A 511,220-nucleotide genomic window follows, 5' to 3' on the forward strand; every position below is an offset into this window, starting at 1 on the left:
ACTTTGTAATTCAGTTGAAGCACAAAACACACAAGAACAGACTCCACCTACTGACATGGACACTATAAAGCAGGTGTATGCGCAGATAGGAGGCTAAACTACATTCAAGATGAGAGGCCTCACACTGCTCTGTTTGTTGGGGTTATTTCTCACAGCAACTCACTCAGCTCTGGTGAGTCAAAACTGGTGATTATCCCCAGATTTTCTGTACCAAAAGATATTAAAAATGCAGCGGCATCAACAAGACCTGGTGTTGTAGGATTGGACATAATACTGGAAAGGAAACAACTTTGATTGTACAATATTAACTGTCAATGTCCTGTAGTTTTCATTTTGTTGCAATAGCTTAAATGTTACTTACAATGCCTCAAATGTATGGGAGCAAAGACCGTGGCAAATATTTGAAGATAATGACCAAATGAATACCTATTTGTTTAATTCAATTACTGCTGCATAGTCAATATTTACATTTAAATATCATTGAATTTAATGTTCAAATTGATATACTACTAAACTTAAACTCTGGAATATTTTACTTGACAGATTGTTTTCACTGTAAAGTATTCTAATACTAATACATTTCATTATTTAGGTATGTGGTTACATATCAAATTCAATATGTCATTTCTTTGCTTCCATATATATTTCAATATTCATATTGATACTATACTCTGATGTAAAACAAGTATAGAAATACATTTTATTTCCTATAGTTTTTTCAAGAATCAAACTAATCAGTAGAGGCCTACAGCATGTGTCACACTGCTGCTAATTGTATTGATTATTTAGTTGCTTTCTTTTGAAATCCAATGTCAACCCTTTGTAAACAATCTGGCAAATGAGAACTAAGTAAACACTATCGTGTACACGGACTAAATCATTTTACATTTTCATTTTCAGTGGACACCAGGGAGTATATTTCCGATGAGCAGTAATGACACGTTTAACATCACAACCAACACAACAACCAACACATCAACGGTGGGTAGTCTTTGTGGGAGGAAGTGATGTCACTGTTCTCCAAGAGGTTTTTGGAAGTCAAAATATGGAAAGTGTCAAATGTTCTTGGTAATGTGGTCGTTTGCTTCTGACAGTTTGATTTGTTTCGGGGAAACTTGATCTCCAATTCAAACAAAAGGTTAGCTGCAGAGTAAGACACAGATTTAAAGTACAACTAATGTCGTAGATGCACAGTTTGTTAATAAATGTCACTTTATCCAACTGTGTCCTTTTACTACAAATAACTTCTTCTTTTTTTTTTCAAACCTGTTAAGTTTTTCACTCTCTTTGCAATTATTTTAATATTTCTTGATTTTGACTTGAAATTCTGAATTACACCAAGGCTTGAAATACATTATATTTTTTACGATACAACATGTATTGTTCTATTTCTATGTAAAATATGTATCTATTGTTTATTTGTTACAAATGTAGACTAACATTTTACAGCTGTTAAAGGTTTTAATGTCTTAATCTGTCATTTATTCCTGAGATGTCAGATTTAAATTATTTCAAACTTGGTAATTTTGCAATAAAACCTTTTTTTCTGGTTCCATCTTTGTGTGACCTAGAGAGGTGACACATCACATTATATTAGCTTTATTTCACAATCTTAGAGTTTGATCCCACCTTTAGGACGTTCTGCAGATCATGGGGGAACAAGCAAACAACCACTGTTGAGTCATTGGATTTGGGTAAATATTTACGGTACTTTCTTATTGAAGTGCAATGCCTTTCCATTTCAGGAAACCGAGGAACGCAAGCCAGATAATGCAAGTGTACAGGTATGTGAACTTTAGATCATTTTGATAAATTAATATATCATACTTACATCACTGTAAAGTGTTGCTGATTATTTTGGAAGGCTACCCAGGTGCCAGTTGACAGTACTGGGTTCCCACTACTTCCTGATGGAGAGGACACCCAGGTAAGAAACTGTTCAGAACTCAAGGAAAACAAAATACATAAATATCACCCGTACATATTTCTTATTGGATGTTGCATGTCGAATAGCATCTAATCTGCATGCAATGCAATTTCTAATCTCATGATGAATTTAGATATGATATACGGTTCAGTATACACGTCTCAAAAGAGGGTGTGGTAACTAGCTAAAGATAATTACATATGCTGTTGAGCTGAAATGTCTTTTCTTGTCTTTTCCAGGGAAAAGCAAAAAGGTGAAAGATGACACGCACAACAGGACTGAACTCAACAGATGCAAACAGATGTTGAGTTCTGAAGGAGAGAAAAAACGCCATCAAGATGAGAAACCACCAGACGTATCATCGTTCTGCTACTGCTTCTTTTAATTAAACATTTCATCAAAACTACATGAAAATGTCCTTTCATTTCCTAATTCAGTTGTCTTTAGGTCAGTCAACCTTTGGGGTCTAAAGAGATTAGTTCAATTTCAATAATGTATTTCCCATTTGACAAAATTGTCTAACTACTCTGACAAAATGCATCTGCATTACATCTTCATCAGATAAATAGACTTGGGGCAGAGTGCAGAAAGAGGCTGTGGCCAAAATGTCTTGTTCTGGACACTGTGGACTAATACCCACCTTCAGTTTAAAGATTAGGACATGACATTATTCTCAACGATCCCTTTAGTTTATTAGGTTCTTCTTGTTTCATTACAATAGAGCTGAAACGAGTATAGTTGATTAATCTGTCAACAGAAAAAGAATCTCTACCTACACTGATAATCACTTTTTAAACTTTAGCTTCTCAAATGTGAAGATTTACTTTGTGACATGTGATAGTAAACTGAATGTCTTTGGGTATTAGCTTGATGTTTGGAGAAAACAAGGAGTTTGGAGACATCATCTTGGGCTCTGGGAAATATTATTGGGTATCTTTCACTGTATTATAATATTACACAGAGTAAATATTAATCGGTTGTTTTTGTGTGAGTAAGCAATCTCACATTTGCTAACAAATATGCCCAGTTGGACTTTGATATTAACCTGAATCAGTACATATTGTGCAATAGACTCCACCTCCTGACGTGGGCACTATAAAGCAGGTGTTTGAGCAGAAAGGAGGCACATTTATGATCAAGATGCTATACTATGTTTGTTTTTCACTTTTTTCAACAGGCTATACTATGACTGTTTTCAACAGGCTATACTATGACTTTTTATAGACATACTATGCCAATGTTTCCCAACTGGTGTCCGTGGATAAGTGTAGAGCAGGGCTGCCTTTCAATCAGAGGGTAGTCGGTTCAATCTCCAGCTCCTGCTCTGCTAGTCTCATGTCAATGTGTCCTTCAGCAAGACACTTATTCCCAAAATACTATGACTTCTTTTAGACATATTATGCTATGACTGTTTTTTCCACTTTTCGACATAATATACTATGACCGTTTTTCAATTTTTTCGACATGCTATACTATGACTGTTTTTTGACTTTTTTTGACAGGCTATACTATGATTGTTTTTCCCTTTTTTCGACATGCTATACTATGATTGTTTTTCCCTTTTTTCGACAGGCTATACTATGATTGTTTTTCCCTTTTTTCGACAGGCTATACTATGATTGTTTTTCCCTTTTTTCGACAGGCTATACTATAAATGTTTTCTACATGCTATACTATGACTGTTTTTTGACTTTTCGACATGCTATACTATGACCGTTTTTCACTTTTTTTTTCATTTTTCGACATTTTTCGTAATTTTTCGTCCCACAGTAACCTTTGCACGGGCCTCTTTGCTCCACCGTTTTACAGTTGAAAGAGGCATGATCCCACAAGCATTGTTCAGAAGGTTGACATATTTGTTGTCATACCATTTCAATTTAGCATCCATCTTTTGTTTGTAAACCAGAAAGAAAAAAAATTACAATTACAAACCGTGCTAGTATAATGCTAGTAATATGTTATTATCCAAACATATGTCAATTGGTTACCATCCAATTAGTAGTTTTATTACTCCTCCGTACTTATTCTAGATAGTTACCATTTTTACTTTTTCCGAAAACATATTTATAAAACCATTTAGGAAAACAATATAATGTTAACATTTTGCATCAAATATTTATTGGAATAACATTAAATATATATTAACAGCAGTGAATATTCATATGTAGTGTTTTTGATTGAATAAAATACCAACGTCAATAAATACTAATAAATATACGTTTGAAATCAAAAGTCAATGAATAGATAAATAACATCTCAAAAAAAGGTGGACTTTGTAATTCAATTGAAGCACAAAACACACAAGAACAGACTCCACCTACTGACATGGACACTATAAAGCAGGTGTATGCGCAGATTGGAGGCTAAACTACATTCAAGATGAGAGGCCTCACACTGCTCTGTTTGTTGGGGTTATTTCTCACAGCAACTCACTCAGCTCTGGTGAGTCAAAACTGGTGATTATCCCCAGATTTTCTGTACCAAAAGATATTAAAAATGCAGCGGCATCAACAAGACCTGGTGTTGTAGGATTGGACATAATACTGGAAAGGAAACAACTTTGATTGTACAATATTAACTGTCAATGTCCTGTAGTTTTCATTTTGTTGCAATAGCTTAAATGTTACTTACAATGCCTCAAATGTATGGGAGCAAAGACCGTGGCAAATATTTGAAGATAATGACCAAATGAATACCTATTTGTTTAATTCAATTACTGCTGCATAGTCAATATTTACATTTAAATATCATTGAATTTAATGTTCAAATTGATATACTACTAAACTTAAACTCTGGAATATTTTACTTGACAGATTGTTTTCACTGTAAAGTATTCTAATACTAATACATTTCATTATTTAGGTATGTGGTTACATATCAAATTCAAAATGTAATTTATTTGCTTCCATATATATTTCAATATTCATATTGATACTATACTCTGATGTAAAACAAGTATAGAAATACATTTTATTTCCTATAGTTTTTTCAAGAATCAAACTAATCAGTAGAGGCCTACAGCATGTGTCACACTGCTGCTAATTGTATTGATTATTTAGTTGCTTTCTTTTGAAATCCAATGTCAACCCTTTGTAAACAATCTGGCAAATGAGAACTAAGTAAACACTATCGTGTACACGGACTAAATCATTTTACATTTTCATTTTCAGTGGACACCAGGGAGTATATTTCCGATGAGCAGTAATGACACGTTTAACATCACAACCAACACAACAACCAACACATCAACGGTGGGTAGTCTTTGTGGGAGGAAGTGATGTCACTGTTCTCCAAGAGGTTTTTGGAAGTCAAAATATGGAAAGTGTCAAATGTTCTTGGTAATGTGGTCGTTTGCTTCTGACAGTTTGATTTGTTTCGGGGAAACTTGATCTCCAATTCAAACAAAAGGTTAGCTGCAGAGTAAGACACAGATTTAAAGTACAACTAATGTCGTAGATGCACAGTTTGTTAATAAATGTCACTTTATCCAACTGTGTCCTTTTACTACAAATAACTTCTTCTTTTTTTTTTCAAACCTGTTAAGTTTTTCACTCTCTTTGCAATTATTTTAATATTTCTTGATTTTGACTTGAAATTCTGAATTACACCAAGGCTTGAAATACATTATATTTTTTACGATACAACATGTATTGTTCTATTTCTATGTAAAATATGTATCTATTGTTTATTTGTTACAAATGTAGACTAACATTTTACAGCTGTTAAAGGTTTTAATGTCTTAATCTGTCATTTATTCCTGAGATGTCAGATTTAAATTATTTCAAACTTGGTAATTTTGCAATAAAACCTTTTTTTCTGGTTCCATCTTTGTGTGACCTAGAGAGGTGACACATCACATTATATTAGCTTTATTTCACAATCTTAGAGTTTGATCCCACCTTTAGGACGTTCTGCAGATCATGGGGGAACAAGCAAACAACCACTGTTGAGTCATTGGATTTGGGTAAATATTTACGGTACTTTCTTATTGAAGTGCAATGCCTTTCCATTTCAGGAAACCGAGGAACGCAAGCCAGATAATGCAAGTGTACAGGTATGTGAACTTTAGATCATTTTGATAAATTAATATATCATACTTACATCACTGTAAAGTGTTGCTGATTATTTTGGAAGGCTACCCAGGTGCCAGTTGACAGTACTGGGTTCCCACTACTTCCTGATGGAGAGGACACCCAGGTAAGAAACTGTTCAGAACTCAAGGAAAACAAAATACATAAATATCACCCGTACATATTTCTTATTGGATGTTGCATGTCGAATAGCATCTAATCTGCATGCAATGCAATTTCTAATCTCATGATGAATTTAGATATGATATACGGTTCAGTATACACGTCTCAAAAGAGGGTGTGGTAACTAGCTAAAGATAATTACATATGCTGTTGAGCTGAAATGTCTTTTCTTGTCTTTTCCAGGGAAAAGCAAAAAGGTGAAAGATGACACGCACAACAGGACTGAACTCAACAGATGCAAACAGATGTTGAGTTCTGAAGGAGAGAAAAAACGCCATCAAGATGAGAAACCACCAGGCGTATCATCGTTCTGCTACTGCTTCTTTTAATTAAACATTTCATCAAAACTACATGAAAATGTCCTTTCATTTCCTAATTCAGTTGTCTTTAGGTCAGTCAACCTTTGGGGTCTAAAGAGATTAGTTCAATTTAAATAATGTATTTCCCATTTGACAAAATTGTCTAACTACTCTGACAAAATGCATCTGCATTACATCTTCATCAGATAAATAGACTTGGGGCAGAGTGCAGAAAGAGGCTGTGGCCAAAATGTCTTGTTCTGGACACTGTGGACTAATACCCACCTTCAGTTTAAAGATTAGGACATGACATTATTCTCAACGATCCCTTTAGTTTATTAGGTTCTTCTTGTTTCATTACAATAGAGCTGAAACGAGTATAGTTGATTAATCTGTCAACAGAAAAAGAATCTCTACCTACACTGATAATCACTTTTTAAACTTTAGCTTCTCAAATGTGAAGATTTACTTTGTGACATGTGATAGTAAACTGAATGTCTTTGGGTATTAGCTTGATGTTTGGAGAAAACAAGGAGTTTGGAGACATCATCTTGGGCTCTGGGAAATATTATTGGGTATCTTTCACTGTATTATAATATTACACAGAGTAAATATTAATCGGTTGTTTTTGTGTGAGTAAGCAATCTCACATTTGCTAACAAATATGCCCAGTTGGACTTTGATATTAACCTGAATCAGTACATATTGTGCAATAGACTCCACCTCCTGACGTGGGCACTATAAAGCAGGTGTTTGAGCAGAAAGGAGGCACATTTATGATCAAGATGAGAGGAGTTACACTGCTGTGTTTGTTGGGATTTATTCTAACAGCCTCGGTAAGACGGTGTGTTACGATGGTGGCTTTTCACAGATTTACTGAAAAGGGAACGTCTGCGTTCATTATGGAGCCTTCATCGTACTGCTGCTGTCTCTATGACTCTGGCTTATTGATTATTTTACTGCTTTGTTGGAAAACTTGTGTCAAGGACCTTGCAGAACCAGAAAAAAAAACAAAAAGGCAAAAGGATATTATGCAAACACTCAGTGTTGTGTCTTTGGTTTAAGGTTAATGCATATATTTCAATTTCAGTGGCCTAAAGCAGGCACCATGCCGCTTGCAAATAAAGAAACAAATGCATCAAAGGTAGGTGAACAACGTGCTGCCCGCTCCAAGAGATCACTGAGGGAGCAGTAATCAGTGGAATAGCATCAAAATAGCATAACTCTTCTGATACAGTGTTCGGTGATGGTGCGAATTATAGGCAGTTGGCATCACTGCAGCAAAACATAAACATTTGGACATTTAAAGTATTACCACCATTGTTTTTATGATTTTATGAATTGGTTTTTTTTTACCATTAAAAGGCAAAACCAACAAATGTAAGGTGGTGTATTTCACTTTAAAGCTGTTGGCTTGATCAGTCTACATCAACACTTTTTTTTAAAGATATTTACTTGATGGATTTAGACTCTAAAACAATACTCAAGATTGCAACCTTCTTGAAAGTATAAAGTGTAGATTACCAGACTCTCTCCCCTTCCCACATTCTTCTTGTAAAACACTTTAGAACTTCTATAGTTAAGTGCTACATTAACAAAGTTTGCTAATGCAACATTGAAAACATGTTATGTAGACTTTGTTCGCTTTGAAGGATTACAGCATGAGCAAGTCTCAAGTGTCTCCTAATAATGCTGATTTTAATACCACACAGAAATTAACTCTGGATAACGGGAATATAAAGTTATGATGTTCGTTGGTTTTTTTCCTGCTGAAGTTAGCACAGTGAACACTACAGACCGAATCATCCTGTGTAAAAAGCTGAGTTATTGGTAAGCCTCACAGACTGGTTAGCCCTCCATTACAGATCTATTGTTTAACCAGAACGGACTCCGGGCGGATTAACGTCGCTGCAGCACCACCTTGTGGCCGGCGAGAGTAACAGCACATTACAATTCAACCGATCAGAAAACAAACCATCTCACTAAAATAGAATGAAATATTCATAAAAAAAGAGTCTCTAAATGCTTCATTGTTTATCTACAACAACAACAAAAAAAGTGTTGTGTGCAAACTCAGAGACACCTTGTTACCATACAGAATGCTCATATATTTTGGAAGAGTTACTGTACAGTACTCCTGTAAGCTCCTGAAATGTTTTCGTTTTTCTTCAGAGCGATGACGTTCCTGACGGTATTTGGTTTCTTAATAGCAACGATAGTTTCCCACCTGAACCAACTGATGGAGAAGTGATCCAGGTAAGAAACTATTCAGCACTCACCACGATTAGCATTTGTGATTTTCAGCTGTATAACTTTAAATGTGAGTCATCTGCTCAGAAGAGGGGGTTTTTTTCAGGTCATTTCAGCTCACTTCATCAGCTCCAGTCTATGTTGCCGTCTGTGTATGAATATACTCGTTTTTCAGCAAATATGATCTCTATGCAAAGGTTAAAGATGCCCTGTGGAGTTTTCTTGTAAACATAAAATGTTATGTTTACATTCAGTGGTACTCTCCAAAACACACTGTGTCTATCCTCTTTGTCTAACAAACATGTGGAATGCATATCCTTCCTCCTAAAATATTTCACAGGCCAATTTTCTATGTATCTTAAATCCTACATTATTGCTAGGTTGGACTCTTCTGCTTCACAGCTTTTGTTGGCACATTGCTGGCGCATGCACATCACCTGTTCATCACGGCTCATTGGCAAGACTGTAGGACTGTGCATTGCATGAACCACATGTGCATGCATTTGCACCAAGCATGCAAGAGACAAACTAGAGGTTGAATACGTCCCAGTGTACCTTAAAGGGACAGTTCACCCCAAAATAAAAAAAAATACACATTTTCCCTCTTACCTGCATTGCTTTTGTATCAATCTAGATTGTTTTGGTGTGAGTTGCCTAGTTTTGGAGATGTTTGCCTTTTCTCGAATATACTCAAGATAATCCACAGACCTTGTTGAGAGCAGTTTCATGTAGGAACTATGCTCTGTGGATTTTCTTGAGTGGAAAGAGAGAGCCAAGTGCCATGCAGTCCCATTAGAATGGAGAGAAGGTTTTTTTTAATGTTGCCTGCCAGTTTCCAAAAACTATTTGCTCTGGCACCGAGTCTGAGGTAGGAAAGGTTTTGACTGATAGTGGGGGGTCCTTACAGGACCTTCTCTCAAAACCGTAGGCTGGTAATCCAAAAATACCACGGTCAATAAATAACAATACATATATATGTATGAAATCAAAAGTCAATGAATAGATAAAAAGGAGGACTTTGTAATTCAGTTGAAGCACAAAACACACAAGAACAGACTCCACCTACTGACATGGACACTATAAAGCAGGTGTATGCGCAGATAGGAGGCTAAACTACATTCAAGATGAGAGGCCTCACACTGCTCTGTTTGTTGGGGTTATTTCTCACAGCAACTCACTCAGCTCTGGTGAGTCAAAACTGGTGATTATCCTCAGATTTTCTGTCCCAAAAGATATTAAAAATGCAGCGGCATCAACAAGACCTGGTGTTGTAGGATTGGACATAATACTGGAAAGGAAACAACTTTGATTGCACAATATTAACTGTTAATGTTCTGTAGTTTTCATTTTGTTGCAATAGCTTAAATGTTACTTACAATGCCTCAAATGTATGGGAGCAAAGACCGTGGCAAATATTTGAAGATAATGACCAAATGAATACCTATTTGTTTAATTCAATTACTGCTGCATAGTCAATATTTACATTTAAATATCATTGAATTTAATGTTCAAATTGATATACTACTAAACTTAAACTCTGGAATATTTTACTTGACAGATTGTTTTCACTGTAAAGTATTCTAATACTAATACATTTCATTATTTAGGTATGTGGTTACATATCAAATTCAAAATATGTCATTTCTTTGCTTCCATATATATTTCAATATTCATATTGATACTATACTCTGATGTAAAACAAGTATAGAAATACATTTTATTTCCTATAGTTTTTTCAAGAATCAAACTAATCAGTAGAGGCCTACAGCATGTGTCACACTGCTGCTAATTGTATTGATTATTTAGTTGCTTTCTTTTGAAATCCAATGTCAACCCTTTGTAAACAATCTGGCAAATGAGAACTAAGTAAACACTATCGTGTACACGGACTAAATCATTTTACATTTTCATTTTCAGTCGCCACCAGGGAGTCAAATACCGATGAGCAGTAATGACACGTTTTACATCACAACCAACACAACAACCAACACATCAACCAACACATCAACGGTGGGTAGTCTTTGTGGGAGGAAGTGATGTCACTGTTCTCCAAGAGGTTTTTGGAAGTCAAAATATGGAAAGTGTCAAATGTTCTCGGTAATGTGGTCGTTTGCTTCTGACAGTTTCATTTTTTTCGGGGGAAACTTGATCTCCAATTCAAACAAAAGGTTAGCTACAGAGTAGGACACAGATTTAAAGTACAACTAATGTCGTAGAGACATTAGTTGTACTTTAAATCTATTTTCGGCTCTCTCTCTTGACATGAGGAGTGCTTTTTATCTTGTGATATCTACAGGATCCACCAGTTTCAAAGAAGAGTGTTGAGTTTGGCACTTAGTCTGTTGTAGAGATGTTTGGACTGAAGATGGGTGTATGAAGATGCACAGTTTGTTAATAAATGTCACTTTATCCAACTGTGTCCTTTTACTGCAAACCTGTTCAGTTCTTCACTCTCTTTGCAATTATTTTAATATTTCTGGAATTTGTCTGACTTCAGATTAAAATTCTGAATCACACCAAGGCTTGAAATATTCGTTTTGTTTTATGATACATGTATTGTTCTATTTCTATGTAAAAGACGTATTTATTGTTTGTTACAAATGTAGACTCAAATTCTACAGCTGTTAAAGGTTTTCAGGGGTTAATCTGTAATTCCTTCCTGAGATGTCAGATTTTAATTATTTCAAACTTAATAATTAGTGTTACGATGGTGGCTTTTCCCAGATTTACTGAAAAAGGAACGTCCGCATTTATTATGGAGCATTCATCAGACTGCTGCCGTCTCTATGAAACTGGATTATTGATTATTTTACTGCTTAGTTGGAAAAAAAAAAAGGCAAAAGGCAAAAGGATATTATGCAAACACTCAGTGTTGTGTCTTTGGTTTAAGGTTATTGTATATATTTTAATTCAAGACCTATAGATTTCAATTTCAGTGGTCTAAAGTTGAATTTTCAAGCTGTTTGTGTCCCAACAGATAAGCATATTGTCTGCCTGAAATGATGAAATGGCTGCTGGGAACAAAACCATCGTTTTCATGTGAACCAAAACTGAAGACAGACGGCAGAGGGGCTGAACAGACGGCAACATGTTTCAAATCAGAGATGGAAACGACAATTGAAGTATTTTGCTGGTGTGTCTCCTTCAAATAAACATTTCAACTCTGTTGTGTGAGAAAAAGTTTTTTTTATTTGTTAATATGCTTGGTATAAGGTCATTTGAAACGTCTACTTTTTCCAAAAAGAGCTGAAACTTTTGATAATTTTTCCACAATTTGTGAAAACGAGACACCAATTAAGTAAGAGGTTATGGGAGGGATAGCAGGTTAACACAGGTCTTAAGATTACAAATGGACAACAACACCTTTTCTGGGGGGGGGGGGGGACACTGTATACAGTGAATCCCCATTTTCAACATTTAAAGATTCAGACAACACTTCAAATCACAAGGATCACTTTATTTTTTGTGTTCGGCTCTTCTCTGTTCATCACAAATATTATCTACGTCCACCAAAGTGTTCCAGCAGGGATCCTCTCTCCCCGGCACCTTTTATGGAAAGGACAGAAACATAGAACATAAATCCAGTTCTTTACCTTCCTAAACATAACTATGCTTGTAGTAAAAACCCTTCTGATTGGTAACTGGGCGTACCACTGTGTTGTAAGTGGACAGTACTCGGTTGGTTTGGTGACGGTATGTTTCTACCGACGAGTAGTTGCTGTAACTCTAGAAATGAAGTTACGCACAAGCTACCTGTTCTACACGATGAGAGCTGACACAGCATGTTTACTTATGAGGAAAGCCTTGATTAAAAAAAAAAAAAAAGAAGTCTTAAAACTGAGATTGAAATGTAGCGCTTAACAAATAATAAAAGTTGTGAAAATATGAAAAATGATGCTTTCAAAGTGGTTTCCCGTCATTTTTTCTTGATACTTGTAACATATGTGACCATCTGGTGTCAAACCACAGTAAAATATTTGTTACCAAGAAAAAAAAAAAAAAAAAAATGCTTTTCGGGTTAGAAACCAGCTTTAATTTCTATTTATCTGTCTAAATAGACCAAAATGAAGTAGGGGCAGCAAAATCAAACGGTGGATATAAAAGACAGTTAGTCGTTGCAATCACCAGGCAAACTACAACAGCACTACATTCTTGAACAGAAGGATTATTTTCGTGTGTGTGTGTTTTTTGTCACAAAGTGTTGAGATCCAGAGGCAGGCAGCAGCCCGTGAGACAACAAGCAAAGTTCTCTTCAGATGACAAAGCAGTTTCTATCAGTAAGGCCACTTTATATAGAAATTCTAAATGGAGGACCACAACCTATCGCTTCTTGTCCGTGTAGATCTTTGCAGAGCGTCGTCATCATGAAGGGAAATAAACAAAGCTTCAGGTTTCTAAAGTAAAGAGCCTGACGGCCGGCTTGTATATGGGAAGGGGGAAGAGGGGGGGGCTGGTGTTTGCCCCGTTCGCCACCACAGCAACAAAAAAAAAAAAAAAAAAAAAAAAAAAAAAAAAAAAAAAAGCTCAGTCCACATTGTCACCACCTGCTCTGCTGCTGTGGTGGTATCTCCCGAAGCTCCCCACCGCAACTCAAAAACACACCCCAAAATACCATGTGCGATTGGGTCGTAACGATCTTGCAAAAAAATAGATATTTTCACAGAAGTTTGTAAAATCATCTCGCCTAAAGTTATCCTCTGTGGCTTTATCGAAGCAAGTTGAAGTCCAGAGAAAAAAGTTGCGCCACACAACTGCTGCTCTGAGTACAATCCACAAAGTCTGTTGTTGCTGCTGCAGTTTTGTACGTTTGGGTGTATTTTTGCCAATTCCTTTTCAATTATTCCCTCTTTCATCAGCCCCTTCAGACGCAGTCCTTCAGTTTTGCCAACCGGTGTCTGTAAAGTGTGTTACTTTTGATTTAAAGGGAGTGTCACTGTGTGTGTGGTGTATGTATATGAGGCTGTGTGTGTGTGTGTGTGTGTGTGTGTGTGTGTGTGTGTGTGTGTGTGTGTGTGTGTGTGTGCGCGCGCGAGTAACCAGTGTGGTGATGGTGGCACGGTGAGCACCGTCAGGACTGCAGTCAACACAGCTGGAGTTCAGCTTCCTTCGAGGGGCTGGGCGGGACCTTGCTGAAGGGGCCAGGGGACGGAGGGGAGCGGCTCTACTTATCCCCCAGGATGGCGTACTGGTTGTCGAGCTGCAATTGCTGCAGTGAGGCGCCGCCGCCGCCGCCCGTCTCCTCTCTACCGCGGTTCCTGTGTTTCACCACCTCAAAGGTCTTCTCCATTTCTCTGTCCCTGAAAACACAGACATGCATCACTTCAGACAAACTGCAACAAGGACACACGCCGCCATTGTTGAACCAGCTATTGTCACGGACCTCTACTTACTTGCGTGTCTCCACATGCTTGGCGGTGGCCATTAGAGAGGGGAACTGTGTGTCACTGAAGATCTCGGGAGGCCCCTGGGTGGCGGCTCGTCTGGTGGTGGTCAGCCGAGCCCCCGGAGGGCGATATACACCAGAGGGCTTCGACTCAGGCTCCTCTACTTCCTCTGCAATTATATATACAAAAAAAACCACCAGTTTGAAAGAAGAAACCAGATTTTCAGGTGCAGAATTATTTGTTCCGTTAAAGTCGGTTTACTCACCGACAGGTGCAGCAGCAGCAGCAGCAGCAGCAGCAGCAGCAGCAGGAGTCGGAGCAGCACCAGACTTGTTCCAGGGACCCGACACCTTGTCTCCGCTGACCAGAATGATCTCTCCATCCTCACCAACCTCCTCCTTCTCGTACTCCTCCTCCTCTTTCTCGTCACTGCAAAACACCCAAAACCCCACAGTGAGCCATCTAGAACAACTTGATCCATGAATCCATTTAAGCGCACATATTTAGGATTTTGCACAAAAATACTATTATGTAAAGTAAGGGCTAACTAAGGATGGTGAAAGAGCTTTTACACATGTTCACGCTTAAAAAGCAATAAAGAATTTTCTGCTGGCAGTTTATCTTCAGTCCAGTGGTAGTTTAAAGTATTGTGAGTGTATAAAACCACAATAATAAATCCAAACAGTAAGGCAGCGTGATCATAGCCATTTCATCAAAACTAAAAAAGTGTTTGAGTCAAGCAAACTGTATCACTGTACCATGTGAGTCTATGCAGCAGGAACTACCACAGAGGCGGTTTTGAGGTATTTCTCACCTTATCTGCAGAGCTTGCAGCCGGAGCCCGCTATAGTCAACTTCTTTCTGCTCGAACTCTTTCCATTCCTCATCCTTCTGGGCAGAAGGGAGCATTAAATTTCAACACACAACAGCACGTCTACATTGGCAGTATTGCACAATACTTAAATAAAAAAAAAAAAAAAGGGAGTCTCCTCTTTTGATAAAGGCATCTCCAGTTTAAGTCAGATATACACAAGGAATGGTAAAAAAATGAAACAGGCCAAAAAGACTGTGAAACCCCCCCCCCCCCCCTGTGACAAATGGCGGCTCCTCGGCCTAACGTGAACGTTTAGCCGGACAGCCACGATTCAAGAGGGATGACAGCTTCGTCATGCACACACAAGGCCTTTAACAGCACGAGCTCACAACCGGGCCTCAAAAACGTCTACATGCGACCGATATCTTGACACAAAACGGAAGACAAGCGTGTAAAAGTACAGTGATACAGTGTTAAAACGTCGTATCTCCTCACATTGTGTGTGTGCGCCTGTAGGAACCATATGCTAGCTAGCGACCGGCGTTTTCCTCCTTTTACATGTCAAAAGATATATACATTTGGTCCTCGATCTTCCTAAAATTAGTTGCTGGAAAATGTAAGAGAAACGTGCGAGTTAGCAGGCTAAATGCAAGCAGGAAGCAGATTATGACGAGGGATGCAACATTTGACACGACACCGGTATCTGGAAAAAGACGCAGAAAAAAAGAAAGTTACCCGGAGAGTAACGATAGCAGTTACCTTTTCAATCTGCGCGTCCTGATTGTCGTTTTTAGCGGATTTCTCCTTCTCCCTCTTCGTCTTTTTTATCACAGCCGACGTGGGCCCGGCGGTGGTCTCTTTGCCCTTTCCTTTCTCTTTCTTCTTCTTTTTATCCCGCTTGGCGAAGAAATCGTCCAGGCTCTTCTCTGGTGGTAGATCCGCCATTTTCAAAAAAAGAGCAACGTTAAAACTCGTGAGCTAATAACCGAGCAATGACAAAGGTGGAAAAACAAACTTGCTCTCCGAGGAGTCAGGACAGCTGTTGGAATGGTCAGAGGAGATGGGATTACTCCTTACTCCTTACTCTTTAACTTCTGTTACCGGCTAATAAAAAATGTCCACCTAATCGAAGGCAATCCTGACAACCATGCCATGCACGGGCTATTTGACAAATCTGTACCGTGACCCGGAAGAACATCGACCCTGAACCGGAAGTAGTACGAAGCATAAAATAACATTTTCTCATAAATCAGTTATATTTCAAATACTTCTAAAATTACATGCAATACATATTTAATTACCTTTTAATATTCATGCTTTTATAACCTTTCATTTAGTTAAAACGTAGTAACGTAGTCTTCTTATTGCTATTTATTTGTAGTTACTAGTAGTTGCAGAAAATCAATCTAATGCATGTAAATTATAGTATATGATAGTTAAAAATGTATTAAATTCATAGAAAAAAAAGAATCAAGTAAAAGTAACAGTACAACAATGTAGAAAAGTATTTTCAAAATGTACAAAACTTTACTCATAGAGCACTTTTCAAAGCAAAACTAAAACATGCCATTTCATAAAGTAAACAAGGCAAACATTAAAGAAGTTTCAAAATGTCCCCATTCAGGTTATTGTTTTATTGTTCATTTTGTTGAAGAAGTATTATAATGTAAGGAGGAGTACAGGTGGTGCCTTGATGTACAGCAATGGATCATATTTTCTTATTTCTGTAAAAACAAAAGCTACCTGTGTTGAGTTGCATAATATAAAAATAACTTGGGGTAAATGGACTGTACTTAGGCACAGTATCTTATTTTAGAAGAAACTCTACTTCCTACAATCTGATAACTTTATCACCCCCTAACTTTGACTTAAAATAAGGCTTTTGGTTTACCGTCTCATCATTTTTACTTTAAGTCATATTTAATATCATAAAACATAATTTTGACTTGCAAAATATTTTGTTATTCATATTTCACCATTATTTTTATTTTCTTACAATTGTTCCTTATTCTCCAGTGATTGTGAATTAGTATTAACACGCATCTATTTGCACACAACATGAACTCCACCACAAGCCTCAACAGTCTTCTTACTATCTATTAAAAACTTGAACCATGAGTATATTTTATTTGTCATTCCTAACATGTTATCTTTTTTTCTTGCCAGAATTGGCCTTCCATATAGAAGTGTCTATGTTGTATTTGATTGTGGTATCTGTATATGTTTTAATTTGAACTTACTATTTATTTTTTTGATAGTTAAACTGCCACATGAATCTCAGAAAAATTCCCTCAGGATTTAGTTTTGAAATATGCCGGCCATCTCTTTCTCTTTTCAATTTGAATTTCAAGACCAAATTCCCAGCCTGACCATTTAGTGACAGGATGCATTTATGCCGTTGTTTACAAAGGAGGCTGAATAAGGAACTCTAAATAGATGAAGCTGAAATATGAATCAGCACTTACACATCTTATATGGACTGATGATAACATCCAACAACGTTTCTTAAGAAACTTTAAACTCCCGCATGTATTTGGATAAAACTTGCCAAACAGCATGAGGCCTGTCATGTAAACAAAAGACACAAAAGTTGAACAGTCATGTTCTGCCAGATTGGAACAAGCCTTAAAATCTGTTAATAACACACATCAAATTAAGCCTCTCCTCAACAGTGAAGCAGGCTTGTAAACAGATTACTGAACTGACGTCATATTCCCAGAGCGGGAGGTCACTTGACCACATGCAGCACTGGTGCACAAAGAGAAAATTCCAGCTCACGACAATGGATGTGCTGTGGTCGGCAAGACTGTTTACACTGCTTTGTTGTATAGTTGTTGTATAGTTGTATAGTAAATCAGAAGGTATGTTATCTGTCTAACACGTGCAGTACAGTAAGTCAAACACTTGACACAAATCAATCAGTGTTTTTTTCTTCGTTTTATTGCTCAGCAGTAAAAAGTACAGTGTATACTACAGTACAAAAAATACATAATGTTGAACACTGCTCCATCGTGCCACTGAACGTTTTTGTAAAATATCCACTTTTGAGCGTGCAAAACAAGAAGCCCAGCTGTGAGCATCCAATGCAAGAAATATCAATATGTTTAGGTGTGTTATTCAACATCGCCTTTTGAATCTGTGATTTCAGAACAACATCTCACAATGCAGAAAATCTTTAGCGACGGTAGAGGCAGGCAGCATTGATTATTGAATACAACTGCAGCAATGCAAAGTAAAAACAGATGATAGAAGGACCACAGGTTCAATAATTAAAACAAAAATATTCACTCTTTTTTAATTACACTGCCTCTGTATGTGCTCACAGTAAATATTCAGCATACATTATTTATCTCAGTGTTTCAATTGGTCAAGATTTTTGACAGCCTCTTACACATAATATGTGGTCCAGCAACTAATTCACAATCATTCAACAAACACAGTTTGCATTGATGGACAAACACATTGTTTATGGAGGGAGACATTTACAGTAGCAAGGTTGGTCTAACCGTTTCCTACGGCGCTGAGAAACTCTTTCTTAAACTGGGCTAAAACCAGTAGCCACTCCACGATACAGACAAGAGACAAACAGACGGACACACAGACAGAGAAACAGATACAAACTGAGCTGAAAGTGATACAAAGTCTTGTTTGACTTAAAGTAACAGTGATAATTAGTTAAGGGGGGGGGGGGGCACATTTGAACTCATCCGTCCACACTCACAGTGTGCTTACATGCACAAACAGGGCCTTCAAGCACGCACATACAGATATATATATATATATATATATATATATATATATATATATATATATATATATATATATATATATATATATAACTTGTACTTAACGTAAGGAATTAAGACATCTATGTGGTCCCTCTGAAGAGAAGCTGGTGACACATGTGGGGGAAAGCCAGTTTTTGTCATTTGACTGACGTCTCTCAAAGCTGCTCAATGCAGACGCCAAAACACCCAAATAATTTGCTCAAATCAACCATCGGAATCTGGGCCCATATTTATCAACCTGCTTGAAATTGGATTTTGGACTTATCCTTCACTTATCCTTGCAAACGTAAGAACAAAAGCTATTTCTCATAACAATGCTCTTACATTTAAGAGGACTCCAGAGGTATCAAGAGCGCAAACAACAATAACATTGCACAGCATTGATTTTGCGCTGCGATCACTTTCCATGCATTAAAAAGCTTTTTTTTTTATATATCTACAAATGCGTACTATAAATAAAATGTGTTACTTTTATTATTTCTTACATACTATAAATATATTTTGTTGTTAATTTCAATAAAAGTGTACAGTCAAAGAATGAAAAATGGGGCAGATGTACAGTATTTCAGCTTTCATGTGATTAATCATGTGATCACTTGAGAGCTGATCTTAAAGGTTACTCCTACACTTTGATGTAAGTTGCTTGATAAATGAGTCTTCTTCTTAGCTTCTAGAATTACTTTTTTACTCCCAAGTTTGCTCTGTAAATCATTCTTAAATGTGTTTCTCAGTTTGATAGATATGGGCCCTGATCTCACGTACAGTATCACTGTTCCCCCCCAAAACATAGGTGCTATATTCAAGTTCAACAGGCTATAAGTATTTTGGGATTGATCTTAAAGGAAAAATAAAATGACAAAAGAACAGCTTTAATGTTTTCGTAGCACGTTTCTCTCTCTAAAACAAATTTCATGTGGCAACATCCACAGTGCACTCACCATCAAGCCACTGTAATGAAACAAAACCACATATAATCTGTATTTTAAAAAGACAATAAAAACCTTTTATCACAATTAAGCCTTTTGTAGAAAATGTACATCAGAAAAATATGCGGGTGCATCCTTAAAGAGTGTCTGCTCACATCACTCCTCTCTCAGGTTGCCTCTTTGTGTTTGTCATGTACAGTATAAAGTCAAAGTCTCTGAATATTTAGCACATTTATAAAATAGACAACAACAGCAGGGGGAGTAGAAGAGCAGAATCCGACAGTGTCTCTCTTTTCCTGTCTCTAGATGGCAGAAGCTTTGTCTCTGTTGATGAAGAGCGTCTCCTGGCAGAAAGGGTTAACCAGGACCACGCTGCTGCCGCTGTAGTCTCCGTTCGGGGGTAGACAGGTGTCGTGATCCTGCAAATGCACACGCAGAAGAAGAAGAAGAAGAAGAAAAAAATCAGCGCAGGTTGCCGACTGTTAAACAATAGCTGTAACTCATGATTCACGCTTCAGGGCTCACCATTAGGGCAAACACGCTGCAGTCTACTGTAAGTCACTCTACAGGCAATGAGCACACCATCTAGTGTGGAAGCGAACAGAATAAAATATGGGTTCGGTGCAGCCCGGGGCTTTTAAGGAGACGGTGAACAAAGATACCTGACAAAGCTAGATGTAAGAGGGAGGGATGACTCAGAGGAAACAAGACAACAGAGGGACTTAATGTGAAACGGAGGGATGGAGAAATGGTTGTTGATGATGAGTCAGCAGTAATCAGGCAGTGCTGGAGGAGGGAGGTGTGAAAAGCTAAATTATTTGTATTACAGCAGGAATGAGGCCATTTTATCACCAATCAAATCAAACTAACCAAATCAAACTTGTCATTTTAGGTTTTATGATCATGTCTCCTGGAGCACTCGTCATTTACCTAAAGCACCAGGAGAAGCTAAGAGGCTGCTGCTCTACAAAGACAGGTAAAACGGGGGGGGGGGGGGGAGGGGGGAGGAAACAACACCTGGGTGTCACCAGGGGCATCCCACACATGATCCAACCGCAGCCTCCCTCTCCTGATGCGCCCGCAGGCGGCAAAGGAATGCAAATTGAGCGACGGATGAGGGGTAAAAGAAAGGAGACACAGTGAAATGGTCACTGGAGAGACGGTGGTAAAAAAATACATGCAAACACAGCAAAAACCATGGTCAGTCAAAATGATACGGGGAAGAAGAGGAGGTCGACAGCACATTTAATACCAACTTAAAAAAAAATGATACATATATAGTGATAGATGATATATAGTATAATTTCCACCAGATGGCGCTGTAATGCACTATAAACTAAAATCTTATCTTGTTATTTTTCTCAGTATATCAGAGACCAAATATAATTGGAAAATGGCAGAAATAAATGGGATGAACAAAAAAAGACATATTCATATTCACGTCCTCAACTACAAAGACAGCCAATTAGCAGCATCTCAAAAGATTTCTATGTGAGTTTTCAAACCAACATGACACTTCTTTAGGATGCCATACTCTCTGTGGGCTAACCACAGGTTGAATGATTAAATATGTTCTCAAAATAACAATTTACAGCCTGCCAAACATAGAAATACACAAATAGTCTTAATTGGAATGCGTTAAATGTAATAAGTCATTTTCTGTCGCTCCTCCTGCCCTCAGCAGAATATTCTTGACAAACTGACGAATAATCTATTATCCTCATCTAAAATCATCATCAGAGCTGCAGATTTTTGGAGAAAAAAAAATTGCCAAAATTACCACTGCAGGATACCACCTTTCGTTCATCACATTAAGCTAATTTTAGGAGCGTGTCACAAGCTGTTCAGTTGGTATAAGGTTTAAAAACTGCACTTGTAAAATAAATTGAATAGCCATGTTTTTTCTTCAGCAACAGTATGCATTCTTAATAACAGTATACTGATAGGGTAATACTGTTTACTAGATGTAAAAAACAAACTACTAATAAGTAATCTTAATAGATTCCCTGCAGAGAATTCCTCTTTTTGCTTGTTCTAAATGGCATCTCTGTAAACCGCAGTGATACAGTGTCATGCTTCAGCAGGCCTCGAGGCTTGCTGACAGGGGGAAGTGAACATGGATCCTCTTGTTGTTTCCGTACTCATTAAAACCCATTCTGCTGACTGACAGCGAAACATCAAGTAAATGTGCCTCCGCCTCTGTGTGCAGCGCTGTACACTAATAGAGTATCAGTGCGCCAGTAGTATTGTACCTCACTCTCCAGAGTGTGTATCTCTCTGGGCAGCTCCACAGCGTGCCGGCTGAAGTAGTCCATGGTGATGGCGTTGTTCCAGTAGCTGAGGTTGTTCTCCTGACTTGATGACTTCTTCTTCCTCCTCATGCAGCACACAGTCAAGAGCACAGCTAGAGCGGGGCAGAAGACGGGAAGGGAAAATGAGAGACTGAAAGCTGCTTCAAATAGCCTCCGAATGAGCGCCCACACTCGCTGCATAGGTAAAGGCAGTCATGTTTCAAGACAACACGCCGCTGTTGTAAGAAATGGTTTTTGAAAGGAAAAATACCGCCTTAATTTGCTTGAAATGGCTACTGGTGGGTGTGCCATGTAGTAATTTTGAGGCTATCTAAAACAACACATGCTGCCAGTCTCTCAGTAAGACATTTTCAGGACTCATACAGGAAAATCATTTATCATCAAAGGGGAAGAAATCCTTATTTCTCCATCTCAAACAGACCACAATGCACCTGTTTTTCCTAAGGTGCAACGCTATACCGCTCGATTTAAAAACACTCCCCGGTCTTGCTGTTATTATGCTTTTGCACTCTCTCTAGTTTAATGCAACAGGATCGAGTCCTGAAGGTTGTCTGGGGGCTTTCAAAAGGCATTCCAAAAAAGCGAGTGAGATCACTTACTGAAGCGACTTTAAACCCTGAAAGGTGAAGAAAACAAGTGGCTGTGAAATGAATAAATCACAATATTTTACTACAGATTAACTCTTCGGTGACCTCGGGTGTCCACAGACCTTGCTGTGAGCCGTTTCATGTAAAGAAAATAGAAAGAAAATAGTTCCTACATGAAACCATGAGTAACCGGGTCATGATTTATGGAAAGAGACATTGCTTTCGAGTTTTTTCAAATGTATTTCTTTTGGCGCTTTGAGCACCACAAGCCGAGTGCTACGTAGTCCCATAATATTGGAAAGAAGGCAAGCATCTCTACGGCGGATATCTCGAGGCGGTTCACACCAAATCTAGATTTATAAATAGCAGGTAAGAGGAAGAATGTGTATTTTTGATTTGTGAACTGTCAAACATGAGAGTGGTATCGATTTTCTGATCTAACTCTCCACAATAAAGCAAACGTGCCAACTTCTTAAAATGTAGAACTATTCCTTAAAATAGATTTTTTTTTTTTATGATACAAGCATTAATAGGTTTTCAAGGTTGTTAAAGTCAGCCAAGTAATCTGGAACTTTCTACTTTCAATAAATTTCCCCGCTGCTCTAACATTACTTACAGCATGAGGACACAGGCACACTGATGGCCAGCACGATCCACACGATGTCCATCCTGCTCAGGCAGATGGTCATGCGGGACAGCGGGGAGTCAACGGTGGGGCCTGAGCTGTTGCCGGGCGTCCAGGGGTCCTCGGTGGTGGCAGGCACCTGCCTGTTCAGGAAGTTCCCGCTGGCGGTGGAGGGGGGCTCCGAGCTGTTCCCCTGAGCGTACGCCTCCTCGACTGAGCTGCTGTTAGGAAGCAGCCCTCCATATGCAGTCACGTTCCCCAACCAGTGTCCGAGAGGGGCATTGTCCGTGCCGTTACCTTGACCGACGAGACCACGACCCTCCTCAGTGGTGGTCTCGTTGGGTGCAGAGTGGTTGTTTGGGATGATTGTTGGATTCGGTGTCTTGAGTTCGGGCTCAGTGGACAGCGCTGGAGCGGACGCGTCGGACGTCAGCTTCTCGGGTGGGCTCTCGACTGGAGTCACAGAGTCCTTCGGCTCTATCGCCAGTTCATCAGTGGGGGGCTCGTTCACCGAATGCAACTCCCTCAGGGTGATGGCGTGGTGTGCGGCCAGCTCTGAGGCGCCCCGAGCATGCTGCCTGAGCTTCAGGCCTGCTGCAGGGTCAGCATCCACCGATGGAGAGGAAAGGGAGGCGCGCTCGAGATCTGGAACACGCTGCCGGCTGGGGTCGGTGGGTTCCTCCACACTAAACTTCTGAGGCTCGACGTGCTGAGAAGCAAGCGTATCTCCTCTGTCTGATTCAGAGCTGGACATTAGAGCCGGAGCTTCTCTGGCAGTAGATCCCACATCTATATTTGGGACCGCTGTGCTGGGAGATTTAAGGACGCTGCTGCTGGCCTGGTTAGTGCTGACAGTAACTGGGTTATGGCCTTGAGTTACCCTGACCAATTTGTGCATGTGGCCTTGGCTTACAACATCAGAGCTCGGGTCCAGGGGCCGATTCACATGACTTCCAGCGCTCACAGTGCTTGCGTCATGGATGGGAGGGTCGTCATGAGTCGGGATGGAAGTCTGTGCTGGGCGAGGCAGAGCCAAAGGGTGGAGGGCGACAGAAGGGAGGATGATGTTTGAGGGTTGAGTGCCTCCTTTGGATAGCCATTCGCCGCTGCTGGAGCCTTCCTGATGCAAGTCCAGAGGGGGAGGTTCGGGGCCAGAAAGGGGGCTGCTGTGGGCGGCTGCCATGGAGCCGGGGTCCTGGGATGTCTGGCTGAGGTACAGCTCCTGTGCTGATGACACCAGTCCTACTGGCAGTGCTAGGAATGCTAGAACACCTGTAGAGAAAGAGAGAGAAAGCTGGCGATTAGCACAGGATGATGGTGCAGAATATCCTCTTAGCTTCATGAATTATTGGGTTTTTTTCCCCTGTGGGTGTGTTTTTCAGCACGTCTGTCTGTCTTCACATCATTTCCCTCAAGGATCTTGCCACGCAAAGCAAGGTGAGAGAGCAGAAACTGAAACTCAGGTGTTCAATAGAGACGCGTAGTCTTGTCTCGCATTCATTATTCTCCTCTGCCTTTTATCTACTGAACCGCCGGTGTTTGTCACTCACCTAGTTCTTTATCAGCTGCATTATTCACTACGCGAGTTGCACTGTGTGTACCAATGCATGTCTAAGACATAGGGATCTTCAAGCTTAGTTACTCTGCAGAAATTCTTAAAGAGCTCACTTTTTTTTTTTTTTTACCAAGGTCATAATATAACAAGCAATTATTTGATTTCAATCTCCAGATAACACTGAAAAAAAGTTAATTTAGTACATTTCTAATGGATTTTTTAATAGTTTTGATCATTTTCAGTACTGTGAAATTAGATGTCTTGATAGATTGTCTGAGTTATTACGTGTTCTGAAACAAATAATCAAGTAAAAAATGCATTTGGAAATCATCACTTGCTTTATCAGACAAAATGTGTTGGTATTTTCTTTACAGTGAACAGATTCATGACAGTCATAGTGTCAAAATAGCCCACTTGACATGCTAAAACCATCTCAGAGAACTTGACAGATTCCCTTTTTCAAGCTTAATCCCATGCGGAGGCTGTGTCGAGACAAGCCATTAGCAGGTGCCTGTGGGGAATATTGGTCCTATTATGTCATCCAGACAGCAAGAAAGTCATAAAGGGAAGAACGTGCAACGGCTTATTAATTTCCCCTTTGCTCCCTCCCCTCCATCCCTTATTGACACTGTTAAACACAGCTAATGTGACACATTAGTGAAACGCTCCCAGCGGGCGGTTTCTATGCATTCTGCTGAGAACAGAACATGCAGTCACACAAAGCTAACATTGTCTGAATTCCTGTCTGAATGAGGTTATGTCGCATGTTTTCGCCACACGATGCTGAACAGTACAAAGATGGTGTGAGACTAAAAGTTTCTACATTATTTTGTATTTTGTTTGAACCATTTTTGCTTTATTGTTCGACAGGATAACGCTGGCAATATTATGTTCCTTTTTGATTTTCAACAAATCCCAAGAAAAGACCAAAACCAACAATCTGTTCGGTTGTCTAAACACTTTTCATCTTCCAAACCGTTCTGTGTCACTCTTGCATTCATTCCTACTAAGGATGTAAACTTAATGCGACGTAAACTTAGATTTCAGATTTGGTTCTGAGTGTTTATGGATGCAGGACAGCAGCCACGGCAACAGTGTGGCTTATTGATGTGTTTTTAATCTTTTTTGGACAACAATGGAGCTCTATGGCACACAAAAATGGTTACAAATGATTGTTTGTGGGATCAATATATATATATATATTTATATATATCTTTTTTTTATTATTATTTTTTTTTTTTTTTTTTTTTTTTCTTTTCATGGAATTTGTTGACTTAAAGAGAAATGTAGAATATTGCCAGTCTTATCCTTTAAAAACACTCACTGACATGTGTAGGATTTATCTAGCAGTGAGGTTGTATTGCAACCTAATGAAAATCTCACCCGTCTCTTTCCAAGCATGTCAGAGAGATAAGGTGGCCTGGATCTGTACAGATCCAAAGTCATTCACTAAAGACTGGCATGTTGGATTAAAGCCATTGAAGAGAATGCATAAGTAAGTAAGTATAAGTATCTTTTAGCTCTTACTGATGCACACACCATGGGCTTCAATATGCATCATGCTTGTGACAAGAAAAGAAGTGTGCAAAAACAGGTGCTGACATGAATTAGATGACGAAAAACCTTCAATTTAAGGGGGCTTTAGAGAGAGAATTAAGGATAGTGATTAAGACTGCATTGTTTTGGTATTCATGAAACTCCCAAACAGTAAAGAAGTCATAGAAAAACCCACAGATTCTAAAGCTATCTTTGTAACCCAGATGTCGTAGCCAACGTTTATAATGGTGCTCAGTCACTATGGAAACCGAGTTTCCATTACCAAGAGGGGCAGAGGAGAAGGAGTCAGGAGAATAGGTGAGAAAATCTCTTGAACATGTAGAAAGAAAGGGACAGAATATGTCACAAAATGAAAAAACAACAGCCCAGGCGAACGTCAATGTCAGTAATCTGTAATGTATTTGACAGAGAAAGCTTCTCCATCCTCTTTCCTCTTTGTTCACCAGGGGGGGATTTCAAATACACCACAGCAGCAGAACCCCACAGCACTGAGTATTTAAACTGAGCCTCTGAATCATTAATCATATTCCTCCATACTCAATCACACAGACTACCAGGACAGAGGGTCCAGGCCCCGTCTTCCATTAACCAAGCCTGTCACGTCTCTAATCCACGGAGCCCACTCCAGACTCATATCTGAGGAGATAACACACATGGCCATCCTTGATTTATGACCGCTTGTCTCTCCTAAGATGATCCTTTAGGCGGGGAAATGGAACACAGACAAACCCAAGCTATCAAAGCTTAAATATCTGGCCAATTGTTGATCGCCTGAAATGTGAATAGTGGTCACTTTAGGACACATTTAGAGGATAAGGCCCTTTGAGGTGCTCAAAAGAAGAAAAACTGTTCACAGATTATTATATACGGAGGACAGTGCATGAACAAAAACACAAAGGAAGAGAGACAAAAAGACAAAAGACAAATGTAAATAATATATAAAGGCATTATTACGTCCAAATCATAGGATTAATGTATTAAATACTTACAGCTGCAAGCATTGTAGAGTTATGAATATGTTTTTCAATGCAAACAAATGTAGATAAAGACGATTAAAGAGGCCAATCAAGAGTGAGCGAGGGTGTTGATAATGCCGTGGCCCGGGTTGAGTTCATACCTTCAATCAGGACCCAAACCTGGCTGTCACAACCTGGCAACCCGACACTGTGCTCGTACTGAATAAAACATAACACCCAGGCTCCCTTTACAAACAAAGTTATATCCCAAATGGGCAAACTTAATGCTCAGGCACACACACACACACACACACACAAACAGGAACACATTCCTCCGCTTTGTCGGATCAGAAACTCAGATGTGTGGCTTCACCCTGGAGATTAATATTCATGTTGGGACATTGCAGTTTAGTCAAATCATGTTTTATTAAAGATCGTATCTAAAATGTTAAAGAGGAGAATCTGCTTTTAAAGTAAGCTTGCACTCAGACATCTGACTGTCCATATATTCATTAGTGCATTCATTAGTGACAGATTCTGTATCAGACGCTGTTAATCTCATTATTGAGGGTCATAATAACAAAGGCGATACACAGGCGACATATGAGTGAGTTGGTAGAAGATTAATTACTTTGAGTTTATGAGGGGATTTACATGAGAAGTTCTTAAAGTGCCTAAAACTGCATGAAAGTAATAGATCGAATATGTAAAATGTCCCATGAAAGACACCTCCCAGTTAGCTCAGAGTGAAAAATAGCATTTGTACAACATCTGTTGCTCTCACTGTTACTGCATGGAATGTGTGAACATTTGTCAGACTCTGCGATCAATGCTGTGGTGATCAGTGTGACTCGGTGACAGCTGATACATGTGGCACACTGATGGCTTGGGATGACAAAAAAAATCACATTGTTAACGCGTGTAATTTTTCAGAGAGAGACAAAAATCGAAAACTGTGTCAACATCAAAAACTGAAGTTTACAAAAACAGCTGACATATGAGTGGCATATGAATTCACCTCTTAACAGTAATTTGACTGGTTTCCTTTAAGTTGCTTTATTTGTGTAAGAGGCTTTTCTGTGTTCAGCCTTGAAAGCTTTGCAATCTGTTACTCAGCTAGCTAAAGTGACAACGTGATGCTAAAAACAGTGCAAGTAACGACACAAACATAGAAAAAATTTTTTTAAAATATTTAGCAGATTGATAACAAAAACAATAAACAGGACTTGGAGTTGCATTAGGAGTAACATATGTAGTAACGGCCTAGAGGACACAGTTACATTTGAAATGGAAATATCCATCCAAGCTATCATTACATTGTGGCAATGTGTTTCAACCTTCATTGTTTGGAAACAAGAAATCCATCTATTTATGACCTGAACAATAAATGTTATATTGCTAAATTTCTGCATGTGCAGGGATTACATAAGCATCCGTGTGCTCTTACACATTGCACTGTGTTGCACACTGAGGCAAATGGGTGTAATTTGTCACAATGGGTTGTGTGTCTGGCTGATGGAGTGAGAGCATAAGCAGGGCGTACGCAGACAGAGAGCCGTCCTCCACAAAGACATGCATGGAGGGGGGGGGGGGGGGGGGGGAGCAGGCACCGCGGGTGTATTAACTAGAGAAATGATTGAAAAGGCCCGAGAAGTGAATTGAGCTTTATGAACGTCCATTATTGAGTTGAAGCAACGGGGCGAACATAGGAAAATTGGATGGAAAAGGGGACGAATAGCGAGGACAGGGTGGGAAAATGTGCGGCGAGGAAGCCAGAGGTGTAGCGGGGAGTAAGAGAGGGAGGTGTGTGGGTGTTCCATCGGTGATAAGACACGGACAAAAGGAAAAAAGGTCGGATAAGACACAGCACATCAAGTCCAAAAAAAGGGCACTCAAAGGAAAATAAGGTGCGAGAGATTGGAGCATTTCGGAGGCATATTATTTTTAAACATTTGTCTCGCTCAGCTATACTCGTCTACTCAGCATGATTTTTTTTCCACCATTGTTGGCTGTTGGTTGTTTTTGGCCTGACATGATATAAGCACAAGAAAACACCCAAAAAAGGAGTCAGTCCATTGTCAGTGATGACGCAAAAAGAGGAGGCGGACAACAAGAAACCGCTGAATCTTTGCTCAAGAGAAGACAAACAACAACAACAACAACAACAACAACAGTGGAGTGTTACATTTCAATGCTGACATTAAATTAAAGGCCTTTGTCCTTGTCCGGACCGGAAGGAGACTCACAGCTCACACTGTTATCACTCACACCAACCTGTTGCCCTCACTATCTGTACCACCCAGCTGACCGATCACCTCAGAATAGCACATGCTAATATCATGGAGACAAACAACACCCAGGAGATATTACTGTGAGATTATGCCCCCATTTATGTGACTAACGCCGCCTGTTTTCCATGCTCGGGGTGTATGGAGGGAGGGGCAATTTATGCAGGAAAACCTGCTGAATTAGGGCTCTCTTGAATGCATAGGAAGCCGGTGACATTCGTTGAAGTCCTCAATTGATGCCATCAGGGGCATCAATAAATCATGTTGCAAAGCAGGATCCTGCGCACTGATCCAATGCAGGCTTTGTCCCACCAATCATTCACTGTTAGACTCAATGTCAGGGGACAGGGGCCAGAGCGACTGTCACTGCATCTAAAGTTACACTGGTGAAGTACAAAAACAACAACACAACATTTACTCCCGCTGATTAAGTTCTGCATGAAACTTATGCTGTGGAAGAACCATTTTGTTGAGGTGCACTAATCAATCATACTGGAGCACTTATTGTGTGGTATGCAGGCTATCGGCGCTTACGCACTAGCCTGGTTGCATCATCAATCCTGAGGGGGGGGGGGGGCTACTCGCTGTGGAAGGTGGGATATTTATCTTTCTTTCCCGGGGTCACCTCATGCTACATGCAATGGAGAAAGATGTGGTTCGACGGTGACAATCTGCCGATGAGGCAAGTGTTGGAGCCCGGCCGGTTGTGTCACATCATCAGCGGGCAGCTGGCAGTGGCACTATTCGAATTGGAGGCTCTACGGGAAGCCAGAAATAGGAGCTGCAAAACCATCCATCAATAGCACTCGTGACGGTTCGCCAGGCTGTACTTCTGAACTTCTGCTGCTCCGTCATCTCCCTGCTAAGGCGGCATGATCGGGAATAAAGGAGAACCGTATGTATGAGGGTCAAAATGACTGCAGTCAATGAAAATCGGGCCAAGGTCACATGTATGAATAAATGAAACCTGATAAAACCTGCATTAAGATTAAACGTACGTCAACTCAGGAGTTTCCCAAGTATGTGGAGGTTTTTTAATTACTTAAGAAAAAGGTTAAGCAATAGCTCAATGTATTTTAGCACCTTCATCTTCAAAGATCTATATTAATTAATCTGAGTCATTTATAGTTTCTGCAAATTGTATTTCTCAGCATTAAGGTCTAAACGTTTCCTCTAAGACCTCTATCCACAACCAGGATTAAAACCATGGTGGATAAATACTGAATCTAACTCCACCCAGGTTGCTTCAAATAAATACATGAATGCCTGAGAAGTAAATGTACAAGAACTAAAGGGACTCACTGCATGTCCACCTCATTACTCAATAGGACAGCATGTATTACTGTTGGTTGGAAAGCCCCAGGGCATTGAACCACAACCAATAATTAAAGATGTCCTCTTCTCCGCCCAGCCGGCCCTCCGTGGATCGCATTTAGCCTCGTTTATGCTAATCACAACCAGCGGACGGACCCCCATGGGATCCCCTCTAAATCCCTTGGGGCAAATGGAGAGGCTTTATCTAGAGTGCTCATCAGAATACCAATGAGCCTTTATCACATCATACCGGCGCACACACACCACGCCGCTGCTCCCTAATACAATGAGTTTCATATCTCACTGTCCTGGATAAAGGCTGGCAAACCCAAATCAGAGCAATCATAAGCTTCAAATGGGGGGTTTTGTCGAAGGTAGTCCAAACCTTTCATTTTAAGCTTTGACGTGCCGTGAGAGCGAGCCGCAGGAACAGATCAGATCCATCAGCTTCAGGCCGACCTGTCTGACTAACTGCTGGTAAAATTGGATTATCACGCCTGGACAGAGCGCTATCGGCCCTGACTCACTCCAATATACCAGCAGTACTATTAGCATTAATACTACCTGTACCATTATCACTGCAACTATACCGTTACTGCAACTAACAGTACTACAGTACTATTACTATCGCTTCCTGTACCATAATGACACAACTAATAGCAATATTTCTGCTGCTACCGTTTCAGAATAATGCATATTATATTATTGGATTACATATTGTGATGCATTAAGCATCGCTTTAATGCTGCAGCTGGCAAAGGTGAGGCTGATTTGGACTACTTTATATATTGTTGGCTAGCGCACAGTAATCTATAATAATAAATCACAAAGTAAGAGAGAGAGTTATGAAATAACTGTAGTAGATTAACCATAAACTCATGTTCACAATGTTTACTGAGGTAATAAATCAAGTGAGAATTAGGGTCATTTTCTCATAGACTTACAATCAACCTGAGGAGTCGCACCCTGCCGACAAGTTTAAGGCATGGGCTTCACTTTCCAGACCCAGAGGTTGCCGCCTGACTGGAGCAAAAGTAGAAAGTAGCATAACATGGAAATACTTGAGTAAAGTACCTCAAAGTTGTGTAGGATTGTGTGGCTTCTAGTGGTGATGTTGCAGATTACATCTAAATGAATGCCTTCAATACTACAGTGGCCTTCAGTAAACGTAAAAATGAGAAGTGCTCTCTCTCTCTAGAACCAGTGTTTTGTTTGTCTATTCTGGGCTTCTGTAGAAACATCTCGGCGTACTCCGTGTAGAGGACCTGCTGCCTAAGTCGATATGAACAGCTCATTCTAAGCTAACGAAAACGCAAAGATTCATAGTTTCAGATGATTATACACCAATGAAAACATAGTTTTGAATATCATGTTCCATTGCTGCCAATACATCTTGCTAAATTCTACACACTGGTCCTTTAAGTACTTTACTTAGTAAATGTACATTCCACTGCAAGGGCTTGAGCCTCAGTAAATGTATGCGTAGGTGCTGTTCTTACTATTACAACTGCTAATCATCATCCTCCTCTTCCTCCTGTCACTGTTACTAAAACAATAAAGGTCGTTTCATTCTCACTCCACAAGGACACGGTTTGAAAACAAGACGTATCAATGATGAAATGTGTTGTTATCAACAGTTAAGGTTGTAAAGAAAAGAACAAATGAAATAGGTGAAACTGTAAAGCTATAAAAAACTGGACCCATTTCACCATAAAAGGAAACAAAAGCTTTTCCTTTCTGTTTGACGATTGTTGTATGAGTACACTCATCTTTCATGAATGCAGCTTTTTCAATTTAGAATACCAAGTTTCTTCTTTTCATGACTCAACGACATTCCATTGTGCATTCCTGTATTGTATGACGACAACAATAAACCCTTGAACTTCATGAGTTCATCCTCATGTAGAGGCGTATACATGTCCTGGGTGTAGATATATATATGTATATATATATATATATATATATACATATATATATATATATATATATGTATATATATATATATATAGAGTCATCTTTGAGGTACCACAAACACACACATTCCTTTGGTTTGCTTCTGGGTGTGTTCATCTGCCATTCTGGGTATCTGTCCCGTGGGGGGAAACAGACAGATAGGACACATCCTGTGGACCGCTGGAACCGTCCCGGTGGGTGGAGGAGGACTGGATGGGCGGAGTGGGTGAAGAGGCGGAGCGGGGAGGGCGCTACAGATGTGAGCCCTGAGATAAGAGGGAAAGGCTTTCGAAACAGGATAATGTCTTCCTGTTTGAATGCTCCGCAAATTGTTTGTCGGGTTACGGCGGCTTTGAACCGAGACACGTTTATCTGAGAATCAGACGGAGGGAGAATGCGGAAACAAGAACAACAAAGAGTCCTTGTGCTGTTTATCGGTATAATGATTTGGCTACAGCGACTGCCCGCGGCAACAGGAAGGAGAGACGTTAAACAGGAAGTTGTCTGGAATCTGGGGAGAACACTGAATTGCAGGCTTGCAGTTTGTATAACTCCATTAAAGTCACAGACACTGCCAATGTTTTCCCCTTTACAGAAGATTTCAACAGTGTTACTGTTGTTGGCGGCTTTAAAAGGACCACAAACTGTTGCAACAACACACTTCAATCATACAAGCCAAGACAAAGTCAGACTGGAGGATTACTCAAGCCTTCTGTACTCATTCACACTTCAAGGAGCCGACTTCAAAACACAATTCGCAAACAATTGCCTTACTTTGAGGACAGAGCTGCCAGACAAGACTTAAATTCTTTAGAAACAAGTAACTTCTCCGCATTGTTTTAGGAGTATAATGCCATCACGTCATGTTCGCTAAAGAACATCGGGAGCACTGACAATGCAGAAGACTTACGAACAAAAAAACAACACAGAGGAAATCTCTTCCTGCCCTGTCACCTGTCACGAAGCGGCATCATCCGTCTCGGTTCTCTTCTATCTGCAGCATCTCTTCTCTTGCATGCAGCCTGAGGACGTTAAGGCACATCCGTCTCCTGCAGATGGCTGGTACAGACAGAGACGTGAGAAATGTCTCTGTATGGCGCAGAGGCAGAGATCTCAGGTAGGGTCTTTCAGCTCTGCACACTGTAAACGAGGCAACCCCGATGGAAGTGCAATGTGCCCGAGGAAAGTCAGGCCTCCGCCGGAACTGACCGCAAAGTCAAAGAGAGCACTATGCTCTCAGAGAAAGAAGGGCCGGCTCTGAAATATGGTCTTAATATAAACTGCAAAGCTAGCCCGCAGCTTCGACTCAGACTTCCCTTCCTTAGATGAAACCGCTGCGACGTGACCTCGCTCCACCTCTGTTTACAGCTTAGAGCACTTCGCTCACAGCAGTCCAGTCCGAGTTTATCACTTCTGAGGGATTAAGGCAGATTTGTCAGACAGCCTTTGGCTCCGCTGGCCTGAGGTGGAGCTCGGGGGCGCATACCAGATATCATCACCAGCCTGTTTAGCTAACCGTCCGGCAGCCTGGTGGGTCCCAGTCTGACCCTCCGTGCTCCATATTCATGTGACATTCTGCGCTGGTGGCCTGCCAGAGCCGTGTACAGAGACGTGATCGTGTCCTCTGAATTTAAAGCAGCTCAGACTAGAGCTAGAACAAGAAGTAAGAGGATACAACACTGTATATACAGTATCTACAAGTTCCCTGAAGGCATTTATCAGGTCTCCAGCAGTAAAGGAGTATTTTTCCTTGCAACAAATGCACTGATACTTGTGGTGAGAAAAGGCATCATCCTGGATGTGCTCGTCCGCCCCCCTCGAGTTTACTCACTCAGCAGCTGGCAGCGCAGGACCTGCAGGCTTGTCTTCATGGTATCATGTGATCCGGTTCCTCCTCCACAGTGCTCATGGTTCTCTAGAGAGAGAGAGAGAGAGAGAGAGAGAGAGCAGAAAAAGACAGAGAGGTGAGAAGTAACTCAGCGCTCAGGTATTAAAATCACATTCAAGTCATGGTCAAATATCCGTGTGATATACTGTGATCGTGTCTGGGCAGGTTTAAGTAAAGTAGACACGAAAAAGTAAGAAGGGATTGCAGATAAGATTGTGTGTCTTAACCTGGACGGTTTAATCCTTGTAATGACTGCCAGAAAACACCCCTCACAGTGGATAACATGAATTACACCTAACTGAAATGTCACAATAAAAGACCAGGTGCAGCGGTGGTCAGCCTCCGCTGCTAGGGCTTCAAATCAGCGTTGGCATCCTGCGGGCTGTGCTGGTGAGTAAAACCGATTATGGAGCATTAAACATTGACCAGTAAGCCTTGTTCTGAGACAGCCACCGCGTGTGTCAGCCAGGCAAGAACCCAAGGGTGCTCTTTGAGAGAATGACTCACTGATGGCCTTCTGTTAAATGAAAGAACACACACACACACACACACACACACACACACACACACACACACACACACACACATCTCTTTTCACCCCCAGAGGAGTGTGTGCATGTGTGTGTTTTCACCTCCCTTTGTGGAAGTGAGCAACACATGTGCCCACACCTCTCACCTGCACTAGTCCACATAAACAGACTTCTTAAGAAGTGTATTCAAAACATACACACACACACACACACACACACACACACACACACACACACACCTAAGCACCCTTCACCCTACCTGCATGAATAATCTGTTGTGAGTGTGTGATGTGAAATTGGATTTGCGCCCCCCCCCCCCCCCCCCCCCCCCCAGGACGAGAGGTCTGTTTTCAGGCAACCTGTGTTTCTGTGGGAGACATGTGAGATGAGAGGGGACGACCAACAAAAGCAGAGGGTGGTAGGGTGCTGATCCTTTCATAAGGCCTTATTTCTCATAAATGGAGCCCCGCTGTGGAGACTGAGGAGGCAACACACTAAATCTGAGTCATCCCGTTTATATTGCTGCCATTGCGGCAACCTTTCAATGCTCGCACACCATGTGCGGCCACACGCTGTTTTGAGATATTTAGAAAAATGTGTTGAATGAGGATGAAAATGTTGAGCAACACAATTGATATTAAATCTGTCTGTCTGTCTGTCTGTCTGTCTGTCTGTCTATCTATCTATCTATCCATCCATCTAACTATCCATTTACGGCCTATCAAATATTTTCATAGATTTCTTTAGTGTTTGCCTCGAGGGAAAATCAAAAGCATGAAATAATGGGCACAGCATTGTAACAAATGACAATTTAGAAAAACAATTCTCTATCCCTCCTCCTGGCTTCGTTCTACTATCACAACGGAGAAATAAAGAATAAAATGAATGAATACAACAATGTAAAATAAGAACATAAATTGGCTATCAAGGCACACGTTTAGATGACGAACACACACAAAGTGTTTAGAAAATGAAAACAGAGACGCTCGCTGCTTCGCCGCTCTTAACTCACAGCTTTGAGTGTAACGGCGGGGCTTCGGACGCAATACGGTGCGGGTAATTGCAAAAGATTCGAGGCTGCAAGAATACAGCAGTAAGAGCAGAAAATGAGTTTTTCCCAGCTTCACATCTGAAGAAATGACACAAGCTGCAACCGTCCCGAAACCCATCACTGCGTTCCACTCATAGCACCACCATAATGTCGCTGCTCCATACCGTTGGAGCTTCACTCCTTCCCTGTGCTTTAATTTATTTATTTTTTTAGCATCATCTTAGCGACCTAATGAGCTCAATGGCACGGTGCGATGAGAGCAGCTGAGCCTCTCCACGGTGATTACACCTCATCAGCGCTGCCAGGCCAGCTCAGCCCCATAGACACGCTCTTTAATTTGCAGGGTACAAGGGGTGAGGCCGGGCGAAGGTGGGTGGTTGGAAGGTTGGGGGGGGAGTAGAGATAGTGGCACGGAGTGTTTGATTTATACTTGTTACTACAGAGCAGAGCAAGGTTGTTGTTGTTGAGAAAGGAGGAGAAGCTGCATGGACAAAAGACAGGCCTCCTGCTGCTGCTGCTGCGAGCACATGCAGGTAGAAGATAATATGAGATGACAGTCAGGGTCGCGGCACTAAAACCTCAGACAGGATGAGAGATTCCCTGGCCGCTGCTGCCGGCAGTTTTGTTGCTGCAACGCTCAACACTCTCCCACCAACACAGCAACCTGGATTCGCTTCCAGTGCCTTGGAGGACTTGGACCCGGGAAGCCGGTGAGGGATCGCGTTGTTGCTGCTGCACAAAGGGTTCCTACTGGGCGGACGGAGGACCTGCGTGGAGGCGGAGTCCGCTCACACAGACGTTGCTGCTACATTACAAAACGCAGCCCCCTCATTCATACCGACACACAAAGGGCTCAGACAAAAATATGCAGAGTCATTCGGAAAAAATGAAGCCTGGCTAAACTTCATACTTTTATTTTTACGCTCTGATAATTCTCAACCTCAGGGGTGTATTACTCAAACCACCAGGATCATATATTTGCACTGGTACGTTTACAGCCCTGTGTTTTTTGACTGCAGTACTATAAAATTAATAAAACCTTTTTTATTGCAGACAACATCAACAACAACTGGCTTCAACGATAATAGATCAGACGTAAAAATGCATCATACGGACACAGATTTACATGTTGAGCTTAGCGCTGTGCACATAGCGGTATAGCTTTCTACTGTAGAGGGAGGGGAAAAAAAGTTGCATGGCAACTGACATGCACACAGAAAGGCAGCCATCACCATGGCAACCCTAATAGTACATTATATTGAAATTCATTCACAAGGACATTTCGGGGACCAGACTGAATCGGGGGGGGGGGGGGGAGGAAAAAAAAAAAGAGGTGGATTTAGAATTACAGAAATTCCCGCTCAACAGTGAGAAATCCAGTAACAAGCTTTTCTCTGGGACTCGGTGCAGGCTTTGTGTTTGCAGTCCTGCTGACAGGACCTGGTCCTGGTCTCAATAGTGAGTCTGGAGGGGGGGGGGGCGCAGACAGGCCAAAGCCAAGGTCACCCCGGACGTCACAATGAAATAAGCCTGTCACTCCAACTCTCCGTGGCCACAGGGATAACAATGCTTTTAATTTTGGACTTCCCTCTATTCTGCAGTTGTGTTTAGGAGTCGTGGCAGCAGGCTGGCTGCTTGCCCACAGCGGCTGCAGCCTGAGAGCTTTTCCATAACGAGAAGAGGAGGAGGAGGGAAGGGAAGTGTGGGAGGCGACGACGACGGTGCGAACTACAGTGTTGTGCTCTCACAGTCAACTGATAACTGGACCTCCAATCACGACTGGTCTGACTGATGCTTTTCGTCCTGCTGTTCTGATGCCACGCTCTCACGCTTTGCTTTATCTCTTTGTCATGAAGCTTCTCTCTGTACAGAATAAAGAGAGGTGAAGCGTGAAACCTGTGGCTTAGACAGAATTGAAGAGATGCACGCAGCAAATTATGATGATGATGTATGAAAATCATCTTTCAGCGTCAACAGCAGACTTGCAGTATGATCACATAAAATTCGGATTACTTCAATGCTGAATTAACTGCATTAATTCCCAGATTTGATGTGATCTCAGCTCCATTTCAAGTTGTGTGAGGCAAACTTCCCTCAGCCCTGCCCTTCCACAGCGACCCAGGGGACACGCTCACACAGAGGGCGCCCATTCACTTTGATGGAAATCAACGAACATTCTCCGATCGCTCTGTTTCTCGCTCTCTCCACGTGTTTCTTCCCATAAAGTGTCCGTAATTTGTTACAATCTGGGAGTGTTGACGCCATCTTGGTGACCTTGCGAAACAATGCACTGCTTGGCACCAATAGTGTGGGACTGTGGCTTATTGTGCAACAGGGATCCTGATTACTGATTACAGCTGTGAACAATTCTGTTATGAGACCATTTTCCGTCAGTGTGTGGGTTGAAAAGCAGTGCCGGTGAGTCAAGAGAGACTCTGGGGCTTTGATAACTTAATTGTCCAGCAGGATACACACAACAACTGAATGATTACGAGTATTGATTCCCTCCAACAACAGGCCTAAATTAAATGCAAGCAGCAAGAACCACAAAGCAGGGATAGGTTTCAAGGGAGCTCTCTAATCCTTCCATCCCTGAAGGCGGCCATATTGCTGAGTCACAGTGGTGAGCCGTATGCGTGAGCGCTGTCAGTCGTGGCCCCTGGATGGTAAACCTGGCTGGATGAGTTGCAGCTGCTGCGTCATGAAGGCTGGCGGAGGATGTGCAGGTTATCAATCAGCGGCATTACTCCCCTCCAAGTTCTGTAGCGCGTGTACAGCCACACGCCAGTCATTAAATGAACATTAGGCTCCCAGCATGCCGTTCACTCTGAAGTAGCACCGGAGGAGACGCTTTATTTGGTTGCACAAAAGCAGGAAACATGTGAAAAACACTGTTACTCTGTGCATGCAAGTCAGCATATTAGCTTCAATATTGTTTATCTAAAAAAAATACTGGAGGTAAAAAAGTGTGCAGAATTTATTTTATTTTTTACAACTAATGGAATAATTACAGGTGGAACAAGTGGACCAAAGTTAGGTAGGGCCACTGCAGAGTACCTATAAGGTCCTCAGGGGAAAAAGTGCCTATTTAAGTGCTTTACTTCTCTATTATCGTATAGCATCCCTTCAATTCTGTGCCATATATTACTGACTATTCTACTGTATTTTCCGCCGTGAATCTGGGTCATCTTTTGTAAATACCAAGCTGACCATAGACGCCGACAGGTATGAAAGGAGCAAGATAGCACCATGATAGTGAGCTACACCGCTTCATCAAGTCACTCATGTAAGATCATTCACGATCATCCAGATGATGGAAATTCACAATGATCAACTTATTGTTTGATATTTAAAACTATGTTTTGAGCCCCGCTGCCATCATCTCCAAAGATTTCAGCTATTCAAATATGTCTGGTTTTTGCGCCAGTTGACGGCTGTTTACCTGGTCGGAAAAACAAGCGAGCCAATCGGAGCTTTGTAGGTGGCTTAATAACAGCCATCCTCTTGTGCAAGCGCCAGAAAAACAACCAGCGTGGTTGAGATGGATGCACAGGTTGTCGACCTACAGAAATATCAACTTTTAAATCTGCAAATTTCTTCAACCTCTGTGAAAAATGTTGAGGTAACTGTTTCTGTGACTGGTTACGTCAAAACAACAACCTCTCCTCAGCAGAAAACCTAAACATGATGTCAGAGTACATAGGGAAGTGAAACAAAATGGAAATTTGGAAATGTTAGAGTTCAAGTAACCGTCTTCAACGAGAAAAACGCCTCCAGCTTTATGTTGTTATGTCTCAGGATGCCAGCATCATGCTTATACAGACAGATCTAATGTGCTCAGTGAGCAAGCTGTCAGCTCACATCTGTGTCTTCTCTATAGTCCACAAGTTAACATATTTCATATGTCAGTGCTGAGAAGGCAGGACAGTGTAGCAGTAAAGATGATGCGCTTGTCAATAGTCATTAATGTAGAAGCCACGGAGAACAGCGCAGGACTGGAACATTCTCTTCTGAGTGTGTTAGTCACCAGGTTATCACAGATATTAGCGGGATTGTTTTTTTGTTTCTTCAGCCCTCTGTCCTCATCATTATGCAACAGGGCTGTACGACATGACCACGTTACCGTTGATTGATGACGATATATATCTAATAATATTAATAATGCTCAATTTGCAGAGTTTTGTGCGACCACATTTGTATTGGTTCACCTTTTTTAACCACTTTTACATTCATTACGGAGGCGACATTATGAAAATCACGTAACTGAAATATTGTGCTGACATTTTATATTACATCTTCAACTGTTCATTAAAGTGATCACATATGCATTAGACTATAAATGCACATACATTTACATAGTGACACAGGATTAAATACAGAAGTGGTTTACAATTTTAAGAGTATTCTCCTTAGTACAGCATCCTAAAGAAACCAGAAGATTAAGTATGGTTTATAATTTACAATGATTTATAATCAGAAGGGGCCGGAAGGGTTGATTTCATATTTATCCTACAGTATGAACGACCATGTCACTTTTGAGATGTATTTGTTTGCAAACAAAGCAGCAGAAACACAACAACAAAAGAAAAGAAGCAAGTTGTGCAGGTGAAATTAAAAAATAATAATAAAAACTCTCTGGGCCCGTAGCCCTTTGCTCCATGACGTCATCTTTCTCTACCCTTTCCAATCTATCGGTCCTGTCTACTATGATAGAGGCAGAACGGCCTTAAATATAATCTAAAACAAAAAGTAATATAATAAACAAAAGCAATCTAAAGAGACAGGCAAACATAAAATCGACTTTTGAGTTGATTTTGAGCATGTGCACCAGACACTTCTGTTTAAGCCCTATGCTTACTTGAATGGAGATAAGATAAGTCCATTGTGCAGCTTTTAGACTTTCTAAATGTTATCGGACCGATTCAATCAAATTCTGACGGGGGGTTGTGACACTCAAAACACAGTAGCGACGGATTAAGCTACAGCGTATGGCTGGGTTTTTTTTGTAGGTAGAGGAAAACAGATTCAAAAATAACAACAAAAAAAACCACTTAAATGTATCGTTATCATGGAAGATTTTATCATAACAATTTTAGAAATCATTTATATAAAAAACGTACGAAACATACCAAAAGCAGAGACTCTCAGCTTCACTCTCACATCACATCAACAAACACCTGCTGTGGCTCTCGCAGGATGAATGAATCTCTAACTTGTTCAGAGGAGAACTCAGGAAGAGCGGAGCTCCTGTGCTCGGGGGCAAACGAGGAGGAGAAGAACAGCATCACCGGCCTCTTCATTACTCAGCGCGCACACACACGGCCACGACCAATTACTGAAGCAATTCATCAGAGGAATCATGGCCAAAGCCCTATCTGTGGGCGTGAGAGCACGTGTGAGACACAGACGGAGAGATAAATGGTAGCTCGGCTAGATCTCCTGCCCATCTGTACAGCTGCAGCAGAGTCCATTTTCATGAAGAGAGCTTTACAGCATGAGCTTCTGGTGCACGTCACAGCTGTTTTACATCTGTTGGAGCTCTCAAGTCCTCTAGGTCCAGTCCAAGTCAAGTCATTGTAAAGTGTATGTCAAGATCTTACCGATTTATGGAAACTTAGGCTTTTGCTTTCAAATTTCAAGCCAAGCAAGTTATGTCTCATAGTTCTCAAGTCCAGAGTTCAAGTCTTATTTTTTGTGACTTAAATTCAACTCAAGTCAGAATCTCTGGGCAAGTCCTCAATGAGTCAAGTCTCACGTAAATCAAGTACAGATCAAGTATTGAGTCATCACTTTTGTGACTTCAGTCCGACCAAAATCTATCAAAGACTTAAGTTTTCATTGAGTCAATTCCCACAGAAGTCAAGCCCAAGTCAGTAACTTAAGTCCAGCCCGCGTCCAAATGTAAAGTTTTATGTAAAGTCTTCATGCAAGTCAAAGCTTAAATCCTCATTTTGTTGACTTAAGTCTGAGTCTCAAGTCAAGTGTTTGGAGTCAAGGCTGAAGTAGTTAAGTTTTTATTAATGTCTACCAGGAGTCAATTTCAACCCAAGACAAGTCCAGGTCTTAAGGCTAAGGCCTCACAGCATTCAAGTCTAATTAATGTCTGAGGTCTTTAGGGAGTCGAGTCTCACTAGAGTCAAATCTCAAGTCAAGTCCTCAGGGAGTTGATTCTCAAGTAAACCAAGTCATTTTTGTGACTTAAGGCTCAATCTGAGTCAAGGTCTCGAGTCTTTAGAGAGTCAAATCTCTCGGCAATCAAGTGCAGTCTCAACATGTCGACGGCGGGCCGGCGGCTCATAGCTAACAGCGCTAATTGTGCAAACTATGGCAAAAAGAGCTAACAGTGTTTACCTGAGGGGGAACCGGAGGATGGGTGCTACTCTCACAGGAGTCAAGTCCAAGCCAAGTCTTTGTTTTGTTGACCCAAGTCTCAAGACTGAAGTCAAGTCGTTTGGGGTAAGTCAAGCTCCACATCTGTCAAGTTCAAGACCTCAAATCAGACTCAAGTCTCAGATCAAGTCTAATCTTTAGGGAGTCAAGTCGATCAGCGCTGGTATGTTTTTTACACTGTAAGAGAAGGTGCCAGACTCACTGTATCACACGAGGCATTCATTAAAACCAAGAGAAGGCCAGACTGTCTGACAGATTCAGCAGGGGATGGAATCAGTGGAACAAAGAGTGAGACAGGTAACAGAGCCCTGGGGAGGAACCTGTGGCAGACTTTGTTATATCCCTGGAAAGACGACACCACCGACTGAATATCAAGCACTCGGGATGATTGAAGCAGCGCTGTCGGAGAATGCATTTGATTAGCATTGAAGTCAGACCTGACAGGCCAACAGCACACAGTAAAAACTTCATCGGAGATGTCCCCTGTGTTCCAATAATCACCAGCAGTGGAATCCATTATAGAAGACGCAAAAAAGTGTCAACTAACAAAAAGCCTAGAAAGAGAAAAGGGGTGTTGATTACGTGAAGACTACAAAATCAACTACAACAGAAATAGAAGAAACAGATTGGGAGAAAGTCTACACAGACAAAAAAAAAAAAAAGGTAAATCATCACGAAGCACCTCAATGTATCACACGTAGACAAGCTCTTATATGATGAACACTGAATCTGATGTGACAGATTTCTCCTAGAAGTGGACACTATTCATCTTTTCTTGCACAGACACTCACACACCTGGAGACTTGTATTACCTGCAAATGCTCTGCACAAGCGTATTCCTTCTCTAATGAGAGAGCGTTTGAGCCGGGCAGTAAAGGAGCAGACATTGGGATGCAGCTCACCCTCGCCACTGTCTGAGTCGTAAATATCCTCCCTTCTGTCTCCCTCTCTCCCTCTTTCTTCTTTCCGTCCTCGTGTGACCCCCCCCCCCCCCCCGACTGAGCGAGTGACTGACTGCTGCTGCGAGCAGCCTGGGGATGAAGAGTAACGTGAGACTACAGTGTGTCACGTCGCCGCTACGCTTGTCACAACCAGTAACACAATCAAAAAAGGAGCATCACTGCAAAATAGGTGAAAGCGGCTTTGGATGGCAGCTCAATTCACCACACTTAGTGGATGCATAATGACACCCGCCGCCAGAGACGTTTGTTTTTTTTGGTGCATCGCTGTAAACACAATCCAGACACTCATGGAAATGCATTAACGCATCCCAGCTCTGCAAGGGTCATGTTAGAGCAAATCTACAACATGTCCCTATTAGGAATAATAACAGTGTAGTGGTTTTTTTTTTAAATCCTCCTTCCAGATAAATATTTGATCAAGCTGATACGCATGCAAAATTACATAAATACAGATCTAGATAAAATGGTATTGTCGAGCAGCATTTGTTTCTGACTGTGCCATTTTCAAAATAGGATATTTGAATCTGCACTAATGAAGTGAAAATGATGTAATGTGTGTGGACAAAGCATTGCTTTTTGTTCACCGAAAAAGAGAACAGTACGGGGAGAAAGGGCATGTCAGAAGGCAGCATGAATAATGTACAAAATTATCTTTTACAAGACTTCTGCAGCTTTGAGAAGAAGTGGATAATTAGACTGCATATGGAGCTCAAAAATCTGTTTGCTAAAATGAACACAACCCTTTCTTTGCCCTTTTTCTCTCTCATATCTAAAACACCCGGGGAAAAAACATTCGATCAAAGCCTCATCTTCGGCTTCTGTCTCACAGCCAGATTTCTCGGCCGTTACATCTCACGGTTTGCGGCTGCAAACTGTCAGGCCGACAAACAGATTGATATGTAAAGTCTGCCTCTCTAGCTTGGCCGCATTGATTATCGGACCAGCGCCGCTCAATGAGGCCACGGTAACGGATAACAAGCACATAATCCTCCCCGTAATGGCTGTCAAAGATCTAAATTTACACCAGGAGAATAGGTTGAGAGATTTAATGAAGTATTTGACCTCATCCATCAAAGATTGTATCACTGCTGGATGGATACGCCTCTTTAGACGCCCCTTCTTTCTCGAACTTCAAAAGCATTATTTTTCCTTTTAGAAAGACTATTTTCAGAATTGATTTAAACTCAACTAATGTGGCTTTGACTACAGCTCTTGATTTAACTTCCCAGAGGCTGAGACAAGCGGTTCCCTGAGAAGTCTGTTCAGTGATAACTTTCATTGCTGTGTGTTCTCCAGGCAATGGATCCTTGGCAGGCTGAGGATGATAGACTAACTTTGCATATGTGCACGGCTGTCTTAACTCCCAGAAGTCGGGGGAGGCTGTTACCGCTCTGTAAAGTGATCGCAGCGGTTCTAACACTGGGCTTGATGTTGTAGAAAAGCCCTGAGCTGCAGGGCCTCTCTCCTCCTTCATCTCCCATCTCTCTTTGCTCCCCACTTCTTTAATGTCATGTCAAGCTTTCATCCAAATAAGTATCCTCCTCTTCCCCTTCTCTCATCTTTACTTCACGCTTGGCCTTCATGCTCTGAGTCCCTTGAACCAAAGTGGGCGTTTTAAAGCTGCCAGTCTGGAAGCTGGCAATTATGGGACATATATATATATAAATATATATAGGAACCAACAAGTAAACAAGAAATCTCAACCTTTATTATAGCTATGTGTATCTCTGTGCACATTTTAAAAGACAGCAGAGAGATGACACTTGAATGCGTACAAGTTAAATGCGTTAAAGCTGCACGGATTAATATGTTATATGTTTATGTTAACAATGAATCAAATTGCTATAGATAATGTCAAAGGGGCTGCTCGTGGTGAAAAACCCACAGAGCATTATCAACCCAACTCTGCAGTGTTTTAGCGTCTTTGTTCGTTGTTCCATGAACAGGTTCACCATGAAAACTTGATATGGTAATAATAAATCAGTCTTGTGTTTTTATCTTTTTCTGCTGCCTCAGAGTGGCTGGAGAAAACGCACACACACACACAACAGAACAATACAATTCAAAATACAATAGAATTTAAAAAATATACTTTAATTTGTAATTTCTCCTGTATGAATACTTAGAACTCAGGATATAGTGTGCAGTTTTGACAAAATTGAAGTCTTGATTTTGCAAACTTAATACAAAACAGTCATCATGCAAATGTCAGCTCACAAAAGAAAAAGGCAAGCTGCTATTGTGACTGAAAAGTGACATTTCTATAATTAAGAAATTGTTGAGACTGTATGTAAGCTGCACTAGGGCACTGGAAAGACTTCTGATTATAAAGATTAGCAGAACTACAGAGGGTTGACGACAAAGTCAGAGGAACATTCAGCACTGCAGAAAAATGAGTCACTATAAGAAACCGTTCACATTCCACTTTTTATCCCTGAAAAGCCCTGGGAAGCCACTCTGACATCAAATGGATAGAAATCTTATCTGAGGACACACCTGCCAGGCATGCTGCACCTACCAGCTACATTCAGAAAGAGACAGGTCAAAACAGTGACAGTGATCACTGGAAGAATGTGACTGCTGCAGAGGAGATAAAAAGGTATAATGTAGTGTAGAACGTTCGAGATATTTGATCAAATATTTCAGAAGTCAAACATTTTCTTAATTCACCTATATATCTGTATCTGACGTCCAAAACGTCTGCGCGGAGGTCAGCACTACGTCAGATTTCCCTGTAAAGCCGGTGACGTGGGTGTCCTCCATCTGACAGCCCGTCTGCAGCAGGTTGAACACCTGTCACACCTCACTTTCTGCCAGTGAAGGTGACGGCCGACCTGCTGGTGGAGGCCGAAGCACAATGACTCAGCTGGAGAAGCTTTTTAATGTATTTTTGTTTTTTCTCAAAGGTTGAATGACGCATTTGTAAGACTTAACATCCGAATGGGGGCATTCATATGAATTTATTCAAACTGCAAGAGACGGAAATTTGTGTGCAAGTATAGGACCATTTAAAAAAAATATCACAGATTGGAACTGTAAGAGAGAAGAGCCACGTTCCTAAATACAACGCTGCACATTTGCCTCATTTTAACCAAATTATTTTCAAATTATGGTCTGACTTGTAAAATAATTTCAGCACAGAATGAAACTTGAAAGCAAATGCAAAAAAAAAAAAAAAAGGAGCAAGGAAGATGAACACCATCATTCAAGAATAATCTGTAAGACAACGCTGCTAGTATACATTTCAAATGTATGCATCAGATGTATGTTTACGCTCATTTATACTCGTCAAGATTTGGAGAACAGTAAGCAACATCCATGGGACATCCCATCCAATCATCTCACTGCTCGACCTGTTCTCTGCTCTGATTGGTGAGGCGGCAGGTATTTTTAGCTCCGGATCGTCAATAACAGCAGACACTTCTCCAGAGGTTTTAAATTGAGACGAACAGACAAGCCAACACTACAGCAAAACAGCATGACACAGCACTGCGACGCCGAGGGTCCTGTGAGCCACCGTCTATCCTGCAGCCTCCCAGCGTGCGTCACAGTTAACACAAGGCCTCCCTGAACTTTAACCTCTGGCACAATCTTTAATTAACGCCACAGAGAGCGAGAACGCGAGCAAATGGCTCTGATACGCGGAGTCAGAACTTCGGGTCCAGTGAGAGTGGAGGCACTATTAGTGCACTGCAGCACAACTGCTGCAACATTAAACTGCGAAGGACCATTTGTCAAAGTGCTCCTCCCCAGAAGTCCCCAATGTGAGGCCGTTTCTGAGGGGAGGAGAGTTAGCGGTCTCGTCCGCTGGCCTCAGAAGAAAACGATGACTCATACATCGATAAAGTTTAAACTGAACTGCCCTCTCATCCAGAGGATGGATACTCGCATATGTAAGAAGGGTGAAGTCGAGCTGCATGTCTAAATGATTCATGTCAAACAAACTATCATGCATGAACATAAAAGCAATTTTATTTGCCTCGAGGGTGAGAGATTAAGAGATGTAGTGGCGTAAGATGACAAACCAAGATCTTGAAACCCAGCCCAACTCTTCTAGGTTTTTACTCCACGCTAAATAAGACGCCGCGGGTCGCCACCAACAAAGAGGGCACAATATCACAAACAAGCCTAATCCTTTCAAATCAGCATAACAGATTTAACAGGGCGGGACTCTGTGCTTATTTCAACATGCTGGGCGTTGAAAAACAAACCCTGGGCTGTTGTGTCAGAGCAGTTTGAAGTCTGACGGTACTCAAGTTATCATTACTATTAAAAGATGCTGTGAAATTGAATAGACTGATGCAATAGAAGAGTGCCCCCCCCCCCCCCCCCCCCCCCACGGATCGGGAGTCAATGAGTCCCCGTTTCTCTGGGTCATGAGATCATTTACAACATTGGACATTCAGTTATAAAATACTGGATACATGACCAAATATTCTTAACTATTTAAAATCTTAACTGCTGATGAGTACAAAAAAGAAAGCATTGAGAGTATTTTGTCAAACATACTGACCCAAAGGCCAAGAATGAACTCGCTAAAATACAACACTGTGTAGTTTTACTTCTTCGGGTCTCTAAAGACAAATGAAACAATGTGACAATACAACATCACTCTTTGGTTGAACAACAACTCTTTAAAGAGCAACAATCCAAAAATGTTGGGAAAGGTAATATGCTGAGTGTCTTACACATTTGAGGCTCAATCGCAACAAAGGAAACCCCAAAAAGGAAATCACTAACCCAGAAGATTCTTTTGTTCCAGAACAATATACGTATTTCAAGATGTCAGGGAGCAAAAAATGTGACAGTAGGCAGTGGAATTCACTCTTTCCTGTAAACATACAATCTGATGATCTTACTGTTATAAGAGTACGAACCACACAGGAGCTACGTATGTCCGGAGCAGGACAGGGAAAAAGGCCCTTTGGTGCCATTCAGGAATGTCCATGAGGTAGACGCAGCAATCCAGTGCTGTACAGAAGAATTTGCAAAGCTAAAGGGGGGAAATACATATTGTTTCCACTGTCCCTCCACACTTCCTGTCTCACTTCACAGGCTGCAAACATACGTTCTGCAGAAACAGTTAAACACACACCTCAGAAAGTCCAGGAAGTTCCTCACTCTACACACACATTCCTAATTTTACCCCTTGACGCAGCCTCTTGTCTGGTGACAATGGCAGGAACGAAAAGCCCTGGAGAAGGATGTTTTTTTGGAGGGGAGGGCGGTTATTGTACCTCGTTTCCTTGAGCGGCGCAGCAGAGACCGCTGGAGAGTCAGCTGGGACGAGTGAACGAGAGGAGCGACACCCGTAGAGAACGTCCAAGGTCCAGAGATTTCCCGCCGGGCGATGACCACGTGTTTGGAGACGGAGGGAGAGACGTTGTATTGTTCTCCTCTCTCCTCCTCCTCCTCCTCCTCCTTCTCCCTCTCTCTGCTCCACCCCCCACTATTAGTGAGACGGATTAACTCCAAGAGCCGCTAGTCCGGAGAGTGTGTCTGGCTCGCTGTGTGCGGACACACGCACATCGCATCCATTACGCCTTCTCCATGTGATTCAGGCTGACGGATGAAACAGATGAACCCAGCAAAAACATGACAAGGACAATTGGCCTGAAAGTGGAGAATTTACTCATGGATGAGTGGTCCAGTTGCTCAATTCTCCAAACAGACTAAAGGCCTAATAAGCCAATTACACCAGGACTAAATTGCATGTGATGCAACACACACAAACACACAACAATGCATGCAATGCCGGCAGACTCCGGAGGTGACTCAGTTTCAGAGTGATGGAGAACTGGGGGTCTTCCATCTGGACAGGGGTGACCTTTCTTCTTAAGCCACCACAGGAGAGAGCAACGATTTGAGAAGTGGTATTTGAGTAGGAGCTGGAAGTGGAAAACTCGATGGAAAGGGAGCGGTGGCAGCCGCAGCTGTAATGACTGGCTCTGGGACAGATGTTTACCTGGAGATCACAGCAGATATGACGGCGTGGGGACCTGACAGCGTTGACATTTATAAAGTGAGACCCTACTGAGGCCAGTCCAGCGGGAGTCCAGTAACAGTGGAGGAGGTAACAGAGGAGAATCACTTGGATTAATATCACGGTGCAAACAGCAACCCTGTGGTGCAAATATTGTTCTCAGAAAAGCAGCAAATTGCGACGAATTTGAACAATTTCGCAAATCAATTGAGTGGAATGAGAAAGAAGCAAGCGATTTGTGATGAAGTTTCTCTGGAGGAACCAAAGAAATACCACACATATTACACGGTACTCAGCGTTGAATATGTGTCTGACCAAAATACCAAAAAAAGCAAAAAATAAATGATTCATTTAAATTATTTTTGTAGAGTTTTTAAAGTGTTTTAAATTTCTAATATATTAGTATTAATATATTTTGTTTGGTATTATGTAAAATAGGCATATCATTTAGTTATTGCTACTGAGAATTTAACAAAGATAAAAAAAGAAGAAAAAAACATGATGTAGATAGGTTTGCAGTTTTCAAGGTGTACATTTCAAATTTATTACCCAAATGAAAATAAAGTTGTGAACACCGACTGAATATCTATTATCAGATCACTGATGGCAGACACCTGCCTATCAGATCCTATCACATTCACACTGATGGCAGACACCTGCTATCAGATTCTATCACATTCACACTGATGGCAGACACCTGCCTATCACATTCTATCACATTCATACACCGTAGGCAGCACAGCTACGGGAGCAATTTTGGGATTAAGTGTCTTGCTCAAGGACACAACATGGGACTAGCGGAGCCGAGTTATCCACAGTCGCCCACACAGAAGGAATGGGCGATGGAGATGGAGATGGAGGAAGGGTGGAGAGGTGAAGGAGGGAGGAAGAGCTTAAGAAGCATCCTCTTCGTTGGTCACGCCCAAATCTCCTAAACATCCGTCTGAAGAAGGACGGCGTCCTCTTCTTCTGCTCCTCCAGTAATTTTATCTTTAACTTTGCTAACTCCAGGGCGTGCTCTGTCTCAACCAGGACCTTTGTGGAGTTCTCCTCCAGGTCTCTGATCTGGTTTGTCAGACTGATGATCTTGGCCTCATCACAAGTAAGACCCGTTTTCACCGGGACAGACGACGGGACTGTGGGGGGAGGTCCTGGACGGTCCTGAGTATCGGCAGCCGCGTTCTTCTGTGGCTGTAGTTAGGTACAACGGTGCTTTGAGCTTTAATGCTAACAGGATGCTAACGTATAATGTTTACCATGCTTACCATCTCAGTTATAACTTAGCATGTTATAAGTACAAGCCACGATAAAAAATCAAATTGTTGCCTATTCATTTTCTTACACTCAATAAATCAATTGTTTGAAAATCTGAAATCAAAGCGCTGAGCTGCACGTTTACTTTTTCCCTTGGAGCTGAGAAAGCCCTCCACAAACGTCTTGGAAACAGTCCCAGTTCCAAAGACAATGACTATGACTGTTGTCAATGACTGAAACCTTCAGTGAGAAAGCAGCCATCAATATCTTGTCGCATACAAAAATAATCCTCATCTGTGAAACTGGGACATGCAGTTGATAATTGCTCTCCTGCTCACAGCGTCGCGCTGAACCGCTGTGAGCAAAACAAACAAATTACACTGAATCTGCTTTGAAGCCCTGTGATGTAGCTACATTTAGAAACAACTCTTAACAGCAGCATACGACGGAAGTATAAGAGCATTCATGTGTTTATGTGGAGTAACGGCACGATGGCGGTTAATTGCATTGAGCTTCGGCGTCGTATTGAGCAAGTGGGTCACTAGATAGTGACTTCAAAACCTGCGTGTGGTAAATAACTGTTGCTAGGTAGCCTTAAAGTTTGACGAGTGATGTTCACAAAAGGAGCTTTAGTGTGGACTTTCAAACGTGCAACATCCATCAAATATCTCTCACAGATGCCTATCGGAGAAATAATGAAGCAATCAGTGCAACCACTCAGCACGCTAATTACCAGCGCTAGTCCGGACGCCCACCGGCAGCTTCTCAGAGTGTGTGTGTGTGTGTGTGTGTGTGTGTGTGTGTGTGTGTGTGTGTGTGTGTGTGTGTGTGTGTGTGTGTGTGTGTGTGTGTGTGTGTGTGTGTGCTTTTTTAAAATGCTTTCCAATAGAAAAATGTCTCACCAACAGACGTTTAATTACTACAGGATGGAGAGCTTTGGTTTGTGTGTGCCATCACTCATGGCTGAATTAATGAATAGATAAACAAGCCGGACTCAGCACGGTTTGGATGAGATTGGTGACACCACAAACACACACTCAGTCACACACACACACACACACACACACACACACACACACACACACACACACACACACACACACAGTCAGCAGTGTTTAATATTATGGATGAAGTGGTGGTTCAATGCTGTGGTGGGGCAGAGATGGAGCCGAGAGCTTGCGGGTGATTTGTTTGGTAAGCTTCACAAAGTCTATTATTAGGTGATAAACCACATATGATGATACACGCCCTTTTGTTCTGACATCACACGGGTAAAATAATGAACAACATGAAAATTATACCTATATTTCACTAGGAAAGTTCATGGAGTTTTTTTGTCTCAGACAGATTAACAGATGGGTGACAAATTAAAAGAAAAACTAGTAGATGTCTTCAAATAGATTGTTATGTGTACCATAAGAGTGTAAAACCTAAATATATTAATTCAACGATTAATACAACAGAGAAAAAGCAGCAAACTGTCATGTTTGAGAAGCTGGAACCAGTAAATATTGGTCATTTTTCCTTTTTTTTTTATTAATAATTTCAGCTCTAGATTTAATGTTTATTGATTTTCTTTGCATTTAGCTTTAGGCTGGTTTAAACCACCACAGAGCAGAGCTGGAAAGAGACAAAACGGTGCCAGACAAAATGAACGTCAATGGTCTTCCAGTGGCCTGTTTATGGCAATCGTAGTTAAACGTCAAATGTTTGGCCCCGCGGGGGGGACGGAGCCGGCCTGAAGAGAATTTTTGCAGGTGTTGCTGCCTCCATCACTGTGCTGCATCTCTCTTCTGTGTGATGTTGGGCATGGGACAATACATCGGGGATGAGCAGCAGGATCTCATCTCATCTCATCTTCGAGCGCTTATCCGGGATCGGGTCGCGGGGGCAACAGCTCCAGCAGGGGACCCCAAACTTCCCTTTCCCGGTGCCACATCAGCCAGCTCTGACTGGGGGATCCCGAGGCGCTCCCAGGACCAGTTTGGAGATATAGTCCCTCCACCTGGTCCTGGGCCTCCCTCGGGGTCTCCTACCAGCTGGTCGTGCCTGGAACACCTCCCTAGAGGCATTACCCCCTCAGTTGAAGTCAACAGAGTCCCATCCTTACTGTATACAGCTTGGATGTTTCCCCGTTTTCCCCTCCTGAGGTTCCAGATGGTTTTCCAGAAACACCTTGGTGCCGACCGAAAGTCCTTCTCCATGGCCACTCCGAACTCCTCCCACACCCGCTGCTTCGCCTCCTTCACGGCAGCGGCTGTAGCCCTTCGGGTCTGTCGGTACCTTGCAACTGCCTCAGGAGTCCTCCGGGATAACATATCCCAGAAGGAGCAGCAAGATTTGTAATATATTAGTATTAATATATTTTGTTTGGTATTACGTAAAATAGGCATATCATTTAGTTATTGCTACTGAGAATTTAACAAACATAAAAAAAGAAGAAAAAAACATGACGTAGATAGGTTTGCAGTTTTCGAGGTGTATATTTCAAATGTATTACCCACATGAAAATAAAGTTGGGAACACCGACTGAATATCTATTATCAGAATCATTATAACTGTATTTTAACTGCTACTGTGTAAAGGCAATACTGCTGAAGCATCTTATTTGTTTAAAGTGTTTGCAAACCAAATGTTATTGCACTTTTGTTCATAAAGAAGTACTTTTAAAATAAAAGTGCGCAATACACTTTTGAATTCATTATTGAATTTTGTGATTAATCACATTAATCTCCGAGCAGATCTATCACATTCACACTGATGGCAGACACTTGCTATCAGATTCTATCACATTCACACTGATGGCAGACACCTGCTATCAGATTCTATCACATTCACACTGATGGCAGACACCTGCTATCAGATTCTATCACATTCACACTGATGGCAGACACCTGCTATCACATTCTATCACATTCACACTGATGGCAGACACCTGCTATCAGATTCTATCACATTCACACTGATGGCAGACACCTGCTATCAGATTCTATCACATTCACACTGATGGCAGACACCTGCTATCAGATTCTATCACATTCACACTGATGGCAGACACCTGCTATCAAATTCTATCACATTCACACTGATGGCAGACACCTGCCTATCAGATTCTATCACATTCACACTGATGGCAGACACCTGCTATCAAATTCTATCACATTCACACTGATGGCAGACACCTGCCTATCAGATTCTATCACATTCACACTGATGGCAGACACCTGCTATCAGATTTTATCACATTCACACTGATGGCAGACACCTGCCTATCACATTCTATCACATTCACACTGATGGCAGACACCTGCCTATCACATTCTATCACATTCACACTGATGGCAGACACCTGCCTATCACATTCTATCACATTCATACACCGTAGGCAGCACAGCTACGGGAGCAATTTTGGGATTAAGTGTCTTGCTCAAGGACACAACATGGGACTAGTGGAGCCGAGTTATCCACAGTCGCCCACACAGAAGGAATGGGCGATGGAGATGGAGGTGATGAAGGAGGGAGGAAGAGCTTAAGAAGCATCCTCTTTGTTGCTGTCACGCCTAAATCTCCTAAACAACCAACTGAAGCATGACGGCTTCTTCTTCTTCTGCCCCTCCAGTAATTTTATCTTTAACTTCGCTAACTCCAGGGCGTGCTCTGTCTCAACCAGGGCCTTCCTCTCGTCTTGTCGTTTTTGGACTTCTCTCTCCAGCATCTGTTTTGTCTCAACCAGGACCTTTGTGAAGTTCTCCTCCAGGTCTCTGATCTGGTTTGTCAGACTGATGATCTTGGCCTCATCACAAGTAAGATCCGTTTTCACCGGGACAGACGACGGGACTGTGGGGGGAGGTCCTGGATGGTCCTGAGTATCGGCAGCCGCGTTTTTCGGCGGAACTGTGGCGGGAATAAGATCCGTTTTCACCGGAACAGACGACGGGACTGTGGGGGGAGGTCCTGGACGGTCCTGAGTATCGGCAGCCGCGTTTTTCGGCGGAACTGTGGCGGGAATAAGATCCGTTTTCACCGGAACAGACGACGGGACTGTGGGGGGAGGTCCTGGACGGTCCTGAGTATCGGCAGCCGCGTTTTTCGGCGGAACTGTGGCGGGAATAAGATCCGTTTTCACCGGAACAGACGACGGGACTGTGGGGGGAGGTCCTGGACGGTCCTGAGTATCGGCAGCCGCGTTTTTCGGCGGAACTGTGGCGGGAATAAGATCCGTTTTCACCGGGACAGACGACGGGACTGTGGGGGGAGGTCCTGGACGGTCCTGAGTATCGGCAGCCGCGTTTTTCGGCGGGACTGTGGCGGGAATAAAATCCGTTTTCACCGGGACAGACGACGGGACTGTGGGGGGAGGTCCTGGACGGTCTTGAGAATCAGCAGCCGCGTTTTTCGGCGGGACTGTGGCGGGAATAAGATCCGTTTTCACCGGGACAGACGACGGGACTGTGGGGGGAGGTCCTGGACGGTCCTGAGTATCGGCAGCCGCGTTTTTTGGCGGGACTGTGGCGGGAATAAGATCCGTTTTCACCGGGACAGACGACGGGACTGTGGGGGGAGGTCCTGGACGGTCCTGAGTATCTGCAGCCGCGTTTTTTGGCGGGACTGTGGGGGGAATAAGATCCGTTTTCACCGGGACAGGCTGTTTCTTGCTTCTATATAGTAATCTGTCTGTAACAGATCGTGGTGCGAAGTAGACTTCAGTGTCTGCCACAGACTTTACTCTCTGTCGAAGACTTTGGCCGTCTTCAACTTGTTGTGGAACGGTTGTCATTTTGGTGTTCCACTTTAAAACACTGTGGTTTTTCGGCAGAACTGTGGGGGGAGGTCCTGGACGGTCCTGAGTATCGGCAGCCTCGTTCTTCGGCGGGACTGTGGGGGGAATAAGATCCGTTTTCACCGGGACAGACTGTTTCTTGCTACTATACAGTAAACTGTCTGTAATAGACTTTACTCTCTGTCGAAGACTTTGGCCGTCTTCAACTTGTTGTGGAACGGTTGTCATTCTGGTGGTCCTCTTTAAAACACTGTGGTTTTTCGGCAGGACTCTGGGGAGAGATCCTAAACAGTCCCAAGGATCGGGAGCCCTGTTTCTCTGTTTCTTGCTTCTATACAGTAATCTGTCTGTAACAGATCGTGGTGCGAAGTAGACTTCGGTGTCAGCCACAGACTTTACTCTCTGTCGAAGACTTTGGTCGTCTTTAACTTGTTGTGGAACGATTGTCATTTTGGTGTTCATTTTGGTTGTCATCTTTAAAATACTGTGAATTTGAGATATTGTGAAGTTCCTACCAAATTAAAGCACACATCAAAGCATCAAAACATCAAAGCCACTTTTCACATACATTCCATCACCATGGATACAAGGACTGCAAACTTGCTAGTGACATAGCAGCGTTACCACGGAGACGGAAAGCTACACACTAACTGCCAGTTAACACTAACTGTGTTAATTGGTGTTAATTTTCCAGTGAAAAATATTTTGAGTTGATCAGTGTTGATTTGGGTGTTCCTTTAGCACTTGCAGTGCTGAAATAGCTCTGGGGACGCGGCGAGTTAACGTAAAGCTCTCCTGACTGAGTTACGTACACATCCGGTTTTAACGCGCTCTTCTTGAACTCACGGTGACGCGGAGAAAACTCGGGTGTCCGGAATATACTATTTCAGAAGGTAAGAAGAAATATATTTACTTAACCAGGCTGTTTGTCTTCATATTAAATGATGTGTTAACGTCAAGTGTGGTGCGACGTGATTTAGTTATAAGTTAGTGGAAGAGTGAAGAATGGAGCGAATGCCCAGGGGGAAGCAGAGCAGCGGGCCAAACCTCACGGACATTATTTAAGAGTTGCTGTGGTGACTGAAACGTGGTGTTGCATGTTGTATCTTATTTACTACACATCACAGCCAACCATTTTGCAAACAATGCAACTATATGTGTTAAAATGTTGGATGTGTTTTGCTACGTGCTGTAACTCTTTCTCTGCCAACAGCAGTCGTGCAATGTTTTATTTTTTGTAACTTTGTACTAGCCAGGCTAGCTGTTTCCTCCTGCTTCCAGTCTTTATGCTAAGCTAAGCTAACATCGTCCCTGTGCTAGCTCAGTGATCAACAAACGGACATGAGATTGGTATTGATCATCTAACCCCCAGCAAATGAGTGTAATCCCGAAATGCCAAACTATTTCTTCAAGGATTATGTGGTAACATTTGCAAACACACTGCTGCTATTGGTCCTTTAAGCCGACTGTGTGCGATGTGGAATAAATCCAACAGCGTCAGATACATAAACCATCATTATTACAGTGTTGAGAGGGAGAGAAAAACCACTGCAGTTACTACAGCATGTTCGACATGTCGTACACCACAGCGAGCTGCAGTCTCTTTACAGCAGTGATGGGGGAGTGATGGGGGGGGCCTTGTGCCGCCTGTCGTTCACAGCAGTGCCATTCTCAATACATATGGGGTAATCTGGCTGTGAACATGGCCCTGGTGGTTCAGTGGATCAGGGGCAGAACCAAAGCACAACTGTGAAAGTTAGTGAAGGACATTTAAAAAGAGGAGATATTTCCAGGTTCCCTTAAAGCCAGACGTCTGCCCGGTGGCTGTCCACTCAGACTTTGTTGTTGCCATGTTGCTCCTTTCTGCTGCCAACGCGCCGTACTCACTCCAGCATCAAAGTCCTCCCTACACGGGTATAGTGGCACTGTCTCCATGGTGATGTAGCTGCCACAAACCACAATCCCTGCCACCACTACCAGCACCACAAACACTTACTAGGCACAATCCCACTGTGACGCAATTTCTTTTTTTTTTTCTTCCCAAATTTAAAACGCCGCTCTGTGTGTGGAAATTAATTTGCGGCGCCGACGCCTCTCTCCGTCTTATTCAGTATTAATGCCGTCTCAGATTACTAGACAGCTTTCCAGCCCCCCTGGGGCCACGAATCTCTTAGACCGCAAGAGCGAGACGGAGAAGGAGGAGGAGAACGGGAGCATAGCCACATAAACTGCTCCCTAATTGGGGGTGACAAGCGTTGGTAGTTTCGTATTTGAGGAGTTCTCCCAGAGGTGGTTATTGCAATGATTACAATGAAATGTCAGCTCCCATGACACCAGATACCAGATAGGAAGACATCAGATACATACTGTGTCACCATTCTGGCTTACGCGCTAGCAGCATGTATACTAAGAGTTTCTAGGTAAACAACCTTTTAAAAGAGCAGCTGGGCACTCTGTATCGCAGCCTGACTAATCTTTCTTCTTCCATCTCCTCTTCCATTTCATTTTACCTCATGTGACCTGGACCAGGACTTGCCTTTTGCATTGCCAAGCACTGCACATGAGTCACATCGCTGCTCTTCAGCCCATCAATCAGGCTCTCCAGCAGCCATGAAATGAGACATATGCGGCATTGGGCCGGGCACGCAGAGAAAACAATGGTTTGATATTCTCAAAAGCTCCAGATTTCCTTTCCTGTCATTCAGACTGCCTCGACTTGGACCCGAACAGCGGGAAAAGGAAGCCACACTACTACGTTTCCATTTTAAAACGCATATCTTTTGCTACGTTTACAGAGAGTGTCCACACCAGGCCGGAGTTATAGAGCACCGAAAACAGACCAATTCAAAAATGCTCCCGAGGACGGATACGTTTGAAAACTCCGGGGTTACAACAACGGAGCAGAGAGGAAACGAGTGAGAGACGTGTGTTGAGCACATTTATTGACCCATAATCTAGTAAACTTTGATTTGTAAATGTTAATTTTATAGTAAATTTGATGTGTCTGTGTGAGAGAGAGAGAGAGATCAAGACCTGCAGTGTTGTAACTAAGTTTGAAAAATAAAACTTCTAAAACTTTCCACAAAATGTGTCTGTTTGAGTTCCTAGAGGAAGATTTTAGAGGAAGAGCTTAAGTATCAAACACGACCTTTCATTATTAAAGACTACTCTAATACTTTGTTGCATATTCTGTAAATAAGCAACCAATCGACTTCCTGTTTACACCGGCACCTACGCAGGTGCCGGTGTAAACAGGAAGTCGATTGGTCCAACTTCCCAATGTACCTGAATAGTCACGTGATATTCGTTTTCAGGCGTGCCAGTATGGACGGAAAACGTAAAAAAAGAAAACGTATTAGTGTGGATGTAGCCTGAATCACATGCTGGGCTTTGGCAAGGTGATTACAAATGCAGAAGGTTTGTGTTTTTTTGTATTTGGGAAAAGCAAATGCTTTGATTTAGGTTGCAGGGTAAAGTAGCAATGACCAAGCATTTAAGACAAGATAGGGGAGTTGTTGTCGTCCCCCCCCCCTCGCCTCAATCCTCCACTACAATTAGCTGCTGACAGTGATATAGAGCGCAATAATAAGCTCTAGCATGGGGATGGGTCTCCTCAGTCCCCAGCATATGGTGCCACTTTAATCTGCAGCCTCTATCAGATGAGTCTGGACAGAAGACGAGGTTTGATTTCAACTGACTGCATGCTCAGAGGCCTGGAGTCTGGATAAATACAAAGAACTCTGAATACAATTTGCTGTAACCGAAAAGTAGGACTGACAAGTATTCACAAATTATAAATGAAATGATTTTTAGTGTTGCGAGAAGTTCAGCGCTGAAAGAATAAATATCCAGATTGGAGAAGTTGCCAAGGAAACCAGAGACTAGAGGTTTTCTCTCGCTCTCTTTTTTCTTCTGTCTTATTTTTTTTTTTACACTTCTCTCGGTGAGAGGATGGTGATTTGCTTCCTTGCTAGCCGGGGTCACAACCCACCTTCCATTAGAGTCTCAGTAATCCTCATAGGTGAGCCCAACCTCAGACCCCGTAATCATCGGGCTGACACCTGCTAGTATTGTCCCCCTCCATCACATGACCCCCCCGGGCTGGGGTCTGCAGGGGTAACGTGTCACCCCTCCCACAAGGCCTTCTCATAATCCTATTAGAGCCGGTCATCTGAGTTGCATTAAAAAAAAAAATGTGATGATTGATCCTAAAACACAAACCCTCTGTGTCCCGAGGGCGCCTACAGAGGAGTTCCTGTGTTTCACTTTTCACATGTGGGTATTAAACATGCCTCACACCACAAAATATGACGCACATTTTATCATTTTTAGAAGATTGTTTTTTTTCTATTTTTGTGTGGCAAGCTTGATTAAAGGGGCTCTCGGATGTTAACAACACAAACACTCGAGACGAGAGAAAGGAAAGAGTTGTTTGATTAGTGACTGGTAAGCTTAAAAGGTCCTGCCTGAAGGGATAAAGTCTAAATCCAGCCTCATGACTGCCTTATACAAGAAGGCACTGGAGATTTCTTTAGCATTTGCACTTCAGAGCATTTAATATAAAAAAAAAAATCCCTTTTAAATATATCAAAATATTTAGGTTGATTTATTGGCTGATTATAAAATAGTACTGACTTCAACAGACTACATATCTTTTTGCCTTTTGCCTTTTTTTGCCTTTCCTCATTTGTGTGAGAATGATGCTGCAGCACTGAGGGGTCATCCTGTTTGACACAAGCAGGTTAAATATTTCAGATTATAATGTTTCTGAACAAACCTTTATTATAAAGGTCTTTAGTCTACAGCCATGCTAGCGGCTCTGTGAGGCTAAATGCTAACGTCAGCATGCTAACACGCTCACGGTGACAATGCTAACATGCTGATGTTCAACATCTTAGTTTAGTTTGTTAGCATGCTATGATTTACTACTGGTGGACCAATGGGAATTTGCAGGTATTTGGTTATAAACCAAAGTATTGGACAAATTAAATATTTGACCGCTGTCGGTGGCTTAAAACCACAAATGTGAAGCTCATGGGGGCACAATAGGGAAAGTCAGAGGAATACCAAAGTCTCTACGATACATCATGTGGAAATCATAAATGTTTGCATCTACATTCCTGCCAATGAATCTAGAGGCTGTTGAGATATTTCCCTTGATTAACGAAAACTTTGACCTGCTGGTGGCTCCAGATGAAAAGTCACAGCCAAAGTCATTCGGGTTCATCCTCTGGGCACCATGAAAGTATATACTGAAAATGAAACGTATGCTAAAAGCTCCATTATTTTTGCTTAAGCTTGAACTCAAAATCCTTTTTTTCCCCCACTCAAAGTTATAAACAAGCCTGTGTGTGTGTGTGTGTGTGTGTGTGTGTGTGTGCGTGTGCGTGTGCGTGTGTGTGTGAACTTTAACTCTCTGAGGGTCTACTGCACATGTTCCTCAGCCTGCTTTATTAGCTCTATCAAATACTGCCCCAAATCTCTAAAGCAACACTCAAAAATCGCCTTACATAACACATTATCAGGGGCTACTTCCTGAGGAGGGACCTGCTTGGGCCCTTTCGCCCCTTGGGTCCCTCTCGGCACAGAGGGTGACCATCAGTGGGTGGAGGTGCAGATTGGAGTGGCATGGCTGCAGCTGAGGAATGTGAGGAATTCCCCTTGTAAACACCTCGTGCTCCGACGGTCGCCACGCTCTTATCTCCCCGTGCCCGTCGCCCCCTTTCATCATCATAATGGTTCGTTATCCATTACCATCTATCTGCTCCACCTATGCTTGGTCGGGGCAGGTGGGGTTGATAGCCCCAGTGGTCCAACAGAGCCTGCTCTGATACCACTGTATATATATACAGTATGAAGGCTTTCAAAAGTTAACACTTTTTATCTTTTTGAAGTATGACTAGCCGTCTGGTCCGATGGGAACGCTCCTTAGCTGATAGCATCATAAGTGGCTGAGGGGGAAATGTATTTTTCTTTTTGGTTTTTCGCTTGCTTTTCAAAGTGGCGCCTCCCCCCCCGTGGTTCCTGTATACGTGCCCCCCCCCTCCTCTCAGCTTAAAGTCATTTTGAAAGCAGCTGAGGGCCTTCGTTAATGCTGCGTGGCATTTATGAAACACAGGAAAAGGAATGGCGCAGGCACAGGCTGGCTTTTTTCCTCCCATTGCTTCAGTGAAATCCTGTTTTGTCAGGCCGGACGAAAGCTGCAAAGTCCCTCGCATATACTGTGCAGCATGAGGGGCCCATGGGGGCCTGCATTCCACCTCATGGTGTACCACTCTCTACCAGTCATCAGTGATGCTTACTTAAAAGCATGAAACCCATGAAACACTGCCACAGTCACATTCCCCAACAGTTTCCCATCAGCTCGGACTTTCTGCTGCAAGAGTCAGAAACCAGATTTTCCCTTTTCCTGGAACTTCCCTCATACGTTTGTTTAGGAGAGCTCTGTTGCTCTGGAAGCGAAAGCTGATAATTTCCGGGCGTTTTCAGTGTCGATGTAGGCTTTTCCTGACATTGCAGATAAGAGTGCAGCTGTGGCGATTGTTCAGCCATTGCCTTCAAAAAGATTCTTCCTCATGTTGACAGTATCACACCAAATAGGGAGGTGTTGAAATGACTGACGCACACTTTGGCCTCCATCATACAGGACAACATCAGAAAGAATTGGCAGGATTTGTTGGCGATAACCTACTGCCCAAATCATCTAAATGCAAATTTCTTCTTTTTGAATTGCTTAGTATATAAAATATAAGGAAATATTGAAAAATATCCACCACATACAGTATGTATTCCCAGAGCCCACATTGGCATCTTCAAACTACTTGTTTCCTTCATCAACATACACAAACCTGCAAATATTTAATTTAAAATGACATAAAGCAGCAAATCCTCACAATTGAGAAACTGAAACCAGAGAACCGTTGGAGTTTATTAATGCTAGCTCAACAAATAATGAATGGATTTTCATGAAATTGTACAGATGTTCACGGTCCCAAGAGGATGAACATATAAATTGTGCATACTCCTGACTTGAGGTTCACATTTGCAGTTTTATGTACATGTTGCTACATACTGAATAGATTTCCATTTATTCTAGTGAAGACATTTTGTGTTCCCCAGAGGATGAATTCTCACAACTTTGGTGATAATGACATTCTAACTAATGTGTGTAGCATATATCGTAGTCTATGCTTGGCACACTGAAGAAGTTTCAGTTGGTTGCAATTTCCAAACTCACCACTAGATGTCCATAAATCCAGCATACTGGACCGTTAACTTCGGACAATATCGAACCAATTCAATCAGTGAAAGGTTGCTAAAAAACAAAAGGATTTGGGACTAACAAACATTTTTTTCATTGAGCATTTTCTGATCAACTGCAATCTATAACACAAATCACCTTTATGTATCTAGTTACATTCAATACATGTGATATCTCTCCAGATGCACAAGGCATAAATGTCCTCATTATTGTTAAGTACTTTGCAGATATGTTCCCTAATACCCATTCATGGTATCACAGCATGTCAGCTGCGCCCCGAGGAAGCTGTCAGCTACAGATGTCAATACCCCCGCTGACCCCTCTCCCTCCCCCTACCACTGCACACACATGGCACTGGAGGATTGTCCCCCCCAGAACAAAGGAATGGGGGGTTTCTGTGGAGAACAGGCAACCAAACATTCCTGGCACAATGGAGAGAGTGGCCGGCAGGTTCAATTAGTATACACTTTACTTTACGGCCCATACGATCCCACTGTGCTTGAAAACAAAGCTGGAGCTCCACACTCAAACGGGGCATTTGGTGATGCCGGTTTGTTCCCGGTGGTCTTGCGTTTTAAGAGAGTTCCTCCTATTATCTGCTTTGTTGCTGCCATGTTGCCTGAGAAATAAAACCACTTGAAGGGCACTTAGGGCAGAGATCCTCAGGTTGCAAGATTGATTGGTCTAAAAAAAAAAAACAACCTTTAAACTCCTTGTTATTGGAAGTAAACAAGCCAACCACTGTTGTTAATAAACTGGGATTACAGCCAGTCACTGCAAGGCATCTTTACCATCAATCTTTCCAAGAATGTAGTGCCACCCAAATTCTAATGAAACACTTTGGAGCACATTTCCTTAATTGACCATGATGCTCTTTTTATTTTTAATTGCCAAGAGAGAGTAAAACATGTTGAATCCCACCAAACAAACATTGTGTTTGCTCCTTTCTTTCCAGTGACATTTTCCAGGAATCTTCCAGAGAACCGAGAACTTCCACATCATGCAATGCATTAAACGACGCTCTGCACTAACAGGACACCATATACCGTTACAGTCATAGTTGGATGCAGCGCTGACAGCGATTAGAGGCTCGGGTCTGTGACTGTCACTGGGAACCTTCCACCAGGATTGCAACAAATCGGATCATCAACGTGATCAATACGCAAAACGGCAGGCTGTTGTAAGAGCAGCCAATACGACACAGTACAGGTAGGTTACACAGCAGAGGGCGAGCTGTCTGATCCGAAGTACACACGCATAAACTGATGTACTCACCTATTATACACAAGGTGCGCCGTTACGTCGGGTACTTGGCGTATCCGAGAGAAATGAAACCCCAAAAGCCGCCGTGTCTCTCTTCACAGCATCCAGGCGCACATGTTGCCAGTCCCCACCGGGAAACGTCACGACCAGGAGCTGCAACAAGAAGCCAAGTGAAGCACCCTCTGCGGGAGCGGACCGTGTGGCTGCGGGTCGCCGCACAGCGTGTCCAGCCGCTGGATGAGAGATTTGCGTCGGTGCGCCACCCTACCGCCGGACCCTCTGCGCCCACCTTCTCCTCACTCAGCCTTGACGGGGTGGAATATAGCGGGCACGCAGTAGGCAAACTGTCCGCCTCGAGTGCACCGTGATCCGCGCGGCCGCCGCTGCTGCTGCTGATGATGATGATGATGATGAAAACTGTGATCCGCGATCGCTTCGTGAATGCGTGGTGCGCAATTAAAGAGGCGCGCAGGACGCCGGTGCCACCCACTAAAGGAGGTTTTCGTGGTGAGTGTACGGACGGGGAATTTTAATGAGGGCCGCTGCAGAGTTCCCCCTCCCCTGATCGGAGGAGTCGTGCTCTCCGCGGGCTCAAATCCAAACTGTCCCGACAAAAAGAAGACCTTAAAGTTACCTGACGGGAGAGGAGGGAGCGGAGCGCCGACATGAAACTCAACTGTTGGCCACGGGCCAGTCAAACAAAGTGGGAGATTAGCCCGTGGGACACCTGTTGACTGCAAACAAGTTCAGATGCACTGACTCAGATCAACCAAAGCCGACTGTGCAATGAAACCTGTGCTCGGCTATTGTGCCATTTAATCTCCGCAAAGCCTCACTGCTCGTCTCTCGTGGTGCACTGCTGCAGAAACATTAAAGCTGCAGGATCTTTGACGGACAAGCTTCCAGAGCAGCTGATATTGATGTGAAATGCTTAATTGATTAATTGGCAATCCTTTACGTCATTAACTTAAAAAAAACTATATTCCTACAGCTTGCTTTTTATTCATGTATTTGTTTTATTTTAGACGAAATGAGAACACAATTTGCTCCAGAATCTATAACAAAATAAAGTCCTGAAATAAACATGGATGAATATAGAGGACAGTGGACCATTGCAGGGCATATTCATTCATGCTCCACATAACCTCTGAGTCATATATTGGGGAGGGTAGGAGAAACAAATAGGATGGCTACAATGTATTCCTTATATTAGCGCTAATTAAAGAAAATACATTTTGCAGATAATATACGCCCTGCAGGCTCCAGTGGGCTTCTTCTTTTACCCGGATAGTTTTAATCTCTTTTAATCTGACGACTCATTTTTAAAAACCTTTTAGTTTGAGTTATACTAAAATAGAGTCACATTAGACCATTTCATAAGAGTCTTTGGTCAGTTAAGTGTAGAGTGCTACAGGTCAGTTCTCAACCTGTGGGTCGGGACCCACTGAGGGGGTCACGTGATTTATCTGAGGGGTCACAAGAAGATTAACAGAGTAGGAAAGAGATTTTGATTCTTGTGAAATGTTGAACACTTTCAGGATTTAAATGTAAATATCTGAAAACCGCTGGTGGAACAGCTCACAACTTATTACCATATGAGATGTGTGGTGGGAACCACTGTTCTATAGGGATAACAGAGAGTAGTGTTGGTGGTAAGGAGTGGATTTTTGTTCAAACCTCTACAAGTGAAGCTACTCCTTCCTTCGTCGGAGGCCCCGAGAGGCTTTCATAGACCTGGCAGCCTGAGTCACACTCCTCTGTCAGAGCAGCTCTTTCTCCTCTAATCCCACACCTCTTAAACAGCAGCTCAAGCGCTGAATCTGCGTGGAGGCCGTCAGCTGGTCGATCTATTAGGAGGTTAAACCACTTACCCGTCCATATGGGAGGCAACAGGGGCGTCTAACCTCGGCCGGCACCCTGGTATGAAACGGCACATTGCTCGACCAAAGGCCTGAATCAACAACGGGTAAACAAAGTCTGGTGTTTTTCTGCATGAGGAGATCAACAGCAGATACAAGTGGGCCACGATCACATGGGTGAGGAAGAGTACGGCCGGCTGGTTTGACAGAGTACAGACACAAAGTGTGCTGACTAACCGTGTGAACAAAGCATATATAGATGCAGAGGCAGGTTTAGCTTTGACGAAACAATCAAAAAGTGATTCATTGCATTCACCTTTTAATACAGGGAAACAGCCACACAGATATGACCTAAATATCAGTCAACAGGAAAATAAATAAAGTTATATATGCTAATAATCCTTTCCAAAGGTATAAAACGGCTCATTAGAAACTTGCTTTCTCACTGTGTTGCTGAGGAATCACTTGTAACACAGTCCTGAGTCAGACAGTGACGATGTACTGCCCTTCACAGGCCACACAATATTATTGCACCCAATTACAGAACGTGACTCGGCACTTTTTTTTTTTTTTTCCAGACCTTCATTAAGTCATCCATCATGGCTACACTCTCACAGTTCACTGCACAAACTGCAATGCACTGGATTTAGGACGGCAAAAAAAAAAAAAAAAAGCCAAAACAAATGCTAGTCATTTTATTTTTAGCAGAAGAGATAAAAGGAAAACGAGTCTTATTTACAATCATTTCAAAGACAATATTTCGGGGCTACATTTCAGTTCAGACGCGTCTTCTTCAGCCTGGAGTTGTCTGCGGCTGCTTTGCGCTTACGTGACGGAGTGCCTGGAGCTTCTTCAGAGGCAGCTTCAGTCAGGTGGTACAGCTCGATAGGCGGGGTGGGCTCCTGGTTCAGTGCAATAAAGCTCAGCTTTAACACTTAATCCACGGAGTCTAAGTTAACACTAATGAAGTGATCTTTTTTTTCTTGCTATATAAAGACATTTAAAGATCATAAGACATGTTAAACAGTCTATTATAGTCAGCATATATGAATAAAACATTTTTACAAGGCGTATACACTGTCAGGATGCATCTTGTTACGTTTACATCAACATTACAACGAATTATCTAAGGCTTTGTTATTCGCAATACGCCGATAATTCATTTGAAACGCTTCTCTAACCTGCATGAGGTAGTCTGCGATGTACTCGGGCTTCAAGCATTGGACTCCGTGGGAGGTGGCCTCCGACACGTCCACTCTGAAGTCTCCGGGCTTCAGCCGGCTGAAGTCTGCAAACAGGTGAGAGGCCTCCTTGTACAAGGACGGGGAGGGACTCGGCAGCACCTGCACACACACACGCACACACACACACACACACACACACACACACACACACACACACACACACACACACACACACACACACACAGAGAGAGAGAGAGAGAGAGAGAGACCGACAGACAGAGACAGACAGAGAGAGAGACCGACAGACAGAGATAGACAGAGAGAGAGAGAGAGACAGAGATAGAAATACAGAGACAGAGAGAGACAGACAAACAGAGACAGAGAGACAGACAGACAGACAGACAGACAGAGACAGACAGAGACAGAGAGAGCGAGAGCGAGAGAGCGAGAGAGAGATTAAAAAGGTAATTCCCCACTTTGTTGTGATATGTCATAACGTCTGATTAAATCATTTGCCTTTTCGCTAAGCTTTCTTTTCTCAGCGCTTTGCTCTTTCAGTGATTGCACTCTGTGGTTGAAACTGTGAAGTAATACCAGCTCTTTCAGAGTTTTACAGCGGAGATGATTCACCTCGTCTGAAACAAAGACCAGCAAATGTCAAATGTAATGATTGGGCCTGTTGTTTTCAGAGTCATCTCCCAACTGAACGGATCACGAGGCGAGATGTGAATATGTATAATTAGATCATTTGACAGCGCTATAAGCAGATTATAACACATTATAAGTATGTTTATAATTAAATTAAATATATTAAATAAAGTACTACCAACTCTTCCTCTCTGATAAACAGTTAGCCGTTTGCCTGATTTGAAAACAGCAATAGTGACGAGTAGACGATGTAGGACTTCAACAAATAAACAAGCAGCAACCTTCGCTCTGCCAGACTGCAGTAACCGCCTGAAGCCTGACTCTCTGTTCTGGTCGATGTTCAGCATGACCGTCCATCCACTGAAGGCTCCCTGAAAAACATATATATATATATATATACGTTTAATAATGCATAGAGTACTTTAACACCCTAGTAGCAGACAATACAATAAGGACAGTGATGAGGACAGTGATGAGGACTGTCGGTACCTCTTGCTCCGAGCGTCCCTGCAGGGTTTTCCTCCAGCGCATGGCAGCTAACGCCAGCCTCCTCTGCTGGGAGGTGATGGAGGGCAACGCGTCCAGGATGGAGCTACTGCCCCACTCGTACTCGTCCTCCTGGAACACACACACACACACACACACACACACACACACACACACACACAGGTAAGGATGAATAAAGCCACTCTAAATAGGAGTGTTAATAGACCATAAATCCTCAGATCCTGACCCGGATGAAGCGATCCACAGAGCGGCAGGTCTCCAGGTACGAGCGGTGCAGGATCCATTTGCCCGCCGCCATGGCTGCCAGGTACTTCTCGTTACGCAGAGGAGTCCCTACGATGATGTGGGAGCAGCTGGGGTCGAACGACTGCTTGTCCAGGACTACGCCGCCTAAAATACCAAACAGAAAAAGACAGGAAGGACAGAAAGAACTACAGATGAGACATTCTGCACCTAATCTGGAGTTATAGCTACAGACCTGATATGAAAGATTGAACAGTGTTTTAAAAATGTATGAACAGCTGTCAAAGTTCCTTCAATGAGACCGACCTGCTGACTCACTATAAGCTGTTGTAATTGTTATTTATCCAGTTGTAGGCTCATTACTTCCTAAACACATGCCCTTATATTTAAAACATGCGCAGGCACGCTACTCGTCCATGCAACCCTGAATTGTTGTGTCACTTTGTGGGTGAAGTATTCCTTTAATGTCTCTCTTTGTATAAGTTTCAATAAAGATTATAAACAGCAGTGGTTTATTGGAGTATTCTAAGCTCACGACAGGAAACGTCTGCAGGAGAAAATATTCCCAGACCCGAGAGGCAGTTCCTCCTTTTCAGTCAGCAGGGATCAGCTCCTCTGACTCCAGGCCTGTGGTGTGTTTCTGCAGCGTGATGAAACACTGGTGGAGCCCTAACTAGGTGGAAGACTCACCAAGCTCCTCTATGAGGTGACTGTAGTCGATGCGTTCTTGTGGGCTGAGGGAGGACAGCTGAAATCTGGGCGGCTGCTTCTCTTCCTCACGCTCCTCCTGAGAGACGGAAAGAACCTTTTTTTAGCGCCAGCAGCTTGTTTTAAAGACGCCGTATTACAGTCACGTTAACGCATCAACTTCTCGTTGTCAATGTAAACTCAATGTAGACTCTTCACCTGTGGCTCCGGCGCAACCGGGGGGTTGGCCAGAGGGAAGGCGATGCTGGGCGCTTTGGGGGTGAGGATGTCTTTCTCTGGCTCCTCTGTTGGAGCCGCGGTGACTCTCTGGCCCATGTGCTGCTCGATGACGTCACAAGCAGCTGTGAGAGGACACAGTGAAGACAGTGAAAGTGCATTAGTTAAAACTGAACGTACAGTATGTTCTCTACAGGATTGGTTTGCACCAGCTATTTGTAAACCTGACACATAGGTATGAATCTCTCCGATCTCTTACCCATCTCCACCAGCTCAGAGTCCGTCAACGAGTCCCTGAAGTGAGGGCGATTCTCTGCGGTGGGCAGAGGTGGAGGTGCGAGGGGCTCAGAGTATTGCGACGGACTTCCGGGCCACTGTAAATTATCAGCCAGCTTGGCTCGCTCCTCCCTGGCTGTAGGGTCGTCCCAAACTATCTGCTCACTCTGAGACGGCTCTGTGTTGATGTCCAGAGCTGCTTCTCTGGGAACCCTGAAGTCAGGACGGAATGAGGTGAATGGATTTGGGTGAGGAAGTGTGTGAACTTGGTATCCAGGAGCTACTAAAGCAGGAAGGAATCATTTGACCCGTTTCATTTAAAATACAATGAAATTCATTCGGTTTTATAGCACAACAATAGTCCTAAAAATGATCCCAATTTTGCTTTGAGAGGCTTTTTAGTTTTAAAAAAACGATCTTCCTTACCTCAGAGCTTCCAGAGTACGTCTGCTCCCGCAGCCTCCGAACCGGCTCCCATCAGGTGTGTGGGGGGCCGAGTTGCCCCCCCCCGATCCCATCCTGCTGAGTCTGACCGAGGTGCGCCTCCCTGTCGTCAGCTTGGTGGCTGACATGATCTCCTGGAGCTGTCTTTGCAGGTTCTCTCTCATTTCTAGAGTCTCTGAGACATCTGGACACAAGAGATAATCAACCACACGAATCAGCACGCTCTTCAAAACAGGCAGAAGCTTTGTGGGAGTAAACAACAGTTGGGAAAATAGGAACACCCACCGTCTTCTTTATCTACGCTTCCATCGCTGACGCGGCGTAATGTTGAGACTTCTTCTGTGGCAATGTGTCCACACTGAAGGACAGATAATTAAACGAACAAACAGAAAGACAATTCCATGAGACACTCCAGCATTAATGACATACTTCTCTATTAGATGTTACTAAGAAGTTATTGATTCCTGCAGAACAGTGTCCAGTGTCAGGGTGAATCTTAGAGGTGCATTTGCGTCATTACGGAGACCCACCTTCTCGTCCTTCGCCTCGGTGACGTCTTTGAGTTGGGTTCGTGTAAAAGGTGGAGACCTCTGAGAGCTGTTGGGCACCTGGCTGAGGGTCAGGCTCATCTTGGGGTTGTAGGTGAAAGGGTACAGAGACTCGGGGACGTGCTTCTGTTCCTCAGCACACTGATCAAGACGACGCAGCACATATCCAAAAAACAGAGGCTTATTAGACACAATAATTCATTTCATGAAACAAAGATGAGGGGAAACACAGCTGAAACTCCCATTTGTCTGCAAAATAAGCATCTCAACGCGGTTTATATTTAATATTCTGCTTTGTTGATGTTTTCTCTCTCCTGTGACAGATTCAGTTTCATGCATACTGAGACAGGCTTTGGACCCCCTCTGGTGTGGAGTTATAGGAATGCAATCAAAAAAGTGTAAAGAGAAATATCTAAACATAAAATAATAATAATAATAATCATTTATTTGTATATGTTAATTCATTTGGGTATAAATATATTTTATTAATTATATAATTTATAATATAAATATTTATTTTTGCATATAAATGAATGTGAAATACATAATTATTCTTTTATATTTTGTTGTCTTTCTATTTCCAAATTATTGTATTTACTTGATTCTTCTGTTATTTATTTCTCTTTATACTTCCACATTTATTTTCTTATTCTTTTACAGATTTATCTTTATTTATGGCATTCCCATGACTCAATACTCTTCACCTTTATTGGGGTAAGTGGTTATAAAAAAATGCATAAATACATATCGACATGATTAAAAACTCAATCAAGTTGAGTTTTGTAGTTGGTCTCAATGCAATTTACTATTTTTTGCAATCATACGATATCATTTACAGTACGGTGGATCAGACCTGGACTAATTGTTTGTTCAGTTAAGAGTAAAAAACAAGTTGAGTCGTAAAGTAAAGAGCTTGGGTTATAAAAACAGTACTAAACGTACAGCCTGCAGCCAGTACTGGGAGACCACATGCAGCCCTCTCTCCTTCACGCCTCTGTACTCCCGGGTGTTGTCGCCCACACGGCCCTGGTAGAGGTAGTGTGTCACGGTGTCGTCACAAGCCCACCTACAGACACGTTGACAAAGGAATGTTTGTACAGCTTGCGTCCACATTTACTGAAATACAAAATACAAAATGTTAACTAATCCTTGACATGAAGTTTGCAAAAATGTGTCGAGTACCTGAAGTCGGCTCCGAGCGAGGCAGCGATGGCGTTGAGTTCACTCTGCATTTTGCTCAGCTTCTTTCCCACACAGACCACAACACCAGTCAGAGGGCCGGCTTCTTTTTCTGGGACCTTACAAGCAAATGTAATAATACTTGTGTTTATATATCAAGCGATATAGACAGTACATCGTCTACTCCGTCACATGTCCACTTTCCCCTCGTACTATACATGAGGTATCCTGTAGTAAGTGAGAGAAGATTTCATCAGCGTCACTATTTAATTAATTAAGAGAGTTTTGAGCTATCAAGTTTACAAACAGGCATACTGTATTTTCATGTATTTGGGTTTACCTCCTCCTCAGTCGTCTTGGTAAATTGGGGGCTGGCAGTGATAGCCTGCATATCTGAGGCTCTACTCCGGGTGCTATTGGCGAGAGACACCTTCAGGTTCCTGTTGATGACATCAGTCAGTGGGGTCTCCACCGTCTCTCCTGCTTTGGATTTTCCCGCTGGAGTCTCCAATGCTCCTCGAGCATCCTTAACAAAAAAGGAACAGTCCATAAAATAAAGCCTTTGTCATGAAGCTAAACTTGTATTTGTATCACTAGATTCTGCTGCTTCTCAGTGGGTCCCAACCTTAGCGTTGAAAGACGGCCTGAATAGCTGGTCTCTGCTGAGGAAACGAGAGGGAGTGTCCAGCTGCAGGGAGGCCTCCTTCTGAGGGGGGTTCCTTCGGCCGCCCTCCTGGTTTTGTTTGGGGGTGCCGATGTCCTCTTTGGGCTTCATCTCATCCAACACAGAGCGTAACACTTTGCTCCGGAGGCGAGCCAAATCCAGCGGAGTAACGGCCTTGCCGCTCTGGAGACCCAGCAAAGGGATCTCTGGAGACGAACGCGCCGGCGGAGGCATGGCCGTCCTCTGGGAGCCACCGACAAAACTCTCATCATCCCTCTCTGTAGAAGAAGAGAAGAAAACCATTGCTATAGCACAGGAAACAATGAAGTCACAACGGAATCACATAAACAACAACGATTACAGACACATTTTATATTATTTCAAAACGCGTAACAAAATATGGCACAAACAATTGGTAAGTTACTATAATTATTATCCGTTATGTTTCTACAGCCAGCCAATGAAAACAAAACATGCATTTATATCCACACGAAGGCTTTAATGAAGAAGCTTTTCTAACCTGATGAGGTTGGCAGGTCAACTAGAAAGCGGCCCTCCTCTGCCCTCTGGCCGGTCCGAGCAGACCCCAGAATCCAGTGCATGGTGACGGCTGGAAGCCCCCATTTCTTTGCTGCTTGGTACTTTGTGCCTTCGGGGCTCTGCAGCACCAGGTGAGTGCTGGCCAGCATGCCTTTCTTCTGGTTGGCCAGGCGCACAAAGTAATCCTGGACACTGCAGGAGAGAGAGAAGACGAGATTCAAAGACAGGTCGTTCACGCTGCTATTAGAGTACAAGTACAGTATGCGTACAACTGCTAATATTGTTGCTATTACTAGTGTAGGGAACGTTATGATTCATGTTATCGTTACATGAGGTCGGACTGCAATGTAACCGTACTTGGCTCCGAGGTGCTTGGCCAGCTCCACCAAAGACTCCCTCTCTGCTCCCGTGAACTGGCTGACAGAGAGGACACAGTCTTTGAGAGGAAAACGTCCGTCCATCAGAGGAACGGGAGTGAACAAAGGGTTGGAGGACAGCTGCAGAACACACTCCTTCTCCACACACATGGCCTGAAAATTTAAACAAAAACAAAAGCACACCTGTCAGGTATCGCGCTTACAAAGCAATAACAAAACACACAGAACCGATGGAAAACAAATATGTATTTCAAATCACCCTCCTCCCGACACAGATACAGTTAAAGCAGTCTGACTATGATCTCACCAGCCAGGTATCAGTGACCACCTCGTCCACTGTGGCCTCCACTGAACAGCCCAACAGTGGGACCACTGCATAGTCTGCCACAACACGTGTACGGCCCATCAGCACCCTGCCTGCATTTTCTGTCACCAGTAGCGAGAGCTGGGTCTCTGCCTCGGCGCCAAAGCCCACAAGAAGGAAGCATTTCCCGAAAAACAGGCCTGCCTCGCTGGCTTCCTGCAGGGTCAAGTCTGCCTCGGGTCCTCTGGTGAGGTTTGGCGCCCAAGACTGAGCAGGTGTACTGATGGACTTCCTGCTGTTGCCCTCTGCTGGTGGATGCATGTCCACTGGAGGATAAAAGAAAAAAATTACATTAGCTGTAATATAACTTATCTTGTAAAAATCTCTTAATGGTGTCCAATAAAACGGAGCTAATTCTTTAACAGATACCCACCGACTGTAGGGTCATCATCCATGTACTGAGAGAGCAGATCTTCCTCTGCTCTCGTCTGCCTGGGAGTGCTGGGACTGGCTGCAGGGGGACCGGCTGAATGCCGGGAGGAGGGAGTGCGGCGGGACGACGCAGAGACAGCAGCCGGTCCTGGAGGCAGACAGTCAGGGTGGAGGTAACGCGCTTCTGGGAGCAGACCGCCTTTGTGGAAACTGTCCAGCAGCCACTGCACTGTTACTACATGGGGTCTGAGAAGCAACATGCAGACATGACATCACAATCAACGATTTAACAGAAATCATGTCAACATCCTCTTAAAGCACGATCCTGTATATTTTACTTTGTGACTACATGTTACAAAACAATGTAAGATGTAGGATAAGGTAAGGATATATCCTACGCTTAGATTCAGAGAGGACTCAAGTCAATATAGCTTATAGTTTTACATTTTCTTATTATATTTTAAGGTATTTGATAGTATAAATCAAAGATTTTTTCGACTTGTATATATTTTTTTCTTTTTCTTTTTTACTTGTTTCACTACGAACTGACATTTAAAAAGGTTAAAATTCTGAAAATTAATGAATATTTGGAAGTGATGTTGGTTAAAGAAATGTAACTCAGTGAAAGAGTAAAATAATATCAATATGTATATAGATATTTTTGTCCTTGATGAACATCAGAGCAACGTATTGTTTTAAAGTGAGGCACAGGTGTTAGAAACTTGCTTTCGGCGAGGATGCAATAAACGTTATGTAAAGTAATAATCTTTGCAGCTCAGACCTATGTGTTGCTTTGAACAGAAAACTCTTGAGGTCCTGGTCCAGCTCTCCCATGACCACATGTGTGAGTTCCTCACTGGGCTGGTTGAAGCGCAGACCTCCTGCAGCGTTCACAAGACGCCGCAGCTTCTCCAGCTTCTTCCCTGGCAGGCCACACAGGTACAGCTGCACAACGTTCAACAAAGCGTGAACGAAAAGCCTCATCGATGTCTTTCTCATTATCAAAAGATGATCACGACAAAATAGTGGAAATGGAAATCTCCACTCCTTAAGAAAAGGAACATTGTTTTGTTTACCTTACAGCCATCAAAGATATCATCGGCTGGGCAGACGGTGAGATCCAGAGTCTCAACGGGGTCGGGAGCTTCCAGGCGGCTGATGGTGGCGTTGGTGAGGGCCGTGTCATTTATTGTCATGCTAGCATTCACAGAGATGTGGCTCAAGCCCAACAGAGATGGACCCTCTAGAGTTAAAAAACAACAAAAAAAAGATTCTTCAATATATGTTACAGACTGACAAAAATACTGCACACAACAAACTATCTGTGGTCTGTGGCTCACCCTCCTTCCTGCTGGTGCCAGTGGGGGTGGAAGTGTGCGGTCGAGTGGTCTTTGATGCGTTACGCTCCACGGTGTACCTGCTCTCGTCTTGACAGAAGCCCTTTTCTATGCTGTCAAACAGCCAGTGCAGAGACACGCAGTACACATTCCACTTCCTTGCACACTCGTACTTCTGACCTGCAAACAAATACAAACACTTACAAACGACACCGGCAGCAATAGCGGAACCCATTGGCGCTGAAACTGCTGGTGACGCACCTGTTGGCTCACTGACGATGAGGTGCGTGCACTCATTCATTTTGAGCTGACCGGTGTAGTTGGCTCCATGCTGATCACAGAGCCGCTGCACCTCTTTGCGCTCCGTGCTGGAGAGGCCAGTCACACAAACAGTGCAGCCACGCAACACAGGGCACAGGTAGTCCTCAACGGGGAGATCTGTATACCTGAAAAAACTGAAGGAGGCAGAACGAGGTGTTGATTATCATCCAAAGGGTTTTTTATCATAATCACAGGTGTTACCATAAAATGGTTACAATGTCATATAACTCTTTGATGCACAGATTTTTGGTAATATTGACTGGTAAAGCTTCAAATCCTGAAGGTTTTTAATAAACCATGCACGAAAGAGGCCAAGAAAACATCACAAAAAAAAATCCATATGTCTCTTTCTACATAGAAATGTCCGTTTTAAAGACAGTGCATACCTGTTCTGAGATTTCTCCCAGCAGGCTTTGACCCACGAGGGCAGCAGGACGGGTTTACCCAGGCTGGCCGCTACCAGGTACTTCTTGCTGCCCACCTCTCCGGCTATCAGGTGAGTGACCGATACATTTAGATCAAGATAGACCCGTCCACCCATGAGCTGAACCAGCTCCATCACGTCTGCCTGTAGAGAGAGAGAGAGAGACACACAAACACATCAGAGAACACTTAAGAAGGCGCTGTGCTGTGCTAACCCCTAGGGAGAAGATGAATTGTGCATTATGTTACACTGTAATGACCAGCTTTCATATGATTTGGTCCTTTTCAGACTTTCTCACCTGAAAAGCACCATACGTAGTGAACTTACCCGCGTTGCTTTATCCAAGCTGGTGCAGGAGATAGTGATGTCAGCCATGGCCATGTTATAGATGGGCTTCTCTGCTTTGGGGACGCAATGCTGCTGCTGCAGGCAGTACAACACCACCAGTGGACTCACCACACGGCAGCCGAGCTACACGTCGAATAACAAAGAGTGAGAAAGAGAATAATTACTCTCTGCGACAGGGGCTTCACCAGTTAACCGTGAAATCCAAGGTTTCGATGTATCAAATATTGAGTTAGACCTTTTTGCAGTGCAGAAAGGCCGGTGTGGTGAAGCTGCTGAAGACAAACAGAGACCTGTCCTTCTGGTCCATCCGTAAAACCGCATCTTCATTGATGGTTTTCAAGTGCTTGTCAGACTGCAGCTCCAAAATGGCCTGTGTGCACATGAGAAAAAGGGTCACCATCCAGTACAAACGAACAGACATTAGTACGATGGCAAAAGTTATTCATCAATATAAGATTTGATAATGGACTTTACCTCGTAAGCCTTGGCAGCATACTCAGTTTTTTGGGCTGTATTTTCCACAAACTTCACAATGAAGCCTTCTCTGTCTCCTTTGGACATGGCTAACTGAATAAGGACCAGAGAAAAGGACATTAACGTTTGTTATGATGGCGTTAGCTAGGCTGAGCACTGCAGTAACGTTAGCCTAACCGAGAATAACGTTATGACACAACATATATTTAATACTAAACTGGCTACGTCGCGTTATATGTAAACAATCTTAGCCAACTAGCTAACATTGCTAACTTTAAATAGTCTCGATAATGTTAACTACCTTAAACCGATCAACTTACCTGTTCTTTGACGCCAAGCGTGACGTTATAATGTTAAAAATACATCAAATAACTTTACATATTATCATAAACAAGCGGTCTCCACAGTGTTGGGTAAATGTCGGCACATTTTTGTAATAATATAACGATAATAGCTTCGCAAAATTGAAACACCAGCTTTGTTGTTATTATTCGCGCCAACGACGCAACTTCCGGTGTTGCCTGCTAATTCCACCGTGTGGAGTCGGACTCTAGTGTTGAAAAGATCCGCAGCGTCTACATTTAATGGTCAACGTATGAGCGTTATCGTAAAAATGCAGTAGAACTTAAGCGATACAATTATGAATTGGTTTGAAAATATGAGCAAAATTAAAAAAGCCTGAAAAAATTAAAAACAGTAAAAGTCTGATTGATTGATTCATACTTAGCCCTATACTTATAATGCAACAATTCCTACATTTCTGATCCTACATCAGTGTAACCTTCTCATACAGTCTATGAGTGTAACCAGAGTGTATATAAGAAGGTGTGACGTTGTAAGACATTAACCTAAATAAGAGCCATGTCTAGACTAGTTTATAGTTTAAAACGTTTTCTAATCAACAGTTTTTAGCCTAAATGTGAATAAATTATGCCAGGTTTATGAGGGAATACCAAAATCCTAATCTATAAAACCTACATAATAATATCCTTTATGTCTCTATTAAATGAATATGTATTATCAGCCAATCTTCCGTAAAACAATATTAATATAAGCTTTAATTTCTAAACATTGTTGCAATTGTTTATCCTTAAAATAACGCTTGTAACAAAATACGCAAGCTCCTACAGGAAACCTATCATTTGTGTTCAAGTTTATGAGTAAAGCAACATTTTGATAGCATGCAGAATAAATAGCATGCAAGCATGAAATGTTAAATCATCTCATTAAATTCAGAGAACAGTTTATGGCGTTGCAGATCGTAGCAACGTTCAAATGAGATCTGTGACTTCGACAAATGTAAATACAAAAGAACAACACTGTGGGTTCCCTTTTATTCTTAAAATTTTATGTACAAGTGCGACTGATTTTTTTTTTTTTAATGTACATTCATTATAGAAAGTGTATATACGTAATATTACATTGAACATTTCACAAATTGCACTAGTCTTTCACATAGAGTCACGATCAGTCAACATCATTCGTCATGTCTTAGCAGAAGCTCATTTCCATTGGTTATTATTCACTTATAAATATTCTAGTGCTTTTTGCATTCTGGGGGAAGGAGAATCACTTTAAAAAAAATGTGAGGCAGAAAAGGGGAGCCTTCAAAGAGAGAGCAGAATGAACTGTGAATTAAGATCAGAGGGATAAGAGGCCGGACATTTGGAGATCAGATCTGTGTCCACTTTGAGAGGGTGACCAGACCAGACAAGAGGTCAGCATCACTCTGAGGGTTCAAAAGACATTTTCTTGAGGAGCAACAAGGCAGCGAGATCTTACACATTTGTTTTCCGATTTCCTACTTTAACATTTTTCTTCCTTTTCCATATCCATTATATAGACTAGTAAATGACATGTTTATGTAAGAGGTGGATAGGTCCTGTGCACAAATGTGTCACAAACATGGCCAAGCATATCCCCTGTTCAGGATTTGGATAAAGTGTAGCCAATCGGGATATGACAAAGAGGAATAAGATGATAAGAGAAGAGACAGTTAACTTATAAGACGCCTCAGTACTCCAATGTCTTTCTCATGAAAAAACAAAATCTAGAGTAAAAAATATATCCATACAAAAAGTAAACTCTTCTGTGTGTCATTGGAAGAAACAAGAAAAGTAGCACAGAAACAAAACAAATGTGGTCATCCGTTAAAACAATTTCAAAAGTGTTTGTGAAGACTTGAGTGCCATTTGTAAGGGGAGAGGAGAGTGATGCTGGAGGAGGTGTTGCAGAGATTTTGGTGACGGTCAATGACGGCCCGCTCTCCTCCGTCTTTCTCTCTCTATCTCTCTCTCTCTCTCCATCCCCTCGTCTGGGAGCTGGACAGTCCCTCTCTGAGCTGCAGCCGTTGAAGCAGCAGGGCAGTCTGGGTGCCTGAGCGTGACTGTGAGTGTGTCCATCAGCCTTGGTCTCCAATGTCGTTGTCCACAGGGGGTGGGACGTTGGGCATTACCGGGGTGCCAGTTCCTGCTGTAAGGTAACCCGCTACTCCTGGACCTACAGGTGACAGGAACAGAGACACAAGTCAGACCAGGTGCTAACGGCGGGATTAGCCGTGGTGCTAGTGGTGAGCTACAATGATGAACTAAACTCAAAGACTACTTTACGTATGGAGGCGTGATCACTACACTGACTAAGCTTTTCAGGGTATTTGTGATAGTTCCTGAAACTGGATTGCGATTAGTAATAGTTGGTGGATGCAGATGCAGATGAAGTTATTGTTAGCGATTTTTAAGATGGAGAGGTGGGAATGGAAAATTAAAGTGTGGGTCAAAGATGGAGGTAAAGGGGCAAGGAATGGCAGTAGGAGCGAGGTCAACGTCTACCTGCATCAGAGCAAGAGAGAGGAGGGCTGGGAGGGCCCAGCTTAGGAGTCTAGAGCCCACCTCGCAGTGGGCTACTGGCGGCCATGAGAGAAGGAGTGGATACCCCTGAGGAGGAAACGTGGAGGACAAAGAGGAAGGGAAGGGCAGAGCCAGGAAGTTATAGGACGTGGAGACAGAAAGGGTCTCTGGGTTCAAGCACAAGTGAGGAGTCAGCAACAAAAGGTGGTTTCAGGATAAAGCAAAGCATTAAGATTCAAGAACAGCTCAGAGAAAGGCACACAGGACTTACCTTTGAAACACAGACAGGAAAATAATGTCAACAGCTTTGCTCGTTAGGAAAATGTCCGTTTTTTGTGATGCTGAGTGTTCAATAGCAGGTTAAGTTTATAGAAATACTTTACCTGTCAGGTAACCTGCGGTCTGAGACTCTGAGATGAAAAGATCATGTTTCTGGTCTTTGAAGGCACTCCACACTGAAGACTTGGCAAGAATCTCATTCACCTGCAAAGAGTTTCAAATAGGACAAATAACCAGTGTGATGTAACTTTGAACAATCAACAGTACTGATCATTTAGTGGTTTGAACTGATAATGCCGCTGGTCATGTATTCCCATCATACCTGCTCTCCGTACTGCAGACTGCGGGTCATGGACTTGAGAGCCTTTACTATCTGGGCCTTAGTGGCTGAAGGGTTGTCTAATGTCTCCAGGCCGATTCCTTCCAGCAGCTTCAGGAGATATGGGACCAGCTCCACTCTGAGAGCCTGTTCAGTTCATTAATAAAAAAAAAAATGTTATTATTTATTTTACGTGGTCATCAAACATGATGCACACAACCAAATCAAAATGAATGGTGACAGTTTACCTGGGCCACTAGTTCTGTCTGCTCTTTCTGGAACATGCGGTTGAGAGCTTCACAAGCTAACCCGGCCATGTCGGCCCGAGCTTTCATCCCAGTCATGAGGGGGCCGATAGTCTCCAGAGCGGACATGGAGCGCACACACAGCTAGACAAAAGAACAACACAAACAGTGCGTCATGGTGTGGAAAGGAGACAGCTGCACTATCTATAAATTGTTTGTTGGCAAATCTTAAGAAAGCAAAGTGAGACTGTGAATGTTCGTAACACATCAACTCTGGTCTCTTCCGAGTGTGAATCCTTAAAGGGGTTTAGCATTGTGCACACAAACCGAGACACAGTATTGCTGTTAAAAGTTTGGAGTCGTCGAGGTTTAGAAAGTCGTGAAAGCTTAAAAAAAAAAGTCAGCTATATCTGCACGTTTGGCTCCTCACCTCATTGTCTGACAGCACGTGGATGAGGCGGATGGAGCTCTTGGGCACGGCGTTGTTCTTGTGGTTGAGTGCTGCCAGGACACGAGGCAGGTGACCCAGAGGAGGAACCTGGTCGGCCAGCTGGCTCTGCGAGCTGAACAGACAGACTGCTGCCGTGGTCACGGTCTCCAGGGCCTCACCCTGCAGGAGACCACAGGAAGACGTGAAAACGTCAGTGTAAGAACTAGAGCTGATCTCGACCAAAGAAGTTCTGAGTCAACTAACACGACTTTGTCAAAATAAAACTGAGTTTCTCCACAAAGAATCACACAAAAGCGGCACTTTAAATCTTGTGCGTAACAGAGATGTGCTCTGAGGTTTGTTGGACAGAAGTCATCCCTGAAACAAAAGCATTCAAAATGTGCGTTTGTGTTTCTCAGCAAGGAAGCTCACATTGGGGTTGTTTTTCTCCAGCAGCTCAGTCAGGGTCTCCAGAAGAGACACCAGGAACTCTCGTGGCTTGCGGAGCACCCAGCCTGGCTGAGCAATGAAGATGCGCAAGAAGACACCACCAACTTCTAGCTCGCCCTGTCCGGCTCCATAAGCCACGGTGAAGTCCTCTGGCAACTGAGCACACAAACAAAGAATCTACTGTCACATTAAATCATACACAACAACATATTTCATTGGGCATCCCTGTGGTGCATAATTACAACAAATCATCCTTGAATTCTATAATTACTGTTTTATTGTAAGTAATATACGATTACACTTACTCTCCAGTTCACATCAGGATTATCCTTCTGCTGTTTAAAGTGCCTGGAAAAAAAAACAAAGAACACTCCAATATTTCAAACTACTCAGCTAGGTGTTGGTTAGATAAGGTATTGAATTGGGCTCATGTCATACTCAAGCATCATCTCCCGGACAGTGGTGGACACCGTCTCCCTCGAGCTGTCATTCCAGATGAGCTCCGGGTTTTCGTGCGTTCCCTCAAATATGTGCACGGCTGCCTCGGCGTTGTCTCTCATGGCGTCCATGAACACGCCGGGAAGGAAACGGATCAGCGTTAGACGCACCTGGCAGAGATGAGGATATACGATGACGCAAGGAGGACATTTATCTTTTACATTTTTCTATTCATATTATTCATTCTTATTCATGTCAAGACGGACCTTTGGCCCGACCAGCTTGTCTGAGGTCATCTTGGAGAAGAGCTCTGCAGTCTGTGTGCGGACTTGGGGATGTGTGCAGTTACAGAAGAGGTCCAGCAAGTAGATCAGAGCACCTGGGGAACAAATGGATCAACATGAGCATCTGTGCGCTCAGAATTCCCACAAATATGGAAAAGAAATGAAGGAATTACACTGACCTTTAGCCATAGCCTCTTTGACTATCTTTGTGTTGGAAGTCAGTGCATACAAGGTTTCCAGCACCATTTGTCTGCCTGAATGATGCACAAAAAAAAAAACACGTTAGTCCACAGAAAGTGGAGAGCAAAGAGCAAAATTTGTAAGCCTATAATTTGTTTTAAAGAGTCTTTTTACTGGAGGGGAGCGAGTGAAGCAGCAACAGAAGGTTGGACAACACCAGCGACTCGGCAATGTTGCTAACGCATTCTTGATTTGAGGTCACTGTATTCACAACCTGCAGAGGAAACACATTATGGGTAAAATGCACAGACATTGGGAACCACGGTCATAATTAGATATCAGGACCAAGAACCTCTACCTCCAAAACCAGCTGCTGTACTCTGCCAGCTCCGTGAACCCGCAACAAAGAGAAGAGCAGTTTGAAATGGCCGATGCACTCCGACTCCGAACCTGAAATCACACAAAGACGACAGCTTAGAAAAGTTAAGACATCTAAATGAAACTACTACAGAGTAGAAGTGGAGGAAGTGTCACATCCTACCGGGGTTGTTCTTGATGACATTGCGGAGAGCCTCTAAAGCCATCTCAGCGAAGCGGAGCCTCTCAGCGTGCTGCTGGGACTCCACTTTGTTACTCTGACTCATGGCCAGCAGAGTGTGGAGGTACTGGGCCTGGGAGCCCACATAGTCCAGAAGGCTTGCTGCAAAGGCTTTGGGGTACTAAAAACAGAGATGGAAACACATTACAAAAAGGTTTGAAGTCTATTTTATGTAGCAAATAAACCAAATAGACAATTAAATGAGACAAAAACGACACTATGTTGTTCTTTAACTCACCTCAAGAGGATATGTCGGTTGCTCATTGTAGACCCGCACAAAGATCTCCCCAACTATCAGCTCTTTACTGTGATCACTGAACACAAACTCTGCACCAAAGCTTTTATCATTTTCTCCCTGTAAAGAGACCATACAAAGGATGCACGAATAACGTGTTTTGTTCTTCCGACATAGCTAATATCACCAATATCTCTATACTAATCAATGCTATTAAACATGTTATTCATACCCTCTTGATGTTTCCCTCCTGTTGACCCTCCAGGAACTCCAGCAGCTCGGCTCTTGTTCCATTGTTCCAGATCAAGTACGGGTTCTCGGAGTTGCTATTCAGCAGCTTCAAGACCTAAATGCACACCAAAGCACTCAGCTTAGGGTTTATGTACGTAAAAAGCTCGACACAACCCTCCCCATCCACCTGCACCACATACCACAGCAGGAGATCCCGTTCCCAGCTTCCTTGAGATGTATGGCGTCAGCATGGCTGCTAAGCTCTTGCGGATGGTGGGGTTCTCCGGAGGCGTGCCCTCGATGCCGTTGGTCTCTGAAACAGGGTTGTTCCCGTCGGGGGTGTTCGGTGTCTGGGCGTAGCCTCCCAGACGGCTGAGAGCTAGCAGGCTGAGCTTGGCCAGGCTGTTTGCAACCTCCTGTTGGTTTGTGTCCTGGCTAGCCTGCACGCCGCTCTCCTCCAGAGTGTAGTCGTAGTTGAAGAGGTGGACCAGCAGGTGCCAGAGCACACCGGCGTGGTACAGATGGGTCTGCAGGAAGAAATCCACCGCGAAGGAGCTCACGCACTGTACTGCCAGGTTGGCAGTTTTTGGGAGACCCTGAGAGGAGGCGAGGGAGAGAACATCCAAGTATGAAGCGGACGTCACTGGTGCTCCATGTCGCATTTAAATATTTCTAAATAACAGCAGATAATGGGAGCACAAACAAGCAAGATGACTGCCAAGAGTAATGGTGATGGCCTCAATGGAGTTCAATCTGTAATATATCAATCATTACATTCAACTGAAATATATAAATTAAAGGAAATATTTTAAATCTTTTCAATGCAGTCTCTTAAAAAGGGATGCATGAGCTGTGCTAGAGATGCACTTCCAGCATCTTTATTCTCATTAGTGAATCTTAAATGTATAAAACAGAGATAATTCCGGCAACAGCAGCCTCTAAAATGCCAGAATACTGGCATATTTGTTTTATATGGTTTGAAATCTCACAAACAATCAAACAGTGACATATTGATGCAGAAAAATTGTGCACATGGAAGATTTTTCTTTGTAATTATGGGCAGAAAACAAGAGTGGGTTCTCACCTTTCCATAGAACAAGATGTGACAGAGGTCCCTGATGATGGTGGGCAGTTCGATTATCTTTTCCCTGCATTCCTCAAACTGGGCTGCGACACTGTAGCACTTACAGACGTGCCCGCACACCTGCGGCACATTCAAGTATTGAAAAAAAAAAAAAAGTTGTTATTGAAATCCTGACAAGCAGTACTGCAGTCATCTCTAGAGAGAAAGGAGAGTTCAGGTGAATAAAGACTCATTTTACCTGTACAGCCATGTCATCAGGCTTGCTGGATGCAGTTAAAACGGCAACACACCGAGAGAGAGCCTCCAGCAGCACCTGATTAAATACAGGAAACAGTCATTTATTCAGTCAACCCGCAGTGCACCAGTCCACATGTAGACGGACAGCTGTTTCATTTGCACTGCTTATTACTTGAGGAGTTGTGACCGCGCGCATACCTCGATGCCGTTGTCGCGGCGCAGCTCCTCTGCATTAAGAGCGGAGCAGTTGACGGTGTGGAAGGCCAGTTCGGCGGCGGCGGGGAGCAGAGGGGAGGTTTTGGAGAAGAGCAGCTCATCCTCGGTCTCCATTGTGATTGTTTTGATGAGCATGGGGTAACCGGCGTATTTGTACGGTTCCAGTTCTGTTATAGACAAATAGGAGGAGGAGGAGCAGTATTAACCAATGGTATCATGTCGTTCATTCTGTACACATGACATCAATTCTGCACTTCTGCCCAGAGGGATCGCTCCTTCGTTGCTCTCTTTAATATATATTAAATATATAAGCCTGTCTGCATACCTTCTTTGTGCCGGTTGAACAGGATGCTCTGAGCTTTGAGGATGAGGATGATGTTCTCTGGGTCGGGGCCGTCCAGGATTCGGGCAGACTTTGTGCAAAGGAACTCGTAGGCTTTGTTGACTTTCTCAAACATGTCCTGAAAGACACAAATCGATGGATGTTTAAATATGATATGCAAGCCCTTACATAACATATCATGTCAGTCATGATTGTAACACATACCCTGCCCTCTGGGTTCTTGTCTGGATGGTACTTCTGCGCCAGTCTGAAGTAAGCTTTCCTGATTTTGCTCTCCTCGTGCCTGAAGACATAAATGCCATCATTTCTTCAGTGCTGCTAAGTACAACCTCCACATTACTTGCTTTCAAGGATATTCAGGATAGAAAACGAGTAACAACAAGGCCACTCACTGCCCCTGTCCTTTGGGGAGGTTGAGGACTTCGTATGCATCGTCTACAGACATAGAGGGAGGCTTTTTCTCCACCTCCCTCTTCCAGGCTTCGAGGGTGTCTTTTAGCAGCTTCACCTGCAGGAATAATTGAGGTGGATCTCAAATTTAGAAGACGCCACAAGCAGGAACGTTTTTAAGGAAGTACAATATATATAAGGAAAAACAAAAGGAGACATACGGCGTCTCGAATGGGCCAGTTGGGGAAGCGGATGGTGTCACACAGATGTCTGAGGTAGTAGATGTTGCAGAAGAGCTCATTGTCCAGCTGAGGGAAGCTGACCACGGGGATGGGGCAGTACTGGTAGAGGGCCCGCGTGTTGCTCTGCAGCCTGGGGCTGAAGTCAGCAATGTGGGCGGCGATCTTCTCGATCATCATCCGCCTGAAACAGAGAGTTTAAACACAATCTATTTACATTTCTACAAACCACACGCTGCACTTCTACAGACGTCAACATTGCCTTTTAAAAGCACACTAATTAGGCATGACAGAGAGTGACACCGACCTCATCTCGCTGCTCCAAATGGCTTCAGGCGTGTCAAATTCTCCAAGGAATATTTCTGAGAAGCGCTCAGCCTCGTAGTTCTCCAGATAACACACCATGGCCTCAGGCAGCACCGGTCCCAGAACACTACGCTGCACTATGTCCTGACCCTTGGACTGGGGAGGAGGCACAACAGACGAGTGTTATTTTTTTAAACAGGAGGCTGGATTCATAGGATACAATCTGTTAAAAATGAAAAACTTTACCTCCTCTGATTTGAAGGCTTGTTTCAGATGCGTGTACTTCAGGAACCTTAAGAAACCACAGGAATGTCTTTGAGGTCAATATCAACCAATGTGTAATGTTCTATTGTTGAAGAAGTCGGCACAATAATTGGAACGCAGGAGCTTTCTTTAGCAGATGACAGACGTGTTTTGCACAAGGCACGGTCGACCTCAGCCAGCTCTCTTCTGGGTGGAGATACAGGTTCCTCAGGGTAAAAAACAGGTTTAAATGTGTCTTTGTTCTAAGCACAATTCACTCTTGAACCTTGTGCTCTGTATCACGCTACACCCTAAGCCCAACCACTTTTTAGTGGTCCAATCAAATGTATCAGATTTGATTTGAATCCCTCTTGTAATTGTACACGGCTTAAATATTCTGTTTCACTGAGGAATACTTGGTGCAGAAGCTAAAGACCCTCCATCGTCCGTTTCACTGGGACTTTAAAAACGTCTGATAACTTTATCATCTTTGCTCTAAATGCGTGTGTGTGTGTGTTTTCACCTTGCTACAGGAAGCACGTTGGAGCCCGTGTACATCATGATGAAGAAGAAGATACCAGTTAAATAGAGGCGCTGCAGGTTAGGGTTGTCCTGCATCACCAGGTACAGAACGTTAGCCACCTTTTCCACCAGGATGGGGTCAAATGTCAACAGCAGCTGGAGGAGAAAAAGAACGGGAGACGATCAACATGTCGTTTCAGTTAGTTCAGCAATTCACCAAAGTGGATATGACGCCATTGTGTAGACAAAAAAAAATAATAAATCAGATTCAGATGATGTAATTACCTGGACAATGTGAGGGAGGCAAGCGTTGTCACTGATCATCCTCTTGATTTTAGGTAAAGGACGGATAATGGCATTATCTGCGTCCCTGAGTAAAAAGTAGATAAAGCAAAGATCATCACACACACTTCGTTGCTTTATGGAATGATACCACGATACCGTATGGAGGTATTTTCTGCTCCACACACCTGCTGGGGTAGTAGGAGCACATGGTGATGAGCATGTTAAGGATTAGTGTAGCCAGGTCGGACTCGTTCATCACTGCCTGTCCAGTGGCCAGGAGGCACCATTTCAGCTGGGGGATGGCCTGCAGGGGGCGCCAGCCATCCATCCCCTGAGCCCAGCAGCGCGTCTTCGCTGTCAGGACACCTGTGCTCCAAAACTCCTGCATCTGGAGAAGGAAAAGTAAAAAAGGGGAAACAAATGATAAGTAGTGGTGGAAGCTGCTGCTGAAAAAAGTTTTAAAAAAAAAAGCAACAAACTACAGCAGACCGACAAAAATCACAAAACAACAACTGGGAGAATTTTACTCTATTATACAGATATAATAGAGACAAGATAGGAATGATAAATTAGTTTGAGGTATTACATCTATTTAAAGTAAATTTCACAAGCAATGGTAGAAACAAGACGTTATAAGTTAAACAGCAATAGAAGGTGATTCATATTCTTGATTTATTACATTTTGATCAGCTGTTGTTAGCAGATATTACTTTCAATTCTTTTTTCAAATTTATTTCAAAGTGAAAATTTATTTTTTTATTTGAGATTTCAGAAAATAGACACCAATAGACATTCAACAGTAAAAAACTACAATTATATCTACATATAAATGTATAGTATAAAACAAAATATAGTGGTGTAAAATTAAATTAAATTAAATACAATATATATATTTATATATAGGAAATAGCTATAGAGTTCCCTCTATAGCTATTTCCACTCACACCGATCACGTATCCGATGCCCTGTTCTCATTCTCAGCCAGTGCTCGACATTCTAAGAAGATCACAAACCTCCTCAAAACTGAAAGGTCCTCTTCTTTCCTTGTCTGCGTTGCCAAAGTACCACTCTTTCTCGCTCTCCCTCTTCATGTCTGGGGATGCTTCCAGCACGTTGCTCTGTGGAAATAAAGAAGACCCTCTGTTTGACACTCGGACAGAATATTTAAAGGGTCAACGTCGTATTAAATCTCACTTATGGCTTTTAGAAGACTGCAGCATCTAGTGTGATTAGATCAAATCGATAGACACATTATTTTCACATAATATAACATGAATGGCCAGATTTGTACCTGTAGGGGCACAGTAGCTCTGTTGGTGTGCAGATGAGCCATGGTGAGCAGATCCACCAATATTCGCACTCCATTCGAGTCCATCACCTCCTTCACATTTTTCTAAAGAACGGAAAATGAATCATCACTCGACACAGAAATATGGGTTAAATTAACAGGCGACTCTAAGAGGCACTGCTGCTTTCAACGGCTTACCCTGTTGAGAATGAGTTTGTTGAGGAAGATGATGAGTCTGTCTCTTTCCAGTTTGTCTGTACACTGCAACATGAGAGTATTTGGGATTTTAGGATTAATTAAAAAGACATAAAACACTTTGAGTGTATTAAATATACAAGAGATCTTGCACTCACTCGGTCCAGCATGCCCACAATGTATTTTGTGTCTGTGAAGGGGCCAATCTCCTCGTAGCACTTCCCGTAGACTATAGCGAGCGCCTGCAGGCACAGGCACTTCATCGAGACTTTGGGTGTAAGCAGAAAGCGATGGTAGAGTTCATTGAAGAACTCATATCTGAGAGAGAGAGAGAGAGAGAGAGAGAGAGAGAGAGAGAGAGAGAGAGAGAGAGAGAGAGAGAGAGAGAGAGAGAGAGAGAGAGAGAGGGCATGAATCGTCTTGTTGGATTCAGTACAGATTGATAATATTAGTGCAGCAGGTTGGGTTGTTGTGTATCGTAGTCTTACGATCTCTTGATGGCATTCGATTCGTCATTTTCATCCTCCTCAAGCAGCAGACGCAGGTAATAATCCCCAATCTTTATCTCATCTGAAAGGCACTCATATTTCACCTGTGAATAAAAAGACAGACGTTGCTCACAGTGTATGTATTCGCTTTAGAATTAACTGAACTATCACGATATACTGGTGTGGGCTAAATCTCCAGTGTATCGCAGGTATTGATGGCTCTAATCAAATGAGAGCCATGAGATCCAGACAGCAGTGAGCGTTAAATAGTCCGGCTGAGCACAAACCTCAAACTCCTGGTGGTTCCAGGAGATGACGGTGGCACTGCCGAGCTCGCGGTCCACGCCGAAGGCGCGCATCTCCCCCTCCAGAGCGTCGCGCAGCTCCTCCCTCGTCCTCAGGTTCCAGATGAGGTTGGACCGTGCATGGTCGAGCTGGAATCTTGAGAAAAACAAAAGCAGGTTAGGGTTGTTTAAAAAAAGATATATAGTTGAACAGCAGCTCATAACCAGCACAGTGTTTTCATGGTAGTTGACACAGAGGCAAATCCCTAAAAACCTGGACTCTGCACTCACTCCCAAAATGATTGAAATCAGGATGATGAGCAATGCAATGGAGTCAACAAAGCTAGAGTGTGGCTTGACGTCTCTGTGGGTCCATGTTGTACCTGTAGTAGAAAAGCTCCCAGTTGACTTCAATCTTTATTCTCTGGCGTCTCTTCCTTAGGATGACCGGCTTTTGGTTTGGGTTCTGAAATCAAAAAGGAAAGATTCAAAAACTTTGAGGAGTCGCTTCTAGTTAAATTATTCATATTAATATTATTAAAATGGCAACAACATGAGCATTACTTTAAGGACAAGGACACCAGAAATGAAATAAATGGCACCAGTACGGAGAGAAAGGTAACACAAATGTTTTTGAGGATGGAGAAAGGCAGATATTAAAGACAAAAAAACATGACAAAAAACGGTCATCAGTATCATCAAACCAACATAGAAAACAAAGTTATGAAACACAAAAACCAAAATGGGATCCCAAAATTGGATGTGTTCTGTAATTCTTGCTGGGCGAGACAGAGAGGATCATGGTTCTCATTAATCTGTGGCCTCTCAGGATGTTGCTACTGGAGCACATCACTGATGATTTGCAAGGTAAACAGATTCTCTTTTTGGTGCCATAAAGCAATTAGGTAAAAATTCCTGCAGAAAGGAAAATGGTGTGAGCGATGTAAAAATGATAGAAAACAGTTCCAGAGGCTGAACAGGAAGCTTGGAAAAGATCCTTAATTACACTCATGTCTCAAACTACAAGTGGTCATTATGTACCGATTACAAAACACTACAGGTGCTGAACGTGTCCTCTATTGACAGCAGGACAAGAAGAGACATGTTCAAATCTTGACTTCTTCTCCTGCATCTATCTGAAGACACATGAGTCCATCCCTCGTAGACGATAATAGTTCATCACCTGGCTGAATTTAAAAAACACACCCAATGTGTCACATGATGATTTTTCCACATGATTGAAAGAAAAGGTTTCGTCGAGAGAAAGAAGATGGAAGAGCATGGATCCCATTGGTCAGTCCTACTTACCAGGTTATTTCTGTCCTGCTGCATTGTTTGACAGCAGAGAAACCACACAAGACAAGGGGAGGGTGGGGCAGATACAACACAGAGAGATTATTGTTCCTCGGATCAAACAGATGATTTGAAACAAAAAGAGTCAAATGTCACCAGAGTACATCATACTAAGAGATTGACACAAAAAATATAAATCACTAAATCCTTCAGAATTTATTAGCTGACCATCCACTAGATTAATATATATTTTTTAAGGTTACTTGCCGCTAACAACAAATATACATGGAGCATGTGCTGTCGAAATAAAAGATGATTCGGGAATGTTCAGTCAAAGCAAGCCAATCAAAATATGTCGGTCGGCCATTTTGAGACATTCAAAACTAAAATATAGAAAAGGAAGCCGGGTTATTTTGGGTAAAGTAAGTGAAGAGGCTTTAGCTTGATTTTAAAGTGTATTTGATTTCAGTTCTGTAGAAACATCAAAGAGCAGGCAGCAAGGTTCTATGAATCAGTTCAGATGACCCACCCACACACTCTCTAGAAGACTGACTCACACCGGTTCAGTCTGAAAGCACCTCATGTCGACTATGTGCAATTATCCTAACAGAGATATTCTATAAATGAAAGTGACCTTTGAATTAAAACAACACGGTCACATTCAGACATGCCTGTAATGGAAAACATGAAAATGTGCAAAAGCAGTTTGAACAGCAGATATGCAAGGAACAGGAAAAAAAAAAAAAGCATACGATTGTATCTTGACATGTACCGTTTCCCCAAAATCAGGCAGCGTCAGAGCTGACGCCGCTCTGCATGCAAAATAAACAGCAGCAGCTGAAAAGAGTGTTATTGAGTCTGCAGCCTGCAGTAATGTTCAGCGTCAGCAGGAGGATGCAACAGTTGAGAGACACCTGAGCAGACAGCAGCAGCAGCAGCTTGTCCGATTGATAACAGGGAAATCAGCCCCTCAGCCTCTTTACAGAGATAAATATATCCTCACCTCCTTCTGGGCTATGCCCATTTTATCCCTCCAGTGCATCAACACTATATCGGCCTTCTCCTTGGCGAACTTCTCCACCTCTTTGGCTGCTTTGCCGGCCATCCGTTGCCACTCGGGCACCTTGTTTCGATTTAGCTGGTCCTGCGGGAAACAAATATTAAATTATAGACGGTAAATACTTTCTCATCGAGCCGTTTGTTCACTCTGCAAAAATGTACAGCCGTGATGCGATGTTTCTGCAGATACCTGGGCAAGTTTCAAGTTGTCTCGGATGTGCATTCGATCCACGTCTTTCTCCGGGACTGGATCGGGGCTGTCCAGGTAAGCCAGCAGGCCTGTTGGCTGACAGCGGACAAGACAAAGCGAAATGGGTTAAGACTTAAACAGGGTGCCTCCGCTGCCAGGGAAAAGCATTGGCCTACATCCCGGAGTGCTTTGCCGGCATCATATTACACTGATGGCTTCTGTCACGAGCATCAAACCTTTTAAAGTCTGGAATGGGCTGATCTGCAGACCTACCAGTATCCTTTTCAGGAGGTTCATGGCAACAGGGTTTTCTGCCGTCCAGAGTCCCACCAGGTGACGACTCAGCTGCCTGAGAAATTGTACAAGTTGTTGGTTTGAGAACACATCTTCTTGTTTATCCACTGCAGAAACTTAAGCCGTCTACCATGACACACAATGAGTGTTCTTCTTACTTAAAATAGAGAGAATTAACTAGCTGCTGGTACCAACAAATCCAAATCATTGTGTGTGTGTGAGTGTGTGGATTTTATTGAGGTTGGACCTGTTGGTAAGCATCCGCTGGTCAGCGCTGATGGTGAACAAAGAGGTGTGCAGATGCCGGGGAAGAGCCCCTTCACTCAAGGCCAGGTCCTGCATCTTGGTGGCTATTTCCTTGTCTCCCTCCTACATTTAAACAAACACAGGTTGGTAAAGATCATAAAGCATAAAGACGCTCTAATCATCATGAAATCATCGACACCGTAATCCACCTAACCCACAGAAAGGCTTACCTCAATAATGGCCTTCATCACCAAGCCTGCCCCCTTCACTATTGCCATCGAGGGATGCTGACGATAAAGACAACATAATTCAACACCCAAGCATCTACTGAACATATATCATGTCACCATTATAATTAGAGGGGGAAAAGGTTGAGTCACATGACTAGACTACCTGGAAGAGTTTGAACAAGGTGCGTCCATCAGAGGCAACCATCTCCAGCAGCATGTCAAACTGCTGCCCCTCGGTGGTTTCACTGTAGGGGGCGCAGAGGGCAAAGGTTAAGAAGTCCAGTAAGGAGCTGATGACCAGCGCTCCCGTTCCATGGTCCTGAAAACAAAAAGAGAATAAGAGCTTAGATTTAGGATGCACACGCAAAATTCCAAACATGAGGTTTATGAAACTAGACAACTTTTGTACTTGAGAAACTGACAATAACGTGAAAAGTACCACATTAGTGATGAATTTTTCAAGGAGGTTTTCCAGAAACTTCTTGGAGGACAGCAGAGAGGCCTTGTTCAGCTGCTCCTGCCTCAGGTCATAGTCATCGTGCATCGGCTGCAAAGAAACGCACAAAGAACAACGTCTCACACTTGTCAGATAAAAGACAAACCCTGATAGATGGCTGACGTCCAGATGTTTCGGGGATACTTACACACATAAGCGCACAGAGCATGTCGACAGCAGCGTGCGTCACACTGTTGTTGTTCCTTTTTAAAGCTTTTACCGTCTTTACTCCCAACTTTTCCCTGAACCTAGAACACACAAACAAACATTTCACAGATTTACCAGCGCCGGTAAGACGGCCGTGCCTCGAAGACGTTAATCACAAACAACAGAAACGCAACATAATACAAACAATACAAAGAATGTGTTATTGAAAAGAGGTCTGGGGTTGGATACACAAAGAATTCATTGCTTCAGAAGTGGCTTGTTGTTTCTTTTGCTCATAAAAAGGTGTCACATCTTCTACTGAACCGAACTACTAAGTGTAACAATATGAAAGAGGTTTCCCTTAAAGCAGAACTGAACCATTTATTTCTTTGTAGTGATCTGTGTCTTGTTGGTTGTTTTGAGGGAAACACCAAGCTACTCTGGCAATGAATCTTCCAGGAAAACCAATTCTCATTTGCTTCGCAGGAACAAATAATAAACAGTAAATACAGTTCCTCTCATACATCTCAGTGACCCGAAAAGACTATGGGGTTCTTCAATGTTGTGATGTGCAGAAATATAAGAGGATAGAATGGGCAAAACAGATAGCGGGAGAGGAAAAAAAAACAAAACAAGAGTGTGAGATGTCGAGAGAGGAAGGTCAAGACAAATCCAGGCAGACAGCTCTACTGAACACAGTGAAGGGACATAACCTCCCTTCTGAAGTGCCTGTCTAAAAGCCTGAGATGAAAGCAGAACAAAGATAAAAGAGGAGAAAGCTGATCGATAGACAGCAAAGAGAGAGACTTTGGAAAAGAGCGAGAAGGATAAGAAACAGACAGGCAAAAGGGCAGACTGAGATGTATGGATTCATATTTACGTTGCATCTGTGACTCCAGACCCTTGACCAGACCTTGGAATGACAGAGCATGCCTGTTACCAGCAGCTCAACACAAAGTACACTTCAAAGAAATAAAAGCAGGAGGATACAGTGGGGACTACTGCTGAATTCTTACTTGGGCAGCTGGGTGAAAGCCTGGAAGCCCGCCTTGGAGGCCACCAAGCGTCGAATGGCCTGGAAATGGCTCTCCAGCTCAGTGTTGAGAGCCGGCAGCTCGGCCTCCTGGGACAAAAGAGCCAGGATGGCGTTGTTGATGAGCTTCTCTTTGTTCTCAGAGAAAAGACCCTGAAAAAAAAAAAAGGAGAGATAACGACAGGGAAATTAGTGTGAATTGTGCTCTGGTCGACAGACATAAATCGCATGGCTTGAACACACTCACATCTTGGGTTACTGCGTGCAGCACTCCACTGTAGGAGATGTTGGCGTTGAATCTGAACACTGCATCTGCAAAGTTTCCGTCTGAGCAAAGGAACGAGGGATGGAACCATTAAACAAGAGAACATGCAGGCATCAAGAACAATAAAAAAAGACGTTCTTCTCCAATCTCATGAGAGGCAGTGCTTGAACTCACTAGGAGGCGCCGCCAGGAATTTGAGATGCAAACTCTCCACCTCCTCGTCCACGGGCATGCTCAGTAGACCCCACCTTTGCCCTCGCTGCGTGGGGGCCATTTTGACGCACACGTCCCTGTTGCCTGATGCGCGGACTCCATCGAGTAGGCTGGCTAACAAGGAGTCCCTACAGACGCACAGACGCAGCTTGAATGCATTACGAACGACCAGTGAGCACACAACAACAACAGGAGAGTGTAAAGGCGGTGCAGCAGACTCACGCACACGAGCAAGTTACTCATCTTGTAAATTAGATTATTACAGGAAAAAAAAAAAGGCTAATGAGAACATTGAATGAAACCCACAGGGCCTGTAGTGTCACTAAACACATAAAGACGGGTGTATGCGTACCTTTCTGTGGAGGAATACTTTCTGATCTGACCTCGGATGAATTCAACTGTAAACACCTGAGGGTTGTCTACGTCACAGATGAGAGCAAATACCTGAAGGGAGGTGATACAAGAGGGTAAGAGTGAGAAGAAAAAAAAAAGAGCGGAGGGAGGGAAAAGTTTACTCAAAACACACAGACTCAAGTGCTTTCATCTGTTACCTTGCAGTGAGGCAATTCATACATAATGAAACATAGACAGACAGTTCTATTAAGATCCTTCTTCAGAGGAGTACAAGTAGAGCCCGCACTAGTGCTTGTGAGTGTAAACATTTCAGCTTGGAGCTTTTGATGACTTGGTGCTCACCTCTCCGAAGGGTTTGATGGTGACTATGTTGTATGAAGCCGGGTCTCTCTCCACGAGACAAGTCTCCGTCAGGGCCAGAATACGCTTAACGGGCTCCTAAGGACAGAGACGGGCAATTCATAACACTAACAAAACTAAACTGACTATTGTATCTTTTTGCGTTATTAATTCGCTCTTAAAAGCTCAAAACTTTCCAATAAAATCCATCTTAAAAAGTACGATCGTATATCAAACAGGCAAATGAAACTGCTGCACATTTTTCAAGTAGACCCAAGACGTAAACGATCTGTTAAGGGAGTCCTGGTGGGTCCCCGGGCCTCATGTTGAGAACCCCTGCCGTACAGCACTGCGGGGAACAAGGAGAGGCGGTGCTGACCGGGTGTCGAGGGGTGATCTTCTGCACCACGAACTCGGCCAGTGAGGTGATGCTCTCGTCCGAGCTGTACTTCCCCAACCTGTCCGTCACGAAATCCTCAAAGGTCAGCGCCTCCTTCCTCAGCCGTAGTGTGATACCGATGAAGTTCCCAGCATGCTCTATGGCGCTGCGGATGATGTCATCCCGGTTCTCCGAGGCAAACAGATGCTGAGAGTAAAAAAAAAAAAGGCGACGGGGGGGAGAGGGGAGGTGAAAGGAAATGTTAGGATCACACGTTCAGGGTTCATAAACATACTTTGAGGACAAATTTGCATGAACAATTAACTCCATGAAAGCATACCAGCCTGCTGAAGCCCCCGTAAAGGATGCAGAACCCTCCCTGGTAATCAGAGACCTCGACGAATCCCTCCACGTTTCGGTAGTCGTAGGAACACACCACCCGGTTGGTGTGCGGGTCGATCTGGTCGATGCCGCCCGGCGTCACCTCCAAACTCACGGGCTTCCGCACGTCACTCCAGTGGTGCTTGTAGCAGTTGTAACGCTGTGAGCACACGTGTTGAAAGACGGTCATTTTAGTGTCACCGCAGTGGCAAAACATATAGTTTAATGAATAATGTTTCTTTATAGATCTCAGTACTTACCCTGCCAGTTATTTTCCCCTCCGAAAACTCTGTTCTGAATCTCTGTAAACAAAAAGGTATTACATTTAAGAGTTAATGTACACAGAAATCTCTTAAATCATCCCTTTTGTAACGCTGATGAAGTGTTCTCTTCATTGCAGAATTACAAATACATTTAATGAGTTCCATGGGGAGATGCTCCTCCTCCTCCTCCTCATTATCCTCACATTATTTCTTCACATCAACAAAACTATCTGCTGATTCATGTTTGTGATAAACACCTCCAGTGAGTCAAAGGTCCTGTGATTCGCAAGCACTGCATCTCCAAACAGTGCGTCGTACATTAAGTGACTTTTTTTTTTTTTTAAAAAAGACAACACAGCAAAATGTGCAGCTATGATGCAGGCAGACCATCGTGAATGTGAAGTGAATGAGAGTTCGTCTCCTCACCAGCGCCTCTGTGAGCAGCTCCGTCCGGTGCTCCGTCGAGAACTTGAGCGTTTCGGACTTCTTGCCGCTGCCTTTGCGGAATGTGAGGTTGAACTCCGTTCCCTGACCTTTTCCTACCGGGCCGATACCACAGATGTCCCCGTAAGGCCACTGGTACCGTGGACGGCAACAACAGAGAGACAAACACACCATTAAGAGTCACACACCAGCAGTTTGAACATGAAATAACATGTTCTGGTACTTTAAGTCCTTCATAAGCAGTATACAAACATCTCATCATGGTTTATTACACATTATTATGTATTTACTGCATACCTCCTGTGGAGGCTGGTAAATGAACATATAATGAATGGTAATATAGAAAAACACAGTTGTAATAATATAAAATATGTCTTTATAAGATCATTTATAATTGCTGACAAATTCTGAACACTTAAAATGTATTTGTACAACTACATTACTGTGTGTAATAAACTCATATGTATATACTGCTTATAAAGAAAAGCTAAAATAGAAAGCTAAACCGTGATAAACAGTGTCACCAATGTTATTTTTACACCGCTTGATATAATTATTTCTTCAAAACGACAACAATGCTAAATCCCCTTTAGACATCTTCCTGCCTGAGGCGGCTCATCGAGGAGGTTTCATGCCTGATGGGTATTGATTAGGACACGTTTCATGCTCTAATCAGTGAAGAGACAGGCAGTACTGTGTGTGGGATTTTTTTTTCCAAGGAGGCAAAAAATACGACATTTCAGCTTTTAGCAAAAGAGCAATGCGCTTCAAATGGATTTTCAACAGTCACATGTAACTAAGAGGAGCACATCCCCAGAAGGGCCAGCGAGGCGCCGATAGCCGCCGTGGCGAGGAGGTTCCTGAAGGACTCTGGAGTTCCTGTGTGACGGGCTGCATACACACTCACCTGGTTTGTTACTTCTAGCGTGGCGGGGTTGTAAGTGGTGATGCCGTGCGTCCCCACTGAGAAGACTCGCTTGTACCTGGAACGCAGAGATGGGATGAGTCACAAACACGGGCCCACGCCTCACCCACAGCGGCACGGGCAAAAAAACACTCGCTGTGAACGCGTGGAAGTGGCTGAATGCGTGTGGCGGTCTTTCAGAAACGGGGGGGGGGTTAGCTGAAGCAACGCTAACAGAGCCAGTTAGCTCGGAGCACTTGTGTTGTAAAATACAACATCTCGTCATGTGAATAGAGCTCCATTACATGGGCAGGACGGTGTGAGAGGAGCTCCATTTACTCCTGTAGGACATGGTGACATCACTGGGGCTCAGTTAGCTTATGATATTATTCATATTACAGGTTTATTATGCCAGTTTACAGGTAATGGTTGACATGAAGCACAGACAGCATGTCAAAATGATGAGGAGATGACTAGCTGCCACTTTCAAAGCTGCGATAGCCTCACAGTTAGCTGAACTGAACCTCATTAACATGCAGCCTTAATTCTCACCATTCAGTACAGAACATGTAATACCAGGCTGAGGCAAAGCAGCTGTGAAATCTGAATATTTACCCACGATACCCTTCCCTTACTACGAGGGAATTTGCTAATCTTTGCGTGTATTTACCACACTCTGTCTCTCAAGTGACTTTAAAAAAAAAAAAAAAAAAAAGTTGCTACTTCTCGTACGTTAACCGTTTGTTAATGAGTCACTCTTTGACTCTGAAAACAACTCACACTGATTCATTGGAAGAGCTGAGAGAGTGGGGCTTTCTCACACTGCAGGAAGGAAGTGTGAAATTCAATTTTGTCAATCTTTCTGCATTTTGAGTGCGAGTGCGAGTGTGTGTGTGTGTGTGTGTGTGTGTGTGTGTGTGTGTGTGTGTGTGTGTGTGTGTGTGTGTGTGTGTGTGTGATCATTGCCAACACATTTTTTCCCAATTCATAACATTCAGGCTGCGGTTTGATTTGAAAATGGATCATTTGTGAGTTTTGGTTACGTAAAAAATAAAAAAGGTTTGGTGAGGTTTTTAGATTTGGGGAGTGTTAAATGTAAACGTGTATTTGTATCTGGTATAAATGCACGTTCATACATGTACAACATGTTCTTGCAGCACCTTTCAAAGCACTATCAGCCTGCACAGTGAACATGCTGACTAGGCTCCTTTCTTTCTTGCACATCCTCTCTGGGCCTGGACAACATTAAGAGGCCTGCAGCTACCAGCTAGTCCAATCAAAAAAACAGTTAAGTAACTGTAGTAAAAAAGGAAGTCAAAAGGAGAGGTTACTTCTGCAGAACGCATTCAAACTTGAGTACATGACTAACATAAACAGGCAGGTCAGGCAGCGGCTGACAACTATACACATGTCACGTCCTTTCTGCTCCCATGTTCAGATATATTCAGTTAGTCCTAACCGTCTATGCTACACACCGAGTTTAGCTTTTCTGTCATCTTGCGCCCCAAAATCTGAGACCCTGATCTCTCTCTCTCTCTCTCTCTCTCTCTCTCTCTCTCTCTCTCTCTCTCTCTCTCTCTCTCTCTCTCTCTCTCTCTCTCTCTCTCTCTCTCTCTGCTGGTTTAACGAGGTGTCAGCACAAACGGAGTTAATTATTCATTCTCTGTGGACATTCTCCAAAGACTTAGAAGCCAAATTCACCTGCTAAAATAAAAAATAAAGCCAGCATGTTGGACGGTGGGATGAGTTGAGATTAAAGTGAATTAGTACATTTATTATAACATGTGGAGACCGCGGGGATTTAAATAACCTCACCAGAGTTTCTTTATGCTTTAGCTACAACAAATCACAGACACACTGCTCACCATTTCACAACACATGCGGGTGTGGTTCAGATTTCCATTCATACAAAGATATGAAAATCAACCAAGCAGAGATTTGAAATTACCTTGTGTTTGGCTGCACCATGCCTGCTTGTAACTGTTTAGTTTGTTTGACATAAATAAAGCAGGACTGGAATGAATGGAAACCAACGTCTTGAGAGTATGAAAACATTCACAAACATCGAAATATCTGTGACAGTATACCTTGAAAAATGGTCAGTAGTGATGTAATGAAGATGTGATTTGTACTAAAGGATTCAGAACTGTGGTGTAGTCCTTTAGCTGTTCCACACGAGCAGAAACGAGAACTACAAAGATATAGTTTGTGATACTCTTCATTCAGCCGTACTGTACAGATCGTCTTACAAAGCTTTTCCTTCCACTTTAAGGGATTTCATAATGTATCACATTGAGCAACTTCCTGTCTCTGAATAACAACTGCCTCTCCAACTTTAAACAAAACTTCTCACAGAGAAGACTGAGCTGAAGATTTGTTTGACCACATAAAAAGCTCGGACAACACGACACCATCCCCCAACAAACACTAGATCTCAGGGAATTAAAGAGTTTAGGAAGGAGAGCTGAACGTGAGCAACAGACCCTCAACAATGTCGGAAACAACGGAAAATACTTCAATATATATAAATACAAGGAAAGGGGATAGTTGCACTGGTATGTAAACGGCTAGTGAAAAATGGAGCATCTGTAGCTTCCTTATTGTTGGACGATTGAAGGCATTCAAAGAAGATTCAAAAAGAGATTTCTGATTTGCATATTCATGCTCTGACAAAGAGTAGAGAAGCGCTGCCGTGCCTGAAAACCCTGAAATGACAGAAGACTCCGAGACGATCAATTTGTGTCAGAAATCGTGAATTAGACAAATCTAAACCTCTGCAAGCCGGAGTCACGGGACGTGAATTAACCATGAGCGTGAGCACACAGAGAGAGAGAGAGAGAGAGAGAGAGAGAGAGAGAGAGAGAGAGAGAGAGAAGCTGCACTCAAGCAAAACTGCAACAGTTAACAGCTGTTGTATTAGACATGTAATAAAGGACACCAGACTACAAAGCATTCTCCTTCAACTCCCTGCAGAACAGATGAATACTCTCCCCGTCTGCTGACCAATCTGCCACATACAAGCTGCAATCAATTGAAATTTGTATTGAAATAAAGGTCCGTTAACACAATGGTGATTGAGCCTTCGGCCTGCTGATGAAAGTGTTGCAATGCTCATACATCTGCAGTGTTACAGACTGGCTGTCTGTGGCAACATTTACGGGAAAAAAAACCTGTATTTATATTATAAAAAAAAAAAAAAAAAAAAAGCATTTAACTGAGGAAACACGAGTTCACTTCTATCACGAAGTAGTCACAGGAAATGCGATGAGTTTGTAGGTGAAGCTCGACACTAAATGTCAATCGTTCATCAAAGAAAAGTGGGAGCAGCCACACGGTGAGCGGTTAGATGAAGAGCGAAACAACAGGCTGCACACCTCCAGCATGTCAGTGAGGTAACCAACTACGCTGTACTTTCACTTCAGCTGTTTGCAGACTCAGTGCCGTGTGCAGCGGAGTCGGGTCACGGTTGTGCACAGAATGATGAAAATTATATTATTGGTTGGAGGTGGGCGGTGCTAGCTTATGTAAGCGCACTTCATATTGTGTCTTATAGGGGGAAAAAAATGATGAAGAAATGGATGTTTTGTAAAAGATTTGCATATATTGTTCAATAGGTGCACAGTGCGACTGGGGATGTGATCTAAAAAGGGTTAAAAAAAAGGCATTTTTCATTTTATCTGCCACGCCCACAATATCTGAGGATGGTGTGAAGCAGAATGAAAGAGGATATCCTGACTTGACACTTTCCCTTTCTGTTCGCCTATTCAAGCTCTGTGTGCGCTCTGCAGACGGGCAGATAACGCCGATCTACTGAATTGCGTTGGACACATTCACATGAGCCTGCAGTCAAAAAGTTCACCTCTGGTTGTCAGCAATCGTACACTGATGTTAAGCTTCCCCGACAAATCCCACAACGACATTAAGCACCAAATAAATCTATTATTATGTCTCTCTCTCTCTCTCTCTCTTGTCCTGTGCTCTCTCGTCTTTCTGTCTCTTTGTTATTTCTCTCTCTTCTTGAGAGTCTCCTAAATGACGTTTAAATGTTAATATCAATAAATGATGTCCCATGGCTGACGGAGATGCCCGTTCACCAGAGCTGGACCCAGGTCAGCGGACACCGTGTCGACAAACGTTGTGAACGGTCTCCCCGCTGTCCACCACACATACATCAGCGCTCGTCTCCGGCGGACGCTTCAGGAAGCATTAGCGGGATGACGCTCTGATGATGGCTAACGCTCTGCAGCCCCTGCTTAAGTTACCGGAGTCAACAGGCAGGCCTTAATGGCCCAAAGACGTTTAGAAAGCAGGTATCGGTAATGTGATCCCACTGGCTCACCGCTCACACTGGTCCATCCTTTGGCTTTAAGGGCCACCAAGCATCTACAGCAAGTCTCATCTAGTTTCAGGCCTGTACTGGCTTCAGTGTGTAATGTAGCTTTAATCTATAAAACGTAAACAGATAGCCTACGCACCAGATGATCGAGGACATTGGGTCATCCGGACAGATGTTGACAGCATAGATACAGTTTGTTGGTCTTACTCCCCTTGTAATGTAGTCTAGCAATTCATCCATCACTGCCTCTAAACGTGTTCACATGAGGGCAATATGACAACAGCTTCACCCGACGCATACTGTACACACATGAGTAAACAGAGACGTTTTTAAATTCTGAAAATAAAATGTCTATTGAGAGAATGAAACATAAAAAATCAAATCAAGATTATAATATATTAATGTGCAACTCCTGGTAATCTTTAAAAGGAAGTTAGTACACATGAAAGAAGGCATATTGAGTGTATCTTGTGTACCAAGATATCAGTGCACAGTACTCTACTGTACAGGGAAATGATGTCCTTACTCATGATGTAATACAATGTTCATAAACAGCATATAAATGTACCATTGGGTAACTTGTGTGTTTTTCATTTTTGTATCCGTACAATAGATTCATTTCAGCATGTCTTGCTCTGGACTAGCTGACAGTGGTCTGCAGACCTGGCCGTCATAAGGAAGTCAACACAATGGAAGTACTGAGTCAGGATTTCAGGATTGTCTGTCTTCGCCAAGGTGATGATGGGATCAGGTCAATGTTGTTGTAAACCAATACAAAGAAGCTGTGGGGTACACAATGCAGCCAGGCCTGACACCCGATCAGTGGTGGGGTTGAATAAAAGAAGAAAAGTTGTGGGCCTTACTTTCCCCTCCAGGAGTGTTTGGTGGTGTAGAAACAGGCCATGTCTTTGTTTTCTTTGATGACATTCATCTTTTCACAGGACCTACGGAGCAGAAAAGGGGTCAGAAGATAAATAGGTGGAAGATCTTCATTTGAACATTAGAGGAAATGTTTAATTACACAACAGAAGGGAAGGACGATAACCAGCGTGTCTCGGTTAACGTCAGCCCTATAAGAAGCCACCAAACAACCTAGCGCCTTCACAGGTCATTACTACATCAAGTTTAGGTATCGCACATTCCAATATACCGCAGCACACGCTTCACACAGCCGCTCAACATTCTGCAGCTCGAAGAGAGAGACTCCCACCAGACTCTCTGTGCTTCAGACGATTATCCAACGACAGAGGAGCCCCGTCTCTCCACGACTAACCGACTCCTCATCGCCGTCGTTAGTTCAGCTCTGAGCCGTAGCATCAAGGCAGCTGGGCGGCACATGACTTTTACAAACCGCTCTCCGACATCCACGCTCTCCTCTTGGTGTGTGCATTTTCACGGGCTCACTCTGAAAAGAGGCATACCTCAGCCAAACAGAGAGGAGGTAAAGGTCTTTTCATTCCAGTCTTATATCATAGCCACATACAAAAAAAACACACACACACACACACACACACACACACACACACACACACACACACACACACACACACACACACACACAACAGTGCACCAGCTGAGCATGTGTCAATAAAGTCTGGTGCAAAGCCAGTGTGGCCTATCGATTGCTTTAGATAAACAGGGGTAAGGCCGTGTCTCGGCGTTTTGGCCCAGAGCATTATTTGAATGAAAATCCTTGTAATGTAACTTTAACAGATGCTCTCAAGCCTGGACTTTAGATTAAGTAGGATCCTTGTTTTTGTCACTAAATACAACCAGGACAAACCACAAGGCATCAGTGGGATGGTTGACATTGATATGTTGTGACAGATTGTTTCAAACAAATTAAAGATGAAGGCATTAAAAGAAAAAAAACAGTCAAAAGACCAGAATAGAGCAAACTGGGAGCATAACTGCCTCTCCTATCCTCACTGCAGTAATCTGCTGGCGGCTGCACTGTGACAAGGGGAACCTGTGTCAGCACTCTGGCAGGATCCTGGAAAAAAAACATTAGACTCCTGTTTTTCTTCCTCTCCTTTTTTTTTTAGTGTGCGACTGAAGCAGGGGGACAGCAGAATAGCCCCAAATGATGGAAACCACCGTTAACCGAGGGGACGGCTGGACACACACACACACACACACACACACACACACACACACACACACACACACACACACACACACACACACACACACACACACACACACACACACACACACACAAGCTACAGTCAGGTGCCACAGCACCGGACGAGGATCCTTAAAAAAATGAGCCAGTGTCGGCGTCTCAATAATTGACGCCTGTGCTGGAGAAACAAAAAAAAAGGTGCAAGGAACAGTCAAGAGCCAAGTTTAGCTTCAACAGTTTGTGTTTTTTTCAAACACTCATTCATGCCGCTGCATAATGAATCTAATCCAAAGCACAATAGGAGATGTTAGCAGCAAGCAGTGCACAGCGTGACCCTTACTGCAGCAGAGGGCTGTGCAGTTTTTTTCTTTATTTATTACATTACTGGGTTGAGAGACCATGGCTGATTCCAGGACTGGGTCATGTGACCACCCCCCTCCCACCTCTTCCTACTTGTATGCAGATGAATAGCACATTATTCATGGGATGTCTTTGACAAGAGTTAAGCAAAAAAAAAAAAGTCAGTGAAGTCAGTGAAGACAAATGTAAATGGTACCAGGCCCAGAGCAAACGCACATAGCATTTACATAATAACTTGCTCCAGACAGGTCTCACAACTTTTCAGAAACTTTAACAAACAGCTTCTTTTATTTATTTTTTTGATAGGATTGTGTCAAACCTCTAAATGGGACCAATCTGACCTCGTGAAAACAAACTGTCAACTGCATATTACTGGTTAGGTACTGACTAACTAGATTACAGCCACAGGTTTAGATCCTGGAAGTGTCACGACGGTGAACACTTGTTACCGTGTGAAGAGCTCTTATGCTTTTTAGCCTATTTATGTCCATCCTGTTTTTCCACAGCTGCTGGGAAAAAAAAAAAAAAAAAGAAAAGCTGGATCACCTGATTCCTTTTGAAAAAGAACAATATAAAGAATATGAAAACTGCTTCAGCATCGGCGTGGGTACAAGGGTCAAAGGATCATCTGCCATAACGTCATTATATGGCCCTAACCATTTTATACAAAAGCACATGATCATCATCAGGGGCAGCTCTGGATGAATCACATATTAATCAAATATCCTACAGTTTTGACACAGCCAGGAACATGGATGTTTTCTGCAGTGTGGTTTTCCTCTTGAAAGCTTTGTCTGCACTTAAGACGTGTTGTAATGCCCCCTCTGTATTTGCCAATTACATGAAGCAATCTCTCTGGCCACCGTAAGGTCGGACACTGATTCTACTTCATTTTACATGGCTCTGTCATGAATCACCTGCTTGCAAAATATAATAAACCTGCAGCTTTTTGACAAGCGATATATGTTAAATATGGACGTTGCACGAAATGGATGAAACTTAAATCCTTTAGAGGATGTACGGTGGGGTCCCGATCTGTCAAGTAAATCCACGACGAGCAGTATTAACGTTACCTGGATCTCAAGCGCTTAGCCAAATTCTGCTTCATTGCAGCGGGCCTACGCGGTTCAACCGAGGCTAAAAACAAGCACGACAGCACCGTTTTTTTAGCGATGTCGACACTGCCGCTGCTCCTCCTAACTAGAACACCAGATAGCACAGACACGTATGTCAGCAGCGTTTGTTTGCCAAATGCAAAAAAAAGGGGCTGTGGCAGGCTAACGTTGTGGGTTAGCCGTAAGCTAGCGGCTAGCTAGTAAAATCACTCAGGTTCCTGTGGAGGGAGCTAGCTAGCTGGTAGCATTAGCGGCGGGGTTCAATCAAGCAAACATGGAGAAGATGGCTTGGAGGCAGTGGCAGGTGGTAACGGGTGCATTTACCTGTAAACTCGCTAACGGGTGTTAGTCGTAGCCGTCCCGCAGCCCCCCCACCCTCCTCTGAGTGCGTTTGGGTGCTTCTCAGTTTCTCCCACTCTGATGCTGAAGGTGCTCAGTTACGCCGTATTCCCCCCAACAGGGCTCAGGACGCTGCCATATTCCTCATACCAAAGAAGTGTGCTACTGCGCACGCGTGAGGCCCTGCCTGTCATGCGGCTGTCAGCTGATTGGGTTTTGTCGGAACGCGGAATTGTCGAGATGCGAACCCAAGATCAAGATTTGCATCATGTTTCATCGGTGTTTGTATTGATACAGACTGATGCTGTAATTGATCACATTATTAGAATGAACTTTCTTAGTCATCTCTGTGAATTGATCTGATGACGTGGAAACTGAATTGCACTAGTTCTACCTCTGCATTGTGTGCTTCTTGATATCTTATAGTAGGTTGTAAAAACACTTAATTCAACCTCAATTATTATCATTATTATAAGCATGACTATTACTATGGCTAATATTATTATTCATTTGTTCTTTTTATTTTATTATTTTACTTTTGCAGGTTTCCAGGTATCAGTAGCTTGCTCGGTAAAAAGATGCACTTGAGGAAAGAAAGATGATTGTGCCCTCTAGGGGCACTGTCCCTACAATGCAGCAATATCTGCGCTATAGTAGCAGTTTACACCAGTTGGGCCTACATGAAGATTGAGACCAGGACAAACATTAACTGGCCACACATACACTTATATACAGGCACATACACACTTTTGTTCTATCGCAGTGGAAAAAAAGGGATTCAAATGATCAAAGATCTTCAATTCTTTGCAAAAAGTAAATATATATAAATTATCGTGTTTTCCTGATATATACTTTCTACTGTACAACAACAACTTAGTTAAAATACATCTGTCAACTTCTCATGTTTGTGCAAGCCCACAATGTTTTATTGTAATGCTTTTCTTTTAGCTTTTTTGGTTTATTATACATTACGTTTTTATGCTCTGATTCAATTGTTTGCTTTGCATACTTTTACTCCCTTGCAATGATCGAATAACTTTGACAGTTTGCTATAGTTGTTCACAGACCAGCTGTAGACATGACATCAACACTTCCACATGTTGAATCTGCCACAAGAGCTATGCAAATAATAAAAGTAACCACCATAGTCTAACTGACCACTGTAGAACATCAGCACGTGAGTGCATTATTATAACAAAAACTAAGAAGGGTGATCTATTACTTGAGCCAGAATCTGGTTATAGGTGTGTAGTACCTGTCTAAAATTGAAAGTCACTCACCGCGATTGAAGGTAAAGGGGAAACATCTTGGTCTCTGTGGCTGACTGATGTTGCACTGTGAATTTGAGCGGGGCAGCACCGAGTGGTCACATTTTGAGGCATCTGATTAGGTGACTAACCATGTGCTGCCTGTTAGTCTGATTTAATTACAGCTAGAGACATGAGGGGGGGGGGGGGAAACGTTTCCTTCTTTTTTCTTAGGAACCTCCTTAACAAAATGGATGGTGAAGTCTTTTTGGCTTCAGTGACATGTTACAAGTAGACAATGCAACAGAATCTCTGTGAAGTTTTTATTCGGTTCTCGTGCAGTCATATTAGTTTAACCGATGAAGAAGCACCCACGATGAGTCCAATCAGTTAATCAATTGAATCATGTATTATAGCTGGGTAATTGTATTGTAAATATGCAAATAACAAAACTGCAACATACTTAAAATAGTTTACCAAACTACTGGTAGAGGCTTAATCAACCAATAGTAATTTAGAGCAATATGGATGCTACATGATCAAACAAACTAAATCTTTTCTGTGGAAGTATAGGGCTGGTTGCTAAAGTATACACATTAATGAGCTCTACATGTAAGGGCCACAGTTAAAAAGGCACATGAAGAGATTATCTCAATGACTGCTGATGAGGAGCAGAAGTCTACGCCTAAAGCTTCTCAGGACCTCTCCCACTTCTAGCTCAATACTGCCATCTACTGCTCAATACTATACAAGCACATTTGCAGTTTGGTTGCACGTGAATACTCGTGCAATTAAATAGATAGATGGATAGCCGGATAGATGGATAGATGGATAGATGGACAGACAGACAGACAGACAGACAGACAGACAGACAGACAGACAGACAGACAGACAGATCGATCGATCGATCGATCGATCGATCGATAGATAGATACTAAAATGTGTTCTTCTACAATCAAACAATCAAAGGAACAGAGTAAAAATGAAAAATATTGAGTATAAAAATGCACAGTATGTACAATGTAATAGAATAATACTAAATTAACTAACTAAACCCCATGCAGGATGCCCAGGCAGCTTTGTGCAGCTCCTTCAGCCACCTGCTGATTCACCATGGTGTGTGAAGGAGAGGTACCGCAGGTCCTTCCTTCCTGCTGCTGTCAGGCTGCACAACCAGCTGTGCACTGTCCATTTTGCTGCTGTGGTCCTGTGAATTTCCCCACTGTGAGACTAATAAAGGATTATCTTATCTTATCTTAAACACAGTAGTGCAAAGATTTTTTTTAACCAACAATAACAAATCATCTTAACCTTCTTGTACTGATAACCTGTAACATAAATAATTAAAAAAAAAAACCTTAGCAATGAATGACAGAGATGAAATAGTAAGACTTGGTGGCCATCATACTTTCACAAACAAATAAAATCCATATTTAATGACCACTTAAATAACAAAACAAATAGAATATTACTTGTGTGAACCGAGTTGCATTTTATACCATTTATTAAAGCCTATGATAACAAGTAAATGTCTGTATACATTTATATGCAACTTGGTTATAATGACAGTGTTGTTTCAACAACATATCTTCTATTTTAGCAGCCATTCGACAACATAACGTGTTGTTTCATAACGTACGTAGCGCCGCTGAACGCACCCCCAGTAACCAAGGCAATGACGCTATTCTCCGTTACCAAGGCATTCTCAAGGCAAACACTAACTGATAGCTATGTTAGCCAATCTGATAATCTTATAGCTATGATTTAACCTCCGTTTAGCCTCTTCACCGAGCTGAACTATACTATACAAATAGTTTACTAAAACCCTCGACTGCAGCACATTACCATTAGCTTCTTATCTGGTCGCTGCGTGGCCTAAATTAGAGGCTGAAACACCCTTTTTTTGGCCCCCGTTGGGATCATCTCAGGCTACAAGCTAGCTTAGTGACGTTAACGTTAGCTGCACAGCCACCATGGTAAGTAGCTGCGATCATCTGCTGTTTTTTTTTGGTAGCTTTTAGAAGTTAGCATGCTAATCATCTCACTCAGTTTCATATAAAGACAAGAAAGCAGATAGCAGTCATCCCCAAATATAGCACCTTGTATGTGCACGCTCATGTGAATAGGCCGTCACACATTAGCAGGGGGAAATCCTCTTCAAGTTAGCTCATAAGCTAGTCGTGGTTTCCATTACAGCCTCTCTCTCTCTCTCTCTCTCTCTCTCTCTCTCTCTCTCTCTCTCTCTCTCTCTCTCTCGCTCTCTCTGTCCATCTTTAACGTTACTCTTTTCTCTCTTCTTGTCTCCATGTAGGCTGAATTTGGGTTTAATGAACACCATCAGAATGAAGTCATCAATTACATGCGATTTGCACGTTCAAAGATGGTCCTGAGACTTAAGACCATTGACTCATGCTTTGAAGAACTCAAAGATAGCAGGTGACTGGTCATACTTCTGTTTTTGTTGTCATTCTTTTTTATGTAAATGAAACTTTTACTCACTTACCTTAAGACTCATATTCAAAAGAAGGGGGGATATATCATACAACGATGGAGTGCTTTTGGAGCTGTAATGTTCATGTGTGTTTCTCTCTGTAGGCTGGTGGAGGAAACCTTCACAGTGGACGAGGTGAAGGAGATGCTGGACGGGCTGCAGGCGGTGGTGCATGGGGAGGTGGAGATGGAGCTCATCAACACAGCTCACACCAACGTGCTGCTGCTCAGGCAGCACTTCTCACAGGCTGAGAAGTTCTACCTTCGACTGCAGAGCGACATCTCGGAGCTGGAGAACAGGTGAGCAGCGAGGAAAGGAAGCAGATTCAGGCTCTCCTGTTGATTGTTTGGTTAACACACCTAAAAACACAAAGCAAACATTTGACGAAAGGCATCCTGGTCAGGTTTGCTGCCGCATGAGTACATCACGTTCTTATTCAGATATTATACAGCGCCTCTTTATATTACATTTTTATTTAGTAAAAATGGAAAATATATATATATATATCGTTGCACCTGTGTGCACAAGATCTGAATTTTGTAAAAAATGTTTTTTTTTTAAATTTTGTAAAAATTCAAAAAAAAACATGAAATAAGCTGATGTGATGTGAGTTTCAGGTCAAACAGAGTGCCACACCAAAGTAAGAAGTGCGCTAGGCCTCTAAACCTTCATGTTCATGAGAATAACTCCTCCACTTTGTGCCACTTCCTCCTCAGGGCTGTTTAGGTTTAGATCTCTTGCATTTCACAGTATGTATGCCAGGCAAAAAGGTCATGGCCAAGCCACATACATAATGACAATTTAACCCTTTTTCCATTTCAATGGTTTCCTATTTGCAGTGACGTTCATTTAGCTTGAAAACCACAACTGCTGCCACATTGTTGTTTACATTTTAATGTCAGTTCACCCAAATTACAAAAATATCATACTTTGAGACTTCTACCAATACAATAGAGGTGAGCAGAGCGGTGAATGTTGATGAACCTCAAACCAAAAAAATAATAATTTAAAGAACAGAATAAGAATGTAACACCCCACAATGTATCATCTTGAGAAACAAGGATGTTATTTATAGAATTATGCTGACATTTTTCTAATGAAATATTTGTTTTAGCCTCACAAAAATGTGTCTTCTATAGTTTGGGTGAACTAACTCTTTAATCCTTAAACTCAATTAAATTTGTAATTTCAATATTACATATTTTTACACATTTAAAAAATGTAATTTTATTAAAGTACATTTTTTATTATAAAATAAATAATAATAATAATAATGACTATCAGCTGGTGAAATGGTGAAGTCCTACAAAGGTTTGGGGCCACATATGATGAAACAGAATCATCTAAAAGGACTTTCTTGCTGTTGTTACCAAGCAAGGGTGCCGAGAGTGCCTCTTCATATTACAAGCCACCGCATGTACATGTGAAACCAGCAATGAAGATAAATCACATTTGAACTGTTGTCAGAGGGTACATTGCACTGTTGACATTTTGGCAAAGCATGTATTAAGGCTTTTTTTGGCTCAAATACAGTCAGGTTTTAGAGCATAGAGGTTGTTATGTAGATGAAAAATACAACACAGTGTAAACGTTTCGATGACTATGTTCCAAAATGAAATAATGTCAGTGGTTTTGATATACAAAGTCAAAACTAAAGCCCAAAGCACACGTCACCTTGTTCTTCTTTTTGCGAGTGAGATTGAGGAAGCAAGGCCTCAGTATCGTCAGTATCGGAGCAAAAGGTCATAAAAATGTTCTTAACGTGTTATGAACTAATGCCACTGGCCGGTATGATCATTGTAAAGCTCTCTGTTTGAACGTACTTCTATGATATTCAAGTGAACTTCACGCCACTTCTGACCTCTGTAACCTTTCACCTTGTTAAAACACTCAACATGTTTTGGAAAAGTTCTTTTGTTTTGTAATATGCACGTAGTGGGTGTATAAAGAAGCCCTAAAGTGTGTGTTTTTTCCCCCTCTCACGGGGCTCTGCCCTACGTGGCTAACACGGCGTACAAAGCAAGGAATACGCCCCATGTCACAGTCTACGTGTGTTCAGCTGCTTTTTAAAAACCACATATAAGCTTTCCAGAGAGCAGTTCTGTTCACCACAAGCATAGAGCTTATATCATAAGTGCTAAACTGCCATCGAGAACAAGAGGTGTTTATTTTCCTTGCCAAAGATACATAACTGCCAAAAATTTTTATTTTTGTAGCGTACAAAAAAAACATTGTGGTGGGAAGCTGACAGTTGTGTGAGGAGATAAACACATTGTTCTTATTATCAGATCAGCTCCAATCTGTTCAGTGCTGCTCATAAACATATTGACAATATTACCGTTACATACTTTTGTATTTTATAGACAAATAGTTCAAGCTTTTCGTATCCCCTTCCCTGTAATTCGATTAATTATTCTGCTGTCCAATTCTTTGCTCTTTTACCTTTTTATAGGGAGCTGTTAGAACAAGTGGCTGAATTTGAGAAGACTGACTTTAAAACCACTAATAAGGTGAGCATGGTGTCGAGCTTTACGCAACACAGTCGATAGTCATTAATCATGTGTTCAAAGGATATTTACACCCACATGGAATTCAGTATCTTAGAGAGCAGTGCTGCCGTGCAATTGAAATTGTCTGACATGTCAGGCCCCCTGCCTGTTCACGAGTAGCCGTGCGGTTAAGAAGTCACACATCACTGAGGTCGACGTGTGGTTTCACGCCGTTAAAGAAAAACAAGTGTAATACAATATGCTGCTCTTTCATCGGTTTGACTATTCACACCTTACCTCTCAAAAAGGTACACACTACTCATCTGCACATTTATAAAAAAAAAAAAGCAAGACGGATATAAAAGTTTTATTTTTTACCATTACATCTTACATGCAGTAATATGACGGAATAAACAATATATTTTAACACAACTTTATTCCCAGATAAACCAGGAAACAAGCAAACCCAAGCTAGCACCGCTGAATGAAGGCGGGGTGTCTGAACTTCTTAACAAGGTAAAGAAATACATTGCATGAATTACATATTGTTCTAAAAGTGATTTTATTTATATTTTATATATATATATATATATATATATACACACACTCCTTCACACCCATGTTAAACATGTTTTCCAGGAGATAGTGAGACTACAGGAGGAAAATGACAAACTGAAAGCCAGGGTGCGGACTTTAGAATCACAGGTATAACAATAAGCCGTACATTTCTAAACACAGCAACGTTTCTTCTGATTCGTGCACCGGTTGTAAACTCTCTGCTCTGATTCATTTTCTGAGGCCATGAGTGCTCTGGACGAGAGAACCAAAGCAGAGAGAGCCCTGAAAGACATTCAGAAGGGGAAAGGTGACCAGCAGGTACTGTTTGGAGTTTGGCTTGGCAAAGTAGCGTCATCTTCATTTTGACTTTTTGAGTTTGCTCCCCATTCCACTACTTCTTTTTTTTAGTTTTCTTAAACCTTCATTTTGTTGCATCTGAACATTTGCTGTCATTTGGTTTCATCCGCTAACTTGGACCTCGAATGGTACGTACCCAGCTGACCAAAGTGTTGCTTTTGTCTCTCCCTGTGAATAGGAATAGGGTGTAGATTCTGTAACGATTGCCGTTCACTCCATTTAAACTTCTTCACCGTTTCTTTTCCCCCCCTTCAAGCTGGCTGCTCAATCCCAGGAGATCAGCAGTCTCGAGGACACGGTGGCGGCTCTGAGGGATGACTATGAAAGGTCTCTTAGCGCCAACTCGGCCTCCCAGAAGGGTCTGCAGGAGAACCTGATCTCTGCCAAACATGAGCTTCTGCGAGTGCAGGAGCAGCTGTCCTTGGCCGAGAAGGTGCGTCACTGTGGGTGTAACCAGCATCGGAAGTTAACACACGTTATACTGTTAATCAAACATGTTTATAGAAACAGCTGGTATTGGTGCGTTCAGCTTCTGTTGCAGTTATTTTCACGTGTTCGTGTGTGTGTGTGTGTGTGTGTGTGTTCATGTGTGTGTGTGTGTGGTGTGCAGGAGTTGGACAAGAAGTTCCAGCAAACTGCGGCCTACCGCAACATGAAGGAGATCCTGACCAAGAAAAATGAGCAGATCAAAGACATTAGAAAACGATTGCAGAGGTGAGCTTTAAGTGTAAATCAATGCTGGTCCCTCCAGAAGAGGAATGTTTTGTAAAACTAGCAGACACACCGGTATGGCCCTTCAACTTCAGCCACATTTGTTCCGTCCTGTGCTTGAAAATGTGGCTTTCATACAGAGATATTTGTCTAATTTCAGTTTTTTTTTAACGCCGTTGTTGCTCGTCTGTTTCAGATACGAGTCCAATGAATGAGTTCTACCCACGACAACAGGTGGCCGGAAGGGTCAGACAGGAACGAGAAACGGACAAGACGAGAGAGACAGAAAAAAGCACTTCTCCGAGGAATTGTTTATTCATGCTTTATCTGGCATCTTCAGTAATCATTGGCTTTAGTAAAGAGTGCGAGCAGAGCGGGGGAGGTCGTCGGTACGCACCGCTGAGCACACTGATGAGGTAGTGACAAACGATAGCCTTCTCCAGATGTGCTTTTTTTTTTTTTTTTTTCTACGGCCCAGTTGTGGAGCTGACTGACTGTAGCTAGCAGACTTCCCTCAGTGCTCTATGCAATTACTATCACGTCCCTGTTTAAAGAGGCCTTGTGCATTTGCTGAACCGGACAGATACGCACTGTCTGCCTGAAGCATTGCAGTCGCATCTATCAGATGGTTATTGGTGATATTTAGCTTTCTAGCACCGGGTAGTTGATCGTTGATATTTTGCTGATCAGTCTTAATTTTAGCAGTCGGTTTTGTAATCTAGACATTGTTGAGTTAGACCCAAGCAAACCCCCAAGCCGGTGTGTTTATTAATAGTGAAGAGCTTCAATGTTTACCGACTTTCTGAGGTCAACCCTGCTTTAATTTGTTCCCGAAAAATTGTATTGCATTTCACACAAAAATGTATTTTCGATGATGCGAACATTCTGTGAAAGTCTGATCATCGAAAATATACCAAAATTTCTCGCGTTTAGTTTTTTCTGCTCTTGCTTTGTTGAATGACGTTGATGGCGGTCTGGAATGATTTCCCTACACATAGGGCATAGAATATTTTTGTCTGGAATCTTTAACTGTGTACTTTTCGTATTGCTGTGGGTGATGGAGTGTAAGAGAAAAAAAATAAATATATATATATATATATACATGATGTTCATGAAGTAATGCTCTTGTAGAGTATGATACATCTACCTTGTATTACACTAGATGTGCATCTGTTTGTATCGTGCAACGTATGAGGTAATAAAATCTGTTGACAAAATAAACGTGTGCTCATTCTTAGTGAGTCAAGTGTTTTTTCTTCACAGTTTAAGATGTATTTAATCGTATAAACACCAAGTAGATTCACTGAAGACTGAAGCTTTCTGACCTATGATTTTATTCTAATATGTTCTGACTATGAAAACATCAGATCATAAATATGCCATGTGAAGGACTGAAAACATGCCCAGGTTGTCGCTCTTCTTTGACCCGCTGCATGCTGGGATTGCCTTCAGGGTATTGTGACACTGGCAATAAACAATAAAAAAAAAACATAAAAAGTTTGAAGAACAAATAGGACATTGATTATGATCGATTCTAGACTGAACAGACAACAAGGGGGCGCCAGACTGCAACAATGCTTAAATGCCTCTCTGCATAAAGCGTGACAAGCTGTATACATGGGGCTGTATGATCTTAGTGGCTACATGTGGCCTGAATTCATGCAATTGCGGTACTTCAGGGGATGTGGATTCAGAAGAAGATTATGATGAGCTATTTTAAATTTTCAGTCTTGCTTCATGTTTTAACCACTGAATGGTTTTACAAGCCAGGACACGTGTGAATACTCCATTCTCTAAGGAAGAAGGAGAGCGAGAGAGAGAGACATTTGTCCTCTTTAGGGCTGAGGATGGCTTTAGTCACTGAGCCCCCAGGATGCCCCCTGATACCGCGATCAGCATGATACAGGTGGATGCAGACAGTGTGGAGTGGAGTATGAACGGTGTCTTCAGCAACAAAGAGAAAGACATTTGTAAAAGACGAAAGGCATTTTTAATGGATTTTTTTCTCCTTTTTAATTCGATTATATTAGTGTGTAGAGACAGAGAGATCAGACAGATATCAACATTCGAAATTAGCCTACCAGTTCATCAACTGCACTTGTTCTTAACTCTACACTTTAGTTCCTTCATCTGCTTCCTTAGCTGTTTGAAGTGCCAAGAGAAAGAGCTCACTGTGTTTGCATTGTTGGTGTTAACCAGAGTGGATAGAGATAGTGGTCACCACCCCCCTCTCCCTGTTGTTTTCTGTGAAACTCTTCAAGCCACAGTCTGTCCTGAGTTAAACCGGTGTTGGTGTTGCATCATGTGCAGGAGTTGTATTCATGGTGTGAAAAGGGGAGGAGGGGAAAGAAAACACGTGGTGGGTTTATAACGCTAATGACAATATTCTTTGAAACCTGTGTGCTCTGCTGTCAAAACATAAAAGATGAAGAATTTCTTCTCAACCTATTTATTGCATTTGTGTGCTTGTAACATCGCAGCGCATGCATCTGTTTTCTATAAGTAGCATCAAAGGAGAGACCGTCATGGGACAGCTGCTCATATTTTCAGATATGGATGCAAATGCTGAACAGTTGTCTATCAGTGCATGACATAAATCACAGTGAGCAGGTACACAGGAAGTGGTGACTTGTGTCTCTTGGTACCGAACTCAATCTGTCGCCCTGCTGACAGCTGTGACGGTGACAGTACTTTCCCACAATATGAGCCAACTGTTAATATGTGAGAGCGGTGTACCCATTCACTGCAGCTTCCTGCTCAACGAAAAGATATCAAAGGGGTTTTCTCAGTTTCACTAGCAAAACAAAAGCTTCTGTTTAGTTTTTCTCCAGAATCACAGAGTAAACTTTTTGCTTGAGGAGAAATAGTTTCTGAATTCAGGGTGATGTCCAGAGTGATGTATGGTGTTCAAAAAAAACCCAATGGTGCTGAGTTAGCTGTAATCTTTCGGTCCTTCATTAGAAATCCATATTGTGTGGCTAAAAAGCTTCTTCTTCTTGGGTTTGAATAGTTCCCTAAATATCAGTATCACAGAGCTTTATAAAGAAAGCAGAGACAGACTGTACAGTATATGATGTGTTCACTTACTTAAAGTCAGACTATGTGCCTTTTGAACCACTGCTCTAATGTTTCATTGAATAAATACAAACCATAATTGTTTTGCCAAATCTAAAGAGGATCAATTCCTAATCCCTAACAGAAACAGGATTCCAAACTCAAGCATTTGGTGATCACTTGCGGCTCCTACCGGTTGGTTAAGTGAGGAGTCAGCAGTCAATGTCGGTATAAAACGGTCAATAAAATACGTTTTTCAAACATTCTGAATCACCACAACAACAACAAGAGGTCCTGGAGCACACAGTCAAATATGTGCACAAAAAATATCAGCTATTATATAATATTAGCTGAGGACAGACAGACAGATCCATGCGCACACACACACACACACACACACACACACACACACACACACACACACACACACACACACACACACACACACACACATGATCCCCTCATGGTTTACGCCTGGTGGAGATAATGAAAATGTACTGTTATGGTGTCTAAAGTTTGCAAACTTAAAATACATTATATATATATATATATATATATATATATATATATATATACACACACGTGATGCCTCTTCTCTACCTGTGCAGTTGTTACACTATGTCTAACCATTTACCACTGTTGTGTAATTGTAAATAGGGCCCACTGTGCCTGCTGCTCATGCAAAGTTATAGTCTCCGGTGACCCCAGTACCAGTATTTGTACCATTTATACCGCTGTATTTTCAAAAGGAGAAGTTCTGCAACAATTATTCCAAGGTCAAGGATAAAAGCACACACAGATATAATATTTCTGGTTTATTTTCCCCACAGATATTCAGTGATTGCCTCCATCTCTGTGACTCACCCACTGGCTCCTCAGCTGTACCTCCTGACCACAAGGCCTTGGCTATATCCATGTGTGTTGTGACAGAGTCAGGAGGCATGTTATTAAGGCTATAAAAGGTTATGTGAGTTCTCAGCTATCAGGAGCTCACTATCTTTTGATAATCTGAGTGTGCAACTTGCAAAAAAAAAAGTGGCACAGATAAGATTAACAGATATCAGACATTTCAGTCACCTCTGAGAATTGTTGCTCAATGTTTTGTCTTGTTGATAGATACCGTTCCATGAAATAGCATATCTACAGCACATCGTATACATTGAGTTCAGCAAATGACTCAACACTCAAACTGGCTTCTGTGTCATTTCATTTCTATGGTGCAGAACTAAGTATGATTAGCATGTGATACCCGATGAAAAGCTGCTGAATGAGTTGTGCGGGCAGCTGTTTGTGGGCACATGAAGATACAACTGGAGAGGTTTTCAACATCGTTTATGGCCCGGTATCTCAAATAAGCACTGCACTAGGTGATCAGTTTGTGAGTGTCGGTCGTACTGATTTCAGGTTTGAGTCAGCACATACTCCCCTCAGAGACATCAGGTCATGCAGAACGCGTCACGTTTCTATGAAACCTAAAACGGGGAACTTCTGAATATTTGTGAAACTTATTGACGTGCTTTTTTTAAAAGAGATGACGCTATAGCTGAAAATGCAACATACAGACTGCTGTTGACAAAAGAATTCTCGCCATATATAAAAAGCCAATGCAAAGTTATGATAAAAGCATGCAAAGTCAATGAAAGAAGATAAGGGAAGGCTATTTTTTTCCCCCGTGTCTGCTACAAAAATAACAACATGCATTATTGCAAAGACAGACTTAAGACATATCTCTGTCAGAATAAAGCAGTTAAAATCAGTAGTTCCCAACAATAACTGTCTCTTTGCAAAGATTAAAATGCCTCATTGTGCTTCTATAATCTTCAACTGGGGACCTGATGCTGCATCGTCCTCCATTTGTTTCTATAAAGGGAATCAAGTTGCGACTGTATGTCACACGCTGAGTTTTATGTGCTCACAGATTAGAACAATGCGGTCAATTAGCTTGCACTTCTGCAGTTAGCGATGTTGTGCGAGTGAAACCTCTCAGTCTACAACTTTCTTCAAACAGCTTGTTCCCAGAAGGAAAACACTCATCTGATCATGACACAGCCGTTTCCCTCTGCCTCACTGTGAGCGAAACCGAGAAACGCAACCAGCGTTTGGTAGAAATGTGAAGAGCTGATGGCCCACGCGCTCCGCATCTCCTCTTCACAATATGCTCAAAGTTATAATCAGGCCAGGAAGTGAAACAGAGAAGATAGCAACACACTTCTGTCCTTCACAAGGGCCAACACAGGCCCCCAAGAGAAACAGACACTCACAGGAAACCGCCAGAAAAAGTGATTTAAGCTCTTCTCTTGACTAATAAAGACTTTAAAACCATGTCATCGCTGCCTTTGTACACTCAGCTTTGTTTGGGCTCCAGGTTTATGCAGTTGGTATGACGGGGACTTTCTACGTTGCCATGTTTTGAAGTGTGGTCAGCGATGTGACTACTTGTCATGATATTCATTTCCCTTTGCTCTTGTCAACGTCAATAAACTTTGCATTTCCCTATATTCAAGTTCTTGTTTTTTTCCAAAACATGTCACATGAATGCAATTTCAACTTGGCAGCAATAGACACGGGAAATTAGGCAATTGTATGTGTTGGTTTTGCAGTGCCTATGCTACTGTATGAACCAGACTTATAGTTTAATTTAACTTGGATGGAACAAACTCAAATCCAGGTTAAAGGCATAGTTTGACATTTTGGGAAATGCTTCCAGATTCATATTTACTGTGCAGACAGAGGATCGATCTTTTCATCCAACTCTCAGCAAGACAGAAAATAATTTCCCCAAAAGGTTGATTTGTTCCTATGAACTTCAACAAGTTGGGCACTTGATCTTATGATAAAAGGGGATGTTGTTTCATCACCGCTGACTTGAAATAGAAAATTGAAACCTCTCAAAAAGACTTCCCTCACACTGTTGACACGTCTATTCAGTAAGACATTTCAAAGGAAAGCTAATTGTTGCTTGGACAGTCATTTTAGGCCACACTGAGCTGGAAGTGCTATGTAACAACGGGGCTTACAGCGTCTCAACATTGACTACCTCCTCCAGATGTGATCTTTAATCACAGCTCATGGTTTTCAGTTTCATGCATCACTCATCCGTGGTGTTAAGTGCTCCACCTGTGTACACACAGTGTGTCAAACACAGGCTTTGACTTGATAAAACTTAAATGGGTTGTGGAAGGAATGCGGGTGTATTGTTTTGGTTCTAGTTTGATGGACATGGCTCACTGGGTTGAGTCTAAAAGTCACACAGCTTCCCCATGAAAATCTGGCACAATGAGAGCATGCATGTTCAAAGATCATATGTGGAAACAAGTTGCCTTTTAATTCAATGCATATTTTAGATATAGCTGTGTTTTGGGTAAGAAATCTAGAGCAGCAAGGGTCGTGTGTGTGGTTTTTTTGTCTGCAGAAGGAGATGGAGTGATATGATTCGGCACGTGATCCATGTGGTTAAAGGGAAACCATATAAGCAAGTGAAGATGTGTCTGTGTGTTAAAGTTACCAGTTGTACTACCCAGACGAAAAAAACAGAACTGTGACTGAGGCTGATCCCTTCGTCTCATCACTCAGTGGGTAAGTGATTTGTTGCACTACTACACAACTGTATAGGATGAAGAGGACATTTTCCATTTATCCATTAATATTATATTTCCTTATTTTTTTTTTTACATTTTTACAAATGTGTTAAACTAATATCCTGCTGTTCCTGCTGTTCGTTGTAGATAACATGGAAGAGACATTTACCACTTATATGACCACAGGAATGGATTATGCTGGAACTGATGATTATGGCGTAACTGTAAGTATTAATTTGAGATAACTATCTGTAGCCAAGTGAAAAACAATGAACCAGTGGTATGGTACATTTTGGTGTCTGATTTGGTTTGACTGCTCACAAATAGGGAAACAAACTTGCATGTGTGTCTCGATGTGCGTTTATACTTTAGTATTTACAGTATGCTTTTAAAGAACACTATATGGTAGAAGTCAATACTCAGGTTTCTTTGTGAACAAAGCCATGTCAGTGCTGTTCATGAAATATGATATATTAGATACTTTTTATGTTATGTTCATGTTTTTGATCGCATGCTCCAGGGACACACAGGGGGAAAAAAAGAATACAAGGTGTTATGAATGATTGTAATAATTACAAAATATCTGCCATGTGAAAAGTCTTGGTAAGATTTGGTGAAATAAGATGGAATATTTAGGCCTTTCAAATTAAAATCAGATCTTGAAATTGGCTGGGGAAACTCATATTGAGCTATATTTCACTAGTATTAGGAAGAGCCGTATAATAAGCCTGCAATGCCAAAAAGTTATGTTTTTTTTTTAAAAGATGTACTGTCTAAAAACAAGTCCCATCTCACTGCAGTGTTACTTGTTGGGTGATTATGTCTCCTGCTTTAAGATATTTTGACTAGTAATTAGGCAAACATACTTGGTAAGATTGCGTTTTTGCAGTGCAGCAGATGCATCTACAGCACACATCTGTAGGATGCTCAAATGCCACATTCATAGCCGCATCAGCGTCAAATGTTCCATTGTTTGAGAAAACCTAAGCCTCAGCTTTACTTGCTGTTTATCTCTGCCCTAAATCTAAACTCGATGCTTCTGGGGTACCGAGTTCTGCCGCGCGCCCCTTTCTGGAGCCCCTCAAGATCGGTTACCCTCACCCTCCCTCTCCAGGCTTGGATAGCAGCAGGAAGTTGTGCAGTAGTGTGGTTTCTCCTGCACAGACGCAACACCTGCACCTGAGAGCAATTTTTTTTTGCACGCTCTGGTTGGCACGTACGTCATCGACCGCTTTTGATGTCATATCACTGTATCCTCACTAAAAGCATGTTCTGTTGTGAAACCCTGACAGCAGCTTGTGAGTTGGGTAACAAGGACAGGAAATGAAAAGTGAGAATCAAGCAGCTTATTTCTAAGCTGCAAAGTAATTAGTAACCAAAGGTATCAAATACATTTACTGGAGTAAAAAGTACAACATTTGCCGCGGAGATGTAGCGGAGTAGAAGTATAAAGTAGCTGAAAATGGAAACACTCATGTAAAGTGCAAAGTACAGTACTTGAGTAAATGTAATTAGTTACTTGCGACCACTATCTGCCGCAAAAAAAACCCTCTTTAATATCGAATCAGCTGATAAGTTTTTGTTTTTTCGATTGCAGGACCCGTCTGATTACTCGGATGACTATGGTTCAGAGCCGACTGAAAACTCAGGCATTTGTGACAGAAGCTGGGTCAGGATTTTCCGTGGGCATTACGAACCACCTCTCTTCTGGATCATCTTCCTCCTTGGTGCCGTGGGTAACCTGCTGGTTGTTTGGATCTACACCACTGTGCGCAACCGCCTGAAAACCATGACCGACGTGTACCTGCTGAACCTGGCTGTGGCTGACCTCCTCTTCTTGTGCACGCTGCCCTTCTGGGCCGTCGATGCCACCAAGGGCTGGGGCTTTGGCGTCAGTCTCTGCAAAATTATGTCAGCGGTCTATAAAATCAACTTCTTCAGCAGCATGCTCCTGCTCACCTGCATCAGCGTGGACCGCTACATTGCTATTGTACAAGTCATCAAGGCCCAGAACCTGAAGAAAAAGAGGCTGTTCTACAGCAAACTTGCCTGCCTGGGTGTCTGGTTTGTCTCCACTCTCCTGGCCCTCCCAGAGTTCATCTTCGCCCAGGTGAAGACGGACCGAGGCGGGCAATCCCTCTGTACTCTGGTTTACTGGAACAACGCGTACAACCGCACGAAGATCCTGGTTCTGTCATTGCAGATCTGCATGGGCTTCTTCCTTCCTCTACTAGTTATGTTGTTTTGTTACTCAGTCATCATTCGCACACTTCTGCAGGCCAAGAGCTTTGAGAAGCACAAGGCCCTACGCGTCGTCTTCGCTGTGGTGTTTGTGTTTGTTCTCTCTCAGCTGCCTCACAACAGTCTGCTGATAATGGAGGCCATGCAGGCAGCTAATACTACCATCACCAATTGTGACATTATAACCCGGTCCGACGTAGCTGGACAGATCGCCAAGAGCCTGGCGTATACTCACGCCTGCCTGAACCCATTCCTGTACGTCTTCATAGGAGTGCGGTTCAGACAAGACCTCCTGAGGATTGTGAAGATGTGTGCTAGCTGTCTGGGCAAAGGAGGGCTCAGTAAAATACAGGCAGTTCCCAAACGTCCCTCCGTCATGTCAGACACTGATACTACCCCTGCCCTTTCCATATAAAAAATGTATATGGAATTTTCCTAAAATTTTCCTAAAATGTGAGACCTGAGCCTAGTTCAACATGATCATATCTATTTTTGTTCACAAGCATTAGTTACTAACAGAGCAACGATAAAATGCACAGCTTTGAAAGAAAAAAATACTCTTTGGAGATTACATTCATATTCTGACGGTCACAATCACAATTGTTCTGGAGTCACTGTATAAACTGTATATTCGTGTAAATACATTTTTTTTTAAGTGTTTGTATTCTTACATTCTTTCCATCATGTATTTGTCGTGTGCTGCTGAAACTGAATAATAAAAAAAAAAAAAATCAATTGTAACTTAGATTTTCAAGTAAAAAACATTAATTAAAAATGACAGAATCACGCAGCAGATTTCTTCATTGCTTCTCGGTACAAAAACAGGGGGGAACTTTTAACACTTATAAGCACAGACTACAAAACGAAAGCGGTGGTAAGTGATGACATAGACAGTTCATACCTATGGGAAAGTATTTGAGTACTTTCAGTGGTGTAACGTATCTGGTGTGGTGGGAAACACTTGAATGTGGCCTGTTCAATCCACAACGTTTTCGATCTGACTAGACGTCCTGCTGTCGACAGTCTGTGCCATCGTCTGTGCAGACACTCTTAACTGTTGAACCTTGTCTGGCTATGACTTGGCGGTTTCACAGTGGATGCCGACGGATGCCCATTCAAGAGGTTTCCCACAATCTCCTCGCAACGGTTGTAGCACAGAGACAGACGTGTCACTGCCTGAAAAAAAACGTTCCCTGTTCAGCCACAACTTTCCAAGCACCGGATTTCAGTTTTACCAACATCAAAAAGAGGCTAACTGAATCCTTGGAGGCATTGATTTTTTTAGTAAAAAAAAAAGACACAAAATCTACATGAAATTTAACGCACAAGTTAGCAGAAGTTATTACTTGTCTGACCTGTGCCAGCGAACATCAAAGCCTAATGCGAGGACCCAAGATATCAGGGGAATAAGCAATCATACCATTGAACATAGCACTAGCTGAACCTGCCTTGGTATAAACCATAACAGCATCAGGGAGCTTCAACATGGCAATGAATCCGCTAAAAAAAAAAAGAAGAAAAAAAAGGAAAAGCTCATAATTCAATTAAAGGGCCAGTGAGTCGCATTTATTCGGTCTTTTTGCAGCTTTTCAGCATCTATTTGCAGAAATGGAATATAATATTACCTTAAAATGAGCCGTTTGTATTTAGGGATGGAGCTGGTCCTCTTAACAGAGTCTGCTATGTTGCACAAACCAAACACTGGCTCACATAGCCTTAGTTCCTCTGCTTGCTTGGCACATGGGAGAAATATCAGTTGGTTGCAATCTGCAACCTCACCTCTAGATGCTGCCAAATCCGACACAATGGCCCTTTAAGAGAACATTTTTAAGTTTCTAAATTCCAATTAAAATCTGGCTTAACATTTTTGACAGTGTTCCCAGCCAATCTTTACACGCAGAATTACATTTACACATTCACAGAAAAACAAATGCATGTAGAGCAGAATTAGGCACCGATTCAAAAGAAAGAACCTCCAAACCACAGAGAGAGAGAGAGAGAGAGACACAGACAGACAGACAGACAGACAGACAGACAGACAGACAGACAGACAGACAGACAGACAGACAGACAGACAGACAGACAGACAGACCTATGGCAGTTGGTACTGAGGTTACTTGCCCTTTCTGGGGAAACTGAACAGTCTCACAACAACTCTGCTCTCCAAACACCAGTCAAAGTTAACCACATAACACAATATAGATAAACCTATTTGTACCATTGGAAAGAAGAAACTAAAAGCCTAAAAAGATTATGCATCGGCAGAATATCTCTCTACTGTCAGAAACAGATCAGACAGTTCATGCTTGGGCAACGCTGTTCTTGAAACTTTCAAACTTTCATTTTTATTCGTGTCCATGTCTCTCTGATGGGTGAGCTGTGGGCGATGAGCCGTGTCACATGATCACAGTTTCATGACACTTCCAAACAGAAACCGCCGGCATCAATCTGATAAAAATCTGACATACAAAGCTTCCAAATCAACCCAACATATTTATAAAATCAAAAAAAAGGTTTAATGGCAAGAAGTTTAACTCAACACATTTAAAGACAAACTAACATTAAGTCAGAATGTGAGGAGGTTACAGTGTTGACGGTATGTGAAAGACGTCTATGTATTGTGTTGCAGAGATATCTACTGAAATGAGCTAACAGCTAGACCCGTCCTGTCTTGTTATACCACTTGTAAGTATACATAAAGACTTTACGCATTCAACCCACCCAAAGCATTTAGGAGCAGAGGGCTGCTCTGAAGCCCCCACGGACCTCGAGAGGCAATAGCGAATATCAAATGATACTAATGTATATTGACACATATAAAGATGAGAGGAAAAGACAAAAGAGAGGAACATCAGGAAGTACATGACAGTTCCAGTCTCACACATTGTGTTAAAAAAACAAAACCCGGTGTTATTGTGGTCACTGAGGTTAGCACCAGACTACTGCAGCCTACCTGCTGAATTCAGGTGAGACCACAGACACACTTTCTTTCATTTTCCTGCCTTGTATTGTTCGTCTCACGACAGGAAACCCTCAGTCAAGTCAATAACAACGTGCTGCTGTTTAAGTGCTGAGGCCTCGCAGTGAATGTCCGCGGGGACCCGGGCACACGTCCTCAATTTGTGTCAATGCAGATGGCCACGTTACCGTTTAGCACACCTTTAGCATATTCTGAATAAATGTGTGTATTCCAGTGTAATCTTCAAACCCGACTTTGATTCTTGTGTGTGAACTTAATATGAAACGTATCCGTTTGAATCCACCGTACGGCTCACGTCCCTCAGTTCATCTCGAGTCCAACCAGGGAGAAGTGGGTCTCATGCCTTATGAAAAAGGAGAAACGGCAGTGTTGTGCGTCACACCCTATTGCAAAATGCAATTTATCTTCTTGTTTCAAAACTAATGTTGACAGTAATCAGATTAGATGTGGCCTGTTTAAGATGAGACATGATAGAATGTGGTAAACCCTAAATGCTATTGCCTCACATTTGTATCTATTGCATTAGATTGCCTTCCATATCTGTTGTGTCTGATGTATCTCATTGTCTATTACTGCAGAGAAAAGATGCATTGAATCCTTGATGTTCATCCATCAGGAAATAGTGATCTCGAAATTGTTGTTTAGGCTTGAGCTCTTTTTTTTCTTTCCCTCAGTATTCAGTCTAGGTTGTATTTACCACAGTATGGACTTAAAGAAACAGAATGACTCAACGATCAATCAGCCACTTTTTAGGTTTCTGGTGACTTTTGCGTTTTAAATCACACCCACTCGCAAAACTCAATTGTCAGTGCTACAACTGACTCATGTTAGTAACTGAGGCATGTCATGTGTGTTCAGACTACCACAGTTGGTTATTGTTAGAAGAATATACGAAAAATCTGAAACCACTAGTGGGAGAAGCACTGAGGTTTGTTTTCTCCATAAACTGAAAGGATATTCCACTACAAGCATTCAAAATGTTACTTATGGAAAGTACAGAAGAATTATCAGCAAAAGTAAAACCAAATTGTCCTGCATTACAATGTCCACTGTCCCCTATAAACAGCACTATAGACAACGTCTTCAGATTGTTACTGATTCAGCAGTATTAGAGCAGCATTGTACTAGTGTTGCTGGTTGAGGCGGCTCTAATTTGAACTTCTTTAGAGGCAGGTTCAGATACGGGGCTTGGACTTGAATTTTTGCTTCTTTGTGAAATATTCATTATTGTGACCTGCTTGGCTTTAGAAAGTTATATGAAACCATCAACAGTTCGGAGGGGACATCACTCTCTGGTGTACTAACAACTCAGACATCTGAAACATGACAAGTAGACACTACTGGTTTAAACATTTCACAATGTGTTGAATTGTTTACGGCTATTCTTTGTATTCTAAATAATAAAAATCCCTTTGAAATTCATCTTGATTTACTAATATTCCATGTTTCTCATTATCCCACAGCTGAAGCACCATAGTAATCACCACAGGGGAAAACAGTCAAAACCCAGCAGGTCTGGACTTCGTTAGAATACGAAAGACTCACAAGTAGAGCAGCACAGTGGGGTAGGAGTAGAAAAGGAACCTCAAAATGATACTGAAGTACCATACTTGAGTGAACACACGTATAGTAGTTACATTCCACCAGTCTGAATCCCACCAGTTGTGTTAATTTTCCTCCTAAACACAAATATATGTGGATAAATACATTCAAATATGAATTTCAGTGTTTACAAATCAGCTGAACTACTCAATTTGATACCCCCCAGAGGTAAAAGTACCTTCACTGCCTCATACTGTGCTGTTATTCGGTCCACCTCCTGCCGTCCGTATACAACGCATCAATCAGACTGCGTTAGAACACAGTGTGAGCTTTCCTTTCATTAAATCCACCACACGGTGGCGTCGCTTGCACAGCATAGTGAGCCCGATGTGGTTTAGGATTCAGTGAGCCACCAGCAAGCACACACGTTGGAAATGGAACTAACCCCATCTAGTGGCGGTCTTGATTGGAGGCCAAGTCTGGGGGGGAAAAAAGCATTGAACATCAGAGCTTCAAGTTCAAGAAGTTTGTCTCGTTCTCGCAACACAATCTCATTCCCGAAGAGCGGCTAATAGACAAGCAGATTGATCGTAGACTGTATTACTAATATTCCATGTTCCTCGTTATCCCACAACTGAAGCACCATAGTGATCGCCACAGGGGAAAACAGTAAAAAGTCAAAACCCAGCAGGTCTGGACTTCGTTGTGAAGAATACGAAAGACTCACAAGTAGAGCAGCACCTGTGGTTTGGGAGCATCCCATCCATCTTTTTCTGCACAGGGGGAATTGTGAGTGTGAGTGTGAGGGGAGGAAAAAGAGGGAGGACGTGGTGGAGTCTATGAGTAATAGGAGGGACAAAGTAAGCATATGTGACCCATTGACATTGAGCAGGGCCGGTTTCAACTGGCCAATGGTCTGATTCTGTGGACCACAGAAGGTCTCAGGGACGATGGGGGACTATAGCAAGTCACAAATAAGCCCATCAGGAAAGTTAGGAGTGTGGCTCATTAGCAATGGAGAAGCGTTTTTGCAGAGAAAACAATGAAATGATGCCTAAGAAAGGAAACGGATAAGGAACGCTTTCCTTTATCCCAGCACACAGGATCTTCATACCACTGCTCGGCGTAAAAAGAAATGTAATAGAACTTGGACCTCCACAATTCCAGCCCAAACAGGGAGCCCCTTATCAGCCGCCATCTCTCCCACAGCTAATATTTCACTTCAGCTCCCGGGCCCGCAGAATGAGAGACGTTTCCATTTCATGTCAGTCATTTCCAGGCCTGTGTGTTACCTGTGTGGTGATAAGTGTTTGACTGACTGGGAGTGTCGTTAGTCACTGTCCGGCTCCGAGTGACAGCCACAGATTGACGCCGATGATGAGAGGAGGAGGAGGAGGAGGAGAGGCGCGGTGTGTTCAGGGACAGTGGAAAACCACGGCTGGTGTAGGGAGAGGAATCACATTTACACATGTATATAAATATATAACAAGCCGTGTACACACACACACACACACACACACACACACACACACACACACACACACACACACACACACACACACACACACACACACTTCAAGGTGAATTTAAAGAGAAGGCATTCTGTCTTTGTAATGACAATCAAAAGACATGAGGGATAACATTCCTTCCTCATTTGCAAAAATATTTACTACTTACTTATTACATAAGTTATATTGCTACTATCATTGACATCTGTGTCTTTAATCTTAAAAAGGTGAAGAATTCCCATTATCTTACATTTGCAATAAGTCACTGCGTAATAGTATGATTTAACACTTGTTGGAACAATTTCCTTGAAGGTTTCTAGTAAAAAAACACTGTCACTTGTTATTAAATATAGGGACAAGAAAGACATATTTATTATGGTAAATTGGTTGAGTTTTCGTAGATGTTTTTTTTCATGAACCAATGCTCAATTTAACTCCCAGTAAATAGGAATTAATTATTGAAACCTTATTGTTCCCTTAAATTTGATTCTCTTTTTGGTCGTAGAAAGATGTTACGTTTTCTAATGTTCAGCTGACGCACTGACGTCAAGGCTCTTTACGTTTCACTGACATGTAATTTTCCCCAATAATTTGTATTAAATTATGATGAATCGTCCTTTAAATTTACAGTTAAATATCAGTTTAGTTCTAGGAAATGCTTTAAAATTGAATAATATTTGACCCACAAATGTGTTCTTGGCAGTTACCTCCAAAACTGGGCCAAAACACTGGGGGACTGTTTTCCCCTTGTTTACATCACCACTTTTACATAATTTTTCACAAATCATCAGCAGATAACGCTGTTAATACAAGGCTTAATCCCAATAACCACGACCTCATAACATGTGTAGAGAAGCATGCAAACCACAGCTCCTGTGCCTCCGAGATATTTGAAAGCTCGTGCTGCTAAATAACACTGTTGAACAATACAGTCCAATTCATATGAATAAATCTGTTAGCTTTTACCGTGTAGCTGGTCCTGAGAGAAGATGGCGTCCACCATGGTAAAGGTGTAACTGATGCAATCAGCAGTGTTTAGTGCCAACACCTGGGCAGTGGACTTTACCAAACGTCTGCCACAGCAAGGGGGGTTTGGGGAGAGATCCCCTTTCCTTTATCTATATTGCGGTTCATTTTGCGAGTTCAGTTTCAGTTAATTTCTTTGTTTCTTCATTGTAGTTATGGGTTCTGTCCAGCCTTTATTAAAACGAGGTTATTAAAATGGTTTGGCCAGCTATTATATATGTTTCCCTCAAGCGTTTCTCTCTGTTTTCTGAGGATAGTTCAGTTCGCTTTCAGTTGTGTTTTCTTGACATCTTTTACGGTCCAATTTACTTTAAGCAATACCTCTCCCACAAAAATAACCATTTGCATATCAATAAACAAATACATGATTGATTGAATGTTTGAATCCCCCTCTCACCCCCCCTGTTACCTTGAATTATTGAAGAAAAATGAGTTTTTCTCGCATAGCTCCACGGTGAATGGAGAATCAAAAAAAACATAGAAAAGTCTTGATCAATCGAATTAACTTTAAACAGTTCAGACCTCTCCGTATTCACAGTGTGCGCGTGTGTTTTAAATAGTAATAGCGATTATATTGAAACAGCAGTAATGATGATGATGAAGCAGATAAAAGCGAGGAATAAAGTTTGCAACACAATTTCAGTCTCTCAAAGACAAGTTACAACACCCTCAGTTTGCTCTCACCATTAGTCTCACATATGGGCCAACCCGGGAAAGAAAAATAGGAAATAATACAACACTACAAGGCCATGAAGTTCAATCTCTGGACATCTCTGGAACATGTTTTCACCCTCACAGTCTCTACCCTTCCTTTTTTTTTTACCTCCCTCTTCCAAAAGCGAGGCAGCGAGCCGCGAGATGGATGGGCTGAGCGTTGCAAGGTTTCCAAAAGCGAACGGAGTCTGACTGCTGCTCTACCTGAGGAGCGAAAACAAAAGAGCCATCTCTACCTGTAGGACTGTGGGAGTCGAGGCTTTGATCTGGACCAGAAAGAGAGAGTAGTTTGATGAAATATTGATGTTCTTTTTTTTTTAACTGTGTCCTGTGGGAGCTCAGTCTGCTCTTAGGATGTGTGTGCTGATGCACAATACTGCTCCATGCCTCGCTAGATGAGAATGGACTTGTCTATGCGGCTCAAGGAGTCTTATCGGTCCTAATGGGCCTAATGATGACCCCCCACTCGGGGCCTGTATCGGTCAGGGACTTTTTTTTCCCTTTTTGCTTGATCAAAAGAAGAGGTACTTTTAATCAGTCAACATCAATTGCAAAATACACACACAAGTGATGCGAGTCTGACAGCATCTTTACAGGATCTTCACAGCAAAGCCTGCACATGACTTAAATCTTTATTTGCCGTTGGATGGGTAATTAGTTGCCCTTGAAACAAAGGTGCAACGGCTTTCAGTGTACATGTTGTATACTTTAACATGTGCATTTATGAATGGAGAATGCCTCCCTTAAAACTCATCAGTGTTAATTTAGCCTGTGGAATATAACAACACAAAACGTTCCAACTTATCAGAAATAATTTGATGCTGTAGGTTTTTAAACGGGCTGACAACTTGAAATAAAAAATGTATCGCCTTGAAATAACTCTAACAAATATATAAACACTGGAAAATTTGATGCACATGTTTGAATTGACTCTTTTTGGCCCAGTATATGAAAACATGAAGGCCTTGTTGAGCCCAAATCAGACCATGTAATGTGATTTCAACTGGCTGCTCGGAAACTTTGATTTGAGTTTATATGAGTGACCCACATTCATCAAGCAACAATGATCTCCGTGCCAGAAAAAAAAAAAAAAAAAATCTGAATATTGATAATTGCCCAGAGTGCTTTTGTCTGAAAGTTAAGAGGCCAACACACTGCAATCAAACTGGAAAAGAGGTCGAAAGACGAGGGGGGGGGGGGATTTATCGCCGTCCCATGCTCACGTTCATACACAGAGATAGACGGCGGGCATAATGACTTCTGCGGGGGGAAAAAAAAGCAGAGCGATTATTTAAACTTAAAGGAAGAGGAGAAAGAGGCAGAGAAACGGGTCGAGGGGAGGGAGGGGTCTGAGGAGGAGCCAGGGGCAGGAGATAGTCTGGGAAAGGTCTCGCGTTAAAGTGGAATTAACATGCCTTTCCATTGGAGTCCATTAGATAATCATATTCATACCACACAAGGCTCCAAACCCTCTCTGTTTCATTATTCCCTTTTAATCCAGCCTGATAACGGGGTGCAGGCGTCGTGGTTTTATTATGTCGTCATTTGGAATCCACATGAAATCCCCACGGGATGTTATCACGGGGAAATTGCTTAAATAGCCCAAGTGGATACAGTTTGGCATTTATTATTTCTGACGGATTCAAAATAACTGCAAATATCCTTTTCTGATTATTGGGGGCTGAGAGTCTTATCAGTCATTCACACTAATGGGCCCACTCAAGCCACCCGATACCTCCGGCGGGGGGAGGGAGGGAGGGAGGGAGGATGGGAGGAGAAGAGGGGAGTGCTGTGTTTAGTGTCCTGAATGTACAAGTGTGTACAGGTACAGTACATGTGAGAAGAAGGAAAGGGAGGAGGAAAAAGCAGCGTGAACGAGGCAGAGGGAGCCCTTTTGAGCTCTATGTGCACAGCTTAAGGATGGATAAGAGTGGACTACAGAGGTCACGGAAGGTCTCCTTTGTGGTGTGTTTGTTTGGTCCCAAATCTCTGGTCCTTGGCAAACAGGCCCAGTGTGAAGGTGCACTTGTAGTACTGAGATTAAGAGCCAAACACTTTGAGAACATCCTACCGGGCCTTCATTAGCTGGAGACAAACACAGAGTGAAAGAGGGACAACAAGCGGTAGAGTTTCCTGGCCTTATATTTGAACTTGTATGGTCGCCTGTTGTTGCTGTCAGTTTAAGATTCACTGGAGGGGTGCTCTTTTGTGGGTTGAGAAATTCTCCCACGAAATCGTTTAAAAACTCACTGAATTATCTGAAAATGCACATGAAAAGATGACAAGTGGGAGATAAATGGTTTTCAAAGGACAGCGACTAGGACACCAGATCAAGATCAGAAAGTGTTAGTGAATTTGTCCTTATTTTCTTTCCACCATCTTGAATTTGGACGTGGAAATGTTATGCATAAAGTACGTTTTTCCTGCTATATCTAAGATGCATTTTCAATGCAATTGTTATTTGCTACGTTGTAATGAAGTGAAAGACCTTAACACCAACTGAAGACACTTCTGAAGACAGCCTCTGTCGTTGCTCCGTTCCTGCAGCCAGTGCAGTTCCAGCAGTCGCATCTGTGCGGATACATTACGCCTATTCTGCCGTATCCGTTTCACAGTGACATCTGTCCAGCGGCGAAGAATTAAAGTCAAAAATCCAAATGCCTACACAACATTCTGCCAAGTATTGATTTACTGTTACTCGTGTAACGTACGTGGACACACTGAGCACCACATATTATTTCTGTGAGATCATGGAAACACGCTCTGTCAGTTGGTCATTCTCAAAAAAAAAAAGAAAAAAAAAAAAAAAAGAGCACAAGACGCAGATGTTAATCTTCAGTGCACAGCATTTCTTTTTGATTGTGCTGTGAGGGAGGAGTGACATTGTGTGAGTGTGTGTGTGTGTGTGTGTGTGTGTGAATGAATGAGTGTGTGTGTGTGCATGCTTGTGATTGGTTATTGTGTGTGTGTGTGTTTTTTGTGAGCATGCTATGAGTGTCTACCTTAGTGAGAACACCTCCCTGTCTGTAGATCTCAGGGTCTGGAACAAACAGTAGTTCCTTCTTAATTGGGGTGAGATCTGGGGCTTAAAGGGGGCCAAGAAGGGACCCGAACCCCCTTTTTTTTTTCTCCTCCAGAATCGCTTTGGCTACAGAGGTGCTTTTGATGTGTGCTTTGGCTCTGCGAGCCTTACTTTGGAATATGTTCTTGGGAGACCATTGGTTACTTGCCTCCAGGCAGAATCTCAATCCCCAGGATCCTGGCCCTCTTTGATGAAATACTTTCGGGAGCCGCTAACCCTACTGATGCCCATGTGCACCCCCTCCTCCCTCCTTTACCCTTATGTTCTCCCCCACCTTACCCCCACCTCCACGTTCCTCGGATTCTCTTTGAGAGATTCATAACAAGGACTTTATCTCTGTGTAGTCCAGGCCAGATGAGCACCGCCTGACAAACTGACAGGAGAATTAGTCGTGTCTTACAGAGCACCTTTGACTGTCTCCTCTCTTCCTGTCGTCATGGACACATGCATTTTCATTGTATTGATACTGATTCATATCACAGCCCATACTCCGTCATTGTGCATATGTTTATTTTTAACTTCTAACCTTATATATTACGTCTCAGTAATAAACCGTTGTGCTTTTATTTTGATATTTTATGGATCATGAGGAAAAAATGTATCTGTATCTATATAGAAACTGTTTGAGTTAAAGCACTGTAATATTTAAAATGGCTCCTCAAAGACTCATCATAGTCGCCCAATTTTTACATTGAAAATCCATCTTCATACTCGGACAAAATCCGATTAAAACATTTTGGGGGTTTATTGATGACAAAGACGTTGACAGCTGTGACAGAAGATCTTAGGCTCTGATTGATTAAGGCACTAATTAGTCAATGCAGACTTTATTTGCATAATAAGCATTAGAAACGTGATTACAAAACATTATTTTTAAAACAGAAAGAAATCCTTTTTACAGACTTCTTTATTTGCCGCAGCAACTAATTGGAAGTGTATTACAATCAGGATGAATCCACTAACTGTGACTCGATGCACTTGACCTCTCGGCCACACACACACATTCAAATCTTGGTTAAACGATTAACCGGTGATTTTCCCCTCCAAACTCCCACCTCTTCATTGATTGAAACAGCACCCTAAAGACCTTTCTTACCACATAATTTCCCTGTATATTGATTATGTATATTGATTATAACCTAACCCTACAGGAAGGCTTCCCTCTGCTTTACCGCAGCATTAGGTATCACTCTGACGGCTGAGCCCAGGAGACTATTTTAGCTCTCATAAATCGACAGTTTCAAATATGTGAGCTCCATAATGTAAATTGTTTGTTTTTTAAAGGTGGATATTTGAGAAAAGTGCCCGTGCAAATTTCATTTAACTACTAATATAAGAAGTTACATTACACCTATACACTATAATTACAAAACAAATCCACATAGCTTCATGTTACTATGATTCTCACAAGCAAATGTATCAAAACAGTTGTCACATGACGCAGGACTTTAAGCAATAGAATAAAAAAATAGACAACTATCTGATGTTTTTATGATTTAATGCGGACATTACGCTGAATGTATTGTCACATATTAGTCTAACTATATGGATTTATGTAAAGGTAAACATAGCAACGCATTTATTGCTGTCCAAAAGTGGCAGTATATATTAATATAAAACAGAGACCCAGAGTCTTTGATGTGATCCATTGACTACACAGGTTAATACAAACACTCATAACTACGTTATGTGGTTAGACAAGGAGAAGATAAACAGGGAAGGGAAGCCAAAGATTTTCAACATCTAACTTTCTTGTCAGTGTAAACACATTTTTTTTCCCTCAACTTGGATCAGTGAGACACTTCCAAATGTGCTACAAAGGCCCACAAGGAAGAGAGAGGTGGGTAAACTGAGTAATGTGGGCTTATGTGCCATAAATTGTAGTGTTAGTACTAACTAGGATTAAAGTAAAACAAAAAAATAATGTTGGTTTAAAGAAAGAAAGAAAGAAAGACAGGGGTACCGAGAATAAAAAAGGAGGGAGGCAGTGAGGAAAGGAGGGAGCAATCCGAAGGGAGGAGTCAAGCGAGGGAAGGAGCAGCTGGAGTCCCACACTTCGCCCTCTCTCTTCTCCTCGAAAAAGCGCACTAAATGTAATAACAACTCTCCATGCGCTTCTCTGACGCCTATGTTGGTTTTACGCACATCTTTGGTCTGCTATCGGCAGATTGTATCGGCAGGCTGATGGTGTTAGTCCGGCGGTGGTTGTACACAGAAAACTGTGAGAAGGAGGAGAAAGACGGTCAAGAGGAAAAACTCTGGCAGCGCCGCTTTGGAGTTGGAGTTGCAGCGTAAAAAAAAAAAAAAAAAAAAAAAAAAAAAAAAAAAGTCCCAGGCAACTCCTGAGGCACATCTGCAACTTAGGCAGAGAAGAAGCCGAAGAAACAAGATAACGCACTTTTTTTTCCTCCTTGTGAAGATAAGAAAAAGTCAAGAATTAGAGGGGAAATCACCCAGAAAGAAGTAAGTAATCTATTTTACACACAGGCGGAACATTGTTGCGCTTATGCGTCTACTTTTAAAGTTTATAGGAGCCGTTTGTGAAGCAGCGGAGGTTTCACGTTTCAAAACGATGGAATTTCATACGAGTTCAGATGTAGACATGAAAGTGGATTAACGGAGGAAACACTGGTGCGAAACACGATGAAAGCTTCGGTCTGGGATCCCAAAAAAAAAAAAAAAAACCAGCCCGAAAATGCAGCACAGCAGACTTGTGTTACACTTGGCCTGGGTGTGTGATTTATGCTCTGTGAAATAAGTGTTGGTTGTTAGAAAGCCCGGATGGCACACTTTACAACTATCCGACAGACAGATGTGCGTTTTTAAACTATTTTGAAGTTGCATAAAGTTAGGCGGCAATGGAAAACTCGCCTTTTGGATCTTTGGTGTGTTATAAGACTGAATGAACACGTGCATATCTGTAGGGAGGTTTGAACTGAAACTTTATAAACTTCTGCAGACATGTAACTTTTTTGGACTTTTGCCTAAAGAAACGCGCGTGGGGTGGGGGCTGAGGGGGGGGGGGGGCTATGCATATGTATGTGCATGTGTGATCATATTTCAGGGTCTGTTATTGATTTAGTTTATTCGGTTAAGAGTCTGAAGACGCATTGAAACGTTCACATGGACATATAAAAACACATTTCTTCATCACTAGTTTTTTTTTTGTATTTTTAAAACTTAAAAGTCAAGTTGAGGCCTTTTATTTTGATACAAACAGGAAATATTTGCATTGCAAAAAAACAAGTTTATTCTAACAACTCATTTAGTTTCACATTTTGCATTGAGCTGACATTTTTGAGTGAAATTTGCAAAGTGCCACTGAGGTGAAATGTGCTCTTTCATTTTATTTAAGTGTCAGTATCTGTAAACATAATCCAAACACTGAGAAATAATTCTAAATCATTATGTGCTTCACCTTAAAAAAAAAAAGAAAAAAAAGAAGACAAATGTGGAAGGAAACAGAGTAGCGTGTTTGAAGGCATGTGCTCAGAGAAATTTAAGCCCATTGCAGGGGGGTCTGTGGCCCTGCAGGTGTCCATGTGGGGAGTTTTATGGGGCCCCAAGCAAAATTAGAAATGGTGTGAAGTCTCTATGATTTAGTTTATTGGAATTCACTGGATTTATCACAATTAAGAATGGACAAGAGGGACTCATACAATCACAGGTTTGTCCCATTCAGAGACAGCCCTTCATTTAAAAACAAAATCAACACTAAAATAACAAATTCTCACACGGACTTGTTCAGGGTGAAAAAAAGGAAGTCTATCAAACAGAAGTCTGTATTCATTTTTGGGGGTCTGGGACATGAAAACGTTTGCGAGCCCCCGAGCCTCCACATGTGCGGATATTTGTTTGAAACTTTCCCTCCTGTCCTCGCCAGCTGTTCCACATTTTATCTGCTTGTCTGCTCTCGGGTTTCATACAGAGGGTCCGAGGTGCTCAGCCATGCGGTGCAGCTCAAATCCTCCTCTTTTTTTTTTTTGACACTTGGCAAATTATTAACGGCGGTCTAGCAGTGAGGGAACACACCTAATAAGATGTTTAACAGCACAAGTTCACACAGATAAAAATCTCCTTTTAGCTATTTTTATGAGGCTCTTCCATCATTCATCTTGGCTGTGGATTTGGCTCTGAGCAGAGGTCTTGGTTACATTTGTCTAATAAAATAAAAAAGGAACTGTCACATGAGCTGTCACTTGATATGTCCCTTATTTTATTTATGATAATAAAATAACATTTCACATGGCCTGCAAGTAGGAAGTGAATCACTGTCATGTCAGTGATTCAGCTCAGTTAGCAATGAAAAGAATGAACAGACGCTTCAGGCCTCAGATTTTAAGCTTCATATTTTATATTTTAAAATGACATCATCAGAATAATTTGTAACTGTCATTTTTTTATTGTGATAAAACAAGCAGGGATGTACATTTCTCCCCTATATGTTTGGCTTTTTGTGGCTTATTAATAATTTTGATATAAAACTGATCATTAAAAATACCATATGATTGCCTCTATATCATTTTTATTTGAGGCCAAAAATTAGGATGGCATCTGATTTTATTTATATAAAAATACAAGATATGATTTTTCCACGAGCCTTGAATTAAATTAAATTCAATCAAAACTCAGTGACCGACTGATGAAAGAGAAATCTGTGACGTTTTAGGATTTAATATGCAGTAGATCAACTTTAAACACAACTATGTTTAATTTCTCTCTTTACTTAACATGTGGATGTCATTTTTTTAAAGAATGTGATATATATATTAAAACATAAAACAGCTTCATATTATGGAAAAAAAAGAACAATGCTATTCATATTTATGAATATTATAGAAGAATAGAAAATGTTTTTGTACTATTACATTTTACCTCAAGGAAACTACCAAGGGGAGGGGGGGAGAGGAGGGGGGGTACTGATTTCAAACAGGTGCACCTTTACCAAAAAAAAAAAAAGAAAAGAAAAGAAAGGACTTTGTCTCATTATGATGCAGCAGCGGTGATGAATGCAGCAGTGTTTAAGATGCTAATCTGCTGGAATGAGATGCACAACTCCGAGCCACTCGCCTACTGTAGCCAGCAGAGATGCATCACAGCCGCTCTCTGCCTCCTTCAGCTCCTCGACCGCTTCCCCTCCGCGTGAGTCGCTCCGTCAGATAGCGCCGCAGCGCGTTGTTTTATCTCAACTTAAAGCGCTCCTTAAAGTAAAGTCATGCATAGCGACGCAGGCCCAGCTCACCCGTGACCCGGCGACCTGGCGGAATAAGGCCTGTCGTGTTAATGCAGGGAGATGACATGCTATTAGCTTTTTGAGGTATGGCCCTCTCCTCTTTTTAAGGGCCTTGTATTCACAGCGGCAGGTTCTGTCCTCGGCCCTTTTTTTTTTACGCCCCGCAGGAAGAATACCTGTTATCAGGTTTGTATGCAAGAGGTCCTAATGAGGTGTGTTGTTGTGCTAATGCTGCGACCTGAAGCCCTCAAAGAGGTGGCAGATGTTTTGTTAAAACGAGGGGTAATGTGAGGAAGTTGTTTTTTCCCTCAAGATAATGAGGACTGTAGTTTATTTTTAGTGTTAGCTCACTTGCCCTGCAGGTTTTTCCTTGCAGGTGTTTTGCGTTACAGGAACCGCAAAGAGGTGTAAATAAGTTTTAAAACACACAGAAATAAGTGGAAGTTTGGAGTAATTCCCTGTATAATATGATTAGCTGTTGCTTCCCTTGCATGTAACTCGCGTAGTTGAGTAGATGGACCCCAAAAGAAATCTCTCACTTTGATGATTTAGTACTTTGATATGTTGACATCAAATGAAACAGACACAGTGGGGAAAGAAAGAGGACAAGTCAGACAGAGGTAGTGATTGAGGAAAAGAAAAAAAAAAAGGCTGTGCATGAGAGCGTGTGGAAATGTGCGTGTGTGTGTGTGTGTGCGTGTGTGTGTTCGCTGGTGGGGTTTGCGAGGAGTGCTATGAAAAGTTGGGCTGAGATGGCAAACCTGAAAAGCGTCAAAACGTCTGGATGCATTTGCGTGCGAGCAGAGACAAGAAGGGGTCTTCGGGCTCACAAGGGCTTCTCCTTGGCCTCCTAATCCCCAGGCCCAGCCATCCCTTCAGGGCATGCCTCAGATCTGGCTCTCTGGCTCTCCGCGCGGACGACCCAGCTCCGCCAGCAGATTTAATATGCTATGTGTTCCTGCTCCCCCGGCTCCCTCTCCACCTCAACCATCATTGTCCCAGAGCGGGACCCCCGCTCCCCGCTTCAAGGAGCCTGCTAAAGGCACCTTTCAAGCCGGGTGATGTCTTCGGATAAGGCGTACGGAGGATGTGGGGGGGAAAAGTGGCGATGGAGAGGGTGTGAGACTGGAGATATCGCACAGTAATTTTAGATATGTATATTGCACACATCCAGGAATCTTAATGCACTTGGGGCTTTTGCAAACAGCATACTGACACATTCATGCCCCTCTCAAAAGTGCATGCATGTACATGTAATCTGCTGCTCATTCACACTTCTCTTCCTCTTCCTCTGTGTCTTCTTCCCTCGCTCATACACATGCGTGTTTAGAATTTATTTAGTCTTTTTTTTTTTTCCTTTTTCCCTCTCTTGTGGAAGCAACTTTTTTTTTTCTTCTTTTTTTTTTTTCATTTGTCTGAAGAAATACGAAATGGAAGGAAAAAAAAGTGGGAGCTCAAGTTGCCTTACCAGAAGCCTGAGAGAAGGCTGGATTGTTTTCCATGACTCTGGCCTGTTGGAAACTCCAACTGAACCTGACAATTAGTCTGGTCAACTGCTCTCCCAGAGTGAGGCACCGAAAACGGCCATTAAAAAAAAAAAAAAAGAGGGAAAACAGTAAAGTAAATTTGCATCAAGTGAGTTGAATTTACGATCGATTAGGTCGTGTTTGACATAAGCCCCGTTGCAGGTCGTGGTGAATTTCACTGCAAATACGCCGGTTTGTGTGCGAGAACGCAGAGTGTGCCAGCAAGCGGCCGTGTTTTTTTTTCTCACACACTTGAGGAGAAACGGGACAAGTCACGCCTGCATGTGGCCGCCGCTCATCCCCTCCTCTGTTTGCTGTAGCTGCCGTAAAAACGTCTTTAAGTCTGCGGCGTGAAGTATAGCAGCAAGAGGTGAAGTGCTTTGGGTTTTTTTTTTGGGTGGGTGGTGGGGGGGGGGCCCATTTGCTCGTGGGCTGCGCGTAAAGTTGAGCTCCTAAAGACAGCGCGTCCCGGGCCCGGGGGCTGTTATTGCACATGTGGCATTGTGTCAGCTTTGACAGGAGCCGGTTGTGGCATCCGTGAGGGGGTCTGTGCTTTTCTCGGCCGGGACGCTGATTGGGGGACAGATGAACCGTCCGCTTGCTGTGAACAATGATCTGTCACTTACCCCTGCCTCTTGATGTGTGAAGCCACGAGTCAGTGTCGACACCGTAGGTACGCCAGTACGTACGCGCTCTGTGCAAACGATCTGAACGGGGAAAAAAAACGCTTTTCTGTGCATTTTTTTTTTCAAAAAACAAAACTCCTGCCCTCACACCAGTAATTAAGTTATGCATTGTCATGCAATAATGCTCACAATGTGCACCCCGTGTGTTTGCAATCCCATGCTGCTTAGTTGTCTTTCAGTGGGAGTTATCCCTGCAGTATTGCTGCATCCTGGAGTGGAGGTCAATGAGGGGGTCTATTGTTTGAGTGTCAAATGTAAATCCCAAGGTTAATACCTGAAAGAAGCACATGCCCGGACATTCTCCCTCCTCTCCAAACATGTTTAGATGAGTACCTCTTCCCCCACTCTGCTCCTTCATTTCCGTCTGCTGCGGACTTGGGGCAAGTTGGAAAGGGAGTGTGGGGCGGTGGGTGGGTGGGGGGGGGAGGCATACCGTATAAACCCCTCTAGTGTGTTCTTCTCAGCAATGAATGCTAACAGACCCTGGCTCTAATAATGCCTCATCTTGGAAAAACAAAAGGGGAACTCTACTATCTGAGCAAATTTCTGCCCCAACCTGAAAGAGCCCTCCTTTGACAGCGGAGCATTTGAAGACTAATCGTTTTTTCTCATGCAAAGCACGCTGTTTTAAGAGCCCGGGCTTCGGAAAAGAGAGGGGGCTGTGTTTTAACAATACTCCGCAGGGAGTGAGGAACAGGGTTCGGGGAGGGGAGGTTGGGTTGAAGGGGCGGGGGTATTCCTCTCTCCTTTGCTCCTCAGACAAAGCCCGGTTCCTTTCAGGGGTTGCATGGGGGGTAGGGTGCATGAGGAAGAGGAGGGAGCATCCAAGAGTTTGAGTTCCTTGAAAGAGAGGGACTCCAGCCGCTTTTAATGACAGTTTGTCATCGTGGCTCCTCCACCTTGCAGGGAAAATGTAGGGCCGACCTTGCAGTGACAGGCCTGGAAAGAAGTGGGCCCCGAGAAAATTTATAGAGAAACAGAAATATTAACGTGTACATGGGGCCCTAAAACGGCTTTGGCTATTCCTGCCAGACTTGTGTTTTTATTAAGAGGGGTCGACATGCTTTGGAAATATATCTTATTCATGAAGAAAGCCAGGTTAGACTTCCCAAAGAATTCATTATATTCCCCCAGATGCGGCTTTGCGGGTTGCAGCCGTCCCTCGGAGGACGTGGAGCGTGGAGCGCGACATTGTAAAGCCTCCCTCAGTGGGCACGGGAGTGCGAAGGGTTCCATTTGTCAAAGGTGCTGGAGTCTTTTTCCCTCCTCAACACTTTCCCGGCTCAGTCTCAAACTCATTGTCTGAGCCAAGGCAGGACATTAGTCACCGCAACGCCACGGGAGCCCGCGGGGCTAAGGACCGGCGCTCTGGAGCCCGGGCTGGGACAGAGGGGAGGAGAGAGGGGAGAGGGAAGAACGGAGGGAGGGAGGGAGCGAAAGGATAAGGTGAGAGAAGGGCAGGAAAGGAGGAGGAAATGTGGGGTAGCCGGAAAGTGAGGAGGAGAGCGCAGAGTATGTGTGTGGGAGAGGGAGAAAGACCATGGGGGGGTTAGAGGGAGTGGAGTCTGTAGCTCTACCTCAGGGCTCAGTACGTAAGCCCCTGTCTACCCCCCAAAGCTGCTTTCACAAAGAGATTTACAAGACAGGTCTCCGGTGTGCTTTGCTGCCCTGCATTATGAGTGAGTGAGTGTGTCAATGTGTGTGTGTGTGTGTTGCTGAAATGGACCTTTTTTTTATTTTCAGGACTTGTTTTTGCATCATCTATGCAAGAAAGATACTCACCTAAATTTACCAATCCGGGCAGGTCAGACTCACAGCAGCCCCAGTGGAGGAGTGTGAATAACCTATTCCCCCTGGTGGCAGGGTGTGTGTGTGTGTGTGTGTGTGTGTGTGTGTGTGTGTGTGTGTGTGTGTGTGTGTGTGTGTGCGCATTCATGTGTGAATGTATTTCACAGATTCACACATACAAGGGATCCTGTTAGCTTTTGGAATTATTTATAAAGCCTGGCTTTTGTGTGGCGCTCTAAGTCGCTGTCTCCTCCCATTACTGCCTATGACTCTACCTGGGCTTCCCTCAGCCAGCCTCCCAACACAAGGAACCGAGTTTGGTGTTATATCTAAACCCTTTGCAGCTACTAGTTTCCTGAGAGACTCACTTCCTCTTCTCTCTCTCTCTCTCTCTCTCTCTCTCTATATATATATATATCTATATATATATATAGATATATATATATACTGGCTAAAGGTCTGCTCCTCTGGAAAAATAGTGTTCTCATTTAGAAAGTCATAATCTGTGGAGACAATCTATACACTTCAGAGAGACACACAAAGTTATTCCGACCCATCCCATATGGCCCTGATTACCCTATAATCCAGGAAAGTTTTTTTTCCCCCCCCTTTTTCTTGCACGGACCGAGCCGGGTGAAGGTTTTAGTGTGTTTGAGATGGTTTATGCTAATGTTGCTTTTATTGAAACAAGCTGGGATGTGATTATAGTCCTGCTCGGTACGTACGAGCGGCGAACTGCTCTAGTTTCCCCCATCTCCCTCTGGCGTAGAGATCAATGCAAACCAGCTAACGCGGGGTAATAAGCCATTAGTACACACATTGTTGGAGAGATTTACATACATCGACCGGCGAACTGATAAACTGGGTTCCGTGTCCTAGAGGTAAGAGTTATTGTGTGTGTGAGTGATTAGCTGTGTGTGAACCGTCGCCGGGTGATCTCTTCCCTCCGACTGCCAGTCCTGTGTGATAGGTGCCAGATTGCGTAGCTGGGAGCCAGGTTGTCTCTGCTTGTCAGGGGAGCAGGGGTGGAGGAGGGGAGATGTGAGGGTGATTACACTGTACACCGTTCCTCTGATCTGATTCATCACTAACCGTCTCTCCTGCAAAGGGTGAACTTATTATCCCTGTCTCAACTTCCACCGTGGAGCCAGCTGCTCTCCGTGCTTCCCAATTAACCCCAGGCTCCTCGTCAAACGCTCCAATTAAGGCCTCCTCCTCCTCCTCCTCCTCCACAAAATGTATTTGTCGGGGCCCGACTCCGGTCGGGATGCTGGAGCGTGCGGAGAGGAGTGAGTGAGTGAGCCGGCAAGCGTCGAGCATGTTTGTTTGGTAGCCGTCCTAAGCGATGGTGTTATGGCTCCCAGATTTATTCGAGGCGGGGTTGCAAACAGCTGAAACGAGTAAATACGGCCAGATGTTTGGCTTCCTCGCGATCGAGTCGGCGGGCCTGAGGGGGGGGGGGGGGCTGCCTGTCTAATGACGGTCTTGTTTTCAGGGGGCCATTTTGTGACTGTGCTCTTTGGAGTTTATGGGAAGTTTTTTGTCAAACACTCGGCAGCGCTGTGAGCTTTATGGCATCTCATTCCAGCGCTGTGTGGCGTGCTATCGTCTCGGTATTTCAGTTGCGTGAGTGGGAGAGTGAGTGAGTTTCTTCCCAACTCAGCCTTTCAAAATCCCCCCAAAAAACTGCGTGTTTCTGATGAGCAACAGAATGTGTGTGTGTGTGTGTGTGTGTGTGTGTGTGTTTCGGAGTGTTGCTGTAGGTGTGGTACAGGTTTTGCAGCACTGGCAAATCCTCTGAGACTTCCTGTGCGTGCGTGTGTGTGTGTGTGTGTGTGTGTGTGTGTGTGTGTGTGTGTGTGTGTGTGTGTGTGTGTGTGTGTGTGTGTGTGTGTGTGTGTGTGTGGAGCCGACGAGCTGGCGCAGAGGGATGGGGGGGCTCTGTGGCTGATATGAAAGTGAAGGGAGAGAGTTGTCTCCCGACGCTGCCGTTGGGAGAGCCGTCAGGGAGCTAGAAGTCTCCGGGACTCCCTCTGAGCTTCAGCTGTCTTTGATCTCACACCTCCGCTGCCGTATCCTCCCATACTGCTATAGAACACACTCTCTCGCCTGCCGCCAATCCTGCAGCACGGACCCACGGGTCACGTGGATGGGACTCATAAACTTGTATGCTCCACTTACAGACCTGCACACAGGGCCAGTGAACCCATTCAGTGCCGTGGTTTCACATGAAAGCACTACTTGAACAACGAAGATTGATGTGAACTTCAGCAACCGCAGGAAGAAGAATATATTGAGCTGCAACAGCTGACTGTGTACATCATCAGTTAATCTGTTTCCATTAATCAGTGCATCATTTAGTGTGCCCACTTGAAGTTTCCAAAACCCAAAGATGTCCAGTTTACAATTACATAAAACAGAGAAAAATAGGCAATTTTCCCTTTTGGAGCTGGAACAGCAAATGTTTTGCATTTTTCTTGATAAACGACTAATTGATTCAACTTATCAACCAAGCGTTTCAGCACTAGATAATAATAAAAAAAGCTCTGAATAATGGGTAATCGACCATGCTGATGAAAACGGACATATTTAATCACTGTTTTTTTTACAAGTGTGATTCGTTTCTCTGTTATTTTAAGACCAGCACGGCCACCTCATTAAAGGCATGCACTCTGTGTGGAGCGTACTCCCTCCGCTTGTACTCCTGTCCATCACTGACATGTTGAAATAAGGTTGGAGTGCTGACAGAGTGACCTTATAGATCAGGAGGACGTGAAGATACAATAGAATCATTTAATTTTCTTTGCATTTGTGGAATGTGTGACCCAGTGTTACCCTTCTGGATCTGTTCCCATCCACACAGGAAGTCTAGCATTAAAGCAATGCCATTTCTCCCTCCCTCCCCCCCTTCTCTCCCTGCATTCCTCTGACTGACTGCGGCACATTTCGGGACAGCTTCATTCAGCATTCCTTTACATGCCAATTTTGATTGCCCTCCCCTCTTAGTTTCTTTCCCCCTCCCCAAGTCTCCCTCCGTTTAGGTCCGGCTTTATCATGCGCGAGCCAAAACACCAAGACAACTCCATCTCATCCAATTTTCACCCCTTTAATTCGGTTTAAATGGCACGGCCGCAAGGGCCAGAACGGGAATTAATAAGAGCCAATAAAGCTCGCCGCTGGGGCATCGAGGCCAGTCTTTAAGTAAACATTATGACTTCTTGAGGGGGGATTCAGGGGCAGCACTTGATGAATTGCGGCGGAGCTTGGGAAGGGCTAATTTCTCACTTAGCCGTCCTGATGGGGCTAGCTAATAGGCCTTGCGTTGCCCGCCTGTTTGTCTGCCGGCTTTATTATTGTGCATTATCGCGCTGCCCCCTGGCTGTTGTTAGCGTTCGGCCCCCGAAGAACGCCAGGGCCCGTCATTAATCACATAGCAGCACTGACTCACTCCGCTCCAACACTTATTCCGGTGACACAAAGGAATGAGGGAAAGGGAGACAGAAAGGAGGAGGGAAAGGGTGAGAGTAGGAGAGGGAGTATGCATGAAGTAAGTGTGAAGGGAAAGGGAACTTTTAAGTATTAGCAGGAAGGAAAGTTTCACTTTGACTCCGTAACCTGTAGCTGTGCAACCTCCGGATTGCTCTGAGGAGTTCATTCGCCTCTTTGGTTTTGCGCTGTTAAGTGTGAAAACCTGATGTCAAAGCCATACCTGCTGCCACTACACTCACACAGGACCATCCATCCGCCTGATCCTTCTCAGAGTGCACGTGTGAGGAGGAGGAGGAGGAGGAGGAGGAGGAGGAGGCAGAGAGAGTTGTGTGCGAGGTTTTCATCAGTAGAGGAATTTCTCTCCCTCCACTCATCCCCTCCCTGGGGTCCCCTCTCTTATTTATGTTCTGCACACAGTGATCGCACTTGCCTACTGAGAGGCGTTATAGAGCACCTGGTGCATCCGGCTCCTTCCTATACACAGCGCCGTGCAGCACGGCTCACACACTCTCAAACACAGTCCCTCGTCCTCCCAGTGCCACGTTCACACACACACACACACGCATGCATTACATAGGAACTGTGCTCTCAAACAACGCAGCACGCCGCGTAACATGTACTCTTTCGCTGTGAAAGCACAGTGAAGGATGTTGTCGCCGCGCTCCGGTTGTGGCATCGTGCAGAGCGCTTTCTAAAGCCTTGTTGGAAGACTGTTTTCACTGGAGATGAGAGGCCCACTGACAGGATACAGACCTCACTTCTCTTTTGCTTTACAGTGGGTGCCATGTGCAGGGGCCACTCAAGTGGAAACCTTTTGTATAGAGTCTGTGGCATGCGCTGCCGCAACAACTGATTTTATAATGAACTGAATTTGGATGCAAAGTTAGAAAGTTGGGGAAAGTATTTGCAATCATGCTTATCTTAATCTCTGCAAGTTCAACGCAACAAAAACTTTCTGCTTATAGAAAACAGTTGTTTTTTTTTAAATTTTCCTCCGATGGACCTTCACGCTATTTTGCTGAAGCAATAGGTTGCATTGTTTAGCTTGGTCCGCCAGCAAATGGCTGAACAAGCATCTTTTTCCTTCTTCTCAAGAATCAGGGAAAGTGTCCGGTCAAACAAAGGCTCTCCGTTTTAGCATGGGGAGAAAAAGAATACAAGTGGAGAGCAGGGGAAACTAACTGGGCCACCAGTGCAACAAAGCTGCCTGCATTACCCATTGTCTTCACTCCTCACAGCCCCACTTGCCCTGACACAAGTGGCTCGCGAACAAATGGAAAGTAAAAAATAAATAAACAATCTAATAAGCAGGGGCCTGTGGGGGGAAACGCTGAAGATTTCCATTGTGGTGCGTGCTTTATTTGCCCCTTATCTGCTGGGTAGCGAGCGCAAAAGAAGCATCGTGTAAGCATTACGATTACATCGTTTGGGTTTGTTACCCAGGAATGTAAGATGCACTCAGCTCATTCTGCAGCGCAACACACAGGGTCCCTCACCAGCCCTCCAAAGCATCTCAAGTGGAGGGGTCTGAGGGACCGAGACGCACGCGAGGATAATCTCATTAGCTCCGCTGAAAGCTACTGATAGGCTGTGTTGTTGCGTGTTTGTCCTTGACAAAAAAAAAATAAAAAGTACAAACACTCCTCATTTGCACAGGCTTTTCCTATTCAAATAACTGTGCAGTGCACTTGTGATAGCAGCCCAGATTGTTTGCTGATGGAATGCTATTAAGATTCTGGACCTCAGGTGTGGAGATAAATTAAAGACAGGAAAGGTCCTTTGTGAAATCTTGAAGCAGAACAAGCATGAAAGACGCATACGTCGTTGCTCCGTGCAGTATCCACAAGATGATTTACCGATTCAAAACACGGACCAATAAATCATCTCAATAAATGCATCAACTTTTAAGTTTTACAAGGTAGCAGTAAAAAGTGGGACTCACACATCATTGTGGGATGATACAGAAACATGTCGATGACTGACAACCTGAATAGCTCGGGCATGTCACACTACACAAAAGGGCGAGAGGGCCTAGCACTAAACCAGTTTGCATGTGCATATGTGTGTGTGTGTGTGTGTGTGTGTGTGTGTGTGTGTGTGGCGGGGTGTGACTAATTCCTGCTAAATGGCCCTTACTTGAGGGGCTGGTCCCCATCAGCTGTAGGCCAGACTTAGTGCCATCTGGGCACAATGTTAAGTTTCACTGGTGAATGGAAGCCACAACCACCAAATCCCTAGTCCCCCCCCCCCACCCCCAACACCCCTCTTCCCCTTTGCCTTCCAGGGCCAAGGGCGAGCCATAAGTGCAGTGTTGAACACAGCATGGCAACCTAAGTATGTGGTTTCCTCTGAGAGCCATTGAGTTTGAGAACACCTCCTCAGTGAACCCGCGCCAGGTCCTCTAACCACCAGCGAGCCCTTCCACTGTCTCCTTAAGGGGGCCTCATCCCCACCGCTGACCTTATCCAACGCAAACACATGCAGCCTGAGCCAGCGCATTCGGTTTTATTGCTAGATTCAGCTAATCTCGCTGAAGGGCTTCCACTCCTCCTCCCCCCTCTTTGCCCCCTCAGTGTTTCAGTTATTCCAGCTGTGCAGGAGCCCTTAATGTTGTTGGCATAGCTGCGAAAATGTGCGAAAACACACGTCGTACACACAGGAAAACATGTGCAGGCATGCAGGGGCACAGTGAGGTGCACACACATGCATGACACACACACACACACACACACACACACACACACACACACACACACACACACACACACACACACACACACACACACACACACACACACACACACACACACACACACACACACACAGTCTCATGCTCCTCCCTTCCTCCATTCATTTTCTCCCCCTCTTATCCCACTTTTGCTCACAATCTCCCTCAATCGTCTCCATCTCCCATCTCTCCCCCTCCCCTCTAACTCGCTGCGCTGCGGTGCGTTTGTGCCGCGTTGATAAGCCTAAGATAGCAGATCTCGGTGGTCGCTGATGTAATGATGATGAATGCTGTGGCGCTGCCAGTCTCCCCCCTCAGGGGGCCCTCGACACTGAACAGTCGCCCCTAATGAAATGAACACAAATACAGTACCCCGTCTGTGAGGGGGGGTTGCCAAATCTAAGAAGACACTTCAAGAGTTTATATCAAAATGTCCCTCAGTTTCTAAGTGTGTGTGTGTGTGTGTGTGTGTGTGTGTGTCTGTGTGTGTGCCTTGCATTTGCATTTGCAAATGGAGTTGAAGGTACACCTTAAGCAGTTTCATAGAGTTAAGCTTGTGAAGATGGAGCCTTTAAATAACACAAGGAGGTGATTTTTGATAGCGTTAGCAGCCGTTTAAGCTTGCATGAAGAAAAAAAAAAATGAAGAAAAACTGATTTCTTTTTTCTATCAAAGGCAAAAGTTTATTTTAGTGTTTCACTTTGATGTGTACAATTTGCAGATGACTTTCAACTCAGTGCCTTTGTCACCAAGGCGTATAATTTATGTTAAATTGATTTGCTTAATGTGCTTATAAAATAAGAATGTTTTTTTTTTTTCTTTTTTCGGAGGGAACAGTCTGAATTGTGGTATTTTAAACCTGTTTAATCGCCTCCCTTTCTGTGTGCAAGGATTACAGTTGAGCACAAATAAAGATACACCCTCTTTCTCTCTTCTCTAATTGGGTGTAGGACAGACATTTCATGGGAAAGACATTAATATGAAATTAACATTTATTTTGAGTAACAACAGCAACCAATGCCTAGTTGTAATTCCTTCTTTTGTGCCAGGCCTCTGTGACACACCGCTCATGCAGGGTCTGTGAGGTAGTCCCCATACAAATGCTTATTTCTCTGCCGTCTCATGTAAATGTCTTTTAAAAAAATCTGATTTCCGCGTCTGGCTCGTGAGCACATTCGTGTTTCTTCAGGGAAGGTTCAAAGTGCTGAATGAAAAAAAAGACATCCAGAGTAGGATCTCTGTCCTTAGATTTTTCATCTCGAGGATCAAACTTTTTCACATCAAGAAGCATTCTTTCCACAGTGTCTCGATGTAAACACAGATGGAAAGAATTGTCTTTGTGCCGGTGAGTGTCTTGAGTTTTTTTGGGGGTTTTTTTGCGGCGAAAATGAGCAACACGAAAGCAGAGACAGGAACATCTGCAGGATTGGGTGTGGGCGTCCAGGTCAGAGGGATTATGGGTGAAAAGGTCCTGCTTTTAATTGCTGCTTTGGAACTGTGGCCTGCCTGGTGGAACACAAAAGACCGGTCAGACACGCTTCAGTGGCTTGGACTTGTGAATATTTGCCCGACCGGAGGAATGCCCCGCTCTCTCCTCACCTCCCCTACAAACCCAAATCCTGCCCCCCCCCATATTCACTGCACTTTCAGCTCTATTATTTTAGCGCCGGTCTGACTCACCTGGGGGCGACAGGAAGACACACACACACACACACACACATGTATGCTCACTACCCACGCAATGCATGTTGGGAGCCATTCAGCCAACAGCCTGAAAGTATAGGTTCCCTCCCGGGTTCTTTCCCCTGGTTCACTGCTGTTGCTCAAGTTCAGTCGTTAGAATGACGTAATGTCAAAAGTGATCTCGCTCTTGTTTCAGTTGCCGCTGATGAAAGTAAACGAGTTGCATTCATGATCAGTCGCCATCGTAGGAACTTACAACGCAGCGCGCGTGCAGACGTACACCAGCTCCGCACAGTATTCTGACCATTAACTCGCTCGCACTGCGAAGAAATGAAAGAGTCTATCAAACACATGCAGCGGTGAATTGAGATGATATCTATGCACGTAGGACAAAAAGCGTCTTTGGTTGGGGATGATGGCTACACGTGTATTCATGTGGGAGTGATTAGAGGACGAGCTCTCGTTTAATTCTCTTTTGATTGGTAAGGGAGTAATTGCATTGTTTTCTTTTCCCGTTCTCTTCTTTTTTTTTCTTCTTTTCTTTTTTTTTTTGTCAGCCAGCAATTGCTTACAGATGTTGTTGTCGGGTCAGAATGGATGACAGACTCTGGTTTTTCAGGGGGTTGGGAAAAAAAACAAACAAAGCACACAGTGTTTGTCTGAAGTTTACCCCTCACCACTTCCCCCTCGCCTTCCCTCCTCGGGGAGTTGGTGAAAATCAGCAGCACTCCTCTGTTTGCATTATAGCTGACTTTACTGCTGGCCTTTGTATCCATGCATGTTTATAGGGCGGAGGACAATTCAATAGTACAGTTGGGTAATTAGCCGGTCTTTATTGGAAAGAAAATGTTAGTCAGACTAAATATTTCCACTAATTATCCATGAATTATGGAGTCTAAGTAAAGGCTTTGTATTGGACCAAATGAAGCCGTCCTGTACTTTGTGTAAATGAGGGGTTGTGGTGTATCACCGTGTTGTCTCCATAATCAGAGACCTCCATGACCTAGATAGAGTTGAGTTTGTAGACAGCCTCTGAGGTGCTGAACTGAGCAGCATGTCTGCTAGACTGTTGGCTGAACCCCTTCTAAACCCACAGACAGTATTAACTTGAACCACCTTTATTCTTTGAAAGAAAAATTGCCCGGCACCATGATATTCCCAAAAGGGCCTTCAAACAACCCTTGTTTTTTCAGGACTGTGAATGTTTCTCTCTCTGTGGTATCCCCTTAGGGTTTCTCCTTTCTCTCTGGAAACACTGCTAGAGCAGGATTATCAGTATATCCACAAGCTGCCTTTACTTCTATTCTGAGATATAAAACCTAGTCAGGATGTCCTGCCTCACTGGATGTTTATAGAGGTTTTCTTTTTTGACATGAAGTCAGAAGTTTAGTGTGGTATAGTTGAAAATAAGGTAAGCTAAATTTGTGGGTTTTTTGGGGGGATATTTAACCACAGTTAGTGGGGAGGCAGATCAGAGCCCAGCAGGCTTGAGTTAAAATAAATCAGGGTGAGCTGGTGGATTGACCCGTGGTCTGCTCTGGGCATCATGAAAAGGGAGGATTGGATCTGAAGTTTTCTCTCACTGGGTTCTCAGTGTTGAAGTCTTTTCTTGAGGTGCTCTATTGTTAAAATGTTTAACTTCAATCAAGGAAGAAAATACTTAAAGTGTGTAACTTAATGCGCAAATCAAACGATGATTTAAGCTTGAAAAACAAAAGTACGTGCTTCATGTCTTTTTTCACTTACCCATCCCCTCTGCCTTCTTCTTCTTCTCCAAAAGTTATCCCGTCTCCATGAGGTGTTGAGGAATGAGCGATCGCCATGGAAACCCACTCCCAGGCCAGTTCAGCAGCTGAGAAGAAGAAGAGGGTGGAGACCATTGTGGCGACCAAGGGCTCATCAGCGCGCAATGACATCAGCGAGAAGGCGGTGGCCTCCAGCACCACCTCAAACGGTACGCGTCACCTCTAACTGCACACTCAGCCGCTGTGGTTAATGTAAATATCATTTTGGTCTGTTGGAATACACCCAGTTTGGAAGAGACCGGTCCAATAGTCAGCTCACCAGTTGAGTAATACACTTTCAACATTTATGTATCCACATGTCTTAAAATACAATCCAGCGACAACTTCCTATCTGTAAAACGACCTGCTGTGTTTTTGCGTAGCTGCACGCCCACCTCATGATCACAGAAGTGTGGAGAAACTCAACTTTCTCTGTTTAACCTTTGGTCGCTCACATCTGTTAATTCGAAATTCGCCTCTAACTTGTGGATAAACATGCATGCTGAATCACAGGTTTCATCCATTTGTGTCCTAAATTTTGTCACAAAGGCTTACGGCTTCTCCTTCTCAGGCGTTTTTCTCGATGCTTTCCAGATCTCTGTGAGCTCGAGACGGAGGTGTGGCTACCATACGTGGCAACATATTTGAGCATCGGGGCCACTGACCCACTGGGGACGGAGGAATGTTATTTTTGCCCATGTTCTCATTACTTTGAGATGAAACTAACTCCCATAAGCATGATATCTAGACACACACACACATATCCTCGCTCACGTTACTTATGTTTACTTTCCCCCTTATTCTTGCGGGGAGTCACATACAGCCCTCACTGGTAGCCAAACCGTTGGCATGTTTTCATAGCAATGTCTTTAACACATGCTATTAAAAGCTGTGTGGAGCTTACAGTTCATCAAGCCTGTCGTCATTGAGCCTTTCATTCTTAATTCAGACGCTGGAATGAGGAATATTAAATGGCGATTTCTTATTTTTTTCTTTTTTGGCTGGAAAGCCCTTGGAGCATCGAGCTAAAGTCAAAACAAAACCAGAGTTGAGATCACCGCCGTCTAAGCTGCAGCTGTGCTCATTAGCAGTGAGAGGATTTGGAGGGTTTTTTGGGGGTATAGTATAGAGCTGGTGGCCTGTTAGGGAGTTTTCTGTCACCCCCTCCTCGACTCTACTGATGTCAAATGTGATCACGCCGAGTGCAAAGAGGAGACAAACAATCCAGGAAAGGGTAAATACTGTGACTTGCTCCCCATATGGGAGTTATCACAGGAAGTGGGTAAGGTAATGCATCCTTAAGCATCTTACTCATTTCCAGATGGCCTGCACTGTTTTATTAATTAAAGGGGCAGCAATGAAAAAAACAAAAAAAAAAAAGAAAGTTTGTTGTGGAAAAAGCATGGATGTAATTTGGCTCCGTGATTGTGGATCTTTCTCCGTAATGTGCTGCTAATTACGGCTCTGAACAGCATAAGGTTTGTCTCCGACACTGACTCAGCCACGCCACAAGAGACACTATAGCTTTAAGAAATGTCGCACTCCCCTAAAATACAGTAGTCTCATAATTCACTCGACGAAGGGAGGGATGATACTGATCTGCAGAGAAAGGTCCTTTTTAGATCCCAATCTCCCTCTTGGAATCAGAAGATAGCTTACACATTCTTTGTGTTGTTATAATTACAGCACATTCCCAAGTCGGCCCCCAGAACTCATAACCTCTTATCAGGTGTAACCCTACACTCGCCTCAACTTTAACCCCCGTAGCCCCGGCCCCACCGCCTCCATTCAAACAAAAGGTAATTGTGAGCAGCTGTGGAACCCCAGTGACTGGTTCCTCTTAGGAAGGCCCGGCGAAATATTTCCCCCCGTCAGGCAGAGCAGCGGCCCCTGATCCGGGCGCTGCGGAAACCCTGTGGTGTCGCCCGGCAACGGCGTGCTACGATAAGTTGTGAAAAGTGGAGAGTATGCAGGGGAAGGGGGTGTAGGTGGAGTGGATGTGACAGATGTTTAGCTTTTCCAAAGCTAGAAGTTTTTTCTTGTGATTGGGATCAGCTTGCAAATTGATCAGATCTTGTAGCCGGTCTGTTCTGATTAGCAAACTGCTCTTCTGTCTGGAAACAGATTTAGCTCTAAAATCTTCACCTTACAGGGAAAATGCTCCTCCTCCACTCTGCCTTCCCCTCTTGTCCCTAAGTTTTGTCCAAGTTGAGCAGGCCCAGAGTAATTATTGAGCCCTGGTTCGAGCGTTCCCACATGGTTGGCTAAATGGTGGCTTCATCCTGTGTGCCATTCATCTCTGTGCCCCCTCCTCCTGCACTGACAGCTCAAAAGAGCCGACTGTGCCACAACAATGCTGTGATTGGTGCTCTTTAGGAGGGGTTCGGGGGGGTGTGCTCTCCCCGCTCTTCCCTCCCACCCTCATCATTCGGCAGGCAGGTGGACCACAAAGTCCCCTGATTCTTTTGTTGGGTCCTGAGCTTAAAAAAGAAAAAAAAAAAAAAAAAAAAAAGATGTCCGTGCTCCGTGGCTGAATAAATCCTGTCGTCATGGGATAATTTGCTAATAAAAAAAGAGGGAGCGGGGGGCTGAAGGATTGGTTATTTGCAAAGGAGAAAAAGAAGGGGAAAAGTTCCTGGTTGGTCGGACTTTTCTGATACAGCATGAGTGCTGCTGATTTGGGGAAAAGAGAGGGAGTGAGTGTAAGTAATAGGATGAGAATTGAAAAATGGGGAGCAGAACAACTGGACACAGTTCAGAAAATTGTCATTATTTAAACATAACACAGCCTCTGTGAAGCAGGTTATGAAGTGGGAGAATTGGGACCTTTTTAATGGTCATGCTTAAAAGGGCCAGAGCAAGGGCCCTCAGAGGCAAACAAGTTAAGCCTTAAAGGGCAACGCATGTTAGGCCTTCGTGTAGGTTACCAGAGAAATCCCTAAGCAAATGGAGAGCGTGGCTAAAGTGTTTAAAGAAGAAAAGGAACACTCGACTGCTTTGATGGGAAGAGGAGGAGGAATGATGCAGAGAGAGGGGAGAGATAGAGGAAGAGTGAGGGGCCACCTTCTTTTTTAAGGCAGCCATTTAAATGATCAACAGTAAATAGAGGGGAATGTCATCTGACAGAAATAAAGTTCCCGTTAACAGCGGGGATGGAAAGTAATTTACAGATACGCTGTCCCCGCCATCTTTGTGCCTCCCAGATAAGGTTTCATTTCAGAAACGGATAGGAGACATTTTCACTTACGGGCCCCCATTCTGGGACACCTGTGATAACAGCTTGTGGACCCCTAATTGAAAATGGGTTTCAAAATGGATTTTCACTTTTCTTCCCCCCTCCTTCCTCCTCCCCCCCCCCCTCCTTCTCCATTCCCTCCCTCCCTCATGAGTAACCCCCCCTCCACCCCCGTCAACACCCAGCTCCATCCCTTTTTTTTTTCCTTGCCGTTTCCCTCGTCGTTGGCAGAGGGAGGCAATATTGGAAGGACAGGGAGGGAGGAAGAGAGGAAGGGAGGGAGGGAGGGAGGGAGGGAGGGAGGCTTGGGGGAAATGGAGCACTGGGAGCGGATCATCCCTCAGCCCGTGTCACAGCTATGACAGCTGCGTGATCCGTCTTATTAATGAAATCATTGATCACTTGATGGGACTCATAATCAACTGTTTCTCCACTGTGTCCTGCCCCATCTCCTCCTCCTCCTCCTCCTCCCTCCTCCCTCCTCATGCTGCCACCTCTGCTTTTATACGTTTTATCCCTGTTGTGTCCCCCCTAAAAGATGATCTGATCCTTTTTTTTTTTGTGTAACTGAAGACAGAAATGATTAATAAATACATAAAATTAACAAGAACACCCAGACGCTGCCTGACAATAAATGCTGACAAGGGATTCAGCATGAGGATTTAAAAATGACAAGAATTGCAATAAATATATCCGCTTACTTCCTTAAACTGGCCTTTTCTTTTCGACAAAACAAATATTTAGGAAATGCACTGAGTAGTTTGTGCATCGCCGCTGCTAAAAGGTGATCTCTGTCATCTGTATTTGTGCTGTATGTATTTCATGGGGACCAGAGGAGGAAGCAGGGGCCCCTCTGTGTTACCCTACTCTGGGCTCTGCCTGTGGGGGCTAATGAGAGAGGACTGATGGAGGGATAAGGGACCTCATGGGAGCTTTGGCTGGCCCACGGGTCAAACAGCACAATGGAGGAGGCGTTATAGAGCCTGACACACAACCCCACACAGGAAAACTGGCTTTTAGTGTCAAAAGACCGCTGTATGGTACATAAATAATACATTAAATACATAAAAACGTATAATCCAAACAGAAATAAATAGAAGAAAACACTCATTTATCCACAATATGGCTGTTTTCATGATAGCACACCATGTGGTTTTAGAGATATATGAGTATCACATATAAAGTCTACCTGTAGATTTGGGTTTGTAAAGTCACTCTGGCCCCATGTGCACACACTGTGGATGTGCTTTGCCTTCACTGGCGAGCCACAGCCCATTTCATGGACTTCTGCACTGAAGGCAATTTCCTGCAGCAGCAGGGGGACAGGCTTTGGCAGAGCCACCTCACAGGGGCCTGAGGCGCAGGATTAGCTTAGCCTCGCCGCTACTCAGGGCGGAGGGGAACCTCAGCGGCCCAGCCCAGCCTGGCCTCTCTTGTCTGGCACACTTCCGCGGGCCCACATCCGCCTGCCGGAGCTCTGCTGCTCCTTCTCTGTTGGAAGACGCACATAAGCCGCCGCCTCAAGACTTTTGCACGCTGTGGAGATGCAGCCAGAATGTAGCTGTAGTGGAATTGCATCTTTGTTTTTGGGGTTTTTTTTGGTCAGTGATCATCCTACTTGTTTGCCCTGGTGGATGTAGCAAGACATGTGGCTTTGAACCTAAAATTGGCCAAGCAAGCCTGAAATGTCAGTCCTTTGTTGGAGAACTGGACAGATGCACAACTATGTTAAATACAGCAGGTCAAACATACAGTTCGGTTGATAAATGTATTGCTCGCCTTGTTTTTTTTTTCACAATTTGGGCAGCCTGGGAGTTTATTAGAACCTGTATGATTGCGTTCCTTGCTTGGACTTCCTTGAAGCGATGATGTCGCATATTCAGATCCTGGCAGTTAACTTGATAAATGGGATTAATAACAAAAGAGATCATGTCCGAAATTACAAATATAAGACCCAAGTTGTAATTTCCCTTTAATTTCACTCAGAATTCATTCAAACTTTCTCAATCTGACATGTTGTGATAGTTCATGCTGACCGTCACAAAGGCTCCTCGGGAGAACCTGAGATCATTTTCACTGACACGCTGAGAGCCAGAATGGCCTCGGAGTCAGAGGTCACCCGGGTCAGAGAGTCTCTGAGCTACCCAGCCTCACAAAGACAGATCCGCCCGCCCCGTGTGAGAGGATCGAGGGTCCACAGACCAACGTGGCCCTGCTGCATCCCAGCAGCACCGCGGCCCCGCCAGATCTCACTCCTCTCAGGGAGGGAGGCGACCGAGGGCCCCATAAACCCGTAAACCCATAAAGTGGGGAAACAGTAGTTGATTATTCTACCACTCCGTCCATTTGTCGGGAGGCATCAGTGGCCCCCCTCCCGCCAGGAGGAACAAAGCAGGGGTGTCCTGACCCTGCCAGGAGGATTTATTGTGGTGTGTTCTTTTCCGCGTCCTTTCTGTTTTGTTCGCTCGCTCACGCCTTCTTACCACAGTTGGATTCTTGTTGAATGGGATGAAGTAGCAACTAGTGGCCGTGCCACCAGGGTTGGAGTTCATAGGAAGGACTACTACTAGTTATCTTTTGCATTCTGTTCTCATAAAGATACTGTGATACTGTGATAGTGTACAAGGTTTTTTTTCAAGATTTCTGATTTGTTTTATATGTTATTTAAAATGATAGATCAACATGCAATATTTAACTGAGGTAAATTAACAGCATGCATTATAGTTTTAAAGTAGCAGCATGTGAACTTAGTCTGCTGTTCAAAGATCAAATGAAAATGTCCATCAAAGTCTTCGGTTGATGTCCAGTTAAACAAAGCGTCCCGTATGTTTCAGGTCACTTTCTGCTCTCTGCTCAAAACTCGCTGGATTAAATCAAGACATGCTTTCGGGTGTGAGGGAGCAAAAAGGCCCCATACCCCGTAATCTCTCTCCCCTGACCTCCACACCCTCTGGGCCTTGACTCTCACCCTTCTCCCTGCTCCCCCTCCCCCTTTCCCCGCCCCAGCTCTCTCCCTCGCAGTGCGAAAGAGGAGCTAGGATCAAAGGCCACAAACCATGGCAGTGATTTCTGGTGATTGATTAGAAGCAGAGGTTGAGAAGCAGCAGCTCTCACTCCTCCATTCTTCCCACCCTCCGGTGCTGCGTACGCGTTCTCCCAGGGCTCTCGTAAATAGCTCATGCTTTAAGTGTGAAAAGAGTTGCGGCGATTGGCAGACAGAGCCCAGAAACACATCCGTAGCCGGGGCGGCCGGGCCAGTTTTTCTGCCTCTGTCAGTTGATAAGAACCATTTGTTGTCTCGCTCGGATCTGGGGAGGGACAGTGTAATCCCCTCGCCCTGGTCTGTTCGCAGAGCTGGAGGAAAAGAGCAGAGGAGAGGAGGAGGAATTGATTTTCGGAGAGAGGGCATGCGGAGAATTGAACTCAGATGTGTAGCAGAGACAGGGTCTGAAAGAAACATTCTACTTGCGGGGAAACAAATGTCTGTAGCTTACAGCAGAGGGGCCGTGCAATTTGAACTTGAGCAAGTCCTTCTAATGTTAATCAATTGCATAGCTGTCTTTCACCCCTCTCCCTCCTCCTCCTCCTCCTCCTCCTCCTCCCCCTGTCCTGAGCCCAACTCCGCCTGCAGGCCTCTTGACAAGCAACTGGTCCTGTGAAGGCATTTTAATGGGCCATGTCCGTTCAGAGGCATTGAGATTAATACTTGAACCTAATCTCCCACATGCACGCTTTCGCACAGAGACACAAATACACATGCACCTCTCTCTGTCGTTCCTACCCTGCCTGATCTCACCTGGAGCTGCGAGTCTAATGATGTTTCGGAGTGTGGGCCTCGCAGCGACAGCTCCAGTCCCGGGGAGATGTGTCTCATGTCAGACTCCGCGCCAGACAGACTCCAATAAGGAACGGGGGGGGGGGCGGTGGGGTGGGGTGGGTGTTCTTCAACGCAGCTGGAGCCAAGCCAAAAGTAAAAGTGCAATTCTCTGAAGGTTTTGTTTTTCCTCTGTGGTATTTACAAAGTGATTGAGCACATTTTTGAGTGTCATGGAGTATCTCATTACGCTCTTAAAAGCTTTTTATCCATCGACAAGCTTTAAGATATGTACACATGCGGCGCATACTGCAGATAGTCGGCCATTCATGCACGCAAACACATAATCTCTCATTTTCTCCCACTTTCCTCGACGGCACCAAACTGTTCAAACACACACACACACACACACACACACTCGGTACAGCTGGAGGATGGGCCGTCGTTATTAACTGTTTGGCGACCTCATGACTTCATCTTCGGCGCTGTCAGAGGCGGCCCACATTATGTCTCCGCTCGGCTCAATGAGCTCTTTGTTCTGGCTTGGCTCTGGAGCAGCTCAGCATGGGGCTGCGTGAGTCCAACAGTCCCAGTGCGGCTCTGGAGGGGAAGGGGTGGGGAGGGACGGATGGAGAGAGGGAGGGAGTGTGCGGGGAAAGAGATGAGGGGAGATTGAGGAGATTTGGGAAAGACACGGTAACTGGGAGAATGTGGGAGGATATCAGGAAACCAGGAGTGAGTAAGGAGAGTTTAGGGGGGATAAGATGCAGAAGGTGAAACGTAGAGAGAGGTAAGAGAGGGAGGATGGAGAGGGAAGGGAATGCTACATGCCACAGGTGAATCCGAAAGTAGGCTTGAACAGCCTTTTACTATGATGATTTTTAAACTGTTCTCCTTCCATCCCACTGATTCATTCCCACACCAGATTGCGGAGGCAACGTGTCATCTGAGCTGCACCGGCCATTCTCGTGTGGAATGTGGGATTAATGGCAAAGTAATGCAGAGATTAGAGAAGGAGGCGAGAGGTGAGCGGGAGAGGAGGATTGGACCGGCGGGAGTGACAGGAGAGGTCATACATGAGGAGAGCTCATTACAGGGAGGGGACAGTAACAGACGGGGGAGGAGACGTAGGGAGGAAGGGAAGAAGAAAGTGTGAAAGGAGATGTATGAGCTGCTAAAGGAGCAATTTTCACTTTATAGACTAAATAAAACTCCTAATTTTATGGTGCCATTATCTGGCTGTGGCCATTTACATTTTCATTGATGAAGACACATTTTCCCCCCATTTTAAAAATTTGCATTTTCCCCTCTCAACAAATTTGAGATTATCTCTGATATATGGTCGCTTGATCCATTAGAAATAGTACAACTTTGTCTCTTAGAAGCCAGATTGGTATGAAGAATGTACCTAGAAGTGAACTGATTCAGGCCGTTGGCTGTATTAACATTAACACCACTAACCTCCCCGTTAGTGATGCAGGAAACACAACTTTAAGCTTAGCGATTGGATGTTTCACGCTCCAATGCTGCTACGAACTGCCGTTGACTTTTTAATCACAGAATCCGATTTTTTTTCAAGGTAGGTAGTCAACTTATACGCATTTGATTAAACAGAAATAATTTCACGACGAACCAAACCTTATAAAACTTGGACTTCTCAAGATGGACTACAATGTCCACTCAGTGATCCAACCTGCGGCTCCAGCCACGAGTCCATCATACCGTCTAAACCTGTAGCTTTCATCCTGTATTGTGCTCTGCAGAGCCACTTATCAAATCATATAGAAAGTCTGGTGCCTTTTCCACCCCCCCCCGCTCACCTCCGTCCCCTTCCCTGCAGACAGTGGCTAAGTCTGTTTGGCCAACATAGCAGATCCTCTAATCTGCAGAGCTTTCCCTGCCTGCTGCAGACGCTGTAATGAAGGGGTCCGGGTCTCACCTGTACTTTGAGGGGGAGAGTGGTGAATTACACCCTGTTTATTAAGCGGGCACTCCCATTCGTATCACACGCCGGGGGGCGGGTGAGGGTCAGGTCTGGGGTTTCGCAGCCAACCGTCAGCCGTAATGATGATAGGACGTTGGAAGGCACATGCTGATTGAAAGGTTCATAAAGAGTTCTTTGTGAGGTGCTTTGGCACCTTTTAGGTCTCGATGAAAAAAGAAATTGTGGAAAACGAACTAATGTTATTTTAGATAATTAATGTGTCAAGCTGTAAAGGCAAAAACATTTTTTTAATAATGTTTTTTTTTTTTTTTTTTTTGAACACGAGGTGACTTAACGTTTGTGCAGAACAGCCCCTCATTGTGGGAGCAGAGTGAAGGTCTCAGTTGAGTTGTGTTATTTTTATGGCATTTGGCTTGTAGTTTGGAATTCTGATTGTCATGCTCTTTGGTAAAAAGACCTTATGTCCAAATGTGACGGGTTAGAAACTGTAAGCATTACCAGCTGCAGCATCAAAGGCCCGTGCATGCTGTTCATTTAACCCAGATCCGTCACACTCATGTGTAGCCCCTGATTCAACCTGTAATGTAGACATTCAGCAGAAGGCATTAGACTGAGACTAATATAGAGTTATGGATGCAAATTTACTCCCAGCACCTCTCTACCTGTAATATGTAATATAGTTGAATGTATTTGGCTAGGGTGGTGTCATTGCCGTAAATGAATAGGTTTACAAATAATATATTAATAATTTAACCTGCAATTCTGGTTAAGTTTACTAGTTTTCTCTCGGTTTTGTTCCACTCCATGACGACGTTTGTGACGCCCGTAGGTACAGATTTTCAAAAATGGTGTCCAGAGTGGATGGGTATGAAAATGGCATGCATTTCAATATAAATAGAGAAAATCATTAGGTGAGCCTAGTCAGGGAGTCGTAAAGTTAAGAAGCCAATTCAACAAATCAAAAACGTTCTTTTTGAGTTTTAGCCATTTTTCTACAGTTCAGCCATTTCCTTGTGGACTGAGGCTTTTACGAAAATGACCTGGAATTGTTATGCTGGCGTTCACACTTAAACAGCATTTTCAAAGTTAGCCTGCTTAGTGTTGTTCAAACACTGCTCTTTTCCTGAGCTGCATAGCAGGTGTGAGAATAGATCAGCAGCAGCAGAGCAGGCAGTGAATTAGACAGACAGATCTGAACATCCACAGTCCTAATCACCACAGAAGAGAGAGAGAGCGAGAGAGAGAGAGAGCGAGAGAGAGAGAGAGAGAGAGAGAGAGAGAGAGAGAGAGAGAGAGAGAGAGAGAGAGAGAGAGTCCACTCTGGACTTAGACGTTCACCAGTCATTGATAAAGTGCTTAGCAGCAGGAAAATTAATGAATCCGGCCCGACTGGGAGAGGGGGTTTTGGGGTTGAAGGGGAGGGAGAGGAAGAGGAGGAGGACTGGTGTGCGGGGGGGTAATCCTGTTCCAGCTAAATGGCTGATCCCTCTCATTCCTTAGATATCAAATGTCAAGAGTTAAATTAGCCTGCTAGCCTCAGATAGGAGTTAACATGCTTTTAAATGGGGCGGGGCGCTGTGATTCCTGCCCCTTCTGGGATGGCGGGCAGGTGCCTTTGAAGTGTCTAATTATCCAGCTCCCAGTAAGTGCAGGCTAACTATCTTAATAAGGGCCTCTATGCCTCGACGCAGCGCACCGTTCAGCACTTAACACATGGAGTAGAATGTGTGAATGTGCATTTTTTGAAACAAGCACAAAACACATTGTTTACATGAAAGTATTTAGGGAACAAATGCAAGTTTGAACTGTTAAAAGTTTCTATACCGTAAGGTGGGAAACATCAACAGTGGCATTTTGGATCGTTTTTTGATGTGCTTGAAATTGCTGTATTATTTTATCCAAACTGTTGGCTCCGTGTTTCTTTGCTTTGGCTGGATATCCATTTCTCTTGGCGAGCCGTTCCTAATCTGAGTGCCACAGACTTGGTCCGGATCACTCTGGTGTCAGAAGTGGGATTCCAGTGCTGAGGCCCAGTGGAAAGCTGGCCCACTCTGGTCTGGTGGGCATTGTGCCCAGATTCACCGTAAAAGACCCACTATCCCAATCGGACATATAGTTCTGCCCTAGTCTGCCCGAGCACACAATCATTTTACATTGTTACAGAGGACAGTATACATAACTAACAGGTTATGGCTGATCATAGCTGCCTTGTGACTATCTGAAGTAATGCTCATACAGTCTATAAGCCAATCAGAGCACTAAATGGCATTTTTATGCTTTGAAGCCTTGATCAAATGCGTCTCTTGGTGTTTGATTCCTCAAAGAATGCCGGCCAAGGTGCCCTTTGAGTGAAAAACCTTAAAAGCCATAACTATCCATGGTCAAAAATGCATCAGTGTGCTTTCAGCTCTCTCTCTCTCCCTGCAATCCTCATTGCTCCCTCACAATGTGGCCCTGATGAAATGGTAGTGGGGTTTCGGGCTGCTCTATGGTGGGCCTGCGCCCCTAATGGGTGAATAAGGGGTAGCTGGGGGCAGGCGGAGGCTTGGCACGATACAACCCTGCTGTGAGGCTGATTTGAGGTGAGCGCATGGAAGAAGGAAGGCGCCAAGCAGGCTTTGATTTGCCCCTCCCCAGCCCCGGGGCCTGGAGGCTGGGATGGCGAGATGCTGAGCTCTGGGTGCGTCCCAGCAGACCCCTGGCGGCAGAGGGAGCAGGCTGGGACTGCGGGGCTGTGGAGCAGGGGGTTGGGGCGTGGGCTGCCGAGAGCCAAATTGAGATGTGGGAGTCGTCGAAATTTGCCTAGACGAATATTGAAGAGGGCATATGCGGGAGCTGTGTGGGAAATCAGCCGCTGACTATAGACTGCTAACCAGGAGAGGGAACATCCTGACCTGCCCATGCCTCTCTCTGCAATTCGTCCAAACATCAGTCACTTGCTGATGGTTAAATAATGTACCACCACGGATTCACTCTGCAGAGACCGAATCAAACATGAGCGCAAAGTTAAAGGGAGTGAACCCTGTGTATGCTGAAGTTCTCCAGAGCTCCGTCAAATAGCTTGACTGGGGATTGCTAACTACCCAGCCCACAGCTATCAGGCTAATGACCTGATTCTGCCTTCTGACATTTAGAAGATTCGTTCGTCAAGGAGTTTCTCGAATGTCACCCTTTTTAGGCTGATTTGGGAAGCTCCATGAGGACTTGATAACCTTCACATAATGCACAGCTGAACTCTGTTGTTGGGAAGGTACCCAGCTCCAAGTGGCTCTGAGCACCGTCGGCCAAGAAGTTGATCAGAAAAAAAATACCTCACACAATTGCAGTAATCCCCCGTGCTCTTGTTGTGTTGGGTTTGGTGGAGTTTGAGCGCTCTCCCTCTCCCTCGTCTTTCAGCCTGCGCTAATCGTGAATGATTCCCTCTGTCTATAGCGCCAATGCCAGGGCCGGTGAATCAGGTACATAAGCCTAAGCCGCTTGGAGAGGTGCTCTTATTAAACTCTAGCCAGCTGCTGGAATTTTTCTTCCCCCCTCTCATTGTTAATTGGGGAGTCTTGAGTCTTTCCCGGGAGTTGATTTGCAAGAGAAAGAAAAAAAAGGAGCAAGAGATTATTGCACAGGAGGAGAGGAGCTTTGAAGAAGTGTTTTGTGATTTCACTGTATATCCTCCACTCCTCTCCTCCTTGTTCGCTCTCCATGTGCTCCCCAGCCAAAACCTGTTTGTGCCACTGACAACGGTGCTTTGAGGAGTTCGAAGGTGGAACACAGCGTATGTCTGGCTTTGGCTCAGAGGTACAACAACACCTCCTCTGATGTTTAGGCTTTTAGGAAAGGCGGCAAGGAGGGGAAAGAATTGCAACGTGCAATGCCCCTTTGTGCACCCCTGAATCACACATCCCGCAAGTTTAGAGAGTCTGACTGACTGAGTGCAGGCCGGAGGGCAAATCAGATGCTTGAGAGACAAGGACAGTCAGGCATGTGGAGGAACAGCAATCTTTGTTTTTAACCTCTGCCTCTTGAAAATACCTTCAGAAACAACAAGCCAAGGGTTTTGTTTCACTTTTCATTTCTTTGAATTGCCTTGGCACCCTTAACTTTCGCCCCCCCCCCTTGTCCCAGAGCCCAACTCTCAGAGGACTTGGCCCCACTCCATATCTCATTATCTCTTTTTAAATTTCATTTCGCCATTGCATCCACGCTCTCTTTTTACGCCGCCATATTAAAGGCCAACGCGTAGGGTTTTCTCTGAAGGTATTCGCACCAGAGTCTTACAATAGAGACCCCAGACAAGGGGAAAAAAGGGAGAAACCTGGGCTTTAGGATTTAATGAGTGGCTTGCTGGGGGTGAAAGAAGGATAGAAAGCAAGTGGGGTAGAGCAAGAGAGAGTGCATTTGTAGAGGGTTGAGAGAGAGAGAGAGAGAGGAGAAAGAGTAGTACGGGAGGAAGAATGCAGGAATGGAGCACCAGGTACCATAATAGTGGCAGAGAAAGCTCCTGAAATACTAGAGCTGGGGCGTGTGCTCTGATCAGGACGGCAGTGAGCACAATTACCTTCTTTTCAAATCCTTCAGTGACACTGCGGGAGGAAGGAGGACTTTGAAACTTGAAAGGCAGGAGCCTGCTTTCAACCTCAAACGCGAGCAGGAAAGGGCTCTGAAATTTGTTCAGTGCTCCCCATCCACCATTAGCTTGTTTCTTCCTCTCGCCTCCAGGCATTTAAGCGCTTTTTGAAAAGATGTTAAGAAATTCAATCACCATAGAGAGAGAGCGGGATGGTTCTTTTTTCTGTTTTTTTTTTTTTTTTTTTTTTTTGAGAGGCATGCTTTCCTCTGGTCCACAGAGGACCGGCCTGCTGCTTTTGTATTGGGCTGAATAGACCTGCAAACTGGTGGAGGAGTGGATGCGGCAACCATGGGAAAAGAGAAGAAAATAAAAGAGGAATGAAAAATGAGGGAGGGAAAAAGGGAAAGGGTCTGTTGGGCTGATGGTGTTGCATGGTTGAACTTTTCAAAGTTGCATGTGTTTACCTGCGTCTGCCCTGTCTTCATTAGCCCTTCTTTTTTTTTTTTGACATGCCTGACATGTTGTAAGGATACAAAAAGTTTCCACCGGCAGGTACAGAAGAGAAGCAGCACTAGAGATTTCTGGTTCTCTTTTACCAGTCCGAGGAGTCGATTGACCCTTGTGCTGCTGAGTGTTTGTTTAACCATTTAAGGTGTTATATACTGAAGTAATGAAGCCCCTGAAGGTGGTATATTGTAGAATGATGAACCCCCTCTGTGGCGACTGGAGGGGGATGGTGGGACTGTGACACTGCTGTGATTGAACTATTAGTCGCTTGACCTCCCTTGGAGGAGCGACACGTATCTAAATAGCACTGGGGGTCACTGGAGAAGGAGTGGAAAGAAAGGACGGACAACAGTGAAGAGAAACAAATAAAATAGTGGAAAAAATAGGAACACATAGTGTGTCTCTCAAAGTAAGCAGTTGAGTCTCCTTAGCAGTTTTTTTTCCCGTAAATTCTTAAAGATGTTTTAGTGCCCAGTGGCCTCCTAAAGTGATGAATCTATTTATAAAACATCAAATATCTGTATGAAGGTAAGAAAAAGAGCTCATAAATATAGACACCGTTTTTTTTTACTTTCCCACATAATGCTGGATCTCCTGGATGTGAAGGAGTACGCGGTGGAAGCCTGTGCTACACACAGCTACATGCTCCACCCTTAGCGGTGCTCGCTCCCAGCATAGTTTACAGTCTCGACTTCTTTCAATCCATGTCAGGAGATGAACCCAATTTCAAAATCCCTTTATGTTAATATTGCGCTTTTGCAAGAGCAGACCTATTAATCCAGCTTTAACCGTATAAGTGCCATTATTCCCTTAATAAGATCACTGGCTGCGCAGTATAGGATTAAATACTTATATCATAACTGACACTGTCATTTCCCGCGGATGAGAGTGGCTTGCCTCTCTGGCTGTCAGTTCCGCGTTAAGAATCCTTGAATCTGCTGCCAGTGCTGCGCATGAGGCACGGCTGGCCTGAACGCCGGTAATGGATGTGGGAGAGTGAGGGGAATAAAAGCGGGACCCGTGGGTTGCTCTCTCTTCTTCGCCTCTCTCAATCTCATTCTCTCTCCCTGCGCCTCTCTCTTAACCTCCCCCTTTCTGATCGCTTCTCTTCTTCTGTGAAGTGGTACAGCGTCATGGCGGCCCTCTTCAGCGCTTAAGGTAGTGCTCTTTAATCTGGCCCCCTCCTCTGTTCTTAATTGGCAGTTGGATGCTGTTGGGCTGCAGTGCGTAGGGGAGCCTTGCACCGCTCGCCTGCTAATACGGCAGAACCTCTGGCGCCGGCACAGCGGCATTTTGCCAGGTTCTCAGTGATATTCAGGCGGGAGTCAGGGCCTGAATAGAGACTAGATCAGACTGTCTAGATCGGTTGATTTGACGACGAGTAAAGCGCCTCACTCTGCAAATGATCGAACTGAAGAGCACAAACACATTCAAAGGCATTTTTAGCCTTCATCAGTGTTGCGTGCTATGCCGGTCTCTGAGTTAGTCTATATAGTATCCTACTACAGAAAAGACTAATACCAGGTCAGGAGGCTAGCTGACCTTTATGCATGTCAGTTCAGAGTTCAGGCCAAGGGTCAAGGGTCATGTCTTTCTGGTGGAGATCAGCCCTTGAACTCAACTCCACATTTATCCTCTTTACCCAGCATGCCAGGAAGCTTTCTCCAGAGACCCCACTCCACCTAATTTTGCCGTCAGAGTAAGACAGATTTAGTTTAAGAACAGAGAGAGAGAGAGAGAGAGAGAGAGAGAGAGAGAGAGAGAGAGAGAGAGAGAGAGGGGAGAAGGAGAAAACAAGAGAACGAAGGAGGGTGGGGTTCATACAACCCATGACGCTGGTTAATGGGCAGCTTGGAATGCAGGCTGAAAGCCTGCGTTGCCTCCTCCATGGGAATCCATTTTTTTTTTTAAAGAAAAGAACAGACTATTATACACAAAATGATTTTTGGAAAAAGGAAGAGGTTGATTTTTTTCATACATAATCTGCCTCTAAACTCCCACATCTGGCGCCGTGGAAGGAAAACCCATAATACCCAGTAGGCTTTAAGCATACAAAACTGATCTCCAGCTCCTCCATTCACCTGCCTTCTACGTGAGCTGACCTCCTCACCATATGTACGGGTGTTCAGAACATGCTTGTGTTTGGCTGTGCGTGTGTGTGAAACAGGAAGTGAGTGAGATTCTCACATCTGCTTCTCCCAAAACTCCTTGAATTAACATCAGATTCCCTTCTTCTTTTCTCTCTCTCTCTCTCTCTCTCTCTCTCTCTCTCTCTCTCTCTCTCTCTCTCTCTCTCTCTCTCTCTCTCTCTCTCTCTCTCTCTCTCTCTCTCGCTCTCTCTCTCGCTCTCTCTCATCCCTTGCAGAGGACGAGAGTTCAGGCACGCCTTACCACCGCGAGAGGCGCAATGCCATCAGCTCCCAGGCGCCCCGCGGCCCCGACAGGAACGTGAGCGAGGAGCCCTCCACCTCCACAGAAGACCGGCCCTCCCTGCTCAAGAAGGAGCTGCACGGGTCCCTGCCCCACCTGGCTGAACATGCACTGCCGTACCGAGGCACTCTGTTCGCTATGGACCCCCGCAACGCCTACCTAGACCCACACTATCGTAAGTCCACTAGCCACAAAATAGTAGGTATTTTTTATCTTTAAAAGGGGAAAACTTGTAGATTTTGTTAAGAAAAGAAACTACACAGCTCAAGGACATGCTAGCAACCCGACTGCTGAGGCCAAGTTTGTCTCTTTACTGTAGGCGAGAGGCAGGACTGCCAGATGCTAGATTAAGTCTGACAGATTAGCCTCTCTCTCTACACACACACACACACACACACACACACACACACACACACACACACACACGCACCTTTGTGAACACATGCACGCACACTTGTCTTGTTTTGTGCCTGGGAAGTTAGTATGGGGAACGGCCAGCGTAGCTTCTTAATTCCCTCATTAGGGGCCTGTCTGAACACAGTGCTCTGCTTTCCCTCATCAACACACACTTCAAAGCCCCAAAGCAGCGCCGCGTCAAACCTCACCACCCCCTACTCTCTCTCTCTCTGGGACTCAGAGACTGTGTGAGAGAAAGGCGGTGAGAGAGAGAGCGAGAGAGAGAGAGAGAGAGAGACTAATGGAGATGAAGCCTGGGAGATTGAGGTGAAGGGAGAGATGTGGCTTGAGTAAGATACCGAAGATAATTTGAAAAAAAAAAAAGGTGAGATAGACAATAGGAGTTAGATGAAAGCGAAGCTGCATGTGTGTGTGTGTGTATGTGGAAAGAGAGAACAGGAGATAGATGATTGGAGAGTAAGAGGCTGATTAGGAGGTTAATTCAGCGGCCACTGTAGCCAGGACTTAGCCTGCAGACAAGGATTTGATGTGATAGCTTGTTTAGTTTGGTTAAATTGGCTCTGAATTGGGGCAGACAGAGTGGGACAGAGCGACTTTAATCCAGTGGCAGTAATGAAAAGTCCAGTAGACCCCAACAGTATACTGTAGCTCTATTTATTCAGCCAGTTCATTAGCTACTGATCCCTCGTGCTTGGGTGCCTGGGAGTCACCAAGGTGCCTCTTTAAGGGAAAGGTTACTCAAAACCAGTGCTGTGGACAGAGCCCTCGAGGGCAGAACATTACTGCCCATTACATCCTGACCTAACTCAGCAACACTGCCACTTCTCATTTCGTGTGTGTGTGTGTGTGTGTGTGTAAAGGAGCTCTGGAGGTTCCAGACCACTGAAGCCTCGGGGTAGGAGTGGGGGAGCGAGGGGGGTCACTCTGAGGCTTGGGGTCATGCGGAAAAGTCACAGTCTGAAATGGAGAGTTCAAAAGCAGCAGGAAAAGTCAAAAGGGCCGTGGAGCTTCAAGAGGCTTTCTTTGTGCATTGGGGCTCAAGAGGCTGGACGACTTGCAATCATACGCGGCAGAGTGGAGTAGAGCACAGCGATGCTCGCTGAGAAGCTGCAGGCATGATGAACATAGATTTGATCCTCCTTCTGCACTGATTCTTCCACATTTGAATATAAGAGTGTGAAGTGTTAGTGCTGGGATAAAAAGTCGATCAACTTATCTGTAATTGTTTTATTTAATTTAGCAAAAAATGACAAACATTTGCAAGTTGCAGCTTCTTAATATAGAAGAATTTGCTGCTTTTCACTTTTTGATATCATTGTGAATTGAATATTTTAAGTTTTTCAGTTATTGGTCACACAAAACAAGCTGATTTTTTACAAATATTTCATAGACAATGTTATTACAAAATTTTTGTCAGAATAATCAATAAAAAAGAGAATTGTTAGTGGCAGCCCTAAAAAAACCCTGACAAAAAAAAAAGTTAAGACTTGATTTGCTTTTAGGAGAAAAAACACCAACATAGACACTGAAAAACACAAAGTCCGAAAGGCTTCTAGTGTTTTTCATTGATGTCAATTCTCTGATCCTGACTCTGCTCAGGAAGACTTATGATCTGAGATGAGAGCATGGCTGTGTAAAACACCTCCTCCTGACCCCAGGTGTTAAGGACATGGGGTGTCCCTAAAGGCGGCGGTCCCGTTCTGTCTGATTGAACCCAGCACCAGAGCTCAATCCCCATGAGCTCCAGCGGTCTGAGGGTCAGCAGAACCAAAGGGTTCCCCTAAAAACCTCCACTCCCTCCCATAGCGGCTTTGAACCAGAAGCCTGTAGTGTCTGTCGCCACTCCTGCGCCACAAGGTGTAAAAAGCCACTGGCTCCTGTTCTGGTGTCTGGTTCCATACGCATGTGAGCACACACACACACACACACACACACACACACACACACACACACACACACACACACACACACACACACACACACACACACACACACACACACACACACACACACACACACACACCTTACTCCACCAGCGGTAGTCCCTCTCCATGAGGGCTTTGTCACCTCCTAAATTCATCCCAGGTGTCTGCGTGTGTGTGTGTGTGTGTGTGTGTGTGTGTGTGTGTGTGTGTGTGTGTGTGTGTGTGTGTGTGTGTGTGTGTGTTTGTGATGGAGAGGGGGCCCTAAGCCTTTGTGCTGTGCTTGCATAGTGTGCCACGCCACGCAGCAGACAGCCAGGTAAATCCGATTACTCTTAGCGCTGGTGTGTGTCAGTGCTTAATGTGCCTAAATGCGACGGCACCTGCAGCTTCCCCACACCTGGTCGCTGTGTCGTTAGCGTGGTGGCGAAGCTCTGGGAGGCGTAGGAGTCGGAAACAACGAGAAGAGAGCAAAAAAAGGGGGTTTATCTTCCGGGGGCCTCTGCTCTGCTAAATCTCTGCTATTCACCCAGACTTGTGATCTCCCACTCCTCTCACGTCCGCGGCCTTAAGACTGTGTTTACTCTGGTTTTTACACCCACTTCAGTGCAGAAAGGAAGAGGCGCTAAGGAAACATCGCCCCTATTGTTAGCATTAGCTAATTGTGGCGATGCCTGAGTCTTAGCCGCTTTTCTTGGGCAAACACCGGATAAGAGTCCACACATCCTTCTTACCACAACACTAATACACGGGGCTTTGCTGTGGGATAAGAAGAAAGGATTGAGATGCGGATTAATGAGGGAGCAGTCTTTTTTTTCTTTCTTTTTTTTTTAAGATCTTAATTGTGTAGAAGTGTGAATGGGATGCGCGGCGCCGACATCCGTTTACATTGTGCGCTGATTAGCCGGTCAGTGGTCCTGCAGCAACAGTGAGCCCACTTGCTGGCAAAGCATCTCTGCTTCCTCCGAAGGGGATCTTCTTCTTTAAAGTGCTTCTTTCTTAAACACTTGCCCTTCTTTGTCAGACGACACACATCCGTGGAGGGACTTAAAGCGCATTCCCTTTTTCCAATGGCTTTCTTGCAAATGTTAAAACTGCTCTGAGAATGTTTATTGAAACGAAGGCAACGGGAGGAAAGTACATTTGCCAAGCTTCAGAGACAATGCTTAAGTATATTGGCGCAGAAGTGACATAAGTTTTGTGACTGCACTGTATCTGTGATACAGTTAATGATTGTAGACACGACCCATTAAGTGTCTCTCCAGACTTTGATGGCCGCCTATCAGCCCGATAGTCTTTGGGTTAGCTCCTTAAAAAAAAAAAATCTAACCCAGATCTGTGCTGCCAGGGCTTAATCCCCACACCAAAGCCTTTGCTGTCCTTCACTGATCTCGGAAACCATGCCTGCTAAGCTAGAGGCAGTGGAGGTATGGATCTCTTGGCTGAAGGATTCCTTCACATGCATCACTGTAACCCTGCTCTCTGAGCCTGGCAAAAGGTGACCGCTACCTGGATCATACTGGCCCTGTGTCCTGGGAAAGCTAGCGGGAACACTGAGCCATAGCGCCAAACCAGTCCCGGGCTTTTATGATGTGGATGGGGGGGGGGGGTTGGTGGGTGTCCAGTCACAGGGGTTAAACTCTAAACTGCTGTGCAGGGCTGATCTCAGGCCTACTGGGCCGTAGCACGCGAGCCGCTGCCCCGGCGTCAGTCTGTCTGCCTCAATATCAAAATGCAGCTGACCACTGAACTGAGTGAGCTAGCTGTCACCAAACTGAACGTGATCCGCACAACAATGGCCTCTCTACTCTCCACACTTAATTACAGTGCTCGGTCTTTCAGTTCATATGGACTGGACCGCTCCATATGTCTGGAAAGAGCAGGAAAGTGAGTAAAAAAAAAAGAAAAAAAAAAAAAAAAAAGAGCAATTATAAAATGTGTGTGTAGGAGAAAAAGTTACAACAGAACACTGAATTGCAGTGAAAGAGCAAACTTTATGGCCTCTTGTTGGTTTAAACATGACAAGTGCTGGCTGGGATACAGGTTCAAACACCCTCCCCCCCCCCCCCCCCCCCCCCCCCCCCCCCCCCCCAAAAGAACTGGGGAGTACAGAGGAGAGCCTGGGGTGAGAAGACACGTGCCTGTTTCAAGGGTAAGTGTTTGTCTTTGTGATTGTTTCAATATTGGCTTTTAGAGCGTGGTGGCACGATGTAGTCCCCCAGCGGTGTGCCGGCACAGAGAAGCCCGGGGCACACTGCAGGCAACGGAGAGGGATCCCTTCTACCCACCTCCTTTCATCAAGAAAGAACAACATGGGCCTGCGCTCTGCTGTGGCCCCTTGGTCCAGCGCACCAGGGATAATCAGATGATCCCCTTTTATACAGCTTATTAGAGGCATCTCATGCTGTAAGATAGGCCATATTCTCACATGCATGTGGGCCTTTGTAGCGCATGATGATTTAAGGGGGTTAAGCAGAGTTTGAAGTGCGGCGAAAAAGAAAAAAAACAAAAAACATCTTAGGGTCATGTGGTGCTCTCGCCACAAAGCTGATGCGTGTGAACGCAATATCTCCGAATAATGGCGGTTCTTATTAACAATGACAAGATTAAATGTGAAGGGGCTAAGAAGAATTAAGACGAATTTCCAGAGAACTTAAGATGTTCAAAGTGGAATACTCAGCATTTCTTGGTATCGTCGTCTCAACATCTGTCAGTGTGTTTTACTTCCTTTCAAATGAGATTGGTTAATCAGAGGAGTCACAGAGGCGAGCAGGAACAATAGCACTTTCCTGATGTTGTGAAGGCTTAAAATGAAGATTTGCTGCATCTTGTCCACCCAAAAGGAGAATCCACTGCAGCAAACGCCACGGGCAACAATAACATTAAGCACGATACTTAAAAAAAACAACAAGACGAAAAGCTCATGGGGGCTTTCTCTCCTCAAGTTACCCGGTATAGTCTCCAGCAGGATAATCACCTCTGTGTGCTACGGGAGAGTTATTTCATGCCTTTCTTCATGTTTGCTTCCCGTGTATCCAAATCTCATCGCTCCTTTTTTTTGTATTTGCATTCCTCTCACATAGTGGCAAAGATAAGCGCCCTCATCCCTTCAGCCAACAACCCGTATCTTGCTCTCGTCTCTGGAGGGTCGCGGGTATATATTGTTCTACACGGAGAGGAGGCTGATGAACACAAGTGTAATTAAAATGTTTCTAGCAGCCTGGTGAAAATGTAAGATATCGCTGGAGAAAAAGAGTAAGGAGTCAATGCTGAGTCTGAGGGTGGAAGTGAGACAGAGGGGTAGGAAAAAGAGAGAAGAGCCAGAGAGAGTGGAGAAGTAGGAGGAGGAGGAGGAGGAGGGGGGTGTAACAAAGCAGAAAATGAAGAGAGACATAAAAGAATGGTAGCTCAAGGAGGTCAGGCCCATCACAGGCTTTAGTGTTGCCTTTAAAGATGCCTGGGACAGGTGGCAGCTCCAGACAATCTCGCACCACAGAGCAGCATCCTCTCTGGAGGAGATAAGGGATTCCTCCATCCAGGCACCCTCATCTCCCTCCTTCTCCTCCTCCTCCTCCTCCTCCCACCTCTCCTTCACTCACTCTCTCCACCTCCCTCATGCCCAGCCGCCTCCCCTTCCTCCCATCTCTGGGTCCTTCCAGACACTGCCGCTTTGAAGTGGCTCAGTGTGAGCGGGCAGCTGTAGGCCACGGGGCTGCAGCGGCGCTGCTGGGCCACTGGGCCGGCGGACCGTTGGGAGCCGACTCGAGCGCGGCTCAATCAGTGGGGCTCTCCGGTGCCCGGCACTTTCAGGTCTCATTAAAGCGCTCCGGCAGGGTTAATCCTCTTTAAGGTTTACATGGGCCCCAGTTTGTCTCTCTGCCCAGGCTGAGGGAACCCCTGGGCGCCACCTGCGTGACAAAGACTCAAATCACTGTGACACAAGTTCCCTCCGTCTGTTGCCGCTCTCCTCCACTACCCTTGTATGTTCTCCTCTCCCTTCCCTCTTCCTCTCGCTCGCCTTCCCCTGTGCATTCTGCCTCTTCTTTACTCCCCTTTCCCTTGATAGTACCTAGGCCTGGTTGTAAGTCTTTTAGGATTATTTGGGTGGAATGTGTTGACAGGGGTGCAGTAAATGGATTACAACTTTGTCCTTGTTTTGGGGATGCTGTGAGGAGGCAAAGGGGAGCGAGATCAGGAGGATGCGCTTTGAATAATGAGAGCGGCAAAGAAAAAGAGATAGAGACAGCGAGCAGGATTAACAGAAAGAATTAGGAAGACGATGCAAGAGTGAGCGAGAGAAAGAGACAGAGAGAGAGAGAGAGAGAGAGAGAGGGTGAAAGAGAGGCGAAGGTGACTGCAATGCAAAGAGCACCGAGATTGGAAAAAGGGAGAGAATCAGAGAGTTCCAGCTGTTGTTGCACTCACAAGACCTAATTGGTCCAGAAGCATCGACCTCTGTCTGGCCCTGCAGAGTCCAGCAGCCATTTGTCTGATTGCTGTGACACCGGGCTTTGTCTTTGCTCCGTGACACACAGTTTCCTCCATTAGCCCAAATAATGGCCACGTACCTCTAGAGGCCTGCACAGACTTTGTCTAATGCCTGTATGGGTTTGGTGGAAAACAGAGGATTAGACTTACAGTACAGGGGGAAATACCATTTGAATGTGAAAACATATTAAAAAGGAAAGCACTGGAGGTTTTGAACGCATGACCATTTTCCGAATGTGAAATCCTGGATGCCCTTGAATGCACCACTTTTTTTTTTTAAAAACAGCCCCTTCTTTTAACCACATTACCATGTGATAATACGCACTGCTGACACAAAAATAAAGGTGACAAAACACTCACTGTGATGGATTACCAATCTTAACCAAGCTGATATTCATAGCACACAATATGAATAGAGAACTACGTGAGGCTACACGGGGATTTTGGTAAACAAAATTACATTAAAATGACCGGCTTTGGTCAGCGGCCTCTCGGCGTGATTCCAAATTGAGAAGCTGTCCGGTTTCCCCAAGCAGCCCAGAGTGCTATTAAAATGCAGGTGTATTAGCCTCACAGTCACTATCACACAGCCACATGCAGTTTTAGTATCACCTATAGGGGCCCAGAGAGGAGCGGTGACACGGGGCTATGGAGGGTCAGTAGCCCGATACAGCTGTGGCAATCATGAACACTGTCACTGATACGACCGTGGCTCATAAATAGGTGTCGTGGTAAATCCGAATAATTTATCATACATTTATGATACAGGCATTTAAAGTCTTTAAAAAAACAGATTGTGGAAAAATTGCATTTTTTTTTTCTGGTGACCCCAATCCCTAAATATAGATCTCAAAAAAGGATCAAACCCTTAAGCGGCCTTGTGTTTGAGTAGAATAAATCACACAGCGGGGAGTTGAAGCAAAATAAATGTAGCAGAGTCCTGGTGAGTTAACCTGAGGTTTAAATCAACTCCCTTCTCTGAGCGGTATCATTGTTTGGAGAGGAGGAGATAGACAGATGTGAGAGATAAAGAGAGGGAAGGGGGAAAGAGGTGTAGCGCAGTGTTTCAGCTGCTAAACTGCTGTGTAAATCTCTCCCGAGCTGGGTGGGGGAGAGGAGGCTGGAGGGTGGGGTAGGGTAGGGTAGAGAGGGGTGCTGGAGCGAGGTTGGGGGGGTGGGGGGGTGGAGGAGGGCCAACGCACAGCGCTTTGTTCTGCTCCCCAGCTTATCCCAATCTGGAGGAATTCACCAAATGTAGGAGATAGATTGGCGCTCCGCAGAGGCCTCGTGAAATAACCTTCACTCCCTGATCCACACTGGGATACATGGGGGAGGGAGGGAGGCGGGGACGGGGAAGAAAAAAGAAAAAAAAAACGGGGGTATAGCAGGGGTTGGATGGTGCTGGGGGGCCCCTGGAAGAGCAGTGTGCGTGCTTAGCTCCACTCTGCAGCGAGGCGAGGGTCCTCGTGCTGGCGTGCAATTTGTTAAGATTGACTCGGCTTGCTAAATGTCTTGCAGATGCCGGAGCTCCTTTTAGATATGTGTGTGTGAGACTTATGGAGAAGGGAAGGGAGCAAATGCTTGGAGCGCAGCCTACTTCTTGATCGCCTTCATCCTGGTCGCTGAAATCAAGGTTTCTTACTGTATGTTATTTCAGATAAATGGCCGAATGGATGCTGTTATTCTAGGGGATGCACATCTGTAAAAAACAGAACTTTTAGATAAAGCGTGGCAGGGGATCGTTGCGGGTCACGTGGCTGCTATGAGCAGTGGTGGATGATTGAACTTCACTTTGTAAATATTGGCACGAAGATGGAGATAACCTGCTCGAACATTAAGTCCCAGCGCAAGTATGCGTAGACGTGTAGAACCATGAAGAGAACGGATGGGCATTCGCCGACTTGTTCAGTCTAGACAAACAAATGACTTCTGACAGCGAGTAGCGGCGGAATGTGTACGTGAACAGGGAGCCTGTTTATCGTGCATAGCTGACGTTTCTCCCTCTTTTTTTTTTTTCCACTACTCGCTTCCTCTTCTTCTGCTCTGCTTTTCTTTTTTTTTCCCCCCCTCTATGTTAATTACTTTTACCCACAGAGAGATGGTTCGTATTTAAGGGTGTGAGAGCGATTGAGCAAGAGAGACAGAGAAAGCGAAAACAGAGGAGAACACAGCGGAAGAGAGAGAGAGAGAGAGAGAGAGAGAGAGAAAAAAAACCTATTGATTTACAGAGGAAGGGCAGAGTGTGTTCTGCCAGCCTTGTTTATATGATGAATGGCAGAGAGATTGGCAAGGCAACACTTAACATTCTTCTGTTATTTAACCTCTCTGCTTGCTTTCTTCTCCCTCCTTCGTGCCGTTGCTCTCCGCCGAATAAAAGCTTTCTCTGTTCTAGCGCCCAAGCATCGCATACAGTAGAGAGGGCTCTGCACGGTAAGAACATTAGGCTAATTTATACGGCGGTAATTAGGCCATTAGACCTGAAACAATCTGGGACCCCGTAATTAAAGCAAAGCGCTCCAAAAGTCAACACCAACTCCCATTGAGCTTAGCTAAACAGTCTCCGAAAGTGTTATTTACATGTCCAAACAGCTTGAGGTCTCAGTGTAAGCAAACACGATGAGAGACGGGGTGTGAAGGGATTGATCAGAGGGAGAGTTGGGCTTCACAAGAGAGCCGGCGTCCAAACTCCTTCCACTGATAGTCCGCACAGGGCTTCTCCGTCTCCTCATATAGTTTGTAGTTTTAGCAAAGTACAAGCACATGATAAATACTCATAGTGTGTTAAGTCACATCTGTGTTTGCTGAAAGATGCCCTGGAGCTGAAGAGAGTCATTCTAAATAAAGTGTGATTCATTTGCTCTTATTTCATGACGATGAATTGATTGATTCCTTTTCCTGTGATTTTTCTAAAAGGGCCAGTGTGCTGCATTTTAGGGTGCTCTAATAGCAGAAATGGAATATAATATTCAGAACTATGTTTTCATTAGCGTGTTATCACCTAAAGCTAAGAATAGAGCTTTTGAGTCCTTTATATCTACATAAGGAGCGGTTTCCACCGTGTTGCGTCGCCATGTTTCTACTGTGAGAACGGGCAAACCAAACACTGAGAGATCTTACGTTACATTAAATCAAAGTATTTGCTTTTACGTGAACTACTAAATAGTTTGAATAGCTATCTCATTCTCATTTGCAAAGTGTGCTGGTGCAGATTTAAAGCGGCCTTTAGATGTAATAGTTGGAGACCGCTTCTACAAATACCTCGAGGTGACATTTCCAGTAAGGAGCATGAAAAAAAAAAAAAACACCCACCAGTAACAAAATACGCCCAGATTTGCTTTGTCCCGTTGTTTGTAAAAAGTCACGTACATGTTCTTGTTTTCACTCCCAGAAAGGAGCAACACGCAAACAGACCTAGTCTGGAGCATCTTTCGCACGCTCTGCGAAGTGTTGCAGCGTTATGGTGTAACTGCGGGCCCCGGTGCAGACGAGCGTGCCTGAGCAGTGAGATCATGAGCGGGGAGAGAGGTGGCATAATGAAACCTGGCAGTCACAGCCCCGGCACAGGCTTCATATGTTCCACATTAGCGATTCACAAAACCTCTGGAGCAGGGCCCCAGCAGCCCTTTTCTCACTCCGCCTTAGTCGCTTATGACAATCTGTCACTGGCTCTTTGTGCTCTCGCAGCGGCGCGTCGATGAGAAGTGCAGTGTTTGCGGAGGAGCGCTCGGTCCTCGGCTGCGGGTGACACTCTGTTAGAGCGGAGTCAGTGAACCCTCGCCAGAGGAGAGGAGGAGCCCAGGTTTTAGCAGTCAAGACAATAAACTCACAATGCTGAGTTGACAACAAAAGAGGAAGATGAGAAATTGTTTGTGTGTTATCAAAACCCAAATCAGAATTGTGAGTGGCAGCTCAGATTCTCCTAAAGTATCACATCACATGCGTTCCAAAGCACAGTGAAGATCCTTTGTGGTAAAACTGCGGTTATGAAAGGAGATTAGCCAATAAGGATATTGCAAATGATGTGCTTTAGGCTTTATCCTCCCCTTGTCCTCCCCCCTCTTTTGAAATTATTCAAGTGTCCAATAAAGGACAAGGCAATTACCATCCTTTCTTTAATGAAGGGGAAGCTGGCTTTTGGTCTTGAGCACGGTGTGTTTGTGTTGAATTAGAATTAATGAGCCTGGTCAAAGTTTGCCTCTAATTGCCCTTTCATTAAGACCCATTTGTAATCATCTCTTAATGACTTCCATCTCTTTGCTCAAAGAATAAAAAAAAAGGAAAAAAAAATGTACACCAAAAATGAAAACTGCTGCTCTGGAGTCATTAAAATGTCTGAGGAGAGTTCTGAAGAGCTGCTGGATTGGTAGAGAGCCGTACAAAATGTTTTATATTTCCATAAAGTTTTCAAACTATGACATGCAGCGTTCGTGACTTTCGGCGTTTGATCGGCTGAGATGACTTCTTCAACCCCTCTCACTGTGCCAGTGGTGGTTTACCAAATGCGCCCCGGTACAAAACCGTCGTGATTACACTTTTCCCCAGGAATGCTGGAGCTGCTGTGGTGTGTGTGGCCGCAGTGGGAAGGTAGAAACTGTGGCGCGTGCGTCGGCTTCCTAAGCGCCCTCCAGCTGTATTGTGTATTGGAGAAACGAGAAAACCGTGAATATCCAGAAGAGCAGGGGCAATTTAGTCCTGGAGTAAACAGTAAGAAGTCCCTACAGGAAATACTGGAGATGGATTGCAGGATGGAGTCCCCCCCCCCCCCCCCCCCCCCTCTCTCCTCTGCCCTCTGTTCTTTGCGACTGTATACATTCCCTCTAGTGACATAGAGCTGTTTGCCTCGCTAATGGAGAGCCGTGCCGGCGTAAAAGAGGTGGCAGGCTCTATTTAGATAGGACCGTGGTAAAGTAAACTTCAGAGTTTGATTTAAATAAACCTCGGCGGAACGGTTTGCCATGCGGCCACGGTGAGAGGAGGGAGGAGGGAGGAGGGAAGGAAAGAATGATGAAGGAGCAAGAAAAAAGAAGAAAAAAAAAAAGAAAAAAAAAAAGAGTCCAGTCCAGGCGCAGGGCTGTGCTGAGTGAGGAGCTCCAGAGACATAAACAGACGGGGGATCTGGGTAATTCAATGAGGAGAGGCGGATGTGGGATTGTAGGTGTGTGTTGCGGGGGTGAAGGGGTGGCGTCTTTAAAATGATTTCACAGTTTGTAATCTCTACACAGTCATCCCTCATTACCTAACAGGACAGAGGTTACTTTAAAGTTCAGTAAGACTAGAGAACATGAGGCTTTTACTCCAGGCGAGCCAGAACACAGTGCATGGACCTCGCCGAACCTGAAGGTTCGTTTCCGACTCTGACAGCCAAGGGCCGACAGCCTCGGAGCGGAGAGTAAACAAAGCAGATTCTACCACCAGCCCATCGCTCTATCCCAGAAACCCTCATCCCCCCCTCAGCAGCACAGCCGAGGTGAGCCAAGCCAAAACTGAGTCATCAGGAGGAAACTATCAAACAGACAAGAGGCTGAGTGGTCAGATATTTGCCAGAGCTGCTTGGAGGAGGGTTTTTGTATCTTTGCTATTAAGAAAACAAGACGAAAACCCATTCAAAAAGTTTGCCTCAGTTTTACTTGTACTCATTTCAAGCAAACACTATTGTGTAATGTGTAAATAATATATGGATAAAGGGAATTTGGAGAGTTGTTTGTGCATTATTTCACATCTGAAAAGCCAACCAATCCTCTCCTCAACAAGTTATTCCCTATTCATTGTCACCCCTGCAAGAGCTCCAAAGATCCACATTCAGTAGGGGAACTATGGTTAACTGTTGCAGGGATGTCTGCCGCTTTGCTACAGGTGGGTGGGTGTTGCTGACTTTACGCACGCTGTAGGGAGCCAGTGTTGTAGACTTAAAGGGACACTCCACCAACATGTCAAAGTCTATTTTCTTATCATGGGGAGCCCTACATAGCGTGGGAAAACAGATGTATAGTGTTGTCTTTGGCTCTAGAGCGAGCTTTCGAAAGTCTTAGACTGTTACTCAGGTTACATCGCCCGCGTGTTTCGGTTTTAACTTGGAGATCCACATGAGGGACCAAAAGTCGGGATGTCTTGGCTATCTGCTGCTTCTTCCATAAAGTCCCCCAACTTTACGGAAGAGCAATAGTCAATTCAGAGCATTCATATAGCAGCAAACAACTGTTTGTTGAGTAAAGATATAGTGGAGTAATGTCTATCTGAGCAGAGAATGAAGCCGCTTTGTGTGTGTTGTCATCCGAGCTTCCCCAGTTCTTTGTTGACACAGCCGGGCCGGCCGTGCGTGCTCTTAGCGCATGTTCGTTCATGCAGAAGTGTAGCGCCTACCCTCCGGTTCCCCTTCAGGTAAACACTGTTAGCTCCGTCAGCACCGTTTTGCCGGTGGCTCAGGTGTCGTCATGTTGAGAGCCGTTGAGAGGCAATCGGATGCTCCGACTCTCGCATTGTGCACCTTTAAGACTTGCTTTCCAATAGTGCAGGATCACAAACAACCCCAAACTGATGCCCTCTTGATTGTAGCTGTGTCGGCTCAAGCCGGCAGCAGCCACCACCACCACCAATGAATGACTTAGCGATGAGGTAAGCACACCTGAGAGGTTCTGGGGGGATCAACACCTGCTGCGTTGCCCGGCGATGCAGCTGCGTTCGGCGTGGAGCAACACTCGGAGAGCTGTCGGGCACCCCGCCGTTTGGCCATCCGCCCACCTTGGCACACGCTGACAAATGTTTACAAGCAAAAAAAAAAAAAAAAAAAACCCACATAGCTCGCAGCCTCAGAGACTTGCTTGCGTGAAGGTATGCAGATGTTGACACATGCTTTGCCTCGGGGTAGTGATACGCAGCTTGGCAATGGTGTCAGTCACAGGCAATAAAGTGTTCTGGCATTGAGTTCACATAGTATGTGAATGAAAAGGCAAATTGTTGCTTTGTGGACCCTTGTGTTGCGTGTTAGTCATGTGGACCCTTGTGTTGCGTGCCGTTTCTGTCTTTCCGTACAAGTTTTAACCCATTTCAGTTTCACAACTCGACCCTCAGGTAGGCAGCGTTTTAGCAAAATCCATGGCTTGCTTGTTGCAACTTGTCCAACAATGGATGCACGGTTGCGACACAAAATTCCAACTTTTACTTTTCAAAGATTGTCGTGTGGAGTGCAGTTAAGGTTAGAAGATGAGCGTGTGAAGATGGGAATTCAGTCTGGTGGCAATTTTGGGGGTAAAAATAGAGAACGGCTTGGAAGCTCATATTATGCAAATGTTTCAATGTTTTATCTGGAGGGAGAACAAAAAAGAAGCCTCTCGATTCTCTCTGGCAGTTGTGACTAAACACTGAAACGGAAAAAGGATGTTTTTGTTCTCGTTTTTTGTACGTTTCATCGGTTGTACTTAGACGTTATCCTTTGTGCAAAACCATATTATGCTTGGTACGGTGAGGAACATGCCATTTGGCTGCTTTTCTTACGGTTATTTATCGCTGTTTATTGTGAGTTCCTAGCAGCCTTGAGACATTTGCAAAATACTTCCTCAGCGAACATTTTGGAGCAGTGCAGCTTTTGATGAGGTCTCATTTGGGCGGGTCTGCCGAAAGATAGCCATCATCCACTGCCTTTCATTACAGCTGCTATTTAGATTAGCTGAGGAGGGAATACAGTCACATGACGATGTCATGTTTTAGAGGAACCAGGGCTCTTGCAAAGTGTAAAGAAAATGTCTTATATTTATTTTTCTCTTTCTCTTCTTGTCATTCTATACAGCAGCGCCGCAGTTCTTCCCCACCTTCCATCCTCCTGTGCCAATCGACGACAGACATACCCAGGGACGTTACATCTACGAGCCTTCCCCTGTGCCCCCTCTTCATGTGTAAGTCTCTCAAACTGCTCACACACACACACACCAAAATACCGCCGATCATACCTGAGAACACGTTTGATTCAGCTGCATCACACGCGTCACTGGCGAGCTCCCCGCTCCCCTAATGGCGATACAAATCAAGCTCCGAAACTTCCTTCCGCCTGTGGGCGTGGAGCATCCTCCGCGTGGCTGCTGGGCGCCTCTCTTTGCCTTTCAGGATCAAAGGCCACGGCCGCTGTACGCGTGCAACATGATCCGCATGTCAGAGACACGCAAATGAACATGTGTCAGAGACGCGGAAATGAGAGCAGGGCAAAGGGGGCGGGGGGGGGCCTGGGAGCGTGCGATCCTCATAAGAGCAGTGATCAAGCCCTGTCAGGAGAAGGAAGCCGCCGCTGACATCTACCCGTCTCTGACAGACACAGATGGGCTCCTGACACACAAGCCGTTCACCGCTAACCAGCCCGCCTCATCCAATCACGCGCACGTGCGGCCTATCAAATATGGAGTAGAGTAAAACATGGAGTCATGCCTCGTAAGAGAGAGCGGTAAGTATTTATAAGCAGGGCAAGTTCTTATTACAGTTGTCTCGTATGTCCCTTGTGACGGTGCTGTTCAGGTCAGCAGAGGACTTCAAAGCATTCCACCGGCTCGCTCACTTACATACGCTCATGCACAAATTACTCGCCTTTTCTGTCTTTTACTCCTCTCCGCCATTTGTATTCCTCGCGTCTGACCGGTGAGCGGTACCACTCGGAGATGCCTCATCGTCCTTGCGCCGCTTGTTTCCTACCCGCAGACACGGAGGAAGCGATCACGGCGCGACGAGGACAAATTGGATGGGGCAGCTACTTGGGCCGCATTATGTTTGATATTCTTCATCATTATCAACTCCCCCCTTCTCCTCCTCAGGAGTCATATCTCTCCCTTGCTGATGTGCCACTAAGCGTAATGAATTTTTTATGTCCCCCCCCCCCCCCCCCCCCTTTCCCTTTCCCTCTCTGCCTCCCCACCTCCGGCCCACCCTACCTCTCAACCCCTCGTCTCCTGCTCAGGGGCTGCAGCAAGAGGGGGAAAAAAAGAGGGGGAGAGAGAGGCGAGGAAATAAAAAAATAGGGAGGTGATTGATGCCCCGTGTCACTGCAAACAAAATGGCAAATATAATTTAGCATTTAGCTTATGCAGAGATAATGGGGCGAACACGCGCCGGCAACATAGGCTTGAACAAACAGCCTGGCTTGTTATCCGTCAGGAGTGCTTTGGTACGATGTGGAGCACAGGTTAGGGAGGGGGAGGGAAGAAACGAGGAGAGGGTGGAGGGACAACACGGAGCCGGGGAATTGAATTAAGGGGGAGAAGTTTGGCGGCGCCGGTGTCTTCAGTCACTCTGTCCGGACAGGCGTTATCTGTGCGCTTGGTTTGCTGTCATTGGGAACACGGCCGTCCTCTGCCATGCTACTCATGGCCTATTTATCCAAGCCATTAAGCATAGAGCTGTTTAATATGACTCGCCGTGCTGAGGGAAACTATTTGTCATTATTATAAGACGGCTGTTTAGTGGCCCGCCTTATTTAAATCTGTGAACTCGCTGTCGCGCACGTTATCTGCCAACTTACGTGGGTTTCATGCCGAAATCATCTCAGCTACTTTGGCGTCTTTGCGCAGGGAAGCAACAATATTGCCTGCTTGATTAAAAAAAAGCCGCACCGAATTCCTCAGCGAGAAGAAGCACTCATCAGTTGCGCCATTACAGCTGGGTCCAACCACCTGACGGCAAATTACGGTTAATTGCACTTCCAGGTTCAGCTTTGTGCAAGTTTCAGCCGAACTTTAGGGCCGTAGCACTGCAGCCAAAAAGTAAACTGAGGATTTAAAAGTGATGCATTGGGCTCAGTAATGTTGCTTGTAACCAGGCCGAGCAAATAGAGGCAGTCAACGCATAGCTGTCGCCTCAGGGAAATGGAGGACAGGAGGCGGCTTATGGAGAAATATTGAATTGTTTTAAGACAAGTCCTCCTCAGTGAGCAGAATTAATCGTTATTAGCCCTCTCAAAGATATGCCTAAGTACACAGGGACTATTATTGCAGTACTTCCCCATGCAGCCTCTCATTACGGCCTGTAATTACAGTTGGGTTGGCCCTGCGGCAGTTCCATCAATCCAGCCAGCTTCCCCCCGCCACGCACGCAAGCCAGTCACCACTGGGCGTCCGTGTCCGGAGAAAAAAAAAAAAACGCCGCTGAACGCCCAGCAGCTTGTTTCCTCTCCGCCACAATGACACATCCACCATCCGTACGCGAGGCAAATGAACAGAATCATATCCTATTACTGTGAAGGGCCTAATTGAAACATGTTTATTTATGGGCCCCGTTTTCAGGCGAGGAGCGAGCGTTAGCAGAGCAGCTAACGGGCTCCAGCGATATGAGGCGGTAGAATTAAATTAAAAGCTCATAAAATGAAATATGCTCCATATTAGCTGCTTGACACTTAATTTGCCTTCAAATGAGCAGAGGAAATCACAAATTAACTGTCCTTTGTTTTGTTTTTTTCCCTCTTTACCTCACCTCCCCTATTAGGCAAGGGAGAGCGCAATTACAGACAGAGGCTAATCGTTTAGTTTATGAATTCTTGTGGGGAAGGTACCAATGTGCCATTCAATATTAAAGCCTCAGGGTCAGGAGGGGGGTGGGGGTCTCTTCCTGTGGATGCTTTGCTTTACTGAGGAGCTCGTATATTCACATGGAGGAGAGTTTCAACAACCACAGTTTAAAATGAAACCAATGCCAACTAACAGCAAGCTGCTTCTGCGTTTCCACAACCTCCCAACTTAGGCAAAACCTTAATGTCCTGTTCTGATCCAGGACCAGCAAAAGTCTCTCCTGCGCGTTTTCCTCTGGTCTGGAAACAGCTGACCTCCAGTCTCCACCAAAAAGGAGAAAGAGCCCTTCGTGCTCCAGAGAAGATGCTTCCTGCTTAAATAAACACATTGATCGGTGAAGAGCAGGCTCTCCATGGGAGCTCTGGTCCCCTCTGCCACCTCCATTGTGCGGGACTGGCTTAATGGGAGGTTTTTTGGGGAGGGGGGGGGCCGGGGGCCAAGAGAAGAGACCGCTCCTTTCATTGCAGCTTTATTGCCTGACCACGGTACACAAAACAAAACAGGCCTCTCATGCGGCTCAGCGCCGGCTCTCGGTCACCCAGAGACCGCTCAGAACAAACAGAGGTATTCGACACAAGTCAATTATCAGCATCGGGGTTTACTCTGGAGTCCCGGGCCCTCGCGCTGTGAATGGGGCCACTAAAACAACAAAACATTCTTATGGGATAAGCAATTGACTCCCAACCTTTTGCGCAGTTATCGTATGTGGATTTAGGAAAGAATTAGTCAATAAGAGAGTCCATATAGGAGTTTGTAAAGTTGTACAGCAAATAGAAAGCCTTGAGCTTTGAATTTAAATTTGTATTTTATTGTGGATTTGTAGTGAAGTACTTATCTATACAATACAACAAGATTGAAAGGTTTTGAAAACAAACGTATTTGTGGAAGCATCTGAACTTATGAACACATTTTTCACTTTGAACCATAAGATTGACATTTATCTAGAGGTAAAGTAAAACATGCATTTATAATCCAGTCTTCACTTTTTACATACAAAAACACTAGATAGCTTGTATACTGGATATGTATTTGTTCTGTTCTGAAATTGTATACAGAACTGCTTTAAGGATTTAATGTGTTTTAAAAAAAAACAATAATCTGAAGCTCAAAGATGCCCCCCCCCCCCAAAAAAAAAAAAGTTTAGATATTTCAGAAATAGAACTTCTCAGTGTGACTCATGAATAAAGTCATGGACTGTATGTTCTGTCAGTGTGGAGGGAGAGTGCAGGTGGGGGCTGTGTGTGTGTGTGTGTGTGTGTGTGTGTGTGTGTGTGTGTGTGTGTGTGTGTGTGTGTGTGTGTGTGTGTGTGTGTGTGTGGTTATTTCATTCAGGAGTGTGTTTATTCAGCTGCGGGCCGCGGCCTGACTGGAAGGTATTCTGGAGGCAGCGGGGGAGAGAGCTGCTGCGCGTCTCTGTCATCGCAGCGCAAACCTTCAGCTCAGAAACCAACAACCAGGAGGGAGTTAATTGACTTAACGGCTGTGTGAGCCGTTGCATCATTTAATGTAAAGATCGTACCAGAAAGCAAGCGAATCACCTCGTCAACCTACCAATCGTATTCTCTGTAGGCACCCGACGTTCTCACCAATTTCACACAGTTTCACGTACACCAGCTCTTCCCCATCGCTGTCCTCTGCCTTTGGCGGAGAGAGGGCGCTTTTTTTTCCTTTTTCTTTTTTCTTTCTTTTTTTTTTATAAGACGTGTGCCGTGTTGTTTTGTTATTTACATAAACTGTTGTCGGAGCGCCCAATCTGGGCACCGAGGAGCGGCGTGTTGCTTAGCATAAAGACCGCGGTCTTATCTCAACACCTCCTTCCAGATGGGACGAGGCCGAGCATTGCACTACACACACACACACACACACACACACACACACACACACACACACACACACACACACACACACACACACACACACACACACACACACACACACATAATGCAAAACAATGGAAAGACAAAAGGGTCTACTGTAGCTTTTCTAGAAGCTAGAGGAGACATGCTCTGTAAGTGTGCAGCTTCATCACTGAGTGGGATGTGACTTTGCATTGTTAAGGCCTCATTTAAGGTTCCAGGTCAACTTCAACACAATTAGTACACATTTTTAGTGAAACGCTGGAATTTGTAACTATAATATTTTATTGTTTTTATCGTAAAAAAAAAAAAAGAAGAATATAAACCACAGTCTGCTGGACGATTTTCTGTTAATATTCCCATTTGAATATCGTCTAGACTAAAACAGAATGTGAAACAGGAGCAATAAATTACATTAAGAATTGATGATTATTTCATAATCGCATCTGATAATTTGTGTCCAGATATGGCCGCTGTCACCGGAGAGCAGGGGAGAGAGACGAAGGCCACTTTTTCATCCTCCCCTGGAACTGTCCAAAACCCGTTCAGTGTGACTTCATAGGTCACCTCTCTCTGGTGCAGTCACTGGTTTCACTCCCTCCCTCCCCCCCATATCCTCCCCCCTCTTTAATACTTTCTCTATGGAGTAAGTCGGGGGGGACAGGCGGTCACGCAGTAGCTGGCTTCATGATTAATGGTGTTTATTCTTGACAGAAGGCTCCTTTATTTATCTGCATTGCAGTTTCACTGATACTATCAGTCACCTGAATGAAAAATATTCAGTCATACCAATTTTGCAGTATAATTGAGTAGAGTCACTTCCTTTCAGTTTTCCTCCCCCCCTCGCTCTCCTCTCCCTCTCTATCTGGCAGCCTTATCATCGCCACAGTAATTTTCGCGCTGCGTTGTTTGATATGGAGAGGCTGGCTTTAGCCGTATTTGACATAAAGCCTCTTCAATTTTCACTGGAGGAAAGAAGAAGAAAAAAAAAAAAAAGGGGGGGGGGGGGGAAGAAAGAAAGTTGTGCACCACTCTGTGGAAATGTGCGAAGAGGGGGGAAAGTATCGCTCCCCTTTTTTTTTTTCTTCTTCTGAGGCAATTTCAGGATTTAGAGAGAAAGGAGATAAATGCCTAAGCAGAAATGTGGGCAGATTGAAGTTACAGTATATCTATTTTTTTTGTAATACACCAGTTTCAGAAGCCTAAATGGGCAGTGTAGTCTTTTTTTCCCCCTTTCAGCCTCTGCACAGGACCATGATATTTTGAAGGCACCTGTGTATTTTGAGAATGATGGATCCAGCAGGTTGAGAGAAAAAAAAAAAAGAAAAGAAGAGTTTGGCACTGCAGACATTTGACAAGACCTGTAAAGGTTTTAGGGTTGAGTCATTACCCGTGGAGATCTGTTAAGACATGTTCCAAAAACTCTACTTACCAGGCTAGGGTTACCTACACTGAGGCTGCTGCTGCCGCCGTCAGGGTTGGTTTTTTTTTGCTCCTTGCTAAATGGTTTAATATATCTTAACGGCAAATAGTAATCTCAACTAAAGATGCAAATTCATAGTGTTTCTAATCAAATGATTCCTTACATAACACCTTTTTTTTTTCCATGCAAATCCCGTCTTATTATTCACTCAACATATATCTCCTGTTCATTGTTATTTCCTCAGTGTTAGTCCTTTGGTTAAATTTAATTTTAGGCTCCATTATGAATGTCTTTGAAAAAAAAAAAAAGGTACATTTGGATAAAAGAGGGGATACATTAATCTCTAATATGAGGCCTGTGAATTTGCACATGTAACACATTAGTGGATTTGATTTTCTCTACTCAAGTCATTTGCCCCCTCTTCATGTTTGAGATCTCAATTTGTAGCTCTCCCATGGAGCACAATGGAAAACCAGGTCTGAGGGGAAGAGATAACAGGCAGGTGCCAACAGCTCTGCGCTAATGTGTGTGTGTGTGTGTGTGTGTGTGTGTGTGTGTGTGTGTGTGTGTGTGTGTGTGTGTGTGTGTGTGTGTGTGTGTGTGTGTGTGTGTGTGTGTGTGTGTGTGTGTGTGTGTGTGTGTGCCTGCATGGAGGCACTCACACACACACACACACACACACACACACTCGTTTGAAATATTTTCTCGTCAGTGTTTGAGCGCCAGTTTATTTATTTCACTGTCGTTTTTTTGTTTGCAATTCTCCACCGTTTATTTTTCTTGTAAATATGAAATGCATTTTCCTTTTCTTTTCTTTTTTTAAATAGTAAACTTCCTACAGTTCAGATCTCAGATATTTAATAATGTATGGTTTGCTAAATAACTGTTTAAATAATTATAATATGCATTATACATAGGGCTGAACCTAATTATTATTTTATTATCACTTAATCTGACTGTTATTTTCATGATTAATCATTCCGTCTATAAAGTGTCTGTAGTGTAAAATGAAAAATCACATTTTCCCAGAGCCCACGGTGACGTATTCATAATGCTTTTTTTTAAAAAAAATGCAAAAATAGTCCATTTCCAAGGATAAGAAAAGTAATAAATTCCAGCAGGTGGAACCAGACAAAGTTCTGTAGTTTAGCTTGAAAAATGTCTGCAACGATTAATGCAAATAGTTGCCGATTCATTTTATGTCTATTTAATCAGCGGACTAATCTTTTCAGTTCTGATTCCAAATATCATGGGCAGCAACGCTCAACAACGTTTAATCTGCATGATGCATTAGACTCGTAAATGACACACACAGTCTTCGGTGGGATCGTGCTCGATGGGTGTGGCTGGCTGTCACTTTTATGAGCCGTGCCTGTTCTTAATTGGCTTTGTAAAAGACCCTCCTCTCATTGGAGGGGAGCTATTAGAGATATTACCCACGCAGCGCTGGCGGCAGGTCGCCTCACATCGTCTCCACAACCTCAGGCAGCTGCTGACCTCGCCGTCCGACGCTCCTCACAAACCAGCCTCACTAAAGTCGGAGGAAATGCTGATTTCAGAGACGAAATACTTTGCTCCTTACCTAATGGCACAATTATCAATTTTAGCTCTCGACTCAGAGTCAGTTCTCTGCTTTTTTTTTTTTTTTATTTCTTTTACTTTGCCCTACAGACTTCATGCTGTAGCAGTGTATAAATGTGGAATTTCCATTACTCTGATCTGCGGGGTGTGGGCTCCAGACCCTGCGATCCCACTCTGGGGGCCAGTTACAGCGAGTAACGAGACCGGGGGAACAGGGTCATAAATCCTCTCCAGCTCTCCTCATTTTCCATCCTCCCTTCGTCCCTCCCTTTCCTTTCCTCCCTCTCTCCATCTTTCCTAGTCAAGCCTTCAATATGCGATTTAAAAAAACCTAAATGCAACATTGTAAAATATGAACACATGCCCCCTAGTCCAGCTGAAGTCCAGCTAAAGACACTTCTAATGTAAGAGGAAATGAGTTCATTGCCTCCCTTGCAGCTTCTGCACCTCCTCTCCTCCCTTTTTCCATTTGTTTATCTTCTAAGTCACACTCCTTTTACACTCCCCCCACCAATGCAAATGAATTCATATCACATAAAGCGATTCCATTCTCTCAGCCCTTTCGTTATTTCCCTTATCAGATGCGGCGTCCATTTCAACTGATTTCATCCAAATATGCCGTTTGCCAAAAATGTAAACCTACTTCTATCCCCCATGATGCTTCACTTTCTCTTTTTGACAAGCGGTCAACTCGTATATACATATATGTGCAGTCATGCACGCAGCTGCAGGGTGACCGCACTTGTAAGAATGCAGCGAGCTTTTTTTTTTTTTGTACGTCAGTCATCTGTGTGTGTGTGTGAGTGATTTTGCTACATTTGCTTATTTAAAATGGATTGAATAAAGCTGAGAAAAAAACGAAATGTTTCCCAGAGCAGGCGTATTAGGAATTCCCTCCCATTCATATCAGTTTTGTGTCACTTATGTAGCAGGTTTGTGAAACATCCTCCTCTGGGTAAATCCAAAATGTACACAGGTCTGTGTTTAAGCCTCCCAAAGCTTCATCAAGCCCGAGCTTGGCACCGCCGCGCACTCAGCCCCCTTCATGATTAAATATCAAGGAACTCCACATGACATTTTATTAGTCCAACAAGATGGATGAAATGGCCAGAATAAAGTAGGCTGTGTCTTTTCACTTTCCCACCAGCACTTGCCTTTCTTCTGTCCGGATTTTTCTCTCCTTCCCCTCCTCTACAAGAAGTATGTATTAGGAAAACGTGATGGATTTCATTCTGAGAAAAGGAGATTTTCAGCGCAGAGAAAGAAACATATATTCTTGTTTCTCGTACCTGATGCTCCTGCTCTCCTCCCTCTGTGTAGCCCCCCCCCCCCCCCTTTTTTTTTTTCTTCTTCTGTTGTTCCACCTCAGATCTCTGTCTGAAGGATTAACCATCTCCAGCAGTGTGTCTCTGCTGTCTTGTAGCGTTGTGTATTGTTTGTGATTTGCTCCGGCCCATCCGTGCGGCTGCTCATTTCAGCAGCCCAGCGTGACGTGGTGAATTGAGGGAAGGGGGGGGGGGGGGGGGGGGGGCAGCCCTGGGCCACACTCAGTCTTCCTCACCTGAGATGGGCTGCACGCACGCGGACGGGCGCGCGCTCGTTACCTACCGTTGTCGGGGTAGCGGAGGCGGTGGGGTGTGGAACCCTGAACCCTGTTTAGCTGCAGGCGTCAGCTGAGTTTCTGTGTAAAGGCATCGGGGCCATCGAGACGTTGGTTGAGAGGAAAAGGGAAGATAGATGTGCTTCCTCTCTGTTTTCTCAAGTTTAACACTTCAACACCCAGGAGTCCCCTCTCCTGTCTTCTCCGTAGCCCGGGGCATGCCAGAGGAACTCCAAACACTGACTGAGAACAGCGCTAATTCCACTTACTTTGAAAAAAAAAGAGAAAAAAACCAGCAATCAAGATAAAAAAAAAAAAAAGAGGAGATGAATGTGGAAAGGCCGATGCAAAAACAATCGCTCTGTTTGTAAAATAACAAAGGCAAAATCATGCATGGGAGGGAAACAAAAAGGAACAAAAAAAAGTGCTTTTTTTCCGAGCCCTCTTGAAATTACAGGAGAAAAAAAAGGCAGCCTCATTTTGTGTAATTTCACTTTCATGTTTCCAGTCCCTCGCTATACACTCTGTTGATTCGTTTTGGTCGCCATTCTTATCTCGATGGCTGAAATTACATTTAATTGCAGAGTGGGGGAAAAAAAAAATGGTTGGGAAGAAGAAGGAAAAAGAAAAAAAAAAACTCCTGCTGCGTGGCAAAGCCAAACATAAACTTTTCATAACGCTGATTGCGTTCGGTTGTAATTTGGAACCAGAGCGAGCGGTGAGAAGATGTGTTGTTTCTGATAAAAAAAAAAACCCACAATCCCACGACTTCGCTGAAGTGGAAGGAGTGCTGAGGAGCCTTCATCTCAAACAAAAAGCGTTTTTTTTTTTAAATGTGTGACACACCTTCAGCGGGTTCACCACTCAGGCAGCAGTCATAACCAGATCCTCTTGACACCTGGACCCGTTTGTTATGACTCCAGCTTGTCACACTCGCCGGCTCCTGTTGATGAACACATGTTATCACTCCAGCGGCGTGGAAGTGATACGTGCCCACGGGGATGTTCTGTGTGCTTATATGTAGACAATGTGAGTGTGACCGAAACACACTGGGGGTGGGGGGGGGGGGAGAGGGGGGAGGGGAGGAGACGGAGAAACCGAGGGGGAGTCGCGGGTATTCAACTGGACAGTGTGTGAACTGACTCTGCAGTGTACGGGAATGTCTGGCACGCCTCCAGAAGTATCCCACAGAGAGAAGGGGATCCTGCTTGATGTGACCGTGAATAGAAAGCCATCCCCACCTCCCTGAACCCACCCAGGTCCTTTGATGTCAGGGGGGTCACACAGAGCCCTCGCGGCTCCGGGGGGGGGGGACATAGCTACCCTGAACGCCTGGCAACCTCCCTGTGCCATGCCAGGCTCACCGTCTGCTCTGCCCAGCCAGGAGGGAAGAGGGAAAGCAGAGACTGTTAACGGACGAGTTCCGGAAATACACCCATTGGGTTCTTTTTGAAGTTCATTTCAGATATGCAGCTCGACAGATTAGATCTCTGCGACGTCTGATCTGTTAAGGTGCTTACTTGTGAAAGCTTCAAATATAGTAAGTGCATCCTCTGTGTTTTTGTAAATCTAAAAAAAAAAAAATGGTTTTAAGTTTGATGCCTGCAGTGAAATGCCAAAAATGATAATGGCATTTAAGCAAAAGCTCCATTTAGAGTCGTGAGTTAAGAGGTTACGACCACAGACTGTATATTTGAAGTGATGTCAGCCATTGGTTTATGGACTGCGGTTTTGAAGCATTGAGTTCTGCATTTTGACCTGTCAATCACAAGGTAGCCCCGCCCTAAAGTATCCGCTCCTTTATGGTCTATTTTTACTCTAAAATGGATCATAATTTACTGAATGAACATCATGCTGTAGTGAAGAAGACTTGACGCTAGAGACTGAGACCATAAACTCATGATCACAATGTTTACTGAGGTAATAAATCAAGTGAGAACCAGAGGAGTCGCCCCCTGATGGCCAGTAGAGAGAATGCAAGTTTAGCACTTTGTACCACCAGATAATCAGTCAATAACACTGATTCACCAGATGTGCCGATGGCTTCATTTCAAGTCCACTGAAGAAAAGAGAAAATGAGGACTATAAATGCGACTGGGCGTGTTTCACAGCCCTGCATGATGATACTTTTTTCACGGTCGAGAGGGAGTTTTTTAATTTCCAGGGTAGAGGCACTTCAGCCCAAACTCTGGGGTTTAGCTACTCTTTAAAGTGTTCATGATAACACTTACAGCTCCACGACCACTGAGCAAACTCCATCTGCTGATGAAGACCATGGCATACGCTTGAAAGTTTGAGTAAGCTGAAAAAATATGCCAGTGGCAACTCCTGTGTTTTTTTACAGCTAACATAGAAAAACTAAATTTACAATCAAGAGTTGAAGGTTAAAGAAAGTTGGCTTCTCAACATCGCTGGCAGTCGTGTTTCTGAAAGATTTATGACACAGCAATCATCTTTTATTTGCCATCTGCATCACACCATGTTTCCACATTGGAGTATTTTCAAAAGGAAGGGGGGTGGAAATTGTTGGCTCAGGTTGGAAAAATATGTTTTTTTAATACCTATCCACCTTTTGTTTCTTCATTTTTGCCAAAGCTAAAATTAATTTTAACTGCCGCTATTATTGTCATCACTAATGTGGAAAATGAAGTCATTGGAATGGGCTTCAGTGGCAGAACTTAATGAAGATGTTCCCATTGAATCGTTAGAAACACAGAATATATATCTGCCTTCGTCTGTTTGTGTCTGTCTCTCAGTCCGTCTGTCTTCTCTCTCTCCCCTTGTCTCAGCTCCCTTTCCTCTCTCCTTGGGTCTCAGCTGGCTCTGTTCCTGTGGCCCTTTGATCTCGGTGAAAGGGTTTGGAGCTTTAAAGTGCTTCTGTTTCCGCTGTCAGGAGCCCCTCTCTTCCTCCTCTCTGGTTTAGGCTTTCATAGCGGTGGCAGCCTTGTGCTGTGGCTGGGTGGGGGCATGGGGTTCTATGAGGTGGAGCTGAGGTTGGAGGGGGGGGCTGTGTGATGCTGTCAGCCTCGGTCAGGAGAGGACCTGACACCCGACTCATCCCAGTTCCCTCCAAAACCCTTAGTTCCCACTCACTCAGCCCCTCGCGGCGGTGATGTGTCAAGACAGATGGGTCTACATAGGTTGTACTTTTGCCCGACCTCTTCTTCATGTATATTTCACACACATGAGGACATATGTTGTACATCCTTCCTGTACAAAACCACCTTGAAATATTATGCAACCCGGCTGCAACGGCGGGGTTTTGTCAACAAAGGACTTCTTTTTACCAAAGGTACGCTATGTTTTGAATTTGTGACTACTAGTCACTTTCAGTGAGCAGCACAGGCGTGAGGGAGCCAAATGCAGACGACAGTGGAAAGACAGGACTATAAATACCCGAGAAACTAATCAGAAAACAAGACACAGGTGGGAAGACGTGAGGGCAGGCTGAAAGCTGATTGGTGGTTGAAACGGTGGGAACGGAGCAAGGCTGACGAGACTAACACGACGCAGGTGATGCACAGAGAAAAGGAGGGAAAACCACAAAGACGTGGAGTCAAACGAACAGGACTTTTGATCATATTGTTACCACCACTAAACGTATAGAATGGAAGCTCCCATTTATAGCGAGTGACTTGTTTTTGTGTCGGAGAAAACCGACCAAGTTGCGGGGACCTTTTCGTGCTGTTTACCACATGACAGGCTCTTTTCACAGCAGCAATTTGAACACGTCGTTTGCAGGGTAAACACAGGTGTAATTAATTACTTTAATTAATTATGGCCCTGTTGCATTTAGGTGGGCCAGGGCCCTGGTTTTCGTGCGTGCTGGCTCATTGGAATGGCTGTCACACACTCAATTAGAGTGGGATCATAATTAATTGAATGAATTACACCTGTGTTCACCCTGCTATGACACGTTGAAATGGCTGCTGTGAAAAGGGCCTAAAATCACAGCGAAAGATATCTTTACCTTAATCTTAATATAACAGCTAAGATTGCTACACATTGTTTTAACGTTTAAAAATCTGTTTCTCAAGCTGGACTGCCTGGATTGTGTTTAATCGTCTCGCTGGTATCGATGTGGATTTGTCCTGCAAGTCACGCAGCTCCCTCTTCGTTGGGCTAAATTAGCTGAAGATGAATGAATTAACTTTTCACAATGTGGAAAAGTGTGAAACATCCCCTTCATCTAATCAACTTGTAATTCACCGCCATTAAAAACCAGAGTTTAAAGCATTTAATAGCATCTATGGCAACAATATACATCCATACTATTTTATATACATGTGTTTACCTGGTTGTTTTAAACGCATGACAGCAAGTCAAAGTAGTGACTATTATTACTATTAGTAGGTGCAGTGAAAGCCTAACTTTCCATTTCTAACGCTTCCTTTTGCAAAGTCAAAGATAGAGGTTGGAAGTATTTCCATCGTCTTTCGCTCTCGGTTGTCTTGGTGATTATTAATAGCTGTTTCTCAAGGTGGACTTGGTCAGTATCGTGACTTCTCAAGCTGTTTTTCCTTTTCTTCAAATCTCCGCCTTGGACCACTCCAGCAGCTGTTCATGAGAAACTGACGGTCTATGAACATACACAGTTGCTGGATTATTGGATTTAGACTCACCAATTTCCTGTATACCCTTCTGTGAAGCGCACATTTCGATTCCACTTCATGCGCAACCATTTCATGCCCGAGCTAAAAGTATTTCGCAGAAAAGCACGGCCCCCTGTTTCAGCAGACCGCTTGAGTCAACACCACGAGGTCTGACTGCTGCGCCACAATGATACCTCCTGTCCGAAGTGAAGTCATCAACCTTCGCCGCAACTGTGTGTTTCTACTGCAGCTTTCGCCCCAAAAGGAATTATTAGTGTTGATATAACCTTGTTCCAAACAAAGATTCAAGGCCTGTTTACACGAACGCACACCCGCCCATGAAACCTCAAAATCTTTTGGGGGCATATTTACACTTGGCAAGTGTGTATTCATCCGGCGCAATAAGACGACCGACCGCCCCGTGTAAACATGCGATATCCTGAAGAGGCGCTGGCTGGTTTAAGCGGGGCCACGTGAAAGGAAATGGCTTCCATATGTCAGGAGCTCAGTTTTTCCTTGTGCCCTGTTTGTCTTCTTTGAGGGTTAATAGGAATTATGAACCTACGAAGGGAAGTAGAGGAGTGAAGAAGTTTTTTTTTCCTCTCTCTCTCTCTCTCTCTGGTAAGGCAGAGACAAGCCTGCGGTACGGCTTTGATGTAAATCTTAAATCAGGTGTAACTAAGACGCCACTTCTCTGGCGCGCACACCTACTCGGCGCACACACAGGGCGAGCATTCCTGCACACACGCCACCAGATTACTTCCTTTCGTCATGTTGATTAATGCACGCTGGCAGATGCTAAGACGATCACGGCCCTGCAGAGAGCAGCTGAGCGCCGAGGATCGGACACTCTCTCGCTTTTTTGCTCTCACGAGCACCGAGACGCACGCCGCACTCCCCCAAAAACCATCCATCTCTCTGCTGTCCGACTCAAATCCCCTCACACCTGGCTCTGCACCCCCGGAGACCTCTTTTTTTTCTTTTTTTTTTACCTCCCTTTCTCTTAAGTCCTCTCTTGTCCGCCTTTCCCTCCCAATTCATAGTCCATATCTTCACACGCTCCCTCCTTCTCCTCCCCCTCGACTACTGTTCCTGCTCTAACCGTCTTCCTCCCTCTCTGCAGCCCTCCCTCGTGTCCTCTCTCCACGCCTTTCTCTCCCCCTTTTACCGTTCAACAGGCTGAAAACTTTCCGTTCCACCAGTGCCACCGTCTTCCTACCAATCAACACGTGTGCTCTCTTTTTCTTTTGTTCCCCCCCCCCCCCGGCCTTCCACTAGAGCTCTGCTCTTACTCGCTAAGTTAATTGGAAAAACAAGCCAAGCAGAGGCATTTAGCCAGGGTCAGTGTAGGGAGATGCAGCCGGCGCATGACAGGGTTAATCAGTGTCATGGCAGCCAGAGTGGGTGTCTGGCTCTCCTCAAAAAGGCATGTGGAAGGCCAGACGGCGGGGGGAAGAAAAGCGACATGAAATCTTTCTACCGTCCCTTCTGGGGTCTTGTTTCTACATCGAAAACGTCTAGAAGCCGTTTCAGGGACACAGACGTATTTGTCCCATATACTTTTCCACTGACTTGTGTATAAAAATGTCAGGTGCAGGATGTGATTAAAACTTCTGCAGTCATCATTGATAAAGCATGTTTTTTTTGTGTGTGTTTTCCCGTCAGCTGCATGTGCACTTGCGCGTGTGTGTGTGTGACGCATGGTCAGCCATGTGGCATCAAAGTGAGCATCGCTCCGCAGCTGTCTTGTTGATCTGCGTAAGTGAAGCATGCCACGCTGGCTTGCAGCCACATGACTTGCTTATCGTAAACACACCTGTTGCCCTCAGCGTGACTTGCTAGGTGTGGAGGAAGTAAAACGATCTCTCGGGAATCTTCTGACGGGTAGACGTGCAGAAACACAACAAATGGAAGTGAAACAAAAAAAAAGAAAAAAAGAAGAAGTTCCGTGAGCATTGTGTTGCAGTGTCCTAGACGATCCCTTAACCTGTCACCTTTGCGCACTTCCACAATGAGACGTCTCCTCCTCAGAGTGTCTTTTGCACAGAACGCCTGCTTCAGCATCACTGAGACATGTTGTCACACACATATGAAAGTCTTTTAAAAACTCATCCCATAGCCCCTTTGGGCTCATTACAGAAGACAAAGTTTGTTTGTGTGAATGCCTGTGTACACACACCTATGTCTGTCTGTCCTTGTGTGTGTGTGTGTGTGTGTGTGTGTGTGTGTGTGGTGGTTCCGCTCCTCCGTGCTCATTATTTGCCCTGGCCTGAGCTCTTTCATTAGGATGGCTGTGAAGTGGAGGGACGGAGGGGTCGGTAGGGGATCAGGGGACGGGGCGGAGGTCGTAATTGGGCCGTTCCGCTCCCCTGGCCTTGCTCAAGGTCACTGTGAGACAAACTCCGGGCCAGGTCTCACACTCTTTCTTCCCCCTTTTTTCTCTCGTCTTTTCCCACCCTCTCCCCTCCCTCCCTCCCTCCCTCCTCACCTCTCCTTCTTAAACCCCAACTTTGTCTTGCTTCGCTCATCCTCTCCTTCTCCCGGGGTCTTTTGTCACAGTAGACTGGTCCACTGGGGAGCCACAGAGAAGTGGAGGGGCTAATTCGGTCTAATCTCTTAGCCTGTTAATGTCTGGCTGATATGTGGATTTCTCCACATCCTCAGGGGAAGGCCTTTGTGGTGAAGGCCATCATTATAAAGTTCCCTTGCCCTCCCAGCCAATTATAAGAAGGGAGAGAAATTAGTTAATCTCAAACTTGGCTCCGAAGAAGTTTTCTTGATTCGTCTCAACTTTATTTCACATCTCATAGAAACAGTAAAGGTTTTTGATTTTTTTTTTTTTTTTAAAAGAACAGCCTGATAGTGCTTATGTTTTCTATTTAAAGAAAAAAGATTGTGCATCTTGTGGGAGACCTGCTGATGGATTTTGTACAACATCGCCTCCGCCATGTGAAATTCCGTACACGGTTTCTGCTCAAAGCCAAGTTAGAAGCCATCTGAGTAAAGTGGTGTAGCGTTGCTTGTCTGGCACTGGCCAGCGGTGAGCTCGGTCTAACGTCTCCCTCTGATTAAGACGCAGCGGTGAAAGCTGCCTTTGATCTGAGGAAATGTCTGCGTAGGGAGCAGTTGGAATGCAGCGCTCTCCTCTCTTGCCTTGCAGATGGAGGCAGAGAGATAGTGTCACAGTCCATTTGTCTGGCCTTGCCTCTGCCAGTCCACCCACGGTCGTGGAATCTGGATGGGGGGGGGAAATTAAACTGTGGAAGCAGCTGGATTATCGATGTTTTGTTTACACAATGTTGGTGACGTAATAGCTTCATCAAATCTAAAGTTCCTATTCTTTCACACGTGGTGTCGTAATTCGCCTCAATGAAACTTAAACTGTGAACTGCATGTTTTTAAATATCCAAAAATAAGTCCTATAAGCATCAGAGTTGACGCAACCACGCACATGTTCCTCAGTAAATGTTTAAAATATGTATTCATGCTCATTCTGTATTTTCGTCTTTGTGTTGTCTCTGCAGGCCTCCCGGGCTGGCGGGCAGTCCGGCTTTCTCCGACATCTCTCTCATCCGGATCTCGCCCCAGAGGAACCCCTCTGTGGGGGCGGAGTCGCCCTTTCACCCTCCGCACCCTTACATCAACCCGTACATGGACTACATCCGCTCGCTCCACAGCAGCCCCTCCATCTCTGTTCTGTCGGCCACCCGGGGCCTCAGCCCTGCAGATGGTGAATAAAGTGAAACATACACCGACGCACAAAGCGTGACCCACACACACACACACACACACACACACACACACATATACAAAGTACAGATGCACACTCAGCACACACATGGCCGCGGAGCAGAAATGGGCGACAAAGCCTCAGCAGACCCTTAAAAACGATTGTTGGAATTGGTTAGTGAGGTTCGATTGCTATTAGCGGGAATCTCGATTCTCTGGATCAGTTTAATTCCTGTTTGAGATCAGAAGAGGTCAGGTGAGAGGCAACTAGATCCATCTCTATTAAGACCCAGGGGTTGCTGAGATGGTATCTGAGCGAGGGAGGAGGTGGATGGGAGTATTATGAGTGCGGCGTGAACTGTGTGTGTGTGTGTGTGTGTGTGTGTGGGGGGGGGGGGGGGGGGGGGGGGGGGGGTGCAGGTTGGAGGGAGGCTAATCCTTTTGATCTGTGAGTCATGTCAGAGACCTCTGGAGGATGCATCAGTGAGCGGCAGGGTCACGTACAGTTACAGCGCTCAGGTTGAGGGAGGGGGGGGGCGTTGTGTTGTGTGTGTGTGTGTGTGTGTGTGTGTGTGTTGTGTGTGTGTCCTACACACAACACAAGCGTTTGTTTCATGAGATCTCACGATGGCTTTGGACCAGGAAATCTATTTAAATGGACACCCAGGAAGAGTGAAATTGAAAAAATTAAATATTCAATATAATAATTTAAAAACACTATTAAAAAGGAGAACTCACACTCTAATACATATATATTTTTGTAGCAACTTAGTGTTGTGTGGTGAAATGATTGGAGGCATTTAAGTGATGTGGTTCTAGTAATTAGTAGTGCTGAAATCAAAGGAACTGATTAGGTCATATATTAAGAAAAGATTTGAGGATTTGCTGTTCTTTTAAAGGTTTTTATTATATATATATATATATATATATATGTGTATGTATATATATATATATATATATATATATATATATATATATATATACATATATATATATATGTGTATGTATATGTATGTATGTATATATATATATATATATATTGTTTTCATTTGTTTCATTTTTTTTCTTAGACATTTTATAGATTAGATAATTAAGTTGTTAATTGCTAAAATAAATTACAGATTAATCAAGAATGAAAATAATTGTTGTTTGCAATATTATTATATTATTTTGGTGTTTTTTTTTAAAGATTATCCAAAACAAAGCTGTACCACCCAGAGGTTAATCCCAGTACAGCAAACTGCAGCAGATGACCAAACCATAACAAGTAAATTCATTAGAAAACGTATTTAGCATTAACAGGTCATCAAATGGCCTGATGACCTCTTACGGCCCTCAACCGTTTGGCGCTTCAGCAGCAGAGAGTCCCTTTGGCTCCTCACCTTGTGTTGAAGTGCATTTCTGCTACGGCAGATAGCCGGGGCATTTCCTCCACACCGGCACACACTCGACTTCATCTCCTCCAGGTCTGTTGAAAGCTGTGTCTAAGTGAACGCCAAGAGTCTCACTCAACCTCCTGCTCTCCTGCACTCCCAACAGGAAGTGTATATACTCAAGCTCTCTGCACGCCAATCTTCCATCACCGCGACTTAAAGCGCACCAGTCTCAGCTTGCTTTTAAATCAAAATAGTCTCTCCGACCTACCACATGATCCCCTTTCAGCTCCTAACGCTGTGAATTGTGAATGAGGCACCTAATTACTCCTTTAATCAACGCAGTGATTAATTAACCCATCAGCTTTTGTGTTGTTAGTATATCACCACGCTTACAGGGAGCCTCCTTCTTCAATATGCAATTTTTTTTTTTTTCCTACCCAAAATGTACATTTGAATAATGATGAATTAATTAACAGAGTCTAATGGAGATTTAAAGTGGGTGGGATTTAGTGCCACCCTCTTGCTGCCACACATTTGCTTTCACATCTTTTTTCTTTTTTTTTCTTTTTTTCCGTGTGTGCTCCTCCTCTCACACACTACTTCTGTCTTCTCTATGTGAGATGGGGTTCAGAGGTAAGCTTGCCCTGATCCTATTGTAATGCTGAAGGAGCACCCGGTGGCTCACCAAGTCCTGAGGCACATCTCTGCCCGAGTGCCACACTGACAGCCTGCCCCCCCCCCCCCCCCCCCCCCCCCCCCCCCCCAACTCCCCCTTTCTGCCCCCAGGATCGATCTCGGATGCCAACATTTCTGATTTAGAAATTCTGCAAAGCCCTTTTCTCTGCGTGTTGGATACTGAATGGGCCATATTATGGTTGAATGCAAAAGGAAAGCTAAGGCGGAACAGCAGAGACAATTAAGAAACTCCCCCCTTCCACTGAAGACATAATACCCAGATCGAATTAATTTAGATTTTTTTTTTTTTTCTTACATTCATTCCACCAATCAGGGATGCATTTTGCAGGCATACAGGCCAGTCTTAAGAGGAAATCTCCTCATACAGTGTTTCTTTATTTATTTCCTCTTCATTTCTTCAGTTGAGGGGGAAAAAAAGAGCTGCAGCGCTCTGTAGGTCTGAACCGATTCTATATTTGCATCCAAAACCACAGTGTTAGTCTTCTCCCTCTCTCTTTCTTAGAATATTTGCATAAGGAAGCCCACCACCAGATGTTTATTTTTAGGATCTGGTTCAAGGACTTACAGCACTCTTTTAACTAAGGGAATGACTTGGAAGAGAGAGGAAACAGGGAGAAAGTGAAGTGGAGGCAGAATGGTTTGCTGTATCTTTATTCACGCCGATACGTTCGGGCAGATTTAGGCCTTTTGTCTTCCCGTTGAGTTTAAGGGAGCACAGTCGAGGAGCAGGTTGCGTATCTGCAGACTGCAGCCCTGATGTGTACAACACACAGGCGGCATCTCTGGCAAACGATGTGTCAGCCCACATACTCTTACCACACACACACACACACACACACACACACACACACACACACACACACAGACACAGACACACACACACACACACACACACACACACACACACACACACACAGACACACACACACGCAGTCTCTTCAAAGTGATCAAGAAACAGTAAGAAGAGAAAAGGCTGTTACAGAATTGTATTGTAAGACGATCCGTTCTGCTGTGCTCGGCATGAGTGCATCAATCAAACACTAATACACACTCGCTGTAATCTCTGAGCAAGCATCCGGTAATCCCCAGTGAGGCTCTCCACTTCAGGTGATGCTCCCTGTGCAGCTGTTTTGCTTAACTTGATGGTGCCGCTAATGTGCTCATTACTGCTCTGCCGAGCTGATTATCATCTAATGTAAATGAACGCTGGTTGTTGTTTTTTTTGTAACGCGGTGCAGGTGCTAACCTAGTCGCGTTCCTCCTCACTGCCTCATCCTTCTCATTGTTCTTTCTCTACTCTCTCTTCTTCTCCCCTTCTCCCCACGTCTTCGTCTCCTCGTCTGTCACCTTCACTGTTTGTGGTCTCCTTGTTTTCCTCTTTGCTGACCCCGATCGTTGTCCCGCTCCAGCCCCTCACACAGGTCTGACCACGGCCGAGTACTACCACCAGATGGCTCTGCTGGCGGGCCACCGTAGCCCTTACGCGACCGACCTGCTCCCGTCGGTGGCGTCCACAGCCGGCGCCAGCAGCGCCACCGCCCTGCACATGGAGTACCTGCAGGCGATGGAAAGTAAGTCTGTGCTGATCACACACTAGACACACGACTTATGACACACACACACACACACACACACACACACACACCAGCCCATTTCTAAGTGTCTCAGGAGTGCTGATCCAGGACCAATAGTTACCCTCCATATGCAGTATTATGAGATGAGATGAGGTCCAACTGATCCAGGGCATATTTAAAAATACATGTTTTATAGTTTATTTATCATAAATAAAAATACAAAAAATTGAAAAATCAAGTTCACCAAATTTGGAGGATCGGCAACGATCAGCATGTGGTGAATCTTTGTATTTATTCCATGCAGCGTTGTTACGCAGATCAACCAATTACTTGCAGTCTAGCTTTAAACCAGACTAAATTCAACAGCATTTCAATATGCCGCATATTTTAACTACACACTGAAATGTAATTAAAATGATTTTGAAACAACAATTTTAAGTAACATATTAAAACATGATTTTTCAACCAGATGTAGCCCAGCAGGTGAAAAGACACCCACCACATCATTGCCTACAGGGATTAGACCTTTAAGTGCTATGAGTGCATACCTGCACATTACAGCACGGGTGGCCCCAGTGGGAATTGAACCTCTAAAACGCACCTTCACAATGCACCTCTCTTGTACTATATATAGACCAAGCTACAGCGAGGAGGGCCCTGAAACTTTACTTTGACATGATTTAAATGAGCTTTTGTCTTAGTGTGTTGGGCTCAGGACTGTGTGCAGAGGACTTATGCTAATGAGTTATTTTAAAGTGTAAATAGGAAATTAAACGCACACTGAATCCTTGAAAGGTCAGACAGCCTCACCCCGCTCCCTTTGATGAGAATGTATTTAGTCAGGCGGGCGCCGCTTTCATGGAAATCCGGGGTGAAGTTCCCCCATTCCTCAGAACAAACTAATTAAAACTAGCTAAACTTGTGCGGGTATCAGAAAATTAATTGCTATTAAGTGGGAATTGGAATGTCCCGCCATTCATCACTGGAGAAATCCTTTCTTCTGTGTCACTTTTTAAGATTAATAGACTGAAACAAAACAATTAGGGCCAAATTTAAGTGGAGATGCGATGCTCCACACTTATAAAAAAAAAAAAGAAAAAGAAGGCTTGTGATCATTGCTGGTAATAACTCATCATGTTTCAACAATGTGTGTTCCAACACTGGAAAAATTAACACTTTAAAGCTTTGTTGGATTTCAGAAAAAGAAAGAAAAAAAAAAAAACGTACAAAGAAGAGAGTCAATCAAGAGGCTTTCGCTGATAATCTGGGCTACTATGTTACTGCGGCTATTTTAGTCTATTTCACATCAGTGTAATTACCTTCAGAGAGAGTTGTGCTTATGAAACAATGGGCCTGTCCTGCCTATTTGTGCTTTAATGGGCCATTGTCTATGTGCCTAATTAGTGCCATAGCTCTCATAGATCCCTATGCTAAAGTCTGTATTAGTTCATTTTAATTTCTCTGCTATTTTGTCTACTGATATGGTGTTTTTGCGCATTAATAATTTCACTTTCAGTAACGTTTTAAACACTGGAACTCTTGTTTGATACAAACACAGCATTTCTTTGTCGTTATTGACTCGACTTCTTTTGCGGTAATACAAGTAGATTGCCAATAATTGCATCTGTTCGGCTAAATTTACTAAAACGCTTCCACAAACTAAACGTGACATATAATCTTTAGAGAGGAGAGGGATAGGATTACTGTCATATTTCCTCCAAAAGCAAGTTTTCTGTCGCGCAAAAATAAATCTGTACGGCCTTATATTCCCACTTCAGCCCTCCCCTGTGATGGCGTCACTCTCAGGTGGCCCCAAATTGTGTCGGCGAGGGTTCAACCCCAGTTTTGCAACCAGTTTTTTTTTTTATTTCCAACGCCGTCCATCCGGCGCGTCTGAACCCTCCCTGGCTACGAGAATTAATGACGCGGCGCGTAACCAGCCATCCCGTCCATAAATCAAGAGGAAATTAGAGGGACAGTCCTGCTACGAGCCGGGACGCTCCTCTCTCCGTCTCCCCCGGTTGGCCGATTTATCATTTGGGCTGTGCATTAATAAACACCACTCCCATGAGGCTTTGCAGTGGTGGGACGCTGGCCCTGCAGTAGTACTCACCCCCCCCCCCCCCCCCCCCCCCCCCCCCTCACTTGTGGTGAATTAGGAGAATTCGGCTTGTTTAAGAAGTGTCAGGTGTATCAAATGTTGTCCAAACCAGGAGAAAAAGGAGGATTTTTTTCTGTTTTTTGCAGGATTATACATTTGGTTCAAGCTGAATGAAATAGTGAAAAACCAGACACGCCGAGGAGCGTCACATGACAAACTACATTGTATTTAGCAATTCAGGGATTTGTATGTGAATATACGTATGCCCCCCTCTCCAACACCCCCTTCACTAAGGCATACAAAAAGACAGATTTTCCATACAATGACAATGTAAAGGGGGCGTTGCTTTCCATACAGCTTCCCGTGGTAGTGAAAACTCAGGCCTATGTATGCCAGAACACCACCGCAGCCGTCCCCACACACACACACACACACACACACACATCCACACACTCTGATTACCATGTGAATGGAGCGTTCTGTAATCGTTGGATGTGTCAAACGAGAGATGGAGCATTTACGTTTGGGAGATGGATGGATTGTGGGGGACGTAAATATGGAGGTGGGGGTGGGGGGGGGGTTATCGGGGCTTCGTAAGCTGGTTTTGTTTGCCTTTATGAAATAACTCAAAATGTTTTATTTGCGAGTCTTGAGTCACAAAGTCATTGTGTCAGTTCATGCACAAAGAGCGACATCCCCTCAGAGCCCCCCCCTCCACCCCTTCCGTCTCCCTCTGTTTTTCCCTGTCTTGTTTGTGACATCTCCATGTGAAAAGACAACAAAAGTCATGTTTTAATCTCTACCCGTGGCTCATTGTATGTGCAGAGAGAATGGTTGCGTCGTTTCCGCCTTTTACCTTTTCAAACCCCCTTTTTAGTATTTCCAGTCAACACTGATTGCATTTGAATAACGAGTCAAATTGGACTTGATTAAATATTACCATACACAGTCAGAGCATTTCTCCAACATAAAAGGCATGTTTTCTCATGGATGAAATGCAAGCAGTGCATCAAGTGACAGCTGAACACTCATTCAGATCAGCCCTTTGTCTGATGATTGACAAAAATGTCATCTGTTAGGGTTAGATTAGGTTAGGATGAAGTCAAACAGAAATCACGTCAACGCTCCGTTTTGATCTGTAACCCATTTGTATGAATTCAGCTGACGCTCTTCTCCGAAAGTCATACTAACGAGGGAGCAGATGAAGTCGAATTTACAGTTTTTAAAAGATCGTTTTACCCTCTCACTTTCACAATCATTCCTCTCCAGTGCCTTACTCTCCTCCTCTCTCCTCATCACGCAGACTCTCGTTTCTCGAGCCCGAGGCTGCCATCAAGGCCCAGCAGGAAGCGCCCGCTGCCCATCTCGCCCCTCTCCGAGCACAGCTTTGACCTGCAGACCATGATCCGAAACTCGCCCAACTCCCTGGTCACCATGCTCAACAACTCTCGCTCCAGCTCCTCCACCAGCGGATCCTACGGCCACCTCTCCGCCGGAGCCATCAGGTAGAGGACTGTGATTATGCAAATTGTCCTGGATGAATATTTCTGAAAGGTTATTATTAGTATTAGTAGTATGTATTTATCTGGGATTGGACTTGGGATGTAAATGTAAAACAGAAAGCCTGTGTTACAACTGGAAGTGTGGGGTTGGAAAGAAGTGAGTTTTAGGAGGTAGGGATGTGCATTGAAATTCTCTTTCAAGTTGCATTTTGGGAAATCTAGGATTCAGTTTCTCTGGAGCTTTTATGCACAAAGAAAATCTGGATTTTTCAGCCATTGCTGCTTTTATTTTGATTATTTCTTTTTTAAAATCTATTGTGCGTCTCCTGGATTATCCCTATTAAGTTATACAAACTAACTTATGCTGTCAGGATGTCTTTCCATAGCTTTTGATTGACTGTGTTTCTCTCAAGGTGGTCATTCAGGGACTAAAATGTGCCAACGATAGAGCAAACAGCAGCCTCTCCGCGGGCGAAATGATGCTGTAAATGATTTTTCTAATGTCATTGATCCGTATTTAGGCACCATGATAATACTGTGGTTACAATAGACTAGAGAAAGGAAGCGACTAAGAGTGTGCGTCCATGTCAAACCCCCGTGTGGGTGACGATCTCCCAGCCAGCCAGTCAGCACTGCCTCCCCGGCGGCTCGTGTCAGTCATCCGGTACACCTCATGGAAACATCACATGCATCACGCCGCGGTACCAGAAAGCAAAAGAAAAGGAAGAAGAGAAAGGGGGGGAAAGGAAAGATCCATGGCCCCACCCACAGCCATTGATCAGCGATCTGTAAGCAGAGCCTGATCAATCACGCTCGCAGGCTCGGCCACTGTCCCGGTGACAGGACCCAAATAGCCAGAGCCAACAGACTGATGAGTGATATGACAAGCGTATGGGCCCCCAAATGTGTCTCGGCCCATTGATTTCCACTCGGCTCGTAATAAGATCAGCAGACATATGGGCCGGGGCGCGAGCGAGGCGTCAGGGCGCAGGATGAATGGAGGCCGCTGCTGTCGAGCCACACGGAGCCGTGTTTATCTGGGCGGTTCACCTGTGGTTACGCAGACCCCGAAGGAGCTGTGGTGGCTTCTGGGATTTTTTTTAAGATAAACAAAGTTTGCTCAGGTTGAGGGGGACAGGGAACAGATTTAGCTTTATTTACATGGCTATACGACACACTCCAGATTTGTTTATCGTCTGTATCGTTTGCCCAGTGGAAGAATGACATACTGCCTTACACAGAACACATGATAATTCACTGTGTGTTAACAAGCTGAACATTCATTGGCAGGGATTTGCCGGCAGGCCCGTGGTTCCAGCATTACCACACCGTCTCCTGTCAGATTGTCCTCAGGGAGGAGAAGCTATCCAGAACAATCCATTTATTCACTGTCTTCTCTTCCCCCTTTTTCTTGCCTTTGCAACTGATGTTTTAGTGAAGTTTAATCTTTTGATTATTTTTGCCTTCCCGCTCTCTCCAGCCCAGCGTTAAGCTTCGCCTACCCTCCGACCCCGGTGGCTCTGCACGTGCACCAGCAGCTGATTGGCCGTCAGCCGGGCCTCGTGGGCTCTGCCTTCGGCCACAGCCCGCCACTCATCCACCCGTCGCCGGCCTACGCCACCCAGAGGCCCATGCCTGGCATCCCCCCCTCTGGGCTCAGCGCCAGCGAGCGCTCAGCCCTCTCCAACGACTCCTCACAGGTGAGAGCGGCGGCGGCGGCGGGCGCCTGTGCGATTCATCATCACAGGTAATAGATAGCGGCGTCGCATGCCTGCCACGTCTCGGAGAATCGCAGCGAGCTAACGTGGTACAGGCAGCCCCCCCCCCTTCTCCACCCCCACCTCCACCAGCTCATCTCCAGGGAGTTTCCTCCTACTTGTGTTGTCTCTTGATTTTAGACTGCCGAGCTCGGCACTGAGCGTGCCTGCAGCAAACAACAAGGGGCTTGTTAGCATAGAATCCCACTGCTGACTCCATTAATCACTAGAGAGAGAACAAGGATATAGAGAGGGAATATTGACATGGATGGATGGATCCGAAGGGGCTTTTTCTCTCCATCCCCAACCCTTACTCTATGTGCGGGCCCGCATTTGAAGTAAATATTCAATGTTTATTACTCGTCCTCCCCGCTGTTTCCCCATCCCTCGAATTTGGTGTCATCGCGAATGAGGCCTCATTCAAATTGGGAACACCAAAATTGCCTTTTCCTTCTCCTGAATATGAACAGAACATTGCTTTGGGGCCAAGGCCGAATCTCATATGTTTCTGCGAAGATAGTTACACGTCTCACTCTGAGAGTCTCGTGAAAAGCAGCAACATTAAGGGAGTTCACATTTACGAAAAACGTGTTCATTCTTTTATTCTTGTGAGCTTTGTATGCCACAAGAATTCCCCCAAGGGTGCATTTAAGCCAGGGCCAAAGCCGGGTCATCCGGTGGTTCAGTAAATGGTTCATTGAATTGGTCCATGAGTTTGTTTTAATTGCTGTGATTAAAGGAGCTAATGTGATTCAGTGAATTGCATAGTTTTTCATTTGCACAGTTAAAGCTCTAGCCTGGGACTGATAGGGAAATCATTATGGTTTAACCACAGTTGTTTTTTCTGCTTGATTAAGCAAATGATGGATTGGCTTCTAAGCATCACATGTATTTTTAATGATTTTATAGAGGATAACGTAAGAAAAATAAGTAGTATGACATTTAATCGTCTATATAGGAGAGCTCGAAATGATGAAATATTTCCCGTTTCCACAGATCAAACCAACAAGTGAATCTGCAGTGAGCAGCACGGGAGACCCGATGCACCACAAACGCTCCAAAATGAAACCCGAGGAGGAGTTGCCGAGTCCAGGCGCAGTGAGCGTCCAGGTGAGGATCATCTACATACATCAGAATTATCAAAATATATATTTCAGCTATCACACTATCCCAGAATTTTTATTTTTCAATTTTTCCACTAGAATAGGAAGCCCCACAACATGACTGGTCACATGCCAAAGTGGCCATAACAATAGACAAGCTTACCAGCCACAGAGTGTATTTATTTACCTGCATCTGGCTGTTTCTTGGTGTTTCCCACCCTGCTCTTATCAGTCGCTGTTTCCGAAAGCAAAACAATTCATTGATCTTTGGGAGACTAGGAGGAAATTGTTTTTGCTTTTGTTTAATCAAAATTTTAAGTGGCTGGAAAAGAGAAATGTGATAACAGCAAGTGTTTGTATCTGCAGGAAAAACCTTATTAGAGTCGATATTCAGGCGGCAGCAGATTCAGCCTGAGGTGTGTGGTGGGAGCCCAGACTCTCCTGTTTTTTGCCCCCACCACCTCGCCGCTCCACTCGGCCCGCTAACGGTGACAGTGAAATATGTCTGGGCTAATAGAGCAACCTACAGCAGGAAGAGGGGGTTAGGTTCCTCAAACACTCGCCCCGGTCCGGTCGTATAACAAACCCCCAAATACAGAGCGGGGCTTTCAACGCTACATTTCCGCTCCGCACACTTTTTCCTCCCAGGAAGCCAAACAAGGCCAGATTCACAGCGGCGCTGAGACCTGTGACCAAATCTTCTTCGGCTGTGCCTTAGATGTAAACCAGCAGGGCTGTAAAAAATTACTTAAAAGACAGATTTGGATAGATTGATGTTGGGGAGAGGGAGGCACTTCCTGTCGCTTTTTTTTTTCTTTTTGTATATATATATATATATATATATATATATATATATACATTTCTTTTTATTATTTAACTTTTTCCTTTTGTATTTAGTATTATTATAATTTCTTTATTTAAAAAAAATATTGTTTCATTACTTTTTTTTTTACGTTGGCATTAAGTACATTTACTTCCACTATTTCACATCATGTGCTCGGTTGTTGAACGACAACTTTTTCCACCGTTGTTCCTCAGGACCATCCGGATGGGATGACCCTGGTGAAGGAGGAAGGGGACAAGGATGAGAGCAAACAGGAGCCTGAGGTGGTTTATGAGACAAACTGCCACTGGGAGAACTGTTGCCGCGAGTTTGACACGCAGGAGCAGCTAGTACAAGTGAGTATCGGTCCAGTACGGAACGCTTTGATTGTCTACATAAAGCTGTTAAAAGCTTTTCTGTACAACTCCAAATATACAATTTCAATATCCAGAAATACTGTGACAAACACTTAGGGTTAGGAAAAAACCCTCTTTGAGTGCGAGTGCTTGCTGCTGTTCAGCAGATGTTTTGCAGTTCACTTGACCCAACTGACCCCAGTTGTTCTCCAGGACCAGAGTTTCTTGTAGGGAAACAAGGAGACACAACAGGGTGTGTCTAATTTTAAGATGGGTGAAGACTTACATTGAAAAAAAAAGCTTTCCCGGTGCCGCTCCAAAAACACACACACACACACACACCAAAACTACAAGGCCTCTTAGTTTGTATGCTGCGAGAGTGCTCAGTGTTTCTCTCCTCAAGCTCAGCAGATCCTCGCAACATCAACCGCAGCTGTGCTGTTCTGCACAATGCCTCCTATCAGGCCACAACCCCTGTCTGTGTGTCTGTACGGCAGCAGAGCTACAGTGGAGTCAGAGCTGCAGGCGCTGACTGATACTGCTGCCGGATTCCTGATTGGATCCAGGGACGGTGGTAATGGGCTCAGAAGCTGGAGAGCACATCTCGCAGCTGAACGCCGCTAACTGATTTGGCGGGTTAAGCCTCCCAGAGTCGGGATGTGAGCTTTGTGTACAACACTGGACCGGCCTTCCTCCTGTCTGTTATCAGAACTCTCACACAGCCCGGGAGATGGATGGCTCACTCGCTGTTAAAGCTAAATATTAATGACATTATGGTCGCGCCCCACCTCTACTTACACTGACGCTATTAGCTCTGCTGCTCTCTCGCGGCCTGTGAACCGCTCACATGTCGGCCGACTGAGAGAGCACACTGAAGTCGGAGAAGTGGTGGAAATACACCAATATGATGCAGTGAACAAGGGACGCTGGAGTGTATACACACACACACACACACACACACACACACACATGAAACACACATCAGCACACATCTGATAGAAAGATCCTCAGCTCTCCACAGCTGTCTATTTGCCGTCTTGACATTGCAATCCTCAGCCGCGGTGGTAACCCCTATCTATAATTGATATCCTCAGCGCGGAATGGGCTGCCTCCCGTGTTTGAAGGGCTCGACTCAAAGGTTGAGAATCTTGACAACTTCTTGCCCCTGTTTCAGGGGGCGGGATGAGTTCAGGTGGTGGGAGAGGAAGGGGAGGATGGCTTCTTAATAGAGGAAAAGCTTGCTCGCATCCTCCCCCTACTGTAGTCACACCAGGTGGCCGTCTGAGCAAAACAATGTCCTCTCATCCCTCCTCATATATACTATCCAGCCTAACCTTGCCGAGCCGCACTCACTATCAGATTCGCGTGGAGACAGACACCAACAAAACCCTTATTAGTTTTACATTTTTTTTTTCCCCCCATCTCGAGAATTGTTTTTTTTTTTTCTTTTCCTGCCATTTGACTTTCTGATATTGCATTTTATTTCTCATTTTCCACGCACATGCAGATATGCAGAGAGATGCCAATAAAAGTCTTCGCCTACAGAATCCGTGCCCTCTAATTCAGCAGAGCGGACGAGCAAATGCTCTTATCTCTCCGCACCCCCACCCCCCCTCAGTAATAGGATAAGTACAGTATTTGGACCACAGTGGCTCTCCTCACACACTGGGAGGGGTTTGGTTGGGGGGGGGGGGGGGATTTCCATATAACCAAACAATGGAGCGTCCCTTCCCCCTTGTACTTGTCTTCTGAAATGGCTTTGGGGAAAAAAACATGATGAGCAAAAAAAGAAAAAAGAAAAAAAGTCTCCTTTGGTTGTTACCAATTGAAGCACCAGCTTTTTGCACAAAGTTTCTGCATGAATTCATATTCAATGATTAGAATGTGGGACTGCTGTGTTGACAGTCTGCGTCATGCAAAAACATGTTTTGGAAGTATCAAAAGTAACAGCTGCACTGATTCAAATATCCCTTTTCCTTTGTGGTTGGCCTAATTTTAGAATTAAGCCTTCACGCCACCCTCATCGCTTTCCACCTTGTTCAGAAGATCTCCTGCCGCGCTCTTCGTGCATATTTTTACACTCTCAAGCATGCTCTCACCATGACACGCCACGGCGTTCCTTTATCGTCTGCGTTTAAGCGCTCTCGGTGCAGCCGATAAGATAAACATCAGATCTGTGCAATTTAGCTCACTTATCTGGCCTACCCAGTCAGCAAAAGCCAGGCGGGTGTCAATTCTAGTTTGCTGTATTTATTTCATTTATTACGTTTCAACTCTTTACACCTCTCCGTCTCCCTCGCCGCTCCGCTCCACGTTCTTTTGCTTCCCCTTTTTCGGGCATAAACCTCTCCCTCTCTCATTTTCTCTTTCATTTTCTCTGCCTCCCCTCTTTTCCCCTTGAAGGGAGTACTTTTAAAGATAAGGCCTGGTGGCTTCTTTAATGTCTCTCTTGAAGTGGGCTTTGTTCACTCGTTTTTTTTTTTGTTTTTTTTTTTGTCGCTGGAGATGCCAACCCCACACTCCCATAACTGCCTAATATGGCCATGCTCAACAAGCTCTTATTTTCTCATTGATGTATTACTGATACTGCGCAGTGGAGAAATATAAACGGGAGCTCTGCATTTGCAGTGCCCCTGTACAGGTATGATGTCAAAATTCATGGAAGCCATATTGTTCTCTTGCAGTTTTTGTTTCAGTCGTTTTTTTTCACATGGATTTGCTAAATAAAATATAATTTGTAATTCTTCTTCAACTGCTGAACCATTAGTGGCTTGGGAAGGTGAGAGTTCAGGTTCTGTCTTGTCATTGAAGGCCTGTTTCAGTCCATTAGGGGGACGTCTGATGGGGTTGGTGGTCTGTGTGTGTGTATGTGTGTGTGTGTGTGTGTGTGTGTGTGTGTGTGTGTGTGTGTGTGTGTGTGTGTGTGTTCTCACAGCTCATCAGGTCGTTCCCACCCTCCACAGTCATACCCTATGGTTCCAGGTCATCTACATAGGTGGCGCTGTGATGTCCTTGTTCTTCGATGGGGAGCTGGCTCTCCCTGTGTGCAGCCTAGTGGAGGCGGCCGCTGTGCGCCTCCCCGGTGTTAAAGGGAGATAAACGCGGGCGCAGTCTGAAGGCAGCCCCCCCCCCCCCCCCCCTCTCTGGCTGCTGGCGCAGGCTTTTAATTGGTAAAATGCAGATTTTTCTTGATCAGGAGAAGGATTAGGCCCCTTATCTGTCAAGAGTATCTTACTCTAAGATGAAAAGACTGTGCTGAATTACACATGCCAATTCTAGCTCCCTGCCCCCTGCTCGCTCACTCACTTACTCTCATCCTCCCTCCTACCTTCGCTCACTCAATTTTTTCCCCCCTTTTTTTACTTCCTCCCTCCTCCTTCCCTCCCTTCTTTGCCTTTTTCATGCTCTTTTTTTTCTCCCTCTCTTTACACAAAGCACTTCAGCAACTGACATCACAAAAGAGCATATGATTTATTAGGCAGTGTTTGATAAAGCTAAACGGTGTTGCGGGTCCCACAGCTTAGTGAAATTGCCTTGTAAACAGGTCCTCTTTTCATGCACGCTTGCATTCTAATGCATGAGGGCTGTGTCCCAGAGAGAGTTTGATAAGGAGACATGGAGACGGATACTGAAGTGGGCAAATGTAGGGAAATAGGGGAGAAAAAAAAAAGATAGGATTCTGTCTATTACAGTAATGTGTGTCGAGATGGGTTTGAGCATAGAGGGACAAAAATGATTTTAAATCGGAAGATTTTATTTTTTAGAAAACATAAAAACAAGTGTTTGCGTGATTTAGTGCTATTTATATTGATTTAATGTTTTTGCCTTGGTCCCATGCAGCAGGGGTCTGGACCAAGAAAACAGTGCCTGCACCTGCGTGTATATATGTGTGTGTGTGTGTGTGTGTGTGTGTGTGTGTGCACCTCTCATACGTCACAGGCGGCTTCAGTGTCCCCTGTGTCCGTGTCCCCGGCGCTCCCTGTCGTGCGACTCCCTCCTAAATCCATCTTGGTGGCGTTTTTACAGTTGTTGGCCGATAAGCTGGCAGGGGGAAGATGAATAACCTGCCGCGCCGCTGCTATCAGCACCTGTTTGTCGATTTAGCCGGCCAACGGGGCCTGTCTGCTCAGCATGGAGATTATTGATTCAATAAGAATTGCCATTAGATCATGCCATTAGGTTCCTCGGCGGCCGCTCTCCCCCGTGCTGTCTGTCCCCCTCTCTGTCAGCTCAGAGGCTCATGCATCACGCCCGTCAACGACCTCCTCCATTTGTACAAACGGGGTGCGAGTGCGTATCCATCTGTGTGTGCAAGTGCGTGCATGCGCTCGTGTTGTGCCAGCCACCCGCGTGAGCCGACACCACGACGCTCTCCCATCGCTCTCAGCCGGGGGGATATTGAACGCTGCTCACGGCAGACCGATTGCTTGCCACAGGGATTCCCTCACATAGAGGAAGAAAAAGAGAAGACGAGTCAGGTTTTCTGAGGCTCGGGCCGAGGCGGGGAGGAGATCAATCTTGGGGAAACTTCACTAACGTCTGTGGTCATCCAGTCCCCAATCATTTTCCCTGGAATTAGTCTTGTTTTGTCACTTTAGAATTAAGAAAATGTCAAGTAAGAATAATGGAGGTCCTTTGCGGATATATTAATGTCAATTTTACTCTTTGCTTTTGCTGTCGCACACTGCCGTTACTGCGCTGACTCATTTGTCGATACTCCCCCTTTAGTACCGCTGGGAAATGAGTGCAGTGGCAGACTTAGGGTCAAAATGTCTTGACGGAAGAATAAAAAAAAAAAATGGGGCGCTTTCTTGTAGATGTCATGGTTATGGTTATATGTGGGGTCGTGATCTGGCCAGAGGGCAGGGTGCAGGGAAGGCACAAAGATGCCATTGTCAGAGCCGTGTCATGCCTGGAGGGGGGAACTGTCCCCGAATGCTTTATTTGCTTTGGTGCTGCATGTTTTATAGCTCAACAATCTTGCGAGCAAGTGCTCAAAGAAAGCATGTTTTCCCCAGACATTTAAGAGCATTCAAAGTCAAGTCTCTATTTATCTCCCTTCCTTCTCTCCCGTTTCCATCCGTCCCTCTTCATTCACCCCCGAGGTAAAAAAGACTCTTCTCCGCTGCTCAGGAATGTAATAATACCGGTTTCTACTGGTCAGGATATTGTGTCTGTCTCCCTGGGTTTAAATTGCTCCCTGAAAGGCACTTCAGAGGCCACGACAGTATTGTCTATGAAAGAGAGCCAGATGTTGACTTTGTCCCCAGAGGGTCTGCATGACTTTCTTTTTTTTTTTCACCTTCACCTCCCATCATTCCTCTGTAACATCTACCACTACCCCCGTTTTACAAGATAGTTTAGTGAGGTAAGAAGAAGAAGAGAGGAAGGGATGGAGCAAGAGAAAGGTGGTGCTCACAGAAAAAAAAAAAGAAAAGCTTGGCTCGAGTTGTAAAGCCCTCGCATTTCAGATGCCACGACTGAACTTTAGATTTCTCGCCCTGTCTCCTCACCTCCCTTCCTCCCTCCCTCCCGCCTCCCCTCCTTCTTAAGCCTCAGATTGGAAGTTGCCGCGGCAGCACAACTGTCAGCGCTTGTCATGGAGGGGCGAGGGCCCAATGTGATACGAAGTGACAGGGTTTTATTTAAAAAATCCTGTTCTGATCGGACACCGAGGCTCGCGAGTCAACAGAGTGAGGCAGAGAAAGAAGGAAAGAGTTAAGAGAGAAATTAAATTGAGAAAATATACGTGAAAATAAATGGAAAACAGGAAAGGGAATGTTATATTTCCCTCTCATGCTGCAGAGCAAAAGAATCCCTCAAGCTGAACAACAAATCAAGTCAAGGCAAAATAGCATTTCACTTTTGTTAAAGTGCCTTTATCTTCTCTTCTAGCACATCAACAATGACCACATCCACGGGGAGAAGAAGGAGTTTGTGTGTCGGTGGGAGGAATGTTCTCGAGAGCAGAAGCCCTTCAAGGCGCAATACATGCTGGTGGTCCACATGCGCAGACATACTGGGGAAAAACCCCACAAGTGCACAGTAAGGAAACTGCCATTTGCTCAGACGACTTCATTTATTTGCAGATGAAAAGCTGTTTTACATGTAAGCTGCTAACAGGAGATTCGGACCGCATGAGTGAAGTCCTCTTCTCTCTCGTCCTGCAGTTTGAGGGCTGTGCCAAGGCCTACTCCCGTCTGGAAAACCTTAAGACTCACTTACGCTCGCACACCGGAGAGAAACCGTATGTGTGTGAGCACGAAGGCTGCAACAAGGCCTTTTCCAACGCCTCAGACCGGGCGAAACATCAGAACCGCACACACTCAAATGAGGTACTGAAAAAAAAAACGTGATTTCAGACGATGATGCTGCCACGACTTTGCTGCTTGAACGCGGTGTTTACAAGCCACGCGTTTTCCTCACCGCTTTATCTGTGTCTCCTTTCATTCTCAGAAACCGTACGTGTGCAAAATCCCAGGCTGCACCAAACGCTACACGGACCCCAGCTCCTTACGCAAGCACGTGAAGACGGTGCACGGGCCGGAGGCGCACGTCACCAAGAAACAGCGTGGAGATTACCCGCGTCCTCCGCCCCAGCGGGAGCACGGGGGCAACAGCCAGGGCCGGTCTCCAGGGCAGCAGCCCCTGGGTGGGTACACGGACCAAAGGGAGTACAACCATGCTACCTCAAAACAGGACGAATGTCTGCAGGTCAAGTCCATCAAGACAGAGAAGCCTATGGTGAGACTTTATTTAAGGCCGACAATTATTATTATTTAATATACTTTTACTACTAATTCCTTTACTTTAATATAGCTAGTGTAAATGCTTGGTTTTCACGTTCCTGTGGGATTTAACATTGAATTGGGGGCATGCACATTTAACACTGACTTCTTCTAATGAGCAAACCTTCTCTTTCTATCCAATGCTTCGGCATTTCTCTCCTTCCCTTTCTAAGGACAGTGGGTAATCAGGTGAGATAGGAATCCCTTCACATTGCATTTTGTAAAATATTCTTTCTGAGTCTCACTGTTTCCCGTCTCGCTCATACTTTTAATCGGCTTTTTTTTCATCCCATCGCAACTGCTTGACTTTCACCCCAAAAAAACACGGCACATTTGCTCTCATTGTAAGTTTCCTTCATCCCACACAGTCATACAAAAAGATTATTCTACTCATTTCACATCACTTTGAAGAGTGGCAATGGGTATTTACCAAAGGGAATGCATTTTTTTTCGTTCTGAGCAATGGCCATGCCTTTGGGCAGAACTGTGAGGGCACTGAAAGTATGCCTGATACTGCCCAGGGCTCCGCTGTGCAGCCGACTCCATTCAACAGTAAACAGGGTGAACACTCGATGCCAAAAAAAAGTAATTCCATTATTCCTCAGTGTAACATAGTTCCTAAAATTCAGTAAACAACTTAATTATGCTCTGGCTGGTCACACAAGAGGCCTTTTATCCTATTTGCCTATCCTCTGAAAACAACCCAAACATGATTTCTCTTCTCTCTCTTTTGAGCGTGTTTGTCCGGCCTGGCTCTCAGGGGGGAGGCATTACTCACGCCCCAATAATGTGCAAAACTTCCAAACATAAATGATGCAGTTGGTCCTGTGGTTTGTGCAACCGGCTCAAACTGCCACGATTACGCAAGATGAACACATGAATTGTCTTTCATAATGGTCTGTCACTTGTTATGATCATTGTCTAGTGTCATAGGGAACGCATCCTTCAAAAGATTACATTGTATCATTTGTTCGTGACACGTGTATACGTTCCCTTGTGTTTCCTGAAATAAACGTGATAGTCATCGTGCGTGTGTTCTTCTTCCCTGGCCTGTGTCTGTCAGACGTCTCAGCCAAGCCCTGGCGGTCAGTCTACATGCAGCAGTGACCAGTCCCCCGTCAGCACCTATCCCTGCAGTGGAGTCCAGCTTGCTGTGAGCGCCGGACGCTCGCCAGGGGAGGGGCTGGAGGAGGACGAGGAGAAAGAGGAAATCGAAGAGGAGGTGGAGGAGGAGTGTGTGGGTGAGCGGGCCCCCATCATGGACTCCACAGTCTCCACGGCGACCGCGGCCATGCTGACCCTGCAGGCGAGGCGGAGTGTTGGCCGCCCCCTGCGCTGGATGGAGCACATCAAGATGGAGAGGCTGAAGCAGGTGAATGGAGCGCTGCCCAGGCTGGGGCCCCTGTCCCCTACACCGCCCCCGAAAGGTTCCACACTACCCAACATCCTGGGGAAGGGTAAGGGTTATCTAACTTTCATCTTCTTTTACCAAAGTCTACAACCCTCACAAATCCACAAAAGCATGTAGTATCCTTATTTTCCACATGTGGTAGAGCTTGTGTGGCCATTCATTTTTTACAGTAAAATAGCACCTGTAGACAGAACATAAACGTCTCCACAAATGTGTCTTCAAATCAGGCTTTGAGAAATAAATTATCCTGAATTCCATCTTGCGCGTTTTGGCTGAAGCATTCAGGCAAAACAGATGCTTAAAATGTACTGTTCCGCTGGAAAATGGTATCAGAACCATATCAAGCCGTATATCATATCAGAGAAAATAGCATGTAACCATGTTTCATGGCCAAATGCTGCCTGTTGTCTCTGGTAACATCTGTTTGAGGGATCTCTCCCCACTTACACATATTTGGCTCATTCTCTTTCATCCTCCTGTAACATGCCTTGTTTACTGTCCAAACGTTATTCATCCCTTTTTTTTTTTTCCCTGTCTGTGTTTCTCCCCAGGATCCTGTCTGGGCAGGCAGTGGGGGGTGTCTGCTCCTCAGCCACCTGCTCATGCTGAGCTGGGCAGCATAGAGCTAACAGTGCTCAATTTGCTCCGGGACCGGCGCGACAGCAGCGGTAGCGCCACCAGTTCAGCCTACCTGAGCAGCAGTCGGCGCTCCTCCGGCATCTCCCCCTGCTTCTCCAGTCGGCGCTCCAGCCAGGCTTCCCAGAGCGAGGGCACGATGGCAGCCGCCCACCACCGCCGCAACCACAACCTCAGCTCCACCGACTCTTACGACCCCATCTCCACTGATGCCTCGCGCCGGTCCAGCGAGGCAAGCCATTATGGAAGTGGGACAGGAGGAGGGGGTGGAGGAATACTCTCAGGTGGGGGCTGTGGAGGTGTAGGAGGAGTAGGTGTGGGAGGAGGAGGAGGAGGAGGGGGGTCACGGGGGATGCTCACTTTAACCCCAGCGCAGCACTACCACCTGAAAGCCAAGTATGCAGCAGCAACTGGCGGCCCACCTCCCACGCCTCTTCCCAACATGGAGCGCATGAGCTTGAAGACTCGCATGGCCATGATGGACGAGGGTGGCAGCAACCACTCTTTGCCGCCTCTAGTCCGGCCACATTGCTGCGGTGACGGCACCAACGGGTACACCAACGGGTACACGGGACATGCAGGTTACAGGAGGAGGGTCCTGTATCCCGGCGAGGGACCACTGAATGGGAACCGGAGGGCCAGTGACCCAGTGCGGACGCAGGCTCGTGATATTAGCAGTCTGCCCCCAGTACAACGCTTCAACAGCCTTAACAACCTCCACCCCCTTCCACCTCTGTCTCATCATTCGACACCTGAAACTCGCAGCTTTAGCCTACAGAACTACACGCGCTCAGAGGGCAACCTGCAGAGAGGCCTGCAGCACTCGCCGTACACTCCGAGCATCGCAGAACACGCGGCCTTAGAAGCCCTGGCCATGGAGGACGAGGCCGGCCTGTTGCTCGGGGACGAGGATATGCTCCCAGACGACCTGGTGCAGTATCTCCACTCCCAGGAGCAGGTGGACGGTGGCTCCTACATGCACATTGAGGACCAAATAGCTTCTAGCCAAAGGGACACCTCCCATCCACCCATGGAGGAGATAGAACAGATCCAGACTTCAGGGTTGAATATGGGCTTCGCCGGGTCCCACAGTCTCCAGCCGACAGCAGAGAGGACGAGCCCCAGTAAGCTTCCCATCCAGTGGAATGAAGTGAGCTCCGGGAGTGCCGACAGGTCCCCTCAGAGGGAACCAAACCACCAGACGCAGTGTGGGAGGTGGCCGGGCGCTGAACACGGACCCGTATCTGCACCTTTTGGCAGGTTTGGAAACATGGTGGTTCAGCAGCAAGTGCCCCTTGATTTCCAGAACAGTTGTGCCCAGGCTAATCAGTCTCAAAGTGCTTGTTGCGTTAACCCCGCGGTGAAGCTAGAGACACCGCCCAACTCCTGCATGGAGATGAGAGGTAACAACTCTACAAACACCTTCGGAAGGCCAAACTTCGCACAGATTATCAATGGGCCTCTTCAGCAGGGCTTCAAACAGCAGGCCTCCAACGGACCTCCGAAACAGAGCCACTTCCAGCAGAACCACAACAGTAACACCTCTTGCCAGATCGGGAACAACCTAATCCTTAGCAGGGCCTCTATGGACGTCCTCCCCAGCCTCTCCCAGGGAACTGCTCTTCATCACAATCGGCAGGTCCATGTCCCTCGCCCACCCGACGGTTACAGGAACTTGGTCAGGACCCAGCAGTACCTCAATCCAGAGAACTCTGGTGAGATCCAGGCTAGTCTCAACCAGCAGCAACAACTGCAGAGAAGTAGCGGGGACCACTGCTCCCTTGCACATCAGGTATCTGGGCTGAAACTGGAGGCCCCAGACCATGGGTACTTGGAGCAGGGCTTTGGTGACTGCCTCTCTTACGAACCATTGGATTGCAAGTCGTCCTCGTTCCCTGTCCTGGAGGACGAGTGCTTGCTCAACTCCATGGCCGAGTCTGTGGGCCAAGTTGTCGGCAGTGGCGGCGGGAACTCGGCCGCCCTTCTGTCCCCCGGTACAGACCAGGTGACCAGCACAATGGAGGGCAATGTGCCTGGTATATTAGATGAGGGGGTGAGTCTGGACTTTGGCGCCATGCTGGAGGATGGCTATGACCAGGGTAGCCTGGTCTCAGGTGTGTTGAGTCCCTCCATCTTCCAGGGTCTGTCCAGGACCTCATCGCGCCTGACCACCCCTCGGGCATCCGCGGCCTTCCACAGCGTGGCCCCCGGCTTAAACAACATGGCGATCGGGGACATGAGCTCTCTCCTCACCACACTGGCTGAGGAGAGCAAGTTCCTTGCTATCATTCAGTAGCTGCTCTCTCTCTCTCTCTCTGCTTTCTCCTCCCTTAGGAAAAAATGGAAAAAAAGGAAGAGAAAAACTCTGGTGTATGTGAAGATTTAAGACCAAAGTGGCAATTATGAGAACTTTATTATGTACTTAAAAGTGTTGTGGAATAGGCAGTTGCCAAACCCATTTATTTTGTAAAAATGTCATCCCACACAGAAATGGGATGTGTCAAAATTATGTAAAGATAAATAGTTGTGTTCCTTTTCTGGAATGTAGGCTATTTTTGGAAGCTCTTCTGTTTGTATTTCTGTGTGACGGTGAGCAAAAGTTCGCTTCTTTAAAACAGTATTCTGTGTATTGTCACTGTTTTTGCTGTACACACTGTCGGTAAAAATGCATGTATTCAAGGTTGAACATGAACACTGTCTATAGGAGTACATAGACCAGCCCGTGTGCCAAGCATCCACCCCTCTGATCCCACAGGTACATACCCACACTCGTAACAGCAGGTGGCTCATTGATTTAACAGGCCCTGATGATAACTTTATATATCATAGGTTTTTAATAAGTGGTGTATTTACATTTGTTGTCATTTTGTTTGTACGTTACTTTCGTGAATCTGTAAATGTTTCAGTGCTTCTACCGAGTTTTACCAAGTGGTGTTTTTGTCAAGAGTAACTGCGGTATGGTACCGAACACATCCAAGTCTTCAAGGCACCGTCGACAGTCGCCTCCTTGATACCTTGATTTAGTTAGTCTGGAAAGGTACTCACAAGTGTATATAACAGTGTTTTTTGTTTTTTTTTATATTCTGTTTGTGATAATCTGATTATTGACGTTGGATTGCACGGTTGTTTGGAGCCGATGTGAAAATGGACATTTCCTCCTCGGTCCCATTTGGTGCTTGATGTATGCTTACATAAGTAGATATGAGGACTTCACGTTTTGAATCTGTCTTAATGACCCGACGGCGGTCCGCAGCACATGAATCTCCCTCTCATTATGATAAATGCCGTAAAGTGACGTGTTTTGTTTTATAGGAAATCATCTGTATTGTTTTCTCCAAAGCTCTTAAAGTCAGAATGTGTACTGCCGTCGAGTATTGCAGTGACTTTGTCAAACAGTGTTAGTATTGCCTTGCAGTCTGATGTGACTGAACACAGAATATTGAGTAGTTTACCTTTTATTCAGCGTCAAAGCAATGAGGTACAAATTGTTTTATTGTTCTTTGGTACTTTGGTTTGTAGCTGTGCATTATTCTTTTTTTTTGTTTTTTTGTTTGTTTGTTTTCTTCAAAGAAGTAGAAATCATTTCCTTTGAAAGAAGGGAATCACATTGAGGTGTGTGCCTTATACGTATCTGCCTGTCGGTAAAGAGAAAGATCACTGCCAATCTTCCATTGTGAATTATGAAAAAAAGAACATGTAAAGTGTCTTGTGAGACCTGAAAAAAAAGATAAAAGATGACAGAACATTTATATAAGAAAAGTCTGACTATCAGAAAAGTTAAGATTTGCGAAATGCATTCTACTTTTCTTTGATTTTGTTTTTAAGTTTTCACATTTATTGTGCTCTTTTATATATAATGTGTAAATACAGTACTCTTTCTGTAGGTTTAGCAGAGGAAATGGGGAGTATCCTGGGGCCAATAAAAGAATTGACTTTGAAAGCAGGGATTCCCAGGCCCTGGGCAGAGGCCAGTCACATCTGGCTCAGAGCGGAGCTTCAAGTGCCCAGCACGGCCCCTCCGCCAGAAGAGCCACTTTGCTCTTTTATAACTGACTACAAATGTTTGTATGGTTTTAATAAAAATGAGAAAAGAAATTAAAAAGAAATTTTATTTTAAGCCTCTTTTCTTCTTGATACTGTGTGCTGGTATTAATAACAGATGAGTCATAATAGTTTGAGTTACGGTTTTTGTATCTATGTAGACGACCCCAAATATGAAGATACTTATATTATTATAACACTGATAACCTTATCAACCCACATTCAAATAAACCCTGTTCTGCAATGTAATTATTAGTATCAAATGGTTTAACATTTTAGATTTTCATAATAATAAAAAGTTCAGTCACCACCAGTGAATTATCAGTGACTAGAATATCTAGAACTTCTGATGCCCTCTTCTGACCGTCGCAAGAAACTACAACTGCATTGTGAGAGGGGAGCTATGCAACGAACGTCCTCATGAATTTAATAGCATGATTACGCAGTCGATCGGTGACACATCCGCATTAAAAGCCCTCGTCTCTGCATGTCGAGATTAAAGCCAGTCGGCGTTACTTCCCCCCCCCCCCCGCTGGCTGGACCTCTGTAGCCCACACGTATTTATCGGCCGGCAGCCCATCAGAAGTCCTTTTAGTGCGCTCGGTGCAGGCAGAGAGCTCTTGCATCATTCCCCCAAAACTTTTCCTAAGTGAGTCTCCCATTATGCTTTTCAGCAGCTCAACACAAGTGCCATCATGCGACACCGCTAAGACTTGCGGAGATGGAGCATTAGAGCCGTAATTTATACCAACTGGTCACAAGACGGACCGTTTTTTTTTTTTTACATCTAATGCTCTGAGGGAGCAGCAATGACTCCTCTCGCTCTTTCGCCATCTTCAGAATGCACTTAGCTTGGTACAAGGATGAAAAAAAAAAAAAGACAATTTCTTTGGAACATCCAGTCCCACGACGGCGTCGCTTCTTAAGAAACACAAGAGTTCTTGATGAACAGGAAATTATGTCATTCAGCACGTGATGGGGATCAAATGAAGAAAGGGGTGTTGGTATACAATAGGAAACATTTTATTACTAAAAGTGTTCTTATACTGAAGGTTCTCTTTCAGCAGCGTTTCCACAACTATTCTTTATTGAAATCACAAATTCTTTTTACCACTTAGATGGGAAAAAAAAATAATTAACCACACATGAAATGACAGTAACTATGGACTATATACAACAATGGGAGAGGAGGGTTACAGGTGTGGCTTTCAATAGGCCCACATGGGTGTTGTGAAACACGAGGCTCGTACGGGAGGCACTTGAATGTGAGAGCCTTAAGAGCCAGGACCGAGCCAGAGTGCTGGAGGGGGAGGAAGGTAAAAAACATGGAAATGTCCAGCAACAGAAAACAATGACTACCTGCTTTAAAAAAAAAAAAAAAATCTGGTTTCAAGGAGTACATAATATGCATCTATTCCTTCAATTCAGACCTCAAGGCCTGAAGACGTGGTTAGAAGTGTGAGGGGTGGGGTGGGGGGGGGGGGGGGGGGGGGGACACTGAGGGACATACAGAGCATTTACACAGTTCTGCACCACAGAAATCTAGAGCACAAAGGGTGCACATTCAAAAGCATGCATCGCCCCACAATGACAATTGTGTTTTAAAAAGAAAGAACCGATGTGTTTTAGTCTTCTGCCACTACGACCGGACTCAACCGTCTGCTGCTTGAGATGGTTCATGTGATTGACATACAGTATTTACAGGAATTATATTTTTCTTTTAAACATCTGTCACTCCAATGGCAGTTAAATAAAAAAAAAAAAGAAAAGTCCATAACTGCATTTGCCGGGTATGAAGGTGGGGGGGTTACAATGATAAATCGCAAAATCAATGTCTTAAAGAATGGCTACCATTTCAATGAGCTATTTACAATAAAACGCAATTATGAATCCATAGACAAAATAAAGATGAGGAAGAAAAGAGATCCTGTCTGTGGGTCGGCTGCTTCGCTGCAGAGTCAGGTCCGCTCAGAGCTGGTTTAGTGGTTGGTTCTGTCTGCTCTGAGAGTGTGTGGCGTTCAGGGGGTCAGATCTTTTCCTGGATAAAGGGGTGCTGCAGAGCCTGGTTGATGCTGATGCGTTTGGCTGGGTCCAGCATCAGGGTGCCGTCCAGCAGGTCCTTCAGCTGCATCACCTTCTTCCTCTGGTCCTCGGGCAGCCGCTGGCCTCCGATCATGTCTATCAGCAGGTCTTTGGTGGGGTTGATGGTGCTCATCAGCGTCACCTTCTCCTGTTGAATCGACAGTGACAACGATACCGGTCGTAAGACCTGAACAGCCAGGAAACATAACATTTCATATTCATTTAAGAAAGTGGGAACGCCTTACCCTTTCTGTCACTTTGTCTACTTCAATGTACAGGAAGTTCAAATTCTGATCGAAGTGCTGGTCTTTGAAGAGGCCTTTACGGATCATCTGAGGAAAGAAATCCACCATATTGCATCAGCCATAACTTCTTTAGCACCGCATGGAACAGCAACACAACTCAGCTAGGAGAGGGAAACAATATCTGCAGTACAGAAATCATGTGATGCAACTTTACTTTGTTGGGCATCTTGCCCTTGAGGTCCATCGCTAGCTTGATCATCTGATTGTTAGAGGAGCCGGGAAACAGGATTTTGCCGGTGTAAAGCTCGTATAAAGTGCTGCCAACCGACCACATGTCGATCCCATAGTCGTACGGCTTCCCTATGACTGAGACGGAAAGAAAGCGGTGAGCGAGGTCCAGTTTCAATCGCTACTGACGAATGGCGATTCATACGAAACGATGCCACTCACTGATCTCTGGAGCTCTGTAGAACCTGCTGACCAGGTACGGTGTGATGTCGTTGTCAGCGACGTGAGACGCAGAACCGAAGTCACAAAGCTTCAGAATAGTCTTTGACTCGTTCACCTTTTAAAAAAAAAAAAAGGGACAAAAACATCAGCACACACAAGATCATCATTCTATAAGCTTGATCTTTAGATCTTTGGTATTTATACAGTACCAGGATGTTGTCGGGCTTGATGTCAGCGTGGAGTATGTTGCACCGTTTCAGCAGCTTCAGGGCCAAGAACAGCTGCTGACTGTAGGAGCGCACGGCCTTGATGTGGAGCCCGACGTCTTTACCGTACTTCTTCAAGACCTCCCGCAGATTCATGCTACGGGAGGAGAACACAGCGGGTAATTAGGACGCGAGGCCGTCGCATAAATGCTGCGGCGGGACTCGAATGACGGGAGGAACGGGAGGAGGGTTTCCTTTTTCAGTACCTGAGAGGCTCGAATACCAGACAGAGATGCTGCTTGTGGTAGAAGTGCCTGAAGAGGCGAAGGCAGTGGAACTTGTCATCGGGATCAGCGTCATTCAGCTTCTTGAGGAATTCTAACTCTTTCAATCCGGTCTTCTGCCTGTTGACCCCCCCAAAAAATCACATGTAGTTCATCAATACAGGTTCAATCAGGAGCGGTATCTATACTTGTTTGGATATACATTTTTGAAATTCATGAATAAAATAGGTATGACTCACATGAGCTCGTTGTTGCGGATGATCTTGACTGCCACCTCCTGGCCGGCCCTGGCAGTGTCCCTGGCTCTGATCACGTTGCTGAAGACACCGTGTCCCGTGTAGCCGTAGACATCGTAGCGCTTGTCTAGCGTCTCCCCGATGTTCACCCCTAAAACAACAAGAGACGCCGTTACAGTCCACGTCACAGACAACAGCTGTCGGAGGAAAGGAAAAGGATTTGGGAGGCAGCGCTTACGGTAGTAACCCTCAGCATCGGTCCAGTTGTCCCTCAGGTTGGGGTTCTCCTTGAAGTCCTTCCCTACGCCTGCTGCTCTCATCCTGGCATTCTGCAGAAACGACACGAATATATGAGGCCAGCGGCTCACAACAGCTGCTGAGACTCTTAAAAAGGGTTTTCTCTCTCATCTTATATTCTCTTGAAACATTAGATCGAGTGAAAATTACATAGATACTAAAAAGCAGAGAAGAAGAGTAATGCTGTGCTGCAAAATTTGACATTTCATTTTCCCTGAACAGAAAACACTCACATCAAAGTCAGCAGCAAACATGTCGTCTGACTCGGTAAACATGTCGGGGGCTGAAGGCTTCTTTGGGTTGGCGCCTGAAAGCAAACAAACAGTAAGAAAACAAGACAAGTTATAGCTTCTAATCATCCACCATGTTGTAAAACAGAAGAACTGGAACGTGTTTGATTCACATACTCTGCAGAGATCAAAACATGCTGCAGGTGGCAGAGACACTCAGGCTTTGGATTACAAGCCAGCAACTGAATGAACACATGATAGAAAGAAACAACATTAAAACCAACTCTGCATTTCTCACACAAGTCAAGCCACCGAAAGCCACTTTAGTTCCGTATAGACCGCCGCTCTTCGGTCGGTCTGCGTCGTCAACAACTGCAGGGAAGTGCAAAGTAATGCTTTTATACTTCAATGTCACCTTCCTCCATATCTGCTGTTAACTGACCGCGATAGTACTGGGGATGTATCGGAGATATTCCACAAGCCTCCACTAATAATTACAGAGGAAACACCCGTAGTTATTAGCTATGGCGTGCGCACGCCTGACCGCTCGCTGTTCATTCAGTTGGCCTCGTGTGCCGACAGATTTGGATCGTTCTGACTGGAAGCATTACCGTCTTTCTCCTGGGCGATGAGGTTGTGCTTGGCTTTGATGCTGGCCTCAAAGGTGTTGAGGTTCTCGCGTTCGTACTCCTTGACGTCTGCGGCGACTCGCTCCAGGATGTCGTCGGGCGAGGGCGAGCGGCTGCGCGTGCTGCTCTGAGGGCTGCTGGGCTCCGACCCCATGTTGGTGTCGTCGCTCACGGGCTTGTATTTCTGTGGCAGGAAGTGAGTGACCGTGAGAATACAGACTCAAAAAGCATGCTACGCCACATACACAGTGGCTAATCAAAGCCAGGCGTGGATCGGCACGGACGTAAACAGACCTGGACGATGGCCAAACGTTGCTGCCGGCGCTGTTCGATGAGAGCTTCTTCATCTACCTCCTCTCCGTCAAAGTCCTCCAACCTGCAAAACACAAACGAGGTTTAAAAAAAAAGAATGAAACAGCCTCTACATGTGTGGTAGATGTTTACCTCTGAAGTATGACCTGCAGGGAAACATAAAGGCTAACATCTTCTACTCACACTTCTTCCCCCGAGGATTCCTTGTCGACTTTCATCCCCTCTGACAGGCTGCCCTTAAACTTGTCCTCGTCTCTGCTGCGTCTTCTTCTCCTCCCCCGGTCGCGGGACATCGAGCGCCGGTACTGTCGGAGTCTTCCGTAGCGGTCTCTCTCCCCAGACCTAAAAGGCATGGATGTCAAGGAGGGGGTGAGTTTATTACCTCGTTAATCATTCAAGAGGAAAAAGTCTTGACACAATACCGCATGCTCTTAACAAATTCCAGGTTCCAGTTGCAGAGAGAAAAAAAGCTAACATGGGATTTAAGTCGAGACAAATGCACAAACCTACAAAAACACAACAAATGCCGTCACCTGTGTCCCAATGGAGACCGGCTCCGTCTGCGGGGGGAGGACCGGGAGCGTCGTCGTGGTGACAGTGGGGACCTCCGTCTTAAAGGCGAGCGACTCATCCTGCGGCGAGCGGCCATTCTGGGACTGTTCTCGCGTGACCAGTCTCTGCCTGGCCCTCCATCTGGCCGGAGGCGCTTCCTGTAGAGACATCAGGATTGGACACACAAGCTGAAGTGGACATTCTAAAATCATCTAAAAGCATTCATGAATGAACCATCACATATCTGATCGCTGTACATCTTTTGGAATCATTCAGGCTAGCAACTTATATTACTGTGAGAAGGTCTAAAAGTCAAAAACAGCTGTGATCACCAACCTCATCGGCGAGTCCTGCCTGTCAGGATCCCTCCTCCTGGGGTCGGGGGAGCGGCTGCGGGGTCTCCTGGGGGGAGACCTTGTTTTGGACGGAGAGTAGCTCTGTTTCGATGTCCTGTCCGGGGCAGTAGCCGGGGGGTGGTGGGCGTCTCTGTGGCGGGGGGAAGCGCCTCGTCTGTGAGGGGAGCGGTTCTCCTTCCCCGACGACGCGTCCTTGGACGGGGACTTGGCGGGCCGCTTGTCGGCATCCGAGCGACCCGGTCGTTCTCGTCCGGGTGATCTGGACCGTCGGGCCGCTCTCTCCTGGTTTGGTCTGTCGTCCCGCTGCGGAGAGGAACGTTTATCAGCGCGGCCGCCTTTCTGCTCTCCTCTCCAGGTGGTGGGGGAGTTGGACTTCCCGGCTCTCTCCTTGGACCTATCCGTGCTGTCCGAATGCTTTCTGTCTTTCGACCGGCTTCTGCCGCGGCCTCTGTCTTTAACGGCTGTGTCCTTGGTGGTTTTGGTCACCTTGTCCGGCTTAGGCTCCTTGGCCTGTCCCAGCCTCTCCGCCGACTTACTCCGACTGCGACGCTTGGAGCTGGACTTACTGCCCTCTGTCGAGTCCCGTCTAGATTTCCCTCCTTTTCCCGCTCTGGGCGATATGGGTTTACCTGAGCTGACCCTTTGACGCTGTTCTCCATTTCTGATCCGACCTTCTGCATCCTCTTCAGATCCAGAGTTATAACCCTGGAGGATGAGGCCCATTCCCGACTGGACCTTGCCCTCCATCAACTGGCTGTCCAGCTCAGCTTTGATCATGGCCCTCCGTTTCTCCAGATCCTCCAGCAGGGCCCGGTCGTCCAGACTTGGATTTCCAGAGGAGGGAGAGGACTCCACTTTTTTGTGGCCAGAGGAGGCAAAGAGGGCGGCGCCAGAGGGAGAGGCCACCTCTTTGCGTTTGTGTTTCCTGTGTTTGTGGCGATGCTTGCGTTTGCGGTCCTTGTCCTCATCAGAGGCATGCTTGTGTTTTTTGTGCTTACTGCGATGCTTGTGTTTTTTCCTCTTGTGTTTACCGCTGCTGCTGTGGTGTTTGGGCCCATCTTCTGTCTTCTCACCGTTAGCCTCCACCTGCTGCAACGAGACAACATTTCAGCTCAACAACTCACTCGGGTGTAAGATTATTTCAATGTATAGATGTCTTTTCTCTTCTCATGGTATATAATACAACAAGATGAAACATGTGATCATAACAGCATGAATATGGGTATCAGTGGATGTATGTCGTCTGTTTGTATGATAGTTCTTAATGATCTGTCCTTATGCGTTTCTGATGACGTTTTAGTCATTTAGAAATAAATAAAACAGCCAAACTGATCCAAAAATCTGTCTCCATAGTCAATAGAAATTGCAAGAATTGTATATTTTTGTTAAATTGAGCAGAATACCATCACAGTGCAGACATGAGGCACTGCGGTTTGAGACAAACTAAATTTAGACTGTTTGAGTGAATTCAAACTAAGGCAGAAAGTTTATATCAGAATCATGGCATCATACCACTGAAGATATTTAGGTCTTGCTGGTGTCCACCCCTACCTCTTCCTCTTCCTCCTCCCCCTCCTCTTCCTCCGACACGTCTCCGCTGTCTTCATTTCCACTTCTTTCGTGGCTCTCCAGATCCTGCTTCCTGTTTTAGAAAGAGTTACAATCTTAAATATTGAGCACACACTAGTACACAGTCAAGGACCAGTCAGGATGTGTTGATCGATGGGAGTAACTGGCAACACTGTTGTAGGAAACCCTGGCTGGTCTGATGCAAATCGTATGAAGCCGGTCAGGTATCAGCCATGACATAACCGGCCCACAATAATGCAGTTTCTTTATAACCAATCACTTATTAGACAAAAATAATCAGTGCATTAACTGATAATGACAATAATCACTGGTTATTGCTTTAATACACTTTGGGGCTTAGATCCTATTTGGAAGCTTTCTGCTGTTGTTGCTCCTCCATCACTTGTAAGCATTGGCAACTAATGTGTGTATACTTTTGTCATAAAAAAAAAAAAAAAAAAAAAAACTTTTGGTACTGTGGTGACTTTTTACCTAACAATACTCAGAAAGGCCACTTTAAATAAAATACAAATATATTAAATATGGCTTCATATTGGCTAAATTACATTTGCATGATAGTCTGAAAACATCATCGAAAACTGCTCTTCCAGCATTCATTGGTACACCGTGGTTACGTAATGTGCTGAATTTAGCTATAAACTGGAGCTAAAGCTGAATAGCAAAGCTAACAATAATGACTCCAACTTTCAGTGACATACATCTGCTGATTAATGTGGAAACAACACTTATTAGTCACCATGCACACTTCACTCGCTCGCTTTTCCCCTGAGCACGACCGCCAAGACGATTTACCTCCATTAGCTCGACTACGCTAACGCTAACTGTTCTTAGCAAACTTGGGAGCTAGCGAGCTTCATCATCGGGTAGCGTTAGCTTTAGTTATGTTAGCTTGCAGCTATGCTAACTTGCTCTACAGAATCGGTGGGTGCGACGAAATTACGAGTGTTAGACTATGTTATCTGACAGCTCCATGTTATGGAAGTTAATATACAACAAGTCCGATGATGTACAGGTATACTATTTAGCTCAACGTGATGCTAGTTGAGCTAAAGAGCATTAGCAAGTTGGCGAAGAACATTAGCCAGCCGTTGCTAAGTAATTTAGCTAACATTAGCTCCGGTAACAACGTGAGGCTACTGCTGTTACTCTGCAGCTGTAAGTTACAGAACACTTCCCTTTTGATTTCGGACGGGGAAAGCCTTTAAACATGATTAACAAGGAAATATTATTTTAAATTAAATGACTTACACGTGTTCGTTTCCATTATTCATTCTTGTGGACGCGGTGTCCATCTCAACGTCGGCCATTTTCCTCAGCTGAGGGGGGCCTTCTTCTTCTTCTTCTTCTTCATATATTTTGAACACAAAATTGCAATGGCATCAAAACACTGATGTTCCCTCTGTTGGGCTGGCGTCGAACTGCAATCCGGATTTTGGTGCCCTGAGTTCAGTCTTCTGTCCACCAGGGTGTGTGCTTGTGTAACTTTACAGGACATGAACACGCGACAGGAGGCTTTAATAAAGAGGCTGACAGCCAGTGGTGGAAGAAGTATTCAGTGGAAATACCACAATGGGAAATTACTAAATCTGTGGAATAATTGAACTGGAGTAAAACAAAAAGTACAATATTCCCCACCAGAATGTAGCAGAGAAGTATGAAGTAGCATAAAATAGAAATACACAAGAAAATACCCCAAAAGATTGTAGTTAAGTACAATACTCATGTAAATGTGCTTATAATATTCCACCACTGCAGACAGCTGACATGAATTGACATATATTTGTGTTATTGTATCCGTGTTTCAAAAATGCACTATGCAGCTCGCCAACAGGATACGCTTGAGCCAAAATAAGGGATATTAATAAATATATCTATTTTTCTGTTTATTGTTTTTCCTATTGATTCCAGTATCTTGCCTCTATTCAGTTTTGGGATTTCTAAACCTCCAAAAAAAATGAGTTTGACATGTTGGACTGGAAAAAAAACAATGCAGTCACACTGAATGAGATTTTAAACTCAGTCTATCTAAAATTACACATAACCTGAACAGTCTTCACATAGTGTATCTGGTAGCATACAGACTTTTACAGTGTTGAATACTGAACTATCGCACCAGGAGCCTCTGAGAGACATAGGAAAACAGCAAAGGGCGGATTCTGGGAATTTGCTTAGTTTTCGTGTACCACAGGATGGCCCTGGAAGTCAATTAGTGGTTTTTAAGAGCCCCTTGTGCATCCTGGGCTGCATGAGGGGGTTGTGCTCCTCACTGTGTCCCATTGGTATGATAAAAACAAATGTTACATGAGTGCTTGATTTAAATGTTCTCTTTCATTTGATCTTCTACCGGAGAATATATTTTAAGGTATTCTAAGAGATTATAATACTGGAGGTCATTTTTTCCTCTGTTTAGCAGTTTTCACTGTATTTGTTGAAGCAGTACAAGTTTAATGTATAAAAGCACAAATGTGTGTCAAGGAGATGTTTTAGAAACTGTACTTTATTGTCTTATTTATAAGGAATTTATTTAGCGATATATTTTAGTTTACCAATACTGTCTATATACTGTATGTCATTAGCTTATTTCCATTGTGAGGTATGAGTTCATCTGCCCTTTCAGCAGGTAAGGACACTGACGTTAAACTTTGTCTGATCGATTCAGCAAAAGAGCATTTCAATGTGTTGATACTGCAAGATTGCATCCCATTTATCCTCCATGATTAATTAAGCAGCGTTGTCTCAAAGGACAAAAAAAAAAACACCTTTCATGAATTTTACTTGTAGAGCAGTTTCATTTTTGGCTGGAACAAACCAATTCTGACTTATATTAATAGGCTCATTTGTAAAACTGATGCTTATTGCTTATTTAAGGATTGTATTGTCCACGAGACAAATAGTTTACTGAAATCTCATATTGTAAAGATGAAGTTCAGTGTTCCCTACTGCAAAAAACCAGCAGTATAAGAGTAAAAACCTAATATTTTGCTTGTTTTTTTGTTGTTGTTTGTATGCAAGATACATTTTAATCTGCTCTGCACTCACAACGAGATATGCAAGTTCCATTTCTGGCATATTAGTGTGATTGCAGCCTCGGCCTTACGATACTCACCGGAGCTGCAGAGACGTACACATGCAAAGTCCATCATCAATGATGTTAATCATTCTCAGAAGGGAAACCGCGCAATGTGATAGTTACCTGGAAAGTGTAACAAACGTCAAACACCACATGTGACTTGTTGTTTTTGTCTCGTTTAAAGACACAATGAGACAGATCTGAGACATTGTGCTGCAACGGGGGAAGAAAAAAATGTAAGAAGTGAGCAGTCGAAATCACGTGGCATTCAAGGTTGCAAGTGCATTCAGGGGATGGTTATTATCCTCACTTGACAGTGTTATACGAAGCAGTAAATCGTGTTATTGTGAGGCACCTGTGGTTGCTTATTCACAGTGAAAGTAATGGAGGCGTGTAGCTAGAACAGCATTAATGTTGACATCCAGGCAGATGGGACAAGTGCTTCTGGCAGATGATAGTCCTGCAGGTGTTTCTGTTATCATTAAGTGTTTTTAATGACACCTTGCTTTGTGTAGGCTGGACTAAAAATATATATATAAAAATATATATATTTCCTTTGATTAAGTTTCCCACAATAAAGCAATTTATATGGAACATCTAACAGGGTGTTACTCACAGCCTGGGCGCTACAGTGTATCTCAGATTTATATGGTGAAGTTGCAAGCCTGGAGGTCTCACCGCAGATTAAAGTGTCGGTCGTGGAGACATTAGGTATTCCATTAGTTGAGACCTCTGTCCCAGCATGTCCAGTAAATCACGGACCTATACAGTAGTTAATGGTGTGTGCTGCTGAAGACACTGTCTGACCGTGTGTCGTACAGTTTATGATTTATTATTGTTGCGTGACCAGTTTGTTAAGATGAAGCTTGGGCACTTTGGTTTGTGCAATATATGCTTTTTCCTTCTTCTTTTTTTTTTAATCCGTCTTGCTGAATGTTTTCACTGTGTTAACTGGACAACAGATACATCAAATAGCATAGACATGGTTGTTGACAGTGGTGTAATGTTCTGCCTCTGTGTCCAGAGAGCTCAGGTTTTTAGACTATCTGGCATTATAATATTTTAATGGTGTTTATTAGTTTATCCATCTTTGTTTCTATGTTATCAGTTATCGTTGGTTTTGTTTGAGGTTTTCTGTTGTTGGGTGTTTTTTTTCCTTTTCTTTAGTTGTTCATTCCCCTGTCTCTGTATGTCTCCTGCCTCTCTGATTATTCACACCTGCCTCTGATGTTGCCATTAGTCTACCTTGTTTATATGCTCCCTTTTCTGCTGCTAGATTGTCTTTGTTCAACCTCTGTGCTCATTGCTTTCCAATAATTCACAAGTGTAAGCGGTTGGTTTTTGGACTTTGCCTTGTTTTCAGTTTTTTTGGGGCTTTTGCCTGTCTGGATTTGTTTGCTCTACTTTACCCGTGTATGACCACCTGCTTCAGTGAAGACCGAAATGAGTCTCTGTTTGACCCAGAACTGTTCCAAGTGTCACAAACCTCAAAAGAATAGTTGAACCGTTTGGGAAATATCCTTATTACATAATGTATAGTCCCAAAATATATGTATAAGAAATCAAATGATTTTGCAAAACTGCTGCGAGACTGTGTTGGAAATAATCTGGCACATAATCAGTTTTCACTTAGTTTTTTTTTATGTTTATTAAAACAAACAAACTGTAAGTAGTGGGCTTTGAAGGGGTTTGGTACTGAGGGGAATTTTGTTACCTTTTTAAACATGAAGCTGTTTCCTCGTGTCGGTGCACTTTATGCTGAGATTACTGTCTTTTTTTCCCCCCCAAATGTCAATGTTCTTCAAACTTTAGTGGGTCCATTGGGGAAACTTTCTTCACAAACTCATTGTGCGTGTGTGTGTGTGTGTGTGTGTGTGTGGTCAAGCATTCAAACATAGAAAATGTTCTTTTAAATTGAAAATGGAGATCCCATGTGTCCTGTAAACGGATATTTAGGGAACTTGAATAACTTGATGCACATAGACTATTTCCACATGTAGTAATGGTGCAGTTCATTTACATTGAGCAGCATCATCTAGCATTACCAAAGTGCTGGAACAAGAAAGAAAACAAACGCACATAAAGATTTGATTCATGACTTTAGTTGCTGGATCTTGGATCTCCATAGAGAGGAAATAAAGCAGGCAGACGTTCGGTCTGCCTTGACTTTTAGGGCCTCTGCTCTCCAAGCTTCGCTGGAGACACAATAAGGATGGAGCCATAAAACACTAGGTCCAGCAGATGCTCAGTGAAGACAACCTCAGTCCATTATACAGCCTGTTAAAAACACTCAGGCGGTTCGCTAACCCACTTTCACCCCAGCTCCTGCACTCTTCATTGGGTTTTGTCTGCTGTTGTGGACGAGGACAGAGTTATGGCTCAGAAGGACTTCCTCAGAGCAAAGCTCTGCCACAACTCACAATACTTCTCAATGAAAAGGGAACGCCTGTTTCCATCAACGCAGATGTTCTTTGTTCACTGACAGATGTGTCCATCTTGTGTTTCTCTCCCTTTTCTCTTCCTTTCTGAACAGTCTTGCTTTACGAGCCTCTGATGTTTGATTTTCTGAAAGAACGGGGGGGCCGGCATTGGATTTACAAGGGCAGAGGAGCAGGCTTGGGAGCACGGCCGAAGCATACGGCCTTGTCAGACGTTGAAATTTATGTTCGCCTCGAGTGAAGGGACGAGGAAGCGGGGTTACAGGAGCAACTTGGGCGGAACGACTTTGAAACATGGCGGTCATTTCTCTGTTGTTCACAGGTGATTTTTCATGTAGAAATCTACAGAAGTTCCTTTAATTTGGGGCATCATTTGGCGCTTAATTGGACACATCTGGACTGCATGTCTAGGGTGTGGCAGTTTGGCATTGAGGGAGTGGCATATTAGTAAACAGGAGCTGTAGAAGCTCTAATTTCCCTCCCCTCAACTGCATAATTAAACATGGGTGTAAAATTTTACTAGCGCAATAATCAAGGCTCAAAATACCCGCCTTTGTATGTTGTAGGTCCACCACCCAAGTTACAAGCTAAACATCCACTTTAACTATACACCCCACTGAATGCGCCAATAAAAGGGTTTTTTGTTAGCTTTTCCTTCAAGGTTTCTTCTTGTTACTTTCTTTTTTAGCAATGAATTAACACGTTTCTAAGCTGTTGCATCTTCTGTCAGAAGAGCCAGGCTAGCTTTTCCCCCCCTGTTTCCATTCTTTATGCTAAGCTAAGCTAACTGTCTCTTGGCTCCTGGTTCGTATTTGATGGACAGATGTGAAAGTGGTGTCAGACTTCTCGTCTAACTCTCAGCAAGAAAGCAAATGTGCATACTTTCCAAAATGTGAAACTTTTTTTAAAGGTCTTTAACGTTCAAAGTTGAAAACTAAACGCTAACCCTTATGCCATCACTCCCGCACATATTAACTTGTTCATATTCAGTTCTTAATCCTGAATTAATCCTTTAAGCGAGAATCATTATTTCAAACCTAAACCCAGTTGCTAATCCTAAATTAGTCCATTAAAAGTGCCGACTGGCTCCTCAGTTTGGAGCGTTATTTCATATCCCTCTATCAAACTGTCCTCTATCTGGCGACACATCAGCCTCTCGTCAAACAAACCGACCCTCAACGATTCCTCCCTCTTGCTCTTCTCCCCCACAGGGTTTTGGCCTCGGCTCTGTTGCAACGAGAGACAAATGTGTTTAAAATTCTGCACGAAAAGGCCTTTAAGGTCGAGTGGGCAAAAGTCTATTTTTCCATTTAAAGCTTACTCTTTCTGAGGAATTATACCCGAATGAAGTATTGAGACAGAATGTGCTGACTCTGTAAATGTGGGCAAACCACAGATTGAAGCCCGTTTCAAAACAGACAGATCACATTATTACACAGAAAAAGAAGGGGTTTTCTGATACTACTGAGGTGGTTTTTCTGTGTAATACAATCATTCTGTGATCATTCGAGCTTTAAGTGCAGCAAAAGCATCTCCATACTTGGAAAAAAGTCAAACTATAGTGTCAGTAAGAAAGAGATTATTTCACAGAAGGACATGCTTCCATGTTTTCTAACACTTTAAAGTTTGGGATGGGCTGTTTGTCTGTTTAGTATCTTAACAGCTATTGCAAGGATTGCTATCAATACAGACATTCGTGGTCCCCAGAGGATGAATCATAATGACTTTGTTGATCCCTTGACTTTTCATCGAGCACCGCCACGAGGCTGACATTTATTTTTCAGTGAAATGTCTCAATAACTATCTGATGGATTGGCATGACATTTGGTACAGACATTCATGGTGCACAGAGGATGAATCTGAGTAGGTTTGGTGTTCCTCTGACTTTTAATCTAGCTTCATCGTCACGTCAAAATTTTGATTTGTCCAGCATTTTGGTTACAACCAAATAATAACCTAATAATTGTAAAGAAACTAATACTAATTTGTATTTCGTGCAAAACATAAATGTCAGCACACCAAACTAAGATACTAAACATTATACTTGCTAAACATCAGCATGTTAACATTGCATTGTAAGTACATTAGCATGCTGATGTTGTTAGAGCGGTTAGCTTGGCTTCATTTACTTTAATTAGACTTTTGCAACTTTAACATAAAACCTTTCAGATGCAAAGCTACTGTGAAAAAAACACATCTCTTTTGTTCAATAAAACCCTCAATGGGTAGCGCTGCAAAACTGCCTGTTTTCAGAATAAATGTTAGATAAACGGGAGAGCTGAATGGCAAAGAAGTTCATTTTGGACCTAATTTAAAGTTGGCAGACAATGGCCAATAGATTTATCACTTTGGAGCATCAACTAGGCTTAGCGGCTGTATAGATTTCTCCTAACATTTTGACTCTCTCTCTGGAAGTCAGTCTCGATGTTAATCAGAAAACCGTGGTTCTTCAACGCGGTCCACCTCGACCTCACTCTCTATCTCTTAATGTCTCTGCTTCTGTTCCAGTAGAGGCCAGCCAATAGCAGAGGGGCAGTTAAGTTTGGGGTTTGGTTGCCGTTCAGTATGATTCACTTCTGTCTCTGTAGGTTTGTCCAAAGCTGCATCTCACACATCATCTCACTGTACGACAATTCAACAGCGGCTATTTTATGATCACAGTGCATCACAGTCATTTTCTTCCCACTCTATAATTTCTGCTGTAATGATACAGGTTGCTGTGCACACAGCGGACAGGAGCTCTGTGTAATGTTCTGTTCTGCAAACAAACACTGAGACGGCTGATCACGTTTTGCTCCACAGCATTCTTTATGTTTCCCTTCAATAGTATATTCGATATTCAATACTCTCACAAAACTATTAGTCAAGCATGTTACTCCAGACATTGTTCTCATAAAGCAAGAATCAGTTCATTTAATCTGTCTCACCTCCATTTTAAAGTCTCCGGTATGAGAAAAGATGCATTTAAAGATGCTGCTTCTAAGGAAATCATGATCACTGACTACAAATCTGTTTCTTAATAAGGCCCAGTTCCACTATAGCCTACATAGAAACACTGTCAGAAGGTGGTTTACATTTCTAGACAATAACACAGAATACCACAGGGAAATAACATGATGGAGCATGACGACGTGGAACTTCCTTAGGAGTAATCCCTCACTCTTAGTTCCTATATCTATTCATCTATATTTCCCTATTGTTGTAGCAACATCTTCTGAATGCAGACACTCCACCTCTCTACGACGCAACCAGGAATATGAAACTGTACGTGAAAGTATGACTCTTTGGACAGATATAAGTCTGGCAAATTCACACTTTATATTTCCCCGACTGGCTGCATCATCGCCTTGTTTGGAGTCGTAACATTTGCAATAGCGAGACTGAAACACTCACAAAGGTGCAATTGCGAGCTCAGAACGGGCACGAATGCAGAGCTTTGCAGCAGCCACCTGCTCAGTCTCGTAAAATGTAATGTGCACATTACAGCAGGATTGCTTTCTCTAATCTCAACAGCACAATACTCGGTTTTCTGCACGGATCTGTGTGCATTTGTGTGTCTGTCCAGTGTTGTACAGCTTGCTTTTACTTGCAGTGAGCATGCTACTTCCTGTACTGCTAGGAATTGCTTTTACCAGAACCATTTGCAGTAGTTAATTACAGCTGAATCACCATTATTTGACTCAGCCATGACCTTCTGTGAAGCTCTTTTGCCGGTGAAACATTAGTGTGCTGCTCAGTCATGCAATGCAGAAAAGATCTGCTCCTTTTTTTAGTCCCACTGACAGAAGACAAATAATATGCTGAAGTGCACTTTTTTAGTTTTGCTGTGGCTAAATATTGGCTAAAGTACTGGTATTTAGTGGAGACGTGAGTTATGTGAGGTCAGAAATGGAGAAGCTCGCACAGGCAAATGTTAACGCTCCTTAGCTGGCACAAGAGCTGCTGGATTTCTCTGCGGTTATTATTTCCAAACAACTCATTTTCAGATATAAGTATACAGATTTAAGGAGCGACGTGGCAAATGGCATCACATCCAGAGGTATTCAGAGCTGTTTGAATAAAGAAATAAGCTATTTCTCCTACAAAATAAGGAGATGGACATTTTGGTTCTTTGCAGCCCTTTGCATTCTTTGCATAATAATACCCTGTTGTCAATGAGGGAGGAAGGAAGGAGGGAGTGAAGGAGAGGGGAGGAAACTGTGCTGAAAGAAAAGCTTATCCAGACAGTGTGAAGTGACATGCTCTGGATTTTAGGAAACTAACTGGAGGAGGAGGGAGCAGCACTTTATACTTTGAGAGCTCTTTGGACTTGTTATTTTGAATCTCATCGATGACTTGCCAGAGATGACAGAAAGGTAAACAGTTGTCGGATCGATGGGCAAATCAATTGTTGCAGGGGCGGTATCCATGACTCTAAAGTCTGTGTCCCCCCCCCCCCCCCCCTCAGATCATGCCACGTTTGAGATCACGCCGTGTGATGGGCTGAGCAAATCCTCGTCCTGCTCGTGCGTACTCACAGCTGCTTCCAGACCGAAAAGTTACTGAAGTTATCTTTCCCTCCACATTTTTTCTTTTTTTATTATTATTATTATTATTTTCAAATCCTCCGACTCGCTCAGCCCCCTCGCCCTGCTGTCCGCCGGCCCGCCCCAGCATGCTGGACTGACGTCTGAGGAATGGCATCGGCCGTGTTTGAAGGCACGTCGCTGGTCAACATGTTTGTCCGGGACTGCTGGGTCAACGGGATCCGGAGACTCATCATCAGCCAGCGGGGAGAGGAAGAGGAGTTCTTCGAGATCCGGACGGAGTGGTCCGACAGGAACATTTTATACTTGCATCGGAGTTACGCCGATCTGGGGCGGCTGTTTAAGAGACTGGTGGAGTCCTTCCCTGAGGACAGAAGAGAGCTGTCCAAGTCTCCGCTGATAGAAGGTGGGTCTGATGGGGATGTGACAGTTATATGGCAGGAAGGTGATGGTGGAGCATTTAATACAGTGACAGTGTCACAAATATTGTTACTAGTAATATACATTTTTTAGGGTTAAATTCGGATCATGGGCGTAGCTGCAGATTTTGGGGCCATATGGGCAGGAGGAGGCTGGGGGCCCCTCGACTATATTTAATTGGGCTGCAACAAAACATTGAGAAGGAGGAACTAAATGCCTAATATTTGCTTGATAAAGGACTTAAGGCAAGACAAAAAAAAAAAAGAAGTGTTTTATGCACTGATCAATTGTGATTTGGGGCTATTTTCCTTCCGTAATATTTCTTCTTTCAGACTCGTGGGAAGAAAACATCCAAACACATTTAAGTGTTTATTTGATACTTTTTGTCTTTTTGCATCTGCAGATTCCTCATATGTTAAACAAAAGTATTTTTTTCTGTTTTGAAAAGTGCTCTATAAATACATGTATTATTATATTATATTTTGCAGTAAATATTTAAACAACACATTTCAGAAAACGTCCAATACAGAAATAATATATATCGTCTTAATGTAAGTTATGAACTGTGGAAGTTTCATGATGATATCTATTATTCACACTTCTGTTGATCATCACTGTAATCCTTCTCCTCTCATCTGTAACACAAATGCATCTTAATACAGTGGCCAGGCTGTATCATTACGGATCATTTTTAGGACTCGTTGTAAAGTTTAGGTTTTTACCCCATCAGACCAAGATAATGTCCCAGGTGGTGGATTACTACTGGGGAGGAAAACCTTTCATCTGCTTGCACAGGAAGCCCCTACAAAATAATGTTTATATTTTGCCTCACGTACTGTAGCATAAACCTACAAAGCACTTTTTCTAAATGTGCGATTGAGAACCGTATGGTCCACCACTTCAATAAAGGGCTTGGTAAAAACAAAAAAAAAGCTCTTAATTAAACGTTTAGGGCAGTAAAATAAAAGCAGGAAAACACAGTCAACATAATCAAAAGCATTTTAGGGCTGATCTGAACTAAACCACTTCATAACCTACATTTGCATGCTTTTGTTTGGACAGGTTAATACTTTACGGTTTCTTTCTTGTGTCACATTAGCAGACCTATCACATAGCCTGTAGACCTCAAGACCAACATGCTGACTAATGCTGGGCAGTAGTTAGGAGCTAAAAGGCTGTCAGATCTGTAAAGTCTGCTCTCCTCATTGTGGCCTAAAAGTTGGATTCCCCTCCAACCACCAACTCTGAGTTCCATGTGGAATTTGCTCTCTGCATCTGACGCACCGTAACTCTTTGGGGGGGGGGGGGGGGGGGGGGGGGTTACTGGGCGGTCTGAGCAGCTATTATCTGGTGCTCAGGAACTGACCCCAGTTCTGCTTTAATCAAAGGCGATGACAGATGTGTCCCTAACATCTAGTGGTGTGGGAGTGAGCCTAAAAAAAAAAAACCACAGGGGGAACTCCAAACCCTGCAGAGAAAAGACCAGAGCTGAGATACATACACCCAGCTGTGAGATGACAGTTCTTGATGCTGTCCTCCGAAAAAAAATTGACATTTTGGAAATGTTTTTCACAGGACAGCAATGATTGGAGAGATACATTCTGTGTCCATCAACAATAACTTGATTTACAGGTTGAATGGCAAAGCTGCAGGGCTTTATAGAGGGCAGTCTTTTGCCATATGTATCCCAAAGCCATGGCCCTCAGGGTTTGGACCTTTGACACTGCCAACAAGTTTGGCAAAGCTCCCGACTTGTTCCTGTTCCTTGCCACTTCCCCTTTGTCTCTACTCACTGAGCCTATACGAATGTTTTGGAAACATCCCCTCAGTGGCGACTGGAAAGCTTCGCTTCCTGGCCGTGCACTGAAATAGCCGACGAGCTTGTTGACAGCTCGCCGCTCCGCTGCTGCCGGCGCAGTCTGCAGTGCATTTTGGGAAGAGACATTTTGGATCTCATGACTCACTTTTCACTTCTTTTTTTTTTTTACTGTCTGTGTCACCCTTCATCTGATGAATGGATCAGTGATATCGGCGCTGAAGGAGACCTCAGTGTTACTTTAGTGACTCGAGCTGCTTTGACAATTTATGGGTTAATAACATTCTCCTAATGGCCTTTCTTTCATTCCTACCTCTGTTCAATATTTCATTTGCATCCCCTCTAATCGCCACTTAGATTGAACGTCTCTTTGAAAAAGTGTGGCTCTGGCCTTTCTCAGTCCGCTTCGCTCCAGTTTCTGGCTCCGCTGGTGTTTTTCTGTTTCTGTGCTGCGTCTAAGCAACAAGGAAGGCGTGCAGAGCTTTCAGACTGATGTCATGATGAGAGAGAGAGAGAGAGGGAGAGAAAGAGAGAGAGAGGGAGGAGTGGACTTCCCATATTTAGTCCCTCTGGTCGGCGAAGGCCCCTTTACACTTACCTTACATGTGACCCCCGGGTGAACACTGACAGGAAGCGATTGCTCACATTCCATGCGAGACGGATTCCACCGAGGAATTCGGACACAAGCTGTGTCCAAATTCACTCCCTCTTCCACTCATTCACTACTACCTGCTTAAGAAATACTTAGCAGTGTATTCTTGGACACTGATGAATCATCATCTCAGTTGGTTATTATAGTGCTAATTCACACATTAACAAAGGAGGCTCATTGGACATTACATTACTCCTTCCCTCATGACAGATTTATGGAATAGATTACATTTATAGAACTTACAACCTGAGGGGGTTGTCACACTGTTGTATTATGGCAACTGAAAAGTCTCTGATTGGCTGACAGGTGTGTGTGTGTGTGTGTGTGTGTGTGTGTGTGTGTGTGTGTGTGTGTGTGCATGTGTGAAGTAGTGACAGTATTAAAGGAATAGTTTGACATCTTGGGAAATAAACTCATACGCTCACTTGTTTAAGGTTAGACGATAAAATCGATATCACTCACATGTATGTCTGTTAGATAGGAGCAACAACCAGCTGCTGGTTAGCTTAGCTTAGCTTAGCATAAAGACTGGAAACAAGGGGAAACAGTTAGCCTGCCTCCGTTCAAAAGTGACAAAATATAACACTGCAGGAAGTTACTGTCCCTCCCCTTCCTTTTTTTTTTACTTTTAACTACTTTTATACACCAGGTTAAAGAAATGCGTGTAGCCTGACATTCTCATGGACATGGAAGTTCACTGAGTTTGGATGTCCTGTGCTTGTTGACTGAGGCGTCCAGAAATAACACGATGACAAAACTGAGCAGAGTTAGTGGTTAGGTGATGAACATGTGCTTATCAGATCCATGCAGGAGATAGCTGTGAAACAGCTGATGCTCACCACATGCGATGACTCTTCAGATAGTGGGTTTGAGGATGACTTGGACACAGTCCAGTTCCTGTTGTGCATCTACTTCTACCGTGTTATTTCAGCTAACACGTTGTCAACACGGCTAACTAACAGATGGGTAACTTAGGTGTGCAATTACAAAAAAATACCAGGCATGAGCATACAACAAAACTCCATATGGCATCCATGGAGTTACTGTTACCGAACATGACAAACACTGCCTCTTAAGCTCATTGGAGGTCATTTAGAGAGAAGGGCATAAAGGAACAACCGCATTTTGAAGAAGACCACACTAGAAGCCCAGGCAGGAAATAGACCCTTTCAGAGGAAATTGGAGGAAATACACTAGGGACCCTGGTAGGAGAAAACACTAAGTCTTTGAAGACATTATCCAGTGGACAACCCTGTAATTGTCACAAACAGCAAATCTGAGGTCAAATATATACACAGCATATTATATTTCATAGTGTTTGGAGATGAAACTCGCTGTGTTGTGTGGTACTTTGCGTGATTTACAGTGGGAGGAGAGGTGCAGCGGGAGTGGTGTCACTTAAGTGGCACACAGCAATTTTGGTGTCAAGATTGATTGCATTATGTGCCGCCCTCCTGCTTTCACCAAGTCAGCACTGCTCACCCAAGTTTTCTGCCTTTTCATACACTTCATTTGATGGATGCGACCCAGATAGACCTCTCCAGAAGCCCCCTTTATTCAGTGTTTTATTTTCATCTTCAGCCAGTAGACACGTCTAACCGCACAGAATGTGATTATGTTTATTGTAGTGATGCCAGGAATGCAGAGTAAATATCTGTCGGCTTGCTCGCTGTATGTTTTTCAGCGCATTAATGTCGCTCTCATGCTTCTGACGGCAGCAGGTACAGTTGTGGTCAAAAGTTTACATACACTTGTAAAGAACATAATGTCATGGCTCTCTTGAGTTTCCAGTTATTTCTACGACTCTGATTTTTCTCTGATAGAGTGATTGGAACAGATACTTCTTTGTCACAAAAAACATTCATGAAGTTTGGTTCTTTCATGACTTTATTATGGGTTAACAGAAAAAGTGATCAAATCTGCTGGGTCAAAGATATACATACAGCAGTGGTAATATTTGGTTACATGTCCCTTGGCCATTTTCACTTCAATTAGGCGCTTTTGGTAGCCATCCACAAGCTTCTGGCAAGCTTCTCGTTGAATCTTTGACCACTCCTCTTGACAGAATTGGTGCAGTTCAGTTAAATTTGATGGCTTTCTGACATGGACTTGTTTCTTCAGCATTGTCCACATGTTCTCAATGGGATTTTAAGTCAGGACTTTGGGAAGGCCATTCTAAAACCCTAATTCTAGCCTGATTTAGCCATTCCATTACCACTTTTGATGTGTGTTTGGGGTCTTTGTCCTGTTGGAACACCCAACTGCGCCCAAGACCCAACCTTCGGGCTGATGATTTTAGGTTATCTTGAAGAATTTGAAGGTAATCCTCCTTCTTCATTATCCCATTTACTCTCTGTAAAGCACCAGTTCCATTGGCAGCAAAACAGCCCCACAGCATAATACCACCACCACCGTGCTTGACGGTAGGCATGGTGTTCTTGGGGTTAAAGACCTCACCTTTTCTCCTCCAAACATATTGCTGGGCATTGTGGCCAAACAGCTTGATTTTTGTTTTGTCTGACCACAGAACTTTCCTCCAGAAGGTCTTATCTTTGTCCATGTGATCAGCAGCAAACTTCAGTCGAGCCTTAAGGTGCCGCTTTTGGAGCAAGGGCTTCCTTCTTGCACGGCAGCCTCTCAGTCCATGGAGATGCAAAACACGCTTGACTGTGGACACTGACACCTGTGTTCCAGCAGCTTCTAATTCTTGGCAGATCTGCTTTTTGGTGGTTCTCGGTTGACTCTTCACCCTCCTGACCAATTTTCTCTCAGCAGCAGGTGATAGCTTGCGTTTTCTTCCTGATCGTGGCAGTGACAAAACAGTGCCATGCAATTTATACTTACAAACAATTGTTTGCACTGTTGCTCTTGGGACCTGCAGCTGCTTTGAAATGGCTCCAAGTGACTTTCCTGACTTGTTCAAGTCAATGATTCGCTTTTTCAGATCCATGCTGAGCTCCTTTGACTTTCCCATTGTAGCGTTTGTGGGCGTTTGTATCCAATGAGCCCTATTTAAATGGCCTCAGAGAAGTCACCAGTTGTAGTCACTCATAATCACTCACAAGAAGTTAAGAGGCCATGCTATGAAGCTCATTTCATTGACACAACTTTCTAAGTCACCAAAATTGCTAATTCATGTTGCTGTATGTATATTTTTGACCCAGCAGATTTTGTCACTTTTTCTGTTAACCCATAATAAAGTCATGAAAGAACCAAACTTCATGAATGTTTTTTGTGACAAAGAAGTATCTGTTCCAATCACTCTATCAGAGAAAAATCAGAGTTGTAGAAATAACTGGAAACTCAAGAGAGCCATGACATTATGTTCTTTACAAGTGTATGTAAACTTTTGACCACAACTGTATATGTGTTGAATCTGATGTCTCTTTTTAGGGGAGGCGTGCATCTTCAAGTTACAGCAGCACACATCAGATCCACTGTGGTTATCGCGATTTAAATATTGCGCAACCATCACCGAGCTGTTGCAAAAATAACCACACATACTTCTCTTTTGCGCATCAAGTAGGCCTGTTATAGCTCAGTATTCAGTCTGCTAGTTTATGCTTTTGTTTTGTTTTAATGCATTACAGCGTTTTTTTTATTAATTCAAAGATGGTTGTCATGCATCCTCACACACAAAACATGGCGACCTCTGAACTCTCAGTCTGTCCAGAAATATGAATGGAAAAAGAGACATCCTCAGTCTTATGCAGCATGTTTGAACCCTCCACTCCATGACCAAACTGTATATGTCATGGAGGAGAAACACAGCATTTTAAGGGGGTCCCTCACACACCCTCTGATAATAACACAATACATTCTTCCTAACCCCACCCTGTTTCCATGTGCACCCTGGGTGCGCTGTGTGCCTGCACCTAATAATAAATAATGAGCGGTGGATTGATAACGTTCCTACATGGCACGACATATAAACGTAACTAATGTGTTGACACGGATAACAGCTAACACGACTGGGTGTAGTTTCTGTGGTGAAGTTCATCATCCTGGCTTTGTTTCCGCTTAAGACCATGAGAATCAACCATTTCTCAAAATGGCATGCATCGTATCAACATAAACTACACTGATGTTATGGTTTCCATAATTCTTTGTTGAGAATTGTTTAGTTTTAACTTATGCTAGGTTTCTCCTACCATTGTAAAGGGGGAACCACACTGTGACACACAGTAGGCCTGCTTTAAATATGCTTACAATATTAAATATATATATCTTTTTTTATTTCATTGTCACCTTTTATTTATATACATGACTTTGTTATTTGATTGGACTCATGTGTTTGGTATAAAGTGCATATGTTTGAATGGTGGTTTTGTTGAAAATCCCTGTTTACTGTAATCTCTCATAATTAGCCTCTAACGTATGGGGTCAGATCAGTCTCAATAATTGCAAATGCGCACAGACTCACAAATGCAAATGTCAGCCTCATTTTCAACCAATCACAAGAGCGCAGCTCCCCCCTCCCCTCCCCACGAGGCTGCCAGCTGTTTTCACACCAAACGCAGCGCGAATTATTCGCGCGACGAGATTACATACAAAGTCTATGCACAGACGCGATGAGACTGCAGTGACGCGAATTTGGCGCGGCGCGTTCGGCCGTTCGGCCGTTCGGCGCGTTTGGGCGTTCGGCCGTTCGGCCGTTCGGCGCGATGTTCCTCCTGTCATCACTGACGTCCTGTTGTTCTTGTTGTTGAATCAGGAAGTACATACTGTAGCCGTCTGTGTTCACATACTGTATCCGTCTGTGTTCACCCAGAGCTCTATGCAGGGACGTGTGGTCAGGGTGTGATGATGAAAAGTAAAAAACAAATAATGCTAAAATAAAATAAATATTAATATTTCTCTACTGATCTGTGCTATAAATGTAATTTCTGTATGATTCCAATCATTTCAAGCATTTTTATAATCAAAATCTCTGAATTAGCGCATGTCCTGTTCAAACAGGAGACACGTGAGGTGAGGCAGTGACCAGCTGTTCCTCACCTCAGACTGTGAATCCTCACTAAATGGGTTGAGCGCGTGCCTTTTGCTGTCTCATTCCTGCACACACTGTAATATTTGTAGACACTTTTATTATATGTCCTTTCTTTACATATAATAGGTAATGTATTTCACGTCTGTGTAGAACATATTTAGTGTTCATGATCTGACATTAAGCAGATCGACCCAGACAGGAAGTCAGACACCGATAAGGGATAGAACATCCGGTAAGTTTTCAAAATAAAAGCGTTAGCTCCCATCATTTCCAAAGGCTTCTCAAACAAAGATGTATGTATCCAATACAGAAATGATGGGAGCCATTTGTGGACTGTCCATGACGAACACAAGATTCAATCCAAGAGTATGAATCTAAAATGCAGAAAAGACTTTATGCAAATTGTTCTGTGCCAACGCACTTGTGTGTTATCCAGACTTTATGCAAGTTGTCTTTCTGTCTGTCTGTCATTGGTTAAACTTTTTCAAGAGTATGAATCTAAAATTCAGAAAAGAGAGAAGCGTTATCTCAATCGAACCTCAACGATACTACCGGTAACATCGGCGTGTATATATATATATATATATATATATATATATATATATATATATATATATATATATAGCGACGTCTTCGGGCAGTAGAAGCCACACTGTCAAAATTTCTTGCGAAATTTTCTAGTTCAGTAATGTAATCTATATTTATATGCAAAAAGAGATTGTGTGAGCAAACTTGACTGAGGAAAGTGTCTTCCATATATTTATATTTGGTAATAAACTCTCAAGCATCAGTATGAAGCGCTTGACAAAACAACACAATATATCAGTATAAGCCTTTTAAACTTGTAATATCTGTCACATTTACAGGGAAAACTGTAAACAGGGACTTTGATCAAACATGGTCCAGAGGCGGTACGAGGTTCAGACTGGGTGGGAGTCTCAGTCGCTTCCTGGTGATGATTAAACTGCCCAATCACTCCTCGCGTCCCTCCAGGGTGTGATGTCATCACCGCTGGCCATTACAAATGGATGAGACTGTGACTGTGTTGCTTTAGGCTCTCTTACTCGGTACTTCCATGTAACAGTAACCGCTGTGTGACGACGTTTTGTGTGCACCACTCACATCAGACAGAGACTCATCAGTGTGGCTGCCGTCTTCATCATTATTCTCCCCACCACATCCCTTTGTCAGCACGGCAGTAAATGATGCCGTGCTGACTGCTCGCTCACATGGGCGGCTGCTAAAAAGTGCTGATTTTACACTCCCACTGCTTCTTTCAATTGCATTCCTAGTGTTACGCAGGATTAACGTGTCATTGTGTGGCTTCCCCCCGTTATTACTGCTGTCTTACAAATGTTCGCAATTGCTCTGGCAGTTTTACAGCGTCTCACTGTGTTCTTGTTCCAAAGACAATGATCATTGTTCATAAAAAAAAAGGTTACTGTATTAAACAGACTACTACCTTTTCACTGGCATTTGTAGCAACCTTTTTCAAGACTATAGGGATATAATCAGACCCGTCTGGCTCTTTGTTTGGACAGACAACAGTCCGGTGGCAATAAAGGTCAAAGCAGCTGCACAGGCACAGAAATAGTTACATTTTTGATTGAGGCTCTTTACTTGAGATTCGTTGATATATTTATGTTATTCTTTAGGCTGGAGTTATTGATGCTGTTGTGTTTGCTTCACAAAGACGGGGATTAATTGCAGAGTCGTTGTGTTGAATTACATTCCATTTGAACTGTTTTTGAAATCCTCACACAAGAGCTGATGATTTCAGATGTTCACGTTTGTGTTTCAGGGCTGGTAAAAATCAAAGAGGCCAGCGATATCGAGGAGAAATTGAACGAGGTGGAACGACTACTGAAGAACGCCATCAACATGCCGTGCAAGGTCCGTCTCTAACCGTTGCCCATCAAATGATATCTTCTGTCTGCACTTTATCAGCATGTCCATTGTGCAGCAGAAGGTTTTCATGAAGGTAGATGTTTGGAAACTAGATCGCTAACAATCCCGACTCCACAGTATTCCAGGTCGGAGGTGATGCTGACTTTCTTTGAGCGATCGCCGCTGGACCAGGTGCTGAGGAACGACAAAGTCCACAGAATCCAGCCGTGCTTCCAGAGTCCATACAAAATATCCGGTATGTGTATCTAGTATACAAAAAAAAAAAGAAAAAAGATGGAGCCACCGTTGTTTGTCGTGATGAATTAACCGGCGCTCTGGACCTTTTCAGAAATCATGCGGTCAAATGGATTCTGTCTGGCCAACACAGAGACCATCGTATTTGATCACAGCGTCCCTGAGGAGAAAGAGAGACCCTCCTCCACTGACTCTGTGGAACATACGTGAGTGTTAAGACCACCCCTCAATATTTCTGTCTCTTTAGTCAATCCAGCTGCAAGATGAACAAATAAACTGCTTATTTGACCACAAATACTAGGATTTCCATCTTTGCTCTTGGGTGTTTTGGTGAGTGGGGAAGTCCTTGCATGTGACCCAACCCCAGGACCCCCCCCCCCCCCCCCCCCCCAAACAGGAAGTGTGCACCTCTTCCTTCCCTGGGTGTGGGAAGGAAACAAAAGAGGAACACATTCCTTTCACATAAAACAACACTTTACATAACTCTTAAATAGACTACTTTTTTTTTTTTTTTTTACTTCTCTCTATGGATTGATGTAGACCATTACACAGGGGTTTTAATCAACGCTTTTGATTCCTGTTTTTAGACCAACAGTTCCATCCTGTTCTTGGAGTAATGCGTCTCTCATTTTGTTGCCAGGTATGAGGATGGAACAGAGTTTCTGCCAATGGAAGCAGACCTGTGTGAGGAGGAAACAGAAGCGTATGTCACCAACCTTTCCTACTACCATCTGGTCCCATTTGAAACTGACATCCTGGAATGAACAAGCGATGCCTGTTGACGGACATTCTGATGCTGCCACAGAGGAATATGCACTCTTAAAGGGAACCTGGCTATGCAACGCCGCACATCGCTGCTCCAAGTAAATGCTGCTCGTCCTGGTAAATATCGGAAGACTGCAGCACCACTTTTTTTGCCACTTTAAGCGACGTCACCAGCGTGCCTCATTCAGAGCCTTACAAGAGCGTGTCAAGAAGAAACATGGCGGGATTATCTCTGTCGGTGTGCCGGCTGCAGAGGGCTTTAACGTATCTCACGCAACCTGTGGCAGCAACAATGAAGCCCCTTTCAGTCCCGAAGCAGATGCAAACAGCTGGGGAGGTTTCAGAAGGATTCATCAAAGAGGGGAAAGGGCCACACGTCAACCTGAAGTCGGAGTCACATTTACGGTATCGGACCTTTCACTGTAACTGAAAAACGGAGCAGAATCAACCAGCACTCTGTCTTTTTTCTATCTCCGGTGTGTTATCTTTGGCGTTCATTCTCCGGTGGACCTCCACGAAGACATCGGTTTCGTGGTTTCGACCTGTCGTCCTCTCACTTACACCTGCTCTTTGTCCACGGTGTCGTCACTCTGGTGTTTTATTCCTGCGGGAACACAGGAAGCTGCCACCAAGCTCTGCGTGTGATGTTTGTTTACGGTGCGATTTCGTCCAGAACTTTTTTATTTGTAAAATACCAGCTTACAACTCGTGGGATCGGTTCTTTGGCCTGAGAGAAAGATATAAGAATAAATGTCAGAGGGGCAAATTATGTCAAGTGTTCTTCTTTTAGCATAAAACAAACACTTGATGGTAAAATCAAGCGAGAATAATGGAGCTTTTTATGCTAATAGACATAAACATACAGTATACTGCATATGCGTATGTTTCACTTGGTTCTTACTGGTTACTGTCAAATTAGAGAAAATAAACATTAAGACATCATTTTGCTACAACTTTCCAAAGTGAGAACTTGATGCTGCCTTTTTGGATGTCCGTGATATTGTTTTTATTAGGTTTTGTCTGAATTATAAATCGTAGTATGTGTTTGTAATGTAGCTTGTGTAACGTTGCTTATTTTATGTTTATAAAGAAAAATAATTTGATATATCAGAGAGGGGAAAGATTGTTGCTGTTATAAGAACAACTGGGTCCTCTCACTGTTGTTGTTGCCATGTGAAGAGTGATGAAATAGGGCAAAGAAAGCTTTGTTTTATGGGTCAACTGAGGTCACATCTGACCCGTTCTGTAAGATGACGTGTGTGGGTTCAGTCAGACAGCTGACTGCAGTCTTACTGAATGTGGGAGTCTGCAGCTCGGCACTGCGGCGGGGGAACAAGTCCACTCTTTATCTCGTAAGAAGCACAAACGATCTTGCTGTACTAAAACTTTCAATAGGAGAACAAAAAGTGTGGGAAATAATCAAACACTTGATTAAAAAGTCATGTCTTTTGAAGGTTTTCTGGGTTTCTCTCACTTCTCTCAGTGCCTTTGTTTAAACTGTGGAACTCATCGGAGCATAACATGCGTTTTGAATGCAAAGTGCAAAACAAAATGTACATTTGTGTAGGGTTAACTGAAAGGAAGTCCCTCCGTATTCCTTGTTTTGAACAGTTTAGTCAAAGCAGAAGTCATTGTGGCCTTACAACGTGGGCTCACAGCGTGCGTCCGCTTTCCTGCCCCCCCTCTCCAAATACAAAAGGCATTGGACCCTAACAAACTTGGCACACGAGGCTTTCGACAGGACCGTCCTCCGCATGAGTCTGTTTAGTAACACAGTCATGATCACCATTCACCCCCATGAGAAAGAACAGCTCTTTCTCACGGTGCGAAACTATTTCACGCTTCTTTTTTTTTGTTTTTCTCTTTTTCTCCAAGAATGACGGCTAGAATTGAAGGATATTTTTTGGGACGTAAAAGTTACAGTTGGAAAAAGTCCCAGCATACTTAGTGGTAATGATCAATATGGTTCAATAGAAGGAAACTGGAATTTTGTATTTAAATTTGCATACCAAGGACCAATTTTCTCTTTTTCAGAGAATTAATGTTTATTAAATGCTGGATTAGTTCAAATTTCAAATGTCTACTAAGACCTCTATCTATCTAGAGTAACACATAATACATATTCTGCAGTCTCTGCGATGCTATGACTAAAATTACACTAAATGAGCCCATCATGCCAGCGATTAGAGGACAGTGTGACAGAAAATATGGAAATAATATTACACAAAAGATTTTATTTATTTTGTAAACTTCTGCCACACTCTGTGAAGCTAACTATTTTATGACTTGTAACTTCATTATTTTTTTGTGTGATGTGAGATTTTTTTTGTGTGTGTACATATATCAAAAGGCTTGAATGATGATAATATGAGTTATAACCTTTTGAAAATATAGTTCATGTGATAACATGTTTGATAATTTTAAAGCTATTCAGACAGTATTAGATACAAATTATTATTCTCAAAGCAAAACAAATATGTTTCCAATAAAACAAATGTTCATCTGGTGTTTTGTGTGGAAATTGTGATGGAAATACATTTACTAGCAGCTAGTACATTTGCTCAAGTACTGCATTTGAGTACAATTTCAAGGTTCCTGCACTTTATGTGAGTATTTTCCATTTTATAGCCATACATTACTTCTTCTTCTCTACATTTCAGAGGGAAGTAGTGCGGTCTTATTCCACCACATTTATCTGACATGTAAGATAAAAGTAAAAGTACATCCTTGTCGACAACTAAATTAAATTGCTACTAACATGCATCAGAAATCAAATAAGGAGTTTACCAACAGGACACAAAACAGTTAATCTGCCTATAATAATGTTGAGTAGAATGTCTTTTCATACCTTCATAGCACATTTTGCTGATTATACAACACTATCATTTTGAATGCAGGACTGTAGCACATATATGTAGCATATATTTTATAGTAAAGAATACAAGCACAGGAAGTTTGGCCTGTTGCCCTGGTTAATTATCTTAGAGCGCCACCTTGTGGTGAGTATCGACATTCATGAATAAATGCAGAAAATGTTATGGTGGCATTTTTTTTTTTTACTTCCAAAGTCAAATGAAATGCACTGATAGCATTTTGAAGATATTTTTTGCCTTATTTTTAAAAAAACATTTCTAAATGCAGCCGTGAGCCGTAAAACCAGAAGAAGAAGCCGCGAGCCGTTGGTGCCTCGAGCCTTTGGGAGTCGGAGTAACCCACGCGCATGCGCAGACTGGCAGGCTTTAGCAGCTGTATTTCCTGCTTGCTGTTTCCACTCGAAGCAATGGCAGAAGTGAAAGCTTCCCTGATTTGTGGCGGTACGTTCCCTCTTTCTTTTTTTAAATTCATGTACGTTTAGTGCTACACTAAACATGTTATCACTGCAGCTGTTAAAACGACCCGTAGAGCTCCTTGTTGTCGAAACTGTGAAGGAAAATATTGATGCTCAGTTAGCTCTGGGACGAGCATTAGCCGGTGATGCTCTCCAGTCATGAGGTTTCAGTGGAAATATACAGACTGTAAAAAGCTCGTGTTCGCGTTAACATAACATGTACTTTTTCTGTTTTAAATGTTACAGTTGTAGCGGCTTTCCTGGCGTCAGCGGTGCTTGCATTTGTTGAAGATTTAGATGACACGTAAGTGATGCACCCCTGCTTCAATATGTCACCTTCCTGCTGCTGTGGCTTTATAACGTGCTCGTGTTAATGCAACTTTCGAGGATACCGAAAAATCTGAGTTTAGTTCAGCGCTTACTTCCTCTCTGTCACGTTCGGCGTGTGCATTTTCGTTTGTGTTTGTGAAATCCTCTTATTTGTCTCTCTTTTTTCTGCAGCTTTTTTTTTTTTTTTTTTTACAAATAATAACTCTCATATCGACATAACTTTAATAGTAACTATTCTGCTGTCTGCCGTGGCATTCTTTTTTAAAATATTTAACATATAACATGCATCGTGTGATGTCAGTTCTTCAGTATTTAGCATATGAATAACTTTATCTAACTTTCATTCATTCTTCTTTTTTTTGACAGATTTAAAGACACCAGAATGAACGATATCTGGCTGGTTGATGTGAGTCTGACACACACACACACACACACACACACACACACACACACACCTACCTACCTCACAAATACCAGTCTGGGTCCATTCAGCTGTGCTTTAATTCATATCCAGCACGCCACTGTCAGGATCATCCCTTGCGGAAGTGGCAGCGGTCGGGCGGGGGGGTGGGGGGGGTGGGGTGGGTGGACTCTAGGAGGGTTGGGGGGGGGCCGGAGGGAGGGAGTGTGCAGAGTGTCCTCTGTGTTTGTGATTAGAGAATGAGAAGTCATGCATGCGGGGCAAAGCCAGGGGGCTCGGGGTGGGTTTATATCAGAGTTTGTGTCTGGGTCCATATAAGCAAAACAAGCTTGAGCACCCAAAGCTGCTTTCACGCCACGTCTGAGCCGCTGGAGTGAGTCCTTGTCCTGGAAAGTTACAATACAGAGTCCACTGGTTATGAAGATGTTAGTAATTAGTTAATCATTTAGAAAAGGATTTTTTTTTTTGGGGGGGGAGTATTTGACCTGAATTACTGCCAGTTACATACTGTATGTGTATTCGTAAAGCTCCACTAATCAGTGTTTTTTTTTTTTTTTATAATAGCAAAGAATCAAATGTACACGGTCTCATTTCCAGTGATCAACTCACACTGAATTATTCGCCAACTGTGCATCTCTTTTGTTTTGCTTTTGGCTTTATGGCACATTAACGATATGGTTTAGTCTCTCAGCTGTTTGCCAGTCTTGTTACCAGCAGAAGTCGTCGGCTGTTGGCAGCAAACATGCTAAACAATAACTCTACTGTACACGACCTGCTCAGCACCAAATGGCAGACAGACACAGTTAACGACTAGCTGGTGAATTTAGTGGAGCGTTTAGCTTTCATGACAAGTTCATCACATCAACTTAAAAGAGGATATGTCAACTTGTTTTTACTCAGAATTCAACAGCTAACTAAATCTGTAAATAGCTGGGCCTTCTTCGATGTCTTTCCAACATGGCGCCGTTTGGGAGCGAGTTCCTTCCCGGTCCCCCTAACCTGCACCTCTGGTACGGTTCAGAGCAGACCTGCCAGCTCTGCAACTCCCAGAACCAGAGCTTGCAGCACAGCCTCTCTGGCTGCAAGGGCAGCATTTTAGGAAGGGTCGGTACGGATGGCGTCACGCCGAGGCCCTGCGTAAGCGTAGCCGAAATCCTGGAGGCATGCAGGCTGGAAACGGCACAGCGGCTGATCCAGTTTGTCAGGCAAAAGGGGGTGAGGCTCAGAGCAGCAGCATGAGGGTGTGGTTCTGTCACCCAGAGGAACATCAGAGCTGACCTCGATCTCCCTCATCAGGGAGATGAGAGGGAATGGAGGGTGGAGGGGGATCACCTGTCCAGTGGACGTTGGTTGCCGAGGGCTACACTGGAACATCCACCCAGACGTTCTCAAGCACTTAGGATCACAGGCTCTAAGCAGAGGAAGGTTTCCAAAGACCTGGAGGGGGGGGGACAGAACGAGGGACCTCTGGCTCTCAAGAAAGGACACCACCAGAAGACGTTCCCGTATTAAAGGGACGAAACATCACTGAAGAATGGCTCCCGACTGACGACCATGCATGTCGGAGTAGTGTGTGGCAGAAAGGCCCAGCGGATGGATCAACCTGCGCTCACATCCGCTGCCTTCAAGTGGCCAAACAGCAGCCCTTTATCTGGGTTCTAATTAGCAGCATTATATTATTATTATTTAAGGATCCAGTGTTGTCCTTTTTTGTACGTAAAGAATCCATTCCAGGAAGGTCATTAACAATATCACATAGTCTTCCAAAGTACAATAGTGCAAACACTCAAAATTCAGGACCGTAATCTACAAAACTGTGTGATTCTAAAAGATTTGGTTGTTAACTTTACAGATGCTGTTATATTTTGCATGACTAAACATGTTTTTACAATATGTTGCACGTGATCTAAAGCTTCCTTCTCCTGTTTTTCTTCTTCTTCTTCTTCTTCTTCAGTTCTACGCGCCGTGGTGCGGCTACTGTAAGAAACTGGAGCCGGTGTGGCACGACGTGGGAGTGGAGCTGAAGAGCTCCGGGTCGCCGGTCCGCGTGGGAAAGATGGATGCCACCGCGTACTCCGGTGAGTAAACGACGGAGCGCTTCGGGGGCTTCCCTTGCTGCCCGTTGGTCCCCAGGTGGTTGTTTTATGTGCCGGAGACCGAGATGGATCAAACTAATTGACTGTTGTTCAACAACACGGTGAGAAGCCCTGTATCTGAAGGGCTTTCAGGTCTCATTAAAAGCTCCATAAACAATATTAAAGATGGGGTTTGTTTTATTATTGTGACATTATTATGATATCTCAATACTATTGTTCATATTTTATTTTTTTGCCACAATAATCATGCAGTGAAAGATTAATATTGTGAGTAAAATTACAGTAATCCTCCATTAAATGATGCAGACTGTGTTTTAGGAGTAATCCACGGACACATTTTAATCCACAGGGCTTTTAAAGGAATAGTTCAACAGTTTAGGGGAAAATGTTTATTAGATTGTAGCGGAGAGTTAGATGAGCTTTAGGTTGATCATCATCATCCGTCTGTTAAATAAAAGGCTACAGATGACAGGTTAGCTTAGCTTAGCCTGGCTTCATATTTTCTCATTTAATTATCTGCAAGAAAGAAATGTCCTTCAAAGGATTCTTCAAACCTTTTGAAGAGAATGACGGCTCTCTAATATCTGTCTTTTGAGATGCTATGTTTGTTCTGTATGTTGCAGGAATGTCGTCAGAGTTTGGTGTTCGTGGTTACCCCACAATAAAACTGTAAGTAGAAAAAAAAAAAAAAAGAAGAAGCTTTATTCACCACACTGCCCTGTCTTCAAAACTTTGTGTAGTACTTTTCTTTTTTTGCAAATAGCTGTAATTTTCTGAGCCACTTGAAAAGGCCTAAAGAAATCCATATGAGATTAAAAGGCTTATTGAATTTTGTGCGGACCTACAGGGTCCTGACACAGACTGATAATAAGCTCAATAGAATATATCTGCAGATAACACACGTCTTAAGTATTTATTAAGCTTCTGTCAGAGAGCCATTGATTCAACTTTACCGACATCTTTGAGGCTGTAATTTGGTGTTCTACTTTATTGTATGAAGCGTCTTTACTTTAGTTTGTATTATTATTATTATTATCAGGATCCTTTCAGCCCACTGTTGTCTTCTTTCCCCTTGAGGTTTGGCCTGTTGAGATGCCGTTAGACGACTTAGTCAGGAGGGAACAAGGTGTTGTTGCTGCTTCCTTAAGGCACAACTAAGTGACGAACTCCGTTCACACCTTTATCTAAAATGGCATTAGCTTCGGCTCTTGAGTTAATTATACGTTTCTTAGGCGATAAACTGTTTAAAGTCATCTCCAGCCATTTCAATTTGACTCTTTGTATTTTATTTTCTCAGGCATATCGCCAATTTGTCTTTAGATTTATTGATAACTCAGTGTTTGCTGCTACAGCCACTTGTGATCTACATCAACTGATTCCTCATTTTCATTTCTCGTGAAGTGCAAGTGACACTTTTAAATGTTTTATATAAAATGGATGAATTTAGGTAGACGCCAGCTGCTCAACAGCACAGCTCATGTTGACTTGAGACAAATGATTCCTCCGTGCATTCGATACGGAATCATTTAACTGCTCGCTGCCATAATGGGCTCCCCATTTAGTTTCATCAAGCTCATTTGGGAGAAACTGCCACAGGAACACGGCAGGGTTCACAACATCAAACCAGGCGAGTGATGAAACATCCATCGGAGAACACGAGAAGTGTCCCTCGGTAACGGGAGGAGACTAGATTTAGAGTTCAGCTCCCCCCCCGAGTTCATTAAGCCCTGTGGGCTGATGCAACCGTAGCAATCCTTAATGCCTTCTGCTGGCTGGAGGAGCTCCAGCAGCTTTCTTTGGCTGGAACTCAATTAGGGCCAGTCATTTGTTTTTGTGTTTCATTGGAGGTGAGAGGATTTAGATTAGGTTGACCTTTTTTTGATGAATAAGCTTTTCCTGATAGATTTGTTTCATCAGATCACCTTGAAATAGACAGCGGGTCGGTACCGGGCTCAGATGCTGCCAAAGACAGCTGCTGTCTTTGAAGGGCTAAAGTAGGGCCGCTGCTAATGGACTATTTTCATTATCGATTAATCTGTCCGATTTTCTTTCTCTTTATTAATCAATGTAATGTTAACTGCAGAGTAGTCAGTTTATTTATTGCGCGCCGTTACAAAAACAACCCTGCAGTTGACCAAAGTGCTTTAAAAAGTGCAGAAATTGACAAATGATACGACAAAACACAGATGATGTACCTAAAACACACAGGAAGGGAGAGAAAGTAAACCGGCTTTCAGTCTGGATTTGAAACTTTTGATGGTGGGGGGGGGGGAATGTTGAAAATACTTCTAACAGGTTTTGAGAGGCCCAGGTCTCTAATACCTAAAAGATGTTCTGTTTACAAATCCGTGGATTCCAGCTTCTTCAATGCCACAAAGAATTCAGCCTGTCCTGAGTGCAGTCTAATACCTGGGCGCAGTCTAATACCTGGGCGCAGTCTAATACCTGGGCGCAGTCTAATACCTGGGCGCAGTGTAATACCTGGGCGCAGTGTAATACCTGGGCGCAGTCTAATACCTGGGCACAGTGTAATACCTGGGTGCAGTCTAATACCTACCCAGTATAAAAAAAGTTGTACCGAAGAAAGCGACCAATAAGTGTATAGAATGTAGAAAATCAGCAAATGTTGACATTCGAGAAGCTGGAAGCAGCTAATATTTATCATCTTTGCTTTATCAGACGAACAAAAGCGATTTAATCGAACGTCGAAATAGTTGCCGATTAATTTTCTGTCCACTGACTGAGCTTTGCCTCTACTGTAATATCTCTTTTTATATTATTTCATATTCTCTTTTTCTCACTGAATGAGGGTTTTTCAGAGGAACTCAATATCCTGAATGCAAAGTTCAATGTCACAAAATAGTTTTTCCATTTTTGTATTTTATTTTCACATGAATGTCTTCACCCGGCAGCAGATGAATAACACAAAAATACCGACTGGTACGTTTCCCTTATGAGCCTCTCACTCTCTGTTCGGCGTCTGTCTCGCCTCCTCAGGTTAAAGGGGGATCTCGCCTATAACTACAAAGGACCGAGGACAAAAGATGACATCGTAGAGTTTGCCAACAGGGTGTCAGGGTAAGCCTCCGACGCACCGCTTCCGAAACAAAAGACACCAAACTGATAATGAAGTAGAACTTCACAGCTGCGCTAATAAGAACCATGCAAGCTTATCAATGCAGCCCATATTTGTTTCATAGCTCAATGGGTTTCCCCCTCCGATGCTCCAGTTTAAGCCACTGTATCAACTGTGCCTGACAGATTTCCTCCTCCTTGAGGGAAATCAAGCTTGATCCGTGACAGAGGGGGGTAGATCAAAAGCTTGGCTCTCACTTCTTGGGCTGCGAGTCGCTCAGTCTCCACTGGGTGGCGCCACCAGCACGCGAATCGAGACCAGAACTGTTGGCCCTTTTTTTTTTTTTTTTTAACCTCAGTTATTGCATTAGTTTGCCATTTTTGTGCTGAATGGATCTCACTCATTAAGATGAACTAATCTGCGCGGGTTTTAATTTCCCCCTCCAGACCGGCCGTCAGGGCGCTTCCCAGCAAGCAGATGTTCGAGCACATGATGAAGCGACACAATGTGCTTTTTGTGTATGTCGGCGGGGAGTCTCCCCTCAAAGTAAGCACCGGTTGTGACACAAACACATGAATCCAGTTTTTTTTATTATTTTTTTATTATTCAAGCTTCTTCAGAGCCGCGATGCTAAAACTGCGTATTGGCTGCAGGACAGGCACACTGCTGCTGCTGCTGTAACACATTTGAACGGAGAAGAGGTTCTGTGTATTACTTTGTAGTGACCTTAATTGCGACTGTTTAACACAGACTTGTTTGCCGTTGCAGGAGAAGTACAACGACGTAGCCTCTGAGCTCATCGTCTACACTTATTTCTTCTCAGCTTCAGAGGAAGTCTTTCCGGAGGTAACGCTTTGAATTTGCCTCCCTTTTGAATGTCAGAGAAACACTTATCATCTGTGGAGAGCCCCATATTTTTGTCATCATATGTTATTGATACTCTTGAGTATTGTGCAAGCAGTAAATATCTATCCTCTGCTATTTCTCCAAATTGTAAATAATTAATTCTTTCATAGCCTCTCTCCACTGCTTGTACAGATACCGGGCCTGCATGCTGTGTTTGCATTATGCAAAACCGTACAAGTTTCACAGTTTGCCGCAAAGCTCTGCTGCCAACAGTCTTGTCCCACATTCTGCAGGTGCTCCAACAACCATAGAGTAAGAAGGATTTATGGAACTTGGTTTTGACTTCTATATATTTTTGTGTTCTCAACAGTCGGTAACTTTGCCAGAGCTTCCTGCGGTTGTAGTCTTTAAGGATGGGGCCTACTTTACCTACGATGGTGAGTATTGTGTTACCGCGTCTTCATCCGCTGTTGTCTTCGTTTAATCAGTCACAAAAAGGCACAAGAAGTAGTTTAAAGGGCCCGTAGGGTGCTCTCTGTGCACAGCTCCTCGTCTCCTCTTTCCTTCCCTGCCATCCTTGTTTTCTCTCGCTGTGTTCCTCTAGTTTTTCCGGTCTCTGCTGCTGTCCTTTCATCTTCCTCACCACATTGAGTTATGGTGTCCCTGGCCCATCGTAAAGCACCCGGGGCTCTGCCCACTATTGTGTGCGCGGTGAGGCCAGCGATGTTGTGGTGGTTTTTCTTTTGGGCGGACGTACATAGCGGGTCAGGGTGGATGGGCGTAGGAGACCACAGTTAAGGCCGGAGAAATCAGTGCAGAGCTGGCACCGCGTAGACGCTCATTCAAAGCCAAGAACTGACTCACTGGATCAGAGAGAAGAGGTTTAGAGGAGCTGCTTTTTCTGTTCTGTTGCCCAATTCGAAGCTTCTCACCGCAACAACGTGAGTTCGCCGCATTCCCCCACGATGTCTTGTAATCTGCTGCTGCCGTGGGCCCGAGCCGGGAGGCGGAACCGGAAGGGAAGGGCGTCGAGGCACAACGTCAACACGAACGGGCCCCAGTAGTGGCTGTTGGGCAGGTTGGGGGCGCGGTGCAGCGCCCGGAGGACGAAATCCACCTCCGCCGCCGTCCGGGAGCTCGCATCCGTCTGCTCCACCTGACCGTTACGGAACGGGGGCTTCCTGCGCCAGAACTGCAGCAGGAGAGGCTCGCCGCAGCAGACGTTGATGACGAAAACCCCGCACTCGTCAGAGTCCTGCAGGACCTTGATGCGGAGGATGTGGCCAATGTCTAGCATTGACATGGCGACGGCGCGTTAAGCTTGTCAAGGACTGAGAAGGGGAGCGTCATGTGTCCTTCCTCACACGGTGGATTCCTCCTTTCAAGCCTCTAGGAGTTGTTAAAGGAAGAAAGAAATGGATGAAATGTAATCAGAGTACAGCTCATTAAGCACTTACCTCTAATGACGGATTCAAAGGAATCGCCCCTCTCTGCATTACAGAAATAGTTTTCATAGTTCCATGTTTACCGTCTGTAGTCCTCAGCATCTGGTTTTCTTTCCAGCTGTGCTGCGTTTCTCAGAGGACCGGTCCCACTGACTGGATGCTGGATGAGGCACCTTATGCAGGAAGTTCTCTCGGGCACTTTTTATTTATCGAATGGTATTTGGCTAAACTTTTGCATAGTCACCCAGCGACACTGTTTTATGGCAGACTACGATATCAATTAAAGTGTTCGGATGAATAACGCACACATTACCTATTAGCTGTGTTGTGAATCCACCAGCTACGGAGGCTTTAAAGCAACTTTCATCATCTCCTCCTTGTTTTTGTACTTATTTTGTGATTCAGAATCAATCTGCTTATGAGAAATTCGGAGCACGTTTGCTGTCCTTATTGTGCATGTCTCGACTTGTTGTGATTCTAAACAATAGATGTCATAGAGCGAAGCCACGCTGTCCAAACACGGCCTCTCGCTTTGTGCGAAATGATATTTGACATTTAGTTGAGCTTTGATTGGTTTAGTGCGCATCACAAACGGCTGCATCCTTTTTTGAAGAGCGTTGTTAAAATATAGTACAGCACGGAGGCTCCAGCTCATACATATTTCATATCGCAAATCCTTAGTTTCATGCTGCTGTAAAGGTCTGCGCTGTTGTTTTGCTTCAAGGGCCATATGGTTTTGATCATTGTGTGTGTGTGTGTGTGTGTGTGTGTGTGTGTGTGTGTGTGTGTGTGTGTGTGTGTGTGCGTGCGCGTGTGTGTGCAGGGACATCTACTGGGCTACATGCTGGCGCTGTAAGAAGACAACCGAAAGATATAATTAGGATGTATATTAGTCAGCACAGCATGCTGTTTGCACTCGCCAGCGATGTTTTTTTTTTTTTTTTAAAGATGCTTTTGAGTGTTAAAGGGAAAACTCACCGATTTTCAACCACATCGCGATCCGTCTGAGTTAGCGATGTAGGAAAACGTCTGTGGTTTTTACCCGTGTTCCCTGTTGTCTTTGGGGAGCAGCTGCAAAATCTGTAGTTCTTCCTCCTCCCAGTGACGTAGTTTGTCGTCGTTGGAGGAAAGGAAGAACTACAGAGTTCTACTTCAGCTTTGGTAGCTGTGGGCCGCAAAGCCGCTCACAAACATCCTCCTTCTCTTCGCTTGTGTCACGTCAGCGGAAATGGAATCCCAAAATATGGGTGCAGAGTGAATTCAGATGGTTCTATTTTTCTGTCTAGGTGAAAGAGTATTTTCTTCATTGACATTTTGTGAGTTCATTTCGTTTATTTATTTAGAACTTGAGGCTCTCATACAATGCATCCTGGCACATGTGGGCACAGCCGGCACGGCTCCACAACGGGAGAAATCAGCTTTCTTCAGTGGACTATATTTACCATCGCCACTGACTGGACATCCACATAAAACGTGGCATATTTCCCCTTTTAATACACACAATAATTAATGCTCAGCATCAGGCTCTCTGCTAATCCGTTTCAGTGGTTTGGCCTCTCCTTGTTTGGAAATGTACGTGACACGGCCAGCTGTGAGCTAGCACTATTTTGCATGTGTTTATCGGTAGCACTTAAATGACGGGCGGCTTAGCGGTCCATGACTGTGATTACCTAATAAGGTAATAACACACTGATGTTCTGTGACGTTTGGTCACGGCACACATGGAGAGAATCAACTTCATTGGTTATTTGAGCTGGCAGAGACGGCGAGGTCAGTGTGGAGGAAGCGTTCGCCGTGTTTTCCACACATGTAACCTCTTTACTGTATCACAAGCCAGCTGTGTCCTTTTGTTAGTTCTAGTTTTGGTCGGTGCCAGGCGGCAACCTTCGGTTCTGAAGAGTGAAGCCAGACGTGCTGACGTGTTTTTAAACTGGCATTCTTTCTAATGGCCATTCTATATGGTCTCAGTTGCTAGTTTTAAGTCTTCTTCAATACAGCATTATGCTTATTTAGCTAAATATGGTCCCATTTAGAGTCAAATGGATGATAAAGCAGGGTGTGACGGGTGCCGAATTCAAGGCTTCAATAGACAACCTACAAAGCAGTGGGTGACTACGTTTACTTGTTTTATATATGTTTTTTATATATATATATATGATCTAGACTGAAATACCTCTGCAACTATAGAATGGATGATTTCTACATTCATGGTCCCCAAAGGTTGAATCTTTACGGACGTCAGTGATCCCCTGACTTTGCCTATTGTTCCGTCATCCAGTTCTGAGTCAATTTGTCCAAAACTTTTGGTTTCTTTGACTTTTTTCCATCAGCCTCATCTGTACTTTGTGTTAATAAGTTGAATGCTAGCATGCTAACGTGCTAAAATGAGCTGGAGGACGTGAATATGAAACGGCCTGCTTTCTTACACATCAGCACTGGAGCTTTATTCCATAACACATTTCTTCCACACACGCTTCCCATCCCTCATTGTTGCTTTTTTTTTGTTGTTGCATTTTTCAACTAGCTTCAGCATTTTCATCGTTTGTCTTCTAGGTTTCCCTTTTGGTACTAGTATCAAAGCGACTGTGTGCTGTCATTTCACTGCGCTTTCTTTCATCAATCTTTTCATCCTCTGCCTCCCTCTGTGTCTCACTCTGTGTGAGTTATCTTTGATATCCCCCCCCACACACACACACACGTTTCTCCCTCTGGTTTTGTTTCTGCACTATTTGCATTGTCTTGGAGGTCCTCCGTGCCATTAACCTCCATCTTTGAAACGTGTCAGAGCTGCCTCCTCCCCGCGCTCGAAGCTCTGACACCGGATCATCCTCACTCCACCCTCTTGTCTGTTGTTGTCCCCCCCCCCCCTCATCGTTCTCTCTCTCTCTCTCTCTCTCTCTCGTCTCCAGCTGTGTGAACTCGGGGCTGACAGGCTCCTGTAGGGCTGTATGGTGATTGCGAGGTGGGCGCCCGCGAAGAGAGCAGCTCTAATTTGTTTCAAGGTGAAGCAGGTTCAGTCGACGCGGAGGTTCATCGGGCTGTACGGTCCCAGCATGGGGCCTTCAGCTATCTCTCTCTCTCTCTCTCTCTCTCGCTCTCTCTCTCTTGCATCTGGGAGAAGCGAGTCGGGCAGCTGCATGCTGTCTATAAAGCCAGAACATCTGTGGAGAGAACTCTCTGGAATGTCTACCAGATTGACTGACTCAGCAGCCTTTAACAACAACTCTGCCTTTGCACAGCAGCAGTGAGGAATAGATTGCATTGCATTAAGGTTATTCTGAATCTAGTACAAGCTACGACCTCGGTGGGGGGTGTTCAGGTTTTAGGTTGACATGTTCGGTACTACCAGCTCATTTGGGGAGCAGCTTAAGAACCACGTAAAAAGTCATCAGCGTTGCTGTAATTACTGTACGGGTAGCAGAAGGGTCGTGATAACTTACGAACGTGTCGTAATGAGGTCCCGGCTACATTTGACATCAATTATGAGCATCCTGTAGCCTCTCCCAGCCGGAGGAAACAGCCTCTCTACACCCCGTTCAAACCCTCGAGGGACAGACTCCGGGTCCCGTTTGCATGTTTGCCTTCCAGATGTTTGGGTAGAAACAACATGTGGTTCACATTCAGCAAGCAGTCCTTTTATTTTATTTTACTTCACTTTATTTATTTATTTATTTTTCGTTTGTTGCACTTCATTTCTTTCTTCTTTTTTTTCCTTCCCTCTAATGCATCTGTTGAATTATTTTTTTTTTTTTTATTATAAAAATCTGCTCAAACTGTCCTGAAAATAAATGTATGTACGCGCGGCGATTCATTTACAAACCAAATGTTTTTTTTGTGTTTTTTTTTTTTAAAGACAGAAAGGCAAAATAGCTGTGAAAATGAGGTTAGTTGAGCCAGCATCCCAGGAAGAAAACAGCATCTATTTTGAATGAATATTGCAGTTTTTTTTTTGAATATCTGACTATTTGATGAATAAGAAATGGAATCCAGACTGAACGTAATGTCCTTTCATTCGTGTCTTAACAACCAAACTGATGCATTTGATTGTTGACTACAGGATTGATTCTCAGCTTGATTGATCCGCTAGCTCCGACTCACAGTCCATCGGCTGTCAGACCCACAACAGCCTCCCTGACTACTTAACCCAGAGGCAGCCGGCTGTCATAACAGTTTCTGATCATTGTCTAGCTAACCTCTGCCTTTGAAAGCTCAGCTCGTGTCCCGCTGTCTATTCCCTCGAGAGCGCACAAGTGGTAAACACTGTGATCTTCTTACAATCCATGCATCAATACGCTTCTGTGCTTTGCTTTTAATATAGACTGGTTGTCTGCGGAATGTCGATTTTTGTCCTTCTGCCTCTGAAAGGAGATTCTGTCTCTTTGTGTTGCAGAGTACGCAGATGCTAGTTTGTCATCATGGGTGAACAAGGAGCGCTTCCAAGGATACCTCCAGATTGATGGCTTTACACTCTATGAGCTCGGAGAAACAGGTGGCGTATGCATAATACATACACATATATATATATATATATATATATATATATATATATATATATATATATATATATATATATATATATATATATATAGTTTCTGATTCATTTCCTACGTTTATTTTTACCTTTTGTGCCATTTTTTGCTCTTAATGATTACGGATCTGTAGTCAACATTTTTTAAATTGCAGTACGATTAGCATCATGTTTATAATTTGAAGTGCATCAGCACACGGCTTTACTCAGCCTGCCTCTTTTAATGCTATTTCACACCAAATCCCATAATATTGAGCTTCCCACCGCCCAAATATCCAATCAACCACATGATGACTTTATAATTAAAAAGCAAACATGTTAGAGTCGCTCTTGTCAGAAGTCCCTTGTATGCATATTAGTGTTAATTGTGTGTGGGGGGCTGTGATGAGAAAGTCTGACTCCTCCATCTAGATTTAGCCCATGTTGCTCTACTACACCCACTTTCTCCCTCAGAGGACATTTAAGCTCCAGAGTGGAATTCAAACTCTCTCTTAAACGGCAGCAAATTGATGCTCTGTGCAGAGAAAGCTGTGCTTCTAATTCAGATACAGTATTGTACCTCTTTATGTGCAGTTGGACTGCTTTTTAAAGGTGCAATGTGGAAGATTTGACCTGAATTTTAAGCTTATCAACAGAATTTGAAGAGGATACAGTGTTGATGTCAAAGACGTCTTTGTATTGAGAAATGTCTTGTATTACAACGTGTACCTCAGAAGGCGATAGTGAGTGGCCGTAGCGTCCGTTCTGCCCTCTGTCTGACATATTTAGACAAAGAAATCAGGCTACTCCAAGGGCTTGTCAATCACATTGAAGTTACCGGGTCCTTGTAGGTGTGTTTTGTGGGATTAAATCCAAAGAAACGAGTAAAGATTTGTGTTTTTGCTTCGTCTTCCCCGTCGTCGGTAGGATGCTTTTCCGGGAGGAGGTGGAGCCGCCGTACGCTCTCCTCCCGGGCGAAGAAGGTGTGGCTTATATCCCTGTTTCTGCCCCTCGGGATTTAATCCAATAAACAAACTGTCCAAGCGAATCACTGACTGCACAGCAACGTGAACTATAAGTCGACACCACACTGACTAGAGAGCAGTGTTGTTTTGAGCGGCTGGACCCAGTAATGGAGGTGAAATGATGCCTCTTATTTGTTTGGAGCGTGTGGCCAGATCTTACACATTTATACCAACTTTGTAGTTTTTAGTACACAAAAAAAAAAAAGTCTCTTAAGTAACTGGATGAACCCTACGGCACAGATTTTAAGACGGCACAGTTTGCCGCTACAATAACGAACATAAATAGAGTTTAGATCGAAGTATATTTGCGAAAAACGGTATGGAATTTACCAGCCTCGTCTCTAAAGGCTTTTCAATCAAGTGTCGAGTTTCATGCCCTCGGGCTTATTGTGTGGCGGCGGGGCCACGTTTTAACACTCTAAAAACCTCATCCCACGCAAGTCTGTGTGTCGACGTTTAAATACCAGTGTGACCAAAATCAATGAATAGTCTCAAGCTGTAATTTAGTTCTATTTATGGGGCGAAACTTAAGGGACAGGCGGAGGCGAAGGATAAGTGACGTATTGAAAAGAAAATCTATTTGACGGATTCACAGGGGCCGTTGTTCAGGGGCAGAGAGCGAGTCGTCTGTCTGATAACTCGCTGCTGTACAATCGCGCAGTGCAATAATGTCACAATCACACCAACAACTAATGCAAATTGCAGCTTTTGGTGTGAATTTTCCCCAAATTTTGCCCGTGAACATGAAACTTTCTGCCTGTCTTTAGACACACAAATAGTCCATTCAACAAAGTCAGCTGGATAAATGACGTAGTCGTTGTATAACGATGTGGTCCAGTCTATAAATATGCTTCAGCAGATTTGAAGAAATATGATGCGCGCAAGTTGATGGATGGATATCTTGGAAAATTCGATTACATCACTTCACAGGGAAGTTTGTGAGTGCTGATAGCTCTTTCTTTCAGCTGTTCCCAGAACAATTTGAAACTTAAGCCTGTGACCCTTTTATTATTAACTTCATGAAAAGGTTTCCTCATAGACGTCATGTCTCATGTGACAACCTGTGAGTATTTATTCATGGTTTATTAGCATTTTAACTACACAGAAAGGACAGGTTTCTTTTAACTAAGCTTGACCTTCTGTTAAAACCATTTTGGCGTAGAGGTCCTGTAGTTTCGCAACATTGCCCTAAATCTATTTCTTTCATCAATATACAAATGGATGATTCAGCTACTTCAACAACACACCCTGTGCACCTAGTTAGGCGCTTCAAATAGGTAATCCTGCACTTCATTTGGCAGGTTGTGTTCACATGAAGAAGCATTGTAGCAAAAAAAAAAAAAAAACAGCAAAGTAAACCGTACATAAACTATTGTTCACTGCATTCCTGTTTTTCCACCGGCAGCCACAGAACTATGCAATCAAACACATTTGGGGAATGTTATGTTGGAGATTAATAATGCACATGGATGGAGTGCAAGTATTCTCATATACAGTAGCACTGGCCCTTTAACCCATTTATACATACAAAAAAAAAAATAGTTTCTTGCTTAACTTCCATTTCCACTCTCTGCATGTGAAATATTCCATTTTTCATGACTGTCCACTGCCTTCACACAAAAAAGCACCGTCAGTGACCACCAGGGGGCAGGCTGGTACTCTCATCCAAGCAACAAGGCCTCAAACTAACACACCTCTGAACGACAGACCCTTTTTGAGTTGTGTAACAAAAATGTATTTTTCCCCAAGTAGACCCATTTGTCGTGTTGTGGGTTTGAGTTTTGAATGGCACCGAAATATCTCTTCTAGCAGAAAAGTGACCACTTGTTTCCTGTTCAACCAAGTAGAGAGCCTAAGCTGGCTTAATGTTTGAGCGATGAAAGAATAAATCGCTCTCGGTGCCTCTCTCTTTCTTTTCTGCGGCTGAGAGGTGATTCGTCTCCTCCACCACCTCTTATCTGCCTGCCATTGTCTTCTCACCCTTTTCTTTTTTTTTTTCTGTGTGTGTGTGTGTGATTGTGATTTGTAATCCCTGTCTGCCACCTCAGGCAAATTGGTAGCGATTGCCGTCATCGATGAGAAGGACCCCACAGAGGAGAGTGGCAGGTACAAAGAACTCTGAAATTAAAAAGCACGGCTCTGTATAAACGACTCCCACACAGTCCCACGGTTTCCACCATGCTTGTGTTCAAGTGCACGGCTTTCAAATAAAGATAAGGCTTGCTGTTATTGTTTGGATCTCTCCACAAATTACAGGCATCGGTCTGAAAAAGAAAAAGGTTTGACTTCGACTCATGTGGTATTTCACTCTCTTCTCATTTGCTTTTAGATTAAAGACCTTGATTCAGAGGGTGGCGAAGGAATACAGAGAACATTTTAACAGGTAAGGCACGAATGCGCGATGAGGTCAAAGATGAATATCCAATTTATACATTTATTCGAGGATGGCGCACTCGCTGGGGAGCGCCGCCTGTCTATTCACCAGCAAGCTCATGCCTTTGTCGGGGCACGCATGTTTTCATTGAGGTTCAGTAGAAAGGTAATTATGCAAAATGTCAGCTTCCAAATATAGGTGTTCTATTCAGCTGTCAGTCACAAACTCAGCTCGGCTGGTATAAATGCATAATTCTTCTGTTTTCTCTCCGGCTCCAGTTGTGCAATAACAACCGGAGATGGGATCTTTGCGTTACGTGGCGCCTTGTTGGACCTGTTCTCCTCCTGGAGGGGAACTAATTAAACAAGGCATCCAGTACAAAGGGGAAACGCACCTCAAATTTATAATTTCACAACCGCGCTGAAGTTATTGACTGTAAGGGTCGGAAAGAAAGACGGGGCAAGAACTCGGGATGTTTACCCTAGGGCTCCTGAAACATCTGTGTGTGCGCACGCTTCAGTGACTACGGTAGGTAGGTCACCCTTCAGCTGAAGGACCCGGGTTAAAGCACACACGCTCAACTGAAGTGGCTCCAATTCAAATCGCCTCTAATGTTGCGGTTCTGTAGCTGACCCTTATCTCTGATCACTCCCAGAGGAGCGCCAGGCGACGAGAGGATTTCCTCAAAAGGATTATAGAAAAAAAAAAGAAAAAAAATCACATTTTCATCATTATGTTGTGCTTAAGTTCCTCCCTGCGCTCCGTCATTGACCACGTTGCTTCATCCGACAGATCTCTGCTTTTGATTGAAGAGGTGCATCTCAAACCGCCATGATCAAAGTGTTTCTCCCTCTCCAGGCATTCCCATTAGGACTGATTGAATTACACAGATCCCTATCATCAAGTGGACTACTATCTGCCACTTTTTTTTTTTGAAGACTTGAGTTTGAGAAACCCCGCTGAGATCAGAGCTGCCTGCAGTGTTCTGACATACCTAAACGGTACTTGTAATTACAAAGTCAGGAGCTGGAGTGACGCCCCCGGTGGTGGGCGGCGGCAGCGCGCAGAGTCAGCGGATCAGAGGTGACTGATGGAGGAGCTGACGACGTTTGATGCAGTACAGTAGTAGATGTCGTGGTGCTCGGCTCATCCGCCATCTGTAGCGATTTGACAGAACAGTGAATGCGCATCTGAGAGGGAACTTGTGTGTGTGTGTGTGTGTGTGTGTGTGTGTGTGTGTGTGTGTGTGCGTGTGCGCGCGTGTGCATGCACATGTGGGAAAGTCTGATTTCGTCAGTTAGTGTGTGTGTGGGTGTGTGTTGGGTTGAAATTCTGCACCCGTCATTATTATCTTGGCTTTTATGTGCCGGTTGCTGCACAGACGGTTGGTGCAACAAGACCAGACTAGAAGCCCTGTTCACAAACTGAGACCTTTGACTTTCTTCCCATAAATGGACCTGGAGTCTTCAGGGTTCACATGCTTTGCCCTGCTTAGAGCCAATTAGATGTTGAGCAACATACTTAACTTTTCAGGGCGCCGTAAAGCTGCACGAACCAATGTATTTATATACCAATAACAGAAATCTCTGTACCACCACTTTAACACCCCACCCAAAAAAAAACAACCTTTTAAGGGGGAAAAATGGAAGAAGCATTGAGGAAGGATCCCTTTCCCTGCACCAACAGACAATATTGCAATTGTTGTTTTGTCGTCTGCAACTTTAATGTTTTGGGCGCACTCCCACCGCCCGCTGCCTCCAGACGCAGCAAGCAGCTGTTTTCAGCAGAAAAAAAAACAAACTCCCATAAAGCAACTGTACGCTAGTTAGCTGGTGAGCTAGCTGAACATCCTGTAGTGGAGCATTGAGCAGCTAAAGAGCCAGATACTTGAGGGCCAAAAACGGAGCCAAACTACACAAGGTTGATATTGCATTCACAGCTTGCTGTGCTGCACCAAGTGGCCAAAATAAATAAATAAGTAAAGAGGAGTATAAGAATATCTTAAAGCCACTAGTGGTTCATTTACAAGAGACACACGGTAACGCAAGCTCATTTAACAAGGAATAAAGCTTACGGATGATGTAAATGTCCCCCAGTGTCTAGAATGTGGTGGATTTGTCTTTGCATATCCACCGTTGTATTTAATATATTTCCAAAAACATGCTTCTTTTTTTGTGATCATTGGTTGTTCGGTAATTAATTCCTGTCCTCAAAGACGTCTTATGTTTAGAAATCTATCTGCGGGAGCCCAACGCCTCCTGGTGATACGGGTGACATGATTTTCCTGTTGAACATTCTTGTGTATTGTGAACCACATTCTATAATTTGGCAATGGCTTTAACGCCGTTTATCCCCCCCCACACACACACACACACACACACACACACACACACACACACTTTCCTTGGTATATTAATTCTGTGGGAATCTGGCTTCAGTAAACACTCCCATGAGAACCACATGACGTGGCAGATAACGCCAATAAATACCTCCTTCACGTGTTACAATATGGTGAGTCAACTGAAAAGCAGAACACTTGAACGATTCCAGAGGGAACATTTTAAGGTAAACAGCCAGAATCTCCGACTCTTCTGGGCAAATCTGAAAGTGTTTACGAAGAAAGTAGCTGTTGTGCATTCTTTCCGCACGCCTCCATCCAACACATGCGCGGTTCTCAGTTAGCTTACTCACCCCTCTGGGCCGGTCTGCTCAGCAGTCTGGCCAAGCTGTGGGAGTGGGAAGATGGACGTACATGGGGGAGACAGATTTGTAAATGTTTAAATTATAGACGAAGAATTAATAACAAAACAAAAAGATCTTTTTTTTTTTTCTTTCCAGTGAAGTCGGATCCAAAACTCAGTGCTGCAGCCTTCAGAGCAGAAGTTACAAACTGACTTTTTGATGAGCCTTATTCCCAGTTTGCCCCAGTATTGTCACTAACACAGACTGATTTTTATATTGCATCCACAGGATTTATTATGTAGTTCAGTCTCTTCATAATCGTGTCATTGATATAAGCAGAAGCAGTATCGTGTGGCACCCAGGGGACAACCGTGCAAGATGTAGCTGTGACTCGGATTGGATATAATATATATGTAGAGGTCCCCCATAATCAGTCATTCAGTGGAAGTCACCGGCTCTCTCTCGCCCCCCCCAAAATTCTACCCACAATACACTCTGCTCAGACATAGTGCGGCACAATGAGATACAAATTGAATTCCTTCTCCTGCCTTATCGTTTAGATAAATCACCTGAGTCTTTTCTGTGGTGGAGAACCGGGAGACACGCAGGACGGAGCTTTGGGGAATTTCTTCCTCTTTTTTCTCTCTTTCTGCTGTGACAAAAATACCACTTTTCCATAACAGAACGTACAATTCCATTCAATGTGTTGTCATAATTGTCTGGGAAAGTTGGCGTCCCAGTTTCGTGCAGTCCACTGAGACGGGAGGAAGAAGTGCTTGTTTTGCTCTACTGTATGTTCCTTTTGATGCACGTTATCGTGACACTGATTTGTCTTGCCTCTCCAGAGACTTCCAGTTTGGACACATGGACGGGAACGACTACATTAACAGCCTCATTATGGGGTGAGTGCCTCGAATCCTCTCTCTTCTCTTGTCATGTCCTCTTCTCCTCCCCGTCATAATTACCTTCTGTCAGCTACTTATCCAGGTCTGCACTGACATGTAATTGTCAGCCTCTGCCATTAAAGATGCTCTTGTGGAGAATTCAATTACACAGACGGTCATATCTTTTTTTTTTTTTAGTGCACTTGTACTATTGTAATTGTAACCCTTCCCCCCTCCCACTATTAAGCACACATGCAATCGAAAAAAAAAGCACACAAGATCCCGCAAATCTGCTTGCACAAGGGGCGGGATGGTATGGGAATATGTGAGGAATGTACGGATAAGGCTATGCATGGCTTGGGTCTGCAATGGTCATCTGTTTTTAATAGGGTGTCAAAGAGCAGCGCTAATGATTCAGAGAGCCCTGCTGCAGGAGCTCCGCGCCGAGGCCGACTGTTGGCGCACAAGAGGCCCCCGCAACTTGACAACCCCACACACTTTTAATTAGACAGAACCGCGCTACAGTGTTACAGGCCAGCAGGGCTGTGGCGGTCGGCACGTCTGTTTTTATATCTTAACAACGTACGGTGTCTCATTACGTCTGTCTTTTCTACGATGTCGTGCGTGTTTTGTGTGAGAATCTCTGAGCGTAAGCGACCGCTGCGGGATGTTATTTTAATTTGAGCACATTATTGTTTGTGCGAGGGAGATTACGGCAGACATGGTCTCCTAAGTCTTGTGTAATTAAGAGTGCGTCAGTGAGTACAGTAGAAGTCGTACTGGAACATGTGACGACGCTCGAACAACAGACTCCCGGTGCACGGCTAAAATTAGACAGTGTTTATATTTTAAGGATGAAAGAGGTGATTAGCCCTCCTAATTTTATATGAGTAGATACAATATGTATTTGCCGGACTGAATTTGGCTGCCGCAGCGTGGGATTAATTGCCCTCCTTTGAGGAATGAAATCCTGGCCTGTCACTGTCCACTAATTCTCTCCCCTAGGAAACCCATGGAAATAAATCTGATGGCTTTTTATCCCTCTTTCTGTCATCACGGCGATTACTGTGTTCTGGCAGCGGTCTGTCTGGCGTAAGGCTGCCCCTGCATCCACCAAACACACACACACACACACACACACACACACACACACACACACACACACACACACACACACACACACACACACACACACAACGTGAGCAGCACTCTAAGCCTGAGGATGTCTCTTCTTCTGTTTAAACGTGGGATTAGCGCTAACTCCTTACATGGAATGCATGGTGGGCTGTGAAAAAGCGTAAGCGTTGTGAGGTGACTGGAGAGTTCGTGTGAAGGGAGGAGTTGTAATCGTAGAAGGTGAATGATTATTACCACACAAACCAGCCATTAGACTTGTATACTAAAGATTGCTTGTGTGGAATAAATTTAGCGTGGAAATGCTACTTTTTCTTTTTAAAGGTCAGATTGTTTGTCATCTAGTTTTTATGTCCCCATGCATGCTTCCTGGACACTCTGGTAATCATTATCCCCTTCCTCTCGCTATAATTAAAACCCAAGAAACGCATTTGGTAACAGAAAGTGAAAAGAAAACTTGCAGACGAGGAATTAATGAACTGCTGATAATGAGCCGGAGTCCCACTTAGTGAGTAAAAAAAAAAATGCAAATGGTGTTTTTAAAATCCAGTTTTTACCTTTTACTTATTTATTTATTCCTTTTAAAGACTAGTTCCAACAATTAGTTTTTTGCATACTTGGATGAGAAGATTGGTACCACACAAATGGAGCTTAAGCCACACAGTTAGCTTCCAGCGGTGTAACACGGTGTGTTCTCCAGAACATTGCTCCCCAATTTAACGTCCCCTGAAACCACAAATTGAAGCTGCATATAATCTAAAGACCTTTGTGATTAAAAGCTATCAAACGTGTGCGTTTTATGCGTTGTTGTGGAGGTGAAAATGTGCCTTTTCGCCATAAAACAGGAAGTTGTTGTAACTTCAGTGTACTTTGGCAAATCTGGGCTCCAGGCCCGAGGACATTTACATGCTAATATAGACTCCTAGCCCCGCCCCTTTCCTAACCAATGAACTGTTGTCGTATGACACCTTTGGGAGTCATCGTTGCACTCGGCAGAAAACGTCCAGACCTTATGCTAACACAGGCTAACACTCTAGCTTCCTAGTGAACGCACAGACACGGGAGTGGTATTAATAATAAGCATACTTCCCCAAACGTTGAACTATTCTTTAAACAAAACAGACAAAAGCACAGATACACTTGAAGCACAGGTATGACTGGTGGTATCGGTTTGTCTCATCTAATAGTATTCAAGATGTAATTGTATTTCCTAAAATGTGGGATTGTCCCTTTTTAATAATCCAGACGGACCTGGATGAACTTCCTCTGTAATCACGAATAATTAGCCCTAATTATACAGTATGGCAGCCGTTTTTGGCAGCGGAAGGGGAAATGTCTTAAATGTGTGTTTTCTGCCAGCTCTAATTCTATAGAGTACAGTGTGACCCTTCATTATGGGCGGCAAACCCCCAGTAGTCGCCACTCACAGAGGTGAATAGGCTAATCCATATTTATTTTAAATGGGTGCCATCTGTTGGAGTAGGCTGCTTGTCAGATGGACTACACACTCATTGTGTGTGTGTGTGTGTGTGTGTGTGTGTGTGTGTGTGTGTGTGTGTGTGTGTGCCCTCCTGATCTCGGCTGGGTGGTGGATTGGGACAGTGATGGATATGTGTGTGTGCAATTTGTTCTCCGGGTTGGGAAACACTGCAGGATGTGAGGCGGCAGAGCTGTGATGGACTGTGTGTGTGTGTGTGTGTGTGTGTGTGTGTGTGTGTGTGTGTGTTTGTCTAAGCACCAGGATACCTTATCTAAGCCAGGGCTCGGTGTTGTGCGAGACATGTGAAAGAGGGATTGCCTGTTTGTATGACCTTGTTCGTTATCTCACGGAGTTTTGTAATTCCTCCGCTGAGTTGTCGAAGCGAGCGTGCTGGAGAGTGCGTGCTGCGTTTGTGTTTCTGTGCAATGAGGCCTCTTTGTATACGTTTTGTGTGTGTGTGTGTGTGTGTGTGTGTGTGTGTGTGTGTGTGTGTGTGTGTGTGTGTGTGTGTGTGTGTGTGTGTGTGTGTGTGTGTGTGTGTGTCTCAGCAGTGGATGCAGAGTTGCTCTCCTCTGGCCTCCCTGCGATTCACTTGTCAGCTGCAATTTGTGAAGGTCTCTTTAACTGTGACCGGCACAGACCCATAAAGCCCCAGAGTTGCACACTGTATGCATAAACGATAGAAGAAATGCCACTCTGAAATGAGCCAGGCTGCAAAAAAAAAAAGAAAAAAAAGAAGAGGAAATCCTCAAAAACAACGCTCATGGGAGAAGTTCCGTTGCTCCCGGTTACAAAGGGTTTGTTTATCTCGCTGTTGTGTTCTTGTTCTTCGAGAAAGCACAACGTGTTCCCGTCTAATGATGCACTTTGGTAATGGCGGTCCAAGGTGCCGAGGTTACGGAGATTAAAAGCTGTGTCTTCCTGTTTCTCCCAGCGAGGTGACGGTGCCCTCCGTTATCATCCTCAACACATCCAACGAGCAGTACTTCCTGCCCAGTGAGCCGACCGAGACCATGGAGCAGCTGGTCCAGTTCATCGACGGTGTTTTGAACGGTTCTGCACAGGTCCAAACCTTCTCCTCCTCCTCTTCCCTCCCTCTCTCTTTTTTTTTTATCTTGTCATGCATTCAGCTCGGTGTGTCCCTTTCCCCTCCCTTCCCCTGGTGTTGTACCGTTGTGATCACACCAGTAGGCTTCATTAATCAACCACGTTGCCTCGCATCCTAAGTCCTCCCAGGAAAGTGGTTTCAGCACATGAGGTATTTTTGCAATCTCCTTTTGCATGTTTAGAGTTCATATTGCTCTCCTCCCTGAATGGATTATCGACAATAATTCTTTCCTCAGTCAAACACTGAGATTACAACAGGATTCTGTATTGCGGTGTAAACACTAATCTGGAAAAGGAATGTCATCGCTTTCCTCTGTACTGCACTTTAAGTCACCAGATGTATGAAACCATAAGCCAAACAGCCAGAGGTCCTGTCCTTTATTTTCCGAGAAAGGTCTGAGCTTTTTTTTTTTTTTTTTTTTCTTTCTTGGCAGCCAAAGCTTGGACACTTTCAAACATCTTCACGTCATGCTAGTAACGTCTGCCATGAGGCTGGTTTACGCTTCATGTAGAAAATACACAGAAAAAATGCTTTGAGCTAAATTTAGGATAATGAAGATGGAGCAAAAAGGTAACAATAGTTGGCGTTCGTTTCATCTTTTTTTTGGGGGGGGGGGGGGACCAAAATTCTGAAATCTGTGAGTGTTCTTCACGAGAAGCATGAACGTTCAGGTTCACAGACGGTGTGTGTGAACCAGAGGACGGAGCTGCAGGCGTCTCTCGAGCAGATTTTAAGGGAATTGCTAAAAAAATAAATAAAATGTTTTACGTATCTTCCCACTCACTGCTCTTGTGCAACAGGTTCACTTTCTCACTCCTCTATCGTTTGCAATTAAGAACAACTCCAACAACCAAAATGTCTGTTAAAACTTCACAAAGTACTTAAACGGACCTCACCGCAGCATCAGCATCAGTCTGTGGAACAGCTGCTTCCACAACAATCCTCCCATGCCCACCTTCAGCCTGCTCAGTCAGAGCTCACTAATTGGCCATCCTGATGAATTAGCGTGGAGACAGATCGCCCATTGGCTGCCCAGGTGCTGTCGCTAACAAATGAGCTCAGGCGGAGTAGAGCGGCCGGACAGAGAACAAGCTGGAGTCGGGCACATCTGCTGGTTTTGTGCAGGGAGGCGTTTAATGAATCACTCTTTTAAATGTCTGGGATGCACCGACCATGTGAGGATGCCTGAGACGTGTGCGTACTGTACATTTTGACTGTAAAGTTTCGGTGTGGACGAGACACAGTGGCTCATCTGTCTCTATCAATTCATCTGTCTCCCTGCAGGCGCAAGGAGGTGATGGCTTCATTCAGAGGATCAAACGCGTGGCCTTTGATGCCAGATCCACCATCATGGTAAGTTGGGGGAGAGCTCGTTCTAGGCGGCTGCATGCAGACGGCCGGGGGACATTTCTCAAGCACGAGAAATGTCATTGAAGTTTAAAATGTATCATATTGATACATTATTTTATGAATTAGTTCCCGCTATGAGTGCAAAGACGAGCACGTCCGGTTGAATTGAGACCATTCAGCAATAAAGAAATGGCAAAAATAGTTAAATACATGTTATTTTGCAGGATATCACCATCATGACATTCACTAAAAAAATGCCCAAAAATATGTATTTGACCGAAATTCTGTTCCTCCAAAAGCCGACACATGTCTCATATATTTAGTTTTAGTCTATGAGGTATGAAGTATGCTACTGTAGCTTTAGTTAAACCTCCGTTAAAAGAGCCGTATGTCCACAGCAAACTGTAAAATACAGTAATAATAGTAATAAAGATGAGCGATCTCGTAGGCAGACAGTTTCTTATTTACACAACCAGCAGACACGTAGCAACATCGGCAAAGATACGGAGTCGCGTTTCTGATGAGATGACAAATTGACCAAAACAATGACCTGAAAGACGCTTCAACGCTCGGAGAAACTGCAGACTCGGCTGATTATTCTCCGTGGGTTTGTGTGGATGATGACCCACAATCCTTTTGTCCAGTGCTCATGTAGAAATGTTGATTAGTCCAACTTTAGGGTCTGTTTTCAGTTTCAGGCTAATATTATTACCTTCCTTGTGTACCTCTCTTCCCACCTCGTTCTTTACGATACTGCTGAACACCTCGTGCTCGTTGATATGCTTCACGCCGCGCCTCACCTTGACTGTGGCAGGCACTGTGTATATATATGCATATGCTGCAAGTTCAGCAACACTGTAAAACAAATGCCCGAGTGCCCTGCTCTTTCCCTGTGGGAGGAAAAACAACATTCACAGAACAAGACGGGGAGTATGACTGAGAATATGCAATGCAGGCAGTAAACACAGTGTGCGGAGAGGAGCAGGAGGCGGTGGAGTGATGAGAGAGCAGACGGAGTGAAAGTGGGAGGAGAAGTTCGGCGTCCTGACCCGAAGTAGTTGGTTCTTTTTCGGGGGAGCTGGTGTTTATTCCACCACGGGTGTGCTAGGAATGTAAATACAGCTGTGTAGCGATTCTCCGGTTGTACTGTAACCGCGGGTAAAGCTCGACACTGCCCTTAACAATGTCCTTAAAGGGGAAATTATAGATTTTTTTTTTTATCAGGAACATGTGAACATGTGAACATGTGAACATGGTATAGCGACTTCTGGAAGCTGACCTCGACGTACGAAGAAAGGCTTGTAAAAAATGTTTTTATTGAAGCTTTTCAACATTTTACGCCGTCGGCTCTGGTTTGACAGTTTAAACCAGAGGAAGAATAAAAAAAAGCTGGTTGAAAAGGTTAATAAAAAATTAAAAAAAATCTTTCTTTGGGCTGAAAAGAAGAGCACAAAGTGAAGGATTATAATTGTTTCTCTGCACAAAACAGAGAAAAAGAATCCACATGTGCAAGGCTCGTCTCACACCTGTAGGAGGAAAGCTATCCTCTTCTCGCTTCCCTCAATTTGGCGAGCTGCATGCATCCCCATGAACACGACTTGCTAACGGTGACGCGATATGATACAGAGCAGATAGGCAGCAGCCATCACCTCGCCCCCGGAGAGCCTGAATCTAAATGCACGGCTGACAAGGAGCGCGAGGGAGCAGCCGCATTAGGCCCAATGACTCACAGCCTGCTGCGTTAGCATAGCGCACCCATCTCCACCCCATCGAGCGTCACACAGCACCGGCAATTACCATCCCTCTTCCCGTGGCATTGACTGGAGGGCGCGTGAATGTTTCTCCTCTCCTCAGCTCAGCGGCTGACAGAAGTAGTGAGCGAATACTCCCCCCCCCCCCCCCCAGGTACACCGTCTCCGAGGTAGCCCCGCTGTATTCAGGCCAAATGACTCGTTTGTCATTGGCATCATTTAAGGAAGAGGTTGTCCTTCAGTGACCCGGGCATTGTTGTTGCCGCGGGGACGGTGTTTCGCTGGAGCGGAGTGGTACGTGTCACAAAAGTGTAACATTTTTATGTGCAGGTTCAGGGCACGGATGTGAATAAGCAGTTACTGGTCCTTTTATTGATCTTTAGGGATTCATTCCATACACCGAAATGTGCCGACTGTCACCAAATTATAATGACTCTAGAAACTACAGGTAGTAAATTAAATGAAAACAACTAGTAGCTGTAATTCACTCTAAAAAAAAAAACGTACCAGGATCCGTGCGCTCGATACCTTTTGCACACATGTAGCTACTGTGTGTGTGTGTGTGTGTGTGTGTGTGTGTGTGTGTGTGTGTGTGTGTGTGTGTGTGTGTGTGTGTGTGTGTGTGTGTGTGTGTGTGTGTGTGTGTGTGTGTGTGTGTGAGAGAGAGAGAGCGTTTAGTCATGGGAGGTGAGCCTGTTATAGGTGAGGAAGACAGAAAAAGAACAGGAAGTGTCTTCAGACAGCCTTGTGTATGAAGGTGGACCTTTTCCCTGTGTTTTGAAGTGTGAGATTTCTTTATTCATATCGGTTTCAATCTGCACAATGTGGAAGTACAAGAACCACAACGTGTTGTAGATAAAAGGGTAAAAACTCTCCGGTGTGGTCATCGGTGTGAAACGAAACAAAAAGCAAACGAGACGGCGCATTACGAGACACGAACGGTATAACACAACACAGACGTCCTGAAATGACATGACAGAAATTTAATTAATACTAAAATATTAAAGCCTGCCCGGGTTTCTGCAAATGATTTGTGACCTGCCTTCTAAACACACACACACACGCACGCAAACACACGCACACGCACGCGCAGCCTAATGGCGTAATGCTAATGAATGAATACATGAATGAATAAAAATGCAGTATCTCCGCTGAAAACATAAAAGCATGTCGGCAATTCCTCACACCAATATTCCCGGATCTCTAAATAGGATTTTGAGTCGTCTCTCCCCCTAATAGCCGCTGTAATGAGAGTTTACCGTCGTAAACACTTCTGCTAAACAGACGGACGCCCTCTCCACAGCTGGGCTGTGACATATTGGGGGGAGCATTGAGAGAATTAAAGAAACTGATAAAATGTTAGCGTGTTTATGGTTTAATGTGTGAAGTTAAGAATTGAGGTCAGGGCCGGATTAACCCATTCGGGGGGCCCGGGGGCCCCTGTTGAACCTCGATCGTACAGAACCACACTGGTACAGTCGTCCCTTTTTGCCTTTTCACGTACCCAAGAACGAGGAAGAGATTCTGAGTGATGTTAATGTTTGTAGATGGAAAAGGCTTTTTACTTGTCTGTATACATCATTTACATCAATTCACTCCTCCGTTTCTCCCCCCCCCCCCCCCCACGTCAGTCGGTGTTTCGCAGCTCTCCGCTGCTGGGCTGCTTCCTTTTCGGCCTGCCGCTGGGCGTGATCAGCCTGATGTGCTACGGCATCTGCACAGCGGAGTCGGACGACGGTTCGGAGGACTTGGACGCGCTCAAGAGGGAGGGCCTGACCGACGAAGAGGAAGACGAGGAAGAGGAGGAGGAGAGGCAACGCGCCACTGAGCTGCAGGGCCACGAGGAGGAAGACGACGCCGGAGAGAAGGACCCCGAAGAGAAGAAAACCGATTAACGCAGGTGCTCCCGCCGGATAGAGGATGATGGGCCGAGTGAAACGCGGTGACATGAAACTCAAAGACATATCAATGTGTTACTATTCTGCTTCTTTGTCTTTAATATCACTCCCCCCCCCCCCCCCCCCCCCCCCCCCCCTCGAAGCCCCTCTAGCACAGGCCGCTCTCCCATCTTTTGAGTTGTGCGTTAAAGGTCGGCCGCTCTAACGGCCTTTTAGTGACGGTGCGTAAACGCGTAACGCTCCAGAGATAGAGGGGCGGCTGTGAACCAAACAAACCTCTTATTTATTAGGATTCGACCAACCAGGGGTTTGTTCCGTGTGATGTGTGACGCTTTCTCTCCTTGTTTTGTAACTACTAAAATGCTCCCGTTGTATCTTTTTATTTTTGTCATATCCCAATCTATTTTTTTCTGTTTGATTCCAGTTTATTATATTCTAGAGCAGTAGAATCCTGCCTTCAAACTGACATGAATACGCAGACATTTTTTTTTCCACCTCTACCCCCAACCCAAAGTTAAATCCTAATTGGCGAAAGCAAAGGAAGTGCCCAAGAAGGAAAATCTGCCATAAATCAATCGTGCTTTATCTCTTGTATGTTATTGCCTGAAAACATTTCTTCTTCTTCTTCTTCTTCTTCTTCTTCTTCTTCTTCTTCTTCTTCTTCTTCTTCTTCTAGGGGTGCAAAGTGCCGAGACAGTCGCGCATTTCTACTTATTTCTCAAGCCGGCCACCTGTTTATGAGTTAATGAAAGGAGCTGAGAATGGTGAGCGCTAACAGATACTGGGATATGGCAAATATGGCACTTTTGTTTTATCAACATGGCCAACCTGCTCAAAAGTCTTCATATAGATGGGTTGTACCTGTATAGCAGACGTGCATCAGTAGTCCCTGCAGCTTTTAACACGTCCTATTCTTCAGATAGACTCCGTCTCTTTCCATATTTCAGTCTGTCTTCCATCACTCGTTGCCATATTGAATTCAGTCGGCAGGTTGAAGTTTAAATCCCGATGCACCGAGCGCACAAAATATAAAGCCCGTCTTCCTGCTCCTTAGTTTCACCCCTTCTTCTTCTTCTCCTTCTTCTTCTTCTTCTTCGTCTTTTCTTTCTGTCATAACTCGCTGTTAGTTTTCTCAATGCCGTAGCTGAAGTCTGGTAGGGGTTGTGGCTTCCTCTTGGGTTTAAGTGGCCAGTCTGTTACATATAATAAACAAGTGTTCCTAAAACCTGCTCCACCCAGTGTAATACACTTTTTATGAGAACTGCTCAGTGGAGTGCGCCTGGTTGGATTTTGGGGCCTGTTCTGGCAGTGAGTCGTGTTAAAGCACCTGAGAACATGTTCCGTTACCTTTTGTTACAATGTTTACATGTTTGTGACAAAAGAAGGAAAAAAATGAAATAAAGGAAAAGCTGTTAGCACTCAAACACTGTGGGTGTGAAATACGGTGACATTTCCACAGCTGTCGTATGTTTCCTACTGATGATTGGTGCATGGAGATGAAATCACACTTTTTTTTTTTTTTTTTTTTTTCCTCCAATACAGCCGTGTCCACTTCAAACCAGTGGGAAGAGTACAAACAAAAACAAAATCAATGAATTCTGTGTAACCAGAATGGTAGAAAAAAATTATGAATCATGTTGTAAACCAACACCTCAGAACTTTGACAATTAAGGAAATACCCGTCGTCACTTTCTTGCCAAGAAAGTTGAGACGACTATTCTGTCTGAAGGGGAAATATGAAGCCAGTGCCAGCAGCTTGTTAGCTTAGCTTAGCTTAGCACAAAGAATGGAAACCGCTAGCCTGCTTCTGATAGTAACAACCTGCCAGCGCTTCTAAAGCTCTAAACTCTCTCTCTTGTTTTATCTGTACACAAACTGAAGTAACTGAAACCTCACAGTGAAGACTCCAGGAAGTCCCTGCACCCGACCAGGCTTTCGTTTGGCTCATAACCTCCATTAAAACATGCTTTTTACTCATTCTTGTATGAAATTAAACAAACAAGATATGACCGTTTCACTGGAGAGCTTTAAAGGGGCTGGTATGCAGTTTTTTCGCCAGGCTAGCCATTTCCCCTCGCATCCAGTCTCTATGCTAAGCTAAGCTAAGCTAATCGGCTGCTCACCCTAGTTTCATGTCTACCAGGCAATCCTCTCGTCCGAGTCCCGGCGACAAAGCTAGTGAGCAGACTTCCACCGAATGGCAAACCGCTCCTTTTAGAGCGCTGCTCTGGATTATTATTATTCGCTCTGCATTTGTTTTTACATTATTCATCCGAAGCATTCCTGCATAATATTGAAACGTACAGAGCTGGCGAGTAATTAAAAGTTTGAAGTGAGCAAATGACAGCTTCTGTAACGGCCTTTCTCTCGAGGGAACGTCAACACATGGTGATGAATGAGCATCGAGTTCATCCTTAACCTTGGGAAGAGCAGCGAGACGAAGGAGTCTCAGTCCAAACTTTGACCGGACGAACTAATCGACTCCGTGGACTTTGACTTGAGGGGACACTTTAAAATGGTAATGAATGTTTATGAGCAGTTTATGCTATTATTGTGTAACGTAATCCCCCCCCCCCATTCTTAGAAAGTGTAATAGTGATAATAATCTTCATCTCATCGTGCTTTCGCGGCTCAGTGAATCTTGTAACCTGATGGACTTGGGCTGCTCATCCATAAGCACACCTGCTGTTCTTCATATACGGACGTCGTCTGAATCATTACTGTGAATCTGCACTAAAGGAAACCATGCCCTCGCCTTGCCTTCCGGTCCTTGTAGTTGCCTACCATTCTCTGCCAAACTTCCTCCTTTTGGGTTTGAATTGAGATTGTCACACTTTATTACAGGTTTTGAAAGATTGAAATAAAGATTGTCCTCTTTTATTTTTCTTGTTGACTGCCGTCTTTTGTCCATCTGCCGTACGCATTTCCTGCCCGTCCTCCATCTATTTCTCCATCTATCTCCAATTATCGCACATATGAATGTGTTTTTTTATTATTTTTTTTTTATTATCTCTCGACAGTATAATCCGAGGTAGAGGTGTCAACTCAATTATAGCAGATGTAATCAAATTTTGGGAGATCTTGGTTTAACTGCGACTGATTGCGTTGCTTGATTTGAAACTCATTTATTTCTTCTCTTTAGGGAACGGCGGCGCTTAAAAGTCAAAACTCGGAGATGTGACTTTACATAATGGGAAAAAGCAAAATGTCACGCCGTACCTTCTGAAGAACTGACCCTCGCTCGGCTTCGGAGAAAGAATACGTTGCTTCTGGGTAATTTGATCGGGTTGTTTTTCGGGTCCGATAAAGGAGGGGGCGGTGTTCATTCTCCGTTGGATGTCATTTTGGGTATAAATTACCGCAAAGGAGGAGATAATATATTACTAGGCCACATCAGAATCGGTGTCGTCGAGTGGCGCTGATGCAAAAAGTAATTCATTGCTCAATTACCTCGCCGTGTATTCTGAGAAGAGAGTTTCATCTCGTGGCAAATGAAGGAGGCCTCCTGTCTCTCCTTTTCTTCTGGAGAACCAACAATCTCCGCGCGCTAGACAAGGGCAATTACACTCTGCTGCTCATCGTGACGTCTCTCGCGTTGAAATGGCATATTAAGGCGAGCTAGTGATCATGACTCAGGGGAGGTGTTTAATGGCGTCGGGGAGGCCGCGCGGGGTCAAGGTAGAAGAGATTGATGGTTATTTCAGTTAATGCGTTAAGCCCGTTTTTTTTTTTTTCTGAGCTCAGTTTGTGTCACTCAGCAACGGCTGATTAGCTTCGCTCACCATGGAAACAAACCCACACTTGGTTAGAAAAGCAGTGTTGTTGTTTTGTTTTTTTTTGCATTACGGTTGATAGATGGCCTCAGCTGCCAAAGTCCATCTGTTTGCCGCCACAAATACCTCAACGCCTAATTACACAAACGATGTCTTCAAATGTGCCCTTTTGAGATGTCGCTAAACTTCTCTGAGCATCGGCACATAGATAATTTCCCTTCAGACTATTTTTTTTTTTTTTGGTGCGTGTGACTTTAAGTCAACAGTTCAACCCGGGTTTAATAGCCGCTTGTCAGCCTGTCAGCCGATTGATGGTGCTTGTTTGCCGTCGTTTGGACCTGACATTTTGGAAAATGTTTCTTCGGGGGTTGTGTGGAAAATGACCGTGTGCTGCATGAAGATGCCTGTCAAAGCCGTTACAGCGCCTGCATCAAAAATCATCAAAGACACACACACACACACACACACACACACACACACACACACACACACACACACAGGAGGATGGTATCTGTCAGCTGAGAAGAAGATAAGCGACAACACGTCGGAGTCAAACATACACCTGTATTTCTGTAAGAAAAACATAAAAATAACAGTGATGGATACAATTTATCACAGTTTTAATCGTAATTTCTGTTTGATTATTATGCAGGACAAAAAGCTACCAAAGCAGCATTGACCAGCGCATTATAATCATTTTAAAACACGTGGTCACCTCTGTTTAAACATGCATGTGATTAAGTCTCATGAAAATTATTTTAGTGGTAATTAAAATTATATTCAAGTAGCATATTCATAATGCATTCACTTCATAAACTGGCATATTTCTCTCCCATATAGTAGATTAGCTGCCTTTTTTTATACAATGAATAGTATTGACCTTAAATCTAAATTTGTGGTATCATCACCCCCCCCCCCCCCCCACCAGTCAGGCCTATTTTCGGTTGCTCAGCCATGATTGGACAGCCACCGCTCCCGTGAGAGGTTTAGTAAACGCTCAATTAGAAATCATAAAATTGAAGTTGACTTTGGCTCGGCGCCTCATCCGGACTCCATATCTCGGGTCTGTGACAAATCTTTATTTATAGCTGAAGCGTACAAATGATGCGCAGCTCTGCAGAGAATAACAAGTGCACGGCCCGCATTATCTCCGTCACCTTTAAGTGCACCGTAAGCATTTCCCACCGGAGTCTTTCTGCTTATCACTCTGCCGAAGGAGCCGCTGCCACACAGCAGCTGCCTAATGATGTTGCCCGGGTTGTCATCATTTACTGAAGGGACCTGTCCCCTCGAGGAGGGGGGGGGTCAGGGTGACTTACAGTACCTGAGACGTATAACCGCTCCTGGAGGAGGTGACATGTGCTGACGCCGTCACTCACACCTTTTTGCCAGGGGCCTGTTTCCATGCTCCAACCTGATTACCCAAAGAGCTAAAAAAAAAATAAAAAATCAGCTTTCACAGTCAAGGAAGACAACAGGTCCGTCAACTCGTGTGTGTGTGTGTGTGTGTGTGTGTGTGTGTGTGTGTGTGTGTGTGTGTTTAATCTGAGCCTTAGTCCCTTTACCCAGATGTTCAGGGACGTTACGTGACTGGCCTGCTGGGTCCAGAGCTTACTCCCAAACCCCCTCATAGTGACTGTAGCCAGCTGGCTTCTAATGATGGCACAGTAACAACACTTATGTACACTGATACACACTTCTTCTAATGCATACACAAACACTGTCGACGTGAGGAGCTTTTTTTGGGGGGTTTTTTGCTGCCCAGGCAACAACACACTGTAGGAACGGAGGAGAGCTCGGGAAGCCGTCCGTTAAAAAACTGGATATCTCTGGAAACGTGCGGAGCTGAGCGCTCCATCCTGTGAAGAAAGTGGGATTTATTTAAGTTAAGAGCTTTTGCACAATAATCCTTTCAGGGGCCATGTCATTTTGAATGGGCGGGGTCACAAGCAGAGGGCAGGGCGGTCTGTTTATGGAGATTATACTGAATATTATACGCTGTAAGTACTGTACCTGTGTCCGGAAAAAGCAACTGCTTACATCACAGCACAGAATCACAAACAAGATTGAAGATTGGCTTGTTGTGGGGAGTGGTGGTCTTAAAATATTAATGGGCTTCTCTAATTAATATACACGTCGCTAAAAGGGTATATATGATGTTTTAGGTTTAATTAGGGTTTGGACCCACTCTGGTGTATTAAATAATTCATCGGCCATTTGGTGCCTGATATTATCCTTTTATCTTTCACATCAACTGCGGTGTTTCTGCCTCAGTCCTCTTATCCTTTGTTTGTACATGACTCGTTCTGGTTTAATTCCCTGCTCGACATATAAGTAACACACTTGAACAAATATTCACGAAACGAGAAAAGAACAAAACAAACCACGGATTCAATCCGACGTGGGATGTATTTATATTCAAAACATGAAATACCTCTACTTATTATACTGTGCACACAGAGAATTAAAGACATGGTTTGGCATTTTGGGCCAACTAGGAGACGTGTAGCTTAGCTTAGCATTAAGACTGGAAACAGCAGGAACAGTTAGCATGGCCCTGATTGTGGTTTTACGGAGGCTATTGTTTAGCCTGGAGCAGTGACTTCCTGAAATAACCTCACATTAAACCACAACTTGTAGTCTTTTGCACTTGAGTTTTAGTACCTTTAAAAGATAACGTGTTAATCAGTGATCTTTAGAGGTGCTGGTCGGTGGCCAGGCTGTCGGCTTCCCTCAGTGTTCACACAAAGCTAAGCTAGGCTAACTGTCTCCTAGCTGTAGTGTCGTATTCAATAGACCTGAGATATGATGTGTTATTAATCTTCTCAGCTCTTGGCAAAGAAGTTGTGTATTTCCCAAAATGTGAAACAATTTCATTGTTCATCATGAATTCATCTAATTGGTCCTGTTATGACCTGGCTCACGCCATGACAAAGGTTACTTTATCCAATCAAATCAAACCAAAAACAGTCAAATTAAAATGTTAAGTGATTCAAGTTTGGGGTGTGGATATCAGTAAAGTCAGTATGTGTTGTTCATGTAGGTGTGAGTGAGAATAAAGACCCTTTAGTGGTGAATGTTGATAACTGAAGTGTTGTTCTGCTCCGGCCATCCAGACGAGTTAGCAAACTTTAAACGCTGAATTAGAACGGTTAGCTGCTTCAATATGTTTCGTTGTCGCATGTTCGGTTGTAACAATCCAAATTCCAACAGCGGTTCAGAATTCAAATCGCAGTAACTTACATAAATAGTTGGCGTAGATAATAAACACAGATAAGTTCATATTCTAAATTGATAGAAGGCTTTAACGAGGACGTATTCATGTTCAAGTTTTCAAACAGCTGCCGCCACTACGAGCAGCCGTGCCGCATTCGAGAGTCACCAGTGAACACGGTCACTCGTTAGACCGAAACACCCGGCTATGAAGCTGTCCATCCCGTTGACTACCGCTGGACTGATCAAACATGTTCGCGTTTGTGGCGGCCATTTTAAAACTCTGAGTCCATGTCAGGGTGTTTGACGTTCTGTACGTGACCAGAGAGGACGTACATGGAAGCGTCGTGTGACTTGTATGCTTGATGTTTTACAGTGTCATTGTGGTTTATCTTTGAAGCGCCTTGCGTCCCCGTCTGCATTCGAGTGCTGTTCTTTGGACCGGCGGTGGTCACCACTGAGCCCACTTTAGCATCCGGCACCACCGCAGAGGAGTAACAGCACAGCGCCTGCAGAGAGTAATAACATCTTGGTGGTCGCGTGACCACATTGGGCTCAGGCCAGTGGTTAACTTTTGCAATCTAATAGGAAGTGTTTTCTTTTCAGCTCCCTCTGATGGCTTTTTAATTGCTTCCAGTGACACTGTCACCTCACTCCCTCGATAGCCCGGAGACCGAGTTGGGTTGGCCGTGGCGAGGGAGCTCTGTAATGTAATCATGGAATAATCATAATTAGGAAAACATAATTGTGAGCAGTTATTTGGTTTAAAATGACCCAGAGGTGCAAAAATAATCATTTAAAATGCATTCTTGTTGATAGATGGCGCAGGAACACATTTAAAAACAAGCAATAATTGAGGCTGGAGGCCTATTATTGTTTGTAGGGACCAAACACACTCCTCTGGGCTTTCTGTTAATATATAAGATAGAAATCTTCTGGGTCATAGTCTTCCTGGTTATTGCACTGAATTATTACCATCGCATTGGGCAACAACCAAACGAGTGGAAAACACATTTCAAACGCAACCGATTCCCTCCTGTTGGTGACACGCCATCGCTCAAGAATAAAAGAATCTAAAGAGGATTTTTGATGTTTGAATGAAAACAATAAAACATTCACAAAGACGACTAAATGTCAGCTACATGTAGCTTTTTTATCCTGCTATACAACCCTTTTTTTACCCATAGTAGCAGCATTAAGGAGTGATCTATTACAGATACAGTGATGGGTTTTTAGTAGAGCAAGAAGGCCCAGATAAAGTTAAAAAGTGAATTATGTCATATTTATTTGACTTGTTTTCATCAGAAATATCATACTGTCAAAGCCCCATATATTTTGTGCAAATAAATTCTACTTCTAGTATTGATACACATAACTATGTTTGTGGTAATAGGATACTTCATGGTGATAAAGTTGAACAAATGCTGTATTTTTGTCATTCCCCTACATTCCTGCATGTTCTTTTCCAGGTTGTTATATTGTACGCAAGTCATATGGATGTCCCGTCATTGTGAGGTGAAGTATTTATTTAAGTCAACATCAGTATGCGTGTAGCTGTTGGCTGATCATAATGTAACTGCGAGTTGTGTGTGCGTGGCGTTTGCATTGCCATCTTGAATGCGATAAAAACAGCCAGTGATCCAAACAGTAGCCTGCAAAGTTTCAATAGGAATATCTCTAACTACAATCATAGCAGCAAACAAATGTAGAAACTCTAACTGAACTTCCTCAACCAACAGCAGATGAAAACAACCCCCACAATGTCATTGTCAAGCGACGGTGCTTTTAAGGCGGTGTGACATGTGCTCTCTGTGGGGACGCGAGCAGCCCGGATGAGTGGTGCAGAAGTTGTCAAGCATCCAAGATAAATCTTCTCCGAGCTCAGACCACCCAGGAGGGTCTGGCCCGGAGGTTCGTCAAGGACAGCCAGAGGCTGATTCAGAACTGGCCCTCAGCCCTGCTTTTCCCCAAAGTGGGTTGTCTTCTGTGGCTTCACATCTCTCTCTCTCTCTCTCTCTCTCTCTCTCTCTCTCTCTCTCTCTCTCTCTCTCTCTCTCTCTCTCTCCCTCCCTCTCTCTCTCTCTGTATGATGTGCGTGCCCGTGTGGTGTAGCTGCTGCAAGTAGGGCAGAGATTGTCTGTCATGCGTTTCCGCCTATCTGGACTTGGTTTAAACAGAGCGGAAAGCGAGAGCGTTGCTCAGGGAGATAGAGAGAGACAGAGAGAGAGAGAGAGAGAGAGAGCCAACGATGACAGACGGAGGAGGGGAGGGAGGGTTAGGATGGGACGGTGTACCTGGAGTTAATGAAAAAAATTTAACGCTCACACGAAACATGAAGGGTCCTGCAGGATCACAGCCTGCCACAGCCACTTAGAGGCTACATTTGTCACGAGCAGAGAACAGGCAGGCAGAGAGTCCTCTGCTGCGCTACTTTGTATCAATCAGCTTGTCCTGACAGCAGCATGAGACAGGAAGAGAAACAGACGCCTACACACACACACACACACACACAAAAAACCCCCCCAAAAAAGTGCACATGTTACATCAGCAGTCATCAAAGATACAGACAGGTTGCATTCTACTTTGTTTCTTTACAAAATCTCAAAACTATCTGGGAATCATTTTACTTTCCGACCTCAAATATGAGTAAATATTTTCTTATTTTAAATAAATGCCTTTAACTGACTCGTAACTCCTGTTGATAGCAGCAGTCACTCTATTAAGAGTGTCTTTTCAAATGGTGGTTACTACTCAAAGCGTCACTTTTACATTTGTGGAAACTTATATGTGTGTTTCTTCGTCTCTGCGGATGTTTTTATTCGTCTCTCAGACAAAGACACAGAAAGTAAATGCAGAGGCTGGCGCTGCGAAGCAGCACATCTCTGTGTTATGTGGAATAAAGCACAATGCAATTAAGATGACGATCTACCAAAATGATGAATGCTGATGCTCCTGCTCCGTTGCTTTATCCATTTATCTTTCTTTGTAAATTGCACATTGTTTTGCAAAGATATTCTCACCCCTCTCCGTCAAATGCAGCTAAAAGATACAAAACTATTTGTGCTGTTGAGTTTTTTTCCTGCATCACTTTCGGGTTGGATACTGCTCTTGAAAGTCAGCTGACCAGATTCAATACAATGCATCGCATATTAATATGACAGCATGCTGATTATTGTTCCAGAAGTTGAGGGAGAGAACTTCTTAAATAATTGAGGATCACTAAGCCCTCATGCCCTTTGTTACTGTGTGAGCAGACCACACAGTACAGTTCACCACACAACGGTGGTGGACTTTCCACTTGACGGTTTCGAGTAATTTGTGAAGCACTTTGGTCGTCGACTTTCACAGAGAAGTGAACAAAAGCTTTGTTCAAAACGAGAAGCCGCTGCCGCTGTGCAGCCGTGTTCCGCCATTGTCAGCTGAAATGACGAATATTCGCTCGCACGTTTTATCAGCTCTGATGCTAAAACTCAAATTTAAAACTCTTTTTTTTTTTAAATCCAAAGTGTTGTAGACTAAATTGTGAAGGAAAGTGAAAGAAGCTAAAGGTGGAGTAAGGTGGCTGGTACCGGCTGCTAAGCTGTGATTGGACACTGGTGGGTCGTGTTTAGAGAACGGTCAATTTCTTAACTTTTTCTCCTGGTTTTGCTGATCTAAAAAATATCTATGTATAAGTATAAACACGTCTGCTATATTTTATGGTTAGACTCAGTGTCGACGGAGAATGGAAGCGAGATAATATGAACGAGGCAGAAACAAAATCGTCCATTTTCATGGTCTGTGCAGGTATCAGAAAGCACCTTAACTTCCTTATTCACATGAGTGCAACCGACCTGAGCTCTCTCGGGTTTCTGACACGTCCACTTTATACTGGAAAAACCCCAATGTTTTAAAACTTACTATCCCTTGTGACTGAAACACACACACACACACACACACACACACACACACACACACACACACACACACACACACACACACACACAGCTTCCTGTTGCTCATGCGGAAACATCCTATCAATCTTAACAGCAGCATGAACGTACTGAAGACAGAGAGAATCCTATTTAGAAGGAGGCAGCAGCAAAGCGATAAGCCAACAGTGAGCATGCGTCTCTGTGCTATTGAACAGACACGACCAGCTGATGAGGACGGCTGATAGTGTGATTGACAGCGCCAAACAATGATGGCAAGTAAATTTATGAGTGAGCATGTGTGAGAGGAGCGAATGGCAGGATGTGTGAAAAACAAACTACAGGCCTGAGCGTGCGAACGAATAGTCTGACCTCACTTCAATAGAGCTTCATGTGCACAAATACAAACCAGCTCTATAACCCCCCCCCCCCCCACGTCTCCCTTTTCACTTCCATCAACAACGTCTGATATCAGAACGAATCTGAGAAGTTGCCATTCGTTGCCTATTAGCATGCAGGAGGGACATGTGAATAAATAGTTATTAAAATTGCCATCTGAATCTCAAGGGGATCAAAGCGTTTCTCTGATTTCACATTTTCTGATTGTATTTTTAAAGAGCAGACATTTGAAGAACCCACTGTTCATTTTATTCCCATGACAGCGGTTACTTTAGGCAGCCGGGCGACCGACTGAACAGAGATAACCTTCAACTGGACGACGTGGGATCAGCCACTCATGTTCAAGTATCGCTCCTCCAGCTGAAGCACTGCATGTTTGGGCAAAACACCAGGCTTATATGAAGAGAATAAGGAGCTAAATTAAGATGAGATAAGATAATTGGTTATGACTGTATGAGGAATATACTGTATATAGTTCACATATATATTTTTACAAATGAATTCATTTAGATTCTGCTTCATGAAGATATTACCTTTTGCCCCGTTTCAAGTTTCTCTCTGCGCCTTTTAGCTGAACTTGCTACGTCTACATTGCTATTTCTGAAGCTTGTTAATAAATACAGCGTGAACCCGATGCCCTGTCCACGAATTCAGACGGATTCAAAGGCGAACCGAGTGAAATTACCAGTGTGCACACACCAACCCCATATCCTTCACTTAACCGTGGCATGTTTTATAAATGCACTCACTGAATTGTAAAGCCTTGATAAATAATGAATCAACAATTGTCAAGAAATGAATACAAACTGAAGACAATGCAGTGACTGCTGCATGTTTTGTTTTTTTTTTTGCTTAAAAAGCTGCAAACAAAGAAGCAACTGATGCAGAATGAACTGTAGGAATGGTGTTAATTCAAATGAAAGAAAGGCAGAATAAAGAACAATAAGAGGAATAATAAGTGCAAAAATAAGTTGATGTGCACACAGTGAAAGGAGCAGAAGTGTCGTCTGAATTGTAAGCAGTGAAAGTGGTTGAAGTAATAAGTGTAGTGAGTGTTATCCCAAACTCTGGGGTCTGTCAACCAAACAGACATTTCCTTTTTACTGACAGTTTTTAAAGAGTAAAGAGCAAAAGAGTGCAGTTTCAATTTAGCTGTCAGATACAACGCCGACAAATCATCACCTTTTAGGTTGATTTATCTAACCCTCTACATTAGCGTCAATTTGGAGTGGTGTTTCTGGCCACACGACGAATGTAACCCACATTTTCACTCTCCTTTTAGCTGTTTTGCTCTAAATCAACCTGTCGCTTTAGCTGCTAAATGCTCCACCACGCTCGTCACGACACTTTGTCTGGTTGAAGCTGTGAGCTGAAAAAAAAACCCCAAGTCAAACAGCTGAAAGATGCTAATATGCTAAGAGCTGAGTGAGGGATGAATATCTGTGGGTTCATCGTATACGAGTGGACCCCTTTCTCGTGAGAATTGTTGGCTCGTACATATTTTGAAAGAGAAGCTTCAAACTCAGACGACAGAGACGAAACAGCCAGTCAAGCTTTCGCCCGGTTTGAGACACCGCCATGTCGAAAAACTGAGGAAGCGTCGATGAGGGGAGAGGGACTTGAAGCAGCGGCCCTGGTAAACAGACCCGGCATTTCGTCAAATACACCATGTCCCCTTCAGTCTGTCTGCTGCTCTAAAATATAGACAATTCTGACATCAGTAGGCCTGTGATTGGGTAAACACGACGACTGCTTCCCCCCAGTGTCAAACACGCGAGTGCCTGGGCTGTGGTCTCTGCCGGTGATAATGAAGTGCTGTTGTCTCGGCTAACAAGCGCTCCCTGACCGCCGACGTACGCCCTGGCCTCCCACTGAAATCCTTAACAGCAGATGATCAGAGGGCCCCCGCGTTAGCTTGCCATGTGAATAATGAGTCGTTGGCGACAGTCGTGCCGGGACGCTCGTGTGATCATAGCAGGACGCTGCACTCTCTCCCTCCCGCTCAGTTCACATCTCACACAAACACACTCGTATGCGGGGAGATTGCTGTGTGTGTGTGTGTGTGTGTGTGTGTGACTTCTGTATCCACTTCACTAATATTGGATTGTGCGCCTCAGCAGGAATTTTATTGGCACCACTGCACATACCGCGCCATTATTCACTGGACCAAATGAATCTATGAGCTGTGAAATCATTCAGAGGGGGTGTAATGATAAGCTATCGGCGGTCTGTTCTAGCTTTTGTAGCAATAAAACACGCTGATAGAGTCAACGCTGCGGATATGCTGACACTTTGGAACGCGAAAAAGCTGCAGTTAGGATGCACCGCACTTCCTCTTTTTGCCCTTATTCATCTTGAAGCATGTTTCTTCAGAGCCAGCGGACACTTTTATCAAACCCCCCAAAAAGCACCCAAAGGATGTCTGATTTTTACTTAAATCATATTTTACAAAACTTGAAATATGCGCCATATAGCAAAGTGCTACATCATTTAGGCAGTTCATTTCTTTGTAAAATTACAAAAGTGGTGTAAAATGCATGCTTTTTGAGAGTATGGATACTGTGTCTATGGTAATCATTCTCCGTTTTGTTTCACAAAGATCCACCAATGGTCCACAGATGTAGATAGCAGTCATGTACAAGATAAGATAAGTCAAGATAAGATAAGTCAAGATAAGATAAGTCAAGATAAGATAAGATAAGATAAGTCAAGATAAGATAAGTCAAGATAAGATAAGATAAGTTAAGATAAGATAAGATAAGATAAGTCAAGATAAGATAAGTCAAGATAAGATAAGTTAAGATAAGTCAAGATAAGATAAGTCAAGATAAGATAAGTTAAGATAAGATAAGTCAAGATAAGATATGTCAAGATAAGATAAGTCAAGATAAGTCAAGATAAGATAAATGAAGATAAGATAAGTCAAGATAAGATAAATGAAGATAAGATAAGTCAAGACAAGTCAAGATGAGATAAGTTAAGATAAGATAAGTTAAGACAAGATAAATGAAGATAAGATAAGTTAAGATAAATGAAGATAAGATAAGATAAATGAAGATAAGATAAATGAAGATAAGATAAGTTAAGATGAATGAAGATAAGATAAGATAAATGAAGATAAGATAAGACAAATGAAGATAAGATAAAATAGGCCTTTATTTATCCTGAAGAAATTGTTGTGCAGTTGTGGCAGTACAAAAAAGTAAAGAGCGCACAATATCAATAAAGGCGCAAGTATAAATATCAATAACGTCCATTCATCCATCCATTATATATACTAATAGCTAACTGCCTGCTCTGATATTGTGTCCATCCCTATATTTATCTTCATTGAACAACACAAGTGTTTTTCCAATATAATCACCTCACAGTGGGAGTTCCCTGCGGGTGCTTTGAAGCTCGGGCACTTTGACTGAGGGATTTAAAAACGTTCTTTCCACATGTGATTTTTTGCAAGTCGCTGTACGGTGAAACATTTGTCAATATTGAGTCAGACTTGATCAAACGGAATAGATGGCGAAACGGGGTCAAACTTGCAAATGGCACCAATTTGGATGTCATGATAGGCCTCTCCTCTGGCAGTGTCTCTCAGACAGAGCTTCTGTTTGTGAATTATGTGACTGATACCCCCGGGTGATTCATAAGCCTGTTGCCAAGCACTGTATCGCCTACATATCATTCTGTCCACACGACCCTCCCTCTTCTCCTCCCCTTTCCCCTCCCCTGTGCTTTATAGGTGGCTCTTTGCTGTCACCACACCGTCTGAGGGGTGGGTATAGGTCTCTGCTATCTCAGCGCACATCTGTCATCGCCGGTCGAGCCTGGTTCCACACGCTGTGCCCGGGGACCGTCAGGAGTGGGTCGGTCTCCCCGCGGGGCGCCGCGATGACTTCGGTGTCCATTGCAGTCACAGAACTGCCCAGAGATTGGATTTGTGTCAAGTCAAGCAGCAGGTTTTAGCAGATATCAACTGTAATCTAAGGGTGTCCATGGAGCCGCTGCTGATTTGTTCACAGCCTCAGCAATTATGATAAGAGGATGTGACTGAAGACCTCTATTCTCATGACATACTGGATTATATATATATTCTAATCAGAGTCATATAGGCTTTTTAATACATCAGAAAATGTACATTTATTCTGAAAAAAAAGGAGCTGCAGTGTTGTCCTTCATATATATATTTGATATGGTGGTTAAAGATAGCTTAAACACAACTGTGAGGTAGGCCTACTTGAACATTACCTAATTTTCCACTTTCGTCTTCTTTATACTATATATTATTATTTTTATTTGGCAGCATATAGCTACTAGTTGCTGAATAAAACAACACATGGTCATCTTATGCAACATATTATTATAGGGTAAACTATAAGTACATTCAAAATTGAAATCAGCTCTATTCTACCAGCTAACCTATAACCTATATCAAATTATCTTTAAGCCTACAAGTAAATGCATCCATAACTAGAATAATCCAATAATTGAACCATATCTAATGACACTGAAACTACTCCTAGGATACTCGAGAACATTTTACTGACAATATTTATTGACACTAAAGCTACATCTTTGGGTCATTTGCGGAAAGTGCTGCCACCTGCTGGCAGGAGAAAAAAAAGAAGTGTGGTTTCAGAAATGAACATATTTCTGGACTAATGCATAAAGCATAAGAATCAGTGGCTGGATATGATAGTTTTAAAATAGGGTTCATAATCGCAACTTCCGCAGTGGAACGTCAAGTACCGCACGGCAGCGCGTTGCACAGCTGCAATGTGATTGGCTGCTCGCTCGCAGTTGGAAGTGAAAACGAGTATTTTTGAACGCTACTGCACACGGCTAGCTCGCCAGCGAAGAGCTTCTTTTGATTTCCGTGCCTGTTATTCGCAGGAGATGGACCCTGGTTCAAGAACAGGCTGTCAGCATATCAAGCGCCTCCCTGAGAGGATTGCGTAACACCAACGCAGCGGAACAACGCCGTGAAATTAAGCTTGAGCAGAGCGAACGTTACCCGGATGTGCAACGCAGGTATGTGCGCAGTGCGATGACCGCCTGTGTTAAACTAAAATAAGATCAAATAACATTTACAGGATTACAGGATCGTGCAAACAAGAGACATAGTAAACACAATGTATCAAAACAAGTATTAAAAGTAGAAAATCCACAATAACTAAATTATTATAGATACAGACAGAATAGCTGTAGTATTGCACAGTGTATTTATATTGTGTGTTAAGCTGTGTGGGAAACGTGGATGGCGTGTAATGTCAATTGAAAACGCTGAGAGTGAGTATTTATTTATGTTGTGGTATTGCGTTACTTATTGCTAACGTTACTTTGACTCAAGTGAAGTGTGCTTTCTTTACCACTGGTTACAGTTGGTTTCTTAGGACTTGGTTTGTATAATTTCTGTGTAAGATTATCCATTAAAAACACATTATTTTAACGCTAATGTCGTATTTGTGTTCCGGAGACCCCGGAAGCCTGTGACATTGCTTTATTATCTCTATTATCCTTATTGTATGACAGTTGCTTATTGAACACAATGGATCTCCATACACTTTGTCTGTGGTCAGTATAAACTACTTTTAATCGTCCTAAATCCCAAATAGGTCTATTTAGAGTTGTGTAATTGGAGTTTTATAATAGTTCATTTTACTGTGTAGTATTTATTTCCCTATATCTGTAGTCCATGTTACATACAAACATTATGAAATATTTCCCATATTTGGTTATTAACGATGCTGTATGGTATGTTTCTTTTGTCACCTTCATTTAATTAGCCTAAAGGAGCAAGCTGAGTGTGTGGCAAAGGGAAGAGTTAATTGTTTACAACTTTTATATGTATTTGGTTTTAATAAGGTAAATGGAAAAAGGGAGGGAAACTGGCTAATTTTGTCATTTAAAAACAACTTTTTCACATACTGATGAAGGGTCTGGGGGATATATCAGGCCAGTGTCAACAAAACACAAGGATAACTGATGAAGTAAGTCTCAAGCTGAGTGAATAAACCTAAAAGACACATTTTAGGACCAGTTTCAGTCAGACTTCTCGGTTTAGAGCAGGCCGATGTGTATCCCAGTTTCCTTGCAGTATGTGCTGAACATGGGATTCTATCAAAGGCCCGCTTCCAGTGGTTTCAGCATTTTTAAATCACTCGCTAACCCAGATTTGGTCTCAGCTGAATCCCAACCCAGATCTGGTGCCTTGGCTAGCCACCGCACAGAACGCTGAATGGGTGATTTATCAGTTCTTGGAGTGGAAGGAAACTAAATGATTTATGGCTCAGCTTTTCTTTTTCCTTTTTCCCCCAAATCTTATTTATGTCACAGTCACTGCTGCCGTCTCGGTTTCTGACTCTTCCTCCCTTTCTTCGTGTCTCTTCTCCTCCAGAGGTCATGCCGGTGAGGTGTATCTTAAAGCCTGATGGGTATTCCTAATGTATGCTGAAGTCCTGGGGAAGCCGCACATGATCTTGATGAGCACTTATGATTGATCAGAAGCCGGAGGTATGTGACATTTACTCCCTCACAATACTGATGCACGTCAATCCCAGCTTGTGTTCATGGTGGGATGCACATGAACATGCACTCACACAAACGCACACATGCACAGGATGGTGTCAAACCGAATTAATGCACCAGGCGAAGCATTACAAATGCAAGTTATTGCTTATTCTCTCTTCCGTAGAGAATGGGCCTGTTGAATAAAACATTTTGCGAATAAACACATATATTGATTTGAATATAACTCTATGAATACACTATAGATTGCTCTTGAGATTCTGTCCCCTTCCTTTCCCTTTATCCATTATTCCATAATCACTGACGTTAGCATATTCCTCAATCTCTCTTTTTCCATTTCACCCTTTTGCTATCTGCAAAAAAAAACAACCTATGGATTGGACTATCACCATCATGCATTGAGGAAAACGCAGCCAGAGGCTGTAAATTGGTCAAATGCAAACAAGCGGGATCCGCCGATTCCTAAATGTGAGCCGCTAAGTCGAGAATTTTGGGCCTTGAAAAGTCTGACAGCTTAAATCACTGTAACTGACGCAGAGAGAAACCGAAACGGGAGGGAGAGGGAAAGAGAGGGAAGGAAACGGAGGAAGAAATAATGGGTTTTTCCCATAGAAGTCTATCTATAAAGCCACAAAGGCCACAGTAAATATTCACAGCATTTAAATTTCAGCTTGTCATCTGAGGCTCCATGCCAGATGACCACAGTTTGACTTCATCCCTTTTTCATGAGCCCCCCTGTTGATAGAAATTCATAATCCTGATCTGCATTCTCTGATCAAAAAGCTCTCCTGAAATGTGCAAACAGATTGTGCCACTCCGTCTCAAACAGAGATGTTTCTCTGCAAAGAGTGCGGGTAAAACCACTGCGGGACACTTTTTCAGTATGAAAAGGATACTTGAAAGGCAAGATATAATATTCACCGGAGAGAAATATGGGGGAGATAGCGCATAGCCTTGAGCAAGCTGGGCTCCTGCTGCGAGAGGCAGGGAGAGAGAACGAGGCGGAGGAAGATGGGGGAGAGTCGGGGAGTAATGGAAAGTGAGAGGGAATGTAAAAAGAGAGTTATTGAAGAGCAGATAAAGAAAGAAACGACCAGTTAGCACACGCCTCAAAACTGTTAATCAAACTCGGTGCCTATTAAGTTTTACTTTGCCTGGAAAGTTCATATCTTTTTTAAAATTTGTTATGAAGCTCAGGAAGCTGCGGTTTCGGACGGTCGACATCGGCGTCGACGGAAAACGATGGCCGCGAGCGGACAGTCGACAACCAGCAGCGCGGGGCGGGGAGTGTCTGACTGTGTGACGTCACTTTGGCCACGCGGACATGTCGAGCGTGAAACCCTAAACCCATCTGTGTTCAACGACAAAAAAAAAAACATAACAACATTTTACCAACAAATACCCCAAAAACCACAAGCAAAAATCTTCCACTTCCATATTTTCCATTTTGTCCCCACACTCCTCAAGAGTGTCGGAGGCAGAGGCCACCAAAAGATCATTAGATCACGGGGGAAAAGCATTACGTATCGATTGAGGACGTAAAAAAAAATTCTAGGTCGCCATTGATTAGCAGACGAGGGCTTTCTGCTCGCCTCTCTGTCATTTCTAGGCCCCGGCTTTATTTTTAGGCGAGGGCTGATCGATAGGCTGTGTGCGAGGCTCGGCGGTGTTGTGCCTCCCTGCGGAGCCCCGTGTAGGTCAGACCAAAGCACCCCGAAAGGTTGAACCAATGATGGGATCAATGGATGGGGAAATGTCAACTAACATGGCTGTTTACCACAATGGAGGTCGAGTTTCTAGATGCATATCGTTTCATGTGAACTTGTGTCTAAATCCCATTTTAGTATTTTTTTTCAATCCTTTAAACTCCTGCTGGATATAAATCTGAGGAAGCTGGCGAAGGGGAAAAGAAAAAAGTTTTACTTTTAACATTTGGATGCTTCACCCTGATTAGTTTTTGTTATTGTGACTCTGTGCTAATTCTCTTTCCCTTAATTACTCAGGACTAACATCATATTTCCCTCTCTAATTATGGTTGTAGTGGAACAGAGCAGGATGGCAAAAATGAGGTGAGGCCAGCAGAGAATACACTGAACTTGAACTGTAGATGTTGAATTCACAACTGGATGTAATGTGGATCCCTCACACAAGTTGTTTCAGTTTGCATTAGAATAATAAGAGAAAGCTGCAATTTATTTGCTTTTCTTGTATAATTACATAACATAGAAGACACAGAATCATTTCTTTGCTGTTTGTTTCCCCCGTTCCGTCCAGAAGGTGCGTCTCCAGTCTACCGCTCACCGTCTGCCTGCTTCCATGTGATTTGCAGCATTAATTACTGATTTAATGCATTGCCCTGCGAGTTCCTCTTAAGTGACCCACATCAAACACGCCCACGGTGTTTCATGAACAACAGGTGCATGCTGGGTCAAGCTCAAATACTTGAATGCTAATGTGCTCATGGTGGAACCTGGTGTGTAAACACTGTGCAGCCTCTGTTTGTGGGTGTAGCTTCTGCTGGATTTATACAAATATATTTTACGTCTCTGTGTCCGTAACTCTATCGTTTCTCATCGGTAGCTCTTCCATAGGTCGACGAATCGTCCCAGGCCAAATTCAGATCTGAAATCTGCTCTTGTAATGCCTCTAATGATCTCTCTCTCTCTCTCTCTCTCTCTCTCTCTCTCTCTCTCTCTCTCTCTCTCTCTCTCTCTCTCTCTCTCTCTCTCTCTCTCTGTCTCTCTGTCCTCTGAGCAACACATCTGGCCGACGCAGTCATGAAAAGTTAAAGCACAACACGTTGCACAATGAAATGGATGTTGTGAACCGTTTCAAGCTTCGCTCCCTTCGTTCTTTCCAATGCGAGAGTCCACTCGCGGAGCGCACATCCACCCACTTATGCGAGCCGCTCGAGCCGCTCGATGATGCAGCAGTAGTTGCACAGTGGAATCACAGTCTGTTTTTCAGAGAGGCACTTAAAGATCCTTAATCCATTCTGGAATTGGCCCCCCCGATCGCAAGTGGCTGTTTGTGGCGATAGATTTTGTTTTTGTTCACGGTCAGATGTTTGTTTTGTGGAGAATACTTTGGACAGCGAATGACGCAACTATGAGTAAAGCTGTATCAACCCAACCGTATGTATTCCAAGGTCATTATTTCCACCTTTTTTCTTTCATATGAAGGCGATTTTGGACTCAGAAGTGTCAGTAGGAATGAAGTGATCAAACTGAAGTTTTCATATTTAATGCATTATTGAACTTTGAAGACGTCACTCGCAAACAACCATGAGGAGAATTTGGATGCTGGAATATGAAGCTAATGTTGCCGAGCATGTGTGTTTTTTTTTTAATTTTAATTTTTTTTATGCAGCCTGTCAGAGAAGACACAATAATCAAACAAGGACATCAGAAAAACATGTCAGCGGTAGAAAAGTATATTAATTATCTTTTGGAATATTCCCCTTAGCTTTTCGCGATTGTTTTTTTTTTAATCTTTTGGTTTCAACGACTCAAACTGAGCGGCTTTGAAGCGTTAGTTGTTTTGTTTTACTATGTTCTGACAAGAATTCTGAACATTCCAATCTAGGTAGGTCTACAGTGCTGGAATTGAATGTACTGTCGGCACAATCCTAGTATTTCTGGAGAGTTCCCTCAAACAGCGGAGCCTCTTCTGCCACATCCAACAGTAGAACCGTAATTGGCCAAAGCCCTGATGTAAGTGTCACTCATCACCGCTCGGTCTTGAATCTGTGCTATTATGAAGCTCCGGGACAAGCGTGACGTTTTCACCGAGTTCGAAACATGCAAGCGCGCCGCGTCGTCTCCGAACGCACAGCAGGATATGAACGGTGCATATTTGAAGTCTAGGCTCACTCCCCACCAGAAGACACCACCGCTCAACACAGCAGGGAGCGACATTAATAACTCCCTCTAGGGAAAGGTAGACCCCGAGCCTATAGGTGGTGCGCCTTTTTAAATGCTTTATGAACAATAGCAGCGAGTGACAGCGTGGCTTTTCGGCTGAGCGGTGTGGCAGCAAGAGAATGAGCGGAGCGCTGATGGCTTAAGTACACCGCCGTAATACAAAAAGAGGGCCTTCGCGGTGAGCAGAGCACGGACGGTAAAATCGACATCGCCAATAAAATCCATTACAGAGTACAAGATGTGTCGTCGTATCGCAGAGCACTAAACGTGCCAGAATATGTTCTGGGTATAAAGGCAGCAGAGCGAAGACGGCGCCGCGTGAAAGCCGCTGTAGCACTTGTACGGCGGTTCGCGGTATCGGCAGGCTCAGGTGTGCCGGGGCTTTGAAAGAGATAACGGGTGATTATAGGAACATCTACACCCAGAGGCCCAGAGTCACCCAGACAGCCGCATGCAGTGCTGGTGTCAGCAGGGCTGTGGTGCAGGCGGGGAGGCAGCCGGTCAGGCCGGGGCAGCCGGTTCTCCGAGTCACAGCTGAGAACATTGATCCCGGCTACAGAGGCCTCCTCGTGCTCATTAGTGGCATTACTGGGAGCACGGTGGGGCCCGGTGGGGCCCGGTGGGGCCCAGGGATCCCCGCTCCAGTTGGACGGCAGAGCTAGTCAGCGGTCTGAGGAGAAATGATAACGCGATGGGTTCACACACACACACACACACACACACACACACACACACACACACACACACACACACACACACACACACACACACACACACACACACACACACACAAGGGCCAGGCGGATTAGAGTGAAGCACAGGCTTATTTGGCCAAAAGAAGTGAGTATAACAACCTTGCGGCCAGCTGGTCAACTGTAGTGTGTATTAGAGGCCGAGTTGCGGTTTCTGTGCCTGAGGACACAATGATGACGACCGCGTTCAGGCAGCAGTGGAAATAATAACGAGTTCAGAGTGAGCCAGAAAAAAAAAAGATAAACAATTGCTTTTTACAGATATTTCTTTTCTTTCTTTTTTTTTTTTTTTGCGCTCGGAAAGTATTTACCTTTCCATGTTTATCGCAGCGTGTCACGTTCACAACAAACACGGCGTTTGAAAATGTCAACTATTTCCAGGCTCGCCTACTGCGAGAGGAAGATTCCCCCCCCCCCCCCCCCCATATCTGCTGATAGACCTTCAGCACAGGAGGCGGGGCTTGATACACACACCTTAGGCAGATGACATGCGAGATCTCAGGTTGTGTTTTTTTTGGGGGGGGTTTTTGTCGGTGTTAAATGCACACATTTACATATTTTCCAGAAGGGAAGCGTTATCTGCAGAAAAGTACTGTTTGCAGATGCGTAAGGTTATAGAGCGAAGACTCCCACGCGTCTCTCGCCGTCCTCAATCCTCTGGTCATTTGAACGGTTGTCTCTTGGGATGATTAGTGAGAAGTCATGCATTCTTATTCTTAGCCTCTAATTGACGGTATGCAAACAAGCACGTCGGTATTAAACCTTTTTAAACGGCGTTACAAAGACCACTGAGCACCTTTTTTTTTTGAAGCCAATTAAAAGACCGTTGTGATACTTGATCAAGATTACAGCTTCAACGACCAGATGAGATGCACCGCAGCTGAGGATGTGATTTCTGAAGATAAAATAGCAGCACTGTTGTGGCAGACTTATGCATTATGCATTTATTCCAGGCAACCGACGCGATTCAAACTTTTCTCTTTTGTTCGTGGATAAACACTTGAAATGGCTCCTCGTGTAAAAAATACACTTGAGGGGGAGGGGGGGGGAGAAAAAAAAAGTTGGCGAGAACGTCAAGGACTCTCATGTCTTTTGCATCTCAGGTGTGTGTGTGTGTGTGTGTGTGTGTGTGTGTGTGTGTGTGTGTGTGTGTGTGTGTGTGTGTGTGTGTGTGTGTGTGTGTGTGTGTGTGTGTGATCACAAAGTGTCACTAATACGCTGTGCTAAAAAAGGGGGCTTCATTTGATCCCAGTAGTACCGCGGTGCTCCCTCAGTACCGGCACAGAAATACTGCAGCGACCAAAAAAAAAAAAAAAAAGCAGCAAAAGCAGCACTGATGTTCCGCCGCTTTCCTCCCAAACAAACGTCTGACATTTGCCGTCTTTCGCATTGAACGTTGCACCTTGTACTTCTGTCATCGCGTACCTTTTGACTTTCACAAGTATTTCTTGTTTGAGGGCACCTGAAAGGATGATGTGAGGAGAAGGGCCTCCAAAAATATCCTGTTTATTTATATCGTATGTTCAAAGCCTCAGACATCATCGCTTGCTTTATATATATATATATATATATATATATATTTATATATATATTTCTCTTGAACGGTTAGCTTGGAACGAGATGTGGCGTTGTCTCGCATAATAACAGGGAAATGTAAGAATATCTGAACGTCAATCTTACACATCATGACATCAGTAAGGATAAACGTCCTGATGGGTAAAGCTGCGTTTAAAAAGCGCTGAGTCGGTGGAGCTGAATGTGCCTTGTCAGATTGACTCCTTGCTGCAGAGAAAGGCAGACACGTTGTCCTCCAGGGAGAGCAGAGATGATGGTCCACTACATACCCGTAGCCCTGGATCTCACAGGGAATTGAATGCCTTGCTGAAGAGCACTTCAGCAGGCTGGATCTCGCCTCCTTTTAAGCTGAATGATGAAAGTGTTTTGTTTGTTTCTCAAATGATGAACGGCGCTGTAGTTTTTAAAGATGAGGGGATTCAAGAAGAAGTCTATTTAATGGCTGGGTGTAGTCAATCCACCGAGCAATGGAGACACGAGGAGGCAACTGCATGTGTCCGATTCAACCACCAGTAACAACCACGTATGGATTGAACAAAGACGATGTCACATGTTGATTAATGAGCTTTAGAGCTGACAGAGCCAGGCTAGCCGTTTCCCCCTGCTTCCAGTCTTTGTGCTAAGCTAAGCTAACTGACTGCTGGCGGTAGCTTGGTGTTCACCCTACAAATGTAAGAGTGGCATCGATCTTCTTAACTCTCGGCAAGAACGCAAATCGGTGCGTTTCCCAAAATGTCCAACTATTCCTTTAACCAGTCACCAGTTAGGGTTGCATTAGTAAAGTAGGCTATCCAGCGTTTTACGAAGCCCAAACTAGGGACTCAAAGTCAGGATATCTCTTTTAAACATTCTTCTTTTAATCCGGCTCTTGTCAGTCCCCCCATATTTATGGAAGGGTGATACTAAATCGTGAGTACCTCTTAAATAACTAGTGTTACCCCCTCTATTAATAGAAATAAAGTGCTAATCTTTTAACTTTGCCAGCAGGGCTCCTTTTTTTTTTTTTTTTTTTTTTAGGTTTCCTGATTTATACATTTGATCACTCAGTTCATCCTGCCACCCGGGTTGACACATTACATTTCCAGCCACTCTCACCACTCTACGCATTCCTCCAGGAGCATACATTATCATGTGGGTGTGAGCGAAGAACATGTCAATTTAAGATTTAAGGTTCCAATTTGGTCATTCCTCCTCTTTGACGACACTCTGAGAAAATTTCCTCCAGCTGGTTCTCAACCAGAGAGGCTTGCCACGGTCTCTCTCTCTCTGCTCAGCGTGTCGGAAATAGCAACCGAGAGCACTTCCTTCAATGGGCCTGAATTAGAGGCGAGCGATGGAGCCGGCAGCAGGAGGAAGAGAGACAGGACGCACCTCAGTCTTGACAAAATAGAATGATTAAAGCTCTCGGAAACCCGTGTTTCATCCGCTAGTTTCAGTCAATTTATGACAGCCCTCATTACCGACGGTGGCACGCCGTCGGATGCGTGCCACACACTGCCCAAATTAGCAGTCCTACATCTTTGTATCTGTTTATACATTCAAACCACAAAGAACTGGCTGTAAAAGTAGATCATGCCAGAGAGAGAGAGAGAGAGAGAGAGAGAGAGAGAGGAGGCAGACCAGAAGCATGTGACAGCGCTAGTCTTTGCATCTGCCCCCCTCTTTGCTCTGAGAGCATCTCCGAGATGGTGGCAATTTCCTCGATGTTTCACGTCGGCTCCGAAAACTATAGCGCTCCATCTCCTTTTATCCTCCGCAAAGCAATAGATCCGCTCTCTCTCTCTCTCTCCGCCCATTATGTGTTATTCGGAGGAAGAGTATGAAGTTGGCAGGTACTGCGCTAACCTGATTGGTGTCTCGAATCATTAAGAATGGACCGCGGCACCGGTGTCTGCATGTCTGACATTTCAGAGCGACATGAAGCCAGGCCTGTCACACTGATAACGTCCCTTGGGGTGAGGCTGCAAGCGAAGCATCCCACTTTATTTATTTATCTCTCATTAATCCCACACAGTCAAGGTGGCAGCTGCGTATGGAGATTGTCACGTTTGCCGTATCTTTGTTCGCCTCTCTTTGCTATCACAATGTTACACCTTGTATCAAAAGTGCAGCAGTTTTTTTTTATTTTTTATTTTTTCTGTCAAGAATTTACATTCTACATGCCAGCATCCAACTTTTGAAGTAAGAATGCTGTGATGATTATGCAAGTGGAGCATTGTAAAGCTTCGTGGAGGGGGTGGGTGGGGGGGTGGGGGGCGCTCTTCACCGCCTCCCAACTGGGAGCGCGGGTTGAACATAATTGAGGAGAAACGGGACTGCTGGCCAGTTAGTGGTGGACCCTGGAGTAATAGCTCATGCTCTGTCTCCACTGCCAGCTTCTGAAGGAAGCGCGCTCCTTCTTGTTTACGGTTGTGGAGCTCTGAGGTTTTAAAATGAGGCTCAATGCAGCGGCGTCTTTATCAGGCCTGATGATTTAAGTGCGCTCAGGGAGCGGGGGGGTTCAAGTGTGCTTGATCTTCAAGCCTCCTCGCTGGCCATTGTGAGAGTGCGGTCTCCGAAGATACGGGTCATAAATAAATAATTTATTCATAGCTTTTGATCCATAATGTCAGTAATGGAGTTCTATCTCTTTTAATGGAATTACCTCTCAGAATTTTTTGCGCCGTTCCGTAATGACAACGGTCCATTTCTGTAATTTCTTGAGTTATTGTGATTCAATTTAAGGATCGGAAATGCCCACCTGGCTGCTAACCACAGCGCTGTACCAACAGCTGAATGTCTGAGTATCGACTGTGAGATCTGCAGTCAGTTTATATTTGAATCATCCGTGAGGTTTTCAGGAGAGAGAGAGAGAGAGAGAGAGAGAGAGAGAGAGAGAGAGAGAGAGAGAGAGATTTTTTTGTTGGCAAGCGCTGAACAGAAATGCTTCTTGGCTGAGAAAGGGTGATTTTATTAATTACGACTATGAAATGTGAAGAGTTTATTGGTGGCACATTTTGGATTGGTTACTGTATTTTCCCTTTTTGCTTTACATAAACCATACATATGTTCAAATGTGCACATTGACTGTGATCCCTACTAGAGCACGTCACTGTGAAATTGATCCTGTTTGAACTGTGCACCACACCGGGCTTGTTGATGTCATGCACTCATTTATTTTCCAAGCATCTAAGTAATGGAAAGTAGCAAAGTACATTTCCTTAAGTACTGTACACAAGTACACTTTTCAGTTATTTGGATTTTACTTGAACGTGCCTTTTTATACTTCTAAATAGGGGTATTTGTCGACTACTTTCAGTATAAAATGCAGTATTTTTACTACTTTAACTCGAGTCCAGAATCTAAACACTTCCTCCTCTGCTGCTCGGGACAAAGACTTGAGGCTGAGTAGAACAATGTGCTGACCTTTCTTGCGAGTGTTCAGACCAACCATACGTCTCCCTCAGAGAGCATGTATCTACAGTAAGAAAGACACAGCTGTGCAGCCGGATTTATTTTCAAATTGAACTTTTGTGTTTGCCGATTGAACATTTATGAGCATTCCTTGTTCTCCTCCCATACTGTTTGGTGTCCACTGGGGCTCTTCCTCCCATGCATAGGAAACGTAGAGTGCCCAGAAGAACATGCGGTTTAAATGTCAAAGGGAAAATTCACCGCCTCGTATTTGCGTGTCCAATCAGTGTTGATGGTAAATGTAAATGAAGCAATCAGATCTTCAGTATGCGCTTAATTGACCGAGAAACCTTAAAGGTCAGCCCACTTTAATTGAGCATGTGGCTGAAGTTGACGCAAACTTAGGGGCTAAACCCCCCCCCCCCACACACACACACACACACACACACACACACTTTATTCAGCGAGCAAAACACACTTGGCATGCGGGGCTAAATGAATCGACGCGCTGTGCTCTACAATAAAATAACGTTTAAAAAGGAAGACACGGAGTGCCAATTTACACCCGGGTGAGAATAGTCATATGGCAGCTATCCAGTTATTTATACCCGGCCAGGTTGAGTTCATGCTACTTCATTTAGCAATAGTTAGCTAGCTGTGAGGCTTTGATTCAGACGTAGTAATAGTTATAGTAGTTCTGTAAAGAGCGACAAAGTATGCGTAGGGAATAGGTTGTGGTGAGAATGGGTCAAACTCGGGGACCCAGGAGACGATAGCATGAATCCTGTGAGGAACATATTTTTCCGTTTTCAATAACAGTTTGGTTACATAGGCAACATAACTACTATGTTAGGGTTAGGATAAACGTACGTATCCTACAGCAGGCTACGTGTGCACATACAGTGTGTAACGTGGTTGATCACAGCGTTACTGCATGGATACCTGGGCGCTTGTCTCTGTCACGCTGTACACACCTGGGTGTAAATGGCCACATCGGTGATTCCACCCGGGTGCAAATAGTATTGTTGGCTGCTGACACCTGGGCTCTAATAGCATCTGGCGAAAAAATTAAAATAAAAAATGTGGCAGTCAATGTCGATCAATGTATGGAAAAACACCGTATATCGTCATGACAACATGTCATGGACTCTCCAGATCATAAACGTACGGTACCCTCAGTCCTGCTGATGTTGTTTTCACGGTCTGTGCTCAACAGCAACTGTAACTGTTTGAGGTAATAAGGTGTGAGGTGTTGTGCTTGCAATGACTGTGGCATAGATAATGAGAAGATATGGAGGTGATTGATGGAGTTTGAAATGTGTTACTTCTAAGCCCCTCCATTTACACACACACCCCCCCACACACACACACTCTCTCTCTCTGTATCTTTCAATCACGCTGAATGTAGTGAGTGCACACATTTGTCATTGGAATTTAATTCCGTCTCACTGTGGTCTCTGCAGCTCGCCGGTATCGCCGACGAGGTTCCATCTCTCGCGCTAAAATAACCAAATTAACGGCGCGGCGACGGAGAGGCTGTAGATTCCGCCGTTATCGCCATGGCAACCTGAGCTGGGAGTGCGAGCTGCCGGTTTCTGATATTGCACTCGGAGCCTCGGCTCACTCTTGCTAAAAGGATGGGAGTTCAGGCCATTGTGTTCTCTGGGAAAAAAAAAAAAAAAAAGGCGGCAAAAGCGTTGCCTATCTTTTGTGAGAAAGCCTTCAGGCGATGTAATCTGATCCACGCGAGGAGGAAAGGTTTTCTAAATAAGCTGATTCCCACACGGAAACAAGATTTCAGGGGTGTGTTAAAGGGGTATACCGCTGGATTTTAGCCCCGACACACACGTGTGTGCTTTGAGAAAATTCAACCTGCACTGGAGTATCGACTTTCTTTTAAAGCCAGAACAAAGATTTATTTTTCTGATATTAAAACAGAATGAAACTGAAATATAAAAAGAAGGATATAAGATCTGAAAGGTGACTTTGATGGTGCTAGAATTAAAGATTGAAGTACATCGTCTTGTTTTTGGGTGATGTTGCCGTCTGATTGGAGTATTCTGCCTTTAAGTCATGACCCTAAATGGACATGTTTGGCAAAGAGAAATTGTCCCAACAAAGCTCGCACAAGGAGCGTGCAATCAGTAAGCATTCAATAAACATGTACTTTGAATCAAATTATTGTGTCAGCTGTAGCTGTCGACTCAGAGAGTCCGGTCGATGATTGCGGCAACGAATAGTTATTAGGTATTGACGTCTTGTCACGCAACACTCTGAAGGTTTCAGGCACAAATTTTGCCGTCGCTGCAGGCAACTGGTGTTTATACGTTTGAAGATTATTCAGGCGCTATTTTTTCGGGTTTGACTTTTAAAACAGAAATGTCCAGTAAATGATCACAAGAGGAGGTTAAACGCCAGGAAAACTGATACCAAAGAAACTCGTTTACTATTAATTCTGACTCAAAATCCACATGTAGAAAAGCTTTTATCACTCCATCATCCATTTATCCATTATCAAGGAAAAACACGACGCTGTTAAACTTAGCTGTGACTAAAGAAATGTGTTACTAGTGTAGACATTATGAGCAGTGCAAGATTTTGTAATCTGTGCAGCAAGATCTTTTTCTTACAGCAAAACAGGTCCGATGAGAAGATTGATACCTCTCTCATATGTGTCTGTTAAATATGAAGCCAGCAGCCAGTTAGCCAGGAACAAAGACTGGTAACTGCTCCTGGCTAAGTAATAAAAAAACACAACCGCTGTAATCTGACTAACTGCTGGCTCCAGCTTCATGTTGTTATGAGAGTGGTATCTTCTCATCTAACTCTCGACAAGAAATTGAATAAATGCCCTTCCAAAATCACCAAACTATTCCTTTTTAAAACTTTCATTGGTCCAATCTGAATAAATAGAGGCAGAACAAATTAATAGAGTGGCTGCACTGTCAGACTAGTGATTTCAATTCTGTGTTATTTGCTTTTAAAATGTCAATCACATAATTCATATTCAAATGAAAATCCACTCCATTCTCTCAAATGTGAGACCATACCCAGTGTTCTTAACATAACCGGCAACTCATTTTGGTTATCTCCGTCTAGATTGTTCCAGTACGTCCAAATACAATTTTTCTTTTGTGATCGAGAGGAGCCGCAGACAATGGCTTTTAATTTACACGGCACAATGCGGGGCTCTCCTGGTTGTCTTCCACTGATGCTGCCGAAAGCCTCCAGCGGCGCGGCGGAGGGGAGGAGTGAGAGATATTCATCTAACAGCCGCTGGAAGCTGTGCGGCTACATCGATTTTTGGCGGCAGAGAGGATTCATTGTACATACGAATGATGCATGAATCGCAGCGCAAAGTGGGAGATACTTAACGTGAGAGCCGAACAATTTAATTTGATTGAACTGAGCCACAGACGAACCTAAACGGCTCTTTAAGGAGGTGTTGCGTTTGCCGAAATCACATTAGTTCGGGGGGGGGGGGGGGGGGGGGGGGAGGAAAACAAGAGACACCTTTCACCTCGAGAAACCCCCGGACGTGAAGATTGATGCCTCCACCGACTGAAATGCAGCGAAAATATTTCCCACCAATCACCCATTTCTTGTGTAATGAATTAAAATCCAATTACAAGTGCTCATTACCGTAAACATACACAACATTAGCATCAAATATGCAAATGAGTGAGCATCATATTACTCAGTGAGATGAATCACTGTGCATTAGATGAGTGATATGTCTGTAACAGCCTTTCTTTTTCACCCGGCCCTGTTATTTGCAGCAAATGCTGTTCCCATTAAAGATGAATTAGTTAACCATTGTACCAGACGCTTTCTTTTCATCCTATTTGGTTTACCGGAAATACCAGCTCGCACATAAAAGTGTCTCGTTCGGGTCCTTACAATTACGTCTGAACTGGTATGTGCTGCAAAACCAGAGGCTTTTCTACTTCAAAGTGGTTGTCAGACTGGAGCTGACAGAACTGTAGCGAGAGGCTATAATTCAAAGTTGTAGTGTAGCAATGCCTCATGTTCTTTAGGTATCACTTTGGTTACTCTCCCGCTGTTAGTTTGTGTAATATTCACAATGCCAATGTCAGTGTCAGGATACCACAGGGAAAATGTGAATGCTTCCCATTCATGCCAAAAGCTCTTATAAATTCCGACTTTGTGCCAAGGAGAGTGGAGAGAAGAGCAACTAAGATAATTAAGAATTCCCTTTTAGAGTCAAACTACACGCATAAACAGAGCATTTGCGTTTTAAATGATCGTTTACTGAATCGCAGGGTCCAAAAACCGTTTTTAAAACCAAATACTGGTTTAATTTGTACAAACAAGTCACAGCCACAGAAGCCCTGTCAGACATCAACATGCTAACATGCTTACAACATGCTAACATGCTGATGTTTAGCAGGTTTAACGTGGACCATGTTCTCCATCTTAGTTTAGCGTGATAGCATGCTAGCATGCTAACATTCACTAACTAGCTTCTTTAAGCTATTTAATGAAGAAAAACCTCTTCTCTTTCACTATGATTTCAAAATTCAATTACATAAATGGACATTGGGGGTGCAGCTATGCACAGAGACCATTAATGCGTTATTAATTATAATCCAGTGATATAATATATATTATCCTGAAATGGGCAATTCTGCATAATGCATCCATTTTGGTACTTAAAGTATATTTTGATGATAACGCTTTTATCCTTTTACTTGCATGCAGGACTTTTACTTGTAGCCAAGGTTCTTCCTAGGAGCAATGGGCTGCTTTGAAGCGCCTGGAGAGCAACATGGGGCTCAGGGTCTCGCTTTAGGACACTTGCAACATTAGGAGCCGGGAATCAAACCACCAACCTTCTGATTAAAGGACAAAGTCATTAACCAACAGACTTGAAGACCTAATCATTAGAGCCACGCTGCTAGATAATAAACTCATTCAAAAATATTTTACTAATTCGGACATGACATCGCAAATTAGAAAACACTGACTGTGTGTAAAGCTCCAGCAGGACTGTAATGTGGACAGTAAACTGCTCCTTTCATTTCACCCTGTTGCTGCTCTGCCTGTAAATCTTCACGGTCATGTGAGACCAAAGTGAAGGGAAGCAAAGTGTGTTTTCATTTCACATCAGTGACAAAGTGCATCCACTTAAACACACACTCCTTCATGAAAGTGTATTTGCAAGACGACGGTTGGCCCTAAAGGGACCCCATCTTAACAGTGGTGCCTGTCTGGGCTATTGTCAAGAAAGTGGACGTTTTTTTCTTAAGTGCTCGGAGGGAATTTCTCACATGTCGCCGACTGAATTTGATTCTGGTGAGTTTTGAGAATTTACCATAATGCTTCTTAATAAATCTTTGCAGTAGTTCTGGCAGTGTAGATGTTTATAGGTGGTCCATAAAGTGTACTTGTGAAATATCCACCACTGCTTCTAGGCCCGCATTAGTATTCATGAACTCGTACTATTTCGGTATACATTCATGCAATATAACAAACATTAGGCCCGTGTTAGCTATACTCATTATAATACGGTAATATGCATTTTTTTAGACTGTGCTCAGTCTGTCATGTTTGACCACACAGGGTCCTTAAACATACTGGGAACAGATTAACACAGCCAAGTACAAAATGCTTTTATTACCATTTGTAGCAACACAATAATGTCACGGCTGAATTAGGAGTTCATTTGTTTCTTCCCAATAATCATGTAGTGTATCGCAGTTTTGTTTGACTTTATAATATTACATGTTAATAATATTCCAAGTTGCTTTAAAAATAAAAGCAACTTTAATTCACTCCACCCACCACAGATTTGTGATAACAAGTTTATCATATCATATCTACCAACTGCCATGTGGGTCTCTACAACAGCTGTGGCATCGTAAATGACTGTAGCCGGACATCTAGATAATTCTAATGAAGCAGAAATATCTGGAGATTTTCGACATTGTTTAAAGCCCCTGTAATTTGGGATATAATAGGCATATGAGAGATTTAAGGTTCGTTTCTAATCTGCGTGCACAAATAAATCATCCACTCCACCCACCCACCCAAATGAATTATCTTCTCTGATTTAGAGAAGCTCACACACGTGGATGTTTCACTCCCCCTCTACTAGTCCCTGTGGGCTACGTTGCTTTTCAGAATATGGATTGCATTGATGCGTTTTTCTCTAACTATAGACTTCGATGATTGGAGCGGCTGCTTTCAGTAATTGTCAACATTTCCTGCAGGCAGTAATGTCACTGCACCAAATGTCATGGGACATTTAACCAGCACAAGTATTAAAAACTAGTTATAAACTTGTAGACTTTTTGCTTTTCAAATGATCGGTAAAGTTCCGCTGCTGTTCCTCGTGCGTGAATGTGCAAAGCGTCTCTCGATCGCCACGTTTTTCCGACCGGGTCCAAGCCGCCGATTTTACCGAGGCGGTCGAATTCATCTGCAATCCGCGCATCTCTAGTGCATAAAGTAAACACATACAGCGTAGTGTGGGAGGTATAGATCAATAAAAACACAAATCTCTGCAAATATGGCAAAAGCTGGTGCTAATCATTCCATGTCAGTGAATGGGAAATGCTAAAACGATGAGCGTCATACTGCAGGTGGTATAGCTGTAGTTTGTTAGTCGATTATTCAAGCTTTCTAATCAACATCTCACCTAAAACATATGGTTTATATTTCAGTCTGATTTTTGTGTGTGCTTTGACTTTGCTATTGTATATTTATTTTGACTATTTCAAGCCGCGGTTCCAGAGGCTTTAATGTGTTTATGTCATTAACATTCACCGGCGAAAAGTTTAGTCGTCCAAAGTTATAATCCACGACTGCAAACAAATTAATTCTGGAAGCAAAAGCTTTCATATTTCAGGGGATAACTTTGATATAATGTGACAATAAGTTCTTTTGATATGGAACGTTATAATGAATGCAAACACTGGGAACAACACGGCTTTCACTGCAGCTGATAACTATTTGAGGTTTTATTTCCATCCAGATTGTTTATATTGGGGATGTGCTGCGCTTTGGTGTTATAGATTATGTTTGCACATGATGTCATTACGGTAAGTGGTCTCCTTTCAGCGGGAGGGACCGCCTAAACCCTGATACCAGGAATTAGCTTGTGGATTATGTAAAACAGAGGTGCAGAGAGAAATGATCCCAAAAGAAAAGGCGCCGCTATTTCCATAATAAAGGACCGGGAGTGTCTTTTGTTACATATGGTGATTGGCATTCACTCGGCAACGTTGGCAGGTGGTTAGGATTTGAGCATTGTTGAATAACTTTATCGAAAACCATCTTCATTATTTTGGGGTTATTTCAGTCTCGATCCATACTCTTTAGCTGAAGCACAGACATGTGGAAACTCATTTAACCTTCACTTATTTCCCATCTGCCTCCCGTGGAGATGATGCCTTAGTAATTATAACCCTCAGCACGGCTCCAGAACCTAAACAATTTTAAGGCTTTAATATCCGACGAGATCCTCGACAGCACTGAGCTTCGGGCTAACATTAATGGAAAGTCTGGCAGAGAAGTCAGCTGTACCTTTTTTGATAAATGGCCGACTACATTGTCCTTTAAATTTACTGCCCTCCTTTTTTTTCTTCTTTTTTTTTTTACTGTACACAATAAATTATCCACAGTGTTAAAGCCTCCTTTCTACATTTAAAAAAAACACACACTCAGGAAACCCAGAGGAGTATTAACCTCTGCTTCTGGCCACCTGAGAGGAGGCAGAATTGATTAGGAAGGAAAAATGCCACTGGCAGTGCAGCATCTGCTGGGAACGTGGTGTCCCAGTAAGCCCCAGGTGAATGTGGTTCTTCCTGTTCCTACTTCTTTACTTTTGTTTATAAAATACTGAGGTGTCTTGCTTGTACGCTCGCTGCACTGGCTTCAGCAACAGGTACATCTCTTGCTGCGGCTGCACCATTGCAATTTGGGTATGGAGTGGATGTCTGCAGGGATGGATGTATTGAGTCTATTATGTTCCATAACACTGTCCCGGGGACCTTATTTGCCTTAGGCAGCATGCCTTAGAGGGAGAGCAGTAATTCCTGCCGCTGGCAGCCAGACTGATAACAAAAAAAACCAAAGCTATTCCAGCTTTAGACCGCAGGTGATTTATATGTGTATATATATTTATATATATATTTTAAATTTTGTTCTAGATTTTGTTCCCATGTTTACCTGACCTAGCATTCAGATATATAAGCCGACCAAATCTTGAAATGGGTGCCAGTTTATTTGTCCTGTGTCACACATAGGGCCTCTAAGTGAAGACTGGTATGCCAAGAATGATACACATACTGTATATCATTTCTGCACATGAAACCCGTGCTTAACTACCTTTGTTAACTAGGGCACTGCTGCTTTTCTTGATCTTTTTTTTCCTGTACTTGCTTGCGGGACATTTAGGCTTCCAAAACGTCATTTACATTTACCTTGACGTACGAGTGACAAAGCCCTCTAGTGGTCGTAGTGACAGTGACCGGGACAACAACGTTATAGAGCGACTGAGTTCATCTGGAGATTAAATTGTGGTGGATGAATGAAATAACAACACATGGCACCTAAACACAGGAGTCTGCCATTCGTTTCCACTTTCCAACCAACAGACAACCTTGTTTTTTTATCAGCATTTTGAAAACTATAACTCCTGCTAGAGGCCGAGGCAGGCAGGCACCATTAAGGGGATCACATTTCTGTAGAGGTGGGTGGTTGACCAAAGAAAACGAAAACTATGGCAACATTTTGGATTGGAAGCCCAATAGAAGAAACGTTAACCAGCTTAGAGGTGCACCACGATCTCAGTCTCACTATGTTACCTTCGAGAGCAGCTGCTAAATCAAGCGTAAACTTGGTGGTAAAACTCTGTATACTGGTCTGGTGTTAGCTGTAGTAGTGACAGCATAGTAAAACACACAGTAACTGTAATAATATGAAACATGTCTTCAGAGTGGTAAACATAATGTCTTCCCCACAGTGGGCAGCTCTCGTCTCACGAATGGAAATCTCCTCTCATGCAGGATGTTGTATTAAATGGTCACATGATTTCAGGGCCGTGTACCTTTTGTGATTTTTAAACTCGTTGACCTCGTCTTACTTCATGTGGAGAGAAGGAGAGAAGTGGGCAGCCTTGGAATGAAGGGTAAACATGTGCAGCACAAGTTCTCCTGTCTCATCCACAGCTCTTTATCGTTGTGTTTTTCTCTTCTAATTCCGACCTGGCCTCGGGGGAGCGGTCTACCGTGGGCGTGTTAGGCCAACTTAACCATCTCTGACTGGTTCACAGGGACAGCAATTAACCTTTCTCCTCACACGGGTCGTACGCAACAGAACACTCACACCAAAAAACCCCTGGATGCGTGGCCTATTGGAATACATTCATTACTTTGCCCCCGTCCTTTGTGTGGACACTGCTAAGTATCATCCAGTAAAGCATTATGTCGGGTTCATTGGACAGGGTTATTACTAAGCAGTGATTGTCTGCGGATTATGCTAAACAGATCTTCAGAAGGGTTTCAGAGGGCGTAAAGATACATTGTATTTAAACATGTCAATATTAAATTAAAAGACAAAAACAAAAAAAATTTAAGGAAGAAAAAAAACCCCCACTATTACCTGTGGCTGCTTAACAATTCTAAAATAATCAGCAATAACAGCTCTTGGATGAGACGTGAACCCTCAAAGGGCTTTTACTGCAGCGCCCGTCGCTACGTTGCCAATAGCAACCATCTGCATTTCAAAACCATCAGATGTGACTTTGTAGAAATTGTGATCTCTTTTTGTTTATTATTTCGTGTGCAGGGTGGAATTATTGCGACGTGGCGGTCGTGGTGGGCGTCAAACTCTCCCTCCCATGAAGTCTACATTTGGAAAACAAACGTGCCGCTTGTTGTATTTCAGGGATCCTGCTATTCACAAAGCGGCAATGTCAACAACACAGCGCGCCTGTTTTGGAGGGAAATGGTCCGACAGTGTTTAGTGTCACCTACAGTTAAACCAGTGAAACATACAAACGTCTACACAATGGGTTAGCGCAGACTCGCATACAGACGTTCATGCTTCCCAGAGGATGTATCGCTGACTTTGTTTTTGTTTCCATTGAAATATCAACTATTGGATTGCTTGTGGAATCGGGTACAGACTGTCACGGTAAACCTCTCTGAATCAGAATGATCCGCTGAATGAAATCAGACTTTTCTCAGTCGAGGATCAAACTGATCTCACTGTTTGCAGCAAGTCGACAGAAGCCTGCTTCCACCGCCTAAACTTGTTGTGTTGACAGGAGGTACATCGATCTCTTCAGACCAGCTTCATGCCCACTGTGACTGTAACATGCATTGTTTATCAAACAGCTCCAGCACCGGTCTGCTGTCCATCCTTGGTATTTCTATTCTGTAAGCAATTGATTGTTTTAATAACGATTTCTGCTAATCTTTAGTGCAATGCCTTTTTCTCTTTGTGTGTCTTTATTTGCTACACTTGTATTTACAGCTGAAGTTTGACCCAACCGTAGTTTTGCAGTGCTTACATTTCCTTATTACTTCAAACACTTTCATATTTTATTAAAAGCCCTCTCAACCAGGAGTTTGAATGAAATGAACATCTTGGATAACAGTATGTGGGAAAGGATTACATCTTTAAATACCCAGGATCCAGATTAAAGGATGGATTTTATTACCAAATCTGAATCCAAATGTTCTGGATCAGAAATATTTGGATCTGCTCTTTATACATTTAGGGACATTACATTTAGTCCATTCAGCCTCAGCTGTGCTTTGTGTTTAGTGCTAATTAACAGATGTTAGCATTCTAACATTCAAACCTAAAATGGTAAACTTGATGAACGTTATACCTCCTAAAGGATGCCATGGACTCTTGAAGTCTTGTTAATAAGTTTCTATTTTTGTGGAAGAAATATGTTTTTGGCAGTATTTTATTTTCAATGCTACGTAATTGTAGCTCGAACTTTGTTAAATAAGTAACTGATCTATAAAGAGATGGAGGAATGTTTTTCAAAGCAGCCATGCATTTTAAGACTTTTGTAAAAGGGGAAAAAAACTCAATAAATAGTTAATTAATGAAATGCAAAAATCATCAATGACCCCATTTTCCCAAACATTTACTTTGCTCTCCCTCCACAGCAGCTAGTGAAGCTACATGATCATTCCTCTCCTCATTACATCTCTCCTGACTCTATACAAAGGCCGGACGTTCAAGCCGACGCTGCCACATCCATTCTAACCTTTCCTGTCTGCAGAATTAAAGCATTCGATTAAGTTCACTTTTTTTTTTCTTCTTCCACCCTCCTGTGAGCCGCCGCAGCGATAGATGGGCCCTGAGGACACAGGTTCCCTCATCTGTCATTTCAGGACTGCCGGGGCACGCCCCAAACAAAGTGGTCAGCTATCTCCCTCCCAGCATGCAGAGAGGCCAAACTTCACTGCCAGCTGCACAAGTAAAGTCTTGAAAAACCATCCATTTGTTTCAGATCGCACGCCAGTCGGGTATTTAAGTAACATTCCACAAAAAAAATGCCAAAATAGCCTTTTGTAGAAAATGATTCCATATGACAGGTTCAGAGGCTGCTGGTATGTTTTCTCTAACGGGGATCTAAAATAGGCGTTTAAATGGTCACGTATTCCACAGAAGTGTGTCCACGCCACAGTTAATGCTTGGTAAATTATATCTTGTGTGTTTAAAAATAACCAAAGAACCTTCTTTTTACTAGACAACCTTACATTTCACACTGACTTCACATCAGTGGGGCATGACGGCTGGACTGTCTAAGCAGGTGGTCAAGGACGGCTCTGTCTGACGGTCTCTGAGACGATTTGAGGTCGGTCAATCAGCACCGGCATTAATGCGAGGAATCCTCTGGCGGTAGTGATTGATTCGGAGGTCTATCTCATCTTAGACCTCCGAGTGTTTTCTCCGTGTGAAGCCACGGGTTGTAAGCCGCCGCCAATCCCTTAAAATTGTTTTTGTCTTCGCCATCAGATCAGAGGGAGACGAGGGTTTTGTTTGCCATTACATTTTAATAAGACAGATGAGGGATAGAGAGAGAGGGAGCGAGAGAGAGGGAGAGGGGGAGAGAGAGACAGACAGACAGAGGGAGGAAGAGGGAGCGAGAAGGAGAGAGAGGGGGAGAGAGAGACAGAGGGAGGGAGAGGGAGCGAGAAGGAGAGTGTTTTCGAGAAGAAAAAATAAATAATCAGAGACCTCGCTGACTGTGGGCCATATTGCGAATGAATCAATGGACTATTAGAGCCTGAAGCCAGGCATAAAAATGCATCTATCTTGAGCTAAGAGATATAGAGGTCAGAGATGACACTGGAGAGATGTGTGCTCCCGTCAGATCTGTGGCGATACTGTTGTCATGCCTCTTCGGGCAGAGTGGAGCTTTTGTTCTTAATGGCACCATACGTCAATATGGACATAACTGTCAACCACCCACCACCGCCGCGGCTGGCGATGTTTCATCGCTATTGCATCACTGGGAAAATACATTCACGCGCGTTTTTTGCTTGCATATCTGAATACGATGTGACATTAACTTCCTTCTCTCTGCGGTGGGCGCAGAGTTCGAGAACTTTCCCTTTTCCCCGTGTCGAGAGTGAAGGGAAGATAAAAAAAAAAAAATCTCCAGAGACAGCAGGATTGAAAAAAGCCAACTGAAAAACATGATAATGTGCTTACGGTGGATGATGACATTCCAACTCTTTCCCAGAAATTACCTTCATGGTAACCCACGCGGCGATTTGCACTTAAATGACCCATTAGTGTGACGTCATGTTGTGAAGTTCAACCCCACGGTGTAGCACAAGTACACTATATTTCACATTTATTGTTTTTTTTTCGTCAAAGCAGTTTTTATGATATTGACATTTCCAGCGCACTTGAAGGCAGCTTCATTCATTTCACAGCAGCTAGACCAGAAAAGACGGAGGGACCGTGTGCCGCTGTGCTGGAGCTCGTTGCAGGAAACGCGCCACCAAAATTCCCCATGGAGCTGTCCCAAAGAGCATCCAGTTCCCTACCCTCACAGTTTCTATTTTATTTTAGTTTTGTGTACACAAGTTGGAGACCATTTGTGGTTTCCGTTCAATATTAAAACCTGCAATAACTGATTCTTGTTGGTGGTGAGCGGTGTACAGTTTGTTTTTTTTGCTGCCTGCTGTGGCTAATAAGTACTAATTCAGTCGGCATTATGTTTCTCTCAAAACATATCCGCTGCAGAGATGCATAAATGTAATTTCTTGGCGACGAGGTCGCAAATTCAACCGGGTGTACTCGTCGTTAAGGCGGTCAAATGTCAACGCGGAGTCGGGAGGAGGAAAGGTTGCTCGGATCCTAAAACGCGTTTGACAGATGCCACGCATTAGTAGCATTCATTACCGGTAATCATCATTGTGTCACCAGTAATTACTCCATTTAAATCGACTAGCCCCGGTAAACCCGCTAATGAAGGTTAATGTGCTCGGCTGTCATTCTTCTTCCTGTGATATACCAAACAATCACGGTCTCGCATCAACAATGCAATGTGCTCGCAAGCTTCTCACTGTAGCGGTGCCACTGTCTCTCGTGAAAGACGATTTTACCTTTTTGTCCTTTTAATGACATGCCACGGTGTTGCCTGGTGACCGAGACACAAAGCTACATATCCGTATGGACTGTAAAGGCTACCGAGGGGATTTTCTCTTGGAATAGCAAAGAGCTTTATTAACATTTTCCTCCTGCTATGACTGACATCCTGGACGCACGGGGACACGTTCAAATCAATTAAACCCGACTTCCAAGGTGGTTCGAGATGTAATGGAGATGTTAGATGGTTGTGTTTTTACGTTCGCCAGACCGCTGTAGTCCGCCTCGGTTTTCCCGGGCTACGCGAAAAACCGTGGTCGGTCCGGAGGTCGGTGGTAATAAGGAAGAAGAATCCTACAGATTAGCAGGCTGGTTAACAGTTAATCCAGCAAACCAAAATCTACCCAGAAACTAACACAAAACATCTATTTTATTTTTGAAACTTGTGTCTACCACTTCCTCTCACACACACGGATAATTTAAATGTAAAAACATCAAAATCTGCCTTCTGTATGATGACTGTGTTGAAATCCCTGTTCGTATCTTCAGCCGCAGTCATTCAGCACCTGACTAGAATGCGTCTCAAACGAGTAATTGACAATCTAAATTGTCACATTCGCTGTGTCTCATCATTAAGTCTGCGATGGTGTCGGGAGAACTATTGCGATACGACCCCCCCGTCGTGTGAAATCTTTGGCTCTGCCGCTGTTGACCGGATCGCGCTACGGATCACACGGCGAAATGAATGTTAAGTTTTTCAAACATTCATAAGGCTGAGCCCGCTGGCCGTTTCCTGTTTACACGCTTCCGTTATCTGCGACAAGTGAAGCATTTGTCAACAGACGCGGCCCATCGCCTCGTCTGGGTGGCTGCGGGGAAAGATAAAGAGGCGACGAGGCAGGCTCTGCCCTTCTGACAGGAGGCGAGAACAGAGGAATGGAAGCGTCCTGTTTGATCTCTGAGGAGGGAGGACGCGTCCCACTGTTGGATGTAGCTCTGCATACTGAGTCGGATAAGAGGACAGTGTGGGTGGTGGAGGAAGATGGTCAGGCTGAAATTGCCAGTGTGTGAAACGTGTATCTGATTAAATATTCAATAACCTTAGATTTGATCATTTTATTTCTGTCGGGCTAGAACTAAGTTTCTCTCTCTGAAACAACATTTAGCCAAACGTTAAAACGCTCCATTAACTCTGTGGGATAATGATAGCGTCCCGGATGGGCTGCTAGCTCTTCTGGGCAGACTGACCCCTCCCAGCCATTCAGTTGTAGAGGACACTCTGAATACATTATGGCTTAAAATGAAGCTTTGATTCTGTTATGTGTAACAAAGGACTTCAATGAATGAATGAACGAGAAGAATAAAACATCAGGTTTTTACGAGCTGTCTCAATCGCCCACGGTGGACGTAAAATGATGTCTTACAATTAATTATATCATTGTAGGAATAAAAAAAAGAAAAAACATTGTACTTACAAAACAATTATTTTTGAAAGCGCATAATCACTCTGCCCCTTTGTTGTGCTGCATATAGTTGCTCCTGTAAACACTCCATCATTGATTAACGATCAAATCCAAATCGCTATATTGCCTTTTTTTGTTTTCATTATTCGGAGCATAATGGCACCCAGGCTGCTAAGTTATTTCAGAGGACGCAGTTTTACCATCGGCATCAACAACACCCACTCAGCCTACCACCCCCCCCCCCCCCCCCCCCCCCCGAATGTTAAAAACAATTGCAGACTTGAACAACAAACAACGATGTTGTGCTAGTGCGGTAAAACTGTCTGGAATCGCTGGAGTCAGCAGCAATGTCCTTTTTGTACCGAGGCGGACTGCGGTTTTTTCGTCTTAATTAAATCACAGCCACGTTTTAAGGGGAATCTTAAGTTTTATGATCCGCGGGTTTATGAAGGCGGTGTTCACGCTCAAACGTCTATAACGCACCATATGGGCAGCGAGTGCACTCTCAACAGCAAAACACGTGTGACCGAAAGGCATTTGAGTTGTTCGTGGCGGCTATAGGTTGTGTGGGCTGAGGGGGAACATAATTGAGGGCATATGAAAGCTATTTCACCACACAATATCTTCAACAAGAAAGGTTATCCATATCATTAATATCTATATATTCTGAGTCTTGACACCGGGTGTTCTGCACCAGTTGCTGCGCTGCATTTAATCTCCCTGACATACTTATAATTCAAATTTTATTATGCTTGGCCGTATGATTTAATCATCAGGTTTTCTTTGGCATAATTAATATTCAGCGACCTCTCTAAAATCAATAGGAGAAATCTCCTAATGACAAAGCCTTGTCATGAAACTTTAATGACTATCATCAGTCATTCTTTTTCTATTGATGTGCTATTCATCATTGACTCCACTGATGTTTAGTTAATAACCAGCCAATACTTTGGAATTGAGAGCTAGATTTAGCGGCATCCACCTGTTTAACAATGTAAAACATGCATCTTTAAACAATTGTATACCTTAACTTGCATAAAATGAATATAGATGAAGGACATAAATGCAGAAATGTGGGCCAAAGCGCATGGCTGTTGTTGTTAACTGTCACACGCCCTGCCAATTCTTTCATACCAGAGAGTATAATTAAAAGTTGTTCAGAAGTGCAAATTTGGCAGAGCGGCTACAAAAAAAAAAAAGCCCTTGGGCGAGATTGGAGGCACCTCATTATCGGATGGAGAGGTAGACGCCAAGAGCCAGACAGATTACTGCCAGTAAAAAAAAAAAAAAAAAGATCAAGTCATTTATTAAACGGTGGCTATTTTACTTGAAGCTGCCAGGCATCAACAAAACACTCACCTAATGCTAGGCTCTTTGACGTCTCAATTTATCACCTGCTCCGGTGCTTTAGATGCCAAGAGGTTTCTATTAAAACTGGAGTGGACATGGCGCTTAATACAGGGAGTAATGATTAGCGTGACGATAATATTTCACAGATGCACTTTAGTTACCCTGTAATACAGTAAAATGTATGCCTCCGGTGCTTAGCTTCATTTTATTTTGATCGTTTGTCATCGCTAGTTGTTGGCACGGTTCCGCTCATATCACATTACTTGGATGATTTGATTTTGACTTAATAAGATAATTGGCAAACACGGATACGTCTGGCAACAATTGGGAGATTAGCATGTTTTCCCTTCAACTACAGACTGTCTCTTCTCCAAAACAATTGCAAGAGTGCCTGTAACTCCTCTGCAATCACTGGTACATCAAGGCATTCACACAATGGTGCTTTTTGCTGCCGTGTCTATTTGTCTTTCTGTAGAGCGGTGGCACGACGGCTGCTGTATGCAGAGGCTGCGTGTTGCCAGGAATTAAAAAAAAATAGACTAGTCTCCGACATGTTAGCAATATTTAGAAAAACCAGTGACACCACAATCCCATTTACTGTTAATCAATATGACATTATGGGACCACAGACGAGCATTCTTATATACAGATTCAAGATGGAATATGTGTAAAAACAGGTTGATTAAAATGCTAGCTGGGTAATGCAGTGACTCCTGGCAGGGCTAGTTGGTAAACTGCTTTAGCTAGCATGCTAACTCACTAGCACTCAGTAGTCACAATAGCTCCCGTAGCTTCTTTTTCTTTTTTCTCTACTGTTCTGTTTACGACCTCCTGGCGTTTTGTTCACCATTGCGCAACATTTTATTCAATTAAAGATTATTGAAGAGGGAAAACAAAACCGTTCTCAGTTAGCGAAGTTATTCGCTTGCTATCTTAGCTTGGTTGCTAACCGAACAATAAGTCCACACGGTTTATTCAGAAGATGTATTCACATTAACTTCTGTCTCATAACTGTCTGCAAAGCATTGCTCTTTTGTTTTTTATCTCCGACAAAAGAGGTTAAATAAAACTGAATTGCGCAACACAGCAATAAGCTATGTTAGCTTCCTCCTTTTTTGGACTGTCAAAATGGCTTGCTATTGGTCAATTTGCAGGTCAAAGTTAACAAAAGCTGAACTCTTCATGCTTTAACTTGCAACATCGAGAGGATCTCTTCATCATCTGTCAAGACCAGAAATGTTAAGTGGTAGCACAAGAGGAAAAAAAAAAAGGTGGTCACCAAAGTCTATCATAATTGGAGAGGAATCCATTCAATGGTGTTGATAGATTTCAGTCCAGAAATATGAAAGTGTTGGACCGACTATCCGTCACCGCCGTCCTTTGAGCTATGCTGCTAGTGTCGCTAAAATCCTCAATTCCGTCAACCAGGGTTTGGATTAGACCTTCAATGGAAACCACAGCTTTGATGTCACTGATTCATTGTACCCTAATTCATTGATGTACCTGTAGTTTTATTTTAATCCCTAGCGGGAGCAAACGCCTTATTAGATTGGTGAAGTTGTCCAACTGTATCTATTAATGCTTTTGTCTTGGGAACTGCCCCTCTGTACAGATATCCCAGATACGTCCCCGTCTCTTCGAGACTAAACTTGCGACTCCTTTGTGGTCATTAGTTGATTCGTTGATTTTGAACAGGGTGTGTTTTTAACAAGTCCCAATCACAAATCCGTTGTGCTACTTCAGCGCCAAGGACGGCGCCATGGATTTATCAATACGCAGCGGAGTCGGACTGATTCACTTCGCTGTCTCTACGGCAGCCTCTCTGATCTGCTGTTTGTACTTCATTGCATTTGTATGGATGTGTGTGTATGTATGTATGGAGCTCCTCCACAGCTTCGACACAGAGCAGGGGAGAGGCTGCGGCGTGATGATTAATACTACGGTCTTTAGCCCCGTGGCCATCCCTATATACAATGATTTTCTTTTTTTGTTGTGTTCATAGCGTTTCAGGCAGTCTTTTGCAATTTGTTTATCGGGAATATTCATAATGCAATAGTGATGAAAAGTCGATTTATCGGTTAGCACTAGCTCTGAGAGCTTCTAGTGGAAAATCTTTGAACTTTTCAAGCTCATGATGAAAAAACAATGTCACTATAGATGCTAGTAGGTGTGGGACAATATGAAAATTGTATTGCCACGATTATCCTCGCCAAAATAATTGCGATTCATGATATTATCCCGATAGTCATTAGAATATACTTAAAACTGTATAATAAGTTTTATTGCATCACAAATAGGACACAACTTTTTGGATGAAAAACAAACAAAAGATCTCAAACAAGGTGATCATAAATCATAAGGCCCCCCTGCATAAAGATAGGATGACTTATTCAATTGTATGTTGTGAGTCCATTCTTTCTTACATGATGTTTATCATCGGGCTTTATTTCTCACTTCTCTACAGCGATAGCTGGCTAAGCAGCTTTTTCGACTCACTCATTAGAGGATGTTCACGATTATCAGGATGAAATAAATTCCCCTCATTCAACTTATTGTGAGTGTTTTTCACTCTGTGATATCATCCTATATTGTCCCATCCCCAGAAGCCCAAATAGATAATAATAAAAAAAGCAAAGGGGCGATGCTTGTCTTTTATACAATGGCGGTTAGAGTGGCGATATGTTGTGAAGATATTGTTGTCTTGGAAACAGAACCATGCGCAGCGGGAGCGCTCTTTCATAAAGCCCTGGCAGCGCTGTATGGACACACGCCCTTAGGCTATACTGATCTTTCAGAGCCGTGGTCGGGGCTATAGAATCTAACGCGGCCCCAACCCCCGGTCAGATAAAGGATCAACGCATCAGGCAGACGAGACATTCCCTGCTTCTGGGGGACGGAGAGGGACGGCAGGTTAACAAGGCGGATGCATTTTGGCCATTCTGCTAACAAGTGGGACGGCACACTCCCCCGACTCCCCCCTGCAATTCGCCCACTGTTTGTACTGCTGCAACACAGATGGGCCTTTTAGGAACAGCTTGAGAGGACACAATGACGGAGATTGTTTTTACTACATTAAGCCGGTCTCCTCCTTCCCCACCTCAACGCAATCAAAGGCTCTATATTATCAATAACATCTCCCACTGGAAATACAATTTCAAGGTCTATTTGATACGTGAAAAGGCAATGATGCATTCTAGTTTTATAAATTCCACTATGGCAGTTTCTCATAGCTTTGAAGGAGAAATCTTTGATATTGCAGGTGCAGCGAGGAAACATAGAATAGAACATACGTAATGCTGGTAAACACCTTTGACTAATATTCTTACTTCATTTACAGTTAATTAGGAAATGGTGTCCTTCTCACTGTACCTTCATGGTTTATTCTCAAATAAACTGTCATTTTTTTGTTCCACTTAGTATATAAAGCCATAGTTAGGCTTGAATCAAATGAAACTCTCATCTTAATATGGTTTAAAAAGAAAAGATAAAGATTGTCGTCACCAGAGAAACTACAGCACTGGTCGTTTATTGAAATAGCTTTAGATGACTTACGTTAAAATTCAGCAAAGCAGGAAGTAGTTTTAAAACTGCCACGAACCGTCGTGTTTCTGTTACCTTGCGAAAAGAGCCAGGCTAGCTGTTTCCACCTGTTTCCAGTCATTGTGCTAAGCTAAGCTAACTGTCTACATATAGCGTCAGATTTACCACACGCACCAGACGAGAGTGGTGTTGATCTTCTCGTCTAACTCTCAGCAAGAAAGCGAATACGAGTGCAGTGTGCTCCTATTCTGTCATTAAGTAGTAGAAGGCTGGCTGGAAGGATTTTGTGCTAACGCGCATGCGGTGACTTGGTTCTAAGGGAATAACCGGTGTGTTATTTACAGCACTGCAGCCTCTTTTGTTGATATGTGACTATCAATAACACAAGTGTGTTTTTGTCATGCAAAGAAACTCAGGTGTTTTTTTGTTTTTTTTAAGGGAAATAAACATTAGGGAAATAAAATAGCAAGATAACAAATTTAACAGGAACAACGCTTAGGTGTGGTTCATCTCCTAAAAACAAAGTGCCCCAGGCAGACTGCGCACAGATAGAAGCAGCTTATTGGTAGTGCAGCGAGCAGAGAATGGGCATCTGATGTATCAATCTGTCTTCCCTAACGCCAGAGGAGTGAAATGTACAGTAGTCCCCAGAAGTGACAAACCGTGAGGCGGTTTACTCGGTTCAGCAAAAAAAAAAAAAAAAAATAAAAAAACCAAGTCCGGTGTGGTGGTACACTGCAGAGAACACGTTCATTTGTTTAAGAAGGAGCCGGGCAGGAATTCACATCTATTCGTCACGGAGATCACGGCGAGTGAAGGAGTGATTGAGTGGCCTGCGGTGAGTGACCCAGCGCGGGGATTACACAGGGTGGAAATAGTGAAAACAGACGAGGCTGAATTGGAAGTTAAGGGAGCAGGAAACCGCTCTCTGTTTCTACCTGTTCCACAGAAGTGCATTTATCAAATCCAAAATGTACTGTAATAGTACACATGCATTGTCACGCTATAAATATATCTATAAAACATTTTTTTTCCAAATTAGGCATGAGGCGAACACGTGCTCCCACTATTTTTTTTTTCTTTCTCCAACCCACCATACCCAGCTCTGACTTGTTTTTATCCTGAAAACATCTTACCCAGGGCTCTATTTTTATGACATTGTGCGGGGCTCTTGCGCTGCATAAGTGGCATTTTCATCCACGGCTCTCGGGTTATTTTCTTACCCGTGGGGTGTTTTTGGTGTCGCCCAGCGCGCTCTGCGGAAGGAGGGGCGCGGAAGTGGTTTGTTGTTACTTACTGTGGAGGTTTTGTTTGCCCTGCCTGCTCTTGCCCTGCCAGGGAGTTGTTGCATTTGGGCATTGGAAGATATTTTGCCCAGTATGACTTTTAGAGGCGGCCAATCAGCAGAAGGAAATGAGATACTTGATTTTTTTTTTTCTGATACGCAAGTGTGTGTCTGTTTTTTTGTCATTTCTATCTTTAATAAGTCCGTCAGAATGTGTCATGATGGGGTTGTCGAGGGGGCCTCATGCTGTATTAGAGCGTGGCTGGAGGATGCCTGCTTTTATTCATAAAATGATCAAACTTCACTCAACATGTGGCCTAGATTTCAGATTTTCACTATGATCCACTAATAAAGAAAAACAGGCCGAATTAGGACGTTTGCGCTGCTTTGTGTGAGTGCAGTCAGTACAGTGAGACGTAAGCTGACAGGATGTTATCGCCTGCTCTTTGCTCTGCTGCACCACTACTTCACAGTCCTACTCAGGAAGTGGTTGATTCGAGCAGAAACGGCAGAAACCGAGTCAGGAAGTTTCTCATGAATGTGGCTCATATGAAACCAGGTTAACACGGTATTTTGTGCCCGTTAGCAAATCCTTGCATAAGACAGGTGCGTGCTAAAACTGTAGATGAGTCGTCTGCAGGTGCTGAATCACCCACACTGCGGCAATTAATCCCAACATTTTGGAGTCCCGCCAAGCTGTAGCCCGCTGATTCATTCACCTCGTTTTCAACCGAAATAGCGTCGCCTTGATATATATATATATATATATATATATATATATATATATATATATATATATATATATATATATATATATATATATATATATATATATATATATATACAGTTGTGGTCAAAAGTTTACATACACTTGTAAAGAACATAATGTCATGGCTCTCTTGAGTTTCCAGTTATTTCTACAACTCTGATTTTTCTCTGATAGAGTGATTGGAACAGATACTTCTTTGTCACAAAAAACATTCATGAAGTTTGGTTCTTTCATGACTTTATTATGGGTTAACAGAAAAAGTGACAAAATCTGCTGGGTCAAAAATATACATACAGCAACATGAATTAGCAATTTTGGTGACTTAGAAAGTTGTGTCAATGAAATGAGCTTCATAGCATGGCCTCTTAACTTCTTGTGAGTGATTATGAGTGACTACAACTGGTGACTTCTCTGAGGCCATTTAAATAGGGCTCATTGGATACAAACACCCACAAACGCTACAATGGGAAAGTCAAAGGAGTTCAGCATGGATCTGAAAAAGCGAATCATTGACTTGAACAAGTCAGGAAAGTCACTTGGAGCCATTTCAAAGCAGCTGCAGGTCACAAGAGCAACAGTGCAAACAATTGTTTGTAAGTATAAATTGCATGGCACTGTTTTGTCACTGCCACGATCAGGAAGAAAACGCAAGCTATCACCTGCTGCTGAGAGAAAATTGGTCAGGAGGGTGAAGAGTCAACCGAGAACCACCAAAAAGCAGATCTGCCAAGAATTAGAAGCTGCTGGAACACAGGTGTCAGTGTCCACAGTCAAGCGTGTTTTGCATCTCCATGGACTGAGAGGCTGCCGTGCAAGAAGGAAGCCCTTGCTCCAAAAGCGGCACCTTAAGGCTCGACTGAAGTTTGCAATATGTTTGGAGGAGAAAAGGTGAGGTCTTTAACCCCAAGAACACCATGCCTACCGTCAAGCACGGTGGTGGTAGTATTATGCTGTGGGGCTGTTTTGCTGCCAATGGAACTGGTGCTTTACAGAGAGTAAATGGGATAATGAAGAAGGAGGATTACCTTCAAATTCTTCAAGATAACCTAAAATCATCAGCCCGAAGGTTGGGTCTTGGGCGCAGTTGGGTGTTCCAACAGGACAATGACCCCAAACACACATCAAAAGTGGTAATGGAATGGCTAAATCAGGCTAGAATTAGGGTTTTAGAATGGCCTTCCCAAAGTCCTGACTTAAATCCCATTGAGAACATGTGGACAATGCTGAAGAAACAAGTCCATGTCAGAAAGCCGTCAAATTTAACTGAACTGCACCAATTCTGTCAAGAGGAGTGGTCAAAGATTCAACGAGAAGCTTGCCAGAAGCTTGTGGATGGCTACCAAAAGCGCCTAATTGAAGTGAAAATGGCCAAGGGACATGTAACCAAATATTAGCACTGCTGTATGTATATTTTTGACCCAGCAGATTTGATCACTTTTTCTGTTAACCCATAATAAAGTCATGAAAGAACCAAACTTCATGAATGTTTTTTGTGACAAAGAAGTATCTGTTCCAATCACTCTATCAGAGAAAAATCAGAGTTGTAGAAATAACTGGAAACTCAAGAGAGCCATGACATTATGTTCTTTACAAGTGTATATATATGTATATATATATATATATATATATATATATATATATATATATATATATATATATATATATATATAGGCTCGCAAAGTCTTTTATTTTATGTATAAATACAAGATTTCGCGAGTTCTAGTTTTTCGATGTGGCATAACATGATAGAGACTTGATTTTTGATTTGATGTCGTAGACTCATGGTTCCATTTTATGGAACGATTATTGGAATAATGACAAAAAAAATTGTTGAAACTGTCATTATACAAAAGGCGACCCGTAAGATACCTTCATGCAAATGAGACAAACACGGCACCAAGAGCTAATTGGAGATGCCACTCACAATGTTCCCGCCCACATGCAGCTATAGGAATGGGTATGGAGCATTTTATTTTTAGATCTTAAGCATGTTACAGTCGTGTTTCACGACGATAATGAACTGACAACAAAATGGTGTTTACCTGACTGACTGAGCTGCGATCAAAGGCTACAAAAAGCAAAGATAAAGAGACAGTGGTCTCTCGATGGGAGGCTTTGACTACCGACAATTTGTGGAGGAATGTTTCATATTCGACTTGTGAATTTCATTTGGATGAAAAGGAAAAACTCCCCACTGTATGATTTACACCGATAAGACAAGTGTATTGTTATTCTAAAATGCGGCCTGGAGCGGCTAAATAATTTCCGTAATAGACATTTCAATCGTACGGCAATATTTTCTAAGGCTGAAATGTGAACAGGAATATGTGTGCCAGAAAAAATCTTCCTCAGAGCAAAAGAAGCAGCTGCAAGGCGACAAAGACAAAGACTCATCTGTGCTCCAGCGTTTGCACGGCTCTCCAAACTGTATTAGCAATCAGGAAGTTTGTGGAGAGGAGCGCACAGGAAGTTGCTTTGATATGATCAATCGACCACGGCGCCGCGTGATGAATGTGCAGCTAAACATGGGGCTCCTCTCACAAGAGAGAATGCGCTTTAATTAACAATCACGGAATCTGAATTCAACCATAGAGGCACAGCGGCAACCATAACAGGAAGCAGGAAGTCTCAACAATTATCGAGATAGATGGAGGTGTCTGTATGTGTGCATGTAAATGAACAGAGGTGTGGAAATACACCTTGTTGTGGGAAAAAAAAGTGCCTCCAAAACAGAAATTGTAGTGGGAAATATGATCTATACGGCACATTTATTGTTTATTTATTGAATCGTTATGCATTTTTGTGGATCGTGTGGAGATTTGAACAGAATTCCTATTGCAGACGCGTCTGACAGTTTAAAGGATTTCACAAAATGCGTTCACAGGCGTACACACATCACATCCTGACAACTAGGTGTAAAGTGCAACTCCTGTGATGGCCGTTAATTGGTAGGAACACGTGATGTTTCAAAAGTTTTCCGAAAACTATGATGAAATGCATTGCCAGAGCATCGCTTCTCTTCACTGAAGCTTATTGCGTCTCAGAGATATTATACATATCGAGGGAGAAGAGATGATGTTTTCCACCGTCGGGAGAAAAGTAGGTTACGTAACATCACTTTGAAATCTAAAGGTGCTGCAGCTCTTGACAAAATCCGAGCTCTGGTGCTTGTGAAGTTTAAAGGGACAACAGAGCGTTCTGGTCCCTTTTTGATGAAAAGGCCATTTGAGATCCCTTTTGACTTCCTTGAAAGGGTGCTGCATCGTACCAGCATGCTTCCCTCTGTACTACACACAATAGAGCTTGGCGTGGCACAACGTTGAAGATGGAATGAGATGTGACGATTTTTCAGACACCGACAAGCCCAACTCCATTATGCAATATGCGCCAAAAATTCACACTTTAAATTTCAATAATTCAAACGCGTGCAGAGGAGAGATTCTAGGAATTATTCAGGGATGACAAATGACCTGATGAGGGTAAGAAATGGGGACGTTGTCTTTAAGTCCTTTTAAGTAGGTCTGATACTGTGAAAAATGCAAGCTCGGCGATGAAGCGCGCAAGGGAGCAAATTTTGCTCTAATGCAGCAAGACTTATACTCGGTACCCACGGAGCAATATTTTATGATTAAGTGCTCTAATGACTGCCTTTAAGGGGCGGAGGCATAATTCATGTTACACTTTGCATGAGGGGTTTTTTTTTTCTCAGGCTCCTCTCTTCCAAAATAGTCTCAACTCCCAGCGAGCCCCCATTTATTCACTGTTTGCCCGATCAAATTAAAAGTGACAGTCGGCGTCTGGGTTCCTTCGTTCGTAAGCTGGATCTGATTGCGCTTCAGGCCCCGTCGGTGCATGCAGGCCTGATAAGGGGGCTTGCGCTGCGATCGAGCTGATTGCAGAGTGATGTTTTGGCTGCCATCGATGCCGAGCCCATTGTGAGCTCGGGCTGCATAACGAGGTTGTTATGGCGACTAGACCGTCTCTCCGAACTCCTGCGTGTGTGTGTGTGTGTGTGTTTGTGAGAGCGGTAAGACGTGAAAATGATAGTGTTTTGGATTTCTCCAAATAATGATTGACGCCGATGGTTTTGTTTTTCTCGTTTACGTTCATAAGATTAAGCAACTTTCACTTGTCGAGTTTCACACCTGTCAGGAGCGTCATTACACGCGGCTTCATATCCATTTGAGCTGAAATTAAAATGTATGTTTGCTAAGAAATCAGCATACAAATCCTTGTTTGTACTTATTCTGTCAAAATTGTAATCACCAAAAACAAGAAACGTTAGTTTATGTATGATTTTGAAAATTTCATTTTCTGCAGGGACAGTTTTATTTTTGGTTCCAACTGACGATGCCGGTACTTTAATGTGACGCGTGTGATCTCTATGTGGGCGGGCACTATGATGAGTTTGTTATAAAGCAGATAAAAGAAAAGACAAATGGACAAACATCACTATCAGTATTGGCATCTGCCGATATTTTTCTGAACAATATGCTTTTGTAATCAAGAATTTTCATATCGGTGCATGCCTCGCTTTTGTGTCTGATTGTCTGATTGTGTGCAAAAAGCAGCGATTTGTATTCGACGCCATTTTGTCGCCGAAATGTTACACAAAAAATGTGTCTAGGTAGGTCTGAGTAAGTCCAGCTTGCTTGTTTCCACTTCCTTGGCGGAATAAAACAGCACAAGTGTCCTTTAAAAGTTAAGTGTTGTAAAGAAACAGACAGCTTAAAATACTAATTATATACAAACTAACTACACATGTCGTAGAATTGTGTCTCCTCACAACTCAACTGCTAGATGCTGTTTCCACTAATATGTCCAAATATATCCTCTGTTGACAGCTGCAGCATCTTACACAAAAAGCGAGAATCCAAATGTCAGTTCAACATTAACTGAGAGGGGAGACTGATAGCATGCTAGCTATTACAGCTATTTGAATCACAATCAATACTATAGTCATAACATCCCAGAACAAATGTGGCGTCTATTCCTTCAACAGCGTTCAGCAGACTGTCGGGGTGAAGGCGCATAACTCAAAGTGTACACACCGACGGTTTCTAAGTTAGCCGAGGCCCTTTTCATTCTGGGGACCCGGAGGGAAATACATCATCAGTGGCTGCTGGAGGAGACACAGGAAAGGTTATACGTGTCATTTCAGTCCCTCTGCGGCCTTTTTTTTTTTTTTTTGGGGGGGGGGGGGGGGGGCGAACTCATTCACAGTAGCTCATAGTCACGCTCCTGAACAGCACAGATCACGGCAAAAAAAATGTATTCTACTCGTAACTGTGAGGTGATGTGGTCCTGCTCACTCGTAATGCTGTAGATAATAACACGAGGCGAGGGACACAATGAGAGGCAGTGGACCTGACAGCATGGAGAGCCTGGATTAGACCACTCTATGAAAACAGAATCGCTCGTGACAGACTCCCGCGGCCTTTCACAGCGATGGATCACAATAAGGGATATGAGAAAAAAAAAAAAAAAAATCATTCTCAGTGATTTCTCTTATCAAACTGCTCTTTTCATTTCCTAAGCTCGCTGTTCAATTTTCTCACTGAGGCTCAACATGGATGATGGGGTTTCTTTTCTTTTGTTGTGGGCTCCAGCCCAGAGGTTAATAATGAAAGTTAAAAGAGCGTCGCATATTAATGCCCGAAAACCTATTGAGCCACGCGGCGGAGAAATAACTGGCCTTCAACGGCAGACTGCTGTCATAAAAGAATGAATACACGCGACGCGTTGGCCCGGTCCATGCTCGGCTGAGATCACAATTCAAGGAAGTTCTCGCTTGGATTTATAAGGTGATAACATATGAAAAAAGACATTGTTTCCAAAATGACAGTTTTAGCTCTGCATGTTTAAAAACATAATAAAATCCATTCTAACTTTTGAATTTGACCAATTAATCCTCATTTACCCACGATGACTCGGTGTACGTCTTCATTTGCGTTAATACACTGCGTGATATGTACAGATGTTCAACAACACGGTATTCTGTGTCTTATTCCAGGAGCTGTCAAAAGCATTCTTACTCATGCAGATCACCGTTCCTGCTGCACTGAGACGTCTAATGTTGAGGGAGGTTCATGAATCCTGCGTACTATACAATATCTACCTTATGGTTGAGATATGAGAACAAGGTTCATTTTGTCTATAAAAAATACGTGTGAAAAACGAAACAAACAAAAGAATTGACAAAATAACTATTATTATTTATTATTAAATATTCATACAACAACCTGTATACATAGTAGAATCATGCATTTTATCCTCCCAATTACTAAAATTGTATCCTCCCATGAAGATTCTTCAGACTCTTCTTCACAAGTTGATCTTAGCTGCATAACCTTTTTTTTTCCGCTAATAATCAGCAGCTTGAATTTCAGCAGCATTATGTGTTTGACATTAAGGTTAGCTGACATTCTTGGTTCCGGGAAAGGAAAAATACATCCATGGACTAAATTTATCTTCGGTCCCACTGAAAATTGGACAAGAAGCAACAATACAACTGGCAACACACTGGCAACCCAGCCAATATATTTCTATAAAAAGAGGTGAGCTAACATGAATTACTTTCAGGAGGCTATCTTTGTGCTTCTGGAGCTCAACTTGATTTAGTACTGTCGACCAAAACTACATTAAAATTGAATAAAATGCAACTTAAAAAAAAAATATTGGTGCTAAAATCAATGTTAAAATTAGGCCTATTGTACCATTACTCACATGGGTAAGAAAATGGGCTTTAAATACCAGCAATCCTTCCTACCGTTAGTGTGTACAACCATACAGCACAACCATGGGCCATCCATGCCCAATAGAATCAGTTTGCTTGTATCTTGCTCTATCGAAATACCCTTTTGCCGACCGTGCAAAACTGATATTTTCACAATTGCAGGAGCGGTTGATTTCAGTGTTACATTTGTCCTTAAGATTGTGGGCCCTGCTGCTATCTGAAACATCATTATCTGCCTTAATATTCCAACTAATGCACATTTAAAGACCTTTTCCAGAGACGAGGTCACTGAAGGTTGTGCCACTCAAGATAAGGCAATAAGCATCTCTTATCCAGATTTTCTAAATTTGATTACAGCTATCAGGCAGCGCATAGCATCTCTCTGTGTCTGATGATGTTGGTGATTTTGTCTCTAAAGAAGGCAATACATCTCTTATATCATAAACTCAGTGCTTGATCAAATTAATGCCTCCCCGTCGGCCAATTTAGATAATCCTCTACAATGTCACTGATGTGACACCAGTGACAGATGTTAATATGCTGTGAAAAATTCACAACGCCTTCAAAGCTAATTGAAGCAGGGGTGTGGAGCTTTATTAAGATCAATATTCATTTATTTATCATTTGACATGTTTCCGTTGACATAGATAAGTGTGACTAGATTGAGTCCAACTGAGTCACACCAGAGCTGCTTATTTAGACAAATAATTCCCGCAGAGAAGAAGAAATGCTGGAGGAGAAGGAATTAATAGATGTGCGCCACATGGAAGAAAAGAGAAGATGAGGGCAACAAAGACGAGACGAGAAAGATACGGCGGTTATTGAGCGGACTTGAAGGCTGGGCAGGATATCATAAATCCACCACCAATTCCCCAAATCACTCTCGAGGTCACTTGCAACTCTGTTATCCATACAGAACTGCTGAGTGGGCTCTTCCCGGCAGCAGGGTCAGCTGTACCTTTTGGCCACTGCTGATGAGATCAACAGTGAGACTATGCAGTCTTGGGAAAGTTAGAAACTTCTGGCTAAGTAATGGAAGCATGTGATTATATTTAATGCAACTCTTTGCCAACTCATTTTAAAAAAGTCTGACTCGACACAACCTAATCGCATTTTCAAAGCTTTTACATTAGATTTCATGGAGGCCGTTCTCCACCTCTGCACTCAAACTAGCATAAACATTAGCATCGGCTCGGATTAAAAGCTTTCCAAGACCAGAGGCGATTGAGGAGAGATGTGGATGAAGCCTTTTTCCTTTTGTTGGATTTTTGTCCTTAGAAAATGCTAGCATGCTAACGCGCTAAACTAAGATGGTTAACCTGTTAAACATACTTTCTAAATATCAGCATGTTAGCATTGTCATTGGGAGCGTGTTAGCATGGAGCCGTTAGCGTAACGTTTTTTGACTTAAAGTGACGTGTCGGTGATATTAAAGGTGCACTGTGGAGTTTTTATTGTAAACAACAGAACGTTTATGCATTGTGTGTGTCCTGGAGGTTTGACAGACATGTTGAGCATATTTCTCTCCACATAAAACATTTGCTCAGATGATGTTTATTTTAAGTCCTGCGGTTTTCACGTTTACTTGCTAGAAGTCGTCTTCGCAGTTATTTTATTATTATAGCCGACTAGCATGTGCGCTACAGACTAAAGCTAACGACCTACAGTGGTGTGCTATGAATCTGCTGGAATCAAGGACGTGGGGTGAGACCACCAGGCTCAGTGAATCAAACCTGCACGCTAAGATACTAATGGTATACGTCAAACCATGGTTCTTCTTAGACCACTTCACGGTGGTGTTTCATCAAACATTAGCTACACAACACTCCGGGTTAGTGAGGCTGATTCCCACTCGAGGGGATGATGAGGACTAATTGATTTCAGCGGCATTTAGATAAGCGTTGGATATTGAAAAATGTGATTAACTATTTCTAATGACTCTTATATATGCAATATTCATTCGGACAATGTTTAATCATATATATAAAAATGTAATTTAATTGTGCTCAATGTCGACTAGTCTACGTTTAAACTTCTGCTGAAACGTCGTGGAAATATCTCTAGTCACTGCCATGAATGAATATTGAAACCAATGCACGTGTGTTAGCATGCATGCACAATCATCCTCATACATTCAACCAAAGCTTGAAAATAGATATTTAATCTGCCCCTCCTTTAAATTCGAGCTACACACACACACACACACACACACACACACACACACACACACACACACACACACACACACACACACACACACACACACACACACACACACACACACAGCAGCTGATGGCCTGCCAAGGAAAAGCAAATAGGAGCAAAAAGGGCTAAGCTGATAGACTTTAACCTTCCAGCAGTGAGACATGAGGTCATGACTATTTTGATGAGATTTAATGAACAAAACTGCAGTATTAAAAAAAAAAAAAAAAAAAAAAAAAAAAAAAATTGCTCCCGGGCAGGGAATCATTTAAAATTAACAAGAGAGATGATATCGTGTCAGCGTAACAAGGTCAAGACCGGAACATCATTTGTTTTGCTGTACTTTCCTTCAGCATGAATCACTTCATCCTCCCAGTCTGCACTCTATGTCCTTCAAACACATCCTGTCCGACTGGTGTAATTGCACCATGACAGGACCGATTCCTCATCCCCATCAATCACTCCAATGGAGATATGGGCTTCTTCCTAACATGACTGCTCCCACCCTCCCTCCTCCCATTTCTCCCTGGCCTGCCTCCATGTTTTACGGTTATGGTGATAAATAACGGATCCAATGTCCAGCCCCCTTTTCGTCCGAGCCCAGAATCCCTGGCCTGCATCATATCGGGGTCGAACCAGAGCGTTGATATATTGACCGTGTTGGGTTTGTGACAGGTTTTTGTTATGTTAGTGCTGTTGGGCTGCCTTTAAGTGCTCCCTCTGTGTGGTACGTTATGGTTGCTTTGTGCTTTGTGGACCACGATTAGCGAGTTAATACGAGGGACAATATGATATGAACTGTTCAAAATGTTTATTTTTTTATTTTTATTTAAATGTCTTTAATCCATTGAAAGTCCTGGAAAAGGGTAAAAAAAAAAAAAAAAGTTGCCTAAAATTGAAGTTTCATTTCAGATGAAGGTATCCTGCACAGCCTCCAGGGAGGTCACTGTTTGGACAGAGCAGATCCAGTAATCCGGGACTCCTCAGATCTGCAGAGGAAAGATAACAACTCTGTTTAATAGAGCCTTGGCATTTCTGAATAGCTGGTTAAAGTGATTAGTCTACACAGCAGCATTGACCAGGAGAAGGATCTTTACGCTCTCTAATTAATATATATTTTTGCACTGTAAAGCCTTTGTTGCATTGCGTGCACAGATCAGTGCTGCGGTGTAGTTCACAGGCAGGGTATTCTATTCATAGTGGTATGTACAAATGAGTCACTGGAAAGCCTCTATTCATCTGCACCAATATAAAGACTGTTTGTGTTGTGAGATGTTTTGTTTCTGATCAAAAGAACAGAAGTGGAAAGTTTGCTCACAGAGCGGGTTGATAGCATCTCACTTGTACAGCTGTGGGGAAAACTCTGAATGCAAAACCAAATAGCGAGATACAAATACCAACCAAAGCAAACTCAATACAAACACAAACTCAGGCGCACTCATATCTGGGCATTAAAATAAATAAGGTGCCGCTGTACTTGAGTGAACTGAAGAAAATGGAAAATGTATATCTAAATCAGATCTAAAAGACCCCGCTTTCAAATCGTAGCCCTGCACTTTTTTTTTTTTGCATGTCTCTGTTTTCTGTTTTCTTTCCGAATCAAAAGAAACTGCATAGCGCTTAAAGTATTAAAAATAGTGCCTGCGTTGTCCTTGACCACAGCGCTTTCCTCAGAGGTAGAGCTGCTCCCTCGGTGCTGCTCTCTGGCTGCACATTGCTCTTAAATAGTTAGGACGGGTGAAATGCAAGAGGACACATTTCCCCACAGGGATGAATAAACAATAACTCGGCCATTAACCCTAAGTGTCTCTGTAACCCCAGACAATGTAGTTTGGTCAAATTACAACACAAGTTATTGTGGTTATTACCTAAATGAGTTTACTGCGTACATTTAGTCTGTAGCCTAAAAAACCCCCCAGAAAACTTGATACAGATTCAAAATACCTCGGCTACTACAGGCTACTTACATTTCACATTATCTGAAATCAGTATCTAAGGCTGTCCTCTTAGTCTACATTTGACTAATTGGTGGTTTTGGTCTTTCGTCGATTAGTTGTTTTTTATGCTTTCTTCATGCTCTTCGACTTGTTTCCAAGAAACGTATGAACACTACAGTGTGTGGTAAACACAAGATATAGAGGGGAGCTTTTGTGTGATTATTTTTGGAGAAAATGAGTTTAGTCGAGACAATCGTATGATTGATTAAGAATTTCTTCAGTTTTTTTTTTTTATTGTTTTGGACCATTATAGATACTATCTCTTTGGTTTTCTAGTGTTTTCAGCTGATAAAAACCCAACAATTCCTCATGTTGCTGTTTCAAAATAAGACCTTTTAAACAACATAATAACAGGGGACTTTTATTCTGAAAAAGAGTATACAAAAATGTGTTTATCACAGAATTAGCATCGCTTTGTAGCAGCTATTCTTTATCAACGGGACTTTTATTTCATTTATTTAAACTAATAGGAAATTAAATGTTTATCGACTGTTTTACAGCCACTTCTTTGACCTCCAGATATATCTTCCGATCACCAGCTGATCAGGTAGGTCAGGTGTGGACGTTGTATGTGTTCACACCCCTTTGCCTTTAGTCTAAATACACAGTTCAAATATCCAAAATCAGGGAAATGAACCAAACTTATTCATAAATGCAAAAGAGGCGACCGTAGCCACAGTTGGGTAAAGGCCGTTCCACGCTCAGTAACTGAGCCGCTGTGGTTTATTTTTCAAAATGGCTCATCCCTCCGGAGACATCCGTCACCTGTGGAGGTTTTGGGCCTGTGCGTGTTGCTGCAGCCACACACACAGACACTACCGGAGCAAAGAGACAGGCAGAGGGAGAGGCTGCCTTCAATATTAGAGTTTGTGTCCCCACAGACTATTGGTCAAGAGGAGGCTGGAGCGTTTACAGTGTGTAACCTTCCGCTCCCCAATTTAGATCTGTGAACACAACAAAAAAAAAAATCACTTCTCCCAAAGGTGGAAACGGAGCTAAGGGCAGAGTGGCTAGATGAACCTTGATACCAAGAACGGGAGGAAATCTCCAGGTTATTTCCACTGGATGAGTTTTATTGCTTTAAGGCTTTACGGTGGGTTTCTGGCTGTGAGACAAATTGTTCACAAAAATTGAGCTCTAATATTTCAAGGATACCACTGGCTTTGTGTAGGAAGCTGGGTTTATGCTTTAAGAGACTATATTTGTTTTGTTGTTGTTTGTTAAATCCACATTTAGTGGCTCAAGAGTTTTAAAGTTGGATTAGCTACCTTCTGCCAGTATTTTATTATTGAATCTCCAGCAAATATCCCCCATGAAAGAGATCCATGTCAGTCTCCCCTCTGCACGGCACACTCAGCAGCGCTGCTTTGTGTGTCGAGCAAAGTTGCTGCTGTAGCTTTGATGAACGGTAATGGTCACACAAAGCATTTTCATGTATTCAAGATGATCAATAACAACAGCAGTTTGATAGCTGTGACATTTTCCTTCACTCCAAGTTTTCACAAAAAGAAAACCAACATTATCAGGTATTGGGGAAAATATTGACTCAAACAAGCTTTATTGGAAAAACAGTGACAATTGATTCTATGTTTATGTACAGGAATTTTAATTCCTGTGTACGTTTGGCCAATTTGTTTCTGCCTTTGAAAAGGTTTTCACATGATTTTTAATATTTTATCAAATTGCTGGTGCACGCCTTATTATTTTATTCATCAATAACAATTCAGTAAATGTATTCACGAGTTAAATTTTGTTTTACAAAGTTAGGAATGCAATGTTTATGTCAAGCCTGATGATAAGAGAATGATCCCAGTCACTCCCACACAGCGAGGCATACGACTTATTGTTATAGAAAAACACTTTCTCACAGTATTCTTCATTATGCCTGAATGAGAGCATCATCAAATGATTATTAATTTAGTCAAATTTACATTAACCTCAACTGCAACCCCTGAGGGATGTAATATAAAGACAACAAAAGACTACCCAACAAAGAAACAAAAGCAAAAAATGACAAAATTCAATATTTCCATTTGCAGATACATACAGGAAGTAATTACGATGCCTGTATATTGGAAATATTGGCGCTATTGTGCTCGACGCCTCAGGCTATAGAAGAGAAATCAAGCGTCTGACAAGAGAAGTACTAGAAACCACAATTGCGTGCTGCCTCTGTAATCTCACAGCTCATTACGATTTAAATAGAAACACCGGCCACCCCGGCTGCTATTTCGGTGATGTTAGTCCACATGTCAGCCAAGCGTGGAATTATGCTCGTTTCCCTGTTTTGTAGACAAAGATGACCCCTCAGAGGCGGGTTTCTCAACAGTCTTGGGATGGTGGGAGGGCCGAGTGTGTGCCGCAAAGGAGGAGGGATGAATCCATATTTTCTCTGCTCTCTTCATCCCATCATCAGCACAGGTGTTCCGCTCCTGACTTTGCCTCCGTTTTTTTTTAGGCTCACCCCCCCCCCCATCTGTGGGTTGTGGTCTGCGGTCTGTGCCCCCCCCCTCCAGAAACGTGGCGTTTCTAGAGCAGGTTAATGGACTTCTATCCCCTCATCGCTGATTAACATGATTAATCAGACAGCGGAGGTACTCAATGATTCTCCGCCCCTCCTCTCTCCCCACAGCTCACCGACTCTCTATTGCTGCCAGATGGTATCAATGCAAAGCTGAGAGCAGAGGAAAATCAAAGGTAGGCTTCAGAGGCTTGAAAACCAAGAAAGCACAGCAGTTATCTCCTGCTGTTCAGATGACACATTTACAGGCGTCATGCGCTCCGTGGAAAATAAGCCCAGGAGAGAGTGCAAATGAGAAAACACTTCCCCGCACTCCCTGAAATAGCTGCTGTGTTTTACAGTACAAATGTATAGAGGAAGTAAAACAGCACTTAATGCTCGGGGATATAGGGCGAGTGCATTGTTCAATAATGACAGATATCACCAGGTTCATTTTTACAAACCTGCTTGTTAATGACTTGAAATGCAGAATTAATGATTCCAACTTCATTTCTATTAGAACAAAAGTAGACCGTAAAGCTAAGGTTGGTAATGTCCTTATATTTGTTGAAGTTGAGTACTAACAATAGCCATGTTCGTTGCTTACGTTCATAATGCTAATTTTGGGGGAGGCCTGAAGGGACAGGCTGTAAGTGTTGCCGACTTTGCGACTTTCTAGCTAGTTTTAGCAACTTTTGCAGCTAGTGCTGCTAGCTACTTTCATTGGAAACGAGTTGGCAACACTGGGCTGGGTTTTTAGGTAGCTTAGCTTAGCATTAAGGCAAAAGAGTGAAACAACTAGTCTGGCTCTGTCCAAAGATTACATCATTCGCCAACCAGCATCTACTTCAGCTCAGTAATGAACTCGTTTTGTGTGTCGGAGTACCTTTTTAGAGGTGCCACTATAGGTGGATATTTCTACCTTGGGACGGAGCCAGCTAAGCTAAGCTAAGCTATGCTAAGCTAGCTGGCTGTAGCTACACATTTACTGTACAGATGTTAGAGGGGAATTGATGTTCTGATATCAATGTTGGCAGGAAGAGCAAATAAGTACGAGACAAAATGTCAAACATCATTTACGATTTAATCAGCAAAACAGCATGCGTAGTAAGATGAGCTGTTTACCCTGATCATGTTTTTGAAGGTGTCTGTCAGCTGCAGCTCTTCATCTAACACTACGACTCCTTCCTCACAAGAATTGCAAATGATCTGCTTCCCAAAAAGCGCAGAAAATGAAAATGGTCTTGTTTCGTAAACATATTTTAATGATCAATAGCAGGGAGCGCTAACATTTTGTAACGCATACGGTGTTTCCTGTGGATGCATCTCGATAACAACCACCAGTTAAACTGTTTTAATGTGAAGACGCAGCGGTTTCCGTCAGCCGAAACTCCATTCTGTCACGGCGTCAGAGTGATCTGTAAACAGGGAGGCCTCTATCAATGACTTACGCACAGCAACGGTGAAGTACATGCACGCGTCGTTCCGCGCGTTAAAATGTAATTAGGAGTGGCGGACTCCATCACGGGCAATTAAAACCACATGTATACAGAATCGGAATTACTGAATTTAAACATCCTGCAGACTATCCAAGGGGGGGGAATGTTTGCGGAAGACACCGGAGACACAAAGTCATTCTGCTGAGAGTTCTTGGGCAGCAATCCTGAGCCGACCTGCACAATTACATCCAAGAATCCGTTATTAGTTCAATCACAGGAATGGCACGCACACGTACAAAGCCATGTGAAATCCAAAGCCCTCAGCCTGTGTTATTAGCTGGAAATGTCAAGGTGAGCCACGAATCTGAGGGCGGCGGGGGGGGGGGGGGGGGGGGGGGGGGGTAGCAGGGCTTGCGTTGGCCTCTGGAGAGAGGAGGCCGTGATGTTTCTTTCTGCTGCCCCCGTTTGTGGCCAGAGATGTACTGATTCAGCAGAGGCGTGGCGGGCTGCCATGGTGTTTTCTGTGAGAGGGAAGTGTTGATGAATGACTGTGCTCATTTTTATTTATTTATTTTTTTAAAATTTTCATTAGTAAAAAGTGTTTATAAAGAAGGCAGATTAAGCGTTTCAAAAGCTGGCAGCCATTTCAACGTCTTTCTGCGTTAAATGATGATTAAATTTAGCATTCAGTTCTCTTGATTCTCATTGTCCTGTGTTCGGGGATGGGGGGGGCGGGGCAAAAGCTTACAGAGAACAAGAAAATGAGAAATGACTTTTGGCTGCAGCTCTGTCAGACCTCCACCAGAGTCCCGTGGGTATTCCCAGTTCAGATTCAAAGACAAAATGATTACAGGCCGTTTTTGTTGAGGGTAGCCTTTATTTAAATCGGATCAAAGGACAGTGCAGGGGCATGCATTTTCTTTTGTTTTATTCAGGTCATTTCAACTTCCCGCACAACGTCAACATAGAGGTTTTTCATCTTCTTTATCTCCGCTCTTTACAATTTTAAGTCCACCTTGAAGGAAGCTTTCAGAAGACGTGGGGAATGTTGGATAGAGCTTGAGTGAAATGCATATGTTTTTTTTATTTATTTTTTAAATGAATCACTGTGCTTGCTAGCTGCCAGCTAGTAGAGGACGATTAGTATCTAATGGGTTTGAAGAACTAGTAGAATAAACCAGGCATTGACATGAAAAAGAACCATACGGTCCCTTTTCCATCTGTATCCCATTTCAGAGGTTCCTTCATGGTGTTCACATCTGCCACTTGATGACTGTAACTATTTTTCATCCCTTGAACAATGTCACAGATCGGACTGAAATAGAGAAAAACAATTTGATTCCACGGATCAACATAACTACTGATATAATCTTATCTTTGCCACGCAAGTATTAACTTCAGTCTCTGCGGGATAACTGTACGTGCAACGCGGTCAAGTCCTCTAATCCAGTGAATCCCAGCCTTTTTTGTGTTCCACCCCACAGCCTCATCAGATGAGATCAAGTGTATATGAATGGATTACGAGTTGGGTGTTAAATAACACTATTGATATTAAAGCAGGGGTTTTTCCTGCAAATTCCGTCCCGCCTCTGGACAAACTCTTGACGGGTATACTCATGAAAAGCCGATGACGTCGTTATTTGTCTCCTACTCGGTCGTCTTCATCTAGTTTGTATTTTGCCGGCTGGCGTTTATGAACACGGGTGCCTTGAACGCAGCCATGTGTACTTGTGTAAACACCGGTGACATCATTTCTTTCCCCGGTAAACAAACACAGCGTCCGACTCCCCCGCGGCTCATTAAACGTTTGCTTATCTAAGAACGTGATCTGCTGTGGAGTGCCTGTTCATGTATGTTTAAACTGATTGTCTTGTCAGTGGATTCTGAAGCTGAGGAGTTAATTACCTTTCGTGTGTGTGTGTGTGTGTGTGTGTGTGTGTGTGTGTGTGTGTGTGTGTGTGTGTGTGTGTGAGAGGTGAGTGTTGATCTAGCTGACAGGTGAGTGACAGGTTGCTGCAGATGGCGCGACGCGTCGCTTATCATGAGTGGGAGCGTTTAATGAAAATGAGAGCGTTCAATGTAGTAGTACGCTCTCGGACTGTCAAATTAGCTTTTCTGACGTCTATTTGACAACCATTCAGTGTATAGAGTGTGCAGGTTTTACAGGTTTGTCACAAGTGAACCTCGGATGACGTTAATAGTACAGTGATCTTTACATTCCTATAAATCCAGCGCGGCAATTAAATTGATGGGCCAAGTTTCTGAAATGCTGCGTGACTAAATGAGGTGTGTCATCCATGTATCCGTACTCCGGCAGCCTTTTTGATGTACCCTTTTTTGAAACAAACTTCAAAGCCCAGGGACCGGTGCTGGTTTGCACTGATGTTTTACAGAGGGGGTGGTACGGCAGAAGATGTGAAGCCTTTCACTGTGCGGCTGAAGAAGCAACTGCAGGGCATCCGCGGTCACAGAGTTAAAAGGAGGATACGCTTTTCGACAAATGAGAAACAAGTGAGAAAATAAACTCGGGCGGCGTTTGGCCTCATTTGTGATCAAGGTTACGGGACTCGGTGAGTCTATCCGGCTGAACACAAGCACACACTCCACACTTAACGGGGGCAAGTTTGCCTCTGCCTTGCAAAAACATGACCGCTTCAAAAATGATTCATACACAGTGTTTGTATTTGGTCTACCACATGAAGCAGCTAAAGGCTTTCAAGGCTAGTCTGATCGGAAATGAGGGTTTTTTTCACACACACCCATGACTGCTTTTCATTGTTTTTTACATGGAATTGGGAAGAAAGTAACACAGGATGGAAATGGAGACGCTATTTTTCCATAGTTGGAAAACTTGCACTTGGTGTTCTGTCTTGGATGTCTCGGATTCATTTTCATGTGTGGGGAAAAAAAAAAAAAAAAGCCTGCAGAAATGACTCCTTTTGGTGAAATTGTTAAAAAAAATGTGAAAACTCTCTAAAACTATGTGGTTAAAATAATTGACATTGTGGGAAATACGCTTATTTGCTTTTGTTCTGAGTTTAGTGAGCTTTAAAGATGCTATTTGGTACCTTTTGGACAGAGCCAGGCTAGCTGTTTCCTATCTTTGTGCTAAGCTAAGCTAACCTGCAGCTAGCAGTCGCTTCGTATCCACCCTACAAACACGAGCAAATATGACATTTCTCCAAAAAATAGAACCACTGCTTTTTAAAGTTAAGAACAATTGCCTTCATAGTTCAAAGAATCCAGGACTGACTGTTAGCAGGAGTCGGGGCATGAATGGTGTCACATGCTTCAAACGCACAAACATCCACCTTGACGTCCTCCCTAAGTTTTGCTTTTGATGCTTCGGGGTAAAGACTGCAAGATGTCGCCTGTCAGGGAAACATTTTTGGTGCCGATCGTCCGGGACGAGACACCGGGAGATAGATGCGGAGTCACAGAGGTAGTTGTTGCCCTTTTCCTCTCTCTTTAAATGCCACTTTTTTTTTCTCCTTTCTTTCTGCTTTGTAAGCACAGCATGTCAGTTCAAATGCCATCTGGATATGGAACCACCCAGAGCCCTGATGAAGAGCCCTTATTTTCAACTGTTTTGAGCACTTTTGTGTTGTTGCTGTGTGTCACTTTACAGGCTACATATACCAGGAAATGCGTATAGTTGTAAATGTGATATTTAGCTCAGACTCTGTGCACTTCGCCACACTAGAAAAAGCCATCTGCAAGGCAGCATCCACCGCTGAGATCCCCTCGCTGATAATAAGCAAACAGACGTGTGTGTGTGTGTGTGTGTGTGTGTGTGTGTGTGTGTGTGTGTGTGTGTGTGTGTGTGTGTGTGTGTGTGTGTGTGTGTGTGTGTGTGTGTGTGTGTGTGTGTGTGTGTGTGAGCAAGGATGAGAGCGCAGGAAATGTTGATTCCAACTGTGCAATGATTGTGTGATCACGGCTATCGGGGCGTGTTTGTGCCGAGACAATGTATTTCTGTGGCTTTAACTTTTAGACTCGGCTTCCTTTGCCTCCTTTCGGCGTGGGATGGACAGGAGTGGAGACACACAAAGCTTTTTTCGGTGACAGGATGTTGAGCAAAGTCAGTCAAAATGACAAGTGTAGAGACGAGAGAAATAATAGTGTCACTGAAATTCTTTCCCATTTATACTGATATATATATATATATATATATATATATCTACAGTATATACCTGTATATTCTGTCTGTGGGCATAGTCGGCACACACGGCACGACAAAAGTGATTAGAGCCGAGTTGCCTGGATCCACTTTGTTCTAAGGAGAGCCGCTGCTGGCAGCTGTCTGAGGTGATGCAACTGCGCCTCCAGAGAGGAACGCAGACCGGCTTATTTATAAAAGCCAAAGGGAGAGATGAAAGGACAAAGGGAGCTCGAGTGACCCGTTTGGAGAGGGAGGTTCAAAGTCATAGCGAAGTCATCTGATCTTTACGGGGACAAGGGTAAGATAATGAGCACTGAGAATAGCCCTTGAGAGGGAATCACAGAGAGTTCAATTAGGCTTCCTCGCGGTTGCTCGTGGCTCAGTATGACTGCTGCTTGTGCCAGGATGAAAAATCTTGAGTTCTTTTAACGACAAGAGCCCACTCGGAGCGCCCTGTAGACCCAATCTCAACAGTATCGCCTTGTAAGCAATAAGAGGAGCGTGTTGCTTAAGTGCTGATATTAAAGCCCACCGTGGAGACGCTTGCTAATTGTTTTCACTTTTGTTTTTGCTGATTTGTTGTTCTCGGTGAGGGTCGAAGTTTGAGGGTGTCGTTTTAATTTATTGTTTTCATTTTTTTTTTTTTTTTTTTTTTTTTTTTTGCGTATGGGAGTCCTGTGATTTAAAGGAGAGCTTTGCAGATTTTGAACCGGCTCCAGTGTCGTTTGTAATGCGGGTGGTTTGTGCAAATAAAGTATGTTTGGCTTCCCATCGTTTCGCCAGCGCCCGGAGCTCCTCGCTCACCCGCCGGCATTGCAATGATAGAAAGCCACTTGAAAATCTGAAAAAAGTTTCCCCTTCAAGGGACACACAAATAAACAACTGGAAAATAACGAAATATATGCCGGTTTATCCCCGTTTGCAGTAATACCCGTCTTTGTGTCCTTGTTGAAGACGGTCATTGGAGAACATTCATCGCTGGAGGCGTTTCCCACCGTTCTCTCTCTCTCTCTCTCTCTCTCTCTCTCTCTCTCTCTCAGGTCCTCCGCTGCTGTTCAGTAAGTATAGATTGGGAGATGAATGTGATTCAAAGTCGCATCACCATCTGCTGCACATACGTTACAATTTAAACTCCATCATCTGTATCAGAGGCAGCGCTGACAGACATCATCACTCCGGTGTGCTTAAACTCAGGGCGCTGAAGTGGCAACGCAAGCGATGAAAGACATTTTGTTTGTGTGGAACAATCCTTATTGACCCACGCTCTGGAGCAAACATCCGAAACGAGCTCGTGGTCCGGCGGCCGTCAGGCTGTGAATGAAACGGGAGGAAAACCTTCTCCCTGCTCTTTATAGTTTTTTGATATATTTATATACAGGAATTTTCTAAAAGAATATTACATCTTGGCTTAGAACTATATATGTTCTAGGCTTCTAACCCGCGTTCTCTCATTATGAAATAAACATTTGTTAATCTAATTCATTCATAAACTTAAATGTAATATGCGCTCTTTAAATCTGTACAAAACAAAGGCAACGTCAGTAGAATGTTTCTATCCTTTGTCCTTTTTGTTTTTTTTTCTGTTTCAAAACCAAATCAGATAAACACAAATCTGCACCGTTTTCTTTTTCTTTTGAAATTTTAAAACCAGAACAGAACAACGGAGAAAAACTAGATGGAAGAACAAGGAGCAGTGGGTTTGTTTTTTTTTTCTCACTGACCAGGAAGGTAGTGAAGCAGCTTTGCTTCTGACATGGTGACTTTCTGCAGTAATTAAGCATGGTGGATACTAATGTGATAAATTGGCTGTGCGTTTAAAGGATTTAAAAATGCATGAGGCTGTTGGCTGCAGAGGGGAGAGAATGAGTCCGACCCTCTGGAGGTAGGGTCATTCGGTAAATGGACTTTTATATAGAGCCTTTCTAGTCTTCTGACCACTCAAAGTGCTTTACACTCGGCTACATGTCAACATTCACACACACACACACACACACAGTCATAAATTAATAGCGGAGGCCACCTGCCCGTCAGAACCTAACCTAAATGAAATGCTCATTCGCCCACACTCTGGAACAGCCTTCGAGAGCAATTTGGGCTTCAGCATCTCGTCCAAAGACAGTTTGACGTGCGGACCGGAGGAGCCGCGGATTGAACCGCCTATCTTCCAATTAGTGGACGCCCGGCTCCATCTCTCAATCTCTAGCTCAAGCTGAACAATTAGAATTGACCTCACCGCCAGAGGGTCAGACTCATTCTGCTTCTGTACATTTTACTGTATGCGAAGCTCACAATATCATCCACCGTGCAGAATCGGCAAAATCTCGCCCTGTCTCGACACAAGATTTACTCGGACAACCGCTCCAATGCTTTATTATGTTTTTCTATATTTTTGTTGCTTTTTCTTTTTTTTTCCCCCCCAACGTAAAAAACCAAAGAATGTCTAATGCACATATTCATTACAATGATATATTTTTATTCATTTTGTCACATTGATGCGACCACGTTTCCCGACGACAACCTGAGAACCGAGGGCCCATTCCACCAAATTTGCGACACTAACGAGCGATGATTTGAAACACAAGATCATTTCCTCTTGCTTATGCATGAGTGTGCAAAGAGCCCTGCAGGGCTTGCAAATGTTCCTGCAATTTGGGAGCGACAGTCATTTGTGAAAGATGTCGACATATTCGCGCAAGTGGTGCTCGCAAAATTCATTTTTCTGATGAGACATTGGTCCCATGTGGTTTATGTTCGGCGTGAGGATGTTTCTAGATATGTAATGGGTCTGCACTAGCACAGGTACTTTTTGCTTCCTCAAAATAGCCATAGCCTCGCCTTTTGAGTCCAACATTGACAAAAACTCTAAACCTTTTCATGCCAAATCAACTTTTATGTCACCACAACTATCTGCAAGGGATTGCAATGGAAGTATTACAACCATAAACGCCGTTACTAAGGCACCTTAATACTGCGTGACAAAGTTTAGTTAGCTTCAGGCATGTCAGCTATATTTGTAAAAGCACACTTCAAACACAGGAGTGATTATAATGAAAGTGCTTTACATGAGCAAAGAAAAGCATTAAAATGACATTTCAAAAACAATACGCACTATAAGACGAAAAAACCCCCAATGAGAATGAGATGAAATAATATACATTAAATAAAATACATATGGAATGCACCAAATATACAATTATAGTGCAGTAATAAGGCTCGTCAATATATTGATGGATGTATATTGAATTATGGTTACATGGCATAAGTCTCTTCCTGGTTTTAAAGGCTGCATTGCAATAAAGTGATTTAACGTTCTGAACTTACCAGACTGTTTTAGCTGTTGTATTATTTGCCCACTTAGTCATTACATCCACATTACTGATGATTATTATACTATGCTTACATTACATTACAGTCATTTAGCAGACGCTTTTATCCAAAGCGACTTACAATTCGGTATCTATCTATCTACACGCGTCTACGGGAGACATTTTGGGGTTAAGTGTCTTGCTCAAGGACACATTGACATGAGACTAGTGGAGCAGGAGCCGGGGATCGAACCGCCGACCCTCTGATTGAAGGGCGGCCCTGCTCTCCACTCAGCCACAGTCACAGCCACCCATGCTTATAATAATACTTTTTTAAGAGCACCAACACTTCAATATCCAGGTATTTGGTCAAACGTATCAAGCTTTTTATTTTCTCCATGTCGCCCGGCTCTATAGTCGTACGTTGGCCCAGATGCATCAAAGGAAATAAAAGCAGAACTTTACTTCAGATTTGAAACTGGCTCACAGCTGAACCTTCTGCTGCCCACATGCCAAAGAAGGGAGAAGATACCGCCTCGAGCTGCTGGACTCGTGATAATAACTGAACACGTGTGATTATGAAAATGATCCGTTGACGTAACTTAACATAATGTAGCGATAGTTTTTAATGGCCTAATAGGGACATTCTATTAAATGGCAAGTTTTGCATATTTCAAAGTTGTCTTGTCTGAAAGATCTTCAGTGAGTCATGTTTCACTGCTCTGAAACGGACGAACAGAAATATGTCAGCGGTGGTGGAAATCATTTTTTTAACAACTATGGTTCCCCCAAGGATCCACCTTTTAGATCTGACAATTATCACGGAAGCTGTTGATTTTGCCGTCAAACTAATTTCACAGTGGGCCGAGGAAATAACAATACACCCCAACTCTCATTGGCTGACCTACGGTGGCCTCTGCATTTGATATATTCGGTATATTATCATTAAGTACGCCGATAAATCTTCATAACAGCTGGTGTTGGCTTCAAATTTATAGCTATAATTTCGCATGAAGTCATTTAATAAAAAAAGTCCATTCTCACTGTGTGTGTGTGTGTGTGTGTGTGTGTGTGTGTGTGTGTGTGTGTGTGTGTGTGTGTGTGTGTGTGTGTGTGTGTGTGTGTGTGTGGGGGGGGGGGGTGAAGTTACTTAAATTGATTTAGGTGCAGAGGAGCACACGGTGTGGACTGACGCCATAATTCATCAAGTTTAAATTCTCATTTGCGGCGGTGCCCCCGAGATCAGCGGTGATGTGAAGGAAGTGGCACGGCTTCTGACTGCACTGCACCCGGTGCTGCCGTGAGGGGCTCGACTACAGATAAGAATGGTGTTAAGGTGGATTGGATCTTTGGTGAAAAGAGAAAAAGAAATCACCTCTGAGGTTCTCAGAAATGATTTCCCCCAATATGTTTTTCAAGCCCCTTCATCTGATTGTTTTTTCTTCCTGCCTGTGTACGAGCGTGTTTGTGTGTGTGTGTGTGTGTGTGTGTGTGTGTGTGTGTGTGTGTGTGTGTGTGGAGACAGGGCTGTACATGAGCAGGCATGTAGTTGAGTATGAATTGACAGATTCCTGTTTCGCCTTCGCAGCACAAGGGCGATGGATTGTGTCAGCTCGACGGCGGCGCATGAACCGTCGCTCTCATAATCAGCCGTGACATTACAGCTCGGTATCTGACATAATGGAGGTCTCTCCTGATCACACTTTAAATATTCATGTGCTGCCGGTGTAATTCACACGCCGCAACAGCTACCGCCTTGTTTCCTCAGTAGGGCCCGCTTCGGCTTCCGGATATCTCGGCGTCGTACTCGACAAACCTTTCTCCCGGGTGTTTGTTTACAGCTCGCTGCGAAGGTTCACCTCGTGTCGCTGCGCCGGAAATAACGGCAAATTAAATTTTCACAAAGTTGAAAGAACTTTAGATTTGCAGCATTTAACTTGGGTTCAAAACAGGACACCACCTGTTGAGCATTCGTTCGGCTAAATATCTGGATGTCGAGTGTTTTTTTTTTTTTTTATTTTGGAAGGCGGGGGGGGGGGGTAATTAAGCCTGGCATTGCTCAAAGCAAAAAGTCATAGTGCGTCTTTGCATGTGCATTAATGTGTCACGGGTAATCGTGTCATGTTGTCGGATCATTGGACGGATCATAAGCACATTAAATCCGAGTTGAAATGTTCCTCAGATCCAAGCTGAAATACTGTATTCAGGGCAGATTCCACTGTTTAACACATACATGCACTCTGATAATTCACTCAAAGTACCAACAAATGTAGTTCTTTTTCCTAAAAATACATATCCAGAGAACTTGCTGTCACATATTTTTGTAGGAAGTATTTCCAGTGTCGTCTTTATTCTATTTGTATTCGGCACAAGTCAAGATGGATATCTTAAAACCTGAGTAAGAAACCCCCCAAACCAGCTGGCTAAATACCACTAGAGGTAGGTGAGGAAATATGCTTTTTGTAATGTGGGTCAGCTGCCTCCTTTATCACATATAGATCCAGAACAGACCCATGAGAAATGAAGTCTTAACGACGCGGTGCCCACATCAGCTTTCCGTCTGTGTCCTGCGTAACCTCATCTCACCTTCCGCCCATGACTCAAGCAAAGCCCCGCTACCGAGAAACCTGTATTATTTTATAATCGAGAGAAAAGAATGAATTTGCGTCATTGTCGAATTACAACAAAAGCGTTTGCAAGGGAGTCGGTGAACCGCGCTGTTTGAAAAGCGCCGTGTGGGTTTGATGAATAAAACTCCCGTCCGCTCGACGTCGGTTTCAGAGTGACAAATGAGCTGTTTGATCTGCTGCAGACTGACGCTTGGCTCGCGCACAGTGATAACAATAAGCATTGAAGCTCCATCAGTGAGATGTGCCTCGTCACTGCTGCCCCATTTCTCAGACACACACACACGCACGCACGCACGCACACACACACACACACACACACACACACACACACACACACACACACACACACACACACACACAGTGTACTGTAGCATGTGCGTCTTTGACGGTTAGCGAGCTAATACTACATTTCCATAACGCAGGTGGGATTTGAACAGTGGAAAAAAAATAAGATGTTAAATGCATAAAACATGGCAGCTGGGAAAACAGTGACATGTGGAGGACATTGTAGTTGTGAGAGTAGGCTCATGACTTTTTCATGCGACACTTTAAACACCCTAATGATAACATGCCGAACTTAGTGGCAAGTGTGTGTGTGCGTGTGCGTGCGCGTGCACGTGCGTGTGTGTGTGTGTGTGTGTGTGCGTGTGTGCGCGCTCTCGATGCAGAAAGCGTAAGGTTCCAAAACATGTCGCAGTACAAAATCTAACATTGTCCCACGCTAAGGAAATATGTGAGGGTAATATATTTGTCAAGCTGCGCGCAAAGACTACTTTGGAAGTTTGATCTGCATTTCAATCAGGCAAACAAATCTCCCTACTTAGTCAGATGCGGAGCTCCTGCCTCGTGGCGCTAAGCTCAAGCAAGAAGATGAAAGGCGAGGAGAACACCGCCGACGCTGCGAGGCGCGCGGAGTAAACACGCCGCCGTCTCGCGTCCTCGTCTCGCGTCCTCGTCCCGCGTGTGTGAGGGCGCAGTTTGAGTCGGCAGCAGAAAACTGCCGCAGCATTAAATAATAAACGGCGGCTCTGTGGTTAATGGGTAACGGTGGGCTTGTGACGGGGGACAGGGAGGAGGAGGAGGCCGCGAGCTTCGGCCCTCTTTCAACTCTTTGGATGGGGGTCTTCATCTGGTCGGGTTCTGGCCCGCCGACCAAAATTAGCTACCGTGGAAACCGGCCCCCGAGCGACAGCAGCGCCTCCTCCTCGCCGCGGTCCCTCCATCGTCATGAAAAATAAAACAGATACAACACCCCCGCGTTAGGGAAGCTTTCAACCTCTGCTCAGCCTCTGCTTTAATATTTCATGGCCTCCTCTTACTTATTTTAGTGGGAATAATTGATCTGGAAAGAGCACCGCCACGCAGAAATGAAAGGCTCCGAGGAGCATGGCAGAAAGACAAACTTCTGTTATGGTTTTGACGATATTCTGAGGTTTTGTCGTGCGGCGCTGCCTGGCTGTGCACCGGGCAAATGAGTGGCTTTTACAACAATTTCCAATTTGTAAAAATGCATTCTGAGGCGTAGCTACATTCAGAAAGACTAAGTGCTCCGCGGCTTGTTTAACAGAAAAATAGATAGGTCAGCGTGTGAAGCGCCACCTTTTTCAGACAAACCCAGCTTTTTCACCGCGGTCCCTTTCATTCCGACAGACGCCGACATCACAATAACACATGTTTATTCAGTGCTGTGAATAACCCTCGTTCGTGGGATTGGCTGCTATCGTTAGCATTGTGTTCCTGTCTGCTAACAGAATTGATTCTTTCTCAGGGCTGAAGGGCTAAGGCCAGGAGCTGTATTTATTGATGCACAGAAACACCTCCAGAGATCTGCACCTGCAAGCATCCCCCCCCCCCTTCCACCACCACCCTAGAGAATTCCCGCTGCAACCCAGCTTAATGATTTGTAACAAAAATAAAAATAAAGTGTGTCTCAGGTGATGTGTGTGGAGGACCAGAGAGGCAGAGTTAGATAAACAAAGTTTCTGACAGCAGTAAAAAAAAAAAAAAAAAAAAAAAGAACGGTCTCCCAGGAAAAACAAGAAGTTGACTTGTCCGTTCATTTCGCTCGCCGAGGGCATTTTGCTCCGACAATTATCTGTTATTATCGAGAGATGTTCCGTTGAAGTGATGGAAGAGGTATTCAATATGTTTCTGTGTGTGTGACGCTGAGCTGAGGAAATAGAATACCGCAGTGACAGGTAACACTGCGGGCCAATGGCAAGGCCCAGACGAATAAAGTCAAATGGCCATTTATCATGCTGACAGTTGAAATCCCATCTCAGTAATTACGGCCGATGCCCGGCCTTAAGATCAAACCAATCATTTCACCGGAGGAACAAATGATGTGGAGTCGGGGACCGTGGATTGCTTTAGAGATCAATGAACTTCATCAGGAAGCAAGTTCGGCCCAAAAAAACAATAAACAATTGTTTCTCGTCCAACAATACATTTGCTGCATGTGATTGATCTGGACAGGCTGGCCACCTTTCTCTGGGACACTGGAGACGGGACGGAATTAGAGTGGGAGACAATCGATGCGCTGGTGAGAGGACGATCCCTCTCTACACACTCTTCTATCACATATCGTGCATTGAAACCCATCTCTTATACATTGTAGGTGAATAGTTTACAATGTTTCTTGGAGCTTTCTTTTGTCTTGGTGGTTACTTGGTGTAATAGTACCTTTTTTTTATTGGAGTAATTTTAAAGGATAAGTTTGACATTTTGGGAAATGTGCTTATTTGCTTTATTGCTAAGTACGGTAAATGTGTAGCTGGAGCCAGCAGCTTAGCTTAGCACAGAGACTGGAAACGGCTAGCATGGCTCTGTCAAAAGGTAGCACAATCCACCTAGCATGTTTGGTGGTTGGTGATTGTGATTATACAGCGTGTAAAAGTGTTTTCTGTTTGGTTGTTGGTATGGATAAAGATGCTAGTGAGTGGATTGAGTTACTTTTTAGGACAGAGCCAGGCTAGCACTTTCCCTCTGTTTCCAGTCTCTGTGCTAAGCTAAGCTAAGCTAAGCGGCTACTGGCTCCAATTTCATATGTATTTCCCCTCACAAACACGAGAATGATTTCGATCTTCTCATCTAACTCTGAGCAAGAAATAAATGTTTATTCCCACAAACCTTTCCTTCAATGAAACAAACCGTATCACGCTGTATAGGTATACTGTACTATGCCATTTTTTTTAGGATAGGTTATGTATTTAGGACACTATTTCTGAGAAGCGATTAGTGCGTTTTTTAAATTTTCCTTCAGACGCAAAAGCCCGTCTGCAGAGATCTATATGAATAGACGTTGAAGGTGTCTGCTGTGTCTCCGGTTTCATTTGACCATAGTGAGTCTCTCAGGTTGCTGGGGGGGGAAAGTGCTGACACTGTGTGGTTTCGCCATCTGCTCAGTGTCCTGTGAGATCCCCGGCTTGTTCATACATCGGATGTCTGGCGGGACTGGATCTGTGGGATGCGGTGATGTACTTCTAGCATGACCTCTGCAGAAAATGTATAATATAAAAAAAAATCCTGAAGTGTTGAGGGTTATGAGAAAAATGAAGGGACAGATTAATAAAAAAAAAAACCTGAGGAGACGCTGCTATAACGGTTCATACGTTATGCCTGGCTCAGCTCCAGAGGAATCTGTTTTTTGGCAGGATGAGGAGTAAAAAGGTGAAGAACCAGATGGATGCACCCTGTTTGTCCTTTCATCATGAAGGAGCTTCTCTTATCGCTGGCAAGGACAGTACCCGTCCACAGCTGGATCAGTAGTCTTAGCCGCTCCACACTCTAAATGGTCCAACATGCACTATTTAGCCTCTTCACTTGTTCTTTTAGTCTTTTTTTTTTTTACTTGTATTGAAAACTGGTTGTATGAAAAATCCACAAAGTTCTTTGAATTTCTGTTTTTCTGATACAACATTAACGTATTTCCAAGTGGAATTAAATAGAAAAAGTGTCAGTGAAAGACTGCAGATTCCAGTGAGCATCCCTTACAAAGAGCATGGAATGTGAGTGTGTCCACTAGTGTGTGTATACCAGTATGTTACATGTAGTCATACTGGGGGAAATCCATCATAAAAGGACAGAGATGCCAATTTCGCCGCCAACAGCGGCATCGCTGCAGCCACTCCATTAAAGCTACCACAGAGAGAGAGTCTTCTCTTGAAAGCACCGAGATGCTTCCTCACAGTTTGAGATGGACTGTTCATATCTGAAGGCTGAATTATTTCTTTGAAATTGCATTTATTTCCAACATTTTTCCATTTCAAGTTGTAATCCTTTCATGAAATAAAACTCGGTTATTTTAATGCTATTCATGGTCAGCAATGTATTTACAGTCTGCAGTCACGTCTTTGTATAGCAGTGTTTGTGGCGGGGTCCGCCGTCCCCTCCCAGGATTAAAACTGTCCGTCTATGCGTGAAGGATTCACAGGAAAGGATGTAGCGTGTCATCCAGCCGTCCTGATTTTAATGTCATCTCATTTGTAATCAACATCGCTGATTACCGTTCACCGTGTGCAGCGTGATATCAGATGTAATTATCATTGACTGACATCGCTATTAAAATAACGTGAGTTTGTTTGGCTGCACTGTAAACGGATCGGCCGGCTCTTCTGTTTTATTTCTGACAAGTAGCTGATCAAAGAGCAGTTTGATGCAGCATCAAACTGCGCTCGCCGTAAACCGATGACAATGGATGTTATACGAAATCAATCAGGACTTAGATCTTGAGGATTATTCGTTTAATAACGTGTAATTTCTTTCTTTCTTTCCCGAACTAATAAGTTCACTCTTGTCCTCACATTTTTGTGTCTATTTTTGCTTTTAGAATACATTCACCTGTAACTTCTGCAGCTTCTGATTGTCTTCATTGTTATAGTAACTACAATGAATAGATCACTGAATACAGTGATCCACAATATAAAGACAGACAATATGAAGCCTCTATGTGAAAGCACACATTCTGGAGTGTGTTTTGTACAATTTTACCTTTACGTTCCTTTAGCAATGAATGATTAATACTCAACTAGGTCTATACCAGTGTAGTGTACATGGATTTGAATGTATGCTAAAAATGCAACTAAAACAGTCGGTATGGATACAGAGCGAGGATAATTTAGGGACATGCGGCTGCTGACGAAGCCAGGACTGCAGGTTTGTCAGTTGTTTATCTCATGATTCTTTAATCCATCCCCTCTCAGACCACTTAAGCCCAAAAGGCAAATCCATTCCCTCTTCTTGCCCTTTATAAGTGCAGCGAGAGACGCGCAGATATTTGCGCTGCTGGGAGCATAAAGCTCGGCCCATCGTGACAAACTTCTATCTCGCAGGGACTAAAGTGCTCTTGTTTCCTGTTCTCGTGAATGCCGTCGCCCAGCGGATTACCGTTTCATTCATCATTTATTATCCCCTGTATCTCTTTATTGCTTTCGTTGTAACAGTTTGTTGTTACCTGTCAGGAAGGTTGCGTGGTTTAGGAGAGGAAGAGGGATCGTTTGATTTGCCAGAGGTTCTTCTTCAGGCGAGCTGCGGGTTACCATCAGGGATAATTGTTGGCATCGGCAAATGATTACATTCTGAACATAAAGAGAACCCCTGCAGGGCCGGGCCTTCTGCGCAACCCAGTGTTCCCTACCCTATAACGTGTTCTTATGTTACTCTCTCATGTGCAAAATAACAGCTCCGTCAAATTAAAACGCATTGTACACAGCCGCCGTGCAATCTAAACCGAGCTGTTCCTTTGGGGCGGGAATTACAGAGGTGTGACTCCATCTTCCCTTCAGAGGGATGAGCGCCGAGCGGCGCCGAGACAAACAATAGCGGGTGAGAGTGGGGAGCCCTGCCTCTGCAGCGCTGAGCCTAAACAGCATTGATTGCCGCGAGTCGCTCCGAGTGGTTTTGATAACATTTCAATAAATATTGAAATGAGCGCGACTCTCTGAGGGCATCCTAGCGCAGCCGGATTGACAACGGTCTGGAGAGGACTTTCTGTGTAGCAGCAGCGGGTGTGCTTGTGATAGAACACAATGTATTCTGGCGCACGCACACACACACACACACACACACACACACACACACACACACACACACACACACACACACACACACACACACACACACACACACACACACACGCACGCACACAAAAAAACCCCCAAAAAACGTAGGTCCCTTGAAATGCAAACGGTACGGTTACAGCTCATGCAAACGTGCGCACGGCAAACGCTTCAGTGAGATGATGCTCAGCATGTCGCTGACGTGAGCTCTCCGGCCAACGCTTTTCTTCACCTTCTGACCATTTCCTGTCCACAGGCCGTAGCCTGGGTGCTTATCTGCTGCCTCGCAGTGTGCACACGGCTCCGCACGTCCAGCTGCCTCTGCACCCCTGAGCTCACCGCCTGGCTACTGAGCCGTGAACCTCTTCGAGCGCCGCATGGTTAAATAAACCACACACACACACACACAGAGACACATATACACACACACACACACACACACACACACACACACACACACACACACATATATATACACACGGCCCTTTCTAACCCACGGAGCGTGCCTCGGACGCTTTGCCGCACACGTGTCTGCACGCGGCGTTCATTCGTTGGGCGGTTGCGAGTGTGATTTGCAGCTTGGCCGGCGTCCATGTCCGCGCTCTGCTTTAACACCGATCAAATGGCCTCACTAATATCTCGGGATGATGACAGTGGGTGAAAATGAAGCTCTAGCGCAAGTTCAGACAGGAAGACTATCCCCTCATGCTTAGGCTTAAAGGCCTTTCTCCATACGGCTCTCCCACTAGCAGCACATACTCTATACCGGCTGTCACTGTCAGAGGTGTCATAGACTCTATCGGCTGTTTGACAGCCGGGTCGCCCTCAGCCAATAGCGCTCTGGCACACCCTCTTCGTCAGCCTATCAGCATGCTGCTGTCTACTTTTAAAGGTGCTGCATCCCCGCCGCCAGCGTCTGCCGCTGTTTCATGCGACCCTCCTCCTCCCCAGCACCATCCGTCTTCGCCGATTCAGCGCTCCATCACCATCTCCAGCCAACTCCAGCCGATCCTCCAGCCACCACCACCAGTGTCTGGACTCCTCGGGGGGGATTGATATTGTTGGGCGATCACAAATCTCCTCGGCGAGTTCAAGCGCCAAATAATTTCTGTGTAACTCATTAATGCATCATTCCGTCATAATAAAATGTTAACTACTAATCAGTCACTTGTCTCTCCTGATTGAATTTCTTTTCGCCGCTGTCCCGAGACAATTTCTTTTCAGACAACAATTGCTCGTAGCTGGCCCCAAACAACCTTCATGGTCAAACGTAGCGGTGTGTGTGTGTGTGTGTTCAAATGGTTTTCGATAAAAGGTGTACAACCACCGCTCTTCCACATGAGACGGCTTCCATTCGGTTTTCCTCCCCGTCAGATGGATTTGCATTGAGCGTGGCTATTTTGGCCGCGGGGCCCGGCGGAGACGTCGGCGAAGCAATGAATGATTGATGAGAGTGGAAAGCCATGCTTTGACAAAGAATGAGAAGTAAAAGGCAGCAATGAATCCAAGATTACAGGTTTAGACCAGCAGGGACCGAAGAAGAACTCTGATCTTGAATCGTCGAGCCAAATCTGAGACAAAAACCCAAACGCTGGATGTTTATTGATTTTCGAGTCGGCGGCTAGAAGGAGCGGCCTGAATTGTACCAAAAAAAGTTTCTGTGTTATCTCCAGATTGTGTTGCACTTTCCTGCCTGAACGATGGAATTAGAAGTCTAATAAAACCAGGGCAGAAAATTGCCACCCTGTAACTTTAAGGAGCAGAGAGCCTCTGGCAGAAAACTTCACAACAAGCAATTTCTAAAAAACATTTTTTTTCCCCAAAAAAGTAATTTACAAGTCGTGACAAATGGTGTGTTTCACCTTGACCACAGGCTCTCTAGGCTCCATTGCTTAACTTGTAGTCTCCATGACAGTCCGTGTTTCAAATTTTAAAAAAGTTCAACCTTGTTAATTGCTCACTTTGTTTGGGGGGGCGGGGTTAGTATGACTGACCCGTTGTGTTTTCCGGCACTCGCTGAGGTCTGTGATCTGATAAATGACAGTTGCATTGCAGTTAAAATCACTCATCTTTCATCTTTTATTAAAGGCTTTTTTTTTCAACCGGTTTAATTGGCAGCGTTCGCCTTCTGTCCTGACTCTGATAGGAAGTAGGACAGGAATGACACCTGTTTGATTTAACAGCACTGTATGTGAGTTTCAATAATACATTTGCTTTTAAAGGATTGGATGAATCTCCACATGGATCCCGTACCCAGAACTTTTTAATGAGGTTGGACAAAACTGTTCTTGCTCTGATCAGTTAAGTGAAGTAGTGCCTTTTTCTTTTCTCTGTGTTACACACAAGCAGAAGAGAGACTCTAACGATGTCGTAACAGGGAGATCTTTTAATATTTCAATTACCTCACGCTGCGCTTTGTTCTCACATTATTTCCCCCGTTACTAATTGCCAAGAAATGCAGTCATGTGTATGAACTGCAGTGGATGAAACTGTGATTTTGAAGCCTCATTTTTCTCTAATGATCAGACTATTGTATCAAAGGAAACCTTTTTCCATTTTTAATAACTGGTAAATTGAACCTATAACCATCCATCCATCCATCCATGTCTTTAACCACTTGTCCTATTCAGGGTGGCGGGATAATTATGCCAATTAAAAAAATGAATATATTTTATTGTACAAAATAAATCTTTGTTTTACAACATCCATTTTACAAATGAAGTATAGCATATAATGAAACAAGTTGTCACATTGAATATCACATGTATTTTTGAAATATATAATTTTAAGAAATATTTCAAGGTTTGGGTAAATACACTTTGCTTTCTTGTCGAGATTTATGGTAAATGTATAGCTTGAACCTGCAGCTGATTAGCGTAGCTTAGCATAAAAACAGACTCTGTCCTGATTAAAACTAAATCTGCCTATCAGCACCTTTAAAGCTCACAAATTTATGTTTTTTTATTGTTTATCGTGCAAAAACATCAAGTCGAAATAACTTTTTAACCGTTTTTGTTTCTTTTTTAAAACTAAAATTAAAGTTGCTGGTGGAAATGGGTTACCTTTTGACAGAGACAAGCTAGTTGTCAATCTTCCCATCTAACTCTATGGAAGTGTATTTCTTTTGTCACGTTCACGTTACAGTAAATAGCTAGACACTATGTGTTTTACGGTTTCTCAGACGGCTGTAAACAATCCCGTTTTAAAGAACGGTAGAGGCTGATGTGTTCATCGAGGAAAGCCACGGCGGTAGATCAGTCACATTCGTTCTCCTGCGACGTTCCGTGGGCTGACCCTTCCCTGACTCTGCTTAACGTCTGAACAATGTAGAGAGATGGCCCATAAGAGTCACCGCAATCACACCTCACTGACAACAACGGGCCATAACTTCACAGAATGACCGGCCATTTGGACCAATGTGGAAAACCCACCTTGCTGCAATATTTCACCTTGCAAGTGGAGGTTGCTGCCAATGCCGAACGGCACAGATTGCTGCGGCGATGAACCAAGCGTGACCCAAAGCTTGACTGGCCAGGACGACATTGGAAATATTCCAGATAATGGAATATTTTGCCAGGGATAATGGGATTATGAGGGCAAACATAGCCTGTCAGGGGAGGATAAACATTAATTGTAAAACTCTGAGGTTGGGTATTACAGGTTAATCTGCCAAACAGTGAAGTCCAAGTTCAATTGAAGGAAAGAGCTTTAGAAATCTTTTTATATATATATTTTTTTTTTTTGCCCCCTCACAAGTCCTTGTAATGCACTGAGGCAGCACACGTAAACAAATTGAACAAGACACATTACAGTGCATCAGAGCACAGCAAAGGACATAATACTCGCTCTACAGCCTTGCACTTGCCTAATGGCTGTCATGTCATCTTTCCATCCCTATAGTGTGTGTGTCATCCTCCTCTTTTTTTCTTTTTTTTCTTCTTTCTTTTTTTTGTCTCCATCACACCGAACCGCTCACTCGGATGGCCTTGGCTCACTCCCTAGGTGCTAGGATTCCTGTGCACTCACCGAGGGGGCCCCCCTGCTCGCTGCATATCCACTAAGCTTGTGGAAAATTACAAACACACACAAGGTCACAGTGGAGCCGCGCCAGCCTCCCACAGAGCCCATCTGATCCAGCCCGAAACGCAGCAATTACCACCCTCTGTGTGCCTCCGTGTGGGGCTGCAGCTATTTCATTATTTATTTGAACAAATAGGATTACGGTTGGTCTGCGGCGGATTGATTGTGACGGGGGAGGGGGGTGGTGGGGGTGGGGGGGGGGGGGGGATGAGAGGCTCCAGAGAGCTTGGGTGCTGTGGCCCCGGGGTTTGCTGAGCCACTCTGCTGTGTCAAGCCCGACGGTTGATCTCCCCCGTCTTGCTTCTACAAAGCGACTCTTCCGCTTTTCCTGGACAGTGGAGCGTCGCCGCGTTGACACATGCCATCTGCTCCGCTGCGTCCCCCCCCCCCCCCCGCGCCGATTGATGGGGGAACGTGTTCGGCTGGTTTGCGTGCACCGTTTCTGGGAATATATACATTTATGACGCCCCCCATAAAAAAAAAAGCACCTATCTGTCATGTCCCGTGAGGCGCGACACGCCGCTCGCGTTTGACAGCGTCTGACGAGCACATTCACATCCTCCGTAGTGAAAAGGCGCTCTCAGAAAGATCGTCACTCACAACACGGGTTGTTTAGAATGAATTTGCATCTAAAATAATGAGGCAACAAAGTGACACCGTGGAAGTTTCAAATCACTTCCAAATTGATTGCTTCAGAAGTGCCATTAAGTTATGGGCTAAATGAAAGCGCTGGGCTCGAAAGGGAAATATGAGCAGCTCTTTGTGGGCTTCAACACTCAACAGCCTATTTTCAGAATACTGATGCTTGTTGAATAGTAAATGGACCTCTTTTAGATCATCGTGGTTTTATATGTTGTGATGATAAAAAAAGAAAGAAAAAAGAGTCAGGTTAGACTGTGCACAATCTCACGGTATTTGAAATCAATAGTGTAAGGTTAAGAGAGCTCCCTGCAGAATAAATAAGAGAAAACAGCAGTCCGGATTCTCTGGGAAACATTCCCATCAGCAGTCATTTTCATTCGGTTGCAGACTGTGTGGTCTCTAGTAGCTAATAGCTCATCCCAGATGGAATCGGACCTGGCAGCCCCCCCCCCCCCTTAAAAAAAAAAAAAACCTTCTTTGAAGTGATGAAGCTCCAGATCTCTGCGGTAGACTTATCTGCTCCTGGAGATTGATCGAAAGTAATTTTTTTTTTTTGCCCTAAGAAAACCAGGGAGCATTGTGATAGATCGCTCAGCCCCTCTATCTCCCTGATGGCGATATTAGTCCTGATTAAGACAAATGGGCCTTCTCCGCCTAACCATGCAAATGCTCACCGCTGGTGCCATTTATCCACCAATGTGAAACAGAGGAAACAAGAAAAGCGTGTTTTCGTCGGCTGATCTTTGGCTAGGAGTCGTTCTCGGCGGGATGAATTACACCCGCCTTCTGACGAATGCCGTCGTAAGAGAACCGCTCGGATATTCTCGATGTACGAGCGGTGTCTGCGTGACATGCGATTTGGTAGTGGGGGATTTGAGGCGAAACAGGGGAAAGTGCTTTCATCCTCGTGTATTTATTCGAGCGCCTAGTCATCCGCGTATACAGTGAAGAGAGCATTTACTGCGCTCTCCCTGCAGGCCGCCCTAAGCTGCTCTAATTGATGTTGATTAATCAAATCAGCTGTAGAGAGGGCAGGAGGACAGCTCTATCAACCAGGAGGCGTGACCTCTACGCTACAGAGCAGCCTAATGAATAAACACCGACGACGGGTACGCTGAGGTACGCATGCTATAAATGCTGAGTGAACTGAGCGGCAGAACCCAACGAAAAAGTGTTAATTGACGCTAAATGCAATCGATACGTACGGCGACGCGGATAACTCTCACTTTGCACAAGGTGTTAAGACAATATTGATATTGTTAGTTACACCGCAGAGTCGCCGATTCATTTTAGCAGTGAGGCTCAGTATACAGGGATGGCAGCGTTGGTCGGTTGTGGTCCAAACAGAATATATCAATAACTGTTAGATTTTGTGCAGGTATTCATAGTCCCTTATGACTCTGCTGGTCCCCAGGACTTTTACCTCCAGCCCCACTGTGAGGGTGACATTTGGGGTTATGAGTGAGATGTCTCAACAGCTATTGGATTGATTGTATGGACTTTTGGTATAAACATTCATGTTCCCCCTCATGATCAGTTCTAATGTTTTTGTTGATCCCTTAATCGTTCATATAGATCCATCAGTGCTTTTACTTGGTTTATGACCAAAAACCTGCAGAGCTAATGACACTTCCATCAGTCCTTTGTGTTCAAACTGTCCATCTTTCAGTGGCTCAGAAATGCAGCCTTGATTATCGCTTGAAAACCATATGAATCTAAGATTATTCAGTGGACTCTAAAATGGTTTAATTAACCAGGAAGTGACAGAAGTGCTTAACACAGGGCAGGGCTGTGCTATGATGAGTTGAGGTCGGAGCATGAAGAGGGTGGTTTTTTTTTTTTTGGAACATTTTTTGTCTGACAGAAATGCAGCGATGCAAACATTTTTAATTGTCTCCAATGCTTTGAATTTCCTTGTCAATGCAACCATATTAGAGCACATATTAGATTCCTTGAATATCACAGCCGCTCAAAGCAGATTCAAATTTTGGCATTTATGCATTTTATGGAAAGCACTTTGTACTGTTCCTATTTTAATTTGATTTAGTTTTTAATAACCATGGTAATTTCATTGTATTGTTTTCTCGTACAGCAGTATAGTGACAATAACATTTTTGTATCTTTCTATGTTTCATTTGTATTTTATGCATTTTATGCATTTTACTGTGCTGTTTCGTAGCCAGGAGTTTTGAAGAGATTTTGATTATTCTTTTTTTAAATATGTTTTATTTATTCAGTCAACTGCTGAATTATATTTTTTTCCTGAAATCAACAAGGTCTTGTAAACCCTATCCAACAAACTTCATTATAACTAACTACTAACTACTGTTGCTATGTTGTTGAATATGTAATATCAGATTACGCTGAAGAATGAGATTCTGGTGGAGAAAAATGGAATTAGTTTATTTATTTGGCCTAAAAGAAGTCAATTCTACCAACACTGAAATCAGCCTTAAAAAGTGGACACTGTGAAATGGCACAAGGTTTCCAAAACCCCAAAATGTCAGTGTCTTCAGTGGCAGCTGTGACCCTGATGATATGGAAAGGTTCATAGCAATGACGGCATGCTGTCATGTACTGTACATTTAAAAAAAAAAACTTTCCCTGTCCTCACTGTGGTCTGTGGAGCTCAATCACTGGAGCACTTTGACACACAATACTATGTTACCCTGCCGAGTGGTGCAGAATTGAAGCTGCCAATCAAGAGGCAGGAGCCTGAAGCTAATCAATCCAAGCAGGCCATGAAGTGATTTTTTTTTTTTTTTTTTTTTTTCCTTGTCGAGGGTTGAACAGCCTGACAGCCTGTTGGATGGCTGGATTCACTCACCTCCTGCAGCCTGCGTAAATCACAGCGCTATTATAACACATGTAAATGTCTCTGTTTGAAAGGCTGTCGTGCTGTTACCGCCAAATTTACATAAAATGATAAGTAAACGATACGCATTGGTTGTTATTAACCTAACAACAACACAGAATGGGACCAGGGACTGTTTGTTTAGCGGGACATTTTAATCACATTGCTATATTTATTTTTAATTTTTTTATGCAGAACCCAAATCAGTGTTTATTTCAGCGAAAACGTCTAGATAAAGATGAACGTTTGAAGCACTGGTGACGTTATTCTGTTAGGTTATTCTACTGAACACTACAGATACATTAAAGTGTAACAAATGTAAGAGAAAAAGAGGCCGGGGTCTATCATGGAGGGTTGTTCATACATTAACAAAACAAAGATTCAGACAACTTCATTGAACATTCCTTTGTGTCTCCCACATTGGAAACATGTCCTGAATGTGCTAATGTAATTATTTCTCACACACACATAATCATATTCACATTGCACGATGTAAAAGACAGCGCTATGGTAACAGACTGCTGGCTGTGGCTTCATAACTACCACAGACATGAGTGACGTTTTCAATCTTCTCATCTTCTCCTCTCCAGAAAAAAACACTAAAATTATTCAAATTATTCAGTTGTTTTTTTTTAAGTTGAAAAAGAAGTATTGTGGTAATTGCACAATGTCTTTTTGTTATTACTGTATTCTGTTCTTTCTACCACTGAGGTGCATCACAATTGTTCAGATTGTGCGGCTTTTAAAGTGAATCCGTTGTTCTGCGCTGGATCATCGCGTTTATGTTCTCATGAAGAGTAAAAGTGCAAATAACTGGCATCTGAAACTTGCTGCTTTTACTCCTCACCTTGTTACAGTGATGTAGAAGCGTACTTCAGGGTGTGTCGGTATGCCGTGACATCACTGATGGGTGTGGTTACAGGCGCTGCTCTTTAATCTTATTTATCCGTAAGAGGAGTCGAGTCGCTTCACCACTTCCAAACACAACAATTCAGAAATGTCACTTTTTCATTACCCATTGGAGTAAATGTTTTGACGAGAGACTATTTTCGTGTCGACGGGGCACAAGTTGAAGAGGTTGGCTACAATAGGCAAGCTTTTCTAAGAACTTTTCAATAACCAGACCTGATGCAAATGGAACATTTGTGTATTTGTCTGTGAGACTGGATTTTTCAGCCCATGCCATCATGAATATGGAAGGCCGAGAGTATCTCTCCAAATCATTTCATGAATTGTAAAGGCTCTGCTGCCAGAGAAGAGTAGATCCAAACCATTGGCAGGAAAAGCTACTACAGGCTTTGGCGATACAAATCATTGGTTGACACATTTATCAGATGCTTCATTTGTTCAACACGCAGTTTTCTCAACCAGGTTGGTTTGATGTTTGACAGTGACAGAAAGTTGTCTTAAGTGTTGTTACCATGAAGTAATTCAATTGATTCGTGGCGCGTTGCAAGTGAATGAAGATTGACTTAAAAGTCATCCCACGCATTCAAACAGTTGTTCCCTGAGTGGGAAAAGTTTCCGTGTTTTTGGAAGAAACTTCAGAATTAATTAAAAATCACATCAGGAGATGTCAAGGGATTTACTTCAAGGCTCAGGAAGGCAGCCCTTTTTTTTTTCCTGGTGAGGCATCCTTCAGTGAGGACAAGTCTGTGTTCATAATTTCATTTTTCATCAAAGTGTGTTTTAATCTCAACGTTCTCAGTATGCTGCAGACACATCTTAACAGGGAATCCACTGTCCCTATCATTTATTTTATTCCCTACTAGTCTTGCCTAAGCAGTTTCTAACTTTAAACATGACAGATTTCCTCCAACAAATTGCAAGACAGGACCGCTTACTGTGCATCGTTATATTTCATGTGTTTATAATTTCATGATTTGTCCGTTGAAGTGACTCCCATCGACCGAACCCGATGCTTTTGAAGTATGTTAGGAGCATCACTTGAAGAACAACATGGAGTGTTCTTGAGAAAACATCAGGTTGCCTTTTGGTCAAACACTGAAACCTAAACAAAGCAGGGAGCATGTGACCTCAGCCTCGCCAGAGCATTATGCAGGGGAACACACCGGGTACTGGTCACTCCAAACACGGACTCCCTTTGAAGTCAGAGCGTCTGCGGCGGTGCAGAGCGGCTTCTTCGGGCCAGGCCTCCAAGCACCGTTCTGTGTCTGCCAGATGGGAAACGGTGGCAGTCTGACAGTAAGGACATGCTAAAAAACCTCAGAACAGATGGAAATGAAAACAGGTCAATAGCCTTTTATGTATTTTCTTTTACCAGCCAGAGTGAGTCAGAATTGGTGATATAAAGTGTAATTATATTACAAGGCGAGAAGCCGCCAGTATTCTCCCTCAGAACTGCTTGTTAGATGGCCGAATAGTTTCAGAAAACCCTCCTCCCACACCTTTCCGACCATTTGTCCAACTCTCTGAAACCGACGATCTAACGTGTGGAGGCGAGGAAGGAAGACGGGTTTGAACCTCCATCAAGCTTTCTTTTTTCATTTATTACACCAGTATTTGTGGCACTTTTTTTTTGCATACAAACCAGATGCATCATTATGAAAGTCTTCCAACAGAGACTGCCTGAAAATGTGCGCTGTTATCGGCATATTTAAAAAATTGTACGAACTAGTTGAAGCGCGGCTTGACCCAGACAGTGCTTTGCTAATGTTTAGCAGGTATGTTTCCATGTACACTAATTAAGTGAAGTATGTTAGCATGCTACTATTTGCCAGTGAGCATCAAACACAAAAGCAGCTGAGGCTGTAGGGAAGCATTGACAAATTGAAATGTCCTGTTGATGGCCCTATAAGTTAAAGGCATCCCCAGAGTCATTACATTTCATTCTGAGCGGACCATAAATGTTTGATTCAAATTTCTTGGCAATCCATCCAATAGTAAATCCAAGGCATTTCACACCAGAACCATAAAAGTCAACCCCATGATGACGCCAGAAGAACAGTCAGACCGTACGGGATGAATATCTGGACCAAAGTGAATGTTGATCCATCCGGTAGATGTTGAGAAGTTTCACTAACAGCCAAAGATATCAAACTTGCGGTGGCGCGAGAGGGAAAGTAAGAGGCTCATCAAAGTCATTGTGATTGATCCTCTGGGGACCACGAATATCTGTACCAAATTCCATCGCAATCCATCCAACAGCTGTTGAGGCATTTCAGTCTCGACCAAATGTGTGGACCGACCAGCATCATCCGTAGAGTTACGCTGCCGGCGTGGCTAAAAAAAAAAATAAGAAAGTGGATGCAGGAACCTTTTATGTAGAGATATTGTCCGACAGACAATAACACCAAACATACAAAAAAAAAACACAACACATTTTAGGATATAAACCCTTTGTAGCATGACTGTCCATATAGAGGAGACTTTTCCTGAGGGGGAAGATTATTCGCAAACCGATTTGCCCTACAAGGCCACCATTCAGAATTCCTTGGCTATTACAAAAACACAGAAAATCAATGAGACATTTTGCTGTGAACTGCAGATGAACTTGCACTTGCGCTTGTTTATGGATTTTAATTAGGGCCAAATAGTCTCATGAATTTATGTAAAGCTCTCGTACCCCAGTCTGTGTACTTCACAGACGGAACTGGGGGAATAGGGCTCACGGTTGCAGTGCTGTGGAAGAGGTCTGTGCTCTCCTGCCAAAATATTGCATGATGTGAAGTAGGCACAGTTATCTCTGCTCTGCTTCTCATCTTTTAGTCCCTTTTCAGAGACACTGCAGTTTCCCACTGGATGCTGCCATGAGTGACACTAGAAACTCATCTCCTATTCCCCTGCCTCACGGCAACATGTCAGCCACAGAAGCTGATGCGGTGTGGAACCCAAACTATGAGAAGCAACTTTGCCCATTTGAATAATGTGCACCTATGAGAACACAGAATCTCCCCAAGCCTCTTTGATGTGTTCGCTGAGAAAAGATGACTCCTGACAGTGTCAGATTAAACCCCACTCACTGAAAGTTGTGAGAATGAGTGAGGAAGGGGGGGGGGGACATCATTGGAGTTGTAATCTCACCCTGCAAAGAGCTAAACCTCAACTCTGGCAGTAAATGGTGTATCAGCCACAGTGGGATGTTTAATTTGGCACCCTCTGAGAAAATCACATGTCACTCTTTGGGATTGGAATTAGTTTTGAGAGCTGTTTATTTGCCTCTGTACAGAGTCGATGTGTCGCGTTACACAAACCAATATCTGCATAGCTGTATCGGCGAATGGGGAAACGGAACAAAATCAAATGTAGCAGAGGAGGCACATTGTGGCCGCTGCGTTGCCGTAGACTATTTGTGAGCTTCAATTGGTTGTTCACGCTGTTTTTTAAATAGATTTTTTTTTTTTTTTTTTTTACAATCCTCATTTCTTTCCCTGTCACCTCTTATAAAAGCATGCCTTTTTAAAATTCAAATGATCCTTTTGGGACGCTGAAATTAGCATCCTGAAATATTCATGACATATTTCAGAACTTGTATTGTACATCTCCGAGGACTTGAACAGGTACTGTATCAACACTGCCTGTGTTCCTGCATTTTTCATGGGCACTGTGCAGCAGAGCTCGGATCAGTGAATCCTCAACGTTTCACACACCTCGGATACATACATTTTCTCCGTTCAAACGGATTCACCATCAAGATACATCACCCTGAAGTAGCACTGCTCAGTGACCTAAACATGGTTACCTATGTAGCGGTTAAGGCTAATTCTTTACCATTTATTACAATTTGTGTCTTACTTTCATAGTTTGTTCTACCAGATGAGGAGGAAACATGAGCGCTCAGATCTGGAGCGTAACCATCTTGTACCCCAGTACAAAATTTGTTAAATAAGCCCTCCTTTTATGAACCCTGTCAACAGATCTTGCTCTTATTTCCTACTGATCCTCCCCCCTGACAACACGATATGGAATAAAAACCAATGGAAGCGCTGGTACTGACAGTGCTTTACACCCTCTTCTTGACCCCTTTGACAAATGTCAATGCCATTTCCTGTTTCCTGTTGCTTTATTCGTACCTCTTCGTCAGCGACAGTATGCACATTTTAAGCAGTTTTGAAAGGATGGAAGAAGTGGTTGTAATAATAATGAGACATTCCAATGAAGAATATTTCATATATTGTCAGTATGCTTTCATATCGCAATTTTCATATCACATTTTCCCCTGAATGTTTTAGTCATATTTCCCCCCTCAGAGCCATCGTAGCAAAAAGATTTGAAATATTAATTGCAAATGGGAAGGATGGCCACTACTACATTTATCCTGTATTTTCATGTGTCTACACTCTGAGCTATTCTACATTCATTTTAGTTTTTTTCTCTTTGTCGCACTTCTATGTACCACAAGGTCATCTCTGAGTATACCTTAAAAGAAACTGGAAATAAAACACAACCCGTTGCTGATAACTGTGAGAGTCAAACAAACACACGCACCCACCTGCATTTGCATCTGTCTGATGTTCTCAGCTGCTCCTCAATGTCAGCTGCTGTCTCTCGTCTCCATTTGACGGAAGCTATGGAAACATGTCGGACCGAAATGATGCGCACACAACCAAAGAAACGTGCAAACCGGAGATGACAGAAGGGATGTGCAAACCAAAAAAAACCACGAAAGGATGACTTGAGCAAAAGGCGACGGCAACAGATGTCAGTCCACATTAGGCAGCAGATACTACGGACATCAGACGGATGCAAACGCCACCGAGAGGCAACGCGCTGCAGCCGTTGACAACCAGTTACACATGTGAAACACCAATTCAATGTGCAGCAGCAAGACGATGTGTAGACAAGAGCAGCACGCTTTAACGTCTGTACGGTGTACAGCGATACTATTCTGGCACAAACGGAACCTTGCAGACGTCTTTGTGAGAAGAAAACACAACATTGAGCACAACAGGTTGTTGTGTTGTGAGGCTAAAGGCGACACTCATTCAAAGTGACCATCTTCAGTTGAGATCAGCGACACAAAGACGGTCAAACGAGGCATTCACGCACTGGCAAAGGTGAAAACTAGGCTGACAATATTGTTTCACAGTAATCTTTCGAAGGGATGTTTTCCATCCCAGTGAAATAGACATTGGCGCTATTATTGTGAAAGGCCCCACAGCATTGAGCGTTTCCATGTGCAGGCTCATCAGGTGAGCTGTTTTCCTGTTCTCCGGATGATGATCTGGACGCAGTGGCTTTGAGGGACCACAGTGCTTTTGAAAAAAGCCCCCCGAGAACACTGCAGCGGGATGGTTTGTTTTGAGGAGACTACTGTGATTGACAGACGGACTCATAGAGAGCCCTGAAACCATCTTTGAAACCCGAACAGTCGGAGCCAATTTTCCCTCTGCCGGATGCAGGACACAGGCGTGCTGAGCAACCTGAGACGCCCGGAGGGAGGGAGGGAGGGGAGGAGAGGGGAGGGGGTGGATTGAAATTCTCTGCAGGGAGAGAAAGAAGGGAGTCTTTCAAGGGCCTGGTTCACACCTCCTTTTGCTCCCAGCATGGCTTTTTTTTTTAATAAGGGCACTGGCTGTCGGCACGCACATCTCCTTTCAATATGTATAGCTGGAGATTTCAATTTTTCTTTTTTCTGCAACAAGCAAAGCCGAGATTTGCAAAGCTTCAAACTACCAACGTAAACAGCAGGAGTGCTACTGTTGTCACCTGTCCATCAACGGTGCATTCAAGGATTCGTGTTTGACAGCGTCTCTGCGATCTGCCGTTTTTATCTTTTCTGATCAGATGAGCTTCAGATGTCGCTAGGCAACCGGCGCAGAGCAACACCTCGAGGACCTCCTGCTCAACCCGAGGCCGAGCGGCTGCGGGTGAGAGCGGGTTAGCGTGTTAGTTTGCCGCGGTTTGTCGTCGCTCAATCTTTTCACCACACCCAGGCTTCCTCTAATTAGGATGCTCTGTTGAACTCGTCCTCTCTCCAACGCAAGTCTGCAGCGGCGATTAGAAGTTGTTCCTGTTTTTTTGGGGTTTTTTTGGAGAAAAACTTCAAAGGACGGCGGTTGCGGTGCGAACGACAAACATTCCTCTCGCTCGGAGCCCATTTGGAGGAGCGATTATCCGGTGACGGCAGGACGTAACGCAAGGGCCACTAAATGAAGATCGAATTAGTCAAAAGCACTCTGCTGAGAAACATGGAGGTTGAACAGATGGGCAGTTAATGGAAGTGAAAGTCTGGGTAGAGCGTGCAGCAAAGGGGTGCACGCTGCAAAAAGAAAAAGAAAAAGAAGTGAGTTTTTTTAAATCAGACCTTTTTCTCAAAACAGAGAGCTGCACCGTTTCTTCATCAGCTTAATTTATTCCTGACATAAAGCTCCTGTACCTTTTTAAAACAAGGCCAGGTTGAGCACTAGTTAATTTTCAATGAATCTTAAAACTCAGGCATTGGAGGAGAAAAGATTCAGCTGCAGTAGCTGACGTCAAACACATTTAAAAAGTGGCACAGAGAGAGTGAAGAGGGATGTATTTTCCAATGCTCAAACATGTCTACTCGGACAAATCAATACTTTTATGATCACCGAGTTGCTGCTCGCTGCTGCTGCTGCTGCTTCCAAAGAAGAAATACCAGCTTTGACATCAGTGAGTGGCAGAAGCACTATGTGGTTAAAACTCGTAGCCCGCAGGAATGCAACGCTACTTTTCTCTGCAGAGACGCAGAATGCATAATAGTGGGTCAGATTTCCAAGCAAATGGTCAAATTGAACGCACTCGCAAAAAAGGAATACCAACGTCAAATGTCGAGGAGAGGAGCCAGAGGCCTCAGCATCAGCCACTGGAAGATGAGCCGGTGGTTTGGGTTCAGTTTTTTCTTGCTCCAAAATACGCTACTGCATTATGGATAACTGTATAAAAGCATTTTGATAAGGCCGCTTTTTAAACCATGTTACTTTGGTTCGGGACGTAGCCTGTAGATACTAAAACAAAGACATTTCATCAGGCTTCTGAAAGGACACTCAGACACACCCGTGGTTTTGGGTACATTGTTGAATCAGCATTTGGCCAATTTGAGAAAAGAGTGAAGCTGAGATGGGACAAGCGGTAACCATCATGGCTGATGCAGTGGAACGCATGCCAATCAAGTAAACATGCCTTCAAATATAGAAACCTTAACCTTACTACAGTATCTGCAATACAGAGCGATTATTCTGAAATTGCCGCTAATTAATTATTACTATCTAATTGAATTATTAGGCCAAAAAAGGGCAAGTTGGACAGCTGATGCAGTGAAGGAACGTATGCTCAGAACAAAATCTGTCGGGATGTCCAATCAGTTCTTTCTTAACGTTTTTGAAAAGTTGTTTTCAGGTTTTGAGTATCTTCTTGATTCATGAAGTATGATGTTTATGAAGTTAATTGACTGATGTGAGCTCGGAGATTATGATCACCGTTTCAAATTTAAAGCAGCTTTTTTTTACGTGTTGCCGTGCATCTCTCCATAGGGAGGACTTTTTCTCCTATGGGAGACAGACAACTGTGTGTTTTTTTTTCCCTGCTGCCATCCTGTTCAGGCCAACTTTGTGAATGTAGCGTGCACTTTTGAACCGAGGGGAATAATAAAAACAACAACAAAAAAACACCCCATCATGCAACAGTGTTCCCCCATGGGATAGCATGCTGCAGAAGAGGCATGTGAAGTATTGTAGAGATATTGAGTGTAGGGAAAGCGATCCATCATTAAGTGAAGATGCCTAACAGAAACCTAATAGACACGGAATGAGGTGATCAATGAGGCAGCATGCACAGTGCCACGTGTTAGGACAGGCAAATGTCACACATTCCTCTAAGGGGAGACGCTTTTGAGGTTATTGGATGCCTTTTCTGTTGCCTCAGGAAATGTGTTACAAAGACATGCAACTGAGACTGAAGATGAAAGGGTGTAAAGAGACATTTTGAGCCACAAAAAAAAAATAGGTTCATTTCTAATTTAACATGTTAATGAGATCTAGTCTGAAAATGACTATTATTTTTGTAAGATGAATTCATGTTGTGTCTCTTCAAATGCTGCTCTAAATGCCAAGACTAATCAGTCACCTCAATAAAAGATTTGAAGAGACTCGCTCAGGCAGACGACCAACTGGAGAGCCTGTTGAACCGAGCGGCGTCTGGCACGCAGTCGGAGCTAAATTGTTGTATATCCTAAGCTACTGTAAGCTATTTTATTGAGTTTCCCTTTAGCTGAATGCTCTGAGTGAATTTGAGTTCCCTATGGTAAACAGTTACGCAGTGTAGATGTCTAGAGCTTTTATTGTGAAAGGAGAGAACAGATCTGATATGAGCTCATTTTGTTGAAAGGAGTAATAAAGTTTGCCTTCTTGGTTCGGTCTAGGGAGTCTCCCTGTTGTTTTATGTATAAGGGTAACTCATATAACATGATGTTTTGAATATGTCTGGTCCGCACATCGTGATTGGTTGATGCCTTTATTCGTGGTTAAAAGCTTATAAAAATAGACCTTGTTCTGAAAAAAATGACGTTTTTTCGCCACATAATATTCACATGCTGTGTAAAAATCCTCATGACAAAATGTATTGACGTACAAATTAATTACTAGAAAACAGTAACTAGGTGTGTACAGGGCTTAAAGCTAATCCACCCATCAGCACCTTTTAAAGACGATAATTAGTGAGCTTCTGTAGAAATAATTTCAAAGTAATAGTTTAACATCTTTGGATACGCCTTTGTTTGTTTTCTCGAGTCAGATGAGGAGATCAATATCACTCTCACGTTTCAACCAGAAGCGACCTAGCTTAGCTTAGCATAAAGACTGGAAGCAACGGGGAAACAACAAAAAATCATAGAAACTCAAATAAACAGTTTTGACATTTTAGGAAATGTGTTTAACGTGCTTCCTGCCAAGAGTTAGAATGAAAAGAATGTCTTCTCATCTCATTTTGGGCATAATCCAAAAATGTCAAACTATATAACCTTGAATATCAGTTGTGTCCTTATTGCAAACAAACAACAATGTGTGTCTGTTAGAACAATGTGTGTTTTTAGTAGAGCCAAAAAGAGTGTTTTCTAACCACTTGTGTGATTTTAGCCTATGTAGCATAAGTAATATAACACCATAGTGTGTGAGAGGGAGAGGGGGGGGGGGGGGGGGGGCGAGAGAGAGAGAGAGAGCGAGAGAGAGAGAGGAACATATTTCATGAGCTGCATATTCAGCCTTCCCACTCTGGAGGATGTGGGTCTAGATGAGGCTGGGCTTCTGAAGTCACGGCTCCCTCTACAGTTTGTACAGTGGAAATTTTCCACCCGGTGCAGGAAAAAAAACAACAATCACACAGCCTGTGTTGAACAGGGGGCACACACAGCGGAGACGCGTCCGGAGATTACACGCACACACAGCTTTTACTTGTGAGATGTGCGCCTCGATCGGGGCCGCGGACGCGTAAAGATCCCCGCAGACACAGAACATTTTACATCTGGATTATACATCATTGGGGATTTACACTGTTTCCCGCGGACAAACCCCAGAAACATGTCTCATTCTGTGCATACTTGAGGAGTGACGACAACTTTCCTCCTTTTCGGACTTCGCCACACTAAAAATTAACGGAAGATGAGCAACGTGGAGAGACAAAAGGACAGTACCGGATTTAACAACGCAAACGGATCAATTTCCCGATCAGGATTTGCAATTTTAAGCAGCAGGCAGTTTGGAGTGGAGTGTCTGCAGCCGGGGGTTTTGGGTTTGGGGTGGTGGTGGGTGGGGGGGGGCGATACCAAGCAATGTTATCTGCGGAGATGCGTTGTTTGCTGAGGTTCCTCTCCGCGGATGTTGCAGCTCGGTCGGGCTGCGCACGGTGCCTTTGGGTGGCTGTGATTGGACCGGACACTGACTGGGGCTGACTGATGTTTGTTTCGGGAGGAAATGTTTCCTGGGGTGGGGGGTGGGGGGGGAGGAGATCAATGTGAGTTACTGGCGCACGCGATCGGAGAGGATTGCCGGTCTTCGCGAGCACACCTTATTACTATGAGGACGGAGGAAGACGTGCAGGATGTTTTTTCTCGGATTTAAATTCAAACCAGACCAGACACATCTGCCTACCATCAGACATGTATGGATCATTAATGTGATGCGTTTTGTTGCCTTTGCAAACTGTTATGAGATTGTTACAAGTGGATGTGGATAGTGTTTCTTCTCGCACTAAAGTTGTTTCCGTCTTCTTGACTATCATGCATGGGACTTTGATATTGCATCAAGGATCTTTTTTTTTTTTTTGGACTCTTGCGCCTCAACACATACATCTCACCTGGACTTTTATTCTGAAATAACAGCTGAAGTTGTTGGACATTACAACAACATTTTTTCTTTTTTTTTAAGGAAGTTGCCTGATTTTTAAATGCAGTAAAATGTATTCACAAATGCCTGGCAACATGGCAGTTAACTGGGTTTTATACTCCGTTTTTTTGCTACCGCTGTTCGCAGTGGGGACAGCTTTCTCTGGGGTCTTCAACGCCACGGACAGAGACATTTTCACAGATGACTTGCTGCAGGTCAAGCTCACACAAGCCAGAGCGACGGAGCAGTGGAAACTCCGGTCCTCTGATTCCCATCCCAACCTATATTTTAACCAAGTAGATGTGTTGCACTTGAGGCAAAGGTCCTCCACCACCCACAGTCACATATTTAAAGTCATCCGGGCCGCTGCGCTCACCATGTTGGCAAATGTTCCCTTTTACATGCCCCCTGCGAAACATGCAGAGTTTACAAGCAAGTGGAATGAGATTTACGGCAACAACCTGCCTCCCCTGGCTCTGTACTGCCTGTTGTGCCCAGAGGACTCTGCTGCCCTGCAGTTTCTTATCAAATTTATGGATAGGATGGCTGAATACCCCGACTGGAAGGTGACCAGTGCTCCTAACGACGAGGTCCCCACTGCGCACTCTCTCACTGGGTTTGCTACAGCTTATGACTTTATTTACTCCTACCTGGATGAGCGGCGGAGGGATGTTTACCTCAAGAAAATTCGCTCTGAGACGGAGGAGCTGTTTGACCTCTCAAAGCACAGAGGGTGGGGGAAACAGTACCTCCAAAATCACCAAACCACCAACATATTAGCCGTCCTGATCGGTGCAATCGTGGTCGGATCACACGACGACCGGGAGTCAATGATCTGGAAACAAGTGGCGGTGAACTACATGGAGAAAACTATGTTCCTCCTCAACCATGTCGTCGATGGGTCTCTGGATGAGGGAGTAGCCTATGGGAGCTACACAGCCAAGTCCATCACACAGTATGTCTTCTTAGCTCAGCGCCACTTCAACATCGACAACCTGCAGAGCAACTGGCTGCGGGGACACTTCTGGTTTTATTACGCCACTCTGTTGCCGGGCTTTCAAAGAACAGTTGGCATCGCCGACTCCAACTACAACTGGTTTTATGGGCCGGAGAGCCAGCTTGTTTTCCTCGACACATTCGTCATGAGGAACGGCACGGGCAACTGGCTGGCTCAGCAGATTAGAAAGCACCGGCCCAAGGATGGTCCCATGGGGCATTCGTCTGCCCAGCGCTGGGCTACTCTTCACACTGAATACATCTGGTACAACTCTCACCTCGCGCCGCAGCCTCCCCACGACTTTGGGAAAGCTAGGATGCATATTTTCTCTAACTGGGGTGTGGTTACATACGGAGCGGGCCTACCGAACGGCCAGGGTAATACTTTTGTCTCCTTTAAGTCCGGCAGGCTGGGTGGCCGTGCCGTCTATGACATCGTCCACGACAAGCCTTACTCTTGGGTGGAGGGCTGGAACAGCTTCAACCCAGGTCACGAGCACCCCGATCAGAACTCTTTCACGTTTGCCCCTAACGGACAGGTATTTGTGTCGGAAGCACTTTATGGTCCAAAGTACAGCTACCTTAACAACGTCCTGGTGTTCAGTCCGTCTCCCACCAGCCAGTGTAACGCGCCGTGGGAGGGTCAGTTGGGGGAGTGCGCTAAGTGGCTGCGCTGGACCGACGAGGGCGTGGGTGACTCCAGAGGGGAGGTGATTGTCGCCTCCTCACACGGGGACACCATGTTTGTGAGCGGGGAGGCGGCGTCGGCTTACTCCCCCGCTATGAGACTAAAGAGTGTGTACAGAGCTTTAGTCCTGCTGAACTCACAGACCCTGCTGGTGCTCGACCACGTAGAGAGGTGGAGTGATTCGCCTGTGAAGTCCCTCAGCGCTTTTTTCCACAATCTTGACATTGACTTTAAATACGTCCCTTTCAGATTCATGGACAGATATAATGGCGCCATGATGGATGTGTGGGACGCTCATTATAAAATGTTCTGGTTCGACAGCCAGGGCCACAGCCCTGATACCAGGATACAGGAGGCAGAGCAGGCGGCCGAGTTTAAAAAGAGGTGGACTCAGTACGTCAATGTCACTTTTCCAGTGACGGGCGCAGTCAGCAGAGTAGCTTACGTGTTACACGGCCCGTATGTCAAAGTGTCCAGCTGTAGATTCGTGGATGATAGCAAAAACGGAGTGAGGCTTTCTTTAACCATAAATAACACGGAGAAGATAGTCTCCATTGCGACGAACTACAAAGACATCGGAGCCAGGTTGACTTATTTAGGATTTGGAGGTCACTGTAAAGTTGAGGATAGAAATCAAATCACTCGATATGGCCTTGGGACTCAACTCATCCCCAAACCAATCAGCAGTAATAATCAGCTGTTTGACTTTGGCTTCACAGTCAATGTGATTGCAGCGGTTGTCCTCTGCGTGGCCATAGGATTTCTGACCGTACAGAGAAAGTTTTACGTCTGCTTCAGCAGGCTGATGCGCTACGCCCTCCTCTCCGTGCTCCTTCTGTGGATAGCCGAGCTGCTGTTTCTGTCTAACAGCTGCGATCAGCTCCTCTGTGGGGTAAAATGGAAAGTTGCGGGTGCCAAAAGCGAAGTAAACAAACAAATCAGGCTGTACGAGCAGCACCGGCTCCCCCTGCCCACCGTCGTCATAACAACCTTACCCGGAGCGGGAGCGGAAATGCTCAAGCACCTCTTCTACAACAGCTCGGACTTCGTTTACATACGAGTTCCCACCGAGCACGTGGACATTCCCGAGATCGAGTTCGAGTTCGACTCCCTGGTCGACGCCTGCGAGTGGTCCAGGTCGGACGCCGTGCAGGGACGGTTTAAGATTATTCAGGGCTGGCTGCATTCGCTGGTCCACAACACCAAGCTGCACTTGCAGAATATTCAGCTGGTAGAGGGCAGCAGGGTCAGACAGACCCAGAGAGTCGGCCCCTCCAGGGACAGGAAGAAAAGATCCAGGAGGAGAGAGCCGGCGTCTGAGCTGAAGGGCAAACTGAGAGCCAGCCTGGACAGAGATGCAGAGTATGTGAGGGAGATGAGACGGCATGTCGCGGAGTACCCCAACGCCCGGGTGGTCCTCAACATGCGGAGTGGAAGCTGGGCGCTCAAGCTGCCTTTCATTCAGGAGGTCGTGGGCTCTTCCCTGAGGACAATCTACCTGGTGAGAGACCCTCGGGCGTGGATTTATCTCATGGTTTATAACAGCAAGCCCAGCCTTTACTCCCTCAAAAACATCCCGCAGCACCTTTCCTTGATATTCAAGGAGGACGCTGCCGGTGACGGGTGCCCGGCAGCGGCGCCGGAGTTTAAAACAATCCAGAGGCTGCTGTCCCGTTCTGAGACTAACCCCATCCTCATACTGGCTCATCTGTGGCTGGCTCACACCGCGGCAGTGCTCCGAGTCAGCGAGGGCCTCCCCGAGGAGTCCTTCCTCCAAGTGAGGTTTGAGGACGTGGTCAACTTCCCGCAGGAGACGGCGGAGAGCATACACGCGTTCCTGGGGGTGCCCGTGTCGCCCGCGGCCCTCAACCAACTTCTGTTCACCACCTCCACCAACCTGTACAACCTGATGTACGAAGGAGACATTTCACCAGCCAACATTAACGCGTGGAGACAAAATATGCCGCGAAAGGACATCAGACTAATAGAGGACGTGTGTGGGAGTGTGATGAGGAGGCTGGGTTACACCAGTTAACTTGCTGCTGCTGCTGCTGGTCAGCTGATACTGAGCTGTCATCGAGTTCTGTAAAGTTTTTTTTTTTTTTTTTTTTTTTTTTTTGCACTGACCTTAAATTTGAAAAAAAAAAACCCCGATGTTACGAGTTGAGAAGAAACTGAGTAGCATTTCTGTCTTTTTCCCGTTTGTTGTGTTTGTTTGGGTGTTGTTCAGACTACAACAGCAGATGTTTGTGAGGGAGGAATATTTTACATTAAAATAGGTGAAAGGGAGCTCATGTTATTCTTTTCCCCCTCAGCAGCCCTTCACACTCACTGGTAGCACTTTTTTCCTTTGAGTGAGACTTTAGACCTTTGCTGTCTTACGCGCCGCGTCGAATTTAATTTGTGCAGATGCATTCTGATATTGCTGCATCCTACGACAGCTCACTTTCACAGTGAAGATTATTTACTGTTTGTCTTAGTAAGAGATGAGAAATGAGAGTTTTGCCGATCCCTAATCTGTGATGTCAAGAGATGTTTGTGCAAAATCCATATCTGTTATAACTGGCTCATTAGTTTTTTTTTTGGGGGGGGGGGGGGGGGGGGGGGCGGGCAGGGGATCAAGAGATATTTACTGGTTTGAAACAGATTCGTTATGAAGCTCATTAAGGAGTAAGACTCGTACTTATTGACATTCTTCTAATTTGTTGCTCTGGGAGAGAATTTTCAAAGACCAATTGGGCTGTCATGAATTCAATATCTGAACTTCTCGTGTTGTTTCCCTTTAAAACTACAAAACGCTGAAATGTATAGAGTCGTTAGCAAAGCAGAGAAAAAGAAAAGTGGTGTTTTATTGCTCTAATATGGACGTGTGAATGATACGGATTGTGTTGTCATGATTTCAGCGGAGGGGGATTTTATTTGAAGCTCAAATATGCCGTGATGGCTTGGTGGCTTAGCACTTTGGCAGGGACTCCTTTGATTGTATGTGGGGTTCAGTGCATTTTTCAAAGCTAACTCTACTTTATGTACTCGATTAGCTTGGAAATATAAAACCTCTGAAGATATGTGAACCTCTGAAGATATTATGTGTAGAAGAAAGAAAGTTAGAAGTATTTATGGGTTCCAAAGACACGTATCCCAAAGGATCCGGACTGAATATGATTATTATAACTCCCTTTGGCATTTATTGAATTAGATCAGAGGAAAGTGCTTAATAGGAATCAAACTGGAAAAAGAAAAAAAAAAAAAAAACCTGTCAGCCTTGACACATTTCTAGTCAAAGCAATTTCCAAAGCATCCCCCTTAGCTACTCATATTAATCTGCAAGATGCCATAACTGAGGCTTACCCTGTGTTTTATTGTTGTGCTGTTTTCACTATAAAAGCCTGAAGGATATGCAAACAATTTTCGATTTCCCGTCGTGGTCAAGCAGATGTCTAATGATTTTTTTTTTTGTTGGGGCCTTTTGTCTTGAGAGAGTTAAGCGAGCAGTGGACTGAACGTGGACTGAGCAGGGGATGGTTACTAAGTACAGCTAAATGAAAAAAAACAAAACACCAACTCAGAGACCATTTTGACTCTGTGATGTTGTGCTCTTTGGCCTGGGCTCCACAGTGACCTTTGATGCCGTCCTGCTTAAACATTAATGTACTGTAAATGGATCACATGTAACATGCAGATGGTTCACTCAATTATAGACCGCCCCCTCACATCTGTACACACACACACACACACAAAAAAAAATCATACTGTGCCCATTTAGAAATATCCATCTTTCCTCAGCTACAGACAGTCCTGTTTGTTTTCCTTTCTACGAACACTGAAACCCTTGACTGCCTGGAAAAAAAAAAAAAAAAAGCGTTTGATGTTTGTGATCTTTGAATGTGTAGACTTGGCAGACATGCTTTCACTTTGGTGTTGCAATCCTGTTACCAACTCTGTTTTGTATTTGCTCGTGGGGATATGGTTCCTTGCTTCTGTGGCCTTGAATTACAATCATTTTCTTTATAAAAGGTTTTCTGTGGGCTCTGGAGCAAGTGGTGGAGATACTGTAAAGACTATAATAAATTCATAAATATATCGTCTTTTGTTTGGATGCGGTGAGTTATTAGTGAATAATCGTGCGCTGTGAGAAAAGAATGTACCGTCTGATTATATAAGATAAGTCCTCATTTGCTGCAGATATTATTATTATTATTATTATTATTATTATAGGCTGCACATGTTAAACTATTATCTCTCGCTACAAAAGAGACGGCATACATTTTCATAGTCCCGTTCACAATGGTTACTGCTAACCCAAAACTCATGCAGACGTCTCTGTGCTGCTACAAATTATTCAGCGGCAAAATCTCCCATTTTATTAGACATGGATGACAGAAGCCTAATTGCTTGTATGAGTGACATGCATGACAAGGAGGAGCCAACAATTAAAAACATGTCAGGCAATTCTTTCGTCACGCTCTGACTGAGACGGGACCTGAATGGGGCTTTCAAAAAAAAAAAAAAAAAAAAAAAAAAAAAAAACAGGTTGTGTCTCGCGTCTCAGACTGGTCCCAATGAGGGGAGTCATTTCATTACTCATTTGTTCTTGATCCTTCCTGTAACACTCTAATGCTTGGCAGGGTCCTCTGTGCCTAATCCTGACTTCACTGAACAAAACCTCAGGCAAATGTTTTGGAAGGGAGGGAACTACAAGTCCTGACTTGCACTCGTCAGTTAAGTAGCCTATTTGGATTCCTTCTGAATCCAGGAACTATATGGGTGCATAACTAATCTCATTACCAATACTCCTCCTGAGCTTCTATTCATTCTGATTCTACAGACGAGTGTATGAAGGTAGAACGCTGGTGGAGGAAGTACAAAGTAGAAATACTCTTTGTTACTGCATTCAAAATCTTACCAGTACCAAAAGTATTAGCATCAAAATATAATGAATGTACCAATACTTATAGTATTCAATATGCAACATGGCCCATCTCAGAATGATATATTACTTGATTATGATTATTGGTGCATTAAGTTTCCATTACTTTACTGTTGAATGTGGTACAGGTGGAGCTAACTTCATCCACTTTACATACTGCCAGGTGGCTTCATCTATAATAATGTATTAGTTGATTTTTATTCTTTATGGATAATCTGAATCTGCATAAACTACAGCTGGCATTGAAATATAGTGGAATCAAAAGTATACATTGTTGGCTTCAAAAATGTTGTGGAGTGAAATTATAAAGTAACATAAAATAGAAGGGAACCTGAAAATTGCTCTCAAGTATCGTACTAGAGTAAATGTACTTAGTTACATTACACCACGGGTAGCCAATACCTTCAGTTCTGTGGAATCATGCGTCTTATTTTGACGGTTTTTGTTGGATTTTCTCAGCCACTTTCTCATAAAATAACCTCATGGTTTTATTAATGGTTCATTAATAAGTTACTGATGCTTTAGGGTTGCCAGGTTGGGAATATCCTTATGGCCATCCAGCAGGCAGAGGTGGAAAGTAACTAAGTACATTCACTGGCACTGTACTTTGGTATGATTTGAAAGTGCTTTACTGGTGTACTTTACTTGAGTATTTCCATGTCATGTTACTTTATACCTCTGGGTCACTACGGTCATAATATATTTGTACTCTGCTGCATTCCAGTATCTAGTAATTTAATATCTAATAATATATCTCTCACAGGGGCCGTGAACGGGTTTGTTTGTTATATTTTTTGAACAATTTGCAGATAAAACTTGTTTTGAAAACGTCCTCCACATAACTGCAGAACTCTGCAGGGTATCTGCAACACAGTCCTTTTTATTAAGTATTTATGAACAGCTGGAGACTTGATGGATTATTGCAGAACCATGTACAAGTCAATAACCTATTAACACTACATTTGAAAATGAGCATCCACCTGATGGATTACTGACTTTAGCTGTGACTCACAACCCTTTGTTAATGACTTTATTAGCATGTCCACCTGCAGACGTGATGGCTGACAATGCTAATAGATAGGTCATACATTGACTGTGGTCCAGATGCCCTGCAGCTAAAATGACAGAGTAAGGGCGGGAGGGTGAGCACAAGAGATATTTACCACCTGAAACAGCACCCACAATGCTCTCATTAATGGCTTATACCTGATCTATTCATAATTAGTAAATGGTTTATTCACCATTAACGAAGCTATTGTTTACAACTTTATAACGGCTGCTTTCAGAAAAGGCACTGGATTTATATTTCACGCTACCACTTTCAAATACGTCAGCCTGTTTAGAAGGTTTATAGGTTGCAACTAATGACTTCATTAATAGTTAATAAATCATATTCTAAGACTTAATATATCATTTACATTTGTGAAATCTGTTTATCTCTTCTATGCATTATAATCTATTAGAAAGTAAGAAAACATCTGCATTCATCAGTGATGTTATTGACGTGTCTAACTGCAGACTTTATTAGAAGGTGATGAACATGAATTATTAATGACTTGATTTGAGTGTTTTTTCATAACCTGGCAACCCCAAAGGCGCTCTTATTTTCACTGATCTATAAATAATTAGTAAGTGATTTATTAACCGTTAATTAAAATGATATTTTGAACCTTTCACAAAGGTTGCCTTATAAGAAAGTATTTCTGATGGAACACAGATCACTTTATCATTGGATGTTTTTACCAGGAAGCACATTTAATCTTCCCTATGAAGCTAATCAGGCTAGTTCACACATTAAGTCTGTAATCTCTGCCAATGAAATTTAATGGCGTCTTAGAAACGGGCTAAAAATACAACTATATGTCAGCGTGTTTATTTCTCATCTGGAAATGAGACTGCTGCTGCGCAGGAAGACAAATATGCTTTATGTAAAGCTTTTGATGTCTGATCACAAAAAGCAGATTTTGCAGAACTAATTCCAGCTCGAAGGTTTTCTTGTAGATTACCGCTGATCTTTGATAACCGATACATAATCATTGCATGAAATAGGGTTTCGTATGGGAAATGATGAAAAGCTGCATTATAATCTAATTCCGTGCTGCAGCTTGGGTGAGTGATCAAGTGGCTCTCTCCCACTATTAAGCACATGGAGGCCATCCAGATAGAATAGCAGACTCAATTTCAACTGAGTAGTCATACCCTTTCGCTGTTCCACCTTTTATCTCTCGCCACTGGTGAGTCCAAGTCCCAGGAGAGCGTCTCCCTCGCCGGCAGCCGTCGCTCCTGCCACCGCTCATTAATTAACCTTTTGCTGCAGCCGCCATCAGTCAGCGAGCAGCAGCCTGATATTCTGGAGAGGAGTAATCATCGATGCCGTGTAAGGCTATTGTGCCGGAGAATTAGCCTGCTGATGGAGAGCAAAACCGTCCTTGTTAAGAGTTTTAAAACTTCAATATGAATTCGATGTGCATGACTTACGTCCTTGAGATGACAGAGGAGAGGAGAGGGATGCTTTGCAGACTTTATCCGACCAGATGTAAGCAGCTGGCGATGCCGCTGCTCTTTATATTTAGTCCTTTTCGCTTTTGGCAAAGCGTGCCTGTGAGGTCCTGACATCCCACTGTTCACAACGTACCTGCCGATGACGCCGCTGGGTTTGGAAACGGGGGAGGCGCACGTCACGGGAGTCGTTATTAATAAGAGTTGACTCGCGAGGAAATATGGCGCATTGTCAATTTGTAGCTGGTGGCAAGTCATTTCTGTAGTGAAAATGGGATCTTCTGTGCCAATAAAGAACAGCAGCAACTGCTAATGAAGCCCAGTCTGGTTTTTATAGCGCAGGGAAATCAGACCGCATGAGGCATTTAGAATTTCACTCCAGGCAGATCTCTGAATACCGAGGCTGGCTCAAAGTTGTGAGTCAGAAACATTCCTTAAGGCTTTACACAATCCTTATTGCCAATTTCATTTTCTTTTTCCCAGTTTGACAGGATATATGATCATCAGCCGAATTTGTCAAAATGAGATAATTCCACATTAACTGCAGATCTGTTTTCCTTGGTGCATTTTAATTAGAATTTACTCCATATGTTTATTTGCAAAGTGATTTACTTTATTTCCAGAAGCTGAAAAGTTTTTTATGACCATGCCTCTTGTCTGAAAGTCAAATGAAAGTCTGTAGGAACTGAATTTTCCCTGAAAATTACATAACAATATGACAGAAGACTTTGCTTGTGAGAAGTTTCTGACTTTTTGACTTTGAAAGTGAGACCCTTCAGTATAAACCAGCTTAACCTGTCTCCCATGACAATTTGGTTAATCCCCTCTCTTGTTCTGTACATCACAGACAGACAGACAGACAGGGCGGACCGAGCTCTCTGACTCTTGGAAATTGAGCCGCCGTAGTGTGACTTTGTGCAGGGCTCCTCTGTTTCTCCTATTCCAACCGTTGTGGTTTGCTGGCAGCGCAAAAACCCAGCAGAATGATGTGTAAGCTGGAAAAAAAAAAAGAGAGAGAGATCAAAAGAAACGATTTAGCTGTTGCCCCACTAATGCGAGTTTACCAATTCTGTGATGGAAAGGGTTAGCCGCTGTTGTCATTTAATGAGCTGTTCCTGACTATTAAAGCAAAGAGTGGCCGCGCGACAGCGTTTGAGGCCTGCTGTTATTCTGAGGTGTAGGACTGGATCCAGCTGGCTGGTCGACAGACAGACGGGGAGAGGCTCTTTTCCTAGATGACACACTCGGTAGTCCTTCATTACGGGGACCCAGAAACCACAACCCGCCTGTCAAAAGTGCTGCCGCGGCCGCCGCTCTCCTGAACCGTGTGTGGGCAGCGCATGTCTGCCGAAGGGGGGGGGGAATCATTTTCATGTTTTATGTTATGCACAATAGGACTGATAGGAGAGGGGGGAAAAAAAAAAAGGGGTGAATGCATGTCATACAGTTATTGCGGGGGCGTCCCATCCGGCCTAATTACATCAAGCATGAGTCATTGATCTCTAATTAGTGGAATTTATGTCTTGAGGAGGAGTAACGGCCCCTGTGACACTGGTCACATTGTGCCTTGGAAATTACAGCGGAGCAACATATTGCTGTAAAGTCTTTGGAAATGAAATGCATCGTTCCTTCTCCCCGTCCTCATACATATTCACATCTCATAGTTCTTTTTTGATAGAGAGGAAATGGAAAGCTATTCCCTACAATAAAGAATTGACAGGAGACCTGACTGGGTGAGGGATACATGCGCTTGTGAGCTTCAGAGATAAGACAATCATTTTACTCTACACAGATTTCATATCATCCCCTTCCCATTACTGTCCCACCCGGAGCGGCTATCTACACCGTCCAAGAATGCAAACCTTAAAATGAGGGGTGTTTTTTTTTCGGTTCCCTTTGGCTGACATTCCCCTCTTCTCTTCAAGGAAAGAAACTTCACTTTTAACATGTCTTTGCAATCGCACTATTGGCTCTGTACAGCTTCCAACAACAGTGTTTTATTTTTAAAAGAGACATCTTGACACTGACAGGCGGCAGGAGACGAGGGACGTTCGTCACTCTTCTCTCATCCCCCCCGCGATTTTGTATCTGCCGAGGAAGCCAGATGGTCAGATTCTCTGCTCATATGGTTGTGTTCCTGAGAGATCATCATTCTTGGTCTGCTTGGCAAAAAAAACAAAAGTGAGGAGATGCTAAGAAATGATGAGAAGTGAACAAGGCCAGGACAACACCACCACCACTACTCCTGGGGGGAATTTGAGTCCTTTACACATTGATTCCTGATGTGAGAAACAACACTTCATAGTTTGCCATCAGTAGAAAGGAGAGGCAGAAGAAATGAAACAACAACAAGAGGTGTCGCTGCTTTGTAAGAGGTACAGAGGTGTCCTCTGCTGGTGTGAGATGATTTACAATTTATACCAACTGTTAAATTGCCCTTGATGTTCGGTCACAGGATTAAAATGAGCAGAAGGGTACAGGACAAACTGTTTTTTTTTTTAGTCTGCGAAAGGTGCCTAATTGTGCGTCTCGTAGCGGGAGATGGCACAGTTTGTCCCCCAGCTCCATGGCTGGATCAACCTGCTTGGGGGCCCCGGGGCAAAGGATGAGCTGCTGGGCCCCGAATACACCCAGAGGCCCAACGCATGCTGTTAGGGTCGTTGACTGGGAGTCAAGATAAACAAAAGGTGTATGCACAGATTTTAGTATCAGCTTAGTACTAGATTTTGACACAGGTCCTTCTTGTGGACAGGGCCTCAAGATCTGGTTTTGTGCTTTGCCTGGTTGGTAGTCCAGCCTTGGCTACCACTTCCTGTCTTCTCTTACATACCAGGATGATAGCTGCAGTTGCTGATCATGTATGTACAATGTCTTGAGAGTCAGTTTCGGACATTTTATAGAGTTGCCCCTCCACACATTGAGCACACAACACTAGATTGTCACCTTCAGACGTGTTCTCACCTACTCAAAATACTCCGTTTGGCTTCGGCGAGGGCTGGTCGCCTGGATAGAGCGTACAGGAGGCAGGACATGACGCAAGAATCATTGTTGTCACGTAGCCGGTTTGTGATTTGGTCATTAACAAGCAAGTCTCTTGCCGTTCCTTGAATTTATCTGACGAGTTCACTGTCTTCTCAGAATCCAGTCTAGAGGCGTCTTTGTGTAAACGACCCCTCCTCTTCACCCTTGGATATTTGTCAATGGAAAAAAATGCGCCAAGACACAAATATGTCCGGAGAATTACGAATTGACACTAAAGTATGTCGGCAAGTTTTAAAAAATGCTTCTACTGAAGTGAAAAATCAGCATGGGGCTTTATGAATCTGCTTCCTAAACATACAGAGTGTGGAGGAAAAAGGAGCGAGACTTGAGGGAAATGACAGAAAGAACCAGAAGCTTTGCAGTTGCTAGCTAGCTTACAGCTAACGTACAGTTGGTACATTTGGCTTTTTGGGGTGAATGAACACAAACGGCCCAGCCAGCAACTTTCGTGAAGTTAAAATTCACTTTGCTTTCTGTCTGAACGCACTTTTACGAAATACACCGAATGCACTGTGGTCCAAAACTCTGAATGTAAATATAACTTCTCGTCAAGAAAAGTTCAAGTACCCTTTCTTAAAGTAAGAATCCACAACCCTTTCCTCATATATCCTCTGTTTTTTTTTTTTCAAGAGAAGATTTTTCTGTTCTATCTGGTTCCTTGGAATATATTTAGAAAATCCCCTTGAACACAAGCAGTGGTGTGTTTAAATTGAACAGTCACAGTAGTTTGTGTGGATTAAATTGCAGAAGTGGGCAGTTAACATGAGGAGTGAATCGCTTAAGGGAAGGCAAGTTTGCTGCAAAGGAAAGTGGCTGCCTCCAAGCCAAAAACAGTTGCAGATGTTGGTGCCTCTCCAAGATAAAGCACTCTGCGACTTTAAACTGCAGACAAACACCCGCGCGCTATGACAGCGAAGAAATTAAGTGGGAAATGAATTCCAAAACAACGTTTGTTTATCACCAAAATGTATCAGTGAATGAAATCAAAGAAAACAGGAACCTAATGGATGTCACTTCAATGACAGAATAATTTACTGGAAGCGCCAATTCATCTCTTCTCTGCCAAAAAAGGAGAAAATGACGCTCTAAATATGAGGGCTCTTGTTCAACACTGCACCTAATTCCGAGAATTTACCCCACGTATAAGATGTGAGATTTACTCTGAGCTTCTTTCCAACAGCTGCCCTCCTGTCTCTTGGGGTTATGTCTTAAATCAGGGCTGCAATTTCCCTTTAAAATGTTATCAAACCGGGACATTCTCCTCTGTCACAGCAAAGTTGGTTTTAATAATTCATCACTCCTGACAAACCTCCTCCTTGGTCTCTGGAATTGCTGCAGTAGAGATTAGCAACCGGAGGTTTCCTCAGACAGAGAGGTGACACAGCGGCGACGACGCCTCTCGCTGTGTTTACTAAGTGTCATTTGTGTCCTTTTGCAAACAGTCTTTGACGGCTTTTTGATTTGACTGGAAGGCACAAATGATGCCGTTGCTTTAATAACCGGCCGCGGTCACAGCAGCTTTGCTCCTGAGCGGTGACTATAATAGGAGTAATGTGTGGATGGTGTCCCTCTGGCTGGGCTGCCTCATTAAATGGCTGGAGAAGAGTGACTGGCTGCAGGGGCGATGAATTATTGATGAGAGAGCTTGATTAATTGAAAATATCCTCCATAGCCGGCAAAGGGTGTGTGCGTGCGTAGGCGTGTGTGTGTGCGTGCGTAGGCGTGTGCGTGTGTGTGTGTGTGTGTGTGTGTGTGTGTGTGGGTGCGGTTTGAAGTAAGTGGCTTCATTTTGACTATAATCAGTTGATGCATAAAGCGCAGTGTTTTTCTTTGTTGGTATTCTGCACAGACACACACACCGGCAAACATTGACTGTATGTGCAATCACAAATATGAACCATTTAAATGATGTTATTCATATAAGCACAGGCCAGGTGGGAGTTATAACCTCAGGCAATCTGCAGAACGTCAGTTGTTATTAAACTACAGGAGATATTTGTGTTGGGAGACTGAGAGCATCTCCCTCGACGTTGGCGTCCTGCACCTGCGACAAGCGCTGAAAATAAAAGATGAAGCCGTCAAGAGACGAGCAACAGGGCCGACATGAATTAGCTCAAGTAATGACTCGCTAACGACACCGAGGAGGGTGTTTACAAGCTGCGTTTCAATTTCACAGGTTGACCTGAAGGCGAGGTCGAACCCGTGTCTCTTCCGCAAACGAGACAGTTTATCCTCTCGGTGGCTGGATCTAACGACGCGTTCGGGCGCTCCTCGTCAACTCGTAAAGTCAGACTTCTCCAAGTTAATCACCGGGAAGGTTGTTCAAGTGGTCGACAAAGTGTAAATGCTGGTTGTAAACCGGAAATTTTCACGGTGCCCGAGTATAAAGTACGAGTTAAAAAAAAACAACGTTTGAGGAGTTTTCAGCCACGAATATACAAACGATTAACTAGAAATACAATTATGACAATGTTAGAAAGAGTTGAAATAGACAAGGATTAGTGGCGGTGGTGATATCGAACTCCACGAAGGCACTTTATGGGAACAAGTAATTCCAAAACATAATCAGTGGTTTGGTATTTTAATGACGGTGGAGAATGCTGTCCAACATGTCAGTCAAAAATCTCCGCAGTTAGATGACGTCTGGTGACGACGAAGGCCAGAGCATTTGATTCACATCATCTCCATACCCATCGAATACCGATCAATTCAGTTCACCTTTTGTTAGGTATAATGTATGTACATTATGTACTGGTATCTTAATTTGCGTTCATGTTTTGACCTATTTGTTGCTGCATTGAAAAAGGTTCACATTTTAGATTTGTTTACCAAGCTGCTGGAGTATGATTTATCATTTTAATAACAGCAAAGCAACTCAGTGCATTTACATCTCTGTACTTCTTTGTTACATTTAGTTTCCCAAAGTTAGAAAGCAATGTAGATTTAAAGCTCGATGTTGAAAGATCCCAGTCTCGTCCACACGGTGAGGCATTCAGCGTATTAATTACACGCTGGTATCAGATCGGTGCTCGGTATGGGCTGGTATCCAAAGCCCAGTTATCGGTAGCGGGGCTGCGAAAGTTGGGTCGGTGCACCTCTAATCCAAACGTGGTCCAACAACATACATGTACTAGTTTGTTTTTTCCAGGCACACCCCGGCCGTATTGGGTCCCTAATTTGGGCAGAATAGTGCTGCATTTCCTGGCTCTGTCGGAGCTTTGTCAGCCTTTTGTGACCAAGACAAATGTGGACTTTGGAGAATCCGACCCTGATTTGGGACACAGCGACGGTACCTCCATTGTCTTGTTTCCTTCCCATCCTTTGTCAACATGCAAATTCAGTCCATTCTCCTCACTGAACTTCCATTAAGACCCATCAAGGCAGCCATCAGAATTCTGTCTGAAGTCATGCCAGGGGAAATTACAGGCCTTATGACTTATATATAAACCCACATCGATTCTAAATTCATTAAGGCAGAATATATTACGGTCTGACTCACTTTTTAAAAACGCTTAAAGGACATAAACCCATTTTACCTCCTAGTTTGATATGACATTTACCGACTCCAGCGAACCTCATTGCATATGCAGCGATGGCTTCCATATCACCCGTACATCAAGGCCCTACGGAGTGTGAGGTAAACCTGGCGTTAAGCAGAGCCCCGAGGCAAGCGAAGTAAAATGTTATGCGATGGAAAGCGATACGCTACCACTTAGCGCATCGCTACTGCGAACGACCACGGCGACGTGTGAGGAGTTACAGCTGTGTTTGTGCAGACAGATGTTGCGTCTCTGAATGTCTGTCTCTGTGACAGCGATGGCGGCATAACGAGTCCCGGAGCTGAAGCTGCAGTCACACACATTACGTTCATGTTAAAGGTTGGAGTCTTAAGCATCTCTCCGCTCCCTCTGGAGACACGGCGGACAAAAAAAACTACATACGAAAATAAACTACAACAGGCTGCAGCTTATTGTGATGAGCGGCTGCTGAAAGCGTCCGTGGGCGCCAGTGAGCGCTACAGCATGACTAGCAGAGGCCAGCACCGATTAAATCACTGATATCAGGGGCCGAAGTCATGAAGCCTCCCGGTACAAAGAGCTGCTCCTAGTGACTTAATTCTAAGAATTATGACGTGTTCCCAAGAATTTCCCCTTACAGTTGAAATCCTGGTGAGAATAAGAGTTATTCACAAAGCATCTGATCCCTTAAGAGGTAAAAAAAACTAAAAAAACTGTTGGGAGTAGGAAGGAGTATTTTAAGAGGCTTAAGATTTTCTTAAGCAGCGGAGAAAAATGGTGGAAAGATAAAGAAGCGGGAGAAACATTCTCCAGACGCTGAATGACAGTGATTTAATGAAATGCTACTGATTAGATGGTGCAGGGATAATGTTTGTGGTCCGTCTCTTTGGAGATGCGCTCACATCCCCTTCCCATGAAAGTGATCACAACACTTAGATATTTGGCAGCTGGAAAAAAAAATAAAAAATGCATGAAAAAAGTGTCCGCTGGCTTATAGATTCACATGCCGACCCATGCTGCTGCTTGCATAGACGAGACAGTCGCAGAAACGGAGGAAATCTTAGCCTTTTCCCCCCGTTAATATGAAATTGATTAGGCACTATGGTTACCAGCATGATAAATAAACACAAGCAAATAAAAGTAACAACTCTCCGCATGTGAATAGGCTACCGCACAAGCAGGCCTGTGTTTTCAGATAATGAGTTGGCTACTTTCAAAGGCCTGTGGCTTGCAATTTGTTCAAAAGAGATGTTCATTACATAACATATGAATGTCAGAACAGATACTAAATTGCACGAGTAGGCCTTTTGATTCACTGTCCATTCTATGCCCATCATCAGCTAAGAGTGCGTTTGTCTTCTTTTATTGGATCGACCATCACGCTTTCTCTGAAGCGATGCGTCATACCCAACATACCCACACCTCCTCACTAGGCTGGACGTTTTGGTCCCTTCAGAGTTGCAGTGAGGAGTCGACACTAAAGAAAAGACTCCTTGGGAGAAAGTTTGCAGCTCTCTAAGATTATTCTCAGAGTGTTTGCAAATGCAGCCCCAGGTTTGTGCAAGACGGAACAGGTGTGAGTAATTAACAGGTTTTAGAGAAGGGGAAAAAAAAAATAAGTGGACAGCCGATCATTCCAACTACGTTGATACATTGCCACATAAACATATTGCTGTGGAGATTTAAAACAAGAAAAACAAACAAAAAAAAAGTAAAGAAACGACAGTCGAGATCATTCCTCTTTCACACCCTTTGGGGCCAGACAATCCAAATAATCCATTACGCCTCAGACTGAAGTGAAAGCATCTCCGCTCCTTAGGGCATTAACCAACTTCAATACCCATATAATGTCGTTCATTAACCACATGTCCGCGTCTGCTGAAACGCCTGACAGTGTTAGATTTCATGCGTTAACTTGAACGCAGCTTTTATATTGACGTCTTCAGCTGTTTTCCCCAAATAGAACCTTCACCAGGATATGGATGAGTAAAGCTATTCCCCTCATGCAGTAAAAATTAAAACACTTGTCATGAAAGAAAAGTGGTAAAAACCATTACGGGCTCAGAGGCTTCTTGAAATATAATCCTGCAATAGAAGGGAACACTAGAATCAGTATATATATATATATAATGTCGTTCTCATATCGTCACAGTGAGTTAAACAGGAGAGTATTGCAGCACTAGAGCTGGATTTCATTCACTATGATTTATTGAACAACACATAAATTCATGATCTCAAAAGGAAAGTCTTGCTGTTTCTTTAGGATACTCAATTTGTCTAATTTCAGATTTGATTTTACAGGAAATGGTGCATAGTTACAACATCATTTCACCTCAGGTTGATAGCAGACCTCATGCATGCGATTTTGAAGGGCTTTCATTTTGAAATGCTACATCAGAATGTCCTGGTTCTCTCTGAGTGACACCTTGAGCTGGTCTGCTATCAACCTGAGTATGTCAGTTATTCTTTAAACCAGCCCTTATTTTACTTGAAATGAGAAGAACATTTATTTATGTTTTATTTATAATCCATCCAGTTCAATTTGAATTTTTTTCTAAATATAATTGATGTGTACTGTCTTTATTTGATTTAACAGTTGTTGACGACACAGAGACGTTACTACTTGACGGCATTAACTGTTAATTTGCATGCGAGGGATGAACATTTAACTGTATGTTACAGTTATTATGAAATGCTGTAAGATACCGTTTTAAATCCACCGTAAATATACAGCAATTCACTACAGTGTACATATGGACCAGATGGCTTGGATAGATAAAAAGCCAAGGGATCAAATAGTTGTTAGGATCAATCTTTGTTCTTTGAAGAGATATAGATAGATTAATTAAAAAAAAAAAATCATTGCCTTTTGATTTATGTACATTATTTTGTGGGTTTAAACTAACAGGTCAATTCAGAAACATGAAGTCTCTAAAGTTAGATGGGTCTGTAAATCGCTTCGTTGTCCTTCTTGTTGTATGTATATATATATATATATATATATATATATATATACATATATATATATATATATAAATAACCTTAGCTGTCAGCAATATTTGCTCTACATATTTTGTTCTTGCCTCTGCTGTGTCCTTCTTAACTGGCCCTTTCTCATCTAAAGACGACTGACTGTAAATAGCTTATGCCTCAGAAAATCAATCAGATTCTCTTTAAAGATTGCTGGCCTGCATGTTGGTTTGCTTCTCGTAATAGTGTTTGCTCAAAGTGTGTTCATCAAGCGAGAATGATGCCCTTCGACTGAAAACTCACTGAATTTAATTTACTAACCTTTGAGCATCAAGATAAAGGCCGTCCATATGTATTCTCCTCTTGTCACTTGATGTGTTTTCAGTCAAGAACAGAGAGGAGGAAAACGTTTTCCATCTTCAGCAAAGCCGTGATGATTTTGCTAATAGAATTCACTTCCTGTTTGAATGAGAGCCGAGCAATTGTAAAATAATAACCACCTACAATAAATTAGAACCATCTCATGGTGTTGTAACCTAGAGGTTTCATTCAGAAATTCATTTGCACATTTTCTTCACTGTTGTTTTTTTTATATGGCCAGTGCAGAAAACCCGAAGGAGCGAAAATGAGATTTCTTGATTTGTCCGACGTAATGCCAATATCAACCCAGTTAGCTGTGTTTTCTTTGCTTGCCATGCCAATTTATTAAAGACTTTCATCATGGTTTTTGGCAAGGACGCTGGGTTAATATTTCATGGGAAGAGAAGAATGAATAAAGCTATAAAGTTATTTGCTCTTTGAAGAAAGTTCTCATTAGCAGATTCCAATAGTTTTCAAGAGATGGACGAGGAATGTGTTGAATTATCGATATCGGTCGATACACATGAACTAGTTTTATTTGACCGGTATTTAAAAAGGAGCTCATTAATGTCATTTACAATGTTGTGTGCTGTTCTGATGGATTGTGGAACGTCTTCTAACATAGATGCTCGTAAAAGATCCATTTTCAGTTTCCTCATGGTCAAGTGTTCAAGACACGCTTCCACTGTATCCTGTCAACTCGTGTGCTGTTGTTGTGCAATGTAGAACATGTCTGTAACAATAATATACGATTAAGAGGATAAACTTCAACGTTACTGACGCACAATTATTCTAAAATAAACAGATATTCAGATAAAAAAACTCAAGACCCAGAATGCAACGACGACAATAACTAAACCTTATGCCTTCACGTTTTTGTTTTTTTTCCCAGCTCCATATTCCAGTCCATATAATCTCCACTTGATAAGTAGGTGATAGTGATCCCAGCTGCACACACACACAGGGCTAAAGGTCTGAAGCAGGAGTCACATTTTTGGCAAAGAGGCTTCAAAGAGAGACTTGACAAACAATTATAGCTTCATAAAAACTCTAAGAATAGTGACTTCATTTGCTCACAGAAGCATTTAAATGCAGAGGCTTTTAAAAACATGTTCCTCATAGTCAATGACACAACAGTGCGACCCATTGAGTGTGGTTGAAACAAAGGAGCCAGAAAACAAACGTATTACCTACATTCTCCTTTAATCTCAGTTAAATATTAAAGTTTGAAACCAAGGATTCAAAATGTGTCTGCTGCTTTGTTTTGTTCTGCCCTGTAGAAAAATCATCTCTCTGCCAAATGATCTACTGTGAACTTCAGCCATCTTTACCGGGTGACAAACAATCAATACATGCTATTTCTGAACTTCACTTTCTCCGTCACCATTGTGACAGCTGTCTGGAGTCGCCTGATCTTGTTACTTGCTGTTGTGTGTTGAAATATCCCTTCAGGAGGTGTTCAGAAAGGACCATCGGTAGGATGGCTGACACGTGCTGATTGACTCCTCAGCTGTTTGAGCAGGAGGATTAAGGAGGAGTTGTTTCTCTGCTGGTGTTTTGGTTTATGCTTCCGGTCGGATTTTGTTGATTTGAACTGTTCCTTACTCATCCATGTTTAACTAAAGATGTTATAGTTTGACACTAACGGAAAGAGATCCATAACTCAAGAACACATGTGCTAATGTTGACAATTCCACACAAATGTGTAATGGGATCAAATGATGAAGTGGTGACGTTTTTGGACGGACATGGATGTAAACTGCAACTTGACTGTTTGGCGAAGGCCTACGATCACAGGAAAGAGAGGAGCTAAGTACAAGCTGCTGAATAAGGCATTTTTTTAGGCAACCGAAAAGGTTACGATTAACTTTCGCAGACTGAAAAAAAAAGAAGAAGAGAAGCAGACAACTCCCAGACCGCGGTAGCGACCTGTCAATCACAAGGTAGCCCCGCCCTAAAGCATCCCCTGCTTTATTGTCTATTTGACTCTAAATGGGACCATAATTTACTAAATGATCATCATGCTGCGATAAAGATGACTTGAAACTAGCGGTTGAAACCACAAACTCATGTTTACAATGATTACTGAGGGAATAAATCAAGAGAGAATTCTGCATGTGTGACCGTGACCTCGTTTGTGCCTCCAGGGACTGAAACTTGTCCCAACAAAACATAATGCAGACTGGTGCCGACACGCTGCCGCAACTCATAAACTAGATTCAGTTGGTGCAACAGGCAGTTGGCCCCTAAACCTGCAGATCTTGTTGTAGAACTGGCACAGGAGCGTGGGAACAGAGATCACGTACAGAGACGTTTTCATTAGGTCTTCTAGATTGAGGACGGCTCACTTGTCTTTCACACAGCCATTGTCCTGTAGGGAGGGGCGTGACGTCATGCCGTTTGGTTGACACGATGTATGAGGACCTGCGAGTACGTGGAAAGAACTCAGAGGTCTTGTTGGGGGTGTTTAAAAAAAGATTCTGTCAGTACGTGGTGTTTATCTGAAAGAGCCTTTTTTTTTTTTTTCTTCTTCAACCCTTCAACTGCTCCTGATTCCAGGTGCAGAGCCAAAAAAATTGAGATCAAAGCAGCTCATCTCATCTCATCTCTGACTGTTTCTGATGATGCATGTACTCGCTGCCACTGCCTTTGTTGTGCTCCAGTTTTGTGGCCCTTCAGAGATAAGCAATTGGCAGGCGAAACATGTAGACGATCAATGCCTTCATAAAGTCCAAGCGTCGACAGCATCTCCTCTTTTCCCCAAATTCAGATCATTACAAGTTTCTGGTAATGGTGATCTGGTGATCTGTGATAACTACGCTAATTTCACGGCGTGGTTCCTGCTTGCGCATCGAAGTACCTCAGAATGACTCGTTACCGCACGAATAATCTTGTAAAATGTTTTAGTTACTTAATCGATCACATTATTTTCTTTATTCTGAAAGAGTGAGGCTCTCTATTGAAAGGCACTGACTTCAAAAACAAACAAAAAAAAACATCTACACTGAATGCAGATCGGAGTCTGTTTACAGCTTAAAAGAAGACCGCAAGCGATTGTTGCACAGAGAAAATAACCCCAAAATACCTAAATCATATATATATGTGTGTGTGTGTGTGTGAGGATATGAAATAGTCTTTATCTTACCCTGTGGAGTGTATCACCACTGGTAGATCCATGGAGCAGTGCTTTTGATCCGGCTTTGTTATTTACACATTCTTGCCACATAACGCTTGCATGCTATCCCTCTGACAGTTGGTGGCAACAATGCATCGATGAAATGTTACAGTTTGCCCTCAGAGGCGGTGAAGAATACTGCGAGCTAGCAACAATGGATGTAAACATTGCACAACTTAAATCTCTTTATTTGAATTCTTTGGGTTTTTTGTTTTTTCTTGTAAGGAAGTATTTTCCCTGCAGTCGATAATTTGCAGGACCTCAAGGATACAGACAGTGAGTTAGGTGAAGAACACTTGTATCCGATTTCTCTTTAACTTCCTGTTACTGTCGGACCTCTAGACTGCAAACGACTAAAGTATGAGAAGAATTTAACCGGATCAACAAAACATGAGGCCACAGGCTATGATTGATCAAATAAATCAGTGGTTTCTTCGCATAAAAAGAACTACAGTTTGCTCCGATATTACAAGAGATTTTTTTTTTTTTTTCCCACAACAGCAACCGCGAGCAGCACTCCTGCTGAATTCAGCAGAGGATCCTAACTCATTCCAAGTCGATATAATGTCCAGTAGGGCTTTCTGAGATGACCCATAAAACCTCCCCTCTAGAACTGATAGGTGCCGTTAAATCTCTCCCAGTGATGCATTTTGTAGATGTAATTATGTTGCTCAAATAAAATAATTTACTCTGCACATTCCGGTCAGCCGATTTGTAATTATAGCTGAACCCGGGTCCTATAACATTTTAATCAGGCTGCGATATTGAACTGCTTGAGGTGTAATTAAAAAAAAAAATGAGCAGGAATTAAGCACCGGCGTATATACGAGGAGGAGGATTGGCAGGACTGTCGAATACAGAGAAATGTGCGCATCATTTGCAATGTAGATTACTTTTCGGAGCAAAAGAATAGGATTATTGAAATCCCAATCTGACCTCATGAATAAAACATGATCAGCTCAGAAGACATAATGGTAGAGGTAGAAAATAGGCCAATCGCATGTTCGTGAATTCAGAAATCAGTGGTCGGTGTGCTTTAAAAAGAGGGGAAAAAACAAGAAAGCAGTGTAAACAGGTTAACTCTGGGGAAACTTCTATTATAGTGGTGCCACGAAACACAGAGAGCTCCAGAGAGCTTTAGTGTAATATATAGTTGATATTTCTTCACCGTTGATGTTTGTGTTGCAACCTTTTGGTTTCAAAGCAAAACTCACCAACAGGGAGTAGGGCGCGTGGGATCAGAAAGCGTGCTATTTACGGCGCCGCTGCCAACGGGGATCGGCCCCAGAGTCCCCGGCGCTCAGCGTGAAGCTCATCACGGTCGTCCAGGCGACAAGGAGGCGAGGCGCCACTAGAGAACTCATAAGACTTTCTCCAGGCGGCCTCGCCGAGCTTTATTCGTGCCTCCTGGCCTTCCCTGCTTATGATCCCCCCCCCTCCCTGCGAAAAGTGATAAATTAGTCAGGGGATACTACTCTTATTTGTACACTCTGTGATTCGGCTCCTTGCAATTTGATCGGTGAAGTGAGGTGCTCGAGAGCGACCCGAGGAGCAGAGAGGCCGTGTAATGGAAACACTTGGCGGCTCATCGCGTGGAGGTTGGCGGCAATGTCAAAAGTGAGATCCTGTGACAGACGTGATTAAATATTTAGAAGTGTTGATAGTGCAACTGGAGAGTGTTCCTGTGCTACTGGGATACAGACGCTCTAAAGAGGCCTTGTGGACAAGAGCTGTTAATTTCCTCTTGCCACGTCTCGCATCCCAACGCCTGGAAACCGGAACTCTGTGTACATTGAATTATCCGCAGTATGAATACTCGCTGAAGTTTTGTTTTCCCAACCATGTTGCTTCTCATTTCAGGCATCACAGCAGAAATTGAGTTATTAAATGTAAGGCCAGATGGCATTCGATCATCTGTCTGTATCACTCTGCAGACATGCCTGCAATTCATTTTCCTAATCAATGTATGATGATGTCTTTGGCTATCAGCGTTTCAGAGCCATTTTCAATTCAGTCACTTAGCTTTGAATCATACTTTACTCAGTACAAAATATAATCAGCTAGTAAATTATGGTGTATCATACATTAAGCTTACCGTCAGGTATAATTATCCCACGTTTAAGTGATGCTTAGACATTACAGTAATGGATAAATAATTATAATCAACACTTTTGATAATATTTATGTATAAATATTCACACACTGTGATGCTGTCACTTTTACTTAAGTATAAGATCTCAGTACTTCCTCCACTGGTTGTGCGATGCATTTTGGATTATGCAAATTACATATATATGAAATAAAGGACAGTCCCGCCTCCCAAATCACTGTGTCCACAGTGTGTAGCCGTAGCTGCAATCTCAGCTTTTGACAACGGAATTAATGCGGCGTATTTTAAATCCCATTTTAAAATGGATTGACTAAGTCAACACAATTAGACATGTGGTTAAAAATCTATTTGAGTTGTAGACAAATGTGTTACTGGACAAACTGACGGGGGGGGGGGGGGGGGGATGAATGAAAGAAAAGTGTTGTGTTGAAGGTCTTCTACCGACTGAACAGGAAAGGCACAGAGGGCTCTGTGCTAACGGACAGCAGGTTTTTTACTCCAACACAACCTGCCAGGAGAGAATAAAGACGTTTTCTTGCAGCTGCATATCTGTTTCTCTTCTGACTGACTGAGTGAGTGAAGGGTGAGATGTGACTGATGCTCGGATAAAGAGAAGGTTTTCCTTTGACGCTCTCTCCCTCTCTATCTATCTCTGTGTGTGTGTGTGTGTGTGCGCCAGTGTGCCATCATGTGTAAAATAGATGAATATTGGCCTGCAGAGAGGCTGTAATAAATAATTTGAAGCTTCATTCACAATGTTGACATTCAAATTATTATCCTTATTAATTTATAGAAAAATGCAAACCATCCACCTTCTCTCACCCTCACACACACACACACACACACACACACACACACACACACAAACACACACACACACACGCACACACACACACACACACACACAGGCTACAGGTGCTCTGTGCTGTTTGTAATTGCCTCAGTACAAAAGTCAAAAGTCATTGAATAAAGATAAATATAATAATTTCCAAAATTCACAACATGTTATTATCTAACCACATATTCCATTCATAATTGTTGTCGTTTAGCCTTTCAAAAACATTTTCACTGCGATCAAAGAACTCTCCTTTGCTCTCCTGCAGGCACCTGTGTCGACCAGGTTTCTTAGCAGCAATCTAACAGCACCATACATTAGATTTATCTAACCACATTAACACAAAATCATATTTACAATCACCATTACTCAAAGCCATGTCAGCAGTGACGATGCAGCCTACATGAAATGGGTAAAGAGGTGGATCGCCAGTGGAGCTCAGGTGACACGAGGAGGAGACGACACCAACCTGCCACTCAAAGCGGCCACGCCCTTCATTTTGCGTAACTTAAGTTGTACAAAAAAATGTTGCTCCACCCTGTAAACCTGTTTATTTCTGCTGTAAAGTTGGCCGTTAGTTGGGTCTACAGGGATCAACTCGCTTCTGGAGAAAGTCTCATGTGGTCGTTGGAGGAACTGCAGTTTTTTTGGCACTTTTGATGCACTGGTTTAACCTTAAGTTAAGCGGATGTGTGGAGACTTTCCTCAACACCTTTTATTCCAGTAGACATTTTGATTTTCTGAATTTTCCCGAAGGCGGAGTGCAGCAGCTGCATTTCTTCATAGTATAGGTTATACTATAGCAGTTATTTCTCTTTGGGGAGGTAAAACAAAAACCTCAAAAAGGCGTGAAATCAAGGGATTAAAACCTCTCTGTCTGCTTAACGTTAAACGTTGTTTTCATCAACCTCAGTGCTTCTGTAGTTAATGTAAAGTTGTCCACAGATCTGCCTCCTCCCTGACAACTCAACATCTCTCACTGTTTGCTTCTATGAATTATTCAGTTCTTCGCTGACTCAGAGTTTCCTTTTATAACTTACACCATCAAGGTGTGGTGAAGATCTCCGTAAAGTTTTAGGGCTTTGGAGGGACGCTTCATACTTAACCTAGTCTCTTACTCAGCACGGAAATAGTCAAATTGAACGACAGCCTACCTAAAGTATCCACAGCTTTAATACAAACACACTGCTATCAGTACGTTTTGTTATTAATCCAATTTTTCTCGTCAACGATACATGTCAGTGCATTTGCAAAGACTGTAACTTAACATTTATAATTAAAACAGAACAGACTTGATGTAGTGGAAGTTTTCAGCTGCAATAAATGAAAGTCTGGATTTTTTTCATTTGTCTTACAGAACGGCCTAATTGACATTTTAATCATGAGTCAGTGTAATGCACTGACTCATGATCAGTGTGAATCAGATAAATGAAATGAAAGAGAGTAATGAATTCCTAAAATCTTCATGAACATTTTTTTCATTCTTCCAAAGCTTTGATTTATTCTCTGAATCTGTTACAAACTGTGTTTTACTTTTACTTTAACGGCGTCTTGCTGTCCCGATAAGTATCACGTGGTCATTTTTCCCGGCCTTTCAAGATCCACCTACAGCAACATAATGATGGAGATATTTCTGTAATTTTATTCCTTCGTCTGACGCTGATGAAATACAATTTATTCATGAAGCATTGTTAAAGTAGCTTCAACCTCCTTGATCAATAATACAACAGAAAATCTTCAAGAGGGGAAGAAAGAAAATGAGTCAAAAGCGGAAGAACCAGCGTAACTTTTGATTGAGTATGACGAGGCTTTTTAATGGAGTATCGGGGAATGGAAGATAAGCTGGGAGAGGTAATGGAGAAGCCCCCTCGGGAGGGGCCGGCCTGGAAGCCAAACCACCTCCGCAGATTGGATTAATATTGCATGGCCGCTTGTGCAGGGCCTCCTCTCTTGAAGGAACGCTGATTGCCTCATTCGCTCTCTCGCATCCTTCAAAAGGAAAAAAAAAAATTATCAAAATACTACAATAGCGAGGCGGCGATGAAAACAAAGCCTGAAAAACATCAATGACAAAAAAAAAAAAAAAAAAAGCTTTCAAGTGACTCCTCTGAAAGGGACAATAACAAAGACCCAGTGACAAGGAGCATTTATCCCCTATTTATCTTGCTCTAATGGCAGCACATGAGTTGTTTTTGCTGTTCTGGAGACATTCTGACAGAAACAAGGTTGCAATATGCTTTTTCTTCTTCTTCTTCTTCGTCCCCTCCAGACTGTATTTGTCAGGTAATTTGTGTTTAACAAGGTCTGTGCTTTGACACAGGTCCATGTTATTGTACAGCGAGGAGCTGCAACCTTGCGAGCCCCGCATTCGTCTGCCTAGACAGCGCACACTTCTCAGCCGAGGTTAAACTCCTACTGACATCTGTTAGGCAGACTGCGAGAATCCTCACGTCCACAGAGACGCATGCGCCGCTTTTGGCTTTTCGGTTCGAACGCGTTTCACGCTGCGCGTCACTCAGACAAAGTGCTCCAGTCATCGTCTGCTGGAGTGATACTTGCCAGTGTGGACAGAGATCCCGCGTGCGGTTGGATCTCTGAATATAAGACCGGGTCTAGCACAGACGCAAGGTCACGGTTCAGAGACACACTGTGTATTTTCCCTCTCTCTGCTTTCAAAGACAACCTCCGTGTTCTGACCTCCCTGGTTTATGGCCCTCTGTGGCCCCTAAGGGATCCTGTCGAGGATGACAAAGAGCGGGCGGCTCTTGCCCAACCATTTGTCATGTTTTTTTTTGTGTGTGTGTGTGTGTGTGTGTGTGTTTTTTTTTTTTCTCTCTGCGTCTGTACTGCTGCAACTTTTGATGAATGAGAGGAGTGTCTGGGACACCTTTACCCTTTCTCCGTCACGCACAGTAACCGTGCAGTTAAAACACGCGGCTGTGACCGCGGGCAGCTTGTGACTAAGGGGCTGAGCTTCCTCTCGCCACACCGGATGAGCGCCTAATTACCCTGATCAGGGGTTGATTTTGTGAAATGAGCACAGTGCGTGATTGGATTCTCCGCAGCGAAAAAGAACTGAACGGGAGGGACGCAATTGGACATGAGCGTCCTGCTCTGTGGAAAAGTAACAGATTTTTTACTGTTATCAATTTTGGCAGATGTTGTTTGTTTTTCGAGAGGCATCGCGACGCTCAAGGTTTCTGTGAGGCGTGATTGATTATGTTGTCAGCTGTCGATAGCAAGTACAAGAGTAGCTTAGCTCACACTTCCAAAAAATCTGTTCTCATGAAGCATCTAATAACAGTTTGATGGAGCGCCTGTCTGTTGCAGGTAAACAAATCAATGAATATGAGACAATCAATAAGGCAGTGAGACTCCACTTCAGTGACTGCGGCTGTGGTGACTGCCATCTTCTGGCAGGCTCCGGTAACTGCAGCTCCTTACTTTACTCAGGTACTTGTTTCTTTGCTTGAGTATTTCTGTTTCCTTCTCCTTTATACTCCAACTCAGCAGCATTTCAAGGGAGACATATGGTCTTTTTTTACTCCTATATTGATGTTACAGCCATAGTGACTCGTTACTCTGCAGATTTTGCACTCAATACACGCTTGTAAAATACAACAAGTTGAGTTGTTAGCAGTTCAAAGAGGCATTTCTTCTCTCATGGTTTCCTCTAAATAACTGTTTGAGGCCCAAAGAGCACAAACGATCCATTATTCCAACAACAACAACAACAACAACAAGAAAGTCCAAAATAAGAAAAAAACAAAGTTCTTACACAAACGTTTCTATTCATCTATTTCTATTCATCTTTCCTGCGCCATTAATCATCGGATTCATCTTGTGACCCTTTGAAGAAGCACTGAACCACATTACCTGCACTAACTGTATAAAGCAGTAAAGTCTAGTTCCACCTCAACCAGCTAAAAAAAGTTCTATTATACTGATGCATTGAATAACACACTAGTGTCATATTTAATAATGCATCAGAGACTGCAGAGGGAGTCCATTTATCCGATGATCAAGCTTCACATAGAGGACAGAGACTAGAACAGACATCCAAAGAAAACGCATCTCTCAGCTGAACACAATGATTCACATCTCGCCACTTTCCCACGGGAGTGTCTTGCGTAACGAGCTCTTAAGTACCTGTTCTCACCGATAATAATTCATGTTTACACATGTTTCCCAAAAGGTTCAACCATGTGACTGTTGAGATTGATGATTATAGAGAATTACGTTGTGTTCCTATTCAGAGCGAGATGGGGAAATACTTCACTCCACTGCAATTTACTGAGGCCTCGCTAAGACCGTGTAGGCTTACTGCAATTCAGCACGCACTCCTACAGGGAGGAGCCCATAATGACATGCAAAGAGATTTTATGTAACCGAGTGCCCAAGGAGGGTGACGTCAAGGCCTTTGTTTGCGCAGGTGTTTCAAAAAAAAAAATACAAAATTAAATTTCCAACCTTCTCCGTTGCGTAAATGTTTGTGCCACGCAATAGAAAGAGACAGGAAAAGACACATTCCTGCATTCATAGATTCATAATATTCACCTTTTCATTTTAGAGTGGTTTCATGGAAAAGAAAAAATCTACATGTGAATGGAGCATTTATGGAGACGGAGACGAGCACAGGGGAACGTTTTCGGCGGATCTGCCAAAAAGCGTATTAAACCAAAAAGTCTAAGCAGACTCTGGAGACGTCGGCTTCGCTTCTGCAGCTTGCCCATCACCTCATTCATTAGTGCACAGTTCTGTGACCACATGTTACAGCCGTGTTCCTGCCTATCTGAGTGATAAAATAACAAGCAGTGTCCCCGTCGCTGCTAGATGCATAGCATAAAGCAGTTTATGTGTGACAACAGCAATTACTTCTCCACACAGGGATGCTTCTTGATGGCCAGCCAGTGAAATTGCGACACTAAAGGCAGGCTTTCAAATCTCAAAAGGATGTAGACTTGATTATGAAAGAAAGGGATTAGCAAAATGTGGCACCATGCATGAGCATTATATATATATATATATATATATATATATATATATATATATGTATATATGTATGTAGAATTTCAGGAATACACAGAGGGGGTTCATAAATCATAATGAGCTTACCCTACAGACTATTTGAAATGTAAACAGGGATGGTTTTTGACATTAGCGTACGCTCTGCTGGCCAGGAATACAAATGAGGCAATGAATATTTAGGTATTGATTTGAATAGAAAGTCACTTCAATCAAGAGTTTATGGGTAACAGAAGCTTGATTCCATGAACTTTACAATTGAAAAGGAATCACAAATAAGAGATTATATGACGACATGAACTTTGACAGTTGCCACATTATATTGGGAGTAATGTTATTCACGGAGCATGAGCAACACGACTTTATGAATAATAATAATAATTGATTCATAGAAATACTCCTTCTTAAGGTTGATTGTGTACTTTGAGCAGGAGTAGCCAATCAGAGACAAGGATTTATCCTTCTTCTGGCATTTCGTCCTTTTTTTATTCCAGTTCTTCATCTTTCTTTCACTAGTTTGATAACAGCCTTAACTAGTAGTTCACAAGAGATTTGGATTTGAATTGTATCAACAAATGGCCTCAGTTGTATTTGAATCAAAGCAGGATACAGACCTTTCCCTTTTTTTACATTTTTGTTTTCTAGAATCGGCCGGTAAAGATAATTAAATCTTGCCTTGTGCAGAGGGCACAGCTGCAGGCTCCTCTTGCTTTGGGCAGGAAGAATTTGGGAGTCGCCCGGATCCATCCATCTTCATCCTTGTCAATTACGCCGTTAGCGGGCTGCACATCTTCATTTCCAATGTGGGCACTGTCTCAAAGTACTTCCCAAAGTCACCGTAATCCAATTATATCCTGGCGTTCGCTATGATACAGCCCATTAGAAAAGGCTTAATCAATGTGAGGTCTTCATTAGAGCAATTTATGAATATTCATCATGACACACAATCCGATACTTTATGGGAACTGCAATCAGACCATTTCCCCCCATGGCGCCATAACATAACCTGACTTTAGTTCTAATGGCAGCTCTTTAAGTGGAAGGGTAATATAGTGTATTAGTTAGGTAATATAAAGCTCCCACCACTTTACACCCTATTTAATCCACTGAAGATACTGCACAGTCAAACACAAAAGGACGTTTTTAGTATTAGAGAGGTGTATGTCGGACTTTCGATGGAACCACTTAGGAGTCTCCACATTTATTCTTCCAGGCACTGAGCATAAATAGCTAATTGCTCTGTAACCCTCAAATTGGTTCTCTCAACAGAGAATAACAAACAGCCAATAACTCATTTGAGGCTAAGTATCCATTACAAGCGTTTCCCCCCCTTTGTCTCCAAGGAGACCACACACACACACACACACACACGCACACACGCACGCACACACGCGCACACACACACACACACACACACACACACACAGCAGCCTACTAAACTCTGTTTCCGTTTCAGAAGCCACAGCTGATTTTCATACCACTGCCTAACTGACTGACGTACTACAAAAAAAATCCGATATATGGCAGTACATAAATGGTAAATTATGAGACGTGGCAGTTTTCTGTAGAATGCATGTGATCCAGCCGGATTTGAAGAGGTTTATAATTATGGAGCTTACACAATGCTGTTATCACATCGAGGCCAGCCGGTCCCCACTAGCTTCTGTAACTCGATGCAAATCTCTCAATCAGCATTTCTTTCATCAGTGTTTCTGATGTGATCAGTGATCCCACTGTTCCTGGGATTTGCTCTCCATATTCGGCATATAGCACCTGCAATTAACGATTATTTTGTGAGCAAACAAAAGCCTCCCGTGGAAACGTACCAACCTGATGAGTTACTTGCCTCATTGTAACTTCCAATCCATAATATTTACTCTTCCAAATGTATTTTTCCAACTTTTTAGCTGTAATATCTTCCATCTAAAGTTCAATCCTCTCTGTCTTGTCGTTATTATAGACATGTCTGATTTAATCTCGACCTCTTGACTCCCATTGATTGGCTTTGGGCTTTTTTAATTTTTTTTTTAATTAAACAAACAGACAATATAATGTTGTTACGGTGCAGTGTAGGCTGATTTATGAATTCACGTGAGCAGTCTGCCACCTGTTTCCAGTCTTTATGCTAAGCTAAGCTATGATAGGATGTTGTGCAGGACACATATATTTATATATATTTATATTTATGTGGTATCTGAAAACAAGTAGTGAATTACTTGTAATAATTTGTGTTCCCACTATAACCAGAGATTGGACAGCGACTTTAAAAAGTAATTCCAGCAGCTCTGTCTGTCCTATTTGTCTTATTTTTGCAAACGTTCCCTCTGATTGGTAATGTGAAATAGTGGCACCACTTAGTCCCCTCATTTGCATTTTCAGGCAGATTTTAAATGTCAGACATAATAAGCTCAAGTCTGATGGTTTTAAAATATAGCTTATTATGCAAACTATGTTTGTTCCTTTCTCAGATCATATCCGACACGCTGTACCCTTCCACGATGTCAACTCACTGATTGGGATTCATTCATTAAATCTCTCATCATTTAAGGCAATTTAATTCACTCGATTCTTATAAAGCCCATTAAAATTGATGCCAAGTCAATCGTTCAAAGAAGCTGAAAATAACTTGTACTCAACTGCACTGATGTGTCCATCAATACATTCTATAGAGAAAACTATTTTCTATTAATCTCCCCTCAAATGACTTGTATAAGCAAAACTCATAGCTGGCTCTGCTGGCCAGTTACTTTATGTCATTATATTAGAATCACACAGTGCATCAAGCTCATAATGAACCTACAGAGCATCAGTGGTTGACAGTCCTGTCAAATCCAAATGAATAAAAAGATAATAAACCAATTATACATTACAGTGACACTTGTGGTGTTTCAAGTGTCCATTTCTATGTGAGCATCAGAGACAAGTTGCATTAAAATCTTGTTGCGCCACGCATTAGATTAAGGAGCCTGTAACCTAAACGCTCAGCGCTTAAGGAGGCTTTTAGCGTGCGCACGAGGCGCTCTGGGCTTGTAAACCAATCTGTAAACATTTTGCGTCATTTATTAGACAATCAGATAAAATGCTCCCGGAGTGTGATGACGGAGAATAAAGACCAACAAGAACCCACACAGGCATGGAGGTTGAAGGGTCAAACAAACAGCAGACGGCTGTTGGTGTCGTGTGTGTGTGAAACCAGCGGCGTGTTGTTTGTCTTTGTGTTCACAACTGAAGCGTTCCCTTTCACTTTAAACCTAGTATTTCTAACCCTAACCTCGATCTTGTTCTTGAACCTAACTAAGTGGTTTCCTTGCCTAAAACCTTGGCAGGTGTTTGTGTTTGAATCCACAATGTTAACTGCGTAGTTACTGAACGACTACAGTTTGAAACGACCCTGGTACACACACACACACACACACACACACACACACACACACACACACACACACACACACACACACACTCAGCCACAATAATGGAAAGCAGATGTGTGGGTGTGCCGCGCCTTTAATAAAGTATAATCTTAAAGCATAGCGGAACACTCTACAGGCTGGATCAAACACGGCGGAGGTGGATGAGCTCTACCTAGTGGCCATAAACCTATAATACAAAAAAAAAAAATGTACCGACTGCATTGATGGTTTTAGATCACAGCCCATCATTTAATACATTTCATATATTTTTTTGAAAACATCACCTTATGCCCCCCCAAATCCCATGAACACAAAGAGATCTACTCTAAGACAAACAAGCATTTCTTATGGATTTCATCTCTTATTCTCATGTGCATTTAAACCATTTCCTGTCCCTATTTACATTTTGAATTGGGGTGAGATGGTTTGAGTCTATCGCAGCATGCATTTAGATGGAAAAAGGGCAGACCGGTCCAGCTGGTCACAAGGCAAACACATCTAGTGGACAAATGCTGCCCCGACACTGACACCTACAGGACCTAATAAATGTAGTTTAGTCTAATTTATGATCTTATTTTCATGTTGTTCAGCAAAATACAAACCTTAGTGCCAAAGGTCTACTTACTTTAGTTTTGTTGCCTCAAGCTTCATGTATTTTTTTTTTACTATTTCCATGTGTGCTGCATAATTTAATGACATAATAAAGAGATTTTTATACTCAACATTTTAGATTTTATTTTGTTTTGTATGAAAAGGATGTTTTAAACTTTATCACATGACTGAAGATCTTCTGCATGCGGGGTACAGTATTTGTACTTGCAGACAATTTCCACTAGATGGCACTGCCTTCAAACAGAATGTGTGTGGGCGCTTTAAGTACAGCAATCTCTCGCTTTACGTTCACCCCGTCAATAACCTTGTGCGTACACTCTCCATTAATTATAGCTGTAATTAAATTGCAATATACATTGACTTGTCGCCTTCCTCCCCCTCCCTCTTAGAGCAGAAAAGAACACAATACATTACATATTGTAGAGCTACTGTAAACGTTTCATTTAATTTGAATATCAGTTTGTGTTGTAAGAGTAAAAAAAATGACTGTAATATGTTTTGGGAACCTTTATGAGGTGAATCAATAATTCACAATCGCTTAAAGTGCTCCAGTGTTTTCTGTTCCTCATCAAAACTGCTTTTACCTTAAGAGGGGAAAAAAAATGGTCTGACTCATCTCCCACACAGTGTGAACGTCTTATTACAGTAGTTAAGAGCATCCATCACAGTGAAAGGTCAATACAATATGAAAAGGCCCATAACAATATTCGGAGCAAATTTGTCATTTGATGTGCTGCAGGAGACGTTATTAAAACTCTGGCTGCACATCATTCATTGATCTGAACAAGCTGCCGTGCAGAATGTCGTGTAATATCATTATTTGAGATAATGCAGTGACCGCTGTGCACTTTCTGCAGATAAATACTTATCTAGTATCGATGCAAATGCAAAAAATAATCGACGAACTCGCTCGCCTCTGTGCGCGTATAAACATGCGTACCTTTTAATTTTGTTGTAGTACTCTGACTGATGCAGATAACGAGCTCTTCATGAGAGCGTTTGTCTGGGATCCTGTATGCGTTCTGCCGGGGCGGACTAGGCTTTAGGCAGCACTGGAGCGTTTCCTAGTGTACTTGGAAGGTCAAGTGCACCACAGAAAAAATCATTAACCGTCCTTTTATTTGCTTTCATACTCACCCTGATGAGATCAGAAGTGACAAGGACAAGAACTCGCTGTGTTTGAATCTCATTTCCGACTATTTTCACATATGTCTTTTTTTTTGTGTGTGTGTGTGTGAGTGGAGGGTGGGAATTGAATTGCAGATGTCACTATAGCTATAACCTCTGCAACAGTAAGGGAGGGAGAGGAGGGGGGGGGGGGGGGGGCGACAGCATACAAGGTTAAAGCTGTATTTGTTGGTTAAAAAAAGAGACCGGCTGCTCTATAAAACAGTGTGTTTATTAACATTTTAGAGCCGGCTGTCCATCAGCTTCTTCCACAGGACCATTGAATCATGTAATTTCTGTCATGGGTGAAAGATGAAGGGGCGAGCAAAGCGGGGCGGCAGAGCTCCGCTAGTTTCACAAGCACTCAGGTAAGGACTCCGCCACAGTCCCTCCTCGCGTGATACGTGCGGAGATATTGCTTGCTGGAGAGTCTTTTCCTTTCACGTTCATTAGAAAGGGGTTCTTAAATTAATGATGCATTGTCGACCACGCCGCGCGATAAGATGCAATAAACAAGCCGAGGATATTTATGACGCTGAGGTGTGGTTTATCGCCTCCTGTAGAGCTCATGTCCACAGTGCGCATTACATAGGTATGGCACGCAGCTGTTTACTGCGCTATCAATATTATCTTACACTTCTTTGGCGTACATTGTTGTCCACCAACGCACATATTTGTATACCACTTATTTGGCATTGTATGAAAGGGATTTAATGCAGCAATGATGACTTTCTTGGCCATGTGTGGGCAGCAGAATAAGCTGTGAACGCAACACTGACAGTTGTTGTGGTGGATGTCTTAATAGATGGCTATTTACACATCCAGCTGACATGGAGCAACATTAGCATTATAGCAGGCTAACGTTGCTCCATGATGTTCACCAGCAAGTCATTGACTTTGTCTGTCTGTCTTTTGGTGTTTGGTAGGTAATGTTCAGATTTTTTTGTGTTTTTAAAATAAAGTACAAAGCAGCAATGGTTTATATTGTTAAAGTCAAAATGATCTCATCTCTACTCGTCATGTTTTGCCGCTTGGACTGAAGGAGCCGGGGGCAGCGTTTAGCGTACCGTCTTCACACGGAAGGTTTAACGTTAGCGTTGTGAAGCGGTCGCGGTTAGCTTGAGGCCTCAGAAATACTTGGTTAAAGTTAGAAAACTTGTTACCTAACTTAAGCTGTTGACGTAATGCCATGTTGCTCAGTGACATAGCGTTCCATGACATTCCATAATCAGTAAAAATAACTAGTCCTGTGTTTGTTCGACCCGCCTTCAGCTAACTTCCTCACCTTAATACTAAGTCCGTTGCTCTGAGCGTGTAATAGTGACTTGGATGTCTTTACATCGGAGTTACCTGAAAACGCGATGCATCTAAATGAGACGTCGGTATCAACTATTTGCCCTGGAGAAACGCAACTCTGACATATTATCACCTTATAAAGTTGCTGTAGCTAGCGAGCCGTTGCATATTTGCACTTCAAACTGACACGGAGCAACGTTAGCGTTCATTCGGATTTGTGTTGTAAATCCACTATTCACTCTCCTTTTAACTGTTTTGCTCTTCAACTATTTTTGACGAGTTATTTAATGAAAAAAGTAATTGACGGATTAATGGAAAGTGAAAATAACCCCTAGCTGCAGCCGTAGAACAGTTGCTTTATCTGAGATTTATTAGTCATTTTAATGTAGTCATTGGAAACATTGATAACATGAAGATTTTAAATAGCGCAGCTTTAAGCCGTGAGGCCAAACAAACAACCAAAAACATGTTCCTTTAATAAGCAGTTTCAAATAAAGCATGAATGTCAGTGATATTTCCAGATTTGATAAATAAAGTGGGTTGCACACGATCCCCTTCATACTTGAGCACATCTCTGGTCTTTTCATTCTTTCATGTTGAAACCACATCTAATCAAAGGAAATAGAAATGGGCTGTAAAGCACCTTCCTCAGTTGAATAAATGGAAACTGAAGTGAACAATATTCTATGCAATGCAGACGCCAGAAAGACGTAGAGTGTTGGAAGAGAACATTGTCATGCAAATCAGGAGTAGTCAATATCAAAAGTATTCGGCACATGAATCTTATATAATGATCTTGGATATGAATAATATAACAGAATATATATAACACTTGCGGTATGTGATGTGATCTTGACGTTGGAATCAATATGCCTCTCCGTAGCTGTCCCTGATATACACCCGACAAACAAACCTGATTTGCCCGTGCCCTAAAATAATAATAATAATAATACATAATGCATCAGTGCATGCCACATGGATGATGCCAAGTGTACGTCCCACTTCATTAATTCATCCATAATGAGTTTTGCAGCATGTAGGAGCAACTACCTTAGAGGCAGCCCCAAGAGTCAAAGCTAATTAAATCAGAATCTTAAAGCCCAATCTACACACATCTGCCTTTGTTTGCAGAGTAAAAAGCACAAATGAGCCGCACACACACACACACACACACACACACACACACACACACACACACACACACACACACACACACACACACTCATTCTGTCTGCGTTATTGCTACAGATGTGGATGCTATTCTACACAACATGTGCATTCTCTTAAGTTTTTAGACCACATGTCTGCACAAAAAAAAAAAAAAAAGGAGATTCAAACCAGTAGGTGTCTCTGTGACACAAACAAATCCTCTATTATTAGACAAAGTGCTTCATTGGATGCCAGGTCATATTGATCTCCATTTTGAGTGTGTACACAGTCTTGAGAAAGCCGAAAATTCAACTTAACACTGAGTTCAAGTGTAACGCCCTTTGATAATTGGTTGCCGGAAGTGTGATGCACATCTCGAGATTGCGCAGGAACTGAAACGCCTGCGCCGAGTGTCTCACTGCAGGTGGCTGAGCGAGGCTGGGTTAATCTCCCGCCGTCTATAGTCGCCGCAGAGTCCTCGCGGACACGATCGGCAACGAAGAGCCCCTGATCCGTGTGCTGCCCATATCTCGCTATTCTCTCGCAAGTGATTAAGAAGCTGTGGCATCTCAGATACTGAGCGGTGATGTAACCTTTTCCAGGGAGGTGCGTGCACGCCTAAATAGAGGTGAAGGTTTTGGCTTCCGTAGAGAGAGACAGAGGGAGGGAGAGGGGGGGCAATTTAGTATAAAGCACTTTTTTTCTTTGGCCTCATACATTGTTCATCACTGACTCTGGCCTGCATTCGTGTTGATTCAACACATGAATATGTTGTATCAAAACAGACCCCAGACTGTACATCATGTTTCTTGAATGAGGAATCTGCGTTCTTAGAAATCCCCACAATTGTTTGTCAGTAAGGGGAAAAAAAAAAAAAAAAGAAAAGAAGAAAATTTAGAGCACCGTGTGCCTTAAATTTGTCTTTGCCAGGTCCCGGCGCCGAGTAGAATCTACGAGCCGGATGAAGATTCTCATCTCACACGCTCTCACTGAATACTTGAGCCGGTGGTTTATCTCCGTAAGAGGAGCTGTCTCGGAGTCCCTGTTTGAGTAACCTAGCGCACAAGTCACAAGTCATCATTAATCATGTGAATGTGTCATGCATCACACAGAGGTGGATTGCCGCATCTGGTCTTTAGTCATATATCCCAATCATCACCGTATCAGCGTTCCAAATCCGTCCGCGAATACATTATTCAAATTCAGTTCATTAGAAAAGTCATTTCAGCCGATAGTTAAGTCCACCTAAAACTTGGAGAAGGGCCCTAATGACATTATGTTTCATTGTAATTCTCTGCTCTTGCAGTGGGGGATATTGTATCATTCATAATGACATATACATTCCCAAAATATCAAAGGAGGCATGTGAAGTTAACTTTTCTTTTCATTTATTTTTATCTTAGAAAAAAAAAAAAAAAATCACGTTTCTAATATTTTAAGAAGCACTTCTAGTGTCTTTCTGGTCATTTGCTTAATGATGAAGACATCATTAGCAAAAATGAACTAAAAACAAAAAGTCCCATATATTGTTTTTTTTCCCCCGTTGTACAGCAAACGGATCATCATTGCCAATACAGTCTCATTCTCTGAGTCTTCCAGGACACACTGTGTGTGTCGTTTATTTCAGCCTCTTATATAACTGCATGACAAATCAATCATAAAATTGTTGTTTAGATTGTTTTGACCGATAGGCACCTTGAGCCCCGAAGGAGCCAAACAACCAAATAACTACAACACACACTAAAAATAGCTGAAATAGAAAAGCGGGCATGTCTAGCTGCAGCAATACTGCTGCAGGTATGTTTGTATTTCACTGCTATAATGTGATCTCAAGCTTCTAATCTTACTATTTTGTATTGTATAGGTTTGTATAAACATCTGTAGAGGCTCCTGTTGACCTTGAATCGTTGTGTACCGAATCTCTTTGTAAGTTATTTAAGTATTATAAGCGTTCTTTTTCTGCAAAAAAACAGACAAATGCAGCCGAAGCTATACATCTTGCCTGGAGGATTAGACCGGCTTACACTGTGGAATGCTTACCAGAGACAATGCATGATCCATCTGTCTGCAGAGAACGTCTTCCTCGCCCTCCCCTGAACTAATCTCACATCGCTATAACCACAAGTCTCAATTCACCTGTTGACGGAGAGCTGGAGGCCGATTTTACCCCCGAGTCAAACATCACATCTACGTTCCATTCATCAAGGAGCAACGAAAGAGATTTCATGTGGAACATGCAGCCCCTGAGGCCTAATTTCAGAAATCCATGGCTTTCTTTTTTTTTTCTTTTCTTTTTTTTTTTATTACACAGTGATATACTGTTCTGTGCTCTTGTTTGGTTTGACCTCCCATGTCCTCTAAATCCTAAAGCCTGACACACTTTAGGAAATAATTCATGAAATCGTTTTATATGAGCCTCTCGTTTTGTGTTGACTCGACTCTTTAGTTATGACCTACTAGAGCCAAAACATTTTCAAATATAACTGGCCATTCAACTGCAGGCTCGGGACTAATTTCCATTTTCTCTGCCTGCAGTGAAAAAAATAAATAACTGCTGATGATCCTCAAGTTGACGAAGTTGATGGGAAAGGATGCATTTGTTTCTTCCTAAGCCTGACCTGGGAATACAATGTAAAAAATAAATAAAAGAAGCTACATTACAGTATTGTTGGGCAACCTGGCTTGTGGCTGAAAACTGGACATGCATACTTATTATAATATCCTCATTAGTAGAAGAAAACGCCGAGAGCAGCAGATATGTTCTCGGGAAATTATAACAATTACATAACCATACATAGTTATGTTAAATTGTGTTTGTTTGGCATAATATTTGAATTAAATGTGATAGATTTACAGTCACAGTTTACACTTTATTTTCAGAATTGTACAACTTTCAAGTAACTTTAGTTCCTCTGCCAGGAGAATCATGCAATCACTCGTGTGTGTGCGTCCCTCAGTGAGTGAGTGAGTGAGTGAGTGTGCTACTCTGTGTCTGTCTGTCAACAGCTAATCTTACATTCTGTTGCAGCAAAATGCATAACATTGTGGGTGCCCAGTTCTGGCTGCATGCTCGAGGACCTTGCGTCGTTGTGGAGACTCACACTATCTGAAAACACCTTTTGTTGCCTATTTGATCCAGCCGTTGCCTGCCTGATGACTCCTCACTCAATTCTGTTAACTGCAGAGAAAACCACGGGGAAAACAGTTTGAACACATCGTCATTGTGTCGGACGGTGTGTTTGGCTAACAGCTAACGAACACACAGCTGGCTGCATCGCCACCGCTCAGCTGCTGCTCTGTGGCCCGAGTTATTCCTTTTTATTGGACATCAACCTCATGTTTACGTGCATATTGGAAAAAAATGGGCTTGAAGCCTGAATTCATTTTTCAAGTTGCGGTTACTCCCGTGAGACGGAGCTGAGCAGTGCGGTGGAGACATCTGCATAGAATAAAATCTGAGCGTATCTGTTGTTGAGACGTGGGAATGAAATCTACTGGTGGTCTGGACCGGGAAGGGGGGGGGGGGGGGGGGGGGGGGGGGGGGGGGGGGCTGGAAATCACCTGGTTAAGATCTGCACTCCAATGAGGGCTCCTTTCTAGTTCATGAGATATTCATTAAGGAAGAAAATACATTAATCGGTGGTTCTACACTTCTGAAGAGTTTGATAATACATGGTTTTAGTTAGAATATTCTCACAACTTTGAATGTGCTCTGTATTGCATGGCTCCCGAAAAATTAGAGGTACATAATGCATACTCTGCGAAAATGCCAGATCATTGATTAAAATCAAAGTAGCAATACCACATTCTAAAAACATTCGATTAAAAGTAAAAGTCCTGCATTTAAGATGTACTTAAAGTATGAATATATACAAATAAACACTATGCAGAAAGGTCCCAGTCAAAGGTATATTGTAATACCATTGGATCATTATCATTGATGCATTAACATGTGTGCAGTGTGTGTGTAGGTCATTTTAAATATTCATGAAGGCTTTATGTAGTTTAATCTATAACGATGCTCCATTTTATAAACTGTTTTGTATGTAAAATCTTTATCTGAAAAGTAACCAGTAACTATAGCAAGTAAATTACTGTAGTGGATTACAAATACTCAAGAAAAGTATAAATTCTACTCAAGTACAGTACTTAAATCTTACTTTCCACCTCTGAAAAAGGCATCATCACAGAGCTGAAAACAGAGCCGTTTCCTTAGCTCATGAAAAGTTGATGCTTTGCAGATACGTGGTTTTGAGAGGACAACATTTAGCATGACAAAGAATACCATGAATTTGCAGGACTGTCAAAAATATTTTTCCGATTGCTTTTGTAAAACGTTGAATTATCAGAAATTACAAATGAAAACAAACTAATTGAATCGCTTTTGAATGGCAGGGTGTGATTCTGCTCGACCGTGACCCGTCAGTCTTCCCCAAAAATGGTCTTAGCTTGCCACCCAACAATGTAACAGATAATAGTATTATTGTTATTGCATTGTTTCTGCCTGCGTTGGCCCAGTTGGTGTTTATTTTCCTAACACTCCATGTCCACAGACGATGGCAGTGATCCATCCTGACAGCCAGAGGCTGAGCGACAGATTCCACACAAGAGGGAACCCCAAGGTAATCATTTGCATTTGTTTTTTATTGCAATCATTAGGGCTCCCCTGCCGGGCCTCAGCACAAGTCTGTGTGACAGACCCCATGTTTTATCTGGGAGTCAGGGGAGGTGTGTTGCTGGGAGCGAGCGGAAGAGTACAGTACGCTGCACTGATAAAGAAAGCAGGCTGGCTACCATGCATCATAGAAACACTGACATCTGTGTGTCCCTACGTGGGCTTTGTAGAGTTGGAATAGAGCAGAATTTTCAAAGCAGACAATCTGTGATTACAAATGCAACGGATACTCATTATCATACTAACTTGTGTTGCCAATTTTCCCTGACAGTGTATTAAAAGGCATGGAATTATTTAAATTTGATATCATTAAAGGAGCCGTATTTAACATTCTGCGCAAAAATAATAAAACGACTATTGCTTAGATAAAGATATAGTGGAGTAGTGTCTACCTGAGCAGAGAATGAAGGCACTCTCCCACTGTGTGTGTTGCTATCCGAGCTTCGTCGTGCTTTGTTGACATAGCTGGGCCGACCGGGCATGCTTTTGGTGCATGTGAACCGGTTAGCTCCGGGTCGCTGATCTGCACAACTCTCATAAGGTGGTCACAGCTAATAATTCTGTCCTGACAGACAGCTTTGTTGCGGTAGTGTAGTGCCAATCCTCGGGTTCACCCCCTCAGGAAAAACGCTGTTAGCTCTGTCTGCACCTTTTGTCGTAGTTTTCACCGTAAGCGCTGTTAGCACCGTTAGCTCTGAGCCGCCGGCCCGCCGTCAACATGTCAATAGCCGTTGAGAGGCAAACTACAAACTCTCGGCCTCAGATCTTGCACCTTTAAATGCCGGTACACAACATAGCACAGGCTGCCGACAGCGAGAGAGCACACCAGAGAGCAAAACTACGGGGAACAAAAGACAGAGGAATCCTTGATCAAGCCGGGCAGGGTCATGACCTCTTCTGGGCGCCAACGGAGGCCCGGATAGACCACAAGTGGTACTTGAATACCGAGATCCATGGCTGTGCATCAGTATACAAAGATCACCCCGAGCCTCTACCTTCCTTTAATTATCTAGAGGTCTTTGGGAGAATGGGGCTGCGTGCAAATAACTCACTTATTCAGCTTTATCTGCAAAAAAAAAAGAATTAACTTTTTGTTGGAAAGCTAGCTAGGAAACCTCCTGTTCTTCACAAAGTGCTAGAGCCAAAAAAGAGTTCCCAACAGCTGGCCATAGTGAGAGAAATAGGTATTGTTCTGGTACTCGATTACAACAACTACTATGGGTAATAAGTAGTATTTTCAGTTTTACCACGGTACGTTCTGACAATGGTGCAAGCAATGTACCACTGATTGTCCATGATATAAACAATGTGACATAATGTACTTCAAAATAGAACTGATACTAATCATATAAAGCCAACCCTCCATGAGAACGCTCTTTGAGTGCTCATTGAGACTGAGGTTGGCCAACATTAGCTTTTTTTTCTTGACATGTAGCGCTCTTAGATTTACACCACTGTCAATATGCTTTCTAATACATTGGCCTGTGCAGCATTCATTATAATCAGCCCTCGAATGAATGCACACTTGTGTCACTGATATATACTCCTGTGCTTTTCTCAGTGCATGCAGGATCATTAAGCTTTGATGAAACAATGGCAGGGCCCAAGGTGAGCTGGAGGAAGCCTCCCACGCCGAGGCCAAGCTAGACTTACAGCCACAGAATATTACACTCATCCAGCTCATTACAGAGCAAACTAGTGCTTTTCTGACTACCTTGCTTACTCGTGTGTCGCTGCAAGCAGCCCGCACACACACACACACACACACACACACACACACACACACACACACACACCTCTTAATAGATGCCTGGGTCTCCCCACTCTTTTTGTCCGTGTCGTCCTTATCTGTGCTCCCATGGAGGAAGTCTGCCCCTTCTCGCCATCGCTGCTGCTTCTCAATCAACGTGGCTCCAACCTCCAAATTGGTCTCATTCCCACGATACAAGAGCAATTACTCTGTCCTAGCCATCTACATCCCTCGCCACGCTGTACGCCACCAGCTTGTCACCGAGCCACCGCATTAAAGGAGGAAAGTCTTTCGCGGCTGTGAATGAGCAATGGGAAATGTGACACATGGATCTGTTGCATCTCATGGTACGGATCCTGCAGGCACCGCATTGCTTGTGTGTTTTTCCATCATTTGTAGTGTTAATCCTACACTGTTGACTTCTAAAGAGTTGAGGGGCAAATGCTGTTTGGTCTAGCTACTGAGCTAGGTTTGTGGGTCGCCCTCACAGAGGCAAAAACAAGCTTGTGGCCACCCACTACAAACTAGTTCATAAGCCGTGGCATTCGACCAAGTCTGATGGTAAAACAATGTACCTTCTCAAAGACATTCATGGTGTTTGACACGGACGGAACTGGTAAGATGATTTGTTGTTAGGTCTAGGGGATTTAATCACCACTCAGCTCTATGGGTGTGCCAGCTACTAACAGGCCACAACATCTGCTGAATGCCTTCCGTTGCCATTCAACAAGAAAAGAAAGTAGACCTTACCTGAAACCCCAGTCAGCTCAACTAACCTCCAACCGTCGCTCCTCTCATCGTATCGTTGAACCAGCACGCTGCCCACTGACAACCAATAATAACTTCTCTCATTGGTTTCAGTTTACAATGTTAACAAATATGCACAGGGAATAAACTACAGGTGAAGGTTATCCTTCATTGGTCTCAATGAAAAGTTTCTGACAGCCTCATATCAGATAAGACCCGCCTCTTGAAGCTTGGCAACCGACCAAAAATTACAACCTGTGACCCCGACAGTGATGCACTCGTACGTTCATCCGAAGTGATGCTAGTAGTTGTGTGAAAAATGTAAAGAAGAGCTTGAGAGAGACGTTCTAACCCTGACTGCTTTTCTACCTCCATCTGGCAAATTGTTGCAACACTTGGGATGTGTCAGAGATCTACTTTGAGGCAACTCCAAGAGATTCAGGCACACGATTCCTTGAAAGACCTTCTCAAAATGAGTAGATACATGACTGACTTGGAATATTGAAGGCGGAAGAAACACTTTGTCCACAGTAACACCCTAAGTATTCGTAATAGAGTCTTTGCTCATCTCTTTGGCAGAGGTCACTGCATAGGTCTCCACAGTGGGAGGGTGCCAGGGGTGGACGAGATCTGTGCTGAAGTAATGAGGGCTGTGGATATCAGGGTGTCATGGTTGATACATCTCTCAAATGACATTGAGATTTGTGGAACAGTGACGTCGGACTGTCGGGTTGGGTGGTGGTCTTTTTCCATAAAGAAGGGCCCAGAGGGTACGCTCCCACAACCCAATCAACAAGATCGCAAAGCCTGTTTGGAAGACGCTGTAAAGGAGGACTGAATAGGACCAGAATAAACATCTTTGTCTGAAAAAAACGTGGCCCGGCCCGCTCAGATAGGGAGTGAGCAGCTGCCCCAAGTTGAAAAGTGCAAGTATCCCCTGGTCTTCTCCACCTCCTTACGGTAAAATTGGGAGATTTACTGCATCTGCAATTGTTTGGAGCAGTGGCAGTAGGAATGTAATTCCAGAGAGTGGTGAAGAACACGACTGGGCAACATAGAGAAGCTCTTGATTTAACAGTCAATCCTATTTAAGTTACAGTTGCAAAAGAATGATGGCGATGATGGTGTTCCAGCGCTGGGTCAAGTCTTTCTGACAGGGGGGGCAAGCGATTCAGGACAATATAAGTCACAGTGACAGTCCGCTACTCCATGTTGACAGGAGCTTGTTGGGGTTGTTTGGACTCTGGGGCACCTCCTGCTGGAGGTGTAGCGACTAAGGACGTGACGTGTGGGCGACTGCAGGTCATAAACATGTAACGTCTCTTAATTTCAGCTGCTCTTTGTAGTGTCTCCTTGTAGCCTAACATTTAGAGAATAGATTTTTAAATGAAATAAAATGTCATTATGCACAGGGAATCAGGAGATTTGCACAGGGAATTGCTAATGGCTTTGATTCAAGCAATCTTTTACCTCCATTAAATATTTCAAGGCCACTCAGGTGCTTAGATGGAGCGCTCCTGTCCATCCTAAGTCCAAGATAAAATCAAAGACGAGACTTTTCCATTGAGCATTGGTCTTCCCAGTCAAATGACTTTATTCTGGCAGCTCACTGATTGTTTTTTTTGTCCTTATTTCTGGCATGGGCGGTCACTTTGGTGATCCCTGACTTTTCCTCTAGCTCCACATAGAGCATTTTAATTAATATCTGGCGGTTCCCTGGCTTTTATCAAGTCAATAGTTTTTTTCTGTATTCAGTAGTTTGGATTATGTCAAAATATCAGCAAAAACTACAAATATTGAGTACTTTGTGTTCAGTGCCACTTTGCAAATGTTAGAATGCTAACATCTGCTACACTAATATTATAAAAGTGGGAAACGTACTTGCTAAACATCAGCATGTTGTCGTTGTCAGTAGACAATAATGTTAGCATTTAGCTCAAAGCTCCAAGTGCAGTCTCAAAGAGTCGCTAGCTTGTCTGTAGACTTGACATTGTTTTAAACTTTGTTCGTTTAGATTGTCTGTTCACGTGTTCTTTCATTCACTGCCATGTGGAATACTCTTTAAATATGTCTTGCCATATGCTCATACAATTTTAAACTTGGTAATTGGCTTATCTTTTTAAGATGCAAAGGGATTTTCCCTGTGTCAAGACATTTTTTTAAATTTGTATGATGGTAAAAGGTGACGGGGTGGCAGATCGTGGGAGGCTTGTTCTCGCTGCAATGAATCAATGAATATCACAAACTGCACATACCGCACTGTATTTTGTTGAGCATACACAATGGGTCATCTTTTAAAATATAACTTCCACCATGGCCAAATCTTTAACCTACTGCTGCAGACAAATATCCAAAGTTCTAAATATCCAAAGTTTTCAACAATTCAATATGTCATAACTCATGAATTCCTTTTTTTTTAACGAAACATATATCGCTCTTTCAACCCAGACTTGCTGAACTGAGGGTATCGGTGGCTGTCACACGCACAGGTCACAGCGAGCAGCCTCAGTCTGTCCTCTGCATGTTCATCTTGAACACAATTAATCAAGAAGACGGCAAGCCAAAGATAAAAACAACATTAGTCAAAAATTACTCCTGACCTTTTCTCAGTCGCACAATAAGCCTCCCTTCTGGTTTTCAGTAAATCACCTCCAAATGAGAACACAGTCTGAAAGTTTCTCCCCCACACGTGATGGACCTCGTTAACGCCGCAGCGCATCCTCAAATATCTCCTCCGTTTTAAGGGCCATGCGTGTAGCAATAATGGGAATCTAATGGCAGAAATGGAATATAATATTAACAAGTATGTTTTCTTTAGTGCATTATAATCTGAGAATACAAATGGTTTTGGTTTTTGTTACCTGAGAGTGAGTCGTTTGTATCTACATGCAGAACCAACCTGCAGTTGACCAGACCGGACAAACCTCTAGGCCATTTGCATGTTTACATTACCTCGTAGGCCACTGTAGTTCTGCTGCACAAGTTGCAACCTCATAGCTAGACGCAGCCAAATCCTACACGCTGCACCTTTAAACGTGTTTTGTTTTTAACTTTTTTTGCCACAGTTGAACACTTGTTGGCGCCATCCGTGTCTTACCTTGTAGTCGAACTCACTCACTTTGCTGTTTTAGGGCAGATTATTCCAATTGATAGTTATACAATTTTTACCTTTCAATACACCTTTTAATCATCTGAGGTCATTGCTTAAAGATCACATCCGTGCATAGAAATCATTTCTATTGGTATTAGGCGGCATCTCAGACTGAGATTGATTGTTTCCTATTCATATCTCTCTTCAAGTTGAGTCGAAGTCAAAGCACTCTGAAGTGGAGTATCAAATCAGCAGAGAGGGAGTTTAATAATACAAGATCTGACAATAAGTCTCAATAAACACGTCTGAATAATAACTAATTCCCTGGAAATGTCAGGACAATAAGGCAGCAGCTGTTTGAGAAGGCTGGCTAAATAGGAACGCGTCATCCTGAGGGATTATTTCCAAGGCCTTATTATATGGTGGAGCTATTGTGACCCACAATATGCTACCTGTATTTTAGATACTGACATAGTATGCTGTGAATGTGAAGGATAGAAACAATTGTGTAAACAGTGACAGAGCATTGACAACAGCATTTTGGAGAGAAAGAGTCTAAACTTGTCAAATGTCTCGCAGACGTCCTCATATTATATTTAGCTTCAAATCCTCAGTGAACAGCCGCGTCTGTCTCCTTATACCGGAAACAAGAAAGACAATTTTGTCCTATGCTATAATGTGGAATGTCAGTCTGACTTCGCACTGAGCAGATCCATTGAAAATGAATTGTAAATGATAGAGAATGTGACTTTGACAGTAATCCGGGATGATTTCCTAAGGATCAGGATACATTTATGCCTCCGAATTTGCGGCGCCGCCCGGATATAAAACTCAATCAAATGGAAAAGTTTAGACAGGCATTGTTGAAATGGTTTTTAGTGCACAAAGTCTATTAATTATAGCTGGTGTAAGCTGTTCATCGGGACACCATTGTGATTTATAATGCTGTTTTTTTTTTTAAAAGGAGTCATTTTGGGAAATATGCTATTTCTGGCAGAGAGTCTGTGTGGTGAATATGACGCTAATGCCAGCAGCAGGTTAGCTTAGCATTAAGGCTGAAAACAGGGAACCCACCTAGCATGATTCTGTTTGAAGTTTATAAAATCCATGACCTGTTAAGATCACCAATTTACATGATATATCTTATTTATTTAATCCGTACAAAAAGGTGTGTAAACAAAACAAAAACAGCAAAGAAATGCTGAAAGAAAAGAGCGGGTAACGCGATAACAACAACCATCATGTACAGTAACATCTCAAAGCGCACTGTCACAGATCTACGCTCTTCTTTTGTCTTTTCGGGGATGAAAGACGTGCATTGTGTGTCGGGGACTGTCTCCTGTCTGCGGTGGAGTTTCCCCACCGCTGCTGTTACGATTCATCGGGGGAAATCAATCAGAAAAGCTTAATCGCCTCTTTGAAGAAGCACGAGTCACACGCATTGACGCGCTGCGCTGCTATCGCCACCATTTTAATGTTTTACCTCAGAGGTGTCTTCATCAACATATTGAATACCAGGTGTTGTTTGTAATGGATTAATTACAATTCTCCATGGAGAGAGGCGGTGGGGGGATTGCAAGGCAAAATCCCAATTATAATAATTAAGTCATCATTTTTCAATCGATAGGAAAATTAAGAGGATTGCCTGTTGCTGACAACTGTATTTGAGTGTAACAAAAGCCGTAAACTGGCACTTCTGCTGCCATTCATATCAGTAGCTCATCACACGACTGGATGGATCTACATCACAGAGATATATATTATATCTTTAATTGTATTTTCTTCCCTCAGTGCTTCTTTATATATTTGACTTTGTTCTTTTTTCTTTGTTCATTTGTATCTTAGAATTATTTTATAGTTTTATTCTGTTTTTTTTCTGTTCAGTAGGAGGTACCATTACATTAACCAGGAGGCAAAACTAACTTTTATTGTATTAAAAAAAAAAAAAAAAAAAATCAGTGCTGTAGGTTTTGCCCCTGCTGATGTGTTGATTCTGTTTTATCCAATCTGAACATGATGAGCTTGACACGCAAACGGACGTGATGTCCACACACACACACACACACACACACACACACACACACACACACACACACACACACACACACACACATTATGAACTCCAGGCATCCAAATCTTTCACTGAAATCTAATACTCCGTCTCCACGAGGCTTTGCAGCAGCAGCTAATCAGAGCCTCATCAGACGACTGGAGCTGAGCATGTCATTAGCTCTATAGCTGTGTTTACATGCAATAATCCCATCATTGTCCTCACCCTGATTATGTACATAAACCCATTATGTTGTTTACAAGCGTTGTGTGGAGAGCAGCCTGTTAATAATTCCGTCTTAATCCAATCTGGCATCTTGTAATTGATTAAATATAGTAATTGCCTTTCTGCTGCAGGACATAAGTGATGCCAGTCGTCTCCCTTTTGTTCTTACCTTCAGTCATACTGATTGCAGATTCTACATATTATCTGCTGCGTTGATTACAGGCTAAATACACCCAAATAACAAAAAGTAGAGCATATTCCTCCAATAAACCGTTGCATAATATTTTGGTTTTATGTACTTAGCTTTAGAGATTTCCACCCCTGAGCTTTTTTTTTCTGCTGCTTTAATACAAAAGATGAGGCAGAAATGTTGCTTGTGGTGCTTAAAATGAACAAAATAACGTTAATATATGTACATATATGTACGTTCAATGTCCCCAGTGTGAGGCCCGCATGGCACCTTTGTTTCATGTCTCTTCCTGTCACCTCTCTACTCTCTGCCAGAGGCGTAAATATAGACGGTGCACGCAGTCCAGTCGCAACGGGGCCCGTGGGCTCGGGGGGTCGTAAAGAGATCTATTCCCATTACAATAACCGGAGTAACTCATTCTCATTTGGCTGTAAAATCCAAAACATTGTAGGTAAAATATATATGTCAAATGGTGTGTGTGTGTGTGTGTGTGTGTGTGTGTGTGTGTGTGGGTCCATCGTAACTTGACTACACCCTTTAAAGCTGAACAAAAGCATAGGTAACGTCCGCAACGTCAACTCGGAAACAGAGCAGCAGCCTTATAGGACAGTGCAGTTCAACATTCTGAACAGACTTTGAGACTAATGTTGACAAGAAAAACAAATGATAAAAGAGAAACCAATAAAATAGACTAACATATGATATACTTACGTCATTTGAATACATGAATAAGATAAAATAAATAATCAAATTCAATTTAATAATAGGGGAACTCAATCTGATCAAAAGTCTGGTTTTATGTTTAAGTTAACTATCAATACATTCAGCTGCATTTAATCTATGATTAAGGTATTTAAAGGGGCATTCACTGATTTTACACGTGAAGATATTTGTCATGAGGATTACTTAATACTTCTCTATCATAACACTTGTATAACGTCTTCTGTTTCTCTCTAAAGTCTGAGAAAATAAATCTCTGCCTCTTTTTTTTTTCTCCCTCTATTTTGTAATCTGTCTCTCACAATTCCCCCAGCTTTAGTGCCGTGCGATACTAAATGAGTGGAATACCCCTTTAAAGGACCCTGCTTATGGTTGTTTTAGTCACATAAATGTGGTCGTGTGTCTCACCATGATCCATCTAGAGACCTTTATGTTGAATACATCAAGCCAGCTCCACAAATTATGCAAACTGTCTCACAAACACAATGTAAGTCCTTCCTAGAGGATTGTAATCAGATAACAAATAAAACATGAAATTAATTAATATTACACACACACACACACACACACACACACACACGCACACACACATAAATGTTACATAACAGCAAATGAATGCATTATAAAACTCTGAGGCGAAAACTCTCCAGAGTGAGCCAGAGATTTGTCTGATATAATGTATCAGGAGACGTATTACCTCGGGGACTGTCGCCCTACCAGGCCAGCCATGATAAATAATGCAACAAAAATACATCATCATGATGTTTCTCTTTATCCAACATGTGTAGCTGTCAACTTTGATCAATAAGAACGCACTAAAGGCAATGGTATATGAACACAGTCCTTTTTATGTTTATGCATGCCGTTGAACCCGGGAACACCGCAAATAAGACATTTAGATACAAAATAGTTCAGCCCTGAAGGCCCACAAAACCTGTAAGGTTGACCTGGGGAGTGTTGTGCAGCAGGAGCGTTGTTCTCCAGATAGAAACGTCGAGGAGCAGAGGGTTGGGGCTGAGCGTTATTGCGCAACGATGTTTCGAGGCTTTCGAAATACCAACTTACACATCGTACGCTCCACATCCACTTTATGTCCACTCTCGGCGCCGCCGTATACAGGCAGACCACGTAATGGGATGGATCATTTGAAATTCAAATTTCTTTTCTCTCATCTCTCATCACACGGTCGTAGTGATCTAAGGACCAACCCATCAATTTTAACTGTCAGATCAAAAAGGTCTTCATTTGCATCGGCTCGTATGAATTTTCATCTCACACATTGCGTTTTCATTGTCTGCGAGACATTTGAATAATTAAAATAATTTGGTGTTCCTGAATAGCATAAAGCTTGCATTACATGGATGTAAAAATGGGGACGTTTTTCATCTCGGTGTTCTGTTTGCGTCCTCGTTGACATCACCGTGACACTTCCTGCCGTTTGCTCATGAAAATGATTTTTAACTGATGACGTGTTTCAAGCCGGCTGCAGAAAATCACACAATACCTGTTTTGGGTCTCAGCTGTAAAAACTGGTTGAATGGAATTGATTTTCATCTGCTCCATGTCTGCGATGTTGACGGTATTCTTCACGAATCTATTTGGATTTTTGTTATTGGAGTTTTTATAACAGTATAGGCCTAAGAGGTCTGACTGGGAGTTAAACCTCTCTGGGGTCTAATTGAAGCCAAACATTATGTTGCTCTGTGGGATAACATACTGTTTTACTTTGACTTTTTGGCAAACAAAAGATATATATGTTTGTTTGCATAGACCTTATGAAGGCAGAGATATGTCCTTGTGTGGTGTAATAACAATGCTGTATGGTAATTTCAGTGTTTGGTTCCCTTCATTAAATGAGAAAGCGTCAATACTTTCTACATAATAGGTTCATTTTGCTATGAGCATTGCCGTCTGTGAGACCCTAAACAATAAGTGAATCCCCATCTACCTGTTTTATGCTTATTCCCAATTTGCATATTAAAAAAACCTGAGGAAAGTAAAAATAAATAACAAAAAAAAATCAACTCTTTTGCCAAAAGTTTTTATGCTTAGCTGAAGTGGAAAAAAATGGCGTATGGATAAAAAAAAAAAAAACGATATGCAAAAATATAATTCATAACGTACATGAAGCATGCGCCTGAAACCACTTTAAAAATGGCAGCAGACAAAAACACCAGATCTGAGTGGAGTGATGAGGAGACTGTAATGCTCCTCTAATTAATACATTAACACGCATACATGCCATATTTCCATCATGTTTCCACATCCTTTTCATTCGTCTGACTGGTACTGTGATAATTACATCTTCTCATTCTACCCTAATGGTTTATTGGCACCTGACTGGAGAGTCAGAGGCACCAACTGTCCTAATATTTGCATTGACAGCAGTGCTTGTGTAACAGATATGGGTAGGGCATGCACAGAGACTACTCAAGGGGATTGTTTCCCAACATTTATTTGCTCCTGCAGAAGAAAATAAATAACTCGTTCGTTGCCCTCTGGTCTCCTTCTCTGCACCTCTGGTCTCTCCTCTCCCTCACCATGCAAAACAGCACTGTCTGCTTTCATTACTTTTCTCAAAATACATCTTTTTGACATTACAGTATACTCAGCTTAGTGGATTTTTTTTTTAATACAGTTTCTAGAGCCATTTCAATTTCAGGAAAAACATCTTCTCAAAATCAAGAAAAAACAATATTCCAAAGAAAATACTGTTATGCTGTGATTTAATTGGCGCCTAAACGTACATATTAACAACAAAATGACACAAGACAGCTGGGCGACGTGATTGTGTGAACAGTAAACAATGTGCATTGAAGTTTACAATGAAAACAACTAAATAGTGTGGCAGCATGACATTCTTAAAAAGCATGCTTATTAAGTAAGCATCTTCTGCATCCTTAACGAGGAAAGCACACTAGTGTTTCCTTTAACCCCGCCCCTAACCCTCGGTCCAGCCTCCTTGTTGGACTCATTCACATGGTACATTTTACAACTTTTAGGACCTAATGACTTTAGTGAGGGCTATTTAAATGTTTGTACTGGGAAGTTTATTCACCTCCAAAAAAATGGATGCCCTGAGTTACTAAGGTCTCAATGTCGATGCTTTTTTTTTTGGCTCAATGACATCACACCATGGACCTGAAAGTTATAATTTCACGGTCTGGACACTATGTCAAATTTACTTCAAAGGCTGGCGCTCTTGCTGGGGTCTTGACTGTGAGTAACAGATGGAGGCTACGGAAACTAAGCAGGTAGAGAAGGAACAAAAAATGTATAAAAACGAACCAAATAGAAATAACTCATGACGATAACATTGATATTGTGAATACAATTCACAATTACAAATCTTTCATCGACGTTCTGAGAACGCGTTCCTTTTTCTGAGTGGAACATTCTCTCAGTGACGATAAGACGATTTGACCCAGCATTAGCTCCTCAAACTGCCGCAGCCCTTCTCTCCCTGCATTCATTTCCTCACTCGCCGTGAGCTCCCTCAGTCTGAAGCGGGCGACGTTGTGATTAGCATCGGCGATCTCAGCGCAACTCTCTGAATTAAAAACCTGCCGCCATTAATAAAGACGAGAGGGGGGGAAAAGATGAAACCCGAAGACGCGACTGTACTCCTCATGCGGCGCGGCCCGAGAGATCCACGGTGCCCAGGGCTCCCAGGACTTTCTCTGAAGCATCTTTTTGATGTAAAAGTCAAGGAGGGCTCTCAGTATTCCACAGGCAGCCTAGACCCAGCCTGACCAGGCTGTAATAGCCTATGATCAGAGATCTATTACTCACCTCTTAGAAACGGGCTCACGAAGCACATTCATTTGCCATTTTTAAATTGATCTGTACTTTTTGGTTTCTGGTCTGATGAGACAGAATCTCTCAGTTTCAATTTCCACAGGCGATACATTACTATCAATACATTAGTAGAGCAATATCATAGGTTATTCTCTGGACTCTTGATTTGCATAAGCATTTGCATTTCATTGCAGCACGGGGGATGGGCAAAGGTCTTGAATGCGGCATACAGATTGTGCGGTGTGTCAAGCAGAGGACCGTGGGATAGTGCTGAACTTCCTCTGGGGCGAGCTCTCTCCCAGTTGTGTCCCTTCCTGCCCAAACATTTTAACATCATCCGCCACGAGCTGGGACAGAGCGGCGCAGAGGAGGATTTGGAATACATTTGGCTTAGGCAACAAATTAGATTAGTCTATTTATCTACTAGCCACCTTCTCTTTCCTGCTTTGCCTTCTCTCTTTTCTCAGCGGGAGGCCACAGTCGTGTCACTCCTGTCTCCTCTTCCCGTTTCCCCTCAGACAAAAGCGTCCACGGTGATCAGCCTCACCGCTGCAAGACAGAGAGGATATAAGGAATCAAGAGAGGGGAGAGCTTAGCATCTTGTGGCCAGATCATGAATATATTCAACATGCTGCGAAAAGACTGCGACCCAGCTGTTGTAGGGATATTTCATATTACCATCTTCAATGTGTGAGGCAATAATTGTGTGAATGAAAGCAATGCATATTATATTTTCATTTCCCTTTCTCCCTTTCTACACAGGCAGCTGTGGACTTTTATTTGACTGAGCTAAAAAAAAAAAAAAAGAAAAAAGAAAACGCTGTAATAATCCAACAGTTTGCTGCATAAAGGTAATGTTCTCATTCTGTGCTGAGCTCTGTCAATATTCTCTCACGGCTGTTGTTATAGTGTACAATAACTGAGTAGCAGGTGTGTATTACAGGAAGAAAAAAAAACCCCCCACATTCCAGTGTTATTTCAGAGCTGAAATGCTCATTGAACCGTATCCCAGAAAAGTCTTGAAGTCATGAAAACGGCATGAATGTTTTAGTTATGCAGTCCGGGTTGTGTCGTGGTAATATGGGTGTGATTGCGCGGAGAACGTTCAGTACGGGGAAATATAAACGTTTTCATCGGTGCCACGCTGTGCTAAACAAAGCTGTTGGGCTGCTCCAGTAATTCAAGCTCCATTAAAAACACAAAAGTGCATATATTCATACCTTATACCTCACGCGGCGATTACAGTAAAGTGTGCAGAATGCTGTAAACAAGTTGTGACAACGCTGGAAGTAAAAGGCAAAAAAAGAAAGAAAAGCTGGAGCCGTGCCAAACGTCTCGTGTTTTGCCCCGAGGACATCGCGGTCCGGACAGTGTTTCCCCCTCATTTCATACCCAGCTCACGGACGTCTCCGTTGCACTTAAAAGGTCCTGTGGCTATGCATCAACAAAACGGCTTAATTCGAGTAAACAAGTGACTTCAAAGCCACAAAGGTGTCGCGGTAAATCCAAATTAATTAATTTTGTTATCTGGTAATTACAATGTGTGTCATTAGAGATGGTTAGAGTGAATTATGGCTCGTTCTACCGTTTACCCGCAAACATTCTAGGTGGCATTTTATTCATGCGAAGATTAATATTGAAGTCTTTGACATGGAAGAGGAGCTCATTTAGCACCGCTCATGTGCACTCGTGATTTACATGCACTCTTATGGAAAATGCATTGTTTATTATAAACACTACTGATGAGCAGATTTTGAAACTTTTCACATCTACAGCTCTTACTTATTCTGCACAATAAATGAATGCCAAATAAGCTAAATTTAAACACTCTAATACGAAAATAATATAAATAGATAGCTTCCATTTGTAACCAAATAGACGATACAGCCATGGACAATGAAGGAGACAACGTGCCCCTGGACACAGGCGCGTTAAAGACCCCCCCACCCTAAGACAAAAGCAAGACACCCAGACCGCGTCTTTTGCCGTCGTTAAGTCCTTGTGATCCTTTTGCGTCTTCTTTGTTGTCGTTTTGCGTCTCTTCGTGTCTTTTTAGTCACTTGTGTCTCTTAGCTTTTGTTTTGGAGGCCTTTTTGTGTCACCGCGGCTGCTTTTTTGCATCATCATGTATGCTTTGTGTCTCCTTGTGGTCATCTTGTGTCCCTTTGTAGTCTATTTGCTTCTCATTAGCCGCTCTGCACCTCTTGTCGTTTAGCATCTCTTTTGTTTGGGTTTTATGTCTCTTTGTGGTCATTTTGCATCTCTTTGTAGTTGTGGTTGGTTTTATGTCTCTCTGTGGCCATTTTGCATCTCTGTGTGTGCTCCGGGGGCGTGGAATCGGTAGGCTTGTTCAGCAATCCATCCATGATACTAACAAGCCGACTGCCTCTCTCACACCTCCCGACTCCGGCAGGGGGAGCACCACGGATGGCCAATCAGATTCCGGAGGAGGGTGGGGGGGGGGGGGGGTTGCCTGGCCGCCCTTCTGGCCCCTGTCATGATGTCAGCACATCATGACAGTTCACGGACCATCCGCGACACTTCCCCTGATGATACCACCACGCAGCGAGAGAGGGAGACTCGAGAGATAAGGTCTTATCTCGTTATATACAACTGGACAACTTGTGCGAAACCTTATCGCCGCTACGGTGCATGTATCACAATAGGTTGAGCCGCATTTTCAATGGGTGTTAAGTCTAAGTGAAATATGGCGACAATTATCTAGTTGCCTGATATTAGAATTGGCAGCAAGATACTTAATGGGGCCAGTGCGGCAGAATGATGTCGTAGTTGTAAAGCCTTTGTGTGACATCCAATGACTGTCACTGCCTCTGTTGACCTAATTCAATTTTCTTTTCAATTACCTGTAGTATATTACCATCACAGCCATTGGTATTGTGGTATAAATCACCCAACCGGACCCTGTGGCTAGAGCAGACAGGCACCCCACTGGGTGATATAGAGCTGTGTCCTGTCTGGCCCCTGACTCCCTTAAATATATTTTAGATTAAAAAAAAGAAAGAACACAAAACACTCACGACCCACATTTCAGCAGCCAGACTACGCCGCTGGGGCCCTTCATAGGAACGTAATGTATAATTACAGTGACTCAAGGTTAGACACAGACAAAACTGATAGCGGAGAACAAAGCTCAATGAGTTCTGGGATCTGAGGATTATTATTTGGGGACGTGTAATTAAAAAGGCCTGGGTGTAATGTACTCCCAGTCTTGCGTCTTTGTTTCAATCTTCACATCTTGATAGCTTGTGGCAGGTTCAATGAGGTGAATGGTGGTTAACGGGTGGGGGTGGGGGGGGGCCCATTGACTGGGCTGTGTTACCAGTGTCACCTCAGTGTCCTGCTGAGGTGAGAGCATTGATTTATTCAAGGGGGAAGAATCGAGAGCAACCAGGTTTGAAAACACCCTTTAATCAGTATGGGCGGTCTATCCAATGTGCTTAATGTGCGAGAAGAATTAGCCATGCTGGCGTGTGATGTGGGGGTGCAGACCAAAACCAATACAGTGTGTAGATGCTAAACGAAATGCCACGCAGAGGTACGGGCTTTCAAAAGGTCATGTGCATCGGTGCTGAAGGTGTTTGTAGGTTTTATTGACAGGTGAAGTCGAGGTTAACAGGCCGAGCCGCTGTGTCTTTTGAGCAATGGAACCAGTGGAGCAGCCACACGCGTAGTCCCAGTTCACGAGTTTAGTTATACATTAAAACATTTATAGCCATGCTGGTCCAGACCAAAATATCTCAACGAGTCTTTGATGGAACTTGTGTAAAGACATTCATGGTTCCCAGAGGATGAATCCTAACGACTTTGGTGATCTCCTGACTTTTCCAACGTGAGGTTGACATTTGTGGTTTTGAGGGAAATTTCTCAATGATTATTGGATGGGTTAGCGTTACATTTGTTACAAACATTAAAGTCCTTCTCAGGCTGAATATAGAACAACTTCAGTGATCCCTTAACTTTTCCTGTCAGGTCAAAATTGAATTTGTCTATTTGCAAAACTACTGACATTCCCATCAGCCTCAGTTGCACGTTGTGTTCATTTCTAGCTGGCAAATGTTAGCATGCTAACACACTAAACTAAGATGGTGAACATGAGAAACATTGTAGCTGCTAGTTATCAGCATGCTACCATTGCTCAACGCATCACTGCTCTTAAAGGCACATTCAAATGATATAATTCAGACATGATGATGAGCAACCGAGTCTGATTCACGATTATTTATCAGCGATTTTTTGCAATTTCTGACAGCAACAAAATCTCCCGCTCCCGCTGTAGACAAGAACTGCAGACAGAAGTGTCATCAAACCTGTGACAAATAAATCCTGTGTTGCCGGCAGTGGCAGCTAAATAAAGTCCAAGATTACAGAAATACAAGTGATTTAGCTCAAGCAGCCGTTTGTTTATATCTGGTTTTTACACGTCAACTCCAAAAAAGGCGACACGGCAAAAATTCTCCAATTTAGTCCGTCTGAATGATGTGACTATAAGGCTAACAAATCCAGATTAACGGGAGGTTTCCTTTTCTTCCCACTCTGCCAACAATGTTCAGCCTCTCAGAGTCTTCTGAGGACTCTTAGTCTTGTGATTGGATACGTAGTAAGTTCACAGCAGCTAAATGTATAAAGAATCATTTTAATATCACCTTATCTTTACATTTCTCAGCCAAATGTTCACAACTGAAAGAATGATGATCCACAGCACAGTGTAATACCAACAAATGCAGGTGTGTGTAACCCTGAAACCTGAGATGAAGCAAAGAACATGAAACAGGGTTGCTACGTTTGTGTGTGTTTTTGTACACGGGGGGGGGGGGTGTAAAGAGAGAAAGGCAGGAGAAAAAAATACCCAGAGATTCACTTTCCGGCAGTGCTAAGCGGCTTTGTAAAAGCTGGTTAATTAAATGAGATGCCTGAGTCGACTTGTCTGAATTCGCGGCCTTAATGAGGTTGATAACTGTGTTCTTTTTAATTAAGGTCTATAGTCTCTGACAACCTGTAAATAGAGGTATAGCCGATGAAAAAAACATCACAAATTGCTTGTGAAGCCCTCAGACCCTTTGTTGAGAGATTTTTTTCGCACCAAAGGAGAAAAGTACAGAGTCTGTTGCGCCTCGATAATAAGCTGTGGGGTGGAGGACAGGCAAATGGCCTGCAACGCAAGAGAACTTCATTATTTAGTGATAATTATCTGTGAGTTTGTCACGACGAGTGACACCTTCCTCACACGTGAAGTTGATGTTAATAGAAAAAAAAAAAAAGATTATAACAGCTTTAAGTTAAACAAATTACACAACTATTACTGCAGGAAATACATTAACAGTGGTGGCGGCGGTATCCTGCAAAAAACATGTGCAAAACTTTGAAATCACAAATCTGCAATCTTAGACATACATTGTGAATATTATCAACATGAATAATATCTTTTAGTATCAACTATAACTGCATGGTCGTCTCTTTATAACATCTTAGCTTGTATTGATTTGCATGATCAAGTGGCAGAAGAGCAGGGAGATAAATCAGGTTTGGTTTGGGCAAAGGACAGAGCTAACGGGAGGCCTAAAGAGACAACGTGCAGTGCTTTATTTGCATTAAGCAAACGGGAGTTTTAGTCATATAAGCATTTCTCAGAGCCAGCGCTGCTCCAGAGGCAGAAGTAATCTTATTAGTTTAGTTAAACCTGGCAGAGCTAAATGACCAAAGTTTGTCTCTGCCCCAGTTTGGCCAAGTTTCTTCTATCGGATTTTCCTTCTAAGGCCGTGTACTATTTGCTGGAAGTAATTTATACTAAAGACTATCACATTAGAAGATACAGTGTGTTTGCTAACTCCTGCATGGATATGGAAACTCACTATATGTTGTGTGCAAAACATATACAGCATAGCATCAATTATGTATCATTGTGTTAAGTATGTTGGTATGAAATGCTTGGTCAGACTCATATATTAATAAATAAGGAAACCTTTCTAATTTTAGACATAGTTTTGTTGGACAAAGCTTTTTATTAAACAATGTTGCATTGAGCAGTTTGATATATTAAATGTAATAAAGGGCCAAAACGCTTATTTCCCTACAAGTAACTTATGATATAGGCAGTAATGTTGATACCAGCAGTGATGTCCTGATAGATACTTAGTTATTGACATAACAGCTCTACATACCATATTTCTCTTGCGGAGCTGATGTGCTCTTATGTAATATCTTATCCTATATTTGAGATGTGTCTGAGTTGTATAGGGAGAGACTTTGCCACAATGTGGGTTTCCAGTAAGGAAGCTGTACCATTCACCTTTTCCGGTCACATGACAGACAGGAACCAGTCATGGATAGCTTTCTGTAACGACAGCATATATTAAAGCAAATTGACATTACAGACAGAACGATAAAAAGCAGCAGTAGCTGTTATCGCCCTGACACTGGACGCCTATTATAGGGAGGATAAAAGGAGGCTATTAAGTCACACTAAAAACCTCTTAAAGAAGATTGGGCTCAAAGTTGAGTTTTGCTTTTTGTTTGGGGTGTTATTCTAAAATAAAAATAAAAAGGCTTTTGTTCACATACCCAAAATAAAGTTAGGAAAATTGAGAAACAGGAAGGATAAATATTGAATAGCGCTGGCTTGTTCTTCTGTGAATTTGTTTACCCTTCCTGTTTGTTTTTCAACCATGAGGCTTGTTGTGGTATTTGCCATAATTTCAGAAGGTTGAGAGCTTGCCAGTGAGAGAGTCCATTTAGTATTGAAGTCCAGCCAGCCTGCATGTTATTAAGGGACGATTAGCAGCCCACCCTGTAGAGGGTTTCCTGTCAATCGTCCAATCAGACGAGGGCTGCTTTGCTTTCTAAGTGTCCCCCGTCTTCAGTGGTCCTCGTTTCTGCCCAATTTTTGACCTCATATGAAAGAAAGTGATGAATTATGTATCAGTGCTAACGATAAAAAGGGGAACGGACAACGTACTATAGGTGGGAGAGTTGTGTTGAAAAAAAATCTATAAAACCTTGACACCACAGACACACACACAACAAAGAATAAAGAAAAAGTAAAGAAGCAACTACAAGAAAAGCTTCAGGCTGTAACTTTGTCAGAAGCATCCACATCAGAGCAGCTTCAACAACTTCTCCACATGTGTATTTATATCAAGAACCTTGCAAAAACCCTGGTTAAATGTCAAACACCCTTCAAAATAAATGAAATAACTCTTCAAGGAGACATGCTCATTTTCAGCTTCATATTTGTATCTCTGGGTTTCTACTAGAACATGTTCAAATGCTTTAATGTTCTGAAAATCATTATTTTTTTTTTTATAACTTTATGTCTGAATATACCTGTTTGAAACGCTCCGTTTTGATACCTGTCAATTGAAGCCCCCCCCCCCCCCCCTCCCGAAAAAAGCAATTGCAAATGTTTTATGCGGAAAGAAATGGATTGTTAGGCCGCAAGTCAATTCAAGCAAACAACAGGAACAGAACAAGGATACACACAATGCGTTTGGCGAGGAACACCAACATAGCTTTGGTTTGTTTACAAGAAAACTCCACAGGGCTCCTTTTATGCTGTGCATTATCGTTCTGGTAACCAACTCAGCCTTGTGCTGTAGATATAAAAGCTTTATTTTCAGTGTGTCGATCAAACCCCGGTGGGAACCAAAGAACTGAAGGGGGGGGCCGCTTGAGAAGGTTATCTCGGTCCACTTCCAAGTGGAGTCTGGTGTGGTTGGTGTTGTGGTGTGACTGGTGTGAAAAGCGCCTAGTTTAACAGCAGCAACACAACACCACTGCAGCCTTCAAAATGACCATGGAGTTGAATCAACAGCTCTCTTGAACAAATTCTGAACATTCTAACCTTCACAGAGGCTGGATTTATTGCGGGACTGTCGTTTTATATTGCGTTAGTGTCCGCTAGGTGTACCTAATAAGATCAAATATAGGTCTACTACATGCATTTAGCCCAAAGTCATAGTGCATCTGTATGATTTGACTGCTTGTGCGGACAGATTGACCTGAGACATGGCTGAGCGTGCCGAGTGGCACTGACCATTGCTGCTGTTAACCGTGGAAGCAGGAATGTGGTTTGTAATTAGCAATAAAATGTTCCCTGGTTAAACTCTCCTCGCCACTGTGTTCCTACCAAAGAACTTCAACAACAATTATGTAAATTTCCTTAATTATTTTGATCTCTTTAATTAGTTTCTTCCCCAAGTAATTGTGTCTCCAGGTGCTTTCCATTGTGTCCCTTCATGTTATATGTTTATCTAACGGGCACCGTTAATACTATTTGAGAGCGGTGGGTTTGTTTGGTAAAATTACATCAGTTTACTGTATTTATGTCAGTTGGTTTTTCTCCTCCGCTCACATATGCTCACTTTGTGGTAGCAGAAACACGCTTGACACTAACAGAGAAGAATTCAGGCAGCACAGGCTGAGCTTCTGGGTTGTTTACAGAAGGATGACCAAATGGTCCGAGTCTACTTTACGGTGTGTCCCGTCATTTGTGTTCCCCACTGGGACGTGTAAGACAGCATGAGCACCTGAGCTACACTCAGTGTTACCGCCGCCGCCTGCATGCACCGGGAGGAACTGTAACTGTGTTCGTGTGTGTGTGTGTGTGTGTGTGTGTGTAAAGAAGTGTGTTTGTAAGAAAGCGCCACCTCTGCAGTTCCACATTATTAGTTTGTCCTCACCAGGGCAGGGCGACAGAGACGGCATTGCCATGTATCTGCTGACGGATCAGTCTCTCAGCAGTGGGAGAAACCCTTATGTCAACTCGGTGAGACTGCACGGCTCACCCTCCCAGCTGAACAAATAAGATCAGAGTCAAAATGAAAAGCATTATTACTGCTGACATCTTTATCTCTGGTCTACCTTATTTAATAACCAATTTCTTTCAAGGCTTCCTAGAGGAGTCTATCCTCTGGGCGAGCCTCTCTCTGCAGCTGAGAATCTGCTGTTTAGTTATGTACACTGTGTTTCCAGAGGAGGAGAAGATGTTTCATAGCTGTTAGCCTTACAGGATTGTTGGACAATGTCTGTCGCCCCTGTCTTCAAATAAAGCTCTGGGGTGTTTTCATTGGACAAAGGTGTTAAGAATACAGCGCATGTAGCTGAGGGAGAAAGGAAAAAAAAAAAAAAATCTTTGCATAATGCGGCATTTCATTTGTCTTTGAAAGCAAGAAAATGAGTCATATGATTAATCATGTATTTAAAATGGTGGGCCATACGTGTCCATACATGAGCTTAATATAATGTAATAATATAATTTGCCTAATGGCTGAGAGAGAAGTCGTCTTCTTCGGTGACAAGAAAACACAAGTACGAGTCTACAGCGCTGAGGTACAGTGGTGCTTTGAGCTAAACGCTAATGTGTTTTCTCAATGTCAACGATGCTTCCTTGTTAGGACGGGTCCTTCCAAGTCGGATCCTACAGAGACAAGGCAAGACTCCTTCTTGGCGTTTGGAGAGTACACATTGGAACAGTCTAGCTGTTCCCGATTTAAAACATGTTGGCCTGTAAGAAAATGATAAAATCAACAGGGATTTTTACAATTCATAGACGTACAAAACATACAATTTATATGCTTTCCTCAAAGCCACCAGACTCCATAGAACAATTGTAATCGTGCAGTTCATTATAGCTCAACAGAAACAAATTAAAACTCATCACAAATGTCTTGGTTAGCTCTTTCCAACTGTTCCAACAATCACCAACTCTGGTTTGGTTGAAATAACTCGCTGAACAAGTCTGTCTCTGAGCGACTTCATCACTGCATGACAAAAGTCAGAACAGTATTTTAAAATAAGCCTTGGATATTGACTATGAGTGAAGATTCAGAAACTGGATTGGCAATTTCTCTCCTCAGATTTGTTCAGAAAGAGATTTTGATGAACTGCTGAGGTAAAATATCTCAAAATTGACAAGGATATTTCCAAATCAAGGGACAGAAAATGCATTGTGTGCATAGGATTGTTGGTGTTTATGAGCCTAGGAAACACACATGCATCTTTGGAAATCCTCTGAACAAAGGCGTCAGTCCTCAATAGAATTTGAAGGATTCTAAACACTGGAACGGTTGCAGGTGAAGGGCAAATTAAAATGTAACCTGATGATAATACTAAATAAAGAGTCCAATTCTTCCTGTGGGGACCATGCATTTGTGTACAGAATTTCACGGCACTCCATCAAATAATTGTTGCAATATGTAACGAAAAGCCAAAATAATTCAACTCCGTTGTTGGGCCAAAGAAAAAGTCAGGCGACCACCAGAGTCAGCAGGTTTCATCCTCTGGAGACCATGAATGTGTGTGCAAAATGTCATGGCAATCAATGTAATAGTTGTTGAGACATTTCAGTCTGGACTGAGGTGGTGGATCACCGTAATGACGTCCCGATAGAGCCATGCTGCCGATGTGACTAGAAAGAATCATTTTTTTTCCATGATATTTGATTTTCTTATTATTGTTTTGACACCAGAAATCGGTGTGTTGACATCTCGATGAGAGCACTCGGCGGTCACTACAGCCATCAACCTTAAAGCACCCGGGCGCCGCATACGAGCGAGACGGCGCGTTCTCTCAGCTCCGGTCCTGTCTCCCACAGCACTCCTGTATTGAAAACCGATGTCCACTGATGAATGAAGTTTTAGTTTTAGAGTACAGCATGTGCAGTGTGGAGTTTGTGATTGAGAGAGGATTTACAATTAATGGTACAGCAAAGGGGATCAATTGCAATTAGGTGTCTGTAACACGCTGCGGCTGATAAGCATCCCCGCCATCGATCAAAGTGCCATCACTACGGTCCCGTGAACCCGGAGGCCCTCCTGGCGTCTTCTCGCAGCAAACCTAATTGACCCCACAGGGTCAATGAACAAAGCTCAGGATTTGTCATGGCGCCGGGAATGATCCCTCATGCGAGCGGGAAAATAGCAGGCTTTGCATTTGCAATCATGTTTATTTTTATGCAAATGCTCAATAATCTGTGAAAACACTGGCACGGTTGGGACAATATGGCACCATGCTGTATGCTAATGCTATAAGCATGGAGACTGCAGGATGTTTTGAATTCTTCTGCATTCTCAGCAATACAAAGATTAGCTTGTGGTGTAGATTCTGAAAACAGAGCTGTAAATGTCAAGCCTGGTCTTTTGACATCTTGGACTTTTTCATTTCTCATGGTTTTGGCCACAGTTGGATACTTAACGATATAACTTTACCAACGTTTTCCACGCGTGGTTTATTTTCTCTGCAGCGCCGTAAACTACCCAAAGGATTTCAGCTGTCTAAACCTGTGTATGCACCGAGCCTAATACCCTCTGCGCTTTGATCCGTTTGTTACTGTGCATCGATGATTTGGATGTTCTGAAGTACTGCAGTGAGTGGATTTGCAAATACGGTAAATGTACATGTTTTTTTTTGATCTTTCACAAATACTCCGGCACAATTCCACGTCCTTGGGCCTTAATGACCGGGTTTTGCCCGACACTTTCGATCAAAGAAAGCGAATGCTAGAAGTACACAATTCAACACGAATAGATATGCATTTGGGAAATTGTAAACTTTAGAATGTGTACCCAAAAGTATAATAATAGTATTGAGGAAGCAGCGTGACGCAATACAGAGAACAACGTCTCGCTCTCCTTACTTCTTTTTTTTTTTTTTTTTTTAAATCTAATGCTAAAGTTAAATCTGTACCTGAACTGTGAGGAACATATTGAAATGTTCTAACATGCATGAAAAGGTTTCTCCATTTGCAACATCATAATTTCCCATCAATCCTTGTCACTGGTCCTCATCGCCGGTTAGCCTTTACTGACACATAATCATAGCTTTTAAAATTGAATTAAGAAGATGGTTTCAAAATGATTCAAAAGACTGGCTGTAATTTCAAATCATACATTTAATAACAATGGCGGCAATCACAGCAACAGCAGCAGCAACAACAGCAGCAGCAGAGAGAGGAGGAGAGCGCTGTGCCCGGAGGGACGTTGACCCCGTCATAAGGCTGCAGTGTTTAGAGAAAGAGAGCGAGAAGGAAGTGGAGGCAGGATAGATTAAGTGAGGAGAAAGAAGAAAAAAAAGCATTCAAGAAGTGAGTGAAAGAGAGCAGAGGCTAAAGTGAAGGAGATAGAGAACCGCTCTGCTGAAGTGTAGGCCGGAGCCAAATGTCACCATGTGTCAAAATGTATCCATTTTATATACGTATTGGACACAACGTCAGAATGTTAACATGGTAACCGTTGAGCTCAGTCTGTTAGGTGAAGCCGACAGCGGTCTGGCGATGGTAATTCATATTCATATATATATACATATATACGTATATGTACTGCATATTAAAACTTCAACTATAATCGTGGCAGATCAGAAAACATTCATAAGAATCATCTTCATCAGTGGTGGGATGTAACTACGTTCATAATACAATTATGTGTACAAGTACATTGACCCAAGTACTGTACTTCAGTAGAATTTTGGGGTCCTTGTACTTACTTGAGTATTTCTGTTTTTCTGTCTACTTATACTCCACAATATTACAGTGTTTATAGTTTTATTTACTAGTTGAAGATTCAGATTATCATTACAAATTATAACCAGCAAATACATTAGGATGTATTATTATAAGTTAAGCTAATACAAATGAATCCAAACTTCTACATTAAAGTGATCCACACATTAATGCATCGCTAATTATGATCCAGTTATATAAATGATATATTATCATCAAATGGGGCATTCTGCATAATGGGTACTTTTACTTTTGTCACTTCAAGAGTATTTTGATGCTGATACTTTAGTACTTTTACTTTAGTTAGACATTAAATGCAAGAATTCATTTCAACTTCAGTAATAGATCTGAGTATTTTGGAAGGCACTTAAGTTTGAGACACATCTGACATCAATGAGGTGAATCTTTACCTCATTAGTGAGAAAGATTTAGGAGTAGCAAAGTTGTTTTTTTTTTGCTAACGTGGTTGTAGATCCCCCTAAATTATTAATAATAATTATGTGCACGATGAATTGCCTATTTGGTCTTGACGTTGCAGACAATTAAGCTTACTCTGGTCGTGGCTTTGTTGTAGTCCCTTCAATGCCCTTAGATCTGCTCTCAGGAAGTTATTCGAATTTGGAAAAAGTTGGACTACAGCCTCTGAAAAATCCCCACGTAAATCTCTGAGTCTCTTAACTCTGTGGACACCGGACAGGTTTGATGCATTTTGTGCAGAAAGCTTCACGGCTCGGCTACAACGCTGTGAGATCACCGACCTTCACCTCAAACCGCTCTTGTGGATTAATATGGGCAACTGTTTCCTGGAGCAGTCACAGTGCTGACTTATGATTCTGAGATGTTTTGTCTACAGCTGTGCACCTGGACTCTTCATACAAGTATAAACAAATTAATAAAGTGCAGTGTAATGATGAAGTGTTTTTGTTATTTAGACAATTGTATAAAAAGATTCCTGAAATCAAGAAAAATAACTACGCTTTCAGTAAAGGTCAGTGTTGCAAAAGAAAGAATAATTCAATTAAACAAATAAACTAAAAAGAAATAAAATCCACACACTTTTATTTCCAATAAATCAGCATGCACACATTATTAAGTCAGCAATTCTAATTAATTCTGTATGTTAGATCAACAATCCACAATATGCAACTAATTATCATTCTTTGCATAAATGCAAAACATTATTCTCTCATTTCTTCTCATCCACCCAAATTATACTTTTATCATTTATACAAATATGCCTTAAATTCCTGTTTGTAATGCAAAAGCTGAGAGCAGACACAGCTACCAAAATGCATCCTATGACTGGCATTGGAGGTCAAACTGTAGCATGAAATGATAGCAGCGACATGTTTGGGTTTATATATCACCATATATTAAAATGCATTAGATCCCTTTGATCTGATATTTGATCCTGTGCAAATTGAATATTTGTTAATTTTCAAACTGACAAATCAGAGAACAACTAATCTAAATCCGTGTTTTCTCCTGGTTACAAAGCTCTTAATACCCCTCTAATGCAATATGCATACTGTGGCAATTCACAGCTTAAAACCAGCTTCTCTGGGAAAGAAAACTCCAGCGTCGCTCAGTATGCAGCGCTGAGTTACATTCACTTCTTTCCCGAAGCTAAATACATAGAAGGCAAAGCATAACAAAAGCCTTACAGCCAGCGATCAGCGTACTTTTAGTTTTAGAGGCAAATCTCACTCCTTTTGGTACCTGTGTGTTTGTGTGAGTGCCAAGAGGATTACACAGCCAACACTGGCATCATCATTTTCCTTTCACGTGCATTAAAAGCAACAGGATTCAGGCTACGGAGGTTAATACCTTGAGTGCAAACAGGAGCGGTTCTGTGTAAACACTCGCATTCAAGGTTCGACAGATTGCTTGTGTGACGCTTACATGGTTCACTTGGATGGTTTGGAATCTGTCAATGTTACTTCGCTCTAAACTCGTGTGTGTTAATCGATATTCACCACTGTAAACAAATTTCGGCCATGTCTAATTTCAATTCAATCTACTGACAATTTTGTCAATTAACTGCTTCGTTAAGCACTGACCCCCCCAGTTCATGTCGCTGTGCCTTCAAGCTATTTATTCTAGCACGGCACACACTTAGTTTCTTATCAGTAATTCACTCAATTTCTTGCTCGCAACAATCAGTTTGACTCCGCTAATATGACAAGTGTGGCTAGCAGACTTCGTCAGCTGTAGCTAGCTAGCGTGAGCTAACGCAGACACTAAAATAGTTGAGTGGCGCGCCAACGCAGGCGTGACAGCGTTTATGCGACGGTGTTTTAAATAGTAAGGTTTCAGCAAAGATGCGTTTGTTTTGGGAAAACTGAGCATGTGACTGGATAGATGGAAACGTGGCCCCCATTTACTTCAATTCATCGATTTTGTAAACCATAACTAACTAACTTTTTTGATTCTTGGTTCACCATGTGTGCATGCAAGACAAACAAAAATGTATTCTTCAAGATTACAAGGCAGCACAGAGGTAATAATTGACATACAAATAGTTATTTTTTGGGTGAAGTATTCCTTTTGCGAACAGTTTGTAGCTTAAGTCTTATAGCTGCCTGCTGGACACATCGACGTTTCATTTTGCTTCAGATTAGACTTCCACTTGAAGGATGTTATGGGATCTGCCTGTATTTGTTATCGCTCCGTGTCATCTTCGGATCGCTGTGAGGAAGTGAGACATGACGTATGCTTCTGTCTCTTGTCATCATGAAGTTACCAGAGGCAGTGCAACTATTGCAATTATTCAATTTATTCTGATGATACTGATGTTCCCGCACATGTATTCTTTGTAATCTATGATGCAATAGTTACACAAGGTGCATCAATAAAACATTACACGGAACGTAAAAAGCCAACAAGCTGTGTGACATATGAATATGCTGATGGGTTGATATACATTTTTTAAACGGTTTGAAACTTTACTAAAGACGCCTCTCTTTCCCGCAATCGGATACATCATCAGACTGACAGAATCGGGTGAAATATGTTTGAGGTGGCGCTCGGCAACCCCAAAGAGGCCGGCTCTGCTCCGGTCTTAACGTGTAGAGAGAGAGAGAGAGAAAGAGACGGAGACGAGTTCAACCTCGCTGATTATGAAACGCAAAGCAAAGAGGCCATGCTCACATCAAAAGGAAAGTCAGAAGAGGCAGAGATTTGCAAAGTCAATCCCCACCACCCTGTTAGCTTCAGATACACTGCTTGATAAGGTCTTCGGATCGATTCGCTGATGGACACGGTGACGGAGGCAGGCCCGGTTCTGTACTCCCGACCACCGGGGATCCTTTTTTTTAATGTGCTGTGTTGTTGCAGGATTGGCTCAGCACGCTGGACCTTGGGTGACCCATGGACATCTTTCTGGAAGTAGTGTGTACTTCTTAAAAAATCTGGATTTCACAGTGCGAGCTACAATTTGGAGGTATTTTCAAATCCATGCTGTCCATACTGAACGCATATTATGATGTACTTTTGGTTGCAATGAAGGAACATCTCCGGCATTTGCTTCCATCTTTTTGGCAACAGTTTTGGGAAGGACCTTTCCTGTTTCAACATGACAATCCCCCTGTGTGTGCAAAGCCAGGTCCACAAAAACGTTTTCTCAGATCGGAGAGTAAGAACTCGCCCGGCCTGCACAGAGCCTTTACCTTGACCCTTTCCAACACCTCCAGTATTAACTGAAGCGCCGACGGCAAGCCGGGCCTTATCGCTAACATCAGTGTTGGACCTCGCTAATGCTCTGAATGTGAGTAAATCCCCGCAGCCAGCATCCGAAATCTTGTGAAGAGCCTTCCTGGAGGAGCGGAGGCTGTTATAGCAGCTGATATAATGCCCTTGGCTTTTGAGCGAGGTGTTGTAATCAAACAAGGGTGCAACGTTCTGGTGCCCACATTCTTTACACCATGTTTGCAGTATTATGAAAGGGGCCGTTCTGCAAATTTAGTTCTTTAATTTTGATACGTAAACACATTTTACTGATAATCTGTACTGAAGTAATAGTTTGAATGCGGGACTTATGCTTGAAATAATATACTTTAACATTATGATATTACTTTTCTACTCGATAGCATTCACTCCATGATGTAAATGTGTATTCTCCAAACCCAAGCTACGATAGCTGAGGGATTATACAACTGTTTTCACGGGGCTAACTGCTGTAATACTCCCTGTGATTTATTAATAGATTTTTTTCTCACATTTGATGGAGTGCCCCTTTAATTTGCATATGTTTTTCCACCACTGAGGCTTCCCCTATCCTAAGAACCCACTGTATTTTGTCAGCACCCTTTGAACCGCATACATTACATCATGCAGTCATTACAAAAACACAATAGATCACAAAGGTTTCCTGTCTTTACCTTCCTCTGAAAACTGAAACCATATTGCCGTGGAAAACGCATTGAGCCGAGCTGCAGGAGATGAGCTCCCAAATGTTGTTTTCCTCGCCAGTCTAATGGAGATTTTGCTGTTACTGACACCGTCAAGAAAAGACAGTCCCCCCCCCCCCCCCCCCCCCCCCCCCCCTCCTCCTCCTTCCCCCCTCGCAGCCTCCTTCTGTTCTTATCAGCAGGAAGGAGATTGAAAGTTTCAATTGGGTTTATCGTATCAATTGTCCAGACTGACATTCAAGGTTCGGACTGGCAGCTTTGTCATGGCCAACGAAAGATTCACTCTAAACAAAGTTGTGCTCTTAACGTGGACGCAATGTCAAAGTGTTGCAGTAACGTGTCAGCGATGCAATAATGTTATTTTATATAATCCAGTCACTGTATATTACAAAATCTATTTTTTTTATAAAGAGCATTTATTACAAAGAATTAAGTGAGTACCATTCTTTCTTATTGCTAATCCTCTTCAGGGTTGCAGGGAGCCGGTGTCCCAGCATGCATTGTGAAGGAGTCGAGATACACCATGGACAGGTTGTCTATCAAAGGGAAAACACACACAGGCAACTCAGGTTTGAACCGAGGCCCTTCTTGCTGTGAGGCAGACACTGAGCCACCACGCGACCCATCCTTATCCCTCGAGGCATCGTTTCCCTTTGTGCCTTTTACCTTTTGATTTCGTTGCTCTATAGTGAAAATGCATGGTGGTTTGTTTATTTCCATGAAAATATGAAAACATGCTGGTATTTAAAGTCCAGGGAGAGTGAAATCTGAGATTTGTTTCTTAACACATTATAAATGTTGAAAATGCATTGCTGTAAACATGCTACAAGACCCTGCTCTCATAATGTGGTATAAAAACACATAGTATCAGTACTTCTGCTGCCCAATTGCGAGTTAGCTATAGGCGTGGTGTACTGGCTATCTTGCATCCTGGAGGAAGGTCAAAAAAATCCATAATGTTGTTATCCGTCCGGCGCTATCTGCCTCCTTACCGCCCCTCTCTGTGTGTCATTCGGGGTCCACATGGCAGCGTGCTGCATGCGCTCGTGTTGTGGCTGTTAAATGGTGGTTCACTATCAGAATTTGATCATTTTGCTCGGATAACATTTGGAAAAGTCTACAAGACCAACACGATCAAAATATTTGATCTGCATTCAAGTTAGCATCGGGCTGTACAGGAAGTTAGCCGGCTCAACAGGAAGTTAGCCGGCTCAACAGGAAGTTAGCCGGCTCAACCAGTGGAAGGCTCTGGTGCAGCAGTGAGAGGGCCAACATGATACTGTAACTGTACTTTATGTAATCAACCCTAACCCTCACCATTGGGAAGAGTTTCAGAGCAGAGAGGACTGCTTATTTTTTCGCAGTTTTAACACCGAATTTTATATACTTGCCGTTTTTTTTTGTTTAAATCATTTAAATTTGCTAATTAGTACAAACAGGCTGAACAGGAAATGTCATTTTGGAATTCATTAAACAAAATGTTGACCTGATGATGGCACTAGATTAAAAGTCAGGGGATCACCAACGTTTTTAGGAAATCTTTTTTTACCATATATGGTAATCTATCGTAGTCAAGACATTTCCCTAAAAAAGACAAGTGTCAACCTCATGGGTGACGCTGGAGAGAAAAAGACAGGGGATCACCAAAATCAGAGGGATTCATCCCTCTGGAGAACATGGATATTTGTACCAATTTTCATGCTAATCCACTGAATAATTATTGAACTATTTCCGCCTGCACTTCAGTGGTGGACGACCAGCAGACCAACATTTCCATCCCCGTAGTCAGGCTTCTTGCATGGCTTAAAACATAATATTTGCAAACTCTGACAAAAGACTCCAAAGAATATAGATCCTAGAGCCACCCAAAGACAAATCCTGGAGCTCTTAGCAATTAAATATAAATCACTGGAGACCGAGTCTGTGCTGAGCATTTGTTTGAGCGATCACACCCAAATTAACTTTTGCAATAATAGTGCTGAAAGGTCCGAACCAGGAGATCAGAGTCCGTCTCATCTCATGAGTCCAGCATAGGAAATACCCCCTTTTGGAATTTACTTCTCTCATATAGTCTTATGTTTGTTTTAGGATGTCCTAAAATGAAGGCAGAGTTACCGAGGGGGTTGAAGGCCAGCAAGGTCTTACTTTCAAAGAGTGAATAATTGAAAACCTGTGCAAGCGTCTTCTTGTATTACTGACATTCATGTCGGTTTTCATGACTTTCGTGAGATGTTGCATGGCAACACGTTCCAGAACAATAGCTCATGCCTCTTGAGTGCTCCTGCTGTGGCCTTTTCACATGGACTCTCTTTTGCTCTTTTCACATTTAGCTACAATTCAAATGCTTTTGTGATGTGAAATACTTTCACAAGACCATGCTCCCACTTTCCACCCCACTTGCTACCCTGTGTGAAAGTGTCCTCTTTGTCAGTGGCAAAGGCTGCTGGAGCTTCTTGTCCTAATAGGTTTACAGTTAGTTTGTACGTCAGTGAAGTTTGACTTTCCAATATGTGTCGTAAAGATTATTCAAATTCATCTAAATTGATATCTTTTATAGTAAATATGCTAACAGTACTACTTTGGTTATCACTTGTTGTTACTAAGATGTGATCAATTGTCTGAAAGCAGCTAAATAATTAATTTAGTAACACAAAAGTTAACTCTTGTTTGCTCAGTAATTATTCAGTGTACAATTTACAACAGGCGTCAAATTGGAAGCAACAGCTGATCTGCAGGTGTGAGAGGTGTAGAGATTTAACAACAGCATTTTCATTCAATGTCCTGTTGTCTAAGAAGAAATGCGGCGCAACATAAAATCTGACATTCTGCCCATGATTCAATTTGAAATGATTTATAACAATGCTTACAACGTACAACGGCTCTATGAATGTAGAAAAGCAACACACACCTGAGGGAACGCAGGCGTGTGATGGAATGATTAGTGGGGCTTGAAACAGAGAAACAGTTTCGCTAATGATACAATTTTACAGGTGCAAATTAATTAGCAATTTATACAATGTCTAGCATGTTTAGCGCATAACTTGTATGACTTCCAATAATATACAAGAAAACGCCTTTTAAGCATTTACGGTGTGGATTGATTTAGTCATTTTCTCTTTTGATCTCCTGCTTTAAAAGCAGGCGTTGGCCTTAAGAAACCAGCAGGAGTACGCTAGATTATGAAAATTATGCCACTGAAAACCCAGCCCAGTGTTGCCAACTTGTTTCCAATGAAAGTAGCTAGCAGCACTAGTTCCCAAAGTTGCTAAATCTAGCAAGAAAGTTGCCAAGTCAGCAACACCGACAGCCCAGCCCTCCAGACCTCTCTCCAAAGCCACGCCCCAATATTATTATAATAAATGTAAACAACGAACATGGCTGGGTAGCCCGACCAATCACTATTCATCCGTATCGAATGAAATGATTGGATGAGTTTATTACAGCCATGCTACAGCCACAAATGTCTTTTCTTTCTTTTTTTGTCAGATCATTTAATTCATTATTTGCTCTCAGGATGTCAAATTTTAATTATCTCCAAAATATTTAGTGCCAACATTTCTTTCCTGCTACAATATATTTAGGTGCCAATATTTCTAGGCGCTGCTGCTTATATCTGCAAAATAAGGAAGAAATTAAATATACCAAAAATGGATGCATAACAAAAATAGAGACAAAATGCAGCCCTGTGACACCAGGCCACGTAATGGACTTTGAAAGACTTCCCTGCACCACCACCACCAGTGTTCCCAGCACTCTGTCATTAGTCATTTCTACATTCAAAATAATTGTTTACAGAAATGTCTTGATAAAAATCACTTTTGTTCTGGCCCAAAATCTGGGCCAGAACACATCAGTGGGTCGCAAGAGATTTTATTAGGTTGCCAAATAAATGTGCAGAATTTTTTTATTCAACATTTATATCTTCAGTACACATTTGAGCCACATGAGAGTTATTGATAAGTACTTAAAACTTTGAATCAAGTATGAAAGGCTAGTGTACATTCTGTTTGTTTTACTGATAATGTAAGATAACCTGTTAACTCTGCATAATTACATTTATTTGGTCTGATGAATTAAGTATTTAATGTGTGTGTGTGTATGTCTTCAATAACAGGCATAAGTCAAACATCCATCTCTTCTAAATGGCTCGTTAGCGATGCAGAAATGGTTGTGAAAATATAAGATAAGACCTTCCGTGAATTGGGTCACGCTGGTTTGTCATTTTTAAAAAGTGGGTACCCAGGAAAAAAAGTTTGGGAAACACTGTTTATTACAGACATCATTTTAACAGCGGTTTTGGGGCCTCATCATTTTTCTTGAAAAAGTCCAGGATGAAGTGACAGTGCAGCCTTCCAGCCAGAGAGAAACGCAAGTGTCCAATAAATCCCCCAAAACTATTATAAAATATTAGCTAATCTTTTAACAATTCAGAATGACATGGATGGGGATTCTTTTAACAGGTGCATTACTGCTGAAGTGCCTTGGGGGGGAAGAGATTAGCTGCTGCGCCAATGCATGACTGCAGGACTGAATGAATAATGCCACGAGCTGAGTATTACCGTGACCGGCTACTGTGAGGACCGATTCTGCTGCAATCTGAATGTCAATATTTAAGCTCATACTGTATATCCCCACGACTGACATTTGTTAACCCCACAGATATGTTTGCAGCTTATAAAAACTAATGTCAGAGTCTGTAGTAATTTGTCAACTGCATCTATTATTTATGGAAAAAAAACCCTGCCGGGGCAATAAACTTCTCGGCGTACCAACATATCTTAACTGCAAACACATTTTGTGCTCATTTTGTTTTTGGACGTCCAGCGTTAAATGAAATGTTGTCTCAGCCCGGCAGGGTGGTTGCGAGATTATGTGCAAAAAAAAATAAATAAGGGTGGCGAAAGTTAACAAGACACGCTGTTCTCGCCCGCTTGTCAGCTTGTGTGGAGATGCCCCTTGGCAAGCACTTTAATTTCCAATATCTTCGGATGGGCTGCTTGTGGCTGTACCAAGAGCTTTCTAGTTCGCAGACATACCTGTGTTTAGATATCGTAATGTTATTTGCTTGTATATAAACAATTTATTAAAAGTCAAATTAGGTAAGACCACAGTGTAATTACCCGGCACTTACCGTGTAAGTCCCCTTATTAATTCATGGTGTACTATGGATGAATCAGTACAAATAGATACTTACTGGTTCCTACTGGTACTTTGATGCAGGTACAGCAGAACAACGGAGTAACAATTGGGAATTCTGGAGGAGATGAGTTATACTGTAAGTATTTTGGAGTCATCGGAAAGGGTCAAATGTCGCAAATCTCATTCACGGTAGCTTGGACTGCTAACGTTGTGATCGATACAGTCATACTTCAGTGGGAACAGTGAGCTGGTTATGTCAAAGGCCACTCAATCGGTATCTTAGTAGGCAGTTCACAGTACATGCATGCGGAGTATATATGTGTAGTATGCAGTACGTTTATAGAACATTTTCCTCAGAAGCAGCACGCTCTTGGAGAAAGACCTTGACGGATCTTAACTGCTCCGCCCAATCATCGCTGCTCCGTGGAACAGCTGTCTACCAGCAATACCAGCACCAATCACTCATTAATCACCTGTTTGTCTTAAATACTGCTGCACAGAGGTGGCAGAAAAGGGTGCCAGCTATTTTATGCTTTCATTAGCGGCTAACAGAGATGATTACCCGGAGGACATTTGAAGGTAGAATTCAAGTTTTTTTTTTTTTTTTTACAATTCAGAGGTTATTATTAATATTATTAACTCTCAAACCTGGTCAGGAAAGCTTTGGCAGGAATACGGTAAATACATGTTTTTTTTTTGGTGGGATAGAGAGATTAAGAGCCTCTGCTGCAAAACAGAGACGAGATCACAAAGAAGCAGAGATGTTAACATCGTCTCTGTTGTCCTTATATAACGCCTTCCTGTCGCAGGTTTTTTAGACTTACCACTTTTGTTCATGTCCCCAGAGGTGCCTGCTTTCCCACCAACTCAAGGTAGAGGACATTGTCGGGACACGGCAGCTTATACATGTTAATGTCCCCTTTTTCCTATTCCACTCCTGTTAGATTGATGGCTCAGCAGTGGTTCTCATTGATCAATCAGACACAATCTGCGTCTCAAATGAACCCAGGCCAGGGGGATTGTGCATTCTTCCAGGGGAACCACATCCCTAAGGGTATGACAGCGCGCTGCACTGGATCGATTGTTTTCAACTTATTTGTGTAAATACTTTGTAACCTTGCCGATTTATCATCTTCAATTCTTCGCCACTGTGTGAGAAAACTACAACAGATATCAAGCCAGCCTGCTGACACGGGCCCCGACTTGTAATTTCCATCTTTGCGGTCAAGTCTGGAGAAGGATTACAGGAATGATGAGAATTAATTATGCATTTCTCGAGCATGATGGATACCGCACGTTAAACTCAAAACTATATTTCCCCCGAGAACAGAGAGGAGTCGGCTTGTTCCTTGAGTGACTCCTTTGAGGAATCCTGTCAGTTCTCACTCTCAGAAGATGAAACTTTGCCTTTCTTACCACGGCGGAAAATGTAGGTAGTGTTACGTCTTGTCAACTTAACACTGTGGGCACAAATCTTCAGAATACTGCATTATAACTGAATCTTAGTAAGTAAATAGACTGCAGAAGAGACTCAGACACCATGACACTGATGCTGTCTTTGAAGTTGTTCTTGGAGGTTTCAGGCCACATTCGAACACGTTTGAAAATTTGAAATCACGGCCTGAGTTCCACCGAATGTGTCCACAACCATGCTGCCTCAAACCTCTTGTGGCTTTGGTCCATCGTCTCTAATCTTGATCCAAAACAACAAATAGAACCCTGATTTGATTTGGTGTCGACGTGGCGTCCTGTGTGTTGTCAGCGGCTGATAGCAACTCAACAAGTACGTCGGCCCCCAGTCTCTCCTTGCACATATACCACGGCCGCTTTCCAAGGGAAAAGGATAGGATCACATTTATTTAAAAGCACAGTAGGATTTTCCTAAAAAAAAAACAACAATAATCCCTCTCAATCCTCACTTATGACCCAGTAGAAGTGCAGAACCCTCTGTCTGTGTTTTTCTTTTCAACCCGCTGTGTTCGGGTTGTTTCTGAGCGTTTCTCTGCCCCCGCCTCCAGCTCTCCCCCCTCCCCCTCCTCCCCCTCCTCCCCCTCCTCCCCCGGGGCTCTGCTATGCCCCGGTCTATCTATCTCGTCTATCTATGTCGTTGAGCCCGGAGAGGAGGGGCCAACTCTGAATGTTGTGTGTTTACAAACCGCAACGGACGCATCCTATTTATTCTGTGAAGTGTTTTGGTGTTTTCAACCAATGATTATGGGTCACTGCATGGCAGCATATGGCAGTGATGTTGTTGCTATGGTTATATCTTCATCTTGATTAAGCTGTGAGATGGAGGTGGCTGCCAGGAAGTATTTTCCCCCTCCACTCTAAATGTACCTTTACATTTTTTTCTTTCAATGGTATTCTCAGTATTACTCAACATAGAAACATACCTCCCGGATGATAATAATAATAATGTTACCATCCAATACGTTTACTGTAAATATGGGTATTTAAAATGCTTTGTTGTTTTTGCGGTTGGGTATTTCTATTCAACGCTACTTTACACTTCTACTGGGATGACTTTTGTCATGCTGCTAGTTCATAGTTGGGGTTTTTGAACTGACGACTGTAGATGTTGCGGGGCCTTTACTTGTAACAAGCTTAAAGTTCTCAGGTATACATACCTCAAAACTGTATTTAATACACTACTTTATCAAATGCGCCTTGTTACTTCCTCCCTCGAGCTACATATTTTACATACAGACCACTTTATGTAAACAAAACATTGCTGTCTGGTTCCAGGAGATTTCCCTCGCTGCTCAGTTAGCGCTCATTTGTGGCAGATTCCTGGAGGATTTAGGAGACCTGAGATGTCTCACAAGTGTCGGCGAGCAGCTGGTCGAGAGTTGGCTGCCGGCCATTAGTCGGCTGTCTTAGCTGTTGGTTCAAACATTGCTTGAAACCGCAACAGTGTTTATAGATAAACAGCGATGTATGCATTTTCCGCTTCAGTTGAGCATTTCCAGCGAATGTGACCGGGATTTATCAGATGAAAGACTTCTTTTTTTTTCTTCATTTTTCTCTCAGACTTTTGTTTTAGAAGTCTATGCAACTTTTCAATTGCGACCCAATTTCTTTCCCCCTCCATCGGCCCATGCGGTTGACAAATGCTCGGTCTCACGTGGAGGAGGCAGACTCTGGGAGGAGATGCTGATGTTTCCCGTCGAATAGAGAGATCCACCTCAGGCAGCGTCAGCTCCGTCCTTATTTGTCATAAGTGTCCGCTGTTTCCCATGGCTAAAGACAAAGGCCAGAGAACGTATGAGGAACATGCATTTTTAATGTGACATTCTCATCAAATTCACCACAGTGGACTGAGCAGAATGCCAATGACGCTTTATTCTTCTTCCAATTACAGCGAGACGACGCAACAATATGAATGTAAGCCGTGAAGGGCACGACATGACAGAGCCTGAACCGTTCAGCGCCTCGTCTCCTGTGAGTCTGAACTTGTGAACTTCATATTGACGTTTGTGTAGCGTTGGATTAGGCATTGACTTGTTTTTCAAAGAAATATTCAGAAATCATTAATCAGAAGAGCACAACAGCGTGGAAAAATGTGAAAAAACAACATAGTACGCCTGTGTGAAATCATCAGATTAATGTCGGAGCCACATTATCGTCTCTTTGTGCCTCCTGTGAGCAGAATGATGTCTTTGCTGATAGTGAAATATACAGGATACAAGCATGCAGTTTATCACCATTACAGCCTACATTATTTACACAACATGACATCCCTGTGAATGCTGATTTGACCGGACTCACCTTTATCTTGTCGCAAATATGCTGACCATTACTCTGCGCCCATCATTTGACAGCCCTGAAATGTCACCGGAGACTGAGAGATAGTCCGGTTCACCGCCGCGTTCAGGGAGAAGAAGACGGCGGGAATGTAAATAATCCTTGCTGGCACCAAACCATAGCTTTTCACGTCTGACGTTCTTTTGCGGTGGTCGGTCCACACTCCATCATTATAATGAGGGAGGTTCAATTAGACAAGGTCTACAATGGGGGTTTTAAATGTCACAGTGCAGGTCCTGACATTTCTCTGTTTGATATGGAATCAGAATGGGAGGCGGAGGAGTTCACGGGGAGAACTAATCTCAACTACCGAAATAACAAATTCCACCCTGTCACAAAGCTCTGAGGGGAGGATGGCGCGTCCACCGAGGAGACATTTACACCCCACCGGTGCTAGCTTTCTCCTGTTCGAGCGTTCTAATGATTGAATCCATTAGCATTGTTCAGGTTTGTAATTAGCCCTCGGAGGTTAGCATGTGTACGAGAAGCACGTAATGAAAGCTCCTTGTGTATTTTAACCAAAAGGTTATTTGGTTGTCAAAAAAAAAAAAAAAAAAAAGACTCAATAAATGATAAACTTGTCACTCGTTGAAATTGGAGTGACCATCATTAGCGCGGCTGAAGTGGAGGGTAAACGCCGGTCAAGCGTTGCTCTTCTGAAAACATTGTCCGAAAGATGCTCTTTAACAAAAATGAGGCATTTCAAGCTCCGGCAGCGTTTTGAAAAGATATGCCTTACTGTCACCTAAGTGACTTATATTACTTTACTTTTATCATGGAACTTACATACTTAACTAACGCCTATATGTGAAATAACAAACACAGTTATTTTACATAACAAACATACTTATTTTATCCCAAAACACAATCTTTTCCTGAACCTAACAAAGTACTTTATTACTAGTGGGGGCTTGTTCCACCCGCAACTTTAGTTCACTAGCTTTGATAAGGGAGGAATCAGTAAATTAGTGCGTAATCACGCACTTTGGTAAATGCAAAATAACAATTAGTTAACTGGAAAGTGTGATTTTATATGATTGACGGGATTTGCTTGTCAACCCGAATCAAAAACTCAAGAGTTACAATAACAATAGAATTTTTTTGACAGAATGAAACCCTTTAAATTTGCTGTTTTGTCACTTGTTTGTCACTTTTACAATAATGCTGATTCAATCAACTTAATCTGACTCGTTACTATAGTTTAAATTAGCATTAATGAAACTCCGTAGCTAATTAACTCCCACAACATTAAATTAATCGACTGTTGAAGCAATTAACAGTAGTCAAAAGAAGCCGTTTTATATTTAGGGTTAATTAGAGAGGAGACAGGATTTTATAGTGGAGCCGAAGAAACATGGGGAAAGTAAAGAAGGTGTTACTGATTCAGGATTTAAGACACAAGATGAAAAAACCTGTTTTAGAAATAGTTTTTAAAGCATCATTTAAATCAACTCAATTCAAAAACACAAGCTACATTTAAATGATTGTTTTCCATCAGTTGAAAAACACAAAATTTACATTTTTCATCTATAAGTGTTCTTGTGATTCGGCTTCAACAAATCCACAGTTTTGGGTATTCTGATATATTCCAAACATTGACGTAATACAAACCTTATAAACACTTTAGTTTTGTGAGACTTCAGAGTGATAGATCTATCTTTCTACCCAGAGGAGCTGAGGTGATTTGACCCACCCTTCATTCCCCACTGTGTGGCCCTCATTACATGTACATGAGGACATCCGGGAGACTGTGGAGGACAAACAACGTCTCAAGTGATTTTGCATACTCCGTGTCATGACAGGTCAATTTTTTTTTTAAATGCGAACATATCAGAACGTGCAGTGCCCTCTCGGCCTGAATGTCAAAAAACAGACTGTTGCCTTCCTATCACTAGCAGAAATAGTTGTCATTCAGCGGATGAATTACCGTCCCCTGCATGCTCCATCTTCGACTCTAATAAGCGCTGGATTGTTCACAAAAATGGGGAGGAAAAAAAAACCAGAGAGGGTGAAAAGATAGAAATCCATTTGTAAGCCTGGCTGTGACTATTTGCATGGCGATGAAGGCCCCGAGTGTTCTGCAGAGTCCCAGACAATAGAGCCAGTGTTTGTTCTTCCCCGGGAAGTTTGAGAAGGGCAGAAATGGGGAGAGAAGAAGAAGAAAAGGGGAGGTCGTCAGCGGAGGGGATTAGGCATTGTGAGAACCACACGCATTCGCTTCTGCTATTGTGGTGACTGAATTGCTTTCCAGTACCAGGGCGTTTAGTTAAGCAGATTGCGTTTCTTCACACCCCTGCGATGATCTCTCTCGACGGCGGTTGGTGACGAGTGGCTCGGGGGACAGCAGAATCACACAAACAGGTGGGTGTGGGTGGTGGACGCTGTACATCCTGTGAGAGGTTTTTTTTTTTTTTTTGTTTCCGTCAGAAGATATTATAGATGCAATTTCACGTATTATCCAGGAAAGGATGGATAGAGGAACTCCAAGAGCAACATGCGCTTTCAACATTAAAGCAAGCAGCAGGAATTCTGAGATTGATCATAATTTAAAGGGTTCTTTGTGTTCGTCACAGCGGGAAATCAGCATCTTTTGAGATGCTTTTTGATTTTTTTTGTTGTTGTTGTAGCTTCTGAAATAACTGGCGATGACGTTTCACATTGAGGAGGAAGAGCATGCTGAGGAAAGTGAAATCTTAGTTCACCAAAGTGATTATTCAGAGTTGACAATTTGAGGCCGCTGCATTGATAATCTAAAAAGTTAATTTCATAGAAATGAACACTTTTAGAAAGAAAATCCCACATTGAGGAACTGACCTCTTCTATGTTATGTAGCAGCAAAACACGATCCTTCAGTTCATCCCACCGCCTGAGTGATGCGGGTGGGATTTAATCATTATTTCACAGTTTCCCTGACCTTTATTTCAGGTGTCCAATAGTTTGGGCCACTTATTCAAAGGCAGCAGACAGTGATGCACAAAATACCACATTCATGTGACCGCAGACTATCCTCGGTGTGTGAGGGGGAAACCTTGGGCGAACAATGAGACGTGTGGGAACCGCTAACATGATGTGACGCTGCAGTATGTTGGAAAGAATGTTGTGATTCTCTGCTCCCCGAATGTATGTCCACGTCATACGTTTAATGAAACTTTATGTGAAATTGTGTTACGAACTTTTACCACCATAATTAATTATGTATAGATAATTGCCTGTAGTTTAAATTCTCTTGTTTTTTAGCTTCAGTTAATTGTTTTGATGAAAAAGGGGAAAAAAAATAAAAAATAAAATGGGATGAAGTCCTATCGCTGATAAATGTCAGAGGGAATTCAGAACACTTTGCTGAAGAGTAATGATTTTTCCACTTGTGCACATCATAAAATAACAAACAAATTACTTTCTAGCGAGTACATGATAGCTTGACATTCCCCCGTTGTTCTCGCTCAGTCTCTGGACTCATTTGAGATCCTGATTTAGGAAACTTGAACCGCATGTCAGCGTTGTTGTTTTACAGAGCTGAACAGTAAACATCAGGTCCCATGATAGGCTCCCAAATGACCAATTAAGGACATATTGTCTTGGAAGGGTGAACTTAAAGAAGCGAGGCTTAACAGACGGATTTGCCTTCAAGGTTGCAGATCGCTATAGAGTCTGGATCCAGATCCATTGTCACGTTTTTCAGCTTTAGACCTTTTCATATTTTTCCACGATGCTGGGAAAACTACATAATTAATGCTCAAATAGAGTTGGCATTACTTGGCAGTTAGCGTTGGCAGTGCATATTGATGTGTCATTCACAATGTCAAGTAGAAGATTCTTTTTTCCTTTATTGCCACGCTCAAACATCTTTAACAGCATCCCCGAACCATTTCTACAGCGGGGCGACGTTTTTATTAACTAGAACACATCGGCATATAGGAAAATAACGCCACGGTCTCAGCGCATCTGGTGCTTAACATTGTGAGACTGCAGCTCATTGTCATTCTGTCATGTGGTAGAGAGGCATGTACTGTACATACAGGCTTACAAGAGGTGTGCTGGAAATGGGAGGAAGGCCTCTCCGAGCTAATGAATGGCTGTCAACCACAGGGCACTCTGCATGTCATGTAGAAATGAGAGTTTCTTTTGAAAGGAGAGAATTGACCATGTCGAGTTTAATGTTTCGTGGGGATATTTTTAGTTTCTCATGACTCCTCTCTGCTCATATGCTCCAGTTAATGGTAACTTGATTTGTGTTTTTATAGGCTTTATAGACACTATATGGATTTTATTTTATACTTTTTTTTTTTTTAAATCGGCCACAATTATGATCATCAAGTTAGCTGTCACACTTGGACATGTGTTTTTCCAACTCCCTAATACCTTTGCTATTTACAGACCTGGAGCTGGAAGTTTTTTTTTTTTTTTTTTTTTGGTCTCCTCATTATTTTCCCCAGAATTTCATCACTTATTTCTAGAAAGACCCATCTTGTTAAATTGGCACCTAAACATCTGTTGACCTGTGCACTATTCCAGCCACATCAGTAAAGGCCGATACCTCCGGGAAGGATTTTTTAAGCAGACTCCTTGGCATGCTGGCAGCCGAACGGTTGCTCGGAGTAACATCATGAGGGCTGTTGTCTAGTTTTGGCTCAAGGCGTTCAGTTTGGGCTCGTGCTTGGCAGCCCCACGAAAGACCATAACGGCTCACGATTCACTGGCTACTAATTGGACTGTCACTCCGCGACGCTCTGAGATTTGAATCTGGCCCGTAAAGACATACATAAGCACAAACACATACTCTCATTCACGGTCTGTATCGAAATTGAATTTCAGAAATAAAAGCCTGCATCAGTAATTGATTTTACCAGCCCATTACAAATGGGTTCTGGCAGCTAATTTAGTTTTACAAGATTAAACATGAACATTATGAGCTGTTGAGCATTAACGCTGCAACTACTCTAACTGCTGAAATGACGTCCTGAAGTATATTCTAAATTTCCACCGGGACCACCCATGCTAAAAATGCATGCACTTTGGATTAAGGCGTCCACATATTTGGGACTCTATATGTTATGTGCTGATATAACGGTGTCAAAAAACTCTATTAGAACGCTTTGGAATTATGGCCGTTACTCCGAGCCCTTAATAACATCTGATCCCACTGACTGGTGATGTACGGCTTGCTGCTTGACTGGAGAGCAGTAAAGTCGGGTTCAGGGTTTCGTGTCTAGACAAATAATTTGTGTGGCTTTCGCAAAGCAAACAACTGTAAGACAAAAGTCTGAAGTGATAAGAAAGCAAAGGAACATCCGGCAAACACACCTCTGCTGCAGAGGCATAACTACTAATTTCGCAGGAGAAATTAATTGCTAATTTACTGAAGGGAAAAGACGAGGTTGACACCAGTGGTTACACAAGTGATATTTTCGTCTCTTTGACAGTGACACGTTGACAGTGGATCATTATTCCTGCTGGTAGAAAGAAAATGAAAAACACACCACAGTTAATCTGTTTATCTAAAGGGAATTGATGAATTTATTGAAGTTCAACTCTGTTAACTTTGACAGTGGGGGTTTAAGATATTGTATTTGTGTTGTCTTGACTAATTTGCTGTCTTGTCTGACTTTCATTGTCCTTTCACTCTTGACCCTGGTGCACATTGTAATTGCATCGATTCCACTCATAGTTTGTCAGAGGCATGTGCGTCTCCGTTTTCCATGTCTGGGGAGACATTGATCTAATTAGAAATCCTCATTAGTCAGCTGCAGAGTGCAGTGTCATGCTTTAGGAATGGTGTGAAACACAATGCAGGGCCTTGTCTGGATTCAAAACAGAGGGCTGTTTTCAAACGCCCGTGCAGGACTGCAGGATGTAAGACCAAAAAAAAAAAAAAAAAAGAAGTTTGAACAAAGGGTTTGTCTTCCTCGTGTAAAATGCAGTCCCTGATCCAGCTTTCTTAGTTGAAGTTGTCATACATCGGAGTTGCTGTTGTGCAACAGGTTTGACGTAGCTGTTGAGAAAGATAGAAGGATATTCCTGACGTCATCATAGAGCTCAAGGAGAACACTTGGTTCTCAGCCAGGCCCCGTCGCCGACCTCAAGTTGCCTTCATCGACGCCGCCCATCATGTTGAGTTTTATTTTTAAGCTGGATGTAGTTGAACACTATTGTTTATATGAAAGGGGCTATTGTTAGGGTACAATCATGTGTTCATACAGTTGAACGTTTGTTAAATGTTGTATTTGGGCTAATACTTAAAATGGCTGAAGCTGCAGCTATTTACATATAGCATGAACCGTTTCAACCATTTATATGTATTTATAAACGGTTGAACTAGTTAGCTTCAAGTAATGGATTAAGATTTTTTTAATATTTTGAAAGAGTTAATTCATAAATGAATTCATTCATTTTAGCAAACTTTTGTATTCAAACAGTTTATCTGTTACGTTTAGCTAACACGTCTACTTCACACTCGCTAACTAGTTTACCTGCACAATTCACATATTCATGCTCATATTTGATGTACAAGTACACCTCGCTTGTAATCACTGATATAGAATACAGTCTTTTTTTTTATTTAACTTCATGTAAACTCTTCCAAGTTAGATTTGACTTTCTATTCCACGGCCCTTAAATGGAGCTTTGTGATGAACTACAGAATATTCCACATATGTATTTAAAGCTTTGTCAAATTAAACACTTGATTTTTGAATTCCACAGTGCCAGAGATTTAACTTTCCTCATTTTGCAAACGCTGTGCACTGCTTGAAATTCCTCACTGCAGCCATTAATTAAATTGTTAACTTTTATTCCAGAGACATGAGCATGCATACAAACCACGTCGTAACGAGATGGGATACAGCACTGCCGGGATCGTGAATTACTGTGCTGTTGAATGAAGAATTGGTAATACTGGACCAGTGAAACCTCCGTCCTCTGTCCACTAACCATGGAGAGTGCAGAGGAAATACACGGATGGACAGTAAAAATGAGCATGCCGAGTGTTTTGGCCATCGTTACGGTCTTTTCTATGATTCCTGGCGGGGTGCTGAGCGATATGAGAGGTACTCAGGGTCTGGAAGCCCAACAATTGGCCCAAGGGTCCACTCATCTGCACCGTCGCCTGAAGAGAGGCTGGATCTGGAAACAGCTGTTTGTCCCCGAGGAAGATCCCACTCCTCGCGTTATTGGCCAGGTACCATTTCAGATTGAATGTCCTCCATGTCCTTGACACGCTACTTCTCTTTGAAAAAGCTTGTTTTCTGCTCTGAATTTTTTATTTTTTCAAATCAAGCTTTCATATACCCCTTCTTCTTTGTGCAGCTCAAATCCGACTATGACCGAGGCGAATATTCCATCAAGTACATATTATCAGGAGAAGGGGCCGGAGATGCGTTTGAGATCGATGAGTATTCTGGTGAGATCCGGACACTGAAGAAGCTCGACCGAGAGGAAAAGGCCTTCTACGTCCTTCAAGCCCAGGCTATCAACAGGAGGTCCAATGAACCAGAGGAACCCGAGTCTGAGTTCATCATCAAGGTGCAGGACATCAATGACAATGTCCCGCAGTTCCAGAACGAACCGTATGTGTCCAGCATCCCTGAGATGTGTCCAACCGGTATGTTTTTGAAAGACGAGAGGAACGTTTTAACAGTAAAAAAAAAAGCACAGGCAGGTTAAATGAAATATAAAGGGTCGGTTCAACAAAAGAGATGTTCTCAATACAGTGGAGGTGAATGGATATTCATGACATTTTTGAAATGTCCATTTCAAAGAAAGCTGAAAATTCAACAGCAAATTCCATTTCCAAAATTCCCTCCTAATGTCCCTATTACTGAGGATGATCCACAGACCCCACTCACTGTTATCAGTTTTCACTGCATTGTACCGTATGAATAGTACTTAAAAATCAGTTGACAGTGAGGTCTGTGCTTCAGCCAGAAAAGGGATTTTGATGAATGTTACTTTTGATGTCGACAACTTTAGTTCAGACTGAAATATCTTGGCAATTGTTAGATTGAGTTGCTGTGAACATTTGCTCAGCTATTACTCTTCTCCAGGGCTTGACCCCGTTACTATTCATCTAGCAACAAAATCAAAATGTGTTCTTCTTTAGTTTGTGACCAAAAAAACTTTTTTTCTAATTCGTAACTATTAGCATGCTAACATGCTAAACTGAACTACCCTCCAAACATCTGCATAACGCGATAATTTCAAATTTTGGAAAACATGCATATTGGCTTTCTTGTCAACAGATCTTATGTCTTTACGACAAAAAATATAGCTGAGACAAGTCGACTTTCTAAGGCCTGGTTTTGTTAAGACCTGTTATATGCTAATGAATTTATTTATGATTCCAATGTGTCGAAGGAATTATGTATTTAACATGTTATTCGTACAAACAAGTGATTAAGTTGGATAACATTTCAACTTTGCTATTTAACAGATATAAACTTGCAATTGGCTTTATTGTTGTGTGAGTTATACTTTTAAGATTAATTTTCTTAACTTAAATCTTGACTGAAGACAATGAACAAAAGGTTATATAAATGTCTGTCATCTGTCCCCATTCAGGAAGTTAAAAGTATTGGATTCTGAATTGTAGCTTGGATGCCTTTGTGGATAAATTTCTTATATAATGTTATTATAACCACTGCCCTTTTCATACCACAAACATTACCATTTCAATTTATATGTAATCTGCTTTTGCAGCAATATCTCGCTCATAATAAATCATAATGCATTTGACTCGGAAAAAGAAAGCGAGAGGGGAAGGTTGAAATGCTGTGGTAAACCCCTGCCTGTGTAAAAAAACAAAAAAAAAACAGAGCGCTTTCTGGGAAAAGAAAAAAAAAAGAAAAAAAAGAACAAGATGGACGAGGACTGAGGGAGAGGATATGGTCAGTGGAGAAAAGGGCAGTAAGTGTGAAAGATAGAGAGGCGAAACCGAATGAGAATGCGATGGAGAGAAAAGGAGCAGCAGGTGGATGGCGGGAGAGATGTCGCTATAGGGCCGCGGAGGTTGTCACACACACCTGCACAGCCTTACTGAGTTGTGAAAGGCCAACACTGCTCCCCCACCATCCTCCCCAATGTCAACATCCCTCCCCGAACCCTACCTCAACCCCCCCCCCCCCCCCCCCCCCTTCTTCCATTTCCACTGCTCCCCCCCCTGAGCCAGACAGACAGACCCTGCGGGACCGTGGCATAATCACTTTATTTCCCCGTCGACTGGAACTGCTGCCCGAGCTAACTCCGACTGTGTGATCCGCTCCCCCCCCCCCCCCCCCCCCCCCCCCCCTACAGGGACCACAGTGGCCCAGGTGACAGCCACAGATGCTGATGATCCCATGTTCGGAAACAACGCCAAGCTCATCTACTCCATCCTGCAGGGGGAGCCCTACTTCTCCGTGGAGCCAAAGACAGGTACCCCTTTCCAGATAAAGAGGCTTTTCGTTTGAACTGTACTGACTTTAGTCGTTATCAGTGGAAGCGGCACAAATCTCTCGACAACCACGGTTTGGGCTCTTGGGGAGGCGCACTAGAGATTTTGGCTGTGCAGAAATAATGTTTAACTTCATAGCGAGTGGGCTTAAAAAACAAACAGAAGGGCAAGAAATGTTTTCAATCTCAGACTCTTGAGACTGAAATCTGTTTCGTCTTTGTCTTTCTCCCTCTGGTCCTAGTCACTTTTGACAAGTGATACACTACTCATCACTTTGAAAATTGTACAAATTCCCCTGGCAACTTTTTTTTTTTTTCCTTTAAACAACTATTCACAGATTTAGCTACTGTTTTGAAGCCATTGGGGAATAAGTGAGTGTCTACACCCCTACGAGGAGTCTGGTTCAATTGATGCCAATGCATGTACATTTACACTACTTGTTTGTGTGATGCAGAGGTCCGTTGCAGCACTTCCCACACACATTGTTGACCTCTGTGTGTCAAGACTTGGGGAATGGCATTATTGATGTCAGAAAAATGTTAACATGCAAAATAATGCAATGTGTAAAAGGGTAAATCTAACTTTTTTGGGGGGAACCAACTGTTGATTGAGGAGTGGGCAGCAGTCAATATGAGTTAGTTCTGCTCATGGCTTCAGTTAACCTGCAAGGATAAGCCTGAAGGTATATTTTATATTTTTCTTATTTAGTTTCCACGTAAAGCCCAAAACCACCAATGAATCGATCCTAGAAGCAAATACTGCTTCCAGAGTCCGATGTATATTATTCCTCTGTGTAATAGAGCTCCATTGTTCTCCACAATGTGTTGAATCATCACGAGGCACAGTGTTGCTCTCAATAGACTGTACATGAGAGGCATGTTGGCCATCGCCATCTTCGCCACCAAGTACAACCAAATGCTAAATATGACATTTTTTTGTGGACAAAAAAAGGTTACAATTAACATCCATGAACATGAAAACAAACTGTGAAAGGGTTGAGACCATGATCTCATGTTCGGAATGTTTTTCTTGGTAACAAATCAAGTGAGAAGTAGAGTCATTTTCTCATAGACTTCTATACAATCTGACTTCTTTTTGGCTTTTGGAAAGAATGCAAGTTTAAGGCTCCTCCCCTTTGGCTTCACTTTTCAGACCAGAAGGTTTTATACCTGATCGCACTGCTGTTCCTTCATTTCAAAGAACATTGGCACTTCACAGCCTTGATGAATATTTACTACATCAAATAGGTAATAACCCTCTGCTAAAACTATAGTCCCCAACAAATACACTATTTAGTCCTTTTTTTGTAACATTTTCTAAAAAAGGACATTTTTTCATTTTTTTCCTGTAGGAATGAATAGACTTGAGACGGACAGACAACATATTGAAAGACACACTGACAAATATTTGGTTTGGGTCTTTACATGAGCTAAGTCAGGTGTGTTACAACTAATGACTGACTAGATATTGAAGATGAATGGCTGCTGACAAACATCTAAACACGAGATTAGAAGAATACGGAGTTTAAATGCTGGCGTCTAATTCTCTTGATTCTAATTGTTCTGTTTACTGTCGCCCACAGTCTCCACTTTGGCCAGACAGAGGAAGCATTAGTCATTTAAAAGCCCTCTTGATGTTATTATGTATCAATCAAGTTTGCAGACTTAAAATTTATCGTGGTGCAGTTTTACTGCAGGCACCCTTGAAGACTACTTGAGGCAAAGTTTACTCACATTTTGACTAAAACAAACACAGAAAACCACTCAAAGATGCACATGATGGCATCCTATGAACCCTCTTGTATACCTCCTCTCTGTCTGTCTCCTCCACCTGCAGGGATTATTGTAACATCATGGCAAAACATGGACCGCGAGGCCAGAGAGCAGTACCTGGTGGTGGTGCAGGTAAAGGACATGCTCGGTCTCAGCGGCGGTTACTCCTCCTCCACCACCGTCACCGTCAGCCTGACTGATGTCAACGACAACGGACCCACTTTCCAGCATCGTGAGTCACTTCTATGAGTCACAGTGATGCAAACGCCGGGCCATACGCACTCTCCGGGTAATCAATGAAAGAGCACAAAGCGTTGCAGACTGCGAGGACATGTTTAATATTACACCTAAGAGGCATTTATTTGATCACACTTCTCCGGTTCGGGTGGGTGGGTTTGTGCTGCCGGCGCGGCACGTCTTGTTATTCAGCCGGCAGCTGAAATTAAAAGGAGACGGGAGAGAGAGAGAGAGAGAGAGAGAGAGAGAGAGAGAGAGAGAGAGAGAGAGAGAGAGAGAGAGAGAGAGAGAGAGAGGGAGGGAGGAGATGGGGATGTTCATCTGCTCGTGCACGTGCGCACGCGTCGCCCACTGGATGAATTTAATCATTCACACATGAAAGGACATTTGTCATGACCTTTAGAAACAAACCTAGGCTTCTCAGTGATAAACCCCACTAAATGAATGCCCTGGGAAGAAATCAATTCTGTAGAAATGAGACAGCAAGGATGATACCTTTAACTATTAATGTCACATTCACATTCATTGCCGGTGCTACTGTATCCCTTGGATTCAGCGTTGAGTCAAAAGGCCTTATAAATATTGTATGACCACGCTTCACTTTGAACTGCGCCCTCTGTTTTGTAACATAATTGGTAATTATTATCAGGGATTTTTTTTTTTTTTTTTTCCAGGAGCAGCTGGTTGCTGTTAAGTTCCTCGCAGTTGTGGCAGCCATCCAAATAGAGTCACTGAAAGACACAATCACATTTTCTCATCTCCTTATTAGAGAGTTGCTGGGATTATGTGGAGTTGCCACAACTTATCTGTGACTCACACAAATTGACCCTCCACCACAATGTTCTCCCTTCTTATCACTTTACGCACTAGCAGACTCTCTTGACTAGCTATTAACAACTTTCTGTCAAGCTCTGTAGGCGATGTTTTACTAAAGAAACTTTTTTTTTTTTTATTTGCCGTTTTTTTCACCGAAAGTGAGCTTGCATTAGATGCTGCAAAAGTACCGATTTGACATCATCTTTTCCAACGTTTCAAACGTCCTTGTTTCTTCAGACCTGTACGCCTTCGCCGTACCTGAAAATGCGGCAGTGGGCACCACAGTGGGCAGGATTATGGCACAGGATGGAGACACTGGCATCAATGCCAGGATGACCTACAGTCTGGAGGATGACCTGGAGGAAAGCTCCACTTTTATCATCAAAACAGATCCAGTGACGCAGGAGGGAGTGGTTCTGCTAGCCAAGGTGAATACATACACTACATTATCACTTTGTCTAACATTTGAAATTTATATGACTTTATTTAATCTGATGTTTCAAGGGCAGTAGTGCAGGCAGAAATCAAAGTGGGCACAGGGGCCATTAGGTTCTGAGACATTATTTCTACAAAAAACTCCTTTTTAATCTCCGGCGTTAGGGATTTAATTAACATTACAGACACCAACGCGAACTTAATTTAAAAAAAAATTATAATTTCAGCTGATAGAGGGCACGGGAACATATCCTGGCACTTTGCGCGCACACAGACAGCTGGCAGACACAACAGCAGCAGCAGCATCAATGCCGACCAGACGCAACAGTGTAAGGGCCTGGCACAGGGACCCGACAGTCACACAGAGTCACACAGAGTCACACAGAGTCACACAACCTGGCAGCAACACTGAGTCCCTTCCAGTTCACGGACATATAGCAGCGTAATCTGAGCCAATGTGCACAATAAAGTAGTGAATGCTAGGATTCAGCTTGAGCATGGAGAATGTAAATAGCTTGCTTTGATGATTGCATATCAGCCCTGAAATTAGCCAGTTTGTCTCCAATTGACTCGTTAGATGAGTGATCACTGTACAGCTAGTTGTGTAGAGGGACAAGGACTGTACGCCTCTTGGGACAATGTGAAATGTCTCTAATTTTAGCGCTGAAAAAGCCACATTTGTCTACTTACTGGCAAAATAGTTGAATAGAGTGAGTCTGTGGGAGCAGGTACCTTTTAAAAGTAACTTTTTTTTCTAAACCTCACAGTGGTTTTGTGTGACAGCCTTGAAGCTAGCTTGAACATTTTGCCAAGACTTTTTGGTAGATATAAGGCTACAGTTAGCTTAGCTTAGCACAAACACTGGAAACCATAGTAAACAGCTAGCCTGGCTCCATCCGAAGATGATTCAGAGAACGGTAAGAAGTGATTGATTGACAGGAATGTATTCATTTAGATTTGATCATATTTGTGAAAGAAGCCCTGAGCTCTGTTGGTTTAAGTAGTACCCAATGATTTAAGATGTACAAATGTATTAGCATCAAAGTATTCTTAAAGTACCAAAGTAATAGTACTAATTATGCAGAATGACCCTTTTCAGAAATATTATTATTAATAATATTTTATAATCATTGATGCATCAATGTGTTCATCACTTAAATGTTGCAGCTGTTAAAGGTGCGGAGCTACATTTATGCCCCTTATATACTGCTGGTTAACTTAATCCCTAATAATGCATTATATTCTATTTGTTGGTTCATATTTTGTATATCTGAATTCCCAGTACTTGGGTGAATATACTTTGTTTCATTCCATCACCTGACAGTCCTACATAAACTCTCAGATGACTCTTGTTTTCCTCTCAGACGTGTGCTTTGTTTTCCCACGTATAGTGCTTCTTCATCGCACAGGAGAATTCAATTTAGATGCCGTGATAATGAAATAACAAACACATTATTGACTCTGTCTCTGAATCATTTTGGAAATGCAATAATGGTTTTCATGCTGTTTTCTTATTACTGGGATCATAATGTTAAAAAATCTATTAAACGCAGCATTATTTAAGCGCATGTTCACAGCTGGGAACTTATTGACATTGACTAAACAATTTTAACATCTAGTCAGAGTTGTGTCCTGCTCCCTCCGGAATAATCATCCGTCTTAAATTCAAGTTGGCAAAGCATATTTGGAAAGCTGTTACTCTTTAAGCCTGCTTAATGATGATGGACCAGGTGTTCTCTGCTTATAGGAGTCTCTGTATTAATATGAATTCTTTAAATCTATTTCCTTTTCCTCACAGCCTTTGGACTATGAAACCAAAAGGCGTTTCGTCATGGCCGCAGAGGCAGTCAATGATCACGTGGACACTCGTTTTCTGACTCTGGAGGAGTTCAGGGACCGGACGACGCTCAAGATTGTGGTGGAGGACGTGGACGAGCCGCCTGTCTTCCTCTCAGCGGCCTACGAGTGGAAAATCCCTGAAAATGCAGCTGTGGGAGCCGTGGTTGGCAGTGTTAGTGCCAGAGACACTGACACAGTCAACAATCCCATCAGGTACAGTAATGTGAACCGTCTAAACCAGGAAGAATGGCACCTGCCACCCAACTGCAAGTATGATAATGACGAGGCAGATGCCCAAGCTGGTGGGGGCGGAACGTCCCCAGACAGCTTCCTCCACACGGTGAAAAATCATTCCATTTCAGAAAGTGTTACTGGCTCGGTGCATCCATTTTTACCCTTGATCTCTGGATACCCTGTACATGGTCATATTTATCTCACATTACTTTAGAAGGAAATGAGCGCCGCTGAATAAATCATGACGGTTCTTTTTTTCCTTTTTCTTTTTTTCATACCTCACAGGCTTTTCTATCTATTGCCGTGGTATTATCACAAAGCGACGTGGCTAGGACGTAGGGATGTAATAAAGCACCATACGCTGTGGCATATGGAATTGAGATTTGCAGTCATTTGCAACTGGGGCACGTTGCAGAGGAGACATCAGCAGTACCGGTGCCTGTAGTCCATCTCAGCAGAGCTTAAGAGTGGCAGGTGCTGCATATCATCCTCAGCCTAGCGTGTATTACTGTCCCTTTGGAGACAGTGTCTCATTGATTAATAAATTCAGGCTGACATTTTAGGGGTTTCCACATTTCTTCTAAATATGATTAAGTTTGCTTTGGTCAAATTGGCTTATTTTCCCGTGTTGTTATTAGAAAAATGGCTCAGAGAAATGATTCATTAGTCAGTGTGTTTCACTCCTTGTTACCCTAATTCACCATGGTGTGATAATCACAGTGAGTCCTAAAGGTTTGGTAGTGTGAAAGACCTGTGCAGTATTTCTTACATGAACAATTCTGCTTTGGTCTGTGGATGATACCTTTTTATTTTTACGTTTTGTATTTTAACATAAATAAATCACTGGCCTTAACTTGTCTCAAGACACGGTGATGTGTGTTTTGTCACTGCAGCTGCACCACATGTGACATATTTTTATTTAGTTATTATTCATTCCAAAAAACGCTGAACAAAGTTTCCCTATATTCACAAAACAAGATGTTTTTAAATCACAATTCCTCACTGAAGACAAATATATATGGTCTGTTGTCAGGTTTAAAACATTTTTTATTAAATTTAAGAAACTGAAAGAATACATAAAAGTGTGTCCATGCCATCTGTGTGGGACGCTTTGTTTTCACAGTGTTGTTGTCACACTAGCTGGTGTGCGTGCTCTCTTTGTTGGATATCTGTCAACAGATTAAAAAAAATGAGCAGTTTGCCTAATTAATCTCCCTGTGGTATCGCAATGTTTTGTTGGCCCAGAAAGCAACCTTGACTGCTAAATGTGTGTCTCCGCGGTTTTTCTTCCAGATATTCGATTGACAAAAGGAGTGATAACACAAAAGCTTTCAAAATAGACCCAAACAATGGAACTATAACTGTCGCTAAAGCTTTGGACCGCGAGACTACAAACTGGCACAATGTGACTGTTGAAGCCAAGGAAACAAGTAAGGAGAATGTCCGTGTTTTGCTCAACAGCGTCTTGTTGATATAGCCGTCTTCTGGCACATTTGTCTTTCCCTCAGTCATGAAAGCTGTTCAGAATATATTAACAGCAATGTACCGATGACACATCTTTGTCTAGAGCAGTGGTTCACAGCCAGAAGTACCCCAGGGGGGCCACAGTGGTTGTCTGATTAAATGTGGAAAGATTATGCAGTTAATGAACTAGTTTGAAAAATATAAGCTTACGGTTTGGTCAAGACAAAATGTATTCAGCTGTAACACCTAAATAATACATGTTGAGATCGAGAGTGTAGATAACTAAACGATATAGAATTCATTGGAACAGCTAAAAGGAATGAATGAATGAATGGTCTTCATACTTCAACGTTGTCCTTCGAATATCAGTGAGACTGCACAAGCTTGATTAAGTTTAGCCAACAAACTGACTTAGTTAGGTTTAGGAAAAGATTGTGATTGTAGTTGAAAAGCAAAAATAAGATTTGTGGTTTCCTGGGGACTAGAGCAGCGGTCTCCTGGGTGAAAGTCCTGTCCCCCATGTAGACCTCGTCAGGTTTTACACCGCGTCTCCTGACTTCCTTAGAGGCATTCCTTCGTGTCGTGGCTCACAGCAGATTACGTGGGTTACATATGAATTATGGTGCATTACTTTTTGTAGGTATAAGTACCAACAGTGAGTGAGAACAGCCTGAACAGCTAGCTAAAAGTAATGGGATAAATAGTTATCTGAATTATCTAAAAAAAAATGTTGAAATGATTAACTAAGAGTAATAAATAAATGGTTGAATCGTCCAGCTTCAGCAGCTTTAAGTGACAGTACAAATGCACATTGAGTGCTCAATTATACGACAACATTATTGTACGCTAACAATGTCCAATTTTAAAAAGCAAAAGTGCTGAATAACATCCAGTTCAAAAGGAACCTAACATAAGGAGATATTAATGAAGGGGATGGCTTCAAAAGGTTGGGGACTGATCTAGAGTGACGCAAAACCTCAAATTTACCTTGAAGAATTAACTTTTTCACAGTTTTATGTTCATTTGGTCTTCGTTTGAACAGAAACGCCGTCGCCCATTTTTTTTTGTCATGTTTCTAAAAGAAGAAACATTAATCAGTCTTAAGTATTATTTTGACAGAGCTTTTAGAAAGCATTTATGATACATGCACCCAGTGGACTCCAGCAAATGTCTATCTTCACTACTGCAGCGCTGAACCGTTTATCCTCCTCCGTGGTGGTGTTCATCAAAGTGCTGGACATAAACGACAATGTGCCAAGGCTTGCAAGAGATTACCAGCCGTTTATCTGCGAGGGAACACAGGCGGGAGAAGTATGTATATTATGATCCACTGATGTTCATGATTTACTGTATAGGATCATTGAGAATTTACATGAAGTGGAGAGTAAACATTTTCATTTTGCAACATATTTTTATTGCATCGATGTACTATTTTGAAACCTTAAATTACACACAAGGAGCCATCTTAGTATTGAACAGATCAATACCATAATACATCCACAACATTGTCAGTTGAGGAATGATATTCTGAGAAAGGAAATGAAATCTGCTTGTATTTTCTCAGAAATGTCTGTCTTTGTGTCTCTCAGCTCATTCAGCTGCTCAGTGCTGTCGACCTGGACGACCCCGTGGAGGGACACCACTTCTACTTCTCCATGGTCTCTGAGAAGCACATCAATCCAAACTTCACTATCAGAGACAATCAAGGTTATAATCATTTAGCAATGATTGGAAGAAATGTTTGGATCTCTACCTTGAGTGGAAGTAGCAATAACCAGTGTTTGGAAACAAGTAGAAGTACTGAATTCAAATTAAATCAAAGTAAAAAAGCATTAGCATCAAAATAAACTTTGAGTACAATCAATCAAACTTATATATATATATATATATATATAATATAATTTGTATGTGTTTCTGGTCTTTGTGCTAAGCTAACAGTGCTGCTGCAGTGACACACTCGGCATGAACAAAATGTGTTGCTGCAGGAAATTCCATCCTGTAAATTACTAACATTTTCTGTTTGGAGGCTTTAAGCTGTGGGACACAAGTCAATACATGAAACCAGATGAAGCTATACTTAAAGTCCCATTTGGTGGCTGGAGGACTGAGCTGCGGCTTAACCACAACCTGTGTGAGCAGTGGTACAACTGTGTGACAAAGGCAAAATGAAGGGATATTGTTATGATTGCAAGAATTTGAATTTAAATGAACACGATGTACCCATAAGTGTTTTTGCCATTTTGGAATGAAATCCTTGTTGTTTTTTTTGTGTGTTTGACAGCCCCTTGAGTATGTAAATTGGAAGAGTGTTTACCTTGTACTCAGTGGGCGGTCAACCTTTTCTCAAAGTTAATAATGAAAATGGGCTGCAGATATCAAGTGAGCAGCAGAGGGACGTTTGATTGTATCGAATAAGAAGTCGGAATGAAATGCATGCAGGAGAACTGTACTGGTGGTTGGCCATGCGAGCACAGCAGTCCAGTCAGCAACCAGGAACTTAATAATGAACCACACATTAAATGAAACCTATTTTTGAATGCCACAAGGTTATTGTTAGGTGACTTGATGAAGTCTTACGAGTGAACCAGAAACAGATTTTTTCCAAATTTACGTTTGTACACACTGAAAATTACATTTGACAAGGTTCCCCTGCCTTTCAGATAGCTGGGATTGTATTTTAAATCGCATTACGTGTGTCAGCTGAATTCCAAAATATCAGCACTCACAGTGGAAGCAGTACTCATGTTTTTTTTATAGAAATTGAAAAGTGCACCTCTGTTTGCTTCATTTTTAGACAATACGGCCGGCATCGTGGCACGAAGGAGCACTTTTACACGCAAGGATCGAACCCAGTACCTCCTGCCTGTTGTGGTGACGGACAGCGGCTCTCCGGCTCTCTCCAGTACCAGCACTTTGACCATCGGTGTATGCAGCTGCCAGCCTGCCGGCCATTGTCCCTCAGGGGGGGTGGAGGCCCTCGCCCTGTCCATGGGGGTCAGCCTGCAAACCTTGTTAGGGCTACTGGTCTGCCTCGTCACACTCAGCGGTAAGAAAGCATGGATTTATTTTGTATTCACATTCCATCCAAGCGCAGAATATCCATCTCCGATATAATAAGGACGTATATAAAGGAATGCACTGGTTTCTGGGGGTGAGTGGGCTGCTGTGAAGCACCCGGGGACCACTTTGGGGTTCAGTGTTTCACTCCAGGACACTTTGACATGCAGACAGGAGGAGCTGGCTGGGGATTGAACCTTCAAGTTTGTGGTTTAAGGACTACCCGCTCAGACACAGCCGCCACACACACGAGAAACATAAAGATGAGGAAATAACACATTTGAGGCTTTATTTTAATGAAAGAATGTCTAACTGTAGAGCCCCAAAACTGACAACATCTAGTAGAAGCCTAACATATTACTGAATACATCAATATATAATATTGTTTGTTATTAAATAAGTAAAAATGTTGTGAAAAAAGAAGTATAATGCTTCATAGTTTTCCTTTAAACTTCCAATCAGTTTCATTTAGATGTAAACCTGATTTTTCAGCCATAAAAGTGACTATTGATATTGTGCTTTCAGAAGGAAAAGATCTGTCTTTGTGTAATTTTGCATATAGCTACAGCTCCATCCTCCAGACACTTGTGACATCACGACACCTCCGTAATGTCCGGAGCGATTCAACAGTAAGAGTAACACAGCAGGATGATGATACACAGTACAAGCCAATACAATTACACTAGAGAAAATGATGCTGTAATAATCCAGAGGTGCTGTTCCTGGAGTTTGGCATTCGTCAATAAAAAGGCGACTGTTGCATCGCCAAAGATCTCCAGACCTCAGTGTGATTGACAAGAGAGACGAGAGAGGCATTTTTCAAGTCTGTTTTGTTTACACAAAAGAAGTGACGTGTACTAGCGAGCTGATTGTCTCTGCATTGTGGCCTCACAAAGGGATTCACTAACAATATAGACTGAGATTTTCAGAAGATAGACAACATTGACAACCTTGAATAATTGCCAAGACATCTATGATTGATTCACTTATAGTCCTTAGATATTAAAGTAACCGAGGCCCAAACTCCCAAAAAGTCTGTATAGTTTAACTGATTGATTGATTGATTGCTTGATTGATTGATGGATGTTTGATGTTGGATATTTTGTTGTAAAGAAGTCATTCTTTTTCAGCGGATCTGTTGAGCTAGAGCAGCTCCACCTCACATCATTTTGGCAAGTACATAAACGTGTGTTAAACAGCGGGAGTTTTCATTAACAAATTTGCTCTTTCATTTGATTCCCTTTTTAAAAACTCACCAGCGTGCCTTTAACACACACTTTTTAAATGCTGAAGGCTTGCAGAGCGATGATGTCAGGTAATGAGCATACCGGTTGCAATACATCAGTAGCAATGCCATCCTGGGACATTGATGGGTTTGCATAGTGAAGAGCTTTATTATGACCTCGGCTGCTTTGTGTCCCCTCTGTGCCCATCACATGAAAGATTAATGACAATACCTGCTATGCTAACATTCCGTCGGATGAGCACAATGCCGGATGAAAACACGGCGGAATAAAATAAACACTTCTAGCATTCTGTGCCGCATGGAGCAAATAAAGAAGTCGTCATTTATGTGTGAGCTGAAATTAAAAACGTTATTGCCTAATTTGCGTTCATTTAGATTTGCCGCATCCACAACAAGTTACAGAAAAACAAATCTTTGCTGCCATTATTTTCGGTGCTCGAGTTCATGCTATGCTCCATCAGGCACCCTAGATGCTTTTTATCTCACTAAGCTCATGCCCTGGTGTTTAACGGTAATGATCTCCCGCTGCGTTGTGTCTGCAGTGCTGTCAGTTCTAATGCTCATGGTGAGGAGGCACAGGCGTAAGCAGCAGGAGGGATTGGAGGTGGAGGTGATGGATCTGGAGCTGCCGGAGACGGTGTCGCAGAAGGTGCTGTATTACGGAGAACCCGGCGGTGGGGGAGCAGGCCTGGGCTTCTGCCAGCCTGTCGTCCCGTTGCGCCACCACCCGAGGAGGAGGGAGAGGAGGCTGCGGAGGGAGGATGTCAGGGCAAGCATACGGATGTCTCTCAGAGAATCCCACCTCATCGGGCCGGACGACGACGTCTTCCGGCAGTTTATTCTGGACAGGCTGGCAGAGGCGGATCAGGATCCTTACGTTCCCCCATTCGACTGCCTCAGAACATATGCATACGAGGGCTCGGGGTCTCCCACAGGATCCCTGAGCTCATTGGAGTCTTTCGCTTTGGAGCTTGAACATGAGCAACCTGTTTGTAATCCCAGACCCTTCATGGTTAAACTCACCCCGTGGTATGGTGGAGGAGAGGAAGACACCATCTTCTGAGGTGTTCTTCTTCTTCTCCTTCTCCTTTAATTGCTGTTCATCTAATCTTACCTATATATTACTATAATATTATCTCTAGGCGTTGCACTTGACTCCCCTGAGAAGAACGTAATGAGACAGAGCGAGTCCATGAGGCCTTTTTTTTTGCCTTGTTTGTGTTTTTCTGCTCAGCTCTTTCGTCAGCTCTAAATTCATGAAATGTTGCCACATTGGCACGTTTTTAGTTTTATTTGAGACTAACTGCCAGGTCTCCTCTCAGCACCCCCAAAAACACACAAACCTTCTACTGAACAAACACGACGTGGGACTCTTCCCGCCTCCCACCTCTACAGACATCTGATCCCCTTCATGCTGCCAGCCTTGGCTCGGCAGAGGCTCCATTAGTCCGCTTATAAGCAAACATGATGTTATGTTAATCAAGTTGTCATACCGCTTATTACTAACGCAATACAAGCTGTATTTAGCGCTGTGATGCCGTCGGCACAGGTTGCTGATGTAGGCTTTTCATTTTCCAGAACGTGTCTTATCGGTTCAGCCGGTTTACATAAAATCAAAACCGGTTTAGGCTTGGTCACCAGACCGGACCGGTCCGGAAAATGTACCCAACTATACGATGGACCAGTTAAGTGCATTTAAAATGAGTACCCATCAGTGACACAAAGTTCTAATTGAAGGAACGTTTCAACAATTTGGGAAATATTTTTTTTTGCCCAGAGTTAGAGGAGACGATACCACTCTTATGTAGGTACGGTAAATATAATGCTATAGCATCCTGTTAGCTTAGCATTAAGACTGGATACAGTTAGCCTGACTGTTCCTTTGGTGTTGGGAGGCGATTTTCTTACTTTCTTCTGTTTAGCTGCTGGCTGTAGCTCCATATTTATCATACAGACATGAGATTGGTATCTCATTCCCAAATTACTCTGAGCGACTCTCAGTGTATTTGACAAAATGTTGAGCATTTTCTTTAAAGATGAAATTTCACTTATGCTTGGCATATTTGGACCGGTTTTTGTTTGCTCTATTTTTATTGTGTTCTTCCTGACAAGTGACCTTTTATGGTTGTGCAAATATTGGCTGTGGGTTTATCATGACCTGACAACATGTTGAGGGTACAAACGTGTTATTTACACTCCAGAAACTGCCGTTTGCACCCATTGTTCCACCAAAGGTGAATGTTTGTGTTGTCCAACCTTAACCATGTCCCTTCCCAAGTTGAAGACGCTACTACACATCCAGTTGAAACAAATGTGTAAGAATATAAGAATCTATATTAAGTCAGAGTCAAATATTAGCTCTCCTTCTGGCTCTGTTTTGTTCTTCGCCAACCCCTGAGAAAAGTCTGTTGTGTTGCACATAGGGTTTACTAGAATTTTATTTTGAAAACAGCTTCCTGCTGCAGCTGAAAATAAAACTCTGTTGAGAGCTGTCTTTGTTGGCTGGAAAACCAAAACAATGAGTTTAAAAAGGCTAAAGCAGTCCAGTCAAGATGAGGGGAAATGCAAAGGTGGTGACAAGTCTGTGTTGGTGCATCACTGCGAGAGGCCGCTTAACATTGCACGTTGTCATTTGATCCATTCTTGATTAATGCAGCCTTTACCAAGTACTTCTGGACTAAAGTTAATCAAACTTTAATCAAATGTTGGATCGTTTTTAATAACATGGTTTGATTTTTAGGGCATTGACAAACAACCTATTGTGTTGTTTAAGTACTTGTTGCATGTACAGCAGTGCCAATAGCCCATGATGAGGTCCACCCAGAAGACATGATACACGATGTACACTCTTTTCTTGCTCCCCTCACTCTGACAATTCGTCACTAGTGAGTGCACAGATTGGCCTACGCCCAGTCGTTGAGTCACAATCTGGTATAAAGTCACTTTGGCAGATATACGTACCTCACAATCTGAAATACAACTAGAAAAACCATCTTAGAAGAAAGCGGAGAGACCAAAAAGGTAGATTAGACCATAATGAGCAGGGTGAGAGTACAGTGTGCAAGTTCCCAAAGAGTGCAACAATGTGATTCATGCTTTAATTATTACAGTTATTACAGTGTGATATTATTACCCTCTTTGTATAATACATACAGTATTACTGACCTGTGAAATTTAAAATTCTGATACTATTTGTAATTTGATTTACTTTTTTATCATGTTTTATATTTTGTATTTTTGCTCAGAACAGTTTGTACTGTACAGTATGTGTATTTGTATTTTACATTATGAAATTATATAAATTAATGCAAACCTCACCTCAGTATATGTATGGCAACATATTTTTTTAAGTAGAGATTTTGTTTCCCGATTAGCCTTTTTTTCGCACAGAAATTAGAGTTCACATACAGAAGGGTTTCCCATTAAATATGAACTCTCTAACATGTATAATGCTGTATGATATGACATTCTGCTTTCTGTTGAGTCACGAGAGAGCAGATCACAGGACTCATGTAAGCCAATCAGCAGCAGAGAGAGATCGCATGGGCGACCGGCAGCAAAACTCCAGCAAAGTAAGGCTGAGAGAAGAGAAAAAGGCTCGATTTGAAATGTATAAAGAGAGTGAAACTTGAGAAACACAACAGCTGTAGCGCTGTGAAAAAAAATAATGTATACAGCGCCTGGCTCTCTTCTTTCTTTCTTGGCCATTTACTGTATTATTGGCAAACACGATCGCGTCTGTTGTGTGGGTGGCCGCTCGCGGGGTGACTTGAGGTAATTGCGTGGGGCTCAGGTCCAGCCCCCTTCACCTTCTCGTCCACTAATTGGGCTGCTTGCTGTCCGCAAAGGTCGGCTTTCAGACCAGAGAGAGTATAGTTCTCACTGGAGGAAAAACTGAACACAAATATATTTACACACCTATTTGGAAAGTAGTTGGAAAGCCTCGAGGCAAGAGACAACTAATTGCTTGAATCTGTTCATCTTTTCCTTTGCTGCCGTGGTTACTTGTATGATAGGTGCGCCACTCAGCAGGACAATTTCCAGACATCAGTGCAACTCAAAGTGAGCTTCAAACAGCTTTCACTGTTGGAAACGATCTATCCGGCCAGTTCTTTTTAGACTAAATCATCGGCTCACGGTGGCTTCTAAAGACACAGATGCTCTCAAAAAAAGGTCTTTTTAAAGTTCTTTCAAACCAATCTTCACAGTCCAACATGGAGGGTATTGAATTTGCCCACAAATGGTCCGTTATTATTCCCTTTTCAAAAAGTACCTTAATGTCAAAAGTCATTCAGCTTCTGGTGTCATTTAACCTTCTGAATTTCTGTCATTACCCATGGTGAATATCACGGGTAATTTAACCTAACAGCTCCTTTCTTTGTGTAATTATACCCATTACAGCAATGTGAAGGATTTCGCTCCGTCAACTGTCTCTGTCCTCTGAACAGGTTATGGATTCAGCTCTTCTTTTCAAACCCAGTGCCAAACTCATCACAAAGCACCACAATGCTCACTGGAGGGTCTTTGAGAGGGGACTCTCATTTGGCAGACAGTGAGTTGATTGAAAAGATGCCTGAAAGGATTTTGAGACTTATTTATATATTTAAAAAAAAAAAGAAAAAGGAAAGAAATCATTAACAACATGTATGCCTCAAGGTTTGGCTGATCAGATCATTCGTGAGCAATTTGGTGATGTGAATGTAACTAAAGAGTATGAAGATAAAGACGTGGACGTGATTGTGAACATCACAATAGTTTATTAGTGTCTCTAATAGTTTTCATCCAACAAAACGCTGATATAAAAATGATAGAGGAATTGTTGATGTTACACCTCAGTGCATATGGCCTATATGTGTAGTATTGAATTTTATTTAAAAAACATATATTGTCCATATTGCCATCATTTTAAATTAATGGTTTGACCCTGAACAATGTGAGCAAAGGGGTAAAAACAATTTTAAAAAGTGTACAATGAGAAGGATTTTAATGAAAATGTATTTTTTAACTAAATTAGAGCGCTCCATAAACTATGTCTTATGTCTGATCTCTGCTACTACAGTAAGACGCTTGGGAAGATGAAGATAAGTTGACTGGTTGAGTAGGATGAAATGTGAATACTGCGTATGTTTGTATAGTAAAATCCTTTGCTGATTCGCCACCGATCCCAGTAATGTCAAATTGCAAACAATTGAGCAGGAACATTACAGAGACTGAAGCCTAAACGACACTCACCACTCCATCATATCTAAGCAAACTGTGAGTCATCCCAAACGTATGAGCCTGCACACATGAGGCTGTTATCGCCCCAGCATGTGTGCTGGTGTCAAATCCGACAGCAAATGTGTTAAAAGATTATGCAAACTTTAATATTTTGGGATTTACGGAATACATTTCCTGCAAGTTGTTTCATGTAAGCCTTCGCCACTCTGGTCCATTAATGAGCTTTTCCTCATTGTGATGAGACTTGGGGATTGTCAGACTTTGAAAAGAAATTAATAATGCTGGACGAAAACTTTTGGAAACTTGTTTTGTTGCTCAGCAGAGGCTAATTGGTGGCTGTTTGGGGGATAATATGCGGTCTCGTTTACAAGACAGTTGATAGTTTCATATCATCCCTGAGGCAACTCGATTATTATCAAGACTATTTGGGCTCAAGCTGAATTTTGTTTTGAGTTGATGGATCTGGCTGAAGAAACGGTTTACATTGCAAATTGACCATTTGCTAAAACCCTCCCCCCCGACTGTGATTCAATCATAGCAACTGAGTTCAGCAGGTCTGTTCTCCACATGCTAAAGTGCAGTAAGAGTAATACTCAAGATATTACGTTTAGAGGGTGGTGTGTTTTATTTTCACCGTTTTCAAAATGCCAAAAACAAAAGAGCCAAATTGTAAGGTCTGGATTAGGCAGCGTGTTCATATAGTAAGCTGTAATCATTAGCATGCCTGGCTAACTAACTTACAAAAAAGACAACTTCCAAGGCCAATAAGCACATTAAGTGACGTTACAGTAGTTTGTGCAGGTTCACAACTAGAGCGTCCAGTGTGTAGCATTTTCTCGCTGTGAGGAAGGATGCTAACTGCTAGCCTGGGACATGCACCTTTAGCCTCAATCTTTTAGCATGTTATGGTATTTATTTTACAGAGCTCTTGTATCAAAATGAGTCAGTTGCAAACATTAGAAAATCAACAAAATCTGATTTCCATTTCAGTGTATTGTAGCTGGACTGGTCCGACACACTAACTGTTGCTGTGGATCCTCAGATGAAAATTAGCTTTAAGCTAAGCTGACTAGAATCATGTTGTACATATTTTGTACATTGTCTCTTACAAATAAAATAGATTATCAAATATCAAGGAAACGAGGGACTGTTTTCTGCACATTTGATAAAGCTGGGCTGGGGGAAAATAGCTGGTCGATGAAATATGTGGTGCTTTTGTCAACATTTGGCGGGGTTTTGACAATATTGTGAAAAAAATATTAACAAGCTGTCATTTTATGGTCAAAAACACAGATACTAAAATCAGTAAACCTCCTTGTGTCCACCTTGACGTCATCATCATTGACATTGACATGGCAATTTGTCTATAGCCTATTTATCTAACATTTTATGTTTGGTTATTTGATGCAGATATGAAGTTTTGTATGCTTAGGAAGTGTTATCTATTCCACATGTATTGGTTTTGAATTGGCCAAAGTTGTGATTAGGCTGGAAACTGATCTGGTGACATTGTGTGTGACGCACAATTTTGTTTATGTTGTTATTTCCGGGAATGTTATTACTGTGAGAGGAATATTCTCATATGAACCATAATGGTCAATGATCTACAGAGCTACAATGCTTCTTTATAATATACTGTGAGTATATGAAGTCTCTTTGTGAGTTAAATAACTTTGGAAACTAAGTTTCCATCTCATTTAAAAGTTATGTCTGATAAAGTACTTATCACCAAGACCCACATAAAATCCAAACTAAATGTGAATATACAAATACTGCATGAATTACTGCCGTGACATTGTTAGCCCTGATTGAACACAGTACAATGCCGCATACACTTAAGGTTAGGCATTACCAGCTTTAAAATATAATACTCATCATGATGTTCATTTAGGAAGCAACCATTTTGCAAGCACCAGCCCGATTAGTGTGACTTCTTCCTGAAATTAGAGGAAAGCAGAACAGACTGTGATTCTGTGATCGTAGAGTTAGTGAGCCTGTTGCTAATCACCAATCATCATTTTGACTACAGCATAAAATGAACATAAAAAAGCATGTCCTGCCATTTCCTTTGACAAATCAGATTGCAATTCACCCTGCCTCGTGAAAGCTGAACAGCAAGCTGCACAAGAGGCAACAGAGTGGCGTTATGAATGGTAGAGAGGTCATCCTTCAACTACAAAGCCTCGGCTTCAAGCACTATCACAGCCATCATTATCACTGACAAAGTGCGCTTGGCACTTATGTGTGGTTCTGTAATTTCCTGTTTGACTTTTATTGGTTGAGATGCACTTTTTGTAGCAGCTAACTAACTTTGCACTCTGATAAAACATACAAATAAATGAGCTGTCTCAGCTGAGCCAGTTGGTTTTTGGTTAATTAAAGGCCCTGAATACTTATAATCTCAAACAGTTTCTTACTATAAGTGATGATTTCCTACATGAACACACTGTTTTCTGCCAAATTTAAAACATCTTTGGTTATTTTTACATTAACGATTTTTGTATTTCTTGCTTTTCCTCTGTGTTCTTTTCACTGGTTTGAAGTGGGCGGGACTCAGTTGACAGTTGGTGGGATGTGTGGTTACTGTCCATCAAATCTGAGCAAAAAACACCCACACACTCCTGATTAAGCAGATTAACTGAGTAATAAGAAAACCTAAGATGTTTGTTTGTTTTTATCTTTGACGATGCTTATTAAGCCGTCAATATTCAATTTTATAGAGAAATACTTATAATAAAAACAAATGTGGCCACTTGAGAGTCGTGGAAACAAGCTATAAACACAACGTTCACATATCACCTTTTCAGTTTCACTTTACATGCTCTGTTATTTTCACAAACTAGTCTCTGGTCACAAATTTCAGTGTGAGCAATAATATTCACATCACACAAAGTAATTGGATCCAGTGTTATTATGACATGTTGATAATGGGATCTTTAAAGGAGCTTAATTCCGAATTCAAAGCAAACTTAGGATTGAAGGATTGACTCCACATGGCTCTCAACATGGAGACGGCTGAGCCGGCGGCTAGAAGCTAACAGTGCGAAAAGCACAAGCTAGATCCCCTGTGATGTGCAGTTGGGTCTATTTTCTAGTGTTTGGTGGATAGAGGGGCTGTCTCATGCCACAGTGTATGCAGCAGCCACTTCTTCCTGCCATGAGGGTTTTGGTGACGTGCTGGTCTTTCACCAGCCTCTCATGAAGCAGTTCTTGAAGGGGGTCAGGGGACTGCTCTCACTGGGTTGGGTCGATGTTATGTCATGGCAGGACGTGCGTTCATTGGGCTTGCCCCTACTGTACCCCTAGAGTCCAGTGTGTGAGTTAGGACAAAGGTTACGTTATTGTAACCGTAGTTCTATAAACATGTAGCTCTCTACCAAGGAGGCGCCGACAGTGATGCGTGCTGCCTTAAATATCGGTCATTATATATTACTTGTCCTGATTGCCCAGCTATGCTTATGCTAATTTTCGGTCTGCAAATGCATGCTTGTGATTGGAGGAGAGAATCACCCATAGAATCCAATGCAGGGCGTCATCTGTGGTTATAGACCTTGGGTTACCATATTGTAACATTTGTTATCTCAAAAAAACAAGGCAAGATCATTGTAATTATAGTCAACCTGACCCAGAACACAAATGAAATAGATTTTAAACTGAAGCAACATAATACTGTGTTTTCCTTTGTTCCCATCACAAGAAAAAGGTTCCCTCTCCACACATGCCATCAGACCTTTTCATTTAATCAAAATACACAATAAGCTATTTTCAGAGATTGGCTTCTTCCATCTCATCAGTTCTTCTTCTTCTTCTTCTTCTTCTTCTTCTTCTTCTTCTTCTTCTTCTCGAAGAGGCTTCTTTAGAAAGAAATACTTCCCACTTATCATACGTAACATCCACTTGATCTGATTTCATAATGTTCTTTCCTTAGGTCTGTACTATGAAACTACTATTCTGGAATACCAAAGGCCTTGGGTCCAAAGTGAAAAGTCCCATTAATAAAGAAGAGATTACTTTCACTCGCTGTCAAGGCCCTGTGCAGCTAAAGGATTGATGCCCTCACATTAAATCAGACCCTTGAAAGGTCCTTCCAAAACTGTATGAGTGCCAACTGTATAGGTGCTTTTCTCTATTTTGTTTCACTTTCCAGACATGTTCAGTGGTATTATCAAGGCATTGATATTGGGATTTTGCTTTGTTTGTTTGTTGGTTTGGTAATTTTTTTAAAAACCGTGTATTTGTCATTGAAGTTTGCACACTTTCTTTCTTTCTTCCTCTTTTTTTTTTTTCTTCCTTCATTGCTCTCCTCAGAGCCACAGGGTTTGTTGTTCACTTTTTGTTGTCTGAGCCATCATTCAAAATGCAGGGCTTTCTTCTGACAGGCACTGAAGCAAGGAAATGAGAAATGACTTACACAGTTTAGCTCCTCTTCATTTTCACTTGCTTTATTATTATCAAACACATGCACATGTTCACACATACACACACCTCACACCCGAGCAGGCTCGTGCATGTACTCAAACTGCACGCACTTTTCACAGATGATTAGTGAAGTCTCCTCGGCAAAAAGACACCCAAATCTGTAAAATGGTGAGAGGTTTTTTGTCAATGTCCATACGTGACATACAGTACATTTAGTAGACTTTGACACTGAAGAGAGTGATGGCCCCTGCACACCACTAATTAGCTGTCATTCATAATTGATTAAAGTCCGAATGTGAATAATAAATGGAAATTGGATTTTATTTGGGGTGTCTTGTCAACTGCATTTACCTAGGGCACCACTGAGACTAGATGTAAACGTGGCTGCATAATTGCAAAATAATTTGCCAGGCAAATTTAGCTAATCATGTTAAAGGGCAAAGCGAGGCTAGACGCGTCACCATTTTAATTTTTTATTTTAATTTAATTTATTTGTGATTTCATTGCAATTGCTGGTGTTTCACTGAAGGCATCAGCTCAAATCTGACACTTATTTTGGAGGATCTTTAACTTCTTCCTGAGAAGAATGCAAAAACAGACTTATTAAAATTGTTTCTGGTCCTTATTATGCATGAGTTAGAATCTCAGTTGTATTTTTTGGTAGGAAAAGTATCCAATCAATCAGTCAATTGATGTACACAGATGGTCTACTCTGAAAAGTGTGTGGCATCTTCTTCCCTCTCTGTTCTGTTTAGAATGTAAAAGACAAAATATGTTGATAAAGTTGGGAAAAGGACTTTGGTGTTCACCTAGATGACCAGAACTGGCACGGTGTGCGTGTTTTGTGCAATGCCAAAACAAAAATACTAGATCAGACAAATCACAGGAAACAGAATATATGACAATTAGTAAACAGCATGTAGCTCCTGAGCAAATATGATGATTTGTGTTCTGCAGCATGCCAGTATGATCAAAACCAGCCTGGCACTTGACAGAAACTTAATCTGACACAATTTTGATAATTGATTAATCATTTGAGTGGCATTGTAAAATAATGGAAATGACCTATTTTCAGCTTCTGTAATGTGAGAAATTGCCTCTGATTGTTGTCTGATATGATTGTAAGTTATAAGTAACTAACCAGTGGAGGAAGGAACAAATAGCATTTACTCTTGTTAAAGCAACGGTGTGTATCTGTAGCTTACCTTTTTGGATAATTAAAACAATTGCTAATCATTTTTGCATCATGGTTAACCAGGACATTCTGATGTAGCATTTCAAAATCTCAATCACGAGCCAACTTCAAATCACATTCATGAGACGATTTGTTTAATTTCAGATTTTATTTTAGAGGAAACGGTGCATTGTTACAACATCATTTCACTTCAGTTTCATAGCAGACTACCTCAAGGTGTCACTCAGAGAGAACCAGGACATTCTGATGTAGCATTTCAAAATGAAAGCCCTTCAAAATCTCATTCACGAGCCAACTTCAAATCACATTTGTGAGACAATTTGTCTAGATTTTATTTTAGAGGGAACGGTGCATAGATACAACAACAATTCACGTCAGGTTAATGCACCGCCCGGGGAGCATGCTGGGTGACCTAAATCAAATGCATCCACTTTTTTTGGTATCAGCAACAGGTGCATGCTGTGGCCTCCGACGGTAACTTCTGGATTCACTGAGGACCTTTTACCTTCAGTGAGGTGTGTGTGTGAGCACTTTCTATTTGTTGCTCCTTGAGGAGTGTTGTGGGACCAGAGAGGCTGAGTGAACAGATTATGCTGGGAAAGAGAAACTGGTCTGGTTATAGTGTTACAGAGAGGCTGAGTGGACAGGGCGGGGAAGTTGAACCTGGAGGAGATGTTGGAGGACTTCATGCTGCACAGGACGTTCAGACAGGTGAGTACAACAACACACTTTCATACTGTTGTAACTACACACCTGCGTTGTGTGTGAAACTGTGCAGTCTCTCCCTTTTTGCTGTACTACGCGTTTGTGTATGCTGCAGCCATTAGCAGTTTATATGATTTATGCATCTCTATGTTTGTCTTGACGGTGTTTTGTATGCGTTTGATTCTATCATGTTGAGTGTCAGGTTATTACATTGATGTGGTTTAATATTGTTTGTTACAACAGTGAAGCTACACAGTTGAAGGCGGCTTTAGGCTTATATTTAGACAATAGGTACTCGTTGGCTTGATGTTGTTGTACTCGTGTGTACCTTGACATTTACTGCAATACATTTCTTAACCCATAAATCAGTAAAATGAACTCAGAGTATGTTACTGAGCTGTTTTTTTTTTTACTTTTTGTTGAGTGAAATGTCTTTTGAAGTAATTGTACTTTTACTTGAGTATTAGTATTCTTTCCATCCCTGCTGTGTACTCAAGAACTGTACCCCACTTTTGAAGCACTTTATTTAAATATTTCCATGTTATGCAACTTTATACTTAGACCTACTCAGGTTTAAGTATAAGCTATGTATACTTTTATATCTTGTTGCACAACATAATGACTAGGGCACACAAATTATCCTCTCTCATTATGCATAACAACTACTTCTACTTCAGATACTTTCAGTCCATCTTGCTTGTAATACTTGAGTAGCTCAATTTGAAATGATATACCACTAATGCAGGGACTAAGTGCTTTTATTTTGAAGGCCTAGTTTAGTTACATTCTGTTGGCTCATGCAGGACTGCCTTTCTTAAGTGTATTTGACCCTGTTTTAAACCGTGCTCTGGCAAAATAATGTGTACAGTGTGAGTGCACTTATATTTTGTACTCCATGCAAGCAATTTTAGCAATCACTGCCAGCCAGCCAACAGTCTCTTCTTTATTTTGGATGTCTGCGTGTCTCTATTGTGTATGCGCATATTGTGAGGTGCTCTACAAGTCAGAAAAAAAAAGCCATCGATGCAGTCCTCAGAAGTAGCACATCATTAATAACGGAGGGACCTTTGAAGATCCTGCATAAATGTCTAATTAGGTTTGGTAACCTTTAGGAAACTCAAGTGGGTGAATACTAAACAGGCCTGGGGATCTTGTACTGCATGGCAAACTAAGCCCTCAACATGTGGGAGAGAGCGCTGACATTGAGGAGGTTTGTTCCCCCGCCTGAAAGGGCATGCAATTTAAGGCACATTACAAGCGCGTCTGAACTCATTGGCCAATTTCTGGCCAATTTATCGTAGTTAACCATCCTGTGTATACACGTCATCAAGGAGGTGGAACAAAACCACGCACTGCTTTTTTATCCTGCCCTTCAAGCTGTGTGGATCATTGTTCTGCATAACTGTGACAAGCCTGTGTGGCATTTAGCAGACCCAGAAGTCTGAGCATGCGAGCCACCAGCCATGTTCGTGCTGATAGTGTTAGAAGGATGTGACCTGGAAAATACTACAGAGGGAAAAAAAAGCACACGGGCTGGTTTACACAACACTGCCCTTGTCTCTTGTTTTATAACACCTGTAGTAAAAGTTGACAGCACAGAACAATAACGAATATTGCCATTTTGTGTTTTAATACACTTCCCGCTGCTAGTTAAGCTTCAGTCTTTGACTGCAGGTTGAAACGCTGCTGTCTAACTGTGGCTTTGTAGCTGGTTAGCAGCAGATTTACTCCGAAATTAACGAAGAAATGATTCTAAACCTTTAGAAAGAGACACTCTACTTTTGCAAGTGTACTATATAAGTATCCAAATACACGAAAATGTATTTATTACTTGGGGTGTGAAGCTTCGCTGGCCCCAATATTCGATTACGATTCACCCGTCAACGATTCTCGATGGCATCTTCAGGTTTCTATATCACCGCATATCATCAATTAATACACGCAGCCAGATCAATCTGAACTGCCTGTTTATTTGAGAAGCGCTTTAAACAATTAGACGACAACAGTCTTTAATATAAAAAGCTGAATCTAAAAGAGGAATCCTTCTGCTGTGCATTACAAGTGTGCTGTAAAAAAAACAAACAGCTAACTTTTCCTTACTCACAGCTCTTCCACTCTTTAGTTTAAGTCACTGCGTCTCCAGACAGAACAACACATCGGTTAGATTTCAGTCTGCATGCATTTCAGCCTTCAAGTCCAACAATGTTAAAGCTGAGAAGCTAATATTGGTAGCGAGAGGAACAAGTTAGTGGATTGCCAAGTCGTCTCTTTGCTCTGCACACATGGAGTGTGTGTGCAGAGCTGCGCCCTCTGTGAAACACAGAGACCAGAGGAGAGGAGAGGAGAGGAGAGGAGAGGAGAGGAGAGGAGAGGAGAGGAGAGAGGAAACTAGAGCGACAGCAAATGACAGCAAAACACAGTAAAGACAATATTGCAATGATCTGAAATTAAACTAATTAATATGCAGTGATGGAACTAATTATGTTCCGTCACTGCATTGATGCAGAATCGTCCACGTTTCCATCGCGATGCATCTTAAAATCAGAAAATTTACTACTAATTACATTGTAATGTATTCAAATTGAAAGGCAGCAGGTTTGTTAGTTGGAAACTCTAAATATAAACCTAACAGAGTGATAACTGTGAATTTAACCCCTTGACTCTTCTGAAAGCAATTTACAAGTAACCAATAATACATATGTTATTGACAAAATAAAAGTATAGCGAATGCTAAGGTGAGAAATCGTTTGACTATAAGCCTGGACAGCCTCTGATTCAAGAGAAAACAGCTCTGATAACTGTTTTGCCATAATAACACATTATTTATTTATCATTATTCATTATTTTTATTACCACTATACGTGCGTTACTCTGCACTGCTTTATGCGCTGGTCGGGTGCCAAACTGCATTTGTCTCAGCACCTAAACTCTGTGCAATGACAAAGTAAAATCTAGATACGGCACGCAAAGACGTAACTCTTCCCAATTTTACATTTTTGAAATGAGTATTAAGTGACTATTATTAAAAAGCACCTGCAGTATAAATACATTTTAAATTCCCAGATTGTTACCCCCTTTTTTTTCCCAACATCACTTCACATCTTGTTCCGTTGTACCTACAAGAGTTTCAGGCCGTAATGTAAAACATATATATGGGTTGTTTTTTTTCCAGGTTGTGTCCCCGTCGTGATACCTTGAAGCTCCTATAAAGCAATATAAACATACACATCCCAAGACATACATCACAGGCACTCAAACATATTTATTATATGCACTAACAGACACACACACACACACACACACACACACACACACACACACACACACACAGTTGTCAGAGCACAGTTTAAAATCAGAGGGGCTGTTAATGGAGGCGGACAGCTTGGCTGCTGTTTCATCAAAGTGCAGAGGAAATGCAGATCTGTGTCCTGCAGGATGCAGGGAATTGGATCAGCTTCCTTCAGTCTGCTGAATTTGAAACACACACCAGCGGGGATTAGACAGCCTTTACCACTGAACAGTGACTTTCTAATGGCCGTCCACAGGAAATATTTACTCTACGTCTCGCATGTGTTGGTACGCCCATCAGGAGCCCAGATAGCTTTATTTAGCTGCCAGCTATGTCACAACCTCGAGGACTTTTTCCGTATTTGATTGATACAAGAAGCCCCGAGCGGCTGAAACTTTTCTTTCTGCTTGTGTTTGGTGTCTGGTTTATGATAATAGAAATACAAGGTAATAACAACACTACTGGGCCCGCAACTTGCTGATGTTATTGATTAGTCCGGCAAATACTTTTAGAAAGGACGGATGATATGAGGACACAGACAAGATTTAGTCGCCACATACTGGGTTATTGATATGATGTTTGGATTAATGTAATGAAGGATTTTTATTTATATCTTTGGGTGTTGAACTTGCTTGAATAGTTAAAATTCCTGCCTTCTGAATTTATCCACATTTATTCCAACTAATGTTTTCATCAAATGTATCATATCATGATATATGTATCATATCATCAGCACGATAATAAATAAATATGAATGTTAAATGGGATCCTAAATGACATAAACTCATGTTGGTATTTTGTATTTCTTGTATTGTTAAAGATTCAAGGATTTATTTGTCTCATACTCATATGTCTCAATATGTTGAGTGAAATATATCATATCAATGAAATTGAAGGTACATCATGTGATTAGGATGTCTCTTTGTATTCCAGTATACAGTATGAGTACCACTTTCTCTGGTATTGCTTCTTCTACTCCTCCAAATAATACATGTGCAGGAGAGATAAGAGAAAAAGATTAAATGGACAATAACTTAATCACTGAGCACCGTTCTGTTATTAGACTGTCAGAGTTATTTGGGATGTTGCTTATTTGTATTTCAATTTTAACCTCTAATTACCCTGGAGAAGAACGGCTTCACTTTAGAGCAGCTATTTAGTGTGTGAGACAACAACAAAAACAAGTTAGACTTCACGCCATTATAGGTGTCAAAACAAGGTATTTACTAAGACTAAATGCGGGAGCTACAGCCATTCCATCACAGCGTATGAACAATCCACCAGATGTTTTGTCATTAGCTATCAAGGCAGCGCAGTTCATCTCCACCATTCAACAAGGACAGGGTTTTTACTATAGCATTTAAACGAATCACTTTAAGGCTGATGTTATTTTAGGAGAATCCACGTCAGCCCTCGGGAACCATATATGTAATTTTATCACGTTCAACAGTCTGTCTGCGCGGTCTTTACTTCAAGGTGAAGGTCAGGGGGGGAAAAAAAAGCGTCAATTATCTTCTTTGTTATATTCCATCAACTGCAACGGCAAATACAAAGTTTTACAAATGAACGTAATCACCTGAAATACATTCTTACTCCCACTGCTCCCTTCATTCTGCTTCTTTCTCCAGAGAGCGACAAAGAGAAGGTGTCAACTGGTTTTGCCATATTGATGGAGCCGGGGGTCTATGGAGACCTCTAATTTTCTGAGTGAACGGTCCCAGAAAGAGCTAATGATATGTTAATGCTGAATGGCAGACATTAGGGAGGCCAAATGACGGCAATCCCAATTACCTCTGAGGGACGTGCCTTGTGTGATTTTTGTCACGCAAACAAACTCGGTAAATATAAATAACTTGCGGAACATTGGCTGAAAGGACTCCGGGGTGGCTGACAAAATGTCATGGATCTGAGAAAAGAAGTGAGCAACCGGAGCCCGTGCGACTGATGCTCAAACAACGATTACGCCTCTGCACTTTGTTTAGCAAAAACAACACAAAAAATGAACTGCACCTCACTGTGCGAGATTTGCATCTTTCGGTTTCCTGCGAGAACAATTACACCGGTGAATTTCTTACTTACCAAGAATGTCACGAAACTTTCTTTAACAATAATGCAGAAAACTTTTGCTTGTTCCCTTTGTTCGCAACTTTTCCAGCCCTCAAGTTTGGCAGGAATACGGGAATATCATCATGTTTACTTTAGCGGCAGTAGCTGCGTGGGGTGGAAGCTGTGGGAGGAGGTTAGTTTTGAATGGCACAAGATTGAAATATGCCACAGTGGATTTTTGAATTCCCAAGCTTCCCTCCTTGTACATATCCCCTTGTGTGGGTTTACCGGTGAATGTATCTGTTAGTATGTATGTGTTCCTGTTTGGCTAGGCTTAGCTGGAGATTGCTTTCCCCCATCCCCACCTCTAGTGTGTGCAGCATATGGCCATTGTGATGGAGGGTAAAAGGAAATGACAGGCCATTTGAAGATGCTCTAGTCCCTGCATCATGAATAATGCAGAGGGTGCAGCGAGCAGGTTCTCAGCGCGAGCTTCAAAGTTTATCGGCCTCCCCTGTCTCCCTGGGAGAGAGACTACAGTGCTGTGGGGGAGATTAGACCGACACTGAGCAGGGACCTGGTCAAACTCAATTAAATACAACCAGGATAATTCCATCCTCTCATTGTGCCATTCGGTTTTATTAGAAAAATAAACCCGGCATGCTCCCACCTTGAAATGACAATAGAAAGGGAAAACAGCCAGTGAATTATTAAGCAGGGTGTCGACTGTGTGCTTAGTTGCTTCATGTAAAAATATGTAAATGTGTGGATGGCAGAAGACATGAGTGATGAATATTTTCATTAATTACGTCAGACAAACACACCAAGATCAGCAGAGAGAGGCGTCTTCCGCAGTAGACTCAGACTTGTGAACGCCTTTTTTTTCGCAGCCCAAGGACGTCAGACTAGATTTAAAACAATGGAGGCACTAAAATGCACAGAAGTGGTGTTAAACCTTTGTTGATGGGCTGAAATTGTCCCATTGATGGATGATTTATTAATCATTCTGATTGGATTGTGCAATTCATCTGAAGACTAATAATAATAAAAAACACCCACACTAAATCTTTAGTTTCCCTCCACACTTTCCAGAGTCTTTTGAGATCTAATTAGCCCCGAAGCCCCTCCTGATGGCAGATGTAAGCCTACAGAAACACCCCCTTCCACCGAGGCTATTGTAGCATGTAACTATTTTCCGTGTCTACATGATAAACAAACACTTATGCCACCCACATATTCTGTGCTATATCAAGCCAGGCTTGGCTAATGATGATAAACCTGCGTAAAAGTACAAAGTGCCGCTAATTAGGCCTATGCCGATTATGGCTCGTTAATGCTGATGCTGCCCTGACATGTTTTCGCCAATCATCACTGGAGAGGGCTCCAGTGCATCATTTTCTAATTGCTTTAATTCATCATTGTACTGATGCTCTAAGCATGTTTGTGTCTGCGGTCACATGTTTAAATGAGAATGAGAGAATTCAAATAACGCTCCTCAAAAAATAACTGGGATTGTTTTGTTTGTTTTTTGCAGGGAGCGCACTGTCCACTCGCTCCTATTGTATTTTGAATGAGACATTGCTCCAAAAGATTTTCTTTCAACTATCCAAGGCAAAGAAATTGGATGATGTAATAAGATTTTTCTTTCAGGGGTAGTTTTCAAAGCTTGACAAAAAGTCAAAAGTAAAAAAGTTAGTAGAACTCGGATCAAAATACAATCTAGATTCAACAGTCCAGACCAGCCATTAGGATTTATGGACAGGGGACAACATTTTCCCAAATTGGGCCCCTCATCCACACACACACACACACACACACACACACACACACACACACACACACACACACACACACTTCAGCACCACCTGCACCCAACAACCCTATGCTCTAAATCCCAGCTCCTCACCTTTCCTGTGTTCTGTGTATCAGATGACAAAATGAATTGTGTTTTATAGCTTGCAACATTTATTTATCATATAATTTGTAAATACTTCTAATTTTGTGGGGGCTTCCTTGCACCAATAAATAGTAGACTGGAAATAGTATTATGCCTGACTGAAAGAATTGGATGTCTGTGGCTGCATTGGATGTGCAGAAAACAGGTATGAAGTTGTATAAACCTTTGACTCTAACAGGAGGGAATTTTGAATTTTGAGTTCTCAAAATGATCTTGTTGTTTCTGACCTTTCTGAGACGAACAAAATGGCAGCTTTTGAAAGCTAAACGATTTCTGCATCCTGACGATCACATTTCATATTTATCTCAAAACGTATATCAACATTTTCCTCCACTGGCTACTTTATCACTCTGGCCAATTTCCTTGGACATCAATGTATCATTGATGGAACCATTTGGAGTTATTTTCCAGTTATTATCCTAAATTTCTCCATTTTTACACCGTATTACTCTAATCTTGCCATTTTGACCTACTTTTCCACTCCTTGCATTCCCCAGGCGCCTCAGGAGCAAGCTGTTGCATTCATATTCCCACACACATCTCAAGAGAATTATTTATATTGCCCAGGTCTGGGACCAGTCTAATTTGTGTGGGACTATAGAGTACACAAACCTGAGGTCTGACATTTCTCTTGCTGAAGGCAGGCAAACTGTGAGCACTGCTGAGACAGACAGAGAATAAAACATGGTGCTGCAAAGGCTTTTGATCTTCCTTTCCCCCCTTTTCTCTTTTTCAAAGGACCAGTGAGGAGTCGTCCGGCTGATGACGGTGCAGAGGCTCCATTTCTCTGCCACCAACATGCACCCCATGATGGACGGCCAGCACGTTATTTATTTTAATTTTTGTTCCGCGTGAGAGCGAGAAAACGGAGACGGGCTTTCTTTGGTGTTTTGGTTCACGCTGGGTAATCGCAGAAATAAATATTCACCCGCATGCATTAATATGCGAGGACTTAGTCCCCAGTTGGCTTAGAGTTAGTGTTGTATTTCAACCTATTCCTCAGTCTCTGTGCTGGAGAGGAGGGTATCTAATACATGAGTTAAATGTCTTAAGCCCCTGCAGAAAGACGTACCTATGGCGCATTTCTTCACCTTAATATCGTTAACAAATTCCTCTCATGATAAACATTGCATTACATTACATTACTATAAGGCTTTTTTTATCCAAAGCGACTTACAATTCAGTATCTATACACCATAGGCACAGCTACGGGTGCAATTTTGGGGTTAAGTGTCTTGCTCAAGGACACATTGACATGAGACTAGTGGAGCAGGAGCCGGGGATCGAACCGCCGACCCTCTGATTGATTGGCCCTGCTCTCCACTTAGCCACGGTCACCCATAATCTGATAAACTGCCTACACATAAAAACTGCCTACACATAAACACTCTTTCGTTTGCGGTTGTTTAGTTAATGCGTTGTATACTGGCACAAACACAAACGTCATTATCTTCTTTTCCTTAAAATTTAAAACACAACATTTTAATTTTAAAAACACAATTAATAAAGAAGTTCGACAAATTAGAGAGTTTCTGAAAATGGACACCTCTTTGTCAGGGCAATCCGTTGATGATGCATGGTTATGATAAGAATCGAGTGAAGTGTCCGTCGCTGCCCGGGGCCTCCAGAGCCGAGGCCAACACAAGTAATCAACCGAGGTCCAGATTGAGCTCCTGATAGCAGGGGGTCCCTGATTGCTCATAAGTACCCCCAGGCGGCAGCTATTTAAGAGACGTTCTGCTGATTTTGATTGACAGCTGGTCAATCAAAATCATCACCTTGTTGCAGCCGTTATCAGTGCAAGAGATTACATCAGGTGTCTGTGTTCAAGTCTATCTGCTTCGATAAAAGACATCTCGTGAACTCTTTGTGATATACCAGCTGTATCTTGCCATAATATCACTAAAATCTGTGTTGGTGTTATTACTAGTAATCATTTTCTATAAAACCCATGGCTTTGGAGGAAATAGAGGAGAGTTGTATTTGAGTTTCATCGTATAGTGGAGTATAGAAGTTTTAAAGTGAGATGCTGAATAACCACTATGGCTGCAAAGATAATTACGGATGATGCTAAATGCTAAGCTATTGTTCAGATGCTAAAGTATTAAAACAGTAGCATAAGGGAAATTGTAGATTATAACATTTTTAAAGTGAGACTAACATGATAATCTCCCCATTAGACGACTGTAATGTAACTTTTTCTCTTGTTCTTTAATTAATTGACTCCAGCCTGTCCAAACTCTCCACTGAGATTACTACCATTTTACCCGTTCATTCTATAATTCATTTGTATTATTTGATTTGAATCATTATTTAAGAGAGATTGATTAAAATACATCAGTAAATACCTCTTTCGTGAAATTTGAAGCTTTTACGTGTCTTAAAAAAAGACGGTTGCCAACAAGCGGCTAAATGACACAATATAAAAAGTCATCACGATGAACACTAGTCTGTGATTGCGGCTGCACTGACACAGTTATTTTTTGCAATAATCCAAAATCCAATGGAAAAATCCCATTGGAACCATCAGCATCTCTTTTATTTGATACTTTATGTACTCTCTACTTTTGATAAGTTAAGTTTCCTAACACTAGATAACTGAAGCTGCTGGTCATTCCAGACCAAGCAAGGTTGTAGCAGCAAAGTGGTCGAGTGTATTTACTGAGCAATGATGCGTGTTATTGCTCATGAATGAGAATGTGTTGTTTCTTCTCTCGAATGAAACATTGTCTTGAATTAAATTGTAAAAACTTAAAAATGTAATGATCATTTAACCTTTTTTTTTTTTAATGTTTTTGCACACTTGACTCTCTTGGAAAGTGTTAACAGGCAATGATTGCATCTTCGACTGATTTACAAATGTCGTCCAGAGTTTCCACAAGAGCCCTCTATTTGCTATATCTAGCTTTTACAAGAGTTGTTTGAATTTGCTATGTAAGAGGCTTTTATGTCCGATACCTGTAAATATGTAACAAAAATCACTCTCCGCCTCTCTTCCTTCAGCTTTGTCTCAACTGCATCATAATGAGTACACACCGTGACCTTGGTTACTCCTGACTCACACTTAAAAAATCTCTGATGTTTTGTTTTTGCCAGGTTCAAAGCCTTGCAAACTATGTCAATACCTGTAAGGAGACGACATATTTACCAAGCAAAGATGCATAACAAGTTCATTGCAAGCGCTTGCATCACTATGAATTATACTGTCAGTTGTATTTGTGAACCTCTGAGTGCTGTTGAAAAGAAGGCTATTTTTTTTTTTACTCAAATCAAGATTGTTACTCTATTTTTTTCCCTTACTATATTATATTTTTTTCAATGTTATACAATGATTTTTTTAACACCATTCTAATATCATACTATACTATGACTTTTTATGACATTTTTCAAAGACTGCTAATGACTTTTTTATGACTTTTTTACTTCAGACTTAGGAAACTTAAGAAAGAGACTTTCAGAAAGAAGTATAACGCACCATCACCATCACACGAAACAACAGGAAGAAAGAAAAGGGATTTCTTTATTTGTGATTATTTTATGACATATTATACTATGAAATCTTTATGGAACTATGATGTTGCTTTTTATGGCATTTCCATGACAAACTGTACTTTTTTTATTTTTGTGACATACTATACTGTGATTTTTGTACGACTGTATGGTGGCATGCTATACAGTGACTTTTTTTATTATTTTAATGACGTACTATGAGTTTCCATGACATTTAAATGCCGTACTATACCATGACTTTTCAGGACATGGAATACTATAGTAGGACTTATTGGTCATTCTACTTTATTTAGAGTTGTTATGACATTTTTTATCATTTAATTTCAGATTTTTTAAAACAGTTGACATGCAGCATTCTTCTTTCAAAAATATTTAAAACATTTTTTATAGAATACTAAAGTGGGAATTATTTTTGTCGAACCATACTAAGACTATTTTACTATGACTTTTTTCAACATACTATTCTATGACTTTTTAGTAATGTTTTAGAACATGTTGTTCTGTGACTCTCTTCAGTGGTGTAGAGGTAGACTCAGGCTCTGTTATTCGTAAAATCAGCAGTTCAATCCCTGGTTATTCTGGTACATTATATATATATATTTTTCGACATACTATACTATGACTTTTTAGTAATGTTTTAGAACATGTTGTTCATATTATACTATGACTTTTTGAATGACTTTTTTCGACATGCTATACTATGACTTTTTTCAACATGCTATACTATGACTTTTTTCAACATGCTATGCTATGACTTTTTTCAACATGCTATACTATGACTTTTTTCAACATGCTATACTATGACTTTTTTAAACATGCTATACTATGACTTTTTTCAACATGCTATACTATGACTTTTTTCGACATGCTATACTATGACTTTTTTAAACATGCTATACTATGACTTTTTTCAACATGCTATACTATGACTTTTTTCAACATGCTATACTATGACTTTTTTCGACATGCTATACTATGACTTTTTTCGACATGCTATACTATGACTTTTTTCGACATGCTATACTATGACTTTTTTCGACATGCTACACTATGACTTTTTTCGACATGCTATACTATGACTTTTTAACAACTAATTTCAACATTTTATACTATGACTTTTTAACAACTATTTTCAACATACTATACTATGACTTTTTTCGACATACTATGCTATGACTTTTTTCAACATGCTATACTATGACTTTTTAACAACTATTTTCAACATACTATACTATGACTTTTTAACAACTATTTTCAACATACTATACTATGACTTTTTTCGACATGCTATACTATGACTTTTTAACAACTATTTTCAACATACTATACTATGACTTTTTTCAACAGACAATGCTATAATTTTTTTTTTCAACATACTATTCTATGTCTTTTACATATGTCTAGTAATGTCTAGTAATGTTTTAGAACATGTTGTTCTGTGACTCTCTTCAGCGGTGTAGAGGTAGACTCAGGGTCTGTTATTCATAAGATCAGCAGTTCAATCCCTGGTTATTCTGGGACGTTATATTTTTTTTTTTTCGACAAACTATACTATGACTTTTTAGTAATGTTTTAGAACATGTTGTTCATATTATACTATGACTTTTTTAATGACTTTTTTCGACATGCTATACTATGACTTTTTTCGACATGCTATACTATGAATTTTTAACAACTATTTTCAACATACTATACTATGACTATGATAGTCCGTCAAAAAAATTGGAAAAACGGTCATAGTATAGCATTTCAAAAAAAGTCAAAAAACAGTCATAGGATAGCATGTCGAAAACAGTCATAGTATAGCCTGTCGAAAACAGTCATAATATAGCCTGTCAAAAAGGGAAAAACAGTCATAGTATAGCATTTCAAAAAAAGTCAAAAACCTTTCATAGTATAGCCTGTCAAAAAGTGGAAAAAAACAGTCATAATATAGTATGTCTAAAAAAAAGTCATAGTAATAGTATTTTGGGATTAAGTGTCTTGCTGAAGGACACATTGACATGATACTAGCAGAGCAGGAGCTGGGGATTGAACTGACGACCCTCTGATTGAAAGGCACCCCTGGGCTCCACTTAGCCACGGACACTAGTTGGGAAATATTGGCATAGTATAGCATGTAGAAAACAGTCATAGT

General features: G+C 43.1%; 12 protein-coding genes and 2 long non-coding RNA genes across 23 annotated transcripts; 9 read left to right on the top strand and 5 right to left on the bottom strand.

Moving 5' to 3' along the window:
* Nucleotides 1-4,261: 4,261 nt before the first annotated feature.
* Nucleotides 4,262-6,128, top strand: LOC137871966 (uncharacterized). The gene is made up of 4 exons (XR_011102848.1): nucleotides 4,262-4,369; nucleotides 5,098-5,178; nucleotides 5,943-5,981; nucleotides 6,062-6,128. It is a non-coding gene; the product is annotated as an uncharacterized lncRNA (long non-coding RNA).
* Nucleotides 6,129-12,171: 6,043 nt separating this feature from the next.
* On the bottom strand, nucleotides 12,172-16,103 carry cdv3 (carnitine deficiency-associated gene expressed in ventricle 3). 3 transcript variants are annotated; one of them, XM_068710109.1, is made up of 5 exons: nucleotides 15,687-16,103; nucleotides 14,928-14,995; nucleotides 14,379-14,542; nucleotides 14,120-14,282; nucleotides 12,172-14,026 (listed from the first exon to the last, which is right to left on the bottom strand). In XM_068710109.1, the coding sequence occupies exons 1-5, from the start codon at nucleotides 15,870-15,872 to the stop codon at nucleotides 13,891-13,893; spliced, it is 717 nt and encodes a 238-aa protein (XP_068566210.1). In that variant the 5' UTR covers nucleotides 15,873-16,103; the 3' UTR covers nucleotides 12,172-13,890. The 3 variants fall into 3 exon arrangements, with proteins under 3 accessions (XP_068566210.1, XP_068566209.1, XP_068566208.1); XM_068710108.1 differs by having other exon boundaries at nucleotides 14,928-15,001; XM_068710107.1 differs by having other exon boundaries at nucleotides 14,928-15,004.
* Nucleotides 16,104-18,772: 2,669 nt separating this feature from the next.
* On the bottom strand, nucleotides 18,773-64,258 carry tmem108 (transmembrane protein 108). The gene is made up of 5 exons (XM_068710110.1): nucleotides 64,163-64,258; nucleotides 34,620-34,703; nucleotides 23,157-24,437; nucleotides 21,894-22,045; nucleotides 18,773-20,060 (listed from the first exon to the last, which is right to left on the bottom strand). The coding sequence occupies exons 2-5, from the start codon at nucleotides 34,657-34,659 to the stop codon at nucleotides 19,944-19,946; spliced, it is 1,590 nt and encodes a 529-aa protein (XP_068566211.1). The 5' UTR covers nucleotides 34,660-34,703; nucleotides 64,163-64,258; the 3' UTR covers nucleotides 18,773-19,943.
* On the top strand, nucleotides 56,434-58,542 carry LOC137871654 (uncharacterized). Its single transcript, XR_011102828.1, has 3 exons — nucleotides 56,434-56,519; nucleotides 58,156-58,286; nucleotides 58,422-58,542. It is a non-coding gene; the product is annotated as an uncharacterized lncRNA (long non-coding RNA).
* Nucleotides 64,259-66,342: 2,084 nt separating the features above from the next.
* topbp1 (DNA topoisomerase II binding protein 1) lies at nucleotides 66,343-77,671 on the bottom strand. Its single transcript, XM_068710111.1, has 28 exons — nucleotides 77,504-77,671; nucleotides 77,184-77,276; nucleotides 76,945-77,079; nucleotides 76,689-76,832; nucleotides 76,324-76,505; nucleotides 75,878-76,071; nucleotides 75,620-75,796; nucleotides 75,356-75,522; nucleotides 75,061-75,224; nucleotides 74,281-74,525; nucleotides 73,851-74,173; nucleotides 73,524-73,696; nucleotides 73,147-73,358; nucleotides 72,588-72,904; nucleotides 72,303-72,488; nucleotides 71,966-72,081; nucleotides 71,726-71,849; nucleotides 70,766-70,924; nucleotides 70,521-70,593; nucleotides 70,218-70,419; nucleotides 69,775-70,004; nucleotides 69,498-69,640; nucleotides 69,282-69,378; nucleotides 68,575-68,738; nucleotides 68,331-68,459; nucleotides 68,123-68,212; nucleotides 67,191-67,352; nucleotides 66,343-66,911 (listed from the first exon to the last, which is right to left on the bottom strand). The coding sequence occupies exons 2-28, from the start codon at nucleotides 77,268-77,270 to the stop codon at nucleotides 66,783-66,785; spliced, it is 4,524 nt and encodes a 1,507-aa protein (XP_068566212.1). The 5' UTR covers nucleotides 77,271-77,276; nucleotides 77,504-77,671; the 3' UTR covers nucleotides 66,343-66,782.
* Nucleotides 77,672-78,498: 827 nt separating this feature from the next.
* Nucleotides 78,499-106,783, bottom strand: LOC137871969 (dnaJ homolog subfamily C member 13). Of its 5 annotated transcripts, XM_068710116.1 has the most exons (58): nucleotides 106,629-106,783; nucleotides 103,568-103,648; nucleotides 98,372-98,447; nucleotides 97,447-97,596; nucleotides 97,018-97,059; nucleotides 96,717-96,917; nucleotides 96,377-96,583; nucleotides 96,001-96,096; nucleotides 95,657-95,748; nucleotides 95,266-95,432; nucleotides 95,074-95,153; nucleotides 94,810-94,979; nucleotides 94,674-94,706; nucleotides 93,795-93,894; nucleotides 93,590-93,697; nucleotides 93,314-93,469; nucleotides 93,151-93,207; nucleotides 92,922-93,043; nucleotides 92,654-92,729; nucleotides 92,381-92,476; nucleotides 92,135-92,275; nucleotides 91,147-91,164; nucleotides 90,222-90,304; nucleotides 89,842-89,995; nucleotides 89,555-89,658; nucleotides 89,225-89,384; nucleotides 89,070-89,132; nucleotides 88,875-88,976; nucleotides 88,597-88,701; nucleotides 87,769-87,971; nucleotides 87,584-87,668; nucleotides 87,300-87,454; nucleotides 86,780-86,825; nucleotides 86,535-86,689; nucleotides 86,210-86,411; nucleotides 85,991-86,106; nucleotides 85,803-85,881; nucleotides 85,581-85,716; nucleotides 85,238-85,422; nucleotides 85,041-85,115; nucleotides 84,803-84,922; nucleotides 83,919-84,314; nucleotides 83,720-83,833; nucleotides 83,491-83,607; nucleotides 83,196-83,373; nucleotides 83,013-83,104; nucleotides 82,829-82,928; nucleotides 82,654-82,728; nucleotides 82,457-82,569; nucleotides 82,191-82,360; nucleotides 82,058-82,100; nucleotides 81,735-81,908; nucleotides 81,303-81,482; nucleotides 80,876-81,016; nucleotides 80,631-80,774; nucleotides 80,413-80,512; nucleotides 80,012-80,116; nucleotides 79,596-79,682 (listed from the first exon to the last, which is right to left on the bottom strand). In XM_068710116.1, exons 2-57 carry the CDS (start codon nucleotides 103,633-103,635, stop codon nucleotides 80,061-80,063), a joined length of 6,777 nt encoding a protein of 2,258 aa, XP_068566217.1. In that variant the 5' UTR covers nucleotides 103,636-103,648; nucleotides 106,629-106,783; the 3' UTR covers nucleotides 79,596-79,682; nucleotides 80,012-80,060. The 5 variants fall into 5 exon arrangements, with proteins under 5 accessions (XP_068566213.1, XP_068566216.1, XP_068566215.1 ...); XM_068710112.1 differs by lacking the exon at nucleotides 80,012-80,116 and having other exon boundaries at nucleotides 78,499-79,682; XM_068710115.1 differs by lacking the exons at nucleotides 80,012-80,116; nucleotides 94,674-94,706 and having other exon boundaries at nucleotides 78,499-79,682.
* Nucleotides 106,784-109,600: 2,817 nt separating this feature from the next.
* lztfl1 (leucine zipper transcription factor-like 1) lies at nucleotides 109,601-115,730 on the top strand. Its single transcript, XM_068710118.1, has 10 exons — nucleotides 109,601-109,866; nucleotides 110,202-110,326; nucleotides 110,486-110,680; nucleotides 112,834-112,891; nucleotides 113,315-113,386; nucleotides 113,510-113,575; nucleotides 113,669-113,746; nucleotides 114,042-114,218; nucleotides 114,396-114,499; nucleotides 114,693-115,730. The coding sequence occupies exons 1-10, from the start codon at nucleotides 109,864-109,866 to the stop codon at nucleotides 114,709-114,711; spliced, it is 897 nt and encodes a 298-aa protein (XP_068566219.1). The 5' UTR covers nucleotides 109,601-109,863; the 3' UTR covers nucleotides 114,712-115,730.
* A 5,301-nt stretch (nucleotides 115,731-121,031) lies between these two features.
* On the top strand, nucleotides 121,032-124,159 carry LOC137871971 (C-C chemokine receptor type 9-like). Its single transcript, XM_068710119.1, has 3 exons — nucleotides 121,032-121,126; nucleotides 121,276-121,352; nucleotides 122,726-124,159. Exons 2-3 carry the CDS (start codon nucleotides 121,281-121,283, stop codon nucleotides 123,782-123,784), a joined length of 1,131 nt encoding a protein of 376 aa, XP_068566220.1. The 5' UTR covers nucleotides 121,032-121,126; nucleotides 121,276-121,280; the 3' UTR covers nucleotides 123,785-124,159.
* A 12,061-nt stretch (nucleotides 124,160-136,220) lies between these two features.
* gli3 (GLI family zinc finger 3) lies at nucleotides 136,221-226,019 on the top strand. 2 transcript variants are annotated; one of them, XM_068710120.1, is made up of 15 exons: nucleotides 136,221-136,684; nucleotides 153,135-153,308; nucleotides 169,569-169,808; nucleotides 184,244-184,349; nucleotides 201,575-201,780; nucleotides 205,261-205,422; nucleotides 208,830-209,031; nucleotides 210,509-210,728; nucleotides 211,782-211,895; nucleotides 212,927-213,067; nucleotides 218,963-219,112; nucleotides 219,238-219,402; nucleotides 219,524-219,811; nucleotides 220,919-221,312; nucleotides 221,818-226,019. In XM_068710120.1, exons 2-15 carry the CDS (start codon nucleotides 153,176-153,178, stop codon nucleotides 224,196-224,198), a joined length of 4,902 nt encoding a protein of 1,633 aa, XP_068566221.1. In that variant the 5' UTR covers nucleotides 136,221-136,684; nucleotides 153,135-153,175; the 3' UTR covers nucleotides 224,199-226,019. The 2 variants fall into 2 exon arrangements, with proteins under 2 accessions (XP_068566221.1, XP_068566222.1); XM_068710121.1 differs by having other exon boundaries at nucleotides 184,247-184,349.
* Nucleotides 226,020-226,950: 931 nt separating this feature from the next.
* On the bottom strand, nucleotides 226,951-234,748 carry prpf4bb (pre-mRNA processing factor 4Bb). The gene is made up of 16 exons (XM_068710122.1): nucleotides 234,661-234,748; nucleotides 233,374-233,464; nucleotides 231,803-232,911; nucleotides 231,448-231,624; nucleotides 231,098-231,256; nucleotides 230,897-230,978; nucleotides 230,585-230,786; nucleotides 229,977-230,050; nucleotides 229,685-229,775; nucleotides 229,450-229,597; nucleotides 229,193-229,330; nucleotides 228,930-229,083; nucleotides 228,721-228,835; nucleotides 228,485-228,636; nucleotides 228,271-228,357; nucleotides 226,951-228,173 (listed from the first exon to the last, which is right to left on the bottom strand). Exons 1-16 carry the CDS (start codon nucleotides 234,717-234,719, stop codon nucleotides 227,970-227,972), a joined length of 3,042 nt encoding a protein of 1,013 aa, XP_068566223.1. The 5' UTR covers nucleotides 234,720-234,748; the 3' UTR covers nucleotides 226,951-227,969.
* An 8,415-nt stretch (nucleotides 234,749-243,163) lies between these two features.
* Nucleotides 243,164-256,737, top strand: pxdc1b (PX domain containing 1b). Its single transcript, XM_068710123.1, has 5 exons — nucleotides 243,164-243,852; nucleotides 253,126-253,217; nucleotides 253,350-253,467; nucleotides 253,561-253,672; nucleotides 254,107-256,737. Exons 1-5 carry the CDS (start codon nucleotides 243,597-243,599, stop codon nucleotides 254,228-254,230), a joined length of 702 nt encoding a protein of 233 aa, XP_068566224.1. The 5' UTR covers nucleotides 243,164-243,596; the 3' UTR covers nucleotides 254,231-256,737.
* A 736-nt stretch (nucleotides 256,738-257,473) lies between these two features.
* Nucleotides 257,474-288,846, top strand: LOC137871976 (protein disulfide-isomerase TMX3-like). The gene is made up of 16 exons (XM_068710124.1): nucleotides 257,474-257,545; nucleotides 257,806-257,863; nucleotides 258,256-258,295; nucleotides 260,265-260,388; nucleotides 261,030-261,075; nucleotides 263,404-263,484; nucleotides 263,929-264,028; nucleotides 264,251-264,328; nucleotides 264,699-264,765; nucleotides 270,164-270,262; nucleotides 273,354-273,411; nucleotides 273,635-273,688; nucleotides 277,207-277,263; nucleotides 280,794-280,923; nucleotides 282,252-282,320; nucleotides 285,700-288,846. Exons 1-16 carry the CDS (start codon nucleotides 257,512-257,514, stop codon nucleotides 285,961-285,963), a joined length of 1,359 nt encoding a protein of 452 aa, XP_068566225.1. The 5' UTR covers nucleotides 257,474-257,511; the 3' UTR covers nucleotides 285,964-288,846.
* Nucleotides 288,847-384,948: 96,102 nt separating this feature from the next.
* On the top strand, nucleotides 384,949-389,595 carry LOC137871977 (dermatan-sulfate epimerase-like protein). Its single transcript, XM_068710125.1, has one exon. It carries the CDS (start codon nucleotides 385,402-385,404, stop codon nucleotides 389,047-389,049), a length of 3,648 nt encoding a protein of 1,215 aa, XP_068566226.1. The 5' UTR covers nucleotides 384,949-385,401; the 3' UTR covers nucleotides 389,050-389,595.
* A 51,302-nt stretch (nucleotides 389,596-440,897) lies between these two features.
* Nucleotides 440,898-489,977, top strand: cdh19 (cadherin 19, type 2). 3 transcript variants are annotated; one of them, XM_068710128.1, is made up of 12 exons: nucleotides 440,898-441,206; nucleotides 473,013-473,392; nucleotides 473,521-473,815; nucleotides 475,504-475,623; nucleotides 477,479-477,646; nucleotides 478,705-478,895; nucleotides 480,701-480,954; nucleotides 482,269-482,405; nucleotides 483,629-483,750; nucleotides 484,029-484,146; nucleotides 485,234-485,485; nucleotides 487,285-489,977. In XM_068710128.1, exons 2-12 carry the CDS (start codon nucleotides 473,147-473,149, stop codon nucleotides 487,803-487,805), a joined length of 2,424 nt encoding a protein of 807 aa, XP_068566229.1. In that variant the 5' UTR covers nucleotides 440,898-441,206; nucleotides 473,013-473,146; the 3' UTR covers nucleotides 487,806-489,977. The 3 variants fall into 3 exon arrangements, with proteins under 3 accessions (XP_068566229.1, XP_068566228.1, XP_068566230.1); XM_068710127.1 differs by lacking the exon at nucleotides 440,898-441,206 and adding an exon at nucleotides 468,489-468,579; XM_068710129.1 differs by lacking the exons at nucleotides 440,898-441,206; nucleotides 487,285-489,977 and adding exons at nucleotides 468,489-468,579; nucleotides 486,627-486,882.
* Nucleotides 489,978-511,220: the final 21,243 nt, after the last annotated feature.

This window comes from Cebidichthys violaceus, unplaced genomic scaffold (genome assembly GCF_023349555.1).
Source record: "Cebidichthys violaceus isolate CVI_PGR_0920_01 unplaced genomic scaffold, fCebVio1.0.p SCAF_15, whole genome shotgun sequence".
In the NCBI taxonomy this organism is placed as follows: domain Eukaryota; kingdom Metazoa; phylum Chordata; class Actinopteri; order Perciformes; family Stichaeidae; genus Cebidichthys; species Cebidichthys violaceus.

What these genes read in the sequence shown, in the direction of transcription:
- LOC137871969 (XM_068710112.1), bottom strand. Translation starts at nt 103,635, where the DNA reads ATGAATGTCATCAAAGAAAACAAAGACATGGCCTGTTTCTACACCACC. An exon ending in ACTGGCCCATTCGAGACGCC is followed by an intron (nt 86,107 to 86,209) that starts GTATGTCTCCTT and finishes TTATTCCTGCAG; the next exon opens with GTGAAGCTGCTAAAAGACAC. An exon ending in ACAAGAACCCAGAGGGCAGG is followed by an intron (nt 85,717 to 85,802) that starts GTATGTGTTACA and finishes TGTGTCTTTCAG; the next exon opens with GACATGTTTGAGAAAGTCAA.
- cdv3 (XM_068710107.1), bottom strand. Translation starts at nt 15,872, where the DNA reads ATGGCGGATCTACCACCAGAGAAGAGCCTGGACGATTTCTTCGCCAAG. An exon ending in TGCTGCTGCTGCACCTGTCG is followed by an intron (nt 14,283 to 14,378) that starts GTGAGTAAACCG and finishes ATATAATTGCAG; the next exon opens with AGGAAGTAGAGGAGCCTGAG. An exon ending in AAGCATGTGGAGACACGCAA is followed by an intron (nt 14,027 to 14,119) that starts GTAAGTAGAGGT and finishes CTGTGTTTTCAG; the next exon opens with GGACAGAGAAATGGAGAAGA.
- cdh19 (XM_068710128.1), top strand. Translation starts at nt 473,147, where the DNA reads ATGGAGAGTGCAGAGGAAATACACGGATGGACAGTAAAAATGAGCATG. An exon ending in CACTATCAGAGACAATCAAG is followed by an intron (nt 484,147 to 485,233) that starts GTTATAATCATT and finishes CTTCATTTTTAG; the next exon opens with ACAATACGGCCGGCATCGTG. An exon ending in CTGCCTCGTCACACTCAGCG is followed by an intron (nt 485,486 to 487,284) that starts GTAAGAAAGCAT and finishes TTGTGTCTGCAG; the next exon opens with TGCTGTCAGTTCTAATGCTC.
- lztfl1 (XM_068710118.1), top strand. An exon ending in ATCTCGGAGCTGGAGAACAG is followed by an intron (nt 110,681 to 112,833) that starts GTGAGCAGCGAG and finishes ACCTTTTTATAG; the next exon opens with GGAGCTGTTAGAACAAGTGG. An exon ending in AGCTGTCCTTGGCCGAGAAG is followed by an intron (nt 114,219 to 114,395) that starts GTGCGTCACTGT and finishes TGTGGTGTGCAG; the next exon opens with GAGTTGGACAAGAAGTTCCA.
- prpf4bb (XM_068710122.1), bottom strand. Translation starts at nt 234,719, where the DNA reads ATGGCCGACGTTGAGATGGACACCGCGTCCACAAGAATGAATAATGGA. An exon ending in CTACAGAGCTCCAGAGATCA is followed by an intron (nt 228,637 to 228,720) that starts GTGAGTGGCATC and finishes TTTCCGTCTCAG; the next exon opens with TCATAGGGAAGCCGTACGAC. An exon ending in TAGACAAAGTGACAGAAAGG is followed by an intron (nt 228,174 to 228,270) that starts GTAAGGCGTTCC and finishes TCGATTCAACAG; the next exon opens with GAGAAGGTGACGCTGATGAG.
- LOC137871977 (XM_068710125.1), top strand. Translation starts at nt 385,402, where the DNA reads ATGTATTCACAAATGCCTGGCAACATGGCAGTTAACTGGGTTTTATAC.
- LOC137871976 (XM_068710124.1), top strand. Translation starts at nt 257,512, where the DNA reads ATGGCAGAAGTGAAAGCTTCCCTGATTTGTGGCG. An exon ending in TTTGCCAACAGGGTGTCAGG is followed by an intron (nt 263,485 to 263,928) that starts GTAAGCCTCCGA and finishes TTCCCCCTCCAG; the next exon opens with ACCGGCCGTCAGGGCGCTTC. An exon ending in TACAGAGAACATTTTAACAG is followed by an intron (nt 273,689 to 277,206) that starts GTAAGGCACGAA and finishes TTGCCTCTCCAG; the next exon opens with AGACTTCCAGTTTGGACACA.
- tmem108 (XM_068710110.1), bottom strand. Translation starts at nt 34,659, where the DNA reads ATGAAGACAAGCCTGCAGGTCCTGCGCTGCCAGCTGCTGA. An exon ending in CCTGCGCTGCCAGCTGCTGA is followed by an intron (nt 24,438 to 34,619) that starts GTGAGTAAACTC and finishes CTTTCTCTACAG; the next exon opens with GTGTTCTAGCATTCCTAGCA. An exon ending in TACACACTCTGGAGAGTGAG is followed by an intron (nt 20,061 to 21,893) that starts GTACAATACTAC and finishes GTGCATTTGCAG; the next exon opens with GATCACGACACCTGTCTACC.
- LOC137871971 (XM_068710119.1), top strand. Translation starts at nt 121,281, where the DNA reads ATGGAAGAGACATTTACCACTTATATGACCACAGGAATGGATTATGCT. An exon ending in CTGATGATTATGGCGTAACT is followed by an intron (nt 121,353 to 122,725) that starts GTAAGTATTAAT and finishes TTTCGATTGCAG; the next exon opens with GACCCGTCTGATTACTCGGA.
- topbp1 (XM_068710111.1), bottom strand. Translation starts at nt 77,270, where the DNA reads ATGTCCAAAGGAGACAGAGAAGGCTTCATTGTGAAGTTTGTGGAAAAT. An exon ending in ATGCTGCCAAGGCTTACGAG is followed by an intron (nt 77,080 to 77,183) that starts GTAAAGTCCATT and finishes ATGTGCACACAG; the next exon opens with GCCATTTTGGAGCTGCAGTC. An exon ending in CGGTTGCGCCGGAGCCACAG is followed by an intron (nt 69,379 to 69,497) that starts GTGAAGAGTCTA and finishes TCCGTCTCTCAG; the next exon opens with GAGGAGCGTGAGGAAGAGAA.
- gli3 (XM_068710120.1), top strand. Translation starts at nt 153,176, where the DNA reads ATGGAAACCCACTCCCAGGCCAGTTCAGCAGCTGAGAAGAAGAAGAGG. An exon ending in GTACCTGCAGGCGATGGAAA is followed by an intron (nt 205,423 to 208,829) that starts GTAAGTCTGTGC and finishes CTCATCACGCAG; the next exon opens with ACTCTCGTTTCTCGAGCCCG. An exon ending in CGCAGGAGCAGCTAGTACAA is followed by an intron (nt 213,068 to 218,962) that starts GTGAGTATCGGT and finishes CTTCTCTTCTAG; the next exon opens with CACATCAACAATGACCACAT.
- pxdc1b (XM_068710123.1), top strand. Translation starts at nt 243,597, where the DNA reads ATGGCATCGGCCGTGTTTGAAGGCACGTCGCTGGTCAACATGTTTGTC. An exon ending in CCATCAACATGCCGTGCAAG is followed by an intron (nt 253,218 to 253,349) that starts GTCCGTCTCTAA and finishes CCGACTCCACAG; the next exon opens with TATTCCAGGTCGGAGGTGAT. An exon ending in ACTGACTCTGTGGAACATAC is followed by an intron (nt 253,673 to 254,106) that starts GTGAGTGTTAAG and finishes TTTTGTTGCCAG; the next exon opens with GTATGAGGATGGAACAGAGT.